The sequence below is a fragment of the Pararge aegeria genome, chromosome 3 (assembly GCF_905163445.1).
Source record: "Pararge aegeria chromosome 3, ilParAegt1.1, whole genome shotgun sequence".
NCBI classification, from domain to species: Eukaryota; Metazoa; Arthropoda; class Insecta; order Lepidoptera; family Nymphalidae; genus Pararge; species Pararge aegeria.
Window position 1 is genome coordinate 14893422 of NC_053182.1, and position 576716 is coordinate 15470137.

A 576716-nucleotide genomic window follows, 5' to 3' on the forward strand; every position below is an offset into this window, starting at 1 on the left:
TCGTCGTTCAACTTTTGGAAGTTATAAAATTGGCACGCCGGGGTAAGGCGTAAATACAGGTGGTACAGTTAGCGGGGCGCGTGATTTACATTCGGTGCGCTATTAAAAGTTCTGTAACTACATATCTATTTGTAATACGACGCAGAGAAGCGAAGAAAGCATTCTGTGGTTTAATTCTACTTTATGAAGTTAAAAATCCACCACGATATTAAATTACGAGTACAGTTTCTAGAATACGTTAGCAGCTTTCAGAATAATATTACAACAAAAAATAAAAATACTCGTATCTAACTAACATATTAAAAGTCAAAGTCAAAAAAGAGTTAATTCAAGTAGGCCTACTAACTTAAGTTAACACAACATAAGTGCCCACAGATGGCACTTATGTTGCGTACATTACGTTAAAAATGTGTACATTTTAGTGAGATCATGGTGATAACCATATTCGTGAACTTAATACTAAAGCTACGAGGGTTTTAAGCGCGCTCTGGTCTAAGAAAACCACAAAAAACTTAGCCGGGTGTACTTTTTTGTTATCACCATCTCGCATTGACAACACTTTTATTATTGAGAGATATTTATGATGTCCCTCATTACTTGTGTGGCATAACTTTAGAATAGTTATATAGTTTTTGCCACACTTTCACGGAAAGCATCTTTCAAATGTCAGCGCGTGAAGAAGTTCTTTAAGATTAGCAGGATTCTTGCGTAAAGGAAATTGTCTTACAATAGCTCAGTTCTCTTTCATATAGAGATCGGTGTATGAATTGATAGACATATCTTTGAAAGGGGATGGACTTCATTGGCAAGTACCAAGAAGAAACTTAAGACTGAGTTTTAGAAGACCTTTAGTGAGGAAACCAAAAAATATATGTTTGATCTTTAAAATATCGATCAAATACAGTATACCACCAAATACGATACACTCTAACTGAATTGCCATGTTTTCATTGCAACAAAATATACTCGTAACTTGATTCGGGTAGTAAAAACGCAAATTTCTGACGTAAAACGTCGTAAATCCGATTGAGACGTTAAAAAGCCTGCGGAATAAAGCTGAATCGTAAACTCAATTGGCACTGGCCTAAGAACCGTTTAATTGCCTTCAGGATGGAATGTAGAAGGCCGACTTGCCTAATATAATATTTTGCGGTTTAGTAGCGAGACATTTATTATTTTACATAGTTACGTGAAAAGGAAACTATAATATTTACTGTACAAAAAACTTAGTTTGCAGCCTGATTTCTGAGTCCAAGGCTGTGGGTTCGATTCCTACTCCTGGAAAATTTTTGTGTGATGTTCATGAATGTACAGTGCCTCGGTGTTTATCTGTATATTGTAAGTATTTATGTATATTATTTTTAATAACATTCACCAGTCATCTTAGTGCCCATAACGCAAGCTACGCTTACTTTGGGGCTAGATGGTGATGTGTGAATGTTATAGACTATATATGAATTTATTATAGACAACAACTAAAAATACGTTAGGAGACTTAAATAAGGAGGCGTTCTTTTCGATTTTAATAGCAATTAGTATTATACTTTTGGCTATAATGTGAGCGCAATTTATAGCTAAGAACTTGTACTTAGCTCTAGAAATAGAAAAACAAGTTGAAAAATCTTCAATTCATTATATACCACTATTACAGGTGACCTACTTCCGGACGCTTTAATATGATTCTTTTAAATGAAAATACCTACCTAAATGTTTTCACGTGTTTAGGATGTAGACCACTGTTTTTTTCTAGATGTTAAATTTATGCTACTGACCAAGTAACTCATGCAACCTTTTTCTGTCGATCATTGTAGTGTTTAAAAACATTTTTTTATATCGGGTACATTATCGGATTTAAGCAGTAACGTCTGCTTATATCTAGAAGAATTTCATACGGAAGCAACCGCGTAACAATGGGCACGTACGCCATTTTAAACACCCAAAAACCCTATAACTTTTTAATAGCTTCATTATACGAAGCAAGAAATGTTATTGTGGTGTAACAGTGGCCTTTACAAATAAATACGCCACCCGTGGCGACGGTAGACCGAAACCACACGATGCGTTGGAACGCCTGAGCGGTGTCGGTGCGGTTCTTTACCATCATCGTTATATACCCATTGCCAGTCCACTACTGCAGGGCAGGGGTCTCATCTCAGTCTACGGGCTTAGGCTGTACCCCACTATCCAAGTACGGGTTGCCGGTTGCGAACATAATCGAGAACTCTTAGGCTTGCAAGTTTACTAACAACGGTTTCTTTCATCATTAAAGCAAGTGATATTAAATTGTTTGCGTTTGTAACATAATTCAGAAAAGTTAAAGGTGCGTGGCAGGTATTGAACTCGCTACACCCGAAAGCGAAGCTAGAGACTTATCCTTTAGGCTATCACTGCTTCTTCTGCGGTGTTGCGACGTGCTTTATATCACTTTGTGAGATGACGCAACACAAGACGAGTAGGCAGTGCTTTAGTGCATATATGAAGTGCACGCCACAGATTGCAGCATCTCGATATGGCACGTGTAAATCACCAGCCCGACAAGTCTCTGTTTTCTGCTAATTACGTAGCAACACACCATTTGGCATGGCACTGTGAAGTATGACGTAGACGCAGAACGCATCGTGTGGCTTTGCTCTAACGCGGGCAACTTTATTGTAGTCATAAAAAGCACGCGGGCAACGCGGCAGACGCCCAATTAATTAATGAGCCAACTTGAGAATAAATTACGCCATCGGGACCCGGAGGTGTTCCAAATAACGACACTTGAGCGTTTCTTAGTGAGGACGTTAAAAGTTTGCGTTTTATGTCCAACAGTTACCTCATCAAGTTACGCTCATTTTTAATGAGTTAGAATTGTAGGCTTAATGGTTTTAATGGAAAAAATTATGTCGGTTGCATAGGCAATTGATATTTCAGTGCCCAAAGTCTGCTATTTAATATGATTTGTTATTATGGCATCTATGCCATTGTAATTCAGTTTCCATTGTTCCATAAGTTATCCTCCAAATTCACAATGGTCTAAAAATTGGATTATAATGGAATTGCAGATCTGATGCTATAACCGCTGGGGTCTATTCCATCGCAATCAGGAGTCTTACTTAGGTTTTTGCGAACAAGACCAAATTAGGTAGTAATAGTAGCTTTATGTGGCAGAGCTCACGCACGCGCCACTAACATTTCGAAGTTATGTACGTTTTTTATTTCAGGAATTTGAATAGAACTTGCTTTTACGGTGAAGGAAAGCATTGTAAGGCAACCTGCATGCCTTAGCTCCTCCATTACGTGTGATGTTCATACCGAATAAATATCTATATGGTGATTATTGTGTATAACTTATATATGCCGATCTGCACTGAATGGTTTATAATTTCTTAACCCTTTTCATTCTGAGAGGAGACCTGTTTTAGAGCACAGGTCTCGCACAGGCGCTGTAGACAGCGGGCGTGTAGTTAATAAAATAAAATAAATAAATAAATAAATATACGACGACAATACACACGTCGCCATCTAGCCCCAAAGTAAGCGTAGCTTGTGTTATGGGTACTGAGATAGCTGATGAATATTTTTTTATGAATATAATACACATAAATACTTAAAATATACAGATAAACACCCAGACACTGAAAAACATTAATGTTCATCACACAAACATTTTCCAGTTGTGGGAATCGAACCCACTAGTTTGGACTCAGAAAGCAGGGTCGCTGCCCACTGCGCCACTCGGCCTTTAAAGTTGATTGATAATGATGTTGATGACAGTCATAAAGAGGTCCGTCGTAAATAAGTAAGCGGTTATAGCGCAGTGGGTGGAAGCTCGACTTCACTTTCGGGGGGCCGAGTTCGTACTCAGTAGTAATATACTATAATAGTGCAATATACTAGACTTCATAAAATAAGTAATTCATTTAAAGGAAATTGTATAAAATTTTACAATAAACTACCAGTTGATATCATGGAGATGTCTCTGAAAAAGTTCAAAGTTTGTGTTAAACTTAAGCTTATTTCTGTCGTCAAGTAGCATTGCTAGGTAGTAATACGTGCAAGTAAATACTAGTTAACAGGTAAGTAGTGAGTATACATTCTATCCTCATATTACCTTCACCACATGCTTCGATACGCTACTAGAACGATATGTTTACTAGGAGCGCAGACTTAGGATGGGAGTGGTGATAAAAATATATCTTCGTTCCGTGATTGTAGTATGGATTAGGTAGCACCGCGTTGATTTCGTAAGTCGTTATCACCCGCGCCAACCCTCCCCAAGACGGTCATTGGTCCGGCACGCCCGTTTACGCCCCTTGTAAAAATTGTGACCACCGCGTCGCGGGCTTAAGATAGCTTTCACTTTTCTCAACGACTAGCTTTTGCAGACACCGTCGAAACACACACCACAACACATAACCTAAAATAACTGAAATGTGTTCTAAAAAGTTTAATGCAACGATTTCGCTTAGTCTAATATTTCAGATATAAGAGGTTTAAGTGAGGTGGTGATAGGTGAGGACTTCGGCTTTACTTTTGGGGAACCGAGTTCGGACTACGGCACGCACTTCAAACTTTATTAAGCTATATAAAATAAATAAATAAATAAATATACTACGACAATACACACATCGCCATCTAGCCCCAAAGTAAGGATAGCTTGTGTTATGGGTACTAAGATGACTGATGAGTAATTATATGAATAATATACATAAAAACTTATAATATATAGATATTCTCGTATAGCTATGTTCGTTACAATCAATTAAATATCACGTGCTACTGTGAAGAAAAACATCGTGATGAAAACTGCATTCCGGAGAGTTCTCCATAATGTTCCCAAAGGCTTGCGAAGTCCACCATTCCACAGTTGGCCATCGTGACTACGGCGTAAGCCCTTCTCACTCCTTCTCACCAAGGGACTTGCTTCCTGTAGTGGGACGGTAATGGGTGGATAATTTTGCTAACATTAGGTAATTGAAGCGTCTGTGTGTATTAATTTAGATTCACACAGACACTTAGGTCGCGGATTAAGTTGCTACAATAATCCGCGACCATATTTAAACATACCAAATTCAAATTCATTTTCAAAGTTTCTTTATTCAGGTAGGCCTATCACAGGCACTTATGAAGCGTTCATACATATTATATGTTTACATAATTGTAAGGGGATGGTGATAACTGCGTTCGCCAACTTAAACCTAAAGCTACGATTGAAAACGCGCCCTCGTCTATGAAGAGCCCACAACAAAATTAGCCGGGTAAAATTTTTCTTTTTGTTATCACCATCTCACAGTAAATTTATATTAAGCTATGAAGTAAGAGCAACCACACCCAAGCTTTTTTTCGTTTAAGTAATCCTTAACGTTATAATAGGATTTTTCTGTAAACTTACCTATTAAACTGAACAGCGAGTTGCTTCTAATATTTATATTCTTACAGTCCATTTTCTTTTTGAATTTTGTTATAATTTTGGGGACATAAATTCAATTTTCAAATATGTACTGACTATGCATACACTATATACCATATACCATATTTGATGTCACACAAAAGAGTTGTGAAACAAAAGTTTTTTATCATTATGAATTCCGTAAATAATACCCCATCGGTTTATATGCCCCTGACCAACAAGTGTTGTATTAAAAAACGGCACCAATAAATGTAGTTAGTATTATTTTAGCCATTAGCCATTAGCGCCATTTAGTATTATTTTTAAATTCTTATCGTCCTCTTTCAAGTAAACTAAGGTTTTGCACAACAAGTGAGTTTTATAATAATATTTTTAAGTTTGTAAGCTTAGGATCCATACCGACTAAGCGATGGAGAGTTAGACGACGGTACATCAATAGTTGTTTACATTATTCAATAACTAAGTAGAAAACTTCTACGACCCCACTGGCGCAGCGGTGAACTTTGTGCTTTTAAGTTGGAGGTCCCGGTTTCGATTTCCGGCAAGATAGATTTGACAATTATTATTTCCGAATTTTCTCTGGTCTGATCTGGTGGGAGGCTTCTGCCGTGGCTAGTCATCACCCTAACGACAAAGACTTGCCGCTAAGCGATTTAACGTTCCAGTATGATATCGCGTAGAAACCGGTTAAATATAACAGCCATACTCCCTGACAGGTTAGCCCACTATCATCTTACACTTTACTTACCACCCGGTGAGATTTCAGTCAAGGGCTAAATTGCAGTGTTATGAAGAAAAAACCCTCGAACTACCTAACGTATTACCTCTGGATAGGTAGACACTAGACACCATAGTTAAGTATTTTAACACCTCTGATAATAACGTAGACTTTTAACACAAAAATTAACATAACTAATTTTTATGTTAAGCTTTGACTGTATCGTAAGCTCTCGAGGAAACAGAGCGGTTTAATTGAGTTTCCTTCTTGCGCTTTGCACCTTTGTGTCACCCTCAAATGAATACTGGCTATATGTGACCAAGGAAGCTTATGATATGGAGGTGCCATTTGATTTTCGGAGTTGAACCAGTACTATTTGTACAATCTGTAGTCGTATAAGCGGCGTTAGCCTCTAGGCTTTTAAATATATCATAACCCGCAGCCTTTTAACGTCTCTAACGTCTCTCTTAGGAAGGATGGTTTTCGACAATAAGCTCTCCACGTGGCGCCAATGCAGGTTAGTGGGCTAACTAATAAATATATAGCCCGAACCACTAGAATAGGGCTTAGGCTTTCCTTTCAAAGTCAAAGTCAAATATTTCTTTATTGAAATAGGCACACAGATGGCACTTTTGATGCGTACATTACATGTAAAGTATGACATAGAAGTGAGTTGCGAGGGTTCCAAACGCGCCATGATCTAAGAAGAAGCCCACAACAAACTAAGCAGGTTGGTTTTTGTTATCACCATCTCACATTGTCATTTAAAACTTTTAAAGAAGCAACCTGGTTAGAGCAATAAATTAAGTAAGTCCTCAATACTATAATAGGACTTTTTTATAAGCTTTCGGGGTTTCGATCCCTGGCACGCGCCACTAATATTTCGAAGATATGAGCGTTTGCAATGTAAGTAATTTAAATATTACTTGCTTTTACGGCGAAGGAAAGCAATGTGAGGGAAACCTGCATGCCTTAGACTCCTCCATTGCGTTCTCAAAGGCGTTTGAAGTCCATACCGAATAAATATCTATAAGGTGATTATTGTGCAAGATTTATATGCTGATCTGCACTCGGCCAGAATGGTTAACCTGACCTGTTGCTTTACAGCGGGCGGGTAGTGGTTTGATAATGATGGTGATGATGATCACATATATAAAATACTAGCTGTACCCTGCCACGCTTCGCTGTGGCACATTGTGATTGAATGGTTGAGAAAAATAGATAAGATAAAAACAATCCTTGATCCGTATGCTAAAATTTCATCATCATTTTTATATATATAGATAAAAAGGTCCGAAAAAATGGATTTTTATACTTAATGCAAATTGGAATTCCTTCCTTATATGGGTATCAAATGAAAGGGTTTGACTAGTAGAATGTACACTATATTAATAGATAGGGGTTTTATGAGTAAATATATACCTACAATTAGAATTGACAGTTTAGTCGTTTATGGTCTTTGGTGTTTTTGGGTGGTGTTCTAGGTATCCCTTTTCTAAATAATTTTGTTTACATAATTGAAAACCGAGTTATGGATGCTCTAGTTTATTATAAACAATATCTAGGCAGCCAACTGTTGGGTTATCTCTTCAATGAACCTGTTAGTATTTGTAAAGAAAGAGTAACAGTATGAGGAAGCTCTGTAATGGCTATAGCGATGTTGTACAGCTTGAAGTGTGCGCTATAGTCATTATAAAGCTATAATAAAACTGCTATGAAAAAACTGCCTCGATATCTTGCCAGGTGCACAGGTAGCCTTGTTTAATATAACTGCAATCTTTTTTTATCTAAAACATCGTGCGACAATTTTTTTCGTACACCTCCGTGATCAACGTAACACCGTGTCTCATTTAATGGGCGCATTACATGCAAAGTGCATCTCTTACATGTAAAACAGTACCGGCGGGTATTTAAATTTTCGCCTTTCCTCGTAATTCGAGTGCAGACAAAGGCGTCCACGGAAACACTGTTAATGTATATCAACCAATACACGTGTCTAAATTCTTTGCATATTTAACTGCAGTGTTAAGAGTGTAGTATTTTAAGTGAATTTATAAAAGGTTTTCGGTATCGTTTAAGTGCCGCAGCTTTTGGCGATTATTTTCTTTGAAGGAGAACTTTTGTGTTGTAGACTTGAATTGAGGGGTTTTTATAAGAGACAATTATTCCGTCTGAAGATGAAATATAATAATTTACCGTATTTTAAGGGCAGCGCTACTGTGGGGCGTGTATAAGGAAATAAAATAAAGTTTTTGAAATGCAGCTAGCTAAAGTAGGTAGAATATTTGAGCGTTTGTTACCTACTTAGTGAATACGTTAGTGAATCCCTTCGAAGGGATGCTGTTCTTTCGCACAGTAACAGAGCAACGGACTGACGTGATTTTTGTTTAGATAGCCATACTAATATTATAAATGCGTGTGATTGTTTTTTTGTTTCATTTACATATTTTAACGGTTAGATGGTGCTAACAAAAAAAAAACTAACCTGCTAAGTTTGTTGTGGGCTCTTCTTAGACCAGGGCGCGTTTGGATCCTTCGTAACTCTAGGTTTAAGTTGGCGGGCTCAGTTGTCACCATTACCTTACACTATTTATGTAAACATAGGTATGAACGCTTCGTAAGTGCCTGTGATAGGTCAACATGAGTTAAGAATTTTCAAATTCGAATTTAAATTATGAATTTTTGCTTGGTGTTGAACGAATCTAGATTAAAGGCACACACGCAGCTGGCATCCTGAAGATGGGCATAAAATGGTATTTATCCCGGAAACGCTGCTGGTAGCTTTTATAGCTATGCATGGCTCGGCAGCTTAATTCAGCTCGGTGTATTAACGCATAGAAATAGATTGTATCCTGGAGACGGCTATAGGATACATTTCATCCTGGAAAATGAGAGGGTTCCTATCACACCAAAATAAACAGCGGACAACAGCTAGTAACTTATAACAGTTTATGTGTATGATAGGCAGGATATAGTGACATAGGTATTTTTATCCCGAGGACATACACAATGCCTAAATCCTTTAGGATTCTGCTTTGACTTGAAGGATATCGTGTTTTTTTCTAAATTGAAATGAATATACGATACTCGCATCCGATGTTTCATGAAATTGGATGTCGACAAATTAATCCTTTCGTGACAAAGTAAAACGGTGAAAACGGAAAAAGGCAAAAAAAAAATCGATGAAGAGACAACAAACGAATTTCCGACATGTCAAAGTAAATCTCGGCCGACAATACGAATGGCAATAAAATCCACCGCCGGGGGTTTAACTGCCGATTGCTAAGCTCCGACCCCTACCAAGCGTTGGCTAAGTATTTATAGATTCGTTGAGATATTTTCGTAACTACAGGCATTTTCATTGAGAGTCAACATCAAACTGTATCAAACTATACAAAAATAAACACATCAGAAAGGCACCGATTCGGCAGGTGTGTTTTTATCATTACCTTCTTTTACGCCCTAACTGGTAAACAACTTTATTTTTCGAGATTGGTGAATTGTTTACATAATAAGACATGTGAAGAAAAATGGAGTGTAGATCATAGTTGGCACTTACTATACAGTAGGTTCAGTATGGCAGCTGCTAATATAAAAAATATGAATTATTTCCCTTGTATTGGAATTTACGACATCGTGGTCTGTGGTAGGGGCTCTGATACGACTGTGTGAAAAAGCTTCACCTTTCGCAGTTTTTTGAGAGGATCTGGTAAAATGGCGTAATTTGCGAGATAAGCAGCGGTTTGTCGACTAAACGCTGGACGAGATTGGGATCTGGCAATATGGGGTCGCTCCGATATTGTGCTCTTGGAAAAACTCCACGTTTGTGTTAGATAACGCGTCGGATTAGATGGGGTGAATAAAATAATGATTAACTTCGATTCCAACGTTGCTGCATTATATAAATCGATCATAATCGTTAGCTATTTTCAGCTTGTTGTTTGGATGATTTTTTTTTATTCCGCTACAAGTCTCTCTCACCTGCTGGCAAGAGATGATGAAGCCAAAGGTAGCGGAATAACGTGTATATATAAAACCCATACCCCTAATCGGTTTCTGGGCAATATCGTACCGGAACGCCAAATCGCTTAGCGGCACGTATTTGTCTATAAGGTGGCAACTATCTAAGGCATGAAACCTCCCACCGCACCGGACGAGAAAAATACAGAAATTATAAATTCCCAAATTGCTTTTATTAATCCGCCCACTTAAAACCAAAGCGCTCACCAATTCGCCATGCAAGTCGGCCCTTTTTGATTAGTCACTAAATTTAAATTTTCTAATTTAATGTGTGCCCGTTTTCAACGACGACGACGAACAAGGCAAGTAAGTACCGCGGAATTAAAGAAGATTCCTAAGTAGGTACATTACCTTTCATCAATCAATTTTTCTAGGCAACTCATAAAACCTAACTTGTCTATGGTTCTCCTGCAAGGTATATATTTTGCGTATGTATTATCATATTTTTCATTTAACGTATGGTTTTAAGCTTGTTAAAATAAAAAATGTTTGAGCCGTCACGGGACGCCTGGCAGATGTGAAACATTGAAATTGTTTTATGTAAGATATATATACAGATAACGATAGGAATCAGAAATAGCGTACTGAAAAGATAAAGCATTACAAATTTGTTCCATAAAATATTGACTGTTTATTACATTTTAATAAAAAGATAAAATCGCGTCAAGTTAACTAACTATAGTAGATACATGTATTCCATCATATAACGTGGCGATGCGTCGCCACGGCCTGTATCCAGGTTTACCCTTGCCAATAGATATTTCACATCAAAAAACCGAATTATATTTTTTTTCATCTTCCAAGTGTCAGTTTACTAGTCCACTAAATTTTACGATCCACCGAATCGGTGTCGCAACTTGAGATGGGGTCTAAAGTCGTTAGATAGCACACTCTTATGTAAGAGTTCGTGAAATGTTTTTTTCTTTACGTATCACCGATATCGCTAGGCATCCGGTTATGGCTATTCCTAGTAATAGAATAAGTACGATAGTGGAATTTTATTAAAGAAACAGTAATATAAGGTGTAATGTTTATTAGCATAATTGATACCTCGAGGATAGGAAAAGGAATGAATCGTAGTTCGTTTTCTGTCTATCATGAAGTGTGTACAAAGATCATCATCTTACTTCCACGTCATTCCTATCCCTACTTACAAAACACATACAAATAATAATTTGTAAGCATACTTTTTAGGTAATGAGTATACAAACATTTTCCTTGTAGATCCACATAATGTTAATCTATCTTATTAGTTAATAATTAATCATGATTAACACTAGGTTTAGTGAAAACGGGCATAAATAACTGAATAAGCACTATAGTTGGATATATTTATCCTCATGTAAGCTCGTTTTGCAATCGCTTCCTATGAACATTATATTATCAGGTTTAAATTGATTGTGCAGTCGTAAATCTTTTATAATGACTTGTCATTTGCTTGTTATTATTTGACGTCATCAAATACGAGCGTAAATCACTAATATACTAATATTTTTTACTAATATTACTATTATTTTTTTATATGAATCGCCACAAAAACATGCCTCAAATTATTCAGTAGATATTAAATATTTCGTGAAATATAATAAATTTTGTAAATACTTACTTGAATTTTATAGTGTAAAAGATTTTTGTAAACATTTTGCTAACCAATAACTAATAAAATACTCCATTCTAGCAAATAGACAAGAAAGCCATGAAGGTGTTGGGTGAAGGTATCATTTGGTTGAGGATTTTTGAGACGTTTTTGTCTAGCAGTGCAGCCTTAAAAGCGTTTGAAAAATAAGAGAGCGTCGCTTGGAACGGACGCCTCGCGGGCATTAATTGAAGTCCGGCGAACCACTTAATTTTCAATAGTCTGGAGACCAGGGCGGCAGAGCCTCGTGCACTCGCCGCTAGCCTCGCCATGTGGACGCTTTGTAAGCTCTGTTTGCTAAAGACCTCGTATTTATTTTAGATTCCATTGTGCTCCACTCCGACGCTTTGTCGGAAAATAGCCCGCTCGCACACCACCTTTGTTAATTTTATTAATACGTGAAACATTTATAAAACGCGACCGCACGAGCGAATTAATGAGTTTTATTGTTGTACGCCTCTGAAAATGAAACGCGCCCCGGCTTAGAAGTCTAAATTCATAAAAGGGTGAGCGCTCGGATTTCCACGCTTGAATTTATGCAGTTTATTTTATAATTGCCTTCACTTGAGCAATTATACACAATGGCAGTGTAAACGGTACTCTGGCTGAAATCACCTGCTCCAAACAACTTCTCATACAAAAACATCGAAACACACATGCCATAGGTACTCTACAAGCAAGAAAATTCAAGAACGAAATAATCTTGCGAGATTTCGCAAGGAAATATTTTACCCGTCGGTCGTAAAAGTTCAAAGATGAGAGCATTTTTGGGATATCCAGTACTCGGACCTTACGTAAACAAGTGAAAAATTCCATTGCGGACCAACAAAAGAATTTAATAATACGACAATGGCTGGGCGGGACGCGGGGCGGCGCCCTTCGGTAAGCTTATTATCGCGCCCGGGTCGCGCCACCAAGAACATATTTGCTTTGTACGCGAATGTCAACCAACCTTCGCCGCGGCCCGAACAGTCAATAGCGAAGTTTGTGCACCCGCTTAAACATTAAAGAGCTGAAATGTTTAGCGACGGCGCAAATTAAAATAGGCTTTATGCGAAATCTAATTTGCGAAGTAGGGAACCGAGTGGCTCGTTTGAGAACGGGGTATACCTGGCCTGAAGGTGCTTGTTTGTATTGGTAATGGAATTAATTCGGCTCTTGATTTTCTATGAAAGCAACGACATAATTTGTGTTCCTTTAAAAGGGGTTTTTAATTCAAAACTCAATTTGCTTAAGCGCTTATATAAATACGGGTTCCTTAAGTTTTCATGGTTCTTTAGGACATATTGAAATAACGATTCGTTATTATTACATACGTCTTTACTCTACTTGTAAGACGGCATTATACTTAAGATGCGTTTTATGGTCCCTATGTGAGTTTATTTTTCAAACCGATAATTGAAACATTAATTAATTAATGTAAAAATGATCGTTAGCTGATGATGAATATTTACAGAATGGATGCAATATCCCGATGTCGATGAAAGTGTAGAATTTATATTGGAAGGTGACCTCCTAGTTATATATTCAAAGTACATCGGAGGTTGGCCAACGCAATTGTGCTTACTATTGGGCTGAGGCTGAAAATAATATCTGACAAAAAATTCAATAAGTACCATTTATGGACCTGTCTCGACCCAGGAATTCGCGATCCGTAGTCGAACGCTTTTTACCACTTAACCAACGAAGCAATTGATTGATTGATTATATTATAACCAAATTTTTACGTTATACTAATTTCATCACAATTATTTTATCTTAAATAATTATAATTGTATATATTTTAAATTTGTCAATCAAAAGTCGATCAAAAGCATTTGTCATTAATGTCTAAGAAAAGCTTACTAAATCTTAAGGAGGGTAGGACGCTTACCTCTATTATACTATAGTATAGAGGTCAGTGTAGTAGGAACATAAGTAAAAACATAGTATGTGACACCAAAGTTGACTTGAAAAATGTATGTCACAAAATAGGTCCGTTTTATGAGTAGTTCAGATTGCAATACCGTAGCTCGTAGGAGACATTTTTTTTATTAATCTACAAGTTAGCCCTTAACTGCAATCTCACCTGTTGAAGTGATGATGAAGTTTTAGGTGGTAGCGGGCCTAACTTGTTTGGAGTATGGCAATTAATATATAATTAAACCCATGTTTTTTATATCCGTGCATACTCGACACGATAAAGCCAAGGTGTCGCCGTTGACGAATACGTCATGGTGGGCATCATCATCATATTAAACCCATACCGCTAATTATTATCTTTTAAAGGATAGCTAAATCGCTTGGTGGCACGTCTTTCGATAGGGTGGTAACTAGACTCTGCCGAAGCTTTCAACCAGACAAACTGCAATTACACGCTGTGGATAACAAGGTTTATATGCATTAGACTGTCTTTCACAGTAAAATTTCTTTTTTGTAAGGAATAGCATTCTATGCCTAATAATGTGGATTGAATTTTTTTTTTTAATTTTAATTTTTTTTGACATTAAATGCGTTCTTGTTTTTTTTTACTGAAATCCTATACTTTTGTACTACATATAACCATTTTGCACGAAGATAAAGCAGTAATTACTCAAGTTAATAAATAAGTTCTTATGTTTTTTTTACACTGCGTTAGTGTTTTTTATTCTGGCTTGCAAATTCAAATTCAAATTCAAAATTACGATACGAATTACAATTAGTTATTTTTAATTTAAAAGGTAAGTAATATACAAAAAACCAATATAATATATATTAGAAACTCCTTAGTTGTTTTAGGAGTACAAGCCTTGAAAACATTTGTTAACCATTTCAATATAATTAGGTACTTAAAAAAACAAATTATGGAAAACATTTTCTTAAAAGCTCTTTTACGGCTCATCTATGTAAACTCAAAGTTCCATCATAGGTTGCTTGATATTTGATAAATATTTACACACACTGCCCTAACACCACTGCCCTAATTTTACCAACATTCCATATACTTTATCAAACGTTGATTTGGGATAACTCAGAAAACGAAATAAACTTGGGATCAAACAAGGTAACTTTACTTTAAAATTGATGGCATTCAAAATAAACGCGGGCCATTCACAAAGTTTGCAACTAGTTGGCATTAAATGAAACTATATTAAAGATTCAGCGAGGGTTCGTTAAGTTACACCTAACCGCAGGTGGAGTGCCGCGAAGCCTTTGCGAGGGTTCTTGAATAAGTCAACAGAACAGGGAGTTTTAGTTCCTATTTCTAGAAGTGATAGTTGTAACATTTACTGCTTTTTTTGCATTTGTTGTTGCAGAGCTCTGTTTCTACTAATGAAAAAAAGTTCATGAAACGTTAACCTGTAATTTGCGCAACTGTCGTATTTGTGAAACTCTTATGGAAATATCCTACCAGACCAGACCAGAATAAAATCTGAAATTATAAATTCCCAAATTGCCACTGTCCGGAATCGGGTCCGGGACCGGGACCTCCTACTTAAATTCACAGCGTTCACCGTTGCGCCAGAGAGGTCGTCAAAAATTTAATGATTCAGTAATTTGGAGTATGCACCTTTCCAGCACATGCTATATCTTCGCTCCGGAATAGGCTCCTGCAGTTGCATTCGACATGAAGAGCAAGAGGTATTTTGAGTGATTACCATTTTTATTTGAAACACTCTATTTTATCGACCGTAAAAGCGGTATTGAAATTTTATAATACAACATAGTGGATGCATTTCGGGTGTTCCTCTACTCTCGAGTTAAATTTGTTGTTGGCTTAAATATAATATAGAAACGGCTTGAATATAAATAGAAGCGTTGAAAGCGCAGTGGGTAGGAGCTCGACTTCACTTTCGAGGGGCCGAGTTCGAATCACGAACCTCTAACTTTTCCAAGTTATGTGCGTTTTAAGTAATTAAATACATATATCACTTGCTTCGACGGTGAAGAAAAAAAATAGTGGCAAACCTGAGAGTTCTACATATGTTCTAAAAAGGTATGGTCAAATAAGGTGGAGTCCACCAATCCGCACTAGGCCAGCGTGATGGACTACGGCCTTAACCCCTTCTCATTTTGGGGGGATACCGAGCCCTGTAGTGGGCCGGTAGTGGTTCCATATGATGAAATATAATATTCAACTTCTTCATTGTGATGAGCATAAATTCCTTAGATAAATAGTAGCTATAATATCGTAAAGGAAGTGCAACCAGTGTAATACTTGTTATTGTATAGTTGCGGTGGCAATCCGTGTTCTTCATAATCAGTGCGACTTAACCAAATGGTGCTTTTCCGTAAGAAAATGCTCAAGTTACATAAAACAAATACTCAAATCGAAGTTAAGTAAGTATAGAAGTACTAGATGTGCTCTGCGGCTTCGCCCGCGTAATTTTGGGAGGCAGCGTACTGGTACATAGTCTACACATATAGTCATATGTGTAGATAGATTTTGAGATATTTTCAAAACATTTTTTTTTCTTACGTAATTTTTATTTGCAATGAAAAGTATACTAAGTATGTTATTTCTAATACCTCCAAGAATATGTATAAAAAGTTTCATGAAGATCGTTTCAGTAGTTTTCGCGTGAAAGCGTAACAAACACACTTACATTCACATTTATAATATTAGTAGGGATATTTAAAGTTCCCTCGATTTTCCCAGGATGCAATAGATCTTTACCAAATTAATATGGGACCACTTCTAAGGTATGACATACCAAACAGAAAAATCATGAAAATTGGTTTACAATTGGCGGAGTATACATAATAAAGGTAAAAAAAAAACATACAGTCGAATTGAGAACGTCCTCCTTTTTAAGTATGACTTTGAACGGGTTTACTTAGAAAGCACTGAAGCTAACTAGTAAGTACTTTAAAGTCAGTGGATCAAAAAGTTGTAAAGATGGTAGTTAAATAAATACTACTAGTACAGATGTCCAACATGAATGTAAACATAGCGGTTAATGGGTGTTTTCAAAATTCAGGCCAAAGGGTTTAAATAGTTGTCAAAATTGAATGTAAACGAAGTCGTATGAATTGTATAGTTAAAATATGTTTTCATAGAAGAACTGTAGGTGGGTATACCACGGCGAGTCGCCAAGCACAGCGGCTAATCGGTTTATCTGACCGCAGACCGCGGCCGGCTCAAAGGACCTTCGCAAAAAGGCACCCTTTGACTGCGTCTTCAAATATTTGCTTCGAACGCCGCAAGCGCGCATTATTTTCAGTATAAACATAATAATCCTCTATGAAACCGTGCGGGCTGGGGTCAACACTGAATTCCTTTTTGGCGGATACTTACAAGTTTAAATTCTGACGGTGTAAATTTTAACTCAAATTCTCTTTACGAAACTCGTTAGTTAAGCATTCGGGGGAAGGCTAAATTAGCTAAACGTATTTCCAGTACCATGTAAGTAAATATCAAGGCATCTCGCGAGCTCTAATTGAATCATGACGATCAAACTAAACCAACCTCGCGTTTGCTTTCCACTACAGATGTTTACCTGTCGTCGGATTTAATATTGATAGCTGGCTGCGACGTTCCCGTGACGATCGTGAAGCAACAGTGCCAACGCTTATATCTACGATAGTCTTGCAACTAGTTGTTTATATAAGACTTATCTGTGGAAACCTGTTATTAGTTTTAAGTCAATCAATCTGTTAACTAGTTAGTATCTACAACTGTTGGTTTTCCAATTAAAGAAAAAATAAAATAAATAAAATAGTTGTTTATGTGAAACTATCAAGCGCATGTAAGTCTGTACGTTGACAATTTACGAATATGAATGAATTTACTACTTCAACTGCCTATTGGCACAGTGGGTAGCGTTCTGAGTCCCACAATTGGAAAATGTTTGTGTGATGAACATTAATGTTTTTCAGTGTATGTGTGTTTGTCTGTATATTAATATAATATTTATATATAATATATATATATATATATATATATATAGTATATATTATTTATTAAATATTCATAAGCCATCCTAGTACCAATAACACAAGCTACGCTTACTTTGGGGCTAGATGGCGATGAGTGTATATTTATTTAATGAATGAATGTATAAATGAGTGAATAAAATTTATTATACACGACATGAAAATGAAATTAATTTTAATAATACAAATAGAATAAGAGACAAGGTATAAATTGGCGGCCTTATCTACATAAAATTCACTTTCAGGTAACCAAAGGTGTAAGGCGATTGTGAAACTATCAATTGCAGGTGAGTGTGTAACACAGGTACGTACGTAGAAAATAAGCTAAAAATTTTTTAGTGGAAATGTCATACTATTCTATAAGTGATGATTTTATTATCATTGATAGTTCATTTAAATTATTGTATTTATATTTATATTAAATTATTATGTTAGTAAAATTACTGAGCATTTTAAGCATTTAGAGTCATTATTTAATGAGGTTTGAAATTTTAAAAGTATGTAAGTATCGTGTTGCCGTTTTGTTGAAGATGCGATTATGAACTCGACGCGTAGATATTTTCTTTGGCGGAATTACTTGATATATCTGTCAAGTTGCTTAATTGCGATAACTAGTAAGCTTAGGAATGAAAAATATATCCATACCTATACATAACATATAATTTATACTAGGGATTAACAGTCTTTTTTTTCAAAAGTTATCCGACTTATAAGTCCGCCTCCACTAATGCCCGAAATAAATAATTAATCAATGTAATCTAAAATCTTCAGATGACATATTGAGATTAGTAGTGCTATCCTTTTCCCACTCAACCCTATAGATAAGGGCATCACTACTTAATTTATTCTGTTATCTGAAGAATTCGGATTGGATTGGTTTTACTATGGATCGTAAATATATCATTATGAATTTGATTATAATAATTATGTGTGCGCTATACCGATAGAAAGAGAATAAATAACTTGTTCCCGACATATGAGTGATATACCAAGAATAGATATACATCTATTTGAGCCCTACATCACCATAATATACCAAAATGTACCAAAACATCCGCTTTCCTTTGTAAAAATTATTTGTAAGAGGAATAACTCGACTAGCCCGTCCAGGGGATTCCGAAAATCCACAGCGTACCCTTCACTCAAACGGATGCCTCGACATGCCAACTTTCATAAATATCAAAGCAGGCTTCCCGAAAACAATTTCTTGTGAATCCACGGACGCCGTTCACACGTCGCTCCGTTAGCGGTGGCGGTGGCTAACACAATTTTATTCGAGCATAAAAAACGAGTTCATCATGCAAACGCCGGAGTCGTGGGACGTGGCTTGCTCCCGAGCTCCGCGGTAAAACAATTTATCTGCATCGACGGAATTACGAGCGGTGTGCGGTGAATAAAATATGTCGCCGGCTGTCAGTCGAACGAAGACGTCTGTTTGTCTAAGTAGTTAGGGCTGATACACTGTTTCCTTTCCTTACAGGATAGAAAGGTGAACGTGTGCCTGCTGTGGGTGCGTTTAATTTATTGAAAGAAACACAATAGGTACAGATAGGTATCTAGTAATTATGTTAAACTCAGAAATAATAATTAGTCACCTTGGTGTTTCAGCCTTCAGCACAAGCGTTTAAAGTATGTGGCACAACAGAAAAAGGTATTAGCATTGTGTTACATCCTTAGTAATATTATAAATATGAAATTGCATCTGTTGTTATCCTTAATGCCATGAAAACAAATGATTTTCACAGAATTTGGAAAAAAAACCGCAATAAACGCGGACGAAGAACGCGGAATATACTAATATCCTAATATCTTTAAATAACCTAATATTTTTATATTTTCAATTATACCGTGCAATACCGTGCAGTACCGTGAAGAGGTACCTATGCTATCTACAGTGGCGGGGCAAGACCTTAATGAAATGTATGCAAGGTGAATTTCGCGAGGCTCTCCTTCTACTTCCTTTTGACGGCCGATTGGCGCAGTGGGCAGCGACCCTGCTTTCTGAGTGCAAGGCCGTGGGTTCGATTCCCACAACTGGACTATAATTGTGTGATGAACATGAATGTTTTTCAGTGCCTCGGTTTTTATCTATATATTATAAGTATTTATGTATTTTATTCATAAAAATTTTCATCAGTTATCTTAGTACCCATAACACAAGCTACGCTTACTTTGGGACTAGATGGCGATGTGTGATTGTCGTAGTATATTTATTTATTTATTTACACTCAAAATACTTACTATAAAATGTTTCCCCTAATGTTTCAACCTTTAGCTCAAGCATTTAAATTACGTGGCACAACGTAGAAGAAGGTTTTAAAATTGTGTTAAAATAAGAGCGTTACAATAAGAGCTATGAAATTTTTAACGTCGAAGATTGATGGTTTAGTTTACTTTTGGAGGTTAGATGAACTGTCCAATCGGCACACGTATACATGGCTTTTTGTTTTGCGTTGTGCGGCAAATTATTTGTGAAAGTTCGTTGCACCGTCTAAACACTGCATTTAGTAAACAAGTGCATAAAATTGAGTTTTAGTCCATAACCAAAAGTACGACTTTAAGACTTTTTTTCACCTACTACTATACCTATATCGATAAAATTTTTATCTACCTATAGATTGTTGTAAAAATCGCTTAGATAATTTAACTGATAACAAATGTGTCTTTTTCTATACCATTATAATTGTACTTGTTTCTTTGTGTCCAATTAAAAATATTATATTATATAATATTATATTAAGAGCATGATAAGTGCATAAGTAATTATTACTTACCTAGTTCCATTGGTAGTAAAGCAACAAAAAAGATTTAGTCGTATATATGAACAGAATGCGAAAAAAGTACTGCATTGTTTAGGTACTCTTTTGTGACAGCCCTGTTTACAATTTGACTGGCAGAGACGTGAGATGTACAGAATTAGGTTCCGTCAAATATACTTGGCGTGTTTTTGCAAGTTATCTAACAATGATGGCCGGACGTGGACGGGTGATGTGACGTCTTTGGGAGAACCGGCAGCCCAGGGGATTAGGATGAATTAGGGTTAGTGCTTATCTATAAATGGTTATGGAAAATTAGGGTGAAGTGGGCCCGTAAAAGTTGTTGTAAATGTATATCTATGCCAAAACTTACATGCTTTTACTGTCTTTTTTCGACTAAAAACCGTAATGTATATTCAGTATCTACAGTGTTATATTTACTGTAATATTTATTTGTTAGTTCTTTTATATCATTTACTAGCTGTTGCCCGCGACTTCGTCTGCGTTTGATTTTGTTTTTTGATGTGGCATATTATAACCTCTACAGTACAAAAACAATTATTTAAATCGGTTATTATTTTTTGGAGTTACGGTGTAAAATCATCAAATATCCCCTCTCCCAAAGGAACCGAGCCTAATGTCGGTATTAAAAGTATCCTAACACTTCCAAGAATATTTTTACAAGGTTTCATGATGATCGGTTAAGTAGTTTTTGCGTGAAAGTGTAACAAACAAACTTACATTGACATTTATAATAACTAATAATTTCTGAACTGTTTCGGTTTTGTCTGGTGGGAGGCTTCGGCCGTGGCTAACCGTTTTGTCGTATTTAAACCGATTAGGTGTACGGGTTTACTAAAACTGCCAAAGCTCACAAAGGTTGGCCCACTAACATCTTAGATTGCATCATAGTTTACCATCGGATGAGTCAAGGGCTTGCAACTTGCAGTGGAATAAAAAATGTCCCCCTACTGCAGAGGCAGAGGCCTTCTCTTTTATAGAATATGGGATGAAGAATTATGACCCAAAATGCTGCTCTAATGCGGCTTAACCGATTATTATCACATGGTAGTGATAACAACCAGGAAATACTCTTTAACGTCATCTCCGAGCCACGGGGGTCGATAACTCCAATTTCCTAACACAAGAATGGTTCTGAGAATTCCTTGAAAAAAAAAACCCCAGTAACTAACAAACCGGTACATGATGGCGTATGATATATTGCAAAAAATAGTACAAGTTATAAATCAGTTTTTGCATTACCCATGGTAATGGCATTACAAACTGCTGAACGTTAGGTATAACAAGTGTAACTCCGGGCCAATTATCTCGCACACTGAATATCAATCGAGCCGTTTAACGTGGGAGACTGGAAGTTGTCAATGCTAAAGAAATGCACCGTTGGAAAACTTTAATGAAATATTCATATTTTCCGCGCTATCCAGCTTATATGATTTGAAAACAAACTTTAAAAACTTATAAGGAATATCTCATATATTTCTTTTAGTTCAAGTTTATTTTCCAAGTATTATACTTAGTGGTCATTGAATCCAATTAAAGTCCGTAGGTAAGTTTAACTTGCTGGTGGCGGGAAAATCACGTCGCGCGAGTTATCGCACGGCGCGACCGGTGAAGCGTCTCATATCTGTAACAAATATATGGAAATATACTAATCATGCCAAAGGTAGCGGCGGCTACCAATACATTTATTGATCATCCATCGAGAGAAAATTCGAGCAGCAGACGGTAAGGTTTATTTGTTACTTATTGTAAAACTGGTCAACCTGGTAATATGTTCCGCGTAATATATGTTGAGAGATCAAGTCCTATTGAAATAAAAATTTCTGGAAAATACGTTCACACATAGTAATCGTTGCGTTTTGGCATTAGCATACCACTGCCCTTTCAGCGATATAAAAATGATTAAAACTTATTAGTTAATTACCTGGCAAAAACTCATTTAATTATCGTCATACGCACTCACATACACGTGTAAATGTTATTTCAAAAGAAGCCAGGGTTGTCAATTTTATTTTTTATTTTTTTATTTTTTTTTTCAACAATTTAATATACGATATCTAGAATTATTATAATTTCTCTAAATTCTACGTATACTTAATGCTAGTGATACTTTCCAATTGCTTAGCAAGATAACTGACCATTATAAATTATAACCGCTTCAACCAGCTCGTCTGAAAACGCTTCTATATCTTTATTATAAAAAAAAACTGACATTTAATTTTCCTGGCAAAAAATTATATTATTTTATGCTCCTATTTAACATAACGTTTTTTTTATTTAACTGTATTATGTATTTTACAATAAAGCTATAAGTAAATGAATCAAAATTGAATTGCCTTGTGGAAGACGTTATTTATTTATTATTTATATATAATAAATTGTGAATATGAACATATGATACATGAAGTGTACCAAGGAAGGCTTATCTCTATAAGAGTTATCATTAATTCATTTGGTCATTGTTCCTTTTTGTTTTGATTACAATGGCAAACTATTGAGCAGATTCAGGGAATTATAAATTGATTCACAGAATTTAAGTTTTAAATGAATTATGGCGTGTCTCTTCCGAAGCTCCTGTAAGATAAAATCAAACAATCGTCGCGAAGCGGTTGAATATTGGTAAAATAAATATTGAGTCACGTGACCGAGCGACAATTGTCTACTCCACGGTGTTTGCACCCCCGATAAGTCATCGAAGTTACGCTTTCCACTTCAGTGGAAAATGGAAAGGGATTTTCGGGTTAATTTAAATTTTCGTATTTATTTTATTTGACGGAAATATTCTGTAAATTATAAAATGAAAGTGCTGCTAAATGAGGTTGTAAGATTTAAAACTATACTAATTGTTATTATAAATGCGAAAGGGTGTTTATTGTCTGTCTTACCTTAACGCCCCATCTTAGCAACCAATCGATTTGATTTGGCATAGAGTTAGTTGAAAAGACGGAGAGAAACATAGGCTTCTTTTGATCTTGGAAAAACATCAAATTTCACAGGAATATACGAGTACGTATTTTTTACATCAAATGTCGTCCTTTTTTCTTGTCCTAACAAAGCAAACAAACGACTTACTCGCCGCGGGGCGCAGCTAGCTAGTAATTTATAAAGTGTGAAAAAAAAAGTTATATGTGACTATATTTCTGACTATAATGTCTCCTTTACACGATTCAGTTCGGTTTTCACGTGAGTTTTTTTAATTCATAACTATTGACTGCAATGTCGCGTGGTGGTAAGTGATGATGTAGTCTTAGATGGCAGCGGGTTAACAAATTGATAATATATAAAAATTATGTATGATTAAATAATTACTTATTATTACCAACATACAAAAATCCGCAAGGGAGACATCTAACTATTACAGTTAAGTCGCATGAGCAGGTTTTGTGTTATAAAATTGTATTAGATCGCTGGTAGAAACCAAAGTAATTCAAATAAATGCTTTTATAATCAAGAGTATGGCAATATGGCAGAAAAATACTTTTTAATTCATTCCATCATCGGACATAATTTAGAAGTTATCACGATTTTTAATACCCCATTTTTATTACCATACTGTAAATAGTTATTTTTAGATATTTTATCCCTTTTAAAATAACTAAAAATAACTGATGAATTAACTTTTTTTTTTTTTAAAACACACCCGTTTTTTGTTTTTACAAAAAATACACAAGTAAAAAATATCAGTAAATTACAACTAAATAGAATGCCACACGTCTCTCAAATTAACTGTAAAAAGTTATTTTTAGATATTTTATACCTTTTATTAAGTGAATTGAAAAAAATCTTTTTGAAAACACCCGATTTTTTCTTTACAAAATTACACAGCTAAAAAATATCAGTGAACTCTCAAATTAACTGTTCCGACGGGAGGCTTTAAAAGCAACAAACAACGCGGACGAAGTCGCGGGCAACACAAATATCAGTGTAAATTAGTCATTTCATTTTAAAACTAACTATACTAAAAACCTTTTTGAAACTGCACATAATATTTAAAATATACGTTGTTATAAACTCGTAGTTACCGTTGCAGCAATAATCGCCTAAAAATAATTCACACTTGACGTCTCAGACCATTCAGTAGAACGCGAAACTCCACGATTCGATGACTTTATTTAAGCTCCTTTCACGCATCACAGATCGTCGCCCAATCCTGAGCGGGCTATCGTTTGCTTTGCTGCCAAGGAAGGATTTCCCGTTCGAGCAAACAGCCAGTCTACCTTCAAATATCCGATGTTAGAACAAATACTTGGCCGGTGCCCGGTGAAGTGAGGCAGGAAACGATTGGACGACAGTTCTATAGCAAACTGAAACTGATTTACAGGTAGACGTCTCTGAAAACTATATCACTTATTTGCTACAACAATATTTTGTCACAAAAAACACAAATTTTCAGATGTGTACATTGTAAAATGGCTTCAATGTTATCATTGGTAATGAAAATTCTGCCCCGAAGTCTAAGTTCTAAGAGTTACTCGTAATTAATGTAATTTTAATAGAGCTACAAATAAACTGCATTGTTCACATATATTGTGCGATATAACGTAATTTATTTTAGTTTACAGAATATAATGATTTATCACTTTTATTTAAACATACGGCATGCTGCTGAGTCCCGCAATCAGCTGTTAACATACTATATTATAAAATATCTGCAACATATTAAATTATAATTGTCCAAAGTTTATTTATTTACCTACCCACTTAACAAAATTACTGTAACACTTCCTTTGGATATTGTACCTTTAGCTACGAAAGACAATACAAATTCAAGGTTTCATTCAGTCCATACTAGGTCTGTACAGTGCATGGAGAAGTACTAGGTATGTGACACCTCAGACCTTTTGTCGAACTTAAATGAAACTATTTCAAATGTTTTTTTTTTTAAATTTTAGCATTTAATTATTTTTTACACAGACGACAACTCGCTTTCGACTAACGTATTGTTAAAGATAGAATTTAATTAATTTATTATTTATTGAAAGAAAAATATGTATACATTTTTAATTGGGTTATCGAAACTACATTTGATCCTAGAGCGGGCAGTTATCTTGGCCAAAGAATTAGTTTAGCCATCCAAAGGGGCAATGCTGTCAGCATCTCAGGAACTGTGCCTCGCTGCGGTGGTTTCGAAGACGTTTTATATTTATTTAGTTTTACTTAGTTTACTTCAGGTTATATTTATAAAATAAATATTATATGAAAAAAATAAATATTTTTTTTAAATAAACATAATAAAACACATAGATGTTCATTATGTTTATTTTAAAAAATATCAAAATGGGTAATCATCATAATCCTTACTATCCCTATCCCTATCCCTATCCCTATCCCTACTTATATTATAAATGTCAATGTAAGTTTGTTTGTTACGCTTTCACGCAAAAACTTCTTAACCGATCCTCATGAAACTTTGTACACATATTCTTGGAAGTGTTAGAAGTAATATAGGATACTTTTTATCCCGACATTAAGCTCGGTACCTTTGGGAGAGGGGATGAAAGTGTTTGACGATTTTACACCATAACTCCGACAAATTATAATCGATTTAAATAATTATTTTTGTACTATAGAGGCTATAATATGTGTTTAATTTTGTCCAAACTTTGTGTAGATCTAAGTGTGGTTGGAGATAGAGGACAGAACTCCTTAGCGGACAGCAGCAAACCCCTCATTTATGGCTTAGCGATACTGAATACTTTAATTTTTTTTTAGAACTACAACTAAATTGAAGGCCACATCAAAAAACATAATCAAACGCAGACGAAGTCGCGGGCAACAGCTAGTAACATAATAATGGCATGGTGTACGGATAAACCCAACCGGGTTTACCCGTACACCGGTATTCATAGTTCAGCGCTCGGAATTATGAGTAGGTAAGTACTTTATAAGCAACATACAAAATATTATGGGTGACTGAGGGTAGTTCTAAATAATGTTTGAGTAATAGGCCAATTTAACATAATTCACTCATAAATAATTACTCAAGTCTGTGTCTGTGAGTCCATGGCCGTGGGTTCGATACCCACAACTGGAAAATGTTAGTGTGAATAACATAAATGTTTTTAGTGTCTGGGTGTTTTTATATATATTAAGTATTTATGCATATGATTGATAAAAAAAATATTCATCTTAGTATCCATAACACAAGCTACGCTTACTTTGGAACTAGATGGCGATGTGTGTATTGTCGTAGGAAATTTATTTATTTCTTGTCAATTTGACATTGTCGTTTAGTTTTATCTCTTGACGATACTCTTTCTAACTTTTTTGAAAAATGTAATCTTAATATATATAAATCTCCTGTCACGATGTTTGTCCGCGATGGACTCCTAAACTACTTAACCGATTTTAAATTAAATTGGCACACAATGAGCAGTCTGGTCCAACTTAAGAGATAGGATAGCTTAGATCTTTAATTATAGTCGCAATTTTATTTTATTGCAAATTATTTGTCTATAATTAATTGACAGTCACATATTTAAGGCTTAGCGATAGTGAATACTTTAAAAACAAAATCTAACGCAGACGAAGTCGCGGGCAACAGCTAGTGTTCTATTATAAAGTACCTACCTATAAAATAAAGCAAAAACATCTGCACACTAGATGGTGATATAACAGGCAACACTAACATTGATACAACACTGTGCGCATTACACTTATTTAGCAAGCAATGGTAAATTTCGCCGTAAACGAGTCCGGAGGCTTTAGTGCCTCAGATTATAACCGAATCTACTTTGTGACCGCAAAAGGCGTTATCATCAATCCAGTAATTTGTTTGCTGTTTAAATATCAAATAAACATTTGTCAATTTCTGTTATTGGTTGAATTGATTGCCCAATTGAACTAATAATCTCACAACAGCCCTGTACACTTTTCACTGACCGACCGTGCAGCGGTCAATTTAATCGTGAAACGTCCTCTGAGGAAAATTAGTTGTGTCAATTCTTATAAAGACTAATTCAAAAAGCGGGCAATGCTCTATTATCTAGGCCTAGTAATTTAGTAGCTGTTTAGATGTCGCACAAACATCTGTCAACTTTCCGATAACGAACTGATTGATTGGCCAATCGAACTAATAACGACAAAACCCCGTGCGGTTTCCACTAATCGACCATGCAACGGTCAATTTCGTCGTGAATGAGTCACCGGCGGAGGCTTTTGTGTCTTGTCGTCGATTCTAATTGAAACTATTTTGGACACCGGACAATGCGGCATTGTCCGCGTGTCCGGCGGTGTTTGCCGCCTTTATTAATTCAGGTGGGCGTGGTGCAGGCTGGGCGGGGCGAGGCGGCGTGTATTCGGTCTCCGCCTATCGGCGCGGCGCAGATCTCGGCGGGAACTTGGTCGCGTTTGGCCCCAGTCGGCGAGCTGACGCGACGTTCGCTGCTCATTTTCGCGCGGACTGCGGAATAAGTTTCCGCCAATTTAGCGTGTTTCGCTGAAAGTTTATGAGACTTGGTTGACTGTTTTTTCGTGTGTGGGCGTTCTATTGTGGTAGATAGCAGTCGCACGACCTCACATACACGCCAAGTAAGTCAGTAGATAGATCCGTTTTAAATAATTTAATTGACTTCAGATCGTTTATTTTTATAGTGTACGAAACAAAGAATTACAAATCAAGCCATGGTTTGACCCCTCTTGAAAAAAATCTTAAGCTCATTTAAGGTATCTTTTAAATTTAAGCTAAATTAAACGACGAAGAGAAAAAAACAATTCTAACACTGATATATATCAAGAAGCTTCAGGATTTTCGGAGCATATCGTGACAAATGTAGGCTCCATCTGACTCTGACTTTCTTAGAGTCTGATGTGTTCACGGTTGTAGTGGCCGGTTCCAGTCCTGATCCTGAAAATACCCTGACAGAAAATTCGATATTTTTATATTATTTTACAAAAAGAAAATCTTAATTAAAGTACTTATTTAGCAAAAGTTAAACGTCCAATAAGTACTAATTCTCAATTTGAGTTACCTTTGTAGGTATATAAATAAATAATATCTATGATAGAATAATTTTAGTTGTAGGTACTTTAGATTTTGGGTAGCTTTTGAAGGCGGATTTTTATTACGACATTGGAGGTACAAAATTGTTTCAGCATCAATTTCAACTCTAATTACAAAATGCATTCCTTAACTTACAAACGTTGAAATAATTTACAAACTTTGCACATGTGTCCTACAAAATTAGCAAATTTGCAAACACGGTTATATTTAATTTGAAATTATAACTACAAATAAAAGTTAAGGAGTCAGTCAGTCATTACTAGACACATAGTCTTACGCAATTTTACCTTCCATTTTTGATTTTATCGATTAATTAAAATTGTTCCGTATTGACTTTTACTCCAGTTAGAGCCTTTATGAAACTGATAGGTGTAAGAAAAATGAACACGTACACATTAACAACTTTGAACTGTGTTAAATTTTCTTGTGTTATTTATCTTTCGGGTATCCAAAAAAAAATTTTATTTGTCTCAAAATCAATAAAGACGTTTCACTACTTTTGAGGCGAAAAAAAAATTCTTTTTTTTTCCTTTTTCGGATAGACGGTAGGTACGTTCAGTATAAGAGAGGCAAGAAAATATAAACCACACATAAATAAGACGTACTTAAGTACTGTCGCTATTTATTCTGTAGTAGGTAGATACACATTACACAGTAAACAATACTTTTTCCAGTCTCTATAGTCGGATTATATATGTTCACCAATCCGAACTGGGCCAGCGTGACTACGGCCCTGGGCCGGTAATGGGTTGATATGACGATAGTCGGATTTCGCAATTATGTCGAGTAAGATTATATCAGTGTGTGCAACTTCTATGTCAATGACGGCTGATTCCCACTAATGGAATATGTTTGTGTGATGAACATATGTAGTACCTACCTATCCGTAACGCAATTCGCTTACTTTGGGGCTAGATGGCAATCTGTGTCTAGTCGTAGTATTGTTCATATTTATATGAACATTATTGTTGTTCAGTGTCTGGGTGTTTATCTGTATATTATAAGTATTATATTCATAAAGATATTCATCAGTCATCTTAGTACCCATAACACAGGCTACGTTTACTTTGGGGGTAGATGGTGATGTCAAAGTATATATTTTTTTATTTTATATATTATATATATTTATTTAATACTAAACTATAAAAACTTTTGGCACCCACAACGATTTTGACCTGACTGATCTTAATACTGAAAAAATCATAGGCTAGGTGTAGCTTTTTGTACAGGACGAGAAATATGAAGACATAATTTAAAAAATAATTGGAGTGACATAAAATTCATTTTGAGGAAATTTTAAACCAAATTCATAACTTAAATATTAAAGTTTTTGATCGTTTTGAGGTCTTTCAAAAATAAGAGGAGCTCCTGGCGTATCGTTGGGTGCTGTGATTTTTTAAGTGAGAGGTCCCGGGATTTTTTATTCAGGGGAATTTAGGAAATTTATAAATTTTGATTTTTTTATGCTCTGGAGAGATGCTTCGACAAAGACAAAGACGTGCCCCAAACAATTTAGCGTTACGCTACGTTGCCGCGTAAAAACCTATTATGGGTTGAATGCCATTATACCCCTGGCAGGCACGCAGGTTGGTAAACATGTCTCTATCATAACTTACCACCAGGTGAGATTTCAGTCAAGATCTACTTTGTACTGAAAATTCCAATAGAAGCTATCACTGTATTGCACTGTGGAATAAAAAATAGGATGAATTCTTTACTTCGCGTTCCGGTTTTGAGTAATAAAGAACCTCACCAATTAAACACTACTCTAACGAAGGTACCCTTGTGAAAAATATTCGTGGCAATAACAATCGAAGTACTCAAATTCTGTTACTACAAATCAATTGTTTATTTCTATTCGTAACGTTTTTCTAGTGCAAAGTCGTCCGCCCAAACCGTGTTCGCGAGGTCTGCACCCCGCGCCCCGCACCCCGCGCCCGTCATCGCTGACAACGAAATTCGTTTTATTGGCCCAACGATCTTTTTATGGCAATTCGCGGATCGTTTTTCCAATTCGATTGGGACTCTTTGTTAATCTTTTGATGACCTCCCTGGCGCAACGGTGAGCGATGTGAATTTAAGTAGGAGGTCCCGGATTCGATTCCCGGCAGGGAATTTATAATTTCCGAATTTTCTCTTGTCTGGTCTGGGGAGAGGCTTTGGCCGTTGCTAGTTACCATCCTACTGACAAAGCGATTGAATGTTCCGGTATGATGCAGTGTAGAAACCAAAGATAAATGATAATGAATTAACTAAAATATACTTACTCTATGTACGTACACATATATAATATAAAAAATATAATATAATATACCTACTTATATTATATACACAGTGGCTTGCATAGAGGGTATGCACAGGGTATGAAGATCGTATAAAATTAAGGATAGGCATTGTAAGAGTTATAAGAAGCCTTCCGTTAAGTACTTATAACTCGTACCGGGGATTTTCTTCAATACAATAAGGTTTTTATATGCTGTATTGATACGTTAGGCCATGAACCTAACACCATTTTTGAAATAACAAATAGTAGTGACAGAGGGGCAAGATCGCACTACAAAGTTTAGTTACTTACGATTTTGTTACGAAATTCTTAAAATCAAACGGCGAAGAATCAGGGCACATACATGAAAAAAATCTTAACGATTTGGGAACCTCAACGTTGTTTAGGAAGTCGGTTGGAGAACGTTTGTTGGATTGCTATAAAAAGATTGCGGTGTCAATAAAACGGATCGCATTGTCGCCGATGATGTGAGCGGGGGCGGTGCGGGGATACTCGAACTTCCACTACACGCTTTGGGCGGACGTTTTTATACGCGAAAAACGGTTCCAATACGAATGCGAATAGATAAATGAATTATCTACAACTCAGCGGTTTTAAAACGGAAAAAAGCTTCTTTAAGTACTCGATTTGTTCCTTTATTGTCAACGTGACATGTAGTAGCGTGGTTAAGAAAATTGTGTCAGTACAATTTCTCGGTTGTTAGTGATATTTGTACGCTTAGAAACATACTTGTATATAGTATACTCCGTTTTGTTTTGATTAGGATGGAAGGAAGGATACAATCTATCTCTATGCCAAAATTTTATCGAAATCTGTTTCGTGGTTTAGGTATAAAAATGTAACAGAGTTTACTATAGTAAATAGTATTTAGTTATATTTAGTTTGGATATATAGTACTTACATTCAATGTGAATGCATTTGTATGTATTTGTGTAAAAAAAAGGTTCATCAATCATCATCATCATCATGTCAACCAATCGACGTCCACTGCTGGACAAAGGTCTTTTGTAGGGAGTTCCATAATACACGGTCCTGGGCCGCTTGCCTCCAGCGGTAAAAAAAAAAGGTTAACGCATTCAAATAAGGTAGATCAGACGTCATCATTCAAAAGTGGATATAAACAGTCGACATACAAGAAATGGTCATATATTAATGACATCTGCATATCGTCTGCGAAAGGTGCAGAATTTGTGGGATTGAGTACACGCTTTTATAATATGATTCCTAAGGTAATTTTGGACCTACCAATGCATAAGTTTAAAAGAATGTGTTAAAACACATTTATTACAGCGAGGTTATTATACAATTGATGAGTTTCTCAATGACAAGGTTGCTTGGAAGCATCCGGCTCCGCTTTCATCTCTCACAAGATAGAAAAACGAATGTTAAAATGTAAAATGTAAATTTTTGATTTTGGAAAAGAGCAACTGCTGAGTTTCTTGCCGGTAGAATCTGCCTTCCGAACCGGTGGTAGAGTCACTACACACGGACAGACTTGACGTTTCAAAAGTGCTTGTACTTGAAATAAATGAATTTTGATTTTGATTTTTTTTTTTGTCATCATTGTCAGTCCTTCTACTAGTGGGCACAGGCCTTCTCCCCATACGAAGGAAAGACTCCACTCTTCTCCTTGGCGCGGTTTTAATGTTTTTTTTTATAACGGACCAATCAGATGACCTACCTGAAACGGAAAACCGTCCGCTATAATAAGAGCAACAATTCCCAGGGCATGTAAGAGACACGTCTTGCAGAGTGCCTTCCTGTGTCCATTAACCGGAGTTGTAAGCCTCATGTGCTTTTAATTACACCGTCAACCGCAATCGTAGACCAGAACACAGCAATCCGGCTTGGCCCAGAAATAAGCTTCGGTAGTATGACTACTTTAGTGCTACTTTTCGACGACCTCCCTGGCGCAACGGCGAGCACTGTGAATTTAAGTACTAGCAGGGGGCTATTTGGGAATTTATAATTTCCGAATTTTCTCTTGTTTTATTTGTACACCACTACACTTAGAGAATAGAGAGAAACACAAAAAACTGGAGTAGAATACAAAAGGCGCCCTTATCGCTTAAAAACGATCTCTGCCAGGCAACCTTAGGATTAGGAGACAACAAGAGCGAGAACAAAAAGGTGGTGTAAAATTACTAAAATTACTCTTGTCTGGTCTGGGGGAGGCTAAGGCCGTGGCTAGTTACCATCCTACTGACAAACACTTACGCCGCTAAGCGATTTAGTGTTCCGGTGTGATGTCGCGTAGAAACCAATTAGTGTAGAAACAGGTTAGCCCGCTAATATCTTAGACTGCATCATAAAATAAAATACTTCTGACACAAAAAGCTCTAAACTACTTCTGTCCGAAAGTTTAGTAGTTCTTCTTCTTAGACCAGGGCGCGTTCGGAACCCTCGTAGCTTTAGTTTTAAGTTGACAAATTTATTTATCGCCATCAACTCACTCCTATGTCATATTTTACATGTAATGCACTCATCAGAAGTGCCATCTATGTGCCTATTGGAATAATGAAACATTTGACTTTGACTTTGTTTAACACAATAACTATACTTGAATAAATAAAAACTAAGATAATAAAAGGTACTCGAAATTAAGTGTCGTGCAGTACAAGCTTCCACACTCTTGACTGTTCCTTGGACTTTCATGACAGAGAAACACAATCATGCCTACATATATGCTATTTTTTATCAAGCCTCATTTAATGGTGAATTTACAAGCACGCCTGAATTCGCACATTATTGCAATTATCTTAAGGATCTTTTAAAGATTAAAACAAAAAAAAAATCACGAAGTACTATGGTACTTATATAGTAATTTAAATAACGCCGTACTTCGTGATAGTTTAGCTTTCTTTTGGCAAATAATTGTTAAAAACGGTCTATAACTTTCATTAAAAATATATTTCGTTACTATAATATACGAGTACTTATAGATAAACAAATTACAACATCTAAATTTAAAAAATCCAACGTTCGTCTATTCAAATAATAGAAAATCGATTGAAAATAATTATGGATAGCAATACTGTAGTTCGAATCAGCAGTAAAAGCTAAAACAAAAAAAAGAAACAGATAAATCCAATTTCGGATTTATTAGTAATTAGTACCGACCAGCCTATGCCCTACTCAAATCGAAGAAAATACTTTCTAAGCACACAGCGAAAATCATTCTAACTCATTCCATCCATTTGAAAAGTACAAAACAATGCGGCCTAAGCAAGAATACGCTTAGAACAAAGCAGCGGAGCGAGCGATAATAGGCGCTAAGCGTGATGATATCGCGTAATGAGGCCGCGCCGATAACGATGCCGCTCGTTACCGACGCAATGGCGATTACAAGTCAGCGACTAACGTACTCCACCAGTACCTTCCACTCTACCTACTGCTTACATTCACCGTCATTTTTACTGTAAATACTGAGATTTTTTTTTTATGTTTACGCAAATGTATGGTTTTACAACTTTAAGCATTTACCCGGTTGTTTCAAAACGGCAGTTATCGTAATCTAGGTATATATATAAAAGAAAGTTGTGTTAGTTACACCATTTATAACTTAAGAACGGCTCAATTTTTATTATATTAGATTTTTTGGATTCCTCTTACGCCGGAAGAGGATAATAAGTATTAACATATAACATTCATCAAAAAAAAAATGATCCGCAGTACGAAGTTCGCCGGGACAGCTAGTATATTATATTCGTTAAAAGCCAACATATATCTGTAAGCTTTTAGCGTATCTGTTAGCGTTAGCTTTTAGCGTATTTGTTGAGCTTTATGAAAATCTCTCCAAAGGCCTGTGCCGAGCATATGATAAGGCTGGTGGGTTAGGGAGTTAGTTTCTGAACTCGTAAGTGCGCAGCTGGCTTAATAAGATTGGGAATGCCTGCCCTAACTTCTTAAATGAATGTTGTATTGACAACAGTTTGAATGAGCAATTACTCCTTCAGTAGACGGCCGACTGGCGCAGTGGGCAGCGACCCTGCTTTCTGAGTCCAAGTGTTTTCCAGTGTCTGGGTATTTATCTGTATATTATAAGTATTTATTCATAAAAATATTCATCAGTCATTTTTAGTGCCCATAAGAGAAGCGCTTAGTTTGGGGCTAGATGGCGTTGTGTGTATTGTCTTAGTATATTTATTTATATTTAGTAGTACGTATTTTAATAGAAAGTCTAATTTTCAACCATTACGAGTTCGACATTATTAGGCCAAGAATGATGATGAAGAGGATGATGATACTAATGATAATAGAGCTGTCACTGATGATACTAACCATCATTCTCGGCCATCATTTTATTCATTGCGAACTGGTAATGGTTGAAAATCGTTCTGGATGTCGAAAGTGCGTCTGTTTTTTGTTTTTATGTCTGTTTCTATTATCACGTATTATGTTAACCCTTCTAGCACGACTGCTAGAACAGCTGAAGACGAATGGTGGAGCTAATAAATTGAACAGAAACTAATAGTGTATAGCCCAACCAGGAATTTGCTTAGGTATGTTTACATTAAACATATTGACATTGCATAATGAGTCTGCGCCGATAACGATTTTGCTCATTAACGATGAATTAAAGTCTCTAGAGAGACTGCAGTAATAGACTATCCTGATATTTTTTTATTTCTGCGATAATAATTTTGTCTACGTAATGTGTTTTTATTTGATTTGGCTATTGTTAATAGCCAAATCCCGTAACTAAATTGACAAGTCTAAAAATAATGTCGTAGTTTCAACCAAGAAGCCAACAGTAGAACACAGCATTTGGGAACTAAAGTACCTATTTTTACTTATAATGTGAAAGCTTACAAACTTACCGATCCACTTTAAAGTTACGATTTCTGGAGAGGGTTATGTTAGGAGTTTTCCTGAAGGGGTGAATTAAAAACGAAGAGATCCGCAGGAGAACTAAAGTCACCCACATACAGTGGCGTGCATACAGGGTATGCAGATGATCTAATATTATATATAAAATGAAGAAAATCTCCGGAACGAGTTATAAATACTTAAGGGCTTTTTATAACTCTAACAATGCCTATTCCTTAAGTTTTTAGAACTCGTACTAAAGATTTTCTTCATTTTATATCGTCTGCATACCCTGTGCATACCCTCTATGCACGCCACTGCCCACATATATACAATTAGCAAGTGGAAATTGCAATGGGCTGGACATGCTTTGTCTTAGGTATGATTGTCGTTGGGCCAGAAAAGTCCTAGATTTAAGACCGCGACCAAGCAAGCGTAGTATGGGACGCTCTGCAGCACGCTAGACCGACAGACTCGTATATAGAGGGATGAGGAAGGCTATGGAACGGGAGTTGTGGGGTGGTGCTTTTTGGAAGAGATTTTCATTTAGCAGTTGATGTATTCAGGCTGAAATCATGAATGATGAAAAATAGTGCTATCCCTTTCATTGTGTATTTGTGGGAAACAATAGCAATATTTAGTCCAGAGATTTTTATACAAAAGAATTAGCACCAAACTGCTAAACTTAGCTCCATTTTTCGTAGACTAGAAATTTTAGATCAGTTTAAGTCAAGCTTTGTTTTACTGTTATAAATAAAAATAAAAAATGCTATCAACATATATTTAAATTCACATCGCCTACTAGTCCCAAAGTAAGCGTAGCTTGTCTCATGAGCACTCAGATCACTGATATTCATAAAGATAAACACGCAGACACTGAAAAAAGAATCATGTTCATCACACAAACATTTTTCCAGTTGTGGGAATCGAAACCACAGACTTGGACTCAGAAAGCAGGGTCGCTGCCCACTGCGCTAATCGGCCGTCCTAATAAATTTACTTGAATGTTGTTTTTTTTTTTGATTGTAAGTCTGTACTTGGTAGTCTAAGCATAAATAAAGCTTAGACTTAACAAACAAAGCAGCGCTAGTGATAATAGGGGCTAAGCGTGATGATATCGCGTAATGAGGCCGCGCCGATAACGATGCCGCTCGTTACCGACGACGACGAGTCGAAGATACCGACTCACCGATGTCCGACCTACTCACGTTATTACTTATGCAGGACTTGCTGACTTCTCTACTCTGTGGACATTCTAACAGTATGCAACTCAATATACCTCTGCAATTTTAAAATATGACGTTTTACTGCTTCTTAAAATTATTTTTCAAACTTACAATAATTTATAACTGAACATTAGAAATTTGCGTTGAACAAAATTGATGTTATGAAAATATTTCGATGATACGATAAATTTTCTAGACAGTAAATGTTTTTTACATTACGATTTCAGTCTACTATTATCATAGTACACTGAAGTAGGCTACGATAAGGCCCGGTATACATAAAACAGCTGAGTATTCCTGAACGAAGGGCAAACACATAATCGTGACGTAGGGACCGGAAAAGTATATCTATATATCTGTATCAGATTTACGCTACATCATGCATGGATGGGCTTGGACCGCGGGAAGCGGATGGTTGGGATAGAATAGCGGAGAAAAGTTTCTATGGGAATTTAGGAACATGGGTCTTGGTTAATAATTTTTTAATAGCGTGGCATCAATTTTTTTTGTATACAATGAAAGATAAGAGTTTTTTATGACTATGGAGGGAAACTACCACCGGACTTCCAAACTAATGGTTGAGTCTCTACAAACAGTACGATACTTGACGTTTCAAAAGTGCTTAAAGAAAAAAAAATTATCTTGAAGTTGAATTCTGAATTTAAATTATGGATTTGATTTTTTGTCAGTCTGAAATTAAATTTGTTTTTAAATTTTAGCTTTAATTGTGGATTTGATTTATTGTGGATCTGAAATAAAATATGAATTTGAATTTTGCATTTGATTTTAAGATGCCCTGTCGTAGATCACTATATATATATAATATATATATATATATATATTATAAGGGACATAATATATATATATATATATATTATGTTGAATATTACTAACTGTTCGTCTGTGTTTGTCCTCATAAACCAGTTTTAATAATAAAAATTTCGACAAAACTGGTTAAGACGTGAAGCCACGCATGGTCTCAAAAGTTACCGATGTCATATCAATAATTCAGCTATCTCTATGCAAAATTTCAATATTCTTGGTGCTACTGAGTGGAATTTGTGTAATAAATATACAGACATACTTCCGCATGTATAATGTTGATAAAGATACGCTCTCGTCAATGCGGCCGCGCCTTAACGTAGTGCGTGAACACCATATTATGAATTTGACAAGAATAATTAAGGCCCCTCCTGTAATATAATGATGCAACTCAATGTCTGAATATGGAAAATGCTACACGTGTGACAACGTAGATCATTAGGACGCGATTATAACTTTGCCACTGAATATGTAACTCTGCTATCTGAATAATAGATACACATCAATACTGATATAAGCAGAATTAGAGCTTCCCACGACGATGCAGCTCATTAGAGAGCGATCATAATTACTGCGAACTGTGACATGTTTTTTAATTTCCTCATGCTATTGACTATGCAACAGTGCCCTCTAGGGCTGTATGGTACAAAGGTGGTATATCTATCTGGATCAGAAAAAATTAGGGCTTCCCTAATTAGGATTCCTAGTAGTAGCAAGTTTGTGCCGTTACTCACAAAGGGGTAGCCAGATTATCGATTCCAAACTTCTGCTCGATGAATTTTTGCTAAAACGCGAAAGTTCTGGGTCAGAATTTAGTAACTGAATGGAAGGGACGTAATCTCCTGCTTTGGTTTTTGCAAATTTATCTGTCTTTCTAAAATGCCTTCACTAAATTATCTGCTCGCGTTTAATGATTTAGAATATTAGGTAGCCAGATTATCGATTCCAAACTTCTGCTCGATGAATTTTTGCTAAAACGCGAAAGTTCTGGGTCAGAATTTAGTAACTGAATGGAAGGGACGTAATCTCCTGCTTTGGTTTTTGCAAATTTATCTGTCTTTCTAAAATGCCTTCACTAAATTATCTGCTCGCGTTTAATGATTTAGAATATTAGGTAGCCAGATTATCGATTCCAAACTTCTGCTCGATGAATTTTTGCTAAAACGCGAAAGTTCTGGGTCAGAATTTAGTAACTGAATGGAAGGGACGTAATCTCCTGTTTTGGTTTTTGCAAATTTATTTGTCTTTCTAAAATGCCTTCACTAAATTATCTGCTCGCGTTTAATGATTTAGAATATACTACGAATTCCTTAAAATGTTAATCAATTTTGCAAAGAAGCTGACAATAACCATTATAAATACGGTGATAGCCTTTCGGAGGAACCGAGTCCGATCTCCGGCATGCACCTCTAAAATTTAGGAGTTATGTGTGTTTTTAAATAAAACAAAACTTGCTTTGAAAAAAACATGTGAAGTCTGCCAATCGGAACTAGCTATCCTTTATCCAGGATTATCATCGTCATTATCAACTCTTTACCGGCTCTCTTCACTGGTCACTATGCTAATTATAGGCTTGAAAATGTTTATGTGAAGTCAACAATTTCGCCGATAGCAAAATAGATCATTCCTAGTACGCGTAGTATTTAGTACTATATGTTTCTTAAACAAATAAACGCAAAAGGATTCACTGAACACGTCAAAAGCAGATGAGTGAGAAAAATGTATACTAATGTAGGCTTTGAAAAAGTATGTGCGACGTCAACATTAAAAACAACTAAATACCTCTACAACTATCTCGTTAATAGCAAGAAGCAATTTTAGCCAAAATATTTCTCGTAGTTGAAACTAGTAGGTCTGAGCTAAGGAGCGTTTTTGCGTTTCTTTAACAAGCAACCGCGAAAAGATTCACTGAACGCACTAAAGATGAGTGACAAAAGTGCCGGAAATCCATGGTAATTGCAAGGCTATGAAAACGTTTACGCAAAGTCTGAATTAAAAATCTCGTCACTAACACAATTATCACGCCAATATGCAAAACAATATTAGGTTAGGTTTAAAGACATTTATTCCCATAAAAAGACCTGAGTCACTTACATAGGAAACTTAGTTTTCTATAATAAATTAATACACTTCGCCATTAGACTAAACTAAATTCAATTTTACTATTATCTACTCATTCAATGTATTCGTCTTTAAATTTATTGGTATTACTTAATATATAAGAAGCTAATTTAGTTTTAAATACATTGAATGAGTTTACATTTTTTATAAGTATAGGTATTTTATTATAAAATTTGGCGTGTTCAAAGGTAAGGGATTTTTTCCATAATTTGTTCTTGTTCTAGGTAAGGTAAGAAAACTGGCTCGACGAGTTAATTTATCTTAGAGATATTATCTAAAATAATTCACGTAGTAGAAACTAGTCTTGCAGCAAATAGTAGGTCTGAATAAAGGAAAGTTCTTCGCGTTTCTTTAGTAAGCAAAGGATTCATTGAACGCACATTGAACGCATTAAAACCAAACGAGTGACAAAGGTACCTAAATCCATGCTAATTGAAGCCGTTGAAAATATTTAAGCAAAGTCGTCGTTAAAAATCTCTTCTACTACGTACTATCACGTAAATATGCAAGAAGCAATTTTATCTAAAATAATTCTCGTAGTAGAAACTAGTAGATCTGAATTGAGGAGCGTTTTCGCGTTTCTTTAACAAGCAAACGCGAAAGGATTCACTGAACGCATTAAAACCAGATGAGGGATAAAAGTTCCCGCAAATGATGCTAAATGATAGCTTCAAACGGGCGGTGGTGCCGCGCGGACTAACGACTCGGTGAATGAATAACAGATCGGTTACAGACGGCTGGTATGTGTCGTGCGGTTCGTTAGTGCGCCCGGTGCCGTACGGCGGCGTAGATCGGCGTTACAAAAGCGGTTTAGATGTTTAGAAACGCAAATTTAATGCAAAAGCTATTCTACTGTTATTAAGGTAATATATATGTGTCTTATTTTAATTCTCCTAATAAGAAAAAATAATGACGTATTTCAAACTTAAATATGAAAATGCAACGATTGAAATTGATTCGCCGGTCAAATTTTATCTAAACAAAAATTTATTTTTGAATGAGAGCTCCAATAATTAATATCGTCTACCTACTAATAAATGACGGCCGATTGGCGCAGTGGGCAGCGACCCTGCTTTCTGAGTCCAAGGCCGTGGGTTCGATTCCCACAACTGGAAAATGTTTGTGTGATGAACATGAATGTCTTTCAGTGTCTGGGTGTTTATATGTATATTTTAAGTATTTGCGTATCCTATTCTTAAAAATATTCGTCAGCCATCTTAGTACTCATAACACAACCTACGCTTACTTTGGGTCTAGATGGCGATGTGTGTATTGTCGTAGTATATTTATTATTTTACTATAATTGTTATGCCAGTATTTTGGCCATCTCTACGTTCAATAAAAAAGTTAAAAATAAAAGAAATAACATGCTACATATCTATTAGTTGTAACTTGTAATAGTTAGGTTAAAATATATAAACGATATATTTCTTATTATACAAGAATATGTTTCGTTGTTTGCCGATTATACTTTATTTAAATTATGCAGCAACGGAGAAAATGTGAAACGTAGGTTTTAGCATAGGTATAATTACATTTTTGCGGATTGCGGAGTTCAACAAATGCTAATTTTTATCCTGAAAAAATTAATCCAGACGGAGGGACCTGCCATACTAAGACAGAATTCGCAAAAATAACGTTTGTCTTTTAACCCTTTGTCTGGTGGAAAGGTTGGTCAGTGACTAGTTATCGACCCACCGATAAAGCCGTGCCACCAAGCGTTTAAGCGTTCCCGTACGATGTCGTGTTGAAAATAATAAGGGAGGGATTCGGGTTTATGGTGCTAATCTGTAATTAAATACATTAAAAGTATATAATTCTGTAAGTAGATACAGACAACGCGCACGGCCAGGCTGAGATCAGTTTGTCGCGGATGTGAGCGAAAGCATTCCCCTGACCAAGGAACCAGGCGACGAGACGGTGGTGTTTAGTCGGTAAAAATCCGACATGAATTCTACGGGAATTGAGTATTCCCTTAGAGAAAACACAGGCTGAGTTCAGTTTATGTATGATGCGCCGCCATACTCCTTGTCTTCAGATTGGACTAGACTTTTTCAATCATTGTTAATTGTAAAAAGCTTAGCGTTCGGCCGCCCGTCTGCGCCGCCAGTACGGCCGATTGGTTTAGTTAGCAGTGAGCGTCGCGCCTCATTTGCTTGCCGCGACACCGCACCGACTTTGTTAGCACTCTTTTCACCCCCGCAGATTCTAACTATCTCTTCACTGATAAATCGGTGTCATATTATAAACGTGCATTACGGCATGCATTTTGATTTGCGGTGCGCGTAATGAGTCTGGATTATAGTGAGTATGTTATGGTTGACTGCGGCCTACGTTTGAATACAAATTACTTATGTCACTGAAACTTTTGCATATTGGGTTGAATTTATTTAAATTCTGTCGTTCCCAAAATAAATAGACAATTGCTAGATTTTGATTAAGTATCTTTAGTTTTTTTTAGTTTAAGCTTGGTAAATATTTCTTTATCAAATTGCAACACGTAAACCTTATAAAAGGACAAAAAAAATCTTCTCACTCCTATATCATGATATATTTATGCCACTGCGAGTAAGACCTTGACTGCAATCTCACCTAACGGCCAATGAATATGCAGTTTAAGATGGTAGCGAGCTAATCTGTTAGGGGTATGACGGTTAACTTAAACCCATATAACCAACTGGTTTCTACGCGGCATTTTGCCGGAATGCAAAATTGTGGTAACTAGTCACTGTTGAAGCCTCCCATCAGACCAGACCAGATCATAGAAATTTTTGATATTCGAATGCCCGAATTACTGGGAAAATGTCAGAAAAATGATCATGAGTCCCTAAAATGTTAACTTGTAAAAAAAATAGACTGTTGCCTTCAGTCTGTCAGTGCCGGGAGGCGAGAGTGCAAGCTCCTATTAGAACCATTTGCTGGCAGATGACGTGTGAAACTGCGGACCCGAGGGTGACGTCGAGTGTTGTCGTTAACGTTTAATGATTTCTTAATGATCCTGGACTGCGCTTCGGTTTGCCCTTAAATATATATTTCTTATTCCACTATATGTTTATTTGCAAGGTACTTTGATTTGTTTATTCAAATCAAAGAAAGTTCCTTACAAATACTAAATATTTAAATATTAGACCCTTCACATGCGTTACAAAGTTTTAAATGTTTGGCAGATGATGGTGCTAACTACATTCGTAAACTTATAACCATAGCTACGAGAGTTCTAAACGCGCCCGGGTCTAATAAGAAACAAACAACAATAATTGCCATTCTCCAGACTATATGGATGGTATAATTTATTGCGGTTATTATACTAGTATTAGCGTAATTTAATTGTGACCATCTTAATTAGGTGTTGTTAAAAGTGATTGCGTTTTAAGACTTGTGTTTTGCGGAATTCCAAAAACAAGTCCATTAAAACGAAGTACTACAATGAAACAAAAAACTAACAAAATATCATTAAAGTGCATATACGTATGGCGAAAACTAAGTCTACTGAAGAACCGTTAGAGGAAGCACCCGGACTAAAGTGATACATTTAATTTATAAAGCCATATTTTCTAACAAATCGTGTTAGATCTTTCGGAGCAGTGTAACGGTGACAAAGTTAGCAGTATTATATTGTTAGGCGGTTTTCCACTAGATCACGGAACGGTAGAATTCGAAGATATGCTAAAAAAAATATGATCTATTGCAAAGGGTAGCTATGAAGTCTTTTAGTGTTAATTAACCGTGTGACTGACAGATGATGAAGCAAATCCTTAACGAAAATCAAGAGCGTACATCTTAAGGCAATACCAAACAACCCCGGCAGGCAACTAGCGATAAAAGGAGCGTGCGTTCAAGCAAGCGTCTTCTAATTGGACGCACACATAACGCAAACTTGACCGCTGCTGGTTGAAGGCTACAGTTCGGCCTCCACTTTAAGAGCACCTCATGAACTTCACCGAGTATATAAAAACTTTAGCTTAGTTTAATCTCTTCTATTAAAAGTTCAGTTCAGTTTTACGAGTCATTCCGAGCACTAGTGGACATGACGCGTGGCCAAACTTAAGCTTTACTGAGACATCGCGATAAGTGGATCGCGGGCGTGCGGCGTGTCAGCCGCTGGCGACCCATTAAAAATAATCGATGCTCGCGAAATATCGAGGGCTCCCACTAATGACATCGCGAAAACAAAGCAACGGGGCCGCTCCGACCTTCCACCGGCAGCGCGGTGTTAACCTGAGCGATAGATTCTCGGTTAACTTCCGAAGTTCCGATCGCAAATCTGGACTGTCATTAAAAGGTGCAAAAAGTTTGGAATAGTCTTTGAAAGTTGTTTTTAAGTAAAATAAGCAAAGAAAAAAGCTGCTGATTCGGCCTAGTCGTTGCATTTTAACTACGAATAACGATTTTTCGAGAAATTGTACTTGCCAGTATGGAATTAGAAAATAAGTGTTGTCTTTCGCGTGCAGTTAAACCTAATCTAGTAGTTAACGCATTTGACTAGATATCGTAACATACCGGGGTCGATTCCTTTGGGGCATTAGGTACTTATTGAATTTTACTGTTAGCAATTATTAGTACCATCCCGGAGGATTGTTGATGATGATCCGCGTGGCTCGGACAAATAAGTGGTCTTGTGTTTATTACTAACATATGAATTAATATATCGTTTAACGCCAACCTGCCTTAGAGCAGCGTGAAGGTCCCAAGCTGTTAATCAATCTTTATTTAGAGGGAGGATGTCGGACCAGTAGTATAATAAGTTGAGGAAGATTCACACTACCCCATGATGGATTGTAACTTCTTTATAAACCTGAAAATAATCGTTATCTTTATCTAAAGCCAACGAACATGCATTAAATCAATATAATTTTATTTAATAATAAAGATTTCAACGATGATTAGCTGTTACACAAATATACCAAATAAGAAATGCCACTAGAAATTTCACTGAAAATTAAATCCGTATATCATGAAATTGAAAATTTCAGAGATTTTTCGAGTCCTGTAAGCGAAGTTTATATCTCGAATTTCGGCATAATAGGCCGATTAACTAAAGTTTTGACATTACAATAATTTGTATGTACCTACTTCATACAAATTAATAGAATTTCAGAACTTCGGTTCGATTCTACTAGTAGAGTAGGTAGTATATAAAATTGATGATGAGTTTACTGGAAATACTAAAGCCCGAAATTAATACTCAATCAAATCCAAAATATTTAGATCTAAGATTAAATTGAGTAGAGCCATTTGATTCTTACCCCTCCTCGTGGTTCCACTATTTTTTTATATCTTCATCTATAGAGTTGGATTGAATTGATAACTGTTAACTTCGGCAGAAGTAACAGTAAATAAATCAATACTGTCAGTTAGTGGCGTGCACTTCACACACGCACAAAAGCACTGCTTTCCCTATTATTTTAAAAAGCTTAAATTGGACAAGTACGTCATTTTACGCCAGGCTCCTCGTCTGGCCAGGTACTAAGTACACGGCTCTGCTATCAGTCTGGCCAAGAACCCTGTTGTCAGTGTAGCTTAATCATCATTATAAAAAGCCTATAACAGTCCACTGCTGGACTAAAGTCCTCTGCCAACGGGATGGTTTGTCCATAACCACCACTCGTAAAGAGAAGGGGTGGTGTCGACTTTGTAATATGTATTTTAGTATTAACCTATAATACTAAAATACAATTATACAAATATAAATATTATATTTCGATTAACGATTCCAATTGCTTAACTTATCCGCCTTTAAAATATACAGGGAACATAATACAGACTCAAACAATTTATGACATTGAAAATATGAAATTTACGGCTTTTAGAAGTAAAATTTATTTCTCGAATTCGGCGTAATAGGCTAATTCACGTGGAAGATGCTTGTGGGGCTGGCGCCTTGTTTTTCTTGCTAAATGAAATTATTGTGCGAGCGAAATATTTTTACTGTCTGTCAATTTCGGCGGGTTCACTTCGTTGAAACGTTCTTAGAGATATTAAGCAGAGGTTAAAATTTTATTTGCACGGAGTTATTGCTCGAATGCCGTCTTGGCGTGTCGTTAAATTCTCCCCGGTATATTGGGCTCGTTCGCGGCCCATTATTGGTGCAAGACAATGCCTTCGAATGGAACTAAGTAATTTTATTTGTTCCTCACTTTTCAGAGGGAACTTTGTGTTATGATTGATTTGAATTGTTTACGATTGAGGTCTTAGAGTAACCTGCTCTTTACTTGTATTATCCACCCCCTCATGTCCGTTTTCACTAACGATTAACAAGGCAATGTCTAAATAGGTTTTAGGCGACCTTCCTGGCTCAGCGGTGATTAAGCTGGTGGTTACGGGTTTGATTGCCGTCCGTGTTAATTTAGAAATTTATACTTTCCGAATTTTTTGCTGGTCTCGTCTGGTGGGGTGCTTCGGCTGTGGCTAGTTGCCATCTTACCTACAAAGACCGAAAATACGGGACGCTATGCGATATAGCATTCCGGTATTATGTCGCGTAGAAACCTATTAGGGTATGGGTTTGAATATTACTCCCTAAAAGGTTAGCCCGCTACCATCTTAGACTGCATCATCACTTACCATCGGGTGAGATTGCTGTCAGGGGCTAACTTGTAGTGTAATAATAAAGAAAAGTAACCCACTAGGCATTCGATTTAGGCGATGCCGATTCAGTTAAATTGGGCATCAGTCTATTAACGTCCCACTGTTCCGAAAGCCTCCACTCTCATAGAAGATAGGGCTTAGAGCATAGACCCACCGCGACGCTCCAGTGGGGGTTGTCGGTTTTTTGTTGTGTTAAATTTATTTAAAAAAAAAATTAAATGACATGACCGGACCATGCAACGTCGCACCTTGCACTATTACTATTTATATACGAGTACAACGTGTAAATAAATACCGAAATAATACTTCACAGGCTTTAGAGATTCATTATGTACTCTCTTTGAGACTTACCGGTGAAACCGAAAACCAAATAGTTTTTGAGTAAGCCACTGCCCTAGATTTATCTGAAAGAAACCAGATGCAGCCCTACACATCACATGCAAAATTAAAATCAAGAGACTCCTGTCACTTTATTAGATACGCGTCGCGTAGCGTAGGCACTTTGCTCGTGTCGGTCTTTTATCTTCGATAGGGTTGTCATAACGAATGTTTTGACAACCCATTCGTTTGTACGTAAAAATAATTAAGGTTTTTTATTTAATATTTTTACAGGGTGATTCCATATCAAATAAACTTATGCATCCTTAAATATTATTTCGTAATTCTGTTACACGTTGTATACGTATGTTTATTTATATGTGCAATGTGCTATGTGTTTTTATTACCTTGAAACAGAAATAAGGAACGTATACTAAATTATACTCCAAGACACACATAACAGAACAAGAAACATACAGTTTTACAATTGGCGGCCTTATCGCTAAAAAGCGATCTCCGCCAAGCAACCAAAGAACAAACTTCAAAGAAGGGCTAACTTAACAAGCAGGTTCATGTAATGTCAGGCGTGTCCAGATAAAAAAATAAGAAAAGGCTAAAAACAATCCAAATTTGGATTGAACTACATTTAGAAGTTTATTAAAGTAGAATAGAATAGAATAGAAAAACTTTATTGCAACACAACAGAATAGGAAAAATACAAGGAAAACAGTAATAGTACTTAGTGCTAGGGTAAAGTAATTTAATTTACTAAGCCAATCTCCAATCTGCCAACTTTTATTAAGTAAAATACTTCTTTTCTTTTAATTTATCTTTTTATGTATATTAGATATGGTAGGGAAAATCTATAAATCTACATTTGTATCAATAGCCCACTCTTAACCACAGTTAGCAATTACAATTCAAGAACAAGTTAAAAAGCCACGTACCCCAGCTATCTAGTAAAGTTTACAGAGAGCAAGTGTGCACTAACAAACCGCACTAATATATGCGAATATATTTACGTATGCGTTCCCGTCATAATATTCAGCACCTAACTATGAGGACTCGTACAAACATTCAAGGTAGGTTACGCTTCCCGCTTGGCGAGTGCAAGTTTAAATGTATTCATATTCGATAACTATTTCTTATTCAACGGAAATAGAAGCATTTATTTGACAACGAAAACGTCTTCTGTCTATATTATATGTAACTATATAGTGAATTGCTTGTGCTTTGCAAAAACACATTAATAGCAAGATCAATTTAGTCATTATTTTATTGTTTTAATCGTCTCTAATAATTGGTTGTAAAAAATAATTAGGAAAACCCAAAATAACATCCGAAAACAGACCATTTTATTTGGTACAAACTTTACCACTTCAATTATATAAAATTAAAAACACCAGAGGCATAAGGACTGCCGACAAAAGTTAAAATACAAAACAATGGAATAAAAAAATTAAATTAATAGTTATAGGAGTCGAGCATGTCGAGGTCATCAGTGACAAACCCATAAGTGATTCTTCTACCAAAAATCACTTAACGCGGTTAAAGAAGTTTTCACTTCCTGACTCAAAAACCTGCCAACCTGAGTCGATCAGCGTGGAAGGTCTATTCTCCGAATACCTCTGGCTGGTGAGATAGAGGAGCCCAGTGCCCTGAGTATACTATATGATATATCCTATTATCCTACTAATATTATCAATGTGAAAGTGTGGATGTTTGAACACTCGTTACTCAATCATGCAAAAACGGCTGAACGGATTTGGATCAAATTTGAAACTTACACTATAGTACCTTTTATCTCGATTCCGTAAGTAGTTCCCGAGGGAAAATTGAAAATTGTTTAAACGAGCTAAGGCGCGGACAGTTTTGAAATTTGGTATGCTATGGAAAAGGGCATGTACTTTCTATGTCGATCTATCAAATAGTTTCCGTGGAAGGATTTAAAATTGTTAACGAGCGAATTCTGAAGTCCGCGCAGACGAAGTCGCGGGCAGAAGCTAGTATAATATAGACATAAAAAAAAAAATTATCGACAGTCAATATAAAAATTATCTCGGCTTAAACACCTTAGATTTCATTTTAACAATCAAGTCTAAGACCTCTTAAATAAAACGGCATTATCCAAGAATCGAGAACTCTTTACCGCGACGAGACCCTCCTCCGCTAACGAGGTGATTCTGCATTACCGGACAGGTCATTAAGGGTCACTCCACTCTGCGGCGTTGCTTCAAATATTATAAAAATATTGCTTTATTGGTGACTGTCTGCGGGCTCGAGATGCTAGATTGTACATTTGATTCGTGCTATAAACTCGGTCGGGATAATCGGTTTGTGATTTTTATCGCTTCTTCATTTAATACTTCGAATTGTATGTGTGAGTCTTCTGACGCCTAGGTTGTTATTAAACTTAAATAGGGAATTAATAAAGAGTGGACATTTTTGTAAGTGAGCGTGAGTTTATACATAAATAAACTTATTAAATATATTCTTGTGTTTAAAATACCAATAAAAAAACAAAACTATTGAATACAAAATAAAATTTAAAAGGAATTTAAGTGGATGTGCATGTTTATTTTTATTATTGTTTAGTATTTTGAAAAAGTACTTCACTTCTTTATTTTTTGTTACCTTTGGATGCACAAATAAACTTAATTTCTCGCCCAACTGGACAGGTCGTTTGATAACGAGTTGGTGCTCTCATCCTAGAAATAAAGCTAATTCACCTATTAACAATAAAAGCTCATACAAGGCTAGTAGAAAAGGGCCAAAAGTACAATAGATTCACATTAGAAAAACGTCACGCGTGAATGCCATTTAAGTCAACACAATTAGTTAGGATTGTCAAATTTTTCTGGGTGAATTAAATCATAATATGGTAACTGGAATAGGTATACAGTATTAAAATAATAATCATTTTTTTATCACCATCTAGCAATAATCTTGCTGCAAACTTAAATTATTAAATCAGCAGAAATAAAACCATTTAGGTACCATTATTATTTATTATTTATTATAAGTTACCCATTATATAATTTGGAATACAAAAAGAAGTTATATTAATGTAAACAAAAATATGGATCAAATCAAAGATTCTCGTAGGTACATATATATATTTTTTCATTATTGTGGCGCTAACTTTTGTTTAGTAAAACCATGATTCCATGTTATAAATCTTTCTTGCTACAACGAAGTGAATAAATATTAGTTTCACATACTTTCCTTCAATTCATAATCCCTAAAAAGGTTTTTACAAGGTTCTCGGTGCTACATTATTCGCCTGTGCTAACATAAATTTATGCGGTTTATTTTGAAACCTGTGGAGCGAATGTCCCATAAGCCTGTTGAGACGCATCGCGCCTCTCGCACAAACTGAATAACTGGATGTATTCCACCTCCGAACACCTGGCTGATTCCTGATATTTAGAGGAAAATATCATGAATTTTTTGGTACTTATTACACGAAAATCTATATCTTTTGCTAAGAAGTGTGTATTAAAAGATTCGATATAAAATAACGTTTTGTTAGTGTCTGCCTTTTTTTATGGTAAACATGTTAGATTACAGAGTTCAATTACAAGGTTGAGCCAAGAAATAGTATCTTGGTAAAATTTGGCAAAACTGTACCAGCTACATTCTGGATATTGACATAGGATAATATTTATCCCGGAATAGCGTTTATAGCTATGCATGAGGGAGTTTCCACCAATTCGCACTGGGTCAGCGTGGTTGACTACTGGCTTAGCAGCTATTCATTGTGATGCCCCGTAGCGGGCCGGTAATGCGTTGAGAAAGATGAAGATTGCGTGATACTTGACCGCATAACATATCTTGATATTTTGCATATCATCTTGGAGACTGCCATAACATTGAACCGGAAAAATAAAGGGCTCCAGTGAAATTAAAAAAAAAAACCAGAATACAAGATGAAGTCGGTAAAGCTAGTTCACTTATGTTTCAGGACTTGTACGCGCAAAAATTCACGGGGAACCTCTAGTATACAAATAATAGAAATAATATGTAGAGTGGATTGAAGCTGCAAACAGCGGGGTTGGTTAGAGGGCGCGTCAGATCGGATGAGCATGTGATAGGAACGGTACGCAACAAAGCTGATGTAATTGGCGCATTGTGAAGCGCACGGCCGCGGGCGGGCATCGTTAGCCTTTCTTTCCTAGACGCGGTTTTGTCCGCTTGTTAATTAACTATGAAATTAATTGATGCAGCAAAGTTTCAGAGTGAAACTTGAATTAATTGGCACGTCCGACTCCAGTCTAATTAGGAGCCAGGCTTTTCAGTTTTCAGTATCGCTCGTTGGTGCCGTGAAAAACACACACAAAAGTGTTGTGAACGGTTTGCGCGCAGAATTTTCGTATCAAAGTATGGTTGAACCGCTAATTGCGACTCGTTGCTGGCTCTAAGATAATGAATATATGTGGGAGTGGTATTACAATGACGTCAGTTTAAGAGCATAGCAAATGAGTACACCTATCTGAAAAAATGTGGTGAAAGCTCTCACTTTTAATACAAATTGGTTCCATTTAGGTTAGGTTTAACAAAATTAGGTCAGATATCGATGTAGTGATACAAAGCTTTCCATAGATAAGATTACCAACTCTGAACTACTAATTGCGACTCGTTGCTGGCTTTACGTTAAAGAATGGTGCCAATTCTGTTGTAAGCATCTCTTTATCCTAAACTACTGAATAGTGTTATCCTTTTCGGCTGGGAACATTATGAATGAGATAGCACTACTTTTAGATCAATCAATGGAATGAAGGGAATAAAAAGTGTAAGAGATTTGGGTACAACATAATTAGCACCGAATATATGTGAGAGTGATATCAGAATGACATTCTCCGTAGCAAATGAATAAGTACATCAATCTGGAATTAAAGTGGTAAAAACTCTCGTTTATCGTTCAAAGTGGTTTCGTTTACGTTAGGTACCTAATATTTTTTAAATGGGAACTGGGGTGCTCTCGCAGCGCTGCTAGGCCTCCATCACTCGCTTGTACCTTACAAGCCAGTGATCAATGCTGCTTTACTGTATGACAAGCATTTACCTACAGCGCTTGACAACCAAAGTTTGTATTTACAGTCGGAAGCCTTCGTACGGAAGCCAGTCGTAAGATTTGCTCGCACGCAATCGAAGAGTCGTTTTCGAGTATGGAAATAATTGATCATGCAAGTAAAATGGATTTTATTTGAATTCAATTAAAGCTCGAATTTGTCTACAATTTTTTAGCTCAGTCTTTTAACAAGTGTCACGAGGTTCATTTTACTTTGCCGATACAGAGTTAAATACCCGAAAACGACTTCTCGATGGAGAGGGAGCAAACCTTGTACTAGGCTACGGAACGACCGCGCTCTTGCCAGCAGTCAGCACCTCAAGTTTATAAATACTCCATAAAAACTCCATAAATACTCATAATCGTAAATATTCTATACTAATATAATAAATGCGAAAGTTTGTTTGTTTGGCCTTCCTTTACACACTAACTAAGCAACCAATTAACTTGATTTTTGGCATGATGGGATGTTGAAAGGACGCACATTAACATCGGCTTTTAATCCAAGGATTTGTGAATACCCCAATAAAAGTGGAAAAAGCTAGTCGTATAGATTTTGGGCCTTGATTATTTAAACTCAAACAACTACAATAACATAAAAGACTGAAAAAGTTTACCAAAATTAAAGCATGAAAAAATAAATTAGTTTTATTATTAGTGTTTGATTATAGATTTATTAAGGGGCGTGGATTAACCGAAAGTCGAAAGTCTTAATACGAGGGTATCTTACACGATATTTCAAGCCATTACCCGATAAGGGCCAGCAACAAGGATGTCTTGAGGCAACGGGGCCTCCATAATTAGCATACATTATGAATTATCGAAAATGACCCCCCCGATACCCTTAATTACATGTTTCCCTACGTTATCGTGGCCCGTCTGTAATAAATAGGCATTTCTTTATTATACGCGTCCGATTATTACTTGATGTATTTGTTGTGATGAATCGTATTTTATGACTGTTACGTGTTAATTGAGTTTTGCTGCGAGCGTTTTATTTTAAGTAGATTTTTAACGGATTTAAAAAGGAGCGTGCTTCTCACTTCGACGAATTTCGAAGCACTTAAGTGTTATTGATTTAAAACTCAACCTAATCTCGGATGGTTCAATATAAAATTGTATGTTAATTCATTAAGAAATTTAGCTACATAAGCTTACGCTTACGCTACGCTTAAAAGATCAGAAAACAGTTTCGCCATCCCTTCTCTTCCCCAGGGTATCGCACGAGGCGATTAAGACGAATATAATAAAGAACTGGCAGCAGCTTCCTATGTTGTGTATGTTCGCAGACGGCCAATTGCTCGCTTTCTGTGTCCAAGGCCGTGGGTTCGATTTCCACAACTGGAAAATATATTTGTTATCAACATGAATGTTTTTCAGTCTCTGGGTGTTTATCTGTTTTTAATACGTATTTATGTATATTAATCATTAAATTATTCATTCATCTTAGTACCCATAACACAAGCTACGCTTACTTTGGGGCTAGAAGGCGATGTGTGTAGTAGGTATATTTATTATTATATTATAACATTATATTATATATGTGCTACAGCTATCGTCTACTGCGATCAGTAACCCGTCTGTCCAACGTGGTGATTATGGGCAAAACCCTCCCGTTGGTCCTTTAATCCAGCAGTGGCCCGTTATAGCCTATGACTAACTAAGGCAGACCTATTTATTATTTATGTACAATAAATTGTGATTGTGAACATATTATACATCAAGTGTACAAAGGAGAGCTTATCTCTATAAGAGATCTACAACGTGAGTGGGAACGTGCTAAAATGTGATTACGAAAGTGCGAGATTTTTAGCACCGCCTCTGCTCATAAATTATTATTCAACAATAATCAAGCGTTAGCAATATTTGGCGCGACCTTAGCTTACACGAAACGGCACTTAAGTTTTGTCGTTTTGAATTACGCGACACGCTGCAGCAACAATAACATAAACAACAATAAGCTATTAGACAAGTTGTGGAAATTTTCCGGTTATTTTCGATTCACACCGATTGTTACGACTCGGCCATTCCGAGGGCCGTAACTCCGTTGAGCAGAGGTCCCCAAACTTTATAGTCCCGGAAATGCATTTGCTTGCTTTAGTCATATTTTTAAATGTTATCTAATTTTAATCTACTTAAAATGTTAACAGTAAAGCGCATATTTTAAGGGGAAATTTATGCTAAACTACATACATTTATGTAGCAATCATAGCCTAGTGGTTACGAATTCATTCTCCCTTCCTTGGGGACTTGGTTCAATCCCCGGAACGCAACACGAACTTTCAGAGTTTTGTGCGTGTTAAAATATCACTTGCTTAATACGGTAAAGAAGTATCGCGAGTAAGAATGATAAATAACACTTTTTCGCTTACAAACCTAAATTTTATAACTTTATTATTGATACAGATTAGTAGGTATGGCTATATTTTTTTTTAATTTATAGCAAAATCCAATATTAATTGGTACCAAAAAGTCAGATTTAACTTTAAATCTCCTCAGCGAGTGATTAATAATATAATCTGTTCTTTTTCTTCAAGATGACGCAGCGGATCTTTGCCGAAACCTTTCTATTGAATCCTCTATAGTGGTCCCCTATTTACAAGCCCCGCATTATTTTATTTACATGACCCCATGTAACTAAAATAGCTCGCGGGAGTCAAAATTCTTCGGGTTCTATGGCCTATGTAATATCGTTACGTCTTCGATTTTACCTTAAATTTACCTTACTTTAATTATTTTTTTTTAAATTTTAATACATATATTTTTTTATTTATTTAATTGCAAATTTAATTTCATTTAAGTTATATTATCGTCGTTTTTATTTGCTTATCTTAACAGTATTTTTGTTTTTATTTTCGTCATATGAGATATGGCCTCAATTAAAGGCATTTATTATTTATTATTATTAAATCTCCTTAATGAGGGATAAGCAATCTTTTTTCTTAGCAAAAACATTCAGAGGACCTTTGCTGAAGCCCTTCTATTGGATCCTCTATCGTGTCGTATTAAGTTGACCCCATGTAGGTCGCGGGGGTCACTATATACCACTTTGGGAATGACTGCACGTCGAGTGGGGTCTATGGCCTAAGACGCTACGTAGCATAATAGTGGTGAGTGTATTCACTCTTCTGTAATGTCGGATATTTATCGAGACCGGCGTAATTAGCGGCGCACCGATTTATATCCGATTCAGTGGTCGGGGCAACTTTATTAATACAGATTTATCGCCGCTAATGAGGCATTTGAACTTTCTGCGCCCGATGTCTAATTTATTGGATTAAGTTTGAGTTAAGTTTTGATGTGTTACAGAGTTTTTTATACGTAGGTTGATCTACTGAGTAGGTATATTGATCCATACTTTGATAAAAATTAATATTAAACGTTTGTTCCTTTGAATTTAAACGTATCTATGATTGATATACTCGTATGTCCAGCAGTGGACATCCATAGGTATATATGCTGTTGATATATTATACTCTATTGCTAGTACAAGTTCCGTTTACTACATAAATACAAATACATATTCCAACTAGTAGTAGAGATTTTTGTCACAGTTTACCCAGGGAAGTAATACCAGTATGCTTATTTCTGCTGCCAAGCAGCATCGCTAGGTTCTGGTCTGAAGGGCGTGGTGGTTGTTAATTACATGCACATTAGGCTCAGCACCTTAAGCCTCAGTTGATAGAAACAGTACGGCACTTTATACGACGGGTTCCTTGCATGCCCTACGAATTATTGCACTTTCTATAGGCGATTGTTTCCCACTTACCCTCAGGTGTTCATTGAAGCAATGCTCAGCGCTTATTTTCTAGCCAAAGTGTCCAACTAAACAAACAGAGCGCATATTGCAGTATTTTTTTATGAATATGAAGCGAAAGTGTGTCGGTTTGTTAACATGTTTGTTTACAAAACCAGCATGTAAACAATTAAAGCGTGGGAAGTCTAACGCAGCACTTGGCCACCGTGGTGGACTACGGCTTGTACCCTTGTCATTCTGGTAGAAGGTTCTTGCCCTGTAATGGTAAGCTGGTTTTGGGTTTATAATGATGATGGTGTTGATGATGATAATCTGACTGTTGTCACCATCCGTGCACAACTTATAAAAGTTTTTTTTATGAACGGATTTTCATGGGTAGGTATTCTGGCCAGGTATCACCATGATCATAATTTAGGTTGGGTACATTCCCAATATTATGATCATGTTTTATCATCATCATAAAATCAACCGACTGACGTCCACTGCTGGACATAGGTCCTTTTTCGGGCGTGCCAAACTCCACGAGTCTGGGCCGCTTGTATCCAGCGGCTCCCCGCGACTCGTTTGATATCGTCTGTCCACCTGGTTGGGGGTCGACCAACGCTGCGATTACCGGTGCGGGGTTGCCACTCACCTTGTGCCCCGCCCATTACCACTTTAGCATCGCGACTCATTGAGCTATGTCGGTAACTCTAGTTCTGCTATGGATCTCCTCATTTCTGATTCGATCACGTAGATACTCCTAACATAGCTCTTTCCATCTTCCACTGAGTGACTCTGAGCCTTCTTATGAGGCCTATAGTCAGCGACAACGTCCCAGATCCGTAAGTGATCACTGGCAACACGTACTGTTCGAAGACTTTGGGCTTCAGGCACTGACGGATTTTCGACGAAAAGATCAAGTCACGAATTTTTTCGTACGCTGCCCATCCGAAATGGATTCGGCGGTCACCCCTTTCTCGAAATTGGAACTACCTAACTGGATTGTTTGTCCTAGGTATACGTACTCGCCTACAATTTCGAGTGCAGAGTTTTCAACTATCACTGGGTGGAACGGAACATGATCATGGTTAATCATAACCATTTTTTACATTTATTCCATTTCTTTGAATTTAAACGTATCTATAATTGACATATGTCCAGCTGTAGACATCTATAGGTTTAAATGCTTGTGATAGTTATTAAAATCAAGACTACAGTGCACGAGTCTTATATAAGAATGAGGAGGGTGTAGGCCATAATACATCACGCTCGCCAAGTGCGAATTAGTACACTTCACACACCTTTGAAACGTTATAGAGAACTCTCAGGCATGCAGGTTTCCTTACCATGTTATGCTTCACCGTTAAAGCAAGTGATATTTTAAATTAAATGTATCTGTCATAAATTAGTATAAATATGTTAGAGCAGTGGAATGCGCCGGCGCCGAGGGCGAGCGTAAATCACCCACAACCGCTTATTAAGTTGTTACGGCCGCCATGTTTGTGGCCCACGCGTGCCCGCTCGCCTCAATGTGTCCACGCCCTTATATTTGTGCTCACAATCTTGTAACGCTGGATTATAATTCATCTTATTCCGCGTCATTATTGCACTTGCGGAGACTTATTCTCATACTTTGTGGAACTTGTGTTATTAAACTGGTTTGTGAATTAAAGGTATTGATGGAACGGGTCGTATTCTTAATAAACAGCTGCCACAGTTATATTTACAAATAGTGCGTTGGCGTCTTGGCCAAACGAGGCTAAGGGTCTCGAAGCTAGGATAGTCTTTGTTGGTGGGGTATGGGGGCTTTGACATGTACCTATGTAGTTACATTTAAACGGAAACTTGTACTACTATTAGATACTTTTAGTATCTAAGTTGTGATTTCATCTCAACCTTCCATTTAGCTTAATATTAAGTAAATTTAAAAGAAGGTATCAAAAGTCTTTTATGGTTACATTCCGCGGTATCTACTGCAGAATTTAACGTTACTTTCAAACATTATTCACTGGATTACTACAGACTCAATTGAAACAATTTTGTTTTAAAATAGCTTTCCATACTTTTATTTAATATCGATACATCGATTTTTTTTTATCGCAGAAAATATCTATATCGTCATCATATAAACCCATTACTGGCCCACAAGAGACGCTACCACAATTGAAAGGGGTAAAGACCGTAGTCCACCACGCTGGTCCAGTGCGGACTGGTGGACTCCACATACCTTTGAGAGCATTATGGAGAACTCTCAGGATTGCAGTTTCCCTCACGATGTTTTCCTTCACAGTTGAAGCAACTGAAATTTTAAGTTGCTTAAAACGCACATAACTTAGAAAACTTAGAGGTACGTGCTGGAATTCGAACTAGGCCCCCGAGAGTGAAGTCGAAATCCTATCCACTGGGCTATCACCGCTCTAATATAATATCAAAATATAATGCTAAATATATAATAGGTAGGTACATCGAAATTTTTTCTACAAGTATTTAAGTTTTTGACACATGTAGGCACATCTGTCAAAAAAATTGCAAATACTTAAAAACAATTTTATGACATGTAATATTTTCAAGAACCAATCGGCACACAATGCTCATGCGCATATTTACAGTATGACTGAGTACACGGGATGCAAGTACTATATTATTGGCAAGTATGCCCCATTGTGCCAGGCAATAGACGAGAAAGTTGTGTTCTTTGTAAACGCAGACAACAATGAGCCATTACGAATTAGCCATCGATTTATCTGCCGATGGTTTTCACGGGCCCATGATACACGCCTCCGCCCGAAGGCGAGAGATGAATGGTGCCTTCAACATTTGTACGGAGATAATCTGATGTCGGTACAATCTATTGTTGTTAAGCGAATCTGTGATTACCGTTTAATAAAAATTATAGTAAACCCCACCATCTGTCGTTCTTAGAAATAGACAAGTCATTGGCAGGATAATTAAGAAAGACGAACTTAACTGATAAAGTTACTCTTTAACTAGTATATATAATTACTAGATGTGCCCTACGTCATATATGAGATATACTATAGTCATATATGAGATTTTGAGATTTTAAACACAGATTTTTTTATCTTACGTGATTTTTTTTTCAATGAGAAGTATTCTATATTATTTCTAATACCTCCAAGAATATGTATAAAAAGTTTCATGAAGATCGGTTCAGTAGTTTTCGCGTGAAAGCGGAACAAACAAACTTACATTCACATTTATAATATTAGTAGGGATAATAACTTGTATATATAATAATTGCTTTTCTCTACGTATTCGAGTCACCAATGAAGTATATAAATTACAGTGTAATAAGTTTTAAGTTTTCTTGGAACAAATTATTTAAATCTATATATATGTCAGTTATTCTTTCTCAGCTATAGCCCGAATTCTTAAGCTAAAGAATTATTCAACAATTCATTCTACAAAGCAAACAACGAAAGCTACGCATATTATATGGAGGCAATTACTGTAAGCTTTTTTCCGTGTGACCATTCTTAAAATCAAACAAGTGTAAGTCAGTAAGAAAGTGTACTCTATTGATTTAAAAAAAAAAAACTTTTTGGAATTGTTTATAGCCGTCCTCAATATGGTAGAGGTACGTTTTCTTATTTTTTACTTTCTTACAAAGAAGAAATCAAGAAAAGAAAAATAAATACAATATAGTTATAGTAAATAATAAGGGGACCCGCCAGCAATGGAGCCTGCAAAACTTATAATTATTAAAAGTCTAAATAGAATATCTCAGCCGGGGACATATTATAGGTGCAAAAACAAAACTGTTGATTGCTAAACTGACACTGCCCGAGACACTATTGAGCATTCAGATTAAAATTTACTGTTATATGGTTATAGTTGTGTCATTCCTAACAAAGATTTTGATAGTTAGAAATCACAAATAACTAAAATCTGATTAGATAGAGAATTTTGTATCAAGAACCCTTGTTTCAATTTTGATTTATTTTTTATCACACACACACTCACCACTTGTGTAAATACTATGCATAAAAAAAGTATATAAACCGGTCTTCGGGCTAGTGGAGTTTAGATGGCACCTTAGTGTAAGTTTTCATGTAAACTTAAGTCATATTCATGCTAGCCTAAATCCGATATTTCATAAAAAGGACTTAGGCTAGCATGAATATAGCGACACGTTAGAATTTGACAGCTTCATAAAAATTTGACAGATTTAATTTTCCCTAAAGTTAAGTTTCTTATCTTCAGAAGTTACACTAGTAGTTCCGGTTACAGTTTGATTTTTTGTGGCATAAAAATTCCAGCGCACTCTCTTGTCTAGCCAAATCAAAACATACAAGATTAATTAAAATCTAAGAATTTAACCGTTTAGGCTAAAGCCTGATTATTAGATGATATGAAATAGCGTCGTGGAAAAAGTATATAACATGAAATTAGTAAACAATGAAATATAATACTAAGCCGGAATCCCGTGTACTCTGGTAAAACCAGAATACTTAAACAATGTAATGAGTAATAATCATACAAAGGTATATTTTAAACATTTTAAGGTGTTTCAGCTTATATTTAAATTATCCACGGGCAAAATTTTGCAATCATTATTATACATAAATACTCATTTTAGATGAATTTAATGATTAAATATGTAGTAGGTATGGGTTAGGTATGAATTCATTGAATTCTTTATAAAATCAAATCGGAGCGCTTTTATACCGCATGTTTGGTATAAAATAACGGCTGGCACGTGAAGACAGGGCTGCGTTGATCTGCAAAGCAAAATAGAATTATGAGCAAAGTTTAATTAGCACCTTCACACTATCGTCCAATTAGTTAGTCGGTATTCCCTTGGGATTAAGAAATTAAGTTAAATTAATATAATCTTCCGGTTAAATAAATTAAATTAATGTTTGCACTTGTGCATTTAGATGTTTGCGTTGTGCCATACAAAGAAAACAGTTTAAAACCGAAATAGTACTTTTAAAAACACACGTTTCGCTTCTTAGTAGATAGTTTTTTAATTGTATCTATGTAATATTTTATAATAGCAAAATGTCAACTAGGTACTCATAACCTTTTACAATGTTATGCTTTTCCTCAAGCCTTAGATTAACGCCCCGTTAATATTTACAGAGTTCTCCCGGCACTTCACCATCAGCTCCTCTATTGTGACGAGCAATAATTGCATTCCTACTATATACTTTACTAAACAAGCGCGACCTGTGTAATACTTATGATTGCATAGTTTCGGTAGCCATCCGTGGTTTCATCATAAATAATTTAAACTGATGAAATACTGCTTCTGGTGTGCCTATAATATTTGAATATTTCCCTTGATTTTCCTATGATTCCTCCTGATTTTGAAATGACATACCTAACAAAAAAATAATCATCTAAATTTGTTTATTATTCATTGAGTTGAATTGAGCATCTCCTCCTTTATTTCACCAAGTTTGTATCCCCTATGACTATACGATTGCAAATTATGTACTAAGGATATATATTAAATTATACTCGTTTATATCTACTCTATCGTGTAGGTGTTGTATCTTACAATCATATTATTATTTGTGGCAGCCCTAGTAATTTAATTCGTGAGAAGCGCACCTCATGGTCTTCTCAGAGCGAGTGCAAAGAAAAAATGTATATTTGTTATTATCTCGTAAGGCATCGATTATTGCCGATTGAGCCCGGCTTTAGTGGTTCGGTAATGGCGAGTGCTTTTTATGTTTGACCCGTCTGATCTTTTGATACTTTTCTTTTCTTTTGTTGATGCGAAAAGTTAAGATATTTTAGTTTTTGTTCCAGTTTTTCGATGATTCTGCAAACAAATCTCATAAGAACAACAGTAGATATACCTATACTATAATAGTATCCCAATTATTACGAACTCTATTGGCTGCTCATCGTCAAAGTCACCGTCAACGTGATGTAGGTGTCTCCTCTGTCATAAGAGAGTGATCAAAATTAAGAAAATAATCTAATAATAATCACTTATTAATAAGGTAAGGTAAGGTAAACAAATCTTTAAAAAAATGCAATGTTTCTCTAAACCTATGATAACGACTGGACTTGGACGGCCGATTGGCGCTGTGGGCAGCGACCCTGCTTTCTGAGTCCAAGGCCGTGGGTTCGATTCCCACAACTGGAAATATGTTTATGCGATGAACATAAATGTTTTTCAGTGTCGGGGTATTATATCTGTATTTTTTTTTTAGACTTATGTATATTATTCATAAAAATATTCAACAGTCATCTTAGTACCCATAGCACAAGCTACGCTTACTTTGGGGCTGGATGGCGATGTGTAGTATATTTATTTATTATTATTTATTTAACGACTGAGACACTAAGCTTACGTCTGGCGGTTTGTGTAGTTAGTTGGTAAACTGCAATAAAATACTATTACCTTACCTACTATAATATAAAACAGATTAGGGAAAGTATAAGTTTTGATGAATATAAAATTATTCAATAAATCAAATACAACAGTACAACACGGTCAAGACGGAGTAAAAGCTTATTTATTTATCTAAAGTGATTACCCTCTTCTAGTAACACTTCCCATAAAAATCCTGTCTTCACAATAATACCTACAGATCTTGGTTTTCGGGCAATATTTAGATGACAGATTGCTTTTATCATCAAAGTAAAAGCACTGTAGTAAACAAGAGCAACAAAAATGACTAATGCAAGTCCCATTACATCCCAAAAGACTAAATTACACCGCTCAAACACCACTCACTTCCCGACCCAGATAAAAGTCGCGGGGAGTTGCTTAAAAGTTTTTTAATTATACCATTTTTGCATTAATTGTGTAATGTCACAATGACTTTATTACCAGTGCGAGGCCCTTATTCCTTACAAGGCTCTCCACTCCCGCAGTCATTGGCTGAAAGAGCCGCATTTGACAGCGCCCATCACGGTAATAAGCGTCGTGGCATGTGTACATGTAACATGCACGATGTGACGTCGTTACTCTGGTTTTTTCGCAATTTGCCGGGAAACATTAATTAAAACACTCCCTCGGTATTTGAGACAGTGAAGCGACTTACGTAAAACCTGTGGCACAACTGGGTAGGGAAAAACAAAATCCTCATTGCCGCTTTTTAATAATTCTTTAGATACATCCGGTCCACCTGGCGGGTGGTTTGATAATTTTATTTTAATTATAAATAGGTAAATTCAGTCAAGCAAACAAAACAACACATTTAAAACGTTAAAAAATATCTTTGGTTTTTCCAAACTCATTCCACGCTCAACCCATTTCCCAGAGGAAACTTATTGTTTATTGGGATAAAAAGTATTCTATATGTTGACCCGGAATATCAGCTACCCTATACCGAATTTTATTTGCATCCGTTCAGTGGTTTTCAGGTGATACCCGGACAGACAGACAGACAGACAAAAATTAAATAAAAATCAGTTTTAGTATCGATTATAAAGCATCCCCCGGTCAAAAATTTCAAAATAAATTAAACGTACAGGAATCTTCCGGTTACAGTTTTATTATACGTATAGATTGGCGGTAAAGGATGCGCCTGATGCACCTTTTTTATTTCATGTCAACTTCGAGTGTAGCACTGATTTAATTTCTCAATCGGAAATGAATTTTGTGCGTGTGTGTTGGGTGTGTGTTTGTGTGCGTGTGTTTGAGCATGCGTGTTCCATGAGGTTATTAGGAAAACGACAAATAAATTGACTAATGGAAAGTATTATTTATTTAACTATACTTTCTCATCTTACACCACAGTTACTTAAATGTATTTAAACAAAACAGTTTTATTTTTGTTGTGTCAATAATTTTATCCATGTACGAGCTTTCAAGGTTTAAGTAAATAGTGTCATATGAAAACATTTCAAGAAACACAGTTACATTAGTTCTTTTGGTACGAAGTACAAATAACAATAAAAATTAGAGTACGAAGAGGTAAGTTAACAATAAGAATTGAAATATAAGACATTCGTATAAATGATTAAAGCTATCTAGTGTTTTATGTATTACTTGTACACTGCGCCATAGCGCACTTCATCAATAGCCTATTACAGTTAATGCTGTACTAAAGGCCTCTCCTGGGGGATTGCCAGGTTGTACGCTGGGCAGATTCAGATCTGCCGTCATTACGTAGCTTTAAAAAAGTTTCAACTTTAAATATTATTTACTCGTGCTATTTGGGTGGTCACTGACAATATCGGACAACATCCTGAGTCCGGTGTACCACGGGCCTAAAGCGTCGTCATTTCCTCGAAAGTAATTCAAATGGAATCGTGTGCGCCGTTATTAAATATTTCATAACTTACCTCCCCCCGCGCCCGCGTCCTCTGTCTCACGGCCGCTCCCCGCGCGCCCCCCAACCGCATATTAAAGTCATAAAAAAGGGTTGTTTGATCTATCCCCTTAAACAATTTACATATCTCCGCTCAGGCCGTCGCTAAATTATTTAATTAAGAGAGGCATAAGTTTTTATTATTTTAATATGGCGGGCGTAAAATTGTGTTAATGGTACAATGTCGACGCAGTGGCCTTAATTTCAACCCCGAAAACCGCGCGATTATGCATGTGGTATGGATTAACGTTGTTCATAAGATATACCTACGTAGTTTTCTTTAGAGCTAGTAGGTAACTAGATTCCCATAAGAAAAGCTGCCGTAGAGTCAAAGTTCCTAAAACGCTCGGTAGGATTAAAAAAAAAAAAATCTTTGTTTTGGGTTTGAATTAAGCAAAAGACCATTAACTACATTTTGTTACATTTTAAATATAAGAGTTATACAGTTTACACTTGCTGTCGAAACTTATTTGTTGGACCGTTTTTTCTCCAAATTAGAAAAGTTTTCTCAGTTTTCAGTAATTATAATTCGTAGTTAATATCTTATGGCACTCACAAATAAAATGTGGCTTTATATTGGTGAACGAATATTCAAAATCAGTTTAGTGGATCCAGAGATTACCCTCGACAGTGTCACAAAGTTAACAAACTCATATATAAGAGGTAAAGTTTTACCTTTTTTTCTAGTATAGAAGTATAGATTAGTGAATTAACTATTGGGTAACTGCAATAAAGTTCGTACTTTTCCTTTAATAAATTACTGTGATACGTATTAAATGATAAGCGGATTTAATGAAATTTCGTCTTTGATATAATCTTTTGAGAGCTTTTATCGCACTCTAAGAGATATTAAATCGTAAAGTTTTATGTTTAATAAAATGTGTTTAAGATAAATCTTATTAACTTTATAATATCGACGGATTGTGCCGAAAACCAATTTCCATCTTTAATTGAGGTATTTAGTAAATTTGTGACTGTGCTTTACGATAAGATTTTCTTTACGCCGTACTCGCGTTAGTAACGATATTAAAAAAGTTTTGTTAAATAAATACTCCTTAAGAACATTTTGATAATATTTTTATTATATTGCCTAACGCAATTGGATGGAATATTGGATAGAAGCAGGCGTTACTTTGCGGAAATCCATGATATATTATGAAAATTAAGCTTAATTTGGTATAGTCCGCGAAAAGCAGGAGAATCTGTACGGTGTTATTTATAATTTCTTCAATCCTTATACTCCACACCAAGCAGATCTTCGGCAAAGTACCCTCTACCCACGTTTCGCTCCGAAACCGGAGCATCCTCAGGAGATGTTGACTTTACAATGAATAATTGTTAACTATACTTCTTCTTGCGGTCTGGTAAGTGGTCGGTCCATTTTTTGATCGCCGGCAAAAAGGGCATTTATAATTTCTCAATTTTTCTGGTCTGGTCTGGTGCAGAGGTTTCGGCCGTAACTAGTTACCGCCATACCGACAGCGACTTTCCGCTAAGCGATTACGCGAACGGACCAAACAGATTAGGTGTATTAGTTTAATAAAACTTCCGTATTCCTAATACGAGCCCGCTACCATCTTTAATCATTACTTACCATCAGATTATACTACAGTCACTTAACTAGACACCTATTCTAGTAAGTCCTAAAAATTGCTTTGCTTGCGGCTCTTTTTATATTGTGCGATCAGCCTAAATCTTAATAGTTTTTAAGCATGAACTGGAGTTGACTGTACCAGTGATGACTCCAAAGTACGTCAATACAACAAAGCTATTTATAAAGTACATTCTACAACAGGTCTAACAACTCGTTTATATTACCGTTTTCTCTATGACGACTCGGGAATTTTCATTTAGTAAAAACATTGAAGTCGCCGTGAGCATTAGGTAAGTACGAGCACAATAAAAGTCCTGTCCGAGGAATGTTGGTGCCTTGTGTATACAGAGTGCTCCCGGTATGTTAAGCAGCTTGTAATGAAAACAAGCGAATACGCGATAACTACGCGTCCGATCTATGTGTGGCACCCTGTAGGTTGTTCTACATTCGCTAGGTTAGAGTGCACCGTCGATTATTTATTTTGTCTTTTATAACCCCCGACGGTAAAAAGACGGGGTGTAAAAAGTTTGAGTGTCATCATATTTCCTGAATAGCTTGCAGAATAATTAACACTATATTCAAAATCTGGGTTTTTTTATAATTTTTATACTTAATCTGTATGGTTTAATCCATAATTATATTTTAAATTGCGAATGTGTGTCTTGTTTGTTATCATCTTTGGCTCTACGACTGACTCGTAAGCCATATTGCAATCGTAAAGCCATAGTGATGAGAACGGTAGGTACAGAATAATCGTTTTAATTCGTAATATAAAACATTATGGTTGATAATGTGACTAAATACAGTTGTATGCGCAGTGAACTAATTTCATTTTACCTACCTAAGATAAAATTTAGTGACCGAAATAAAATTAAGGAAAAATTTATTTATTGCCTATCGAAATTGTTTTAATTTTTGACAAGAAATTTTAAGCCGAAGATCGGTTTGGTGTGGAGTATAAGGATTGAAGAACTTATTAGTTACACCATGTAACCACCACTATCTCAATACCCATAACACAAGCTACGCTTACTTTGGGGCTAGATGGCGATGTGTGTATTGTCGTAGTATATTTATTTATTTATTTATCCAATATCCGACGATATAGTGTCTAGAATAGCCTGGTCGGCATCGGTGGCTTACGGAGTCGTTGTGTAAAAGCGTTGCCATGCCTTCGCCGTGAGTGTTAATCATCAATCAGGGTTTAGCTGCTAATTCCTATTCAATCTTTCCTTGGCGCAGTGGTGCCAACTCTGAAGATACTCCAAATATAAAAAGTTGGTGATCGCAGTAGTTGGTAGTAGTAGCACAGAGAACGTTGCAGCCCACTTTTTCTTAATCACCTCGTATGATATCCGCCAGAAGAGGTGTGGTGTTTATGTATTCTGATCTGTTTCACACCTTACGCCTGAGACTTTAGCATGAAATTACTTTAACACTTAAACTATTCAGGAATACTATCCTATTTTACAACTATTCAAGAATTCCTTTCGTTTTCTTACAAATATTGAAGAATAACTTTTTTTTATATTGCACAAGTGCATTATACAATGCTTACAACACTAGTTATTTTTAAAAAGACGCACAGTGTTACGTTGAACAGCAAATATTTGGCAAGCAAGCGTTCAAGCGGGTGGTTTTTCTGACCACCCCAGGTTAATGAGAACATTTTTATGCGTTTTCGCAATGAGGAATGTAAATTTGGCGGCGGTTACCAGCACGTTACAGTCCATTGTTTTAATGCCTTCGCTTTAACCCTAGGACTGTGCGCTTAAATTCATTAACCCTCTGCATTACGTGGGTACTTTAGGACTTAGCTGTTTTTGTTTTTTATTGTCCTCTTAAATGTATAAGTGACCGGGGGTGTTTGGGAATGAGTTTGGGCTTCGCTTTGTCCTTTTACACTTAAACGTGTTTATGGGCTGTTTTTCCCCATTTTCCACTTTTATTTGGATACATTATTTCTTTCATTCTGAGGGTTATATATGGCTTAGTAGAGACAGTGTTTATTCAAAAAACAGACTTGTTAAAGAACTTTAATGATAATAAGCAACCGGATTAGCAAAGCCTTGATTTATTACGACATCGAGTGATGTGATGTATTTGATAGCTACAAACATATAGAACAGCTTACACAAACTAACTTACTATACAGCGAATGGTGAGCCTTGATGCTGTTTAACTGCGGTATAAAGGGTAGAGTTTTACACGGTATAGGAAATACACTTGAGCATGTAACATTTTTATTTACTTTATTTCTAGAAGGTATATAATCATTAGTCTTAGAAAGCAGACTGTTCGTTACCTCGAAAGGTCCATTAGGCTTCAGTTTCTTAATTTTGCGATGAAATAAGATCATTTGATTTGGGAAAGTGCTACGAAAAAATTAATAAACGCACGTTTATAAAAGGGCTCGGCTATGCCGCCAAAAAAATTAAATGGCCATTCCAACTGTGGTACCTGCCTGGTCTTATATTGATGATGTTTTACTTAATCTATATTTATAATTATTGAGTACTAACTAAGTACCAAGTTTTATCTACTTAGTACATTAAAAAGATCATGTACCAAAAGATAATGTAAAACAAATTTCGAAATTGTCAAAATTTTAAGTATTCAGCGTATTAAATTTTTGAGTGTCAAATAGGGAATACGAGTTGTTGATAGTAGGTAAAACACGAAAAACGACAAAAACAATATTTGTGCTTTCACGCAAATTATTTTATTGTAATCAATCACTGTGTAGCGCCGCGCCATACAACCGGTGAAATTGCGAAGCCGACCGAGCCGTGTTTTCATTCAATTTTTTTCAATATCGAATATTTTAAATGTGAACGTGCAATTTATTTCATTCACTCGCAGGTGATTACTTATGATGTGCTTGTTAACTGCATTTCACGGGTTATAGTCGGTTCTGATTTTTTCGCGCGCGTTTTCCTGATTGGGACGATTTGTACAAACTGCTGTGACGTGAGGTGGATACATTTGTAACTTTTTAAAGAGTTTTAGATCAGGTTTATCACTTTTAGTGATAAAGCCATTTCCGCATTTATATATTTCTTTTATGTATACTCGTAGTTGTAACAGAGCATTTAGTGACAGAGCTAGAGCACCAAGGGCATTTCTGCCGCTAAGCAGCACGGTTGCAGCTTAGGTTCAAATTCAAATTGAAAAAAAAATGTTTGATTCATGTAGACCTTATCACAGGCACTTATGAAGCGTTCATACATTTAACAGGTTAAATAATAAATAAGTAAATATACTACGACAATACACACATCGCCATCTAGCCCCAAAGTAAGCGTAGCTTGTGTTATGGGTACTAAGATGACTGATGAATAATTATATGAATAATATACGTAAATACTTATAATATATAGATAAACACCCTGACACTGAAAAACATTCATGTTCATCACACAAACATTGACCAGTTGTGGGAATCGAACCCACCGCCTTGGCTCAGAAAGCAGGGTCGCTGCCCACTGCGCCAATCGGCCGTCAAACTATTGTTAGGTGATGGGGATAACTAATGCAGTTAAATTAACTTAAAAGTAAAACTAGGAAGGTCGCGGTTCGGTTGGTGGACACAGGGCTTCACTTCGCAGGACGCGGTCCTTGCATGCCCTTCGAAGTGTTTATAGGCGATGGTTTTCAATCCATCGCTTCATGCAAAGTGCCGCCTTATATTTATATAACTCGAGATGCTAAGCCTCATGTGTATGTAATATAAAAGTGGCAACCACGCCCTTCAGACCGATACACAGTAATGCTCTTTTGTGGCATAAATAAGAATGACGGCAGTAGTACCCCGGACAGCTCTGTCTGTGCTCGCATCGATCAACCGACTGACGTCCACTGCTGAACATAGCTCTTTTGTAGGGCGCTCCAAACTCCATAAGTCTTGGCCGCTTGTATCCAGCGGCTCCCCGCGACTCGTTTGATGTCACCTGTCCACCTGGTTGGGGTCGACCAACGCTGTGCATACCGGTGCGGGGTTGCCACTCTAACACCTTGGAACCCCAACGCCCATCGGTTCTCCGAGCTATGTGCCCCGCCTATTGCCACTTCAGCTTCGCGACTCTTTTATTTTATTTATACACTTTATTTGTACACCACAAATAGGAAAAAAAAACAACAATGGACACAACAAAAATAAACTTAAAAGTAGGATATAAAGGATGGCCTTATCGCTTAGTAGCGATCTCTTCTGAGGTGTATTATTATTATATGCATACTTACGAAAGATTACACACTAATACTTATCAAGATTACATACATAAAATACTAATAATAATAAATATAAAAATAATAAACTAATATATACTAAAACATACTTAAATATGAGTAAGAGTTAATCACTGTCGTCTTTATTGCTCAAGATAATGGGCTTTAACAGCATATGTCATAGGACTCTTTGAGCTACGAGTATGTCGGTAACTCTAGTTCGTCTACGGATCTCCTCATTTCTGATTTGATACTCCTAACATAGCTCTTTCCATCGCCCGCTGAGTGACTCTGAGCCTTCTTATGAGGCCCATAGTTAGGAACCACGTCTCAGATCCGTAAGTGATCACAAAATAGAATGGTGACTGCAATAGGTACGGAGTTTCTACTACGTTATCTTGCTAATAAAAGCCTGTAAAAGTTGATATTTGATACAACTAGAGAATGACTCGAGGTGGGTCCAATTAAACACGAGTGCGCGCTGAAAATAATTGGCATCCGAGTCTAAAACAAAGCGCCCACGATAGTCTCTGATTAATTTCCGAACTACATTCGTACTGTAACTAATAAACACAGAAACAATTCCCTGGCAAAGTGATGAGCGTTGCGGTCTTATAAGTAGGAGGTCCTGGGTTCGAAACCTGACAGGTGCTGAATATTCTACAGTATGCTCTGGCTTTGGTCGTGGTCATTTATCACCCTACAGAAAAAAAGGTGCCGCCAAACGATCTAGCGTTAATGATTTAAATTAGTTGATGGTAGCGAGACAGAATTAAAAAGATAAACATATAAAAAAAACATCATTCTTCGTTGTTATTTACGTTTTATATTAACAGAATCATTAACATCACTGAAAAGAATACAGCCCGTGCACGGTTATTTTACCTCTAGCTATAAGGCAGGCATAATTTATTTATTTATCGTATTTTAATTAGAGCGGACTAAGCTCAATTAAACGATTGCAACACTGTATAAAATAAAGTAAATAAGAATACTTGACTAATTAAATTAATGTTATAATGACTATGTCCTATGTCGGAGGTAAAGTAATTGTGAATGGACTGTACATACGTGTGACGCAAAGGTATCCAATACTCGGTCGGGCCATTATTTCACATCGAAAAAAGTTGGAATTTGACAGAGTTGAAAACTGCCTCGAGGCAGGTTCAATTACGCGAGTGCGCGCAGCCAATAATTGGCACCGGAGTCCGCGACAAAGCGCCCACAATGGGCTCTGATTAATTTCCGAACTAAACCCGAATTCTAGCTCGCAAACACGGGGGTGCGACATTCGGACCCAGCGAAATTGCTTCCACGCTTTTTAAATCGCAACAAGAACGTACGCACCTAGCTAGCATTGATTAATATTACTTAATACCAATGGTCGCCTATTCGGCACTATATAATTATTTTAAATGATAAGTTTGAACATTATTAAGGTTATATAACCAAAGACTATAACTTCTTCAATCACAAATTTTGCCGCACTGCACTCGCCAATTCTCGCACACGTCAATTCCCCTGTTTGATTTTTCAAACAAATTAATAAAGACTGTGTGTTTTTTATTGATTTACTTAATGTTTTATGCATAATTAAATAAAATATATGAGCATTCTGCACTCCTTCTATTTATAAATTCAAAATAATGGCTTTATCTAATTTTATATTTAAAAAAGCGGTTAAAGCTTTTAGTACCTAGTTTATTTTAATTTTAATTATCTATATAAATAAATAAATAAATAAATATACTACGACAATACACACATCGCAATCTAGCCCCAAAGTAAGCGTAGCTTGTGTTATGGGTACTAAGATAACTGATGAATATTTTTATAAATAATATACATAAAATACTTATAATATACAGATAAACACCCAGACACTGAAAAACTTTCATGTTCATCACACAAATACTTTCCAGTCGTGGGAATCGAACCCACGGCCTTTGACTCAGAAAGCAGGGTCGCTGCAAACTGCGCCAATGGGCCGTCAAAGGGCCGGCCGTATATGTTCTTAAGAATTAATGTATGTAAAATGATTGAGTATATTATTTTTTTATTATTTTATATTTATTTATATTATATGGCTGTTTACTTTGACTTAAGAACATGACAAGGCACTGATTATAGCACGTTGCAAACTAAAAATTATCCGCCTGCTGCCGCTCCGCATATTTTCCATTTTTTTTTTAATTTCGTGTTGCCTCAATAATATTCAACATATTTGTTTCTTGCTTGAATAAAAAAAAGAAAACGCGTTCGAAGTCGTAGGCAACAAACAGTTAGTATTTTCAAGTTTAAAACTTTACACATTGGTTTTGCTTAAAATATTAATTTTCGCATTTCTTATTACGAAACAAAAATTGTCTTGTTTTTTGTATTCCTTCTTACGTGCAGCAATGGATTTATTTTGTGCATAGTTAAAGAGTCTAAGCGTTATCAGGCTGGTGATGGTTTTCAACCTATAAATACCCAATTGCAGTCTCCTGTTTTGGCTGCTATGTCACTTTCTACGGCTTAACGTGACAAAGGCTAGAGAAGGCAGGTTTAAGAAATAAACTAGCGTGGATGCACGGATGCCCGACACGAATACTGTATTTCAAAAAAATGCCGTAAAACGGTATTATTGGCCGAAATTAAACTTCGGTCGAATATTATAAACTTACTCATATTTTATTCAGATCCAGCCTTAATGAACAAACCTCAAGTATCCTATTTACGTCGTCGCTCGCAGTCTTAATGAGTCTTGCAGATTAATCTGCATTGTGCTGAAGAAAGTGACCGAATGACGTTTAATTTCCTCCGCTGTGGGCGACTGGGCTACTGTCAGCGATCTGATACTAAAGAGATTCTATTAACACTGTATGCAAGTCGTAACTGCATAGTTAAAGGCTTTAGTAACTAATTATGTACCTACTAGGTAAGAGATGTTATAGTAAATCAAGTTTTTACACTACGTACACTTTTTTTTGCGTTACAATTTATGCTCCATAATATTAAGGGAGTATTAATACAATATTATTAAATTCTTTATTGCACACACAAAAACTGCACTAGAGAAACAAACAATAAAGGGGCAATGGCGCCAGTATTTTGGGTACCATGCCCATAAGTGAACAGTGAGACGGCTTAGATTTTTGTAAATTTTAATGTTATTAATATGTGTTTTCAAATTAAAATTTTAATCAGGCCTACTGGAAATAAATGATCGTTTCTTTGCTTTTCTTTTGCTTATTTTTGGAAATCTACCGCTAAAAAAAACAAGAAACTAGTTTAGGTGTGCAAAGGCGATATTACTATTGATGACAAAAACTTAAACAAACAATAGAAGATGACGACTTGGTTTGAAGTTATTTATGCTCAAAAATTTATTTTACGAAACAATAGATTATAATAGGCGTCTATTGCCTCACCGGTTCATAAAAAAGTCTTTTGCAGGTTAAGAGTTTGTTTTAAAGAAGTTGTATAGCGTAATTTTAATTGCTAAAGTCAGTTGGTATGTGAATTTTTAATCTGTGCGTGAAAGAAGTAGTTGTAATTCAGCGCGGACAAGCCAGCAGTAGCCAAGCCTCGTCGTTGAATTTCCTGCGCGATTCAGCTCTACTAAATAGGTAACGTCTGATGCAAATTGTTCATATTATGATGTATTTTGCTTAGCTAGTAATAACTTTGGTATGAATCAAAATTTATCATACAAAAGTATATATTTGGGGTTCCATTGCGTCACAGGTTCGTGAGAAAAAATATTTTGCAGTTCGAATGTTTGTTATATGAAGGTTGGACAGCGTACTCTTAAATTGGTAGAGACAGTGAGTACGTGACTTTACGAGTATAATATGTGCGTGAAGTAAGTGGCTGTAATTAAGCGCAGACAAGTCAGCAGAAGCTGGGCGTCGTCGTTTAAATTCTTGCGCAACTCAGCTCCACCAACTAATATCTGACGCTTTGTGCATTCAGTAATCTATTACTAGTTATCACAATGGTTTATATGGCGTGTTTAGTTTAGTAAGTAATAACTTTGGAAAAACCAAATTCTATCATATACGAAATATTTTTATTTATCGCAGGGTCAATTGCATCACATGTTCATTTAGCAATTTGGAATTTGCTATATATAAAGATTGTAAAGCGTACTCTCAAATTGGTAGAGACAGTGAGTACGTGACTTTATAATCTGTGCGTGAAGTAAGTGGCTGTAATTAAGCGCAGACAAGCCTGCAGTAGCCGAGCGTCGTCGTTTAATTTCCTGCGCGACTCAGCTCCACCAACTAATATCTGACGCTTTGTGCATTCAATAATCTATTACTAATAAACTCATAGGTTTATGAGGTGTTCATTGTCGTAGGAAGCTTCCTATACGTTTTAATGGGTATATCCCATACTATGTTTTCATTAAAATACTTGTTTAAGTGTAGGAAAATATTACAACTTTAACGAAATGGCAACGGTGTAGGTACGTTGTAGATTTATTGGTGGAAAGTCCCGGTATTTATATTTTATGAGGAGATTTACAATTTCTGAGTTAAATAAGTAGCGTGGGAAAAACGCTTGGGCTATTCATAAATTTCTCTAACATTATAGCTAAATATTATTTGACGAGATGGTGATAACACAAAAAAACCCCGGCTTACTGGGCACCCTCCTAGCTTTAGTTTTAAGTTAACGGATGTAGTTATCACCATCACCTGACATTAACAGTTCATTCGTCATTTGCTTTAACGCTGAAGAAAAACATTGTAAGGAAACTCGCATGCCTGAGAGTTCTCCCTACATTTCTCAAAGGTGTGTTCACCAATCTGCATTGGGCCAGTATGGTGGACTACAGCCCTAATACCCGTGCTTAGTAGCGGTCCGGTAATAGGTTAATATGATGATGATGAATATACAAACAGACATGTTTATTCATTCATAAAACCTATAGGTACTTAAAATTGTATTAAAACACAGAACATAGTAAGAAGCGCAATTCTTTTCGACAGTGAGTGGTGCACAATCAGTGGACGCCGTCAGCAGGAAATTAAACTGGGCGGACTTGTCCCGGGACGATTCGTGTCACGTGACTAGTGCAGCTAATAGATTTTGAGTGCAGTTTCAATTGGGACAATAAAATAATCATTAGATATGCCCACTAGCCGTAATCACTGCTATGGTTACTTTCACAGTGAAGGTTGTAAACCTATGGAAACCTCTAGTTAATAAAGAATTAAAAAGATTATTTATTAAAAATTCGCGTCCTCTCTAAAACCATCTTTTATCACGTAATTTCAGAAATATTTTTATGTAAGTTTGATTTAAGTATGTTTATTACAGCGTATATGATATACTTATTCATATATATTTATGTGAATTTGTGTGTAGCATATGCAATTTTATATTATATATATAGTATTCCTGTTGTTCTCGTTCCACTTAATGGTTGCCTGAAAGAGACCGATATCAGTGATAAGGTCGCCATCTGTATTGTATTGTGTGTAGTTTTGGTATGCATTCATCTTCGTCTTGCGTCTCCGTAATCAAAGTGAATATAAATTTGCTAACTTAGTAATAATAATAAGAAATGGCACTTATGTCCGTTTTCACTAAAACTAGGCAACGCCTAAATCGAATGCCTTTATGAATATTATTCATAAAAATATTCATCAGTCATCTTAGTACCCATAAAACAAGCTACGCTTACTTTGGGGCTAGATGGCGATGTGTGTCTTGTCGTAGTATATTTATTTATTTTTATTTAATGCCTAGTGATTAAGGCGATGTCTATAGAAAAATGTCGTTTCACCAACTCTTAGGTGATAACTATTGATGAGCGCTTGATGTATGCCTAGCTATTACCTGAGATTAAGTGTCACTTAATTAGGCGTTGCCTTGTTCAATGTTAGTGAAAACGGGCATAAGCATCATTATTATCATTATTAGCAGCCTTTGCTGAAGCTGAAGCCCTAATCACTAAGCTATGACCGCTATACAAAAGCGTGTAACTTCAAGTAATTCATTAGACTTTAAGTCTGGCGTGTACGATATCGTGTTCCCTCGCTGTAGAATGTGCGCCTGCGCATCCAATTAGACGCGCCTGCGAATATTCCATTAACACTCGCTTTGTTAAGCGAGTGTTAATGGAACTCGACACCGGGCCGTTGCAATCTATTATATCCTATCTAAAGCTTTTTCAGATTAGCGTGAACTAAAGGTCTAATTGGAGTTCATTACGTTTTTACATCGCTTAAGCTTGTTTACTTGAGTATTAATTGTTACGATTACTTAACTAGAGTTATCTTTAATCTAATAACCTTTTTCAAGAGATAAAATTACGAAGCTGTTATAATAGTAACTTAATTAGTGCTGTGTGGCTTAGTTTATGTTTAAAAGTAAAATTAACCATCTCTATTACTGAATAATAATTATGTGGGTTAGCATGTTTGATCCCAGAATCGTGGGTCCTGGATTCGATTACCGGGTTAGGCCAACACAAGTTATTATGCACACCAGCTCGAATTAGGAAATTGGAGTTGTCAATTCTTGAGCTTTGGAGAGCAGTTTTTTATGATCTTTAAATTGTAACAAATCAGAATTGTAGCAACGTGGAGCTTAAACTCCATAGGTACCTGTCTTATACTAATATATAAAGCTGAAGAGTTTGTTTACTTGAACGCGATGATCTCAGGAACAACTGGTTTGATTTTAAAATTTCTTTCAGTGTTGAATAGCCCATTTATCGAGGAAGGCTATAGGCTATAAAATATCATGCTAAGACTAAAAGGGGCATAGCGGCAATGAAGAATGTTTCAAAATCGGAGTATTGAGAGCATCCGCTGTGTGCACTGCGTAAACGGTTATAGTTTCGATAAAATCATATATGACAAAGTTGATCCCATTAAATATCTATCTTTTAAGGTTGACGACGTCAGACTGCTAGTAGGTATAATAAATAAATATAATCTTAAACTTAACTATTTATTTATACAAATATAGATAACATAGTATTTATAATAAAAATAAGTATCTATATTATAAGTATAGAAATATAAGCTACGCTTTCTTTTGGGATAGATGGTGCTGTTTGTACTGTCGTAGTATATTTAATTATTATTTATTTTAAAAAAAAACAATGTTCTGTGCGGAGTCTACCAATCAACCCTGGGCCAGCGTGGTGCACAACGGTCTATATCTCTTTTCATTGTAGGACGAGACCCGTGCCCTGTAATGGCCTGGTAATGGTTTGATATGATGACAGATACTTGGAGATCCGGTTTTTTTATCCACACCAATACCTGTACTTACCTACATAAGATAGAGTTGATATTATCACACACTATACAATGTTGTCATGTTACGTTGACAGGTGGCTGATAATGTATCGATCGTGCGAGTTAATTGACTGGCACTGGCAGTTACTGATCTACGTTTGACACTGAATAACAGCATTGTCACAGATCACAGCATTGATTACTGCGCTTAATAGAAACTGGTTCGCAAATATGAAAAGGCAACTTAATGGACAGATTCAATGGCATGTGATATCTTTATTTTCCAATTTTAAATCTATTGAAGAGATGCCAAAAAAAAACATATCTTTTATTTATTATGAAAATTAAGCTTAATTGCTTCGCGAAAAGTAGGCGAATCTGTATGGTGTAATTTATCAATTCTTTAATCTAACACGGTTACTCGGTTTTATGTTATCATGACAATACTTTACACTAAAAAGAATACATGTATATGACACATACACTAATACTATAACGATGCAATGTTATTAGGTCGGTGGCTGTTGATGGATCGATCAGGCGAGTTAATTGACTGGCTACCGTTACAGATCTAAGTTTGACACTGAATGCCTGCACGGTCACAGTGTAGTAATTAATTACTTAGTTTAATAGACATTAATGCGCAAATCTGTGAACGAAACTAAGTAGACAGATCTAATAGTATTGATGCCGTTTGAAATTCCCTTCCACGTGAATAATTTTAATGCTAAATAATGTTCCTGTGAGTCTGATCTGAGAGTTATAGACATACCTGAGAGTTCTCCATACCGCTCTTAAGTGCATGTGATGTCTACCAATCAGTTTTTGACCAGAGTGGTGAACTACGGCCTTTTAATTCTGAGAGGAGACCCGTGCCAAGTCGTATGCGATGATGACGATGTCAATGATCCAAAACTCGTTTAGGTGTACCCATTATGAAACTGTTTTAGTAATAGTGCTCTGATGGGGTACCATGAATAATTAATTCATTAATATAATATTAATTAATCAATAATTTATTCATCACCTAAGCCGATAAACTTCTACTGGACGTAGGTTTTTTGTTTAGAGTTCTAAAATCCACGGCCTTGTTTCTAGCGGCTCTTAACGACTCGTTTAATGTCTTCTGACCATCTCGTTAGGAGTCGAACAAACAATGCATTTCCAATGCAACACATAGGGACCCAAATATCCATCGGTACCAAATATAATATACCTGTTTGGAGGGTATGAGTGAAGGTTCGGTCTTGTATGAGACCTTAGCTGCTATTAGTCATCATCATCATAGAGACCCAGTACCGGCCCTCTACAGGGCACAAATGTCCTCCCACAATGAGAAGGGTTTAAACCAGTGCAGGGCCCAGTGCAGATAGGCGGCCTAGTGCGCATAGCTAGATTGGTGAAGGTTCTATTAGTAACTTAACGTAAAAAAGAGATAAGGCCACACCCATTCCATATTTTAATGAAACAGTACGAAGCTTTTCAATTCCCATTACAGTTACATTAATAACTGTAAGTAAAAAATAATTAAGGCTAAAACCTATTTTTAATATAACAAAGTAGCAAGCGTACGCAACATAATTGCATTCAACAAAAGGTCCCAACTATAAAGCAAATCACGATATGCATATGAACAGTTACATCACCGGATTCGAGGAAACGTTTCAAATTAAATCGCGAACTCGGGAGCTAGGCTAGGTCTTTTATAGCACGCGATCGGTGAACGTTTCGCGTTAATTAATTGGGTGTTTTCACACGTCAGCGAGCAGATCTTGCCAAATAGATCGGCGCATGCGGCCCTTAATTAGCTATATCTTGTGGCCGATCGCCTGCGCTGTATTCCGCCACGCCAATTTGGTGCTGCTCTTCGTTCTCCGCCACGGCATACTAGACAGATAAGGACTAGAATGCTAGGCAATAACCTCATTATGAAATAGCCGGGCTTCTGCCGTTTATTCGATTGTCGGATAAGATCATTTCGTTTGTAATGACTATTGCACGGGATGTTTATTTACTTGAATTCAGATCGTTTCATGTTAAAACCATTTGTTTCCTGGTATCGCCAACTTTAATTGGAATAAATACATCTACTACTTGATATTATATTAAACACAATGCACGATTGTGAGTACCCTATTTGCCGCTATATAAATAGTGAGGTAAGGAGAAAGATTTGTCTTCTCTTTTCCCACTGTTTTTTTACATATAAATAAAAAAAAAAAGCGATGAGCCGATGGCCTAAATAATTATATAACACACGTGTAAATACGATTTAAAGTCATTACAGTTCGTAAGAGTTGTAGATTTTTGTAAGGTTTCATTTATATGAAAACTATAATAGGTATATGTTATTTGAAATAATAGCCATCCCTCTAATTCGGATATTTGCATATAATAAACTTACCCGAAGGATAGGTAGGAACCACTGCAATTAAATACTTTTTAAAAAACCTTATACAAATCATTGACCCTTTCAGTAAGGCGCTATGAATACACAGACTAATCTATTAAAGTTACAGCCACTCTCTTTGCATTGGGGGTTAAAACATTCAAATTATCGACGTAATATCAATTTAATAGTATTGGCAAGATCATTTTCAACCCATTCAATGAAGCTGTTACAACAAAAAGACTTGTGTCGACTTAGCGATTAGCTCGACAAGTAGGGTTGCCAAATATTCGGTTTAACTTGGACAGTCTTTTTTTAACTACATATGTTACTCATAAGGACAGTTAGATGACATCAGCCTAATGAATCCGGGCTTAAGCGGATCAAGAACGGAGTTTTTAGATATCATAGCAAGAGACAAAGACGACGATAATGTTTTGATAGGAGTAAGAGGTTTTTATCAACAACTTTACCGCTATCTATATCTATATATTTTATTATATTGAGTGTTTACTGATGGGCATAGGTGCCACGCAAAAATTATTTAACACATAACATTTATCTCTGCTCGTAGTCTCCGGCGTACCCTCTGCTAACTACTCTACCAATGTTTCATATACAAAAGTTGCTGTGTGAAAGGACCAAAAAATTACTCTCGCTTTTATATATTTGTATATAAAAAATATGTTTTGTATTTATTATTACAAGATGACACTTTAATGTAAAGTATTATTAAAAACTGTTAAGGCATTTTAATTTGAAGAAGTCATAATATAATCATAATACGAGTATATACCTTTCTTACGTTCTGTAAGAAAGGTATATACTAATTATTTTATGGGTCTCAATATCACTCTCCGCTTGATTAAATTACTCAATGTAAAATATTAATTACGTCAACCCGTTACTCTGTTGCTGCGGTAAAGAAGGAAAAACGAACACACTTTCGCAGTTATTAAATTAGTGGGGATTATTATAACTTAAAGGTCACTTACAGAAAAACTCGCACGTGTTGTCCGAGCGAGGCCGAGGACTCCCGACGAGATTGATGGCTGCAGTGAAACAATTACCTTGGTTGGCCTCGATGAACCGCTAATTACAATGAGTGATCATTGACATTTTTAATTACGCCCATTCAACCGAACGTCACTATAATAAATTGCCCGACACTTTATTCAATAAAGCTGTAACCAGTGCCTGTAATACACATACTGCAACTTCGGAATTTTCATTGGATCACTCGTAGAATTTACAACTGTAAACTCTAAAATTATTTTAAGAATTCTTCAATTAAATTAATGTACTGAAATTATTAACCTCATTATCACAATATTCTGGAAAGGAATTTAATAATCCGGCAACACTCATTTACGATAAATTATTACTACTCGAAAACAATGCAATTATTTCTACGTACTCGCCAAAATAATTCAGAGTAGGTACTTTAATTAACTAGCGCTTGTGGACCAGAAAAGTCCTGTAATTTATAATAATGATATGGAGCACTCATATTACACGATATTCACCAGCGAGACTAACGCGTGTAGTCCAAGTAAGCCCGAGCCGAAGGCGGGATTGATGGCTGTCGGGGAAACAATTACCTTTTGTCGGCCTCGATGAACCGCTAATTACAATGAGTGATCATTGACTTTTTTAATTACGCCGCCCATTCACCCGTCCATCATCACGATAAGTTGCCAGTCAGTGTATTTAATAAAGACTACGACTTGGGAATGTTCATAGTTTCACTTGCGGAATTTCCACTATAAACTTGGAAGTCGATCAAAGAATTTTTCAATAGTCTCCTCTAGTCGCAGAAATTAAACGAGGCTACGACGGATTGTTATGAAAGATATGGCTAATATTCAAAAATTTTTTCATAACAGAAAACTCAATCGTGCCATCGTTTTCGAGTATCGTAACACTATGACGTCAATGTGAAATGGACCTTCAGCAATACGATATAGAGTAGACACTTTAGGCTACTGCCAGTACTGTCCAGAGAGTTGCCTGATGAAGTGTGGACGAATGTGCGCAGCCTAGCAGTGCGATATTAATAGACTGAGAAGGATGATGTGTGATGACGAGTGCATTCATCTACTGGCCATCACGTGAAGTCGTAGTCAACTTCGAGCCTGTCATCGAAGTATTAGGGTTGTCACTAGCGGTTTGTTGTTTATCGAACTCGCTGGCTATTCCTTAGTTATTTATAGGCTCATGACTGTATCGGCCTAGCAAGCATACGCCCGCAAGATAAGTATATCTACTCGTATTTTTGTAAAGAGATATTCGAGATATCTCCCTCGTGGCGCATGTTCTAGCAGCTAGACCTACTGGACCGAACCTGGATTGTACGTTTCCTACGTTAAATATCTTCCCTGATCGAAATCGTCTCAGGATAGGTAACTAAAAGCTCAAGTACCTTTAGAAATTAAAAAAGTGTATGAATATCAAACAAACCTAATAATTTATGTGGCCAAATAAGGAGACTTTAACTTTTCAAAAAGGATATAGAAATGTAATAACGGGCAATTATTTTATAATCATATCACACCCCCACGTCTTGACATCTTTTACAGATATTATAAGCAAAATTAAATATAGATAGCTTTGCAAAATCATATGCAAACACAATATAAAAAAATATTTTAAGATTACATACAGCCCTGATTATAACCAGTTTGGATGTAGGTGTATGATTGCTACACTCAGCATTCCTTTCGTAAATGTGATGTATGAAGATTTAGAGCGCACGACACTTTTTACCGTTTAGTGCAGGTATTGAGCACAGAATCAAGAACATACAGAACCCTCATTAGTCAGTCAGCCATTACTGCATGCTGTGCTTTGTATCCAAAACAGTGAAAATGCCCAGCGCACGTCTCACTTCACACCCGCGGATTTTTTCTAAGAATAGAATAGAATAGAATTTTATTATTCACTGTTTACACATAGAAAGGCAGTTGACAAGGCCTAGAAAATTATTCAAAACAGTATACCGACAGCCGAGTGTAAAATGATAGGATTAAATAAGTAAAAAAAAAAACTTACTATAAAAGCAGTGTAAAATCAATGTCAAAATATATTTATGATTAATAATAATTAAAACAAAAGTGAAACAATCAAAAAAAGGAAAGAGAAAAAATCATCGTAAATAAAATAAATTAAAACTAAACAGATTCTTATTTCTTTTAAATCTCATCTTGATGGCTAACAGAGTTAGCAGAGTAACAGTCTTCACGTCAACTATCATCAAAAATTTCATTTAAAGAGTAAAATAGGCTTTAGCAATCAACCGATTCCAGCTATTTCACAAACATTTTCCCATTTTCCCCAGTTTATGGTAAACGTTTAGAACATTAGAGGTGCATTAATGTCAACTGCTTGAATTTGTCAATTGTATGAAAAGACTCACTGCCTGTTCAAGACACACTACTAAAGTGGAGTGGTTTTTGATGCTTCAATATTAGTCGTGTACACGGTTTCTGTGTATTCTTAATTCTGTGGTATTTAGGTAACGCCCGTGAAAAATTGGTTTTAGCGGTCTCTAATTGCACTTATTAAAGCATTATTTGTATTTAATTAAAGACCGTTCCGTTCCTTATCATTATCTCCTCTCCTCTCCTTTTTTTTGTATACGACTCCTCAAAAAAGTAGTGTTATTGCAGAATTTATATTATTGTTATACGCTTTTATAATATGATTCCTAAGGTAATTTTGGACCTACCAATGCAAAAGTTTAAAGAATGTGTTAAAACACATTTATTACAGCGAGGTTATTATACAATTGATGAATTTCTTAATGACAAGGTTGCTTGAAAGCATCCGGCTCCGCTGTCGTCTCTTACAAGATAGAAAAATGAATTTTGAAATGTAAAATGTAAATTGTTAATGTTGGAAAAGAGCAACTGCTGAGTTTCTTGCCAGCTTCTTCTCGGTAGAATCTGCCTTCCGAACCGGTGGTAGAGTCACTACACAGAGACAGACTTGACGTTTCAAAAGTGCTTATATTGGGCCTACTTGAAATAAATGAATTTTGAATTTTTTTTTTTGGTTTGTGTGTTTACGAGTTCCTTTGTTGCACGATAACTTCCAAATACCGGCACAGATTTGTATGTATGAGGAATTATTATTTAATCCTTACATCATCCCAAATGACACTGGCTATAATTTAAAAAAATACAGCCACCTAAAATGAGAAAATTCGTACAGTGTTAATTTTCTGTTTTAGGACGTACCTACTTAACACTTTCAAATCACATATTTACGTTTTGCAACTTTTCCAGTGATTTTCCACTTTACGTGATGTCATAATAATTAATGGTATTTTATTATGTTAGTATCTCTGTTTTGTGGTACAATGTGACGTGAAGTTGCTTTGTTTAATAACCATTAGGGATAACGAATCGACTCAATTATCATGTATATGTGGTAGTAGACCTATCAATAATATATTTGAGTGAATGTATGTGTCTATTTTAAGTTTCATATAATTACAAGTGTATTCTATTTAGTAGGATTTTTGCAATCGGCTTTACATAAGATTAAGAGCACACGATAATGATTGTTTAACTTTCGGAGCGGGTCCCGTGAAAGATGGTTTTAAACGGTCTCTTATAATTACGCTTTACCTGTGTTTAATTATAGACCTTCCCATTCTAAATCATTGAGGTATTTTTTTCCTGCTTATTTTTAATTTGCTAGACGTATAATTTTTATATGATCATCATCACTTAACTGACTTATGTTCCACGGGCCTTCTTTCTTGAAGATATGGATATAGAGATTAAAACCACTACGCTTATTAAATGCGGGTTGGCGGTTCAGATGTGCAGTTTTGTCGAATTTCATGACCTAATCTTAATCTGGAATGACCCCAAATTGCCCCGCCCATTCGAATTATAAGGGGATAAAACATGACCGGTAGATTAACGTTATCTCTGAGGCACTTGTGAAGGGAAAAGGTAAAAGCTACCGACTTACGTCAACGTTGCTGTACTATAACAAGGGATTTATTCGCGCGTTCACTACAAGAGAAAATTGAGATGTTTGTATCAATGATTCACATCAATCTGAATTTAAACTTGACCTTAGGAACGTCTAACCTGTTTTCGTGATGGTACATGAGTAGGTACGTACGATCCCTGCATTCCTTTGGTGAATATTTTCGACGTGCTGAACCCCTAGTGTGTGTTTGTAGTATTCGCATCTCGAAAACTTAGTGGCTTTTGTCAATATTGTTTTAACGGGTAAAGTGTATCTGAAGTTGCGTACTTTTTGACTAGCGCTCACGGTGACACTGACTTTCATATCTATTCATATTAAGCAAATCGTCCTGTCATTTACACACTTCACACTTTATTTCTCTGGCACACTAATTTTTTTTTCGTTTTTTACACCTAACCCTAAAAAGAAAGTATACTTTTGTAACAACCCTATAACCTTTAAACCGACCATAGAATAAGCTCTGAGTTGATAATTTAGTAAAAAAAAAAGTCATGACAATAATTTATTTTTTATAAAATATGTAATACCCACCCTAAAACCCCTTCACGTTGTGGACAAGAACTAGGCTCTGTAGTGGCACCGACGTGTTGATGTTATATATTATAACTAGCTGACCCCAGCGCCATCTGTCGGGCTGATTTGTTAATCTAAACCATCCAGGGTGCGCATACCGAAAAATTCGTTTAAATCGGTCCAGCCGTCTAGGAGGATTTCAGTGACATACACACGCACACAAGAAATATATATATAAAGATGATACTGATTCTAAAAATGTACCTATTTCTTTATTTAGTTAAACATTAGAGCTCTGCGATGACGCAGATAGATACAAAGATCAACAAAGCCGCCATAGTTTTAACACTCCTGTTTTCCGTGGGAAATTAATAAATAACTTACTTGACTTGGACTTACTTGATGCGTTACTATGAGACGTAGTATCGCATCAAATAAGTAGAGCGCTCGCGCTTTTTTTATTAGGAAGAAACATTCCGTAGTAGGTTTTAATTTAACATTGCTTAAAGCTTTTAGTACATAGTTATTTGAAGATACAGGTATTCAACCTATCTGTGGCGAAAAATCCACTAGGATTATTTTCAAAGATCGATAAACTGCATCCAATTTCGAAGACTATAAAACTCTTTCTAGTGGTCAAGCTCAGAGTATACGGGACGGTTCACGGTACCGCACGGGACTGGAGGCGGTGGGACTTGGGGCATCGTCCGTGAGAAACGAATGTTCCCGGCCTCTAATTACGTTTTATGCGATATCGCCATTTAATTAGCAACATGTTTCCCTTTCTGAAACATTAATTAATATTTTCATCAGAGTTCTCTGCATTTAACTGTGCTTTTATTACTCGCTCGAGATTTTAATAAAGATTCCCGACCACCCTCGGCGGGGGTATTATTGTTTTGAATGTACTTAGGTCTTTTTTTGTTTAGTGGATATTTGTTTATTGCTTCGTCGACGACTTAAATTATGTAATTACAGTTGGATTGGGACCATGAAAGTATATTTGTTAAGCTTGAGTTATATTCTAATTACTATGTAGACAGTTTAAAACAATATTAAAAGTTAACGTTTCTTTTCATAAAAGATTGATGATGTTATAAAAGTATCAAAGGAACAGAGGCAGAAGAGATAAATATTGACAGTATATTCGCTGACCCTGATATGGTACCGACATATTAGTATTTAGCGTCAAACCAATATATCTTTGTCGGAATACTTCGTCCTTAACCATTGTTTTAACCAATAGACATCTTAAACCAGTATTTTTTAACCGAAATCGAGCTTTTAAAGGTTCGGGCTTACGCATAAATTGGCCGATACTGAGAGTCTGTTCTTAACTGGATGTGGGTTTACTAATACGAGCCTTAGTATGAATATTACACGTTCGAAATCATGGAGTCGTTTTTAAATATCGAAACATTGTGACGTCATATGAAATGGACCTTATGGAACTCGTTTTAAAGCTCCTCCACTTCTACAGTCAGCGCTCCTAGCGGAACACCTACGCGGACTGTAAACGGAAAAGCATTTAATTAATTTTACTTTGACTGTACTTTGATTCTTGACACAACTTTTGTTGTCTAGTGGTCATTAACGACTACGAATCGAGACTCCCAGGTTCGATTCCCAGTTAGTTAAGCTAGTTATATTGGGTTAGCCGGACTATTTTAGTTCTAGTTTGGAAATTGACGTAGCAATGCCACTGCGCTAATCGGCCGTATATCTGCTGTATAATATATATAGTATCTATAGGAGGATATTATACCGCACATAGACGACCGATTAGCGCAGTGGGCAGCGACCCTGCCCTCTGAGTCTAAGGCCGTGGGTTCTATTCCCACAACTGGTCAATGTTTGTGTGATGAACATGAATGTTTATCAATGTCTGGGCGTTTATCTATAGATATTACTAATCAAATTAGCAATGAATTTGCCAAATATGTAAGCCATTTAATTTATTGTTCAGGGTTTAAATGTGGGGAGATTGATTTAAATGATAACATATGTAGTTCAGAGAAATTGCGACAGTTTTACAGACATTATAGTATAGTACGTTATAAACGGGCATAAAGTTTTTTTTATAATTTTAGGCGAATTCGCTCTTTAATAATCAGTGTGAGACGTTCGAAGATGCACTTTGCTTTGTCATTACATCTGACACAGAAAAAAGATCTTGAAGAAACTTTAAGCTCCAAGCTTTTGTTCTTTCAGCCTCCATTTATATAGGATGCTTTTTATTAGGATGCACCGTCACCTGTCATCAGGTGTGATTACAAATATGCGTCTGTCTGTACAATAAAGAAGTACCAACGGAGCTAAATTAAAGAGGTCTGATGTTTAATCAGTAGTTTTTTTTCCATGAATTGGCACGCGTTGAATTCTTTAGTAGCTTGAATTTCCAAAGCAAAAAAAAACTTTGGTTGTATTTTTCAAACCTAATAATATCAGAGTTTAAATCAACTCAATATATTTAGAGGTAATCTACACGAAATAACTATAAGTTATCGGACCTAATTAAGTCTCTTAAATAACACCTTAATCTAGGAGTAATTCGAATGAAACATACTAGGTAACCAGAAGCTCATCGCAATGGTATATTAATTAGAATGTTTGAGCCACTCTAGACTCTATTTAACTGAAGAAATGAAGATCCAGCCCGCATTCATTAATTAGTTTTCTTGGGGCGCTGTTCTCACGCGCTTGAGTTTGAAATAAGCAAAATAACAGATATTTTATCGAATTGCAAAACACTTTAGCATATTTAATAGGGGTTCCACCATAATAATTATGAAAATAACTAATTAGTTATAATTAAAGTTATTTCCCTGCTCTACAATTGTTCTTACATTCGAGGAAAGAAATGTCTTAAGAAATAAAATGTCTTTGTGCACGTCCTGTCCTTTTTATTTTAATTTTTAAATCTTGGTACTAAATAAATAAATAATAATAATTTACAAATAGGTAGTAAAGTAACATATACCTACTTGAATGCAAAGATACGCTAGAATTTAATAATCGTAATAAATATTGATTGTACTTTTTATGTTTTGAGATATTTGCAATGGCTGGCTGGCGTCAACTATCCAATTATACATTCCCCGGCCACTCACCTTATAGCCTTATTAAAAAACGTTCACAAATAAAGTGGTACAGTGCAGTAAAAAGAGATACTGGTCATGATCTGATCTGATCTGATCTGAACTGATCCATTACTGGCCAACTACAGAGCACGGGTCTCCTCCCACAATAAGAAGTTACTATACTCACAGAGTAAGAAGTCCACCATGGCCCAGTGCGGATTGATGGACTTCACACACTTTTGAGAAAATCAAGGAGAATTCTCAGACATGCAGGTTTCCTCACGATGTCTTCCATCTTCGTTGAGATAAGATATTACGATTGCTTAAACGCAGTTAACTTATAAAAGTTATAGGCTGGGATTCAAATCAGCCCACCGAACGTGAAATCAAACTCCTACCCACGGGGCTAAGTAATATGTTAGACGCCTTTTATCTTGTGAGGCAGTATATAGAGGCAAAGTAGGTCCCATAACACTCAAGGCAACTAAGGACCCTTTCCTCACCCCGCACCTCTCATACGATTTTTCTGTCTAGACTACTTTTTACTATCCTTACTCTGTGTCAACGAGACAACGTACCGGATAGTATTTCGGTGGGTATCCCACAAGATCAGACTGGCTCCTGCTGGGGATCGAACCGGGAATATCCCACTCTTAAGTTCTCACGCCCTCACCACTATGCCAGGGAGGTGTATGGCACGAAAGCATAAGTAATTCCTAAAATGTAACTGTACATAATCATAAGCACGTAGATAAGGAATCGTTGTACAAAGTCATCATAAATAATAGACCAGATAGTATAGCTTAGTACAATAGCACAATTTTATTAGCGGCGTGGTCACAATTCTATGTAAAAAAGAGTTGAAGAATTTTGCGACTTTCATTCCTATCATAGATCATAGAGTCATATGCCATTGTTCATGGCTATTCTCACTAATATCTAGTCACATTCATTAACCATACTTGGGTAATGTATGTGCTACTGGTTTGTCCTTACGGGTAGCGAAGGTCAAATGGCAATTGCCCCGTGTAAAAACTGCCATAAATGGTTTAGTATAATAAGCGGACTAAGCTCTTAAACCGGATTAGTCGAAGATTTATTAACTTCAATTCTATTAGATAGTTTATTATTTTATACAAAGTATTTATATTTATACCTTGAATAGTATTTATATGGCGTTACACATATAGCTAATTAAAAAAAATGGCAAACTTGGTAAGACTGACATGTCGCCTGGTATAGTTTATTTATTCTGAGGGTCTAACAATTATATTGCAGAACAAAGTTCGTTATTAGACAATTTTGTTTTGTGCTGCTTAGTACAAACAAAAAGTAATTAAAAAAACAAAAAGTCATCCCATTGCTTATTCTGACGTATGCTAAACCTGATCTTAGCAAAATTTGCAGCTCTAAAAGTGAAAAGTTCATTTTAGTTTCTTTTAGAGATTTTAATAAAACAGTATAAGTACTAGTACTATACTATAAGTACTAGTACTAGTATAGCCACTGAAATACCTTTTTTCCCATTCACCCGTTTTTTTGAAGTTATACTTCTACTTCTTGGCGTGTTAGGGAACGATGCGCGCGCACACCGTCACGATTGTGCAAACTTGTGCAAACAAAAATCTCAAATTTTAATGATGAAACTTGGTTTTCCGATACTGAGATTACTAGACATTGAACTAGGATAATGCATTATAATAAATCTCAATGTATTAACCTACCTTTTTCTATTGTTAGAGTAGTTTTTTCTACAAACGCAAAATAAGGCAAAAGATAATTTTTTTTAAAAGAATTTAACCTGTAAGCCAAAGAAGTATAACGTCTATCGCGTGTAATCATTTTTTTTCTTTTATTTGTAGTGAAAACTAGAAGTTTAGAATTTTTTCATTGCATTCATATTTCATACCATATATTTGCCGTTAGTTTATATATCGTTCTATCAGACGGTAAGGAATAATAATAAGTAAATTACCTAGAACAAGAACAAATTATGGTAAAAAATCCCTTACCTTTGAAGGCGCCAAATTTTATAATAAAATACCTATACTTATAAAAAATGTTAACTCATTCAATGTATTCAAAACTAAATTAGCTTCTTATATTAAGTAATACGAATAAATTTAAAGACGAATACATTGAATGAGTAGATAATAGTAAAATTGAATTTAGTTCAGTCTAATGGCGAAGTGTATTCATTTATTATAGAAAATTAAGTTTCCTATGTAAGTGACTTAGGTATTTTTATGGGAATAAATGTCTTTAAACCTAACCTAAATTATCGACTTCTTATTAAGTCAATTTAGTTATAAGCTAGGCTTAACCGTAAGTATTATCAGATATTCAACAATTGAAACAAAGCAGACGAGATAAGCATAAGGAGCTCATCTCAAGGGCCTATTAATTAGGAGGGTTGCGCCACTCAGTCTCTAATTAACTGAAGACCCAGCCCGGAGTCTGTAATTAGTTTCCTTAGAGGGCTGTTCTCACGCGCTTGGAACTCAAATACGCAGAATAACAGGAATTTAGATCGATTTAAATTATGCAAAAAGTTAAATTATGACTACTTGTGCACGAATAATGGTTAACTGACATTTTATTAACAGGATTAATCTGCTATTAGACACTACCTTTTTTAAGTGTTTGTATTTAACTTCGTTTTTTATATTTTTTTACGGAAAGTAAATAATTTATTTATTTACTTATTTGGTACGGTGAGTTCAACTCACCATACCAGATTGTCCCAGCCGGCTTAAAAGAAAAAAAAACTAGACATAAATAAATGCTAGACAAAGCGTCATGTAAACTTAATTTGACAAAAAATTTAACACAAAATTTAACTCACCGATAAGTGTTCGGTGAGTTTTTTTCTCAAAGCTGTGGTTGAGTCATGGAAGATATAGATGCCAGGTATTTTTTTAGATAACTCGGTGTATTTCGCACAAATACGTATATTAGGCGCTTGTAATAATCAATTTTTCAAGCAAACATAATATGCAACTTTACCGACTGAGCTGAAGTTTTGGCACACCTATACGTAATTTTGGCGACAAAGCAATAATCCGTATACGTAATATTATAAATGCGAAAGTGAGTTTGTTGTATGTTCTTCCTTCACGCGCTAAATAAACAAACTAATCGACTTGATTTTTAGCATAGGGTCCTGGAAAAATATCAAAATACGTAGGCTGGTTTACAAAAACATTCGTATTTTTACACCAAATACCATTCATCCTTTACGAAGGTTGAGTCAAACATAGATAATAAACAAACAGACAGACAAACTTTCGCAATCAACATTACCTACAACTATCTACTTAACAATACAGGATATTTGCGTTTTCCAATCTTGAGGCAGGCATTGATCGAGTAGGTGTGTGCGTAGGAGAAATTGTCAAGATAATGGTGACTTGAAGAGGATTTTACTTGAGGAAATTCAATGTTCTTTTGTGCTTATAACGGGATGTTGATAAAAATAAAAATAATATTTCACAAGAACTAAAATTGAAATATCTTCAATAAAGGAGTTTAAACAATGTCACCATCTTGCTCCCTTACCTAGTGATAAGGCAAGATTCGTTGCTGCGTGAAAGAAATATAATCCAAATGTAAGTAATGGGAGGACCATAAATTATAAGTTACCAAATTTTCCCTGTCGGGGATCGAACTCGGAACCTCCTACTCAAACTACAAGGCTCACCGCTGCGCAAGGGAGGGAATATAATCTGAAATTTAATCCTACATTATAGCAAATCTTCAACACCCCTAAACTAACTGGTGTCTTTAAACCTTAAAACGCACGTCAAAGTACGTGCGTTTTAAGACTTGTACAATGGTGAAACTTGTACAATGTAAGAAAACATATGTAAAGTGGCTTAGTTTATTTCAGGACAATAGTTAAATATTTAAACAACTTCCCCAAAAAGCAAAGATTGTTTTTTAAACGTGGTTTTATGCATTCTTTTCACTGCAGTTTCTTGACTGTTTCATGTGTAATTCGCTTTAATCGAGGAATTCTCGAAAAAATCTCAGTATTTTTTATGAAGTGAAACTTCTTTAGAATCGTTGTGATTTCAAACTCGATGAAACCAAAAAATAAGTCCATCGAGACACAAACACACGACATAGACGACACATATATGGGAGGGAATGAGACAGAATACATTATACATTTTGTTTCCTATTTAAGTTACCAAGGAAACCGAATAATATCTAGATAAAGAACCGAACCTACAATTAGTGACATATTATGCAGAATTTTCAACGCAATTTTATACACTGAAAATATACCAATGCAATGGACGCGATCAATAATAAAACTACTTCATAAAAAAGGTGATAGCGATATCAATAATTACCGTCCCATTAGTTTATCTTCGAATATTTACAAAATATTTTCAAAAGTAACTCTGAAAAGGATAGAAAATAGATTGTATGAAAATCAGCCTCTAGAACAAGCTGGTTTCCGAGCAAGATTTTCAACTATTGATCATATTCATACACTGAATCAAATTATAAAAAAATATAACGAGTATAAGAAAACCATATACATCTTATTCATAGACTACTCAAAAGCGTTTGATAGTCTAGAATTTAGTGAAATATGGAGGGCACTTTTTGAACAAGGGGTACATCCAAAATATACCGTATATATTTTGGATGTACCCCTTGTTCAAAAAGTGCCCTCCATACTAAAAAATATATATGTCAATAGCACGGCAAAAGTCAAATTAGATCTTGAAGGCAAATGGTTTAAGCTGTCAAGAGGTGTAAAACAGGAAGATCCTATGTCGCCAAAAATTTTTAACGCAGTTCTTGATAATATATTTCGTAGAATAAGTTGGGAAAACCAATGAATAAAAGTAGATGGCAAATTCTTAAGTAATTTGAGATTTGCGGACGATGTAGTCTTATTCTCTGAAAGCCCTACTAAATTAGAATCAATGTTAAATGAACAGCTGTATGGAAGCAAAAAAGTCGGCCTGGATATGAATATGCAAAAGACAAAGGCAATGACAAACGGAGATCATAAATGCATTAAAGCTAATAATATGGTGATAGAATATGTGGAAGAATACATTTATCTCGGGGAAATTGTGTCTACAACAGAGGCAATAGAACGTCAAACCACAAATGCATGGAATAGATACTGGATGTTTAAAGAAGTGATGAAATCGAAAGACATGCCGATGAAATACAAACAAAAAGTGTTCGATATGTGCATACTTCCTATATTAACCTACGGAAGCCAGACTTGGGCTTTAACGCAAAATTTAGAACAAAAATTAGCAATTTGTCAGCGCTCGATGGAACGTAGTATGTTACATGTTAAACGGTTAGACAAAATAAGAAATGAATCACTAAGAAAAGAAACGAACATAACAGATGTTAAAGTAAAAATCCGAAAACTAAAATGGAAATGGGCGGGACATGTGTGCAGGCAAAAGCAAGACAGGTGGGCAAAAAGAGTTACAGAATGGTATCCGAAGGAAGGGAAGCGATCTAGAGGACGGCCGAGAATAAGGTGGAGCGATGATTTCGTCAAAATGATGGGAGCAACATGGCAAAGACTGGCGCGTAATAGAGATGCATGGAAAGAAATAGAGGAGGCCTTCGTCCAAAGGGCGTACTGAACTGCGAAACTGTCAAATATAAATAATATGTTAAGAAAAATAGTTATAAGGAAGATTGTGTTTTAAATAATAGTTTGAATATTTATGTTTTTTTTTGTTAACAATCATACTTTTTTCAGTAATAAAGGGCTTTATTATTATTTATTAAAGAAACAAACACATACATAAATGTATAGGACAGAGTGAGATAGAAAACATTATACATTTTTTACCCATTCTAGATACCATGGATGAACCTAATAGTTCTGATACTCTACATCCACCTTAATCTCTCGTAGGCTGTTTTTCAGAAGTTACACTTCTGCCGTGTGTGAATACATTGCACAGGATTTTTTTTTATATACTTTTAATAGTGGTTGGACCAAGCAAATAGCACAACTGATGGCAAGGTGAAAACCATGGGCTATAAACAGAGCAACACTGCGCAGGGCATGCAAGGAACACATCCTGCAAAGTGTTGCCCTGTATCTGTCAACCCGAAGCTTCATATGCCTGTAATTACATCGACACTCAAGCCCTTCAGTCCGGAACACGGCATTGCAACAATGCTGCTTAGCGGCAGACATAAGCATGGTGGTACTTCCCCGGACCAGTTCTGTCACACAAAGCTCTCGACGAACTAAGAAAAGAGTAAGAGTAAGAGTCTACGACTAAGAATAATTCGATTACTCTCATAGTTTGTAAATAGTTTATTCACTACTCTCACTACTATTATTGTAAATAATAGGTTGGGTAAAAAGTTTTTTCGCATTATAGTATGTATGAACTTGTAATAAAATCTCTTTGGCTATACTATTTGTATCTGGCTGGTTTTGGTATCATTAAAAGTTTGAATTTTAAAGAAAATATGTAATTCCAAATTCAAATTGGGAAAATGTGTGATTTTCGTTTTTTTTCGTACTGTGAAGATGAGTGAATCTAGTGAAAGTCTCGAGTTAAATTCGATACATTTTAAAATTTTACTACAAAAAGGTAAAAATGCTACGCATGCAATTGGTTGGGAGGTGTTAATGCATCCGCAGTATAGTCCTGACCTTGCACCTTCAGATTTTCCCCTGTCTCGGTCTCTTCAGAATTCTTTAGGCAGGGTCAGGTTAACATCATTAGATTAGGGCTGAAGCTTAGAACAAAACTTGTTATTACTTATATTTAGATCTACTTTTAGTTATTACCTGTATTGTGTAGCTAATAACAATAAACAATAAACTACTGTAAATAAGTTTAAGGTAAATGATGTAGGAATATAATTCCAAATACATGATTTCCAATTTAAAACCTCTTTTCAATTAAAATACTAATAGTTACAACTAGCCGCTCTCTCCCCTATTTATAATTAAAAAAAACAAACTTTTTTATCAAAATAGAAACAATTATTCACGCTATGTACCAACGAAAACAATTATCTTAACTGCAAATAAGGTAATAGCATTGCCATAAACTGTATTTACGATGTGTCAAATGTAAAGTCGTAAACGTGAAAATTGCTTGTGGTTAATGTACTTAATGTGTTTGTGAGTCTCGCTATACAGCAATACCTAAAACTATATTTCGACTTGGAACATGACTCTTCGATTAACATAAAGTGGAAAGGACGTTGCGTGGGCGCTTGAGATATCCAATACTAAGGACTTGATAGAGTTCGCTCCTTCAAACAAATGTGAGATAGACTGTACTTTGATGTTTTGCTCACAAAATTAAGTTGTTCCCTTGTTCTGGACACCTTCAAAGTTAGCGCCTATTTACTTTCGTAATGGTGTGGTAACTCAGTGAGTTCATACGTACAAAAAGTACAGTGGATCATTTTGAAGTCCTTGCGTGGTTGATATACCACGGACGCGTACGAAGCGCTTGGCATCTTCGTTTCTAATTCGCACCGCAAGGATCTGGAATGCCCTTCTAGCTTCCTTATTCCCCAGTACCTAAAATATTGTATCGTGGTATGTACCCGTGGAACTATATGTTATTAGAGACTAGGTAATCTAAGATTTTAATTATATATTTGATTGTTTTGTTTTCTTTATAATTTTTCAATTTTTGAATAATTGTTGTTATTATTGTTCTTTTTTTTAGTTCTTAATTTTATTTAGCTTATTTTTATGTTTTATGTCTTATGTTTAATTTGTTGTAATTATTACTTGTTGTTACATTCTTTTAATTGGGCAACTGTAATTAATGTCTTCACGGGTTGCGTCACTAAATAAATAAAAAAAAAAAATTAAGAAATTTTAATTAGTTGGTTTGTCTTTTTTTCATGCAGTAATGTACACGCGTTGAAAACACGAGAGCCATGGGCAGATTTAGTTCAATAATAAAAGCGCTGTGATTTAAAAGTAGTTAGGTTAGCCTACTTTAAAATGCGGCTTGCTAATCATCCTTAACCACGCGATTATAATTCAAAATAGATTATGACCACCAAACCGCGTCTCTTTCGAAACGGCGGCCCAAAAATAATAAACAATTAGCAGTTACTTGACCTCACGGCTCCATGAAAGCAAACCGCGAGCACCGACATTGACCCAAAGGTACTTCTTCTATGACGAAATGTGGTTGCAACGATGTATAGAAGTATTACACGGTAAGTACCTGCGCATGTTTGTGCAACGTTTACCACAAACATACATAGTATTTGACACATCAACATCGATAGACAGATATCAAATATATATATATGTATCAGAATGTCGCCTTAAAAATGTATACATAAATATGTATGAAATGAAACTTAAATGAAATGAAAATAAAAATGAAATGAAAATTTATTTGTTCACATAAAACAATAGCAGATAAGGCAGAGAACTTCTCTTAAGTTTAAAACCTGTGCCAGAAGATCTCGCTCTTCCATTACAAAACACATTTTTATTTCAATTTATTTATATAATACACGTATACAACCAAAAATGACGATGTTCCAATATTTTTTCTGCAAGCCTTATATCTCAAGAGTCACTAGAAAAAACCCAATAATTCCGTAATGTTCAACTAATTACAAAAAATCTCCAAAATAACAAACGCATAACTTTAAACTTTAGTGGCTATTTACAGGATAAAACATGGTTTAAACCGCACTAACCTAAAGTTAGACGAATGAATGATGAATGTGAATTTATGATATTCCATCCAATGTCTTATAGGTTGGTAACATTTTTTAAATATCAGTAAATATTAGTAGTCAATGGCGTGCACCGGGTGTCTAACCAGGGTATGCATACCGTGGAAATAATGCAACAAATGCGATAAATCTGATTCCAATTTGAGTTATACATCAATTTTAGAGTAGGCAGTACTTTTGTGCATGTACGAAGTGCACGCCACTCTCAGTAGTTGGTAGTTTTTGTAAGAATAGGGCATTGTCCACAATAAAGCACCTGAAACCGTCGCGCGTATGTTCTGGTTATAAGTACTAATATTGAAGTCCATCAAGTCGCATATGAGCAGCTTGGTGAGTTTATGCTCTTGAGCCCTCTCTTCTACAAGACTTGTCTGTATTTTTATATTTCACACACCTCTTTCTAATTAAAAAAATATTTCCTTTGTAAAAAACATGAAATAAATATTGTATACGAGTCGCTAAAAAAAAGTTGTTGCTACTAAACGACGTCACCTCGTACCGATTCTTATCCGGTTTGCTCTAACACAAACAAAACTGTAACCACTTGCGGTATCAATAACTCTTATCCAATCAGATTAATTAAACGTTCAGCGATATACGTGACTTATCTTCGAGAATTACACAGTACAATGCATTAATAAATGTATTTAAGATTAACCGTTAACAAACGTAGAAATGTAGTCTGACATGTTTGATGCGGAGTGCCGATGCGAAGCACTGATAACATTCCAGCTCAGGATTCGAACACGAAATTCTTGACGTGGTCAAATCTGAGCCATACTTGAGGTGTACAACGTTTCTCTGACGCATATGTATCGTTGAATGTAAGGAATTCACGGTCTGTTGATTGAAGCGCGTCTTCCATTGCGCTCGGGCTGCCATTCTAGGATTTAGATCGGCCAGCTTATGGCGCAATGTCCTGCATTCCACAGATTTACGCCGTGGCTTAGAGGTCATCACTAGGCGATAGGATCATGACAGAGAATTCGTCGGTTGGCTGCCGGTGGAATGCGAGCGGTAATTGATTTGTCCTGCGTAATCGACGGCTGAGTGGGATTGACGGGAGCATCGAGATGTCACGCCCGCCCGCCGGAGATAGCACGCAGTTTCGCTCGCCAATGTCTGTAACTTATGCAGCGGTTGCCTATTAATGTTCGAAAATGCATCCTGAATATTCAAATCTGCTAGAGACTGAATAAACATTAATCGTTAACTAGTTACCCGCTTAGATAGAGTCGGTAGAAGGCTTAATACCTTATCTGATTCTGTGTCTTATCTATCTTGTCGATATCGTGGTTAAAAAAATATAAAGCTTTTTGTCCCAGAGCTCGGCTATTTTCTTTTGCCCTATACATATTATGTAGATAGACAAGTAAACACTAACTTTCATACTGTCTAATGAGAAGTTATGGAATCAGTTTAGCATATTACCTAGGTTTTATATCACGCCAGCTGTCTCTGAGGATAATAAATTGAAGACAAACAGCTATTCCGTAGACGCGAAACATCCTATCCGGTTTCAAGTTGGAAGTAACCGCGCGAAGCCAAATAAAATTAATATTCATAGCCGTTGTATTTATTGGCTTTCAATTAGTATAATCTTAATGGAGCATTAACATACGCGCGAGCGACGCGTCCGAGTATGCCTTAAGTCCCGTGGTGTTGTAATCATGAAAATATAAATTACCCTATTTTTTGTAAATAATACCCTGTTTCCCAGACCGATTTCGGCTACGTCGAATAAATAAAGCATGTGTGTGTTGAATTTATGTACTCAAGCGTATGCGAAAACTCAGGTTCACTCTGTATTCCTACACTCTCAAAGAATCTCCAGGAATATTTTCCAAAACTGAAGCCCTCTCTATTCTCTCACCTACTAAGTCTTACAGGAGACGACAAGAAAAAGATCAGTCACAGGACCGATAGGCTTGCTTTAATAATAAAATATATAAAATTTTGCTTAAATAATAATTACAATATAAATGCCATTAAAGCTAAAATTTCAATTAAATTCCATATCACAAATACAAACATCTAATACAAATCATCTAAACCACTGTAAGGAAGCAAAATAATTACTTATTAGTACTTGTTAGCGTGTGTTTTGTTTTAGAATATATTTAAGGTGCTCCTTTTTTGAATTAAAATAGAAGACATGAGAATTATCACATACTGTCTTGTGGTATTTTAAATGTCATAAAATATTAAATTAAAAAATCCACAAGTAGCGTGTTATTTTATGTAAATGATTTTGCTATGTTCTTGATAGTATAAATTAAAAAAATTAAGCAAGTTTTCGTATTGAAACTAAGCAAAATATAAACACGATTATGCTAACACATAATGATGTTCACTTTAATTTAATCATATTTCGCCATCCGAGTGCGCTAAGTGGGTTATCAAAATGCTAAATACTGACAATATCGCTAATATATTCCGTAGCAGTTACTTCGCAGGCTCACATCTTAAAATGGCAACATAATGTTCTGGATTGTCCCACTTAACCTACTAGTTGGAATAATTACATAAATGAGCAACGGAGTCATTTCTACGCTGGTAACTCCGGTCGCGGAAGGCTCGCAGCCGATGACCTCAACAGACCGGTTCCCGCGGTTCTCCACCCCGCGACCCCGCGCCCCTCCGTCACCCTTCTGCCCCCCTCGCGCGAGACGTTTCATTACGTTATTATTATATTAAACGCTATAATACACATTGTAGGCATTAGTCGGTCGAGACGTCGTCCTAAGAAAGGGTAATGTATGGCCCACGTAGGCTGCGCTTTTGCTCTTATTTGAAAGCCTCCTTTTGGATTAGCGGCTGTGATCTTTATGGCTTTTACAAATGCCGAATTGTTAACTCGGGCCTTGCCAACCACTATATTATATTTTTTATGAACGATAAAGTTATGATTCGCATTTAGCGAATTAAATTAAGCGTTGAAAAAATTAAAGTCAATGAGTTGCTCTACTGCATGCCAAACCACACGTAAGTAAAGCTGAATTACGTCATCATAATCATCACAAACATATTTTCGCACTCCAACGTCTTGTGCTAATGGGGATTTTACCAACATATTTTTTCTAGTAAAGAGTCGCCACTCCAGCACTTTAGGGCCCCAACTTTCATACCCTCCGTGATGAATGGATGAATGTATGAATACAATTTTACTGCACACCACATAAAGAAAAGTTGTGAATAAAAATTTAACGTAATATATACAATTTGGCGGCCTTATCCCTAACAACCAATGGCGTAAAACACAGCTAAAGAAGAGATGTAGAAGAGTGGTAGTGACAACTGTATTTATCACCATCATCATATCAGTCACCTCACTGCGGGCTATCTATCTATCTTCTATCTATCTATATATATAAAAGAGAAAGTGTGTGGGTATGTTCCGTATAGGCTCCGAAACGGCTGGACCATTTTCAATGAAACTTTCAGGGAATCTCCGGATTTACGTGGCGAGTAATCCTGTAAAGTTTGGTTGTTTGGTTGGGTGTATATGGGTGTAGATAATGATCTTTACCCGCTCGAGAAGAGAATAGAAGAGAATGAATACGGAGAGAAATAAATGATTTAATGTATTATGAGTATTAAATTAAAAATGTAATGATGTAAGTTTATTGTTTAAATAAAATAAAGCAAAAACTAGCCCGGCGAAGCGGGCTGGGTGCCCTAGTTATTTATAAAAAAATAATTGTAAATGTCTAATCATATCTCAAAATAATATTATAATCGCTTAGCGGCACGTCGCTGTCGGTAGGGTGCCTCCCAATAAATGTGAAAAATATATAATAATAATAATAAATAAATATACTACGACAATACACACATCGCCACCTAGCCCCAAAGTAAGCGTAGCTTGTGTTATGGGTACTAAGATGACTGATGAATATTTTTATGAATTATATATACATAAATACTTAGAAAATACATATAAACACCCAGTAATATGAATCATCAAAGTAAAATAGAACGTACGTTGTTTTACTTACCACCATAATGAATTCATCTTAACATACATTATTATTAAACTACGACGCACTTAATTCGTACCAATTTCTTTTACCATAAAATTTTATTGAATTTCGGTGTTTTTGATTTTAAACTAATTTAAGTTAGATTTCAAATTAATTCCAGTGTAACTACCACAAATAAGCTAATCATTAAAGTGTTCACATTGCGGGACGATTTTAGTATTCTAATGAGTTTTTGACTTTTTATATTTTGGTAATAAACGTACCTAAGTGCAAATTCAAGTTCATAGTAAATTATTGCATTAATTTGAATAGAAGAGAGTTGGCTAGCGTAGCGCTAAAATCCATATTTGAATAAACTTAAATAATTAAAATGAAATAATTTAATTTAATTTTACGATTAAACGGCTATAGCCCAGAAGAACTTCGAATTCACTTTTGGAAAGCCGAGTTCGAATCCCTAGCACGCACCTCTAACTTTTCTAAGCTATGTGCGTTTTAAGGAATTAAAATATCACTTGGGGAAAGAAAATATCGTGAGGAAACCATGTTGAGAGTTCTCCATAATAATATCAAGGGTGTGGACTCCACCAAGCCACACCGCCGGCGTGGTGGCTAACATGCGAACTACGAGATAATTACATGTACCTGTTACTCGTATTTTGACGTAGCGATAGACGAGATAATGTACATAGAAATTTTGTCATGATGCTCATGTCGGTCACTGGTATAGTATTGTTTTTGTTATTTCCATCTCGAATTCGCACTAGAATCCTAGTTGATAACCTGGGCAAGCCACTAATAGTTTTACCATCGCTGTAATCCAAAGGTCGTCGCTCCAATAAACATAATCCAAATATCAGATTTATCAACGATGTGCGAATATTTAATTCTAATTATAGACGGCCGGCCAGACGGGCCTGGGCGGTGCAAAATAAAGCACATTACAAAATATCACGTTACAACGTTCGGTGCACTTGATCATGCCGTTGTCCGAACTCTTTTATTTGTAAGTTTATTTGTCCCTTTTTTTCTTATACCGCTTTGAACGGCCGCGTCGACCGCATCGCTTAACGCAGCACGTTCCAGCAGAGCTTTAAAGTATATATTTCAGGCTGCAAATAGATCTTGGAGTTCCACGTATTACAGCATTTTACCAGAATAGAGAATACATACATGCTTGCACACTCATTGTTGATTATTCTATGGGTATATGAGTAGTTTTTTTGTTGTAATTTTCTTTAACGCTGCAGGAAAATATTGTGAGGAAACCTGCTTGCCTGAGAGATCTCCACAATGTTCTCAAGCGCGTACGAAGTCTATCAAGCCGCACTGGGCCAACGCGGTGGATTACGACCTAAGCCCTATTCATTCTGAGAGGAGGTTAGGGCTCTGTAGTGGGCCGGTAATTGGTTTATGTTTATGATGATGATGTGAGAAATACATACATACAAGCTTAATATTTAAATTTAAAATTTCTTAATAGGTCTGTCAAAGGCACTTATGAAGCGTTCATACGTAAAGGAATGTTCCATAATGAGAGTACCAAACGCTCTCTAGTCTAAGAGGAGATCAGAAAAAACTTAGACGGGTATTTTTTTTGTTATCACCATCTCACAGATTTAGAGAATTAACATTTAGCTTAGAGTAATTGATACTCAAGCTTTTTTATCGTTTAAGTAATCCTTAATGTTACGATAGGATTTTTCTGTAACCTTTATTTTTTTCCATATTCTTTTAACGATTTCTTCATCTAAAGAAAGTTAAATTGTTACAAAGTAACGTAGACTATTATTTATTGAAAAGAAAAATATAGATAATTAAGAAAATTGCAATAATGTAACCCAAAGTAGTAAAATTTTGCGTATAAAATTCATGCACTAGGCGTGCGCTGAGAAAACTATTGGCGAAACCTAAAAATATTACTACTTCATTTAAGGACTTATTATTACATACAAAGAAGTCCGCAATGATCTATATCTTACTTTAAGTCACATTAGCAACTTTTATGTTTTTAAATTTTATTAGATAGCCGGCAGAAACAAATGTGGGTTACATCGTAGTATTAAATCTTGTACAAATAAATAGTCTTACCATCAAGGATATTTATATATCAGTAAAATAATTTTTAATTTAGAAGTTACTTTAAAAAAATTAGCAAAACTACTATTTTTAGAGGTAGGTACGCTTAATTGAAAATGTTCGTCTTACACCCTATTTTTTTACAAGAATACTTAAAAATATCTGTAGAACTGCACGTAAATGGAATGCCTTTTAGAGAATACGTATTTTGGTATCTTCTCTCTTAATTTAATGATTACTATTCGTTGTTACTGATAAAAGCTGAAACCGACGTACACTAAAGTCTCCAAATTGGGTCCTTCCAATTCCTTTACTGACTCTACCCAGCCCAATCGACTATTTCTAGCTCCTGCTACTGCCACACATCTCACAAATAAAATTTCCCCATGGGATGCCTTAAGAGCAAAACAAACGCGGCCGAAGTCGCGGAAAACAGCTAGTAAATAAATTATTTTTGAATTTGGGAAACAGATACATTAAACTTCAAAAGTAATGTTAGTATTTCATAAAACAAAGAAATTATATTAACAAGGCCTCTCCAATCCCCGTATGAAGTGTTCTAGTGAATCCATTTTGTTTCTAGTGAAGCGATTTTCGAGCGAAGTCAATAGCGACCAAGATTTTTTTCCCGTATAATGGCATAAAAGTCATCTAATGTTGGGAATGCGAAACTTTTGCGATTAATACTACGTGAGAGAAGGATAAAATATTTATCATATCAACCCATTACTCTAACCAAGAATTAGGCCATAGTCTCACCATGCTGGCCCAGTGCGGATTGGTGGAATCCACATTCCTTTGAGAACATAACAGAACTCTGAGGAATGTAGGTCTCCTCACGATATTTTCCTTCACCGTTGAAGCAAGTGATATTTTAATTGCATAAAACGTAAATAACTTAAAAAATTGGCTGTATTCGATCTGGGTCCAACGTAATTGAGGCAAAAGTTCTAACCACTAGGCTATTACCGCTTTGTGCAAAATATTAGAACACAACTAAAACTAAGACGTTGGAGTGTACGGTACTGGCTCGTCAATACAAGCGGCAATAGAGCGGCTGGAGTGCGTGGAGGGAGTTGCTCGACCAATTTATTCGCCGGGACGTCAGATTTCGAGGGCCTCGTTACGACTAAGCCTCCAATTAGACTTATCCCTAATTAAGAGATGCCAATAAATTACCCTCCATCACGGGCTAACGAAGACGCGCCGCACTAATAACGCTAATTGATTTTGAGTAATGAGCTTGAGTTTTGATGGGGCTGATTGGGAGAACGTCGATAGCGCTGCCAATAAGAGGACCCCGGCCCTGTGCGGAGTGTTTGATATCGTGGAGCTCCGCACTCTGGCTGGTCTCTAAAATCTCTAATTAATAGGTTGAGTATGTTCAGTAATAGAGCATAATTTATTCATATTTTCGCAAAGAGGGTTTTAGATGTGATGCCGCAATTAATTTTACGTTTGTTGGTAATTTGAATATCATGTGGCAGACAGTTAGTTGGAAGCTTAATTAGGCACCCGCAGACATTAAAATATATATAAAAGAAAGCGGTTAGTTAATCTAAAATTTTAAAACTTAGGCCTGTATATCATGTGGGATTCAGTTTATTTATTAAGAAAACTTGATTGCACATACATGGAAACAATACAAGATGAAGAAAATATACCTATATAATGCAGTAGGCCGGAGTGTAGACTTAACCAGTCTGAAAGAGTCAGACTGGTGAAGTCTACACTCCGGCCTACTCGTGCCCATATTCAAAACCCCGAGAGCTTTCAACTAGAACTACAGAACCGGTTCGGTTGCCTAGCAGATTGCGACACTGTGGACGATTTGAACAACAGGCTGGTGGAAACTGTCCAAACAGTCGGGTCCAAATTCTACAAGGCCCACCGTAGAAACAAGGCCAATAGGTTCTCAACCAATACACTCAAGCTTATGACGGAGAGGCAAGAGATGAGACTACAGTCTATAGCAGACGCGTCCGCTTACCGGCGGATTAATAGGCAGATCTCTAAATCACAGACTCGTGATATGCGGCACTTCAATACAGAGCGTATTAAAAATGCCATCGAGCAAAACAGAGGCTCTAAAGTGTTCGCTAGAGATCTGTCTATCGGTCAGAGCCAGTTGATGCGACTGAAGACCAATAATGGTAGTCTTGTCTCTTCCAAACCTGAGATCTTGGGTGAGGTTGAGAACTTTTATGGACAGTTGTACACCACAGTACAGACGCCTGTTGAAGATTTGGCTAAGGATCCTAGAGCCAAATTAACTCGACACTATACCGAAGATATCCCAGACGTCAGCCTATACGAGATTAGTGTGGCTCTCAAGCAGCTTAAAAATGGCAAGGCGCCGGGTGATGACGGAATAACGGCAGAACTCCTGAAGGCAGGTGGAAAACCGATGCTGAAAGTCCTTCAGCGATTGTTTGATTCCGTTATTCACCAAGGCACAACGCCAGAGGCATGGCACAGGAGTGTGGTGGTTCTGTTCTTCAAAAAAGGTGATAATACCTTGTTGAAGAATTACAGACCCATCTCGCTGCTGAGTCATATCTACAAGCTGTTTTCGAGAGTCATTACGAATCGTCTCGCTCGTAGGTTTGATGACTTCCAGCCTCCCGAACAAGCCGGTTTCCGTAAGGGCTTTAGTACCATAGACCACATTCATACGCTGCGGCAGGTTATACAGAAGACTGAAGAGTATAACCGGCCACTTTGCTTAGCGTTTGTGGACTATGAAAAAGCCTTTGATTCGGTGGAAACTTGGGCTGTGTTTAGGTCACTGCAGAGATGCCGAATTGACTACCGGTATATCCAAGTGTTGCAGTGTTTGTACAAAAACGCCACTATGTCAGTTCGTATACAGGATCAGACTACGAGACCAATCCAATTGCAGCGAGGCGTGCGACAGGGAGATGTTATCTCCCCGAAACTATTTACCGCTGCGTTGGAGGACGTCTTTAAGCTTCTGGAATGGAACGGACTTGGCATCAACATTAACGGCGAGTACATCACTCAACTTCGGTTTGCCGACGATGTAGTCATAATGGCAGAGACTCTGGGAGACCTAAATACGATGCTCGATGGCCTCAGCAGAGCTTCTCAACAGGTTGGCCTACGAATGAACATGAGCAAGACGAAGATTATGTCTAATGCTCATGTTCCGCTTCAACCAGTAATCGTTGAGAACACTGCACTCGAAATTGTTGACGAATACGTATACCTAGGACACACGATCCAGTTAGGTAGGTCCAATTTCGAGAAGGAGGTGAACCGCCGAATCCAACTCGGATGGGCAGCGTTCGGGAAACTCCGTGCCATCTTTTCGTCAGAAATCCCTCAGTGCCTGAAGACGAAAGTCTTCGAACAGTGCGTGTTGCCAGTGATGACCTATGGCTCTGAAACATGGTCGTTAACTATGGGCCTTATAAGAAGGCTTAGAGTCACTCAGCGGGCGATGGAGAGAGCTATGCTCGGAGTATCTCTACGCGATCGAATCAGAAATGTGGAGATTCGTAGAAGAACCAAAGTTACCGACATAGCTCAACGAGTCGCGAAGCTTAAGTGGCAATGGGCCGGGCACATAGTTCGGAGAAAGGATGGACGTTGGGGTCCCAAGGTGCTGGAATGGCAGCCCCGTACTGGTAAGCGCAGCGTTGGTCGACCCCCAACGAGGTGGACAGACGACATTAAGCGCGTCGCAGGTAGCCGTTGGATCCAAGCGGCTCAGAATCGTGGAACTTGGAACTCCCTACAAAAGACCTATGTCCAGCAGTGGACGTCTATCGGTTGATGTGATGATGATGATGATGAATGCAGTTGTGTGAAAAGGCGGTTTTATTGCAAAAGCAATCTCCCCTTGGTGAAAGTAATTGAATAACGTGAAAGCTTGGCAGTGCAAACAATAAAACATAAACACTAAAAAAAAAAAAGAAGAAAAACGACAAAAGAAATAAAAATATGAAAATAATTATAAAATAAATAAATATATACAATGAGAAATATATGAACCTCTACACTAATATAATCTTAAATAGTATAACGAATATATTGTACTAACACTACTAATAATAACAACCTGATAATATATAAACAAACGGCTTTCGAAGGTAGTCCACAATTTGTCGGTTTTTTTTTTTGTTTTATATCATCGTCATCATCATTTCCATCGATTGACGTCCACTCTTACTCTAATCAATGTAATTCAATTGAAACTGAATTTTATTTATTTGTTGATACAGGCGAAATAGGTGTTACATAAATATACAGATCTTGACGCCAATTCGGACTCGGTGCACATGTAGTTGTGGTAATAGAGTTGGAAGATATGTATATATTGAAAAAAAAAAAATATAGAAAAAGATAGATTTCAGGACGCAGGGGTATGAGGCTTAACACCTACGTCTCAAGATAATGGATATAGGGCGGCACTATATAGGAAATTGTGTTCCTTACATGTCTTGCGAAGTATTGCTCTTATTGGTCTATCTGCTGCATCTGTCAATTATTGAAATAAAAAAAGAAAAAAAATATTTAAAATGCAATAGTTTTAGTACTGTAGTTTAGTACTGCATTTTAAAAATATTTAAAATGCAGTAGTTTAGTTTTATATTAACAGTAAGTAGGTCGTACTGCAATCGAGGTACTTTCCACTAAATAATTAATAACATAAATCGAAGGATTGTTAGACGCTAAATATAAATAAGTAGTCCGAAAGTCGCACGGCTAGACACTTCGTATAAAAAGTCTTCAAGGTACGCAGTGCGTTTAGTCATGTATGAACCACTGATATCTTTTACACAAACGAAATAAAAGCGGTGGTAGTCTGGCAGAGATAACTATGAAGATATATTCTTCTCCTTTCTTAATTTTTCTTTTTCTTTCGTTTTTTTGTAATATAATAATAATAATAATAGCCCAGTGGCTAGGACTTTCGCTTTACTTTCCGGGGGCCGAGTTCGAATCCCACCATGTACCTCTAATTCTCTATCTAATTTGATAGTTGCTTCAACGGTGAAGAAAAAAATTGTGAGGAAATCTGCATGCCTGAGAGTTCGCCATAACGTACTCAAAGGCGTGAGGAGTCCACTAATCCGCACTGGGACAGCTGACTCCGGCCTAAACCCTTCTCATAGTGGAAGGAGACCTGTGAGCTGTACTGGACCGGTAATGAATTCATATGATGACGATGAATGAAAAACAGTCTCAAAAAAACAGAAACGGTATATCTTTACGCTCGAAGCTATGCTACTGCAACATTATTCAAATTTATAACATCAGCGGAAGAAACCAATCGCAAGTTAGTATCAACAAGAAACTACGGCGTAATTTTCATTTAATTGAATTCCATTAACATAGTAAAAGCCTGGGCTTAATTACGAAGACCAAACATCGGACTCGCTTGAAATATTCCGTGATAGGTAAATGACACTGAATATGCAAATATCTAATTAGCTTTGCACAGGTTATTTGTTGAAAAGGTACTTATTTGCTAGACACAGATCATAACCAGCCTTACTGTAGAGTTTACTGTCTGACTTGTGCAATCAAGTTTAAAACTTTACTTGGCTTTATTAAAAACATCCCATAATCTTATTAAACGCGAACGAAGCAGTTGGCAAAAGCTAGTAGGTACTGAAACTACTAAATTAGGTACATTACTTATTTTATAAGTCATCAAAGGTGTCGATTCTGTTGTACACGTAAAATAAATAATAATAAATAAATATACTACGACAATACACACATCGCCACCTAGCCCCAAAGTAAGCGTAGCTTGTGTTATGGGTACTAAGATGACTGATGAATATTTTTATGAATTATATATACATAAATACTTAGAAAATACATATAAACACCCAGACACTGAAAAACACTTAATGCTCATCACACAATCATTTTCCAGTTGTGGGAATCGAACCCACGGCCTTGGACTCAGAAAGCAGGGTCGCTGCCCACTGCGCCAGTCGGCCATCAAACGTGTCTCTAAACCTCTGAAATAAATGAAATTAGAGTTTTAGATTTTATTAGAAATGTACAATATAATTAGCACCAGTAGAAATCTACCTAGTTCTAGTTCTCTGAGCATGCACAGGATTCATTTATCCTGTTGGTGATCATTACCAAGGTATAAAGCAGGAAGACTGCATAATATAGAAAAAACCACCTCCTACACGAGTCATATAAAACTTGTTGAGTAGGCAGTGCTTTTGTAAATGTATGAAGTGTAGGCCACTGAACGTTCTGGCCACGGGGCAAGCGGCGCGTCCGGCGATGCGGATATCTTAAATACTTATTCACAATGCGCGAATAGGTATTATCGGTCGATAAAAGTTTTTAGTTTTAGTTTTTTGTTTATCAAAGTAAAAAACTTGGTGGGTTCCAAAACTTTTTCCGGTCGCTTCTTACTCGAAAGTATATTAAGCCGTTGGTCATATTTACCTAAGACTAAGTTCGTTACCTAATGCCGTATGATTAAGGCGATGTCTATAAAAAAACACTTCACCAACATTTATGACTGTTTGTGAGCGATTAATGGATACCTGGAAATGTCCTTTAATTAGGCGTTACTTATTTACACATTGCATTGTTCGGCGATAGTGCGAACGGACATAAGTCTGCAACTCAGTAAATCCTAAAGCGCCTTTTTCATTAGCGCATTATATGTATGCCGCGCTATTAGTAAGGCGATTTTTTTACAGCTTGCTAAAACTGAGTCTCAGACTTATCCTTAATCTGCAAAAGAAGCTCTACGCTAAGCGATTTAGTGTTCCGGTGCCATGTTGCGTAGAAACCGATCAGGGGTATGACTACCACACCCTAAATGATGATGCAGTCTTGATTTATAGCAGGCTAACCGGTTTGGGATATGGCAACCCTATCGGTTTGTACTCGTATCAAAACACTAAATCGCTTGTGGCACGTCTTGGTCGGTAGGGTGGCAAATAACACGTCGGAAGGCTTTCAATAGACTAGACCTGAGAAATAATTAGTTCCCAAATATGCCAGGATCGGGATTCCCGGCGTATTAAGTGAATAGCACCACATCGCTCACCACTGTGCCAGTGTGGTCGTCAAAATAATGTTATAACACACTATTATCTCATAGTTATTAAACAACAATTGCTAATATTATTCATATCACACAATATAGAGTAGAGCCTACCACACTTGCCGTGTGCATACACTTTGACGTGTTTTTAATATTAGCTCCGTCAAGTCACGTGCACGCCAACACGCAAGCTGAATGCAAATCAGTCGATGGCTAACGAGTTGTTATTTGACGTCAACTTAACTGTGGGTAATTGTTGTGTCAATATTTTACAATATATTTTTTAAATCCTACAAGTTATCTCTCGTCTGCAATCTCACCTAGTGATACGTGATGATGTAGTCTAAGATGGTAGCGGGGTAATTACTATACCACTAACAAGCTGTTAGTGGTATAGTAATAAGTGAAGATTTATATCTTAACTTATTACTATACCATATTATACTATACTATATACTATGCTGAGTAGAAATCTATTAGCGGTTTGGGTTATTAAACCCAATAGGTTACTAATAGGTTTCTAAGCAACATCGTACTGGAACCCTAAATCGCTTGGCTTAGCACCTCTATTTTGGTTAGTCACGATGGAAGCCTCCTGCCAGTCTGACCAGAGCGGAGAAAATTTGGATATTATAAGTACTCAAACCCGAGACCTCCTACCCATAAGACCACGGCGTTCACTACTATATATAAATAATAATAGATTAAGTTCTTAAACACAATATTGTTTTAGATATTTGCAACTAGATTTCACTATGTTCACTTAGTAAAAATGCCGCCGTATTTCGAATTGATAAATCACCTCTGCCGCGTGATATGCGGTATCGAATTGAGCTCAGTTACGCAATTTTAATCTGTATTCAAAAAATATGTAGCCTGTCCATGAGAGAATAAAATAAAATTTATTTATTTCAAGTATGCCTAATATAAGCACATTGGAAAAATTAAGTTTGCAGTGACTCTACTACCGGTTCGGAAGGAAGATTCTACCGTGAATAAGTTGGCAATAAACTCAGCAGTTGCTCTTTTCCAACATCATTTCACAATTTAACAATCATTGTTCTATGTTGTCTGAGATGAAAGCGGAGCGGCTTGCTTCCAATCAATCTTGTCATTATGAAATTCATCAATAGTATAGTAACCTCAATGTATTAAATGTGATTTTATACATTATTAAACGTATGTAAAGACAAATCCTATCTTATATTTTTAAACGAGCAATTCTTGTATATATATAATTGGAATCTGGAATCGGCTCCAACGATTTTCATGAAATTTCGTATACAGGGGGTTTCGGGGGCGATAAATCGATCTAGCTAGGATTCATTTATAGAAAAAGTCATTTTATTTGTGTTTTCCGGTAATAACCGATTTGGTGCAACGAAGTTGCACGGGTCAGCTAGTGTAATATTAACATAGGTATCGTGTTATAATAGCATACCTATACTCAGCCCTACGCAGGTTTACTGCACTTTTCTGCTGATATCACCAATTTATGACCGTTTCTAGAAGTCGATTGGGAAGCTATAAGGTTTCGCTTACCGACAGCTCAATTTTATTAGTATAATTTTTGCTTAATCGACTTAAGCAGTACTTATGACTTTTGCGAAACCTTAACCAGCTGTCAGCAAGGACTCTTATAACCATACTAGGTAAGAAAACAATGTCTAAAACAGTTTCTTTTCTTATAAGAGATAAGAAAATCATTTGCATGTGATTATTCATTTAAATTACGAGTATAGGTGCACTTTGCGCATCTCAACAAATGAATGCTAAGTACGTAAACACAATTTTCACAGTCATGCTAATTTTTCCAGTTAACAACGAGTTTGCTTAAGGCACGTAAAATAGTAGATGTATAAATATTACATGTTTTACTTGTATGATTTTTGTAATACAGGCATATAATAAAAACGTGCTTTTTGGAAGGAGAAGAGCACTCTCCTACTCTTAAAGTCGTAGCGTCAAATAAAGTACATCAAGTTTCCATAGTTACATGGTTCAATAATCCTAATAGTTTGTGGAACTAAACTATATACATATAGTTTAGTTCCACAAAGATGTGTCAATCAACGAAGATGTGTGGTGTAGCTCTTATGACGTACTTATTATTATTTTTTTCATAGTGTGGCGGCAGACCGATAGAGGCATTTCTGGTAGATTTTTATAGCATTGATATACAACAGGGGAGAGTTTCTTGGCTTACATAGTTAGTCGACCGTATTGAAAAACTGTAACATCGGTTTAGAATGGAACTTAAGAACCTTGTATAAAAGCTCAAAAATCATACGCACTTCTTCAGCCAGCGCTCTTTACGGAACTTTTGAAAACACCAAAGTGGAAGGTACAGAATAAGGGGCCTTAAGATGACGAAGATTAAATCCATTTTGCTTTGATATTACACTTGTGTTACAAATACTCGAAAAAGACTTCACGATTGCAAAAAATCTTAAGTCCACTCACATCAAATGCTTACATATCCATTTATTTTCTATAAAGGCGTGCACAATACACTTGCGTGATGAGCGCTGACGTCACGGAAGTCTAGTGTGCATGCCTCTATACTAAATGCATGAATCCGACAGGCATCTGATTTAGGTACTCACCCACGCGTCACGACATATAAGTCTAATGTGAATCCGGCCTCATACTATCCGATGAATCCAATAGTGAGTCTAGTCACAGACGTTTCTACTAAGATTTGATTTGAATCGATTCATATTGCTTTTGGTTCTTCCTCGTTATTTAACAACTTGGACTACAAATAACTGGTACCCTCATTTTATCCCTAAATTTGGAAATAGATTGGTTTTCTCTATCAAGAAATTCTAAACCAAAATGGAAAACGATCTCCTAAAAACAGAGTAACACTCCGCAAGGTATAGATGGAAACCACGCTTTCAGACTGGAACATAGTATTGAATCAATGCTGCTTTGCGGCAAAAATAAATATGGTGACAGAACTTCCCAGGATGAGCTCTGTCTCTAAAAGCTAGCTACTAGTATTAAAGCATATACGTTATAATAAAGCATATATTTAACATGGAAGGTTTAAACTTCAAATCTATCTTTTCTAAGACAGAAAGGAGGCGTTAGCCCAGTTGTGGGACATTATAGGCTGAGTATTATCGTGAGCATGATTCTTCGGATCGACACATTTCGTGGCGTGTCGACGAATCTGGTGTTAAAAGTGTGTCGGGGTCTTTACCCTTTACTGACTTTGAGTAGTTTGAGTCGCAATCTGTGACAGTAAATAATGAAGCACTAGTCGTACCACTTACAACACCATCACTTACCATAATGAGAGGCCCGAGATAAGTGTAATGCACTTAATTGGATACGTTAATGTAAGATATAATGAAATTTGTGTGCTACGACTTCATCACCGTGCTAAGCGAGAGCGATCAATCACTGTGACGTACATTAAGGTTTTTATCACGCTTTGATCGTATTTGATAACTGTTATAATTTGAAATCGGCAGCACACAATAAGAACACAGGACAATACTGGCAAATGTTTCTTTAAAATAACATTTGTTAAAAAAGATTTTTTTTACACTTTGCAACTTGGAAAATATACTTGTAAAATATACTGAAATTAGTATACTATTTCAATACTATGCTATGCGATCAATCACTGTGAATTAATAATGATTTTTTTTATGTACGGGAATAGCATATTTAGGGTAAGTAGAGAAAGTTACAAAATATCACTTGGGATGGAATAAGAAAAAAATTGGATTGTATAATGCAGCTCTTATGAGATATACATATGATTTAAGGAATAGTTAAAATAATACAAAAGTATGTGTCTGATGTAAACCAGTGAGCTAATAGTAAGTAACATATTTGAATATTTTTCACCGTCTGACCTCCAAACTTCGGTGATGAAAATTGCAAGAGTTTTTTTTTTTTTTTTTTGTGACTAACTTTTAGTGACTATTAATAATAGGTATTGCGATTACCTTATTTACTGACCACTAACTTCAACTACTTATGAACACCGAAGAAGGAGTTTTTATAAATTCATAATTCTATTCATAAGTCAAATTACTCTTTAGCTTCGCTCATTTAGTAATGCAGTAACCTTACTCACTGACCACTTAATTCAACTACCAATGAGCACCGACTAGATAAGATGTAAATAACTTTGATAATATTATGTATCTAAGAACCCGTTCACTGGTTCTCATCTGATAGTATTGAGCCGTAGAATAATTATTTGTGTTTGTTTATAGTAATTAATTAAATTCATTGATTGATATGATCCATTAGATGGTTTATGGTCATAAATAATAATCTATCGAATTGTTTTGAGATATCTAAGCATACAATCTTAACTATAAAAGCTGCTAAGTTGAAAAGGGGTAATTATTCGATAGGATATTACTATTATTCTTAACTTTGAAAAACTGTCGTTCAAAAATAAATTAAAGTTGTCATCCTAGAGCGGGCAGTAACCTTGGCAAACGAATTAGTTTGGCCATCCAAAGGGGCAATGCATCTTAGGAAGTGTGCCTCGCTGCGGTGGTTTCGAAGACGTTTTAGATTTTATTTAGTTTTACATAGTTTATTTTAGGTTATATTTATAAAACAAATGTGAAAGAAATAATTAAATTGAATTTTCTTTAAATATCAATTAAAGTTGTTATAAAAATAACTAAATAAAGTTTTTTTCTAAAAAAATACGCAGTGGCAACTATAACAAAATTTAAGGTCAAATGGGGTCAGAAAGAAGGTTGTGATCCTGGATACGTACTGACAGCAATCATTAAAATAAATTACGGCTAATATTATGCTATCCATTTAATTTTGGTATCTAAACTGATTTCATTTATATTTGTTTTCTTTATATAAGGGCAGATAGTTAATAAGTTACGCCGAGAAAAAAGCTTCATAATATAATTTCATCCGTTAAAGATAAAACGGGATACCTTAAAATATATTAATATTTTTTTAAAGTAAATAATCGCCAAAGCCAGGTCTCGTTTACTTCCTTTACACGTTCATAATTGGGCCACCTGACTAAAAAGTTGTACCTACCTTTGATTTATTCGGAGAAGAAACTCACGGACAGAGAGATACTTGATTGATTCTCTAAGAGTTTTTTCCCACTATGACGAACGGAGCCGAAAATATCTCACTTCTAAAAATTCGCTGCAACGAGTTTGTTGAAGCGTACGTAGCGAATTCGAAAGCTTAGGGTACAGCGTAGGTAAATTAATCCGAGATTTTCCTTAGAAAAGTTGGTTTACTTGTTTCAATTACGTTTGCTAATGACTTGACTTCTGCTCGCTAATTAGCTACCTCACTAATTAATCACAACGGGTTCGCCTTGTAACTTGAACTAACTGCGAGCCCACTCACACAAACGGCGGTAGACGCGACGTTACTTAAATCATATTGTACAGATTTACCTTAAATATAAGTTTCGTTGAGACTGAGTTCGATGCCCGGCACGCACCACTGACTTTTCGGAGTTATGTGCGTTTTTTATTTAAGCAATTTAAATATCAGTACCTTTAAAGGTGGAGAAAAAGTCGGGAGGAAACCTGCGTACCTAAGAGTTCTCCATAATGTTCTCAACAGCGTGAAGTCTACTAATCCGCACTTGGCCAGCGTGGTAAATTACGGCCTAAACTCTTTTTATTCTGAGATGAGAGCTGTACCCTGTAGCTGGTCGGTAATGGGTTGATGATGGTGATGAGAAGTTAAGCTCCATACTTACTTTCTGATACTACGTAATCAAAATTCAAATCCGAAATGTATTCATTTTGAAACGCCAAGTATGTCTGTTTGTAGTGACTCTACCACGGGTTCGGAAAGCAGTTTCTACCGCGAACAGCCGGCGAGAAACCCAATAGTTACTCTTTTCCGACATTAACATTAACCATCATATTTCCATCTTGTGGGAGATGAGAGCGGAGCTGGCTGTTTACAATTTATGCCTGTTTCTAATAAGTCCATTGTTAACATCAGGTATTTGTCATATTTTGTCTCTCTTATTGCGAAGCTATTTTATGATTTCCTATTTGTTTAAACTTATTTCTAACAAATTCTTACTTCGTGTGTTTGTTTACCGTTCCTTTTAGCCCTAACTTAGCAACCAATCAAATTATTTTTGGCATAGAATTATCTAATAAAATATATTATATAAGACAGAGAGTAACGTAGCCTACTTTTTATACCAGGAAAACAAACGATTCCCACAGGATTTCTAAAAAACAGCCAAAGAACGCGGGCAACAGCTAGTAAGGAAGTAAATACGAAAGTGTAAATGTGATTTTGTCCTTCGATCACGCTAAAGTTACGGATTGACCCGTTTTTGGAGTCTAGATAGTTTATGGGCCGGCGAATTAAGAAAGCAATTTTTTATTCAGGAAAATGTACCGTTTTCTAATGTTAGACGTAGCCTAAACCGAATTCGTAATAATAATTCCGTAATCAACCTTTTGAAATTGCTTTATTGTTTATTTCTAATTGGGTATGTATTTGACTCGGACTCATATTATAAAAGAGTAAAGTTATTGTTTCCTCCATTTTTAGGCAGCAAAATTGTGTTTTTTTTAACTTTTAGGAAGTAGGCATACTGTACAGAAATACAGCAAAACTGTATCAGCTTTAGCTTAGTCTATAATCATTACTGCCCTCGCGGTACAGGGTACAAATTGGAAATTAAACTTGATTTCCAGTCATGCAAACTCTAGCACAACGCTATGCAGTAGTTTAAAACGTTGTTAGTGTGAATAGGCCCTAATTATATAATAATATCTTGTTTATTATATCTCTAGTCTTTATTAGATAAATAATATTTTAATTAGACAGCTCTAATAAGCATATATCTTCATTGAAATATTGTGTTTTTCGAGACACTAACTTACTTACTTAGATAAGTTCCGAGAGAAAGATATTTTTTTTACTACACACAATACTATATTACCACAGTCTATAGACAGTCGTTTGACCCCGTGGAATGTGTGATAAATGCCGACATTACATGACTACCCTTATTTTGTGATGTTGACTATTGTTACATACAAAATTGAGAGTTTCTGCTAAGTTAAACTGTTAAGGAAAGAATAATTTTAAAATGCAGTCAGTTTATAATTTAGCGTCTGTATTTCTCATAACATTTTTATCTGCAATCTCTCGTTTATCTTTAAAGGCAATAACTTAATTTTATATTCGCATTCACACCCAGTCAGTATACTTAATACCTACATACAGTCTGTAACGGTCTGGTGAATAGATATGTAGGTACAACAACCTACTTAGTATAATAACGATGACTATACTTCAAATCATCATAGTATTAAACAAGTATGTTATATTTTCAAAACAAACCCTGTTATTTTTGTCAAAGGTCAGTCAACAGATTATCTTATACATAGTTACACGATTTTCTTTTTTTATTACAATTCCGTAAAATATGAGTACCTTCAAATCAAGAGTGAATAGGCATCTTCTAGGCAAGCGCGCTCCACCTTAGGCTGCATCATCGGTTACCATCAGGTGTGATTGCAGTCAAGTCAAAACATTAAAAAAAAAACTAATCATTAATTACACATAGGGGCCTAGAAGGCCTAGAAGGCCTGGCCGAAGAAGAGATATGGCTCAAAAATCTACGACAATGGTTTGGAAAGAGCACCAAATCAGTATTTAGAGCAGCGTTGTCCAAAGTAGAGATAGTCCTAATGATTACCAACCTTCGTAAGGAGACGGCACCCTAAGAAGAAGACACAGACATAAAAAATCATTTATTAAGTAGGATAGTCTCGATATTTAAATTTAAAGTTAGCATTTTTATAGAATGTTAAGCCTTTTTCTGAAGCAGAAATTCTACGAGGTAGGAATCGATATTATCCATACTAACTACATAGGATCCTTTACTTATGGTGCAGGGTGTACGATGCAAACGGGCGCAGCGGTGCGGGGTTCTCGCCACATTCATCTGACTCTCTATACAAAATGACTGATCAGCTAATCGAATGATGGAAGATTAACATACCTAACGGTTGTCTAGAAATTAAAAAGAAATCAAAATTAATTTATTTCAAGTAGGCCTAATATAAGCACGTTTGAGACGTCATGTTTGTCTGTTTTAGTGACTACCGGTTCGGAAGGCAGATTCTACCAAGAAGCCGGCAAGAAACTCAGCCGTTGCTCTTTTCCAACATCAAATGTTAACATTTTATACCTAATCCAGTTTGATTTGGTTGTGATTGTACGCGGGCGCTACCTACATGGGCTAGAGACGATATTTTTTGTATTAATTATTAATGGCCTATAGCCCAGCTGACTATAAACCATCGCTTACAAACAGCAACACTTCCCAGAGCCAGTGGCGTGCACAGGAATTTGGACCAGGGCAGACCAAGCATAAAGAAGTAAAATGGCATAAAATGCCTCCTCCGTTGCCAGTTATATGAGAATGTTAGGGAATGCAGCGCTTTTGTGCATGTATGAAGTGCACGCCACTGCCCAGAGCAAGGGCCACACCTTGCAAAGTGTTGCCATGTGTCCTTCAACCTAAGGCGTAGATGAAAGCCTTATGTGCCTGTAATTACAGCGCAACCACGCTCTAAACCATTACAATGCTGCTTAGCGGCAGAAATAAGCATTGTGCTAGTACTTCCCCGGATAAGCTTTGTCACGAAAAGCTCTACTACTACTACAAACTATTCTGCTAAGTATACTTATCAAGCAAATTAATTACCTTGCCACTAAGGGAAATAAAACTATTAGGGGAATCTTTTGTTATTGTAAAACTGCAATCCTTTTTATGAAAACAAATTCCATCCGTTTAATAAGCGTTAGAGAAACAGGCTTTTACTTGATTTAAAAATGGAACGAGTATCGAAACGGAGCGCAATAGGGCAAAAGCATAAAGCAAAAGATTGCATACCTGTGGCAGTCCACATTGAACGAAAGAGGGTTGTCAATCACATATTTATCGATATTATATTATTTTGATAAAGTTTTTAAGTATATAATGTATAATCTAATTGCAAGCACCAATTCTATGTAAGTAGTATTTAGTTGTACAATTTTAATTGGAATTTCATATTACACTCGTAAACACGTTAATTAAAATTGTTTCATTTAGTAGCACCATATTACGGTCTTATAAAATAAACTCGTACTAATTAAGTAGATATGAAAAATGAAAAATAAGGAAAAACATCATTAATGTGCTCGAGTCTCGCATACAGCCAGCGTTAAATTAAGTCTTAATTAGTGATACCCGAATTGGGCATTTTCGTATGTAATTAATTTTAATTACAAAAGTTATCTTTTAACGTAAATGCAAGATAATTATGGAAGGTTTGTAAAGGATTTGTTAAAATATTTTGTGATTATTTTGGTTTATAGAAGTGAAGGCTCATAAGATACATTTATGTCGGGGACATAACTCACAAAAAGTGAAACGAGCGTATGAAAACGGCACTTGTTGGTATGGGCAACGCGTAGCTCCTTGCTACAGCAACTACGCTCATGGGTGCTATGACGTGGTTCATGGCACCTATATATGATGCTTGCAGTTTGCGCAATTATCCTTGTTGAAATCCTACACAACCTCCATATTCCGTGGTTCAAAATTGGCGTGGCAAAATTTTACGAAGTTGCGATATCGATTCTTTATATAGATCAGATTAAATCATACATATTTGTAGTTGCTATGTTTACAATATGTAAATTTATTAAATAAATAAATTAAAAAAAAAACATGTACATCTGTAGTTTTTATACAACACGTCCAAAAATTGCCCTTATTAAACGAAAAATATTTTAATATATTATTTAATTTTATTATCAACGTAATTTGAGTACTATTTTTTTTAATTAACTAAAGTCTATGTGATAAGCTAATAAGTAACCTTGAAAGCCGTTTGAATCTAACAATAAGGAATATTTTAATTACTTAAATACAAGTATTCAGATTTTACTTAAAATTTATTGAAATTTATATTTAGCTTCTAAAGAAAATGACCAAAGCTTGTGTTTGAAAAGGGAATTCATAAATCATAAATTATTTAGTAGCAGTTATACGAAACTTTGCCTTTGCTGTACTCATTTTGTAAATATAATTACTCCTTGCAAATTTCTTTATCTACCTGTGAAAGTTCATCAGAAACGGTCTAGCGGTTCTCGTTAAAATTACCATATACGCTTACTAAAAGGCAGTTATATTGAAATCACACCTCAATTTTATTTATTTGTATAGATAAAAATCCACGCTGCAATAAAAAAAAATTAACCGATCAGCGCGGGCAGTAACAAATTGGATTCGATTGAACAGCGTCCATAATCGAGTTCGGGCGCAATAATGGACAAGTTAAATTAATACAGCTAAACAACGTCCGAAATCGAAATGGTTCCGAATCAATTTAGCGTGGCGTTTGCCCACTTACCGAGCTTTGTTGGACAGTTGAACTGAGATACGCTTTGTGACGAGTCCCATCCCTACTGCGTTCAGCGGGGGGTGTTCGATGATTGATGGCTGGGAGTACCATGATTTTAAAGAAATAAATCGAGACTAAAGCGGGTGGTAAAAGGTAGGTACGCACTATGATAACATAAAAGTTTTAGATTCATATATAAAAGTTGCTCTAGAATTGCTGATTAGATTCTAACAATGATATTATTCTTCAATAGCCCATACCACTGCACTGCTGGACTAAAGGCCTCTCTAAACGTTAGGGTTTGCCCATAATCACCTCGCTGGGCAGACGGATTGGTGATTGCAGTAGATTGGCTCGGTAGCAGTAGCACAGAGGACCCTGTTGCTCGTGTTCCGTTATATTATTTGGTCGCTCCGTACGATACCCGTGGGAAGAAGAGAGGTGGTGGCGACTGTATTCTGTTTTGCCGTCACCACGGGAAATTATTAAGAGATGACAATTGAGTTAATTTTGCGCTTCAAACAAACCAACCCAAATAAAGTAACCTTAAAATGTTATTTGATGACCAAGACCTTATAGAGCCAATGATGGAATCTTAGTGGATACAGGTGGATCTTGTGAGCGCTTTTTGAAAGAAAAATGTTATAGCTATTTCCGAGATCCTTTATCGCATGCTATCACGCAAAACTTTCACCGTGTCATTGCCAGTCAAAACGTTATTGTTTAATTGTATGTTAACTTTAAGTTGCGAGCGAATTGCAACTCTTTAAAAGCTTTTACAATAAATTAGGTCTTGACCATACTTAATTTTTAATGGAATAAATATAGAATATAGTTGGATATTTTAAATTTTATAAAAGGAACGTATTACTTACTACATATGCTTTTGTTTTACCATTTTTTTTTATTCCGCTACAAGTTAACCCTTGACTGCAATCAGTCCAACAAATTAAAGGATGAGCTAAATATATAGTAGCCGAGAAATACTATATTTTAAACTCGTCCTTTAATTTGTTTTATGCGACATCGTACTGGAACGATAAATCTTTTTCTGAAACCACGTATAATCTCACAGGCAATTTCTGAATGACACACACATTATACATTACTCGTAGACGGTCAATTAGAACAATATCCTAGGTTATATCGGAACGTGTGGGAAGCCTACAGCTGGCTGGTCTGCTGCACGCGAGAGAGCAGTATCCGGGCCACTATAATCTCGCTCGCTCGCACAGCGGGCTGGCCTCGTAATTGAATGGCAATTACCTGGGCTGTAAATATGACACAGGCGCGTAATTGTAGGAGTGGAGCGCGTGAGGCCGAGCCGACCGCAGCACAGTGCGAACGCGGCCTTTGATATGAATTATTGAAATCACGTGAATGTGAGACTGCGTCGCAAGAAATTAAGCATTATAAGGAATATGTGCACAATGTTAATAGACAGCAACAAAAAAAACGCGTTTATACCGTCGGCTTACATTGTATTAATTACTTTACACGTACGGTGGTACCTACGTACTTGTATTGAATGTAAATGTGTGGTTATTTTGTATGCCGGACAAAGGGACAATTACACACATATTAATACTGAAAACGAAAAATACGGCAGAAGCTCGCTGCATTTTTGTCAACAAATTGGCTCGCCATAAATAGCTTCGAGTATGACTTCGAGCTTCGTACTTACCCCATTTTTTCGCAATGCATATTATTCGTACTATGTAACTGCCTCGTTCGTTCAGTGGTAAGCATTTCTGACTAGGGATCACCAGGTGCCAAGTTTGTATCCCGGGTAGTGCCAGACCGTGCTTTGGGCCAATCCCCGTGCCTCGGAGAGCACGTTAGGCTATCGGTCCCAGTATTTATCAATAGCTTTTTATCTCGTGCGTGCAATGCTTTCAACAGCAAACAATGTGAGACGGACATTTTTCATGTCAAATATGGCACTTTTAGGAATTTATTATTGCAAAATAAGTATAGCTTAAAAAAAAAAATCTTTTTGTTTTAATTTAATTTTTTTTGGTATGATTGCTTAAGAATAAGTACCTACACTTATTCTTAAGCAATTGTGGTATCGTATATGTTTAACTAAGTTGTGGAAACTTCATTGGTTTATGTGATATAAAAATACAACATTACTTTTATATGTATTGTAATAGTAGTACCTACTGTTTGTTTCCCTTGAAAAGCTAAAAATAAATAAAATTCAAAAAATAAATAACAGACTTAACAGAACTGTACTTGACAGAACTATTATTTCTGGTTTTATAACGAAAAAGGTCTCTGAAGTGTGACTTATTAGATCCTCGATGTTTTATTGTAAGATAAATAGGAGTTGAATGTCAAGGACACATCAAGGGTACGTTTGGTTACATGAGAGAGATCAAAAACAGAAACCTATTCAGAGTATGGTGTAAATATAACTGCCACACCCCTAATAAATAAAATCGCTACCATCTTAGACTACATAACCACTCACAAAGTGAGGTTGCAGACAAGGGCTAACTTGTTGTGGGATAAATACCCACCAAATCTTGTATATAAATAAATTTCAAAATGTTCCCTAAAATTCGCCCTCCAATGTATGGCGGCTCCGTATGGCAAACTTACCTACATAAGTCTCAGGAATTGGTGACCCAAACCTCTATAAGTACCGGCAAACTGCTGGTTAAAATTCTAGATCATTCTCTTTTTGCCCACAACAAATTAATATCAAATCATTAATAACAAGGGCATTGAAATATTTTTTACGCGCAAACACATGTCGGCAGCATGCAAGACTCATGTGCCGTTGTGCCTCGGGCATTCCCGCCACCTGTCATGTGCAGCGAGGGTATGGGGTACCAAAGTCAAAGTCAAACATAGGACTTTAAAAGGCATGTTTTGATACACACAGCAATTCTAAGATTGTAGATAGATCGATAGTTAAATTCTTTATCACACACACTGAAAAGAAAAAAAATAAGAAGAGAGACTAGAGACTATACTAGACTCTGCGAAAAGCAGGAGAATTTGTGTATCCGCAAAACGTAGCGCCAAGTGATTTTTTACCATTACTATCCGATGAGACTTCGATACCGATTATCTGTACGGGTTCAATAAACTGACATTTGCGATACCTTCTCATATTATAATAATAATAAATATATTACGACAATACACACATCGCCATGCCCCAAAGTAAGCGTGGCTTTTGTTATGGGTACTAAGATGACTGTTGAATATTTTTATAAATAAAATACATAAATACTTAGAATATACATATAAACACCCAGACACTGAAAAACATTCATGCTCATCACACGAACTTTTTCCAGTTGTGGGAATCGAACCCACGGCCTTGGACTCAGAAAGCCGGATCGCTGCATACTGCGCCAATCGGCCGTCAGTTACTTTTGTCTTTCGAAAACTTTGGTCGAATCAAATAAACGTGGAAAAAATAATAATTTTTTTTTTTAATTTTATAATTTTTGTTAGTGTTTTTACCTACACTTGGAGGAACTATCAATTTTATAAATTTAAAAAGCATATAAATTTTTTTGGAACCGACAGTATTTGAAACTGCGATTCTGTGGCAATCGCGGCCTGAGCGCTATAACCAATACAGCTAAGGCTGTCCTTTCTCCTTCTTCATTATTTTTTTTTGTTAACAAAGTTTTATAAGTGCATTAGCCAGTATTATGTTGCATAGTAACTGCAACTGCATCCAAACTGCAAGCCAACTGCCACAATGACTGCGCGCTAGTTAGCTAGTCTTGAGTTTAGTTTAGATAGTAGGTACACTGTACGCTGCGTAGTTGTCGTTGTCGTACAGCTGGCGTGCAGTTGACTTGCAGATTTAATGCAGTTCTAATGCATTCATTTTATCTTGAACGTAAGGGTTCCTATACCATTATAGTACGGAAGGCGGAAGTGCATAGTCAGTACATTTTTAAAAATTTAATTTATGTCCATAAAAATAAAACAAAATTTAAAAAGAAAATAGACTGTAACAATATTAATATTAGAAGCAAAAATAAACTCGTTGTTCAGTTTACTAGGCTACACAAAATTGCTAATTCATTCAAGGGCAATTGTATATTATTTCATAACAAATTACCAAATGAAATCTTTGAGATGTCTCTCAATAAGTTCAAAGTTTATGTAAAACGTAAGCTTACAGAAAAATCCCATTATAATATTAAGGATTACTTGAACGATAAAAAAGTTTGGGTGTGAATTGCTCTAGCTTCCTATAAATAAACTATAAGATGGTTATAACAAAAAAAAATATTATATATTTATTTATTTAATATTTATTTATTTATAATTTGTTGTGGGCTCTTCTTAGACCAGGGCGCGTTTGGAATCCTCGTAGCTTTAGGTTTAAGTTGGCGTACGAAGTTATCAGCATCCCCTTACAATTATGTAAACATATATGTATGAACGCTTCATAAGTGCCTGTGATAGGCCTACATGAATAAAGAAATTTTGAATTTGAATTTGAATTTTGTATAAACTTACAGATACCCCTATCCCTAATATCAAAATGATATATCAGCATATCATTTTGCTGATATATCATGTAACTAAAATCTAGGGCTTGGTCTGCTTTTATTACCTAGGATGAAAGGAAAAATGATTGTACAGGAAAACAATGTGCAAGGTAATCTTGTGTAATTATATAATACTTATATATCCACACTCAAGCGCTTATTATTTGCAACCTTACTACCTACCCAGTATGTGCAAAAGCACTGTATCTGAATCTATTACCAACTGAAGCTTTTATTTAAGTTTGTTAATAAAAGCTTGAATGTTATACCTAACTAGGACATTTGTCCCTTTCCGTACTTATAAAATAATATTTCAAAAAAACTTATTATTTTAAAAAAGTAGCTCATACTTTTCGAATTTAGGCAACTCTCAAAATATTGAAGATTCTAACAATAATTATTATTATCCGGCAAACAACAGGTTTAACCAAGTTAAATATTAATAAATAACCCAGATTTTGCCAATTCTCCAATAAACTTTCTTTCTTCAATGAATCGAGTCAGTAAACATTTTGTTTACTTTTTAAAAGTCCGAATCAAGCTTAAACTGTTTTGTATTTTAACCCGCAAGCTACCCTTAATTTAGAAAGTTCGCGTTTTAATCAAGGGCACTTAAACGTAAATCCTTCATTAAACTGATCCCTGTACAATCGTTCATTTGGAGCGTTCTCACGCCTCATTAAAGTCTTTTTCGTGATTCGGCGACCGCGTCTACCGTTTCCCCGAACACAATGAGCGGGTGATTCGGCGGCGAATAACGAGGGCATTTTGTCGGCCGCCTCTCACGTCCGACGCCTTCCGACGCTCAATGAAAGTTTACCTGCAGCCGTAACGAGCGATTTGTCCCCTGGCCCCGGCCCCCGCGCCTCTGGGCCCAAATCAAAGCCCATTCACATCTGCATGCCGACACAATGCCGGCAATTAGGCCGCGCTTGGCCCTACAATCGAACGTAATGCGCGCCCGTTCGATGACGTCGCCGAGCCGGTCTGTCCTGTCTCTTGCCAATTTCATCATCCTTGCAACGCTCTTTAAAGTCGCTCTAATCCCAAATCATAAAAGGTTTTGGTTACCTGCTCTCGAATTTGAACAAGTAAAAGCTCTTTACCGATCTGCGGCGGCATAGTGGATCTATTTTGGCGCAGGGACAGCGGATTGGTATTAAATATAGATTGCCGTGGATTTTTGAATACATGTTTTCGTACCAAATAGCGTGACCACATCTAAAGAGCTCTACTTCTCTCTTGGTTAGTGCCTCATTTGGTTAGTGGTGAGTATGTTTGACTCCAGATCAAGAGTTCCCGGGTTCAATCCTCGGGTCGGGCCCCAATAATGAATAGCATTGCTTTTGTCTATCACGAAATTCTTAATACCAGCCCAGAGTTAGGAAATAAGCAGTTGTTCACCCCCGTGACTCAGAAAGCACATTAAGCTGTCAGCCCTGCGCTGATCTCTGTCCGAACTATGAGAGTGAAGAAATAGAGAGTGCACCTATGTTTACACACTTGTGCACTATAACTAATTTTCACCGGCGAAGTCGAGGGCCTCGATTTCTGACGTCATCCGGACGTGGATCCTTACCACGGTCACGGGGGCGTCTAAAAGTCCACCAATACTCAGATAGACGTCGAACCGAGCCGCGAGCCCTCTCAGGAGGCACCCTCGGATCGACGTCTCCCACTCTCCCCCCGATGTCGTTGAGCCCTGGGGCTCTTCTCATGGCGAGCTTTCGCGCTCGCCGGTGACGATGTAGCAACCCCTCAGGTGGTTATCGGAAAGTGTCCATCCAAAAATCGAAATCCACTATAACTAAGCGGAAGGCTTAGTTGGTAAATCTTTCTGGAGGCCAACGATGCCTTAAACGATCTGGGAAACAGTTTTTCTACTCACAGGTAGGCCACCGAAAAACCTTCCGGTTGTAGGGAAAAAGAACAACGTGGACAAAGTTCCAGCTGAAAAATGACTGTTTCAAATGTTGTGATAATAGCTGTTACCAGCGTTCTCCATTCGCGTTCCTGTGAGAACCATTTGTTTTCCTGGGTAAAAAGTAGCCTATGTTACTCTTCGTCTTTTCAACTAACTCTATACCAAAAATCAAGTTGATTGATTGCTTATTCAGGGCGTGAAGGAAGTAGTAGCTGTAGTTGTAGTTAGTAGTTATTTTTAATTATAAAATCACCCTGTAATGTTAATTCCATCCAATCAGTTAGAGATACATTTATCTTAGATATAAAAACTTGACACACTTGTTTAGCACTTAATATTTGCAAATATAATAAGTAAATATAGTACTCGTAATTGCAAGACACACTGTCACTTACAATGTACATATTTCATAGAAATATTGCATTATGTAGCACGTTTATTGTGCAAATAACTTACTCTCGTGTAGTAGGTACATGAGTTGTCTACTACAAATTTAGAGATGGTTTAAATACGAATAAAATATAAAACTTAATTTGTAAGACTTATGTTTATCATTATACATTTAAGTCTAAGTTTAATGTAAATTTAGAATAACTTTAATGTTTATTTACTGTTATATTTAGTTTGGTCACTAATTTATTTGAATTTTTTATTTTAAATCTAGCGGTACCACGCGAATTTTTTTCTGCGTATAAATCAACCTTAGAAGTTAGCCATAAGCTAGAACTTTTAAAGGCAACAAAGGCATAAGCAACTTTGTCATACATGATTTTATCGAAACTTTAACCGTTTACCTTGACTATAGCCTTCCTCGATAAATGAGCTGGATAGCTCTAAAAGATTTTTTCAAATTGACTCAGTACTACTGAGATCATTTCCTTTAAGTAAAAAAACAAACTTAATCTTAAACTAAGTTTAAGATTTAACATGATATGTGTGTGTGCTTATTTGTCAACAAGACGTTAATTGGTCGCACAGATGAATAAGAACTGAGGCGACGTATTTTAAGCACTCGATGTATAATTTAAATACTCAATGAATAGTAAGGTTGCATGAATAGTGTGACAGCTGCTGGTATTCGGTCATAGTATCAGCCACACGGATCAGTCGGGTCTCGTGTCACGTCATCGCTTTCTTTGTGCGCTAATTTGCGAGCAGGGGTCAAATGTAACCCATACATCTTACTGTCGTATTTTCTCGGTGAACACGAAGCCGTATGTATAGAAAGATTTATTAGGCGCTAATATTGAATTTTATTGTACGTGGAGCTTTATTTCGATTTTATTATGAAAAAATAGATTTAATTAAATGTGGGTATTTATTAATACATAATAAGACTATTTGTTAAAAAGCTGTCAAACTGACTTAAATTTTAAAATCTTAGATTTATATAGGTTAACGTTACTTACGCCGAGATTTTACGAACGATTTGTTTATTAATTTTTGTTATAATTTATAAAGGAGTTTCCGAGCTCGTTCCTAAATTTATCCATGTTTAGTAGTTTTTAACAACACTGTAATTTTGTCTTTTATACTCAACTTTTTATTTAAATGCCTGATTCAAATATCTGAGTAAATTTCAATTAAAAGTAAAAATGTATCCGTTGCAAAGTATGTCTATGGATAAATGTTTTTCTTTGACGAGATATTTCGACTCCTTATTTTATTTATAACTAAATCAGTAGCTAGGTTTTTTTTATTATTCTTTCGACATATTCCAGTTTAGCTCGTTCATCCTCAGATAAGTTATAAGTTTTATTGTAACATTAAAAGATAAAATATCTCAGATTGCATTATCGAGATTTAGTATCATTTTTAATATCTATGACTATTATCTTTGTTTGTTGAGATAGTAATTAAGACTCTTAACAATAAATCATCTTGTTAACAAGAAAGGGGTAACTGGTATTTACTATTACAATTTTCTCTCGACAATGTAACAAAAATACTTTCAAATTTGTTTCTAAACATTCCAATGAAAAAGTGTAAACTTGTCAACTAAAACTAGCAAATGACTCTCCGACATTTAGTTCCCTCGTAACGTGTATTATAATAACCGTTTGTCTCTGTAGATTTTACAACCAGTAATAATATAACATTTAGAATGCGACATGACGAGTTTTCTAGTGTTCCCAGAATGTGACTATTTCGAGAACTTTAATAGGTTAGTAACATTTAACGTGGGAATGTGTCATTTGAAACTGTTGTTTTAACGCTTTTTACGTTCGTTCTTAAAGTTTTGGCAATACATTTAAATCATAGATGAATTAATCATATGGAAGATTTTATTTTACGAACTTAAAAATTAAGAAATATCTTATATATATATAACTTATATTGGATAGAAGCAGGCGTTACTTTAGGGAAATCCACGATATATAATGAAATATACGCTTAATTTGCTTACTTCTTAAAAAGCAGGAGATAATCTGTATGGTGTAATTTATAATTTCTGCAATCCTTATACTCAACACCAAACAGATCTTCGGCAATGTGCCTTCTACGCACGTTTCACTACGAATACGATATTTGTGTGAATCTTTTTCTTAAATCGTGAAGAAGTTTAGCACCAATGATATCGAGTCCCCTCGTGTTTTTCAATACCAACTTGAATTACACACTGCAACATCAATAAAATGGCAAACCTTTTATTTGTATAAGAGATCACTATCAGTGATAAGACCGCCATTAAACATTCATTTAGTTTATACTTGGTTTTTGAATTATTATTATATGACGATAAGTGTATCGCTCGAATTAGATGTCGGTCAATCGACTCGTAAGTCTATTAAATACGATTAAAAGGTAAGTACTACAATTTATATTTTCAATCTCATTTATATTTTACTTTAACGAGCGAACAGCAACAAGCATTATTCTGTTTAGGTTCGACAAACTGCGCAACAATGCCAAATTAACAAGTCAACAATCGCGCAAATACCGTGTGGGTGATGCCTCTAGCACACGGGTGTCTGATGCGTCATTAAGGAGCATTCAGAGCGTCCGACAATATTCTTCATTTGCGTACCGGCACCGGGCCTTCATTTGGCGCATTGTGACCGCACTTGTGCAGCGATGCAGTGTGCTCCCGCCTTAATTGTACCCTTGTTTTCTTAAACGTTAATTTTTATCAATGACCATTTGAACGCGGTAGACATTTTATTATTTATCTAAATTTAGGAAACTATTATTTTACGTGACAAATAATCTGCTTGCTAAACATGAATGGCGAATTCGATAAAATTTAAGTTTTTTTTTTCATGTATTTTTAATTTATAAATTTTAAAACAAATAAATAAAAAAATCTTCAAAATAATACTCAAATCTATTTATTACCTTTGGGAGATCTGGCGCGATGCAGTCATTTTATGAGCATTGTAATATCCTAATTATTTTAAGACGAAACATGGTCTTTCCTAACTTGCTTGCATTTTCAGAATCAAGGTGATACAGAAAGAGATTTCAGGACCTATTTTTGCATTACAGTTAACCCTAACTGTATATAAGCTGCACATTGCAGTTAGGGTGTATTAGCTTAATATAGTAAATTTATTTTCAACAATATCCGTTTTCAAAATAACTTGAGATAAACTAAATCTCTAACATATAGGTAACACATGAAAAGTTTTCTACAAATTTTGTACATGCCATCAATGCATATGGCAATTGACTCTGGAAGTCAATTGACAAATGCAATACTTTCTTACTCTTTTGTGGCGAGTTACATTACCGATTAGAACAGTTCAACGGGAAATTCAGTCGCTTGAGTTCATCTAATCGGTCACTTAAATGGTTAAGTGACCGTTAACTAAAGCTAGACTAGATAAGAAATTAAACGAAAATTGACAGAATAATCTGTTTCTCTCACATGCTGCGTGTTGTACTAATTTAACATTCTTTATTTTAGTTCATATAAATTTAACCTAATGGTTATTGAATGTAACATTTTAATACTTTTAAGTGTCCCTTAAGTGACTCTCTTACCGCAAGCACATCTTGATAAAAGTACCTTAATCATCTTAATCGCCATTAATTTTCATTATACTCTAAAAAAGGTGAAAGTAACGCAATTACAAAACCACTTAATATCTATGCTTTCCATTACTCTCTCAAAAGACTGAACTTAATATTATTTATTGTCTGTTACAAAACTATATTTATTGTTCACCAAGCTTACTACGACGAATTTTCCATTTGCACATTTGTTTTTCAGAGCCCTATCTATCTTATATCTTTAAACGAGCAATTCTCGTGTATATATAATTGGAATCTCGAAATCGGCTCCACCGATTTTCATGAAATTTAGTTTACAAGGGTTTTTGGGGGCGATAAATTCGATCTAGGAAGGATTATGAAATTTTAGAAAATGTCATTTTATAAGTGTTTTCCGGTAATAACCGATTTGGTGCAGACGAAGTTGCACGGGTCAGCTAGTATATTTTAAAACAAGGAACCTAATAACAACAAATTAGATATTAAATTAGGTGAAATCCGAATAATAAAAAGTATTTTAACTTACAAATTTTTGGTAACTTTATATAAAACTTATAGCACACGCAATCTAAGAAGACGCAAGTGACTGCGCTGATTTAGTTTTTTCAGAATTCAGTAATAGTCTGTGTTAATGTTTGTCCATGGAACATGCGCCACCTTTAGACTGAATAAATAAAATTGTACGAACTTTAACATATAGTGACTTAGCTGAAGTGATCATCGTTATCATTATCAACAGCTTAGAAGAGTCCATAGCTAGACTAAACGTCTCTCTGAACGAGAAGGTTTGCCCATAACCACCACGCTGTGCATACGGGTTGGGGATTATATTCCCCAAATCGTCTCGTAGGACAACCGCAGAAAGAAGAGGGGTGGTGACAACTATATTCTGATCTTCCGTCAACACACTGCCTTTTAAGAAAATACAGAAATTCAAAAGTAGTACTTTGTTTCTGCATTTAAATTCTATTGAATATTAGTAATCACAAGTAAATAAACAGTGAATCTAGTGTAACTACTTAAATACCAAGAAGTTAATTGCGATAATGCAGTTTAGACTAGTCTCTAGTCAATGTGTCTAGTCTAGTAGGTACACGGGCGCTTGTTGCGTCATTAAAGAGCATTCAGAGCATCCGACAATATTCTTCATTTACGTACCGGGCGGACTGCATTTGGCTCATTGTGGACGCTCCGGTTCTGCGATTCAGTGTGTAAGCGCCCTAATTGTTTTTGTTTTACAGGATTTTCAAAACAATTAGTAGTAGAAACAAGCAGGTAGGTAATTTTATACTTATATTTGTTTGCAAATTATTGCTCTTGACATTTATAATGGAGAAGTTATTTTGCACATTAGATCCCACCATATGAACTTGACCTTTTTTCCGGCCCATAAACTCGATCGGTTGCTTTTATTCTGCGTGATCGGAGGATAAATCAACAAACATACTGCTGTCCGTTGAGGACTTCCATTCTCCATCTCCATTGATCTGCAAAAAATCCTTATATTTACATGGGACAAAGTAACTGCCTTTTAAAATAGAAATAAATAAGTACCAAAATCTTTGAACATGGAAAACTTTAAGAAGTTTAAAGTTTTCCACTGAGCCAACATTCACTAGTTTTTTATGTTAGGATTCGTTTTTATTATGGTAGGAGTAGTCACTACTAGTAAATGTAACTGAGTATTATAAATCCATAGTTTATACGTATGAATACGTAAAAAGATTGTTGTGCAATTTATGATCAATAAAGATGTTTGTATATTTTTTTTTATATCATTTTGAAAGCGGGGTAATCAGTTTTATACATAGTTCACAGGGGTAACAATATTAAAGAGGTTGGGAACCACTGCTTTAAACGCATTTTAGTAAGTAAAACATAAAACCGTAAAAAATATTTCAAAGGCAAACAAGGGACAAAAAATATGGAAAGAATCTTAAACTAGAAACAAAAAAAATATAGATTTGATCTAATCTTTAGAAATCACATCTGTGTTAAAGAGAAACCACTTTTTTTAAATACAGCAGATATTATGGTTGTCACTGCGTATTTTTTATGACTAAAATAAATAGTTCGTATTCTGAAGGTATTGATTTAAGGAAAAATTGTAAAACTAAAGTTTTAAACACTGTGATACTTACCAACTTCCCCTTAATCCAATAAGCCTTGTTTATCACTAATAATGACTTTTATCACGAGAAAACCAACAGTTCTCGTGGAATTGAAAACAAACTGAAAAAACGCGGATGAAGCTGCGGGCACAGCTAGTATAAAATAATAAAAAGTAAGTATATAAGTATATAATAATAAAATAAAATTCTTCGTTAATGCTTCTTAATTCAAAATATTTACAATAGGAGTCCATAGATACCTAAAAAAAGTAAGAAGTAAAAAAAAATAAAAAACGTGTGTGTACTTATGTACACGCGTAAGAAGTTATACTTGGGCGTAATAAGATAAACCTTATAGCTAACTTCTGAGTGTCGGTTTTTTGTGACGGTGTGCGCGCGCATCGTAAAGATTTACTTTCATCATTTTCGCTAACGCGCCAAAAGAAGAACAACTTCAAAAATGATTTTACGTTTCGGTACTTCAGTGTGAAGCACAAGTAATAAAATGACAGAATATTCCCTAAATCTCGCTATATAAATAGTAGATAAGTAATAAATGATTAGTCCGCTGCACTTTCAATTTCCATTAATATCCCAAAAGCCTAACAAAAGTCATTACTCAGACGATGTCCAAAACAAATTTAATAATATCAGCCGAGCCCACTTACATCCATTAAAATTTCTAACCGCCTCTAATAACTTATCATCCACGTATCCAATTAAAATGTATAATATTAATAATACTACATTCACCTGTCACTCTAATCTATGCCCTTAATAAGCGCTTTGAACTTTATTTAAAAGGTCATAGAGACAGAAATCGTCTGTCTAGTGCAGCATAATATAAATGACAAATAGTGAACGTTGTACAATTGTGACCAAACACTTAAACAAAAGTAAGTGCAGAGAAATATTTTTTATGGATATTTTTACATCGATATTAATCTGTTAAAATCGTCTCATCCACCACTCATCTTGTAGGTACAGATCACGGAAGACATGGGTACATTCTATTCTTAGAGTTTAGATGTAAGAAAAAAAAGGTGAAATGACAAAATATTTTCGTAATGAAACCTAATTAGTTTTCTGAGTTTTTATGATGTCTTTGAAACTGATTGGTTAGCATGTATTACGAGATGTAGGGTCGGTGTTGTACCTTTTGAAGGATTAATATATCGAAATAGTTAGCCGGTTGGCGCAGTGGGCAGTGACTGTGCTTTCCGCGTCCAAGACCTTGGGTTCTATTCCGACCACTGCAAAAATGTTTATTAGTGTCTGGGTGTTAATCTGTAAACTTATTATAAGTATTTATTTAATTATAATTATTTATTTATACACTTTATTTATACACCACAAATAGAAAAAAAAAAACAATGGATACAAAAAAATAAACTTTATTATATTCATAAAAATAATCATCAGCTATCTTAGTACCCATAACACAAGCTACGCTTACTTTGTGTGTATTTTCGTAGTAATTTATTATTATGTTTATTTAATATTGGAGGTATAATGTGCAATAAAAGTACCTATCAACAGACCCTGCGGTTAATATGCTTTTGCATAGCCTGCTGTAATAGTCACTGTAAAAGTTGGGACAGATACCAAATAATAAGCGTCTTACGAGCAAATGTAAGTATGAAAATATTATAATCAAATCACGACAAGCCAAACCGTAACGGTACCTACATATCTCGTTATAAAAAGTTCTGTACCCCTAGTTTGAGTTTTGCACGCTCGCAATCGACGCAATACCATTAGATTAAAATGGACCTTATTCATTTTAATTTAAAACTAAATTTCGTCCGCTCTTCTTATAGCTAGCTGTCCGTTCGGAACATTTGTTAATTATAAATCAGTAGTAAAAATTTACGTCTTTAAAATGTATTCGATAAGGTCCATTTCACCTTGACTTCGTAATACTACAATATTCGAAAATTATTCTCTCTTAGTATGAGACTAAGTAACCTCTTGCATCCAATCTCTAAGAAGTGAGACATTTGGTGACAATTCTGTTGTACAAAAATCTTAAAACTAAACTAAATTGGCAAGTATAAAATTATTGCTATCCCTTTCATTGTTTTCTTTGTGGAAAAGGATAGCGCCTTTGTTTACCACTGAATTGGTATCATTGATTACCACATTATATTTAACTTGACATAGTTACCTTGATGAATACGGACCGTTACTTTTATTATCATAATTTTGAAACAACTCTCATTGGCCTGCGGAGAGATCTGGCCATTGACATAACATAACAGTGCATAAGGGTAAAACGTGAAAGTGTCCCAGTTCAAAGACAATAATCGAAGTTGTTATCTAGTTACGCTGAATAGTACATAAAGATGGCACTAGTTTTTGTTATACAGAAATGTTAAAAAATATATTTTATTCTAAGACTTTAATTCTAAGAAGCCATATCTTTACATGTGATTGATATTACTAAATAATTGCCAGTACTATACTTAGTAATACTGTTTAGTAATGTATATTTATAGCCACAGAATAAAATATGTAAATATGTTTATATAAATAGTTTATGATTGTTTAGCAATTAGGGGCCAAAATTCGATTAGAGACCACCTGCGTTTGCGCTGCGTCAACCCACCCCGATTAAGGCCCTGTCTAAGCATATTTATGCGATAACTTAAAATGATGACTTAAACATTTAATAAAATCCTACTTTTAAAAGCTTTTCATACCATTATGAAATCCTGGTAGGTAGTTATTTAATACTACTAAATAAGATCTCGTATTTTTTTATAGGTATAAAATATTATTTTTGGTAGGGATTGTATTACAAAAGCTATATTATAGACAATTTAAATACAATAATAAATTAACTATCTCTTAAATTATAAGATTGGTATTAGATATAGATACCTAAATTTAATTTCAGTAGGGGTTAATTGGGCTCTTTATTTTGACACACGCATTTTGTATTCGCCTTATTAGCTGGTCGTTTGCAGAGTTTCGACTTCATCAAAATAACTCACTCTTGCTTTATTTTACTTCAGTATGCAAATGCACTCCAATTAGCGGGACTTACGTTTCTTGGTAGGTATTACTCATTATTTTGAGGAGGGACTTTCTGCAATCGTTCTGCAACGTCGTAATTAACCATGAACGGGACGAGTCCCTTCAACGCTGGCTTATTAACGTCTAATCTTTGTTGGCGACGACGGGCAATCTTAATTTATTCAATTAAATAATTAAACAGTAGGTGAAGGTTGCGGCCCTCTCACTGAAATTTAAAAACTTAACGTTCATTGTCGTAATGACGACTCGCCGAGTATACAAGGGGAGGCGAATTAATCAAATAATACCGCGGAGGTGCGGGGCCGGCTCCCCCGCCCGCGCCCCTCCCCTGCCCCGCGCCCGACCGCGTGGTTCAGTCGCGACCGAAACGCCGCATGGGGAAGTGTCGTCGATCCCCGCGAACGCGTCTACTTTTTTCGAAGTTCTCTGTACAGTTTTTGTTCTAAAGTTTACGAGAAGGTTTTTGTGCTTCAAGTCTTTTGTCCTGTCGAACTTGAAGGATACGAGACTGCATTCGGCGGTGTAGTTAATAAAGTTTAATACGTTTGGTGTTTTTTTTTTATTTTCTGTTATTGTTGAGTTTTTTTGTTTGGTGCATCGTGCCGGTCCGGTGTTCGGCCGTCTATCGAGGCACCAAGCCTGGACGCGCGGTAAAGAAGATCAAGGGACCTAGCCTTTAGGTAACTATATGATGGAATTGTGCACGCTATAGACGAGAAACGTGGCATACTCGTATGCTAAATCTAGTATCGGAAGTCGGAACGGTTTGTTTGTAAACAACTTTTTGTGTGCAACTTCACTTAATCTAGACCTACTATTATTTTGACGAGCCATACTGTATGAAGAATTATTTGACATGTTATTGTCTACCTTCGGATAACGACGCTCTTTAGAAATATCGTTGAACAAATACCACGTGCAGCAGCTGCAGTGCATTCATGCCTTATCGAAGTGGTCTTTTACATTAGAATACAACAAAACCAAATAGCTTTTTCATGTAATAACTACATTTACAGGTAAAACATTAGGCCTATATAATGGCGGTAATAATTTTAAATGTTTAATTTCAAATGAGTAAGTTGATATTGAAACTTGAAGGTTACTACTGATTAATCTAAAAGTCAGGAAATAGAAACCTAATTCTTAATTAAAATTATATTATAAAGCTATTAATTTTAAGTACAGATAGGTATGCACTTTGAACCGGTTGCTGAATTCGTTCTTATCTAGGTACCTAGTTGTTTAGAAGGTAAACTTTTTACTTTCTACTAGATTGAACTGCTTCTTTTAATTTATGTTCTTAATCACATATTAATAACCCTGGTACCTATGTAGGATTTCGCGGTCGTATTTCACCTGCATCTAGAGTTGATGACTTTACATCATTAAAAATATTATAAAGTTTGGGGCTTTACTGGAATTTATCCTCAAAGTTAAAATTAATCCAGATTTGTTTACTTTTTTACACCTTATGGAACGCAAGGAGGTTACCGAAGCAATAAATGTCTATTATATTTATGATTTCTCTAATCCTAGGGAAAATGCACTACTCAAGACGTATCATCAAAAAATAACTATGAATAAAGATTTAATTCACTAACCCAAAATTAACCACTTTTTGGTCAGAGGATTAAATTGTGGATTAGTAGATACCGAACCAATTTTTGATAGTGTACACGTACCTACCCACGTTGCTGCCGCAAAACATATACCGAAAAACGAACAATGAAAACATTTAATTAAGTAATATGTTTCAAATAGACGCTATCTTTAAATCAGCAATTAGAGAGATTGGGTGCGCTCAGTATTAATTATTATACCGTCAGGTGAAACAAAAAGATAATTAAACCATTAAAGATTTATTTACTTTGAACATTCATTTTCTTTAAAACAATCTTCTTTTAATTAAAGCTTTAACGAAAAACAAATAGAGAAGCGCCCGCCGCACAACCCTTCTGCATAATCATTCGGCCAAGAAAACCATTGTAGTATACCTACTTGTACAACCTAATTTTGAATAATTAGCATTCATTTTAAAAAATCTAGCGATGAAGAGATTTAATAAACTAAGTCAGTTCGTTTCAAATCAGAAATATAGGGATTCAATTTGCTTAACGATTTGCGTGCTTGCAATAGCCGGGCCAATAGCTCAGAAGACCAATTTATGTTGAAGTTTCCAGGTGACGGAATGGTCACACTCGATGTGGAAAATGCAGCGTTTATAGACCCTACAAAGGAAGACAGATAATATTCAAAACTTTCCAGCGGTTGAATCGACAATAACGACAGCTTGAGGCGCAGAGCTGACGTACACCATATATAAGCTAAACAGAACTTAAGTTAAATAAATAAATTTATCATGGCATCTCTAATACCTACTGCAGGTTTTGTTCTTGTCATAGGTATATATACATTTTAAATTCTTCTGTTTTCGGAGTCGGCATGATTAAAAACTGTGATTGTTCTTGTGTCTTAAAATACTGATAGTAAATTATTCGACTAATTTAGATTGAAACTTAAAGGAAGATTATATCAAGAAGTATTTCAAAACAGTATTGTTTCAATGAAATCCTAATAAAGGTAATGCACTGGGCGCAATAACATTAATCAGTCATATCAGGGACTTGTTAGACAATATAAATCAAAAAAGAACACGCAGATTGATTAATTTACAAATCTTTTGCAATCAGTACTAAGGCTAATCTTTTATGAATAACTATCTTAATAACAGACAAAACCAGTATAAGATACATGCCACAAAATCGTTTTCAAGTAGCTCACATAGATGGTGTTGATGAATTGTTCCATGTATACCATTTAGCAGTTGAAATGGTTGCTAAAGAGTTGGGGTGAAAATTAATTTTTAAAATATGTCTAAGCAATATTACACGGACCACTTCATTTCATCGCCGGTTTAATTAAAAACGAGTGCCCACTCCCCTCCCTTTTCGGGTTGAAGTACACCCAACCCCCGCATGGGCGTCTCGCTCTGCTTATATTTAGATAATTGTACAATCATCTAAATTAATGAGACTCTCGTCCGGTCCTGACCTCTATTGTTTTATATATTTATACGTTAGCATGAATTTATCTCACAGGTTCTCATAGGCCCTTGTTTTATCTATTTTGGTCTATATTCTATTATATTTAAACAACAGATTAGCTACAAATTTAAACTTGCAACTATTTACGGTTGTTACAGTTGTTACCAAATATTATGTTACTGACTTACTGGTACAAATTAATTTTAATAATATACACTATGAATAAGATATAATGGCTTAAATTAAAAAAAAAGAAAAGTCATAAGAGAACAAAACCTCCTCTAACAAATGCAATAAAAAGTGGTAATAGTATGTAACAAAACTTCCTTTTTATATTTAGGAATTGTAAATAAATAAAAAGTAAATAGCCTTACAGAAACAGTTTTCCTATAAAGAAAATAAAATTATACCAATGTATGCAAACTTGATGAAGTAAGGTAGATGTAGTAGACCGAGATTTCAATAAATGAAAGAAAAGAAACTACAGTGGGATACCTTCAGATACAAAGAACTAAAATAAGTATCTAACTAACAATCTCTCTCGTCTCTAATTATTCATCATCATGTCAACCAATCGACGTCCACTGCTGGACATAGGTCTTTTGTAGGGAGTTCCACAATACAAGGTCCTGGGCCGCTTGCCTCCAGCGGCTCCCAGCGACTCGCCTGATGTCATCTGTCAACCTTGTTGGGGGCCGAACTACGCTGCGTTTACCGGTGCGGGGTCGCCATTCCAGCACCTTAAGACCCCAACGTCCATCGGTTCTCCGAGCTATATACCCTACCCATTGCCACTTCAGCTTCGCGACTCGCTGAGCTATGTCGGTAACTCTAGTTCTTCTACGGATCTTCTCATTTCTTATTTGATCACGTAGAGATACTCCTAGCATAGCTCTCTCCATCGCCCGCTGAGTGACTCTGAGCCTTCTTATGAGGCCCATAGTTAGCGACCATGACCATGACTCTAATTATCTAATTATTTCTTTATGTTAATCACTTAAATGCGATAAGTTAAGCATACACACGTATGACGTATCTATAATTTATCCTAATAAGTATATTCCGAAGAGTACAGGCACTCGGGCGTTCATAACTCGTAGTGTTGACGACAGTGATAGAGCTCGATGCAATTAAAAGTTTTACTACGTGCGTGGACGAGGCGCCGCGCGAATATCTACCTTAATTTATGCCGGCGATAAGCTTGAGTTATGAGAGCCAATTAATAACTTATTTTAGGTGAGATTTTATCAACAACCATTATAAAGATAAGGACCTGTAATAAAGAGCATGGTTTTTCATACAATAAAATGAGAACAGTGTACTCAAATGTGTTATCAAATTTTCACTGATTATGATTGTGCCTTAATTTTATTTTTTTATTGCTCATTTTTGGCATATGAAAACGACTTTACGTTAATGATTTAGTAACTATAAATATTTATTAGATAGTCATCATTAATTTCTTAAAACACTGCAGCATCATCTAAGTTAAAACACTACCCATAATTTAAAGTAACTGTATACAAATACCCCCTGTATACAAATATCGTTATTTAAAATAGCTATATCTAATGTAATATAGGAAGTTTATGTAGTCTATGGTCTCTCTGCTTTTGCTTAAAACAATATATTTTATCCATAATTAATATCCTGAAAACCTATCACGACAAAAAACAGCAAACAGAAATTAATTTGTAAAGCTCGTTTGGTAAACATTGAAATGCTTTTTGTAGGAACTGAAATGTATCCGGCGAATCAAATTAGCGGGGAGTCTATCATGCATTGCTCGCTAAATTAAATGCATCAAGCAATAGAAGGACGGATGGAGTGGGCAGCTCCCCGGAAGGCCCCGGGCGATCTGCCTAATGAACCCGCACCTCCCCGCTGCCTGATTTATTAACGAATTAAATGCATTCTGCTGCACCCTCATGCAAATACATGATATATCCGCATAAGTTATTGCATAAGACATGTGTGTATGTAATTAATTAGGAAGATAATTGAAATATAGATGCATGTAATTAAACAATTTTTTGTAAGGTTGAAGATTATACGAGGTATCTACACTTTTACTGGTTTTATACCAGCTTTTTATAAAGCTGTGATAGCGCATTGGGTAGAAGCTCGACCTCACTTCAGGGGGCCGAGTTCGAACCCCAGCCCGCATCTAACTTTTTTAAGTTATGTGGGTTTTAAGTAATTCAAATATCACTTGCTTCAACGGTGAAGGAAAACATTGTGAGGAAACTTGCATACCTGAAAGTTCGACATTATATTCTCAAAGAAGTGTGGAGTCCACCGATTCGCACTACGGCCTTAACCCCTTCTCATTGTGGGAGGAGGGAGACCCGTGCTCTGTAGTGGGCCGGTTTCTAGTTCTCACTATGTTTCTAGTTAACCAATTTACGTTCGAAGTTAATCAATCTAATCAAAATTCTTTAGATGACAAATTGAATTTAGCAGTACTATTCTTAGCTACAAGAATCTGTTCTTATCTTTTCTCCTAGCACTATACAATATACCTCGATAAATATTACGCATTTCATATCCATGATTAGTTCGCCAGCGTAAGAGTTGTGTACATTAAAGTATTGAATGTAGACGGTCTACTCATATTATTGTTGCATCCATTATTCAGCACCCGGGCGGGCAAGGGACCGCGCGCCGGCGCTGCTAAATTATTAAACACGCGTTATAAACACGCCACCCTAACATCTTGGATATCTACTTGATGTTATCCAACAAGTAGATCCAAGATCGCTGAATCATTACTTGTAGAGTTTGCATATTTTTTGCGGGCGGCAATTATTTTCGTGTTTATCTTAAGCAAACTTATAACTTTAGTACCGAGCATTATGGATAACTATCCGGAATTCAACCAAGTATTCATTTCAAGTTAGGAATTTAGGAACTTTTGACCATATTTCAATTCTGACGTTAGTGAGTGGTTATAATACCACGTAGCACTAGATAGTAAAGTCTTATTATATTTTATTTAACATTTAATTTCTTCAGTGAATAAAATCTTATTTTCTATTGAATAACTGTATTTCAGTAACTCGTAAACCTTATGTCTGTTGATGAATTAGCAATTTTTAAATGTTTACAGTGATTATTATAGATAGCGAAATCTTTTTCTAGCAATAGATGTAATACAAACAATTCAAGTTCAACAACGCTACAGTTGGTAGAGAATGAACTTCGTTAGATCATAAAATGTATAAAATCTTGGTAAACCTACACGATTTATGCTAGAAAAGGAATTTTCATTGAGTCAGTAGGCTCACACCTGCTTTAGTATCGCGCATGCCCTCCCCAGTCCGTAAGTCCACATTGCCCGAACCGGTTTCCATTACAGGTTATATCAACTACAAAGCTACATATTCTTATGGCGGAAACAAAATCCATAACTTTGGTTTCTCCTAATGCCAATTCTTTTTTATATTTAGATTTTTATTTAGTGAACAACATATTCAGTTCGTTTACTTTCCGTTTATGCATTTTATTTATTAAATCACAGCGAACATTCCGTGGTTGCTATGACTTAACTCTCTTTCAATATTTACAATAATATTATCAAGTTTCTCTATTATTTTAAGACGTAGTAAACTATACACGTATTTACCGAGCGATTACCAATCCTGCTCACTGTTCCGGGAATAACCAATTTAAGTACGTAGAAAAATAAATATATAGATAATTTGTTTTGTGAAGAATGTCTCCATCCAGTGTACCAAAGCAATCTAACGGAAGCTAACATGAAAATAATTTGAAAGATTTTGAGGACGGAGAACCATTATATTTAACGAACTAATAACTAAAATTATTATTGTAATGATAATGAATGTAGATATTCTCCACAAAAATAATAAAACGAACGATGTTAAAGGTTTAATGGATTAAATTTGAAGAGAAGTAAATACGTCATTATTAATATTAAACAAAAACATCAGATATGCATCAGTGGTAAAAAAAGAAAATTATACTATACCTATTAATTGCTATTACACTTACCTGAAAAGGTTTTAAGGGGTCTTTAAAACATATTCAGATAAGTGTTAAAATCGATCAAACCCATTTGTAAATAATAATGATTAAATGACAACTAAATTTATAGTAGAAGATAAATAAAATCCGGTTATCCTTTGGTTCCCTCTGCGTGCGGTCACTCAATATGTGCCAGTCATCCTATTTGATTATAGAGGAAATTTAGTAAAGTAATTGGTACTAATTATTGTTTAGAGGTACGACCCACCTCTCAGTCATTATAAAACTCATATCATGCTGCGATGATTGCCTTGAAATCTTTCAAATGATTTTGAATTATTTTATATTAACTTTTAGATACAACTGAAGAGCCATTTCTATATTTATTTTATTAAACCAATATAGTTGCTTCTTTTCTCTGTCAATATCTGCTTAAGTATTTTTGAATAAATAAATTACTCCTTCGAATGAATATGTAAACGGACTAACTAGTTTTACCTACATCGATATTAAAATTATTGATTTCCAATCAAATAAAATATAAAACACAAGTTTATTAGCTTTTCAAGGGAAACAAACAGTACTATTACACATTAAAGTATTTTTATATCACATAAACCAATGAAGTTTCCACAACTTAGATATTAGGCCTACATGAAATAAATGAATTTCGAATTTGGAATTTTTTCACCGCACTCTCGTCGAGGTTTTGACCCCCCAATGCATGGCAGATCCCATCGTCAATGGCCTGATCGCTGTCGAATCCTCCAGAGAGGAGTGGCACACACCTTCTTAGGCCTCTCATTATTGAGGCAAGACGATCATCTTAGTAGCTACTGTGCTACAAATAAATAATTATAATATCGTGATATTATTCTCACTATTACAAAACCGGATAAAAATCTTTTCAAAAATTCTATTCTCTAACAATAGAATCTTATTGTAACGCATTATATAGTTATTTCATTATTGGAAAACCAAGTTTCATCATTAAAATTTGAGATTTTTGTTTGTACAGTTGAATCAATTAAATCAACGGAATGAGCCCGAAGACTTTGACAATTCAAAGTGTGTCAAAGTGTACAGTGTCAAACCTTTTTTTGAAAAACAAAATTGTTGACTAACTTCAGGGTGCCGTTTTTTCGTGACGGTGTGCGCGTGCATCGTAAAAATTTACTCTCATCATTTTTCCCTAACGCGCCAAAAGAAGTATAACATCAATAACGTCTATTTAAGTTTGCATTATATAAACCAATGAGAATTTGAGAGCATAGAACATGGACCATGCTGCTCCAGTTAGTTAGCGGGCTATTGATATAAGTTCAATGTTATATGTCAGAGTAAATTAAAAAACTAGTGAGACCACCCTTAAATACCTCATATCATGACAGAAGACCTGACAAATCTTTTGCAGGTAGAATCAGCTTGGAAATGCAGGCATTCTTGGCACCATTCCATGCCGGCATGAATGGCGATTATATTTTAAGTTAAAGTTTTGTTGTAACATTTTCAATAAAAACGAATCAAAACAAGAAATAGTAATAGATGTCTCGATCAAAGATTGCGTAAGAAGTTCTAATAAATGGCTATCGTTGGCTAATAACGGCAATAAACGTAGACAGAACCCATATTTCACCCGTCGCCATAGCAACGCGCGCAACAAACACGCGCCACGCTGTGAGATTATAAATTCTACTAAGTATGGAACTGGTGAGAGTGCAGTAAAAGCGGTATGTCCACTATCAAGTCGACGTCTCGTTTTAGCCGCAAAAACTTGTACCACTGTTCATTTAATTCATATTCGCATTCCTTTGCATTAGTTGCGGAGTAATTGATCGCTTATACTTCTGATTCCAAAGATACATTACTAATTACTAGTATGCCCGGGGCATAATCATTTTTCATTTTATTATCGATCTTTTTTTTGAGATTTACTATAGTAATAAAACTCACAACTTTACTATTGATTTTCACGATGGTAGCAAATAGCAGCAATTGTCATGGGCATACCTTAACATCATCATCGTCATTATCAATTACCGACCCACTACATTCTGAGATAATCTCTCAGAACGAGAAGTGTTTAGGCTGTAGTTCTGGTGAAGATTGGTACACTTTGATCACATCGCTGAGCACACTCAGATATATGCTGGTTTCCTGCATGCCTTCAACGTGTAGTTTAGTAGTAGTAGAACTTTTTGTGACCGAGCTCGTACAGAAAAGTACGATGCTTGCTGATGTAATTTCAGGAACATGAGGGTTTACACCTATTATATTGATGGGCAACGAACGGCACATTGCAGGACGTGTCCCTCGCATATTGCGAAGTGTTGCTCTTTTTATATGCGATGAGTTTCCACTTACGATTAGGTGGGACATCTGCTGGTGTTTCAATTTAAATATTACAATGAAAAAGTGATATTTAAAAGCTTGAAATGCACATAGCTCCTAAAAGTTAGAGGTGCGAACTCGATCCTCTCGAAATGGACTAGCCTGAGGATCGAGTCCTGACCACTAGAGTCAAGTGACTCTACTATCATGACTACCTAAATATAGTAACCCTTAAACCTTATCAAAATCATAACCAGATTTTAGAACAATATGTTGCTTCATTATCGGGGCGTCCGGATCGCTAACAGCAACTAAGTAGATAACAATCGGCTTGAAGCCTTGTTCGAGACACGAAATTAATTAAAACAAGTTTGTTCGCGGATCCTATGCAAGGAACAAAGCCATGCTGAGTCACTAGGTAATTACACCACAGCAGACGCCTGCAAGGCGCTTCAAATCTAACATTATCTTTTAGCCCATTATTATAAGCTGAGTTGATGATTTGATGCCGGAAAATAGTTTGTTAATTTTTGACACATATTAATTTTTAATTCTTTTATTTTGTCACTTAATCTTCATTTCAAGGAATCTTAAAACTGGGATAAAAACGAAACACATGTGCATTGATCATTACGCTACCGGCTCTACTATCGAGCTCGCCTACGGCTCGTGAGCATATAAGTATCGTGTCATTTTACCGATAAATCAAATTAGTATCATATAATACCGCCAATTTTTCAATCCTTCCTTATTTTGTGGTGATTGCGCCATGTCATCGGAAATTTTAATTATATTCCATGATTAATTATGTGTAACGAGCAACGAGGGGAAGAAGATGCCTGATTGATGAGGCGACTTGGTTTTCTAGTCATTGTCTACTATTAATTGCGACTTTTAACAACATACTTTGTTTCATTGTTCCTAATATATAATGCCGTCTAATTAAATTTATTTTAGAAGCTGACTCACTGCGTATATTAATTTTATAATGGCGGAGACGATGTCTATTTATGTTGGCTGACTCAGACAAATACATGCAACCTTATTACAACCGTGGATTGTGTAATGCGAATTAATTAAAAATAATTGGTAAGGATAATAAATTATTGTATGGTATTGCCACAACCGTATTGATTTCCGTGTACGTACATAAATCACGTGACGCATATTTTTGTCAATTTTTATTCCTATCTTTTATGGGGACACCTTCGTGACATTATTGTTCCTAACTTGTAGGTACTTCATTTATCGCGTTGATTTTCCTACGGATTTAATAGCCTGCAAGCAACCATATATTATTCTTTTAATTACTATCAGAATTACACACTAATGCTTTCTTGGTCTAGTGCCTGACATGCGTATCCGTAGTTGGAGGGATAGCAAGGTTCTAGCGAAAACTAACCTACTATATTTTTTCACGGCTTACAAATCATGTATTTTACGGTCGATAGGAAGGGACACTTAATGACATCACACAAAAATACCTAATATGGGAGAACTATATAAGTAAGCTATTGTCCGCGAAATCGTCAACTAAAATAACTCCAAAAAAAATAAAACAGACCCACTTATTATATTAGTATGAATAATGAAAAAAAGGAATTTAATTTAAAAGCACGTCTACACCAAATCTTCAAGGACCTTTAGTAATTTATTATTTTTGTTACAGTTATAAGTCTAGGTAGGTGTATTTGTCTATTACTAACATTTGTATCATTGTGTATCTATAACTAACATTTTTACTAGAAGTTTGTAAAGTATCAGTCGTAACTATGCCTAAGTTCGCCACTAAACTCACCCGTCAATATGATAAGAGGTTGTCCACTCCACGTAGATGGTGAAGGAATTAACAATCCTGTTGATTGGAGTAAAGCACAGCTTATCAACGAGTCAAACACAATGAGCCATCTGTTACTGGAGCGCCGAGTGACGATAGCCGTGGCCTATTGACAGGCATACACTCAAGTAATCTCAAGGACACCCAAGGATGGCAACATTGCTTTTAAATTATATCTTATGCTACGTACTTTTGTAATTAATAACAAGAGTTTGTGTAGACATGTGTATATTATAGTAGCCTACGTTCCTTTCAACTAACTGTATGCCAAAAAATCCCGACTACTATTCTGCGTTGAACTCCGATCAGTATACGTTGACGCGAACATAAATGGTGTTTGGTGTTTGGCTTGAAAGTAAGGTTATAGATAATTTTCAGAAACCAGAACCAGATCAGTGCGGATTTAAAATAAATATCAGAATATTTGCGCGGATCGGAATTATTAAACCCAGAATCTCCTTCCAGCATTATAATAAAGAATATAAAGAAGATTGTTTGAAATCGCCAAAATTACATCCTTAGCAGACATTAAGTCACCAAATATTAGCTTTTTCTTCATAATAACTTACTGAATATAAACATACATATATCTTGAAATAGTGCAATGAAGGAATTATTGAAAAATTTGGTCAGTTTATGGGATTACTGTTATTTCATCGTCTTAAATACCACTTCTTGTCTTATCTTTATTTACCCACCTGTCTCTTTGGTTCATACATTTTTAATTTCTATAACATTTGAAATGTACTGCAGTTAAAAGAACTTGTTATATATCTCCATAAATTAGGTTTGATAAACCGTTTGCAATGTTTGTTCTGAACTCAACGATTTCCCACGTAGTTTGAAGCCCGTCTTTTGTAGTTTATCTAATCTGTTCAGGGCGGGATATTTGCACGCTGATAATATGGCAAATGACCCATTATACGCCGCGAGTAACTGCGTTTTCTTTGCGCTTCAATTTGAGTATTTTTCCATCCTTGCCGATATAAAACTTCATTCCGAGGACCTGCATAATTCAGAAGTTTGATGGCAGTCTGAATAATAAATGTAAAATCTAGGCATTTTAAAACACGTACTCCTAGGTAGAATTGTTTGCTTTAAAACTGCGCATTACTTTCAAGGTCATGAAACGCAATTGGTTAAATTCTTAACTTTTGTTGCATTTTGTTTGTATTTAGAAAAAAACAGAATCTTATATATTATTGGAAATATACCATTTATAATATATAACATGATACATCACAAAGTAATAATAATCGTATAAATATAAAAACAGAAATCTGAGGTATAATAAATTAAATTAATGATGAAATGATTATAAGCATCTAAGCTAGACCTTATTGCTTGAAAGCATTCTTCTTTTACCTTAAAATACTAATTATTATAGGGCGGGCACTCACAGGAAAATTTACGAAAGAAAACTAAATACTACTTAGCAAACAAATTCTATTGCCATACAAATAAAAGCAATTAAGAAAATATTCTACCTCATTAAAATAATCACTTCCATTAATATTAAATTCTAGCATGTTGTATTGAAAACGGAGGAGAAATAATATTAAAAAATGCGTAAATAATACAAATCCAACATAAACAGTACGCTCACCCCGAGACGGAGGGTGAGCTAAATTGGCAACGGTTCAAAAGGGTCCTTCCCATACGTTAAATACGCAATTTGGTGCTCAGTACAATCAGCCAAATGAGCTCGCGTCGATCCAATCAATTACGCATCTTTTAAAAGTAACTTGGGGTGTTAGTAATGAGGTCAGCAGGTCATAGGTTGTCAGATTTTAAGAATACTTGGATGTATTTTACATAGTTGCTTTACGTTCCAAGTTCACATCTGAAAAACTATGCTAAATATATCACACAAGTAATCGATGGTCTTGGGATCGCTTATAGAGCGTCCGTAAATTAATTTATTCTAATTGTAATGGAAAATGAGTAACTATCCGATAGGAATTCAAAATGAGTTTTAGCCTTCATATTATCGTTTTATAAAAAAGGTATTAAATTAAATATTTCTTCGCTAATGTTATAAATATGTGCGTTGATTTTAATATTTTGTCTTTCTATTAGAGCTTTTTTAATAGGTGTAGTAGCAATGCAAAAACTTTAGCTATGTAGGTTTTAACTTTGTATTGTGGTGCTTGTATTCTGCAGGTATTGTAACTCAAAATCTTAGTCTAGATATCCTGCTGTAGGCCGGTAATGGTTGATATGATGATGATTGCGATTATACTACGGGTCTTGTATTCAGCCCAACTAAATTTTGACTTTCACACCATGCACCAAGCATGTAGGTACAATACTCACATTTTTGGATTCATAGGCTCGCTCGCTCGATAAGTTAGTGAGTTTTGTCCACAATCAAATTTGATATGACCCTCATCTTGACCCCTATTTTAAAGAACAATAGACGACCCCGTGGGTACAATCTACGCACTTATACAATAGGTACAACTATTTAACTACTAAAAGAATAGTATCTTCAAATGATAAAAAAGTGTACCACTTAGATACCATATTCATCCTTGACACTCCTGATTTAAAATATGTACCTACACCATCTTCTCGAATTATCTTTCGTTGCATATTTGAGACAATTTAGACATTTTGATGAAATAAGAGAACACTTTAAATTAATATTAGATTGTTAGTTTACAAGTATTTAAGTGAAAATAAATCAGAAAACAGATAAAACTATAACAATGGCGACAAAATGTCTAAAGGGGAACCAGGGGGTCTTAGATTCCCGCTGCGTCACTCGTTAACTACACAAAATAATTTTTATCTGCCAATTTACCCCAATCTATCCTATTGTTAATACTCGATGACAGCAAACATTAAGTGAGAAAAATTAACTGCGATTTTGCGTCGATAAGGCGGATTAGCGATTGATGAATTGTATTGATAATGTACCCATCCCACGTAATTGTTGTTTATCATGATTTACATGATATGTCACTGATAAAATACACAATATAACTATGTAAAATAAGTATGAAGTTTATCACACCGAAACATAAAATCATCAGTATATTATCGGCTTAGTGTTGTTTCATTGCTGGGCTTTTTTTTTACTAATCCTCCATAATTTACAATCTTTACCTTTTACGGATCTGTGCCCTTAGTGTAAGCTTTCAAATAAACAATTATAATAATTTGCGTTGGCGTAAATTTTTCACTGTATGACATAAAAACGACTGTACTTGATTTTTGAATTATATGAAAAACCAATATGAAACCTACTCTGTGTGTTAAGGCAGAATATCGCAATCCGCTAATCAAGTCAGTAGAATTAAGAATAAATTCATGGATAAGTTGTGTACGATTCAGCGTCCATAGTAGGAATACGTTGTATTAAAGTTTTTAAATTATCAATGATCATGAAAAGTCTGGTAAAAACTTTACTTTTGGAATAGTTAAATTACAACAGATGATAGGCATCTTCTGTTATAAATCTACTCGAGATTTGCTGGTGTTGACTAAATGACTGAGGAGGAGGAGAGGAGAATTTCTCAAATCCTCGACCCAGTTCATAAAGAACCTCAGAAAAGTAAAAAAGTGAGTAACTAAAGTACTCAATTAGATAACTGGTCCATTTTCATTTATTTCATTAGAAACAAAAACAGTTTTCCTCTTGATGGTTCCATGTTTATTCAGTAGATAGGTTAGACGATTTCGGCAGTCAAGGTTTTAGAGAACCGAGTAGAGTTGAAATAGAAAAAGAGAGCAGCAGTAGTGAAAATGGTTAGAATCTTACAATAAATTTCGAGTGCTCGTGTAAAACCCGTTGTACATTGTAATAGCGATTGATATTGCCTTTTTATTTTCCTAATAATTATTATTAAATTAATTAAAAACTTTGGTTGCAAAATTAAGTATTTTTGCTTAATTAATATTGATTTAAATATGTTTGGTATCTCTAAATAAAGCTGTTCATTAAGTTGTCACTTCCTGTTTTAGTACTTTAAACTGCCCCGCTCTTGTAACGCTCTTGTAATATAAAATTGGTTAAATTTAACATGAAACTCACGTCTCTTATATTCTCAATCCCTGATCCCTAGATCGTTGCAATATTTGCACATATCACCGTTGATAACAATTAATTTAACATAATCAAAGCTGTCAAGTAATTTTAAAGAAAACACCGATTTCATAAATGTAAATAAAAGCGATTTAAACTTAATACTTCACGAGTAGCTCGGGTTACCGGTCATTCGTCCTTACTTCAAATAAAAACCCTTTTGTTTTTTTTTTTGTAAAAAAAAGTGTTTCAATTCGGTGTTTCCACAGTGCAGGTCGGCGGTGTGGAGCGGGTGCAAGCGAACGAGCCGTATCTCCGGCCACAACAATACCTTATCTTATCATTACCGCCCTATCCCGATGAATTACCATAACGGTGGAAGCAGACTAGGCGTGTATAACGCTTCGTGCTGTACATACCCTAAAATACAAAGATGATTTACAATTATGGAATAAAATACAATAAATGTACCTACCGTTTAGGTATACTTACCTTATAAGATATTAAATCTTTGTAGTTATTTCCTATCAGATTTTGTAACCATTAGGGCTACGTGAACTTTAATAACAGCGTAACTAAAGTGACTTTATACTGATGTTAAACCACTGGTGTCAATTATTCAGCCAGGATATTCGCCTCAACTAGGCCTACGCTTGCCCTTTATATGCCTTGAATGAAGAGTTGAAGCGGGTAAGCGTGACATCTATAGAGCACTTTAAATTTTTACCATGTTATAGTTTATAGAAATAAAAGTCCAATTTGTTAATATAGATAATTAAAAAGAACAAATAAATGTAATTAAAGATTTCATTTATTGTCAGACTGGCTGTTGGCATAGTGACTGAGCTTATTTCTCTTTATACCGCATTCGTGCATTTATTTCGTACAAAATTGCTTCGATCTGCCAAGCGCCCCGCGATTGTTCGATTTTTTTCATATTCTCCATGAATGGCTTTAAATTTCCTTGGAATTTACGTTCGAATCTAATAATAAGCAATGATTTAACTTTCTGCTGTAGTCTTACTTATCTGTTTGTGGATTCTTATTTTAACAATTTCATTGTTGATTCGCTGCTTAAATATAATTACTTAATAAACCACTTTACATCACCCTTACTACGCCTATGTAAAAGATTAAAAAAATCGCGACGCAGCAATAGATAAAGGTAATCTGCATCCGCCTTAACCTCACCACTGATTTGCATGTACCGACGCGCGTTATTTACGAATGGGAGATGACGGATTTTCTTCCGTTATTCCGATGTTGGCTGAAATGATTTGTTGGGGCTTTCACATTGTTACCCTTTGTTATTAAGGTATTAAATTTAATACCTTTATTACTTGCCAATTAAGTGGTTCCTCAATTTAATCAAATTATCATTTTTAATAACTGTAGTTTAATTTGTTATTACATATTTTTAAAGATTTTTGAAAAGTTTCATTTCCTGGATACGGCTTTGTCAGTAGTTATTCGTTAATTAATACATTTAAATGAATCGCCTAAGAATATATAAACAAACTTACACACACACTTGTTTACATTATAAGACAATTTACATACAATCAGATTAATTTTTTATAATTTGTTTTAGTTATTGTTTTTTTCTGCAATTCACTGTGAATTAAGTGTAACATCGTTTTAATAACAATGCACTTTTTACGTTTCTGAACTTTTAAATATTCCTGTATAATGTGAAAACTGAAAGGTTTATTTTATTACTTTTCACCATTCAATTTTTCAGCTACATAGATACGAATATAAAATGTTGTCTACCGGATCATAATAAAATTTTACTCAAACGGTTCCGTCCATGAAGATTAAGCTCTCGTAGATCCCTCATAGGCATTAAATAAAAATTAAATACTTTCAAGAGAAACGGTTCATCATTAGGCAAGCAATATTCGCTTGTAATGTTTTAATGCGCACTCTAAATTAGGGAGCACTGATAAAATGGGAAGCAAGTCTTAAATTACTCACTTACAGAGTAGTTATCCGAAAGAGCTTTTAAATCATTCACAAAACACTAATGGACGTGGGGGGAAGGGCGCGGGGTGGGGGAGAGCAGATGTAGTCCCAGGCGAGCAATGAAATGAAATGGAGATATAACAATATAAAGGTGTCTGAATTGCCGTGAATTGCAATTCGACATTGGGACGTGCGAGTATAGGGGCGATTTTCGGAGAGAAAACAAATAATAACAACCGCCGTAATGCTAAAATTTGGTCTAGGAGAGCTTTACACAATAAATGTAACGAAACATTACAGCTTTTTAAAACGCATTGCCCAAAAATATATAAACTATAATCAGTGTTTTACTAGAATTAGCTAAACAGGTCTGTGGATAATGTGAGGCAACGACTTGAACTGACAACTAAAGCTGCTGATGCTAGATATGGTGATTATTTTTTGACACCACTTTTAAAACAGACCTAAAAGTTTACAGAAAAATCGTTTACAGAAAAATCCCAAGGCATCATTTCAATAACACTTCCTACACATCATTTACAAATGAACTAGGTATAAGTGGTGGATCGGTAACGTATCTTGGATCTATAATTCATTCCATTTACATGTTGAACAAACTGAAGCACTGAGTTCCGGGGAACTGTTGCAGGAATAATAAATGTCGAGGGGTCTGTGAGGGGAGCCCAAGTGCCATTATTATCGGCGGCAATTTAATTAGATCCCCTGCGTTATTACCGCTGATTCGTTTTATAATGCCGCTCTAATACCCATCCGACTGTAGTACTCGTGTTTGTTATAGAAAATTTAATACGACAATTCAAATTACAGTTATTGGGAACCAATTATAGTTCCCTGAGTTTGCCGACACTGATAGTCACGATATAAATTACGACCAGCGTCCGGCGCGGTTCTAATAATATTGTCTAACCTATAATAGTCAGCACGTATATACTTGTCTTCGAGACGTGGGATATATCATACAATCTTTGTAATGATCTGATCAAATATGATCTCCACCCGTTTATTTATTTAATTTTAAACTAACGGCCGTAGGCAATTGTTATCATTGGTAGCTTTTGCTTCTAATTACAATTTGTGCTCTACACACAAATTTGGCAATTCACTAAAAGTTGACTGCGATTTTTTCCGCATAGAATTAATGTTTTCTGACACTGAAACCACATGCGTGTGTCCCTAAGTACACGTCACTAGTTTTATATGCTTCATTGAAAATCATGTGCTTCATTAGCTTAGCTGCTGAGTCAAAAAATACATACATTCACATTAATAACATTAGTAAGAACAAGGATTTTGTTTAATCCTGAGAAAAACACCAAATAAAATAGTGCTTCACAATCCACTTTACAAAGTTATGTTTCGATTAAATAATAGTTTTCTTTAACTTCTCTAACTACATTTCTGATATTTTTAAGCAATTAACATAACTTTAACCGGGTAAATTTTGAGAGATCTGTGGTTCTCTGATTTACCTACAATTTTTCTAGGTATCATTATCATTATATTAAGTTTAAGGTACCTTTACCATTTGAATTGATAAATCATAACGCTTATTTACGAAAATCTACTTTAAAACCCATAAAATTACTTTTTGATCGACGGAATTTGATCACTTCACACAATCATCCGCACCGACAGGCTTCCGGTTCATCGATATTCGTATCGAATCGTTGAAATTCAATAATTATCTTCAACACGACTTCATTCATGAAAAAGGGGTTACAAAAAGGTGTGAATGAAAAGAGGAAATTTGTCAGAAACGAGGCGGGCACTTTTTGTTAAGTGTACACCCGAATAGCCGGCCGCTGTTGTCGGTTCTTAACCGTTTCGTTCCGACACCGAGGCTCTCGTAGTAGATAACATTGGAAAAGAACAGGCGGTAATCAGTGCGCGACCAAACGGGTTGAATGGAAGTTCGATCGCTGTTCATTCATTAGAGCTGGGATTCCTTCACGCGAGGAAAGCCACTACAGCCGCCGCCACGTGTCTCACTCACGTATTACGATTGGTTACTGTTGCGAGAACGAGATGTACGAGACTATTTGCTATTTTTATCGCTCTGGCGATTAGTTAAATACTTTTGAGTACAGCAAAATATGTATGCTTGACTACATTTTGACGAAACGTTTTTAAATATGGTTTGCGGCTGCATACCTACAGCGAAAAGTTGAAAGCTGAACTAACCAAGCGCGTAGAAGATAATATATCGGTAATTTAATCTACTTTCTTATAGCTAATTAACATTCGATTTTAAAATAAGCTTACTTGGAGCTAAGATTTGAAGTGAAGCTTTTTACCGAAGATCGTGTCTTTCGGGATACCTGATACGTATAACTAACAAAACGTGAAATGACTATGTGGGAATAAAAAAAGAATAAAAACTATATTTATGTACACCAAGTTCTATTGTGTATTTCTAATGTCGGCGTAACCCCTTTTTTATTTTAAATAACTTGACCAAAATCTCACTTGATGAGACACCATTGGCCATATAATACAGGGCTTTTTCCTAGAGCCAGGTTTAATAAATGATTTGAGCCATGTTTTACTTCCATTTGGCAGCATAAATTTATCCCACCATAATATTTTACAAATGAATTGGAAGACTGTGCTTTTTAATATACGCTTAAAATCATATTTTATTTAAACTGAATTGGCATAATTTTGTCTGTTAACACTGCGTGTAACGCGCGTCCTTTATGTGGCAGACTGTTTGTGAAGTTAAAGTTATGATCTTTCATATGGCAAACCTTATTTTCTGCTGCTTTGATCTGTGTAAACAGGTCAATTCAAAGTGTAGGAAATGTGTTAGAAGTATTTTTATTGCCAGCAGTAATAAATTTATGGTCTGTAGGTATACCTACATGCGCCCACGCTGAGCGTTCTCTAATAAAATGTTCGGAACACAGTAAAATATAATATTATAGCGCAAGGACAAAGTTCTAAGACATGGCTTCGATGATGATGCATTTAAAACATTGGATTGCTTACATAGTTTGCCAACGAACATAAATAAAGTGCTGTCGATAAATAAGGTGGAGGTACATTTAATTCTTTACAGTATCATTATTCCAGTTACGGTCCTTAACTACATAACTTTTTAAAGGTCCATTAAAAATCTACACTAATATCGTAAATGGGAAAGTGATTCCGTTTGTGTGTGCCGATGTCTGGCTCAACCGTTGTATCTTGATGAAATTTGGCACACGTGAAGCTTGCATTCTGGAGATGGACATAAGATGACTGGCACTTTATCCCAGGAAAATATAGCGCTCCTGCTGGATTGTTTTATAATCCAAAATAAACGCAAATGTAGTCGCGGATGAATAATACAGCCTTTTTTTCCCAGCCCATAGGTTGCACTTTTGATGCGTACATTACATGTGAATTACACGGGTAGTGAGATGATAGCGATTTAAATAAACCATATTCGTAAATTGGTTTGTACTGTTTACGAGATGTGGTACTAAATGCTGTGACCAAGGATGATGAGTGTTCTATTCGTATTTCATACAATTCCAGTTTAATTCCAGTCGGCCTTCTGATGCGTCATGACACTTTAATGTAAATTTGGCTTTAAATTCTCACGCGTATATTACTTTAGGTATAAAATAAAATAACAAATAAATTATCCCCAAACTTAGCTCGCAAATGTGTTAAGAATAGTTCTTTTTTCTGGCGATTATTCTGCTTCAGCATTTGTACGTATCTTATTTAATGTAATAATACCCTAAACATTTACAGCATGCGAGTACTCATTATGTTGTGTTGTCTGTACGTTATTAATGTTTAATCCAAGACATGATATAAACACTGGTTCTACGCCAAACGTTTCTTTGATGGCATCCTTGGCCTGATATTAATTTTATGCTCATTTTCACCTCGTTCGTAACACCATGCGCGCGCGCAGATTACTAGCGGTGTCATGTACGAAATTCATAATAAGAACGCCTTTTCCTATCTCCGAAAACAATTACAGTGCAGTCCAATGCTATCCAAAGTTAGTTGATGTCGATGGCTGGGTTCAAGACGGAAGTAGGGTCAAGTGCTAATCTATTTTTAATTTGCCTATTTTAAGGGTCAATTTCAGCCTTTGCAAAATCTGTGATTATTGAAGTATAGTCTTTGACAATATAAACTTTATATCTAATATAAAATTTTGACAAGAGGACGACATCTAGTACAAGTCATACCTACTACCTACTGCTATATTGGACGATACTCAACGGTAAAAACGATATCACTATCATTCATACAAATATAAGTTGAGCAAATACGGCTATTTCGGTTGATATTTTGCGGGATTCAGATGAGACGTGGATTAAAAGTACCTTAGGCGCTGCGCATACGTAGACACTTTTTTTTCCGACTCGGACCATTTAATTTAGTAGTATCACTTTAATCGGAGACACGTGTTTTCCTAATGTAAGCAAGACACCACAGTGTAGTGTCAGTGTTGAGAGCTTGAATACGAAACAAGACGCATAAGTGTCTCTGTTTTTACGCTGCGCCCAAGATTTAATTGGCAATTCTTTTAATTCCTTCGTTATTAATATTGGTTAGTAAAATTTTTGGTATTGAGGTATACCTATAAGTGACGGACCTACATGACAACGCGATGCCTTACATGTTCTCCAAAACCCTTGTCTTGGAGAACATGTTAAGCCATCGCGTCGATATTATTAACAGAGTATAGGGTCTTTGCTTTTAAAAACTTCTCCCCTATAATAGAGAAGGCAGGTATAGCAGTTATGCAACAGCTGTGATGTGAATTAGCTTAGTTATATTTTTATTAAATTAATTTGCTTTGTAATCTTTTCTCATCGTTAAAAGATAAACTAAGTAAACATACCGAAGGCGTTTTGAATCGTTAAATCACTTGAGACACATTTTTTTGTCTCGCATCATCTTTTGTCCCTTATTTTGAAGAATCATACTTTTTATTAAAACCCCAAGTCGGGTTACATTATGACAAACATTCCCGCGTCTCCCGTCTCGTTCGAGGAAGGGTGGGGAAAGGGGGCGGGGGGTATGGAATGCGGCCTACCTGCGCGGGACCACCGCTAATCAATTTAGCTTTATTATCGTACTATAACGCTTGATTACAATTTCTAGCTTATATTTGTTCTGCTTTCGAATGTGTGAGCGAATGAAATTTAGAACGAGCGGATTATGTCGGTACATAAATCAGATCAGTAATTTTAGAATGTCTGTATACCAATATTGATAGATTATGCATCTCTAAAAGTAAATTGTTTCTTTATCTTTTGACACATGCAAACGTCAGTAGTGTTTTGAATTAATAGGTAGGTAAAAAGCTTATACTTATGTGTGCGCAAGACAATAGCTTCATAACCCAACTGTGCTAGTGTTATTGTTATGGTTGTTTTGGTTTTGTTTTTTTAGAGATTCTTCTAGATAGGTCATTATTTAGATTCGCCTACAGTATCTATCTGGTGATAAGGAGATTTTTTTTTACATCCATTCAAAATCGTCTATCTAAATTTTACGCCGTAAAAATATATTACGAGGGTTTAGTAGTTAATAAAAAGAAAAACTACAAAATAACATAGTTTTTTTATCGCACTAAAATACAAAACTTAATTTGTTTCTGAATAATATTAAACTATAAAAATACAGCGCTATGAAAATTAAAACCCCAACTCCAATTTTAATGCGATGTTAATCTGACAACCAAATAAATTATTATTGTGTGTAGTTTAATTGGGGTGACGAACGGAATCGGGTCAGAGAGCCTGTCACCAACACCACCTGGCATGTTCTTGTCACTATCATGAGCAACTGCAAAAAGCATTGCAATATGGACCATATATTAATAGCATTAAAAGCGACAATAAGTAGCAAAGTAACTTGGTAGAATAAAACCATATGAACATAAGAGTAGGTAATAGAAAAAAAATAAAGAATATCGTAAAAAAAATAGAAGTTAGTCTAGGTAGGGACCTAGCCTAACTTCTTTTATTCTTAAACATTTTTTTTACGATATTCTTTATTTTTTTTCTATTACCTACTCTAGGTAGCCTACCCGGATTTATTGCTTTTCATGTTATATCTAAATTTCTTTGTTATTAAAAAACATTATTTTACATTCTACAATGAGGAAGTAACATAGTGTATCCGAAAGCATTCACTATCCTATATTCAATTAATTACGAGTATGTGTGTTAAATCTGCTTGGTTAGAATCTACACTTAGCGTTCGGTTCATATGTACTCGTATGATATTTTTAGAACGTAATATTTATATTATTGAATAACTTAGTACATTGTGTTTATTAGTTTCAAATCTATCTTAAAACTAAGTCAATATATTTTAGTTAAACATAATTATATCTTATAAACCTAATCACACTTGAATTATATTTAGGAGGATAGTGATAGTCATCAAGAGAAACCTATTTTATATTTTAAATATCTTACGTTATTAGGTACAGGATTTAACATTTCAATAGAGAGTTTAATTATATAAATCTTATAATTATACTTAATTCAAAGACTAATTCGTGTAGTAAAATGAGAACAAGCTAATATTATAGGACCACCCATTGAACATCTACAGCCGGACCCCGTGTCCATCAATGTCACTATTTATTCGTAGAACAAAAAATGGCCGTCATTCGTGAGCTTGTTCATATCCCGTGTTATAATGTTCTCAAGCCAGTCGAAAGTCAAAAATAGAAGTCGAAAATAGAAGGTTTAAAATTGTTTTTTTTAAAGATTTAATACATATCGCTAAAAAATAGAACCGATCTATCAAGTGTACCTATCTTCTAAACAAAATATTGTAGGTAAAGTTCTGACTCAATGAAAACTATTGCACTTTCCATTTTCTCTCCATACACGCTTTGCAGAATTTGAAGGAACTCTTTAAAAGATATAAAAAGGATTGCTACTCGCCTCACCGTGTATCATTTAAAATTGGTGTTTTTTATAAGATTTAATAACTAGTCTCGCCGAAAAAAAGATCTTTCAAGTTTAGTTTCTAAACGAAATATATAATATTTTTTTAATAAAAGTACCGTAACTGCATTAAGTAACCATTATATTTAAGGACCTGCCTATCTTAAAAAACCTAGTCTGAAATTTATAGTGTACTTGAACTAGAGCAAGCATTCAAGAACCTCCGAGTATGTTGTGCTATATGGCTCAACACGTTAAAGTTAATTTTCTAATATTGCCTGAGAAGTATTGTTTGGTAGAGTCGGTTGTCGTGCCGTGTCATATATTTAGATTTAGCTACTTTATTTTTAAACGTTAGATTTGGATAGCGGTCACTAATGAAGGTCGCGTATTACATTCGAGTCATTTTATGTCAAACAGTATAATTAGCTTTCTCCGAGTCGTCATGAGTGAAGGAAAGTGAGGTAGAGTAAGTATGTCTGTCAACCTCGTTCTCACAATATTATATCTGTATTCGGTTTTTATTTACTCAGTACTTAAATTATAAAATTATTATAAAGTTTATAGTATTGCGTTAACCTTCGATCAATAACAATTCTCGATAAGCGCTTGAAAACGGCTAGTATTGTAAATTTACAAATACTTATGCACTAATACTTTGGATATATGGATGGATTGATGTTTGTTACTCTTTCACTCAAAAACGACTGAACCAATTTGACTGAATTTTGGAATGGAGATAGATCCTGCCCTGGCTTAAAACATAGGCTTGAAAATAAAATTTCTCACAGAAACTAATTAACCTATTATTCACTAAGTGGTATTTCAGTACAAGTATCCTAATTAAATATTTCTTCCAGATAACTTTCCTATTGTTCTTAATAAAATATAGTGGCTCAGCCAATTACACTAGGTATAAGTTGTGTCACTTAAACAGAGAGCGGACGGATTCTATCACCTATTATTAATCAACGATCCAAAGCAAAAATACCGAGAATACGAAGTGCGACACTGATGGTCAAAAGCGCAGTGAGTGACTTTAACAATTACAAGAACATGCGCGTCTCGCTTGTTGTTTCATTCAGTTAGCTGGAATGCAAACAAAAATTAGAGGACTACAATGAAGGATGTTAATGCACAAATGGTCTTGAGATATAAAATTCCTTCCCCAAAACGATGAAAGTATATTTATTAGCAATGTCTGAAATTACCACTTGGATTTGAAAAAATCTCTCTTGTATTTTATAGCACAATTATTGAGAATCGTTATGGGCTATTTACCATCGCGCCTTTAATGTAACAGGCGGCGCGGCAACGCGACGCGGTAACATTTATTTGCGCTAGTAAGATAGAATTTAATATTTGCAAAATAATGTGGTTTATACATCATTAATCGACATTTAGCAGAAATTGTGAATGAATTTTAAAAATGTGAATAAATTATATAAATTGTCCACTGCGCAGGTCAACTAGCGCTCTTTTTATGTGACGCGGCGTATAAGTAGATTCAGCCCGCCTAGGTGCGCGCTACTCATTAGTCCTCATTGTAACATTGCAAAAGAACAAGAAAGGTAAAAGGCAAATATGTCCACAAAGTTACACGTGTAGTAATTATTATCCTCAAGAATGCTTAATGAGCATTGTTTTGTCAGAATAGCAGAACAGTGCCCGGGTAAACTCTTAATAAGTTTAAAAACAAAGGTACTCGTATCTGATAGGTAAGTGAAATGACACGCAGTGCCCCCGGCTAGGAATAATGAGCTTGTGATTATTATTCAGTCTGGTCGTTTATTCTTATTTTTAAATCATTATCAAAATTTATTTGATCGTAGTGAGAACATGGTATCTTATCTTTGATACAAGGACTTCAAGATAATGTACCAGAATCTCAAAATTTAGTTTTCCTTTTTAATTAAGTTCACTATTGTTGTACTTAAGCTGGTACTAAAGTAAGATAATATATATTATATATATATGTATGAAAACTATGTCTGTATTGTTAAGTAATATAATTATCCTGCCTTACTCTTTGATAAATAGTTGCTAATTAAAGTTCATAGAATATGCAACAATACTCTAAATGTTGTTTACGCACGTTTAAATTAAATACGGTTTCAAATTCAAAGCAACCATTTTAAGGATTTCAATAACAAGTAAAACATGTTTTTCTTTTACACGATAATTTGTTGGAACTTGTGGATACATGGCAAAAATGCAACGCCTAATTAAGCTTACGCATATATGTAAATAATTAAAATACTTTAAAAAAAATTTAATGTATTTTATTTGTATCATCCTTACATCTTTACAAGAAGATATATCTGTACTAGAAACGTTTTTAAATGGACACTAGACGGAAACACATTGAAAGTTTTTTTTATAAATATGCTTTGATAACGATTTTCTGAGGTACGAAAAATTTTGTACAATTTGTAACCCCTTTATTATGAAAGATTAGTATATAAATAACATAAGCACTGGAATACAACAAGTAAGTTAACGAAATGTAGGTATCTACCTACCGACGTTATTATTTATTACCGGCTTAGTGGCTATATTGCTTAAAATTAGGGGTATTATTTATGTTAATGCGCCTAATATACCTTAGAAACATGTTTAATAACTATCTGCAAGGTTTTCGTTTCGCTACTTATATCGTGACTGGCTAGGAAACTCTTTAGGCCCGTCGCCCACGCTCTTCTTATTAGTCTTTGTGTAGTAACCGTCACAGTTAAACTGCCTTGACATTTCTTTTGTCTTTCTACTAATTTAATAAAATATAGTTTATAGTTGGTAAAATTCAAATATTTGAATCATTTTTAGATGTATTGTTATCCTTATCCTTAAAAGTACTTTGATGCCCCCGGTCTTCATTTACAATACTCATATTCACATGACTTAACAATTATTCATTGTAGAGTCAACATCTCCTGAGGATGCTCCGGTTTCGGAGCGAAACGGTATATTGCCGAAGATCTGTTAGGTGTGGAGTATAAGGATTGAAGAAATTATAAATTTGACCATACAAATTCTCCTGCTTTTTGCGGCCAATAGCAAATTATGCTTAATTTTCATAATATATGATGGATTTCCGCAAAGTATCGCCTGCTTCTATCCAATAATACCCATATTTTAGAATACAAAATATGTGTCTTCATTTTAAACTTTATTATAACTATATTCAATGAGTGCACTTGTCTGCTTTCCGATCCAGTGGTAGAGTCACTACCACCAGACATACTTGGCGTTTTAAATGTGCTTAAAAGTAGGCCTGCTTGAAGTTAATTAATTTTGAATGTTACCTTTCGTATATGCTTAACGTATAGGTATCTTATACCTCTACTGAGTTAAAATATAAAAATAAGTCAATATTTACAAATTTTATTATTATTTTGCAAGTATTTTATATTTTTAGGTCAGGTATCAGCGTTCTTTTTAAGAGACACCAGCTACACCACAGATAAACATTAATTTAAACAAACATAGCTCACCTCGGACCACTTTTATTATGCTAGTATCTAAGATGTCTGAACACGCAATTTTTATTAGCTACACGTTCATTATCAGTAACCGGTTTCTAAATAGATTTCTTTTTTCACGTCACTTTTTACCGACATCTATTGTGTCGAGAGCCTAACAACATTTATCCACGGACCACTGCAGCATGCGCCAGACGACCTATCGTGCGTATGTTTCTTCACAAGTGATCGTTCTATCCACCGCTCCCATTCGGTCAATACATTATATTGGTACTTACAATTTTGCTAAGCAAAGCCATCCTAAATTAAAAAGTGTTGCTTGTAAAGAGGTGTTTTATGCTTATTCCGGACTTCTCTCATGGAAACGCATGCTTGTATTATATTTCTTTAAAATGTTTAACCAATCAGGTTAATAAACTTCATAGTTCTCCTTCTTAGTTGAAGCAAACTTTTTATATATGACAGCAACGAGGAATGGAAGATCTAAAGATGGTAGATGTCAGCATACATTCAATCTACACTTTATGTAACGTTTCATAAAGCTTATATTTCAATGCATTTATTTGAGTTGAGTTTGTGTTAACTGTTGAGTGAATATAGTGTATTACCTTCACTGTGATAACGAAAAATCGTATTATATTCCCAAAAAACATGCTTAATAACGAAGAAGGTTTTGTTCGCTACTTATATTGGTGGCTGGGTAAAGCAGTTATGTTTCTGATGACCATATCATTGACAACAGAAACATAATTTGACGACCGATTAGCGCAGTGCGCAGCAAACCTGCTTTCTGAGTCCTGGCCGTGGGTTTGATTCCCACAACTGGAAAATGAACATGAATGTTTTTCACTGTCTGGGTGTTTATCTGTATATTATAAGTAATTCTGTGTACTATATTCATAAAAATATTTAACAGCTATCTTAGTACCCATAACACAAGCTACGCTTACTTTGGGGCTAGATGGCGGTGGATGTAATGTCGTAGTGTATTTATTTATATATTTTATTTATTATACTGTATTTAGTTGTGTCGTGTATAACGTGGTCCATGGAAAAACGCCCTTACACCGAACCCTCGGCCTACGAACCTATTAAGACCGGCGATTGAGTCATTTGTTGAGCGGTGATTACAAAGCGATCCGATGTCTGGTAATTAGTGGTATTATTTGATTGAAATTAGCTACATTTATAATAATAATTGAGCTTATATTCATTAGCCGCGGGCTATCCCGTCCCGTCTGAAGAACATTAATAATTGAGGCGATTCGTTTATTAACGTTAAATTAACCGCGGTTTTAAGAAGGACTCGCAGTGGTAAATCCAGGTTAAAAATCCAGTGATACATTTAGGGTGACAATCAATTAAAAAAATGCTCTATGCTCATAATAACAATCAATTTACAATAATGGAATAATTACCAAGATAATGTATTTAATTTTTTATTGCACTACAAGTTACTAGTCTGCAATCTAACCTTTAGTAGGTAGGTGATGATGAGTTCAAGGATAGTAGTGGGCTAACCAATCCCACTAATCGTACGTCTTTGTTAGTACGATTGTAACTAACTCCAGCCAAAACCTCCCGACACACTAGACCAGAGAACTTTTTTAAATTCCGAAATTATTCCTGCCAGAGATGAACTGCGCCACGGATGTCTTTTTGCGCCAGGGAGGTCGAATCTAGCAGAATTATGCCCTTTGTCACTAATAATGGACAAAGCCCTGCCTAAATAAATAACGCCTAATCTAAGGAGATTCCTAGGCATACATCAACCGTTCTATGGTTATTAAGAATTGGTGTTTTTTTCCTATATCATTAAGCATTCGATAAAGGCGTTGCTTAGGTATAGTGAAATCGGCCATTAAGCCCCAGCCATCTCGAATTATCTGAGCGGAAATTTCACTTCAGTATCCATCATGACGTTAGGAAACAAATTTAAAATATACCCCGATAACCTACAAATACATGGCAAAGCCGTGTGGAAAGATGCGCGCTGACAGCGTCCGATTCGCACAGATTCAGCGTGTACCTGGACCCTTAGTACAAGATTTACTCGTTCACAATATAAAACAAGCACAAAACAAAGCGAGTGGGTATCGGAATACTTAAATATCAGAGTTAAATGGATCTTATTCATAGCGGGTTAAAGCTCAAATTAGCCTACAGTTCTTCAGCTAGCACTCTTAGCAAAACATTTGTAAAATAAAAATCAGAAGTGCCGGTTTTGCGACTCTAACAGGAGTGCATAAGGTCCATTTTACTTTCAATGGTATAGAGTTTCGATACGTAAAAACAACTCCTCGATTACGAGCGAGCAAATTGTACTATCTACACAAACACATTTTATCGCCTAAGTATTTTTTAAATAATACCTCTTTTAAGGCCCTTAACGTTACATTGTGCCATGTTTATCAAAGTGTAGGACATAAAAATTGTAATAATAGAAAAAATATCCTATGGTATCCGTTTGTAAATGGAACAAACAATGACCGTATTTGTAACAAAAAATTAAATACCATGTCATAGTTATAATTATAAATAAAATAGCCTAATATAAGCGTTTGAAACCAATCCTCTCAAGGTATATACATAACACCTTAAGAGGGTTGGTGTGAAAGTTTGTATGGGAAATTTAACTCAGAAATGGTACAATTGTGCAACCACCAATCTATATGTTCGATTTGTTCATAGCTTAAGACATGTCCTAATAATAAAATAAAACAGTTTGTCACTCTCTCGGTGGTTGACATTGCATGAGCGTATAACGGTTGTACATCATTTACCGTTTTATAATAACTGTATATTGTGAATAAAAAGTGGCAAGTAATCATTTTGGTGTAGGCACATATTTTTTTCTGCGTCAAACTTTTTTTTCCAAAAGTAGAGCGTTATGAAAACCTCATGGTCTTTTGGACATAATACCTACTAAGCCTTTTTTAAATATAATTTCAGGAAAATGTACTTTTTAAAAAAATAATTATCAACGGACCAAGCAGATGGTAAGTTGGAAGGGAAACCATTGCCTATAAACCAGTAGCGTGCATAGGAATTTGGACCAGGGTAAGCATAAAGCAGTAAAAATGGCATAAAATGTCAAAATCCTCCTGTGTTGTATGTATGTAGTGCACGCCACTGCTATAAACAGAACAACACTTAACAAGGTAGGTATGCAAGGAACGCGTCCTGCAACATACTGCCCTGTGTTCATCAACTTGCGGCGTAGGTGTTAAGCCTCACATGCCTGCAATAACACCCGCAACCACGCCCTTCAGACCGTACCACAGAATAAAAATGGTGGTAACAACCATTCTTATTGTCTCCCGTCACAAAAAATTGGTTGCCTGTAAAGTCGGTATACGGGCGAAAGTTTTACGTGACAACGACTTTGAGTGGTAAAATAATTTTAATGTGAATATTCATTCGTATAGTAGGAAGAAGGATGAAATAATAGTAACAATTTAAAACATTTATTTATACAAAGAATTATATTTAAAACATTAATTTATACAAAGAATCTCGCACTGAATTTCATATTAACAAAATTTTATTTTTACCTTTACACATACATACGTATTTATATACAAATATACATACAATAACTTGCAATACATTTGCGTACAATGAAACAGCGTTTACTACAAAGGGACGCGTGCCTTTCACTTTTTATGTCTGTCTCTCTCGCTCTTAGGCGGGCTAACCATGCCCGAGTGGAAGGGACGCGTGCCTCTCACTCGCTCTCATTGTGAGCGCATAACGTGAGCGGAGCGTAACGCAGTTTCTTAAAGTGTCACCCGGCAAACCAATTTATAAGACGTTGTCACGTCAAAATCTTTACTACTACTAAAATCAGAAGATGGAAAGCGTTTGCTAAGAAGATGCCTATACGCTCTGGTTTTAAGAGTATCTAGGTTGTCAACATCATCATATCCATATTTTGAAAGAGCGTTTGAAACCCTAGCCAAGCGTATAAGAAAAACACACTCAAATGGCATTGCGCTTATTTTTTGGATATTACTCGTAAATACAAAGGGGTTTTAACACATCCTGTGCTGTGCAGTGCGAAAGGTCACCTAGACAGTTTCTGAGTACATCCGAAATATAAGCTGTAAACTAAATATATACTAATCGCGTTAAATTACGCAATTTTTTTTACAAATCATTATGCTTTGATTGTACCTGCCAACTTACGTTGCTAAGATAACAAATGACCAAGCACATGACTTGCTACGACATGTAAGATTTAAAATTGTATTACACGCAATAAAAAACAAATACTGTACTGAAATCAAGGTTTCCGCTGATTACATATACCTATATATCTTTGCCGATACCATCACAATTACTTGTAGTAAGCAGATAAATACATATCAGTATGTCAGATAGGTACGATAATTCAAAAAGGACGGAGGTGGAACTAGGAATTTGGTCTGGGTGGGTTTTAACCTAGCTCAGGATAGGTTTTAAACGGTACACTAAAATCCTAACAAAAAAAAAGTTTTTGCTTATTTTCGGGGGTCCGAGTTCAAATTCCAGCACGCACCTCTAACTTTTTTAAGTTATTAAAAGTAATTAAAATATCACTTGCTTCAACAGTGATGGAAGGCATGGTGAGGAAATCTGCATGCCTGAGAGTTCCACATATTGTTCTCAAAGGTGTGTGGAGTCCACCAATCCGCACTGGGCCAGCGTTGTGGACTGCGGCCTTAACCCCTTCTAATTGTGGGAGGACACCCGTGCTCCGTAGTGGGCCGGTAATGGGTTGATGTGATGATAATGATGATGATGCTTATTTTCAACATGAAGAAGCCTCCACGGATATAGGAAATTCTTTAATAACTTCAACAGATTCTACGCTACCAGTTATATAAGCTTCGGGAACATGCATGACATCTAAACTGTACGTATCCACTTAGACATATATTAAAATCAAATTTACACTATTATTCAGGGGTAGACCAAAACGCCTTTGGAGGGGGCTTAAGCCCATTAGCACCCCACTCCCCTACTACTGGCCGGCAATAAATCTAATTCAGTCATATAGTTCGATTTTACACGACAAATTTTCTAAATAAATAATACAACCTAGGTAAATTGGTAACCAATGTACCTAACATTGGTATTACACACAATAATAAATAAATAGAAGATTTAATTTACAAACATAAATCAATGTTTTTTCACTGATAATATATTATCCTCTACGATAACATGGCTATTACTAGTATCTGATAGAAAGTGTATAATGTTAAGATTACAGGGGCGGGGCGGCAATAAAGTTTTCGGGTACCATGCTATATATTATAAGTCTTGTATTACTGATAACATAATAATAACTAAAATTTTATACTCATTTTTAAACTTTGTAACGAAATAATTAAAAAAAAAATCTGTCATAGAAAACACTTAACTAATTTTACTAGCTGTTCAAATATTTTAATTTACATAAACATTTCAAGGAAATTTACTTTAAGACAAACACGGGTAGAAAATGCATTATGTATTGATTTATTATTCGCCCCATATTTGTGTACCTTTTAATAAGTTGACAGCCCTGAAAACCAGTTATAAATTACCATGACATTGGCGTATTGACCTGCGCCGGCGCATGTACAAGATTCCGTGCGCTATAGAGACGTTATAAAATTGTTTGGAAGTGGACAGCAAATAATAAACATAACGATTAAATCTGCAAGGTTTTTAGTGAAGCCAGTTATAAATATGGAAGTATTTTCCCGATAATCGTGGAGGAAAACAACTCTTTACCTTCATACTAATATTATAATTCAAAAGTTTGGATTTTTCACCATCATCATCACGTGCCTTCGAAAAGCGAAAAGCTATCTGCCAAGGTCATCGTTAAATGTCAGTTGCCGTCCGGAGATTATCGTCCTCATAATTTATCAAGCACTAAATGAATTGTTAATTTATTTGTTTAGTACTCCATCAGTGCACAATTCCCTACTGAACGATTGGTTGAAATTTTGAATACCTAGGGATACCTTATTACGTGTATCAACATAAGAAATTCAACGTTGGTAACCTAGAATAGATACTTGTATAAGTACGAGTACCTATGTAAAATTTTATTCATGTATATATTCTGAAGTCAACACGGAAGACGCAGTGGCGAGCAGAAGTTAATAAATTCATTATATTTTTGATGAGTTTATGTTCATTCCCACCTCTTTCTTCAAAGTGTTTTAGATATTAGGCAATACTGGCAGCGTCACAAACCTAGGGTTCCTCTTTTACACTATAGTTTCAGACAAGATATTTCCAGATTAGTTTAAACTTAAATAGTGATAAGAGTAACCTCTTATATAAAAACCTTTTAGATAAAAAAATAACGTGTGCTTCCATATATTAGTTTATCGATAAAATCACAAGACAATGGATAATTCTCGTATCTAATTATTATTATTTGTTGATATACGTGTATTTTACCTGATTGTGCAAAGTGCGTTGACTGGGAACAATAGGTTCTACCTTATCGCTGTTTGCCCATCAGCAATCACAATTGCGTGATGTCATTCTTTACAATTGGCAAGGTATGAAACAACGAAAGTTAATATTTTGCTAATGAAATTAAACACAAAAAATAACAATTCTGGCACTTATATCTCGAAGGAAGTAGAGATATTGTATTTAAGTAAAACTTCCTGAGGCATACAAGCAAATTTATCTGTGATGGAACGTTCACGAGTATATAATGTAATGGATGTGGCTTCAATGATCATGCGCGTCAGAAAATCTACATAGGGAAACTTCTACACTAGGTCCTCTACACTGGATCCAGTCTGAGGGTTTGAATGTCGTGGAATAAATATAAAGAAATATAAATATACTACTACAATACTCACATCGCCACCTAGCCCCAAAGTAAGCGTAGCTTGTGTTATGGGTACTAAGATGACTGATGAATATTTTTATGAATATAATACACATTAATACTTATAATATACATATAAACACGTTGAAAAACATTCACGTTCATCACACAAACATTTTTCCAGTTGTGAGAATCGAACCCACGGCCTTGGACGCGGAAAGAAGGGTCACTGCCCACTGCGCCACTCGGCTGTCAGTGACAATCGCAATGTATTCTGATGAGTTGGCACTATTCTTTAGAACCTATTATTCCTAATACATATTTAATTTTTTTTATGTAGTTAAACTGATAATACTTAATTCATTGCATTTTTTTACTGTTCCATACATTTTATGATATCATTATATTCAACCAAGTGTAGTTCCGAGTTTTGTAAACATGTTTTGGGTTTAAACTATGAACCACTTTGTCATCTATATTTTATTAGATTTAATAACAGTTATTGACTGTCTGTCAAATAAATAAATAAAAAAGCCTCACCGCGCGTACCTTTAAATAAGTTCTTGATACATTCGATTTAACATTTTAAGAGCCCTATACGTAATTTCCATCAAATCCACTCAATGATTCTTAATGATAATGTTCAAAAATCTTTTTTCTTATAATTAACGGACCAAGCAGATGGCCTATCTGGTGGTAAGTGGAAAACCATCACCTATAAACAGAGCTACAGTTCATAGGGCAAGGAGCAAGTTCTGCAACATGCCTTCCTGTGTTTATCACTTTGAGGCATAGGTGTGCTTACACCGGCAACCACGCCCTTGAGAGCGGAACATAGTATCGCATTGTGCTTAGCGACAAAAATAGGCATGGCGATAGTACTTCCCCGGACAAGCTCTATCAATTAAAGTTCTACTACTACTACTAAAATCTCGTAACGAAAGAAGAGATCCCCGGAAACCTGTAGCATTAAGTGAATTCGGCCCATGGAGGATGCTCACGTATCTTCAAAACGTTTCGAAAATTACATACCGTTGGTCTATCACGGACATTTAATATATTTGTCGGACGCCCCGTGCCCAGTGCGGCATGACGAGCCGCTCCGCTGGATACGTTGTTTTTTAGATATTTTATTATTTTAGTTTGATATGGATATGGTATGTTTGAAGCAATAATTTCGTAATACAGGAGTTTAAACTACCTGTTTGCAAACATGGACTGAATTAGTATCTTCACTTATTCTTGTTTATATGCTCTTGTGCATTAAAAAAAATCCTGTATACAATACAGGAAGTGTTTTACCTTAGTAGTCTAAAGGGGGTGTCCATAAATATATATTTTTAAAATTAGTTTCGGAGAGAATATGCGGGTTCAAATCCCACAGTTTCTGAAATTTTGTATGATTTTTAAAATAATTTATTGCATAGAAAGAGTTGTTTGTTTTCTAGCTAACCAATAGATATGTAGTTCATTTATTCATCGTACAGGGACGCTAAATCGCTTAGCGCCTCTTCTTTGTCGGAAGGATGGTAAAAAGCGAAGACAGAAGCCTCCTACCAGACCAGAGAAAATTCTTAAACTATAAATTCCCTAATTGCCCCTGCTGGGAATCAAACCCGGAACCTTAAGCTCGAAACCACAGCGCTCACCGCTGCGCCAGAGAGGTTGTCAAATCCTTTGTTTTCTAGCTGAACAATTGATAATACGACTGCTAATTAGCCACAGAAATGTAATATACGAGAGATTCGCTCTCCGAATAGAATATTTAATTTTGAACAAAGTCACAAATTGCGTTAGCTACCAAACTAGATTGGTTTTCATAGCTCCGCGTTGCACGGTCGGCCGCCTCTAATTACGCTCCGTTGAGAGCGCGATCTGGTACATTGTATGCGTTTGTATGGTCATTACACGTGTTTTTCGTCACGACACACCTGTTCGACAATGACAAATTCCGGCCCATTAGTGTCGAGCAAAACGAGCCACTTAATATGCGTGACGCGTGCGACTTGGCCCGTAAAATTTTATTTGAAGTTAATGAAATGTGTTTAGACGATTATTTGCAAGGAGTTTGCGAAGGCGGGAAGAAGCCAATACTTGGCTAACAAGCATACCTGACAAGCATACAATGCAAGTCAATATTGCTTCGTGCTAGTGAACTTGGTCAAATAAAGCAGAAGAACTTTATTACTGATGTATATGATAGTTCAGACTAATAATGCTATCTATATGTATATAAAATAATAATATATCTGTAATTTTTTTTTGATTAATCTATTGGTGTGTGAATATTTCTTTATTCAAATAGACACATAGATTGCACTTTTGATGCGTTGATTACATACAAAATGTGTACATTCGTCAACTTAAAACTAAAGCTTCGGCTAATTTTTTGTGGTGTAAGAGGAAGCCCACAAAAAAATTTGCCGGGTAGCCTTAAGGCTTTTACCGTTGGAAATCTTCAGGGATTCCTAGTGTCAAAAAACCCGACGGTATTCCAACTCGTCACCTGGTTGTTGGCGACGAGAACGCTTTTGCACACATTCGCAAACACGTAAAGCTAAACTCTAAGTTACTTCAAGCAAAACTCTAGTTCAGGCTACAAAAAGTGTCTGCAAAAACTTCTGAATTTTACATGCCGCTAAACGATTTAGTGTTCCGGTGCGATATTCGGTTTCTAAATTGTTAGCCTACTACCATCTTAGACTGTATCATCACTTACTACCAGGTGAGATTAGAGTCAAGGGCTAACTTGTTAAAAATGTTATGCCTATAATACCTTACTTACTGTTAAGAATATATCGGTGTGTCCGTTTTAATAAAAGACTTAAAAAAATCTTGCTGACTAACGTTCTAGTAACTTAGGCTTAGAAGGCTAAAAATTTGCGGTGCGGTTTTGGTAGAGCACCAGAAGTTTTTTGAAAAAAAAATATAAAGGTACAAATAAATAGATTATTTACACACCATACCTTGTGTTGACAATGCCTTATTAACTAGATATGTTATCTAAAGGACAGTCAGTCTTAAAAGTCCGTCATACAGCTTATCCGAAAAATGCTTTACTCCCATGAGTTGTAATGTCAATTTTGAATACTTGTTTTTTTGCTAAACCTTAACATACCAATAGGTATACCAATAGGACTAACTGTCAGTATCTAAAACTAAAAAGTAATAAACATATTCAAAATGCAACGCATCGTCTGAGAGCCATCATTTTGTTGTAGCCGATACTGAATGAAATTACTTTTCAACTTTTCTCTGTTAATTTCACTCGGAAAAGTTTTTTTTCAGCGGCATGGCAAGCAAGTTTTTGATTAAGATTTCCATTCATTTTTTCTGTTATAATATCGGGAAAATCGGAGAGCGAAAATCATCACATGTCCATCCACATTTTTCGCATATATTCCGTTTCTATTCGGTAAAGAGCATTTCTAAAAACGTACGTATTGGTTTTTGTATATTTATTTACAGACGATCTCTAATCTTACTAAAAAAAGTCTAATAAGAAATACCTAGTTATAGAAAAACATTGCACTCGTGTAGAAAATAATTATCAACTTTAAATAATTAAGGATTAAAGATGAAAATGAAAGAATCATTCATATCCATTTTCCTACGTAATTTTTTAGTAAATAAACCTGGTAAATTATGAATATATTATTGGACATTTTACTCTTCATCCATTAATAATTCAATACGATTACAGTTAAAAAAAAATTGCCTCCCCGGCCTACTGCGTCCTCCGCCCGGGTTTCATCACTCTCATGTAATAATAACCGTGAATGCCCGTCAACCCGCATTGGAGAAGCGTGGTGGGCCTCAAAGCCTATAAGAAAGGTAACATTAATAGGCTAATGATGCTGAAGATTAAAATTCAATAATTACTTTTAGAAAGCCGTTTTATTTTCGCATTACTTCATTCAAAGAGTACCGCTTAAGACTCAAATCGAAAGGTTGTTTTGAGGTCACGTCCCATGAATAATGCGCCCGCGCCATTAGTGGTCATTATATGCAAATAATATTGAACATTAGCAGTACTGTAGGTACCTACTCGTTAAATACTTATTCTTATACACTCTTTTGTGTTAGAGTTGTATGGAACAGATAACGATACGGTGTATTTTTATACGACTGCCCAGAAATGGTGCTATATATACCTATTACCATACTAGGTTGGTTGAACGTGCCTTGTGGTGACGGCAGATCGGGTTAGTTTTGTCACCACCCTTCCTCTGCTTTCGAGTGTCGTACGAGGCGCTTTATAGAATATAACAGAAAGCGGGAGACAGCATCCTCTGTGCTACTACTACCATAGCGCTGTGATTATGGGCAAACCCTCCCATTGAGTATGTTATTGAAATAATAGGTAAATAAAATAAATAAATAAATATACTACCACAATACACGCATCGCCATCTAGCCCCAAAGTAAGCGTAGCTTGTGTTATGAGTACTAAAATGACAGATGAATATTTTTATAAATAATATACATAAATACTTATAATATACAGATAAACACCCAGACACTGAAAAACATCCATGTTCATACAAACATTTTCCAGTTATGGGAATCGAACCCACGGCCTTGGACTAAGAAAGCAGGGTCTCAGCCCACTGCGCCAACCAGCCTCCAAGTAATAAGGTGTGTATTATTTCATTTTAAGGTTTACTATTATCTTTCTTAGTGGGTATGAGCTCGACATCACTTTTGGGGGTCCGAGTTAAGTAATTCAAATATGACTTGCTTCAATTGGGAGGAAAGCTGCATGCCTGAGAGTTCTACCATAATGTTCTCAAAGGTGTATGGAGTTTGTTTCGTTTAATTTTTTACTTTACCTCACTTTTTTTATTTTTTATTTTTAAACATGTACTTAAAAGTAACGAAAAGATTGTTTACCTATATTATAAGACAAGTTAGAAAAAATGTAGGGTTTATTAAATTTTACGTACGTACACTCGCGCCCAAAGTTCATCCACTCCCTGCATATTTACAGTTACGGATGATTTCTGAGAATGCGAATGAAATTTTAAAATCTCGTCCGATTGGGCAAAATTAATCAACGGTGCGGGTCGTCAGTGAAATGTATGTTTTATGTTCGGCGGGAGTGGGCCCCGATTGACCGCAGTTTTTTAATTAGTGTGGTTGTGAGGAAACCAAATTAGTTTTATAGTGTTTCACACTCGTGCGGTGTAGGCTGGTGTTTTAATTTAACTGTTGATAACTACATTTTCGAAATAATTTAATTAGACCCATTACTTTACTAAAGGTGCTAGAAAACCAAATGAATTTTATAGTTTTGCACACTCATATGTCGTGCTTTTTGATAACCATTATTTATGTTTACTATAATTGACGTCAGTTTAAATTAAATTGGCCTTAAATTATCTAATTATAATAATTGAGAAAGTTCATGTTTTGGCGAAAACACACCAACTATATTTTAATAATATTAACACAATAAACAGTACAATCAAAAATAAAATTATAGAAATAAATATGCCAGACGAGAACATAGCGTTTGAAATGTTGTACACAAAATACGAAAAAAATAAATGTAATTCTTCATTTTTTTATTAATTTAATTAAAAGAACTTTTTTTTTAAATTCTATGATAACAGTGTGTGACTGCATGACAAAATAAGTAGCGATTATAAATTTTCGTCAGTGTTTCATTGAGATAACCAAAGTGTGGCGATCAAAAATTTTTTTTTATAGTCAGCACACTCCAATATATTGATAGTTTAAAAATTATAAATAGCAGACAGGAAAGTTCCACTGACAACAGTTCGAAGACAGACTGTTTTGTATGAGGTTTGTCTAGAAAGTACAAGTTTATTTAATATATACTATAGTCTATCCAGTATATCCAATAAAGATTAAAGTTTAGCCATATTACCTCGAAATGGAACAAAAGCGGGACAAAACGTCGGGGTTACTTGGCGTTTTGGGAGAGGGCGCCGGTGCAACGTCTTGCCTCACCCCCTAATTAGGCCCACATTCTCATTCCATTTTCGCGTCCAATTTCGTTATTTGTTTTAATTGCGTTTTTCGTGGGCTCTACCCTGAGGCTTGCAGTTTATGTATTCTAAATGCTTTTCTTAATCCATAAGCAGAAAAGTGTTAAGACAGACCAAAATAGAATAAACCTTAATAGATTATGTGATTATGATTATAAACTCCTCTGTTAAACCTTTTTAACAGTGGAGTCTATATCTGAGCCTAACCTGGGCTGTGAAAAGATAGCCTATTCATAGATATTGTCTATGAACCAATAATCTTCATCTAATTTCAATCTCTTTTAATACAACACTAGTCATCTGCCCTGACTTCGCAGAAGTCGAAGTAAATTTTAGAAAAAAGTAGTGAAGTTGAAGTAATGCAATTTTATTTTTTAAGCGACTATGTTACAAAAGATTTTTATTAAAATTATAATTTAAAAATTATATCCCCCTATTATAACCCAAGGTATAAAATTAGCTTGTCCTCCTGCCAAAACACAGAAACAGGGAATAGGAGAAGTAAATCCCCGTCTATTATTACACGCATATTATTTCCACTTGTGCTCTAATTGCACGGGGAGGTACTATAGCTGCGAGAGAAGATGATTTTTTATCTTTTCCCCGGGGAGAAAATTGTCCCCTGGCTATGCTAGGTTCAGTTGAAAACACTTGGCTATAAACCAATTAACACTTCGCAAGGCATGCAAGGAACAAGGCGAAAAAAGTGCCGCCAGGTGTCCTCACCGGAACACACAGACAGTATGCAGTGTAACACAGAAACAGGGAAAAGGAGAAGTATATCCCCGTTTATTATTATACGTATATTATTTCCACTTGTGCTCTAATTGCACGGGGAGTTGAAAAAGCTGCGAGATAAGATGATTTTTTATCTTTTCCCCGGGGAGAAAATCGTCCCCTGGCCATGCTAGGTTCAGTTGAAAACAGTTGGCTATAAACCGATCCACACTTCGCAAGGCATGCAAGAAACAAGTAGAACACAGTGCCGCCCGGTGTACTAATCGGAATAGATAGTATGCAGTGTTTAATCACTCTTCAACTAACAGTTGTAAATGTTTGGCAGTGATAAAACCCTGCTGCACCGACGTTTATCATTATCAACCCAATAAGTGCGTATACCCTGGCGAGAGCTGGAGGAGGCCTTTGCCGTGAGGCACACAGAGCTAAGGGACTTGATTTAATGATAAAATTAAATGTAAAAACTTAATATAACTCTTCTCTGAAATAAAAGGCTATTTTATTTTTATTTTATTTTATTTTTAAGTGTGTATAGTTTAGGCTTGATTGGTAGACGTAAAATGCCTTTAAACATCATAGGAACTCTCAGTCATGCAGGTTTACTCACGCTGTTTTCCTTCACCTTAAATTACTGCATCGCCGGTATGACGCTTTGATTAATAAGAGCCGTAGACTTTCGATACAAATTTTAACATTATTGTGGTGATAACTATGTTACTAAACTTAAAACTAAAGCTGCGTGGTTACTAAACGCGACGTCGTTTGGCGGGATAGAGGGCGCCAAAGTGCAACGTCTTCCGCCCACAGCTCTAATTAGGCTCACATTCTCATTCCATTTTCGCGTTCAATTTCGCCGACGGTTCCGCTTTAATTACGTTATACGCGGGCGATGCGTTGTTGTTCTTAAAAGTTTAGTGTTTGTGATCGATTACACAGTGCGGTCGACGGTGTTTATTGATTAACTGTTAGTGGTTGGGCTACTCGCGTAGATTAACTATTGTATTTTCCGCTTGTTTCAAACTTAAAAGATATTATGTGATTTTATTTTTTAATTCCACTACGCCCTTGACTGCAATTTCACCTGCTAGCAAGATGGTAACGGGCTAACCTGGTTATTATCACTAACATGTGGAAATAGTCGTTAAAGCCCACCAACCCGCATTGCAGCAGCTGTGTGTCTTCTCTAAAACCGTCTCCGCTGTTATTGCAGTCAAGCGCTTATCTATAAACATAAAAAAAAACAGAATATTTTCTAAATTGGGTCTGGTCTGGTAGGAGACCTATTCTGCTATTACCAACTTGCTGGGAAAGTCTCTACCATAGAGATCACTTACCATAAGGTGAAACTACTACACTAAAGGTTGCTACTTCGCCAAGGTGGTTTGACTTGTAGTTGCAGGTTTCATGAAAAAATTAAATTATTCAATACCTAACAAGTTTAATTAATGCCTTCCTCCAAATTAGACCTTTCTTTTTATTGGCCATAAAAGTCTTATATTATTATAACTTATATATATTTTTATGATCTCCGCAAAGTTCTGCTTAGCTTAATCGTCTGAGATGATTATCTATATAATAACATAAAAAAATGGGTGTGTGTTTGCGTTCGCCTAACTTGAAAGTAGGCGATAGAATCAAATTTCTATTATAAAAGGAACAGCTCTTCCGGCAATGTAGTAAGTATTCTCTAAGCATACCACCATTTATTTCCATTGTAGGTTTTACAGGTATTGATCTAGATCAAAAACCTTATTAGGTTCGTACATAGAGTGCCTTTAAAACCTTTCCCTATTCAGTAAAGTTCATTCCGTCGTAAAAACTTGTAAACTCATCGAGCCCGTAATAAACACTGAAACGTGTGCAGGGCTGTCGCGATTTCCAAAATATCTAGATTTTAATCATTAACACATAAAAATTATTCAGATAACGTGATTAGTGATGCGAGATTATAATTTAATTAATTGACACAGTTTTTTTATGTTCTTCCATTTAGAGAGGACAAATAAAAGAACATTTCAAGGCTAGTGTGGAAATGACAATTCTACACTTAATGATAATAATATCATTTATTTCTTTCATCAAAATTGCACATACAATGAGATGACGAACTGGCTATCCTAGCTAGATTTTATCTGTGTTAAGGATAACCAGCCCTCGCCCCCGGAAAATACATAGACAGATTGAAATTATTATATTGTGTGTGTGTGTTTGTGTGTGGGTGTGGGTGTGTGTGTGTGAACACTCGCAATGAACGACGATTTTTAATACTTGCGTAAAAGGAAATCATTTAATCCAAAAACAGTTTAATCTTTGGAAAAGTAATAATTATCTACCATTACAGAAATGTGATTTCGCAGAAGTAAGTTTTTTTTTTAAGTCATGGCATTTTCAATAACAATAATATATCTAAATTTAAAACAAATTTAATGATTTTTTACATTAACTTAATAAATTTGTGTATTTAAAAAAAAATACTTTAACAATTACAAACGATCGGATAAGTCTATAATGTGATGGCCGTGTAATTCGGTGCAACCCTAGATGTAGCAAATGCCGGGTGATAAAATGTCTAACAAGATGACTTACAGTTTCGTTAAACATTCGAATGTGCAGTTCATCGCTGTAATTGAAAAAAAAAACACTTAACAGGTAAATAGAGGGTTGTGAGGAGGCTCGTTCGGCGCTCCTCTTTGTTGTCGGGTGGTTGCTAATAAGATTTTTAAACGGCAACAAAGTATCCAATCAATGGTGCTTGAATAATGAAAATGGCACCTGCGAGGTTCCCAGGCCACCCTCGGCCTAAACACGCACCGAGTTACGCGGGAAAAAAGCTGACTATGCAATACACAACTCTAAATCTTTACTTATAGAACTCAATTCACACTGGCGCTATGTGGGACTTAAACAGATAATATAAGTTTGACTAATTATACGCAACGGTATTTCGTGTTTAAAAAAATTACGTAAATTCTACGTGCGGCTAACAGCGAACAATGGACTTGTAATACAAGTGGAATGTAAGATCGCAGAAATTACAAATTGAAACAAAACTGCTTTAAAAAATTACAGATACCATCAAAGTTTGTAATGCTTATTGTTATTTTGTCCAAAATGTTCATATTAATTTAAATAAATAATATAAGGTTCTTGTTAACTAAATTTCCTAAGATTACTCGTAGCAACAAGTCATTTAAAGAAAATAAAACTATTTGTATATATAAGGACCATCATTATCATCATCAATAGTCTATAACAGTCCACTGCTGGACTAAAGGCTTCTCCCAATTGGAGGGTTTATCCGTAATCACTACGTTGGCGATCGCAGTAGGTGGTAGTAGCAGCACAGAGGACGCTGCTGCCTGTTATGGTGGTGACAAGAACAACTGTATTCTGATCTGCCGTCACCACATAGCACGAATAATGATGTGGTTGTAAATTATTATCATACTAGCTTATAACGTACAACTTACTCAGCACGGACCTTCATTCTCTTAGGAGCTAGGGATCTAGAGCTTAAACGTGCTCTCCGATGTAAAAGTAGGCATGGACAGCGCCAATTTTCTTATTCTGGTCTTATACAAAATTAAGGAGTTATCTAAGGAGGTCAGAAAACTTTATGACAAATATCAAGTGTCCAGTAAGCGTAGGCAGTAGTGAATATCTTTTAAGTAGCCCCGATGAGGGTGGCATGTTCAGAATTGAACAAACCCTCCATAAAAAAAAAAAATGAAACAATTAACCCTCATTTCTTTAGCCAGCGGAGTACCTATTACTGCTGGGCCAAGCAAATAAAAAAAATATTATCTCAGGATAAAATATGCTATATTTTAACTTTAGAGAGATATCACATTAAAACAAACATGAAAGATTAACAATGTCATATCGTTGCATTATCTAAAATTGAAGGTCAATGACATCAGTGGAATAGTTAATAGTTGTTGTACAATCACGTTCCATTCCAAAGTTTTTATTGTGGTTATAAATCAACCGTTAATCCGGCTAATGGAAGCTTGAGAGCGATTACAATCTTCGAAAGCTACGTGCATCGAAACACGTGTTTGCAAAATGATCTAAACTTACTACGACAAATCTTACTCTAGACTTTTGGGTGTGGATTAAAATAATTTAGCTACGTCGTTATAACGTAATCTTACACATTCACATACATTATTATTTTTATATTTGGAAAGCAAACAGCTATAAATAAATTGTTACAGTGTATAAATCAATTATAAATTTCACTAATAATTATTAATCTTAATGATACGTGAGTTATGCAATATTGATAAAGCAATATTGTTGTGTTTATATGTTTTTGTTTAATAGTGTTATTTTCATTGCATCCAACATAAATAAACTATTTCGTGCAATGAAAACGTTTCACCTGATCATCTCATCAGCATCCTTATCTTCAATAAAATCAGAGCTAGGACTTTTGGATGGAAATAATTTAATGAATTGGAAAGCCAAAAAATTATGGTCCTGTTTAAAAGAAAGGAATCGAATTCCAATTTCGAATGAATATGGTTCATTTGTGTGCTCCTGTCTTTTTCACTCAACAAACCAGCATTAGAGTATCAACCACTGCTAGTTTATTTTCATCAGCTTATTACAGATTTTGGTTATTCTTTTTTGGTTTGGTAGCTACATTATACTTCAGAGAGACCATTTTAATTTGGTGAAGATTTATTGTATGGACCCTGGAGTAATCGAGGGAACTCTTTAATTATTATGGGCACACCTATAGCAATTTGAGTATTTTTTAAAGGAACCCGTGCATTTTCTATCGAAGAACCCCATATGGTCAAGGTTAACTGATTATGAAGACCATGAATGACCAGATCAATACAATAATTAGTATTTCACGGATTTGCTTCGATTATGGTATTTAGCTGCTAAGCAATTTATGCTCGTCACAGTAAAAACGCTGATGGTTAAGTGCTTTGAGAACTCCTGAACAATTAACAACCCGGTCTCGGGAAAAGAAAGAATAATTGCAAAACTACCCAATAAAAAGCAAGAAATAAATATTTTCTACAAAGTTTGGTTGCGTAAGATTTTCCACACTTCACAAATTAATTGCATAATAATACATATTATGACCAGTCAACTGCCCATGTTGGGGTCTAGCTACACTGTGATGCTGGGTCGTCATTGCTGTACCTTGTTCATAGGTCCTCCGTGCCTTTGCATGTCGCTTTAGCAGTTTAATATACTGAAGTAGATATAACGTATAGGGTAAATAAATTACGACAGTATTATTAAAGAGTTAAGCAAATTCGGCTTATTTCTGTAACTTTATTCTTATTTCTTGCTTAGACCACTCCATTGTCAAAATGATTACAAAAAAAATCAATTAATGGAAAAGTGGCTGTCAAAGCATTGCCGATGCATGCCCTAGATAGCCCTTGCGAAATGTACCTTGCCCATATCAAATTAAACTCTTACCCCGCCACTGTAGATAGTATACGTCTTTTCATAATTTTCCCGATTTTCTCAGAACTTTCTTATGAGACGAATAGAACTGTGAGTCACAGTTCTGTGACGTAATCTGACGTAAATGGAGCCAGCGGATCCGCGTAGTTCGGGTGCGATTTAACGAAGTGCTTATGGATGCACGCGAGGCCCGCTCATTAGTACGCACGCAACTCGGTCATGGGGTACACTACACGCCACCTATACCCGACCCTTATAGCCTTCATTAGACATAGCCGACAACGGGTAATGGCTTTCAACACGCTCGAGTCTTGCTGTGCAACTACCAACCCGACAATATTTACATCTGCCCAACTCACGCTATATCATTCCTGCCCGCTGATATTTTATTCGGGGCACGCCAGCATAATCTACGGTTACAACTTTAGTACAACCCTTCGAAGCTTTGGACACAGAAATTAACCAAATTACATTCGGCAAAGCAAATCGCTCCAAAAGAAAGGGCTGCTGAAATAATTGTCTACTTTACTCTCGGAGAAATAGAATTACAATCTAAATTAATTACGCTTTTAAAGCGTCCGTTATTCTTAATTAGTTTCTGCACCGCAGCGGAAGCTCCCGCGCCCGCCTCGCGTTCTCTTAATGAAGGGTAGTTTCAAATCAGTACGTTTGATCAACTCCTGCAGTCTTAATTACGGCACCCGTTCCGCGCGGGACAATCCTGTTATTTATGACTACATAAGCTTGATTATTCTTTAATGAATACTTGTTTTAAAACGTTTAATTAAGTTTTATGGCGACAGGAGCGCCCAGACGACGTCCCGCCGCTCCGCCGGCCGCGAGCTAATTGGATCGGGTTGACGCACCGCCGCCCCGCGCCCCGCGGATACCCCCATCCCCATCCTAATTGTATGAAATTGCTAATTGGAAAATTTTATAAACGCCCCGGCCCATAGACCTATGCTGTAATCAAAAAGTTGTAATATAGAACAGTGAACGCAAAAAGTTCTATTACAAGAAAAAAAACTTTCCAAGTTCAGTTGGACTGCAGTTTTCTTATTTCGTCGTTTCAAATATGCGCGGTTATTCTACAGCTTTCAGCGTGACGCAATGTATTTTGAGTAAAAAATAAACTAAATTTTATTTACTACAGTACAAAAACACCCAACGCGATAATCAATGATTTTTTTCGGGTGTTAATCTGTGTGGTCAAACGATGCCAATTGTCTGCATGTCAAGATACATTGTGATTCCAGGGAAAAACCACGAATGCTACTTTGATGAGACCTTAATGTTTGGTGCATTTTCACCGAACGAAAAAAGATTCAAAATAAAAAGAGACTCGTTATTAGTATATTCAAATTAAAATGAATAAATAATAACTACTTTTTAAATTAACTTGTAAACCTGTTAAGATAATTTATCTGTAATAATAAAAACAATTACATTCATTCTTTTTCCCGATCATTCTTCGAATTGGGTATAGTAATTTTGTGTCAGGTTGGGTGTTGTATACATTGTGGTGTTTAGTGATTGATTGAAATGTTCTTGAACTTTCTTATATTGTCCACAGGGCGTGTAATTGTGGTGGTCGGTGCGAGCGGTTCCCGCTCCAAACGTCAAGCTGGCAGCGAGTGCGCTGAGTATGAACCCGCACTACCACGGGTACGCGGAGCTAAGCTCACCGCACCCGCCCTCGCCGGAGGCGGCGTTCGCGGCGAACGGCCACGACTATCCACACAACAACAACAATCCAGCACTCAAAGAGTGTGCAGGTTGCGGAGGCAAAATTGTAGAGAGGTTTCTCCTACACGCCCTCGACAGATACTGGCACCACGGCTGTCTAAAATGCACGTGCTGCGGACAAGCGTTAGCGGATATGGGACGCTCGTTTTACTTCAAAGGGGGGATGATATTATGCAAAAGCGACTACACAAGGTTAGTTCATATCTTATAACAGATTCTCAGCTAGATCTACATACACTAAATAGTCTCTGTAATATGTATTCTCGCATAACTTATTGGAACACTGACATAATAAGTGTATTGGAACAACAAATTTGAATCATTATTATTATGATTTGATTGTTTTTAAAATGAAAGGCAATTCGGAAAACTGAAATAATCGTGGGATACAGTTTTGTGTTGCATTACAGCTTTATATATATCTTACTAGCTCCTGCCCGCGACGTCTGCGTGGACTTCAGAATTGGGTCTAAAGCTTCGCTCGTTAACAATTTTTGATCCTACAACGGGAACTATTTGAGAGATAGGTATAGAGAGTACATACCCTTTTCAATACCATAGGTGACATGCATACCAAATTTCAGAGCTGTCTGCCCGCGAATTAGGAATAGGGATAAAAAGGTAAAGGTAAAGGTAGCCTTTGTTCTTTTCCATGCCAAAGGCTACACGCATGCCAAATTTCATCCAAATCCGTTCAGCCGTTTTCGCGAGATTGAGTGACAAACATCCTTTCTTTTGTACTCTCAGTTAGTAGATGATGTATCCTACATCATAATACATTTTATGCTAGCAACCTTTTATTTGCTAGGAGTATACAATTGCCGCTGTCAAGTTATGCGTTTTGTATAAAAACAAACATTTAGCAACTTGCTGGGAAAGTTGGAAATTTAGCTCTTCGGAAATGATTGGATTGGAACTCCTAAACTAATCATATCAAACCACTTGCAATCAATACAATAGTAAATCCTATTATTTTAGGTAAATACCATAGCGACATACTTAAATTATTTTGAAATTTAAAAAAAACCTTTCTTTTAATATAGAGGAAGGTACGAAATAAGGAATTCATAAAATGAAATGCTCAGTGTACGCAGGCACGTTAATTAGTACCTGGTCAGACGTTAGTATTCGATCCACCTCGGCCGATCATCGCCATTGATTATCCATAAAAGGCGGAGTTTTTAGTGCATCATCTAACGATGACAATAGCGTGTCTGTCAAACGTTTCGAACACCCAAAAAAATAACCCGAGAAAGCCCCGGGCGCATTGTTATGAAAATGCTTTGAGCCGTTGTATTTCTACCTGTGAAAGGGACAAAAAGTGCAGCTTTGCGCAGCAACCAATCGTTGGAATCTCTAAAGCCCGCTAAATTGGCATCGTTAAAAAACTTAAGGACTAATTTAGTACGCCGGTAACAAAGTTTTTGTTATATTTTCGCATTAATTAATTGCAACGATGTTGTACCACCCGCATTCTTATTTTTTAATAGGACACTTTCACACAATTATATTATAATACGATAAATAATTGATGTACGATTAACGATATTGGACTAAATCTTACCGTGGCTTTGCCCGTGAGCAAAGTTTTCTTGTAATTTGTGTAGGTAACCCTATTTTCCTACTAATGCTATCTAGTAGAAATTGCTGCGTGAAAGAACAAACTGATTTTTTTCACATTTATAATAATCGTGATTTTTTAAAGTAAAAAGTGTTCTAAGATTTCCAACATATACAAAATGGATTTTATGAAGTTTGCTTTGTATCTTAAGCAATTCGACCATTTTAGAATGAAGAGGAAATTAAAAAAAAAATCGTTTTAGAAAAATATTTAGTGCTTAATAAAGAAAGAGATTCAGACTTTTGCGCATTTGAACTAAAAAACAACACGCTTTAAACTGCGTCAATCAAAGTAAATTATACTAATTTGATGTGCCAATAATGCTTTTGTATGCGCTTCGCAGGCGTTAATTTTGTCTTTTTAAAAAAAGAATTGAGAAATGTACTTTTTTGTGGTAAAAGTAACTCTTTATCTCCTTTTCTGCACCACTGATTTATATGCAATCTGTTAATTAGTTGAATTGTGAAACGTAGCAAACTCGCATTTACATTTATAATATTAGTTAGGATATACTCCGATGATTTTTGCGGAGAGCCTTCTGTGGATGGGTGTACTCGTAGGTACTAGAGCGAGGACCGGCGCCGCTCCGGTCTCGCACGTGGACCGCAGCTGCCTCGGGCGCCCTCGACGTTAATTAGCTAAACGCAAGGAATTCAACCCAATTAACTAAGTCCACCACCCTGCTGTGGTACACGGCTCTCGTTATAATTACACCCTGATTTTCTGTACGTTTCTACCTCTAGCCACTTAACGAGGGCCGTGTACGGAGTATTTTTTGTTAATAAATTGACCAGGTTTTCTCTGCAATATATCCAGTGGGCAGTCTAGAATTGATTGTGATTCACAAGTGCATTAAAGAAACTCAAGTTGCGGCAGAGGCAGTTGCAGGGAATTTTATATATTTGCTGTGCGTATTAGAAACAAAAAAGGTTTTCGACGAATACGCCTCGCGGTACGATAGTAGAAATGTATGGGTGGAACCGAATCGTATAGTTTCTGAGCACTCTCTCCGACATCATATCCTGTGAAATACTATCTAATTATGAAAATGTTCCAAACATTGCAAATTTTGCTTTAAGTTTTGCACAGCCATGATAGTCTTGCTTCGTAGCACGATTATCCACTGAACCCAAAACATCAAACTGGTCCTTTGGCAGAGACGTGTGGCTGCAGTACTCCCTGCACGAACGTAAAGTTCTTACTCACTATTACATGGTATATATATTATGGTGTATCCGCTTTATAATTTCGAGCTCACCCTATTTGCCATTCATAAAGGAAATATAAATTCGTTTTACACTGATTTCCCTTGTTTACCGGCGGTCGGGAACCAAACTAGGAGCGAAGATTGGGCCGACCGCGGCGCGGGTCGTGCGTCGTAGATTCGATAAAGCTCGTCTCACAGTTGACAGAGACGGCGCGGCCTAACGAGCGGCGGGGCGCGGGGGACGCAGGGGGATGAAGAAGTGCGGTTCCGTGCATGTCTCTGCTGATTGACCCGCGTCACTCGGCAAACAACAACTAACGAGTCGGCCCTGCGCCTCCAGGTACGGTAATTCGCTCGAATCACTCCCGCGGCGGCCGCTTGCCGGCTCGCAGGTTGTCGCTCACTGCATACAAGTGCCGAAATCTGCATATCTTTTTAACAGTCGCGGTAACAAATTATGCCAATGCCATGTCGTTTAGGGGTCAGTTATCTATAGAAAAATTAATTTGTTTTCTTTATTAAATTTTCTTTGCTTGCAAGATACAGTTATTTAAACATTTTATTGGCGTTTGTAGATGAAGTTTAATTTTTTTTTTCTTGATTTTTGGTCCTTATCATATCAACCCATTACTAGTCCACTGCAGAGTACGGCTCTCCTCCCACAATGAGAAGGGTCTAAGACCGTAGTCCACTACGCTGGCCCAGTGAGGTGGACTTCACATACCTTTCAATTGCTTAAAACGCACATAACTTATAAAAGTTGCGTGTGTACTGGGATTCGACCCGAAAATAAAGTCGCAGTCCTACCCACTGGGCTATCAACGCTTCCTTAATAGAACATTCGTTTGAAAATCGATGATCGCTCGCTAAATCGAAATCGATTGACCTTAACAATAGTAAAGGACAACCTAAAACTGTGTCATTGGTCTACAGGTTGGTAAGCACTGCAGATTACTGGGTCTGGGTCATTTCGAAAATTGTTAGGTACTCGTAGGTCATGGTTTATATTACGAAAATTCTGAAAGTAACAAATCTAAATTAAGAGAGCACGTAAATTCCAGTTATTATCACTAATATAATGATTGTAATGATTAGGGCCCGCCAACCCGAAAGTAGCGGGGAAAGTCCAAAGTCCAAATCTCTCCTATGAGAGTCTCTGAGACTTATCTGTGAAACCGAAACTCTAATAGTTTTTGAGTAAACCATTGCCTTATTTTTTACTAAAAGAAATCAGATAGAGCCAGCTAGGTACTATGCACGTGTCGGTCTTTTATCTTCAATAGGGTTGACATAAGTAAACACTTTGAATGTTTTTGTTTAGTTTGTATGAAAAAATAATTATGCTTATTTTGATTAAATATTTTTACAGGGTGATTTCTTATGAAATATTCATGCATATGCATCCTTCAACAGTATTTCGTATTTACGTTACGCGTTGAGTACAGTGTGCACTAACCCCTTCGAGTCGTCACTGATTGAGACTCCTTAACAAAATTAACGCTCAGTCGCGCAAACAAAATGCCGCGTTTATCAACCGCCTTTTGTTCCCGATATGATGAATTGCGGTCTCTCACCACAAAGACGATCATGATGTTCCACGTTGATTACTGTTTACGCGCAAAATTAGTCGCGGAGTTGCCATCTCTATTCACTATACGCGTGCGTTACACAAAAGCTAACGTAAACGTTTAAATAAACAGCTCAATTATTATGATTTTACAATGATTAATAACACCTTTTGTTTGCGAGAATATGCGTACAAATAATCTGCTGTATTTTAATATAATTAAGATGCGTGCGTATTTTAGGCTGTTCTGCACCGATGTCAAAACTGGCTAAGAGCCTGCCATACGCTGTCCGCACACGGAAATAACAGAAATGCCGAATATTGTCAAATATTGAGGGTGTGCGAGCAGTCTCAGAGCTTGATGGCGAAACTTCGATGTGTTATTTAGTTCTGAATTGATTACCTTGGGGCTTGGCTGTTATCACACCAGAAGTTAAGCGATAATTTAGTCTATAAGGTGGAGCGGGCTTGTCTAGAAAATTCCAATTCACTCTTTAATTTAAGGTATTGTTAATAAGGAAGCCGGAAAAGCTAGATTTGGGCTTAGTAGATAGCGCTTCGTTCGTGTCTATGGTAGATAAGTTAACTTAGTTAATATAAGTGTTCTACCACATAATATATTCATAGAAGTAGCCGGACTGTTTTTTTTTATAATTTTCACGTCGATGCGCTAACTAAAGATATGTTCGCCGAAGAAAACATATATTTATACTACAGATCTTTTAACAGAACTGATTAACACAATACTAATCTTTATTATGATCTTATCTTATTTAATCGGTAACGAACGCAAAAAGACATGCATACTTGTCGTATTTTTTTTAAGTATAAATCTCTTTTTAAGAGGAATATTCGTATAAACTAAGTAAAGATTGGCATTAATAGCTTGTTTATAAGTGGATACGTGTCTACAAAATGAGCAAATTCCGTAGAGATTCAAAAAACATCAATCGAACTAAATTATTCGATTGAAATACCGAGCAATCACAAAACTCGTAGCACGTAGCACCTCTACGACTGGCAAACAAAACTAGATCCACCGCTTGAATGTTTCAATACTACTTAATAATGAATGCAAACATCAGTTTTGAATTATTGTTTTATTGCTTTAGTTAATAACATGATTGTTATAAATTAATATTGCAATAAGTTGTAGTATTTCATTTGTTAACAAAAATTGTTACGTAATTTTTTTTAAATAATTTATAACAAATGTTGAACCGATTACTACATTTTATTATTTTTTTTTTATTTATAGCACCTCTCTAGCTCATTTTGTGTTAGGTTCAGACGTACTAGTACTTCTAACATATACTCCCAAACTCTTCTCGACAGGTGTAAAAAAATCTACAACAAAATAATATCCTAGTGAGTTACTTTTCTTAGTATTGCGAATTATTATTTAGTATTGTATAGAATCTACATATATTTAAATCAAATTAAAATATTGAAGTGAATAAAATCTATACAAAATCCACAAGAGCCTTCACGGGACTGCCGATGAAAATGTGTGGATAAGATTATGCTGGCGCGGATTCGGGGCAAACCATTACACCAGCATTTGGGTAATTTAAATAAACAAAACGAACAGTGGACTGTAGATTTGCGTGGTTTCTTCCCCTAATGCAACACTATGGCTTAATTATGGTGAATAACAGCTGCAGATGAAATCACAGGAGACAAATATAATGCAGCTGCAAAAGGAAACACTTACTTGAAAACCCGGAAATCTTAGCTACCTTCGAAGGGAATCGATGTTACACGTCGCAGCAACCACTAACACTGCACTAATATAAGATGGTAATGGATGTTCCTTTCACACGCTTCTTACCGACCAAAAGTATATTGTCAATACACGTCAAACGGCCATTCGTAAGTGACGAGTGCGCGGAGAGGAGAGAGGGAGGAAAGGGATATAGGAACCATAGTATTGCAAAAGCTATAGATATAATAAATATCGAACAGATTATATAAAACTGTACGGAACTGTTCCCTGGATGGTATCGTGCATTGCATATCCGTTTTACATCTCACTGCGAGTTTGTCGACGTCAATTTATGTACTAAGTCCATTTGCACAAGAGAAACGTTTTAGTCCGGGACACTGCCTCATTAGAGGCGAGCGGTTGCAATTAAAGTGTGCGTCTTTTGCTTGTTGATATTGAAAGTGTTTGCTTCGTCCAGACGTATGCCTACTCTACAAATTTTATAAACGCGAAAGTGGTTAACTGCTTCGTAGATCTCCGACTGAGACTTTTCGATCTCCGGCCATTGGTTTTTTGATGAGAAATTTCCTGTATCTAAGTTAAGCCGGTGGTCTTGGTTATCCTTATCGTCAATAACATATATAAAAACTTAACTTAGAAACTTACTTAAAAACTAAACACTTAGATACAAATCATGTTATAAACAGGGTTAAATAACAAAATTCGAACTTAGAGATACTTCTAGCATAGCTCTCTCCATCGCCCGCTGAGTGACTCTGAGCCGTCTTATGAAGCCCATGGCGGCCTTGTAGTTCCTATGAAACAGACAACTTTGTACTACGACTTTTAAAAATTCAGTAATATTATCATAATCGCGCGCTGTTGACGATGTTACATTACAAAGTAGTGACAAGTAGATTATCTATGCAAAATATTAAATATATAATATCTCACGAAATATCGAGTTAAACAAAAAGTTGTTAATTTTTATATAAACACGTACAGGCCGACAGCTTTTTGTTATTTTTTATTTAACCCTGTATATATCTCGATTCAAAAATTTTACTGGAAGTTCTTACCTGTACGGTTGTCCATATTTAAATTTACAATATTTAAAAATTTTTATGTCCAAATAATTACTTATTTACTTGATCCAAAATCATCCTGTATATATGCATTTAGGACAATATAACGTCTGCGTCATATAATAGCAAATTAATTACAACTGATGAATTTTTGCTTTTACAAAGTTACTTTGAATCGCCTTAATCCTACTAATGGTCTGAATCTTTGTTATGCCAAGGCTTTGTTTTATTAAAAACAAATAGTAATTTTGTACTGTGCTTAGCCTTAATTCTAATATCCTTGGAAAGTAGGTTTACAACGCCAATTTAAGTAATTTAAGCCAATGGTCTCTTGGCTAATGAGTTTTAATTTTCTACAGACCGCAAACATGTATTTGCTTAAACTAATTTAGAGCGAGCACGCGATGGTTTTACAACGTTTTATATTAAAGCGGTTCATTAATGGTAAATGAAACGTGGCATGATGGCCAAATGATTTAAATGCTCTAATCGTCTACAAAAAGAAAGTAGGGTAATCGAATACCATCCGCGAGGTACAATTTAGACGGAATGCGTAATGTTTCATTGATAAAAATGATTTATTCTACAAGTTACACGGAACTTATAAGGGACAGTGCAGACGAGCGAAGTGGCGACGAAGCTACTTATTTGATAACTATTGAAACTCAGCTTTATGGCATATATACTCAACACTGCTTTAAATCAACTAAGCTTCCACTGTCTGATCGTCTATCAACGGGCTCTCATGAACTGATTGTTTAAAATTTAAAATACAAGAAATCAGTCTTTTTTGCGTTTTGTGCATGATCTGAATAATTCGTTTCATTCTGCGGTGGCTCTTTAAGTGCTATACCACTTGAGCAATAAGTGTGGCAGAAGCGTGGTTATCGCGTAGTCCACTCTTCATATACTGCTGGCGCAAAACTAACGAAAAGTTTGCTTTACATTACATAAAGCTTACGTTCGAATGCTTTAATTTCAGTCGAGTCAGTGTTGAGTCGATATGATGTGCGAAGGCCATTATTTCCCTTGCACACAATGCATATTTCATTGAGCACAACATTGTCACTGGCCTTCGGCCTTCTGTTATAATTAAAATAAAAAGCATGCTGGTATTCGTCGCTCTATTATTATGATAAGAACTGTATGAACCGAAAGCTATTTTAGATGATTAATATGTGATCAGATTTGATAGATCTGGGTTTCGGGATGTAAAATATTCAATGAGGTACTTAGCATTCGTATTACCTTCATTTCATAGTCCTTATATTACGAAGCTGAAAATTTTGTTACTGATGTGTTTTGAATAGAGACAAGAGTGTTTGTTTTTAATCTGTGACTATGTTTACCAGACCCATGGGATGGCATTAGCTGCACAAATATTTTTTTAGTTTGTTTAATGATGTAAAAAATATTCTTCTTACTTTTTAGTGTAAAGTAGTAAAAAACAAATGAGCTAAAATAAATAAAAACGAATAATATAAAAGATAGTGTAACAAGTGTGTTTCTAAGATGTTTCTATATTTTTAAAACATCCTATGCATGATATGAAAAGATATTTGACATTATAACAAAGGTTAGAAAAAAAAAGACTGTACATAGGTACGAGAACATGTAATTAAACGGGCAACCACGTCTTTTAGACCGGAACATAGCAATACTGCTTAGCCAGAGCAATGCTGTTTTGCGACCGAAATAAGTATGGCGGTAGTACATGTCCAGACAACAACGAAAACCTCTACTATTACTTTCGTCTCTCCGCAGGTCTACGCTGGTCCTAAATGGGCGACGGTAACAATGTGTGTGTGTGGGCACCGAGTTGGCTCGTTAGTGGGACTGATTGCCGATTGAGCAGAGATCTCGTGATTGACGGAGGTCTAACGAAGTCGCTTCAAGAGCTAGGCGTCCTCTAAGTTCCTATATTTTAACTGAATATCGAAAACTTTAACGCGCGTATTGCCAATTGATGTGTGTACACTCTTCATCGCCTTCGTCGTCTTCTTGTGTCTTTAACTTTTAATTGATCATAGTCGAAGCTCAGATGTGTTCGTTTTTAATGTGGACTAACGTGGACTAACGTGGACGATGCTTGTTGACTAATCCCAAAAATCTAATGATACAATTTCAAGATTTTGATTGACGAACTAGAGAACAATTCCAGTACTATCGTTAGCTGTATCTTAAATTTTTAACGTAAAAGTAGAAGTCAGAAAAATAAGCCAATTGTTTAAGCCAGTCTTCGTAAAGTGGTATACAAAGGATATTAGAAATATTTGGCTAGCTTGATTATGGTGGCTGATGATTACTTAAACTTGGTCAACCATTTGCTAACATAAAAAGAAACATTGTTTTCCATAGAGTAGTTTGAGGTCGGTTATCTTGATAATGACGGTTGATTTCTTTAAATTTGACATCAATTTGCCAGCATCATACAGAAAAAATTCCATCTGCTATGGATGATGCTAAGGATATTGGCAGATTTTTTTGTTGGTTGACTATTAAATAAAATGTGTTCCAAAGAGTATTTTGAAGTCGGCTGGCTCGTTAACGGCGGCTGATTGTGGATTGAGTAGCTACTGCATGATTGACGGAGCTCTAACGAACCCGCTTCAAGAGTGGACGTGCCTCCACGTAACGATCTTTTATCCGAATATTGGAAACTTTGACACGTAAATTCTACATACCTTTTTTATAAAATTGAAAATTGTAGTTAGGTACATTGAAAGTGTAGTTGTAGTCAGGTCCTGAACGAAGACCTTACTTTAGTAACCCAGTGAAGCCAAGTCGCCGATTTTGCTTCTTGGAATCACTGACTCCTCCTCCTCCTGTCAGTCTGTTCATCTGTAATATCCCTACAACCAAAAAAAAATACGTGCCATTAAGTACCCAATTTTACCCTAACATTGGAAACTTTGACACGTAAATTCTGCTTACCTTTTTTATAAATTGATAATTGAATTTTCCTCCCAAATGAAGATCTCTCTCTAGTAACCGAGTAAAGCGGGGTTTCCGAATTTAATTGGAGGAAGGCTTACACAACTTCATATTGACAAATTACCCATGAAAATACATTTTATATTATTTAAATAAGTAGTATTTACTAATAATGAAATGTAAAAATGTAATAAAATTGTATTTCATGACAAATTGATCAGCCACGAATCACGATGAGCTCAGAAGCTTATGTCCACTCTTGAAACGGTTCGTTAAAGCAGCGTCAATGACGCAGTTGCTGCTCAATCAAGTTTTGCTCAGCTATCAATCAGTTTCCACTAATGGCACTATTATACTACATTAATATTAGGTATTAAAAGAGTTAACAAAAATGTTTTCAAAAAATTGTGTAAAATTCACGTGTCAAAGTTGTCAATGTTCAGTTAAAAGATCGCACCTCGGAGTCACGTCTACTCTTGAAGCTGGTTCGTTGGAGCAGCGTCAATCACACAATTGTTGCTCAATCAGCAGACAGTGTTCATTAACGACCCTCCAAACAATACTTATTTTAACAATATTTCATTTAACGACTTTAAAACAATTATGTTTATGAGCCAATTTGTGCAAAATTCACATGTCAAAGTTGTCAATATTCGGTTGAAAGATCGCAGCTCGGGGTCACGTCCACCAAGCGGGTTCGTTAAAGCTGCGCCAATCACGCAAGTTCTGCTCAATTAGCAATCAGTCTCCACTGATGACAATTATAACTACGGGCTACCTATATAAAAAATGTTTATCAAGTTTAAAACAAATATTTTATTAACCAAATTGTGCAAAATTCACGTGTCAAAGTTGTCAATATTCGGTTAAAAGATCGCAGCGTGGAGTCACGTCCACTCTTGAATCGGGTTCGTTAGAGCTGCGTCAATCACGCAATTGCTGCTCAATCAGCAATCAGCCGCCGCTAACGAGCCAACCAGCGAACTTCTTGCCACTCTCCAACACACATTTTACTTACATTTGCAACTTGTAATAGAAGTTTGTGAATATAAATCATTTTTGTATGTAATTGGAATATTACGCGCGTTACTTGCAATTGAAATTTGTTTGGCATAACCCATTAAACGGAATAGTATATGTATTTAATCTTGTCAATTATATATATGTATATAGTAACATTCAAACTTTTATATTTTACTTATCATTCTAAATAATCAACTATCATTTTATTGAACGTTATGTATATGTATCATGTATAACGGTACTATTTATCTGAAGCATATCTAGGACTCCAGAGAACCAGCGTAAGAACTGATCGTCAACATATCTACAAACAACCTTTTTTTTTCATCCCCTGGGGGGCAAGGTCTCCTCCCAGAGGAGATGGCTTAGAGCAATGACCCACCACGCTGCTCCAATACGGGTTAGTGGGCGATATTTGTTATTGCACTACCGTGACCGTTGACTTAAGCTGCCTTCCGAGGCACGGTGATTGATACTGCCCAAGTATTTATATAATTGAACTAGATGTGCCCTGCGTCTTCGCCCGCGCAAAATATGGGTCGCAGAGTTTTGACTAACAGTCTGACTGGCTGACTGACCGACTGACAGACTATGTCTGGTTCCATACCTATCGCGTATTATCTTTTTAACCATTTGTCCAAATTATATGCAGTAAAAGGGAATAGTATTTTGTTTTATATGTGACCAATGACCTAAGTATTTAAATTATTTCTTAAATATAAAAAAAAACTACTTTTTGTAATTAAAATATAACATATGCTACGACTTTTGGTAGGCGTTATCATGCTCTTCAACTATTTTATAGCGTTCCTAAGAAACGATTTCGACTTTTCTCAGACTTACTTGTAAATCCGACTCCCACAAAAATAACTTTTCAGTATTCAGGTAAATACATAGCCTATGACACTCCAGCATAACGTAGTTTTATATTGACGAAAACATTTAAAAACCGGTTCAGTAGATCCAGAGATTACCCCCTTACAACGTCAAAAACTCACAAACGTTCCTCTTTATACTACTAGTAAGTACCTATAGATATACAATATCAGTTATATTTTTATTTAGTTAATATTTTTTTTATATTTGATTCAGTTTAAAAACTGACAGAACATGCCTAGTAAGTTATACCACTTTTAAATATATACTTTACTATCGTGAGATCATATAAACCGACAAACTTAAAGGATAGAAAACTTTGCATAACAATAGATTCTATTAATTCTGCTTTACGCAAACTATTGCGACTAATATTTATATTATTTATTGCTAAGAAATATAGGTATTTTGTGTTTACGCGTTGCAAACGGGCGGTTTACATTTTTGCCGTTCGTTAGCGCGCAAAAGACTCAACCACTCACCTCTAATGAGGCAGTGTGTCTCGGACTCAAACGTTTCTTCTTCAAATTGATATAGTACGTGTAAATTGATGTCGACTATCACTTGGAGACCGACGGTTAACTATGAAACGATATCGTCCATGAATTTTAATACGACCTAAATTTTAATAAACCTAATCTTACAATCAACACTAGTTGCAAAGTTACTCGTCACATATGAATCGTTATCCAGATCTTTGATGTCCTAACGCTGCCGGCTGGGTGAAGGTCTTCACACTACTAACCAATATGTGTCGGTGGGTTTTAACAATTCATCATTATATTCACCCGGTAATGTAATTATTTATAACGGCCCACTAGAAAGCAAGGGTCTGGTCTCAGAATGAGAGGGATTTACGTCTTAGTTCCACCACGGTGGCCCAGTGAGTAGTTGTAGACTTCACACAGCCTTGAAAATAGTATGGAGAATTTTCAAGCATGTAGGTTTCCTCACTATGGTTTTCTTAACCGTTGAAGCAAGTGAAATTTAATTTAAATCTAAATAAATAAAAATATAAACATACTGCAACAATAAACAAATCGCCATCCTGCCCCGAAGTAAGCGTAGCTTGTGTTATGGGTACTAAGAGGACTACTGAATATTTTTATGAATAATATATGATAATTTAATAAATTATTACTCACGATTAATTTACTGATAAACACCCAGACACTGAAAAACATTCATGTTCATCACATAAACAGTTATGAGAATCTAACCTTAACTTAACCTTAACAGCTTTGGACTCGCTACCCACTGCACCAATCAGCCCTAATACCTGCCCTAAAAGCTAAATATAAATAGCAATCCTATTTAATAAAACCTCATCTAACTTAATCTTATCCTGGTTACTTTATGACCCAAGATACTCGTTACATATGTGTATCATCCAGCGCTTTGATTTCCCACGGCTGGACACAGCCTTCTCTTTCATAGGTGAGAGGATTTTAGAGCATAGACCCCCACCACTCTATGCGAATGCATGTTGGCAGGCTTTAACGATTTTCGCAATAGTCGTGACCGGAAGCTCGAGCCTGGCACACTAAATAACTCCACTAGCCAACGCAATACATGACATTACACAAAGCTCTGACACTATAGCGTTTAAGAAACTTATAAGAACTTTGCTGTAAGGAAAAAAAGAAATCGCGAGAAAAAAGATTACGACGCTGCAAAAGTTTACTTAAAAAACTGATCATACACACCAGTTGAAGCTGTAAATTGGTATTGCAGACTATTAATTGGTTGCGGACGCAAAGTTAGCAGGAGTTTCTTGCTGGTCGATTCGTGTAAAAGGCTCGCAGACTGGACGATTGGGTTACGCCGGCGGCGCATGACCTCAATTAATTTCGTTTGTCTCTTTGTCTGTCCGTCGCAGCATCGCATCTAAACAACGTTCGAACCAATCTACGTCTAGAATTCTATTACGGATATCCACTTTGGTCATGCAAAGTTGTTGCCTTCGGGTAAACTTCAAAAGCATGGTCACGGTATAAGTGCTCTGTCGTTAGTTCTTGGTAATACGACTACGAGGCGCGGCAAAATACAATAATAATACAAACTGTTATAAACTATTTTCTGACACCGCTACAATTTCTGTGTAGTAAAGTTATACATAAAAAATTGTTTACATTTATTCCAGTAATACAGTATACCTATTTATATGGTATTTTTTTCATATTTATGGATGTATCTCTCTACTAAATGCAACCATGTATAAAAAACAAAATAATGAATTTTGATTAATCAGTGATATTTCAATTAAACTTACCTATACGCACTTTAAGAGTCGTTTGAAGGACTACTACCTCTCTTTGAGTGATGGCATTTGAAGTTGTTGCTTTATTGTAATCTGTAAATTATGTTATAAAATGTACTTGTGCATATATTTATATATATTGTAAATATTTTATATTTATTTATTACATATATTTTTTTATTATGTTTGTATTTGTATCTATGCATTTTAGTATTTATGTATATATTACTTGGCACTATCCCATTCTCTTGCTATAAGTCCTGTCTACAAAGGTTTCCTGAAAGAGATTGCTTGCAGCAATAGCAGCAAGGCCGCCTTTGCATGCCTACGCTGTGTTGGATTTGATTCTTTACATCGGTTGGGAAGGAAAATTTTGCCGAGATGAAACTGGCAAGAAGGTCAGCAGTTGCTCTTTTCCAACATAGGTGTTTATTTTTCAGGTGTATATTTCTTATCTGTACATAATAAGTATTTATGGATATTATTCATAAAAATATTCATTAGTTATCTTCGTCCCCATAACACAAGTTACGCTTAATTTGGGACTAGATGGCATTGTGTACATAATATAGTCGTAGAATATATTTTTTTATTTTTGTTTATAAAAAATAAACAAGGAAATTGAAACTGGTTCAAAATAATTTGAAGAAAGTCTAAAGCTAAACAACACCTATAAAATAATAAAACACGCTAATTAAGACCCATATTCATGTATCAAGTCTTTAGTAATTCAAAGACGGCCGATTGGCGCAGTTTGCAGAGACTCTGCTTTCTGAGTCCAAGGCCGTGGGTTCGATTCCCACAACTGGAAAATGTTTGTGTGATGAACATGAATGTTTTTCAGTGTCTGGGTGTTTATATGTATATTCTAAGTATTTATGTACATTATTTATAAAAAATATTCATCAGTCATCTTAGTACCCATAACACAAGCTACGCTTAAATTGGGGCTAGATGGCGATGTGTGTATTGTCGTAGTATATTTATTTATTATACTGACTTTTTTGACAAAATGACCACCAGAACAAGCGTTGTTGAAAGCGACTAAAATGTAAGATTTGTTCTTGATTATTTATATCACTCTTAATGAGCCGGTTGGCCTCGATTATAACGACTGTCTTCCGCGCGCATACGGAAACATATTATGCCTGTTAAATAATAATTTACATGGTCATTAAATTCGCAACATTTATTTAACAACTTAATTAACCGTGCAGCGTCTTAGTAACCCAATAACCAATAAACAGATTGCTGATTGCCGATAACCAGCAAAAATACACAAATGCAATTCCATCCAGCTTCAAAGACCAGCTACATGGAAAACTTAAGTATGAAGTCCGTGCAACCAAATCAAATAAAATCAATTTAAATATTTCAAGAATCACTCCATTCATATACAAAACTGTAATTTTAAGCCAGGTTTTTTTATGTTTTCGTATGAAAGTAATGTCAACAGAAAAATTTACCACCTTAACTAATGACTTTACACGTGTTTGTATGTGCGTGTGAACGTGTGTCCGAATTATAGTTGCATTATTATCTATGACATTCATTATTTTTTAGATTTGTTGCGTTAATAATTAATCCTACAATGACCCTATGTTTGACGGCCGATTGGCGCAGTTTGCAGCGACCCTGCTTTCTGAGTCCAAGCCTCCAAGGCCGTGGGTTCGATTCCCACTACTGGAAAACGTTTGTGTGATGAGCATGAATGTTTTTCAGTGTCTAGGTGTTTTTATGTATATTCTAAGTATTTATGTATATTATTCATAAAAATATTCACCAGTCGTATTAGTATCCATAGCACAAGCTACGCTTACTTTGGGCCTAGATCGCGATGTGTGTATTGTCCTAGTATATCTATTTATTTATGTTGATTAGACTGAACTAAAAAAAAAACCTTAGTAGGTATTGTATTGTACTTAGGATTTTTATTGTATTTGTCTTAGATTATGTCATAATATTTCGTGTGTATATCTATGTAATATATTAAAATGAGAAGCGGTGATAGCCTAGTGGTTAGGATTTCGGTATCAATTTCGGGAGGCCAAGTTCGAATCCCAGCACCTCTCACTTTTCTAAGTTATGTGCGTACTTAAGCAATTAAAATATAAATATAAGTGAAGAAAATCATCGTGACGAAACCAGCATGCCTGAGAGTTCCCCATAATGTTCTGAAAGGCTTGTGGAGTCCATCAATTTGCAATGGGCCAGTGTGGTGGTCTACGGCCTTAACATTTCTCATTGAGGGATCCATGATCTGTAGTAGCTAAGTAAGTGTGTAATCCGCTAATATGTTGATGATGGTATCCCATATAATTGGGTGCTTACTTATGGGATAATTAATATATACGATATTTTGGTAAAGATTTAGTATGGTATGGGTACTTATGAATTACTCGTTGCAAATTGCTATTTACCTGATTTAGAATACGTTATATTTTAGAGCGCCATGTTTATTATTAGACGGCAGTAGGTATGAGAATTGCCTTCAAATAACTATGTCTAAATCACAATAATAAACGGCTTAAAATGTCAAATGCAGTTTAATAATGACTGTTTTAGACGTACAATGCTTCGGCAACCACAGTCCACAACGCATACCCGGGCGTAAATCAAAATGCATCTAATCGGTTACTGACAGCTACACACATTTCCATATTTATGAGCTAACGTAGATTTGGGACTAGCTCCCGTGTAATACGATTGTTATTTCTAAAAAAATATTAAGTTTTCATTTCGCCAAACTATTTAAATTCTAACCTAGTGAACGGAGATAGCCTTGTAGCTAAGACTTCGGATGCTCTTTCGGAGGACCGAGTTACCGCCCCTTACTTTTTGGAATTATGTGTATTTAAAGCATATAATTGATTTAACGGTAAAAGAAGTCATTGTGATGAAACTTGCACGCCATAGAGTAACTTAGTAATGTTCTTAAAGGTGTCTACCAAACTTTTCTATTATTTTGGTCGCAAACTTTTATTTGGATCAAATAGAAGCCAATAATATGTATGTCGCAGGTAGTTAATAGGTTATATACAACAAACCCATTTAGTCAGAACACGCGGATGAAACGGCTCAGTAACGCTTTTTACTTTACAAATACTATTTTTAAAAGCCTAAATCTAATTATTACTGAAATGAAATATAGCCTGATATTATTTCTGGATGACATATATTTTTAATAGTGTAAGAGTTATTTAAATCCGTTCAATTGTTAAAGAGAATATCGATAGCAAAAAAATATTAGTAAAGTTTACTGTGTAGCTACGTAGCTGCTACGTACTCGTAGTTCTACCGATTCCGTCCGCGCTTGTTTCTTAATTTTATCAAAATCTGTTCAGTCGTTTAGGCGTGAAGATGCTAACATTTTCAATTTAAAATATTAGTATGGCTTAGTATTTTAAATTGAAAATATACAATAACCCACACAATAGGTATCTTAAAACTTCCCGATACGAAACGTGTCGACACTTGTTACTTTGTTATCAAGTTATAAATGTCCTTGTAAGAGTGATCGGACATGCTCGCAGTCGCTAAAGCTTGCTGGAGTCGTGTACTGACGCCACGAGAAATTCACGAGATGACCCAATCATGTCACATGTGCCAAGTCTTTGTTATATAAATTGACTTCGGCTTCTTAATTGAACGTTGTCTTGCAATATAAGAGCTCGTATGCATAAGAGATTTACAACTTGCAGGAACACTTTCATGTTATAGGATATACAAAGCTTGCTGGCTTGGGGTTGGGGGCTACTATGTATATATGGTTTTCTTATCCGCTAATAAAGGGTTTTACTAAAATCCAACCCTTAAATAGTGAAATGAAAGTCCCGTTTTTGAAGAGAGCATTAAAATCTGCTATAAGATTTATACATTATTTTTAAAACATTTTATTCGTCTCATACTCCGTATCTCATTGTGGACGCATTTCAGTTTACTTAGTTACATCTCATTAAATTGTCCACTTCGGCGTCAACACATGTACATTAGAATGTGTTGGGTGGGTTTCGAAACCACGTATCATGACTGTGTACCATCACAATACAGGTATGATGATATATTATCAACAACAGGGCTATCAGGAGACAAAAATTTGCCCCCGATTATATCCCCTGACAAGGGTATATTCCTTGTTAACGTGTCCAACCGCTAAAACACGGGAACGGGGAATTGAAGTTAACCCCCGTTTATTATTACAAATATATTCATCATCACATCAACCCATTACCGGCCCACTACAGAGCACGGGTCTCCCACAACTAGGTGGGGTTAAGGCCGTAGTCCACCACGCTGGCCCAGTGCGGATTGGTGGACTCCACGCAACTTTGAGAACATTATGTAAAACATGGTGAATTCGGATTCGGATCATGCGGATACAACGATCGAATCGGGCAAATGACTAGACCGGATATCTGTCTAATATTTTAAATATTAGACAGATATCCAGTCTAGGCATTTTAGACTGTTAACAAAAAAAAACTATATTTAAATAGTTAACAACAAAAAACTGTATCATCTGATACAGTTTTTTGTACATACATGTAATTCCGGATCGTTAGCACGTTTAAATAAAAACAGAAACTCTTCTACTTGATTATATCAGTTTATTTTTAGACATTACAGCTATCAAAGCTGTAATGTCTAAAAATATTTGAGTTAGTAGATATATATTATATACAGTATAGTTCCCAGACGTTGCTCGAAAGGCTTATAATGAAATGTTTTGCTGTACTTGTTGGCGGAGCATGTTTGCTCAAACTTATTGCATATGCATTAGAGGATATTTATCATGTAATAACTCATGTTAGCGATGCTTGTATAGAAAATAAAGTATACAACTATTACACTGACTTTAAAGCAACTCTAAAATATCATAATCGTCCTTTATTGTCTACATAAGAAGATAGGTTAAGATAACGAAGACGCAAAATGAAACGTTAAGTGTGGCTATATCATGATATGGCCACACTGTGCGTTGGCAGGCACAGGTCTTAGGAAACGTTGTTTAGATCATAAACCCACCATCGTACTCCAGTGTGGTTAGCGGGCTTACAACGCATATTATTACATTCATAATCGGGACCAAAATGTTAACTTTCCAACTCGTAAATCGGATGCTTAACAATTTGTAGTTATCTAGTTACACTCAAGAATCGAATGAGGAACCTTGTGATCTGTAGTCCAAAGTTAGCTTCATCCATAGTTTATTACAATTTAAACCTCCCATTTTATTTCGTTAACATCGTTTGCTTTCATGCAGTTGACACCTTGCTTTTACTGTTTTTTTTCCTTAATTGGCGCAGGTTTTGTTTTACGACACTAAAGGTACCTACCTAAGTTATGATGCTGTCTATGATACCACTAACTGGGTAGAAAAGTATGTCATAAAGATCTGACACTAATTGGCGTCTATTGACGGTCCTTGGTGTTAACGGGCCGTTATATACAAAATGTTGTTTTTTTTATGTATAGCTTACAAACACAGTTTAATAAAAATAGGTACTATATTGTTATCGTTTCTAACTATTTAGACATCTGAAACTGAAAAAAAATTAATTTGAAAGTTTCCTTTGCATAGATTAGATACTAAATTATACAAGTCAAGGTATTAATAAAAAGGAATTGAATGAAGAAAAGTGCAAATGTAATTAGTTCACGTTAGGTAAAGTATGGCTAGCGTTAGAGATTAATTTTGTGTGTCAGCAATTTTCAAATGTTTATATGACCACTGTTCTAGTGATAAGGTAGTTTTTGGCATTTGTTATTTTAATTGGTAGGTATTTTATTCTTACTATGCAATAAAGTTTAATAAATAAATAACCGTGTATTTGGTTTTTGATTTTTGTTTTGCACATTAATTATTTTTAGGTTATTTCTGTTTAATTAACATATATATAATTAACATAATGTATAATTATATACATAATGTATAATTAACATAATCAAACGTCAAAATATCAAATTTATTCCTCTGTTAGGGGATCATACTTTGCCGATTGAAAATTCTGCTGTTATAGTAATTGGAAACAGTAGCCACATAAGCATCCATTGCATACATATGCGGTCTATTTGAAAGAAGAACAATGAAGTTATGAAAAGCTGATAACGTTTTACTGTGTTATTTTTTTTTTAATTAAATGCACTTCAAATTTTTTATCAAGGCTATTGACGTGGAGATCATTATTAGAAATTCCAAATTGATGAATAATAACCGCAGAAACGAGACGATCCACACACAGGCGACACGCGGGACAAGCAAGGGGTGAGAGTGGGGGCGTGTGTGCGGGGAGGGAAGAGTGATGTTAATTAATAACGTCTGTCTCACGAGCGCTAACGACGCCGTCACGACTACATTATTTAGCCACCTGATTAGTTCGCAGGAGGCACCTCGCCCGCAGCTCTAATTAGTGAACGACTCTCGTACAGGACTCTCGGTTGAATTTGATTTGTAACTGCACTATCTCTAATTGGAACTTGTTTGTAATTGATGATACTCTGAATTGACGCAGACGGCCGTGATAGGGGGTGAGCTATTTACATATGCGCTACGAGCGACTAATTCATAAAATATTTAAGGCAAATCTGCACGTCCCGCCGATTTTTACGTGCCGATGCGTCCGTCAACAGAGCGGCCCGGTTTTATTTCTATTCTATTATTAAAGCGTTTAATTTAGGGCAACAGTTTTACACACAAAACGATCAAAACGCAATCTCCCCGTGCTGGCCGAATAGGATAGGAAACCTATTCGAAATTGATATGGGTGGAGCGCACGAGCGCATTGCCGCGTCGCGCCTATGCAGGCTCGTAAACGGTGCTCGCTCGCGGGAAAGCGGCCCAACTCCAACATGTGGGGCCAGGGGATCCACGAATCTATGCCATTGTTTTAGAGGCTGCGTTCCCACGGAGCAAACGAACGAGACGTGTTAGGTAGACGGACGAATTTTGTTAATAAATAAACGCAGTGTCCAGCGTCCGGCCGGCCGGCGGAAAATAGTAAAAAAATCGTTGGTGAAAATTTGGCGCAAGTATGACAGCGGAAGCCAGAGTGACGTACACAAATCATTATTCGATAGCCACCACTGTCAAAGGAATTTTTAATATTACTACCCGAGATTCAGTTAGCAAAAGTTTTAACTTGTCATGCGGTACGAGATTTATTGGATGGGAAAACAATTTTTCCGCTCGGACGATAAGTAACCCCTGACAGAATTTAATCCAACTTACATATTCTGTTTGGCCTTACGATACCTCTGTGTTCTGAAAAGTTACGATTTTTGGCTATTTAAATTATTTACCAACTGTTTCAAGTCTGAACGATCATTATAAAACGGACGGAGTTTTTATTTTTTAAATTTAGACTGCACTAACTATGATTATAAATAACGCTACGATATATTAGCAAAGTACTCCCTTTTATTTCACAGCGCCATCTAGTTTAGAGCATGGAATCAACCACAAAGTTAATTAAGATCATTGACGGATCTATTAACTGGCTGCTATCGAGCTTCACTGAAACTCCTAATTAATACAATTTGTTCGTCATCACGACCGCTGAACGTGATCCAATTTGTTTCAATAACTTCGTATAATGTGTGAATTATTTCAAAGTAAAATGTATAAAACGTAAATTGATAGGGATTGATTTTCAGCTTTGCAGCTTAATTTAATCACAGTGTGAAATAAATGTTCATGGATACTTTATTTAAAATGCATTGTTAATGTCTGTAATCTTTTAATTTAACTACGATACTCTACGAGCGCAGAGTAATGAAAGCTATACAGACAGAGCAATCTTGCGGTACGTGTGAGGCGAGGAAGGACCCTTACTGGCCTTAGTAGTAAGGGACCTACAATATTAAAAGCCTCTATACTCGGTCACCATGCTGTCTAAACAATGTCGGCATTTACCACGAGAATAAACCTTTCGAAGTAATGTATCCCTTATTTATATTGTGCCACTAGTAGGATAGCACGGAAACAGTATATTAAGGTACAGTTAGCAAAAAAAAAGGGTGTTAAGGGTAATGCGGAATACCTGGAATATCACGAATTCGCCGAATTTGTTGGTTAAGTAAAGTTGATTTAATTCAGTCCTTCAAATCGCATTAAGCTCGATTAGTCGGTATCAGTAAAACCACCAATCGTCATTGGAACAGTGTGGTCAGTCTTAATTAACTCTACATATCCTACTACCCTATTCAAGGTCATTGATAAAAGAGGTAACGACTAGGGTATCATCTATAAAAAGTATCAATAACAACCGATAAAAAAATTTATTCAAGTTCAAATTCCAAGTAATGTATCTTTAAATTTTCATAATATCAAAGTAACCAAAAATAAAATCACAAACGTTTATGTGAGTGCGTGTAAACAAGTTTGTAAATAATTGATTTATTATCATCCAGGACTGATCTTCCTCTTCTTAAAATGGTTGAAACTAAACGCAACCGCCATTTGTTCTTAAGAAAACAAATGTCGGCCTTAGGATGCCTTCGTAGATTTATGGAACCCCGCCGTACTAAATTAGGGGGTTAGCAAGGTTAATTATGATAAGGTTAATTGAATTGGCTTTCAGATATTACTAGTTCCTTTCGTAGTCGTACTTCACCGCGGAATCCCCCCTAATTGATACGATTTTGATCGTCATCACAAACGCTCATTGCTTGTTATCGAATTCGATTCGTTAATTTACTCAACATTGAATGCTGCGGGTAATTATCGTTAAGTAAAATTGAATTGCGTTTCAGTTGCTATGAATAATTCAGAGATTTTCGGCTTCATTTAATAAGATGCAGTTATAAAAACTGTAAAAAGGAAAGAAAAAGCAAGTATAGTTAAGAATGTCAGAACTTCTGATAAAATTTATAACAAATTCCTAGTTCTAGATTTGCTTCTATTTTCTCACGAAAAAAGTAGGTCATTTCGGCATCGGCGGTAAGAGATTGCTGCAGGAGAGTCGCAGGTTCGTCAATTTCAATCTAATCTTGTCGGATCTGAAAATGTTTATATATGCATTTACAAATTTATAAATTTTAGTCACATTGCCCGATACCTGGCCAGATGCCTGGATCATCTAATATTGTTAGGCAAAGTGGAAGGCAAAGGACTACCAAGCCGGTCAACTCTTTGCTTGGCTGACAAGGTTAAGTCGGACACAGGCCTTCCTATTACAATGTCAATCCGAAAGGCCGAGCACAGATAGGCTTTAATCATCAACGCCACAAAAGCACTTGAATCCACACATGACTTTTAGTAATGAAGGAAACTACACACAAAGAAGAAGAGATGTTTTATGCAAAACTGACCGTGAGAGGGTTCCGTAAAGTTTGAAAAAAATTGTAAGATTAGTCCAATATCCTTTGATATAACGTCGAAATTTTGATAATAGAAAGCGAATCCACGATTCCTTATGAACCTACAAACTGAACATACTAAGGGCGCTGCTTCTTTATAGCTTCTCTTTCCCTCTATATTAGTATTTTTTCTTTTATGTGTAAAGCTATATTAGTAAAGCTATTATTCGCAGCATCCCTCGCCCCACCTGCCTCTCGAATTAGTAAACAAACGTCTTTACGAGCGGGTTTACGAGCCCCGCGATATTTCGGTCTCGTACGTTTACGACATAATGAATTTGTTGATGGACTGCGTATTAGAAAGTTGGAAATAGTTTGGTGACTGGCCACTGGCTAGTAACGCTGTTTTATTGGCTAATCGATTTTTTTTTCTTGCCATGATGATTTCTGATTAGGGCATTCTTCAGTTAGTATTTAAGGCAACAATATTAATATACTTCTTTTAAATTTTATTTTGTTCTTCTATGTTATGAAAATTTATTAACACGATAAAGTTTGAAATCGGATCATCGTCATTATCTACGACTGCTGCTCGTTTTTTCTTCGACGTGGTAGGCCAAATCAAAATGGGCGCAATGAGTTAAAATTTTAACACTTTAAAATAGAGTTGTGAGATTGGAGAGGGCGTTGGGTCAGTTTTTGTAATAAGCGGGTAAAATAGAAAAAATATGTTTTAACGTCCTCTAGTAGGCACGACTGGTCCACAATTTTTTTATTAATCTTTAAAAAAAAATAACGAGAATTAGCAATTAAGAATTATTAAAGCTTAGTACTTAATTAGGGGTTTTCAAAGCCGAGGATCGTACAATGAATTCTGCGATTTCAGGTACAAAAACCTCACAGAGTATAGGATTCGTAAGTCAAAAATGTTCTATGTGCCGGTCTTCATGCAAAATAAGTATACGCCCACATATATTTTAATTATATTAGAAGTGGTTACATTAGAAATGTAGGAAAGGAAACTGTTACGTTTGATTGATTATATCGAAATGCGGAACCACTACATCAATTTATATTCGTATTAATATCTGTATATTTTATTAGATATTAATCGATATTGGATCTAAATGTAAGTAATTAAAAATCGTATAGCGTGGGTGGTATAACTACCTTTTTTGTCTAATAGTAAGCACGTTCGAATGAGAGACCCAGGTTCAATTTCCGGGTCGTGTCTTGTGAAAAAATGTTTTATTGTGGCAACATGATTACATTAACGTCTATTTTCTGTAATCTGTTGATAAGTTGAATATAGAAAATAGACATTAGTACTTCGCAAATAACAAAATTATGGACGGTCTCCGTTTCTGTGCCATACTATGCTACCATACAATGCGTTCACCCAGTGGCGTGCATAGAGGGTATGCACAGGGTATGCAGATGATATAAAATCAAGAAAATCTCCAGTACGAGTTATAAATATTTAAGGGTAGGCTTTTAATAACTCTTACAATGCCTATCCTTAAGTTTTTTATAACTCGTACTGGAGGTTTTATTTTTTTTATATCATTTGCATACCCTGTGCATACCCTCTATGCACGCCACTGCGTTCACCAGCACGTCTGCCCAGCGTGCAACATGGTGACCATGCGGACCCTCCAGTTCGGTGAGGCCTTTAGTCTGTTTTTGACTGTTTTAGGTTGTTGTTGTGATAATGGACGGTCTCCGCTGCCTAACTTGGTGTCCCTCTGATTTAGGCATCAGCTACCTTCCCTCCTACATAATGTTAAAGGACTGAATATGACAAATCGGTGATTTCTAGAAAAACCTATTTATTTTAGATAATATATTATATATAACAGATCATATATTATATAAATTAGGAGCTAGGAAATTAGACATGCAGCAATTAGACAGGCATGTCATAATACTTAATAATTAAAAGTTGCTAACGCTAGACTATATATTGTGTTGTAAGAGAGAGAGAGAGAGAGAGAGAGACTTGTTTCGAGATGTAAGTCATTAACAACTTGAGGATATTATCGTACTTTACTGTTTTGTAAAGGCAACCTTGTGACGATGATCCTCTTACAGAAACTTTCATAAATAGTGTAGGTACAAGTAAAGCTATGATTATTTTTATTTCATTTAGTTTTTTTTTGTTAAAAAGTAGGAATTAAAAGTATATTTTCAACCTTGCATTTTCCTATTACAAAACGAGGACATGTTTGTTTTATCTGAAGGCTAACAGTTTAAAAAAATAGATTGCAATCTTACCTCCGCAGCCCAAAAGGTTGTTGTATAGTTACAATAACTTATCGATTTACCATTTAGTAGCTTATTTTATTTTATTAGTAACTATTTATAACGCCGCCATACACCGGCATCCACGCTCTTCAGACCGGAACACAGAACTTCCCCGGATGAGCTATGTCACAAAAAACTCTACTACTACTACTATTTCCATAATAGAAAACGACTTCTCGATTGCGATTAATCTCGTTCTAAGGCTACTGGAGTTAAATTATGATGTACTAGAATGGTAGCGGTCAGATATTAGTTGAATATAAACTGTTAGAGATAGCCCTAACAGGTAATATTAAACCCCTAGTATATTTATACGGAGCAAAGTACTCGAACACCAAATCTTGGTTTTCTCGCTATTGCAGTAAATAGCCACAATCGTAGTCCAGACCAGACCTGACCAGAGAAAATACATATTGTAATTACAAATTACCCGTGCCGGTCATCGAACCCGAAACGTCACGGTTATAAGACCATTGCGCTACGGAAGCCGGCAAAAAAGAAAAATGGTCGACAAATGCACCAAATTAAAAACCTTTGCCTTTTGTGTCAGCTGGTAAAAAAAAATCGACTAAACAACATAGCCGATGCAATAGAAAGTTACATGTAGGAAATACTACACACCTATAAAGCTACGGTTCATTGACTAATTAGTTATTTATATATTTTTGTGCACCAAACAGTAATAATTTAAATCGTTAAATTAAATGGAATTAACGTTTTTATGGACGTAATATTATTACTTCAATCAGCACCACGCTTATTTCTGCTGCTTAGTATAGTAGCATTGCTGCAGTGCTGTGGTTTTGTCTAACAGGTGTGGTTTCCGGTGTTATTACAGGTACATGAGGTTCACACCAACTCCTCAGGTTGATGAACACAGGGCGACACATTGCGGAACGTTTTCCTTGCATGACCTGCGAAGTGCTGCTCTGTTTATAGGCGATAGCCTCTTATCCTTCGGTAGGCCATATTCTTGATCCGTCAATAAAAAAATGAGAAAACACCTTTTTTTTAAATAAATAAATATAGTACGACAAGACACACATCGCTATCTAGCCCCAAAGTAAGCGTAACTTGTGTTATGGGTACTAGGTTTGCTGATGAATATTTTTATGAATATAATACACATAAATACTTATAATATACATATAAACACCCAGACACTGAAAAACATTCATGTTCATCACACAAACATTTTTCCAGCTGTGGGAATCGAACCCACAGCCTTGGACGCGGAAAGCAGGGTCACTGCCCACCGCGCCACTCGGCTGTCAACTATTACTATACTGGCCCCACCAGTAAATTGACAGACGACATTAAACAAGCCCTTGATTTAGGCAGAACAACACCACAGAATTAAAAAATATATATAGTGTCTATAATCTATACTTATAATAAAACTGTAACTGAAAGATTTCTGCACATTTAAAATATTTTGAAAATTTTGACCGGCGGATGCTTTATAATCGATAGAGTCCATAACAGATTTTTATTTAATTTTTGTCCGTCTGTCTGTCTGTCTGTCCGGGCATCACGTGAAAACTACTGAACGGATTCAAATAAAACTTGGTATAGTGGTACTTGATATTCCGGGTCAACATATTGGCTACTTTTTATCCCGATAAACAATAAGTTTCCTCCGGGTAATGGGATGAAAACTTTTATCAATTTTACTTAATATCTCTGTTAAATTTGCACCGATTTTAATCATTCTTTTTTTATTTGAAAGTTTATACTATCAATGGTCTTATTTTAATAAGGATCTGATAAATATTGTCGGAGATAAAGAACAAAACTTTTCACAAATAACTGTCAGTCGCAAGGCGTATGGGACAGCTATCGAATGCATGCGTACCATCCTACTAATGTTATAAATGCGAAAGATTGTGAGGATGGATGTATGGATGGATATAACGTATGGATACGACGTAAAATAATAGTAGGTACATAGCTACCCACAATGATTATGTACTAGCTAGATTATGTACTATATATATTCTAGCTTCTCGATTGACTCAAACGCTCACCAAGTCGCGGGGGTCCGCTAGTGTCATAATAAATATCCGCCAGTTAACGTCCATCAATTTATAGAATTGTTTATCCGTATCCCTTCTATAGACATTACTAAGAGCACTTATATTATTTGAACTAAAAGAATTTTCACGTCGCAAAGAACACAGAATTTCGTAATAAAAAGCACAAATGTTTGAACCAAATCAACACCTATAAACACGACTACTCTACTAGTTAAATAAATAAATAATAAAATAAATATACTACGACATTACACAGATCGCCACCTAGCCCCAAAGTAAGCGTAGCTTGTATAACACAAGCTACGCTTACTTTGTGTACTTAGATGAGTCATGAATATTTTTTATTTTTTTATGGTTAATATACATAATTACTTATTATATACAGATAAACACCGAGACACTGAAAAACACACAAACATTTTCCAGTTGTGGTAATCGAACCCACGGCCTTGGACTCAGAAAGCAGGGTCGCTGCCAACTGCGCCGGCCGTCGGTGTAAAATATTCGTAACATAATAAATATTGTATGTAGTGTACGTAGGTCTACTGTCTGTAATATCGTCATTATATTAGTATTTGTATGGCAGCATAATCCATAAAGTTAATGTCGGTTTGTCGGATTGTCTGGTCTGATTTTTGCGAAACTTTCACACTAATAGAGAACTTTGAATGAAGTAGGTATTTTAAGCTAGTACAAAAGATTTCAAACACGAAGTCCCGGATAACTGCTAGTTACTCAAAGTAAAAAATACTTTTAAATCTAACCCAGATGATAGCGTGAAAGATTCGTACAGTTCACGTCTAAATTGCTTGCAGGTCACAAGTTTTAATGAGGCGCGTTTTCGAAAGGACGAAAAATAAACTAGATCCAACTAGAGCTTCGAAGTATAAGACGAATACGTTATAGTTAATAACAGTGTGCAAAGTAAAAGCACAGTTTATATAGTGTGTGGTCATATACTATAATATGTGTGTTTGTATCCGAAAATAATTGAGAAACTAGTTATTTAATTTTACCTCTTTAAAAACAGTATGATTTTTTAAAGTATATATGTGTTATAGGTACGTGTCGTTAGATTTATTATATTATATTTATATACCACTACATTAAATCTCCACAGTAAAATTATTAATGCGCAAGTTTGCTTGTCCTTATTACAAACAGCAACGGAGCATAAAACCGGCTTTATCCAATTAGATAGTTAACTTATAGTTTACCAGGTGGCACCCACACCGCTATAAATATATACAGCGTACGTTAGCTTTAATCTAAAAAAAATTAAGCTGTTTAAAAAATTTAAAATTGGAAAGTTGTATCATAATTTAAAGCCATTTTTTTTTATGTATTTCTTATAACTTATTTTATTGTATCTAAAAATACTCATATAAAAAACCTTGCTACACTCCATTTAGAAAAACATTCGCGTCGCAATCAGAAACTCTTCCTTTTTTTGAAGTTCGTTAAAAAAGTTAAACGTCTCCGCCTTTTATGGAGCGAGTTGACTTTCCAAGTCCAAATTGATTCCAAATCCGAATGATAGTGTGAAGTCAGTTCTTTAATAAGTAGCGGAGGTGGAGTCGCGTCTAAATTGGCTGCAGGTCACAAGTTTTAATGAGACGAAATTCTCCGTCGGACTCGATTCGTCGTCGTCTTAACGCAACCTGTAGCCATAGTACAAAATTTAGTTGCTTGCAATCGAGGAGTCGTTTTTGAGTATGAAAACACTTTAACATAATAGCAAAATGGTTCTTAGTCGCATAGTGTTAAAGATCAAATTTGTCTACCAATTTTTAGCTCGGCTTTTGATAGAATGTTTGTAAAACAAATATCAGAAGTACACGATTTGAGACTCTAAATCTAGTGATATTAAGTCCATTTTACATTAAGGATACAGAGATTGATTTGCGAAAGCGACTGCTCGATTGCGAGCGAGCAAATCTCGTACTAAGGCTACTGTTCGTTAGCGCAAAAACGGGACACGCTAACGCGCGATTAGAATACACCCCCGCTGCCTGGGGCACACTGGGTCTACGGCTCATAATCATGATTATAAATAGCGCTTTCATAGTTCACTTGACCTTTCCAAATCTATTTCCATTCATATGAACTTACACCTGCGACGCGGCTGTTTTCCATGGGATAAAAAGTATTAGAAGAATTGTAGTGAATGCCCGATACGACCAAGATAAATATATTATGACAATACACACATCGCGATCTAGCTCCAAAGTAAGTAGGTAGCTTGTGTTATAGGTACAAAGGTAACTAAAGAATAATTTATAAATAACATATATAAATATTTATAATATTCAGATATCATAGATTTGACTACACTGCGCAGATTTCGTAGAAACTCATTACGATTTATGGGTTTCCTTACACGGACCTCCACGTACTCCACCCATCCAGATAAACAGCTTTCTTTCTAGACTGCATCGTCATTTACCATCAGGTGAGATTGCAGAGAAGCGGTATATTACATCATAGATAATAATGCCCAAATTGCATCTTTATTTTTTCTGACTTAATTAACGTTCGTGGTTTCCTAAAATCAAGTTATACACTCCCTTTTTTAATCTAGTGCAAAGTTACTGAAGAAAAAACACCGGATAAGCACTTTTTTCCTTAAATTATCCTCACTGTGACATAATACTTTGGAACATGTATGAGTAATATGCCTCAAAAGACATCTGGTTATCATCATCTCGCGTGGCTTCGGCCGTGGCTGCTTAACAGCCTACCGACAAAGCCGTGCCGCCGAGCAATTCAAAAAGAGCATGAGTAATACATACATATATAACAGATAACCCCGATCTGAATCATCACTTACAGCCACTAGGAGGTATTGCAGTCAATGGCCAATTTAGAGAGAAATAAAAAAACTGTTTTTTTTCTCCCAAGGATACAGTGTGCCCCAAGCCTTACCCGAAAAGATGGTCCCTCATTTGTGGCGGGCTTCTTCTGTGTTGTTGTCACATTAGCGAATAACTGCGAGGCTAACTCCGTCGATACGTTAATGATGTCGGGATGTCTATTGCGGGAAAAAAGAGCTTTTGTGGAGATGCGACTTGACCACGTGGTCGTTATTTAAAAAACATGTTTAAAGGCCATAACGATGGGTTTTTATTAAAGAAGACGAGCGGGGCTATGTGGAGCTAAGTAGAGCTTTTCGGAGCTCACTGGACCTTTGCGTTGAGTGGAGCTGTAAAATTGAGATTATCGATAGATTATAAAACGTCACGTCATCTGTCAATAATCTGCTTTGTCGTAACACCACTTTACATCAAGACTAAGCCATGAAAATCTAGCGATCTTCTTTGTGGGCTTCACACAGAAAGTACTTATTTGTGAAAATTTACCATTTTCTTAGAGACTGCATTAGTTTTTCCAAATTAGTAAACATGTTTCGTAAATCTAAAAATTTAAGGAAAAGAACACTGGCTTCTCCTCTAGATACAACATTAAAGGGTCACTACCCTTCCTTCTTCATTTACAAACTCTATTTATTAAAAAAAACAAATTACATTGGTTTCATAATATTGCACAGACAAAATCCACGACCTTTTATTAGTACCGCGTACAATATTAACCCCTCGGGTCAAATTACGCGTGCGACGTAACGCAATAAATCAATTCCAAATAATAATTTAAATTGTACAAGGATAATTAGGAGTTAAACTTTTACGAAAATTAAGGAATTATTAGAAAACAATCCCGACAGGGCAGGGCGGCGCGGGCAGGAAGGAAGGGTGTCTAATTAGGGAGGGGGGAAGGTAATGAGCCGCGATCGCCCGATATAACGAAGGCTATTTACGCGGTGGTCGCTCGAAAATTGCGAGGTTTTGTTTTAAAAGCGGTAACCGTTTGAGTTTTGCGATTAAGGAGTTTAATTAGACTGTTGTTTACAACCTCATTAAGGTAAAGGCCCCCAGATATCGGCCGATAATTTATGAAGTTGAAAAATGAGTTTCGTGCCGAGATCCTGTGCAGATTGTGGCCAACAATCCGGCTATGAATAAACATGAACTTAGCTCTTAACCCGTTTACGGAGTGGCTTATCGTAACTTTTGTCGACTTAATTGTGTTGAGAGGAACGTAAAGGTTCGAGTTTGTCGGATTGAATTAAATATTTTATCTTAAGTCTGAAGTGTTTATGCTAACCTTGAAGAGATATCATATAGTATGTAATCATTATCACCATATCAACCTATTAACGTTCTCCTCTTACAACAAGAAGGGGGGAAGGCCGTAGTCCACCACGCTGGCCCATTGCGGTTTGCTCTACCTATGTGTCCACTGTTAAACATAGGATTTCCGTAGAAAACCAAGCCACCTATTTATTAATAAATATAAAATAATATAATAAAATAATAGTATACTATTATTTTTCCCATTTATGTTACTCCCCATATAGGCACCATACAATAAGTCTCAGGTAAGGAAGCAATACCTACGAGCCTCAAGGCATTGCTACCCCAATTTGCCTCATCCAATTTGAGGATGACCCAAACGGTATTACTTTGATTTCATAACTCCCTTTACAATTTGTATCTCAGTTTGTTTTTTTTTATCTTTTTGACTGTAAATAAGGGTTCCAATCTTTCAATAATATGCATAACTTCATGGAACTTTTGTTTCGTTTCTCCTTTCCATTGAGTATACTCAATCAACAAGTAAATTCTAATAACTTCTAATTTTTTTAATTAGATTGCACTTAACAGCGGCAGCAATCAAAACATATTTATTGTAAAAAGTAAAAAAAAAATAATTATACTTACCAAATTATGAACCTTTTTGTAGATTGACATGCTTGGACAGGTTAAGTTATCGTTAAAAACGAAAAACCAAATTAGTTACAGTTGTTATTACAAACGTATAAATAATTGCTATTTTGGCATCTCATTAAAATGTATATAATAAATATCATAACAATCTGAGCGAATGATTTAATGGCATCGCAATTAATCGATTCGCCGCGGAAGAAATTCAAATTGGCCCTCATTTCCTGCGCCCACCGAGAATAGTAGCAAGAGAGCTGGTGGAGAACTTTGATATGCAATAAGTCCGAATTGGTAAATGATAAGTTAACACTACACGTAAAGCGATAGCATGCTGTAAGGTTGTACAGCATGCTATCGCTAAATATTGTTTGTTGTAATGTTTAAATTAATGACTTGTGAATGCAATATATTATGTAAAAAAAAATTCAAATGGCGCTTATTTGTGTTAAATAAATCATTAAATTACTTATAAATAAAAATTTGTCTATAATGCAGTCAGGCGGCCAGATTTATCCAGAATCCCTTAGTAGAAAATAATACTTTTGATTTTAATTTTTTATTCTAGTTTTTTTTTTTAATTATTGCTACGTTATTTTCATAGTCTTCCACATGAACAAATGATTCAAAAATTTACGCCACGGGCTCCGTAACTAAGAGTGGGTACGCACGCACAGAGCAAGCACCTGTAAGTGCATCCGGCCCGTCCAATTACTGGGCCTTTTACCCTAAATAAAGCACCCTAACGATTCTGGAGCCTGGACACCGCATAAACGTACGACGAGATACAATAATGATGTAAATATGTGTACATACGTTCACCAACATGAACGGCACTGTCTTAATTAAATATTCATTCCTTTTGTATCCGACAATATAATTAATCTTATCTATTTATAATGTAATCTTATTAAGATAAATTAAGATATTCTAACCGGACCCTCAGGTCTGATAAAATTCTTATAATGTGACTCAATGGTCGATCGATCAAATGCACTTAACTTCCTTTGATCAATAAAATTCCTTGCGCGAGCTGCTAAGTGATGGTCTGTTTATAGGCGATGATTTTCCACTTACCATCAGGTGGGCCACCTGATCTGCTTGGTCTGTCAATTATAACTTAAAAATAATTAAATCCTCAAAGCCGCTATAGAGGTTTGTGCTCCATCCATGAAAAGAGGCCTGTAATAATTTAGTATCAAAATTTATCACTCTATTAATTGAGACTAAATAAAACCAGCTGCTATGCTTATTATAAGCCAATGTATATATGTGGTGAAAGTAGATCGGAATACAGTTGTCACCATCCCTTTTCTTTCCGCGGTCGTCGTACGAGGCGATTTAGCGAATATAACAGAAAGCGGGCAGCAGCGTTCTCTGTGCTACTACTAGGTACCATCTACAGTCTACCTACTATCACCAACCCGTTTGTCTGCGTGGTGATCACGGGTAAAATGGCCCTAGGGAGTGGCCTTTCGTGAAGCAGTGGATTGCTTTTAATTACTATAAGCCCAATATGACTTGAGCTGTCAGAAAATACATAATAATAGAGATGTCAATTTTTAATACACACAGACTCTTCAGCGTACCAGTCAATACTAACCGACCGATAGTCAGTTGAAAATGAAAATACATCTTTAAAATTGGCCTAATAGAGATGTCCATTTTGAATACACACAGACTCTTCAGCGTACCAGTCAATACACACCGACCGATAGTCTGTTGAAAATAGACATACACTTAATACATACACTTAATTGAAATACAGCAGTGCCAATTATTATTCAAGCTCACGCGTCATCGAACGTACGTCGATGAAAGATTCCACCTTCCAAGCCGAGCCGCAACTATCATCCATCTCAGTCGGATCGCATAGTCTAACTAACGAGACACGCACGCCTTCCGAGACACCGTCAAAAACAATCGAATTAAAGACCCAAGCTCAATGAAAAGTACACTTAGGAGTAGACTTAAGGGCTCCGCCAGCCATGCTGACTGTTGTAAAATTATAGCATTAAATTGGAAGTGCCAATTAGTTAAAGTTCAACCATATAGTTAAATGTAGTTTAGGTATATACGATAATATTTTGGATATTTGTCAATATTTCGACCCAGTTGCATGGATCTCGTGGTCACGACGGGACTGCGTAGGTACAAGATATCAAGTTGGATGGCACGGGCAGAATAAGTGTCAATTAGTGTTGTGTTATATGTATGACGAGTGGTAAAATCGTCGTATACTACTTGTATCGAATACCATATAAATTTAATACATACAGAAAATTCCCATAATCATTGGACCAGTAGTAAAGGATGAGTGGACCACGCATTTCCCACGTATTTGGCATCAAACAACTCTTTATGAAGGTCAAATTTCAAAGCTTTAATTTAAGTGCAGTAGGTGATCAGTTGATAGGTGTGCTGAATCCTCTGAAATTTACTAAGAGAACTTTTGTATTTTAAAATTGCAATAGGTACACAACAATCTATTTTGGCATACCCCAGATTTTAATTCTAATGAAAATTTCAAAACAGACAAAATTTTTGTAAGTTTCTGTGATAACATAGAAATAAACGCCAGTGGCATCCTACAATTCGCGTTCAAGAGACAGTGATACTATACAGTGTTCCCACAGTGATACCTAAGTCAAATAATTGTTAAATTATATTTTTTTAAATGTTTTCTTAAAAACGTAGGGTCTCCTTAACTTTAAACATGATTTTGCTATTGTGTATATGGGAGTTTTCGCTTTATATAAATGAGTTCTTAGTTCTATTTAAAAAAGAATTGAAGTTCAATGATGGAAATTAAACACTTTCAAGGGCCATAACTCTTAATTATAATGTCAAAAATTAGATGTTGCAGATGAAGCCGTTTCGAAGGGGACAAATTCCGACGAAACTAACATGATTTCTTCGGACCCAGTGGTCCAATACCGTGGCAAGAGGAAACGTTGAGTTCACTGATTTCAAGGGGAAAGCCCGCATAGCTTTGTGCCCAAGTTTGCGTCGCGGGACGCTGAAAAAGTTCCAACAGATTAGATAGTTCCGATTCCGTTTAAAGATAAACCGCTCTTATTGTTGTAGATAGAGAGATCAATTCCGCGTGCGGTGTGTGATCTATAAATGTCGCGAGATGCGCGATAAGATCGCGAGCGTCTTGGATCGGCACCCCTTTATTTATTTAATCAGAGTGAGCGACGGACAATAAGCCATTGTAACTCCTGATATATTGACCAACTACGATCTATAATAGTTGTCCGCTTGTTTTATTAGACGTACGAGTGTTTGTTTAATGAATAGCTAGTATATTTTATTACGTCCACGATTTCGCATCGGATGACAAACGAGATGAAATAAATTGAATCTGGACGGCAGTACAATAATGCTATATTTAAAAAAAATCAAAAATCAAACCATTGCGCTATTGATTGACGCTCCTGACATGTTAGACTGACAACGAGTGTTTCCTTAATGAGCAGAAAGCTTATTTTATTCACAAGCGACTTTCACCGTATTGAATGACTAATGGGGTGGGATGAATTGAATTTGGACGAACGTACAGGACGAATTAGATGATAAAATAATATGTATCAAAAGACAATGTCAAAGCACATCTTATTCAATACCAAACTAATACATATTTATAAAACTTGATATTCTTCTTCTTGTCTAATACACTTAAAAATTATTGAAATGAAAAAAAATGTGTAAGGCATCACTTATATGTATATAATATATAAGTTATTTGATTACCTAATAGCGGCAATAACGTAATAATTTAGTTAAAAGGTATAATACATCTTTTGTAGGTATAAGTAATATGTTTTGTAAATCAAGTTTTAATAAGGTAGATGTTTTATATTATTTATTCAATGTTTGTAACTTTGGAATCCCTAATTAATTACGGCAACATAGTCGCTCGAAATGTTGCCATCTTATATTATCTACTAGTGGATGCCGACTTCGTCCACAACGTACCATCGACTTAATAACGAATGATAACGGGCAGTACGTAACAAAATGTATCTCTTACGCTTTGTTAAAAAAAACCTCTAGAGGTATTTTAATTAAAGAATGCCAATATTAATTTGGTAATACAAACAACTACACGTACCTAACCAAATCCCAATATGATAATTTATTTTTTTATAGGACATATACATTCAAGTAAGGACTACATCTCATTCGACTTTAGGCCATTCTTTGACAGCACCTAGTAACGATTTTAATTTCTAACGATGCACAAGCAAGCATACGTGCGACAAATACGTGCCCTTACGATTTAGCGTTCTCTCTTCTTCGTACGACGTCGCGTGAAACCGATTAGGGGTAATGGAATAATAGTAAACCATGCCAAACTGCCATACCCCTAACAGGATAGCCTGTTATCATCATGTCTAATGTTAGACTGCATCGTCATGGCTAAGTTGTATTGGAATAAAACAAATCGATAGGAAAAACTGCAGCAAACTGATAGACTCTATCAGTTTGCTGCAAATCCAAATAATGTTAAGCCAAGGTACATTTATTGTACCGGCACGTTTTGCCATCAATTTCGTTAATGAAGATGATAATAAGCATACACCAGATAATATCAGCTCTTTAGTAGACTAATTTCAATAGTTTTGTACAAAAACGGGTTTGATCGCTAATCGCAGCGTCAAAAATGTTTAATTAAAAAGATTGATGCTTACCGGTAGAACGGGGCACCAGAAGTACAGTGGAGTTGCAAACTTATCTAATTAGTTAGCGGCGGGCGCGGGGGCGAGGTTGGGGCGCCCACAGCGTGCCCCGGGCCCCGGGGGGCAGGTGGATGCCGGGGACGGGGGCAATTAGCGGTGATAGTCGATTAGCTCATCGTGTGAGCGCGGCTTTTGACAAATGTTACCAGTAATAAATTAATATTATTTATGAATGTTACAGATAATTGGTGTAATTAATACACGAACTCGTGGCCAATTAAATCCGATGTGTTTGACCAACGCTCATTCCTTTAATTAAATGTGAGCGAAACTATTAGTTTTAAATACAATCGATTATCAGTGTTTTACTTTGCTCTGTTCTATTGATTATAAAATACCACCAATTTTCGCGAGGTACTTTTTTTCCTCTGTTTCATTGTTCCCTTGTAGAGGCTGAAATACTATTTGGAGGTGCTTGTTTCAGTTCTTACTAAGTAACTATAATAAATGCTTAATTATTTTATGATTTTATTTATCAACAATATGCTAAGTACTCGTTTAGGTACACAGTGCCCTTTAACCGTAAACAATCCTGTTCTTAGTTGATACCTAAAAAAAATACACATAAACGAACATTTCAGTCTTCACTGTACCATAGATAATAGAAAAAAAATCTAGTAGATAAGAGCTTTAAATGGCATTTTTACGGTCTAAAAATGCCATTTAATAAAGCTAGAATATCACATCTACTAGATTGTTTTCTCTCTTAGTGAGCAAAATTATAGTTCATTAATTTTTAGTATAAAGTAGATATGTTGAAACAAAAAACATGCATTCATAAAGAAAATCTCTTTGTATTTTATTTTATTTATTTTAACTAACTTCATTGTTATTTTCCTATTGAAATATAATTGACATTCAAAAGTAATAGAAATATTGTTTACATAATAAGACAAGTTAGAAAAAACTGAGTATAATATATTAGTAGATTTTTTTGGATAAAAACCATACTTTGTACTAAAAAAGGCCTATATGGTATCTTATGTCAGAAAATTTGACATGAAGAAACCCGTCTTTTTAAAGATGAATAGTAGCTTATTTAATTTCGACCCATGAACAGTTGTATGAAAAAAAACTAAGTCATTCGTTATTTTGCTGATGAAACCAACAAACAAACTATCGCGCTCATGTTATTAGTATGGAAAATATTTAAATATGGACAGCTGATGTTATTATTAAGTGTCGCCTACTTTATTAAAAAGAAGAAACACCTTTTAAAATAAGAAGGCAATACTTAACAACATCCAGTCTTAAAGTGACTATATTTACGAGAATCAGTGATAGGTACATAAATAAAATACCTACATAAAAAGATAATGGTGTCTTATAAAGATAAAGTTTAATAAGCAAACTGGATTGACAGCATATTTAAAATGTCTTTAATGGCCGCTAAATCCACAAACAATAATAATTTACATAAATCCATGTTAAATGTTAACCATTTATGTGATTTAAATTGATAATCGATTTATATTTGATTTTAGCTAAGAGTTACGAGCTTTGTAGGAATATATCTGTGCACCGCAGTTTCACCTGCGTTTACTGTGGGTTGTAGGTAAGCATGGGATTTATGTAGCCCATAACCTTCCTCAATAAGCGGCAAAAATGTTTGGTAATCATTACCTAGATTAGCGCTTACATAAATAACTTCAAATCCAACTTATAATTTTATCAACCACACTTAAGTATTCTATTCTTGATTAATAAAATTAATAATTTAAGTGCCAAGTAATTATTTTTCTGTGTAACTCGAGACACTAAAAGAATTTAGACTAGTGGGTATATTAATATTAAAATTTAGTGCTTTTAAAATAAATACCCACTAGCCAAAATTTGATGGTTTAAGACGATGCATTCTTTAGCCTAGCGTATATAGGAGTTATAGGTTTTGCTAATAGAAGACAAATATTTTGTTCTTTGTTCATTTTACAAATTGCTGCGTGCGTAGGAGATCTTCTAAAATATAGGTTTTCACCTGTTTAGCAATATCATAGTAAGAAATAGCTTGGCATATTTGAATAAATAATTTTCTATTTGACTTAAACAATTGCATCTAGAAATTGCCAAATAACTCGCCCGCCTATGAGTGCCTGAGCATTTATACCTGGCCTTGTTCTTATTAGTTGCAAGTAAATTTTCTACATTCCTCGCGGGCTATTTTAGAAGATTGATTAGTAGAAGTTTATTAATAAAGCCAGGATCGTAATACTGAGATAATTAATTCTTCGCAAGTTAATTGATAAATTAACATTAATTAGAAAAGTTTACGTTTACTCCGGCAACGCTGGGTTTTATTTGGGGATATCGGATTTGAGTTCTGTCCGTGTATCAGGTTTGACGTGTATTGTCTAGACTCAACCTATTGAATTGCTTAGCCATGTTAGGTTAGGGAAGTTCATTTATAAATTGGCATTAATTAGGAACGATTAAAAATTGCTGTTTAATTAACTGCCTCGTTGGATTAAACTTGAGTATGGACCACGAGGACCTAGGTTCGACTCTCAGATAGGGGTAGTAAATGTTAAGTATTGGGTTTTCCTGTCAAGATCATTGTCATTACAATCCCGGTTAGGAAATTCACACTGCCGTATGTTTTATGCTGTATCAGTTATATGTTACACGTATTTCGTATTTGTCAGCCTACTTTTTGGGGAAGGTTAATAGGTATTTATGTTAATATTTATTTATATTTTATATATACTTATTATATATATACCTTGTGAGTCTGGCGAGCGGTACAGTGGGTCATAGAATTAAAGTTAATGAGAGACGAGAGAGAAGTTTCCTTAATTACTTAAAACCCACATTACTTAAAAAGTTACAGTGGCGTGCTGGGGTTCGAACGCGCCCCCCGAAAGTGAAGCCCTAATCACTGAGCTATCAGCGCTTTCAGATTAAAACAGAAGTTGTACGCGGGTGCTGCGGTGTTCCATAGAATGAAAGTTTTCATGGGACAAATTTAATGATCAAAATTGTACGCGGAATTAGTGTTAATATATTTCTACAAGTACAGAAGTCAACATATCTACAATATCTCATAATAGTAAGTAGTTGAAGAGACGCGGGCGCGGGCGGCCACTGGAGTAGAACAGGCGTTTAATTAAACGACGCTCACCTCACTGTTGTCGGACGGCTCATCGTATGCGCCTTAATTAGTTTCAGACCGCCCTAACGGGCTTATTTTGTTTTTCTCGGATAATTTTTAATTAAACGCTTGATTAAAATGAAAGTTTGCGTAAGTAGCGAGCGAGGAACAATCGGGCCGGAGTTTAGGATAATGAATTGATGGTGTTACTTTGCTCGCTCGGCTCTCGCTAGGGACTTAATTAAAAATCGCCGATAGAGTGTGTAGAGGGGAGTTCGGAACGAGTTTATGGAACTTAGTCCGGAGGCTCTGTTGTTTTACTACCTATGTCAATTTGAATACGGGATTGCGTTGGTATAGGTGATATACTATTAAGACAAAAAAAATAATTCTATAAACAGACTTCCAAAGCCAAAAAATTTGGTTATGAAGTCTTAATTACCAACGGTCGAACCATATAAAATTTTCTTTTTTCTTTTGTGTTGCTTCAGATGTTGTATTTTTAAATAATCTTCAACTCTTTATCTGGATCATGCTATTTAAATTCCTTTAACCAAAAATATTAAACTATTTTTTTCACTCTAACATAAACTGTAAGCAAAGTATTAATTGAAAATTCAACTACCACAAAACAATATAAAATTTGAATACAAACTATTTCAGTTTTTCCTAATGTCTGGCAAAAGTATCACAAAAATCGGCTTTGTCATCTAATTAAAATAAAAAGCACTCTCACTACTTTCCGAGTTTACTTGACCGGTCTAATATTCACGTACATAAAAAATAAGCACTATTATTCTACCTCCTCCTTTCTGAGTATCGGTATAGTCTTATCGTTTTAATTGTAACGGTTGCGCTTATTCTCGGATTTATTGTATCTACGCGTTGATTGAACACCAATTAATTTTGTTTAATTGCTGTTTTCGTTTACATGTGCCGTTTTATGATGTTTAATTAACTAGAAATAAATATTTTAACAACATTAAAATATTAGCATACATTTAAGATGAAAATGTTGTTGCCTAATATCAATTTATTCAATAAAAATTATAACTCGGCTTTTTTTATACATTCCTAAATATTTTATATCATAGACCGCATTTTATACTATAATTACGAAACTCAATTAAACAAAGACAAAAATTAAGTTCCACTTTTACATTTATTATAGGTATATAATAAACATACCTACATTATAAGGAAAAAAAATTTGTTTGTTTATTTTAATCGATGGGTTTTGAAACTACGGAATTGGTTTTAATAATTCTTTCAAAATAAGAAAGCTATTTATTCGGGAGGAACACTTGCTTTATTTTATTTCTGTAACATTAAGATTTCAGCCTGAAATCTTTGTTTTATGCGTGTACGCATACAAAACGGTGAATACTAGGAACATTAAAATCATATTGCTTATATTGGTGAAACCGCGGGCAACAGCTTATAAAATTAAGTATGGGCTAATTCATTATTAAACCAATAAAACATTGTGTAGGAAACATTCTGACCTCGTTCGACAGAAACAAGACAACAGAAATCTTATTAAATTTAAAATTTATTAATTACTGTATTAATATTTAGTGATCAATTTAGGAAATAATCTATTCCCAAATGACTTAGGCCGTGTTTAAAAAACTAAAAAAAAAGATTCTTTATGCGTTTTCCGGTTTAGAATCGTTGAGTAGAAAATTCTTACTTCCAAATTATTCTTACCTAATAAATGCAAAAATGTGTTTGTTTATTTGATTGTCCTCCCTTTACGCCCTAACTAGGCAATTTATTTTTTGCATAGAATTAGTTGAAAGAACTGAGAGTAATGTAGGCTACTTTTCTAACGCAAGTAAACAAACGGTTCTCACGGTATTTTTAAAAACCCGTAGATCCGGATTACGGACAACAGCTAGTAAATATAATATTAAATATATAAGTATATTTTATTTAGATATTTTTTTCGGTTATATACCGCTTTCTCAAATGTCTAAATGACTTTCTTTCCGACTTTCTTTATTCACGTTTGCTGCACTGACCTCTATAATACTATAGTAATACAGATCGTCGTTTCCTGGCGTCCGCTAATTCTACAATCATGTTACATGCAGTTTAAGATGCAATTTTAACAGACGCTGTCACATAAACGCTAACAATAAAGATAGGTTGTAGCAGTTGCGGTGGTAATAAAGTGCGCAGTTATCGGGTGTCGTTATAATCACAATGCATGTCGTATCAAGTTAGCACGTCGTTACAAGAAGCTCGTTAGCGCGTCTAAAGAGCTAAGAATTCGCTAATGACGCGTTACGCCCGCCCGCCCTCTCGCAACACGCGGTCGTATACGAATTTCGAGTGTAAATACTTTGCTTAACTTAACTTATTGTTAACAATAGGGTAGGTTTTAATTTTTAATTGTTTATTTATTATTCTTTTTTTTTATCTCTGATCTCCCATATTAAAATAATTCTATATTTCTCTAAAACTATCTGCTTTCAGATCGGCCCGATAGATACTTTATGAAATTCGGATTCTTAGTTTGTTTTAAAATCAAAATAACTTACTGACATACGAAACTTAATTTAAATTAATAGATGTCATTACTTGAAGTCGGTTTTATATATTAACAGTTATAAAACGTATCCTATGAATTTCCACGGGTAGCATTTAAATACTTTGAAGTACATATGAAACACTATCGATTCTGATTCGCACTTCACCAGTTTGCATAACTGTAGGTAAGTTAAATAATTCGGTATGTCAAATCACTACAACCTAAATAAAGCCTTCATTAGTCGCCTCAGTCTATACGCAGCTTAAGTAATTAAACTGTAGCCGATATCCATAGCCAATCGGATATCTAATAAATTGCGAGCAGATTATGCGAAGTGCTACTTAAAGTCTTAACTTAGAGCTCTTGTAAATAATATTCCAAGCAACAAGTTAAGATTCCGATCTCACAGTCCGAATGCGATTCTAGACCAATCGATCCAACCTAGGACCGGATCGGATCGATTACTCTATTGGGTAGTTGAATATCCTATATTTGTTGCAAATTATGCAAATATTTATTGCCTTACCAATTTAATAAGAAAATTAACTAAGTAGGTTTTTTTTTTTTTTTTTTATTAACGATAGGCCAGCGTTTGACGACAATCATGCCCGTTAGAAAGCAATGATGAGGTCTAGGTTGGAGCACGCTTGCCTAGAAAAAGCCTATTCACTCTAGCCTTGAAGGTACCTAAATTATACGTGGCAGGAAACACAGTTACCGGGAGGGCGTTCCACATCTTAGCGGCACGTATCAGAAACGTGGATAAAAAACGTTTCGTGCGTGTTGATGGGATATCAACCACATAAGGATGCCACCGCTCTCGGTGTCTCGCTGTTCTGTGGTAAAACGGGGAAGGGGGAACAAGATTGTGAAGTTCCTGAGCACACTCACCGAAGTATATCCGGTAAAAAACCGATAAACAGGCAACATTGCGTCGGTGCTGGAGACTATGTAGTTTCGCCTGCGTTAACGAATTGTCGCCTATAATTCTCCTGGCGCGACGATCCACCGAATCCAAAGCTTCAAGTTGGTACTTGGCAGAGCCACCCCACAGGTGACTACAGTACTCCATGCAGGTTCGCACTTGAGCCTGGTACAGTGCGAGGCGTTGACCTGGCGTGAAGTACCGCCTAACCTTATTGAGGATACCAAGTTTTTTAGCTGCCACTTTGGCTTTGGACTCGATGCATTTGCCAAAATTGAGATTGGATGAGATGTTGACACCCAAGAGCTCAATATGGTCGCTAATTGGTACGGATACACCCCGGAAAGTGGGAGCCAAGGTGAAAGGGCTCTTTTTTGCGGAAAATAAACACGACTGCGTCTTGGCAGCATTGAACTTAACCAAATTGGCGTCACCCCAATCAGACACCTCTTTTAGAGTCAAGTTAATACGCTCCACCAAGGACTCTCTATGCTCAAGGATATCATTAGCACTGGCCCTAGGGCTGGACAAGTACCTCTCCGTAACGGTGCTGTCATCAGCGTACCCAAAAAGATTGGGATTCAAAAGATCGTTGATGTGTAGCAGAAAGAGAGTAGCGGAGAGGACAGATCCCTGAGGAACACCGGCATTGACAGCCATGAGGTTAGAAGAGTGGCCATCGACAACCACTCGAAAAGACCGTTCCCTCAAAAAATCAGATATCCAGCTGCAAAGGCCAGCAGGTATTCCGTAAGCAGAAAGCTTACTGAGAAGGCCGCCGTGCCAGACCCGATCAAAAGCCTTGGAGATATCCAGAGAGACAGCAAGTGCCTCACCGTGTTTCTCAATGGCTTCGCCCCATGTATGAGTGGCATACACTAGAAGATCACCAGTAGACCGGTTCTTACGGAAACCATACTGTCGGTCTGATATAAGATCGTTTCCTTCTAGGTATGAGAGGAGCTTGTTATTGAGTACACGTTCCATAGTTTTACAGAGTATGGACGTGATGGCAATAGGTCTGTAATTGGCCGGGTCCGCACGACTACCTTTCTTGGGTACTGGCTGCACATTCGCAATCTTCCAAGATTTTGGGACTTGAGCAGAATTTAGAGAGAGTCGAAACAAGCGTGTCAGCACAGGAGACAACTCAGGAGCACAGTTCCGCAGGACAACTGCAGATATACCATCTGGGCCACTGGCTTTACTCACGTCAAGGTTGCGAAGTGCTTTTAAGACCTCGTGCTGGTGTATATGGATCTCAGACATGACTGAGTCGCACGGTAGAAGGCGCGGTGGGGGGGTACTTCCAGCATCCAGACGCGAGTTTTCCGCAAACAGAGATGCAAGGAGATTTGCTTTTTCTGCTGCAGACACTGCCAATGACCCGTCAGGTTTCTGCAAGGGCGGCAGCGAAGAACGACAAAAGTTTGCCTCGACCGACTTCGCGAGTGACCAGAAAGCTTTACTACCACTGGGAAGAGCAGCTAGTTTACGTCCAATGCGATTGGTGCGGCCGAAGCGAGACTTTTTGAGGACCCGCTTGTAGGATTTGGCGGCAATATTGAATTCTTTTTTCTTATCCCTGACGTCCAAAGCCTTATGAGCACGAGCATCCGCCCAAGCTACAAACGCAGACTGTTTTCGTGCCTCTGCACTGGCACATTCAGCGTTGTACCACGGGGGAGTTTTGCCAGCTAGTGATACGTCAGAGAATGGTATGAAGAACTCCATTGCCTGACGTATCACGCCTGATATAGCTTTCTCACAGCTCGAAGGGTCTTTGGAAGAGAAACAAATTTGCCGCCAAGGATAGGATGCAAAGAAATGACGCATCTCATCCCAATCTGCCAACCTGTATCGCCACACTCGTCTCTTAACAGTGGAATCAGAGGCGGGAGGGTAGTAGTTTGATACAGACTTCACCAGACAGTGGTCGGAAGTACCTAAGGGAGCTGAAACTGACACCGAAAAACTGTCTGGGTCGGTTGTTAGCAGAAGGTCCAAACAATTGGGTGTATGACCGTTAACATCAGGTATCCGCGTGGCTACGTGAACGAGCTGAGAGAGATCTAACGATAATGCAAATTTGCGCGCCTCTCTCCCAGCATGATCGGTTTTCTGGTACGGGTATAGCCACTCTTGGTGGTGGGCATTAAAATCCCCCAGAAATACAAGCCTAGCAGTCGGATACCGACGCTGAACGGTATCTGCCCTTTCGCAGAGATAGTTGAACAGCTGAGTGGTCTCCTGGTCGCCGCTATGCGAACGATAGACGCACGCATAAATCGTACGCTCTAAACCCGTATCTACCAAGCACCACAGAACAGAGAAGTTTGGTACCTCCAAATTACGGAGACGTTGGCAGCAGATGTTGTCTCGAACGTACATGCAGACCCCTGCGCGAGGTTTAAAATTGTGCTCAAGCGAGTACCCGGGGTACTGCAGGTATCCTACATCTGCAGGACTGACTATTTGCGTCTCCGTAAGGAAAAGCATATGCGGCTTAGAGGTCTCAAGATGGTGATGAACCGCGTAGAGATTGGAGTGCAGTCCTCGAATGTTAGAGAGGTGCACTGTGAATGAGAGGTAGTGCAGCCGCTGTGTAACCTTACTTCTTTTTCTGTTACGCTTCATTATTATGTGGGGGTAGTGGATAGGTAGGGGAATTGGAAGTTGTACGAGATGCAGCATTTTAGATACCATGACCTTCGTCACCGCGACGCTGATGGTAGACTCGACTGGAGACCGCGGGGACGCCCGAACCCCCCTGGGAATCGCCATCGGGACCTCTCTCCGGTCGCCAACCGGCACGATGAAGGCCATCCCAGGATTTTTCGCGAGGTGGCGGGGCAGCCTTTCATAGGTGGCTAACCTACTAATTGGGCCCCCTACTACCTGCGGTCGGCCAGCGGTGCACCGTGCTTCGGATCCCGCTGCTCTCCAAATCGAGACGCCCGGCGCCATGACAACACGGATCAAAACCTATCATCAAATGCAGCACAACTGTACAAACCCATTTCCCCTCAATTAGCTACTACGAGCATCGCTCCGGAACACGACCAGTCGTATGACACAGTAAATCGTGACACATGGCAAATCATTTAGCGGCGCGGCTTTGCTCGCAGGGTGGTATTTCAAGCCACGGACCAAACCTACCACCTTTGTTTTTGTTGCTCATTTTGCACCACCCAGGGGCCACGTGTAGGGTAACGAGGGTTCCAACCTGTCTTTGGTAAAACCTACGGACGCGAGCAACTCTGACCCCCAAAAGGTTTAAAGTAAACCCAACGTGTATTCAGCCGTTATAGTCAATGGCATATCGCTTATTGCCGTCATGGCGTCTCTGCATCGCTGCATATTTCTTTCTTAATTATATTCAGTATTTATTTGGATAAATAAAGTTGGTAATAAGAAAAATAGTACAAGTACACATAATATTTGAAAAATCATTTAATCGATAATTTTATAAGTTCTACCTAAGATCAAATTTTAGGTTTTACGTATTTTAGATATTTTTATTGACGGACGCCTTTCGCGCACTTCTCTTTAACTGCACGATAATTTTGTTTACATTTTAAAAGTTTATTAAACGTCGTGCTTTTATCTTAATTCGTAAAACAGTGAGAATTCAATATATTCCTATTCCAGAAGAGTAGTCCAACTGGACACTATTTCATAGTCAAAGCCTTGAATAATTACGGTATCACACGCGTAACAAAAGAAGAGGAACAAATATAACCATAGATTACAAAGGTATCAAAGCAACAAGTAGATAGGTACGAGTAAGACGTCCCGTTCCCGGACGCATCGGGAGCCCGATCGCAGACGATCGATCTAAATGAGATATGTCCCGCCTTTCAGACTCATTTTCATTCGTGATGTAAGTACATCACTTTCGTGGATCTCTTTCAATACTGTGGAGGTATAGATTGCGTATCGTTTACGAAATATTTTACCGGTTTTAATATTAAAACATTAATCATCAACATCTTCGGCATATATATGTCCCACTGCTGGACAAAGGCGTCCACTAGAACATAGGATTTAAGAGCTTAGTCTGACCACCATCTAATGCAGGTTGATAAAGTCGAGTTAAAGAACGCACGTAAAAAATTCGCGTGGTTCTCTTATAAGGTTGTTTTGCAGCATTGGAGGTTTTGAGACTTTTAATGATGAAGAAAGAATTCATCCTTGCTAATAATATAAATTTTTTGGTGGTTTGTTCTTCCTTTACGCCCTAATTAAAAAACTAACCAAATTTATTTTTGGCATAAGTTAGTTGAAAGGACGGAGCGAAACATAGGCTACTTTTTACCCCAGGAACACAAACCGTTCCCGCGGGGTTTTAAAAAACCGTAATAAACGCGAACAAAGAACAAGGGCAACAGTCAGGACATCCAAGTTCCTCATAATAGATATATGTAGTTCAGAGGTTAATCTCCTAAACACCACTACACTAATGAGCTGTTTCTTTTGTTTATGCTCTTTATTTTCACACCACAAAAAAATAAGGAAATAAACAGGAAATTCGGCAGCTGTAATTGATAAATGCTATGTATTTACTAATTAGTAAATATTTTATTGCCTACAAAGGAACATACTAATTTTCATAGCACCGTATTTTATCTTTCTAACATTAGTTTCGGAGACTCGGGGATTTGTTCGTGACGAAGTTTTGTTCCATTAAGTTCGTAAGCCGCTTACTCGTGCTGCAAGGATTTTGTAGTTTTTAATTATTTAATTTCACTACTTACCTACTAATTTAAGTTGGTATTTTAACTAGTCTCTGATATTAATTAGTCGTCTGCCTTCCGAACCGTTGGTATAACACTACAAACAGACTGTCTTGACGTTTCAAAACTGCTTATAAACTACGCCTACGTGAAATAAATAAATTTTGATTTTTTTGAATTTAGTTTTGTGTACAACTATTTGGATTGGATGGAAACGATGTTTTTATTTGAGAATTATTTTCACTGTCAGGCTATTAATTGTCCACTTCTGTATACAAGTCTCCTCTTATAGAAGAGGCGGATCTGCAACAAACAACGTTAACTAAAATATAGGTTAAATTAAATTGAGACAAAGAATACATATAATAAAGATATATCAAGTATAATCTTTTTAACGTTGGTTATACGTATTTTGTACATTTGCGTACTCGAAGCTCGCGTTAAAGGTTTATGAGTTATTGCATAAAATCGTGCTTTCACCTGCCCTTATTCCCCTCTCCACTAATGATCTCTCCGAGAGCTTTTAAATTATGTTCCTCATAACAATCTAAACTCGACACGTGTACATTCAGTCCCGAGACATTCGTAATGAATAAAATAACATGTCAAGATACAGTCTTCATCTTAAATTAATGAGGATTCACGGCAACGTATTCAATTTTACACCTAACGAAGGCAAATAAACTTCGACTAGCTCCTTCTCTCTTCCTACCTGTTAGGGATGTTACGGCGAAGATTTATGGCAAAATTCAAAGTCGAAGCTAATATATTAATATAGACACATCCAACGTTGTAAAGTAACGGTAAATAAAAATCGTTACGTCAAGGCGATTATTTATCCGACTGCGAAGTGATAAGGGTGATCATATTTTTACAATTATTAGAACCTTTTTTTAGAATGCTTTAATATCATCTGTCATATAAAAAAAAAATGTTTTACTAAAATTAATAAACTAAGTTTTCCTAAAATTAGTTTCCCGCCCAGTCAGCCTAGTCTTTAAGCAAGACTTACCACGCTTTTATGTTAATTTTGCATCTTCCTTATTAATACATTAATTATTACTTCGATTTTACTATAAAGTTAACACAATACACAAGGTAATTGTGTGTCCATAGGACTTTATTTTGAGACTCTGAAACACTCCTAGGAGTGTGGCCTTTGCTTTCTTTCACATAGGCGAGAGGAAAATTCTAAATCGGAAATACATAAAAATAAATTATACTACCCTACTGGTCTGTAAAAATTAAATTTTATCAATTTAACAGAATCCTGTACTAGTTGTAATCGAAAAATCCGACTTACCTACAGTTATAAAGCCACATCCCTAGTACCCTTGACTAAACTTGCTCATTACATATGTCGTAATTAATATCAGTTTGAAAGGAAACCTAAAAGTTAGTTCTGATTCCAAATTTCTAATAAACTCGTGACGCATTTATATTAAGTAATCTGAAAGTCCCTTAAGTTTCGAGTAACACAGAAACCCTTTTCACCGGAATGTTGATTAAAACCTTATGTGTAAATAATTACGAGTTAAATAAAATTCCCTATATATATGAATATCTTACTGTAACTACAGTGAAATAATTATAATCCATTTACGATTAATTGAATAACCGGTATGCTTGAACTTATCAGATGAAACATGTTCCTAATAATAATTACATAAAAATTTGTTTTGCCCAGTAATAAAAATAAATAATAAATATACTACGACAATCCACACAACATTTTCCAGTTGTGGGAATCGAACCCACGGCCTTGGACTCAGAAACCAGGGTCGCTGCCCACTGCGCCAATCGGCCGTCTAAATATTGAGCGATAATGAATATAAAATTATTATTGCACAAAACTATTAACAATTATTTCCGGGGTAAGTTTTAATACTTGATTGATTCTAATATATCGAGTGAAATATTTAACAATGTATCAATTTTCCATAGATACGCGTGTACCCCGACTATTTACAGACGGTATCTTTCCCAGTCCCTAAGACTGAAAGAAAATGTTACGGTGGTAAGCTAATTATTGTGATAGCCATCTGCGGCTATCACAATAATATGAATGCTTTGAACTTATTGGGTTGGTAGACTAAGTGGTTAGAACTGGGTCTTTGGTGAAGTAATCTTCACCAATCTGCACTTGGCCATAGTGATAGACCCACGACCTACACCCTTTTCATTCTAAGAAGGAACCCGTGCCGCGTAGAGGTAATGGGTTAAAAATAATGTTGACAGTAAATCTTACTGCACGAGGTTCCATCTTGAGAAGAGTATCATCTTGAGGCACACCTTGTATAAAGTAATATTTTTACAACATGTAAGGTGAAGAGGCTGCTATTGTTTACTTTGAAATGAAATAAATACATAAATAGAAAACAGTTGTTCAAACTTCAAAGCACTGTCTGAACATTGGTAAATACGAGCTGTTTTACAACTACGAACAATTACATCGGAAGCTGTATGAGCTTTGATTTACGATATTTTTACCGATAAGACGTGTTGATGTATCGTGTATCGCACATCCTCGCGAACGGCCAACACAAATAGATTCGTACATGTTTGTCTTGGCTCGGTTTAATTAATTTTACCTTCATACGCCGATACCTACTGTTTGTCGGGTGCTCCTTAATTGAAAACGCTCTTACCGGAGTAAATGAAACGAAATCCTATTTGCTGCGAGTGATTGAAGTGAATTTATCTTTTAAGACTTTCAAATTTATCTTTTAGCGATGTTTGCCTCAAATTATTTCGAAGCGTAGCGGCAGGTAATTAAATTTTGATTGCTTTCGAACGGATTGTTGCGATTTATTAATATTCAGTTGTAAATAATACGGGCCTGTCCGCGACGCGAATGGCTATTGTAATAATTACTCATTAACTATTGAACGAGGCCATTAAACAACAGCAGCTGCACGAGCGGCCAGTGCTAGCGGGCCATTTCTAACCAAAACTAGCTGAGCACTGCGTATTCACCTACGTTATTAATAATCGTAGCGTGTTCGTATGAAGCCTATAACCGTCCACAGTAATAAGACTATTTATTCTAAAAAAAAAAAAATGGTAATTGGATCATTGGAGACCTAAATTAGCTCAACAGCAACTCCAAGAACGCCTTGTTGTGCGGAAAAAGGTAGAAGGCACTAGAGCGCGGTGTAGGTCACCCATGTAAGGGCCGATCGAATGCAAGCGGACCAGCAGCGGGGCGGCGAGTGCTAGTGGGCCATTTCTTGATTACCAAAACTAGCTGAGCACTGCGTGTTCACCCACGTTATTCATACTTTTCGTAGCTTAATCTTATGGAGCCTATATCCATTCACCTCAAGAAGAATATTAGCTCGTGCAAACAATCTTTTTTTTCATTGGGATATTCTATAGCAGATCCATGGCAGTAGGTATGACACACTCACAGTGCTTGTACTTTATCCCTAACGTAAAAAGTCGTGGGAACGCACGCGATTCTTAGAGTTTAGAGTTTTTGTATCTACTATACACATAATAAAATCATAGAATAGCCGTATCTCGACATAAAAGATTTTTGTAAAAAGATAACTGGGAGAAGAAGTTAGAACTAAATGCAAGTTTGGCTGTTTGTTACATGTCTGTTTGTCTGTTGGTTTGTGCGCGAATCACGCAAAAACAACTGAACGGATTTTACTGCTACACATCTATCAAATAAACTGTTCCATCGGAATGCTTTAAAAACAAAAACAATAGCGGACGAATGTCTTGATCTATAAAATTATATATAATACGTATACTTATTTAGTATAAGCATCTCGAAGACACACCATACAATACTACCTTCGCTGAAAAAGCACTCGTATAACGTTTCCGCGGGATTCATAAAATAGCGTATTATCTTCTTCACGGCTGCATACACCGATCTTAATGACTTTTTGCATATAGATAGCCTCCATACTAGAGGTACATAGGTAACTTTTGTCCCAAGATGTAAATGGCACCCGCAGGTTTTTCAAAAATAATGTTAATAGTGAACTAACCAACAATTCACAATAAGAGCCGGTAATGTATTGACCGCACCACGTCGGCAGAAATAAGCATGACGGTGGTATTTCCCTAGACGAGCTCTGTCACAGGGCTCTGTCTCTGTCTACTGCAAAAAGCTCTACTAGGTTCTGAGCTCTGTCAGCTCAGGATTCAATGTGATGGTGACCAGAGCTTATACTTTATCAGTACGTCGTAGGCACTCTTTTGCGATCTTTTTTTGATTTTTGTCAAACTCCCCGCCGCAGCGGTGAGCGCTGTGGTTTTAAGCTGAAGGTCCCGAGCTAGATTCCCGGTACTTCCTACCAGGTTAGCCCACTACTATCTTAGACTGCATCACTACTTACCACCATGCAGGGAGACAAAAATTATATCTTTTTATAATTTTTATTAGTGTTTTTACCTACACTTGGAGGAATTATCAATTTTATTAATTTAAAATGCATATAAAAAATTTCGGAACCCTAATAAAAACACTAATAAAAATTATAAAAAGATATAATTTTTATAAATTTAATATAAAATTATAAATTTGTTATCTCTTGTTCCAAACGTGTCTCATTGTAGTATGGACCTTTGAAAAAGTAGATCGAAACTGCAACGTTTCCTACTAGATGACGTTACAGTCGCTATAAGACTGATGTGAAAGGCATATACTAATTTCGGCATCGACGGTAGGAGAGCCGTTGCTTAGTTGGTGAAAGCGCTCAGGCCGCGATTCCCCGAGAGTCGCAGGTTCAAATCCTGTCGGTTCCGAAATTTTTAATATGCATTTTAAATTTAAAAAAATTATATCCTGACAGAGGACATAATCGAACTGTAAACCTGCTAAAGCGCAGGAGCATGGAATAGGAGAAGTTTACCCCCATTTATAATAAATGCTTGGATACATATCACATATATTACTTGGATATGCTCTGTGAGTTAATAAAGCTGTGTAAGAAGAAAAAATTTTATCCTCCCGCTAGCCATGCAGGTGAGATTGCAATCAAGGGCTAACTTGTCGTGGTATGAAAAAAAGGTCCTTTATTAGACTGTATTATATGTCATCGATGCATTTAATCAACTTTTATTACCGAGTGATCGCTAATGCATAATAATAGGCCAGTTGATGAAGCTAGTAGCGGTAATTACGCTTATTTATATGTTAATATAATTTATTTAAAGTACACCTAAATAATTACTTTAGTAATAATGATCAATCATGGTAATTGGCAAGGTGTTTTTGTACATTAACGGCATCTGTAGGTTAAACACATTATATGGGGTAAAAAAGAAATGTTTAATTATAAAACTTCATTATAACCAGGGATTTTTTTATAGGCGTACCTGTTGGAGTACCTTAGTTTGTCGTAGGGGGTGTGTGACATTATGTCACGTTGTAACGATAAAACTTAATACTATAGGAATTTACATTATATATAGTAGAGTTCTAATTATAGTACTGGCAAACGAAAATTGATTCTGAAATTTACAAAGTTTTAGACAAGAAGCGATTTTATTTATATTCTTCACTTTCTACATATCAAAAGTACCATCTAGGTGCTCATTTGAATAAAGAAATATTTGACTTTGAAAGTGCGTAATTTGGGAAAATTAATAGTAGGATATACGTCTAAAAGTATAAAGGCGAATGGCTATGAAGTCCATTATTTTTAATTGTGATATTATTAAACTAAAGGTAACACACCACACTCATTAAAAATAATTAACATGTTTTATATATACGCTTATTAAAAAATACTTCAAATGCCGTTCGTGAACGTAGATTATATGTACTTTTATAATAATAATTACCGATGGACGTTGGGGTCGCATGATGCTGGAATGGGGACCAGTAAACGCAGCGTTGGTAGACCCCCGACGAGGTGGACATAAGGCTAGTCGCAGAGAGCCGCTAGACCCAAACGGCACAAGACCGTGGTATTTGGGAATCCCTACAAAATACTACGGACATAGTTCAACGAGTGAGCGAGGCATATAGCTCGGAGAACCGATTGACTTTGGGGTCCCTAGGTGCTGGAATGGCGACCTCGCGCCGTTAAACACAGCTTTGGTAGACACCCAAGTAGGTGGACAGATGACATCAAACTAGGCGCAGGGAGCCGCTGGCCAAGCCCAAGATCGTGTTATTTGGGAATCCCAACAAAATACCTATGTCTAGCAGTGGACGTCAATCGGCCAATATGATGATGATGAAATAATAAATAATGCTAGGACCACTAAAATAATGGTTAGTTACTATTAAAATAAATTTGTAGCAACAAATTCTTTTATTGGTATGAATTACCCAAAAAATCCAAGCCAATCTTTCTTTGTAACAGACACATTTTGAAAAATTCATAATAAGCAATAATTTTAGTTTGAAATCATCCACAGTAGTTCTAGGGTTTTTGCTAAGGCTCGATTTAACAATTATCTTTTGACACTCAATAGAGTTCAGTGGCGTGAATAGAGTTTTTGTCCAAACATAAAATGGAACAATCCTTCGCATTAATGAGTCATACAAAATGTTTAGGGTAGGCAGAGCTTTTGTGCATGTGCATGCCACTGAAAGAGTTTCAACATTAAATAAATGTGCTGGAAAGTAGGCCAGTAACTCTCTGCTTCCCTCCAGCAACTTGATACCACTTTTTTGAAGATTTCTTCACATCGATAACTTTGGTTCAAGGGGTCGCCTCTTTTTTAATTTGATTATGTGAACTGTGATAAAATAATAGCTCTATATGAAACCTATAGTTAACGATCATAATTCAGAGCTGTAAATCATAACTGCATAGTACTACTACTTCTTAAAGTTTAAACCTACTATGCAGTTTTAGCTTTCATGACAAGGACCTTAATCTAGAGTAATACTGCACTACTCAAATGTTACATTTAATTAAATATTAAAGTAAAAGGTATTAATGAAATAAGATAATAAAACATGTGTTTCTGATTGTACGTAGCACCCGCTGATTTATGGCAGTTGTCATTATTTTGCTTTATTGTCCATTTATCAAAGTTTAACGAGCTGTAATCGCGGTTATTTCGCTTGTTAAAATTATTGCCGCTCTAAAGGGGACGGCCACACTGCCAAGACAGATTTGACTAATGACACTTTAAAAATTAATGATATAGTGTTTATAAATATATATTTCGGAGTGTGCTCGGGAACAATATGGTCTAGTTTCTCCCCAACCTCAATTCCATCTAATTAACGGCATCTGTATCGCCTACGTAGATGATATGGCGTGGACAAGTGCTTTGCTTTTTAACCCCCAATGCAAAAATAACTAGGTGTTATAAGTTAGACGTATGTGTGTGGGGATGTGTGACTGTAGCAACGTAACTCCCGAACGAATGAACTGATTTTGATTTTTTTTTGTTTGCCAAGTGAATTAGTTGGGAGTGTTATTAGCCATGTTTGATGAAAATCTGTCCAAGATGGCCGCCGCTACAAAATAGCGAATTACATTTCATTTTTACAATTCCATCAATATGAGTATCAAATGAAAAAGGGCTTTACTAGTGTCAGTGGTTTTTTATATTTTTAATTCAATAAATATATTAGCTAGTGGAGATATACCTATCCCGGTTGCCATAAACAAAAGATGAAGTTCTACCTACTTTTCTGCCCGTCTTTAAACTTCCGAGTCACTTATATGTCGAGTAGGTATACTTTATAATAATATAATATATTTAATATATTTTTATAATATACTAGCCGTTTCCAGCCCGCTTCGCTGGGCGAATTGAAAAAGGAAATAAATTACATTTTATGTTTCATTTTTATATTTTTTTCATATTTTTATTATTCTCCTTTTTTTTTATTTTTGTATGAACATAAATAGGCCCCGCGGATAGAACTGTAAGCATCGATATTGTTTAGACTTACTCAAATTCCAAATTCCATCGATTTAGCCTGTATCTTTCATCCAGGTGATTTTTCTCACTAATATTCATTGTAACTTTCAATGTGCAATCATTATAACATTTCCGTGCCTTTCTTCCAAAAATTAATAATAATTGACATGAAGAAAAAAATTTGAAATGAGCATTGAAAGTTTAAGTTAAAGTCATTGCAAGTCTCATATGTGAAGTTGAAATCTGTTAAGGTTCAAGTGCGACGAATTTTCTGTTAACTAAAATTTTCTCCGTGACATCAATTTTTTATAGAAAATTAATTGTACATGTTTTTTATGAATTCTATTGGAATAAGTAACTAAATTTCTTTTCCACAACTCATGTGCTTGGAAAATGCATTCATTTTAATCTGTTACATTTCCGCGATCCCGCAATAAAAGAATTCGTCGGTTATGTAGTCTGCAAAAGTAAAATGAATGTAAAATTCCTAGTCCGTTGATTGGATAGCTACATGTAAAGTTAAGTTTTTGAAACCTCTCAATGACTTTTTCTCCGCTGCCAAAAAGACGATTGTTGTAAGGAAATACACGAATATCCCTACATACACGAAGATCCCTACCAAATTTGGAGTCTGTAGAAGTTACAGGTTAGAAATAAAAATTTTAGATTTTAACACCCACCCCCGCAATTCCTGTCGGAAGTAGACTTTATTGAAATCCATTTTGAGATGTTCTTTATGTGAATAATAAAAGATTCCTACCATATTTAGAATTTTTAGAAGCTATATTTCGAAATTGAAATTTTTTATTGTTAACACCCACCCCCGCGAACCTGATTGGAGATGATTCATTGTAAAATCCGCTCGAAGATCATTTTTATATTACATATAGAACACTCTCACTAAATTTGGAGTCTATAGGAGCTATCGCTTGGAAATTGAAAATTTTCATTGTTAACGCCCCCGCAATCTTCTTTGGGGTGGGATATCGTAAAATTTGTTCATAAATCATTTTTACATCACTTATAGAAAATTCCTACAAAATTTGGAGCTTGTAGGAGCTTTAGCTGGAAAATTAAAAATATTAATTGTTAATACCCACCCCCGCAACCCCCTGTGGGGTGAGCTATCGTAAAATTCGTTCATAGCCTATTTCTACACCTCTTACAGAAGATTCCTACCAAATTTGAAGTCTATAGGAGCTATAGTTTAAAAACGGGAATTGTTCATTGTTAACGCCCCCGCAATCCCTTTGGGGAATGAATTTTTTAAAATCTATTCATAGCTGACCTCTACATAGCAAAAGTAATATTCCTACCAAGTTTCACGTTTCTAAGTCTTATGGTTCCCGAGATTTCGTGGTGAGTGACTATATAGAGGGGAATTCTTCGATTATCATCGAAATTTTTAACTTTTTATCGGGCTTTTTTAAAATTTTCTTACATACAAAACTTTCTCCTGACAATTCTGAAGATAAAAAAAAGCCCAATTGGTCCAGCCGTTCTCCACTACCGTGAGTAGATTCTTAGCTGAATGTAAAAAACCATAATCCGTTTAATACACTCTGTTGAAATCCATGAAAACAAAAGAATCAAGAGAAAATGCTTATCTTTTGTTTTTATTAGCGGGATAAATGTTCATAAAAGTAAAACAGCAATAAAAAAATGAAGGAATGTTGGAATTCAAAAAATAGATAGCCATAAACCATCTAGGAAAAATTTCGCATCGAATGGTGGTAGTTTCATGTCGATACGATCAGTGGTTTAGGCGTGATTGAGCCTCAAACGAAGACCATTTTCATTTTATATATATAGATTAGTTATTACACACCAAAACAGATTACATAAACACTGATAATGATCTTTTCTAGGCAACCACTAAGTGGAAGGACAACAGATTCAAAGGATAGTGGTTAGTGTACAAATTAAAAGATAGGTATATAATACATATAAAACAAACTTACATAAAATTACGTCTACTATAAGATACGACAAATTTAAATAAATATTTTATATAGAGCAATAAATATATATATATATATATATATATATACGCGGTTTATATGATGATATAAGCTATAAAAACCCTACTTAGACCAAACTTACATATATACTTATTTATAAACCTATAAAAGGATTAAATAAATAAAGTAATTTGGATTTATATTTTCTTAAAATAATAAAACTGCTCCAATGCGTATTGGCTGGATACAATTATTATTATCATCGCATGTTTGTGATTATAACCCAGACCGATGGTTAAACTTGCACTCCGAGACACTTTTACAACTCCGCAACTGAAAATTCCTAACATAAATAATACATATAATATACTCGTACACCTATCTGCTTCCATGTACTATACTCGTAGTAGAAATTTTTAAACTATACGTATTTTTAAAATGTATTAAAAGTACAACTCACATAAATGTTTACTAACTGTACGAATTTCAATCGCTCAAGATGCAAAAGCACTAAATTCAACAATCAGGAGTGAACCGATAAATTGTGTAAGATTTAGTTGCTCCGCTATTTCTGAGATGAAAAGCTTTGACCAATCCATTTCCACAAATACACTTGTGAATGTACCTATCTATAGTCTACAGTCATACATACATCAGACCAGCTGTGCCACGCGGTTTCACCTGTGTTAAATTCAAGAGGCAAGTTACACAAAAGGCACACAAAGACCTGGTCAAAAGCCAATTTCCTGCCTAAAAATCCGCGCCAGCAATATGAATACAAAGTCACTTGTTAGAGCAGCAGTTAATAAAGTACGCTAAAAGCTATTATCATTGCTAACTTCGCATAAGAAGAAGAAGAAAGCCTGCGAAGGAACCAAAGAAATAGCGCTTTCGGTAAATAATCAAAAAAACTTTTGTTTTATGAATAATTGACGGATCAATGTGGTAAGTAAATCATCGCCTAAAGACAGAGAGAGAACACTTGCAGGGCATGCAAGAAAAAGATCCTACAAATTGTCCATTACATGAACCTGAGGCGAAGAGCCAAAGCCCCATGTACCTGTAGTCACACCGGCAACAACGCCTTTCAGACCGGAGCACAACAATGCTTTCCACAGATAAACTCTGTCACAAAATGATCTATAGGTACTGCGCCTAAAACTTCCACGACGACTTCCTTTGTTTGATTGATTGTAATTATACATTCCAACTAGACGATCTTGTTGGCATGGTCAAAAAATAACTTTACAAGCAAATGTACTCTAGTAGCTATTATCCACTTGTTACAGAATGTTCGGATCAAGCGGCGCGTGCGCAGCGTGCGGGCAGGCGATCCCCGCGAGCGAGTTCGTGATGCGGACGAACGCGCCCCAACAGCCCTTGCACGTGTTCCACATAAAATGCTTCGCATGCTCCAAGTGTGGGTCACACCTCATGCAGGGCGATAGGTGTGTATATATAGTAGGACCAATTTCCCTTAGCTGGTTAAAAATATAGAAAAATCATAGGCGCTTCTCATAAAAACTACAAACCAGATGTTCTGCGTACCGTTTAGGAAGCTTTAAGGCAAGGCCAAACTAAACGGTATTCAAGATTGAGACCAAATACAAAGGGCGAGGGACATGTTATAGTTCGCTCGCAGGATATAATCTTAAACACGCCGATAAGGACTCAGGTTGGAAACTCGCTTTAGTGAAAAAATTTATATACGAGTAAAAACCAAACTTTACATTCTTAATAGAAGGAAAGTGAGATATCAAAGCATTCTTAACTCTCCGTCCGACTCTATCTGTCCGTCCTCCGTCCATTTGCAAAATTCAGAAGGCTAGGACTACTTAAAAAAACCACAATATATACCATTGATTGAATCGCTGATTTGTGATATCCTATGTAGTATCGAATCTTTCTCTCCGCGTCAGGTACTACATGCTCGCGGGGTCACTAGTATGCGAGCAAGATTGGCAGAAGCTAATGAAGAACACAAACGCAGCGACGCCCGGCGCGCCTGTGCGCAAGGGCAAAGTGGGTCGTCCGCGTCGCTCGCGCGAATGAGCGTTGCCTGCGCACGCGCACACGCCCGCGCCTGCACAACTCTCGCACAGGGACTACGAGGAGGTGAGCCATCACCTAAAATTTTATTGTCATTTCTTTACATTTTATTTTACGGCCACATGCAAAGGTAGAAAATTTTGAGCTTTAGCGAATAGAGTAGATTTTAAGCTAGATCACAGGCGGGAACGAGTCGTGGAGTGCACGACAGGCCCTAGACACGGCTTCTTCTAATATAATATATCCTCCTGGCCGTATCCGACCACAGCGACTCCTTCTAGCTATTATGAGCGTACCTGATGTGCTCTCAAGTGACTGGCATAACCACTCTTTGTTTTAAATGTGCGATCACATTAACAGCATGTCAGTACTCCACCAATTATATTGTAATATATGGCCGTCGATGGTCTGGCCTTTATCTAATTACGCCTAGCATCTTGCTCTGCGCGCCTTTTAACTTCAAACTCCGATACTTTTTTATTTACGGAGTGTCTCCATCGCGGCCGATCTTCTGCTTCACATTCCCACAGTGATGGGGCCATATCACATCTCTTCATGTGCCGCTTTAGCACATCTTTATATCGCAAGAGTTGCCCGCCCTGTTTACGTTTCCCAACCTGCAATTCGGATAATTCTAATATAATACATCTTTAAATATTCTGGTAATATCATGTCCATAAACACATCAAATGTAATGTAGCTAACTTCTTCTCTAGATATGCCTAAAATACTGATTAGTGAAAATTGTCTTATTTTCTACGGCTTTAAAAACTTAGCTATGCGACAAATCTGTTTTGTATTATTAAGTTTATCCGATTCCTTATACACTGTTCACTTTCGAATCAACTGCAGTTAGAAGACTTACTTAAAATGGTAACAGTCAATCCTAGGCCTATAATATCCAGGTTTTAATTGGTCTTCATTGACGAGAAAATGTGGGAAGACCCATAACTTTAATAGCAGTTGCTCTACAGTAGACCTTCTCTTATTATACAGAGTTGAATATAAACTTCCAGAAAGGCCTGTACTTATTTACATTAAAACCATAAACTTTTTTTCTACAACTTTTCAATATTCAGTACTAATTTATTTTATACAAAAAAATCAATAAATCGTGTTTCTGTAATGGCTGAAAAACCAAATACATGTATGTCCCAGTTGCCAAACCGCTGCGATGGCGCATGATAGAGTCTTGTTTCGCGCGCTGTTGCCGACGTTGCATTAAAGAGTAATAACAAGTAGAGTATCTATGTAAAATATTGAATATTTCTTAAACTATCGTATTAAAAAAAATCGGAGAACGAAATGTTGTTAGTTTTAATATAAATAAGTAAAGGCCGAGAGATTTCTGGTAGTATTTATTTATCCCTGTATAACTATGCCGATTCTATTGAACAACTAATTTGGCTAGTTAGAAACTAGTGCTGTCAATTTCACATTGTTTGCCCTGAAAACGACTACTAGGTACTATTTTTTAGACATTGTCGACCTCCTTGACGCATTGGTAAACAATGTAGACTTATGAGCGGAGTTCGATCACCGGGTAATTTGGGAATTAATCATTTCTCCAATTTCTGCTATCTGTTCTGGTGGGAGACCAACAAAAAGTTTAGAAACCGAATGCGTAAATGGCCTTAATATAACTGCCTATATGGCCGGTATATGAGCCTGCGACGATCTTAGAGTGCATTACTTACTAACCAGTGAGATTGCTTTCATAGGCTAATTTATCGTGGAATAAAAAAAGTAGTTTTAGTTTAGATATGAAATTTGTGAACAAAAAATTGGAACCGCTACCTATTCAAATATTTCTTATATATTTAATTCGTTATTAGCAATATAGAATTTTACTTACGTAGATGACTTTACAAAGCACTCTATTTTTTGACTACAACTTTTATACAAAATAATTATAATATAATCTAGAGAATGTAAAATTAAATTAAATCTAATTTTACGATCCGTGTGACTGTGAACGCATTCAATGTATTCTAATTGCAATTAGCATCTCAATTATCGAATTAAACACCTCTAAATGGAAATAGACACATATTGATTGGGTACACTGATATAGTTATCAAATATTATAACTATGAAATTATATATTAGGAACCTTTACATAAATACATATTGGCTTTGTATATTACACCGCATTAACTGATCAGTTAACGGCCATGATTAGGCTGATTCGCATGCCAAGATAAACAGTGAATTATTTTAATTATCATTGTATCCTAAAGCAAATATCCCTGAATTTGCACGCTCGCGATTTCTCCCATGGTCTTTACCGTCAGTCAAATCATTAATGTTCCACAGCCAGGGTTTAGGAGAGGTGGGTTTAAAGCTGGAGAAGTAGTATACTCGCTAATAACACTATGTAAATTGTAATATGTGGATATTAATGAGTATTTTGGTTGTTTAAGTTTTTTAAATTATTAATAATATAATGATATTTCGTCTAAGTGTAATAATGAACTCTATGAAGTTGAAGCTTGAAGCACTGCCCAGTTGTGGGACATAACAGTAGAAGATAAAAGCTATTATACTCATACATGCCACTAATGTCAACCGTAAAAATACTTATCTACATTGTCTATGAAATAAAATGTCCATTAACTCGTTACGGGATGTAAGCATTCTAAATAGATGTTTGTTATTTTTTTTACCTGTTTGCATTTCGTCTCATGTTATCTCCAAGGCCGCCCACTTCGAAATCCACTGTCTAATAATACAGTTTTGAGTTAAGAAATCTGATACCGCGTTATTATCTTACTATCCTACAGACCTCGGCTCATGGTCAATTTTCGTTAAGTACTGCTCAAATAACTGTGTGATAAATAAAATATCGTTCCAAAGCGTACGAAGTCGCTGGAAACGGCTATATTTTTACGATTATACCAAATAAAGATGGAAGATTTATAAACTGGGACTAAAGTAAGCAGTCTTAAAATATTTAATTAATTTCAGTAGCAAATGTCATTAAAAGGACACGTTTATTGTAATGAAAATGAATTAATTTTGAACCAGTATTATATTAGCTATACGAGTATTAGCTGTTCTAATGGAATTTTCGTAGATCAAGTTATATCTAACTCCCTTTTGTTTATGAAAGACTTCTTATTTACTCCTACCACTAATATTTGTGTAAAACATTCACGTTTTGATTTGCTGAAAGATGAATAAAACAAAACTAATTATTTATTAGCTTTATATATTAACGTTTTTAATCAACTAAATATAGTATCTTTACGAAAATATCTTTAATATTGGGGTATTATTAATTCAACCACAAATGGTTAGATCTAAATTTCAAATATAACAAAACTCTACCCACTGCGAATCAACGCATAGATGGTTCCAGGTGACTTCTTGACAAGCGTGACGTTTTCTTTAGGAGTTCCTTAAAATACAAGGTGGACATTAAGAAAGGATTTTCAAAAATTTATTTTGATCCCGTGATGTGCATTTGCACAATGCATTTTAATCGATAGAATAACCAGCCACATTTGAGAGTTTAATATAATATAATGTTTAAACATCATTTATAGCGGTATTTAATGACTTTTTGCTGACAAAGAGTATTGTGAAACAGCGAAATAAAATTAAAAATCATGCCGAAATCACGTTTTTTGCGTGACATAGACACAAATACCACACACACGCGAGGTTAAATATATTTAAAACCGGTTCTTATTGTTTTATAATTTCAGCAACATTAACGTTTTTATTCTAAGTGCATATTTTAAAGAGGTGTAGAGGACCAAGTTGGTAAAGAAACCGCCGCGCGCTTAGTATTTTATCTGAGCTAAAGAGCCTGTTTAACCCATTAATTCGAGTATGAGACGAGCTACAGAGGAGTGTAGAGTATAGTGAAGAAATGCAATTAAGCTGTTCAATGAACACCACACAGAGTGCGCTTTGTTTATTATATGAGCGATTTACTCGCCTGGAACGCACTAACTTCAAACTACTTAAATATTTTTATCATGTTTGAAGAAGATAGAAGCTTATTTAAACCGTTTGAGTTTTTAGAACTGTAAAATAAAGAGCCTTACACACTCGAGCGGAACCGCTTTTGATTTTCTATTGGCTTCGCATGCTCGGTTTGCCTTTAAAAGATCACTTTTAGTGATAAGGCCGCCTTTGCACCCTTGTTTTCCTATTGTGTTGTGTTGCAATAAAGTTTTTCTATTCTATGAAGCAGAAGTCTATCTTTTTCATAATCATGTTTATCTTTCAATCAATCTTTCAATCAACGTTCACTGCTGGACATAGGTCTTTTGTAAGGATTTCCAAATAACACGATCATGGGCTTGGGTCCAGCGGCTCCCTGCGCCTAGTTTGACGTCATCTGTCCACCTATTTGGGCTATACCAAAGCTGTGTTTAACGGCGCGAGTTCGCCATTCCAGCACCTAGGGACCCCAAAGTCAATCGGTTCTCCGAGCTATATGCCTCGCTCATTTCCAATTAAGCTTCGCGACTCGTTGAGCTATGTCCGTAAATATGGTTCTTCTACAGATCTAATCGTAGCGATACTCCGAGCATAAATCTTTCTATCGCTGCTGTGTGACTGACCCTTCATATGTGAGACCCATTGTCAGCGACCACGTAGTCTAATTTAGTGCGTATATTTTCTTTCTTTTGAGTCATGTTTACATATATATGTAGAAGCTTTCACCCCCTTTTCACTAACTTGAGGTGGGGATGGATGGCCTTGTCCTGTCAACCAGTTTAATTTGCGAAGTCGTACGCAGCAGCTATTTAGTACTTTTTTCATTTAGTATTGTAGTTTTCATATATTTCATAGTTGTCTTTTTCGTTCTTCTTTCTTTCCACTGTGTGCAATATAGAATTTATCTATGTATCTATCCTGTTGTATTGTTAGGTTAGTGCTAACGTGTCAAAGTTTACCCACCCTTCCACACTCGGCCCTAAATACCGCTAATGATATTTATAAACGCTTTGACACAAGTTTCCCATCGCAGTACTCAGTGTTCACAGAGATAGTTCATAGAGTTAATTATCTCGTAGAGGCGACCATCGTCCAACTGCCGCGGGCGTCTCCTATCCGTGCACTTGCTTACGGCGCTTCACAAAATGCTCCGCTAACCAGTTCCAAAGTTTAAATACCCAAAACTTATTTCGGCAACTCATAAAACTATTGTCCAGTCCTGCTAATGAAACAACTTACAAGTCTATAAACACTAGACGCCGGTGTTGTAGGATAGGAGATAACAGGAACATTTAGTATCGTTTATATACATTAAGATGATAATTATTATTACAAGTTACAGTGTCTTAAGCAAAAAACTAAAGTTTTAGTTTTATTTTTGAAATCGTCAAAGATTCTTTGTTTTTATTTTGTATGCCTACCATTAAAATAATAATTAAATAATAGTACAATTTTTTTAAGAACAAATTTCAATGTGGTACTTAATTCTTTCCGCATTGTCAAATAGCTTCTTAGCCAGCTTGCTTTACAATAAATAGAGTTAATGGGCACACGGCTATCTAACATTAATGCAAGTATTGTGTTATAGTACGGATGCGTGACTACGCGTACAAACTGATGTGGGGTCTGTGACGTTACAGCCCACATCAGTTTGTACGCGACATCTACCCCTAATACAAAATAAGCTCGAGATAACTTGCGCCTGCTAAGCGCGCTTCTAATTTGGACTGCATCGTCATCGCAGGGCGAATTACTTAAATAAAATAAATGAAGTGCGAATTGGAATAACTGTAGCTACATGTGTCAAAACTTCAACTTATTCGGGTCAATAGATTTGAAGTAAATAGGCTGGGATTATTATGTAGCCATAAAAATGTGCTTTTGTTTTGTTTGTTTGTTATGAGTGACTTAAAAAATGTTAGGCGGTCTCCGCGACTGTAATAGTTTGGTAGGGTAAACTAATCGAAACGCGACGGGAATTCATTACCACCACACCATTAAAACTATGTCCTAAACACCAAACAAAGGACCCTATTACTTTGTGACGGTGGTCAAAGGCGCGATGTTAATTGGAAAGCACCTGGTAACGACAGCACCTTTATCGCGAGTATTTGGTGTAAAAATCAAGTTTGGACCCACCCTCGCCACAGGTTCAAAGACTTGACCGTTGCTTTGTAACACGATTACTCGGACTTGTCGAAAGTTAATTAAATAACGTTTTTCCAAATTACCCCCCGGGCTCGACATCAAAGTGCCCTGGCGTTTCGCTTTGGGAATCTTTCACAAAGGGAAATGGCTCGGGGCTAGATTCGAGGCTCGCTCTGATCTCTGCTCCGACTTAATGCGCTGGACAGGTGAGATCCTCAACTCTTTGTCAAAGGCTAAGTGAATAGGCGTCCGTAAACTTCGCAGTTGTTCAGCGTTACCGCAGATCATTGCGTACAAAGGGCGATCTCAAGGACGTTTTCGTTTCTCTACACCATAAAATACGCCGTACCTATAAACCTTGGTGTCGGTTACTCCTTTTCAAGATTATAATCTCTTCTTCAATTTTAGTCTTAGAGGCTCTGCAATTAGGCCGACATAACAAAACTGTGTATTTGGAGTTTTTGTTTGAAAACATAAATTATCACTGGGTTAAAGACTGCAGACGATCTAGTATGCGGTTGACATTTGTATTACGAAGTTTTATATTGTGATTGATGATCGATATCTATCTAGTAGCAATCTAATTCTATATACCGGCGGCGCTGGCACGCAATCGCGAGGTCGTTTGCAGTGAGTTAGCACGACATTCGAAAGTTAAACTTATTAAATATTCTCTTTCGATTTGATTTACGTCTACTTGCATATTAATAAAAATTCTTATCGCTCGAGTTCAAAAACGCAAAATACTTTTACAACATAGCGTCGAAATGTTCAAGCTCTAGATACATGTGCCAAGCAATGTCACTAATGAGCGATGGTGATGTCTTTTTTTCTTTTTGCATCAGCGTAACGTAGATTGGCGAGCCTCGGAATGAGGCTGTGCCATCAATGATTATGAGCCCTAGGTTTTTGCCAAGGGATCGTCGAACTGAGGGCTTAAACATAAAAAAAGCATGCGGGGCAGTCTATGGGGAATGCTCATAGAAATGCTGATGAAAACTAAATCAATGTACGTATATACGAAGTATACATATAGCTTATGGAAAGCGTGCGGTGACAATGACGCAAGTTTCATGTTTACGTTCATCCAAAAAGTTCACATATGTACACAGTTTTCGTATAGCTCACGGAAAGCGTTCGGTGACGATGACGCGAGTTCCATTTTTTTTTAGTTCATCCAAACATTGCTCAACCTAAAGAAGAAGTCTAAAGAAGGTTTCACTTCAAAACATTCTTTTAATTTAAATGAAGCGTAATACAAGAACTTTTGAAACGTCAAGTCTGTCGGTTGTAGTATCAGCATTTGCCGTTTTCCAACATCAGCATATTAACAATAATTATTTTGTGTTGCGAGAGAATGCGGGGAGGTGTAATGTCAAGCAACCTTGTCGTTGCCTCGTGAGGCTGAACCTCGGTATAAGCGATTGGAGTTAAGGGGATTAGGCTGGTGATCAGTCCGCATGCTTCCAAGGCCGTAATTTGAGCTCACGTCCATATGACGTCAGAAAGCGAGTACCTCTTCCTTCTGCGGAGACGCTGTGCAGAAGTTGATAGTGTGTCCTGGGTCTTCTTTAGAGTGGCGCTAAGGTCGTTTGAGTGAATTGGGATGTCGGGTTGAGAGGACGATGAGCGAGAGATTAGCAATATTATATCGTTCATTCTAAATAGAGATAGATAGAGAGAGATGACGCCTTACTTTTTCCCTATATCAAAATAAATCCTACAACATTCCTTCGTGATCTTAAAAGTTTAAAACTATAACTGAATATTCAAAACCCGAATAGTATACAATTAAATTAAAAAAACAGCCAGCAGTTATTAAGATAATCATGGTCGAAAAGTATCGTTTTCCTCTAATTTGAAGCCAAGACTCGAGGTTATTTACTTTAACGTTTTTTTTCCTAAACGATCGATGCCCTTCGTAAGACCGCGCCGGACAGCGAACCCGCTACCGTTGCGTGCTGGTAACGATCCACCGCTCTCACCTTAATCATTTTCACACTAATTATCCGTTTCAAGTACACTCGGTAAGTATTTATAGAAGCCGAGATTATCGTACATTAATCTAATAAAGGCGGTGGTAGCGCATTGGATAGGAGCTCGACTTCACTTTCGGCACGCACTTCTAACTTGTGAGATATCACTTACTTCAACGGTGAAGGAACACATCGTGAGGAAACCTGCATGCTTGAAAGTTCTACATCATGTTCTCAAAGGTGTGTGGAATCCGCACTGGGCCAGCGTAGTCGACTACGGCCTTAACCCCTTCTCATTGTGGGAGGAGACCCGGGCTCTGTAGTGGGCCGGTAATGAGTTGATGCTCATGATGATTATATCTTAATAATTAAAGCTCAGAATGATTGGGTATTTTGCCAAAATGCCTTCTTATAGAAGTACTGAAAATAGCGCTAGTGAAAGTTTTCATGTCACATGCGCCTTCCTGCTTTCTGAGTCCAAGGCCGTGGGCTCGAATCCCACAGCTGGACAATGTTTGTGTGATGGACCTGAATGTTTTTCGGTGTCTGGGTATTTATCTGTATATTATAAGCACCCTCAAGTCACCTTATTACCAATAACAACGCTTACTTTTGCTATGTGTGTATTGTCATTGTATATTTATTTATTTTTTATAGAAAAAATATATGGAGGTCGAAACTTTAAAATTTGACAATTCGAATACAAAGACAGGTTTACGCGTGTCATTGGCGAATTACAATGTGCTGAATTGGCACACCTAAAAGCTAAAAAAGCAAATTATGAAGAAAAAGTGTACTCCAAATAAAGATTCTTATTTTGGTAACGCCACTGGCCCTGCGAAGCCACATATGTCGTATGAGCGCTTTGACGTCATTAAATGTAGACTAACAAGGATATGTTTTTTAAGTTAAAGGCATTATGCAGTTAGATTTTCTCGCATTTCTGAACGAGACGATCGGTTGTCATTCTGTGATTGGTCCGGTAGATGCATAACGGCGGGAACCAATCAGATAGATTGGATCCCACCTGGACGGCTGTGAGTTTTGGCGGCAGAATATGGTATTTTACTTCGCGGGTTAAATTCTTCTCTAGAATGCCAGAAAGTAAATTGCGAAGTTGTGTAGTATAAGTATTGTATACAATTACGATAGCTTAAAAATAATTTAAAATTTATAATAATTATACCTATATATAAATTTGATATTTACTCCAAGTTTTGGTAAACACTTTAATCTTTTTAACTCTATTTGTAGCAGAAGTAAACGTGTATCCGATAAATATTTTACTAAGAATGCACGTGGCAACCGCTATTAAATAAGCACAAAAGTATGTGTAATAATCGTGTGAAATACATATGAATTTAATTTTATAATCGCCATTACTGGTATTACGGGCAAGGTGATCCGCCTTAGAGCGAAGTGTGTCAAGAAATTAGTGTTTAATTTATTCATTGGCCCCGGTTCGTGTCTAGTTTAGTTATTACGAAGGTAGTTTAGGCGGCAGACTAAGGAATTAATCAAGCCTGACACTTATGCGAGGGACGGGGTGATGAGTGACTACTTCAAATCTATAGAAAAGATTGTTTGTTTGTTTGATTTTTCTTAAACGCCCTAACTAAGCAACCGAATAACTTGATTTTTCGCGTAGAGTTAGTTGAAAGGACAGGGAGTAATATAGGCTACTTCCTAACCTATGGAAAAAACAGTTCCCGGACGGAGACCGAGGGCAATCATATATCTTAATTCTAAAAAACAATAGTATCACTATTACTAGTATGAATATTTGAATTTTGTAATTCTTCAAAAGAATGGTAACCATATACTAATATTAGAAATGCGAAAGTGTGACTGGCTGTTTGTTTCAAGAGACCCTGAGAACTTATGAAACTTCTTTCTCTGCCGGGAGCATGGGCAGGAGACAATTACATCTCCGGGGAAAGGGTACAAATTTATCTTCACCCACAGCTTTATAAACTCTCAGAGCACTGGCGCACAAGTGGAAATAATATCCAAATAATGTATGTGTAATAATAAACGGGGGTAAACTTCTCCTGTTCCCTATTCCCGTGCTTTGGCAGGTGGACGCGTCAATTATATCCCTTGTGAGGGGATATAATCGGGGGATATCATTTTTGTCTCCTGCCTGTGCCAGCCCTGCAGAGAAGACAAACGGAACTTTTAAACAATCAAAATAACGAATTCGCGTGCAACACTGACAATGTCAATGACTACCATTTACATATTTTACATGGGTTACATGAAATTAATATGTAGGTATACCTAATGTGTACGGCTAGCGGAAAATATAAAAAGTTGGGACAAAGTCGACGTGACACGAGCTTCCGCCATGGCAGTTTAATTTTTACACGAGAAAAACAACCTCTTAGCTTATTAGAGACGCAAGTTATTACAGGTCCGAGTGATCTCTGTGGACACGAGCGCGGTTTCGGAACGACTGCGCCCCAGTTAATTAGTTAAATGGATACGTCGCTTCCCGGTTGCGTCTATTTCATCGACTTTACGACTACAATAAACCTCATTTTCTTCCGTGATTCCGGAGTGGAAGCTATTCAAATCCCCTAAATTGAAATGGAGCTTTCTGCTATTTAATTCGGGTTCGACCGGCCGAACGGGGCCAGTGATGCACTTATGCACCGGCACATTTCCCACAGCCCGGTGCGCCGGATCCGCCTCGCACACGACAAAGGACATCCGCCCACAATAGCTCCATTAAAATAATGCAAGTAAATGAGGATTTGCGGAGGCGAGTCTGCCGAATCCGCTCGCGCTCGCCGAGCCCCGCTCACAATGGCTGAGGCCCGTTGCGACGACGCTTAAAACACTATACACGAGCATGTTTCATTAGCTAAGTGGGAGGCTTTTGGTGGTTGAATCTGTGTAATGCACCTAGCTAGATGCTGCGCCGCTTTTACTTAAACGGCGTAATTAAAACGTCCCCTCTTCCCCCCTAAGGGCGCAGTTTAAAACTCGGTTCAACTAGTTCGGAGTGGCCAATTTAGTTTTAGTGTTCCGTATTTAAGATACAAATTTTCAAATTATGTTTTTGTTTCTGTTCTGTTTTTATGTGCACTGCAGTTTTATTACTTTGGAGTTGAACTACTTATACTATTGTTTGTTTTTGTGAAATTTTCGATTGCCAGTTAGTTCCATTGCTGTCATTTGTAATCTTTTAATTTTATTGCATAGCACGAATTTTAATTATCAAACTCTCTTTGATACGAGTAGCCCTTTCTTATTTGTTTGGGAGACGGCCTTCTTTGTAAGCTTTATCCAATTAGGTTTTATGCTTTGCCAGTATTAATTTGAGCTTTCTTGACGTCGTCAACCTGTCAAACAGGAATTACCTCGCCAGTGGTAATATGAAGGCAAGCTTTACCATGGTCGTCGGAGCGTCTCTGAAAACACTAATTCATTTTTAATAAACCAGTGTCATTATATTTTCAATAAAGCGTAAACACAGCTATCAGGGCTTTTTCAATCAGCCGTTATCAATGTTTATCATCGATGTGTGAATCGATAAGCACAAATCAAACATTCCTCAACCAATGGCGCCTAAAAATTAACCGCGCAAACATTGACCGCGCGTATATAATCTATTACGCCATGCTATTTTTAACGGGTAAAATAGCCATAGGGAATGAATATTCGTAGGGTACAGAGGATCTATCTATATCTATATACTCCACATAGCTTTGAGAACATTATGGAGAACTCGCAAGCTTGCAGGCTTTCTCACGATGTTATCCTGCACCGTTGAAGCAAGTGATACGTTATTTGCTAAAAACGCACATAACTTAGAAAAGTTATATGTGTGTGCTGGGATTCGAACTCGCCTTCCAAGATTGAAGTCGAAGTCCTACCCTGCGACTATAACCGCTTCTACACGCTTTCGATACTGCAATAAAGATCAGATATTAGTAACCCTAATCACTACAGTTCTACGTATATCGATGGCCCGTTCAAGGTAATTGAATTGAAAGCGAGTGGAGTAATTAATTAGGGGCTTAGAGTGGTGCCCGTGTTTACTACGCTCCTACATTTTGATGGAGACAATATGGATTATTATATTAGTGATAATTACTGTAATATAATTACTGTTATCACAACTAACTAACTAACTCAGAGAGAGGTTGGCGCAGTGGGCCAGCGACCGTGCTTTCTGCGACCAAGGCCTTGGGCTCGATTCCCACAACTGGAGAAAGTTTGTGTGATGAACATGAATGTTTTTCAGTGTTTGGGTGTTTATCTGTATTTTATAATTATTTATGTATATTATTCATAAAAATATTCGTCAGCTATCTTAGTACCGATACCACAAGCTACGCCTACTTTGGGGCTAGATGGCGATGTGTGTATTGTCGTAGTATATTTATATTATTTATTTATTTATAACTGTAAGTCCAGTGGTAGATCGCGAGGGTTAGATTCCTGAGTCGGTCCAAGATTTTTTTTAATCCCACAACAAGTTAGCCCTTGACTGCAATCTCACCTGTTAAGTGAGGGTGCAATCTAAGATGTTTCCGGGCGCCTAACAAAGCCAACAAATGGGACATGCCGTGGTGGTTTTTAGTTTAACCCCCCCTTTAAAGGGGGGAGTCCCACATAACCTACGTCCAGCCCAAGGGTATGAGGTAGAAATAAAGCTTTTCCACCAAAAAAAAAGGGTAAACTCTAAGATGATAACGGATTAACCTGTTAATATTATTCGCGTACACGGTTTCTGTATGTTCTTAATTCTGTATCCATATCCCTTATCGCAACATCGTAAATCGCTTAACCACACATCTTTGTCGGTAGGGTGGTACCTAGCCATGGCCGAAGCCTCCCCCCACCAATCCAAGCTGTTTCAATCTATTAAATTATACATATTATAATCTATGATTTAGGTGCTTTAGAGTTTACTAAAGTCGGTGTTTTTTATTTAAATTGTACAAGTAATAGGCACAAAAGTACAGATTATGACAGGAACTAAATATGACATGATAAAAAAATACACTATTACGAATTTTCTGCAGAAAATGATGACTGTTTATTTAATATATTTATTTTCTTCATATGCAAAATGTTTTAATTCAAAAATTTCTTTAAAAAGGTGACAACTCAAGTATTTTCATCAACGATATATATTTGATAGAATATATGTACTATAACATATATTCTATCATACAGCGTGGCGATGCGTCGCCACGGCATGTGTCGCCACGCCAAAAATCAGATTTACATAGATGCCGCCTATAGATGTTTCAAAAAAATAGGAGTCATGAAGTCAGTGAAGGTAATTTAAATACCCAGTACGAGATTCTGGTATATAAAATTGTTAATCTTATTCCAGGTGGAAGTAGAGAGCTGCATCTGGTAGTAAAAATAATTATACAAGTATTTACATACAATTTCTAACTAATTAACCTGGCCGGTTGTTGAAAGAAGTCTAAACTTAGCTCTACCTGAATCGAGCTTGCGGGTTAGCTAACTAATTAAAAGAGTGGCTCTTCTGGTCTTATTCATTGCATATCTACTTATACATTTACGAATAAGGCTGGGCTAGATATCATTTATTTAAAACTAATTCTATTGAAGCTCTACACAGATCTCGTAGGTACTTTTGGATAACCGAATTTAACTAACGGAATATATCTGTTCACTTTTTATTAACGTGTAAAAAAGGAGTGTACTGTTCACTGTGCGCTTATGTATTTATTTATCAATCAATCAAAAATACTTTATTGCACACAAGAAAAACTAAAATAAACTCTACAAACTAAACAAAGTCATTTAAATTTGTGTAACAAAGGCAGCCTTTTCACTTTTAGTGATTTTGTGACAGGCAACCATTATGAGGAATTGGCTTGGGGATTGAATTGGGGAAATATTTATATTTTATTTATTTTATTTTATTGGTCAACTAAAGAGTAAAACAATTAACTACAACTAAGTAACTCACCTAAACTCAAACCACACAGAGATTATGTGACAATTAGTGATATTAATTTTAATTTTTTTTTATTATTTAAGTTGCAATCACAACCCTACCAGTAGTCAATACACAGCATAGCAAATTTATGATTACAACTTGTACTACAATAAATTAATATACTACAACAATACACACATCGCCATGTAGCCCTAAATAAGCGTAGCTTGTGTTATGGGTACTAAGATAGCTGATGAATATTTTTATAAATATAATACGCATAAATACTTATAATATAACGATAAACACCCTGATAATTTAATTATAATTTTTAATAGTGTTTTTACCGACACTAGGAGGACTTATCAATTTTATGAATTTCAAATGCATATAAAAATTTTCGGAACCTGCGGAATTTATAAAACACCCAAATACTGAAAAACATTCATGTTCATCACACAAACATTTTTCCAGTTGTGGGAATCGAACCCAGCCGAACGAACGCAGAAAGCAGGGTTCCTGCCCACTGCACCAAACAAGCTGTCAAGATTATGAAAGTTTATTTACAGGATCAAGAATAAGGAAATATGAGTGATTAAAATCATACTATAGAAGCGAAACTGAACACAGATTTAATAAGAGGTAGAAGTTATGAGTTTCCATTCCGTAAATACTGGAATGCCTATTGCGGAAAATGAAATATAAAAAGCGAATTAAAATTAGCGAGATACCTATTTATCGTAAACTGGCTAATTAAATGCATACTGAAATAGCTGTGAGTAAATTTAATATTGAATTATTAAAGATTCTTTAAATTGTTATGTTATTGACTCCATTTTAATAAACTGCATTGTTATTATCAGTGTAGAAGGATACAGGCCCCGTTACATGACTAAGTAATATCAAAGCTCAAACCCACCACGCTTCTATGATTCAAGTAGGCGACATTAGGTAAAGACGACGATTAAATGTAACAACGACCGAGATCTACGTCGTAGCTTTCCGAGAGGCAAAGTTAAATTTCAAATTTAAACTACCAAATACAACTTTTCGTGTCTATATTTCATCATATCATCCGTTACTGACCCACTATAGAAAAGGGGTCTGCTCCCATAATGAGAAGGGGAGGTGCTTGCTGGGATTCGAACTCGGTCCCCCGAAAGTGAAGTCGAGTTCCTGCCCACTCGGCTATCACCGCTTCAAGTTTTTTTATATTTATTAAACAACAAAACTGACTGACACACAATATATATCTTAAAAGGTTAGGTTTAAGTAGAAGCGGATTTAACCAATATTAATTCTTATGCTACAACCAAATGAATGTAACGAAATCATCAACTAGTAAAGGTACATGAAATTATTAGAGTTTACAATAAATGTTGCTAGACAAACAATTTCCTAAGTTAAAACATAGACGTTCTATTATATTTGGCCTCTGATATTTAAGTCTGATATTACTTCAAACATTCCAACGTAGGTATAATTAAATATTGCTATACTCACAATTAATTTTCTAAATGATAACATAGACGTTTCATTATGTTTGCCCTCTGAGCTTTAATACACTTATCTGCATAGACGAAATGGCGTTTTCAGAAAAATTAAAGAAAGTAATCAGCGGAATTACGCCGGCTACTAAAATATGTATTCGTCATAAAAGTATGCGTCGACTTCAGTGAAAGATAAATATTCATTATGGAGGTTCGGAGCGTTTTAGCGGGATTAAATGCTGTTAACCCGAGTTGCTTTCTGGATCAATCACATTGAATATACTTGAGTAGTAATTTAATTCTGGTGTACTCTATTTGTCAATTAAATTCCCTCGTGACTATTTTGGTCTGCTGACTTTGTTTGTGGTTTTGGTTTAAATTGTGGTTTACTAATAGAAGCGAAGCGGTGATAGCCTAGTGGGTAAGACTTCGGCTCTCCTTTCGCGGAGACCGAGTTCGAACCCCGGTACGCACCGCTGCCTTTTGAATGAATGAATGAATGAATAAAATGCGGCTGAAGTCGCGGGCAACAGCTAGTGAAATAATAACTCAAACACTGCGAACACTACTCGTCAAATTGTCATCAATCTCATATGGATTTTTACAAGAACGCCGATTGCAATAAGCAGATGTCTGTATAATGTGCCCTCACGTCCATTAGTCATATGAAACATGTGCCAATACAAATTATATGGAGGTATATTATGAATGGCGGGGGAGGTGCCCTGAGGGCCATGGCGCGGGGAGGACCAAGGGTAGGGTTATCACTCTTACCTTACTTCAACTTCAATACAAAAAAAAAAACCTACTTTAATCATGTTTCGCAAGTATTTGCGACAGAGCTCTCCGGGATAGCACCGGTGTAATTATAAGCACATCCCTTATGTGTTGTTAACACCTACGCCTCAAGTTGATGGACACAGGGCGGCAGAAAGCCGGCGGTTGTTCTGGGTATAGGCGTTGGTTTTCCATTAACGATTAGGTTGTCTATTTACTTGATTCGAAAATTATTTTTATTAAAAAAGCTGGTAAGTCAATATGATCATTATATTACTGCAGTGCAGAAATTTCTAACCCCATCTGTTCTTAGTAACGTTTTATTTATTATATTACATGTTAGTTAATACCCGGGACCGCCTTCTCCAAACACTAGCGTGGATTTTTTCTCTCAGAACTGGTATTGGAAATTTATTAGTTATTGACAAAATTTATATTTTAAAATGATTAAAATTTCTAGATTTCAATTACATTATGGTAAATGTAATATATAGAAATTATTTTCCTAACCAATAACTAATTATTCGTATGTTTGTGATACCAAAGACACAAATTGTTTAAAAAACTAAGACGTTTATTTTAGTTAAAAGCTAACTACCTAACTATACGGGTCGTATCGAATTCTTCGGTAAACAAATTAAAATTTTTAGTATTGTTTTTTTAACCATTAAATTAATTTTTTGGTCATTAGAAAGTAAAATTACTATACTTGAATATTGTAAAGTATTAAAGAAGTTGTATAAATATATTTTAACCTTAAATTAATAACTATTTAACTCGTACTTTCTTGCATATTTCGTTGGTACAAAATTGTAATAGTGAAGTGACAACCCTGTGAAGAACACTAATGGATTACACTCGCGCGAGTGAATTAGGATATTGTCGTGTGATCTGTTCCGGTGCACTCCTTTATGATCCCTCTCTAAGTGTAGCCACAGTCGATACGGATTAAATATTTATCCTACGTTACAATGGCTCACCTATATAGTTATCAAAGTAATGGTAACCAGTAATGAATTAAGAAGACTAGTAATTCCGCCATCGTTAAATATTGAAAAAATAATATAATTGCGGTTCAATTCTTACACTTAAATCGAGCGAGTAATTTTTGATATTGTCGGGTTATCTATTCCGGTGCACTTTAAGATCCCTCTCTAAGTTTAGACACAGTCAATATGGATTAAATTTTTATCCTACGTTACAATGGTTCACAACCAACCATTGTATCATCGTTATAATAAGTAAAGTCTTAAAATAAGTGGAATAGACAATAGACATTGCAGCATCGTAAAATAGAAATAATTACGATTAATTGCTCAAATACTTACGCTAGGGGTGGCAACCATGCTTAGAACTTTGATGGATTAAAGTCCCAAGAGTGAATTAGGATATTGTCGCGTGATCTGAGCCGTTGCACTCCTTTATGTTAAATCTTTCAGTGTAGCCACACTGTGTTCCACAGAACTAGTAATTAGATCTGTTTTTTTTCACTACAAGTTAGACCTTGACTGCAATCTCACCTGGTTGTAAGTGCTGATGCAGTCGAATAAATAAATAAATATACTACAATACACACATCGCCATCTAGAATAACTGATGAATATTTTTTATGAATAATATACATATAATATATAGATAAACACCCAGACACTGAAAAACATTAATGTTCATCACACAAATATTGTCCAGTTGTGGAATCGAACCGACGGCCTTGGACTCAGAAAGCAGGGTCATTGCCCACTGCGTCAATCGGCCGTCAGATAGGTACTTATTAATTGAGATTGTTAATTTTTCCCGCCTGAGTCTTCGACTATTTTACGTATTGGATGCCTTTTTTACCTAGTTCCTTTCTGCGTGAATTAAGGACAATACAGCAAACACTCTTTCGCATTTATAAAATTAGGCATAAAGTATCGAGCTTTCAAACAGGAGTAAATCAACTGGTGGATTATTCAAGCTATGAGTGTATCGAGTAAATAAAACTAGTCAGTAGAGCTGGCATTGATCTGTCAATTTGTACGATGAACCAATGCTTTTAAAATGGTTCGCTAAAGGCACTGTTCATTTTTCCATGATTTTCCCTAGCGAGAGAGCTTTCACTCAGTAATTTAAAAAATACAAAACCGACTTCTATTTACTAATTCAATTATTAATATTTACGGTTATAATCATTGACATTTGGATAAAGGTTACTATTCTTAGTTAAGTATTAAATCACCAAACTCTGCCTAGCGTGTTGATTTTTGGCCCTCTCGTTGGCCTTTCGACCAGCATCGGACTGATATACAGTGGCATGCACAGGTTTTTTGGCCAGGGTATGCATAAAGCAGATACATGGCATAAAATGCAAAATTTCCCCTCCAATATGAGCTACATCAGTGGCGTGCATAGAGTGTATGCACAGGGTATGCAGATAATATAAACTGTAGAAAATCTCCAGTACGAGTTGTAAAAAACTTAAGGATAGGCATTGTAAGAGCTATAAATAGCCTACCCTTAAGTATTTATAACTCGTATTTGCGATTTTCTTCATTTTATATCATCTGCTTATCCTGTGCATACCCTCTATGCACGCCGCTGAGCTACATAAACTAATTTGGGTAGGCAGTGCTTTTGTGCGTGTATGAAGTGCACACCATTGCTGATATAGGCTATTATTTTTTATTTTTTTTACTGTTTATTTATTTATTTATACTCTTTATTTGTACACCACTCAGAAAAACGAGACAAAAAAAAACACATGAAGAATGAAGCAGGATACAAAAGGCGGCCTTATCGCTAAGTAGCGATCTCTGCCAGGTAACCTTAGGATTAGGAAAACTAAAAAGAAAACAATTAGGTGGGGTACACTATTTAGTACATACATACGGATATCTACGTACTAATACATAAACCCGATATATTACAAGTGCCCTTGTCAAGTTAAAAGTTCCGTTCTCTATCCCTGGAAAAAGAGTGTGATAAAGATGATCACACTCACACACACACACACTCACATCACATGAGTGTGATGATGATATATATCATAACATACTTATCTAAAAAAAATTATTTGTTCTTTAGAATATTGATCAACCAACAAATAAAATATAATTCAATTCGATTTAGTGCGATACCTAACGTGACCGCTACGCAACGCTTTAATATGGCATATTATTTAAACTATATGGCAAACGACGCAGCGACGACGCAATGCACCGCAACGCACTTATGCAGAGACAGAGGTTTTAGCTGTACTGTCACAAATGAAACCATACGTTTCATTTCCATACAGAATTGCATCTCAGGAGTAATACATACTAATACACTAAAGCCCAATAGGCGATCATTTAAATCCACTTTCTTCGGAATCGCAACAAGATTCGTCACGTGCAGTAGTTACTTTCATAATTCCAAGCATAATCTGCAAATTAATCTTAAAGTAACGCATATCGACCGGTTTTATTGGACGTCACACTAAGCTTTCACTTTTCAACGCTTTTGGGCTTCCTGCACTTAGTTAATGTAGAATATTATTAAGACGAAGATTTATCTTTGGATGAATAAATAAAACGAGCCAACCTAGAGGTGATAACGCAACTCGTGAAGTTTAATAAAAATACAAGGTATGTTTTGTTTAAACTTTACCCTAGTAGCTTTTTTGCAAAGAAGGTAGACCAGTAGGTATCTTTGAGAAGAGCGTAAAATGCTTTAATCTTATTATTTGCATAACATTGAAATACTTTGAATTCTATCATAGAGATATTTATAAATCGATAGAAATTTCCACGTAAAGAGCTCTTTAAATAAGTATTATTCTATCTTAAGGCTCTCTAAAACAATAAGCTACGAGAATAACTGAAGACGTTTATAATATAAATCGATTATTTTAATATAATTTGTAAGTATAGTTTAAGAAATATAAACAAACAGGTATAAGTATAGTTTAAGAAATATAAACAAACAGGTAGATAGCCAACGTAAACTACCTACTTTTAACCCCTTTAAGGCCCGAATAAGTGTGATAGTGAGCATAACGTAAACAGACGAAAAAAAGGACACAATATTTTATTATAATTACCTACTTTCAGTTTTATCCTTGAAATATAAACGAATAGGTAGATACGCTGACTTGAATAAAACCCGTTAAGGTTTAAAATTTAATTAAAAGTGTGATTCTATATTCAAATACCCAAAGAACCGAGAACATTATCCCGAGTCTTCGATGATAGAGTAAGCAATCGCAAAAGAAGATACCGAACATTTTAAAATTACTACTTTTATCCAAGTTACAACAATAAATACGTAGACATGCTGACGTAAAGTAAAGCCCTTTAAGGTCTGAATAAATGTAAGATTAAGACATTCTATGTTCTATTCTCGATTCTATATTCAGACCCGCCAAATAACCGAATATTTTAAAATACTTTAAATTCTATCCAAGCAATATAAATGAATAAGTAGATACATCGACGTAAAGTAAAACCCTTTAAGGTCCGAATAAGTGTGATTCTGTGTTCAGGCCCGCTAAAGAACAAAGCACATTACCTCCGAAGAGGGCGTAAAAAGACGTTAATAATATTCGTCAAAGCACTCCGGTTACATTAAATCAATTCGCCCTTCTCGCGCGGTAAGTAGCAAACGCTGTAATTGATAAGTTGAAATCCTTGTACTGGAGTTTGGTACTGGCAACTCTGCTCCGGCGTCATGTGGTATCCAAGTAAATTATGTTTGAGTAACACTGCTATCTGTTTATGAAGTATTTTTATTAACATTAATGTTTAACAGATTATCTTACTATTTTAGTGTTATAATAAGTGCACCTTTCTTTGCAAGCTTTATCATTTTTTTTTTCAGTTAATAAATCTTTTAAGACATTTTATAAAAAAATATTTGGTTTATTGGATCTATTTTTAATATTCTAGTTCAAAATATCAGTTTTTTTATACTCTTCTTCCTTTTTTTGGTACTTAAAATTACATATTTTGATACCTATTATTTATGTATGTGATAATATTTATAACTTTATGTTTTCTTATTCGTGAATAATTAAGTGAACTTTTCGTGATATGACACGAATCCAAAATCCAAAGAGACGAAGCCAATGTGCACATATTACATCAAATTAAATATACAAACTTAAAACGCTTATTTTATTTACACTATAAGCGTAAAGGCGATATAATTTTGCTTCTTATGAAACACGTTGACGCAGCAAAATTTCCATCCAAAAACCTACTACCTCATACTCATCAAAATATTCGCTGTACTTACTTATGATCGACATAAATGCCTGACCAAGAAAATAAAAAAACCTCGCCATATTGCGGATAAAAATGGACTGTTTTTTCTATAAACTTTGTTTGTCAAATGCTGTCAAATGATTTGTCTGGCTTCGCGGAAGATCAGCGCTGTATCTCTGCTAAGTGAAGACGTTTTCCCAGCTTAGTGGTCAGTGTTGAATAGACTTTAAGTTTTATTTTTTATGTTTGTGTATAACCAATTAAAAGTTGTCTTTCTTTCCTGCAAATGTGGCGCCCCTTTACAAACCAGACTGCCAAAATTATAGTCATTACCGTCCATAGTCGCGAAATAAAACCCCCATCGTTAATTCTACCAGTCAATCACATCTCTATCACGTTGCATACCGATGCGATACAATAGTGGGGGCTAATAAATACGTCGGCCGCAAGTCGCTCATTACGTCGCCATAACTCCTCATTAGCGGCGATGCTAATTAACGCGACGTTTACGATCAACGACGATCGTATTTCACCCACCACTCCCGGTACGCACATCGCGCCCGAGCCCTCTTCACAGACTTTCAAAAGGTTCTACGTGAGTTTTGTTTTGGGATGTTAATACATTTACACGAGTAAATTTACTGTTTTGTATTTTTCTAAAGGAATTGCCATTATTTACTTCCGTTTAAAAATAATACCGTCTTGTGATGTAACCAGACGGTATTATTTTTAAACGGAGATAGAAGATGCAACTGATATTCACACACACACTTTATTTCAATAGGTAAACTTAATATTTGAAAAATTACTATAAGAGAAAATATGGTAGATATACATTGTTATATATTGTTTGAAACACCTTTATTTGAAGACACAATGAGAAAGAAAAACATTTCAGATTATACAACATCATTATCATGGTTTCTCGACTGACAACAATCCAGCAAATAAAATTATTTTTAATCAATCCTGGCGCCTTTAAATTTGTCATACCTCAGTGCCAAATAAAAAATAGGGGACAATTACTTGTAACCGCGATGTATGAATTAAAAAAATATATTGTTTTCTCATTTATCTAACATTAAATTTAGCGCAAAATTATAAAAATTGGAGTTGATATAATAATTATTCGTTCCAAACTTCCAACAAGCCACTTAGTTATAGTTTTCAAGAAACAGTTAAAATTATATCTGATTAACAACCAATGTTCATTACATTGAGTTTGTGGGTATTTTGATATAAATACGACTGCATTATCGATGCACCTCAGTCCTACACGGACTCGAACGATGCAAAGATACCTTCTGTTGTCTTAGTCGTTTATCAGTATATTGATAGGGAAACCATGTTTGCATAAGCAGTTTTTTTCCCTGTCCTTTAATAGCAGTATCAAATGAGAAATCCTTAAAGCGAAAACGGCACATGAAACGTACTTAGCTAAGAATATTATGGAAATCATAATTATAATGTACATTAAATTGAACTTAGCAAATTTTAATCTACCCACACAGAGAATCTGATGTTCATTAATATCGCTAATAACAAACATTAAATCATACAGATTATAAACTTGAATTATATTTTCGGTATAGATAAACTATGGTATAGGATCTATGATTCAGATGTTCAATTAATGCACTTTTTTAACGCATCTATAAAGAATTTATTTCGCTTTCAAAAATAATTAAGAGCTCGCTAAAACAATTGAGTACCTAAATGGCGTATTGAAAGTGTTACTTTTTTTTGGGTAATTCAATATTAATTATTGCGTGCTAGTAGTAGATAGCAGGTATAACCTGTGATAGCATAGTGGTTAGGACTTCAACTTCACTTTCGGGGGGCTGAGTTTGAACCCCGGCAGGCATCTCCTTTTCTAAGTTATTAAACATCACTTACTTTAACGGTGAAGGAAAACCTCGTGAGGAAAAGTGCATGCCTGAGAGCTCTCAATAATGTACTCAAAAATTGGATAGAAGCAGGCGTTACTATGCGGAAATCCATGACATATTATGAAAATGAAGCTTCATTTGCTATACTCCTACGCACTTGTTTTATTTTATTTGTTTTTATTTATTTATTTATTAACAAGCCTAACAAGCTGTTGGTGTACCTTTACACCAACAGCTTGTTAAGGAAAAATTACAAATATCTTGTTTAAGTGGCTAGTCACACAGATTACAGTGTGACTAGCCACTTAAAGGTGCGCACAGCATTTACTACAAAATGACCGATATTAAAACTTTAATAATAATACGAAAAGTAAAACAAAACTAATAATACAATAAGAAAAAATTACAATCCAAAAGTCAGTCCGGATTGCTTGACAAAGCAGAAATAATAAAACTAATAATACAATAAGAAAAAATTACAATCCAAAAGTCAGTCCGGATTGCTTGACAAAGCAGAAATAATAGCAAAACGTGCGTGGAGGGTACGTTGCTGAAGATCTGTTTGGTGTGGAGTATGAGGATTGAAGAAATTTTAAAATACACATTTCGCGGAATATAGAAAATTAAGCTTTAGTACATATACTATATATAAGTCCACTAATTCGCCCTTCGCCTGCGTGGTGGTCTACGGTCTAAGCCCTTCTCATTGTAGAGAGACATGTGCCCTGTAGTGGGTATAATATTATAAGGACCATAATGTGCTATTCGAAAAAGATGCTTGTTGCTTTATTGCATTGGTTTAATTTTGTTTACCAAGTTCTAACATCTACAATCCATTGATTGATCCATATTATGTATATTTTTCAAATGATTCTTAAAAAAAAGCTTATAGGTAGACTTTTCTCAAACCTTTAACCACAGAATTATTTTAATCCACGGAGGTAATCTTTGTTTAACCTAAAACATACCAACATGCCTTAATACGGAACAAATCCTTCTAAGACGCCTTCTTCCTTTTTGAAAACTAACCAAGTAACACTTTTTCGCGTTTATATTAGTAGTACCTACTACGGTTATTAAATCGGTGTTCTAGCAATTATCGCACATCAAGCACCTCTAGAAAAGATGTACACACACCAATAAAATATTAATTAATTATTTATCTTTAATTGGAGCACGTTCGCTGAGTGCACTTATTCGCAATGGGCGGCTTGGTGTTTTTACATTTAATCATCGAGTGCTGAATACAAAAGCATAAGGCTTAATATAAACGTGAACGAGCCATATCACGGCAACTCGATCAGGGATCAACACAATAATTAATGCTTAGGGTGAAACTCCACGTGAAGATCGTAATCGGGGGCATAATTTTAAATCAAATTAACACTTCAACTTTAAACCGAGGTCATTAATGCCATTACAGCGAAACAATATGGAATCGTGACCGCGCCAACGGATATCTAAATAATAAATAAATAGGCCTCTGCTATCTCGGCATCGCATCTCCGGGTTAATATTCGACGCCGGAGTTTTATAATTAACAATAAATTCGGCGTGCTTTTTTGTCGGACGTGGGGGCTCAGTGCGTCGATATTTTTCCTATTATAATCGATTGCTATCTTAATGACGTGTGCTGCTACATACGGGTGGTCTATTAATTGTTTGGATATTTAAAAAACACCTGACAGAGCCAGATGGCTTCTCAGTTTTATTTGCTAAAATATTTATTAATACTAATTTTATGAATAAAAATCTCGTAAATTCACAAATAATGTATTCAAAAAAATTTTAACCGATTTCAATTACATTTTTTGTTTCATTCATCTCAATACAAGGTGTTTGACATCAAAAATACCAAAACAAGAAAGGAAATGCGCAATGCAACAACCGAAAAATGGAATAATCTGAAATGGTAGTTTTGATGTTCCCATCAAAAGATTCAAAGAGTTCCTTTCAATAGATGTAATTCGTGTGAATACATTTTAAATATAACAAAGTGCACCTTCCGACCGAGTTATAAGTTTCATAAGCCTCAGAGTATGGTATCGAATTTCCGCATTTATAACCCAAGAACGAAATTTATTTGAGTCGCTATTATATCAATACGACCGATGTGACCGATTCTCGTGCAGTTTACGTACATATCGTCTGGACAGGTCGCTAAATATATTTTACAGATATAGGTCACAAAGCAGCGCTGCAATCGTGTTTTACTACGTCGCGCTCTTTTTCCGAATAGGCTTGTGTTTTTCTATTGGGTCAATTTTGATGCGTTTGTATAACACTGTTAGTTACCTATTAACTTAGTTTATTATTAGTTTTACTATTAGTTTCTTCGATGTGTGTGTCATGTATTGATTTGTTAATTAGCATAACTAATTGTCCTTATAACCTATTAACTGTACACCAATGACCTTTTATTAAAAGCTGTTGCTGATTTTATCAAAACCTGATGACAGACTGACATTTAAAGGTAACTGAGAATTTTAAACGTAACTTGTTAACTCGTCGTTGATCTCCGGATCTACCGTCATTACTCCGTTTCGAGTGCGATCCGAGGAGTACCTGCTTATATATAATTAGCTCTTTCTCCACGGACGCTCGATAGCCGCTCTTCAGAAATTCCTTGATTCCGTTCAAAAACACCAAAATACGTACTCGAGTTGGCTCCGTTATCTCGTTATCCTAATGAAGTCTACGCTAATGACGAGTAGGTAAATAATAGGGCGGCTAATGGGGGCTTTATCATTCTGAAGTGCGCTTCAGGTAAGGGCCAATTAGAGAGGCCGACATCGGGCCATATTGTTCGGCGCAGCTCGCTTCGATTACGATTATTCCCGAACCACTCTCAGCACTGATAAATTGGACAAAATATATAGAGCGGGACTGGCTAAAAATTCTATGGATCGAGTGCAGTAAAATAATTACTGTAACTCTTTATACGGTATCGAGCTACGGCTTGATTGCTTGGAATGCAGTAATTGATGGTTTTCGGACTAGTTTCACACGGTTACTCCAGTGTGAAAAGCTTATGATGCTGGTTGTTACCAACGGATGATGCACTTACAGCTTTATTGGTAGACGTATAAACACTAGGCTACTTGATACAAATATGCAATGCCGTGAAGACCACTACTACCAGTGGCGTGCATAGAGGGTATGCAGAGGGTATGCAAAAGATATATAATGAACAAAATCTCCAGTACGAGTTATAAAATACTTAAAGAAAGGCATTGTAAGAGTTATAAAAAGCCTACCCTTAAGTATTTATAACTAGTACAGGAGATTTTCTTCATTATATATCATCTGCATACCCTGTGCATACCCTCGATGCACGCCGCTGACTACTACGTATACGGTATACCCTTTATGGCTAAAAATTGCTACTATATGTCTTCTTTATACGCGCGTTCTCACTAAACCGTTACTGACAATTTATTAAAAGTGTACAAGTTTACAGCTTCATCAATACCCTATATTTAACAATGTCTTACTTGCTGCACCTTTTTTTTGAGGCAATTAATTAGAAATCCATGAACCACGTATTTATTAGTACACAAATGTTTCTATTTTTCGACTAAACCTCGTAGATGTTTATACATCAAATTAGTCAAATCATCAAGAAAAATCAATCATCAAAGGTGTTTTTCTGTTTCACCTCAATAAGTTGTATAGCAAACACACCTATTGGTTATAGCACTTATGGTTCATTCGGATCAGTGTTTTCAATTTGCGTTAACTAATTTTTTATCGATAGCAGTGTATTGCTTTAAACTGTATTTTAACTCACGGAGGTTTTCAACTCCATTCTGCCACCATTTCGAGGTATACCTTATACGTATCTTCTATAACTTTTTAACAAAAACAGTTGGCCAATTTTGTTCTCAAAGCTATTTCTATTAAATAAACTTTACATAATATATCATTATTTGGTATTTATTGCGAAAGAATAATGATTATCTAGGTATATAATTTGATACTCGTAGATTTTGAATCTGAAAGCTATTTCCAGCAACTTTGTGTTCATTTGTTTTGTTTGCCAGATATCAAATTTCATCAGGATTGGTGCAGTAAGTAGTTCAGCCGAACGTATGTAACACACAAACAAACAGACTCAATTTCCCATTTATTATTGAAGTATAAGTATGAATGTATACGTGCCATCATTGATAAGTAATAACTTCATAAATATGATTGACCTGAGCTCACAAATCCTAGGTAAAAAAGCCTAGGTGGTTCTGACTGCGGTTTCACTCTATGGGATTCCGAGTTCGATCCCGGTAAGCACCTCGAACTTTTCGGAGTTATGTGCGTTTTGATCAATGAAATATCAGTTGCTTTAACGGTGAATGGAAACCGATATGCTGAGAGTTCACCATAATGTGCACAAAGGCGTGTGAACTCTACCAAGTCGCACTTGGCAAGCATTGTGGACTACGTCCTAAACCTTTCTCATTCTAAAAGGAGAGCTTGGTAATAGGGTGATAATAATGTGTGCTCTTATAATAAGTAACTGACAATTGAAAATGTCCTTACCCAATTAATCTGTAATAAATAAAGCTGCCAACTCTCACTATTGGACAGTCTGTAGCGAATCGACATCCGCGGTCTGCGGTGCCTATTTTAATTTTCTGATAAATTGTATTGCACGTGCGATTAAATTTATGACCGATTTGTGAATTATTTTAATAATGACGGTAATGATCTGTCATAATTTAATTTTATTGCCTCTATTGAGTGATGTTATTTGTTTATTCTCGCCTATTAATATTAAAACACAATTTTAATATTGAACCGGTTCACTGAAGGTCTTCGCTTGTTGTTTGTTCGTACAATATACTATTATAATATTTCACGTGCCTACTTAAGACTCCAAAATAACACATATCTATCTCTGTAGCTTGCGAACTAAAAGATGGATGGACTTAAGACCCTAAGTTCGTCGTCCGAAATTAATAAAATTTATCTTTGATTAAATAACGTACTAAGTACCTTTTTTATAATGGCTCGACGGAATTTATTACTTGATCTAAACATTTTGTCAATTTTTTTTATATGGTAGACGAACACTGACGTTTGCATCTTTACTTGGATGGGCGAATGTTACAATAGTTTTGTCAATTTTTTTTTATTTCAAAAGAAATGAATAATAATAATAAATAAATAGTGATTGTAGCACTATAGCATAATTAAACCGAGCAAGGCAATCCACTTAATAAATCTATTAGTCTATTTTATCATTAAATCAATAGCGTTTTTACCAAATAGCGGATGGCGTGACTCCTCACCGATACATTTACTAAAAACAACACAGAATAATTAATATATTTTTATAGATTTAAGATGTATTAAGAAGTATTCCTTTACTTGACTTTATCATGACTTTTCATCGAGTACGATTACAGTTAAGCGCGCGCTATCATGAATAAAGTGTTCGTACATAAAACTACAGTTGAAATTAACATAAACACGTATAACGAAGGCCGAAAAAATGCAGAATCCAGTAATAAAGTTCCCGATATTATCGGAGCCACAATCACGGTTAATTATTACATCGACTCGCGTTACCGAGTACCGACAGTTAACAGGTACAAGTAATATGTTTGGCCCAAGCTTTGGCCATATAAATCTACTCGGGGGTTTTCAATGAAGACATTTCGGAAAGGAAATTGACACTTTGGTTCAAATTCATTTGCATATTCATGTCCCTCGCTATAGAGACGTTTGAAAAAATGTTTTTTATTGAATAGCATTGATCTTAATGACTATTTTTAGGGGCCTGTACGAAAATACTAAAGAAAAATTTGAACGGTGTGACTTCGTTTGTCCGTTTGTTTACAACGATTTCTAATTTCTGCTACCGATACTACTACAGAATTACTTTGACATTTTAAAATACACTAATATTTGTTTTTAAGTCAGATACGAGTAATTACAAAAAATAATATTATTACTGCCTTAATATTGAGAAAATTGCAATGCGAATTATCTGAAAAAAAAGACCGCAGTCCACAACGCTGGCCCAGTGCGGATTGGTGGACTCCACACGGCTTTGAGAACATTATGGAGATCTCTCATCCATTCAGGTATCCTCACGATGTTTTCCTTCCCCGTTGAAGCAAGTGATATTTTAATTACTTATAACGCGAATAACTTAGAAAAGTTAGAGGTGCTGGGATTCGAACTCAGCCCCCAGAAAGTGAATCCAAATTCTTTACCACTGGGCTATCACCGCTTCTACTAGCTATATAGGAGTAACTATTAAAAGTACCCTTACTTGGTGCTCAAGTTTGGCGCTGGTTTTTGTACGCACAGTACCTACGATTAATCAAGAAAATTGGTTCGAAATTTAAATCAACCTCGAGATTTCGTTGGACATCATTGCTCTAGTACATCGTAGTGTATCACTCAGTGGTTGAAACTCACGCACGTGTAGAACAAAATGTATCCAAACCCGATAAAAGTGTTACCATGTATCACGCAGTATGATGGTTTTCAATTAAGTAGTTAAGGTTCGATCGAAACTCAGGGTGATTTGAACACGACAATACGTTTAAAGCTGCCTGCGGGCAGGTAATGCCGCGGTCCTACTGTGCAACTTAGTTTCAAGGAATTAATACTGTTTAATACCGACACTCTTACGTCATATTGTGAGATAACCTAAAATGGGATTATTGTTAGGTGTAAATATAAGATTTTTTGGAACAATATTATAACAAGTTTTATCATTACGGTGAGTGTTTTATTAATAACATAGTGTAATAATTGCTCCGATATCTATTAACAATCTTATTAATTACACGAAAATAATAATCAAATAAAGGTTTCATTCTAAGTACCCTAAGCATTAATTAGTCTTTGTACGGAACCCTCTGTGGATTTTTTTTAAAGTTTTAACTGACCTATATTACTTCCAAGCTGATTTGTGTGTTTCATTTTCGTTTTGTTAAATTTGTTCAGATATTTTTTAAATCAAACTTCTATTAAAAAAATTACTTTATAGTGTTATAAAGTCGCTTATTGGAAACTAAATATATTATAATCTCGTACAAACTCCTGAAAAACTTCTTAAATTAATTCAAATAACTGTAGTGTGCAATAAAGCCTACGCCGACGCTATCTTCTGGGAGTCCAAAGAATACGCCAAAATGTCCCAAGTTTCTTCAGGCAATCAAGGCTTAATACCGTAGTGAAGTTTCAAGTTGGAAAATTATAGGAAGGGGGGGAGAGTGGAAGAGGGGGGTGCGTCCGCCGCGTGTCATCTCGTAACATCAAAAATGCATTTAAATTCCGCGCAATAAAAAACAGCGCCGGGAAGTTTCACTACGGCCAAGGGATTGAAGACGCCTGCTTCCATGCTACCACACTTTGGAATATAAAATATGTAACCATTTGTGTTCTGTGCAATTTGCGGCCTTTTTTCTGTTATAAATGCAGATTAAAACAATTTCTCCACTTTGGATCGGCTGCATATGGTGGTTTTACATATTTTTTTAGTATTTTCCAAAAATCGGCTAAAATCAAAATGTTAAAGTTATCTTCTCTTTCACAACTTTTTATTTTTGGAAGTGTAACGATAGGTACTGCTTGTTTTGCCTAATAATATTGTTACAGATAATGTGTGAAAAATTTGTGTTTACGGCCTTTTTCCGTTATAAAAATATTAATACAAACGCAAGAAATATCTGAACGCTGGATCAGGTGCATTTGTTTCGTAAAAAAAGGGGAATAATCCTTTAAAATAAAAAATTACAAAGTTATGCATGCTTATGACATAATAACGGAATAATAAGTAGTAACTGACTGCTTATTGACTTGACATTTTTCATAGTTATAGACAACGACTTCAATGGTTATAGATAATGTTTTCTCATACTAAATTTCTATTTATATTATTTTTCTTATTTAATTTAGCATTTATTATTTTAGTTTGTGAAGCTTGGAGTTATGCCTCCCTTTCTAGGTGATCTAGATCTATAACTGGCACGCGCCTCTAACCTTTCCGAGATATGTGCGTTTTCAATTTAAGCAATGAAAATATCACTTCCTTTGACGCAACCTGCATGACCAATAGATTTCCATAACGCTCTCAAAGGCGTGTGAACAACACCCCACTTGGCAAGCGTGGACTACAGCCTGAGCTCTTTTCATTCTGAGAGTAGACCGGTGCCGTGTAGTGGGCAGTGGCGTGCACTTCATACATGCACAAAAGCACTGCATACCCAAATTATTTTATATAAGTCGTATTAGAGGGGAATTTTGTAATTTTATGCCATGTAACTGCTTTATGCATACCCTGGTCAAAAACCCTGTGCACGCCACTGGGTCGGTAATATTGCTGATGGTTCCAGTTAATATTTTTTAATTACCAAAACTATTAATATTGCACTGTATACTGTGTGAATATGTGAGTATCCCTATCTCTATCCCTACTAATATTATAAATCTCAATGTAAGTTTGTTTGTTACGCTTTCACGAAAAAACTACTTAACCGATCCTCATGAAACTGTAATAATATGTGTACAAACATATTCTTGGAAGTGTTATAAGTAATGAGTAAAGTAATATAGGATACTTTTTATCACGACATTAAGCTCGGTTACTTTGGGAGAGGGGATGAAAGTGTTTGACGATTTTACACCATAGCTCCGACAAGTTATAACCGATTTAATTAATTATTTTTGTACTATAGAGGTTATATGTGTTTAATTTTGCCAAAACTTTGTGCAGATCTTATGAATGTAGTTTGAGATAGAGGACAGAACTCCTTAGCGGACAGCAGCAAACCCATCATTTATCGCTAAGATACTGAATACTTAAATGACAATTGAATGCCACATCAAAAAACAAAAACATACGCAGACGAAGTCGCGGGCAACAGCTAGTAAACTATAAACGCAATTATTAGTATTATATTATTTATGACGTAACAAAAGGTAGTTCAAAAGGTAATTCAATTCACGAGTGCCAAATTAGCCCCTCGTTTAGTTGTCGGGGTTGAGAAAGAAGTTGCAAAGAATGCGTAGTGAAATTGACTTGCTATAGTTTTCAGCATACACTAAAAGGATTGCCATGTACCCATTGATATTCCTCGAAAAAGTTTTGCTTCGTAACCGTACTTATAGTGAAATTTTTCTGACATATTTTACATTTTACAAAAGACCTTTTAGGAAACTTTGCTGTTTTTTTTTTAGTTTTATGACACGAATTCTATAATTTCGGTTTTATAACACGAATCCCGTTATTTTTTTACAAATATTTTTTTTATGTTTCTATCGAAATTTAATTGTAAATATCATTAGTATTAATTAATTATCGTCTTCATTGTTAGCCTTATTAATTTGAGCACCACTGCTGGGTTCCGATCTCAAAGCTTAGGAGGCTTACTACCATGTACCGTGTACTTAGATGATCTTAAATAAATAAATAAATAAATACACTACGACAATACACACATCGCCACCTAGCCCCAAAGTAAGCGTAGCTTGTGTTATGGGTACTAAGATGACTGATGAATATTTTTATGAATTATATATACATAAATACTTAGAAAATACATATAAACACCCAGACACTGAAAAACACTTAATGCTCATCACACAAACATTTTCCAGTTGTGGGAATCGAACCCACGGCCTTGGACTCAGAAAGCAGGGTCGCTGCCCACTGCGCCAGTCGGCCGTCTTATTGTCTCATTCTACGATCTGTTGGTGAAATCCTCTTACTCAAATAAAGAATACTCTTCAAATATTATAAGCAAACTTAAAATTTACCAAGCATATACATAAAATAGTAGATAAATATCTAGTATTTTTTATGCGTTTCAGTATAATGCCGGGTAGAAACCGGTAAGGGGCCTAATATAAATAATCACTAATTCAATATATTTCGATATTACACACTTCGCCATCTAGCCACAAAGTAATCGTAGCTTGTGTTATGGATACTTAGATCACTAATAAATATTTTTATAAATAATAGAAATATATATATTTTATTTATATTTTTATATATTTGTATAATTTTTAAATCTTATTTATTGCACCACCTACCTCTTTTTCTATGTTTTTCTCTTTTACGCCATTGGTTTCCTGGAAGAAATCGCTATGTAGCGATAAGGCCACCAAATTGTACTCTCTTGATTTGTATTTATATCTTTGTAACTACTTTTTGTTTCTTTGGTGTACAATAAAAGTGTATTCATTCATTCATTCAAATATAAATAAATACTTATAATATACAGATAAACACAAACATTTTCCAGTTGTGGGATTCGAACCCAAAGCCTTGGACTCCGATAGCAGGGTCACTGGCCTCTACACCAATCGTCATAATTCTAAACAAGTTACCATCCTAGACTTCATCGCTTCCCACCAAGTGAGGTCAAGGGCTCATTTGTAGCGAAGTGAAAAAAACAAAGAGAGACTAGACTTTACTCAATCACAAACAAGAACATCCAATTAGTCAAATGCCACTTAACTATTCCTTTTCTTTTCTATAAACCGTGACAAAGGTTCCGTAGGTGGCTGCTCCAATTATGCTAATGAAAAGCACCGACCTGCATTCATACTCGAAATCCTCCCATGCTGCAGCTAATTTTCGTCTTAAACGTCGGCTGTGGTGCAGACGGGCGGTCGTTTAAACGCCGTATGCAGCTTAAAGCTACGAGCGGAAGATAAGTGATGTCGCCGCTAAAATTTGTAGGTGTGTTTAAGGAATTGGTTCCTCCGTTCAACTGTTCCAGTTTAGTTTTGTAATTACTGGGGATATAAATCCATACTAATATTATAAATGCGAAAGTGTTTTGTTCGTTTGTTTATTTATTACCTTTTTATAAAGTCATAGTCCACCAGTGTAGGTACCTACCTACTTAATCTTGATAAAATTCGGCATGTATATTAAAAGCGTCAAATAAATGGTGCTGAGTTTAATGATAAGTAAAACTGATAGTTAATTTCGATACAGGCATAATAAATAATAATTATAAATTACACTTCATTTTATCCATATAATTGCACTGTTTCGATCTGCACAATAACATATGCATTTAATTGACGGCCGATTGGCGCAGTGGGCAGCGACCCTGCTTTCTGAGTCCAAGGCCGTGGGTTCGATTCCCACAACTGAAAAATGTTTGTGTGAAGAACATGAATGTTTTTCAGTGTCTGGGTGTTTATATATCAGTATAAACACCCAGACAGTATATCATCAGTTATCTTAGTACCCATAGCACAAGCTACGCTTACTTTGGGACTAGATGGCGGTGTGTGTATTTTCGTAATTTATTTATTTATTTATTTAATATCCATAATTTATTCATTATAGAGTTATAACTAATCAAAGAGCACATTAAGCCCTATGTATATGAAATGTTAAATGTACAAGGTTTTCTAGTTTGCAAAATAAAAGTGATAAAACCATTGCCAGTATCACTAATACTCTTTTTTTAGAAATGATAATAATTTGAAATAAAGATACATATCATACAGAATCCTCACTCAGCCATTAATGTATGCCAAATGTCCAAAAACAGTGAAAACGCCCCGCGCGCGTCTCACTTTACACCCGCGGAATGTCGCTAGCTTTTCCCATTTTCACATTTGATGGTGAACGCTTAGAACATTAGTGACTAACCGTTTGCTCGTGAAACCATTCTAAAATGGAGTGGTATTTGATGCTTCAGTATTCTTGATTATCATCATATCAACCCATTACAACACCAATACCACTACAGGGCACAGGTCCTCCCATAGTGAGAAGAGATTGTTTTTTTTTATTTATTTACAACAATAACATAACTTAACCGCTAATGAATGGAACAATGATTATTGTTAAAGTATAAAACTGCGTAACAGTCATCACGCTCACTTCAAAAACTTCAAAAATAAGTTGAGGTCGAACAATTACAGTTAGGTAGTTTTATTAAGGTACATAATATATTAAATTTTCAATATAAAAAAAAATTGACAGTCCTAATTAAAATCAATGACTTTTAACGTCAAAAACACGCGTAGGTTTATCCGCATGAGCGTGTGTGTGTGAATTGTAGTGTTACTACGATCATAAGTTTTCTGTTCATTTTGCCTGTTGCTATTCCATGAACTTAAATGTATGAAGACTCTGTCAAGTTATTCATTATTATGGATAGGTACACTAAAATGTGGTATATTAAAGTCCAATTTTACATTTTTGCTGGGTAACTAATTTACTAGAGTTTACATTGCTGTCGTGTTACCATAATTATATCAAATAAATTAAAGTTAGTTAATTAATTAAGGTCATTTAAACTTAAGAGTTACAAGACGCCCGTTTGCAATACTCTCCGGTTTGTATGCATCGCGACTCATTACTTCACTAATGGAGGCCCTAATGAACCAATCTAACAGATTGCTCTCCAATCTTTAGAAAGCACCGCTGATTTAAAAGCTGTGACAAGATGAGCCTTTAGTTAATTACGGTTTCGCTTGGAGAGGTTTCCTATTCAATTTATATCGTATTGCGAATTAATTAAGTAACAACTAGCTGTACTGAATTCATTCTTGAAAATGGCCGCTATACTCTTACTACCTATACCTTTCAGCAGAGACAATACTTATATAATTTGCTCAAATGTTTGTAAAGATTTGGAATGTCAAGTTTTAAACAAATTATCTTTCTCTAAATTAAAAAGGTTTAGTCAATTTTTTTTTTATAATAAATAATAATAATCATTTCTTTGCAAGAATGTTTGTATAATATCAAGATGCTAGTTAACAATACATTCAGTGTAGAGAGCATCACATTCTACTTAATAAAGTGCAAATTTGGTTCATGGAGAGATTCCTTTTAAATTGGCAAAATTATTCAAATGTTAAATTAGATTAAAATAAACACTACAAGCACATATAATAAAATTAAAAATGACAATAAATAATAACCAATCCAACGAAATATTCCTTAATTTATATTACGAATGAAAATTATTCAGTTTATAATAAATATTCTTTAACATCATAATAACATATTTCGGGAATGATTTTACTTAATGTATTTCGAGATCGGTTGGTAGTTTATTATATATTAAGTTTCAAGTCTAGCTAATTCCTCATGCTAGTGCAAGCAAGCCGTGACAAAATCGGTTTAGCTGTTTCTAAGTTTACCACGGAAAAACAGAAAAAAAATAAAAACAACGCCTTTGACTTTAAGAGCTCAATAAAAGACAATTATTGCGTAATCAAATACGAACTCAAAAATTTTATTTATTTGTCCTTACACGTATAATGAATAAGAGATAACTAAGAGACTCGTTTGTTTGTTATATTACCAATTATGTTCGAATACAGCTCTTGTTAATAACTGGCCAGGGCATTAACATTTTTCACAATAAATCCAAAAATGAATGAATCTGTCTGAGAACTTACTAGTGTTGTCGTATCATACTATGACTTTATTTAACACAACTATGTCATATTACATTTTGCTAGCCTTAGTAGTTAGGAAAATAAACTGCTTTGACGGACAAACGGACACACGAAATCGCACCAGGGTTCAATGACTGGTTTGGTCATTTATTTATTATGTTACTATCGTAACAAGCTCAGTGGCTTTGGTACAGAACTCTTAAGTTGAGTCGTACTTAATAGTCCAAAATTAACTGATTATCTTCGGAATCTTAGGAAGTAAGAACGGAAACTATGACAGTTTCTTACTTCCTAAAATTTGCCAGAAATTACCAACCATATACCAACTTGCATATCTTAGGTAGGTACATCAACACGCAAGCAAACTGACGGTCCAGTTTGGCGAGATATTTAACGTAAGGTCCCTTTTGCATCTTAATGTATCAATGAATTAAAATAAAACCATTTTTGAAATTAATCTCCAAATTATGAGTATCAAAAACTCATCACGCCTAATGATCCGCATAATACAGCGCAAAATTAAATTTGTTCCACGGTTGACACGAAGCTACTAATAATCGCTAAGGTTAGAGCGTGACTTTTCCAAACTTCCACCAACACCAATTTGTAGCCTGTTCCAGAGACTCGCGAAGTTATATTAAAAGGTCCACAGTAATTTTCTCGACAAACACAATGAATAACGAATGCGTGATATAAAATTCGGATTGAGGAGGGCATCTCGTCACGTGTCCCGCCCGGCGTGTTTGTCTCTCTTAATTTTGTGTGTTTTTACTAATTGAGTCCCGCATCACCTGAACATTCACACTCTCGTGCGCTCATTTCGTTCATCATTTAGCAGTTGCTAATGAACGAACGCCCTTAAATCGCTAAGTGTTTCTTTTGCTCCGCAATGGAATTCAATCAACTCCAAATTCGACATAAGGCGCAAGATTTATGATCGACACAAATCGAATTCGCTAACAAACAATATCGTATTCGAGGCGGTACATGGATACTATACGAGTATATCAATATTGCAGGCGCTATTAATACGTCCGTCTCATGAGCGGCGGGAGGGTCCCGGCCCCCTTTCCCCCGCACTCGCCGCTCTTAATTGAATGAGGAGCGGGAATTGTTTCCCAAAATGAAACAATTAATTGTGCAACGGCTATTCCGCCTTACATGGATAATACGTTCGTTTATAGCCTCCTAACGCGGCTGCACAGCGTCCTTTATTGGACCGCCTCTAGGAATTTGTGTTCATTGGCGCTCGTATCCAAAATTTAATCGAGAATATATAAGAACAATTGTTGCCCCGGGACAGGGAAAAAATGCAATTGGGCACGAGGCGATTGGGTTACATTAAAAGGCTCTCGGTTTGGATATTTTAGAACAAAAGGTTCGACACCGCACGATTTCAGCGCACCGCCAACCTTTTAGTTTGAATTGCGGCGTTTAAAATTTTCATGGTCAGGTCATAGCACGTATAATGCGGTTATACCGTGTTGAAATTCAGCGAAACACGCGAACATGTAGCGCATTCAACTTGAAGACGCATCGTAAACCGCCTTTACGCCTCTCGCCGAGAGCCTCTCAAAACTTTTCATATTCCCCGACCGTAAAACAAGCCAAAAAATACGAGCAGCCAAAAACATTGTAAATGCTTGCAGGTTATCGGCGCAGCGAGCTTTTACCGAGGGGAATTAGTTTTAAAAACATAGTTTTAATGGCGGTTGTTGCACCCGAAATTACCTGTTTTTCCGCTTTAGTGCCCGCTGTGTACGAAACGATTCTGTTACTGCGGTGTAAAAATAGAGCGAGCCAATTAAGTCTTAGAGGACATACAAGTTGTCAGCTATTGTTGTTGTACAAACATTTCTAAGTTCTGAATCCCTCTTAGATGTCTCCAGGTGCCTAGTGGGAAATTATGAGGCTCCGGGAAATGATCATGACTCAAAAAATGAAGAGGCATGAGTGATTTGGTTAAGTATATCTACTCTTACAAACATTTCAGGTGAATCAAATTGATTTATTAATTTTTTTGATAGCTAACACCTTCAAGTTAATCTGATGAAGATTTTTAGACTTATGATAATCATATCACCCTCAAGCATGACTAGTGTTATTAATGAATCCTTACACAATAAAATAATTCACAAGCTACGAATATTAGTTGTACTTTCCAGTATTGTGTTTGAAATGGATTTAGTATTTTATTTAATCCTCAATACCGCAACTAAAATTAATTCTAAAATCCTAAGTATTATTTTATGTCTCGTTTATTTATTGGTAAGGACTCGGGACCAATCTTTTCCATAGAGTCATGTCAGTCACACTGGAAACCTTATACATCTTATAAAGAAGAATTATTAAATCCCTGTTAATATAATCCCTATCCCTACTAATATTATATATATCAATGTAAGTTTTTTTGTTACGCTTTCACGCAAAAACTACTTAACCGATCCTCATGAAACTTTGTACACATATTCTTGGAAGTTTTAGAAGTAATATAGGATACTTTTTATCCCGACATTAAGCTCGGGAGAGGGGATGGAAGTGTTTGATGATTTTACACCATAACTCCGACAAATAATAACCGATTTAAATAATTATTTTTGTACTATAGAGGTTATATTATGTGTTTAATTTTGTCCAAACTGTGGTTGGAGAAAGAGGACAGAACTCCTCAGCGGACAGCAGCAAACCCGTCATTCAAGGCTTAGCGACACTGAATACTTTAATTTTTTTAGAACTACAACTAAATTTAATGCCATTAAAAAAACAAAATCTAACGCGGACGAAGTCGCGGGCAACCGCTAGTAAAATATAAAAAAGACTCGCATTTTTCATCTGATAGAAATAATTAATGAGTTAATTGTCATAGAAGTAAAAATAAACCTATATAAAGCAAAAACTTGTCTACGGAAATGTTCCCAGATAAGTTTTGCAGTGCATAATATCACTAAAACAGCTCAATTAAACATAATAAATCTACGCACACAGACGGGCTAGCGTATGGAGCCCGTAGGGCTATCAACACACCCGTACCTACAGCCAATTTTCTTGCGCCCGTCATTCAAGATTGCGTCCAGCTTGCGACCAATAACCAAAATAATACGAATCTTGAATAGAACGAATCTTGCGATTGGTCGCTCGCTGTAGGGATGCGCGCCACGAGAGTTATGTCTAACTGCTGCATATTCTGCGCACAGCATATTCATATATGGTAAGGAATTTGGCATATTTCATTTTACATGAAAAAGGGAGGTTTAAAAACAAAAATTACTCATTATATTATTTGTATACATACAATCATAAATCCAAAAATCTAAAATAAAATTTAAATAAAATTGCTTATGTTCAGACTGCCACTGCTTAACATATTTATCTGTGAAAACACTGGACGGTAATAGGGATTGTATCCTAAACATAAAATTTTAAAATATAGCCACCTAATGATTTAATATATAAATTGACTGAGTGAACTGTGAATTTAGCGTTACATATAATGACGAATAAAATCCCACTGGTAAATATTTTTATACTAAAAAGGTTAAGTCTTCTCCATTTAAAACTGGCAACCCTAGCGGTCGCATGTACGGACAGGGTGGCGGCACACTACGGGGCACATTCAATTTGCTATTTATCTGGAAATGGATCTAAGTCATTACTTAGCTGAGCGAGAGAGATAGGATAGAATGCAGGAAATTACACATTGTGGTACAACATTCGTTGCTCACGTCCGCAGTCCGCGACAGTTATACCTCTATGTTTTACATCGGGGCTTTTTGTCTGGCTTCTTTCTAGTGTCTGCGATACATATTTTTCTATGACTTCATTTTGAAACCAATAACTTTATTTTTAAATATACAAAAAAATATCCTTACAAAAAGATTTCAGGAATTCATTACAAAGAGTTATATTTAATAACAATTGGTACCTTTGCAATAACTTCCTTGACTCAAAATTCCTCAGATGTTTGTATATACCTACGAGTATATCGGAACGAAGATGCGTTTCGAAGACTGTATAAGGTATTGTTTATTTCTTTGTGTGTATGTCTGTTAACTGTTATCATTAATGTTTTTTTTAAACATTTCAGTATTTCTGATATAATCCATTACAATTTTGCAAGAATTTTTGACAAAACATTTGTCTTCGCAAAAGCAAGAATGATTATCTTATATGTATAATATGTAATTATCTTTATAATATTTGAAGTACAGCGCTCTCTCATTTATCTAGCACTCGTCATTAAGTATGCGCATATAAATATTTCCAGCACTTAAGCGTGTTTTCACTGATAGCTAATTTCGGGAAAAAGGATAGCTCGTCTCAATCACAGGAAGTGCTATCTCATCGCGGAAGTGGTTTCTCGTGTCGTCTCGCTCTCGCCTGTTTTGTAAACTCGCGTAGGGCGGCCAAACGACATAAATTACGCGGATCGTCTCCTAGTATAAAAGGGTATAAAAAATATACCTAATATAAAAGGGTATAAGTTTATCTATATATGTGTATTCATATCACAGGAAAACATATATAATATATGTTGTACCACCTACCAAGCATCTTTAGCATTTCCTTGTACACCAAAGCTGCCATTTTCATTAAAGAAATGCTCATGCTTCTCATTTCTTTGCTTAATATCTTTCACGAAACAAGATACTAAAATGAAATTTAGTCACGTATGAGTTTAGTCCCGCTTTACTGTTTTGTAAAGTTGGCCACCCCAGACCCGTACTAATGGAGGTCTACTTGATGCGATCGAATGCATTTCGCCGGATGGAAAACGTAGGCCCACGCCGAATCCAATCTTGCAAACATTACAAAGTGCAGCTTCTGTCACTCTCAACTCTCGACTCTCCGAATGTGAATAGAATAAGTTGATGAATTTTTGGTGTGACTTAGAGGTAACGTGAACGAATATTCTTTTGACATTTTCGTTTCGTTTCTAATTGTCTTCATAATACTAATTGTCTTTATCATGGATTGATTATTTATTAACTCACTGTACTTAAAGTGGGATTTGGAGGATGAATCTTTCACAATGCTTGTTGGCGGAATTTACTGATTAAAGTAACTATTTAAAGTAGTAGTAGACTTTTCTTTTTGTGACAGAGCTCGTCCCGGAAAGTACTACCCGCCATACTTATTTCTGCCGCCAAGCAGCATTATTGCAATTATGTGTTCTGGGCTGAAGGGCGTGGTTGTCGGTGTAATAACAGGCTCTATTGGTATTGCGTGGTAGTAGATAAGAGTGAAATTTTTCTAGAAAAGCACATGCTAGTGTGATAACTATATTCGTAAGAAAATTTTAAAGTTATAAATTTCCAAACTACTCCACCCGGGTCCTCCCACTTGTCCTCCCACAAGACCACAGCGCCACTAGGCACTGAGGCCGTCAAAAACACTTAAAGAGTAACCTCAGTTAGAGCAATAATTAATTGATACAAATCTTTAATATGTCGAACCAAAGCAGGACTTCGCCTGTCTCTCGAATTCGCTTTCACTATTAAATGCTTACAGAAACTGTGATATTTTTAGATGACAAACATGTATACTTACAGGGCGTTTCATCATCCCTTTTCTTTGTACTTATAGTATTGCAGTTAGTAAATTTCAACTTTTGTTTTCTTAGTTAATTAGCATTCTGTGGTCATTTCTAGCTGTCTTACTCTTTTATTTTTGTTATTCTCACTATGATGTCATTGATTGTTACCAGTTAGTGATCAAACCAAAAAGAAAAAAATATATTGTTCATGAACACAACGATTCTTGTACATACAAATCTAACACTAGAGTTAACGCAAAACTGACACTTGTATCTCAGAGTTGCCAATTTGAAGGTACTCATCATCCCAACATATGATATAGTTAACATTGTACATATGTACCTACCGAAGTATATTTCTGAAGGAGTGTACCGGTCCGGCGGGACGGTAGATTACAGCGGCTTGCGGGCAGGGTTTCTAAGTCGCGGCTAATTGGATGAGCCGGGCCAGGCCCAATTAGCACCGTTGTGATTCACTTTAATCGAGCGCTTCCCACTCCGCTCGTGTCAGGTTTCATTTGGAGGAATATTCACAATTTTTACTCATAATGCAATATGCTGTAATAGCCTAGTGGCATACAATACGGCCTCCTTTTTGGGGCACCCCCAACCCACGCACAGCACTTCTAGCTTTTCGGATTTATGTGCGTTTTATATCGTTGCGTTAACATTCAATGCAAATATTTTAAGGAAATCTGCGTGCCTGTGAATTCTCTTTAATGTACTCAAAGAAGTGTGAAGTCTAACAATCCGCACTTCGCCACTGTACTGTTGACGGCCGAGTGGCGCAGTGGGCAGCGACCCTGCTTTCTTCGAGTCCATAGCCGTGGGTTCAATTCCAGCAACTAGAAAATGTTTGTGTGATTAACATGAATGTCTTTCAGTGTCTGGGTGTTTATCTGTATATTATAACTATTTATGTGTATTATATTCATAAAAAAATTATCATCAGCTATCTCAGTACCCATACCATAAGCTACGCTTACTTTGGGGCTAGATGGCGATGTGTGTGAACTAAGATGACTGATGAATATTTTTTTGGTTGGATGTGTGTATTGTCGTAGTATATATATATATATAAAGCAGGGTCGCTGCCCACTGCGCCAGTCGGCCGCGATTATGGGCAAACCCTCCCGTTAGGAGACGTCTTGAGTCTAGCAGTGGAATATCAAAGGCTGTTGATGAACAAACAGATCCACGCAAAAATCCGGTAATACGTTAACTTATCCGCATTAGGCACAAATAACTTGAATAATTAAAACATAATTAAAACCTGCCATCTACCGGAGTATCTTAATTCTGTCTGCAAATTTGATTTGTGAAAATTTAGAATGAATAGGCTCAGTTGTTTAGACAAGAAGTGATAACGACTCGATGTTGAGACTTGGCGACGTCTTTAATGACACCGAAGTCCGTAGGCGCCGGCTCGCGTGCGCAATTCTTGTTATATCTTTATTACAAAGGAGTGCCTCATTAATTTGGCAGCCCCTCAGAGTTGAGAGTTGAGAAACCCTTGACCTGGTTCGCGGGAGACGCGACAGTGAACCGCCTCGAATTGAAACGCACCTTACGATACATAATTAACGATCCTCGTTACTACGTTACAGATATCCTTATACACCGCTGCGCCCCTCGCCAGGAGTAAGGCGCGGTATACGTGGCACAGAGTATGAATGACCGCATTCATAACACATTTCTCAGAATGTAAATTAAACATTTAACTAACTAAAACACCCGACTTTCGATAAGGTATACTATTCTACTAATCCCTTTCATTTGAAATCCATATTGAAGATATTATGAAAAAATATTTAATTCGCCATTTTGTACCAATTTTCATCAAACATAACTAAGAACATTTCCGACTAATTCAGCTCTAAACAAAAATTAAATTAAAATCTGTTCAGAAGTTTGGGAGCTACGTCACAAACAGAAATACACACAGACACGTCAAGCTTAAAACTCCTCATCGTTTTCGTCTTGGAGAAGAAAACTACCCTGTAAATCTGTGACTGTTTCCTGGCTATGGAACAACCTTCAGTTCACCTTCGCGCGTTTCTAAAGACTGATGAAGACTTATTACTTACTGCCTGCGACTCTCTCAGTACTCACTACATAATTTTAAAAATAATATTTGTTTATATACTTGTAATAATTATTACTTTATCGCCTATGTAATATTTTATTTCAAGCTTCTACCGTAAACTTAAAACATTCAAAATTATGAAAGAAATATTTAACAAAATAAAATTTTTATTAATACATAACTATAACCTAAAATAAAGTATTTAAAAACTAGATAGTTATTAATAAATTGACATGTGTTTATAAAAAAAAAAAAAAATTACACATAGAAATACGATAATAAGTAAGTGAGAATTCATGCCGTACACACAACATTACGACTACGCTAAATTAAGGGTATATGTCTACAATATCAAGATAGTTTTTAGTTATATCGCTGTTTTAAAAGTCCTTTCAAAAAATATATTTTACTGTGCGACCTAGGTTTTTTAAATGCCTAAATGATTACTTATGCCCAAAAAAAAATTGGTTAGTGACTTAAATATTCCTGTGTAGAAGTTGCAAGTGGCGGATATATGGCGCTGGAAGGCATTACTCGCAGACTTTCAATATGATGGCACTGCCCCACACCCTCTGTTGCTTACTACGTACCACAGATCAGAAAACAGATACTACCTGATCTACACAGAAAACGTTTTTACATTCCACGCCTCCGTCACTCACCTTCTGTGTAAATCGCGCCTTACCACGTTAGATGGTTATCTTAAGCAACCCGTGCACAGCGTTATATGAATGGAACCACGGTCTAAGATTGACTTATCTGTTTTTATTATAGTCAGTTTTGTATTTACGATTTCCTACAACACATAGCAAAAATATTCTGAAGTTAAACTAACTACTTATTTTAACCTACTTTGAAAGTAATAAATAATAATAATTAGTAATAATATTCAGTTTAGACTTGTGACAAAACATTGCCAAAAAAAAACAAAAATATTTACGTTAAAATTACCTTGAAAGTAGTTTAAAAACATAAGTACGTATGGAACAAACCTCAGCCTTCCGCTTGGCACAAATCTCCTTTCTTGGGGAAACTAAACCCGAGAATGGGGCGTACGAAAATAGACAATAAGATAAGTTAATGCAAATATTAAAATAATGACAGTAGCTGCGGCGATATAAAAAAAAAAGTTCAGAAAACGATTACTGCAAGTCTTGCTCTCCATCGCTGTTCAAACCAACGACACAGATACCAAAGTTAGATCATTCCAACGGCTCACATAATTCCTTGAGTTCGAAACTACACAGTTTCTATTATCCCTAATAGTAGTCGTAAGAGTTTTAAAATGGCTCAGACATAGAACTTGTTCCGTTCAGGAAGTGTTCTCTGGGCCACGTATACGAAGCGGAAGTTTCATATTGAATGGTTTTTATTGCACAAATTCGATAATCACAAAGTGCAACTGGCGGAAAAGTGGTAGATAAAAATATAGGTACCTATAATTTGAGATGCTGAGTTATCCGAAATCAGGTTCAAACAATTCATCGGTTCAGCCATGAAGTTAACAGCTAAAACAGTAATTATATTATTATTATATTATTTTTTTTTTTATTTCTGATGTTATTATTCTAGACTATTTCTAATTATATTCGCATAAATACCTCTAGCGCATTAGCGAAAATAACCAAGAAAACTATTAAGTTTTCTTGGTTATTTTTTTTGGGCACATAATTTTTAGACTTATGATATTTCAAGTTAAATCAAACTTTCAAACCAAGAATCCAAGTTGGCTTATGTCACTTTTAAATGTTTTTGCGATCGGCCACCGTCTTTGCGGAAATCAGGCATTACATTAATAGTTTATTGCTAGCCCAAGATTTAGAGCCGTGAATCATCACTGGCAACACACACTATTCGTAGACATTTGCCTTGGGGGACTGGATGAAAAAACGTCGAATATTTAACAGGAACATTAAGAATTCCTTCCTCGTTTCCGGGTTGGATGCGTAAATGCATCCCAGCGTTAAAAAAGGTATGCAGATAGAGTTCTTTGTTTTCATATAATGAAGACACTAGAATTGTTTGTAAAGCACCAGTGGACGGTATCGCAGTTAATTTGTATAGGAACGCGCGTAGAGAGGCTAATGAACGAGGCCGGGGCCCCGTGTCCGCGGAATCGTGCATTTTTAATGGCCCACGCTAGCACACTCACTATTAATATTTACCGAACACGTCAAGAGGGTGCACTTTACCTTTTAGTTAACTAGCGTCCGGCCGTTCATTAAATTTTCACGCGCGTCAGTTTCGGGCAAATTTTCCGCGGCGTTGACCGGACGGCGCGGGCAACGGTGGCGCCCTATAACGAGCACGGGCCGCCTACCGGCTCGTTACGGATAGCCCGCACCGTACCGCATACCCGACCAAATTTTATTAATAATAAACTGTTACTGAGCCCCGGCTTTGAAGTAAGAGAGCAACTCGAACGGTAACGAGTATCGGGAATAAATGCTCAACTCTTTGACGTTCAAACTTAGATTTATAATAATAAATAACTTACTCGTACATACTTAATATACGAGTAGGTAAGCAGTGATGTGTGAACACCTTTAATGGTCGCTCGGGAATTTTACGCTGGACTTATTTTATTTAAATATTCAATTTACTTTAACAAAGTTAATATTACCCTAAAGGACACCTATCGCCAGACCTTATAGGCTACAAAATTTAATCAATATTTTAATATTTTTTATAAACACGAAAAGAGTGCATTATATATTGCATATAAATAGGTAACGAGCGCAAAAAAGTACCCTGCCACTCGGCAATTAAATAATTGGTAGGTACGGGATACCAAATCCTCACGGATGAAGTTTAGGTCAAAGTCGAAATGGTGAACAAAAGTTATTTTTTTGTTTAATACCAAGAATAAGAGATCAACAAACAATCAAAATTAGTATTATGTGACTTATCTCAGTACGGCCTACTTTAAATACCTACTGTAACTTTGAGTTCTCCTGCAAACATGGGCGTTTACCTAACGACTGCCTATATTTTAAACTGGGTCCACTGCGGATTAGATCATCGCGTTGAGTCGAGTTCGTTTAGAAATCTGTTACAGTTTAATGAATAAGCGTCAATCGCTTTAGAGCTTATATTAGTTGTCTTGCAACGTTGATGGGAATGCAGCATAAATGTCAAATCTTCAGCTCCAACAGACAGAAGACGTGGATGATAAATGCGTGCACCAACTCGCGTGCTACATCCGCATGAATAAGAAATGAGCGCGCGCGCACGCGACACGACAAACGGCCGCGGCGCACGCCATTCCCACCCTTATTTATTGTCCCACCCCCGCTATCACTGTATCTTTGCCTCGGCTCACTAAAATTATTCGCTTCTAACTTGTTTAGTTAGTTAACGGTGAACGAAACCATGGTGAGGAAACCTGCATGCCTGATAGTTCTCCATAATGTTCTCAATGGCATGTGAATTCCACCAAGCCACCTGGTCCAGTAGTGGGCCGGTTATGGGTTGATCACCGGTTGACAATGATGATGATGACGATGAACTATATTAGTCTATTTTTCATTGTTATATTCTACCGGGTCTATACACGGTATCCTAAGTACAGGTGTCGAGTAAAAAGGCAGTTTAAGGTTGACCACATGAACATAAGTAATAATCGTAAACCCAGTAACTCACTATCTTTTTAAACTCTCGTATAATGGAGGACGGTGCCCAACAGTGGGATATTTAAATGTGTGTGTAGATAATGAATGACTTTACTGTTCCCTTAAATGAGTTTTAACGAGTTTTCGAGTACAGCATTTATCTTATTTTCCATTAGAGTATTTATGACATTCCAATACTTTTTAATTCAAAATTAAGTGCATTACACACAAATAATTAATCAAAACCCATACAATCGACCGTAACCATAAATACTTTCCGAGTGAAAGACTGTGGGTTCGATTCCTTTACCGATGTTTTTAAAAAAGCAGTGGTTTGAGATCTATAAATTATAATATATATAATGTATTTTATCCATAAAAATATTCACGAGTTATTATGACCCTTAACACAAGCTACGCTTGCTCTTTGGCTAGATGGCGATGTGTGTATCTTCGTTATACATTTATATTATCTTCTATAAAAGAAAGTCGTGTTAGTTACACCATGTATAACTCAAGAACGGCTGCACCAATTTTTATGATATTTGATTTTTTGGATTCCTCTTAGACTGGAATAGGATACTAAGTATTAATTCATTAAAAAAAGAATTATCCGCGGTACGAAGTTCGCCGGGACAGCTAGTTTAGTATAAAAATACCGTCTTGGTTCCTTCTTGAAAGACAAATTATATGAAAAACATACGCAAGTCTCCTGCTTGCGTTTTATACATTTTTAAAATATGATTGTTAAAGTTCAAACGTATTATTTGGCATTGATATATTCAGCATTGAAAAGTATAAAGTTATCTAGGCTTTTGTTCTGCATACCTAACACATTGTAGATGACGTGACCTTTGAATAAAGTTAGCAAATCTTCTTTAAAAGACCTGAAGGTAATACAGACATATTATCCACGATTTACAAAAAGGTATTCATATTAGAATAGCGGTGATAGTCTAGCTGTTAATACTTCGGCTTCCCTTTCGTGGGGATCCATGTTCAATCCCCGGCACGCACCTCTTCCTTTTCGGAGTTATGAGCGTTTTTTATTTAAGCAATTAGGTAAATAACTCTTTACTTTCGACATTTAACCTAGATATAATATATTAATGCCTTGAAGGTACAATAATTTGTATTCATAGTTACGCAAACGCTGTTATTGGCTTACGTTGATTATTCATTCGTTCATTTGTAATGAATGAAATATCGAAGCATAATAAATAATACTACAACGACTAAGCATAATTGAAATTTTTAATTTTTAATTATATAGGTACTAAGTTTTTAGCTTTTAGGTATTCTATAAGGTCTAAAGTCGTGTGTATTTTATTGAATTACCAATATCGTAATATCTCAGAATAAAAGTTTCTGCTGCTTTTAGATCTGCAAATTACTGTATTTTTTGTGAACAATATCATTATTTCCCAGTTAGGCTATACCCGAAAGCGGTTTCTACGTGGCTTCATACTAGAACGCAATTACAGGACAATACGGATTTTCTTCGGTACGTCAGTCAGCCACGGACAGACTAGACCAGATGAAATTCAGAAATTAGAAATTTCCAAAATTTCCAAATAATATATTAAATTTCCAAATTGCCCGTGCCAGCGAACTTAGTAGCTAAGCGAAATTATGAAGCTATCTACATAATTAACTATTTCAGATAAAAAGCTTGATATCAATTAGTATACCGTCTAGGGTAGAATATTTATTAATTAAAGCCCTCTAACCACTGCTGTCAAATTTCATAGCTTCATTAGTAACATGTGCAAGGTGCATGGCCGCAGGGGTGACCGGACTAGGGGTCGATTTCCGTCTCGTACTGCAATAATGATCGTTGGATCGTACTTTGCGTTGTTATTAAATTTTGCGATATTAAGCTATAAGAACAGAAAATCCATTATAGCTGAAAAAACATTAATTTGTGTTGTATCTTACCTAGGCATAGGCAGTGGCGTGCACTCAATACATGCACAAAAGCACTGCATACCCTGAAATTTTTATATGACTCATAAATGCGAAGGATCTTTCCTATTTTATGGCACCTTCCTTCTTTATGCATACCCTGGTCAAAAACCCAGTGCACGCCACTGGGCATAGGTATTTTACTATAAATAAAATAGAAAGTAATGAAAAGCCAAAAAAACTTACAAAACCCTCGACTTCAGTTCAAAGTGTCTAAGAACGTGATGTGGGGTTTTTACTTATAGGTAAAATAAAATTCTAAGTAGGTACCTACTTTAACAAATTTACGTTATTATCTATATCTTTTTAAAACTACGAATAATTCTTGTATATTGTATATCATAAAAGACTGTAGAATTAATTCAGCATCAGTATAAATTCCAGAATGTAAAATTAAGATATAAGTACAAATGTAATTGTAGGTAGGTAAATGCGAGGCCTTAATAAACAGAGCAATAAAGAATATTGGCCTCTGTTGTAGACTATTTAAGCATTTTGGGATGTTACTGGCTGGACTAACAAATTCAATTAGGCGTGTAATGAAAATTGTTCTCCTACACTATTTTGTACAGTATACAGTACATACGAGTAACCACGTTTGCTGTGTACTGAAACGACATTGTGAACTGTTACTCTGTTCTAAAACAACGTTCTATCCCTTTTTTGAGTAATTAAAGATTACCGCTAACACAAAAATATGAGTAAATGATAACGCTAGGATAAAATAATTCTAACCTAAAGCCCAAGTTAATATTTAAGAAAGGTGTATGTAACGAAATCTGTTAACCAGTCAATAAACGTTTTGATTGTGTGTGAGTTGACTGAGTTAATTGACCGCTTGTGTTCCATCTCGCACTGAGCAACGTATAAGTAACACGTATAAGTAACTGGTTAAATAGCCGTTTCATATACAATTCCAAGTAGTTTCATTTGACATTGTATATAAACCGCTCTTTAATATTCGAAACTGGTTTAATACCCTGCTCACCGCTGCACCAGGTCGTCAGAGGTAAAATAGGAAAAGGGATCATGCTCCATAGAACAGGAGTAACGATATGTAAGAATAGTTTCGGATTGAAACACAAATTGGTTATACATTATAATGACACTTTCATATAGAGTGCCGCGAACAAAGGTCTCCACACAATTGGCAATAGTTCCCGAACAGCTGCTCGTATACGGAGTGTTCTAACAATGATATTGTAACTTTAATATTTATTGCACTTGATGAACTCTGCGGAAGTTAGTGCAAGTAGTATAAACCTCACCGCGACTAAGCAGGTACATTGTGTGAGGTTTTGTTAACATTCATTTTGAAGGGAGAAGCTTTTGAGGTCACTTTATTAACGTACTTCTTTGACCTTAATATTTTAATAGATGTTTTTGTGTTCTTATTAATCTAAAACTAGCATACTTGAATCAATTTACGTACACTGACCCTTTAATTACATTTATAAATGCAGGATGTTGAGTAAAAATAGGTACGGTATAAGCATCAAGGAACGTCATGCCTTCAAAACAATGTACGGCTTAATTAACTTGGCGCTATTGTACCCACGCTAAAGCGTATAGTGCATAATTAAGTCCTTCACGTAAATGCTTTAGTTAATATGTTTAACCGTCGGTATTGCTTTAGGACCTAAACTCTCCTATGAGAATAAACAATCGCCAACGGCGCTGGCCAGCGAGAAACACAAATGAATTAGTGGTGTTTTGTCCGTTGGCCTCGCTTTTCCCCAAGCTACTCGTACCTACGAGTAGGAAGGTCAGTTGAATAACGCAACGACTTCTTACACTTATTTAACCCGCATAGTTTATTATTATAACAATGAGTTTATTTTTATCTTATTTAAATTTTATTTAATAGTATCTACTTTTTATGTTTCATATCATTAACTAGTTCTTTGTGTGGCATTCGTCGGATTATATCTTATAAAGCGAAATATGTGTTATAGTTATTTATATGTAATGAATAAACATTGAAACCACGGAACGTATTATCCAGGCTTTTTTTGATAGGATAGAAATACTGTAAAGCAAGCCAGAAGAGTACGCGTTTGCGATCTGTCCTATCCACGTGTTCTGTCTGTTACTGCCATTTGATAAGACATGCGGACAGTGACAATACTATTATGTATAAAAATACTGATCTTCAGCACAAACGTCAATAATAAATGCAAAATGTTACTTGCAATTGTCAGTTTTACGTCTACTAAGAAAATGTAATGTATGTGAATATTGCGCTGCATGTTATTTCGTTGGTGATAATCAAAAATGAGCTTGAGCTATGAGCTAAGTAAACGCAGGTGTATAACCGCAAGAAACAACTAGTGATTCATAATTTAAAACGCCTCAGATATGAAACAATTACCAACAACACTGGACTACTTTAATTAATATAGTTACGGCCTTGTTTGTCCCCAAGTCTTAAGATGTGTTTACACAAGACATTTAACATTGTACAAAAAACTATAAGTTTTAATCGTCGATATTGTGTAATTATTCTTTATGATCTAAACTATACTTTGAAAACAAACAATTGCCAACAGCGCTGGACGCCGTACTACGCAAATTAATTAGTGGAGTTATATAGCCTCGGGCCTTGCTTGTCCCCAAATCTTAAGATGAGTTTACACTGCGATCATTAATTAAAACTAATATTGTGTTTAACCGTTAGTGGTGTATGAAGGCTAACTAACTTTCGTATATGAATAACCAAACGCCGCGGGCATTGGACTATTGGGCTAGCCTGTGTGTTGAGGAAAACAATTATATAGCCGGAAACTCGTAAACTAAATGAGCTAACGGGAAACCATATACATGAAAATATGGCAAAAGTGGTATTTTTACAGACGCTTTATGCGCAAGCTTGAACTAATCTTAACGGATAATAGAATTTTTTTAATTTTTTTTAGATAATTTATAAATTTGTATAGAACTTATTTCAAAATGGTGATATGGTGGTCCGGTCAGGCCATGCGCTATTATTAGCTTTGATAGTTTTATGAAATAGGTAAGCAACATGTGATTATTGAATCCCACACTATATTATGGCCATAAACTTTCATTAATAAATGGCTTGATGTGATGTTATTTCTGGGCTTTTAATGTTAAGCTTATGGGCGAATTTATGTTAAGCTTATTAAAATACGAATTTGACACAATAGTGCAATAGTAGCCAACCACAAACATTGCTATCAAATTGTCATTGTTATTCTACGACTCGACTCACTAAATGAGCAGATCTAGGGGCATCCTAGAGTAATGTAAACATAATATTACTAGTGATGTTCAAGATTTATTTTATTTATTTATTTATAGCCTTTTTAACAATCTTATCTTACTGATTATTTACTTATTGAGACACCGGTTACGCTTGATTGTTTTGCTTTGCATAGGCCTCCCCCAGTTTGTTGTTCAAGATTATATACGAATAAATAGTGTGAACATAGCCTTTGCGCCGTAGACTAACCCCATGGTCCCTCCGCGTGGCGATTAAAATATAATTAGGCGGCTGGCAATTGTTTCGCCATCGAGCCAGGTGGCGTGGCGTCGGGCTAGGTCAATTAAACAGCCGTATAGGGCTTCAATAACGTATTGCGCGGCTGCGGAGGGGCACGTTGAGATTTTTTCACATATTGTATAGAAGCATAAGGCTTTACTTTGCGTAATATATATAATGAACATTAATAAAACTATCAGCCATACAATCCTCACTTGATATTACAAATAAGAAAATTTGTTTGTTTGTCCTTCCTTTACGGCCTATCTAGACAGCGAAATAACGTCATTTTTGACAGAGATAGTTTTAGGACGTATACTACACGGTCGCCTTAAGAAAGGCATATATAAGATCTCGTAAAAATTTTTATGCATTTTAAATGTATATACGTATGTATTTGGAATTACCTTTATGGATTGTAGTCGGGACGCTGGGCATTTTTGAAATCAAACTTGATAATGGGAAGAACTTTTGTACAAATATTAAAGAGGGCAAATTGGTTTTTTTGTTTATATGTCGATAAATGATGTCGATAATCGATAAACTCTGAACCTATTGAACTTCACTGAAACAAAGCTAAATTATCAGGTAGTAGCATAGGTTGTAATTTATTTTTTGAAATTAGAATAATGTAACCCAAAGTAACAAAGTTGTGCCCATAAAATTCATTACTTGGCATGCGATGAGAAATCTATTGACTACTCATAATAACCTAAAAATAAATCCGAGAAGAAATATATCTTAATATCATAGTAAAGTCTCAATAACAGCTTTAAGAGGTGTCCAATTTTACATTGCGTTGCGACCTTGAGTCGTTTGGTCTTCTATAAATAAGCTACAACATGCTACACTTAGGAAAACTTAGGACATAAGTTTTATGCATGTAATAAGGACCATTACTATATAATGCTTAGCTTTAGATTCGTTCGCCATATTTTATACCTTACTTTTTCATGTGCTAAAACATATATATATATATATATATATATATATATATATATATACTTAAATTGTATATTGGTATACTTGTATATGAACACTCATGTTCATATACATAAAAAGCCTAGCGCCAGTCTATTTTGGGCTTTAAAGAAATCTATAAACGCCATTATACGAAGCGCCTCATACGTACATGTTAGAACAAAGATATATAAAAAGAGCACTGTTTTAGTGGCACACAATTAAATTAATGGCAATGCCTTTGCTCGGATTAAAATGGTACCGCTATAATCGTGATTGATAGACGAGAAGGGGGTCGGTACTCGGTATACCAGTACGTGTAACGATATTAAAATAATTAATTAATCAGCAAGACACCACGTAATAAATCACGAGTACTTTTCGGTAATGAATTCAAACGGGCCGCGATAATTGCGTACCTAATTACGAGCGAACGGTTAGGGTTGTGCTAAAACAATCGATACGTATTTTAAAACGATTATAATGGATAGAAAATTCAGTTTCTATTTCATTCGGCTGTTGTACAATTATTATGTCAAATATCAGTTTAATGTCTGTAAATATGAGATAACTTTATATAATACTGGAATAATTGTGAATTCTTATATACATTCTCCAAGACATTCGTACGCCATTTAGTTACTATTTAAAACAAATTACCTATCATAATATTATATATATGTATTTGAAACATTAAAATAATGAACCTGCGAAATCCTTTCTACTATAAAAATTTCAACAATACTTTTTCTAAGTCGATCTGATCGAGAAACGAAGAATCGATTAATTATTTAAAAATGACATTCTTAAGCCTCAGTCCCATCCCTACGGCGGGGTCTAATTTATCACTGTCGGATTATGAATTAGGAATGGTGGCAATTAAACATGCATAATATTTGTTAGGCGACGTATTGTCGCGGCCACGGGCGCCGAAACAATTCCGTTCCGAACGATATTGGAACTTGCTCGCGCGTGCATATTCCCCGCGGTGCCAGCGTACGTATGTTTACCAGCGAATGTCCGATTGATTGTTTTAAAAAAGGAGAACTGTTATATTGTCACCTACATTTTTATTACTCAATGATATTATGATTGAAAATACATATATTTAAAAATAGAATTAAATTGTAAGCTTAAAACATAAAACTTTTAACATTTTATTTAAAACGATTCGATATAAAAATGAAATAATTCCCACTTCCCAAGATACAGGTCGCCTAGTGTGGGGTCCACAGGTTATCAATAATATGAGGCAAATATCAATATAATGTGCATTCAGCATTACAAATATGTTTAACAATTTATGTAAAATTGTTTTAGTTCTTGTGTTGTATCCTATTCTTTTTTCTTTTTACTGTTGTATTGATATTCTGTGTAACCTTTTCGATCCAATAAATTATTATAATAATTTAAATATCATATTTCTCAGACAACGGTGATTACGTATCTCACAACAGACTTGCGACAGGCGTAAATCTTGCGATCTTTGCTGACAAACGTCACTTTGCGTACAAAATATACAAAAATGACGTTTGACAGCAAAGATTGCAGCAAAGATTGCCTGTCCTGAGAAGAATTGTTAATTATTCAATAATATGATGAAAAGTTGAAATTAATAATTACGCGCAAATCGATGCAGCACGAATCCATACGGCTTATCAACTCACAAGAACAAAACTTCATCACGAACGAATCCTTGAGTCTCCCAAACTAATGTTAGAAAGACAGAATACGTGACTATGCAAATTAGTATGAGCCTAAGTGAACATACTTACAAAGATTTTTTTTAGAATAAGATTAGAATTACAATTTTGAATTTACATTTTATCGCACCAACTTGCTAAACCACTTGAAAACGCCATTTCTACTGCGAGTGGTGTGAACAAAAATTCTAGGTAAATCAATATTAAAGTTATTTTTACAGACAGACAGGAATAAGATGCAATGGGTTATATCTATAAAGATATTATAAGAATGGATGAACGGATCTGGACGAAATTAAGGACAGAGATAGGCTACATTTATCCCGTAAAAATATACCCGTGAGATAGATTTGTTTTTCTTTTCTACAGACATGTTTTTTGCATAGTGATAATTCAAGGGGTCAATCACACAAGCATTTGGACCGATTTTTATCAATCGTAGCTAAGAACACTCTCCACATTAATGAGGTTGAATGATCACCTATCGAACGAAAAAAAAACCTTCATGCGTTTATCCGTTCAAGAGCTGCGATGGTAAATCATACACATCAAGATTTTCACGCGAACGAAATAAAGGCTAGACTAGTAAAGAGGATTAACAGAAATTCCGTACCATATTTAATACTCCTATATACCAAAACGATAAACATAACAAACAGGCAATAACAAAAGCACTGAATCACAACTTAATTGATTTACTATAACAGTTTGTATGAACAACTTGGGAATGGATATATACACGGCTTAACGTGCTTAATTTAATATCGGCGTTGAATAGAAAACGTCTCGACGCTTACAATGGTCCATCGGCATTCCATTAACTAGTCGGCAAACATTGCGGGACGCATCCTCGCTGTTAAGAAACCTGTACACCGAACATAAACAACGTTTATCAATACTCTATTTATTATAACTTGTCCTATTTTGTTAACAATCCTGTAATTACAGTTATTAGTAGATACTGTTCTTACGTAGGGGTGTGGGTTAAATCAGGGTTTAATATAACCGTCATACCTCTAACAGGTTAGCTCGGTACCATAACAGTATAGCATCTTAGACTGCATCAAAGTCAACATCAGGTGAGATTACAGTAAAGTGAAATAAATAGTATTAAGTGTCTACTAAAAATAGTAAATAACAAGGTTGCTAAATTAAATATAATAAAAGAAAGAACACAGACTTTTACTTTCTTTATATATTTTTTTTATTATTTTTTAATATTAAAAAAACTACACTAAAAAGTAAAAAAATATTATTGACAAGTAGGAAAATTCGACTAAAACACTTCTTAGTTGAAGTGTTTTTTTCTTCATCATGCCCATCGCATCAACCGATGAGTTTTCCGAATTCAACGGTCTCGTTGTCTGGTCAACCAGAGACTCCCTTAAAAGTAAATCATAACTTCTAATTTAAGTACACTTCCAAAAAGTTATTCGTCAAACGCAATTCTTATTAATTGCCACGAAAATTTTATGTGTTAAAAAGTTATGAAAAGATTGTATACATCATTATACAAGTAAGATAAATAGACTTAAAGATTTCTAAGTTAAACTGTTTTTTTCATCATCATCATCATCATCACATCAACCGATGCGTATTCCGAATTCATCCCTTAAAACTAAATCAAACCTTAATATTTAAGTACACTTCCAAAAGGTTATTTTTCAAACGTGATTCTAATTAATTGTCACGAATTCTAATAAATTGTATGATGAAGATTAGGCAAACCGTATGGTACTCCTCAACGAACTACTAATAAATAGTAAATTTAATACTTTTTACGATTATTAGCAGTCCAAAGTTAGTTTACTTTCTTTTGAAATTGTAAATCTAATTATAATCAACATATTACATTCCCATGGCTCCATCACAAATATAAATTCAAAAAGAGAATATTTTCTTGCCTAGTGTAAAGCCACTCTAGTGTATAGTCAACACAAAACGATTGCCAGCGATACCCACGCCGGGACAGTCGTACTCGATTGTAACAACTAACAACACTAACGACTGTTTATATTGGACGATCCTCGTGCGGGGACCGACCGGAGCCGGACCGACTTCGCGACACAATGCAAGACCGCCTAAATAATTTACTAATAGTGAGAGCTTAGAGCCGTCCGCAAATAGGTGCACCCTACCTCCGTGATATCACTTCTAGTTTATTTGTGCGGTTTAAATTACAATCAACTGTGCCTTATAAAGTTATTATCTGAAAATGTTTCGGTATTGGATGAAATCGTGCGTAGAGAGTGTATTTAGAACATTTTGAACCTTCAGTGTTTTGCACATAAAACTATATATCACGGTAGCTATTTGTTCGGGGATCGCGGACAATAGGTAAAAGACTTTATTGTATCTATTAGTGACACTTTATATTGCATGATCCTCGTACGGGGATCCACCGGATTCGAACCGACTTCGCAACACAATGTAAGACCGCCTAAATAATTTACTAGTTGTGAGAACTTAGAGCCGTCCGCAAATAGATGCACCGTAACTACATGATATCAATTCTAGTTTATTTGTGTGGTTTAAATTACTCTCAATTTTTAATTATAAAGTAAACATCTGAAAATATTTCGGTACTGGTTCAAAACGTGCGCGTATACGTAACCTATTTTAATGGACCTTTGAAAAAAAAATGACATTTCGATACATATAGTAATAGAAAACATTGACCACAGCTCAGGGAACCGGCAACGGCAGCTTGCACCGTATAATCAATTTCACAGACGACGTGTGAAAAATGGACGCCAATAGCGCCTGCACCTTCCATGATGTATAGCCGGCTAAATGCCGTATTTATAATTTCCTCAAGATATATTAGCAATTAGTTACGTGGGAAACAACGATGGTGAACTAGTCACCTTGCAGCTATTATAGCACTGTTAATGACTACGCCCACACTACGTAGCTACGAAACTGTGTTTGTAATATCGTTGACATTAACTATCTGTTTAATATTAACAGTTTGACAAGTTCCACTCGCACTTGAATAATCGTACAGACCTATATATACATATATAGATTGTATAAAAATTTTTTTTTTCATAAACATAGCATAATAATGTCGCTACGAAATTCGAAAGTAAAGCTAGCTGGATTTATTTTTGCACTAGTACCAAAATTCAAGCACAACGGGAAAGCACTTGATGATCAGTCTAAGCCTTTCAATTGGCTGGCTAAATGCCGTATTTATATTCTCCTTCCTTATTGCCGTATGTCTTAGCAATTAGTGCATACGTACGCACGTACCTAACGTGTACAAAAATCATTGATGCCAAACTAGGCACCTCGAAGCCTTTATGCCACTCAGCTACGAAATGCTGTTTGACGCACGGTACAACAGTCCGAAATTCGAGTGAGATTCGCATCCTGAAAGGCCCACCCTTTCAGGATGCGAATCATCACCAACGAGCCATGAACAGACGTGTATTTAAAATTGTGTAAAAACTCGTGTAACATCTTGTGAAATTAACTGTAAGTACTAAGTATTCTTAATGTAAATTGTAATGCTTTCCTCTCAAGATGGATAACTAAGGAAGTATACAAACACCGGTAAATTCTATCGGTGTGTTTTTATCTAGAATCACAATATTCCAGCACTTTTAATTTTATTATTGCAAACTTTAATCATTCTAAATATCACCAAACTTTATTCTGTACGTATAGAATAAAGAATAAACTCAGCGTCGCGAAACAATATACGATACGGGCATAATAATTTTTGTTGATTTAGTCGAGCGCTATTATGTATGTAAGAAAGTTTTGTAGTAAAATGCGGCATGGAGGCTGTACTAAACTAAGGTTTTGAAACTTGTTTCCAAATGATCGATATTTATTGCAGTAGGGGTGTGGGTTAAATCAGGGTTTAATATAACCGTCATACCTCTAACAGGTTAGCTCGGTACCATAACAGTATAGCATCTTAGACTGCATCAATGTCAACATCAGGTGAGATTACAGTAAAGTGAAATAAATAGTATTAAGTGTCTACTAAAAATAGTAAATAACAAGGTTGCTAAATTAAATATAATAAAAGAAAGAACACAGACTTTTACTTTCTTTATATATTTTTTTTATTATTTTTTAATATTAAAAAAACTACACTAAAAAGTAAAAAAATATTATTGACAAGTAGGAAAATTCGACTAAAACACTTCTTAGTTGAAGTGTTTTTTTCATCATCATGCCCATCGCATCAACCGATGAGTTTTCCGAATTCAACGGTCTCGTTGTCTGGTCAACCAGAGAATCCCTTAAAAGTAAATCATAACTTCTAATTTAAGTACACTTCCAAATTAATAAGAATTGCGTTTGACGAATAACTTATTCGTCAAACGCAAATTTTATGTGTTAAAAAGTTATGAAAAGATTGTATACATCATTATACAAGTAAGATAAATAGACTTAAAGATTTCTAAGTTAAACTGTTTTTTTCATCATCATCATCATCATCACATCAACCGATGCGTATTCCGAATTCATCCCTTAAAACTAAATCAAACCTTAATATTTAAGTACACTTCCAAAAGGTTATTTTTCAAACGTGATTCTAATTAATTGTCACGAATTCTAATAAATTGTATGATGAAGATTAGGCAAACCGTATGGTACTCCTCAACGAACTACTAATAAATAGTAAATTTAATACTTTTTACGATTATTAGCAGTCCAAAGTTAGTTTACTTTCTTTTGAAATTGTAAATCTAATTATAATCAACATATTACATTCCCATGGCTCCATCACAAATATAAATTCAAAAAGAGAATATTTTCTTGCCTAGTGTAAAGCCACTCTAGTGTATAGTCAACACAAAACGATTGCCAGCGATACCCACGCCGGGACAGTCGTACTCGATTGTAACAACTAACAACACTAACGACTGTTTATATTGGACGATCCTCGTGCGGGGACCGACCGGAGCCGGACCGACTTCGCGACACAATGCAAGACCGCCTAAATAATTTACTAATAGTGAGAGCTTAGAGCCGTCCGCAAATAGGTGCACCCTACCTCCGTGATATCACTTCTAGTTTATTTGTGCGGTTTAAATTACAATCAACTGTGCCAACATTTTCAGATAATAACTTTCGGTATTGGATGAAATCGTGCGTAGAGAGTGTATTTAGAACATTTTGAACCTTCAGTGTTTTGCACATAAAACTATATATCACGGTAGCTATTTGTTCGGGGATCGCGGACAATAGGTAAAAGACTTTATTGTATCTATTAGTGACACTTTATATTGTATGATCCTCGTACGGGGATCCACCGGATTCGAACCGACTTCGCAACACAATGTAAGACCGCCTAAATAATTTACTAGTTGTGAGAACTTAGAGCCGTCCGCAAATAGATGCACCGTAACTACATGATATCAATTCTAGTTTATTTGTGTGGTTTAAATTACTCTCAATTTTTAATTATAAAGTAAACATCTGAAAATATTTCGGTACTGGTTCAAAACGTGCGCGTATACGTAACCTATTTTAATGGACCTTTGAAAAAAAAATGACATTTCGATACATATAGTAATAGAAAACATTGACCACAGCTCAGGGAACCGGCAACGGCAGCTTGCACCGTATAATCAATTTCACAGACGACGTGTGAAAAATGGACGCCAATAGCGCCTGCACCTTCCATGATGTATAGCCGGCTAAATGCCGTATTTATAATTTCCTCAAGATATATTAGCAATTAGTTACGTGGGAAACAACGATGGTGAACTAGTCACCTTGCAGCTATTATAGCACTGTTAATGACTACGCCCACACTACGTAGCTACGAAACTGTGTTTGTAATATCGTTGACATTAACTATCTGTTTAATATTAACAGTTTGACAAGTTCCACTCGCACTTGAATAATCGTACAGACCTATATATACATATATAGATTGTATAAAAATTTTTTTTTCCATAAACATAGCATAATAATGTCGCTACGAAATTCGAAAGTAAAGCTAGCTGGATTTATTTTTGCACTAGTACCAAAATTCAAGCACAACGGGAAAGCACTTGATGATCAGTCTAAGCCTTTCAATTGGCTGGCTAAATGCCGTATTTATATTCTCCTTCCTTATTGCCGTATGTCTTAGCAATTAGTGCATACGTACGCACGTACCTAACGTGTACAAAAATCATTGATGCCAAACTAGGCACCTCGAAGCCTTTATGCCACTCAGCTACGAAATGCTGTTTGACGCACGGTACAACAGTCCGAAATTCGAGTGAGATTCGCATCCTGAAAGGCCCACCCTTTCAGGATGCGAATCATCACCAACGAGCCATGAACAGACGTGTATTTAAAATTGTGTAAAAACTCGTGTAACATCTTGTGAAATTAACTGTAAGTACTAAGTATTCTTAATGTAAATTGTAATGCTTTCCTCTCAAGATGGATAACTAAGGAAGTATACAAACACCGGTAAATTCTATCGGTGTGTTTTTATCTAGAATCACAATATTCCAGCACTTTTAATTTTATTATTGCAAACTTTAATCATTCTAAATATCACCAAACTTTATTCTGTACGTATAGAATAAAGAATAAACTCAGCGTCGCGAAACAATATACGATACGGGCATAATAATTTTTGTTGATTTAGTCGAGCGCTATTATGTATGTAAGAAAGTTTTGTAGTAAAATGCGGCATGGAGGCTGTACTAAACTAAGGTTTTGAAACTTGTTTCCAAATGATCGATATTTATTGCAGTAGGGGTGTGGGTTAAATCAGGGTTTAATATAACCGTCATACCTCTAACAGGTTAGCTCGGTACCATAACAGTATAGCATCTTAGACTGCATCAATGTCAACATCAGGTGAGATTACAGTAAAGTGAAATAAATAGTATTAAGTGTCTACTAAAAATAGTAAATAACAAGGTTGCTAAATTAAATATAATAAAAGAAAGAACACAGACTTTTACTTTCTTTATATATTTTTTTTATTATTTTTTAATATTAAAAAAACTACACTAAAAAGTAAAAAAATATTATTGACAAGTAGGAAAATTCGACTAAAACACTTCTTAGTTGAAGTGTTTTTTTCATCATCATGCCCATCGCATCAACCGATGAGTTTTCCGAATTCAACGGTCTCGTTGTCTGGTCAACCAGAGAATCCCTTAAAAGTAAATCATAACTTCTAATTTAAGTACACTTCCAAATTAATAAGAATTGCGTTTGACGAATAACTTATTCGTCAAACGCAAATTTTATGTGTTAAAAAGTTATGAAAAGATTGTATACATCATTATACAAGTAAGATAAATAGACTTAAAGATTTCTAAGTTAAACTGTTTTTTTCATCATCATCATCATCATCACATCAACCGATGCGTATTCCGAATTCATCCCTTAAAACTAAATCAAACCTTAATATTTAAGTACACTTCCAAAAGGTTATTTTTCAAACGTGATTCTAATTAATTGTCACGAATTCTAATAAATTGTATGATGAAGATTAGGCAAACCGTATGGTACTCCTCAACGAACTACTAATAAATAGTAAATTTAATACTTTTTACGATTATTAGCAGTCCAAAGTTAGTTTACTTTCTTTTGAAATTGTAAATCTAATTATAATCAACATATTACATTCCCATGGCTCCATCACAAATATAAATTCAAAAAGAGAATATTTTCTTGCCTAGTGTAAAGCCACTCTAGTGTATAGTCAACACAAAACGATTGCCAGCGATACCCACGCCGGGACAGTCGTACTCGATTGTAACAACTAACAACACTAACGACTGTTTATATTGGACGATCCTCGTGCGGGGACCGACCGGAGCCGGACCGACTTCGCGACACAATGCAAGACCGCCTAAATAATTTACTAATAGTGAGAGCTTAGAGCCGTCCGCAAATAGGTGCACCCTACCTCCGTGATATCACTTCTAGTTTATTTGTGCGGTTTAAATTACAATCAACTGTGCCTTATAAAGTTATTATCTGAAAATGTTTCGGTATTGGATGAAATCGTGCGTAGAGAGTGTATTTAGAACATTTTGAACCTTCAGTGTTTTGCACATAAAACTATATATCACGGTAGCTATTTGTTCGGGGATCGCGGACAATAGGTAAAAGACTTTATTGTATCTATTAGTGACACTTTATATTGCATGATCCTCGTACGGGGATCCACCGGATTCGAACCGACTTCGCAACACAATGTAAGACCGCCTAAATAATTTACTAGTTGTGAGAACTTAGAGCCGTCCGCAAATAGATGCACCGTAACTACATGATATCAATTCTAGTTTATTTGTGTGGTTTAAATTACTCTCAATTTTTAATTATAAAGTAAACATCTGAAAATATTTCGGTACTGGTTCAAAACGTGCGCGTATACGTAACCTATTTTAATGGACCTTTGAAAAAAAAATGACATTTCGATACATATAGTAATAGAAAACATTGACCACAGCTCAGGGAACCGGCAACGGCAGCTTGCACCGTATAATCAATTTCACAGACGACGTGTGAAAAATGGACGCCAATAGCGCCTGCACCTTCCATGATGTATAGCCGGCTAAATGCCGTATTTATAATTTCCTCAAGATATATTAGCAATTAGTTACGTGGGAAACAACGATGGTGAACTAGTCACCTTGCAGCTATTATAGCACTGTTAATGACTACGCCCACACTACGTAGCTACGAAACTGTGTTTGTAATATCGTTGACATTAACTATCTGTTTAATATTAACAGTTTGACAAGTTCCACTCGCACTTGAATAATCGTACAGACCTATATATACATATATAGATTGTATAAAAATTTTTTTTTTCATAAACATAGCATAATAATGTCGCTACGAAATTCGAAAGTAAAGCTAGCTGGATTTATTTTTGCACTAGTACCAAAATTCAAGCACAACGGGAAAGCACTTGATGATCAGTCTAAGCCTTTCAATTGGCTGGCTAAATGCCGTATTTATATTCTCCTTCCTTATTGCCGTATGTCTTAGCAATTAGTGCATACGTACGCACGTACCTAACGTGTACAAAAATCATTGATGCCAAACTAGGCACCTCGAAGCCTTTATGCCACTCAGCTACGAAATGCTGTTTGACGCACGGTACAACAGTCCGAAATTCGAGTGAGATTCGCATCCTGAAAGGCCCACCCTTTCAGGATGCGAATCATCACCAACGAGCCATGAACAGACGTGTATTTAAAATTGTGTAAAAACTCGTGTAACATCTTGTGAAATTAACTGTAAGTACTAAGTATTCTTAATGTAAATTGTAATGCTTTCCTCTCAAGATGGATAACTAAGGAAGTATACAAACACCGGTAAATTCTATCGGTGTGTTTTTATCTAGAATCACAATATTCCAGCACTTTTAATTTTATTATTGCAAACTTTAATCATTCTAAATATCACCAAACTTTATTCTGTACGTATAGAATAAAGAATAAACTCAGCGTCGCGAAACAATATACGATACGGGCATAATAATTTTTGTTGATTTAGTCGAGCGCTATTATGTATGTAAGAAAGTTTTGTAGTAAAATGCGGCATGGAGGCTGTACTAAACTAAGGTTTTGAAACTTGTTTCCAAATGATCGATATTTATTGCAGTAGGGGTGTGGGTTAAATCAGGGTTTAATATAACCGTCATACCTCTAACAGGTTAGCTCGGTACCATAACAGTATAGCATCTTAGACTGCATCAATGTCAACATCAGGTGAGATTACAGTAAAGTGAAATAAATAGTATTAAGTGTCTACTAAAAATAGTAAATAACAAGGTTGCTAAATTAAATATAATAAAAGAAAGAACACAGACTTTTACTTTCTTTATATATTTTTTTTATTATTTTTTAATATTAAAAAAACTACACTAAAAAGTAAAAAAATATTATTGACAAGTAGGAAAATTCGACTAAAACACTTCTTAGTTGAAGTGTTTTTTTCATCATCATGCCCATCGCATCAACCGATGAGTTTTCCGAATTCAACGGTCTCGTTGTCTGGTCAACCAGAGAATCCCTTAAAAGTAAATCATAACTTCTAATTTAAGTACACTTCCAAATTAATAAGAATTGCGTTTGACGAATAACTTATTCGTCAAACGCAAATTTTATGTGTTAAAAAGTTATGAAAAGATTGTATACATCATTATACAAGTAAGATAAATAGACTTAAAGATTTCTAAGTTAAACTGTTTTTTTCATCATCATCATCATCATCACATCAACCGATGCGTATTCCGAATTCATCCCTTAAAACTAAATCAAACCTTAATATTTAAGTACACTTCCAAAAGGTTATTTTTCAAACGTGATTCTAATTAATTGTCACGAATTCTAATAAATTGTATGATGAAGATTAGGCAAACCGTATGGTACTCCTCAACGAACTACTAATAAATAGTAAATTTAATACTTTTTACGATTATTAGCAGTCCAAAGTTAGTTTACTTTCTTTTGAAATTGTAAATCTAATTATAATCAACATATTACATTCCCATGGCTCCATCACAAATATAAATTCAAAAAGAGAATATTTTCTTGCCTAGTGTAAAGCCACTCTAGTGTATAGTCAACACAAAACGATTGCCAGCGATACCCACGCCGGGACAGTCGTACTCGATTGTAACAACTAACAACACTAACGACTGTTTATATTGGACGATCCTCGTGCGGGGACCGACCGGAGCCGGACCGACTTCGCGACACAATGCAAGACCGCCTAAATAATTTACTAATAGTGAGAGCTTAGAGCCGTCCGCAAATAGGTGCACCCTACCTCCGTGATATCACTTCTAGTTTATTTGTGCGGTTTAAATTACAATCAACTGTGCCTTATAAAGTTATTATCTGAAAATGTTTCGGTATTGGATGAAATCGTGCGTAGAGAGTGTATTTAGAACATTTTGAACCTTCAGTGTTTTGCACATAAAACTATATATCACGGTAGCTATTTGTTCGGGGATCGCGGACAATAGGTAAAAGACTTTATTGTATCTATTAGTGACACTTTATATTGCATGATCCTCGTACGGGGATCCACCGGATTCGAACCGACTTCGCAACACAATGTAAGACCGCCTAAATAATTTACTAGTTGTGAGAACTTAGAGCCGTCCGCAAATAGATGCACCGTAACTACATGATATCAATTCTAGTTTATTTGTGTGGTTTAAATTACTCTCAATTTTTAATTATAAAGTAAACATCTGAAAATATTTCGGTACTGGTTCAAAACGTGCGCGTATACGTAACCTATTTTAATGGACCTTTGAAAAAAAAATGACATTTCGATACATATAGTAATAGAAAACATTGACCACAGCTCAGGGAACCGGCAACGGCAGCTTGCACCGTATAATCAATTTCACAGACGACGTGTGAAAAATGGACGCCAATAGCGCCTGCACCTTCCATGATGTATAGCCGGCTAAATGCCGTATTTATAATTTCCTCAAGATATATTAGCAATTAGTTACGTGGGAAACAACGATGGTGAACTAGTCACCTTGCAGCTATTATAGCACTGTTAATGACTACGCCCACACTACGTAGCTACGAAACTGTGTTTGTAATATCGTTGACATTAACTATCTGTTTAATATTAACAGTTTGACAAGTTCCACTCGCACTTGAATAATCGTACAGACCTATATATACATATATAGATTCTATAAAAAATTTTTTTTTCATAAACATAGCATAATAATGTCGCTACGAAATTCGAAAGTAAAGCTAGCTGGATTTATTTTTGCACTAGTACCAAAATTCAAGCACAACGGGAAAGCACTTGATGATCAGTCTAAGCCTTTCAATTGGCTGGCTAAATGCCGTATTTATATTCTCCTTCCTTATTGCCGTATGTCTTAGCAATTAGTGCATACGTACGCACGTACCTAACGTGTACAAAAATCATTGATGCCAAACTAGGCACCTCGAAGCCTTTATGCCACTCAGCTACGAACAGTCCGATGCGAATCATCACCAACGAGCCATGAACAGACGTGTATTTAAAATTGTGTAAAAACTCGTGTAACATCTTGTGAAATTAACTGTAAGTACTAAGTATTCTTAATGTAAATTGTAATGCTTTCCTCTCAAGATGGATAACTAAGGAAGTATACAAACACCGGTAAATTCTATCGGTGTGTTTTTATCTAGAATCACAATATTCCAGCACTTTTAATTTTATTATTGCAAACTTTAATCATTCTAAATATCACCAAACTTTATTCTGTACGTATAGAATAAAGAATAAACTCAGCGTCGCGAAACAATATACGATACGGGCATAATAATTTTTGTTGATTTAGTCGAGCGCTATTATGTATGTAAGAAAGTTTTGTAGTAAAATGCGGCATGGAGGCTGTACTAAACTAAGGTTTTGAAACTTGTTTCCAAATGATCGATATTTATTGCAGTAGCATCGGTTTCGTTATTCTAGTTTTCTACAATCATATCTTAACAATTATTCATTGTAAAGTCAACATCTCCTGAGGATGCTCCGGTTTCGGAGTGAAACGTGCATAGAGGGTACGTTGCTGAAGATCTGTTTGGTTTGGAGTATAAGGATTGAAGAAATTATAAATACCACTATACAGATCCAGAATTTTTAACGGTCTTCGGAACGTTATGTAATGTAGGCCTACTATCGATATACTACTATGAGCAGTCGTACATTACTAACCAACAGTGCACTTTATAAGGTTCTTTCATTATGAAACATATATGACTTACATATTTTTCCATTTCATAACATTTTCCATATTCAGTTTTTTCCTTGTTTGAATAGTCATCAGTCAACTCGCACTTGTAACTTTCATATTATTTAATTTATGTTTTAAATTTAATAAATAATAATTTTATTGCATTGAAATCACAGGAATATTCCCAAAATATTTTAAGGATTTAGTAAAGGCAGGAAATGTCCTGGATAAACATCACGTATGGCAACCCTATATTAGCCTGAAAGCCTCATGGAGGGGAGAGTGCGCATTGGCCATTAGCGTGATTAGAGTACCCGGCGCCGCTCGCGAATTCTTTAGGCCTCTCATCTCATAATACATATTTCATTATTTATGTAAGCTCTGTTTTACTTCAATCTACTCTCTCGGTGATTACATTCGCAACGTAAGGATCGCCTTTTGACGCACCAAATGGCAACAGACTATACCAATAAATAATCTTTTTCTCAAAAATATTGCGTGAACTCCCAAGTCATAACTTTCTTTCCCAGGGCATAGAAAATTGTTTTCGATGTGAGTTTTGAAGACCCTTAATCAAAACTCTATAAGACCTATATAAGACCTTACTGTGCGGGAATGCACGAATAATGCAGAACCATAGACCATATAATCCATCTATACTAAATTTTGTTTCTTTCTTTGTCTGTTTAACTCGTTTATGTTCGTCTCAACCAATGCACCAATCTTGCCAATTTTATTTTCGGGATATCATCCGGTATAGCGTGATTTCCAAATAATCGAAACAATCGCGGGAAAAACTGCAACCGAAAATAGTATGTTATGTCTATATTAATAGAACCATTTTAATTTTGCAGATGATGGCGTGCTCATATCTAAGCGCAACGGGGCAGAAGCCGCAACCTTCAATGGCGGGATGCTGGACTCCACCTTACTCCCTACCTGAGCCCGAACCCACCCGGATGGTACCCTATGTCCGTCCGCCAGCAGCTTGTACCCTAATGTCAGAACCTGCGCTAGACCTGACCACTACCATCAAACCTCGAACAGCCTCCAGTGACGATGACACCTAGTGACAGTGTTGTGCGAAAGACTATTAAACCATTCGGCACTAGTAAATTATTACTCGCGGCAATTTCACTTAATTAGTAAATAATCTCAAACTATTATTTTATAAGTAAAAAGAGGAAAATCAAATATATGCTCACAAAAGTGGCATGTAACTTGGTTAATTAGCCAACCTGAGCTCAGTCTTGTGGCGTAGTTCTTCGCGATGTATTGTGCTCGTGTTATCTTAGTAAAAGAACATGCTATTATAATTGCACTTATTGTGGTTGATGTTAGTATAACCTTGCGATATTACATGTTTATTCATTACAATAGATTAAATGTGCGTTTCTATAAAATTTGTCATGACTAATAATAATCATTGTCTTTAATAAGACAACCTATCTACTAGTGCCTCTTTTTACTTGTAATATAATTTGCCCTCAACGATAATGCGGTTAGTAATAATTGGCCAGGCCCTTGTTAAGTTATATTTGATAAGTTGGTACATACGCCACCATGGTTTATGTTACGTAGATAACGAAAATAATTCTAGACGTACGTAGAGACTAAGGTAGAAAAAAACATAAACGAAACGCAGGTTTTCCTATCCAAACAACTCAATGAAGTTTCTAGAAAAAAACGTGCTAGTTTGAGAGACGTTTGCGGCCCCGTCAAACGTAAAATTCTGTACTCTACTCTGACCAATGAAAAAAATTATGCAAAAAGGTATGGTCAGTGCTTGACGATAATAACACAACGACGTTCGATGGAACCGTACGCCTCGCATGAAAGTGGCATAACGCCTTTTCCTTACGTGACGTAATCTCCCAGTCGAATCCTACTATAAGCTGCGTTAAGAAACTTCTGCCAACAACAAATATTACTGGCGAACGGAGGGTAATCAAAATACGATTTATATTTTCTCTATGTGTGGATGTATCGTATGATACTAGTTCGCTATGTTCACGATGAAAACAACGTGATCATAGTGACCATAGGCCAAAGCTATTATAACAAATTAAAAATCATTTAAATTCGAGGTCTATCATAGGCACAACTATCATCATGTTAAAAAACCATATTTGGTCCTTCTTACCAATGAGGATATAAACACTAAGTTCTTGTCTCTAAGAAATTGCAATTGTCTATATCTAGATTAAAACTAGGCAAATACAAGTTAGTAATTTGTTGCCCTGGTTATGGTTACTATCTTATGTAATAAAATAAAGATAGATTTTAACATGCCTAAATGAAACCCTAAATATATATGCATAGTCTATGTTGGCGTTTGTACCCACTAAATATTTAATTTCGGTTGTGAAAATGGCAATTTATGTAAAACTTACTCGCTGCTATGTAAATTTTCTTGCAATTGTGAATGGGGACGTGTTAAACACAAGTGCGTTGTTTCTTTTTAAAAGTGATAATGAAATGTAAATGGGGAAACGAAAACGGCATATCTTAAATAATTAAGTGATTTAAGGAAGTAATTTTAGAGCTCCATACAAAGAATAATTAAATACACTATAACCGTTTCATGGATTTTTTACCCGTTTGTGCACTTTTATCACTTTGGGCGTTTTCAATATAAAATATCACTTTCAAAAATGTTATTTATTATTTAATGAAGTTTCAGTCATTAAGCCTTGTATTCATTAGTAGGTATACATTTTATATACAATACAAGGTTACTCAAACAATCTGTAAGTATAACACTAATACAATCGATTAGAATTAAGGCAATTTGGTTTCTGTTAGATGAACGTTAATACACAATACGACTTTTTCCTATATGTGGTATTAATATCGGGAACGAAGGTGCGTTTGTTTTCGAAACAGATTTAACTAAAACATTTGTTGAAACGCTAGTGAATACGTGGCTTTATTCTATTTATTTAGGTGGTACCTTGCAATTTTTCAAGATAAATTCAAACGAACGCATTTTAGAAAATTATCACTTATGTAATCAAGCAGCCCTTATAATGTAATTGTATGCAAATCACATTATTATGTATTATAGGTAAAACTCGAGGAATTTAATGAAGCAATAAATTTATTTTTACTATGTCGCTCATATAACGTTTATTATATGTATTTCAGTAATAAATATAAATTCTTGCCAAAATGTACCTTTTACACCTAATTAAAGTTATTTAATTCTACAAAATTTCTCTCGCACGCATTCTCTGATTTGCAAACTCTGTAAATAACTCGAATAAATTTGTTATTTCGTTTATAATTAACGTGCTGTTACTTAAATCTTCTAATAGCCCGTTTATATTATTCATTAAATTTGTAAATATTAGTATAAAATCTAGATATAAGTAGACACTTGTACCTAAAGTTTAGGCGCAAATTTAGCAATAATTTTGATGCCAACATCTTCGAAGTTAACACTCTGGTTACTTATGGTCTCTGTAAATACAGGTCTAAACTTTCTATCGTAAAGTTAATAAAATATACACAGAAAAGAGTCAGATTCTAGTTTTACCGCTCGTATATACATTTATGTTACTCGGTAAGCTTCTTTACAACCTCAAGAAAGCTATCCGAAGTGGCAGTACCCATACAATATTAACAATTAAGACTTTTTCGATTGCTCGTTAAGTTTTTCCCATTTTGAAATGTTTCTCTAAGGTTTTATTTTTCCCCAAACCCGGTAAGAATATATGTATGTCATGAATACAAACATATGGAGTGTCTAGACGCTTTTGGCGTCCCCTTTCTGAAAGTAGCATTTATTATATTGACTAAAGTTTTTAAATTTTCGCCGAACATTTACTAGAATTGCAACAAAGTTCCACAGTGCAATTTAAATCAACTGTGCGTTCTAAAGGATGATGTAATAGTAAAAAAAAAGTTTTATTTTTTCATTGCTTTAAAACGCCCACTAAAGTTAACGAATAATATTATTTATTCGAATAATATAATTTAATAATTAAGATTTAAAATTAGTTATCCTAGCTACATTTGTTCAATGTTTAATAATGAAAATGAAATATTTGACGAGAAGAACCATTGTGTCACCCATTAAAATTTTACAGGATACATTATAAAATCAAGAAAGAAATTATAACCTAAAATAAACTATTTAAAACTAAATAAAATCTAAATCGTCCTCGAAACCACCGCAGCGAGGCACAGTTCCTAAGATGCTGGCAGCATTTCCCCTTTGGATCGCCAAACTAATTCGTTGGCCCGCTCTAGGATCACCGGAAGACTCGATAACCCTTTTCGATAATTCTTTAAAAAGGGCTCTTGCCTCCGGACCCCACGGTTCCACGTAGAAAGAAATTGTATTTTATAAAATTATTCTGACGTACAGAGAGACAAACAGCAACTAAAAATGGCAAGCGAAACCTAGAATCAGACTCTTAAGTAAGTAATGTTAAACGCTAACATTCCTTTTCCTTATTAGGTAAGACAATTTTTACATATACCTACTTACATATTTGAAATTATCTTCCCTAATTATTGTAGGTGTTTCAAAGCTTAGCATGGCAATTTTTTTCCTCTTACAATGGCGAATCAAGCGCATAGCAAGTTGATTGATGCCGACGCCGCACCGCGTCGCTCACAATGGCTGCAGTGTGTTTCTTAATTCACCGAATTTAAAATTTATTTTTTTGAATTATTAACTGGCCCGTGTGATGTGTGAAAAGATATAGAAAAATAGTCTAAAATAGAAATTGTAAAGACGTTGATTGAAGAAATAAATTGTTTCAACTCAATAAATCAATTAGGTACCTTTGGATTTACAATTTTATAGACATCTGCGGTTAACAGAAGACATTTTAAATATTGGCTAAATAATTTAGATCAGAAAGATTTGATTTGCCTCCATTGTAAGACGATTTAAATTCACCATTGGTATTATGAAAAGTTAAGTAAAATACAAAATGTCTTTCATGATATTAGTGTAAAAGCTATATCTATTTTAGTGCTACTTATACATGGGCCACATTATGAGCTCGGGTCGGTAGTAGGGGCATAAGTTACTAAGTGGCGTCTTGGTGATCTGCTACTCATTGGTCGAGCACCCACGGTGGAATTTGATGTACAACTAAAATTTATCGTCATTCTCAGCCTATTATTGTCACAGTCCGGGAAAAAGCAGTGTCTCTTGTAGGAGAAATATAACTTTCCACGCTGCCCCACTGCAGCTTGGTAGGCAACGTACAATAAAAAAAAAAAAATGTATATATTTAAAATAAATGTTTGCATTAATGCCGATCATTAACCTAACGTCCTGCATACACATCGGCACAAAGACTCCAAACAAAACCCCTTCGTTAGACCATTGTGTACGCAGCATTAGGATTTGAGCGAAAACCCAGATCGTACGACTTGAGTAACTATGCATATCTGTTTATAAATATAACTGTTCTGTAGTACCGGTATATATGTATAACTGTATTTTAAATGTCAGTAATGTTTTAAATTTTTTAGCATTTAACATTTGTGGCCCTTGTATAAAATGTATTATGGTCTATCCAGACATATCAGAATCAGTGTTGCCTCAGGGACGGAGAAAAACTTACTCACATATAATAGTAAAATAATTCAAACTCATTCATGTCCGGGTTATCAGGAACTTTAGTGTTCCTGAATATGCTCTGCGTGTGATTTCCAATTGTGTTCCAATTCCAATCGTGACATCTATAAAATTTGTGTGTTGTTTGTATACTAAACTATATACAATTACAGACATACACTCGCTAATTTTACGTTAGTTCACTTAAAAACTGACATAGTTTATAGGTAGGCACCTACTTCATAAACCTGATAGGTTTGAAATAAGTGATTTTGTCAACAAAACAACAGGAAATATTATCTTAAATTTGTAAAGGTGTATCGGAGAAAAATTAGCCTTAATACATTAGTTCATTAAAAGGTATGCTGATTAGTTTTGATTGAGAATTTTTTTTTAAGCCCTGACATATTAGCAAAAGACAACTTGCGCTCCATTAAACTTGTCACTGATGCTGTATGAGACTTCGACCACTGATGCCGGTTTCAATGATAAGTGAAACACAACTAACGTACGACTCGTCCCTGACGGTTTTCACGACGTTTCGGAACCCGGACAGCACTGACTATAATATGTATGAACAGACACTTAATTGTAATGAACATTTGCATGACATTTACTTACAATAAAAATGTTAGCGTTTAGTGAATCTTGCCATTTCTCAGTGTGTTTTACGTGAAATTGTCCAGACCGACGAAGCTACCAGAACTATGAAACGTTGGAAATTATAGCAAAAACGCCTGGCAATTTTAAGTAAAAAACAGTATGGTGTTACCACTTACATACAAAAGTAATAAAAAACATTGCAACTTAATAGCCTAAGGTTAAAGACAAGAGAAGGAGAAATTAAATTTTGTAAATTAATATATTTGTTTCAATTTCACCCGTGATTTACCCTGCGGAGAAAAGATGGAGAATATTATATGTATCATCAATCATCATAATAATCGGTATATTAATATCCTACGACTAAACACACATCTCAACACCCATACAAGGGAGAGATTAAGAGCTTAGACCCATAACGCTACTATAATGCTGGTTGGCGGATTTTTAAATTTTTTTTTTACTACGGCAATACACACATCGCCATCTAGTCCCAAAGTAAGCGTAGCTTGTGTTATGGGTACTAAGATAGCTGATGAATATTTTTTTTATGAATATAATACACATAAATACTTATAAAATACAGATAAACACCCAGACACTGAAAAACATTCATGTTCATCACACAAACATTTTCCAGTTGTGGGAATCGAACCAACGACCTTGGACTCAGAAAGGAGGGTTGCTGCCCACTGCGCCACTCGGCCGTCAAATTATCTGGGCCGACGACGACATAACTTGCTTTCCCGAGCACGGGTGGAATTTACCCTGAGGAGAGGAGATGGAGAATATTCTTTGCATCTGCATAATCATTTCATCAGCATATTAATATCCCACTGCCAATCACACAACTCAACACCCATAAAACATAGGGATATTTTAGACCCAGATGCTGCTACGATTATAGTTGGCGGATTTTATGATTACCTGTGCCGACGACATAACTTGTTTTCCCAGGAAAAGGAGCAACGCCAATCAAATATAACACACAATACAATTTTTGCCCGACCCGGAAATCGAATCCAGGTCCTAACTACCCGTCGTAGAAACACTAGACAAGCGTAGCAGAAAAAAAAATAGTAGCTTCTTGGAGGTTTCGGCCGCGGCTAGTTCTTAGTTATCACCAAAGTAATCTAGCGACGCGACGAAACAGATCAAGAGTAGGTTTTAAAAACTGCTTGTAATTTAGCTCACTTCCCTTTGAGACTGCATCATCACTTACCATGAAGAGATCAGTCGCTTGCGTAGGGCGTTAAACTACGCAATAGTCAAACATATAAAACGTTTTATTTATTAGATAAAGTTTGAACTGGACATCAATCGGTGGCGAAAAGGATGATAAAGAACAGCAAAAACCTACCTTGGTGGAAGGGCATTCCAAACCCTTGCTGGGCGCTTGGGAAAATAAATCGAATTTATAAAAATCAGGGTAGGCAGTGCTGTCCGCATATACGACATGCTAGGTACTGTGTGATAACGTAGTCTACAATGTTGTTGAATAAAAAATATTTATATTAATATAATATGGACTAACATTTGAAATAAATATAAATAAATAAAATATCCAAAGAAACAAATTGTAATAAACAGCGCTAAGAATCAGTTAGGATTAAATAAATAATATCGCTAGAGTCACTGAAACGTACTTTCTTACAAACCACAAGTTGCTAACGAGATTTGAGATGAGTATTAACACATTTACATTAAACCTAGTTGCTAGAAGCTGTTATAAGCACCATTGTGACCAAATAATGATAACGGTTAAAGTTTAGGCATGATAATTAAACTTTATAAAACTATACAAACCTATTAAGTCGGCCGATACTATGATAAATTATAAGTACCTGCTTTAAATAAAGCGAAAGTAAAGTATTAGTATGAAAAATGTTTATCTTTAACTAAAATAAATCTCGAAGTACAAAGTAAATAAATAACTCTTAAATATGTGCACTGTATTTTATTTATGTGAGCCTAACCCAATATTTCTAACAATATATTAAAACTACTTGCTGTTTCCCCACTACAAGATGGGTACATAAGTACTGACTTCACATTATCCACAAAATTAAGAACATACGGAACCCTCATTCAGCCATTATTGCATTGTGTCCAAAAACAGTGAAAACGTCCCGAGCACATCTCACTTCACACCCGCAAAATGTAGCTACGCTCGAAACTTTTCCCATTTTCCCCAATTCTTGGTAAACGTTTAGAACATTTTAGGTAATAAATAACTGTCAATTGCTAAATGGAATATTATAATCCTTTTTTTTGCGCTGGGAAATGCATTGACGCATCCCTCCCGGAGATAGGCAAGAAATTATCTAACCTGTTTCCGGAATAATAAGGTATGTGGGACTCGCTGACACGGGGCCAGAATACCCACTAAAACCCAGCGGAATCGTCTACGCCGTACCGGGACACCACAGGATCGCTTTCGCGTGCTACTGTGGCATCCCGACCGGAATATTATAGTCCTAGACTAACCATTCCATTTAGCAATGTAGTGTTTCTCTACACTACTAAAGTGGAGTGGTTTTTGATGCTTCAATATTAGTCGTGTATAAGGTTTCTTGTATATTCTTAATTCTGTGATATTATCCTTACCTACCAGAACCTTATAAGCGATATGTAAATCAACCAACATTTGTTTAATTAAAACATTAATAGTGACAGAGGTCTGACTATAAAGATACAAAAATTATAAGTAGGTAAAGGTTAGAGGCTATATGTATACGAATATAATATATGAGATACATATCTCTAAAGCTTTACTTGGAAAAAAGAGTTCCTTGAAAGGTACTTACTTTATATCCTTGCCATATAAGCAGCATATGTAAATCAACCAGCTTTTGTTTAATTAAAACATTAACGAAAGAAATAAAAATTAATTTTATGGTAATTCAATGCTGACTTACTGTAATGGTTTATTTTTTTAAATATTTATATTGAGTTAAAAGCAAGAACACCAGATGGCGGCTACTTAAAATTGCAAATTGAATGATTATGTAAACACAAGCCTTTCGAAGACTTTTTGTTCGTTTCATCACAAAATTAGTGGACGAGACCGTTTAATTAGTATTCAAAAATAGAACATTTCTGATTGTATTCGTTTTGAAGAAAAAGAAAAATGGTGAAATTTCATTTAGAATTGTAAACGTTCGCAATTTGAAATCTCTTATAATATTAAAAACGCGCAAGCGTGTTCGTTTGCTCGTTTATATGTTCCACTGGGCCTGTGCTTAACCACTGGACCTGGTTGTAGCATTCCGGACTTATAACACTTTTATCGTTCTCACTAAACTTAGGCATGTCTTAAATCGAATTCCTAACGATTAAGGCGATGTCTATAGAAAAAAAACGTTGCACCAACACTTAGGTGAAAGGCTGACGTATACAGAGAATTTCTTTAGATTAAACGTTACTTATTTAGGCACTGCCTAGTATGTCGTTAGTGAAAACGGGCATTTATGTTTTAGCCCTCCACGGGGTACAGGTCTCCTCTCAGAATAATAAGGGTATAGGCAATAGTCTGCCACGCTGTCAAGTGCGGATTGGTAGACTTTACACGCCTTTGCGAACATTATGAAAAACTCTCAGGAATGCAGGTTTCCTCACGATATTTTTCTAGTAAGTGATATTTTTCCTATAAAGGGATTAGACTAACGTCTCATGTCTTTACTGGTGTAACTATTGGTAATTGCATACCTCAATCGTATCCTTAATTGGTTACAGAGTCATTAATGTCAGAGCAAAGGGTTTGCGGCGGTAATTAAGTAATGTTGAGTTGTCGAGGTGATGCTTTGTCATTTATTTTTACGATTGCCCGAGAAGGTGTACGCAGCGTGTAATTATTTCAACATACTCGTATTATTATGATCCAAGGACTTTAACAGATATCCGCACTAATAGAAGTGTCTTTTTTTTTATTCGCCTTGACTGCAGTCGAAGTAGCGGGCTAACCTGTTGGGAGTATGTGGCAGTTATATTAAACCCATATTCCTAATCGGTTTCTACGCGACATCGTACTCGAATGCTAAATTTCTTAGCGTCACGTCTTTGTCGGCCGGGTGGTGACTAGCCACAGCCGTAGCCTCCCACCAGGCAAGACAGTCAAGAAAGACAAATAAACACACTTTCGCATTTTTAAATATGAGTACGGATTTCACGTTGTAAGATTTCGGACCATTTGATATTATCCTTACCAATCAGAACCTTATAAGCGATATGTAAATCAACCAGCTTTTGTTTAGGTTAAACATTAATAGTGACAGAGGTCTGACTATAAAGAAACATTGTAAAATTATAAGTAGGTAAAGGTTAGAACAAATTTGAAAAAAAAAATATTTTTACAAATTTCGGACCATCCCATTTCTGCAGAACCAAGATATATACCTTCGTTGATTATTATTGGACGCCGAATCTCATGGACGCCGAATTTTATTATATGTCTGACATGGACTCACGGGGCTCGATATAGGTACACCAATGTGGCAGATGCGTGACAGAGTTTTTACCAGAGTATGCATAAAGAAAGAAGATGCCGTAAAATGGAAAAATCCTTCGCCTAAAATTTTTGTATAACTCATAAATGAGTTATACAAAAATTTTAGGGTAGGCTGAGATTTTGTGCATGTATGAAGTGCACGCGTCTGCACTGTGTGAATCGACGCACTTCACCAACGAGTCAGTTAAAGTCTAATATTCATAGTGATTTTATTTCAAAACATACAATATCCTTGTATGAATGCGCACAACCGAGTGCACTTCACGCGCATTGGGCACGAGCTTTGGACACCGACTACAATTGGATTATCACATTGTCCATGTATCGTCCCGGGAACCGTTCTACCGTAAAAAATATTTGTCACAATAAATTCGATGGTATTATAACAATCGGATTGCGTTTGTGATCCGTCTATATAAGCTCATGTTAGGTATAGCTGTATCCGGTATATTCTAACCAGGTTGCTTCTTAAATATTTTCTAATGGCAATGTGAGATGGTGATAACAAAAAGGACACCCGGCTAAGTTTGTTGTGGGCTTATTCTTAGACCAGGGCGCGTTTGGAACCCTCGTAGCTTTAGTTTTAAGTTTACGATTGTAGTTATCGCCATCACTACTCACTGCTATGTAGTATGTACACATTTTGTATATAATCAACGCATCAAAAGTGCCACCTATGTGCCTATTTGAATAAAGAAATATTTCACCTATTTTCACTTTTCGTTGGTTTGGTAGATGTGTCACGAGGTTTTGGGTTCGATGTGGGTTCCGGTCGGGGCAAATATGTTTTCATATTTTTAACCCATTACCGGCCCTCTACTCGCCACAGATACTCTTTGAATGAGGTATCTGTGCCGTGACCACATTGGCCAAGTGCGTTTCGGTAGACTTCTAAAGCATGCATGTTTCAATTTTATAAATTTAAAATGCATAAAGAATACTCAGGACTGAGTCAGGCCGCGATTGCAAGAGAGTTGCAGGTTCAAATCCTGTCGGTTCCGAAAATTTTTATAGGCATTTTAAATTTATACAATTGATATTTCCTTACCTACACTTGGTGGAAACACTATTAAGAAATATAGAAAATCATGCAGATTTGCTTATACTGTTTATCTTCACCGTTTATGAGCGTAACGTTTAATTGCTTAAATTAAAAAACGCACATACCTAACTCCGAAAAGTTAGCGGTGCGGGCCGGGAATCGAACGCCAAAAAAGAAGCCGAACTTGAAGCCCCTCCCTTTTAATGCATATAATTTGGACGAATAGTTAAAGAGATAATACGAGATAGGCATACCTTTCTCATATTATCATCTCTTTATCCATTTGTCCAAATTCCACCGCGATTCCATGTCGTAATCTTTTGAGTGATATTAGTTCTAGACGGTTAGAATCTTTTCATAAATGATCTATGTTGGTGACGAGGTTGGAAGTCCTGAAGGATCGGTTAATATTTTGGTACCAAATAGATAGATCGATAGATAGGTAGAGAAGTTTTGAACAATAAAAATGAACATCATTTATTCAATTATAATCATTTTATTAACTCATTTGAAGCCTGGTAATATAGCCAAATTGGCATACACAAATAATAATGTAGTACAAAAATAACCCTCCTTTTGGACGTCAGGAAAATCATAGCACTCAGTACTAACAGAACAACATTCATAATATCTCTTGAGTATGTTTGGTTCAACGCGGTAATCTCAGGAACTGCTCTTTCGAATTGTTTTTTCTCATCACGCTACGACCAATAGCTACCACGACCACGCTACCACGATCATCAATGAGAAATGTTGCAAAAATATAGAATAAAAAGTTTTTATGTTTGTAGTAGGTCTAAATAACAGTGCGCGACCACTTATGACTATTTGTTAAAAGGTTACTAACATTGAACAAGCGGTTGGAGCTTTATCCCTTATTTTTTATCCCTCTCTTCTCTATCACAAGGACGACAGTAGGTAGCGTACCTAAACACATCTCACATAAAATATAAAAAACGAGTTCATTTTAATAAAAACGGATCGATTATCGTAATATTTACGTAAAATGTTATCAAGCCTATGCGCCCCTCTCCAGAAAATAATCTACAGCAAAATGTTTAATTTCCCGATCGATCGAGCGATCCCGTAATTTATAATATTAGAATATAATTAAATAATTAATAAAAAATAATAAATATAATTTAAAATAATTGTGGTCTAATTTTGACCAGTAGGCAATTTAAAACTGTAAGTTAAAGCAAAATGGTCTTCACTCAGCATTTTTGCTGTGACTGCTAAGACCCAGCGCTGATCTTCCTTGAAGTCAGACGTGACGTTTGGACGGTAGGCACTAACAGAGCAACGCTTAAAAACTATGTATATGCTATAAAATAATCTAATTTAAAAGTATTATATAATTTAAAATGAAAGAGAGAAATGTGAAATCTACATAAACTTGTTTGTAGTTAGCACTAGGGGCAGGGATTAAAAAAACAATGTTTTATCTCTATCCCTACGACTCGTTAACCATAGCTTCGATGCAAAACATTCTTTGCGAGGATTTATCCGCCAGTGGGACCAATTACGCAGGCATGCTTCCTTCCTGATGGGCAGCATCAAATATGCACTAGGAAGCTGTGGCGCGAAATGGTGAAAACAGGAAAAATGGCGCGTCCAGACTGACGTGGACTCAGCTATGAATGAGTGATGGGCGTCGAACGGCAGTGACTAATCAATAGAGTCGCCTGCAGGCGATTCTGCAATATTCACACAGTAATGGCCAAAAACCAGCCTCCAAATCTCGGCTCCGTGAGACTAAAACGGAAGCTGTGTCGATGTGAAAGCTATACCATATATCTACAACTACATGTTATACGGCGCTCTTTACACTTGAATTCAAACGAATAATACGTTTTTGGATACCGAATCTGTCAGTCCAGGCTTGAGGTATTTCTAGTTACTTAAGCAATAAAAAACAGCCTTCTGTAGTAGTTTCGCATTTGTTGGTACAATCAAAGCACTTCCCGTTCTTCTTATATATCTTCTTTCACCCAATTAAAAGAAAAAAAATCCGTTATTATTGTAGTAGTAGTAGTAGTACTAAGCGATAAGGCCCTTTATTTTTCTATTCTTGTTTTGTTTCTTCAACTTGTGAGCAAATAAAGAATATAAATATACAACGTGTAAATAAAAACCGAAATAATACTTCACAGGCTTCGCAAGTACATTATGTTCTGTAAACTGTATGTGAGACTTATCTATGTAATCAAAAACCTAATAGTTTTTGAGTAAACCACCATAGTTTTTACTGAAAGAAATCAGATACAGTTCTTACATTCACATGCAAAATTAAAATCATGTGACTCCTGTTACATTATCAGGTACGAGCCGCGTAGCATAGGTACTATGTGCGTGTCGGTATTTTATCTTTAATAGGGTTGTCATAAGTAAACGTTTAGAATATTTTTAATTCGTTAGTATGGAAAATAAATACATTTCTTTTGATTTAATATTTTTACAGGGTTATCCCTTATGAAATATACTTATACATCCTTCAATATTATTTCGTAATTCTGTAACACGTAGTATAAATAAATAAAAAATGAAATATGAGAGCTACAAAAAAAAAACAAAATAAGAATAGGTACCGTTACCTATAAATCCTTAATTGTGAACATAGACGACAAATACCTAAAAACATGCACATACAATAAAGCCGTGACTTTCACATTGTAAAACTAAAATAACGATTGAGCTTGTTATTGAGAAAAAAATGGCGTCGCTTTTTTCGTTAAAAAAATCCTTACGCTCGAGAATATTTCAGCCAGGCTAACTAGCTAGGTAGGTATGCTTTTGATGAAAAAATACGGAACGAATCAAAAATATTTAAAAAAAAATTTAACTTGTACCCACCTAAAAAAAGTTTGCCAGTTTATTTTTGACCTAACCCAGTTATAAACTTCTCAAATAGCATAAAATTCAATTAAAAGTTTTGTTGTCAGCGGAAATAGTTATGCGTAACTTTTGTTAATACATTCATCACTACCCTATTACTTTCCCACGGCTGGGCGAAGGCCTCTTCTCTCAAGTCTCTCATACACGATAGGATTCCACAGTATTAACCCACCACCCTGCTCCAATACGGTCTGGGTTTGCATGTGTATCTTAGGTGTACTTTTTTTTCTGATAATAAAGAAAGTTTAAGAGAGGGAAAAGAGAGAAGCTTTTTAACATTTGTCACGACGCATTGCATACAAAAATATGAATACTAACATGCATCATGTACAAGCATCGTTTAGTCCAGTAAAAAGTTTCGTTATCAGCGAATATAGTGCATCAGTAACTTTATAAGCAATTTTATAACAAATGTATAATTTTCATTAACTGCAGATGAAGTCAGGAAAAACTTATTTTATAGATATTTTAAACTTACTCGCAATGGGTCGTCTTATAGACGGATAACGTATTAGGTAACTATGTAACGTTATTGACACAGAATTAAGAACATACAGAAACCGTGTACAAGACTAATATTGAAACGTCAAAAACCACTCCACTTTAGAGTTGTTTCTCGAACAAACGGTTAGTCTCGTTATACCATTTAGCAGTTGAAAGTACTTATCTTACCTCGAATGTTCTAAACGTTTACTATAACATGTGAAAATGATAAAGATTTTGTGAACGAGCTACATTCCACGAGTTTAAAGTGAGACGAGAGACTTTTCACTGTTTTTGGACACAATGCACTGCATACAATAATGGCTCAAGGAGGATTCTATATAATAATTGTAATTCTGTGGTTATTGTACATTAGGTTAATTTTGCCCAACAAACTGCATAAGAGCAGCATAGTGCATCTATGCTCTAAAACCATATCTCCTACGTAAGAGGAGACCTGGACCCTGGACCGGCAGTAGGACATTAATAGTCTGTAATGTAATGATTACAGCGGCGTGCACAGGGATTTGAACCAGGGTAGGCATAAAGCAGAAAGATGGAACAAAATGGAAAAAACAATACTGCTTTAAGCGATAGTAGTAAGCTCAAAACTGCTTTGGCAAGCAAAATTTTAAAACTTCAAAATACCCATCCAAGTATCGACTTCATTCAATGTCGATACTTGGATCATCTAAACTAATCGGTGCATACACTTACATAAATGTAGTCTTAATATATAATTTACATCACGTGGACAAAGTCGCGTGCATCTCCTAGATAAGTTTACTGAACTAAATCTAAATAAGAAGTATGTTGACTAGGGACCATCGCCTGAAGCGATCGTTATGATAATATTGTGTAGTTACTTAGGGTCACTCAGCCTTGTTACGTCCACTCTACAATTGGAATAGAAAGTTTTGTTTTTCTTATTGAAATATACCTACATTTATTTACAATCACCTTCATCCTTTACTTTGTTCACAGAAAAGTTAAGCATACTAAAAATCAAATAAATAAATTAATATACTACGACAATACACACACTAAAACACATTAAACGCAAGCTTTGTACCGATTAACCAGGTCCTAGTTTAAATATTGCATTTCATCGCTAAGGATCATCCTTTGCAAGCCTGCCAAGTGTATACAATTATTTTGGGCATGTGATATTCGGGATCACATAAAAAATACCTTTGTTTTATTTATTTAAAAAAATAAGATTAAATAATAACGTACATCATCATGATTTATTTAAGAGTTCATTCATCATATATACGAGTATGTAAACAACTTATTTCCAACATTTTTGAGCAATAGTCATTAATTCATTTAATTGATAGTAAAAAAGAACTTAGCTCTATATACAAACGGCTCTCCAAGACAAAAGAGTGGCCCCTAGAAGTACGTTATTATTATAACTTACTGATAATACTGAGGGTACAAAACAATAAATGATACCTCCTTAAAATATACATCACATCTTATAATAACATATTAACATAATTATAACAAGATTTTACGTAAGCGATCTACTTATTAATGACTTTAGTTAAGTAAACTTGGATTTAAATTAGGCTATTTATTTTCTTTGGAAGGCAAACCTTTTTGTCGTCCGTACACAGTTTCCTTTCGTCCAGCTTATTAGGGTACACTCTAATAATGTCAGCAAACATCGTTATGGCTATCTCGGGCCATGCTAACATACCGCTGGGGAGTTTACAAGACATTTTTACAAATGCAAGTACTTATATTTTTCATCCCAGAAAACAAACGAAAATCATAGAATAGATAATAATGCCATACAAAACTGTACCGAGGGAAGGGAAGTCGTCTTGGATGAAATTAAAATGTGTCCATCTGACTGGGAGATCCGAATAACTTCTTATTTAGGAAATATCATCGATAGCCTTTAACAGTGCACTACCCGACCCGAGGCTCTCTAAACTGGAGGCATTGAGTTAAGAGCATACGGAATCCTCTTTCAGTCATTATTGTTTGCATTGTGTCCAAGACAGTGAAAACGCCCCGCGCACGTCTCACTTCACACCCGCAGAATGCTACTAATAGTTCACAAATTTTCTCATTTTCTCATTTTATAGTAAAGTCTTAGAACATTAGAGGTAAAATAATTACTTTCAACTGCTAAATGTTATAAAGTGACTAGCCGTTTGTTCGAGAAACAACTCTAAAGTGTAAAGTAAGTCAAGTAAGTCGTGCACACGGTTTCTGAATGTGCATAATTCTGTGTCAATAACGTTGTATAGTTACCTAATACGTTACCAGTCTATAAGACGTGACTGCGAGCTTTTTCTCATTTTCACAATAATACTGTCATATGCTAAATGGTATAAAGTGGCTAACAGTTAATTCGAGAAACCATTTTAAAGTGGAGTGGTTTTTTATTTTTCAATATTAGTCGTGTACACGGTTTCTGTATGTTCTTTATTCTGTGAATGGGGGGTGAGACCATGATAACGACCCTTGGCAGACCGGTTGGTGATCGCAGAAGTAGTTATTTATTAGTAGCATAAGTAAGCTTATAGAAAAGTCCTATTATAGTAAAAAAAAATCTTGGGTGTAAATTATTGCTCTAACCAGGTTGCTCTTCTAATAATTTTAAATAACATTGTGAGATGGTGATAACAAAAAAAACACCCGGCTAAGTTTGTTGTGGGCTTCTTCTTAGACCAGGACGCGTTTGGAACCCTCGTAGCTTTAGTTTTAAGTTTACGAATGTGGTTATCGCCATCATCTCACTACCGTGTAATTCTTATGTACGCATCAAAAGTGCCACCTATGGGCCTACTTGAATAAAGATATTTTTGACTTGGACATACGTTGCTGCGTGTTCTCTGGGACGCTTAGTTGCCACGTATGGCTCACGCGGAAAGAGGAGGGATGGTTAAAACTGTATTCTGCTCTACCGCTACTACATAGCACTATTTACAAGGCATTAAGAATCATCATCGTCATTTAAATTCATTACTGGCCCACTACAAGGCACGAGTCTTCTCTCAGAGTAATAATACACCCCACCAATCGGTTTCCCTTGGTTTTCCTAAACCTAAGGTTGCCTGGAAGAGATCGCTATTAAGCGATAAGGCCGCCCTTTGTATCCTACTTTTTAAGTTTATTTTTGTTGTGTCCATTATTTTTTTCCTATTTGTGGTGTACAAATAAAGTGTATAAATAAAAATAAAATAAATAAGGGTTCAAGCCATATTCAACCACGCTTAAAAAGTGCGGATGGGTAGACTTCACGCTCCTTTGAGAAAGGATGGAGGGAACTTATGGAAAACTCCCAGGCGTACAGGTCTCCTCACGATATTTTCCTTCACCGTTTCGATTCTCACAACTGTCAAACGTATGTGTGATGAACATAAATGTTTTTCAGTGTTGAGTGTTTATATGAATTTTATAAGTATTTATGAATATTATTCATAAAAGTGTGTTAATTTAGTTTAAAATCCTAATGTTTCACTAATGTTTGTTGTACCACCTACTAATTTAGTATAGCATTTTCTTGTATGCCTTTGGTTGACTGGAAGAGATCGCTATTTAGCGATAAGGCCGCCAAATTGTACGTTCTACCTTATTGTGCTGTTGTATTTGTATCTCTGTAAATTTTCTCTGTGGTGTACAATAAAAGTGTATTCATTCATTCAAATATGCATCAGTCATCTCAGTTCCAATAACACAAGCTACGCTTACTTTGGGGCTAGATGGCGATGTGCGTATTGTCCAGTATATTCCTTTATTTATTTTTATTTACCGCTAAGAAACCTAGTAACTTACAATCAAAAATTACTAGCTGTGAAAAACAATTGTCTCATCTTGCGGATCACGACCATCTAACCTTTCCCGAGCCAACTTTTTTAATTTAGATTCGCTATTTTGAAAGAGACTTTAATTTTAGCGCGGGCTAGTGATTGCAATCCGTTGTCATTTTCAGTCCGGCCGGATCCGACCGGATTCCCGGATTAATCGGGCTGGATCGGATCGGATCCGCACGGATTGATCAAATCAAATCAAATGATTTGCGAACTGTTAGCAACTTAATCAAGAGTTAAGAGTTAAGAGAGTAAGAGTTGTTACTTCTATACTTACTACTAGTACAACTACTACTACTTACTACTATAGTTAGTTAATAAAAAACAACATAGGTTTATAAAATTAAGTACTTTATTTAAAAAAAAATTATTTAAACATTATTTCTAATCTAACTAAATTTTAAAGATCAACTAAAATAAAGGAGTAGCTCAGTCTACCTAGATGTCACTTTATCTGATAGATCAATTATTTTAGTAAGAAATTTTATAAAATCTAATAACCTTACGTAATTACCTATAAGAGCAGTGGGCAGTGACCCTGCTTTCTGAGTCCAAGGCCGTGGGTTCGATTCCAACAACTGGAAAATGTTTGTGAGATGAACACGAATGTTTTTCAGTGTCTGGGTGTTTATCTGCATATTATAAGTATTTAATTCATAAAAATATACATCAATCATCTTAGTACCTACACAAGCTACACTTACTTTGGAGTTAGATGGCGATGTGTTTTTTGTCGTAATCTATTTAATTTAATTTACTGAGACGAGATGACTATTGAAAAGTTAATTATTAAAGTACTTATTTGAAAACGCTAACTTTTTCGAAAAAAACAGGTCCTTTATTTATGGCAGATACAATCATGATTTGATGACTCCGTCTAAAAAGTACCTACTAATGCAACAGCTCTATTATTCTAATCTACCTAACCTATAGAATCTGGTCGCCGAATCCGGTATATTGGTACCAGATCCGGTTAACGTTATATGATGCCGGATCCGCCGCATTACCTAATCCGTTTTTCCGGATTGTAATACCTAGCGCGGGCGTATTTCCTATCATTCCAAGGTCGGTTACTCTTCCTCTGCTTCTCTTACCTCCTCCATATAATATGTCTCCTGGCCATAGGCCTCCTCTTGTTTTGACTGGAGGGGAACAGAGGGATTTAGATCTATGGCAACTACTACAAAGAGCGGTGTTCTTGGAGGTCCCGGATTTGATCCCGCATGTCCGATACCGCATAGAAACAAATTAGGGGTGTGGATTTAATATAAGTGCCAAACCCCTAACAGGTTAGCCCGCTACAATCTTTGGCTGCATCAACAATTAACACGAGGTAAGATTGCAGTCAAGTTGTAAAGTTCTAAAAAAGGTTCGACCCACCAGGCTGCTTCAGTACGAGTTTGCGGGCTACTGAAATTTGCAGTGCCTACGATATGTAAAACCTTAGCTAACCTAACCTGTGTTGGAGCAGCGTGGTGGGTCTGAGCATCATATTTCTCTCTCCGATGAGCTAATAGTCCTTAGTCCAGGTCGCCATTAATTAGGCTTCAGGATAATGCTTTAAAGGTAATAAAACCAGTAGGCGCAATATAATCGAAAAGCAAAATCATACGAGTGGAGCTCCAATCCAACAAAAACATCGCATAAAACCGCCCGTAGCGTATAGCCAAAGTTTTAATAGATCGTTTATCCCGCAATCAAACCGGTAATAAATTAACGCCATTACTAAATTATACCCAGTTTCTAGATTAATCTAGAAGTCGGGCCCGCAGTCCGCAGCGGCCGCTCTTACATTATTACAGCATTCATTAGAGTTCGCTAATTACTCCTTGCTTTAATGAATAAGCTCTAATGAACCACTTTCTGTTAATTAAAGGCAGCGTGGGGCGGGTGCGGGGGGAAGGGTGGCTCGGAACTTTTCTCCCGGCTCTGATTGCAAATGTGAATTTGTGTAAGTCTAGAAAGAGTGTTCTGTTGAAAAGGGGTAATGAGGCGGTCGAGTTCCGAATTACTAACTGCAATTTATAGCTGTAGTACCTACCAGTGCTGCTTAGAAACGTTCCACTTAGGTAGATATTCTAGGCGTCTATTGTGAATTAAAAAAATTGGAAGGAAACTTCGTAAATAGTTTATTTAGGCTTAAGCATAATTTATACGAAGCCAGTGGACTGGCGCCAGATTAACAGACAAGACACCGCTGTGACGACCCTAGTAATTCCTGCGTTTTTCTTGTGGTTCGCACACGTTTTATGTTAACAGAAAATGCTTTCATGTCGCGACGCTGGTGCGGGGGGCAGCGATCAGAAGTCACTGGCTTGAAAAATAGGCGGGCGCTCTATTCCCGTCAGGGCTGGAGGCCAGCGCTGCCTTGGCTTAAAAAACTTTTTATTGTATGAGGCCTTGTCAGTATGAGCAGTGAAACTGGCAGCCAATGCTGGCGAGCTGGCTCCGTATAAACTATACTTAAGGTCAAAGATGGCAAACGATTTGCAAGTGAATGAAAATTTTTTGAACACATAAAGAAAGAGTGAGTGAGTTCAGTAAGAGTGTTCCATAGAAAGGAGTCATGAGGCGGTCAAGTAACTATTGTGAATTATTTTAATTAGAATGAAAATTTGTAATTAATTTAATTTGGCTAAGGTCAGGGATGGCAAACCATTTGCATACGAATGAAATTATGAATCAGCAGATAACGTCAGTTACATTTAAAAATAGTTACAAAAAAGAGAGTATTCATTTGAAAAGCGGTAAAGAGGGGTTCAAACGCACAATTACTAAGTACTTATAGCTATTTATAGATATAAATACTAAGCTATAAGTACTTAGTGTATTGCTAAGAATCATTCCACTTAAGATATTTGAGTATCTTTTGTAAGTTAAAATAATTGAAAACAAAATTTGGAATTAATTTTATTGGACTGAAGTGCAAACCATTGGCATGCAAATGAAACTTATTATGCACACTATTATCAAAATGTACCTGTGTGTGTGTGTGTTTATATAGGTAATAGAGTGTTCTGTAGAAAAACGGTAATGACACAGTTAATAAATCACTTACATTATGGAGCTATTGAGAAATTAAATAATTAATTCGTCAGTGATTTCAGTTGGATCAGCCCCACTAGCTTCTCTGACAGTTGCTTAACCTGTGGCGACGTGTCATCTTGATAAAGCCATTAGTAAACTTTGGCTTTTTATACGTTTGGCAACTTATTGGAAAAGCGACTAAATCGGGAAACAGGTGATTGTTTCAGATATTGAAGTTCAGTTACTTGGATGACCAATTTACCTGCAGTTTATTAAACTTGTATGACTTGTATAGGCCTGGTGACAGTAACAAAGAATCGTTCAAATATTGTATTTCTGAAAACGTATTTTGATCATATTAGAAGTAAGATTGATATTTATTTTCAATAAATAAAACTGCAAAATCTAGCAATACGCCATGACAAGTAAAACATCATTTTTTAACGCTTTAACTTTGAAAATCTCTGCGTATACCAACTTTTTTGTGACTTCAAACTATTAGTTGCTAATATTACGTCAGTGATGATGTTGGAAATGGAAAAAGGCCTTACTGAAGCTCTAATTTGCCTATGACGTTATAAGTGCGGCCATGACACCCGGCGAGCTTATTCGCGGGAAATTTTTGGATAAAGTAGATATTTCCGAACATCAAAGGTCAAATCAAATTATCATCATCAAAATTAGTCATCATGCCTATTAATCTTGCGGCGTCCAATAGCTGGTTGTCCTGCCCTCGTAGATTCCTGCGTGCGTCCAGGTAGTGGAATAAAAATTATAATGCGCAAACTTGAACACGGTGTTTGGCCTAGCCATATGCGTTGTCCTAATAGATGGGACCGTTTTCCAGCATATTCGCTCTTGTAGTACAAGAAGACCAATATCGGTTTCTACATCGCCACGTCGTGAACTAAAAATGTGTATTATACGTAACTTAGTGGGTACTACCTACTTGGTAGTTACTGTTGCAAAGAAACAAATACAATGCATAAATGAATAATTTTACCGTATCATTGCCTAGTTTAACGTGATTGTTTCAGTACGCTATGCTAATAAGTGGGTATTTTGCAAACCACCAAAACAATAGGCATTTCTAACTACGCATTTTGGAAATTACTCTTTTTTTTTGGTTTTTATATAGTGCTCCCTGAATTTCATTAAAATGAGATGTGCATTCGATAGAGGACAATCACTTTTCCAAACAAACTGCTTTTCTTTTTCTGAGCAAATGCGTGAAAATTTTTGATAATGAAATTCAATAATATCGTAAGAACTTTGCGAAACTGAATTTTATTGTTTTGAGGTGTCGTATCGATAGAAAGGTAGTGACTTTTCAAAGCAAACTGCTTTTCTTTTTCTGTGGAAATGCGTAGTTTTTATGAAAATCAACAATGAAAAAAAAATTGGGGTTAGGTATATTGGTTTTAAAAACGTAACTTTAAATAAAAGTTAAAATCATTGTCGTATCAAGAGGTCGAATTACCCCGCATATAGGCGATATTAATAATTAATTAATTATTATTGTGCGTTTGTGTAAATGCATTTAAAAAACTATGTTGGGTTAGGTAGAAAGTTATTGAACCACTCAGAGCCGAGCGGAGCGAGGCGTTCCCTATAGTCTATATACAGTAGTAAAAAATAAACATAACCTCAAAATGATGTAAATGAGTAATGAGTAATAAAATTTTTTTTTTCAAAAACTAGACTTTTCCTCCAAAAAAAAAAGGGGTACCAGTGGAGTAGGGTGGCACTCCCCAACGACCTCTCCCCCCTCAAGTTCAGGGTGCTCCCTGAACTTGAGGGGGGAGGGTTTTCAAAAATTTTACCTTTTTTTTTGTTCCTGCAGGCACAGAATTTAGCACATACAAAAACTTTTTGATGCTTTAATATTATAAAGCAGCAAAATCACTCTCATTCCATTTAGCAGTTGGCGGCAATTTCTTAAAATAGTTCAACGGGTACATACCACGATAATATTATGGGATTATTATTTCGACCCAGTTGCATGGATTGTGGTCACGACGGGACTGCGGAGGTACGAGACGTCAAGTTCGATGTCACGGGCAGAATCTGACTACCCGCTTTCGCGTTATTTTTGTTGGTCACGTCATTTTTAAATTGAGAAGCTGTAGGATTCTTTCTTGGTTTACATAATTCTACCACTGGATTCCAAACACTTGTTAATTTGAAGCCGTCCTCATGATTGAAGTTTTTATGGTTTCGAATTTCAATCGCTTCACGAATTCGCCTTGGAATATAGTTACGGTCGGTGGAGAGAACTTTAGGGTCATGTGGGTCTATCCAGTGCTGGGTGCCCCTTTGCAGAATACGCTCCGCAATCCATCCAATGTAACTAACCGCTTTTATATGGTCTGTAACCCGATATATACCTACCCGTTGAACTATTTTTAAGAAATGCGGAAATTACATTTTTGTAGGTCAGATCGTCCGCTGCCGGTTTGTCTAAATTTTGGCCCTCTATAGTTGATGCTGAAGCCAAAAACTGTACTTTTTTTAATTTTTCTCTGTTTTATCTGTATCTTGGCCGCCATACATTTTTAAATGAGTTAATACATTTTCCCCCTCCTCCTAGGTACGCCAATGACCTTGAACCTACTTGATGAATGAGCACAGCAGTGGGTGCTTCTTCGATACCTATAACTATCTGCTAACCTACTAATTATCCCTCCGCGTATCGAACTCGGAATATTTGCACGTATTATCATATCGCCGCGTGAAAGAGGTCTCCACACAATTAAGTATTTAATTTGATTCAGCTAAACTGGTAACTGATGAAACTTGATAATACGGGCATGATGCTTTGACTAACAATTATGCGTTAATTAGAACTAATTTTATGACATTGCGAAAATGCTCGAAATAGCCGTCTACGAATACCCAATGAGCGTGAAAAGCTGAAGGATAAACAGGAATTACACCAGCTATAGGTGAGGCGAGTATAAAATCGATCGTTGTTACACTTCCATATCAAATATCAAGGCAACTTATTTCACTGCGTGCGTAGTTGAGGGAATTAAAAAGTGAAAATGTTTTTATTTGTTGCGGTGAGTCTAAGTTAATATCTCAGTTCGCGAGAATAATTTGAATCTAAAATCTAATTGGAACATTATTTCGGAATTAGAACACATCTGTCATTTTATCATCTTGATCAGTGTTCTGGCTTTACGCTCGAAAGAATGAAATAATCTAATCCAATACCAAATTTTCAGATGGCAGATGAATTTAGTATTGCTAATCTATCTTTAACGTAAGGATAGTACTATAATACTAAATTCAATCTGTCATATGGATTTAAGATTGGGTAAATTGTTGATAGAACTTAGCAATTAGGACCTGGGTTCGTCCCTGAGTCGATCTGTTTGTTATCCGATTTTCAGTTAAAACTTCGGAATACCAGCTCAGAGTCAGTAAAAACGTCGGTACCGGTCATTATAACCAACATGCAGTGATAATAATTATTGTTCAAGACCACGAGCCCACATTGGAGAAGCGTGGTGGGTCTATGCTCTAAATCCCTCTTTCCAATGAGAGAGGCCGTGCCAGCAGTTGGGCGTTTTGTGGTGATCATTATCAACATCGTTGTATTAATTAATAGAGGTCCATTGCTGGACATAATAAGCCTTTTACAGGGATTTTCAAACTCCACGGTCTGTGTAGAGCAACTTTGGCACTGAACATGTTTATTCTTTTTACCGTATGTAATAAATGAATGTAAAATCGTGAAGGTATTTTGCAAAACTACTCAAAATAGAAATATGTATATAATATATAATAAAATAAGTCACCTATGCAAATGAGTCCGTGCTAAGCGTGAAAACCAAAAAAAATCTATATTGTTATTGCGAAATAGCGTTTTTGAGTTTATAGTTCGAACAGCAATGAGGCAACTGATACAAATCCACGCAGTTAAAGTATCCTATCTTCACAGGTTTTAACTGTCCAGAACATATCCATTCAATAGATATAGATAGTTAATCAATTAGAAGCCTAAGTAAATGATCTCGATCGTTCTTTTTAATTATTTCAGATTGCCTGCCTTCTTGGAGCCGCGACCGCCGCTCCATCCGGCTTCGGAGGACTTGGTGTCGTCGCAGTGGACAGTTATGTAAGCAATTATGATAATTCCCACAACTGGAACATGTTTATGTGATGAACATGAATGTTTTTCAGTGGCTGGGTGTTTATTATTATAGTATAAATTTGTATGTATATCATCCATAAAAATATTTATCAGTCATCTTAGTAACCATAACACAAGCCACGCTTACTTTGGGGCGAGGTGGCGATGTGTGTATTTTGGTATTTATTCATTTATACTTATTCATATGAGGACAAGCTTAACGGCATAATGCAGTGCGGAGCTCCTTACAGAATGAGAAAGGTTTAGACCATAGTGTACCCCGCTGGCCAAGTGTGGAATCGTAGAACGCCTTGAGAACCTTAGAACCTTAAGATGCGATTCCACCAATGTGCCGAACTGTGCGGCACTGTAACGCACAGTGTATGACACAAATGTTCACGCTGGTCGACTCACTCCGACAAACAATAACAAAATGTGCGCGAACATTTTAGAAATGTTCGCGCACATCTGTATACTTTTGTGCGCGCACACATGCATGCAATGGACTCCTGTCGACGCGTACACGCTTGTTGTTCGCGAACTCAGTCTTGCTTCCGCTACCGGAGCGAAAACATTTATGTGTACGCGCACATTGTTTGATTAAGTTAAGTATGGATTGGACGAATGATAAAATTATAAAATTTATTCAAGCAATTGAAACTTATCCTCTACTATGGGATTCCAGTCACGATTTCCGCGATCTCTTTAATAGATTTATTACTTTTATACATCCATACTAGCTTTACTTACTGAGTATAAAAGATACTGATTGTATTTTTTATTGTTTCGCACTCAATTATAACAAGATTTATGATACCTATAAATAGGTGCCAGCTGACGAGATATGGTTATGCTATGTGTATCTAGCTACTAGGAGTATAGGACTATCTAGGAGTTTTTCCCATTCGTATGACGATCAGAATTGTCTTCAGAAGTCCTGAAGTACTTTGTCAAATGTTAAAATTGATATAAAATCTGTTTGTTTGTAACCTATGTTATGTGTTAGGGTTAACCCTACCATCAATCTTGATGAGATTTAGCACAGCAATAGCTTGCATCCTCAAAAAGGGCGTTAGGTTCTTATCCCCGAAATTTAGGCTTTATAAACTACTCCTAGCGGTTATAACCTAGTGGCGGACACTTTTGGTCCCTTTCTGGGTGACCGAGTTTAGACCCGGAAAATCCTCAACTTATTGGAGTTATTAGCGCTTTTAATCAAGCAATTATATATCACTTGCTTTGGAAAATATCGTGCAGAAACCTGCATACCTAAGAGTGAAGCGGTTAGCCACACTTTGTCGTAAAAACTGTCAGTCTCTGAATGAAAGTAGGTATGTCAAAATGTATCACAAAATGCTTTTTGGCAGGACTAGAGCCCTTCATTCATCATCATTTTCAGTCTATTAATGTTCCACAGCTGGGCATACGTCTCTTCTCATAGGCGAGAGACATTAAGAGTTTCGGGACCTTAATTAAACCAAAACTAGTATTTGTTTTTTTTTTTGTCATTATGATCTTAGCTAATCAGTTTATATTTCCTGCAGTCCCCCCCACGCTATGAATTCAACTACGCCGTAAATGACCCATCCACCGGGGACAACAAAGCCCAATCCGAGGTGAGAGAGGGCGACGTCGTCAAGGGCTCATACTCCCTTACCGAGCCCGACGGTACCTTGAGAGTTGTTGAATACACCGCGGACGCAGCGCGCGGTTTCAACGCGATCGTCAAACGGATCGGCGGTGCGAGCCATCCACAGACCGTTCAGCTTGCCCCAGTGGTCACCAAACAAATCGTTGCACCGGTCGTTCAACAGGTTGCAGCACCAGTCTATGAACAAATCGCTCCGATCGCGGCACCTATCAATGATTACTCCGCGGGTCTCCTAAATCTTGGAAGTTGGGGCAATGGATGGAGCTTAGGTGGACTAAACTCATGGGACCTTGGTGCACTCGGTGACGGGCTGAATGTTGATCGCGGTCTCGGCGGATGGAAACACTAAATTCGAGTCTATATAATAGTATTATAGTTCTTCACGTGAACGTGTTGTGCCTGTGTTTTATCAACGCGTTTTGCGAGGATTCTTATAGTGCCTGTGTTAGACTTAAGAAAATTTATTAGCAAATAAATGAAATAAGTGCTTTAAATTTGGTATTTTGTTACAAACAATGCTTAAACTGCAGATGATTATAACAGTTGTGTGCCAATGGTCGATCAACGACAAAACAGTATTATGATTAAGAAATTAAAAAAACGTTTTTTTGTTGACGCTAGATCACAACAGGTAATTATGTGTGCCTTTACACTTTATATGGTGATGATAAGTATTCTTCATTATCATCATCATATCAACCCACTAGCGGCCCACAACAGGACACGGGTCTCCTCCCACAATGAGAAGGATTCAGGCCAAAGTCCACCACATTGGCCCAGTGCGTATTGCTGGCCTTCATACGCCCTTGAGAACACTATGAACTCTCAGTCATACAGGTTTCGTCACGATGTTTTCCTTGAAGCAAGTGATATTTTATTTACTTAAAACGCAGTAAATAAAATATCACTTGCTTCAAGAAAAACATCGTGAGGAAACCTGCATGCCTAAGAGGACATAACTCAGAAAAGCTAGAGGTGCTGTGCGTGCTGGGAATCGAACTCTGTCCCCAGAAAGTGAAACCAAAGTCCTAACCACTGGGCTATCACCGCTTCCACAAAGTAAAGTTTTTTAACAATGAATTATTTAAGAAAAAAGCGTGCACTGCTGCTTTTTTGTAACTATTTATTTTCTCATAATTTTTTTTTTTGTCAATTTTGTCATTGATCGACCACTGAGATGCAATTACAATGACAGACTTGAGCCCAGCAAGGATTTAACATTCCGGTATAATACTGCATAGTAATGGAGTAGGAGAGGTTAATAACTGAAGTCAATTGATGATTTTCTTAATGACAAGGTTGCTTGGAAGCATCCGGCTCCGCTTTCATCTCTCACAAGATAGAAAAATGAATGTTAAAATGTAAAATGTAAATTTTTGATGTTGGAAATGAGCAACTGCTGAGTTTCCTGCCGGCTTCTTCTCGGTAGAATCTGCCTTCCGAACCGGTGGTAGAGTCACTACACACAGACAGACTTGACGTTTCAAAAGTGCTTATATTAGGCCTACTTGAAATAAATGAATTTTGAATTTTGAATTTTGAGTTTTGAAGTATACGTTTGAATAACTACCATACCTACTGAATCTTAAACTTGGTCTGCATCGTCACTTCAATCGGTATCGGTACTAAGATAGTACCGCTAACACAAGCTACGCTTACTTTGGGGCTAGATGGCGATGTGTTTATTGTCGTAGTATATTTATTATTTTGTTAATCAATAGCCAATAACAGTTCATAAATGCCTCTCCCAACAGGAGGGTTTACCCATAGCCACCACGCTGGGCAGACGGATTGGTTATCGCAGTTGATAGTTCTCCGTTAGATTCCCTTAGTAGCCTCGTACGATACCCGCGGGTAGAGCAGGGGTGGTGAATACTGAACTCTGCCGTCACATAGTCACTGACCATTAAGTAAGGGTCCCAGAAAATCTCCTCACATATAAAGTTAAATAAAAAGGATGGTATGGTTATATGAAACCACGGTAAAAGTGAAACTATTTTTCACATTATAGATATTTAACTTATAATTTTTAGAATTATACTCCATTAAGTGTATAAAAATCGTTTCATCAATCTTAATTTTATACTTGGAAAATGGGAATTAAAACTAATATTTTTATTGAATTCTGTGTTTTAGAGTACGTCATACATAACACTTAACAATGAATTAGATGATATACACATATAAAAAAAACTGAAAACAATATTTTATAATCGTTTTCAATTATTTTCAATCATTTTATTATCAATTCCATCTTCATCGTGAGTTTCAGTTTATAAATGTTAGCAATATTTTATGGAGCACTGGCAAGGTCGGCTGATGCGCCATATTGGCCTCGGCTGCTCTACCGAGCGCCTGTCACTTTATCCCTACTCCGCGGCCGACCATCACGCGACATGCAACACACAGTCAAAAAAGTCTAAGACGATGTAATAAAAGTTTCTCTAAAAAAAAGTCAAAATATACAACACAAAACTTTTCTACACATTTATTTTCTCATATAAATAAAATACATATTCACTGATACTGACACATTAACATCTTTTAAATGCACATATTTTGAGCTACAAAGTCTCCACACAGCACCCACAATCCACCTAACGACATTGAACACAACAACAATCTAAACCGTCGAGATAAAACGGTGCTTACATATTAAAGCGTAACCTCAAATCCCTTCTTATAAGCCAGGTTACCCAGAGGTGCTATTCTAAATATGCACAGCCTCACATTCCACGCTGTCGCAGCGACGACTTTAACCCTGTAGGTCTTAACAAAGAAACTTAGAATAACGTCGGAATAGTCTTGTAATGTTTTATCAAACCTTTAGAATTTAAATGGCTTAACTAAAAAAAATAACTAAAATACTTTTAGTCCAGATAAAGACAGATGTCTCTCACGCACATTTTGACATTCGCAAGGTGCTCTCAGTTGAAGTGCGACAAAACACTACATAACTATTCCAACGTTATGTCCAGTTCACTTGAAGGACCCTTAAGGTTAAGGCATCTGTCCATAAATATCTATCAATATGGCCGATACGCGAGACTGTCCACTGTGCGAGAATAGAATAAGATTAGTTCATTCACATTTATAGTAGCAGAATTGTGGACAGTCTCCGCCAGGGCTTGAAACCAATTTCGAAATAACCGTATTTTATTTAGGTTTGCTCGGTTTCGAAACAATTATCGATAATAATGTCATAAAAACCGCTCTCTAACTGGTTTCTTGCACTTGGGAAAAGAGACATATTAGAATGAATGCACGCCTACGCGACCCTTTCTCTCCACGCCTTGCTTATGCTCGAACACAAGCGGTCAATCAACCAAGTCATCGCTCACGCAAGAAAACCGCTCTTTAACCAATATCTTTATCGGTCTCAGTTATAAACAGATTCAAGCAAACTTATTTAGGAACGAAACCGCTATGAATGATTTTAATCAAGACATACTACATACCTTTAGCGGTACAAAAAATAACCCGTTTCCAAGCCCTGACCGCAACCTTAATTTAAAGTGACACATATATTAAAAAGGCAAACTCAGCTTGACATACAATCCTTGTGTTTCCATGGAAGCGGTTAGGGAATAGATCAATCAAGTACTTAAGAGATTGTGTTATAATTAAATTATGTCATTTCTCAGTCTTGTTTGGTCTATTCCTAAAAATCTCGCCGTCTTCACTAAAAACCCAATCTAAAAGCTCGCGTATCCTAAAATCCATCTTACATTATCATGTTAGTTTTAGTTCATTTCATTTGAACCATCGTACTCACAATCACGCCGCAGAGAAAAATCACTTGATAATTGGCACTGCAGCATCCAGTTTGTGAAATATGTGATTGCAATAAAGAACAGTGGTGTGAACTTGATACGTGCGTAAAAGCACTGCCTATCCTATGTTTTTAATAACTAGTATTGGAGATTTTTCCGTTTTATATTATCTGTCCGCTTTTAGCTTGCTCTAGTATTACGGCATGGCTAATATTACGAAAATTGCCAGCTGCATGAGGACATATGTACAAATATTTCGGCATCTTATATAAAAAATTATGTTTATATTTTAAAATTTCCATATTTTTTTGGGGTTTTAGATATAGTATGAGTAGTGAATGTATTGGTATTCTGGAATGTACATATAAGTCACGAAAAAAACCGACTCAATTTTTGTACCTGGCAATTTCATAAATAATATAATAATTTTTTAATTAATTATCTTTGACAGTTCCTTCCTAGCTGATAAGATATTTTTTTAATTAATTTATCCCTGGACCCTGAGTTCCTTTTTTGAAGAAAATATTATAATATAATTTCCGAGATAGAACCTGAAGAATAGATAGATTATCCTACCTACCTATGTGTTTGTATGGAAATTGCTATAGTGGAATTAACCAATCCTGCATTGCAACTTGCCTCTTTGTAAAACACGTAACAATAATATGAAAGTTAATAGTAACATTTTTCTTACTTATCGTATAATTTAAATGGTTATCCACAGTTATTCGCAAATATGTTTAAAAAAATAAAATATAATAATATATGTTTATAAAATAAAACTATTACAGCCCTATTAATAACCGTCGAATTATAGTTTTTGTGTGCAGTATTTTTCTCACTGTGTTACATGTGAAAGGTTGGCTGAAAGGCTGACAGTTAAAGTGTACAGTCAGTGGCGTGCACTCGGCTTCTTACCAGGGTATGCATAAAACGACAATAATTCTCCTCTTATACCAGTTATATATACATTTTGTGGTAGGCAGTGCTTTTGTGCTTGTATAAAGTGCACGCCACTGTGTACAGTTACAACAAACCCTTGCATAGTTCTCGAGTTTTACTGAGACTAACGAACAGCAATTCATTTCTATATATATATAGATTACTAGCGGACCCCAGCGCCATTTGTCGGGCTGATTTGTGAATCTAAAACATCCAGAGTGCCACCCAAACGCAAATCAAAAAAATCATTCAAATCGGTCCAGCCGTTTAGGAGGAGTTCAGTGACATACACACGCACACAAGAAATATATATATATATATATATATATAAAAACAGTATATTGTGGAATTCCGCAAAGTAACATCTGCTTCTATTAAATATTTAAAATCTTGCATAACTTCAATAGGTACGTCAAGTTTATCAATTAACCCTTCAAATTCTTTTCATATTTTCAAAACATACTTTAAGCTGACATATTAGAAAGATTGTTTACATCATAAGACATGCAAGGAAAATTTTATGTCAGCTTTTTTGTACATCATATAAATAAATATACATTTATTACGAAGTTATACATTAAATCTTACGATAAGAAAGTACGCTAGCGTTGGTAGGACCTTAGGGAATACTGCAACGTCGTATTGCGTCGTGCGCTTATACGTCACGTCACGAAAGTTGAACTAAGATGGCGCCACTGAGCGGCAATGCTAGCATCAAACTTACTGCGCAATTAGACAATTGGTCTTAAGTTAATCATCACTTCACGAAGTATACATTGAATAATATTCTCGCAATCATAAGAGTCGAGCTAAAATAGACCAAATGTTACGTTGTTCGTTTTAGAGTCGACAATTCTTTCTACTGAGTTTTATTTACAGATATTCCAGAGCCCTTATACTGTCGCTACAATAATACTGCTTTAAGCGATGGTAGTAGTTCAGAGTTGTACAGATAAGTTCTATTTTACTATTGGATGATTTTTTTCTTAGGGATAGCTATAACGTCGTCCATGAAATGAAAGGTACGTAACTTTTTTTTTTTTTGTATCAGCTCATAAAGGTCTCAAAGAGTGGTTATTTACAGACAGTGATAAGAGTCTGTTAATGTAGCCAGCATTAAGAATTATTTATAAATAACATTATTTTTGGCCTTTATATTATTATAAATTAATAACAAAATATTAAGTCTATTAAAATGATCGTAATGACTAAGCGCAAGTTTGATGCTAGTTTGACGTTCGGCATGCGTAAGACGGTGCGCTCGCTTCGCCCACCGCAACGCACCGCACCGCACCTTAATACCGACCATGTCGTCGGCTCAACTTTTGTGGCGCGAAACGTACTTGCCGACGCTATGAGACAGTGTTGATGCGCGCGTCGCCGAACAACCACAAACATACTCGGTCAACTAGATACGCGAACAACATGTCCGCTATGAGAACTTGCACCACGATTACCCGGTACTGGAACAAAATAACTAGTTACTAAAAACTATTTTTAACAGAATAACAACAAAAAAAAATGCAACCGAATTTATATCGATTTTATTGTATTTTTTTTTTATGTTTGTTACCTTAGAACCGATTTGAGAAATCGTTTTTGTTTTAAACGGTTTACCCCGATTTAGTCTCATTTTATAAGGTCAAGATCGATTGAAGATATATGGAGAAATTTAGGGAACTCGACCAATATTATAGGGACACTCTATTATTCATAAAAAAATATTCATCAGTCATCTTAGTACCCATAACACAAACTACGCTCACTTTGGCGCAAGATGGCGATGTGTGTATTGTAGTAATATATTTATTTATTTATTTATACTTAATTCGAAGTCCGATAATCGGATATTGTATAGAAACATTTTAAACACAGCCAATGCGCCATATTTTTCTTTAAAAGAACGCGTAGTTTGATTTTATAGACCTGCATCTAAATTATTGTAGATTTTAACGCACATAGCAAAGAGGGATTTCGCGGTTTGTTTTTTTTTCCGGATTTTCTTAATAACTTTATACTCACATCTGGTGGAAAGTAGACTATTTCGAATGCGTTTGTCAGGTCAGGTACCATCCCAGTGGCCAGCGCCAGAACAGTGCCACCCGACAACAATATACTGAACAACAGAGGCTTGTTGTCTTTCAGACCCTCCATGAACGGCTCACCCTGTGGACATAGATTCACAGTCAAAAACCTACTTCGCTTGCTTTTAATCGACCTCCTTCATGTTAATTTTTTTCCCCTCTTCTCCGTCATTTATAGACAGATTTGCCAAATAATTATTTAAATTAAGCTTAATTTTCTGTACTCCGCGAAAAGCAGGAGATAGGAGATTACATTAAATGTTCAGAACAACGTGAACAATTATAAAGTCAACATCTCCTGAGGATGCTCCAGTTTCGGAGCGCAACGTGCGTAGAGGGTACATTACCGAAGATCTGTTTGGTGTGAAGTATAAACATTAAAGAAATTATAAATTACCCCATGGAGATTCTCCTGCTTTTCGCAGAAAACAGCAAATTAAGCTTAATTTTCGTAATAGGTAAATTCTGGTTCCATTTAAATTTCATATAGATCTGAGGAAGAGTTTCTCAGACTCTCAACTCTTTAAAAAATGCCAGAAAATCAACAGCGAGTGCTGCTATTGCATCAATATGAATTATTTACGCAATTATACAACATAATATCACGCCTGTACACTCGAAACGGTCACGCAGACGTTTTCGGTTCATTGGGGTACACAAGCATTTTCTATCTCACTCTCTCATTATAAGTGATTAATAGTTGCAATTGTTTTTTATATGATTTTTTTTGTTTTGTTACCAAGACAGGATTGCGGTAGCTTTTAGAATCTAGTTGCTTGCACCAAACACATTTAGATTGGCAAACCATATATGTCTAGTGGACAAAAAGAAATTCCAACGTGTATGCAGTTTATTATTGCGAAGTGTTGCTCTGTTTATTGGTTTATTGATAAAGATTAGACTTTCCATGAGGTGTGTGGTGTGGTGTTTACCATCCACTGCGATCACCAACCCGTCTGCATGGTGATCATGGGTAAACCCTCGCATTGGGAGAGGCCTTTAAAGCTCAACAAGTGGGCTGTTTTCATGGTTCAGTCGGGCTATGTGTTATGTTCGACATTTACAGTAATTATTTATTTAAAAGAAAAGTGAATAAAACTTAAATGATTAAAATTAACATACCCTATAGTTGATTGCAAACGTTGAAACTTGTAGCGCCATTGAAATTATATAAACTGTACTGTTGAGGAGATCGGGAGTAAAAACACGGTCTTCATCCTCTGCCAAATCCATGTCCAATTTTGGTGTTGTATCCCTGTTCAAATAAAAACATAACTTACTGTAAACTTGTATTGAATATCTTAGATGAAACAGAAAAAAACAATATAAGTCTTAAAATAAAAGTGAAAAATCGTCGTAAAAGTTGTTCAGTGTTTTGTCACAGCTCAACTGAGACTGCCAGTATAGATTACCTACATAATAGAGGTCTGTTGTTTGTTTGAAATCTTTATTGCACACACACATTGTATACAAAGTAAACACATATACAGATGTGTTTTGATTTTCAAAATCATCAAATTCAGAGATGTTTTGACCGAGAGCATGCATTTTTCCTTATTATATTTTATGGTCAGATTAACCCATTACTGGTCCACTATAGGGTACGGGTCTCCTCCCACACTGAGAAACGTTTAGGCTGTAGTCAACCACGCTGGCCCAGTGCGGATAAATTTACTATAAAATGTCAGAGTGTGACAAAAATCTGAATAACTTGACCCTTTAAATAAATCAGAGAAATGGGTTCCATGTCCACTGAACTCCCATCGCTTAAAAAAGTAGTATATTAAAATGGTAAAATTGGAATTAGCAATTATTTGACATACCTTAACATACTAAATATTTTTAAAAACATGGTAAGAATTTGGTTAATAAGTATGGCGTATTCTATTATGAACGAATTCTAATATTAACGAATATTTTTGTGACAGTTCTCAGTTAGTGTCTAAAGTTTAAAACTTTATGTGTTATAGTAATTTATTACAAATTACTATATAAACATAAATATTTAGAGTTTATATAGTTTATATACTATATAAACTCTAAATATGTAAGAAAATTGCATGCCAGAAAGTAGCAAACTGTTGGAACTATTTCCACTTACAACACCAAAAAAATGTACATAGTTAAAGCAACAAAATTTATTCTATTCTATACTAAAAATAAGGTTTTATACCTTAGAACCTTAGAGCCATGCATTATTTTACTAATATCATACTCAATCTATCTTTCCTTAAATCTAAAAACAATTGTTTATTTTATTTTATCATAAGAGGTTTTACACAAGATACATTGGACACTCTTTCTGATACTAACCTTTCAGGTGATCTTAGCGTAGCTTCACGAACTAAATATACCAGGCATAGGAAGTGCACTGCAAATTGTGCGAGCACAGTCATTATTGTGTATACGTTGAATATGTTCGGTAGAGGGCGCTGCTTTGACAGCTTTGTCAGCGGCTATAATATAACAAAGCATGTGATTAATAAACTATATATATTCCTTACTTATATTATAAAAGGAGAAAGAAAGCTCGGCTGAACCACCGATCTTGATGAAATTTGGCACATAAACAGCATGTATATTTCAATTCTTACTCAAATTAGTGCTATCATTTACCACGTGTATCATAGAGAATATGTTTATACATGTAATTTTAGTTAGGTAAAGCATTGATGTACAAACGCTTAATCTACCATCTCAACTAAAGTAAATTCTTTCTAACTTGTCTTATAACGTAAACAATGCATTTTAATGTAAAGGATGTTTTAAAAATAGAAGAAAAACAAATAGGTTGAAATAGATAAATAAAATCAAATTCACTAAAAAGAGATATTCTTTATAAATGTAACGTAACAAAAGGATTAAACCTGTTTTTTAAAAAACTGCGCGGTAATTGTAAATCAGTTTTTTATTTACATATGAAACTATTAATGACGATATATAATTTAACCTTACTCTTACATAGGTTACCAGGTGATGAGAGTAAGGTTAAATTGTAGAAAAATGATGATTCAGCTAATGGGCATCCACAACTGGACACAGGCCTCTTTAAAGAAGCGCCAACTTTTCCTATTTTCAGCTTTTCTCATCCAGTCGACGCCTGCCACTTTTCCGAGGTCGTCTCTCTACCTAGTTGGGGGCGCCTTACACACCGTTTACCGACACGCGGTCTCCACTCGAAGCCATTTCGACTCCATCGTCCATTGGTCCTCCGACAAATTTAACGTGCCCAGCCCACTGCAACTTTAGTGAGCTAACTAATTATCAAGCGTTTAATGACTTATTTTTTTATGTTTACAAATTTTCTTTACCTTGGATCTCGATATGAAGAGGAAACACGAGGCTAGAAGTAAACTCTGAAGCGTCGCTTGCGTGTCACTGAACTTAATGCCGTCGAGGTATAGCACCGACTGGCTGTACGCTAATATCAACGCGTTGAGAGCCAATATCTTGAACATTTGGAGAGTTGTCACTAGTGTGCAACGTCCCTGCTTGATGATGTGACAAACTGGAAGCAAATAAGTTATTAAAAGACCTTTAACTCTTCGGCCTCATAAGAAAACTCACAAGCTAAACTAGATAAACTCGATAGAACTCTCTGTAACCTGCTCATGAGTTTCGAGAGTTATGTATGTGTATTTGCTTTTTAGAACCTACGTAGCTGCACTGGGCAACCGGGTGCTCCCAGGGAAGTGAAGATACTTGCAGCACAGGCTAACCTTGTGCAAGTGTCAAAGCACTTCTCTATTTTTGTAAGGGTGTGTGCTCATGGATCGTTTAGTGCTTCTTTCTGTTCTCTTTGACACACTAAAGTAAGGTGTGAGGAGACAGGCTGCTGAGTAATCGATGGGAGTTCACCTTAGCTACATAAATATTTTGTAGTTGTTTTGTGCATGTAACTATTGTACATGATAAGTTAATTAAGGAGTAATTATTTTTGTTATGTGAATACTTGTACACCACGAATTATGTGAGTGAATCGAAGATCCCAAGAAGAACCAGGTAAACCAAAAAAAGCTAGGTTTCAACATTAATCCTAGTTCTATAATTATTGTATATCGAAATTATTCTTATGTTTTAAGTTGACAAATTCTAAAAAATAAAAAAAAAATTTTTAGCTTTGAGTTGACATGTTATAATATTTAAATCAATTGCCATAATAATAATTTAATTTGAACTTAATTTAGATTCAGTGAAGGAATAAAAAGAATTTCGAGAAATTTTATTGCAATGCCCCGGCGGGGCGTCATGTCTCTTATGTACCTATATAGTGCATGAAGCAACTAATAAACAATAAAAAATAAATTTTCGCATAGCTCTTCACACAGCATTAGCACAAACATTAAAAGTTATTAACTTTTTTTTAATAATTATAATTGGCGGACCATGGACATATGAACACTTGATGGCGAGAGGAAAACCATCGCCTTTACATAGAGCAATACTTCGTAGGGCATGCGAAGAACATATACTGCAATATGCGACCCTGTGTCCATCATCCTGAGGCGTCTGTGTTAAGCCTTTTATGCCCGTAATTACACTGGCAACCACGCCCTTCAGACCGCACCACAGCATGGGAACAATGCTGCTGTGCGACAGAAATAAGTCTTACCCAGACAAACTCTGTCACAAAAAGCTTTACTAAAAAATTGGTTGTCTGTAAAGTCGGCTTACTGACGATAGTTGAACGTGACAACGTCGTAAGAAAATACTGATGGAATGGTTGCATTTTTCAAAAGAAAATTTTAATTTTATTTGTTTGATAGATACTAACGTTGCTATAAACAATTGACACCACATTCACTTTTCACTGCCCTTCATCCTTGCCGAAAACATGTAAATGTATTATTGTATAGAAGCTGTCCATGCGGACGCATCGCTCACTCAAGTAGGAGAGAGACAGATGTCGAACGCGGAGGCCGACTGTGCCTCTTTGTCGCTCGTTCCGCGCTCTCGCTTGCACTTCAAGCCTTGAATGGAACGCCTTAGAGCGAGGTAACGCCGCATACGTCATGTTTTTTCGTGCGTGCGTGCTATCGTGTTCGGCTCCATCGAATTATAAGACGTTGTCACGTCAAAAAAAACTTACTGCTAAGAATGCTGGATAGACGGCTTGTAAACGGAGCAGCTACACTAGCGTCACCTAGCCGTACAATCTGCGGTTGATCATCTTCTTCCAACTCTTGCATGGCTCTTCGCATGGCTTCGGCCCTAGCTTCCGCTCGGGCGTTGAGTGCGGGCGGCAATCGGCGTGGCGCCACAGGTTCAGGACGACGTTCTTCGCGTTTTTCCTTTTGGCGTTCGGGTGCATTCGCTAAGATCGCTACGCCCACCTAAAAACAGTTATTTTTTATCGATAACAGCAGACCCGTAATGCGAGCCACGAGATAATTATGTCTACCATTTTCTCGCGCTGTTTTTTATGAGATAAGACTAGTATAGTCGTAAAAATGTAATAGGCCCATTTTGACATTTGTCATCGCGACGTAACTAGTTATGGAACCATAAGACTCTGTACTCGATACTCACGATAAATCAATTCAAGTTTGTATCAGTACTTGATTGATATTATTATGTATTGTAAAGTATTCGTTCGTTCAAAGTATTCCTTTAACTTCACAACCAATACGCGTGACTGGCTGTTGATTATACGTCCACTTTTCAACATGTTGAAACAGAGTTAGTACTATATAACAACAAATACAAAAATCGAGTCAAATCACTATGTTTAAATTAATGTCCAAAATAGAAAAGCCATAGTTAACGTAATAGTAAACAATATATATCAAAATTAAACGAGCGCACAGTCAACTTTACAAGATGAGGAACGAAAACCTGCGCAGTGCGCGCGGGGACGCTTCAGTCATGTGCCGCTTGGTCAGATACATCAACTCAGACTCATTATTTAGAACCCATTTTGAGAACCAAGCTCATTCTTTGCAGTAAAGATAACTACACAATATTTAATTTCGATATTCAGTAAAAAAATGGTTACAGCTCTAGTATAAAAAAAAAAAGACTGAGAACGTAACTGTTTTCGGAACGTTTCGCAACAATTATAAATTGCATGCTACTATGAAGTAAGCGCAAAAAGAATACTCGCGATATATTCTTTCATATTATTTAACGTCCCAAAAAAATTTACGTATTTTTTTAAAACACTGTATGTAATTGATTTTTATTTTTTTGTTTCTTTCAGTTTCGTTCCAAGTTACATTCTATGGTCTTGCACAAATGTCAAAACGGGCCTATTACGTTTTTACGACTATAATAGAAATAATACACATGATTATCTCACTCACTATTGTATCAACTTAGATACAAAAAGAAATAGTTTTTTTTTTGTTATAGCATGGAACAGGTGACGTGTGCATACCTCGCATTCTCATGCATTGTAGCAGAAACTAGCTTATCTTTTTCATTGTGATAGAAAATGAGAAACTTGCAAATGTCATGGCTACAACGCAAAAACTGGAAATAAGTTTCGTGGATATGCTAAGACGGCAAACTTTCGGAATACGAGACCTGATTATTAAAATTGATAGCATATTATCAAAATATAGAAATCTGTGGAATAAGAGTTAAAAATGACTACTTAAGCGAAGGCTTTTTATAACTCTTACAATGTTTATCCTTAAGTCTTTTATAACTCGTACTGGCGATTATCTTCATTTAATATCATCTGCATACCCTGTGCATACCCTCTATGCACGCCACTGCCTATAACTGCCCACTGCTAGACTGAAATGAGGGTTTGGGTATAATCACCACGCAGGCCACACGGTTTGGTGGTCGCAGTAGATGGTAATAGTAGGAAAGAGTACGCTGCTACCCGTTACATTCCCTTAGTCGCCTCCGTACGACGACCGCGGGAAGAAGACAACAAGACAAGGTGGCAACTGTTTTCTGATATGACGTCACCGCACAGATAAATAATAAAAGTAACCGTCAAAATTGATAGAATACTTACATCTGCATGTTTTAGTGCACCAACATCATTAGTACCATCGCCGCACATAAGCGTCACGTATCCAAGAGATTTCAATGTAACTATAACGAATTCCTTTTGCTTTGGCGCGAATCTTGCAAAAACTTTTACGTACGGAATGATTCCGAGCAAAAACTTGTGGTGATTTTTATTCAGAAATGTGAGACCCTCTCCAGTTATACACAGATCATACTTCGAGGTTAGTTCTTTAGCCGTTTTAAACGGCTGCACTGGCAGTTCCACTGTTTCGTTGATAGATTTCCAATTCCATCCATCGTCTTTTTCACTTAAAATCAATACATCACTTTTTTGGGTAAATTTCAACTCTTTTGCGACATGGCATGCAGTCAGAGGATTGTCACCAGTTATCATCACAACAGAATGTGAGGCATGGATGATCTCAGATATCGCTTTTTTCGAATCACTTTTCAACGGACACGATATTATGACGAAACCAACAAACGTCAAATCGGATTCGACATCTTCTCGAGATAGGTCTCTTATTTCTTGCGAGGACAATTTTCCTAAATTCCTATATCCTAAGGCTAGAACTCTCGCACCTCTTCTAGATAACGTTAAATGCACATGATCATAATGGCTAGGAACTTCTTTCAGCATAGTTTTCACTGTTTCTGGTGCTCCTTTTACACTAGTTATATAATGGGTCTCTATAAATCCTCTTTCGTTAACCTGATATCCAGCGACTACAGACATTCTTTTGAGAGCACTCGAAAAATGATTTCTATGTACAATTTTTAAACCAGGCGATTTCCCTTTCTTTGGCACAACAGCATCCCCTTTGGTAAGATTCCATTCAGCGGCTTTTAACGTGGCTTTCTCCAACGGATCACCTACAATTCCGTCATCAAGTTGAACTAATGATTGGCAAGAGGCCAAGACTTGTACAGTCTCCATTGGAGCTTCCGACAGAGGTATAACTGTAGCATCTTTGTGGTCTCCTATGCCTGCTACACCTTCTACCACTAAATTATCACTCGTCAAGGTACCAGTTTTGTCGAAACAACAGATTTCGACCTTGCCGGCAAAAGGTATTCTAAATGGTTCAGTACAAAATACAGCTAGCTTAGATAACGACAATAATGAAGTGTTAACAGCCAACGATAATTCTATCGGCAGTTCTGGAGGTACAACTGACGTTAGTATTAGGGTGCATTCCAAAAATAGTTTGTATCTGTTCCTGAGTGGATCCTCGCAACCTTTTATCCACACGTACGCTGCAGCCGCAATTGCGAATATTAACAAAAACATAATGAACCCGAATGTCTCAAGATTGTTTGCTGTAACTCTTTTGACACCAAATAAAATTGTTCGTAACAGCTTTCCTTGTGATGTATTAAATCCATTACGTACAACATAACCTATACAACCATTGTCTGGGGCTTTGAGGCCGGACGATGGGGTTTTATTGGGTGATGAATGTTGCACTATTTTAGTGCCTCCAAACAACATGTGCAGTCTCCCATCCCCTTTAATATCTAAATTTTGTTTCAAATCTTTAGCATTTTCTATAGATTCCTTCATTTGTGGAACACTCTCACCAGTTAACATAGACTCATCAACTATACATGATCCTCTTAAAAGAACAATGTCACAAGGAACCAAATTGTCATTAAGTGAACGTGTCAAGGACACTATGTCCCCTGGCAACAACTGGTCACTTATAATCTGACGCCACCTTCTGTTTCTATATACATTTATGTTATAAGGTTTGTTGCCCATTTTTCTTATCTCAGCCATATTTCTTAACTGCTGCTGAACTAGTGTGCATTCAAACATGATCAACATAAATAGAGTGAAGATTGAATAGTACCAATACTTGTCCAAACACCACAAGGCAACACAAAATACTTGGAAAACGAAAAATGGAGCTGTAGCCCTCTCCTTAAATAGTTCCATAAACTCTGGTACAGCCTGCAATTAATGATACAATACTTTATATGAAATGTTTCATATTAATTTTATAAGTAACATAGTTGCAATTTCGATAATGAATATAAACAAATGAATGAATGCAATTATAGTAGGTAATGAATGTCTGTAGTATGTAGTTACTTTTTATTATTGATTGCAGATTGCAATATGGTGCATTTGACCAATTAATGAAAGAGGCAACAATTTGAGATTAATGTGAAGACGGAGTGCTTTTCATAGAAGTATATACTATGTATTATAATTTCATGATTGACGAAAAGTTCTGTATACTAATAATCCAGATTATCTTGTTCTTACTAAATAATAATACAACTGTATAATGAAATCTATTAATTTTCAGAATAGGCATTTATTGAAACAAAGTTTGCCTTATATCTAAATTGTTATGAAAATCTACTGGAATTATATTGTACAAAAAAATTATACTTTACCATAATCATTTCATTTTTGCCATATTCTTTCTCTGCTACTTCTATTGATTCATCATCAGCATAACCTTTAGATTCCATATATTCTTCATATGTTTTGTTATCAGGAAATTCAACTGTATGGAACTGTTTCTTGTCCCAATTGTATATGTATTTACTTTTTTGAAAAATAAACCACACATCAGGAGTTGAACTGTCTTTTTTTATAGGCTGTAAATTATTGGAATCAATTTTGTTATCTGTGGCACATCTTTAAATAATAAAATTAATGAGTTAAAAAAAGTACAATATGGTGGTCTTATTGCTACAATCTCTAAAAAAGTATTTGTGTTACATACTTCTCATACTAAACATATGCATTTATCAATATCAAATATTTATCATTAATTCTGTGCACTTATTAGCCCCCAGGGAGGTTATGTTCATCCATCAATATTTAATATTTGATAGCCAACTTATTTTATATTAAATATTGTTATTATTGATTTATTGTTCTTTTACATATATCACACTAGTTCGCAGGTGGTGTGGTAACCAAAAATAAAATTGTAAACTACACATTTTCATTTTATCAATATTTTTTGTTGTTGTTAACAATAATGTTTGATTGAAGCAAAATCAATGTAAAATTTACAAATTGTTTTTGGATTCCCTGCAATCCTATACTGTTGTGTGATACTTTTAAAATAAATTACTACCTTTGTATGATGAAGCTTTACTATCTCTGAAAATCCATTATTAGCTGTTGGCACAACTTTGACAATTTCAGCTTGCAAAGGGTCTTTTACCTGCAAAGTATTAAATCACATTAATTAAATAGTTATAAACTTGATAAACATAATGATCACCACCACATAGCAACAACACTGTGTTACTGCTTCAAGGTGACCACTGGCACGAGCCTGGCGACAGAAAACTTTTTTTTTTTTAGTAAATAAATAATAAATATACTACGACAATACACACATCACCATCTAGCCCCAAAGTAAGAGTAGCTTGTGTTATGGGTACTAAGATAGCTGTTGAATATTATTATGAATATAATACATATAAATACTTATAATATACAGATAAATACCCAGACACTGAAAAACAATCATGTTCATCACACAAACATTTTCCAGTTGTGGGAATCAAGCCTAGGACTCAGAAAGCAGGGTTGCTGCCCACTGCGCCAGTCGGCCGTCAAATATATGTTCTAGTAGTAAACAATATTTTAAAAGGGTTAACTTATGCTTTGTTGGAAGTGTTCATGAAAATAACCATTCTGAAATGTTATAAGCACATGACTCCTATTTTACATGACTGTAGGTAAGTTGGCAAGTAGTTTTTTATCAGGACAGATCTAAGGGAAACCTGATAAGTATTTGTACATCTTGGCAGTTTGACCTTTAGTGTAGTTTACATGTAAACAAGCAACACTTGGCTGTTAGTGTTTATCTCTAATTTTATACAGAACCACCCCGGTTAGCGTGAATCAACCCAGTCATGTGTACCAGGACTTCAGAACAAGGTTAAGAACATTTCATACAAGATAATTGGATGATAAAAAGATACAAGACATAGATACTTACCGGTGAACACGACAGGAAGCAATGTATGTGAACGCTCCAGTAGCAACACAGGCAAATGAGGATTTGTATGGTAGCTACAACTGCTACTATGACGAACCCCGCTTCGAAGTTATCGTCGAATCCGTACACGAATATCCAGCAGTAGAATATTATTGGATAAATTACCATAAACGGCAGCACTGTTCCTTGTAAAATAGTAGCCACAGGCTTGAACAGCTGAGTATATTGGACCAAATCATCCAGTGATAGTTGCATTTTGTTCGATAACATAATGATAAAATCAAATTCGATATATTAGTGTTTGGAACAGAATTATATATACGTTATCATAGTCACAGTCTTAGAAAATATTTTACGTTCACAATATAATTAAACCATTAGAATTCAACAAAACTGAATTCAAAACCTACGGATTTCCCAACATGACACGAATTAGAAATTAAGATTTTGACACGAGTCATGAGTGCTGCCAGTGGTCAGTCAGTGTTGGAATTAAGTTCTCTGTAAATTATTGTCTATGAAACAAAAAAGTAAAATTATTTACAGTGATTTTGTAATAATCTCAGGAATAATATTAATCAAGTGTTAACAATTCTGAACCCAAGTTGGTAGTCGAACATAAAACCTCGTGAGCTGTAGATAAAGACAAAATATTTATTAATTAATATTATACGGGTAGTATTGGAACGAGTTTTGTTCGAGGTATACTACATATAACATATACTATATACCTCAAACAAAACTCGTGTGATAAGATCGTGGAAATCCTTAAGTAGATTTGGGGTTTGTCTCAAAAAATACATTTCTATCCTAATACCAATCGTAACCTAATTTTTTATACACCAGTCGTTTGTGTCTTAGTAGAGCCTTTTCTCTTTGGGATACATTAAAAAAAAGAAAATGACAATTGCCATCTGTCAAAGATCGCGCCAAAATTTATTTATTGTAGGTTTGATTTTTGTTTTTGGGAATTCGAATTTGGACTAAAATTTTCTGTGTAACGTAGTAAAGAACTATCAACAAGTAAGAACTAATTCAGTAGTCAGTAATTATCTAGGTAAATTTAGATTTAGTCATACGTGTAATATCTAATAGTAGTTATGGATTTGAAAATTAAAAGAAAGTCCAATAAAACTGTTATTACTGGCAGTCTTGTTGAAAATTATCCACACGACTTGCAAATGTATAAAGTTCCACCGACAGAAAATATATCACTGCATGAGTTTGAAGCTCTTGCGTTAGAAAGGCTCACTCTATTAAGATGTTTAAGCACAGCAACAACTTTAAAGGGTCTCAGACCGTACTCCGAAGAATGGACGGAATTCGTTCTTAACGACTTAAAAACACAAGGGTTGAAGTATTACGCGAGATTGTGTGAGAAGTCTAGTTGTGGAACGCAAGATGTTGCAAGCTTACAAGCAAGGCGTAAAGATCATATCGCCCATTTCATACTGCGTTTAGCATATTGTAGAACTGAGGAACTGCGCCGATGGTATATCGCACGGGAACTGGAGTTGTTCAAAATGAGGTTCATTACAATGAAGAGTGATGCTGTTGATGCTTTTTTTAACCAAAACAATCTTTGTTACACAAGCATATCAGATGATGAAAAAAATGAGCTCATCAAGTATTTAAGAGAATCTACATTTCATCAGAGCACTCAGAATATAGAAACCTTTAAGTTTTATAAGGTAAAGTTTTTTGAAGTTCTTGATTTGGTAAAGGCGAGGAAAGTGTACCTTAAAGGTGGATATGCTTACATTCCCCATAAAGATTTCATATCTGTTCTTTCAGCACAATTTAGGACACATCTACGGCAAAGCTTGGCTATTGCTTGCCAACATTTAGGTGAAATAGAACAAGATGAGAGGCTTGTGTCACTACTTAAAGGGTTACACCAGTCTTACTCTGGTAATGATTTCATTAGCAATACCAAGATTGTTATACCAATAGAGAGTATAGATTCCCTGTCTGTGAAATCTTTCCCCTTGTGTATGAGACAATTACATGAGAATTTACGTTCAGCCCACCATTTGAAGCATGGAGGCAGACTACAGTATGGACTTTTCTTAAAAGGAATAGGTGTAACATTAGAAGATTCGCTTAGATTCTGGCGAGAGGAGTTCACTAAAATCATGGAGTTGGACAAATTTGAAAAACAATATGCATATAACATAAGGTACAATTATGGTAAAGAAGGTAGCAAGAAGAACTACACTCCTTTCAACTGTTTGAGAATTATTACCAACAATGTGGGACCTGGAGAGTGTCATGGTTGCCCATTTAGACACAGCGATATAAATATTTTAAAAAATAAATTAAAAGGATATGGGCTTGAAGGACAAGGTATTGAAATAAAGCTGTATTATGAATTTATTCTTTATTATAGAATGCTATCATATTGACATAGTTATGTAAAAATGTTCTAGTTCACAATGACTCAAATATGGTTAACTAGTGTATTATTTGCCTATTAATTTGTCTAATACCATAATGTGCATTTATATGTACATTTTATCCTATACATATATACTTGGGTCAACAGGATTTAAGAGGTTATCTCTTCATTGACCACAATGGTCTGTCTGCTGTCATTTTATCCCAATTTTTATGTGTGGCTTGTGGTTTGGCACATTTTCACAAAACTTTGTCCATATTATAGTATTAATTTATTTTACAGCGGTCATTGATATAGTAGATACCAATAAGAAGGGACATTTCCAAGGTTTATTATATAACACTATTATGTTAGAATACTTATTTTACAGTTTTCAATAATATAGTAGATACCATTAACAGAGATTACCCACAGTGACTTCTTGCAGCAATTCAGCAGTGTATGTAGTTAAAAGGAGTAAAAACTCTACCTTAGGTTTTTTTCACATTGGCAGAGCATGTCAGAAGGATACTATTAAATATTCAGGTGAAATTGATCAATACTTTGAGTATTGAAATGCTGGATGGAGCATTGAAGTAAAATAAAATTATCGTCATTAAATAATTATTGCTAAATTCATGTCTGAAGGTCCTAAAGGCAAAAGCTTTAGGTATATTATTTGCACAAGGATTGGTACTAACGCAAACATTAATTTACCAATAAAATGAAATATCTAAGAGGAGTTGTGCATGGGATCTTAACCTTGGAGTTGTCCTGAATAATAAATCCATACAAATGTGGCTTTTTAATTAAAATTTTATTACTATAATTTTCTGAACTGAAAGGCAGAGATTAATCATATCCTTTGTCCACAATTCTACAATGGCAGAACATAATTTATGACTGCGAACATTAGGTCTGTTGATGGTATTATGGTTTGATTCACCAAAACTAGTGTACGCTTGTGAGCATACAATTCTTATACTCATATCCTTATTGAAAAGACCGCAACGCAAAATCGTTACGTGAGCGAGTATAAGGTAGCTACTGAATTTCTAGAAAAAGAAGCCATGGGCATCCTCCTTATGATGGACATTTCCCGAGTTTATTACTTAAGCACTTATTACAATACTAATCTTATTTTACAGCTGTCAATGATATACTGGATGTCACTAAGAAAGGACATTTCCAGATTGCCTGCAGTAAATATTTTGATACAGTCCACAATACAGGTCTTGATTTGGGTATAAATCATCCAAATCAGTTCTTTGAAGAAAGTCAAAAGCTTTTACAAGGTGAAATTAAAGTAGTACCTAAAAAGGAACCTAAACCGAGCAATAACATTAAGAAGGAACAAGACAACTTTGAAGATATGGACCTTGATGAGATAACTGAGTGGAAAGAAACTTGATGTTATTCAAATAAAAGTTTATTTTACAATATTAATTAATCTATTTCCTTTTTACATACATAGCCCGTTTAGTCATACGCCCACAATATAAACCAAATATAAAAATTAATCCTACAATTGATATTCCTACAACTAAAAAATATTTCTTAGATGGGGATGATGATATTTCATTATACACATCACCCAAATTTTCAACCAAATTTACCTGCAGCAGAAAAAATATAATTAATTTCATCATCAGTTTAGTGCCTTGTCTGTCTAGTGGTTAACATGTTTAACTATAGATCACTAGGTCCTGGGTTGTTTTTACTGTGGAAAATTTTTCAGTACAGAGTTAGCAAATTCCAATTCCCTAACTGTACTGACACCTGACACTCTGTACTCTGAAACTGGGGTTTGACACCTCAAACCCCAGTCCCTGTGCTGTGCAGTTAATAAGAATATTCGGGACCCACACTCCCGAAATATTCTTACTTGAGATAATATATGCACCACCTACCTCTCTTCTTGACCTGTGTTTTACGCCATTAGTTGCCTGGAAGAGATCGCTATGAAGCGATAAGGCCGCCAAATTGTATACTAAGTTTTAAATTTTTCTGTATGTTTATGTGGTGCACACTAAAAGTGTATTAATTTATTCGTAATAGTCGTTATAGCCCACCAACCTGAATGGAATCCCTATGGTGGGTCTATGCTCTACAACCATTTCGCATAACATATATGGCCAAGCCAAGCATGTAAATACATCCCACTGCTGGGCTTGGATGTTGATGATGAACCTATTAATGAGCCACAACTGGGCCCAGGCCCTTCTCTCTGATAGGAAAGGGAGTATGGATTCTTTCTTTTGAATAACTTTGAAGTTTTAGTATTAAAGTGTTTTTACCTACACTTGAAAATATCAATTTGAAATTTCGGAACTGACAAGATTCAAATTGTATCTTTTTTAGTTTTATTACATGATGATGATGATGATGAAGTTTTATTAAAAAAATACAAGTACTCACAGATTCTACATATTTGTACATTTGGAGTCTGCTTGATAGTTCCTTTTGACATTCTGCTTCTAATTTTCTGTTGCTATCATTGAGTATTATTTTTAAACATTTCAGACCTAAAAAAACAAGAATCGGTAAATAAGTGAAAATTCAATATTCTTATAAAGTATGATAAAGCGAAAGTTTGTTGTACGGATTGATGGAAGATTTGTTAAGTACTTTCACGCAAAAACTGCTGAACTGATTTTGTTAAAACTTTAGGTATAACATTAAATACATAAGTATATAAAGATTTAGAAGAGTTTAAAGTTAGTCGGAAATACAATCGCCTCCCATTTGAGGGACAGAGTTCAATTCAAAACTCCAAAATGTTAGACATGCGTGCCGGACGCGTCTCTAGCTTTTTCGAGTTATGTGCGTTTTTAATTTAAGAATAAGTAATAATAATAATAAATATTTATTAACCAAAATAAATAAATTACAAGATACTACAACGAGACAACAGAGAAAAAGATACAATAATTTAGAGTATGTTGCTTCGTTGTGGTCAACTGGTCACCTATTCAGCTCTGTGCCGCAGCACCATGGCAGTAACTGCCAAGGAATACTGCAACGCTGATTTTCAGTAGGGACCAAAGGTCACGGGTTTTCGCGGACAGGCAGCGACATGGTCTAACGTAGTGTTTGTATACTCTATGGGTAAGTTATTGATAAATAACAAATATAATACAAACACTACGTCCTTATAACTTAACAATAATTACAAACATAAATTTACGGACTAAACCCTTCTCATTCTGAGTGGGGATCCGCGCCCTGTAGTGGGCCGGCGCTCATGACACTCTTAACTCTCTTTAGGCGATGTCGGCATTGACTACGACATTGAAGGCGTCGAACTACTATATATATATCTGTATACTGTGATATTACAAAACAACATTTATTAATAAAAAAAAGGGTAAAAAAGTCATCTTACGTCTCCCAGCACCATGTTCGAGCTCCTTACAGTATTTTAACAAGTCTAGAGCACAAGAACGCTCTAATAACGGATCTGCGTCAATATCGACTTCTGTCTCCTCAATTATTTGCACAACTTCCCGGGCACACTCTGCTGAGACAATTTTGTGGTTCATAAGAGCATTCTTTAAACATTCCTCCACCTGGAAATAATGTAACCATATTTGTTTTATTTTGTCAGAGTAAACTGTACAACCACATGTAACTATATTATCTCTATACTGTTTAGAGAGTTGTTTTCTTTTAATAAAAACGTCACTTCGATGTTTAGAGATCTTAACAAAATTATTATTATTATTATTCCGAGCGCTGAACTACGAATGCAATATATGTAAATTAAGTTCCAATATCTTTTTTAGATAATAATCATAAATTGACAAATGTTGAAGGAATCCTACACTAATATGGTAGATAAAGGCTGAAGAAGAAAAAAAAAAAGACTGGGCTTGCGCAAGCAGAAGCAGTCTAAGATTTTAGTGCTGTTTCGAAAAATGGCAGTTATATTAAACTTAATCACAGGTCTAAAGGATAGTTATAGTGTTAGACCTGTCATATTAGTTAGTTCACTTCAAAGATTTGTGTTCAACAGAATTTGCACCAATATCTGTTAAAACATTTAAATTTGTCTTTCGTCTCCTTTAAAATATAGATAAAAAAACCTATTATAAATAACTTTTTTTCACTATTTAACTGCTCCAAAAACAGTTTAATCTTTTTCTAGGCCTGTCAATGAGGTAACTTTATAGACGTGGTTAACATTATTTACCTGTCCATCTGAATTGGTGATAGAATCGTTGGGCACTGCACATATTGTCTGTATTTCCGCTTTACACAATTTTCCCAATAATGGGTCCAAGCGGTAATTCAAAGCTTGCTCCTTTAAAACATTCGCTAGTTCGTTTTCACAAGGTGTTTCCAACTTGGATTCTCTAAATTTATCCTTTAAGCAATATAAAACTTTGCCTTGAAGTTCTATGTCTTGTGGTTCGTTGGCTAATGAAAGAAAGAGTTGATCAATACATTGCCAATTACATACATAGTATATAATATGCATTACAACATGCATATAAATTGAAAATGCTTATAAAAATTTCGAGCCTGGCAGGATTTATCTCTAGCAAACGCAGCCTGACTGCTTTGCTTTCAAGCCATAGTTATCTTACCGACGATACAGAAACTATCATATACGCCTTTTCATCAATCTTATAGCGTTTGCGGCGACATTTAATAAGTTTAATTATTCATTGTAAAGTAAACAACGGAAGCAAGTGCCGTTTATGCAACTTCAGCACGTCTCGTAAAAAGGTGTTAAGTTCTTTAATTCTAGTTTAGAACGACTCGCATAGAGGAAGCAAGTGTCGTTTATGCAAGTTCAGTACGTCTCAACGTCTATAAGTAATGCAAGTTTCGTACGTCTCAACTCTCATAAACAGGTCGCAAGTATCTTTTAGGCAAGTTTAATACGGCCCGTATACACTGGCTTTACTGCAAGTTAAATTCATGTCGTATACTAGTCGCAATTGTCTTTCATGCAAGTTTAGTACGTCTCGTATTTAGGAAGCAAGTGTCGTTTATGAAAGGTCAGTAAGTCTCGTTAACAGGCCGCAAGTGTCTTTAATGCAAGTTTAGTACGTCTCGTATATAGGAAGCAAGTTCAGTACGTCTCGTAAACAGGCTGCAAGTGTCTTTTATGGATGTTTAGTATATCTCGTGTAAAGGAAGAAAGTGTCGTTTATGAAAGTTCAGTATGTCTCGCAAAAAGGTCGCAAGTGTTTATTATGCAAGTTTAGTAAGCCTCGTATAAAGGAAGCAAGTGTCGTTTATGCAAGTTCAGTACGTCTCGTGAACAGGTCGCAAGTGTCTTTTATGCAAGTTTATTAAGTCTCGTATATAGGAAGCAAGTGTCATTTCTGCAAGTCTAGTACGCATCGTAAACAGGTCGCAAGTGTCTTTTATACAAGTTCAGTACGTGTCCGCCACTGTTGAAACCCATACGTCGGGACGTACGGAACGTCCGTTATGGATTTCAACAGTGGCTTGCACAGGGTTTTTGTCCAAAGTATGAATACAAAAGGAAGAACTATTTTGCGTTAACTTAAAAACAAAACCTACTATGGCAGATGAGAATGAATTTCTATAAATGAAATTTAAAAACTTATTCCAAAATAGGGCAAACTGTGCTATGCAGTACCATACTATCTGATTCGTGATTGGAATAATTGAAAAACCGAGTATGCAGAGTGCCGAGTACCGAGTATTAGGCAAGTCATACTTGTAGGAAATAAATGTACTTACCAATGATATTTGAACAAAACTTTTTGATATCCACTTTACAGATATTTTGTAAGTTATTATTGAATCTATAGTCCAAATTTTGTTCAATCATCCTGTTAACAACAACTATTTTACAATTGTTGTCAAAATCAGTTTCATGACGATGCGCCTAAAGACACAAAGAATAAGAAAGACGATTAATAACACAAAGAATTGTATATATTTCTGTAAGTTATATGAAGGTACTTTTTTAGTATTAATCAGCAATGGATGATTCCACAAAAATATGAGTTTGTGGAACCATTCATTGCTGATTATTGTAAAACAGTATGAACTCAGTCTCAAATGAGAATTATTTTCAGTTTTTCTTCATAATGTTTCCATGTTGTCCATTATACCTTTAACATAGTAATATAAAAAGTATAATGGACAACATGGAAACATTATGAAGAAAAACTGAAAATAATTCTCATTTGAGACTGAGTTCATCCTGTGTTACAACTGCGTGCGCAAGGTAAATAAATAAATAAATAGTAACAAATATACTACGACAACACACACATCGCCATCAAGCCCCAAAGTAAGCGTAGCTTGTGTTATGGGTACTACGATGACTGATGAATATTATTATGAATAATATACATAAAATACTTATAATATATAGATAAACACCCAGACACTGAAAAACATTCATGTTCATCACAAAAACATTTTCCAGTCGTGGGAATCGAACCCACGGACTTTGACTCAGAAAGCAGGGTCGCTGCAAACTGCGCCAATGGGCCGTCAAGGTATGTGTTATTCAGAAAATAAAACACTCAACTTATTTTCTTAAGTTGCCAAAATATTATATAACTTCAATTAAAATGTCACATGATAAATACCTTCAAGCAGTCTAAAATAATTGTTGGTTCCGTATTATGACAGTACAAGTCTATCATATCATTGCATGTGGTTACCAAGTGATAATCGATACCATTATCTGAGAATTCCTGCTTCCTCAATACAAAAATGGCTTTTTTGCAACCATCACTCAATTTCCCTTTTGCTGTTTGAAGGCATTCTAGTGCAGCAGATTCACCATGTTGGACACTGGGGCAAAACTCCAATAAATCCTTTTTACAAGCTTCTTTAAGATCAGGGTCTAAATCTATGTTTTCTTTTTGTTGAAATAGCTGACTTCTTAGCTGCTGACGACATTCTTTATATATTGTGTGTTTTCTTCTTGTTATAGTATCATTTCTTATTATTTCACTTAAGCACATTACAACCTGTACTTTTGTTTGCGCCTTTGGACAAAACCTCACAACATAGGACTTGCAAGCATTTTTAAATTTTCTAGTAAATCTATAGTTTTTTAGCGCTATTAATTGTTCATGTTCAATGGCTGCTCGACATTTTATATTTGCTTTTATTTCTGCATCATTTTTATGCCTAATTAAGCAATCAAGTATATCATCTTCATCTTTTTTGGCATTCAATTCAGATGAGCATAGTTTTTCTATAGGGACTCTACAGTTAACATTAACAATAGTATTCAGCTCTATATGACCACTCTGTGTTTCGGTAAAGTTGGTTACCACATCTTTACACTTAGTAGAGAGCTTTTTAAAATTATTCTGCAAACAAACTATTTCTTCACCTTTACCAGTATTCTCAAAGCAAATATTTGCTAAATCATCAATACAAGAGTCAGCAATTTCTGGTAGTAAATCTACACTCACAGCTCTTTGTCTCATAACCCTCCTAACTTGTTGTTCACAAGCAGGTTTCAGAATACCTTTTAATTCTGAATTGTATGCATAATTGTACAAACATGGTAATATTAGAGGATCTTTTTCTGATTGATGTTCATTCATATCCGCCCATTGAAGTTTTGCTTTGCACTGAGTGACAGCATCAAACTTACATGCTTTAAATAACTGAGGATCTAGTTTAAAATCTCTGGATATAAAGTATTGTATTTGTAAAATAGCAGTTTCACAATCATTAGTCATGAGAACTGTTCCAAGCTTCTCCATGAGACAAGACATTACTCTTCCATTACCACCATTAACTTCTCTACATGCTGTATCCACAACAGGCTTGCAAGCTTTGCGTAAAACTGGATCTACCCTCCAATCTTCTCCAGGGTCAGCCTCTTGAACAAGAATTTCCAATGACCTTTGACAAGGTAAACTAATTCTTTTATCTTTACGTTTTCGTGGTCTAGCGTGGTCCATCAAACAATGTATTGTTTTATCACCAGTTGCAATACCTCTACAGAGTGAAAGAATATCGTTGGCACAGTTTTGCATTAATTCTGGAGACAACCTATAGTCATCCATTAACATTTTTCTGTGATCAATCATTTCTGCAATGCATTCAGGAGAAATTTTTGTAGTATCATTTCGAGCTACATTTTCTAGACATAGCAATATTTGAGCTAGGCGTACATCTTTATCTTCAACAACACCCTTACGACAATGATATTTTCGAATATCTTCCTTACAAGATTTGACAAGACCTTTGCTCATTTTATAGTTCATTACCATGTTTCTTTGAACATAAAATAGTTGATCTTGACATCTTTTTGTCATTGCTGCAACAATAAAAAATTGTATTGTTCATTGGTTCAAGATCAAAAAAAGGTGTTTAAATATTTAATTATAAAATGCTGATTCATTTCTTAAGTGCTTTTGTTTCATGTTTGTAAAAACAATTATTTAAAAATCATATTCTTTATTTCAAATCAGATGTCATTTCTAACTAAATAATCTAGCAAGTTGTAAAAATCATATGTTTTACTAGTTAAAATATAGGTAAATCATTAAATAGTATTTCAGTTTTACATATGCTGCCAACAGGAAATGATTTAAACACACATCCCTTTATGATTAACACTTTTAAATGATATGCAGCATATAAAAATTGTACCTAATGTCCTTTGATAAAATGTATTAAAACAATATTATCTTAGTTGTACTCTTGATAACACAATATTGGCTTCCATTGATAGAATAATTCTAAGAGATGCATTCAACAGAGATGCAGATCTTATCTTTCAGTTCACCAAAAACTAAAAGGTGTAAGACTGTTCCAAGACTTCCAAGAGAGGTACACCATAGAGTAAGTTTGTAAGCTCACTACTTGAATAAAATTGCACACCTGAAATGGCAAACTGTAAGCCCCTTTTTAAGTTACATGACCATTATATGTAAACAGTTTATGAAATAAATGAATTAAGAATTATTTAGACTGGGTATTTGTGATATGGCATGAGATAAGAATGCTTCCAGTTTCAATATCTCTTAACTGGAATAATATAGGAAATAATAAACATAGATAATTATATTGAGTATTCAAATAAAGGCAAATTCATATAATATTAAAAGGCTTACAATCTCTTGTGATTATCTAATATTAGAAACACTCTTTGAGATATTATTGATTATAATTTTAAGATGAAAAGTTTAATATGTACACAGCATTAAAATTTTACTTTATTTTGAATTAACATAATTTTTATTGCAATACTTATCCAACAAATAAAAGCAAAAATTTACCATTTTCATTCTTGTGTCTTACAAGGCATTTGTACATCAAGAGTGAGTCAGGGACTTCATCAGGGCAAAATGTCTTCTCATCTTTGTTACACGCAGCAAACACTATTTTATCGATCTGCAGGGAGCTATACTTCATTTCCTTTAGTGTCACAATTTCTGATTGGCATTCTGGGCTCAGGGACTCCTCAAAACTTTGCAGACATTTTAATGTCAATGTCTGGGAGAGGGATTTTGGGTCTGCTGGTATTCTACCACAGCTATGAGCTTCAATGTCATCAAGACAGTTCTTTAAAAAGTTTCCAGTAATCTGCCAGTCGTTAAATATTAGCGATTCGATTTTATTTATTATTCTCCAACAAGATTTATTTTTCAAGCTGGGTTTTCTTTTTAATACGCAATCTATTGTATTGAAGTTACCACTCAGACACTCCAAAATAATGAGCTCCTCTTGACATGGATCTTTAAGTTTGTTTTCTAAAAATGTACTGTCCAACAAATCAGCTTGATGTGACCAAATTTTGTGTTGGCAACTAACAGGTATTTGTGTTTTGTTATGAGTTGTGTTAAGTGCACACGACAACAGTGGTAAATCATCGTCTAACTGTAAACATTGTTTTTCAAATAATGAACAACCACTTAAAGCAGCTTTAAATCTTCCTTTAGCCGGGTTATAACTTTCTAATATTTGAAGTCCTATGACATTTTTTAAAATAATGAAAGCGAATAATGTTTGTGTTAAAATATTAAACATTTTGATGCACCGGTTTTAATTATAGTTTATTGTTTACTGAAAGAGTACAACACGTTTGTGTGAGAGATACCCGAATATATAAATGCAACATTTAAAAGATAATTAATTCTTACAAAACAACCGACCGTAACTTATCATTGCGGTACCTATTTCGTTTTTTACCCAAAGAAAAACAATAATATCCACTAACTGCGAACCATCCACAACATTTTAGTTTGACAATTGACAAATGACAGTGTTGGGAAATGAAAACCTTGACTAATGACCACAGATAATTATGGTCAATTTTGAATAAGTATTATAGAGTATAATACAAAACGATAACAATACGAAGGAGATTGATAAATTTTTTTATGGATATTTTCAATAGAATGTTGTTATTATTATTTAAAAACTAGGCTTCCGCACAATAGCTCTCGTTATCAAAATATTAATCTGCGCTTGGATTGCGCATTAATTTTGCAATTTATGTATTGCGTTTTGTAATAAAGTCTATAATAAAGTATAAACTCATAGAGAAGAAAACTATTCTCCTTGTTACAGATTAATTAATAACACATATAGTTCTGAGAGACAGACTGAAGCAGTGATAGAACTTGACAATTTGCATAGGTTGTCAGTTGTCACTTGTCAGCCTAATGGTTTACAAAATTGGTCAAAACTCAAATTGTTATTTTGCTAGTTGCAATTGCCGACTCTGAAGTTTGCTTGCATTATTGGAAAAATAAGTCGAAACAAGTTTCTGTGTGTGTCTAAATATCGAAAACATGGAAGGCTTTATTGAAGTTAATGAAATATCTGATTTTTATTCCTATTTAAAGAGTGTGAGTTCTTCTATTTACTTGTATCGCATGATGCGGCAAATATGCTTATATCCGTACGTTTAAGAAATTAAATTTGAACATCGTTCCTTTTCATATAGTTCCCAGGTAAAATAACGATGTTAATTGGTGGTATTGCTTTCCATTCAACATTTGAACAACAATTGGTAAATTCAAACTAGTAATGTAGGCTAAGTTACTTACTATAAAGCATGTATTGCAATCATGATAAATTTTCTACTGATATTATAAAAATATGACTTAATTTACGATTTCAATAAAAACCGGTCAGCCATATTTGTGAAGGTATAATAATTGAATTTTAGATCTATTCATAGGTAGTGATGTGCACAGGGTTATTGACCAGGGTAGGCATGAAGCTATAAAATTGTGGAAACCCTACCTCTTAAGAGTTGTATATAAGATAAGGGTAGCTAGTGCTTTTGAGCATGTTTAAAGAGCACACCACTGTCAATAGGCACCTTTAATTTTCCAGGATAAAAACAATTTCTGACCCACTAATTAACTGCAAAAACTCACATCATTATATTGTGTTGTTGCTGCATTATTGAAAGCTTTATTTATAAACATAATAAAATAGGTAAAGATAATTGTATAAACATAACCCTACCTCGGATTGTACATTTCAGATTGAATGGAGGGACCCCTGGCTTATAGCTCTTCTGTCCTTTCACGTTCTTGTCACTTTCACCTGTTTTTCAACTAGAAATTATGGGAACTTCCAAATTATTCTATTCATAACACTGTGTAAGTACTATTCCACATTACTTAGAATGCAATTTAAAGTTTCTTTTCAAATGTTTAAATGTGTAAAGTTCTAGTTTGTTCTAAATTAAGGCCACTGCTGGGCTACACAAGTTTATAGGCTGGCATACAACACTAATCAAACCCAAATTAGTTTTTCTTAATTAGTTCTTCTTAATAGTTAAATACTTCTTACTTAGTTCTTAGATTAATATACTCATTGTACATTAAGCACCTTGTGTAATATTTTTATACCTCCAAACTTCTGTAATTGTTTCAATTGGTCATTTCCTAATTTTGTCAGTATAACAGAAATAGCCTTTTGTTCAGAGCAATCTTGAAGTTGGTGGAGAATGGTTGTGGCAGTTGGTGTCTATATATATCAATAACAAAAAACTCATGACAATAACTCCTATAATCTTAACACATAACATGCTCTATGGTAATATTTTTTACTTAAAGAAAATTGCAAAAGTAGGATATAAGTAAAATGGTCACATAAAAAAAAAAAAAGTGTGAGCCGTCACAGGACGCCTGGCAGATGTGAAACATCGAAATTGTTTTCTGTAAGTTATTGCAGATATTTCATAATTAAAAGAAAAAGCATTACAAATTTATTCCACAAATAAAAAAAAAATACAACCAAAATGGATAACCACTCATTTTTGTAAGTTGGTTAATAATTACTGTTTTATTACAAAATAGATATTCATTTTTATTGTTACATACAAAATCAAAAATTCAATCATAAATACCAAAAATCAGGTTTACTCTCCGCCTATAGATGTTTCACATCAAAAAACATAACAGCAGTAACTCCTTGTGCCCTAAAGCTGTAAATAATAGAAACTTATACTAAACTTAACCTATATACAATGTCTTTTGACCACAATAACTTTTAGTTTTGCATACCTTTGGTAGAAATTTTGCAAATAATTTTAAACTTTCTTCCTGATGACCTAGAGACTTCTAGAACTCTGGACTGGAGGAAAATGCATGCTCTGTTTACTTGCTTTTGTTTCATTTGTATGGTAAAAATTATATATCACATGTTCAAATCAGACTAATATAATATAAATCTGAATTCTATTCCAATAATACTTATTTATTCATTCATTCAAAAATTTCATTAAAATCTTGTTAAATGTATGAGTTATAGATTATTTTAAAGCATTATGTTGTTGCCAAGAAGCTTACAATGGTTTAGGTGTGCAAGAAGCAATATTTTCATAGTAATACTGCATTCTTTTGACGGCCGATTGGCGCAGTGGGCAGCGACCCTGCTTTCTGAGCCAAGGCAGTGGGTTCGATTCCCACAACTGGACAATGTTTGTGTGATGAACATGAATGTTTTTCAGTGTCTGGGTGTTTATCTATATATTATAAGTATTTATGTATGTTATTCATATAATTATTCATCAGTCATCTTAGTACCCATAACACAAGCTACGCTTACTTTGGGGCTAGATGGCGATGTGTGTATTGTCGTAGTATATTTATTTAATTTATTTATTTATATTCTTATGTTTTTCTGGCATAGTAATTATTTATTCATAAAATGTGGTTAGCTTATTGTTACACCAGTATTTATGAATCTCTCGACCTTTATACCTTTGAATACACAGTTTGGAAGTAAAGAAACATTTAATTGACTATTTCTTAGTTAAGTTTTTTAATGAATTCTTACATTAATTTATTCTTATATTTATTTTGCACAGGTGTCTTTAGTATTATCAAAAATATATGTATATACCTTCCATATTTATACGAACTTTATCTATGAAACACTATCTTTAATTGAAATATTTGTTATGCAGAACACCACAGTCTGAATTTAAAAATGTTGTTTAATGTAATCATTTAAAAACAACGTTTTGACGACCTCCTCGGCGCAGCGGTGTGCGCTGAGGGCTGTGGTTTTAAGTGGGTGGTCCCGGGTTCGAACCCCAGCAGGGTCAATTTGGGAATTTTCTCAGGTCTGGGCTGGTGAAAGGCTTCGGCCGTGGCTAGTTGCCAGCCTAACAACAAATACGTGACGCTAAGTGATTTAGCGGTCCGGTCGGATGTCATTAATCGTGTAATTAGGCGTATGGGACTAATATAATTGCCTAACCCTTAACAGATTTGCCTGTTAACGTAAAACGTAAGTAGGTGGAATTGCAGCCAAGGGATAACTTGAATAGGAATTATAAAAACTAGCATTTTCATTACTTTATGGAAGTTCATCGACAAAAACCTACAAGATATTTCTAATTTAGAAGAAAATAATTTGTCTAATAGCTATCTATGCCAAGACGTGGCGTCATCAGTGAAACTTAAAAGGCGTGTAATTTTGTAATCACGTTGGTTACACCCCACTCAATGCAATGCCAAGAGACGCGTGTTAAGTCAAATTAAATGTTAGTATTTCATATGCGGATTATTGATCTCATTGACGCGGTAACGCTGTGGTCTTTTAAGTAGTAGTAGAGTATTTTAGCAGAGTTCGTCTGAGGGAAAAACTATCGACAAGTTTATTTCTGTCATCGTGCAGCATTACTATTAACCGGTCTGATGAGCGTGGTTGCCAGTGTAATTAAAGGTACATGAGCCTTAACACCCCCATCTCAGGTTTAAGGACGCAGGGCGGCAATCGGACGTTGTTCGTAGCATGTCTTTTTTGTATTTTTTGACGGCCGATTGGCGCAGTGGGCAGCGACCCTGCTTTCTGAGTCCAAGGCCGTGGGTTCGATTTCCACAACTGGACAATATTTGTGTGGTGAACATCAATGTTTTTCATTGTCTGGGTGTTTATCTATATATTATAAGTATTTATGTATATTATTCATAAAAAATATTCATCAGTTATCTTAGTACTTGTACGTACTTATCTTGGGACTTGATGGCGATGTGTATATTGTCGTAGTATATTTATATATTTTTATTTATTTATTATCAGTTGATAATTTCAGAATATTCTCTGGTCTGTTCTGGTGTGTGGTTTCAGCTTAGGCTAGTTACTACCCTGCCAACAAAGACATGCCAAGCAAGCATGATGTCGCGTAAAAACCGATTATAGTTATTATATGGGTTTTAATATAACTGCCAAAACTGGAATAACTTTCTGATTATATGTAAATACATTTAACAGTTTCAATTAAATGAACTTTTTTTTATTTTACTTAAAATTCAATAATCATAAAATAACATGTAATAATAAGCTCAGCTTCTAACGTGTTTATTATACATATGTACTCGTTTCGTATTTATAGCGTAGAAGAGCTCGCTAAAGTAGCCTTTTGCGGTAGCCTGCCAAACGTAGGTAATATTTGGAAGGTAACCAACCGGTTTACCTAAATCTGACTGAGCAACTACCACAGCTGTTACAGTCCGTTTTGCCAACCGATCGAGACCAGACTAATGAGTTAATGACACGTTACACGTTTCTATTTAGCTTTTGTTATCTAGGCGATCGGATTTTGATAAAGATAGCGCGTTGTTTTGTCTGACCGCGAGACAAGTAAGCGAAGTATTGAATTTTATTGTTTACTGCCCACGTTTCCGTGTCAGCGTCACCGGGTACGAAACATAGTGCATAGTTTTACCTGACTGCGTTAAAAAAAGGCGAAGTTATGTTATTTTCGGATTATTACTTGTATACAAGCTGCTTTGATTCACCCAGCATAGGCTTAAAGTCAAAGTCAAATATTTCTTTATTCAAATAGGCACATAGATGGCACTTTTGATGCGTTGATTACATACAAAATGTGTACATAGTAGTGATTGCGATAACATTCGTAAACTTAAAACTTAATCTACTAGGATGCCAAACGCGTCATGGTGTAAGAAGAAGCCTACAACATTTAGCCGGCTTAGAAGTAACGGTTGAGCATATGGGTTCGTTACGCTTGCGACCAGGTACCGTCCCTCGTGACCGCGATTTAATACGGGGACTACAAGGTAACCTTCTTATCAGCTTCAATTCGTGGGGCTTAGTTCAAATCCTAGCACGCACCTTTACCTTTTCTAAGTTTTGTGCGTTGCAAGCCATTATAATATCACTTGCTTCAACGGTGAAGGAAAACATCGTGAGGAAACCTGCATGTCTGAGAGTTCTCCAAGACCCGTGCCCCGTGGTGTGGTGTGTGTGTGTGTGTGTGTGTGTGTGTGTGTGTGTGTGTGTGTGTGTGTGTGTGTGTGTGTGTGTGTGTGTGAGAGAGAGAGAGAGAGAGAGAGAGAGATAGAGAGAGTGTGTAAGTGTGTGTGCGCGCGCGCGTCTTTGTGTGTGTGCCCGGGTCTGCAATGGGTTGATATGATGAATCCACCATTTAGATAAAAAATCATGTATGAGATAAGTGAACTTGTAAGATTTATTAATTAGGCTGTAAGTTACTTTAGTTTGATTTTGTTTTTTGGCCGTTATTTTGTTACCAAGTCGATTGTCTGAACCGTACCGGTAAGCCGATATGTATTCGTTACGGTGCCACGTCGTGTAAAATCGATAGAGGTATGGATACAATAAAACTACTAACTAATCAATCTTAGGGCACTTCAAATTTAGACTTTATTGTTACTTACCATAAGGTAATAACTAGCCATTGAATGAACAAAGGCCATCTGGGTAAAGTAATATATTATTTATTAGAGGGCACTGTAGGTATATAAAGTAAAGGTCAGATGACAAACATTATATGAAATGACCTTACTAAAAATCGATTTTATAACATAATTAATAGTTATCTAATATAATCAAAGTATATATTCTATCAAATTATCAGGTCACGTTTCAGGTAGTGAAAAGATTTGATAATCCGTTTGCTTCAGCCGAATCGTTCACACGAGCGTACTTTCAGCACGCGTTAAAAAAAACGTTGAAATTAAACAAAAAGGTAACCAAAGATTTAATATATCTCAGGCCCTTTTTAACGAGTGCTTGTTTGCACTGTGCGCGAACCCGCGCTATTCTGTATTGTAATAGGGAACAAATCTGTATTATTCTTGCGACGTCATCTTCCGACGATTCCATAGTGCGCAGATACCTACCATGTAGGAGCACCGCGAAAGAACCTTTATAATTTTGTTCTCCCTAATGGTAGAGAAGAAAGGGATGACTACGACATTAAACCCATAATCCCGAATTGGTTTCCATGCGGCATTGTACCGAAACGCTAAATCGCTGGGCAGCAAGACCAGACAAATCAGAATTTATGAATTGCCCGAGACCTCTCTCACTTTTAAGACTATAGCGCTCACTAATGCGCCACTGAGGTCTTCAAACCCAGGATTAATTAACAGGATCTTTCTCAGGCTCTTAAGGAGTATTTTTTTTGGCACTCTATAAAATTTTAAAGATGAAGAAAGGGTAACGTCGTGATTTAAACTGTAGTCGAATCAAATAAGCCTTGCGAAGAGCGTGAAAAGCGTCCATGTCAGCAGCAAAACGCTTCGTTTTTATAACACTCGTGCGTCCGAGGAGGACAATAATTAATCAATCTAAACAGTTGATAAATTATTGTTTACCCAGACTAATATATGTTGCTTGATTATATCCATCTAATGTGGCCTGAGGAAACATAGTGAAACAAAATGTAAATCTGGTCGTCGCACTTTGTGCGAGTGTCAAGGTTGCTGAGATATAAATAGTTATAACAAGATAGATAGATATATAATAGATATAACAAGGCTAGTTTATTCATGACGAAAGGTCCCCCGCGACTTCGTCTGCTTATGAGCCAACCTTAAAAAAAAGACAAACGCTGTCACGGACTTTTTTTAGAACTTTTAAACGGAAACAATTATATAATGTTTGCGTAACTTTAACCTTTCACGCAGCGCACGCAACGGATGCTTTTAATAGGAATAATAGCCCCTTTTAAGCGATAATTTTCATTTCCTTTTAGTCAATAATTTCTCCAATTCGAATCAGTAGTTCCTGAGATAAGGGCGTTCAACTAAACAATCTTAATGAAAAACTTGTTCCAGAACTTCCTCCTGAGTTCGATACTTTTAGTATAGTCCTATTGAGTCCTAAAAGTCCTATTATATTATTAAGCACTACGTAACAACGCTAAAAATGCTTGGGCGTAAATTATTGCTCTAATCAGGTTGCTTCTTTAATAGTTTTAAATGACAATGTGAGATGGTGATAATAAAAAAAAAAGACAACCGGCTATGTTTGTTAGACCAGGGCGCGTTTGGAACCCTCGTAGCTTAAATTGACGATTTTAGTTATCCCCATCAACTCACTTCTATGTCATATTTGGCATGTATTGTATTATGTACGCATCAAAAGTGCCATCTATGTGCCTATCTGAATAAAGAAAATTTGAATTGACTTTGACTTTATAATAAACTTTGATTGTGTTGTAATGTTACAATATATTAAATGTACAAAGTAATGAAAAAAATATTGTTGTGACAACCATATCATCAGCTGTGTATACATTTAAGGTCATATGGGGTCACGGATGTCTTTGGCAACAAAAAAGTTTATACTCAACATCGTTAAAATTGCATTCAACACATGTAATAATATGTTACAACATCGTTTTACTACTTTTAATAAGTTTTATTTAACAGCAGAAATAGCGAAATGTCACTAAGAATAATAAGATGTCGGTTATCCGGCACAAGTAGATTAGGTTTCTATCTGTAATAGCATTAGAAGTCGACGAAGTTTTAAAGACCGTTAATGCGAATTAAAGATATTAAATTTTCTTCTTATCCTAAAAAACAGGGCCTCGTAGTCAAAACGAAGGTCGTCCTACCATTAACTGCGGTGATCGTGATTTGCATCCTGTTTTCTGCAAATCACTACTGAGACTTTCACAAACCGATTGGTCGTCTGGAAAATTGTCTGCTATTCAAAATTGTTTTTTATAAATGTTAAATAATTCAGCAAACTAAGGTTTGCTAACATATGTAGGAATGTTTCTTGGCATGGCATCATGATGCAGAAAAAAATGGAATAATATAACTCAAAAGTCCACGACAGCTGTGCAACTATTTTTAATTTAAAAGCAGTTGTATTGGTTTATGATTATTCGTCTACTAACACATATAGGGAAGCCAAAATATGCCGCTTAAAATCAGACCTATCTGTGGTCTAGAGAGTTTCATCATTATATTACCTATATTAAGCGAGTAAAGCGTTCTTATGGTGCGTAAGAGCCCAGAGGTTTCTACGATCAGTAATACATAAATAATCTACAAGAGTAGCTTATTATCCAAGCTACTCAATTAGATTATTACTTATCATGCGCAATTGCGCGGAATATGGGCATGTAACGTGTCTGCGGAAACTTCTGAAATATTTATCCAGAAATTTAAATTATATCCAGGACAGTTGATCATTCGTTGAGCGTCGTACATGTAGATTGTATCTTCTGCTTCTTCTAGTGCCATCTCCTTTAGGAGGTTGGCAACCATTAGGGCTAACTGAACTTTACTTGCAGCTGTTCTTAACAGTGACCTTGTACTCATATTAAACCACTGGCGTAGATTTTTCAGCCATAATATATTCGCCACCGACTAGGCCTACGCTTGCCTTGTTTAATGAGTGGGAGCAAGTCGTACTTTGGATTAAGCATTATATGATTATATTATGTAGACTGTATTGCCTTAGGCTACTTTTACTTTGTTCTGGCTGCCATGCATTTTTAGCCAGGAATTTCTAAACGAATTTCTGCTCTGATATCTTCATTTGAATGCTCTGATAGAAAACGCAGCCAGAAATACCTGACCAGGCTTTGAGTTGAGTTGAGCCAATGCCAATGATTATTAATTTGTTTTTCTTTGCAGTGCTACTCGTATACTTCTCGGAGAGCATAAACGAAGTGGCCGCGAGGAATTGGACGTTGTTTTCAAGACAACAATACTTCGATAGCAAGGGCTTATTCATATCAATTGTCTTCTGCATACCAATATTATTGAACTGCATGATAATGGTGGTAAGTTCTATCGTGTCATATTATATGGTACGATGATTACGTACATTATCAGTATTACGCGATCAGTTTGATTGTCTGCCGCCCCAGTTTACAATACTAACTATATTTTAATTTTATCGTATAACAGCATCTAAAAGAAGTCCGAAGAATCCCTAAGATCAACCGGTTTAGGCTGTGTGTTGATCCATCAATCAGTCATTCAGGAAAAGCATTTTTATTTATAGAAACACAAGCTTTATCTTACTTATTTAAATAGCTAACTATTGAAATAAGTAAGTGATAATGCTTGTGTTTTGTAAGATGGCGGCCACAGAACTGCTGCTGGATTCAGTAACTTTCAATAACAATTCAATTGTCCGTCTTCATTCAAAAGCATAATTTAGCAAAGTTCTATGCTAATCGCATATTTTGAATGAAGATTTGAAACATTCTTTAACATCATAATAACATTTTTCGAGAAGGATTTTACTTAATTTATTCTTAAACATTTTGAGGCCATTTCTCAAAAAATTCCTAAGCGCAGGCCAGTAACATTATTGCAATTTTCTTAACGATCTCCAATTTTTTTTTTTTATTTATTTATAATCTACTAGCTGTTGCCCGCGACTTCGTCTGCGTTTGAATTTGTTTTCAGTATTCAGTATCGCTAAGCGTTAAATGAGGGGTTTGCTGCTGTCCGCTGAGGAGTTCTGTCGTCTATCTCCAACCAAAGTTTGGGCTAAATTAAACACATATTAGGAACCGAGCTTAATGTCGGGTTAAAAAGTATCCCATATTACTTCTAACACTTCCAAGAATATGTGTACAAAGTTTCGTGAGGAAACAAACTTACATTGACATTTTCGTGATAGTTAAGCTTTATTTTGGGGAAGCATAGTTAAAATGCGCCCATTGCTTTTGCAGTCTATTTGGTCTACAAACAAATAAACAAAAAAATCTTTCCTCTTTTTTTATTAATATTAGTATAGATTTTTTACTTAAAAACGTGGTATGCGTATGGGTAAAAAATATACTAATAACCTAATAAACTACATTTTAAATTTTAGCTAATTCAAATTAAGTAATGTTTGCATGAAAACCGATCTCCGTGGTAATTTTTTGTTGTATGTGTAATTAACGTATGAATGTATTATTAATTTTATTCAATTGTAGAATTTCCCGCGGCCTCGGTATTTTAATTTCAAATTATAATAATATAACGAGTCTGTTTGTTTGTTGGTTTGGAAACCATCTTTCACGCAGCAACAGAACAATAAATAGACGAAGGTTATTCTTACGCAAAAGTTAAAAAAATAGAATTGTAATATAAGCTACTTTTTGTAAATAAAACATATACGGTTACAGTGTCTGAAATTGAAATTGGAAAGTCCCTTAAAATAGCGGACGGATATTACGGTCCTAGCAAATTATCGCAGGCAGGTCTTACGTAATTTCACTAACTGCATTATTTCTTAGTTAAATTTGTGGGAATCTACCTAATTGCAATATAAGTTGAATAAATTAAACCGTTAATAATAAATATTTTAGTTATAAAAACACATTAACATTGAAATACCCTACTTGTTACAAAATCAGTAAAACGGAACGACACATTTACCTACCTATTTGCAATTACACCGTAAACAAGTATGACGCGGCAAGCCACGCGTGTTGAGCCAAAATTAAGTAGTATTTTATATCCAGACGAGAAAAAATCCGACAAAATTCTGACTCTCGTTGCGTAAATTTAATCTGTCCGAAATGGTAATCGCATAACAACAGTATTTAACAATAATAAAACGTTGCCGACTAAGCACTGATATCGAGATTGGAATGCTATTTTTGTCCACAAGGAAAAACGTGGCTCATTCACACACTACAAAATGTTCGCGCAATGTTAATACTGACGAGTATTTAAGTACATATCTGTGGAAACAATAAATGAACCAGAACTGGTCTTTTTTGTCTGGTAAATAGAAATCTAGCATGTTCGACTATAGATTCTGGATTCTGGAGCAAAACCTTCTGGGTCAAAATAGCTATTCCATTTCATCAGTCATCACTTTTGACCAGTAGTACTAAATAACTTAATCACCAACTAAACGACAGAGTAAAATAAGACTTATGTGTCTTTTTTTAAAGCTCAAATTAATCCACACTTCTACTGTCAGTGATTCAGATGAAAATTAAAAAAAAATCAGTAGTATAGAATATAAGACTCTAAACTGAGTGTCCATTTTACATTGAAGTTCAAGGGGGTTATGGCCGTAGTACACCACGCTGGCCCAGTGCGGATTAGTGGACTCCACACACCTTTGAGAACATTTATGGAGAACTCTTAGACGTAGAGCTTTCCCCACGATGTTTTCCTTCACCGTTGAAGCAAGTGATATTTCTATTAGTTAAGTTAGAGGTGCGTGCTGGGAATCGAATTTGGCCCCCTAAAGTGAAGTCAAGCTCCTACCCACTGGGCTATCACCGCTTCAAATCACCGGCTTTATATTATTAATAATAATTCCAGGGTTCGTGGCTGTACCAGTCAACGCAGCTGATGACAAACTTGAAGAAGGCGCAGCTAAGGCAACGTCTGAAAGAAAGGAACATGCAAAGAGAGCAACAGAACTTAAAGACGGAGTAAGACATCCCGAATTCAGAAATCACAGAATTAGGAACGTACAGAAACCGTGTACACGACTAATATTGAAGCATCAAAAACCACTCCACTTTAGTAGTGTTTCTCGAACAGGCGGTTAGTCACTTCATTCCATTTAGCAGTGAATATTTTACCTTTACCCTTATGTTCTAACCGTTTACCATACATAGGGACAAATAGGATAAGTTTGTGTGCTAGCAACATTCCGTGGGTGTGAAGTGAGACGTGCCCGGGGCATTTACAGTGTTTTTGGACACAACGCACAAGGGTTCGGTATGTTCTTAATTCTGTGACGAAAAAACAACACTATGGACATCGGATGCGACTGTTTCATCCCAACTCATTAAACGCAAATAACTGTCTGCTAAAGATAATGAGTAACACAATTTTAATAAGCGCGTGTGACGTACATTTCGCAGTGATAAAACTGCTGTAAATGCCTGATTGCTTACTAGTTGTTAGTTTTAGTTCGGCACTCAAAAGTTTTCGTGTTTTTGTAGCTATGTTCACGGTTTTGTATAGTTATCACAGCTAATCAGACAGAGTCCTAAGCTGTTGTAAGACGTGAGTTTAATAACCATGGAATACTTTTAGCACGTCACCCCAGTGTAAAATTTGTATGCCACATTGGCATTGGTATTTAATCACAGAAAATAAAGCACAATAGAAATGCTATCATCTACTTATTGTGACGAGTCGCCCCTTTTTACCTCTGTCCCATCTTTTCACACAAACGCATTAAAACGTGTCCATACGAAATGTAACGTCCAGTGTTTACAAAGAATTCTGACATATGATTAGTAATCACATCACAAGTAACAAACGCGTGTCCGTAAACTCTCACTCATACATCCCAAAAAGGACTTGGCACACCAAATTTATCGTTTTTCTAAAAATTATTACATTATTATTATTATTATTATTATACCGGTATTAAAAGACCAAATAAAAGAAAAAAATTGCAAACAAATCCTATAACCCTGTGTGACCTTGTATTGTCTGTTTATTAAGTTATTAGACTTTTTTGTGGCTTCTATTTGGCGGATTTTACCATTTAGTCTTTAACCTTCAACTGTAGAAGCTAAGCTGGGTGCACTATACGAAACTTTTTCATATTGATAGTTTTAAAATAAGAACACATTTTAACGCCCTCTCAGAAAAGAAACGATATTGACCGTTCATTCATACTGCTTTGAAGAGCAATGCTAAATTTAATTGCATTTATTGAACATATTTGTTACAAACAAACTATACGGTATTTCATTCGTGAAACATAAAAAGTACATTTTGCTGCTGAACATCTCATAAACAGAAAGTATACTGTAAACATTAGTATATTGATTAATGATGCCGTGATACTTTATTGTTAATCGACTGAAATCTTATGTGATATTTTGCACGCTCACAACGGTTTAAAGTTAAAAATTAGGTTACTTTAATATGACAACTGAAAAACAAGGTGACTCTTTTTCGTCATAAATGACTCTTTTTCGTCATAAAACAGTGACCCAGTTAATTTGTGCAATGCCTTCTATGCATTGGTAAGAAGTAACAAATAAAAAACATACTAGGAAAATTAAGGTCGGTGTATAAGAAGCACCCTTCGAGTGTCAGCAACGCGGTCAGTTGCGGCATCAATTTAATCAATTGCATTCTCTTCATGCATTAAATATTCGCATAGGCACTTATTTTGATAGGCTGCTTCCAAATTTTTAAAACCTGACTTGTGATGTACCTAAACAATTTGTTTCTTTACTCGTTAGTGTAAAGCATGCTATAAAAAAAGGTGATAGCGTTGTGGCAGAACCCTTATTTCCGACGTCATCCATACGTGGACCCTTACTCCGATCTCAGGGGCGTACGGACTGTACTCTAGAAATATTACTTCTTCGAAAGAGAATGAAAACATTCTGGGGAAACCTGCATGCTTGCGAATGATCCATAAAATTCTTTGGCCAGTTTTGTGGACTATCGACTCAAACCTTCTAATTCAAAGATTTTTTTGCTCAAATCTTAGGATAAGCTGTTCTGCTATGGATCTCATGTAAAGCTTCACAATTCTAATAAGAGTTCTTTTGTTCAATTCATATATTATTGATTGATATTACCGAAGATACATAAATAATAAAAAACTGATTCCAAGAAGATTCTAATAAATACACAAAGAAATCTCTTGGTTTTTATTACTATACATACTTTACACTAAAAAGTAATTAAAAAAATTGTTTACATTAAAAAAGTTAAGAAAAAATGGAGTACATACATTTTGTGTAGTAAAAGTAACACAGGTACCAATTTTGTTATACAAAAGTATAACTTAATTTGTACTCGTGTAGGCTAGATGCGACCAATAAATAACATGCTTTCGTCTTCTATGTCAATTATTGTGTGCGGCCATAATAATTTGTGCAATATAAATAATTATAGATTAAATATAATAATAATATACTGTAAGCAAATATATTAAGGAGGTTTTTATCACGTTTTTTATTAGAAATAGTTGTCGTTAAATATTAATTGTTTGTAGTCGTTGTTACCGATTTGAATACGAAAAACACTACTTATGTCCCTTATTAATTAACACAGTTTTTTATTAGAGATATACCACCTGCTAAGTGAAAAAATCTGTGTTGAATGCACCAATAGGATGGCTTCATTTTAGCTTTGCTGCTTTCAGTCACTTTTCTAACGAGTTGATAACTGGTTGCCTTCGTACCTAACTTATAATTTGACAGCGACAGTTGCATATCGTAAATTTTGTAGGGTTAAAATTATGTTTAGTTGCCACCAGTTAGCTACATTGGCGAGCATGCATGTATTAAAGCACTGCCTACCTTTAAGAATTCATATAACACGTATTTGAGTTGTATTTTTCCAATTCATATCATTGTCGATCTATGGCATCCTTGGTAAGAAACCCTTTGCACGTCAATGACTTGCCGGAATTTTACGGTTTATGAAGCTGGGGTCTGGTGATAAAGCTTGGCGCACGCTCAATTGGGGATTTTAAATTTCGCCCTGGATCTGATTCCCTAGGTCAGGCCAAATATTATTGGGTATAAGGTTAGAGGTCGAGTAACTTTCAATACCAATCTGGAGTTAGGAAATTTGCGTTGCTACCCCCGTCTCTCAAATAACACAAGTTAGCAACATCACTGATCATTCAACACTGAATTGCATTTATTGAGATTGACACACGTTGTACTCAGGTTACAGACACCGCCGCTCATACCCAATTTTGACCTCGCGAGTCTGGACTTGCGTGTTGAACCTTTAGGATTTTTTTGGGTGATAACACTAATTGGTTAACTCTAGTTATAAGGTATACACGTCCAACCAATCTGAGTTATATTCTCACATCGCTGGTGGAAAGGCATTGATAAATAATAGAAACTACTTCCTTTATAGAACGCAAAATACTATGTGATCCAGTCACTTGCATCCAGTACTTTGTGTTCTACAAAGTATAGTGTATTGATTGTGATCTACGTAGTTCTAAATTCACAGTAAAGTACATCAATTTATATATTTAAATTATTGCCATATTATATCTATAAAAGGCATTTTTTATTTAAATTATTTCTCTTAAATATCTCTTATAAAAATTGGGAATATTTTTTATGGGTAGAGTCCTAGTTTCCAACTTGCCTTGGTAATAATTTTAAATATCAGTCTGATCTAGAGCGAAGCTTTGCTGGTCTGGGCTAGTTTGATACAGAATTATTTGCAATCTAAAAAACGTTATAAATAATTATAATTGTGCTTTTCCATTTCGTATATCTTGTAAGTATAATTTGACACTTGGTAGCCATAATTCGGACTCACTTGCCTCGTAATTAAATGAATCATATTTTGTGTTAGTTGAAAATTGAATATGCATGAAGCTTAATAATTTTTTTCATACGTACGATAGTATTGATATTAAATCTTTTTGGACGATCTCTAATGCTGAAAATAAATTGACTGATTCTATGAAATATTAAACATGATATAGTTTTTTTTTCTTGTTTGTCTTATAACGCAACAATTCTTTGAATTTTTTCAATATTTTATAATAATCAAAACACAAATAAGTATATAAGTAAAATCTCTTTTAAATTTATTTCTTTATTTTAACATACTTTTTCTTTTTTAAACAAATTTTACAACGAGCAAGTATTGAAACGATTGGCTACAACTGTCTAAGACTGGAAAGAAAATATGGAGTATACGTTATTTACCCTTTACAAATAAAAAAAAAACAGCTAATCAGTAGAATAAAAATAATCCCTTTGGACTCAATTCCATCAAAAGCTTTCTTCAATGAAAACCATCGTCTTCTTTTGTAGTCAGTTGCCTAAAGACATTTCGTTTATAATATCTCCAAAAATAACGAAATGTCTTTAGGCACGGAATCTGACTCAATTCGATCCAATGTGATTTAATTTCACCAAATGTGTTTTGATTTGTACTAATTTGACCTAAACTTTTACCTTATTTCTCACTTAACTACATATTTACGCATTTTCTTTCGTTGTCCTCTTTTCCTAGTTAAAGTTAAAGTAAGTAAGTAAACGGTAAATTTACAAGTAAAAAAAAACCTAAAAAAAAAACGAGTGTGTTATAAATTATAATATACTTAATTGTTGCGACTTTAATGAAATATAGTGAAAATGCGATATAGCGGTTAAGAATTTATATTGTTTGTATAAATGTGAGTCAAAATAGGTTAGTGGTAGGTAATTAAAATAAAATGTTGAAATATATAAATAGCATGATGACGCGGGAACAAATGTAGACCCAGCTACGTAACGTTACGCCAGGCGTGCTAAGATAAATCTAATTAGATTTTGTATTATCAGAATCACTACTGACAATCACGGGTGACGTTGGCTGAGCAGTTACATACTTACTTGGCCATAGCCCCTGAATGAAATGTAAAAATCAAAATCATTCTTAAGTTAAGTTGATGTACGTCTAATATTCTAAAAGGCTTATGATTTAATAGCAATTCTATTGAACTGCCAATTCCTGGTCACCTGGTTCCATATAAATAATAGAAGACTTTTTTCTACATCAGGTTCGTAAATCCCAAACTTTTACAGGCTCCATTTCTCGTTACTTGTCTTAAAATTTAATCAAATTTTCCAATATGTTCCAAAAAAGGAAAACTACAACTGTTACAAAAAATAAACAAATAAACATTAAATACCTTTTGATGTAATTTATTTATATCCTTTAAACAAAAAACACATTTTTTTTACTTGTAACTAAAGTAAAAATTAATTACATTTTAAATTAGTATCAAAATGGGCTATATTTTACAGTATTGTTCGAATATCCGAGTGTCGGATTATTCTGCGTTTTCCTGCCCTTTTTCTTAACGGTATAGGAACAAGTACTTAACTAAAATGTGGCGATCGAAAATAGATAGTTATTGTAAATATACTGACGTTATTTCCGTGAGTAGTTTCCTTCCCGGATGTTACCATGTCACTCCAGCACAGCTAGTATGGGCAGGAGACAATTATATCCCCGGGGAAAGGATAAAAAAGAATCGTCTACTACAGCTTTATCAACTCTCAGAGCACTGGGGCCCAAGTGGAAATAATATCCTAATAATATATGAGTAAATAATAAACGGGGGTCACATTCTACTATTCCATGTATATATAGTCAGGGGATATAATCGGGGGATATATTTTTTGTGTCCTGCCTGTGCTAGCCCAGCTGTAAGAATTAAATTTCCCTGCCAGAGTAAGGGAATCATTTCTGTGAATTCACTTACACTCATCTTAAACCCTGAAGTTTTACACACGTACATTAAGGGTTGTCCGATTTCTTGACTCTTACCGGACCAATACTAAAATCTTCGAACTAAAATTTAAAATATGGGTAGCTATTATATTATGTATTTATATTATTGTATAGATAGTTTTTGACGACTCTGTTGAAGCCGATACTGATATTGGACCCACAAAGTTAAAGGACGCATGATAAAATTTTCGCATTACTTGCCTTGTGTCGCGGAAGTGTTAACAAATACCAAATTAAGGTGACCATTCTGCGCCTGCGGTGGCATGTGAATTTTCGCCCTGCGTTTACAGACTTTTTCTGAGTTGCATTAAGTCCTTAAATGTAAGTGTGCAACATGGATAAAATACACGCTAGATTTGGATTATCTATTAAATTGTCAATGAATCTACGAGTAATCCAACATCGAATTTTTGACTTTTATTGTAACATAATAAGAAGAAACATTCTTTAATTTAGATTTTTACGTATAATTGTTAATTGTAATAGCGCATTTTGCGCGTTAAATATTATCATCACATTTGTATATGTTGCTTGTAATTATTATAAGATCTGTGTAGTTTTGTTTTGACTCAATATTATGTAAGAATGTAATTATAAGACAAATGCACGAATGTAAGAAAACGAAACGAAAAGAGATAATTGACGCAAACAAACTTTGACGTGACGAAAATGCTTGAGAGAGAATAAGGAAAGTTTTCGTCCTTTTCTCTCGCATTGTTTTTTTTTTAAGTTCGTTTACATTAATTATCTTTTTTTGTTTGCCATTTGTTTATATTTAATTTATTAAGTAATACTATTAATTGAACCGGTGATAGCGCATTGGGTAGGAGCTCGACTTTTTTTCGGGGGCCCGAGTTCGAATCCCAGCACGCACCTCTAAATTTTCTAAGTTATGTGCGTTTTAAGAAATTAAAAAAATCACTCCCCTCAACGGCGAAGGAAAACATCATGAGGAAACCTGCATACCTGAGTGTTCTATATAATGTTCTCAAAGGCGTGTGGAGTCCACCAATCCGCACTGGGCCAGCGTGGTGGACTACGGCCTTAACCCCTGCTCATTATGGGAGGAGACCCGTGCTCTGTAGTGGGCCGGTAATTGGTTGAAGTGATGAATGTATTAAATATAAGTTTAACGAAGAATTATTATTTACAGCATTTTTTTACATACGTTGACCTGAACGGTAAATGTTTTGTTTCTAACACAATCGTCACGTAATATTTGCCTAATTAATTTTATAGTCATTCGAGTGTATATGAATATATTTATGGATGCTTGAATAAACCTATTGTTACAAAATAAATTGTTTTACTTACTCATCCCGGACAAACAGATCGTTAGTCCATCTGTTCATTCAAAAAAACTTTAGAATTTAGGTGTTGTTGAAATAATCTAAAAATTATCTGCTAAGAGTAATTGAACAAAAGAGGCAGGTTTTGCTAAAAACACATTTAATTGTTCTGTTTTTAATTTTTTTTTTTTAGTTTGCTTATCATCATCTATTATTTCTACTTATTCAAATAATTAATACCTCTATAGGGCAGGTTGAACCATAACGATAAATCCGAGTTTGAGTATTGTATCCGATAGTAACATCATGATCAAATCAATGATCGTATTGCTTTCTCTTTTTGACAAAAATATTCCGAGGATGCTGAGAAAAGTGTAATATTTTTTAAATCCAAACTAGATTAATTATTTATTTTTAGGTAACATTTTTATTGTGTTTAACATCCGTGTAAATACAGTATATAAATATATATAGTGTCGCTGCTAGTTTTTATTCAAAATCGGTAATTGTCAGCGACTTGGTCCATACTTCTTTGTCTCTTTTATCGGTGTCATTATGATCCCGCGGGAACCTTATTTTCCCGGGATAAAAAGTATGCAAGTTATGTCTATGCAAAATATTGCCAAGGTTGGTTTCGCTATTCATGTAACAAAGTCCCCCAAAAAGTTAGACCGGTGTTTTTTCAGGAAAAGAAATAATTATTCTATGTTGATCTCTAGAAAATTAGCTATCCTATGTGCCTAATCTTATCGAAAATCGGTGCAGTCGTTTAGCCGAACATAGGTTAAAAAATAATAAGCAAACAGACATATTTTCTCATTTGTAGTATTAATATGGATACGTAAAGGTAGGTTGTCTAAAATATATCCTTAACCCCACAGACAAAGATGCGCTAGGAAGCTGTGCGCTAGGTAGGTAAGAAAGAATCAACCAATAAAATCGATTCAACTGAAACTTATATGATTGGTTGATGTTTTTCTCACCACCGATGCTTAAACAAAGATAACCATTTTATAAATTATTCTATTTTTAAAAACCATTAGCAGCTATTTTTTCTTTGACTTCTTTTACCATAAGTTTAACTAGGTCGTCCAAGTCAACTTGAGGTTTCCAGTTCCAATCTCTACGGGCTTCACTGTCGTCAAACACTTGAGGCCACGAGTCAGCTGAAAAATACATTTTGTTAACTGAGAAGTTAGCACTTTACTAATGTGGCAAGGCATGTAACAAGATGGCAGTGCGTTCTCCAATAGATGCAGTAGGTACCTATATATTGGACCCCAATCGGTTTTTATTGAAATCTACGTAGCACACTACCGGAATACAAAATCTCTCAGCCATAAGTCTACTGGTAGGGCAGTAACTAGCAGTAGGCGTATTTTGTGTCTTATACTGACTTTTTGACAGTCAACAATTTATTACTGTCATCTCCACACACTTATGCTTGCGTGTGGGTTAACAACCGTCACAGCTGTCAAATCAAGCCTTTCGAAGTTTGAACGGAGACGCTTGATTAAGCTAATTAATCTAGAGACCTACTTTTAGGGTTACTTGGTAACCCGAACTACTATTTAATAAAATTAGTTTAAATGAAATATAGATTACAAAAAATTATACAAAAGGGTAGCGAGACTATTGTATAAACAAGAAAGTTACAACAAGGTTTTCAACGCCGCGAAGTTTAAATTTACAACCAATCAAAAGACGAGCCGGTTGATCCAGTTCAGTGATTGGTCAAATGGAAATACAATGGTGTAAGCAGCAACTCGCATCTCTTAAGTCAACTTACCTATTTCTTGCCTACTGTCAGGCTTGTATGTGATTTGGAATTCAGGCAAGTGTTTAACCATCCGATCAGCCAGCTCTTCAGGGGTGAAGCTCATTGACGTGACATTATAGACTCTTCTTTGTAACATTTCATTGGGAGCTTCTAAGTATTCCGACAAGGCGCGTAGTGCGTCTCTAACATGCATCATAGGCAGCATCGTGTCGGGTTTGAGATAGCACTCATATCGGCCTTTACGAATAACATCATGGAATATAGCGATTGCATAGTCTGGAAATAGAAAATTACCATTGTTAGGTTCCATAAAAACAGACATATAAATAGTCAGCATTCACCAACCATAATAGCCTATATCAGTCCACCCGCCGGACTAGAGGCCTTTTCTTAAAGGAGGGTATGTATATGAGTAGACGATAGTAGTAGCAGGTTCACGGGCATTAGCGGCCTGTTCTCTCGCGGGCATTCCTGCCAGGCCGGCAGGTATCCACTGAGTTAATTTATTTAATGTGTTATTTATACTCGTAAATGCCATGTGGTGACGGTAGATCAGAATACAAGTGTAACCACTCGCGGTTGGTGTACTAGGAGGTTAAGGGAATATTACAGTAGGTATACAGCCAGCGGCATCCTCTGTAGGCTCTATCATCACCAAGAGAACTTTAGTTCAGCAGTGGACCGTTAGAGGACATTGATGGCGATAAACCTTGATAAGAACTTTTGAAACGTCCATGCTGTCATCTCGTCGTTAGTTGTCTAGTTCAAACCGACGCAACGGTAGAGTCACTAGTTTCACAGAAAACTGGTGACTGCAATCGGTTCGAAAGGTAGATTCGGCTGAAGAAGCCGGCGAGAAACTCTGAAGCAGTTGCTCTCACGCGATCGAATAAGTAAATGTAGCTAACAAATCTCACACTCTGATTTAAGGCACTCTAGTGATCCGTATTTGAACATGCTACCTATACTAGATTAGGCTTAAAAACATAATACAGAAACCGTGTGCACTACTAATATTGAAGAATCAAAAACCACTTCATTTAGCAGTTGACTGTAATTATTTTACCTCTAATGTTCAGCACCTTTACCATAAAATGGGAAAAGTTTGTGAGCTAGCAACATTTCGCGGGTGTGACGTGAGACTTGCGAGGGGCGTTTTCAGTATTTTGGACGCCATGCACTGCATGTAACAAATGGCTGAATAAGGGTTCGGTATGTTTTTTATTCTGTGGCAGTAAGTATGTAGCGCCCGAGTAAACTCGAGAAGACCTCGGTTGGTCGTGAGCTATAAAACCTCTGTCACCTCGTATACACAAGTAGGATTTAAAGGAGTTAAGTTAAAGGATTTTTCAAATCTGGTTTATGGATATCCTGTTGAGGGATGGCGTACTTAGCCATTTTTCTAGTTCCACATGCCATATCGTTCGTCTGACCAGAACTGACTGACCTACCTACTGCATAGGGTCACCCCATTCTTCAAGGCTTATAAAAAATACTAGGTACCTACTTATAATTTGGAAGTACCTTTTTTACTCCACTACAAGATTACTTCTTTACTGCATTTTGACCTGGTAACTGTAATAAAGTCTAAGATGGTAACGGGCTAATCCTGCTAGGGGTACGTTAGTTGTATCAATTAAACTCACACCCCGCTCGCTATGATCGCTTGGAATGCTAATCGCTTGGCGGCACGTCATTGTCTATCTAAAGCACATGCTTTAGATAGACAAAGACGTGCCGCCAGTAGTATCCACGGCCGAAGCCTCCCACCAAACCAGACCAAAAAATACAGAAATTTAAAATTTCCCAGCCGGGGTCGAACCCGGAACCTCACACTTAAAACCATTGCGCTCTCCACTGAGCCAGGGAGGTCGTTAGGGGGACGTTGGCTACCTACTAAGCCTAAGTTTCAGACGGTAAACGATTTGAACCTTTTTTTGTCATCATCGTCATCATTAACCTGTACCTAATTAGGATTTAGGTGTCGCATATCTGCCACCTACGCACATGACAAAAAGCTCAACGTGCTCTCCGAGGCTCGGGTGAATGAGCAGCCGAGCCTACTGAAAATTTACTGTGAGAAAATCCAATACCTATTATTGTTACGGACGTGGTCACCAACTTCCGAAACAGTCCAAATCGCAAGTACTAGACCAACGAGGCAAAATAATCGAAAAATTGTTTACTAATTTTTCATCTAAGTTGGTTTGAAAACTTTATATCATCTTTAAGGTGAGCAATTGAAGATCTCTCCGATGAGGGTGTTAATGAGGATGTTTAGAATTGAACGAACCCTCAATAAAAAAAAAGAAAATTATGCTTACCTGTAGTGCCTCCGCCAGGTGGATCACTCGATATAACTCCCGGAAACCGTAGACAACGGAAGTCCAATCCAAACTTGTAATAGTAATATTCACCCAATAGTTCCGCGTGCACTTTTGAAACACCATAAATAGTTCTAGGTCTTTGCACAGTTATGTTGGGAGTTGGATTCCTCGGGGAGTCTGGTCCAAACGCTCCTATCGTGCTGGGTACGAAAATTCTCAGCCCGTATTGCTTGGCAAGCTCTATAACGTTATGCATTCCTTCTATATTCACTCTTACTGCTAGAGGGACATTTTGTTCACCAATTGCGCTGAGCAGAGCTGAGAAATGTATTAGCCAGTCAACTCTATGGTTCACAACAATTTTCTGGAGTCCTTTAAAGTCTAAAATGTCCGCAAAAATGTAAGGACCATCGTTGAAAACCTCTGTGGTTGGTTTGATTATGTCAGATAGTAGAACATTTTCACGTCCATACTTCCCTCGGAGGTATTTGGCGCATTCGACGCCAAGTTGACCCAGACCACCTAAAAGGGAACAGAAATTAATAATTATTTAATGATCATATCACCTTGTGGATGACCCCATCCTGGGCACCTTTCTCATAGGGAGAGGTTTCAGAGCATAGCCAACCACTTTTTTAGAATGAGAGTTGGCAGTTAAGCGGTTTGTATAACAACCCAAACTGAATTAAAAAAAATATATATGCCACCGTTTGATAGAACAATAAATAGATAAAAATGTAACAAATTTTGGCCTGTTCCTTGTTTTGGAAATCGGACCCAAGAAGGACCTCGTAATCTAGTGCCAAGCATGCTTACGAATGGATCAAGCAAAGAGGCAGTTACGATAGACTACGTCAACCCTACCGAAAATTAAATTGACTGGCCATCAAAAATGCAATTTGTCTCATTATGTTTGTGTATTTAAAGTTTAAACGCGTCATCTCCGGGAGTCTACCCTACTCGCTAAATAAACAATATTTTTAAAGAACGTAATATCGAGAGAAAATCGGACCTCATCAAATCTGATCAAAACTGGCTCAATAATAAAGTTTAGAGACGTACTAAAACATGGCATTATAAAACAAATACCTACATTTCAACAGTTTAATTTTTCATATATGCATTAGGCCCGCCTCGCCCTGCGACTACTATAAGGGGCGATGCGATCACAATCGACTAGTTTCTAGACCGAGATTGAGTAGGAGTCACCGTTGCCGTTGGTACCATAAAGACTTCTTCCTTCACTTAGTGGAAGAAGTGATACATAGTGAATCCACTATGCCGTTAAACGGAGATATGAATGCCTGGAGTAGGGATATGAAGTTGAATATGCTATGAAGTATTGAAGATGAGGTGAAGGAGACATGATGTTGATAATGGGATCTAGTGGTTATGACGGACTGACGCTCTAAAAGTCTTGAGTTATTATGGGACAACAAGGTTGGGGTCTTAGATGATAATGTGCCAGTATTATTTAAAAAATTATGAAACCTTACGGAAAGATTTTTAATAGGACCCAGTTGGTTTAGTTACGCTATAATATTTATAGCTGGAGACATGCCACAGAAGTAAGTATGAAATTTTTCTTAGATTAGTGAGTTTACATTTCCGGATATAGATTATTTAATGCGTTATTGTGTGTATGTACAAAAGTGTCATCCACATGGAAATACCGTATCAACAACAGCGTAGTTAAACGTCATTTAATAGTGTGCATTATATATTTATAGGATGTTAAGAACAGTAAACAAACATAGAAGCCTCTTTAAATAAACTAGACGTATCTATGTTTTCGTTGTAGGTGAGCGTTAGTTAGATATTGAAATAGATACGTACTAGAATGAATGCATAACTGCAATGAAAATAGCTATAAGGACCTACTTAAAAAGTGCGTTGGTATAAATGGGTAGATACCCACTTTTTATTTTGGGTAGGTAACTTATTATTTACCTACCTATAACCGGCCCACTTCAGGGCACGCGTGTCATCTTTTAATGAGAAGGTTTCACACGCTAGGCTAAGAGCGGATTAAAAATAAAAAGCACATTAAAAATAAAAAAAACACGAACCGAAAGACTGGAATGAAATCGAAACATAATGTAAAGCTAATGAATTAGATGAATAATTAATATCTCTTGTCGAAATGCTTTTTTCTCGTCACATATCAAAATCAAAATCTTGACCCCGCAGAATTTTTTTCTAGCTGCGATGCCTCGCTTGATATAGAAAGAACGTTATGTACATAACAGTAATTTTTTACTACATTTTTCAAACGCAATTTTAATTTGGGGTCATTTCACATATAGTCATTGACTGTGACCAACAACTAAACCACCTGTTGAAGTAGGTACTACGTATTAGTTATAACTTATACGCAATAACATGATGTTAGAGCTAGCCTTAATCAAATTATCGCATAACATGAGTAGGTGAAGCTAAATCGTCTTGACATTGTAAATTTAAAAAAAAAGTGCCCCGCTTTGTTCAATAATTGTTTCCCAACGATTTCCTCAAAGCTTTTTACTTTAACTTGGGCATTTTTCCCTTTGCTCTACTTACTCCTGATATTTTTATAAAGTATTTATTGCCTACGGTCATAACTTGATGATATTGCGAATTTAAATTTAGGCAATAAATTATATTGGTACGTTTCTTAATTTTGAAGTAAGAGTTCGAGCTTTGACAGCAAGACGGAGAAAGTATGACTAAATTCTTTACTTGTTTTGGTCCAACAGATATGAATTATATAGGACAATTCTATGTTTTTTCCATTGAAAAAGCTTACGCAACGTACTTTGCACTCAAAAGCATGGCGCTTTCTTCTTCTTTCTTCTTTGAAGTAATTGTATTGGTATTTTTCAACCATATCCACCACATCTAGTGGAAAAGCCTGATTCATAATGTCAGAATTTTCACTAATTTAGATTTACCTACTTAACTAATACAAATTATTAATTAATTTAACGTTTAAAGTTCTGCAGAGTGAATCCAAACTTACCAGTTATTAAAATTTTCGGCGGTTTTTTAATCTGCAAATTAGAACTATATTTCCTAGAATTTATCGTGAAAACACTGCGTATAGTTCTAAGTAACGTCATAGTGATAAATAGTGAAAGTGTTTATGGGTATTACACACTTGATACACGTTGTATTTGTCGCTGTGATAGATTAGAACTGGATGTTAGACGTAAGTTTCCGAGATCGGTTTGCATCTCTGAAACTGGTTTCCACTATAAATCATTGGAAGGCAATATTAATTAATGTAAAGTGAACCTAAACACAAGGGCGTACAGGTGTGACGACTGAGAAATTGTTTTATAGGCCTAATACGAAGGTGTGTCTCGTGGACCGCAGTTTGACCGTTTTCGCGTACCTATATGACATTGAAGTTTTTTGCCACTTTTTTGCGCATAACATATTACGCAAGTTGCAAAACGACCACATTTTTTTGGTTTATTTCCTTACCAGAGAACCGCGACTTGGTATTCCTAGAGTGTTTATTTTCCTGTATTCCGCAATATAAAGTAGCCTAAGGGGCTGTCTTGCAAATTCTTCTTTATACTAAAATACTAACTACATACAAATGTTCTTCATTCTTAAATTAAACAGTTCAATTGAAATCCAATGGGTATCTTTTACCGATTTTTGATAAGGAATTTGTAAGTGCCTTTACCACGACTTGCGATATCTTCTGCCTGCCTGTGAAAGTACCATTAGAATGGGTTCAGCCATTCTGGAGGTCAACAAGAACAAAGAGACAGACATAAAAATATTAAAAACGTAACTAGATAGTAGTATTTACCAAGATACTTTTAAATTTGCAAAAAAATATATTGGTGGAACTAGGCTTTACTGTTATTTATTTAAAAGCTTAAATTTATTTTGGAAGGTTTAGGGGGAGAGAAATATGTTTTGTCCTCGAGATAATTTTACGAACAAGCTTCATACAGCATAACAGTGTTTTAAGTGGTCCAATATGAGTTTTCTCGTAAGGTCTTTTAAGGCTTCGAGCATGCATACATTCGAACATGTATGTAATTGTTATAGGTACTACGTACATAATAGGTACATATTAAATTTACGTAGTTCTTTTACAGCGCAAATGGGGTTATATTTGATAATATTTCTGACTACATTTTTATATATAATATATAAATATAAATTGATAGACGTAGAAATAGTTATTTTGTAGGGAGTTCCCAATTCCACGGTAGAGTAATACAGTACCTACGCGATACAAAAAAGAGAGAATAATGATTTTTGTAGAGTCACTACAAAAATGCAGACTTGACGTTTAAAATAAAGTTTTTATTTTATTCCTAAAAAAAAAATTCCAAGGGTGGTAAACATAAGAACAATCGTAATTTTTACACTAAATAACGTTATTCCTTACCTTGTATATTGTATATTGTATAGATTGTTGCGGAAATCCATGATATATTATCAAAATTAAGCTTAATTTGCTATACTCCGCGTAAAGCAGGAGAATCTGTGTGGTGTAATTTATAATTTCTTCAATCCTTATACTCCACACCAAACAGATCCTCGGCAATACACCCTCTACGCACGTTTCGCTCCGAAACCGGAGCATCATCAGGAGATGATCTGTTTGGTGTGGAGGATTGAAGAAATTATAAATTACACCACACAGATTCTCCTGCTTTTCGCGGAGTATAGCAAATTAAGCTTAATTTTGATAATATAATTTTGATAATTCCTTACCTTATCTAACCTAACAAACCTAACAAACCTTATGCACCACGGGTAACCTCCCAGGGGCGCAGCTAGTTAGGTAATAATGCAAAACATGTCGTAGAGATATTTATCCCGGACACTAGGCAAGAAATACAATGATATAAACCTGTTTTTGACCTAGACATACGAAATTCGAGTGTCTGGGTCAGTAAAGTCATTTACTTTTAGTTTTATTGCCCATGTAGGTACTTACCTACGTATGATATGATAGCTACATGACAGGTAAAGAGACGTGATTTGTTTTATTTTATGAGCAGGTAAACTCATTCGATTACTGAGTGGAAGAATCACAAATCTTGTAGGAAAACATAACATGTTATTATGCCTATTGCCTGCAGGTTTGATTTTTATCAAGAGCAACATATACACTTATTTTTGCTGGTAATAATTAATAGACTAAGTCTAGCAATTCAAAGGGGCAATAGCGCCAGCATTTTGGGTACCATGCCCATAAGTGAACAGTTAGACGGCTTATATTTATTGTAAATATTAATTTTAGTTTGTAATTATTATTTACTTAGAAAAATATATTTTTCGTTGGTTAATTAATAAAGAATACAGTATTAAAAAAAAAAATTAATAGACTTATCCAAAAATATTTTGTTTTAGTAGTTAAATTTGACAAAATTGTCCATCATCATCGTCATATTAATGTCCCACTCTTGATCATCTGTGTGATTCAAAGCACTACTGTTAGTGGTTTGGAGAATCACACAGAAATAAATAGCTGACTCACTTTTAGAATTAAAATTTAGTGTTTTGTAGGGTTTGCATACCTTGTGTAATGTTTACATACTAAAGAATATTATTTTTTAAGTAAAATCGCTGGTAGACAAATGCATAAATTAGTATTCAAGCGGACTGGCGGGACTTTAAAAAAAATCTATTTAAATGTGTTATTGAAATTTTATGAACCTATGTTTAATGTGCTCTCCGAGGCACTGGAGTAGACGCCGCAAATTTCCTTACTCCGGGCTAGTTAGAATTTCTTGACCGAAAAATTCAATGGGTAGGTACCTAATCGGATAGGAATTCAAAATCAGACTAGCAACAGACCAATGGGACAAGTACACAACACCAGAAACAGATCTTAGTGTAGATATTAGTTTCCTACCTAGGTATATTAAAATTAATCCTTATTAATATTATAAATGAGAAAGTGTGTTTGTTTTTTATTTGTTTTTCCTTACTTAACACCCTAACCAAGAGACCAATCCCAAGAGCAAAGAGTTAGTTTAAAGCACGGAGAGGAAGGACCATTGGCTCTCATTTATCACGGGAAAGCAAAGGGTTTAAAAGGGATTTCTAAAAAACTGTTACTAAAAATATCGGGTTAATTTATGGTAGGTTATGGTAAATATGACACTAACGTGGTACAACTAACTGGAGGCTTGGCTGAAACCACTTACTCAGTAGGTACCTATTTAAATGAGAAGATTGTGTTAACAACTTTATTCTTGTCTAACATTCTCAAGGAGAACTGCTTTAATAAATGCGGATATCGTGAGTTCGCATATTACAGCGAATTTGCAAATTGTTTTAGAACGAACTTAATCAAATTATTATTTTTTAGGGTTCCCATACTCAAAATGGAGCACTCGGCTTTGCTCCTATCTGTACTTCCGTACAGACAGGCAGGATACTCCGTGTGCCAACTGTCAACGTTTAACGTCAATTAATGTGTGAAGTGTGTATGCCATGAAAGCCAGTGGCCATAGTTTTAACGAGAATTAGAATGCTCAGAGCGCGGATCTGACTCAAACTTGGCCGATTGTATTTTGTTTAGCGAGTACGGTGCTTGCGCCTGGGGATGTTTAGTTAAACGCATGATTATAACCGATAGGTGAAACTGCCTCGTTAATCTAGTAGGTAGGTTATCACATTCGGTTCTGGGTTCGAACCCCGACCCCGGGTAAATGAGTAGGTAATATGGGGTTTTCTATAATGAAATTCTTAGCAGATACCAGTCCGGAGTTTGGAAATTGGCTGTGATTCAACCTCGTGTCGTCAGTCCTGCTCCTGATCTCTTTTCTGTTGGTTCTGACGATCCATCATGCTATGAGAGGGTGGAATGAGAAAGATGGAAAAGAGAGTGCACCTGTGTTTGCGCACAGACTTGTGCAGAATTAAAGTATACCTAGTGTAGTTGGAAATTCTCTCTGCAGATTGACCGGCGTGGCCGACATCGATCCGGGAAAGTTTGTTGTTAATATTGATAGGTGCAAAATTACCTTTGGAATCATGTTGTACAAAGCTTTGTATAACTTAGCGACATGACAGAAATACCAGTGACAACTTCTGAGCTTTCTAATCAAATCCATATAGCGAACATGTTTCAGAGCGATAAGAAATCACTTTTTGCCTTCCAGACAGTGCAAGAATATGAAATTATGACAGAAAAACGCTAAATTAGAGCGTGCAGAAAAATAAAACGATTCGAATCGTGTAATTAGGAGATAATGCCTATTTTATTGTCATGCCTTCCTACTTATTACTACATCGCAGGATTAATCTTGATGTATCGCATGTGCAATCTCAATTTTGCAACTCTATCATAGACTAAAATAAATAAACATATATGTACCATGTTGTTTTTTTTCTTTTGTCTTATATCTTTAGACCTATTACAATCTAGCTCATTACATTGCTAATGAGTAACTTAATTTTAACTTATACTACTAGTTCTATTTAGTTACAACTAATATAAAGTCCAATGACTTATCTCAGTATCTAATATTATGATTTAAAATTCACTTTGTTCAAGTGACTTTATTACGTAATACAAACACTAGTTTCGCTCACTGTGGTCATCCGTGTAGTGATGAGAGTAGTTTGTACTTACCCTGATTAAAAAATAGTAACTACCCACTATCTAAAAAGGCGTTTTCTTCAACTGACAAAGTTCTTATTCCTTTTACCACCCTCATGACTTGTCTTCATCATCACCATCATCGTCTACGCATTACCAGTCCACTACAGGGCAAGGGTTCTCAGATTGAAAAGGCTTTAGGCCGTAGCTGGCCTATTGCGGATAAGAAGACTTCACATACCCTTGAGAGCATTATGAAGAACTCCGAGGCGTGCATCAAGTATTACGAAGGGTCAAATGCCAACGGAAAGTAATGACAACCATCATACAAAGCAAGGTTTCCTTTTTCGGTTGCCTACAAAGAGGATCCCTGTTCGAGTTTCCAAGGTTGATCCTTGAAGGGAAAATTACCGGGAAATGAACACCTGGGAGACCGAGAAAGAAGTGGTTAGACGATATAAGAGAGTGGACCGGACATACCTATTCGGAATTGAAGAAGATGGCACAGCATCGTACGATTTTCCACCGACTGACCTCCGAACTTTAATATGTAGATGGCACCTAATGATGATGATGAGGCGTGCAGGTTTCCTCACGATGTTTTCCTTCACCGTTGAAGCAAGTGATATTTTTAATTCTTTCAAATGCACTTATCTCATAAGTTAGCAAGTAGTATTTTATTTGCATAGGTAATTACATTCAGGTAAGAATAAAAGTTAGACTTATTTTTCCCCAATTGTGATTATGCCTAATGGAACATCTGCGTCAAGGGGCGAGGTTACGTATGAAGGCACGCGCTACAATGGTGAAAGATAAGTTTCTTGGTGCGCATCGAGCCATGAACCGAAAGTCTGGTGTTTGCATGCGAAATACTCTTTGCATCCAGTCCGTGTTTATCAATCGTAGAACTCGCTTGTCCGTCTGTTTGAAAGTGAACAACGTGTTACGTAATTGGAAAACGAGTTGATAGTCTTGACCAGTGGTAACAGGCTACTTAAACATAGTTATATATAGTAAAGGTCGTTGGAACAATATTAATTATTTATTGAGGTAAACAGGTGATTTATACCATATTAAGCCTAAGCACTTTATCGAACAACTGCATTATTTGAAAGGCGTTTTAATTTTTATAGTGAGTTCATTCCTTTAGCCAAAGATCGCATATTACTAACTACTAAATAAATATTTCTTACCGAAGAAAATTGAGATTGAGGAGATGTTAGTAAAAACGCATGAGGGTGATTTTATCTTTATAATTTTGTCGGGTGAGAGAGTTCAACCGTGGCTAGTTACCATCCTACCGACGAAGACGTGCAGCTAAGCGATCTAGAGTTGCAATACCGCGTAAAAACCGATTACTCTTATGGTTTATCGGTTTTTTTTAATTACCAAACCCCTAACTTGTTAGCCAGTTACCATCTTAGACTGCATCGTCTTTTACCAGCAGGTGATATTGCAGTCAAGGGGTGATATTGTTGTGGACTAAAAAAAACTAATATGTGAATATCCAAAAAAATATGTCAACATACATCTATTCCGGGGCGACTTTTTGGTTTTCCCATTTGCTGCGATTTAAAATGGACTAGAATACAGTTATTTTTTCACTTAAATGAAACATGGAACCAAAATCTCTCTGAAAAACGCACTGCCTTACTAGCTTGATTAAGTATTGCAAAATTTTCTACACTTCTGGCACAGTCCCGTTAAAATTTGTTCACCCACTTCGAATATTAGAGTAACGGGCAGACAGACATAATTATTAAAAACGTGTTGCTTTGGTGCATAATATTATGATAGTTACAATTTTTTAGACAGACAATTAAATTTAAAGTTGTCGTATCTAGGTGTACCTTTTATAGGGCCTTTTTTCTCCTCTCTACGTTCACTCTAGTACGTTCCATACATTTAATTAAGAGCATACAGAATCCTTATTCAGCCATTATAGTATGCAGTGCATTGTGTCCAAAAACAGTGAAAACGCTCCGCGCACGTCTCACTTGACACCCGCGGAATTTTGCTAGCTCTCAACTTTTTTCCCATTTTCCATTTTTTTTTTATTACAGTTAAAATAATACTGTCAACTGCTAAATGGTATGAAGTGAGGTTTGTTTGAGAAACCATTTGTTCGAGAAACCATTCTAAAGTGGAGTAGTTTTTTATGCTTAAATATTAGTCGTGTACACGATTTTTGTGTGTTCTTAATTCTGTGGTCCCATTCATACTTTTCAAACTGCGCCCACTAAGTGTGCGATTCTTAAGGGAACTCCTTCTTAAAGTTTAGACCACCAAATACAACATTTCTTATTTCATAGTTGGAATCCTGAGATAAGCGGGCTCATAACAAACCAGCTTTTTCCCATAATTAATTCCATTGGGGAATATCTATTCTTCTATTTTTATGGTAAGATCGAAGATGCTTAAGAAATAACTGACTTTCATCCCCTATTGAAATTTGAACCCTTAGATTATTCAAATCCAAATGTTACTTTTAGAGATTAGCGCGTTTAAAAAAAAAATTTCAGCATCAATATTGATATAGGTAGATTTCAGATTTTAGCGCGCATTTCGTAAATAAACGAATAAAAACTCTTTCGCATTATTATTGATATAAATAGTAATATAGATAGATAATGATAACGTATTATATTATACATTTTAATTCTATTTCGAAATAGCACACTGTAGCCGCAAACAGGCATAATATTAAAGTATTTAACTCGATGCGAACAAAGTCAGGGACCATCGCAAGTTATCAAACTATGCAAGTATCGGCCTTGTTTCTTGAAAGTGAACACCATTACGTTGATATTACGTAATTGAAATATGGATCGTTAATCCTTTCCAGCAACAACAGAATATTAATATCTCATATTATCATCATCATGTCAACCAATGGACATCAACTGGTGGACTTTTGTAGGAAGGACTTTTCCAGCACCTAGGGACCCCAACGACATTGGCGTGCACTTCATACATGCGCAAAAGCACTGCCTACCCGAAAATTGATTTATAAATCGTATAGGAGCAGTTTTTTTTGCCGTTTTATGCAATTTTCCTGGTGTATGCATACCCTGGTAAGAAACCTAGTGCACGCCACCGCCCAACGGTTCTCCAAGCTATGTGCCCTGACCATTGCCACTTTAGCTTCGCGACTCTTTGAGCTATGGTAACTCTGGTTCTTTTATCTGGTAAATTTAATCACGTAGCGATACCTACTCTAAGCATGGCCATCTGCATCGCTCGCTGATTCGCTGATCGCATAGAGACCGATTAGGGGAAGGTAGGCATGTGTTTAATATACCCATAATGAGTTAGCCCGTTACCATCTTATTCCCCAGCAGGGATAGCACATGTAGGAGACAAAAATTATATGCCTGATTATATCCCCTGACAAGAGGATATAATTGTGGACACGTTAATATAATATAATTAACGTGTCCACCTGCTAAAGTACGGGAACATAAAATAGGAGAAGTTTACTTTTGCTAGCTCATGCTAGCCGTGCAGCATGTGAGATCATGCAGTCAAGGGTATAGTGGAATAAAAAAAAAGAAAAGAAGTCCAACCCTAACCTCACCAAAACCTAACGCGTTACGCGTTTGTTTTCCTGTAAACCTACGAATTTAAAACGTTTTTTTCAATACTTACGTATGAACCTATGTTGTAAATATATTTTACGAGTGCCACTAGGTTTTTCACTTAGTATTTTAAGTTAGGAAGTATCTATAGATCAAAATAACTAGTCCGCGACCGTTTTGTTTTAATTTAAAGAACCTATCTATATACTCAGTATTTTTTAAATTTTACTTAAAAAGCTTAACAGTTTAAATTAACTGTTTTAAAAGTAATTAACAAAACTTTTGTTATAAATGTAAATTTTTCATAGGTAATTTAATTTTAAATTAAACGACCGACTAAATACGCCATCAGTCTGCTTATATTAAAAATTTAAAATATTATTCACGCTGACGAATTTTCGTACAAAACTAAAAATAGAATTATGTTCAATTCCAGATCTAAACTAGAAATAAGTAGGTATAGGATAGTTGTTGTAAAATCAAAAAAACTTTAATCCCCTGTATGGAAGGTAAAATAGCCTAAATGTTAAACCAGAGTATCAGCTACACTACATGTATCTGCCTATACCAAATTCTTTCAGTAGTTTTCACGCGATGCGGGAATAGCCGGACAGGTAACCAATAAAATTTAATGAAAATCTATTTTGGGTTTCTCTTTTGATACCTAAGCTCCTTCGATTAAATTAAAAAAAATATATAAGTTACAGTTTCAATGTAAGTTTATAGATTTGCGGTTTGATAGATGATCTGCAAACGTAATCTTACTGTGGCCTCTACGATCGATTTTATATTACGGTTTTACAACTTTTTCTCACCTATCGAAAATCCATCCATCCACCTCTATTAGAAAATTATGTCTGAGGATTGAGTATTATGATATTAAAGCTACGCCATCCCAAAGAATTATATTATATTAAAGCTACGTCATTGCGATCCTGTAGGACCTTCTGAAAGAGGTTTCCTACAGGTTTTTAACTTTATATTGCCGTCGCCACTAAATGGAGTTAGTAATGTAGGTTCTCTAGTAATGACTAGGTTGCTTGGAAGCAGGCCGCTCCGCTTTCATCTCTCACAAGATAGAAAAATGATTGGATGTTGAAAAAGAGCAAATGCTGAACTATTTGTACTTTTCGAACCGGTGCAGGTGGTAGAGTCACTAAAAACAGACTGGCTTGACGTTTTTAATGTGCTTATAAAGTACGCAAAGGTACTTCAAATAAATGAATTTATACACCATAAGAGTTCGTGCATTTAACTATGTAATTATCTCAAATTTCCCGTTTTGTCTTCTGAGATCTCTAAAGGGCTTGTTGGCAACACTGACTTTATCGCTTTACGGAGAGTTTTTTTTTTCCATTAAAAGTTAGCCCTTGATTGCAATCTCACCTGCTTGTATGAGATGATGCATTCTAAGATGGTAAAGGGCTAACCCGTTAGGCGTATGGCAGATATGTTAAACCGCTACCTACCTACCTCTAGTCGGTTTCAACGCGACATCGTTATGGAATGATAAATCACTTAGACACGTCTTTGTCGGTAGGGTGGTTACTGGTAACTAGACACGGCAGAAGCCTTCAACCATACCAGAGAATATGACGAAATTATAAATTCCCAAATTTCCCCTGCCGTAAATCAAACCCGGGACCTCCCACTAAAATCCACAGAACTCACCGTTCTCCGAGGTCGTCAAAAACTTACGTAGTTACGTAGTGATATAATTTCGCACGGGATGTATTTGAAATATTTTATCTAGATTTTGTTACGTACCTATAACAGTGTGTATCGTCACTCAGGTCTCAGCTGAAAATCAGCGACATGCATGTACTTAGGTACAATGCATGGCAAATGCTGAGCTGTACACCCTTTCTGTCTCGTGTAGCATAATAAATAAATAAATAAATATACTACGACAATAGATGTACTGTTTGTAACACTTAACATGAATAAATGTATTTTATTTCTTTCTTTCTTTTTTATAAACGCATACCTAATCTTACATGCCTATCAACCTTACTAAATACATAATTACATAGGAAAATATTGCTGGAAAATGTAACGGTGCAAGACTTTCTAAAAGACATAATTTGTAGGAAATTTTCTTTGAGTTAGCAGAATCCATTTATTTCCATGTAGGTCGAAAGAATAAAGATCAGTCGACTGCGTAAGTGAACGGGACGTGTTCAATCGTAGAAATTTTTTATTACAATAATCGTACAATGTCCATGCAAATACCACAACATATTCATATACGTACCTAAATAACAAATCTATCTTTTTATCAGATTGAAAACTAAACGGGTGATCTCTACTGGTTAACATGCCTCATTATTGTAAACCCTTGACGTAAAAAGAACGGCGTTTTATAAGTTAGATGTGTCTGTGTGTGGGTGTGTTTGTCTGTGGCACCATATTTCCCGCCCTGATGAACCGATTTTGGTTTTGTTTTTTTTGTTCGAAAGTAAGAAAAAAGAATTATTCGGGAGTGTTCTTAACTATGTTTGATGAAAATCGGTCCAAGATGGCCACCGCCATTAAATTGCAGCTTAGGAACATATTTTTTTACAACTCCCTCAATATGGGTATCAAACGAAAGGGCATGACTAGTAGAAATTATATACTTTGACAATTTCCAAATTCAAGATGGCCGCCACAACAAAATGACGAATTACGTTTTTTCAAAACTTTTTTCAATATGGGTATCAAATGAAAGGGCTTGACCAGTTGAATCAAAATTATATAGAAACTCGGGTTTTTTTTTATTTTAAATATGATACATCTTTTATAATCAATGTAATTATATGCAATTATAAGCAATCTGAAATATAAAAAATTTAAATAATAAGTCGTATTAAGTAGTTAGTTAGTTTGCATTATAAGTGATGAATTATTTATTATTTTTGTATTGTAATACCTAACTTTAATCTCTTTTAAATTTTTTATGTAGCCCTATTTTTTAATATAAGTTTATGTGGGTCTTGTGCTAATGCTATTTTATTTATAGCTGTCTTTTTTGTTATTTTTGTGCATGACTGTCTGTTGTCCCTAATAAATAAATAAATAAAATAAAATGCTGGGCAAAGGACATACAGCAGAGAATAGAAGAACAAGAGATGAATGCTCAGGTTAAGGACCTAAGTATTTCGAAGATTTACTAATAAGATAATTATATCTAAATATTATAATCTTAAGGTGATATGCGTTATTCTTCCGAAATCTTTATTTTGATGACAGTCCGATGTCATGCGATGTCAAACGCAAACAATAGTAATTAATAACAAAACTTAAAAATGTTGTTAAGTATGTATAATACGATAAGGGAATATAACTGAGAACAGCTCTGAGCTATAACTACCATATACCTATTTATGGATTTGTTGTGAATACATTAGACATGCATCCAACCATTTCTGTCGTACACCAAATATTGAAATGATAAGTACATTCCATGAGTATACTTTATAATACCAACCCGTCTGCGTTGCGATTATGGGCAAACCCTCCCGTTGGGAGAGGCTTTTAGTCCAATAGTGGATTAATATAGGCTTTTAATGATGAATGATAATAAGATATAATGCGAAAAAAACTGTAGGTACGTTTTCTTTTATCAGAATTTGAAAGGAATTTAACGCTCTACGAGGGCACTGTGACATGTCTAACAGACGACAGTTATGTACGAGATAACTGCATAACTGTAACGAAATAGTCGTCTCGATGGCTGATTATGGGTTACGTTACTTTAGTGGATTGCGCATACCATTTTAGATTCATACGGTTGCGTGTTACAATAAAATTGCTATGTTTTGGTTTGTTTATATTAAGGATTCTCTCCACTAAGGATTCGTGAGTCAAGAATCTTTTTTTCGCGTCTTATTACAAGATTCTTGCTTGAATGCGCGTTTCGATTGGTCGCACGTTGAACGTCGCTAAGGACGCAGGTTTGATTGTGTGTGCGAGGGCAAGGAAAATTGTTGGATATTATACATTAGGCAATCTCTCCAGTAAGGATGTGTGAGGCCAGGAAAATGTTGCATGTTTTGCATTAGGCTTTTTTCCAATAAGGATGTGCGACAAGGGAAATGATCGGGCTTTCTGTCCTCAAACTATTTGTGACGAATGTTGGACCTTTAACAGTAGGCTGTCCCCCAATAGGAATATGTGAGGCAACGAAGTGGGGCGAACATGCGATGGGGCGAAGCAACTATTATTTATCTATTCTCTGAGCAAAGTAAGCTTTGACGAGTTTTACTACTAGGTAGGTCAGTGGTTTATTGAATTGATTGCTCCAAATGTAATAGTCAGGATGTTAGTCAGTTTTTTTAGTAAATTTTATTCAATAGTTTTATTGCGTAAGTGTAACCTTTGCAACAATTGCAGATAATAAGAACAATGGCAAAGTAGTGAAAGTGCACCTAAACTTAAAGTAAGTACGTATCTACCACCCGGCTATTGTCTTTGTTTATTGTTTCATAGACCTTCACGCAACTGAACAATTAAATCTATTCTTTGAAATACAGGAAATAGTAAAAATAATAGTTCCTTGCACCCTTAACGCCTTTTGTTAATAATCTGAAAATTAACTATACAGTTGGTACCTATACCTACTTCAAAGTACAGTTAGATATCCAAATGAACTATAAACCATACCATACCATAGTTTAGTTTAGGGCCTCTTATCTCATAGAAATAAAACGGCAAAATGGTAGACATAATTATTTTCTCATGGGACGCGTACCTATACCTACTTCCACTGCTTTCTTCAGTATAAGAGTAGCAGAGGCTAAAAGATTTATTTTCTAAGAGTTCCGAAGTTCTAAAGAATTGTAATCTGGCTCTCTCTCTATCTGACTAAGGTAGGTATTAATAACGTTTGTTTCGATTAGACGAATAGAAAAAAAGATATAGATACAAAAAAAAATACAAACAATCTTCTTTTGTTTCCAGGCAACAGTAGGTACCATAAACAACAGTGAAGTCAAGAATTACGATCCAATGATGCTACAATGACACTCAATGAGGAATGGATTTCAGCAAGGAATATACATTATTATGGCTATTGTTACTTATATTCCCTTCTCTTTCGAAACAACAAGCAACATGTCCGTCACCAGAGTCCATACTCCCTTGCATATGCACACACCGGCAAGAAGATGCACAAATTTGGTAAGTAATTATTATTTATTTATTATTATTTATTTATTTATATTCTTATTCTAACACTATCATTACAGAATACTTAAACCTAATGCGATAGTGTAGCTTTTTTTTTTTTTACATAATCTTAACATTATAATATTTAATTACCTATTCGGGTAACAAATAACCCACATTGCGATCCTCGTGAATTCACTCAGAGCGCAACGATACAAATCACATTGCTCTGATATGACATTGAGGATGCGGAGGGCGCGCGTCATTGGTGCCTCTTTTAATAAATTTGTCCGCCCAATCGGTGCTTCCAGCAGTGTCGGCCGTCGCCTCCGCCTCACATACCCCTCGGGGACACACAACCTTACTTGCATTAGCACGTCCGGACTCCGGATTGTGTGTCCTACCTCGCATTACCTCTACAATATAAGCCACGAGTGTAAATTCCCTCCGTGCTCTCAGCTCTTTGTAACCCACCATGCCTAGTACAAATAATGTCGGACACATAAGGGGATAGAACTGAATTATTATCATATACATAGGTCATTGTTTAACAAGCAGTAATAGCGTAGTGGTTCGGCTACCTTTCCCCTGAAGGAGCGAGTTCGATTCCGCCCATTTCCACTCCAGCTTTGCAACTCACTGAGCTATGCTGGTAACTCTGGTTATTCTATGGATCTCCTAGTTTCTGACCCCGCACAGGTAAACGCAGCGTTGGTCGGCCCCCAACGAGTCAGACAGACGACATCAAACGAGTCGCTTTACAAAGGCTCCCGCCTTTGTAAACAAGCGGCCCAGGACCGTGGATTTTGGAACTCTCTACGAAAGACCTATGTCCAGCAGTGGACTTCAATCGGATGAAGTGATGCTGATGGTGAATTCAATTTTTAGAGTTATGTGGGTTTTTAATTTATGCTATTAAAATATCAAGGGGACAAGGAAAACATCGTGAGGATACCTACATGCTTGAGAGTTCTCCATAACGTACTCTAAGGTATGTGAAGTCTACAACCCGAACTTGGCCAGCGTGATGGACTACTGCCTAAATCCTTCTCATTCGGAGGGGAGACCCGTGACTCGTAGTGGGTTATTAATGGGTTGATAATGATAATAATGGAAAACGGATCCATGCAACGACAACTTTTTTTTTAATAATAGTAGCTTCATTTATCAAAAATGTTTTGCACGCCTCATAAGCGAAGCGTTGAGGTGGGTATCACTGTCAGTTTACGCACACCGAGTGATTCTCCAACTTAAAATGTCACTTTTTTATTCTTTATTGCTTTTATATGAGTGAATATAAATAAACAAATGTTGAGAAAAAACACTATTTTTAACACTCGTGCTATTTTTAAATATCTTTTTATTATTTAAACTAATTAAAACATTTTTTAAAAAAAGTTCTGTCTAGCACGTCCGTGAGTCTGTATGTGCGGATCCCGTACCTTGTGGTCACGATAATGAGCGAAATACTTCACTTATCGAGTTGGTTTTTTTTTATAGGCTTCAGTATTTTGAGGAATAGAAGCCTATTACTTTTCACGGTATAATTAGATTCAAACTACATCACAATTATTATTTACAAAAAATCTCAATTTTATTGTAATGAATAAGATTAGGTGTGCACTTTTGGATTTTACAATTTGTTATTTTAAATGTGTCGATACCCAGTTACTTGGATTGTGGTCACATTGTATGTCATCGGGGTAATATCTAACTATGCTAAGAATAATTTTAGCAATACTGAATAACTCTCTGAATATTTTTCTTTTCACTTTTAGGTGCACACACAGCGACTTGATGCAAGTGGTCAAAGGGATACAAAAAATCGGAGAACTCATAAGAAAACCAATAGATGAAATTATAATTGAAAATAATTATTTACCATCTTTACCAGGAAAGCTATTTCAAAGTGTGAAGATATTAAGACTAATGCTACGGCATAATGGTTTAGAACGTGTATCAGCAGCATGGTTGGAATCTCAAGAAACCAACCTACTAGAAATATTTATAGTGGAAAACGATCTGAAGAGCATTCCATCAGAAAGTCTTCTCAAGTTACAAAATTTACAAGCTCTCACAATACAGTCACAAAACTTGAAAAGAATAGCACCATTAATGAATATGCCAAAGCTGCGATACATACATATTCAATCGGAAAGTCTTAATAGTATACAAGAACATACTTTTCAGAATTTACCTAGTCTCGAGAAATTATTTATTCGCGGAAGTTTGACACTACAAACATTGAAAGAAAATGCTTTCTTTAATTTGCCCAAACTTAGAAAGCTAGATATTACGCACTGTGGAATAAACATTATTCACATGAGAGCATTATCTTTACTTCCCGAATTAAACGAATTATCTTTGAGCAATAATAGAATATCAGATGCCAGTATGGTTGGAAGGGCTACGAGGGACCTGCCAGCACTCTCTGTTTTAAATTTAAATCATAACATAATAAGTAAACTTAATGAAGGAGCATTTGTTGATCAACCTATGTTAGAGACCCTGTTTTTATCAAATAACAAAATAAACATAATTCATCACGGAGCCTTTCACAGAGTACCAAAGTTAAGAGTGGTAGATTTAAATTATAACGAAATAATTAGAATACATCCTGAATCATTTTTGCAACAATCTGGCAGTGGTGTTGAAGAGTTATCACTTATTGGAAACAAAATTATGCACATATCGGAGTTTCGAGCCCTACTCGATGCTTTGCCTCGATTAAGATATTTGGATATGAGCAGCAATTTGTTGCGAGAAATTCCAAGAGGTGCACTAAGGGGGCATCCCAGTTTAGAGCGACTACATTTAAACAAGAATAGCATCAAACTAATAGATGCAGATGCATTTGTAGCGATGCCTGCTTTGAGAGAATTGCATTTAAAGAATAACTCCTTAAACGACATGAATCAGGGTCCATTTTGGAATTTACCTTCCTTAAAGGGTTTAGATTTATCACAAAATTATTTTAGACGCTTACAACCGAAGCTGTTATATAATCTACCTGCTTTAAGAAGATTTGATATGAGTAAAAATCAATTAACAATAATAGATCCAATTACTTTCATGGAAACTCCATTGCTAGAACATATTAACATATCTGGAAACTCTCTTGTATCTGTACATCCAGCAACTTTTAGAAATTTACCAAGTTTATACGAATTAGATGCCAGTTCCAATAGACTAATAGAATTCGTACCTGGATTACCAAGAGGCTTAGAACAACTATATTTACAAAGAAATCAAATTACAAATTTACCGACATCGCCTTCTCCAGATATAGATTTACCCTCTTTGAGATCTCTTGACATTTCAAACAATGGTATTCAAAAGTTACCTTACTCTGGCATGAAAACTCTACATAATTTACGAAGACTCTACATGAGACGAAATGGACTTAGGCAAATCGAAGTAACAACGTTTAGTGATTTAGAACGCTTAGAAATACTTGATATTAGCGACAACCAAATTATAAGCGTACACCCAAAAAGTTTCAGCAAACTTGGAAATCTTAAGGAAGTAAATTTACGAGGAAATAATATTGAAAGCTTTGAATTTATAACAATTGAAAATAATGGTGCATTGTCTGCTATTGACTTTAGCAAAAATAAACTAAAAAGTATTAGTCCTAATCTAGTGACTAGAGGGTTAGATGTGGAAGTATTAAATATATCATCTAACAATCTTCACGAACTGCCAAACACGTTGAACATGTTATCTAAATTAAAAGTGTTAGATGCAAGTCACAATTATATTAAGCATTTCGATGGTAATATTATTAATAAAGTACAGACATTAGCTGAAATAAAAATGCACAGTAATAAAATAGTAGAGTTAGGTACGGGAAGTTTCAAAGATTTAAAAAATTTAGAGACAATCGATTTAGAAAATAATCAATTAGAAATAATTCATCCAATGGCTATAGCAAGTCTTCCCAGGTTAACCTCAATATATTTAAGTAGAAATCATATCATTGATCTACCAGATCGAACATTTTCAAACCTTCCAAAGCTAAGAATCATTGAAATGCAAGGCAATAGAATACAGTTCATTTCGATGCGTGCATTTGACAATATACCACTAGTACAATACCTAAATCTAAGTAATAATCAGCTTTCTAATTTAGAAAATTTAGGCATAAAACAACTTATTTCTTTGGAAGTGCTGGATTTGAGTTTGAACAAAATAACTAAAATTACCAAAGAATCGTTTCAGTACATGGAATGGCTAGTGGAGCTAAATTTAGATAATAATCATATATGCCATATAACTAATCAGCCTTTTGACTTCATGCCAAGGTTGAAGGTTTTATCTTTGCGTCATAATAAATTAACATCTGTACAGGAAAATAACTTTGCGAAGTTAAGAAACAATATAGCCATTTTTGATATTGATGGTAAGTAGTGTAGTGTAACTAACTGTTACACAAAGATCAAGGCCCATCTTCTCAATCAACTTTCTTTACTTAAATTATTGTTTCTTTTACAGATAATCCACTTGTTTGTAACTGTGCAATTATTTGGTTAAAAGCATGGTTGTCAGAATCTTCTTCCCTTGGCCCAAAATGTGCGGATGGAACATACGTGAAAGGTATGCCATTTTCCAAGACTGATTGCATAAACACGCCTATTCATGTTCCAAACATGAAATCTTGTGTCACATTTGAAAACGAAGCATTATTACCAAATTTAGCAACATCTCAAGTTTTTTCATCATTGGATAAAATTAAAGATTACGAGACCCGTATAAAAAATAATTATCAGGAAAATAATTTAAGCAATCGACCATTACCAGAAGAATCTGATTACTTCTATGATGAATATGTGGACTATCCCTATAATGAAACAATACTAGAAAATATGAATGATGAAGCCAATAAGACTGATAAATCTAATAATCATTTTGGAAACATACCAAAAGTAAGTGCTCCAATAAAAAATGCAACAAATACAAAAACTGGCATTGCTTTAAAAGTACCTGTACCAACTAGTGGTTTTACTTTTTTTGGGGTTCCTCTACCTTCAATCGATATGGGTAAGTTATTGAACACTGGCCGTAAAATAGATTGGTCAGATAACAGAAACAATCAACAAAATACCAAAAAGTATCAAGTCACTGAGCCTCCAAAATTTGAAACTGGTGGATTTTCACCAATGCTTCCAACTACATCACATGGCTTCATGCCAATAGTAAATCCAACGATTTCTCATTCAATGGTAGGAAATGAAGTTTCATTAACTAAAAGCAATATTGAAAAAGTTGGACAAAGTGTCTTAGCTGTAGATAATAGCCCTCCAAACAGAACAATTCAAAACAGCACAACACACAAAAAAACGAAGAGTGAAATACATGAACTTGAAGCATATCATGGTGATGACAACAGTACACACATAGCATACAATAGAACCAAAAATGTAGAAGAGCAGAATAGTGATCCAATAAATATAAAAAAATATAATCTTATGGAATCTAACATGACTATCACTCAAGCAACAGAGAAAGAAGGAATCATAACAACAGATACAAGCAATGACATGTCTCTACAGGGATGGCTTGACACTAGTAGTACCACGGAGACACCAAAACCACTGATAAAAAAGCATATAGAAACTCAATCAAGCCAAAAACAGCCTACAGCACTTTCTGCCATCCTTTTACCAACTCATGAAGATTTAGTTAAAAACCACAGCAGAGCAGCAACAATTACAAAAGTTAATATGCCACATGCAGAGCATTATGATCTTCATAGCAATTTTGCACCAGTTATTAACCGGGAAGGTAAAACTAGATTTTCTGAAGGTATTGATACCGACAGTACATATACCAAGACAAAGAGAATAGATGATCATGAATGGTATTACAAAAACTATAACAAAACTAACCTAGATCCCTATGTTGCACCTGGTATCCAAACTTCTTGTAGTTGTAAAATTGTATCACATTATAATGCTATAGTACTGTTAGTAACATTATATTTAGTATTGTAAGCTACTGTAAATATTTAATTAAAAATGCAAAAATAAAAAATAAAAAAAAATTTCACTTAATTGCTTTTTATTCATAATATTACTCAGAAATAGACCAATATCAAATTATTATTTTAAATATTATCTTGAGTTGGGTAGGCACAGAAAAAAAAAATTGTATGACTTGTATAATGAATATAGCGAATCTTGATGATCATTGTATTTATACGTTTTTCTGTAATTTGCAATCAATTTTTATTTTGTCTCCCTACCCAGACTACACACAATTTCATAGAAAAAATATTAAAGTTCATTTTTTAAGAAATGATTCCTTAATTTATCTAAAGCTTTATACCTATGAGATATTTTGTTTTTCTCCTCTTTTGGTAGTTCACCATAAGTTTTATCATAGCCTTCAGGTTGAAAAATGCAGTCCCATCCAAAATCTCTGCTACCCCTTGGAGAAACAATTGTGCCCTTAGTGATACCTTGGAAAAGTACCACTTCTGAGCTATCACCAAAACCAGAACAGTATGCAAAGGTACAAACTGCTTCTGCTGATTTATCCTCCCACCCAGTAAGCATCTTATGCAAGCCTTCAGGTTTAATCTTGTCCAAAAACCATTTAATATATGGGCCGGGAAGTCCACTCAACGCATTGAAACAAAGACTTGTGTCTTCAATAAATACAGGCCTTCTTAAATTGCTGGCTGCTTCTTGACATTTTTTTATTGAAACCTCATCTATTTCACCCTGTAACTCTGGTAAATCTAACTTATGATTTACCACTTCAAATGGGAAATCATGGCCCAATATAGCTCTTACCTCTTCTAATTTTTTCACATTTCCCGTGACGAATGTGAGAGTCTTGTGACCCATTTTTAACATATATATCTTTTATAGATTATTGTCCTGATTTTCAACTTATGTATATTCTACTTGTCGGTTTCTATACTTCAATTGATGGCCCCTACTACTGCTTTAACTATATATGTTTGTAGGGTCTATGACTCTGATTTTCTTCTTAAAAATTACTGAGAGTTTTGTTGTATGTGATTTAATCAAATATTTTTAAATTCGAGCCAGCCACAAACCAGTAAATAAGCCACACATCCGAATTCCAAGCTCAATTTTATCCTGCAATCTGCAGTCTGCACAGTGCACGTTGTCAGCTGGGGATAAAAATATCTGACATCTGTGTTGATTTGTGGTTTGTAGTTGACACTGACAGCACGTTGACAACGCTTTGGCTACACCAATAGACCACAGACTTATAACACTCACTGCTAGATTTAGAAATTAAACAAGAAATATGGTGTAGTCAGAGAACGAAAAAAGCATAGAAGCATTTCTCGTACTCAAAAATAGCGTAACGGAAACTATCCCGTGGTGGGAGGGGCTTATAAACTGTACCGCAAACGAATCTAGTTGACTCGCGACATTCGTGCGTAGTGGCGGCTAAACGAATTGCGTAAAACTATATTTTAATAATTCAAAATGCCTTCATGTGTTGTGAAATGGTGTCGAAATCATACGGATCAATCACCACAAGGATAGTGGAATAACTTTTCACGTGTAAGTACACCGATAACTATACTAAAATGTAAATAATTACAATAACGTATTATCCTTATGGATGGTGTTATGCCATAATATGTAGTTAAGTAATTATAATACAATTGTTTCGACTCAGATAGTATTTATTACATACTTTTAATTTTTGCTTTTAATGGGATAGCGGTATACAAAACTAACTGCATTTAATTTACAATGCTCAGATGTAATTATTTTTTGAAAATATAGTATTTTTTTTTTAACTTTTGTAATTATATCGTTTTTCAAAATTATTAGTGACTAATAATATGATTTTCTTATTTGATTTTCTTTTTTGTTATTTAGATTCCCACAAAACCCTTGTCGAAAAGAACAATGGGTAAAAGCTGTTCAGTTAGAGAGACAAGAAAATGATTGGATGCCTAGCAAAAGCTCGAGAATATGTTCCATTCATTTTAGAGATGGTGATTTTTATCTGTCAAAGAAGGGATTCAGAATGATTAAAAAAGTCGCTACACCTAGTTTTACTGTAAGTATTTAAAAATATATTTATATATTTAAGTATGTATTAAAAATTTAGTCTGAGATGATGCTTTTAATTTGGTATGGTCGAGATAATTATTTTTTGTTTTTATAGTGTTAAGTGTATTTTGTGGTATTTAGATAAATTATTTTCTCTTGTTAAATTAACTCTACTCAATAGTCAACAATGATTCTTTGTTAACCTTCTCTTCAACCTTTACAAAACTACCGCCACTAGATGGCGCTTTAAATAATTTGGTTTTTAATTTTATTCTTCTACAAGTATTATAAATAATCTAATAAATGTTTATGTAAATAAAAGGTAGATTATTTTAAGAAATGTTATAGATATATTTTACAATGATTAATTACAAATGTTTATCTGTACCGTTGCATATAGGTGAAATAGGTCAAACTTCTTTGGATTATATTTATAAAATGCTCAATATGAATTCGAATCAAAATATAAAATAATTTTAGCTTGTACACGTATGTTGAAGTCGGGCGGGCCTAAATAGAAACAATGAAACCGATGCGGTACACTGGCCGGAATTCGTGTACAAACATGTACCAACTAAAATTATTTTATACTTTTAAAGTGTTTGTAGTCAGTTTTGTAAATTTAAAAGCGGCAACGTTTGATGAAAAGTGTATAATCTCCAGGGTACAAGCTATAAAGGCCTTCCTTCATCAAGATCGGTGCAGTGGTTGAGCCGAACATAGGTAACAAACAAACAGACACACTTTCTCATTCATAATAATAGAATGTTGTTAATAGAGTGCATTTAGTTTGGAGTAAATCGGCGTTTATTATGACGCTATTTTAATCTAATTTATTTTGCTTTCCTTTTTGCATAAAATCATCCAACGATTCCAGAGACTGCTGATTGGTCCTGCGGAGCCGCGGCACTACGTAACTACCGGCCAATCACGCTTGGTCCCGTGTCGTACGACAAATAGAAGAACCTATTAAGAGCACTTTGCGACTCAAGTTTCTTCTTTTAAAGGGCGTGCGTTTATTGACTAATTGGTACTAGTTTCGAAAGACAATTTCTTAGAAACGCCTCTTCTATGCTTTTTTCGTTCGCTGGGTGTAGTATAATAAATCTGAAAATTTGAGGTCAACCTCCAGGGTTTTTATAAAAGACGGTGTTTATTCCGCGTAGGTAAAAAATACATGAACCTGAGTTAACGCCAAAAACAGATACAAACATAACCATTCTCTTGATCAGTTTAGAAAAGAAAAAAACGCTAGCTGTTTAAGTTTTTGGTGTCTAAGTAATATTCTTCTAAGAAAAAACACGTTGAAATAACCCAATGATTAACAGACAAAAAGTACCAATGCGGGCAGCACTGACTGTTTTATTTTAGCACAATTTTTATTTATTTATAGTAGTTGGTTGTTATCTGTACCCACTTTACCCATAGTGTAAAATAACTTTTTTATGATGACTGTCAAATTCCACTTTTGAGATACATACATGAACGCGAATTTGTGTGTCATTTCTTGAAAATAAAGAACCTATGTACTAAGCTTTAAAGTTAATTACCGTGTTTTAGCTTCTAACTTAAAACTTCTTGTACTGATTTAAGAATTCATACTAAAATGCCTAGTCAAGAAGTAGTCACCACCAAAGTTGTGGTTCATCCACTCGTACTTTTAAGTGTAGTGGATCATTTTAACCGAATGGGCAAAATTGGTAATCAAAAGCGTGTTGTTGGCGTTCTTCTCGGTTGCTGGAGGGCTAAGGGAGTTCTAGATGTCTCTAACAGTTTTGCAGGTTAGTAAAAAACCCGATTTCTTAAAACCCATACCTAGTTTCTTGGGGACCTCTACCTAGGTACCTAGGTTGTGTTTAAAAACAAAAACAAGTTCGTCTTCATTTTTCCTCCTTTGCTGCGTACAGGACATACAAACACATCTCATAACAATTCATTGCAAATGTTTGGAATACTTCAGAAAATTAGATGATTGATGATTTGATGATGTTATGATTTCAATCCTGAAGTGATATGTTGTGATGTCAGATTAAAGTACAGTTGTCATCCAGGCATCCCACCTCTTCTGGTAGGTGTCATATGAGGTAACTAATGGAATAACAGAACTGGCAGCAGTATCCTACCATTTGCCCAGCATGGTGATTACAGGAAAAGACTCATTGGAAAAAGCTTTTAGTCCAGCTGTGCACTGTTATAGACTATTGATTACAATATAGAAGTGAATCATAATAGGGTCTTATAGTCGTAAAAATGTAATAGGCCCGTTTTGACATTTGTGCAAGACCATAGAATGTAACTTGGAACGAAACTGAAAGAAACAAAAAAATAAAAATCAATTACATACAGTGTTTTAAAAAATACGTAAATTTTTTTGGGAAGTTAAATAATACGAAAGAATATATCGCGAGTATTCTTTTTGCGCTTACTTCATAGTAGCATGCAATTTAAAATTGTTGCGAAACGTTCCGAAAACAGTTACGTTCTCAGTCTTTTTTTTTTGTATACTAGAGCTGTAACCATTTTTTTTACTGAATATCGAAATGATATATTGTGTAGTTATTTTACTGCAACGAATGAGCTTGGTTCTCAAAATGGGTTCTAAATAATGAGTCTGAGTTGATGTATCTGACCAAGCGGCACATGACTGAAGCGTCCCCGCGCGCACTGCGCAGTTTTTCGTTCCTCATCTTGTAAAGTTGACTGTGCGCTCGTTTAAGTAAACAATATTGATATATATTGTTTACTTTTACGTTGACTATGGCTCTTCTATTTTGGACATTAATTTAAACATAGTGATTTGACTCAATTTTTGTGTTTGTTTTTATATAGTACTAACTCTGTTTCAACATGTTGAAAAGTGGACGTATAATCAACAGCCAGTTACGCGTATTGGTTGTGAAGTTAAAGGAATACTTTGAACGAACGAACACTTTACAATACATAATAATATCAATCCAGTACTGATACAAACTTGAATTGATTTATCGTGAGTATCGAGTACAGAGTCTTATGGTTCCATAACTAGTTACGTCGCGATGACAAATGTCAAAACGGGCCTATTATATTTTTACGACTATAATAGTATAGTAGTATTTCAAACAGTTAATAAAGGCATTTGTGTTGTAACCAACTCTGTAAAGTTTAAAGTTAAATTCCCTGATGAATATGTTTTGTGCAAAGTCATTGTAGACTGCCTAACATTTTAAATAACTTTGTAAAGAATATTGCCCAGCTTACAGTTTCATTAAAAGTATCCCTAACAGCTACCAATCATCTAGTTAAAATAAAATAGGTTGGCAATAATATTAAAAGAATATTTATATTTTACAGTTCCCTTTGATGAAGATGACAAAGATAAATCTGTCTGGTTCCTGGACCACGATTATTTGGAAAACATGTATGGTATGTTCAAGAAAGTAAATGCCCGTGAGAAGGTTGTGGGCTGGTACCACACTGGACCCAAACTGCATCAAAATGATGTTGCAATAAATGAGCTAATCAGGCGTTACTGTCCAAACTCTGTCCTCGTAATCATTGATGCTAAGCCGAAAGACTTAGGGTTGCCAACAGAAGCATATCAGGCAGTTGAAGAAGTCCATGATGACGGGAGCCCTACCACTAGGACTTTTGAACATGTGCCTAGCGAAATAGGTGCGGAAGAAGCAGAGGAAGTTGGGGTAGAACATCTCTTAAGAGATATTAAAGATACTACTGTTGGAAGTCTCTCTCAACGAGTCACAAACCAGCTTCTGGGTCTGAGGGGTCTTCACTCTCAATTAAGTGAAATCCGAGATTACCTAGTTCAAGTTGGTCAGGGGTCCTTGCCAATGAACCATCAGATTATATATCAACTGCAGGATATATTTAATCTTCTACCAGATATTACAAGTGACAACTTTGCCGATAATCTTTACATTAAAACCAATGATCAGTCCCTTGTAGTTTATTTAGCAGCCCTAGTAAGATCTATTATAGCTTTGCATAATCTTATCAATAACAAAATTACTAACAGAGATGCAGAAGAGGGAAAGAAAGATGAATCTAAGGACAAAAAAGAGAAGAAAGATGACAAAGAAGATAAGAAAGGAGATGAGAAAACAAAAGAAAAGAAAGAAAAAGATGAAAAGAAAAAGTAATTTAGAATCATCATTAGCTTAAGTTGTTTGTAATGCTGAATTATTTTAATAAATTGTATTTACTAATTTACATTAGTTTGATCATTTTAGACTAAATTTCAGGCTCACAGATTGGAGTTTCTTTACAAAAGTATAGTGCTAAATGCAAGTAGCATAAAACAATATCTGTTGTTTATCAATTAACAAACAATCAACTTATTGATGAAATCCAATCACACAAATATATAATTTTATTATTATACATAGATCCAAACAAATACCAATGGTCATGTTATGTTATCTTTGAATATTTATGATAAGATTATCTATATAACTTATTATCTATGTAATGGCGATAAATAATCTAGAACATTGATAAAAGTATGGCAGTCTTCGTTTTTCGTTAGTATGATGATGTAAAGCCAGGGATGTTTTGGAAAGTTAATATTAAGTAGAATCTCAAAGAACAAGTGCATCTAAAGTTCAAAATGGCGGATCGGATACAAATATCGGTAACATTCTTATACTGTGCATTGCTTTCTCATTTTTTAATCTGAAGAAGGAGAAAAAAAAATGCTCATAGAAACCAAACAGACCACGGGAAAATATTCGATTTCAGTACGATAACATAACCCAAAGATATACTTTTTAATGTTTTTATCCATCTGTAGCGGTGATAGCCTTAGTGGTTAGGACTTTGGGTTCACTTTCGGAGAGCCGAGTTGAAATCCCAGCAAGCATCTCTCTGACTCTCTGACTTTTATAGGAAGTTTGCATGCCTGAGAGTTTTCCATAATGTTCTCAAAGGCGTATGGAGTCAACCAATCTGCCTTGTAGTCCGCCGGTAATGGGTTGATATAATGTTGATGTCTGTGTGTTTAAGTTTATCTTCAGAACGCCAGAATCTATTTTAATGCGACCTTTAACAGCCGTAACACTGTCTGACGTAATTTAGGCTAATTCTTAAAAACGACAAAGAACCGATTTTAACTTAACTTTTTCAGTAAGATAATAAAGGCATTTAAAATAATTGGCATAGGTTACGTATAAGTATATTTTCTTACTAATTATTTTTCAGGACTATGTCTGGATTAATCCAGATAAAAAGTCTGAATTCGATGTACCAATCGCTGTAAAAGTGCTCAACAGTTCTGGAGGTAAACTGCAGGTCAGAGACGACAATGGCGACGTATTCATAACAGCTGTTACTAATGTCATCAAACCATTACACTCGACCTCCTTGACGAGTGTCGAAGACATGATAACACTTGGTGAGCTTCAGGAACATACAATACTGCGGAATCTGCATATTCGTTACAATCAGCAACTGATATACGTAAGTGTCGTTAATTTTGATCTGCCAAATATGTACTCACGAATGTTAAGAGAATGAGCAGTTATTGCGCTTTGTAATGCTAGAGTGCATGGGCTATGCGTTATGTTGGATGGAAGTGACTAATGTTACCAACTTTCGTGACGCGTATTAGGTCGTAATACACTTAGCAAAAGGTGATAGTCCATTAGGTAGGACTTCGACTTCACTTCCGGAGGTCCGAGTTCGAATGCGCTGCTGGCCTCTAACTTTTTTAAGTTATGTGCGTCTTAAGCAATTCAAATATCACTTGCTTCAAGGGCGAAGGGTCGCATGGTGGACTACGGCCTTAATCCCTTCTTATTGTGAGAGGAGACCCGTGCCCTGTACGGCTAGCATGAGCAGGAGACAATTATCTCGCCGGGGAAAGGTTAACAATTTATCTTCTCTCATGGCTTTATAAACTCACACTGGCGCACAAGTGGATATAATATATAAATGATATATGTGTAATAATAAACGGGGATAAACTTCTCCTTTTCCATGTTCCCCTCCTTTAGCAGGTGGAGACGTTAATTATATAATTTTTGTATCCGCTGTAGTGGGCCAGTAATGGGTCGATGATGACACTTAGTTCGCTTTGAACGCTTCTGTAGATTCAGTTATATTAGATTATAGTTTACTAGCTTTCGTGATATACTACCTTCATTACTGCAGCGGCCAGCAAAAGAGGCATTGATGGACGAACGTGTTGGAAGAATATTGTCAAAATCATACTCAAATTTCCAAGCATGTTTGACTAAAGAGATTGCGACTCTCGAATTCAAGCAACGGGGTGGCTAATCCGTTGCCACACTTGCGCCATGTGAATTATACTCAACATATTTACATCATTTCGGCGGTGGATGTGGATGATAATAGGTAGAATAATCTTCAAAAATTTAATTCTGCACACTTCCTGTTTCCATGTTCAGGGCGATCAGTATCTATGATGCCACAGATTAACTTATTTATAATTACCCAGTTAAATATTTGAATCCTTTTGAATTTCAGACGTATACCGGTACGATGTTAATAGCAATAAACCCATACGAGATACTACCAATATACACAATGGATCAAATACACTTTTATCAAGATAGTAATATAAGAGATATACCGCCACACATATTCGCCATTGGGAATGAATCATACAGAGAATTATTAGAGACATCATCGAATCAATGTGTCGTAATAAGGTAGGTACATTTGACATAATAATTATATCGCCCATTTATCAATTGCAATTAATTTTATCAATAAGTGTATTCTTAAAAAAAAATGTGGGAGATCCAGTGGGAGATCCAGGGTTCGATCCCCGGCAGGGTCATTCGAGAACTTATAATTTCTGAATTTTCTCTGGTCTGGTCTGGTGAGAGGCTTTGGTTGTGACTAGTTATCACTCTACCGACAAAGACGTGCCGTTAAGCTATTTAGCGTCCCGGAACGATTTCGCGTAAAACCGATTAGGGGTGTGCATTTAATACAACTGCCAAATCTCTAACAGGTTAGCCTGTTACGATCTTTGACTGCATAAACACATACCAGTACTTGAGATTGCAGTCGAAGACTAACTTCTAGTGGAATGAAAAAAAAACAAAATAAAGATAACCTACGGAAAATTTTAAACAGATTAGACGTCCTAGTCTAATCTAATTTGACAATTGCTTCTAAGTTCTAAGTTTATTATTTATTTTGTTTGTTACTGCAGCGGTGAAAGTGGTGCCGGAAAGACAGAAAGTACCAAATTGCTTCTGCAGTATCTAGCAGCTGCAAGTGGTAAACATTCGTGGATCGAACAACAGATTCAGGAAACAAATCCTATTTTAGAAGCGTTCGGGAACGCGAAAACGGTCAAAAATGATAATTCATCCCGATTCGGAAAATACATAAATATCTACTTCAGCAGTAAAGGAGTAATTGAAGGTGGAAACATTGATCAATATTTGTTGGAGAAATCGCGAATCGTGGGACAGAATAAAGGAGAGAGAAACTATCATATATTTTATTCACTCGTAACAGGACTGTCTGCCGATGAAAAAAAGAAGTTGGAACTTGGACAACCTGCGGACTACGGGTATCTAAACTCGGGAAATATGTTAACTTGTGATGGCCGTAATGATGCCATCGAGTTTTCTGACATAAGGTCTGCATTCAAAGTTCTCAGTTTTTCGGACAGCGATGTTTGGGAATTATTTGGCCTCCTTGCTGCGATACTGCATTTAGGCAATTTGAAATTCAAGTCTTTTAACATAAGTAATATTGAGTCCTCTGAAGTAGCAGATGCCATCAATGCAAATAGGATTGCGTCTCTCTTGGGTGTCAATAAGGCCAGGTTTTGTGAAGCATTAACCAGAAAAACATTGATTGCTCATGGTGATAAAATTGTATCAACTCTCTCAGTGGCACAAGCAATAGAGGGTCGGGATGCGCTTGTGAAAGCTATATATGGCCATATTTTCGAATACGTAGTAGATATGATAAATAAAACTCTGCATAAAGATCAACAGCTTTCTAGTGGATCAGTTGGAATATTAGATATTTTTGGTTTTGAGAAGTTTGAGTCGAATAGTTTTGAACAACTGTGCATTAATTACGCTAATGAAAACTTGCAACAATTTTTCGTGAAACATATTTTCAAACTTGAACAAGAACAGTACGAGAAGGAAGGGATAACTTGGACAAATATTAACTATACTGATAACCAAGAAAATCTTGATCTATTGGGTCAAAAACCTATGAATTTGCTCTCGCTTATTGATGAAGAGTCAAGATTTCCTAAAGGCACGGATCTTACGTTGCTCTCTAAACTGAACAGTAACCACAGCAATAAAATCTGTTACATTACTCCGAAATCAACGCATGAACATAAATTTGGCGTAAAACACTTCGCTGGAGATGTGTTTTATGAAGTTAAAGGTATGGTATTGTTTACCCATTTATGTTGAACTAGATGCAACGTCATCACAGTATTTTTTTTTATTTTTATTAACGATAGGCCAGCGTTTGACGACAATCATGCCCGTTAAAAGCAATGATGAGGTCTAGGTTGGAGCACGCTTGCCTAGAAAAAGCCTATTCACTCTATCCTTGAAGGTACTCAAATTATCCGTGGCAGGAAACACAGTTGCCGGGAGGGCGTTCCACATCTTAGCGGCACGTATCAGAAACGTGGATAAAAAACGTTTCGTGCGTGTTGATGAACCACATAAGGATGCCACCACTCACGGTGTCTCGCTGTTCTGTGGTAAAACGGGGAAGGAGGAACTATGGGAGGAACAAGATTGTGAAGTTCCTGAGCACACTCACCGAAGTATATCCGGTAAAAAACCGATAAACAGGCAACATTGCGTCGGTGCTGGAGACTATGTAGTTTCGACTGTGTTAACGAATTGTCGCCTATAATTCTCCTGGCGCGACGATCTACCGAATCTAAAGTTTCAAGCTGGTACTTGGCAGAGCCACCCCACAGGTGACTACAGTACTCCATGCTTGTTCGCACTTCAGCTTGGTACAGTGCGAGGCGTTGACCTGGCGTGAAGTACCGCCTAACTTTATTAAGGATACCAAGTTTTATAAAAATCCCGCGGGATATCCTATTCCCATCTTTAGGATTTACGCTATACAACTTTTAATGAAAACCGAAATTTAGAGGAACACACAGGCATTAGAGAAACATTATGTAGGTACTGCTCTAAGACTTATCTGTGAAATCTAAAAGAAATCAGATACAGCCCTATCACTTTCAAAATTAAAGTCATGTGTCTCCTGTCACTTTATTAGGTACGAGTAGCGTAGCTACAATGCGCGTGTCTGTCTATTATCTTCAATAGGGTTGTCACAAGTGTCAAACAATTAGAATGTGTTGAATTCGTTTAAATAAATATGCCTCTTTTGATTTCATATTTTTACAGGGTGATTCCTTATGAAATATACTTATGCATCCTTCAACATTATTTCGTAATTCGGTTACAAGTTGTAGGTATATGTGCTAAATATCAACAATATCGGGAAATTGGTTGAAAATAGTTAGCAAAAAAGGACATATTTTCTCATTTATAATATCGGAATGGATTATGTTGAATTTATAGTACAATGAAATGAATTTCAGGTTTTTTAGATAAAAACAGGGACATGTTGACTGCAGATGTTAAAGAGTTGATATGGGACTCCAATAACTCCTTTTTAAAAAGTTTGTTTCCAATTGATAACGTAACACCGCAAAGTGGAAGTCGAAAAGTGATCTCACTAAGTCATCAATTTAAGACTTCGCTTGAAGCACTTATGAAGACTTTATATGGATGTCATCCATTTTTTGTTAGATGCATAAAACCCAACGAGATTAAAAAGCCACGTGTAAGTATTTTTTTATAACGGCTGACTAGTGCACCAGGAATCACAATCGACTAGTAAATACAGAATTAAATATTTAAGAACTAACGAGTTGGAATTATGTCGATAAAAATGTGTTGCTATTTGCTATAGTTGCTGTTGTAAAATATACAATTGAGGAAATTGTATATTTTACAACAGGTTCGGTAAGCGAGCTCGATAAGGAAGGGCCGAGTGTTAATCAATGTATCATACGTGTTGCGTAATACGATTATCATCACACTAACGAGGAAAAAAATAGGCTTAACTTTTAAATACGTTCTCAGAAAATAACTGACCATGTAGGTTTGTTTGGAAACGAGGCACGAGTTGCTAGTGCCTCGTTAGTCTCGTCTCGTCGTAGTCGTTTGATTATTACCGGCGGAGTAAAATCTACTGCTCTGCTTTTTTCGCGCACCAAGGTAAAGCAACATAAAGCCATTTAAAATGTGTCTAATATTTTGGATTATGAGCCTTATATCGATGTAATAAAAACCATGTTACGAGCAAGTGTGAAGAAAACATATACTTATGAATTCCTCTAATTCGAACGAGACCAGCCGTTATAACCGCCTATTTTCCGTTGATCAGTAAGGTCACAACATCAGTAACCCTAGTAAACTAACAACTGATAAAGGAACATATTTTTTAAAAGCCATATTTTTTAGATTTTAGACCGAGCTTTATGCATTCGCCAACTCCGATATGCAGGATTAATGGAGACTGCAAAGATAAGACAGGCAGGTTATCCCATAAGGTATTCGTATTCAGAGTTTGTGCACCGTTATCGCCTTGTAACCGCTGGCATACCACCCGCAGAGAAAGCTGATTGCAAGAACGCAGCTAAAAAAATATGCAGCGACGTTCTTACAGATCAAGATTACCGATTGGGCCATACGAAGGTATTCCTTAAGGATCATCATGACGCTTTATTAGAAGAATTACGACATAAGGTTCTCATAAATGCAGTTATCAAAGTGCAAGCAAATGGACGAAGGTTTATATACCGAAAAAGATATTTGCGATTAAAACACGCTGCCATCATTGTTCAGAAGCATTTCAGAGCCCGTGGCTTTAGACACAAATTCTTGATTATGAGAAGGGGATATCTACGCTTACAGGCAGTCATTAAATCAAAAGAACTGCGAAAAACATTAATTAATTTAAAGAAGTTTTTCAAATGTTTTCAAGCACAATGTAGGGGCTATCTTGTAAGAAAATTTGTTCAAGAAAAGGGCAGTGTCATAAAAGCAAAATTGTTACTATTACATAAAGAGAAGGCGAATTATTCAGGCGATCCTAAAAGTGCTGAAAATGAATTCGAGAAGAAATACTCGGAACTTATGTCATCGATTTGGATAGCTAAGGATATAGTTTCTGATAACTCGCAGAATAATAATATCATCGATGATAGATACGTTGACGATGTTTTTGGTTTTTTAAAAGATACTGCAACTCCAGCTGGCACAGTGCGGGGAACTGGATTTGGAATGGTAAGTTTTCTATGGTAAATATTACTATCACTTAAAAAAACATAAGTCGACGGTGACAGGTAATTGTTTTAAAGCTAAACTTAACCTAAAGAGGATATAAAGCCCATGTACTAAAATAAATTATAGATGTGTATTCGTATTTTAGACAGCAACAACGAAACCAGAATTGTCAACTATTATAAAATTACCTCAAGAACCAGAGGATGAACAATTTGATGAGTTTAATTTTAAAAAGTTTGCGGCGACGTATTTCTTGGGAAATATAAGCTGCCAATATTCAAGGAAGCCCTTGAAACATTCGCTTCTGGATTTACCATCACCTATGGATAAAATAGCGTCTCAAGCTATATGGATTACAATATTGAGATTCATGGGTGATATAGCAGAACCTAAATATGCAGATGATAAAACAGACAATGTACCCGTCATGACCAAATTGTATGATACAGTTGGACGTGCCTTTCAAAAGAGCAAAGAATTTGAAGTAAGTAACATAAGATATTAAATAAATAAATTATTTTCTCGAATACAGAAAATTTTCTTTTTATTATTAGGATTTGATTCCAAAAGATTACCAAGGCAACAGTAAAATGATACAGAGAACTCTAAAAAGGCAAACAAAATTAAATGATGAGTTTATGAAAAATCTGATTAACGACGAATTGACGAATGAAATGTACAGCACTTGGTTGAATTCCCGCCGGAGTACAAATTTAGAGAAACTACATTTTATTATCGGTCACGGAATTATCAGAAAAGAGTTACGGTAAGTGTTACTATAATATTTACAAAAGAAGATATAATTTCATAACTTCTATCATATTGTTTTTAATTGCAGGGATGAAATTTTTGCACAATTATGTAAACAACTCACCAATAATCCTTCTAAAGCATCCTATGCTCGAGGATGGATATTATTTTCTTTATGTGTTGGCTGTTTCCCACCTTCTGAAAGATTTATTAAATATTTGCGGTCATTTATTCGTGAAGGACCACCTGGATATGCACCATATTGCGAAGCAAGACTTGTAAGAACATTCAAAATTGGTCCTCGAACTCAACCACCTAGCTGGTTAGAATTGCAAGCTACTAAGACAAGGAAACCAATTTTACTAACCGTGACTCTAATGGATGAATCAATGAAAACAATTCAGTCCGATTCAGCTACTACAGCGGAAGAGGTTTGTCAACAAATAGCAGATAATATTGGATTGACAGACTCGTTCGGATTTTCGTTATATATAACTTTATATGATAAAGTGCTTTCATTGGGAAGTGAAGGAGAACACATAATGGACGCAGTTTCTCAATGTGAGCAATTTGCTAAAGAACAAGGAACGTCTGAAAAACATGCTCCTTGGAGATTATTTTACAGAAAAGAAGTTTTTTCACCTTGGCATAATCCAGTCGAGGATCCCGTGGCTACAAATTTGATATATCACCAAGTAGTCAAAGGAGTAAAGTTTGGAGAATATAGGTGTAACTCTGAAAAAGATTTGGCGATCATAGCAGCACAACAACATTATATTGAATATGGACCGAGTATAGACCCTAACATACTAAGGAAAGTTATTGTTAATTATATACCAAATCAATTTATCCAGTCCAACGATGTAGCTTTGACAAAATGGGAGCATCTTGTTACTAAAGCATTTGAAACATCTACTAGTATACAGACTTCAGTAGACCCTTTACGGTGCAAGGAAGATATAGTTATATTTGCAAAATTAAAATGGCCGATGATGTTCTCGAGATTCTTTGAAGCCATTAAGCTGAAAGGAGAGACAATAAATAAAGATCTTGTTATTATTGCAGTGAATTGGACTGGAATTTATATCGTTGATCAGTCGGAACATATACTTCTCGAGATTTCGTATCCCGAGGTCACTTACGTTGCCTACGATGATGAAAAGGATTACGACAATGTCGGAAGAGTAACTCTTAGAACAATACAGCAAGAAGAATTTGTATTCCAAAGTGTGGATGCAAGTGAGATGAGCTCAATTATCATATATCTCATGGATGGTTTGAAAAGACGTTCGATTTATGTTATATCTCAAAGTGAATCACAGGGTTTCAGTGAAGCAGCCTCATTTTTGCAATACAAAAAAGGCGATCTTATTACTCTCTTACAAGATACTACAGGAGAAACACTTATGAATGCAACATGGGGTTACGGAGAATGCAATAAGGAAGAAGGTCTATTTCCAACTGAGCAAGTGTATATTTTACCAACATTGTCTATGCCTCCTGCAACAATATTAGAAGTATTTAAAAAGGGAAATATAAATAATACCGAAAAAATTAAATCAAAGTACAACACTATACAAAGGAAGCGAATGCATACTTTAGAAAAATATGCAAAGGATCATTTTAGAGAAAATTACGATATTAATTCCACTATAACCAAACAATCAACGCTAACTACTGCAAAAAGAACTGTTAGTGGAGATCTTTGGGCACATACTCGTGAACCCATGAGACAACCGCTGCTTAAAAAAATTGTTAATGACGAAAAATTATCCAAAGCTGCGATAGCATCATTCTTTGCTATTCTTAGGTATATGGGTGATATGCCAAGCCCGAAGGCAAGATCTGTTACTGAATTTACTGATGAGGTTTTTAGATCAGCTTTATCAGAACCTAGTTTACGCGATGAGATTTATTGCCAGATTATAAAGCAATTAACAAACAACAGAATACAATTGAGTGAAGAAAGGGGGTGGGAATTAATGTGGCTTGCTACTGGTGTTTTTGCTTGCGGTCCAGTTTTGGTTAAAGAAGTTGTAGAGTTTTTAAAGACTAGGCCCCATCCCATAGCCAAAGATTGCTTGAAACGGTTATTTAAAATACAAAGAGGTGGTTCTAGAATGTATGCACCATATATGGTCGAAGTTGAAGCGATCCAACATAGAAGTATGCAGATATATCACAAAGTTTACTTTCCTGATGATACTGACGAAGCGTTTGAAGTCGATTCATCCACAAAAGCGAGGGAACTGTGTGAACAGATAACGGGACGCCTTAACTTAAAAAATAGTGATGGGTTTAGCCTTTTTGTGAAGATTGTAGACAAAGTCTTTTCTGTCCCTGAAAGTTATTATTTCTTTGACTTCATCCATGAACTCGTGGAATGGATGAAGCAGACTCGTCCAGTGCGATCAGGTATTTACATATTAACGATGTAATTCGTATTTTCACTTGCGCACAAGTAGGTACTTCAAAATAAATTTATAATTGTTAATTTCAGCTGGCAGTCAATTACAAATGAGCTACCAAATATTTTTCATGAAAAAGCTCTGGATCAACACTTTTCCTGGAAAGGATAAGAACGCAGATCAAATATTTTACTTTCCGCAGGAATTGCCAAAATATTTGCGTGGTTATCACAAAACTTCCAAGCATGATTTATGTGAATTAGCCGCACTTGTTTATAGAGCTAGATATGGTAATGACCAGTCCCTACTGCCGCAAATTACACAGATGTTAGAAGAGTTTATACCATCGGATATGATAAGAATTCAGTCAAATTCAAATTGGAAGTCGGCAATTGCTTCAGCGTATTTAAAACATGGGCCAATGACTGAAGAAGAGGCAAAGGACCAATTTCTTAAACGAATATACCAACTTCCAACATTTGGTACTGCCTTTTTTGAAGTAAAACAGACTTCTGATCCTTCGTATCCAGAAATGGTTGTAATTGGCATTAATAAAAATGGAGTTAGCGTGATTCATCCGCAAAGTCGTGTAAGTTTTTTTAAGGGTTTGCTTTGGGTTTATTTCTTAAATATACAGATACAGATGTCCTAACATTTTATATGCTTTTTTTAGGACTTGTTAGTGACTTATCCTTTCTCTGAAATATCCAATTGGTCTTCGGGTAATACATTTTTCCATATGACGATGGGAAGCTTCCTCCGTGGGACCAAGATCCTTTGCGAGACTTCATTGGGATATAAAATGGATGACCTAATATCATCATATATTGCTGTATTGCGTCAGGCGATGAAACAAAAACGATCTCAGTGATCCAAGGGTTGTGAAGAAAAATTTAAGTTATTGTTGTTCTCAATGGTTTGTCAATAAAAAACTTTTTTGGACATTTTATTACCTTTATTTACGCCTCATATGATACGCACAAAGATGATTGGTTGAAGCGGAACATGAGCATAGGACATCATATTTAATTTTAAAGTCTCCCCGTGTCTTTGCTATTACGATCGCATCATCGGTAAACCGCAGTTGAGTTATGGACCTACCTAGTCGCCGTTAATATTTATGATTAGTCTATTCCAATTCAGAACCACTGCCGTTATTTCATCATCACCTGGCGCCCTGCCGTTCTCGAGCTGTTTGTGAGCCACTTTAATCTCGTATAGGCTGATGTCAGGAATATCTTCGGTATAGTGTCGAGGCTTTAGGCCAAACTCTCAATAAGCATCTATTCAAAAGAACAATGACGAAATCATATTCGACTTTAAAACACAAAACACGCTTAGACCAAACATATTTTAAATATATATTATCTTTATTTCATCTAAAATTGTAAAAACCTGCCTGGCTTTTAATAAATAATAATTTATATTTGGTACAATTTCAAACTATTATATTCCATTTTTTTTTTTTATATTCCGTCTAAGGAACATTTATACTAGGGTAGAAACATTAAATAGATCCACTTGCCTCTACTATACTATAGTACTCTAGAGGTCAGTGGATAGGTAGCAGTATTCTTTTGTTTTTTGATACAATTATTATTATATTGATAAAAAAAAACCCTAAAAACCTGTCAAATAGTACCTAATAAAATATGGAGGGTAGAGGTAAGGAGAGTCATCTTATATGGGAGAAAAGTTCAAAAATCCCCCACAATGGCGCTGGTGGATGCAAATTAAATTCAAATTCAAATTCAAATTCAAATTCAAATTCAAATTCATTTATTTCAAGTAGGCCTACTTTATAAGCACTTTTGAAACGTCAAGTATGCATGTTTGTGTGACTCTACCACCGGTTCGGAAAGCAGTTTCTACCGAGAAGAGCCGGCAAGAAACTCAGTAGTTGCTCTTTAGCATGTAGATGCACAGGATATGGTATGAATGTAGCAATCGTAGATGAATTGAAGTATGCCGAGTTAAAAAATTTAATGTCATTATCGACTAAAGTAGTTAATTATTGAGAATTTCAACAACTTACGTTGTACAAAATCATACACAGATGACTCTCCTTACCTCTATCCTCCATATAATAAAAGAAAAAATTAGACAACTAACTTAAAATCAATAGTCACAGATTATTGATTATAAGTTAGTTGTCTTCCGACATTTCCGTAAAGTTTGATAGATTCTGTACGGAATGCGGAATACCTAGCAGTTTCAACGTGTGAACTTTAAATAATTGTTCTTAGGGACAAACCGTCCTTCTTAAATTCATGAACTACAAAAAAAAACCTGTGTGCTCATTTCTCAATTCCTGTGGACTATAATTCTCCACGAGTACTCGGGAAATAAAAATCATAATTTCACAAGGCGACAACAAAGATTGATATTCAAGAAATAGTTCTAATTGAATTTCTCTCATCCGTATGATAAGAAAATAAGTACGTTCATAAAATAAGGTGCCCATAAACGTATTAGTCACAGGAAAAAGCTAGCAAGGCTTTTAATAATGAGCTACAGTGAACCTAAGGTTGCATTAGAAACTGGCTTGGATCTGGGGTTTGTAATATGATAATTTTTAATCAAAGTTTTTCTTAAATTTGAAATTTCTGTTTCTGATATTTTGATGTTGATCTAAAAAGTAACAAGACAGGGAAATTGGGTATTTCTGTTAAATTACCTTTTGTACCAACTTGTAGCCAACCAGTCCGTATTGGATAAGGGTGTAGGGTCTTAGCTCTTAATACCTCTCTCCTGTGAGTTCCCAGCTTTGGGAAGATGATGATAAACTCATCATTACAATTATTTTTTCATGTCTACTGGACTGAAAATAGGGAAATAAAAAGTTTTAACATATATTTAGTGCATTTTTGCTTTAAGATGAATAGCTAGGTTACTGAATCACAGGCATGTAGTAAAAGTATTACAATTTCACTTTCTATGAAGGCTTTCAAAAGGCACTATTGCCAGAGAGATCTTCGCTACAATCCCACTGGTTCTGTAATTGAAAAAAAATGGATGCCTATGTAATAAATAAAATATATGTTGGGTAACAAAGGTAGTTTGCAAACATTTCTGATACCACTGATATAAGTACATAGGTTTATGTGAAAATGCAGATGATGGGATTAGACAGGTTTTAAAAGTTAAATAACCTGCCCCTTATGTACCTTCTTATTAACTTCTAACTTTAACTTGCTCAAGTGGAAGTTCTGAGCACATTGAATTAGACTCTAGCTATTGCAACTACCTGTAAATTTGTAAGAGCGGCAAAGGCAGACTAGGTCTGTGCACCAATTTCAGAACATTTTTCATATTGCAAGGTTAATGGAGAGAATTGATTACCCATCACATGTATTTACATTGTATTCATTTTTCATTTACAGACAGTTATGCACAACTGGCTCAATATTACATATTAATGGGGATTACGAAGATGACTATCATATAGAATTAGACAATAGTTACTCATGTAGTAAGCAAAACAAGGCAGAGTATATTGGAGAACCAGTGCAGTGTTTTGATGAATTTGCCAAACTACTGAAGCCAGTTGATGACAATGGGCTTGTTAAGAAGAAGATTCTAGAGGAAGGTGGAGGGTTGCCATTGAATAAGGGATGCACAGTTTCCGTTTGTTTTGCAGGATTTTGGGAAAGTGAACCTGAACCTTTTTACTACACAGAATCTGGCAAACCAATGGTAAGAACTAAGAAAAGTTATATATGCTATTATAATCATAGTTAATAGGAATATATCATATAGTGTGTTATTAATTAATCAATTATTTTATGCTCTCCTATGCAGGACAAGGCCTGTGGTCAAGCAGTGGGACATTAAGGGATCTAGTATGGTGATCTATTCATCAATTATTATCCTCTACCCTATGGCAGCACTTTGTAGCAGGTGACAGTAGTATGCATTGCATTTTAGGATTTATATTATAATAAATAAATATACTACAACAATACACACCTCGCCACCTAGCCCCAAAGTAAGCGTAGCTTGTGTTATGGGTATAATTATTTATGTATATATAATTTTATATTATATATACATTAAATAAAGGCCTTCAATTAATAGAAATATATATTGTAGTTTGACTTTACTTACTATACTGAAGAAATGGTTAAAATAAGACAAAGCTATGTTGTCTGACTGAAATTTAGTGTTGTTTATAAACACTTGACAAATTTAAAGTAAGTTCTAAAGATTTCAGATGCTTATGGGGTTTTTGATTAATTAAATGATGTCTTTTTACCCTAACTGTTTGGCTAATGTTTCAATCAGCGCATTAGCACTGTCCCAAACACTCGCGAATTATAAAAGTGGCGTCTTAATAACTACCCCTTTTCTAAACGACGATGTAATTCTTCCTGCTTCTTGGGGCAGTGCAGGACACCAAGTCGCAGTGTTACGTCGATCGTTGCCGATCTATAATTATTGTGGTTGCCACTATCTATACGGTCCCCTACCAAAACCGCAGCACTTTTTTGGCTGGGTTGGTGGTTGTTTAGCTTTCTCAGGGTATGTAATGTGTTTACCTAGATGGATGCATTAAGGGCATGGATGGATGGATGGTTCAGGGCAGATTTAAGATTGATGCAATGGTGTTTACATCTCTTGACAGTCTGTATATGTCCATGTAGTTACTTAATGGAAGAATTTATGCATCAAGGCTGCATTCTTATATTGTAACAAGAAATCGTTTTATGTTTCCAGGTTGCAAATTTAAATGAAAATGGCTTATTACCTGGCATTCAAATGGCTATAGAGTCTATGTTAGTAGGTGAAATGGCAGTATTTCTCTTATCATTTCAAGTTATGTATGGAGAAATGGGGGTCCCACCTCGGATAAAACCAAAAGCAGATTGTTTATTTTATGTACAGTTAACTAAAAGCATTATTACACCTAAAGATGGGTAAGATGAATTTTAATACTTTAAATTTGAACTAAGTTGTAAAACAAAGAACGTATAAGTACCTATTAGCTGCTGCCCGCAAGTGATTCTACATTAATTTAGGTTTTAAGAATTCCATACAAAATATTTATTTGCCAAATTTTATCAAGATAGCAGCAATGCTTAGTCATTCAAAGATATAAAAAAAAATAATGCGCAAACGTTTGGATTGCATGCATTTCCGGGATACATGATCTAGTCCATCAAGGATCCAGATTCATTATTAAAATGTATCAATATGAAGCAAGCCGTGCTAAATTTCATTCAGAGGATTTACAACAGTTTCAACTGAACGTGTCACTGTATGGCATAGTTAATTATGCTATTTAACAGCAAGAGAGACACTGTGTAAGTACAATAATATTAAAGTACTTAACTTTTTAATTTAACAATCCACACAATCCCAAGTACAAAATGAAGGGATATGAGCAAAGAAGTGAAGTACACAATACTCGCTGCTCTTTGATGGGTTAACTTCTCTACAACTACTATCCCCAGCTAGCACCGCTTTTGCATATGAGTGTATAAAGTGACTAGTTTTTTTAAAGATTTTTTTTTTACGTATGACAACCATCCAATTAGAATTACCTTTATTATAATTTTAATTATATATCAGGCTCATAGGTCTTAGTGAACAGTGGTAATGTAATGTTTTGTTTTCATTCATTGACTTTGATTGTAGACAACTGTATATTTTATACATTATTCTTCTACAGCTGTCTTATATGATTTCAGGGAAATAGATTTTGCAGAACCTAACACATTTAAGAGAGTTCACCATCAAGTACAATTGTTATACAGTTCCGGCGTCACCTTGCATAAAATAAAAAATTATCCCTCAGCAATACAATTATTTAAAAAAGGTGTTAATATGCTTCATAAATGTAGATTAGCTGACGAGAATGAAGAAAATTTACAAGTGAAACAATTAAGAAAGTTATATATCAATTTAGCAATATGCTACAATGCTACAAAACAACCTTTGAAAGCATGTATAGCATGTAACGAGCTGAATAGGATAAGAAGTCTATGGAATAATGCAAAAGCTCTCTTTCAAAATGCCAAAGCTCTTAGAATGATTGCCCAGTTTGATGAAGCTCAAAGAAAACTAGAAAAAGCTTTAGAACTACGCCCAGACAGACATGAAGAAATGCAACAGGAAATGGCATTAATCAATCGATTAAGAGAATCGTGCAATCGAACTAGACTTGTCGAAAACAGATTTAAAGACTCTATGCCCAACTTGATTACTGATAATTTCAAGACTGAAGTGGATAACTTAATAAAGAATTTCAAAGAAGATGACAATCTTTGTAAATTGACTTTGCCGGGAAATCTAAATACAGCTGAAATGGAGTATATAAAGAAAGCGTGTGTTAGGGAGAATTTGTTTTGTAATAAAATAAAGGAAGGTCATTTACTTGACAAAGATGAAGCGGACGATTCAATAGAATCTAAAGCTGAACTGTACATATAAATACGACTTTTCTTTCTATTGTTTATACAGTATTAATACAATTTTGTTTCCAGTCGTACATACACCATCAGAATCGAAGTGTTAAATAAGTCATTCAAAGAAAAGGTGTTGATTCAGTTGTTAACAAGAAAATATAACTATCCTTGTGGCATCACTCTCTTATTAATTAAAAAGGTCGCCCTTAGGAACTTTTTATGAGTCTATTGTCTCTATTAGAAGCCCAGAAAGCGATTACAGCAGCCATTGAGACTGGCTATCTAATCACAAAGGTTTAAATTGAATAATTATGTCAATAGAAACCAATTGAAACCTAATAAAACTAACATTCTTTATATGGTAATCGAATTGATTCCAAAATAATTTATTCGCGAAGGTGTTTTATTAACGAGATATTATTTTATAAGTAAATAATTACGTTATTCTTCACAAGTTTTATATTTTGAACAAAATCGCCGTTAAGATCACATTGGTTTTCAATGAATATCCTGAGAAGGCAGTCAAAATAAATTTAAAAAAACGTGAAATAACGTATAACGTGAAAATAGAGATTATATGAATCCTGATCCTTACTATAGCTCCACTCTGACTAATAGCATAAATATAATTTAAGTAGTGTATAAAAACATTGGTAAAGAAAATAAATAGTCAACAATGCACAGTTTATTGCACAATAAGCTAATATATGACTACAATCTTGTTGGAACAATAAACAAGTCTTCAAAATGCAACATTCACCAAATGCACAATATTAACCGTATCTTATTTTTAAATCTACAAATAGAAATTATACATAGTTTTATCTTAGGTTATATTAGTTTTGTGTGGGCAGGTTTAAAAGTACATTTTGGCCTTGGGGAAGATATGTGACATTTCGTGATTTTGCTAGTTGGTACGCTATGTCTTCTGCTGCTTCTATACGTCTCAGCTCTACCAGACCTTCACCGGCAGTTCCAAAAGATTTTGCGAGCAACACCGCTGCTTGGGCATCACCCTCTGCTGTAATGATGGCAGCTTTCTTCTGTTGCTCTGCCTTTTCTACAAGGAATCTGGCCTTTTCAGCATCCTGCTGCGCAACTTGCTTCAATTCAACAGCTTGCGTGAATTCCTTGCCGAATGTTAAATGTGTAATTGAAATGTCATCTAATATTAATCCAAATTGGCCCGCTCTTTCGGTTAAGTCATCGCTGACCTTTTGTGACACAATCTGTAACAAATAAAGAATGGATCATGAAAATGATTATAATACATCAACGTGGGGGTAATGCAATGACTCAAATAACGGGGGCTGGAATACATTCCGAGTGCAGGGCGTTGCACTGTGATCGCTGAATCGACAAATAGTTTCTTCACATCCTCAATATTTTTGAAAGACCTGTCCATTTACACTTAGTGATTAATGTTAATAATTTATGTACCCAAGCCAAATACAGCTTGCTAATACGAGGGACTGGGCTAGACCGCGCAGAGACAGATGGACTTGGCAAAACCAGGTTTCTTGTATAAAGAATAGTACTGATATGCGAGGCGCGGGCAATGCGATACTTGCGAATCGTAAGCGCACGGTGAAAGCGGTGTAGGTATAGATTGTTGCCTTTAATCACATTTTTGACTTTACAAATTGACACTGACTTCAATGCCATTACAATTAGTGCCTTGCCTTTCTTTAGCTTAAAAAAATCATAGGCGACTGCTTTAGGATAAATTATAGTCTAAACTCTAAAGCATATTTGGCTAGTTTTTATTGATTATATTTTTATGTCAAATTGTATGGAATTGATTCAGTGCCATATTTTCCATCAATTTTCCTCAAACTTTCGTAAAAAACTAGCGGAGACTGATTTTTTTTTTTTGCCATGTTAAAATTTATCCTTTATCTGTAACTTGGCTGTGAGCTATCTCTATGGTCCATAACATAAACCAATGCATCAAATGTAAGCAAAACATACTGGTCACGATTTTTCAGTTTTATTCACAATATTTTTACTGTTCCTTTTAACAAATTACTCCCACAATTAAAGTTTCTAATAAACCGAAAAGCAAAACTATTAAAGTTTCTAATAAACCCAAAAGTATTTTTCAATCTAAATTAGTTTTTTAATTAAAATGAAAAAAAAAAAACTGGTAAGAATCGGAAACTAATAACATAGTCTAGTCGACAAGTTGAAAATGCCATTAAATTTATGTGCGATAGCTCATTGTATCCGGAATGGCGCCTAGAAAAATGTGCCAAAAGCGTGTATTGGAACATAAAAAATTGCAAAAGTTATAAACAATTAAAGATGAAAAAAAAAATTACATTTCCTTTTTTGCCAATATTTCATAAACTATTAATATTTAAGAAATTTCAAAAAAAGATTCTGAAAGAGGAGGAAATTTAATAAACTCTCATCACTCCCGAATCTCCATTATTTATAATTTTAATTTAACGCTGAAAATAGGTCCGCACGCGATATTTTTCGATTGTGTGCGCGTTTTCAACTTGTCGACTAACTAACAAGATTATTAACATAATTGAAGTTTGACATATAATTGAATTAATTATCAGAGCTGTGAAATAATAGAGCGAATGACAAGAATGAGCTTAGTCGATTGTGAAATCGGAAGTCGTTTTTATTGCGGTCGTAGTTTAATGGCAATTGGCAAACCAGAGGCCGATAGATTTCTAATTTCGAATTTTGAGAACGTAGAATCAATCATAACTACTCTTCCAATGTTCCCAACACTTGACAAATTTGATCATGTGGTCTGACACTATATTTGTTTACTTTTAGTGCATTGTATTATGGCATGGACTTTACATTTAATTTCTCTAAGCCTCGATTTGTCTATAATATTAAATTGTGCTACAAGGGTATTAACAATCGAGGGTTCATTTTGAAGTCTGGGATAAAATAGGTTTTATGACCTAGTTAATAACTCAGCTTTTCACTTTGATTGCGACGAAATAATAATTTGTCCGTTTGTCTGTTTGCTGTCATTTCGTTCACGTATATGGGCATTTGAGACATCAAGGATTATATGAATATTAACACGAAGTTCACAAAAATGTTAAACTAAACAAGAAAAAAAGAATGTTTAAAAATCACATACAAGTGCATATTTAATAAAGTTTTAGTTTGCCTACCCATAGCCTAAAGTAGGTCTTTAAGAGTGTGAGAAGTGAAAAGGTTTTTTATTTTTAAACTTTTGGTATCAATAGTGCCAGGATGTTTTTTTGTGACAAAAACTACAGTATTCTCTACTGCTGCTCCAGGTTAAGACATTGTGACAACTTCTACAAAATCATTGCAGAGCTGTAAACCAAAACTTTCACAAGTCTAATATTAGTATCGCTACATAAGCTTACTTCTCTCTGTGTAATCAATTCTCCAGCATCAAACTGTGCAACCACAGCTTTCAGAACTTCAGATGTGATGGATGGCAGCACTCTCTCATCATAGTCCACACCAAGGATTGTGTAGATTCTGGGCAACTGGTCTGGTACAGGCCTAAACAGGATACGGAGTGTGATGTTCACATTTTGAAGATCTGAAATTGTATAATAATAATAAAGCTTTATTTATACCATCTAAATTTCGAATTTTCAATCCTTACAACCTACTTGTGTTAGTAATTGGTTATTTTGTTTTTCAATAAATTCTTAAGTTAGTGTTAGTATGTTAGTCATTATGTTAGATGGATCCCATTGAAATTGAATAAATAACAATAAAATAGTAACCTAATGTAGTAAGACAATTTATCACAGAAAAGTTTCTTAGGTACATGGAAAAGCATAAACTCTGGACATGTTGCAGATAATAACTAGTAAGCCATCAATAAGAGATTCTAAGTACTAAAAAAATTAAGATAGTTTATTCAGACAGAAAGTAGATATAAGTGTTGAAACAAAACATTTTCAACTTTGGTAGTATAATATATAGGAAAGTTTTTCCTCTTAATTTTGGCTGAAACAAATAATAGATAGCTAACCAAAATAGGCTTAACGTCAAAGTCAAAAATATCTTTAATAGTATAGGTGGCACGTTTGATGTGTACATAAGAATTACACGGTAGTGAGATGATGGCGATAACCACATTCGTAAACATAAAACTAAAGCTACAAGGGTTCCAAACGCGTCCTGGTCTAAGAAGAAGCCCACAAAAAACTTAGCTGAGTGTTTTTTTTTGTTATCACCATCTCACAATGTTATTTAAAATTATTAGAAGAGCAACCTGGTTAGAGCAACAAGATTTTTTATCAATTACGTAGTCCGTAGTAGTAAGTTATACTATAATAGGACTTTTCTATAAGCTTACGTTTAAAACAAACTTTGAACTTTTTAAGAGACATCTCCAAGATGCAAAATTTATAGAACTCTATACTTTAATGTTTCTCTTGGCTATTTTTATATTTTAATTACAAAAACGAATAAGCTTTATTACAACAGTGAACAAAGTCATTGGCTATTTAATATCAGAATATGAGCTTTAGGAACAAATACACAAAATGCTTGGATGAGCGTAGCAACAGGGTTGTATGCACAGGCCCATCCTATATCAATTTTACTAACTAGGTCTAGGCAGTTGTTTGTGTGAGGCGTGTCATCACAGGCATCTTACTCTAAGATGGTCAAGGACAAACCTGTTAGTGGGCATAGCAGTTGTATTAATTGCATATTCCCTAATCCATTTCTAAGCTACATTGTATCATAAGACAAAATTGCTTTGACTTATTGGTTGGTTGGGTGGTTGCTACCCACAATCAAAGCCTACAATAAAATATTAAAATCAAACCCTAAACCTCTCACACAAGACCACAGAGATATCACTGAATTTACATGAAGCTGAACTGAGCCAAAAGATGAAATAGTTTACCTTTGCTTCCTGTGACAGTAGGCACATTTCGAGGTCTAGATCTGATGTCAAACATAATAGGTTTCTGAACCCATGGAACAAAGAAGTGGGTTCCCTCGCCAACTACTAAATTCTTGACACCAGCAAATCTATCAAATATAACTGCTCTGTGACCTCCGTCCACTAGAAAAAAAAAAATTTTTTAGGCATTAAGAAGAGACCAAACATTTTAATAGAACAGTAAATGGATCAAAGTATTAAATTACAAAGTTTAAGGTTTTCAAAGTTTTAAAAGATTCTATCACCATAGCAGAACTTGTCCCTATGTTGGGAACAAACCTATTGTAGTTGATTTAGATTTACATCTTAAGATTACAGTGCTGATCCAATACAGAATGGCTGTTTCTTAGTAATCATTATCACCTGCTACTGATTTTATCAAATGGGACTGATGGCTTAAAAAACTTGAAATTAAAATGAAATGAAAATACACTTTATTGTACACCAAATAAAAAAATAAAAAAAACAAGTATTAGAAAAAAAGGAGAAAAGGTACAATAGGCAGCCTTATCTCTTAAAAGCAATCTCACTTCCCAAGGCAGTATTCTCCAAAGTATCCTAAAAACCCAGTTGGTGGGTCTTGGATATCTGTTTGTTGAAGCTACATAAGCTTGCTTCAGTTCTTTCCGATTCATTGAAATTAATTTAACACATAAAATTCATTGTGAGCAAATGTAAATATGTATTATATATAAAACTAATAACATTTTAAATTAGAATTTAGGATTCTTTTTATTGTTCTTCGTCCATCATTCTTTTTGTTATTCCCCATTTTGGATTGTGTCAAGCAATTGGAGTGTCCCAAATTTGGAAGATTTCGTTTGTTGAGTCAGTCCAGTCCACTTTTTGAACTACTGCTCCAAGGCATTAGGGATGACAAAAACAAATTGCTTAACTCTACTAACTCTAGGTAGGTACCATTGAGAATTTTTTTTAATTCTTGAAAGACCAAACCAAGATTCCTAATCCTTTTCCTCTGACACAGGTATAAAACCCCAGATCCTTACAAGCTTGCAACTAACCAGACAAATGAGAGGCAGGCAGATTATGGTTATATATAGTTTATGGGAAAAGTGGATTAAACAAACAATTATATAATAATACCATTATATAAAGCTGAGTTTACAACTCCACCAACAAGGGCAACTCCAAGACCCACTTGACCAATACGATTGAACAGCTGTGCAGCCATATCTGTAAACCAAAATTAGCATCAACTTACCATCAACCAACCAAAATATTACACGTTAGATTTCCTTTTATAAACAGTAATGGAATATTTTATGGTTTTTGTTGCACCACTTTTACGCTACATTTACATATTTAATCTACAAATATTGTAATAAATTAAACAAATAATACTTGTTGGAGATAGCTCAAATACGATATGAAAAACTATTTAACACTATGTAAGTCTAATTTATCCATAATTTTATTTAGTCGACATAACCTCAAATATGTGCGATATCAGATTATCTCCTTCACGATTGCCTTTAATGATGATTTAAATTTTACCTTAGAGTTATGAAATGCTGTTTGTTGAACAGTTCAATAATGTTTAATACACGATAACTAGAAAATAAGAATTATTCCGATTGCAGCATTTATCGGCTCACGTAAGCTCACAAATTATAGAGTTTGCCACAGAGTTTATACTATTTTGTTGCTGGCCAGTGATGTAGATCATAGAATAATAATAGCCATGAAACACAGACTAAGAACTATGATGATACAAACATGACAGGCTTAGACTTGTGAGTTATAATGAAATAATACGATGAAATCTTCAAAAGCTAAATTACGAAATTACAATTGCAATACGTTGGAAATACGATCCTTTTCTTTTTTTTAATGTGGCCTGCCCACTTTTACGCTACACAGCAACACTGCGCGTTCCCTTTTGCAGCAGTGCTCATTGTCCATTAAAGTCTATTAAATATGATGCGCCTTGCTTCACTGTAGCCCAAATGGTATTTCTCCCGTTTGCTTCCCCAGATCTGGGGCACAATCAAACAGAGGAAGTGTTTTAAAAAAGTAGGATCAGGTAGATGCGTTTGCATTATGAAAATTAAGCTTAAATTCAAATTCAAATTCATTTATTTCAAGTGGGCCTACTTTATAAGCACTTTTGAAACGTCAAGTATGCATGTTTGTGTGACTCTACCACCGGTTCGGAAAGCAGATTCTACCGAGAAGAGCCGGCAAGAAACTCAGTAGTTGCTCTTTTCCAACATCAACATTTACAATCATTTTGCTATCTTGCGGGAGATGAGAGCGAGGCTGGCTGCTTCCATTCTACCTTGTCATTGAGGAATTCATCAAATGTATAGTAACCTCGCTGTACTAGATGCGTTTTTACACATTTTTTAAATGTATGCATTGGTAGGTCAAGAATTTCCTTAGGAATCATGTTGTAAAAGCGTATACTCAACTTAATTTGCTATACTCCGCGAAAAGCAGCGGAATCTATACTCTCCGAGAACGCACATTGCTGAAGATATGTTTGGTGTGGAGTTTAAACATAACTTACATCATATAGATTTTTTTGCGGAGTATAGTAAATGAAGCTTAATTTTTACAATAATATATCATAGAGTTCCGCAAAGTAACGCCTTCTTCTATCCAATGCGTTTGCATTGATTTTTGAATGTACGTTTGACGTTAGTATAACTTACTTAACACCTAACACTTACCTAACACTTTTAGTGTTTTTAAGTGTATGCAATGGTTCCTTCAAAAAAAAAAATGTTATTTTATCATACGCCTCCATTAAATAACAAAAAACTGTATTCGATTAGTCCAACAAGATTTAATTCGATTAGTTCAAAGGGGGAAATTACAATCGCTTAAGCCGTATTATTTATATAATGTTCTTGTATCAGAATTCTAATTTTATTTTTATGGATCAAGTTATTTTATATAGGTAAAACTGTAATTTTATTATGCCTAATACTCATCTGAGATAATACTGCTTCATTACCTCTCTTCTGCTGCTATGTAATTATTACAATAATTATTGTATACACAAGGAATTACATTAGGTAATACAAGTTACGGAACCCTTCTCCCCCTCGGAAGTCACAATACATCATGGATATTCATTTTCGGGTACTTAGGGTTCCGAAAATACAAATGCCATAGTAGATCACTCGCGTGCCTATCTGTCAGCCTGTGCGTTTCATGTAATAAGAAAAACGTCATTTAATTTAAAAATAAATATTTTCAAATTAAGAAAACAACTGAACATAAAATTTTATGCAATTGTTTTTTAATATAAATACTTACACCTTATCTGGAGCGAACTTCGAGTATTTCTTCCTTCTGAGTTTGATTAAAAATTTTATTGAAATACTGTTTTTTGTTAGTTTTTTAAATCGCGTATCCTTCTGGAGTTGAGGACTGAATTATGCCTGACTTAGCTCCAACGGAGATTGCCAGGGCACTCGAAATGCGAAGAAATGGTCAAACCTACATATCCAGAGATCTTCGTCGACCAGTTTAAACGATCCATCGCAGTATCCAACGGTTCAGTTCAGGGAGACCGGAACTTATGTGAGAAGAGCAGGACAACGCAGAAAAAGACGCACTTCGAGTAGGGATGATCGTTTCATTCGGCTTCGTGTACGAAGTTACCCCCGTTTGACGGCCGTCCAAGCCCGACATGAGTTAGAAGCAGTGCGGGGGGGTAACCGTAAGTGAGCGTACGGTACGAAGAAGGTTCGAAGAAGCTGGTTGTGGCCTTGGCGGGCACAAATGAACCCATCATTTGTGCCCGCCAAGGCTCCAAGGCTCGAGGTAAATCATCGTACAAACAGGTTAACTTTTGCTCAGGAACATCGACGTTGGAACGCGGACCAATGGAGTAAGGTATTGTTTAGTGATGCGTGCAGAATTCTCTTAAATCAAATTGACGGCAGGCAAAGAATATACAGACGCAAAGGAGAACGACACATTCAGACAAATTTTGAAACTCCAGTTGCATACGGTGGTGGATCAATAATGGTTTTGGCGGGCATTTGTTTGGGAGCTCGCACAGACTTGGTAGTGATTGACAGAGGGAGTCTGACTGCAGACCGCTATATTAGAGAAGTTTTAGAAGAAAATTTCGTACCGTTTGCCCCATATATCGGTGACGATTTAGTTTTTATGCAGGATAATGCTCGGCCGCATACGACTCGGGTAACTCAAGCTTATCTTAATGATATGAATATCACTGTTATGGAGTGGCCGGCGAGATTACCGGATATGAACCCAATAAAGCACGCTTGGGACTTGCTGAAAAGAAAAGTTAAGTCCAGAATTCCAGCTCCTGCCTCCGTGGGTGAAATGCAAATCGCCGTAGTTGAGGAATGGCGGAGACTATCCCAGGAGACCATCGATAACATCATTGTCAGTATGCCTAGACGGGTAGAAACTTCAATAAGAGTACGTGGAGGAAATACGCGATATTAATCACCATTTTTCTAATTTAATGAATTGTTATTTTAATATTAATTTTCACTTTTCCCGGTTACATGAAAAGTTTCATAATGTACCATTTTTCACAAATTTCAAGCCTTTACTCGCAAAATCTGTTCTTAAATCTCATTTTAGGTAATTAACAAAAGAAGTGTAGTTAGTAGACTTTAAAATAAAACCATATTTTTTTAATTATGGACCTTTTTTTTGTGTTCCGCTAAATATGCGGAACGTATATGCGAACAATAATGTGTGTATAATAACATAATATTGTACTGCTTTAGTGCTGATTTAAAATTAATTATATTAATTAATTTAAGTTGCTTTTCTGTTATCAATACCAAAATCTAATAATCTTTAGATATGGAACAAGATCTTATTAAAGCTCGTATTTGATGACGTCACGAGTACGGCCATGAAAACCGGCGAGCGTTTTCGCGGGAAATATTTATTTAAAATATAAATTGCATTGAATGCAAACAAAACCTTTAATTTCTGCAAAAGTAAGAATTTTTTGGAGTTGATACATCCGAATACCAGGGCAGAACTCTCATTCCGCCATTTTTGCATTCAGTACGTTGTGTCCAAAACAGTGGAAACGCCCCGCGAACGTGTCACTTCACACACGCGGAATGTTGCTAGATCAAAAACTTTTTCCCCTTTTACGGTAAACGTTTAAAACATTAGAGGTGAATAATTACTGTCAACTGCTAAATGGATGAAGTGACTAACCGCCTCCTGGTCGAGACTCTACTAAAGTGGAGTGGTTTTTGGTGCTTCATTATTAGTAGTGGACATTTTCATCATTCTGTGTTGATTGCCGTCGAGGGCTAAAAAACTTGTAGAGAAATAAAAAAAAGTAACGATTCTAAACAAAGAGTCAACATTCTAAACAAATAATTGCACTAGATTAACTATGCAAATCCAGTTGGTTACTCAAATTGCGATTCCCTATAACCCAAATCTGTAAACACACTAACTGTGTTAGCGGGAAGCAGATGGTAATTGAATGAAAAATAAACAAACACGGGGGATAAACGCTGCGAGTCTGCTGAGGGTCGCACGGGTGGCTCAATTATGCAATAACTTTCAATAAGCAAATCATTAGCCTCGTAAAGTGTATGACAGTTTAATGTTATTAAATGGCTATTAGAGTTGAGAGTGATTGCTGAAGATGCGCCTACGTGGGCTGAGAAATGATTGGAACTAAACAATTACTATACCTACGTATAAGTACTTATTTAATACGTACTGCACGGCTAAAATGGGCAGGAGACATTTTCTAATGGGGAAAGGACAAAATGCTTATTTTGTCCGAAAGTTTATCACATATATTATTATTATTTAAAAAAAACTGGCACAAAGCGATTTGAATCTTCTTTTCTTTTAAACGCATGGCTGTGATTTGGAACGCCCTGACGAGTTCTGTGTTTTCTAACTCTTACAAAGTTTGTATCTATAAAACAAGAGAGAATAGGCAACTACTAGGCAAGGGCGTCCCATCTTAGGTCACATCTGCACTTTCCATCAAATTCAAAACTCAAAATTCAAACTCAAAATTCAAACTCAAAATTCAAAATTCAAATTCAAATTTCAAAATTCAAATTCAAAATTCATTTATTTCAAGTAGTCCTAATTTATAAGCACTTTTCAAACGTCAAGTCAGTCTGTTTGTCTTGACTCTACCACCGGTTCGGAAGGCAGATTGCACTGAGAAGAGCCGGCAAGAAACTCAGCAGATTACTCTTTTCCAACATAATTTTAAAGTTTAACATTCTTTAGAATTTTTCTGTTTTGTGAGAGGTGAGAGCAGAGTGGCCTGCTTCCAAGCAGCCTTGTTCATCATGTTGAATTCACGTTAATGTTGTTTAAACTTAGAGTAAAGGTAAAGGTAGATCTAATATTACCTTCAGTATCATGTTATAAAAGCATATAGGTACCCATCCCCACAAAGGATTCCTGTACTTTTCTCAGACGATATGCAGATATCACTAATTTATGTCCGTTTCTAGATAGTAGACTGTTTATATCGACTTTTTGTTTATAATTACTTATGTTTTGTTTAATAAAGGTAGATAAGATATTATTATAAATATATGGCGTCATCAGGTGAGATTGTGGACAAGCGCAAGTCTATAACCATAAAAAAAACACTCTCTGGTTTTTAATTATATATATTAAATATAAACATTAAGGGGGTAAACTTATACTTTCCTCTTACCGTTTTCTGGTGGACAAGTAAACTGTATCCTTTGTCAGTCGATAGAATCTACGAATAAAATTGTCTATACTATAGCCGTGCTGGTGTCTTTATTGGACATAGGTATAATGGCGCCAATTCCGTCGCCTATAAACCTCTAATATAAACTTAATTGGTGCTTACCCATCCTGTTGTAAATAATTGTCTAATCTAAACTAAATAAAAATATCTTATAAAATATGTAATAACTGCTTTTAGACCGTCAGTTTTGCTTGTAAAGGCTTCGCATGAAATTCACAAACATTGTTTTGACTTTCCGTTGCTTCATCATAGTAAAAATAAGTTGTATAAGATTCCAACCTATTTCTGGCTTTTCAATTAGTTTATAATGTCTATTTATTATATTAGTTTCCAAAATATTTTATATTTAACATTTCACACTTTATTTACTCACCAAGCAGGTGATCCACGTTCTTGATTATTACTTTATTATTAGTTGTTTTTCTTATCCTATGGTTGCCTGACAGAGATCGCTACTAAGATAAGGCCGCCTTGTGTACACTGCTTCTGTCTGTGTTTTTTTTTATTCTTCTGTTTTTTAAACTTGTAAATAAAGAGTATCAATAAAATAAAAATATTATCGATATGGAACTTTTTCACATTTGCGTTATTGTTGGGATGTAGGTATGATGTGTGATGTTATTTAGGTATTTCAAACCGCAAAATATGATAAAAAAAATTGTTTTTACAACCTACACAAGTAAGTGTCAACGGATCATTGTCCCTATTTTTATCACAGCTGAGAATACACATCACATTTCTAAAATACTTATCTACTTATTTTTAAATCTGTTATTTACTAGCTTTTACCTGCGGCTTCGCTCTCATTAATATAGATGTTTCAATTAATTCGGGTTCTTCTGTTAGAGGTATAATTGGAGAACCATGGCTTATAAAAAAAGGGGTTGTAAGGAACACGTCCTACAATTGCTGTCCTCTGTCCATCAAACTGACGCGCAAGAATGCCGGAACATAGCAATGTTTCTTGGCGCCAAATAAGCTTGGCGTTGTAGAGCATTTTGTGACGAGCTCATCACAATGCTCGGGAACAGTAGGTACCTACTTTTTGTGTATCCTGCTCTGACAACGCTAAATTTGGCTAAATTTTATGATGATCTCTTCTTGAGCTGTGTTTAACGCCTTTGGTTGCCTGGAAGAGATCGCTATGTAGCGATAAGGCCGCCAAATTGTATTCTTTTTGTTAAATTTTTATTTATATTTTTACTATATGTTTATGTGGTGTACAATAAAAGTGTATTCATTCATTCATTCATGATCGGTAAATTTTGAATTTTATCATGTTTGTACCATTTTACAGACTCCCAAATCTACGTAATGATTAATGTCCATTTTCTATATCCAATCTATCCGTAATCTATAGATTTATTACTTAGCAACATTGTTATTTTCAAAAAAAAAAAAAAAATCTGTACCTTAGTTACTGTCATGGTGCTGCAGCACAGGGTTTAGGAGGTCACCCATTGACCACAACAAAGCAAAGTAGTTTTTTATGATTTTTTTTTCTTTTTTTTATATTTATCTTCATGTTGTTTTTAAAATTTATTTAGTGTTGTAACAACTTTGTTAAGCTTAACTTATCAACGGGTTACAGATAGATTGAATATAGAAAACGGACGTAAGTAGATATGCCCCTTCTCTGCTGTCTTGCATAGTCATTGTTTTATCTCGATACGAGCGTCAAGTTGTTATTTTAAATACGTTTTGTTTACTCACAGTCAATATGTACGTGAAAGTGCCCGATGTTAACCACTGCTGTTTCTGTTTACCGCTGCGGCCTGGCATTATTTTATTTGCCTATATAAATATTGTGAGTTTACGTTTTTATTTTCTACTAGCAGTCGCCTGCGACTGCGTCGTCTTCGTTCGTGAGGTCGTAAATGGATCATCATGTCATAAATTCAATTTAGGGAATATTGAAAAATACGGTTACGGTTGTTATTTCAATTAACAATGAATTCTTGTTTTTTAATGCAAGGTCTGGCGTTCGATTCCCGGTACGAGCAATTAGGGTTTATATAATTTCTGAATTTTCCCTTGTTCTGTCTAGGTGAAGGCTTCGGCCGTGGCTACAAAGCCGCGAAGTGATTTAGCTATCCAGTACGATTGCGGTACCGCGTACCTATAAATCGAATGCGTCTTAATACAAATATTACTAATCAATCTGTTATACAAGCTTAATTCATATTTATATTATTATTTTTAATAATCTTTAGTTAAATACTTATTTCAGTTTTTAATTTTTTTTTTTTAACTGTGTCCGGAGATAACAACGATAATGCTGTATAAGTACACCTATAATTGATTATTGTAATGGCACTAGACAGAATTTGTAATTCTAGCACATAATTTTTTTTTATGGATGTGGTTACAATTAATTACTGAATAAATAAATAAGTCGAATAAAAAAACTTACATTTTATAAGCAGGCATCTCAAATCCCATGAGAGAGAAGGGATGCCTAGAAACTTAATCAAAATAGACTAAGGATGAAATAAAAATTAGATTGAAACGGTGATAGCTTACTGGTTAGGGCTTCAGCCTTTTTGAAGGCACAGTTTGATCCCCCGATCTCAAACTTTCCGGGTTTATGTGTGGATTTAAATTTTAACGATAAGAATAGGTATAACTGGCTTTAACGGCAAAGGAAAACATCGGAAGGTAACTTGCTTCCCTGATATTTTTTATCCATAACTCAAAGGCATGTAAAGTCTGGTAGACTTTGAGTTTGCTCTTGGCCAGCTCTGTAGACTACGGCCTGAACCCTTCTCATTCTGAGAGGAGACCCTTTGTGGGTCGGTAATGGGTTGGCAAGGATGAGGTTGCATTAAAAAAATTGGCAGCATTTTTTTCTTGTAAATTTATTATTACCAACCGCTACTACCAACCGCCAGAGGTTGCCTGTAAGAGATTGCTTGCAGCAATAAGGCCGCCTTTGCATGCCTACAATTCTTGTTCTTTTGCTTATTCTTTATTTTATGTTTATATTTTGATGTTTGTGTGCAATAAAGTATTTCTTCTTCTTCTTCTTTTTCTACGGCACTATAGGGAACGGGTCTTGTCTCAGAATTAGAGGGGTGTAGGCCGTAGTCAACCACACTAATCGGTAGACTTCACACGCTCTTCAGAACATTATAGAGAACTCTAAGACATGAAGTTTTCCTCATGATGTTTTCTATCGCCGTTAAATCATGTGATATTTAATTTTTTAAATACCACCTCAGAATAATAATAAAAAATGAGCATTTCTTTTTAAGAAAATAGTTTAGTATAGTTTTAAGAAAATAATAATGAATATAATATAGTATATTAATATATTAATATTTTATAGCTTAATATTACAAATTTCTAATTTATTTGCTGGTTTATTGAGAAAGGTGGTATACTACTTAGCTGTACGCTGCGTCAATAAGTGTATGCGAGTGAAACCGCAAGGCACATATATTATATGTTTGTAATAGTCTTATTGTAATACTATTTTCAAGATGTAAAAAACGCGCAACACATATAATGTCACGTTCAGGGTAACGTTAAATCGTTTTTCTTTTTGTTTTTCATATTCTCATATCGTTTAAACTTTCACCCGACTTTCACGAATATTTTGAGACCTATTTTAGTGAGTCTAACGAGTGAGTCCGCATTTAATTTTTATATATTACATATAACTTATAAATATACTTTACCTCTTACTTTATAGAACTGAGTGAATGCTTTTATTGAGAGCTACGATTCCGAGATAGTTTATTACTGTTTTTAATTATTTTGTTACATAATAGTGTAGATGGGTTATAGTTACCAAATAAAGAATTATTATTGTTATAACTCCGAAAAGTTAGAGGTGCATCGAACTCGGTCTCCCCGAAAGGAGCTTAAGTTGCCGACGCCTCAACCTTTAACCTTCATATATTATGAACGTGCTACTAGATAGGAATGTTAAAAATATATCGTTCCTTGCAGTTATTCTCGATACTGGCGGTGACATGTCTCATTATCACCACGGAGCTGCAGCGGGCTACGATAACCCGCGATGCGTCATCGGTCGAGGCGATTACATCCACAATCTTGTTCAGCATCCTAGGGATGGGGATTATACTTAACATCTTGCTGCTTGTTGCTGGATACCAGGTATTTTTTGAGACTGAGGACTAATATTTTCGTAATACTATTTACTTATGAATTACGATAAACCATTAAGTCAACGCATGCGAATAAAGCGATTCTCGATTCTCTCTTTTAGCCACATTGGAGTAGCATAGGTCGTGGTCGTCACTTAAGTGTAATGGCACGCTTGACAATTCGTCGCCTCTCCCCTCTGGCATCTGCCTTTCTAGCACACTTATGTAAGTAGACAGCCACTGCAGCCTTTATTTGGTCAGCTCATCTCATGGGCGCATCTTCAGCATGCGGCGTGATCTGGTGCCCTCGAACAAACCACTAACCTGCATGAGCACGGCAGACCATCGTACAACAGCCACATTTCTGGAAGTCCTTGGCGAGCCGGGTGGCTTCTGGAGTGAGCTTGGTTTGATTTTGGCGACCTCCCTCAGTGGAAAGCACGGTGGTCTTTTAATGGGGACGATTTAGAATATCCACCCGGCACAATACGGGGTGCGGGTCTCTTCCCAGAGTAAGAAGGGTTTAGGCCGTAGTTAAACACGCTGACCCAGTGCAGATTGGTTGTCTTCACACGCCTTTGAAAACATTATGGTGAACTCTCACATATATTTTTCTTATATTAACGATAGGCCAGCGCTTGACGCCAATCATGGCCGTTAGAAAGCAATGATGAGGTCTAGGTTGGAGCACGCTTGCCTAGAAAAAGCCTATTCACTCTTACCTTGAAGGTACTCAAATTAGACGTGGCAGGAAACACAGTTGGCGGGAGGGCGTTCCACATCTTAGCGGCACGTATCAGAAACGTGGATAAAAAACGTTTCGTGCGTGTTGATGGAATATCAACCACATAAGGACATGCAGGTTTCCTCACAATGTTTTCCTTCACCGTTGAAAGAAGTGATCTTTTTAATTAATTACGGAAACGGGCGTTACTTAGAAAAGTTAGAGGTTCGTGCTGGGATTCGAACTCGGCCGAACCGAAAGTGAAGTGAAGTGAAGAAAGTGTCCTGACCACTGGGTTATAACCGCTTCACGTAGGGGACGTTATTAACGGCAGGAAAATCAGGAAATTTATAATTTCTGATTTTACTCCGATCTCGTGGATTGAGGTGCCGCCAAGTGATTTAACATTCTCGTTCGATGTCGGGTAGAAACTGTAAGAGTATGGGTTTAACGCAACTCCCATACATCTAACAGGGCAGCCCGCTACCATCTTAAACTGCATCATCACTTATCATCAGATGGGAACGCATTAACTTGTACTGCAAAATAAAAAGGATGGCTGGAGTACCTATATAGCAACGGGCTCTAACGGGGAAGTTCAACGTATGTACTAACAGTTTCTAGTAGAAACAGCGAAGTGCCTTAGACGGTCTAGAGAGGAAGGATAAGGAGATAAGGGTTTTTATAGCAAAATACCTTTGCTATAAAAACCCTTATCTCCTATATAGAGACCTGTGCCCATTAGTGGCTGAGTATGTTGACCATGACTATTTTTTCAGAAAGACATTTCAATGCTGCGCTTATACAATTATTATGCAGTTGCGACAGCTCTTGCAGCGTTGATACCATCTGCCTTTCTGCTCTCGAGGGAAATGTTCATCGAAGTTACCATAGCTTTGGCTGCGATAGGTAAGCAACACTCCATAACAATTATGTCTAATTCGCGCGCTCAAATAGTTGGCAGAACACCTTCAACCACCACCACCACCACAACCACAATTCAATTATTTACAAACGAATTTATTTCATAATTTTAGGGTTCCTATTACTAAGACTAGACTATGCTGTCTGCCTTTAAAAACCGTGATACGCGATTGTAAATTTCACAGATTATGTATTTCTGTTGCTGCTTTAAGAGAAAATACTTAAAATACTCCCATACAACAGACTTGATTTGTTTGCCGTTTTAATAGATACTAGTATACGGAACCTATTGTGCGCGAGTCTAACTCGCACTTGGCCGGTTATGAAACAACGGAAAATCGACCGAGTATAAGTCGTGAGAATCCTCTGAATTGCGACGCACCAATGTACCTACACTACGCGTGCATAGTACATGCGGAGTCCATGAAGTAGCTGACGCCTCCAGCAAGCACCAAAACTATTTGAGCGAACGACATAGTTAGTGTCAGTTCCACGAGATCAATTTCGAAGAGTACCTACTCAACAAAGGTTCCATCTAGTTGCCCCTCCATCTTTAAACTAATTACCGTCAAACTGAAAGGCATCGTAAGGATCTGCACTGTTTATTAGTTAATGATATTCCATGTAAACGTACGAAGTGTCTTGCTTCCTCGTTTCTAAGGCGCAAGCTGTAATGATGTGGCGGAACGTGACGCATCTTGCCGTTTTTCATTCAAATTTTAGGCAAATTTCATACAAAATACGTGTACTAATTTGTAAACAAGTGTTGAAATAAAAAAATTTGATACCAGTCCACTCACATTGATGCAGAGTAGATGGTTAAAGTCAAATATTTCTTTATTCAAATAGGCGCATAAAAGCCAAAAGCCATAGAAGCCAAAGCCATAACCACTAGGCTATAACCTTCACCGCTTCTGATTATGTCAATGTTAATATGAAAGTTGATGTAAAAACAATAAACCTTATGTTTTTTAATAGCAATGCAATGCTACGTCATTGTGCTCGTGCGAAGCGAGGTGGTGAAGTTGGAAGAAAAGCAGTTGGTGACATTGGAGGAAATACAGGCGAACTTACTGGAACAAGTTGATGTGTCGGATCGCGTCACTTTAGTTTCAGAAATCTAGTGGATGTAATAAAAAAAATATTAATCATACCATTTGTTACGTTATTGAGAAAAGCCATGGTACCTAAGTATTTTAATTGCGACTAAGAAACACGTTCGCGTTGCGTCTAAAAACCTCAAAAGAATCCAACATCTGGGTTTTTGGCTAGTATTACTATGATCTAATACCCGAACGATGCTGCGTGAAAGAGGGACAGCGTACCTACTACTTTATAGGTATATTTTAACTATTACTTATCTGCTCTATGAACAGTAGTAATAAAAGTGTTCGTTCCGTTCTGGTATTTTATCTAAGTAAGTTATTTCCATGTGTTTTGTTTTATTTATTTATCAATTTTAATGATAAATTTAAATTAATGATGAATGTTATATCTTTAAACGAGCAATTCTTGTATATATATAATTGGAATCTCGGAATCGGCTCCAACGATTTTCATGAAATTTTGTATACGATCGGCGATTTATCTAGCTAGGATTCATTTTTAGAAAATGTCATTTTTTTGTGTTTTCCGGTAATCACCGATTTGGTGCAACGAAGTTCCACGGGTCAGCTAGTTATAATTAAAACAAGATTTACCAAAAAATATCGTTGAAAAAAAAACTACAGAGGTTTGGCGTTAACGCATGCATTGTTAGCTTAGACTGCTAACAATAATAACAGTAGGTACTTACTAGTTATATTGGGAACACTGGAACGATTATTAATGTAGTAAAATTTGTTTAAAAAAATTGTAAGGAAATCCTAAATATGTTAAATAACATAGGTAGGACAAATGTCCTACCTCTGTTATTTAACTGAACCTTTCTTCTTAAAAGTAAATCTCCTTGTATTGTGCAGAGATCAAGAACGTTGCGGTCTGGTAATGACTCAAATTATTAATAAAAAATATGAAATATTTCCCATTTTTGGAGCACAGGTGGGCGCCCGCGGGACCGAGTCGTGACTTACCTCTGGACCATTGTCAGAGTAATGCTGAAATAATAACGAGTATTGCTTAAATGGCGGCAAAACATCGCAAGATGAATTGCCAATTAGGTCCAATCCGTTCTGCCACGCAATATTTAAGTGAAAGACACTGCACGTACGACGAGTCCATTAGCTAAGTACCTACCTACTCGTATGATTTACCTTTTTAACTGACTTTCAAAAACGGGGGGGGGGGGGGGGGGGGCTCTAAATTCGGTGAGTTATTTTATGTATGTTAGGAAACACTACGGATACCTCTGCTGTTTCTTGGGTGATTAGTGAGACTATTTTAAATCTACCAGGTATCTTTAAATTTTTTGAGTTTTTTGAGTATAATTTCTTAAGTATTCTACTCTTGGATAGGACCCTCAAGTCGTTGCCCAAATCTAGAAGTACCATATTAAATCAATTCCCACATCCAATAGACAAGGTTGCTTGGAAGCATCCGGCTCCGCTTTCATCTCCCACAAGACAGAAAAATAAATTATAAAATGTTAAATTTAAATTGTTGATATTTGAATGCTTATATTAGGCCTACTTGAAATAAATGAATTAAGAAATTTTTAGAATTTTGAATAATAGTTAAAATTGTGAACTTTTAATTACTCATTGATACAATAAGCAACAAGCGTAAAATTTTAGGTCCGATATGTGAGCTGAAAATTCAAAAAACCAATTGTAAAATGATTACTAAGTAAATAAACAATGTGATTATCTAAATAACAGCTGTATGTAATGGACTTTATGTCCAATAAAGTATAAATTTCTCTTAAGAACTTTTTGAGCCTTTGGATTCCTATGCTCATTTAATTAGGTATTAAGAACATTGGTGTAAGGTTTTTACAGCTTTGGTTTGGTACAGCTTTCGGACGCCAAAGGATTATTTAATGGAATAAGGTCGTTAGGTTTTTTCATCATTTCGTCCGTCCATCAGTCAGTATTTAATTAATTGAATACTAAAATCACCAGTGTCTTATTGCTATAAACTTAAATTTCTAGTTAAACACAAACATATAGTCTATTAAAAGAGATCACTCTCTCGGAACTAAGAGTCCACTTATTTATTTATTATTTATAGATTTAGAAGAAGATTAGAAGTTATGAGTAGGTTTCTTGTATTAATCGGAATAATAACGAATTATTATTCCTACCATCTATTATATACAATTCCAGTGTCACGATGTTAATTGTTCGGGATGAACTCCGAAGCAAATGAACCGAACCTTTTTTTTGAAATGTGTTTTTTATTCCAACTTAAGCTATAGGATAGTCTATATATCTCAATTCATAATTACAATATTATTTTATTGTGCATTATTTGTTTATATTGTAAGCATGGATTATCTTTCAACGTTTCATAATTATCTGTTAGTTCGAAAAGATACAACCAACGAAGAAGATACAAAAATAGCTAGTAATGATAATATAATAAGTAGGTATGTCTGAAGGTTGTATCTCGCTAGAAACTATGCGATGCGAGATATACCGTCTTACCTACATTTTCCACTATTTCTTCTATTTGGTCTTCGCTGTATTCCCTTCTAAACTGAATAATCGATGTCGTCTCGATGTTGCCTATTTATACAAGATGTATACTCGGCCGAGTCGCTGGATATAAATCTCTATGTAATCTCTAATAATTTCGAATTATTAAGAAACAAACTTTTGTTTGCGAAAAACTACGTAGATACTGCTGGACTACTATAAATTATGATATAAAAGTTGGTCTGTTGAAAAAGTTAAATAGTAGGGGTACCCATTCGCAGATCCTGTAAGAGTTAATACAAGGTATAACAAGGGCTGGCAAAGATTAAATTTTGAGTAATAAAATAAACTTTCTTAATTTTTTATTTAGTGTACGACAACATCTTGAGCAAATCTGCATTAAAATAATGTTTGTTTTTTTACCCCTTGGCTACAACCTTTTCTAATGTTAAGTGACGATAGCCTAAGATGGTAGCACGCTAGCCAAAAACTGCAACACCCCTGGTGTTGCAGTTTTTGGACCCCAACCCTACCTTCATAAATTTCTACACGAATCATACTGAAACGCTAGATCGCTGAACCGTGGCCGAAGCCGTCCCAACTAGACTTTAGCTAATTTAGAAATCGTCCCAAAAATTGCACATCATCCAGAACATATCGGCCTCGGAACATATAGTAGTAAACACAACATCTGACCTACCTAAACCTTAAACGCAAGTAAATAATATTCTCAACATGGCATATCTATATGTATGTGAAGGCTATCATTAAGCAAATTAAATGTTCCGATAATATTAAGCTCGCAACGTACACGGCAGCTGGTATCCGAGTGGGACCTGGAAGCCGCAACCGCTGGGCGGAGTGAGCACGATTGTAAGCCAAGGACAACCCATTACTTAATTGCAGCGCAGCGTTTCCTCGGGAACAGTTTCGTTTAAAATAATATTAGGAATACATAATTACTTACACTCTTGTTTCTTACTGAAAAAGTGAGTATTTTTTTAAATTGTTATCGAGCAGATGGTCACCAAAAGAACACCATAGCCGAGCTACACATAAACAGAGCAACACTAGGAGTTAGGACACGCAACACGCAGGGCATCTAAGAAACACGTCCTGCAACGTGCCGCTCTGTGTCCATCAATCTGAGGTGTAGGTGACTAGCCTTATGTGCCTGTAACTACACAGATAAACATGCCCTTCAGACGGGAACACAACTATGCAACAAATAATTAATAAATAAATATATTACGACAATACACACATCGCCCTCTAGCCCCGTAAACGTAGCTTGTCTAGCCAGTAACCATAGTATACTGAAATGACTCAGGAATAAAAAACAATGCTGCTTAGCGACAGAAATAAGCATGTCGGTAGTATTACTTCCCTGGACGAGCTTTGTCATAAAGAGCTCCATAAATCAAGCCGTTTTATTATTAGATATTTAAACCGAAATTACTTAACTTAATTTAATTTAACAGTGAAATCCAATCTGATCCAATATTTTTTGTAAGTTTGACGAATATTCTTTTTTGGTATTCGTATTATATCATGGTCGCTTGATGATATAATAATGTTCAGGTAATAAAAAATAGTTTTTTTATTGCAATTAAAACTTCTGACAAGGAACATTGAAACTAATTTATTGCACGCCTCATAAGCGAAGCGTTGAGGTTGTGCTCTACTCTCGACATTTCAAAAAAAGCAGTTTTCTCGAAACTGAAATTGATTTTTTGTTATTTATATTGCACTTACAGGTTACTTTGAGTACACTAATATCAAGTCAAATAATTTGTCAGGCACATAAAATACATTTCAATAACAATTTTTTTGTTTAACATAGTAAATAATAACATTAAACATAATCTTTTCTGGACGTCCGTGTATGGACGGGTGTATGTGGCATCAAAATTGGTCGAAAAAATGATCGTATCGGAATAATTTTTTTTTAATTATCTAAAGTAACACACGACATAATTTCTTAGTTAATATGAGCGTTCAATTCACTGTCGTTAAATTTCCATGTAATTATTCTAGCTAATATTAATTGTAACTTTCAATGTGCAATCATTATGACATTCCCGTGTCTTGTTTACAAAAAATGAATAATAATTAATATGAAAAAAAAAATTTTTAATGAGCATTGAAAGTTTCAGTTTAAAAAAATTCCATTTTATTGTGAAAAAAATGAGATTATGAGGCGTGCACTTTTGGATTTTCCAAATTTTTGTAATTTTTCTTGTTAAGACAAACAGATTGCATGTTTCTTGTTACGTTTTCATAAGCAATATAACAATCAACATAAATTATGTCTCACTTCTGGGCATTGGTTCCAACCGTTCTCTCTCAAGAGAGAGAAATATGGAGTACCTACGAGGATACGATGATAGAGTCCAAGGTACCTACACCACGCAGCGCTCTAATGTTTAAGTAACAATAAATAAGTATTATCAGGTGGAATGATACTTGGAAACCACTAAGCTCCCAGATTTGGAGTTAATGTAAGAAGCGTGAAAATAAGGGAAAATAATTCAAATTTCGAACTACCAAGGAAAACAGCGTACCTAACCCTTACTTTAAATTTCCTTTTTTACGAAGGACCAAGAGTGTTAGTCGCATCTTATTAATTACTTAACAAAATTGCTTAATAGCGTCAATTAAAAAACAATTTCCATTATAATTTACAACAGAATGGGTCTCTCGAGGCATTTTTAAAAAACTACGACTTAAAAATGGCACTAAGGAGTCCTGTAAAGCGAAATGCACTTATTAGCTGAGGAGGGCGGCCTGAGAGCTTTGCCTAATGGTTGGCATTCATGGGTTGAATGGAGACATAAAATTGCCAACAATTATATACTCTCGCAATGATAACCGTGGATGCTTCAGCTTCGGCAAACGGCAGGTAGATTTAGATTTTCTGGAACATCGCCGTTTTTAAAAGCTTGGAAGCTTCCGGAAATGTTCTGCGATTTTAAACGTTCGTTTTATGTATTATATGATCTGTATGTACCCACCTAGGTTTTCGTGACGAAGATTTTATATAGGAATAGTGATTTTCGTAGGTAAATTTGTTGTGTCTTCTAAGGTGACAGTTACTGAGCTATATTTTTTTACAAAGAACGTAGTGTAGAAGATGATACAAATTTTAAACCTGTCATTTTCGTTTACTTAAGAGATTCGTATACAAAATAATTCGCACCAATGTACTTATTTTTTGGTGTGACAGTTAACAAGTTTTTGATTTTTTCTGATTAGAGTAACCAATATTTCATAATGAGGGCCTGCTTAAAATTGGAACACCATGTTCACCTGTCCATGAATATGAATCGAGAGGACCTTCATTACGGGCCATATCTGTTAGATTGCCAGCCTGAACCTAGGAAATTGGCATTGTTCACCTCCGTCACGAGATCACGTGGACTTTATCATATTAACCTGTTCAGGTTGTTACCGCTTAATGATAAAGTCCAAGTGGTAATATATATGGTAATATTTGTTACTAGCTGTTGCTGTACTGCTTGCTGTACTTTACGCCCTAACTAGGGCGTAAAGTAGGTCAGGTAAAACGAAGAAACAAAGATTTATAATATTAGTAAAGATAGCCCAACGATTGGTATTAGCTAGGTGGGTCTAAGCTCCAAATCCATTTTTCTTATGAGGATAACCTCAGGATGTTGATTTTTATCTCATAAACTAAAAATACATTAAATAATTCACTTCGCAGAGCAATCGTGGTTTTAGGATACGATCTTCTATAGCGGGTAAAGCATTCTTTCTTCTTTGACTTTTATTAGTGGCATTGAAAGAAACGGAGGTACAAGCAATGGAAGGACAAGTAAAGAATATAATTAAATCGGCCTAACCGGTTAAATCGGACTTCGACACTCTCGAGGGGCTGAGTTCGAATCCCAGCTAACGCTCTAACTTTTTTAAGTTATGTGCGTTTTAAGAAATTAACATAATATCACTTGCTGCAACGGTGAACGAAAACATCGTCAGAGAGAGGTGTCCACAATGTTCTTAAAGGTGAGTGGAGTCCACCAACACGCCTTAACACCTTCTCATTGTGGCATTACATTGATGGATATGATGATGTTGATCTTGTAAGGTATTTACCACGAGGACGCATGCCTTCGATCCAGCCTAGAGCCACTAAATGTTCGATGCCATAATCCCTCTTTAGGAATTCGCAATTGCAGAAGCTAAGCGTCTTTGCTCTATTTTTATCTTCTTTGAGTAGGTTCCTTGAATCCTCTTCTTGGATATAAATAGGTAATATAAATGGATTTTCTTTTAAATTCTCATTATTTGGCATTTATTGTTAAACTTTCACAATGGCAATAGTTCCAAAACATATCCACAATCTGGCGATGCTGTCACTAGGCGCGAGTGACGTCACAACATGGCGGCAGGTAGGCAGGAGCGGAGATAGGATCCGGTCATCCTGCCCATTTCCGGTCTTCACGCGGCCGTGACGCTTCCGGGCACGCGTCGCCGCCGTTGTTTGCTGCGCTCTATGGAAACTGGATGAGACAATGTGTAATATTATAGATCGTACTATCCAAAAATAACCGCATAAACTTGGCGATATTATAATAATAAGAATATTTTTTGTTGGTGTGTATTTTACAGTTGTTAGTTCTTTCTCGTTTCTTGATAACGGTATGATCATTTGTTTACTTAGATTTTAAAATAGGTGATTAACCAAAACCTAACTTTCTAAGGCCGCTCGAAAGTCACAGACTTTTTCGGGCGGCTGCTAAATGGATTGTCAATTGACGCTTCATTTAAATCTTAGAAACCAAATTTTTCCTATTTGGTTTCCAAAATATAAATATTTTTAAAACCGGTAAAAATGTAAATTGGTCTTATTAGTTGTATAGAACCACCTACCCACTTAATTATGTGCATTTAATAATCTCTATTTCCAACATAGTAGATAAAAAAAACACTCGGATCTTCTCTCCACGATCCGTTACCTATCGTCATCCTCGTCGCTGTATGCTCTAGTGAAGCAGAAGTGGCAATGGGTGGGGCGTACTCGAATATCTGGAAGGATTGATGTGGACAGAAGACATCAAAAGATCTGCGAGGAGTCACTGTCGCGAGTGGCACAAGACCCTGACTAGAGTAATTATTACTAAATATTCATGTTCAGTAGGGATCAAACATCAGTGGGTATATAATTTATAGTGATATTTTTAAATCGTAATCATCATCACCATCATATAAACCTATTACCGGCCCACTACCGGACAAGGGTCTCCTCTCATAATTTGAAGGGGTTAAGGACATAGTCTACAAGGTTGGCCCAGTGGGGATTGGTGGACTCCACACACCTCTGAGAATATTACGGAGAATTCTCATAAATGCAGGTTTCCTCACGATGTTGTCCTTGACCGTCCAAGCAAGTGATATTTCAATTGCTTAAAACGTAGAAAACACATAGAAAAGTTGGAAAAGCGTCCAGCAGGCTCCGAAATAAAAAATAAAAATAAATTAGAAAGAATAATGTTTGAAATCGCAATACTTAATACGGATGATAGCTATTCCAGTTAAGGTGCAGGTTAGGATCTAATATTTGTGTCGTGTCGTCACCCGCCGTCCGCAAGATGAGTTTTGTGAAATGAATTCGTTCATGGCGACAATTGAATAATGCCAGTGCTATCTTGGACATGTCCACTGGAGTTTGAAAGTGTGGACAGTAATATGTACAGTGTTCTTTACTTCTAGAGCGACGTGAATGGTTTTGAAATCTGTAATTAAGAAGGGTTGCTCTGAGAATTGAATAGGATCCTTTGTTATTATATTAATACAGGTTATCTATATTTTAGGACTGTAGGGCAAATCATTAAGAGAGCTTACTAATCTGTTGACCGTATATTTCCAATTTAATGCTCACGCGTGAGATTTTCTACATACATTTATTTATTTGAAAGTGCAGAGTTTGTAAAACGTAAGCTTATAGAAAAGTCCAAGGACTACATATCGATAAAAAAGCTTGGGTGTGAATTATTGCTCTAAACAGGTTGCTCTTCTAATAATTTTCACTGTGAGATGGTGATAGCAAAAAAGAACACCAGGCAAAGTTTGTTGTGGGCTTCTTTTTAGACCAGGACGCGTTTGGCCTCGTAGCTTAAGTTGAAAGTTTACGAATATAATTATCGCCATAATCTCACTACCGTGTACACATTTGTCATGTGATGTAATCAAAAGTGCCATCTATGGGCCTACTTGAAAAAATATGTTTTTTACTTTGTCTTTGCAAGTTAACGACGATTTGTATGGGAACTAAAGAGCGCCATCTAGTTACAATGCTGCGAAACAGTTTTGCCACTAGATGAGATTTCACTAGTTTTGCCCCTACAGAGTGCTTTACCTTAACCTTACCTTTACCTATAACGTAATATCTTTAATTTTAAGATTATAGGGCAAGCAATTATGAAAGCTTAGGGACGTAATTTATTGACTGCATGTTTCCAATTTAATACACTGTGTGAGATTTTGTACCTATGCTACGTGTAATGTACGTAATCAAATAAGCGTTACCTAGTTCCAATACCAACTCCCGCTTTTTTTTTCTCACACACACATCGCCACCTATCCCCAAAGTAAGCGTAGCTTGTGTTATGGATACTAAGAAAGCTGATGAATGTTATTATGAATATAATATACATAAAATCTTTTAATATACAGGTAAAAACCCAGAGTCACTTGGCGACCTGGGCGGCCTACAAAGCTTCGAAGTGGGCTTGGCTGGCTGGAGTGACCCAGCGGCGAGCCGCAGCAGTAGCACTACGTACAATGGAAGGTTCCAGACGACCAGGTACGGACACAAGCCCATTTTGATTCTATACACATCGTAGATGACTCACGTGACCAAATAAATAAACATATTGAGAAGTGTTAGTTTGAGGAACTACTGGGGTCCAGAAGATCTTCGTGAGCATAAACCAAAAGTTATTAATGTAATTTTATTTCATCATCATCAATAGCCTATTACAGTCCATTGCTGTCTACTGGACTAAGGGCCTTCCCCAACGGGAGGGTTTGCCCATAATCGCCTCGCTGTGCAGACGGGTTGTTGATCGCAGTAGTACTAGCATTGAGGACGCTGCTGCCCGTTTTCCGTTATATCTTTTATTCGCCTCGTACAACACCTGCGGGAAGTGAAGGGGTAATAGCAACTAATCTGTAATAACCGCATCTTCCCAATTAAATGCTCTGTCTACCTAATTACCAAACTAATACGTCAGTTAAACTTTTGCCAAAGAGCTAGTGAAGCGATTCCACATTTAAAGTAATATTTTATTGACAGGTGCCGACGGAGCCACCTGACAGCGGTCATGCCCATATGTCGAAGTTTAAAACGCACGCGAACTTCGACATGTCGATAACAATACGTAAGACATAATTTTAAGACACGTAACCATTGATGGATGTGCACTGGAAGAATAACGTATAACATGCACCTACAGGGCAATGTGTAGTTTTCTGTAAAAAATGTTCTAGAATGTTATGAAACATTTTGGTTTAACGGAGAGCGATGGTGAAGTAATTATAGTCACATTTCCTCTGACGCCTGTTAATTTACTTTTCTTTTGTACGGTGAATGACATGTGCCTAGTGGTCGTGGATCATTAGTTCTAAAGCCTTTCTAGCTTGTAATCATACATATGAATTAAGTAGGTATTTCCTTACAATTAGTCATAATAATTAATACTTTTAATACTTACCCATCCACATTATTTTTGGAGTAGGTATTATAGCTTTAGTAAGAAAATGGTTCTAATTAAACAAATTTGACAAATCTATGTAGAATTTGTGCTATTCTTTTCTATTCAAAAAAAAATTTTTAAAATGACAACACTAGACCTGTCAGCTTGGCTTGGATATTTTTGCTCAAGAATTGGTAGTGATACCTAAAAACGTATATTAGCTTGACATAATTTAATTTACGATTATTATATGAACAATGATCGAAATTGGTTTAGCTTTGACGCTTTAATATATTAAGTAACATTACTCGATATCTCCGTCAAAGTATATTATAGATACAATTTTATAAATGCATGTATGTATATCTGTTTGATTGTTTGTTTATTTATTTGTTACTGGCTTAACCAGTAAACTTATCTATGTGAAATTTAGCACAAACATACATTGCATCCCGGCGATGGACCAGATAGGATACTCTTTATACCAGAAAAAAAACGTATAATTTATTATTGTAATCCAAGTTCAAACGGATGCAGTCGCGGACATCAGCGGCTATAAGATTATTTAATTTAATAGTTAGGGGAAAGGTAAGGCCAGTTTGAAATTAGTGTCATCCTTTCACAACCACAGAAAAAGTGAATATGTGACAACATGGAATAAAAGATAGTTATTATAGATAGGTCTAACTCAAAAGTAGATTTTTGGTTTAAGCTGAATCTATAATTGAGACTACGCCGACGACATGACCTCAAGTATAATATAGTGTTTATATACTCATTGATTTTCAGTTTTTTAAACAGAGTTACCGACATAAACAGTACTGCCATCTTTGGAAAAATCATAAAAGTACCAAATATTCAGTAAATTGATACTTTACTTTACTTAAGTCATAATTTTAAAGACATCCCATTTATCAGAAAACGACACGGTGGCCATAACTGAAGGCGGATGTCCATATCAATTTGACTAAAGACAAATAACACCTTGTGTGAACGTAACTGTTAATTTTTTATTCCGGAACCTATAGTTAATTTATTACTGGTTTAAACAAGTATGGCGTCGACAAGCGTGTCGATTTATATTATTTTTTTCTGTTTTCATCATTCCCGTGTTTGATGGGATGACAAGGCTGTTTGACTACCTGGGAGCTCTGAAAAATTTTGCTCGCAAATATTTCTGTTTTGTATATTACATATGAGGAGTGCACGCGTGTTCAATCCTTGTTTAAGCAAATTATATGCATAAATAAAATAATAAAAAACAAAAATTGTACTTCAGCACTGGAAATTATGATAGTTTAACGGAAAACCAGTAATATATATTTTTTCATAGTTATAATTATTAAGTTTAAGCTAAATTTTGACGGCCGATTGGCGCAGTTTGCAGCAACCCTGCTTTCTGAGCCCAGGGCCGTGGGTTCGATTCCCACTACTGGAAACTGTTTGTGTGATGAGCATGAATGTTTGCCAGTGTCTGGGTGTTTATATGTATATTCTAAGTATTTATGTATATTATTCATAAAAATATTCATCAGTCGTCTTAGAACCCATAACACAAGCTACGCTTACTTTGGGGCTAGGTGGCGATGTGTGTATTGTCGTAGTATATTTATTTATTATTTATTTATTTATTTATTTATAAAATCTTCGCATGTGAAGATTTTGCATTTGGGCTTCAAACATCTCTCATCGCGAATATTGTGGGGAGATGCCAGGAGGCTTACTATCTCGCTTAATGCATTTAATTTTAATTTTGCTAACGTTTTTGTTTGATAATAAATATAATCCTTATTTTAGCTACTTGAAGGTATGTGTTATAAAGCTGTCACATTAGAATAGTAGGTACCGGTTACTAACGATAAATTCAAATTCAAATTCAAAATTTCTTTATTCATGTAGACCTATCACAGGCCCTTATGAAGCGTTCATACATATATGGGGATGGTGATAACTTCGTTCGCCAACTTAAACCTAAAGGTACGAGGGTTCCAAACGCGCCTTGGTCTAAAGATATGTATAGTGTGATAGTAGTTGACAATACACACAGGTTAGCATCTGACAGAAAAGTTACAGAATGCGATAGCTGGTTTTTGCGAATTTGTCAGGTCCATTTATAATAATTTATTTTTTCATTCTTGTATCGTAGAAAATACATAGAATACGATTTTTATGTTTTAACATATATGAGCATAGTTGTCTAAACCTAATTAATAAATAAATAAATACATAATTAAAAAAAAATACACTTTATGTCTATATTTATGTTTGTGGCTATTGCTAATTTGAGATGCTTAATGATTCGAGACCCGATTGCTCCCAATTGCGCAAAATAAACACTGCATTACCATAAAGCTGTAGCCTGGAATTGTGCCACACTTTTTTTTACCACTACACATTAGCCCTTGACTGCAATCTCACTTGATGATGGTAAGTGATGATGCAGTCTATAATGGCAGCAAACCTGGGAGGGCTATGGCAGTTATATTTTTGAATTAAATCCATAGCCCCAGTCTGATCAGAAAGAATTCGAAAGGAATAAATTTCCAAATTTCCCCCACTGGGAATCGAACCCGGCATGCCAATTAATAAACCACAGCGCTCGCCACTGCGCGAGATCGTCGATTTATTTTGTGTGAGCGCACATAGCGTAAGTAGTAATAAAATGCTTGTATTCAGTAATATAATTTATTCGCTTTATAGCATAGATTTTTGATTGTAAATAACTAAAATCAAATAAGGTTGTTAACACCACTATCGTAGTAAACTAATTAAATATCGTTTATGTTATTTGTTGCACGGTGAAGTTATCTAAATTCATTTTTCTACCATCGGTTCGAAAGGCACATTTTACCGACAAGTTGCTCTTTTTCAGCATAATTTTACTATTAAACAATCATTTTCCAATCTAGTCTAAGATGAAATTTAAGGTGCCTAAATTTCATCTTTTCGTCTGATAGAATATACAAAGCTTTAGTTAGTTTTAATTTCAATTTTTCTGTACTCGTAATTGTAGACAATGAAGGTTCAATAATTTAGTTAATCCTTATACAGTCTTAATCAGAACAAGAATATACTATTTCTATATTCAGGCGAGGAATAAAAATATTTAATATATATTTTAAAAGTTTTATTAAAACATAATATACGTAAATGAATATCTTACAGAAATAATGAGCATCGAATTAACAACTCTTTATTGGTGAAATTTGGTTAAAAATCACGTTTACCGATGTCTCCTTAACATTCGTGACTGCTCTGAACGTCGAACGATATCTGAAACAAGGCGAAAAATGAATTAGTTTTCGTTAAAAATATGCACTTACACGTATTTAGCGAAACACAAAACTGAATAAAAACACATTATACTTAATATGCGCCCAAGAAACTCTACTGTCGAGTTATTCGAGGCACGTGGCTTAAATTTTTCGAACAGCACCGTTTAAATTGTCGTTCGTAAAATAATTTTCGGTGTGTCGTGCGGCGTGGACTATTAGCAGCGGTAATGGCGCATAATGACAATAAATAATCGGTACATTAAGGGACGTGTGCGAGACGCTCCCGGCCACGCTTTTACGGACGTTTTGGGCTATTTTGCGGGCGATATTGGGTGATGAACGATGTTTTTTTTCTTAAAAAATTCTCACAGTTTTAGTAAGTATCGTTTCTTTCTTCTTTTAAAAGTGATAAGTGGCTGACTAAGCAGCTGTTCAATTAATGGTAAGTATATAAATCAATGGCCTGTAAACAGATCATCGCTTCGCAGGGCATTCAAGGAAAACGTCGTAGGTACCAAGGGCCGTCCTGTGTCTTAACAGTCGGTGGCAAGCAAGTCCTTGAGACTGAAACACTGCAATGCTTCTTGCTTGCTTATGTGGTTTTGGGTTTTTAATTCTCAGTACCCAAACTCAGGCTTTAACCAAATCCCGAACCCGAACTCTAGCAGGGTGAATACGTATCCTACAACAGGTTTTCGACAGGCGTAAATATCGTGATTGTAAGATTTACGCCTGTCGCGAGTCTGTCGTGATATACGTGTTCACTCGGCTGATCTCATCTCCACTCTATGACGGACTAGAGGAGGCTTTTGCTAAGCACCCAGCTATTATTAGGATGAGGACGAGATCATGGTAGGTAGTTAGGTACAGTACTAAACTTAAACTCAAACTCAAAATTATCTTTATTCAATATGCCCCATAGAGAGACACTTTTAATGCGTGCATACACTTTTTTATTGACATGATCATGATAAATTACTAAAATTAATTTTAAAATAACTTAGTGAGGACTCAAAACGCGCACTGGTCTAAGGAAGACACCAAAACTAAGCCGGGCAGTTGTATAATTTTTTTGTTATAACATAAATATATAACTCACATCCCTATCCCTAATATTATAAATGTGAATATAAGTTTGTTTGTTATGGTTTTTTGCAAAAACTACTAAACCGTTCATCACGAAACTTTGTACACATATTCCTGAAGGTATTAGAAGTAGTATAGGAAGCTTTTTATCCCGAAATTAAGCTCAGTTCTCTTGGGAGAGAGGGCGAAAGTGTTTGACGATTTTACACCAGGCTTAGCTATCCTAAATACATAAAGTGCTGCATATATGAGGCACATGTCTTTCGAAAAACAAAAACAAAAGCGGACGAAGTCGCGAGCAACAGCTAGTAATACATAAATTTAATTAGTTATTCCGACGACATATAAATTATTACAATAGCAATATTAAAACTATATTTTTAAAGAGTTATTTAGGAAATGTGTCTTTTGCAGTTCGTCAGTACAAAAACAAGGCCTACGGGCACCGTTTATAGTTAATAAAGGGGTTCGAATATGTTGGATGACGTATTTAAGTGTTTTTTCTACACTACAAGTTATAATTAATATATTTCCAAGACTAAGGTACTCTGACTCAGTATCATCATCATCATATCACCGATTACCAGCCAACTACAGCATGGCTAGCATGGGTGAAAGGATAAAAATGTAACCCCTTTATAAACCTTTATAAACTCTCAGAGCATTGGCGAAGAAGTGGAAATACTATCCAAATAATATATGTGTATAATAAACAGGAATAAACTTCTCCTATTCCATGTTCCCGTACTTTAGCAGGTGGACACGTTAATTATATATCCCTTGGCAGGGGATATAATCGGGGGATATAATTTTTGTCTCTTGCTTGTTCTAGCCTTGCAGGGCACGGGTTTCCTGCCACAGTGAGAAGGGGTTGTGGTCCACCACGCTGGCTCAGTGCGGTTTGGTGGACTCCACACACCTTTGAGAATATTATGGACTCTCAGGCATGGTATTTTAATTGCTTAAAACGCACATAGCTAAGAAATGTGCGAGGTGCGTGCTGGGATTTGAATTCGTCCCCCCGAAAGTGAATTCGAAATCCCACCAACTGGGCTACGACTCATATTTATTATATGTTCATAATATGGGACGCACTTAGTAATCTGTTCGTATTATTTATAGAAATGTATGTCAACCCGTGACGGCCATATGACACGTATGCAACTTTAGTTTTGCAGAGTGTGGGTCATAATGATCAGGACTAACGGGTTAAATTTGGGCTCATAATGCAAGACCTTAATCAGTTCAATCGACATGTGGGAACTATAGTTCACCAATTTTTATCTTTGATAGTTTCTATAGAACACCTATAGAAACTTACACCTTAGCATAGAGAAGTAAAATGGCAAAAAAATGCGAAAATCCTGCTCTGTTGCCATGAAAATGTTAGGGTAGGCAGCGCTTTTGTGCATGTATGAAGTGCACGCCACTGCAGAGTGCAACAGGCTCTGTACCTTTGCAAACATAAGAACAAAATATTAATTACTATTAGATTAACTGGGTTTTTTTGTATAAAATGGAAAAATAATTTTATAAAAAGTAAGAAGTAACAGTAAAAAAAGAGCAAATATTGTACTTAAACATCCTTGATAGTAGTGATAGTAGATAGGGTAGTAGTGGGATATTAACTAAAACTATACATAATATAAACTTAAACTTCAATAGAAATATTGACTTTGACAAATTTTCGTCGCTTCAAAGATATATAAACGAGGATTTTATATTATTATGATCACCCGTAGTGAATATGGATAAAGACTGCGTTTAATGAGGTCTAGGCTTGCATCGTCACGACTCCTAACGAAGCATTTCTCGATGACAGTCTTTAGATATGCGCAAGATATAACCATCAGTCATATTTGTGTGTTCATAAATAAATAGTTTTAAGTGCAATTATTTATATTACAGTAAGAAGTGTAAGTAGGTACATAATGGGATATTTATATAATGCTATTCGGTAGCAAGGATATGCATGGCGGTGGTTCTTTACCAGATGATCTCTGTCTCAAAAAGCACTCCTAAATACATGTTTTCTGGATCGATATTTATTTTATATAAAATAAAAAAATTGGTTGTCTGTAAAGTCGGCTTACTGACGACAGTTGAACGTGACAACGTCGTAAGAAAATACTGATGGAATGGTTGCATTTTTCAAAAGAAAACTTTAATTTTATTTGTTTGATAGATAATAGTTGCTATAAACAATTGACACCACATTCACTTTTCACTACACTTCATCCTTGCCGAAAACATGTTTTTGCTTTTTCGGAAGGACACTTGCCGATAACCACCTAAGGGGTTGCTACGGCGTCACCGGGGGAGTGGGGCGAGCGCGAAAGCTCGCCATGAGAAGAGCCCCAGGGCTCGACGACATCGGGGGGAGTATGGGAGACGTCGACCCGAGGGTGCCTCCTGCGAGGACTCGGACCTCGGCTCGGTTCGACGTTAATCTGACTGTTGGTGGACTTTTGGACTAATCATTGTTTAGTCCGAACGCCCCCGTGACCGTGGTAAGGATCCACGTCCGGATGACGTCAGAAATCGGGGCCCTCGTCTTCGCCGGCGAAGACGCTGTGAATGTTGCGTGTGTGTGTGTTGTTGGGACACGTTGTCGGTAGTTATTTTGTCGTCAGGGTCGTCAAGGACATGCTTCGGACGTCGCCGCTTTGGTTCGACGTCGGGGACGGGGGTATAAGTGGACGCCTCGACCACTAGGGGGTTGGGGTGTCGGACTGCATTTTCAAAGTAGGTCTTTGATAATGTTTTCATGTACTGGGCTATGGTGGGAAGATCGAGGTCTCGGTGGAGATCTACGTTGCGCATGTACCACGGACTGTCCGTGGTCATACGCATAAATTTGTTCTGCAGGACTTGAAAGCTCCTGTAGGAGCTGTGAGGGCGATGGGCGAATACGACGCTGGCGTATGTCATAATGGGACGTATGCACGTTTTATACAAGGTTACCTTGTGACGGAGGGATAATTTGCTTTTGCGGCAAATCATCGGATAGAGACGACCCATCACATACGCAGCCTTGTTGCGGGCCTTGCGAATGTGTGCGGTGAAGCTCATTCTATGATCGAACGTTACTCCCAGGTATTTGGCCTTGTCTTGCCAGGGTATGGGACGCCCGTAGAGGGTGACCTCTGCGGGGTTTACCGTGAAGCGGCCTCTCGGTTTGCCCGTGAAGAGCACCGCTGCGCTCTTCTCGGGGTTAACCTCGATCCTCCAGAGGCGGAACCACTTGCCCAGCAGGTGGAGCGCCTTTTGGAGTCGACTTGCAATGTTGCTCTTTTTGGGATCGGTCGCAAAGAGAGCGGTATCGTCGGCGAATTGGGCCAGTTTGACCGTCGCCGGTAGGTCGCGGGGAATGTCGCTCGTGAAGAGCGCGTATAGAAGTGGGGAGAGCGCGGAGCCCTGAGGGACTCCCGCTCGTATAGGTCTAGGGGAAGAGAGCGTACCGTCTAGACGATAGCGAAATGTGCGATCGGTGAGATACGCTCGCAGCAAACGAACGAGACTAGCTGGCACGCCCAGATGGTGCAGCTTGTACAACAAGCCGGCGTGCCAGACCCTGTCGAAGGCCTTGGCAATGTCTAAGAACACGGCCCCAGTGGGGCTCATGTGTCTGTATCGATTGAATCCTGCCAGTATGTGCTCCGTGAGGCGGTGCGCTTGGTGGACGCAAGAGTGCTTGGCTCGAAAGCCGAATTGCTCGTCGTTAAGGAGGTTTTTCTCCTCTACGACTGCCTTCAGTCTGTGTAATATTACCCTCTCATACACCTTTGCTAAGGTGTTGAGGAGGCTTATAGGGCGATAACTGGAGGGAAGGTCGCGGGGTTTGCCCGACTTGTGGATACCTATGACTGTTGCTTCCTTCCACTGGTTGGGGAAGTAGCAGTTTGCCAAGAATACATTAAAAATTACCACAAGTAGGTTGATAATTTGTCCTGGGAGTAACTTTAGGGTTTTATTGGTAATGCCGTCGGGGCCTGGGGCTTTCTTAGAGTGGAAACCCTTGATAATAGTATGAACTTCATCGCAGGTCGTCGGGGCGAGAGGTTCACCATCGGGAGGGGTCGAGAGGATTGTTGCGAGTTCGCTTTCGACTCGCAAGACGTGGGGCCTATCAATGGATACGGTGCTCGGAGAGCATTGGGATTCGAGGCAGTCAGCCATGCATTCAGCCTTATCGATATCTTCAAAGGCGGGCGGAAGGTCGGGGCGTGCTAACGGTGGGAGGGCGGGAGCGCGGGTCATTTTGAGAGCCTTCGCCAGTTTGTAGAACGCACTACGCGATGGCGAGAGCTCCCCCAAGAACCTGTCCCATTGTCCGTGTCGGAGTGCGGTAATGATAGACACTACCTTCCTCTGGGCTCTCCAGAGTTCTAACCGATTCTGTCGTGTCGGATATTTGTCATGCTCCCTATGGGCCCTATTCTTGTTTGTGATTAGCTCTCGCGCGTCCTCCGTGAGTACCATGCGGTAAAATCCGCACGGCATCTCGCGGGAGCATTCGCTCGTAGCGTCACAAACGTGGTTGGTCAAGTGCAGTGAGGCTGCCTGGGCTTGCTCTAATGTCTCTACGACGTCAGGAATTTTAGAGAGGTGCACAGAGTCCTTCGCTTCGAGTAGCCCGGAGAGCTTCTTGAAGTCGATGACTTTACGGGTCGGGAGGATCGCGGGGCCTACGGGGCCTAGCTGTAGTTTGACAGGTCTGTGATCCGAATATAGCTCGGATAGCACTTCCACAGAGTTCACCTGAAGGGTGATATTCTTGAGGAGCGCTATGTCGAGTATGTCCGGTCGGTCGATCGAACTATCCGACATCGGGAAGCGAGTCGGCGAGTCTGGGGCAACTACGATAAAGTTGAGGTCGGGTCGTCTGACAAGTATGTTAAGTTGTCGTCCGTGCGCGTTAGTGGAGCGGGACCAGTCGGTGTGCTTAGCGTTGAAGTCGCCAGCCAAAATGACAGAGTCACCTAAGGAGAGGAGAGCGAGTAAGTCACTCTCTAAAAAGGTTTTGTTCGGTGAGAGATAAACGGATGCTAGTATGATCGACGGATGGCCGGTCATACCCACCTGACATACGGAGGCTTCCATGTTGGTAAGCTGTGGAGGATCGAGAGGAGTGCAGTGAAGAGCCCTTCTGTAATAGATCGCGGTACCACCCAACCGGTTGGTGGTCCGATCATTTCTAATTAAGTTATAATTTCCAACTTTGGGATCGCTTCTACTAGGTTTTAAGAAGGTCTCTTGCACTAGGAAGATATCGATTTGTTGTGCACATATAAATTCACGGATTTGATGCATTTGATCGATAATGCCGTTTGCATTAAAGAAGCTGACTGCCAGGGAGTGTGGTTTTACCCTACCTTTATATGTACTACCCATTAACGGATTGCTTTTTGGATAGTCCCGATGGTTGTTAGGAGGCTAGAGTGCTCACGCATAGCCTGGTTGAGGGAGACCTTTGCCTTTGCAAAGAATACTTTTACCTCGTTCATGTCAACCGCAGACACGAGGTACTGGATGAAGTCCAGGGGGTCCATATCCGGAGATAGGTGCATGGGCGAGGGCGCTGAGGCCGGGTGGGCCGCTGCCGGTGCGGTGGCCTGAGGGGCTACCGGCACCGGTGCGGGGGCGGGGGCGGAGGCGCTAGGCGCTCCGTTAAGGGGCTTGGCCCATGCGCTGGTAGCGGGTACCGGCGCTGGGACGAAGCGTTGGGCGGGCTGTGCTGCGGGTCTCCGAGCCGGCGGCGGACCCCTGCGCCGTGTAAACTGCGGCGCCTTAGGGCATCCGCGATAATTCGCGGGGTGCCCTTGGGTGTAGCAGAGTACACAGCTCGGTGGTTCGTCGACGGTCGGGTCCCGTCGGGAGCAATCGGCGGTGCCGTGATCGCCCAGGCACTTGACGCACCTAGGGCGGGCGAAACAATTCCTTGCGGAATGGCCGTACAGTTGGCATCGGTGGCACTGGCCGACCTTGCCTCTGTTATGGGGCTTCTCGATAGTGAGTCCTGAAAGGTGGCACACTTTTTCGAGATTGTAAATCTCTTTACCTTCGGGGGAAAGTTCTAATAAAACGAGAACCATCTCGTAGACATATTTCGTCCTGGTATTGTACATCCTATGTACCTCCAGGACAGGTAGATTTTGCGACAAAAGGTCGGCTTTTATTACCTCGGAGCTAATCTCCTTCGGTAATCCTTTAATGACGACGCGGAGAATGCGTTCGTCTCTTAGGGCGTAGGTATGAAAACCTATATTATGCTCTCTGAGCATTGAAGTTAGCCGACGGTGGTCGTCGGAGGATAGGCACTGTACTCTAATGCCTATAGCGGTGGATCGGGCACCGGTGAAGCCGATGCCGTTCGCTTCAAGAAGCGGGATGATTTTCATCCATGCGAGCTTGTCGCGGATGAAGAGAGGTGGGATTCTATCCCTGGGTTGGGGTTGCTCCTCCATAGGGGAGTCTTCGGGCTCGTCTTCGTCCGCAGGGGAAGCCTGGGACGCTGCGCGAGGCGCTGCGCGGGGCGCTTGGGACTGGGTCTTAATCGGGCGGTCCGGTACCACTTTCTTTGGCGGGTTCGCCTTGGATTTGGAAGCCTTAAGCTTCCGCTTTTTAGCACCGACGACGGTGAAGCCGTCGTCGGTCTCGGATGATGCCGGGGAGGTAGATTCTTCGATCGCTATCGCAGGGATAGCGACCGGGTCTTCGGTTATCGGCTCTGCGGGAGCCGGGGATTGCGGGCTGTCCGTGAACACTCTAGGCCTAACAGTCCTAAAGCGGTTTAGGTAACCCGCGTTATTCTCCTGGAGGTCCTTTAAGAGGGCCTCCAGATTAAGGTCGGAGTCGGCGAGGGCCATGGCGGCCCCCGGGGTAGCGGTTGACCTCCCTGCCATGCAGGGAGGTGTGTGCCTAAAAAAGGGTGTGGCCCTATGGGGCCTCGCCTTTAGGTGACGAGGGTGTTAAACTACGCTAATAATAACACGTGTACTTACAGGAATCCTAGACCCTAGAACTACACTGCACTACCACAACGCAGAAACGGACACTGATTTCCACTGACACTTTCACCTCGAGCAATCGGTTGCGAGACAGACATCCGTACGGGACGGATGCGCGAGTCGGAATGTGAAAAGCGCCCCCGAAAACATGTATGTAAATGTATTATTGTATAGAAGCTGTCCACGCGGACGCATCGCTCACTTAAGGAGTAGAGAGACAGATGTTGTTCGCGGAGGCCGACTGTGCCTCTTTGTCGCTCGTTCCGCGCTCTCGCTTGCACTTCAAGCCTTGAATGAAGGCTTGAGGGAACGCCTCAGAGCGAGGTAACGCCGCATGCGTCATGTTTTTTCGTGCGTGCAGCCGGCTCCATCGAATTATAAGACGTGGTCACGTCAAAAAGGAATACGAGGCTTTGCACCTTCGCCTCAGATTGATGGACACAGGGCAGCACTTTGTAAGACGTAAAAATGTAATTTACGTTCATAAAAACATTTCTAAATTTAAGAAAAAATGTGTCTGCAATAATTTAAACATGAGAAGTAAGAATAAACTTACAGTGCAATATACTATGTTATATAAAATTCATAATTCGTTTAAAGGAAATTGCATTCTACAATAAACTACCCATTGACATCTTGGAAATGTCTCTTAAAAAATTCAAAGTTTGTATTAAACGTAAGCTTATATAAAAGTCCTAGTATAGTATAAAGGACTACGTAATTGATAAAAAAGCTTGGGTGTGAATTATTGCTCTAACCAGGTTGCTCTTCTAATAATTTTAAATGACATTGTGAGAGGGTGATAACAAAAATAAAAAACACCCGGCTATTGGATTAAAGTATTGCATGCTGGATCCGTTAATTAATACTATAAAAGAAAAGATACAAAATAATTGTGTCTCATCGAACTATCATAATACTGGCGTTATTTCTGTTAAGCGCAGATCTCCAAACTAAACTAAATTATCCAGTTGAATAGTGCTGTCCTTTATTTTTGTTTTGAATAAATATTTCTGCTACTGCTCAATATATGTCTCTTATAGAGATTTCCACATACTGCTGTCTTACTGTCATTAAACAGGATGTGAAGTACTTAAATAATTGTTTTAAAGTGAAACACAGTCTATACTAGTTCAAAAGTCTGGGTCGTTTTTATTTAATACACATACTCGTAGGTTGGTAACTGTAAACAATGTGGAATTAAATTAAAAAAAAACTGTTCTTTTATAGCAGTGAGCAGTGATAGCCTAGTGGCTAGTTCAGCAGCCTCCCTTTACGGGGACCGAGTTCCCGGCAAGCACCTGTTACTTTTCGCAGTTATGGGCAATTAAATAATCACTTTCAAAAAACATCGCGATAGAACCTACATACGAGTACATGCCTCAGAGTTCCGAGAGTAAAGTCCTAGTGGACTATGGCCCACGGCCGTAAGACTTTTTCATTTTCTCTTAAAATGAAAAAAGGTTTAATTAAGGCCGTAGTCCAGACCCGTGCCTTGTAATGGGCAATAGTAAATAATTTTAATATTAAGGTTGATAATGATATTGATGAATCTTCTATAGTCTATTTTTCACATTATAGATAGGTATTATGGATGAAACAAATGATAAGTCGCAGGGTTTTTCCTCGTAACCCACATAATGTTTGTGATAGTCTACTGGAAACAATCCTGGAAATTTTTGTGAGGTATAATTCCTTCCAAAAATGAACAATTTTAACCATTCGCGTACAAAGGATAGATAGGTCGAACTTTCTTAACCCATGTAAGCTGAAAATCTAACGTCGCGTTGATCTCGCGTCTCTTTCAAGCTCAGTCGTGTTTATATACTCTTTGGTTTTTGTGTTCAGCTACAAACTGCAATGTCGGTAAAATAACTTCTTTGGCATTGCAACAGTGCTACCATTCTTGGGCAAACCACAACACATAATTTGTGTTGAAAATATAAGTACAAAAGTTATAAAGTACCCATTTTTTTAGTTATTTATTTTTCTTATTTGGTTTTGAATACGGTAAACGTGGAAATGTATAGCATGCAGCCCGTGGTTCGGATTCACACTTGATCATACATATTTCTAAATTATTCGGTGCTTGACCTGACATTTTTGTGCTATAAACAACGAAACGAACAAAAAATACATTTAGTTTTTTTCCCGGTGGCAAAATGACGTTATCTGCTTTGTCATTAAAGGTATCGCATTTTGCACCTGAAATATATAAGACAATGCACCCGTTCAAAATTTGTTTCATGTGTCAACAAAGAAAAAAAAAAGCCAAGTGCGAGTCAGATTAGCGCTCCGAGGGTTCTAAGTGATTAGTGGGTGCTTGTCTACGTTTACGTTTTACTCGAACGCGTAAAAATTAACTACGATTTCTATTCTATTAAAGTAACGGTGTATTAAATAGTGTAACGTACACCGCCAAGAAGCGGTGATAGCGCATTGGGTTCACTTTGGTGGGTTCGCAGTTGCTTGACTTAACTTTCGGGGGGCTGAGTTTGAATTCCAGCCAGTTGGCCAGTGCGTACCTCCAACTTTTCTAAGTTTTGTGCGTTTTAAGTAATTTAAAAATATCACCTACTTTAAATGTGAAAGAAAACATCGCCAGGAAACCTGCATGCCTGACGGTATGTGGAGTCCACCAATTGCACTGATTCACCGTGGTGGATTACGGCCTGAACCCCTTCTCATTGTGGAAAGAGGCCCGTGCTCTGTAGTGGGCCGGTTATGGGTCGATATGATGATGATGATGATGAAAGAGTACCATCTAATTACCATTCTAGCAAACCTTACTATCACTAGATGGCGCTATTTTGATACTATATAAACCTAACTTAACTTTCACGTGATCGAATAAGAAAATCTCACTCTTGGAACTCAGTACTTATGGTAGAAACGTATAAATCGATATGTATTTAGTAGGTATAAGTATTTGTTCGAACCGCTTCGAAGACACAGAAAACCATAAGTAGTAATTTTTTTTACGAAAGTGTTTTGTACCTTAATTTAAAAACCGTGCTAGGTAAAGTAGTTATATCATTATTCTCGTAATATTTAAATGAATTTTTAAGGGTCAAAATAGACAATCATTCTTCAATGGTTATTCGATCTTTTTATCACGCTCTGACATTTGAATGAATTTTACCATTATCAGTTGAAGTGTGACAAAATACTGCGTTACCATTCGGACGTTATACCACGTTTATTTGTAAGGCCCGATCTATTTATATTTTTTTTTTGGTTGCAGGCTTTGGTTATAAAGGAAATATATTTTAAGCATCTTTAGATGATACCTACTCACCGATGTCGAAAACTATTGTACATAAAAATAAAAATTTTTTTTTTGGAATATATAAAGGAAGCCCTTCTACATTAACCATTTTGGTATCGGAACCCTGAAACGTTAAAAATGATAATAAAGTTGAATAATACGAGTACAGTCGGCCGACGTATCACGGTGCCTCATCTGCTGCTAACCTGCGCGCGTATCGCATTACACATAAAATATTTATTATTTATAGCTCGTAATTAATAAAAACACAGCGGTCCACAAAAACAAGTAGCCTAACAGGAAGATATAATAACTCAATCGCGCCTACTTCGCTCGCTGCGATTTGTTAGCGTCCAGATTGCATCTCGCCCGTGCAATATAACCTTTAAGGCTGCATACAAACTGTCGACAATACTTGACATGTCGTAGTTAATCGGTTATTTCAACGCAGTTATTTTGTTTTCCTGCTACAAAATCTAGTAGTCTCTAATAGTAATAGTAGCGCTTTTTGCGACAGAGCTCGTCCGCGGAAGTACCTACTGTAGTCTTAGTGCTTATTTCTTTTCTGCCGCTAAGCAGCAATGTTGCAATGTTGCAATGCTGTGTTCCAGACAGGAGTCTGAGGGGCGTTGTTGCTGGTGTTATTACAGTCCTATTAGGCTTAATACCTGCGCACTAGGTCAGTGTACCTACGCCTCAAAATATGGACACAGGGCATATTGCAGGCAGTGGCGTGCACTTCATACATGCACAAAAGCACTGCATACCCAAATTATTTTATATTAGATAACTCGTATTAGAGGGGAATTTTTCCATTTTAAGCCATCCACCTGCTGTATGCAAACCTTGGTCAAAAACCCGGTGCAAGCCACTGGTTGCAGGACGTGCCTTTCCCTGTGAAGTGTTGCTCTGTTTATAGGTAATGGTTCCAACTTAACATCAGGTGGGCCATCAAAAACAGTATTTAAACTACCTATTATTATATTTTAACTATTACTTATCTGCTCTATAAACAGTAGTTTACAATAAACAGTAGAAATAAAAGTATTCTTTTTGTTCTTGTATACAGGTATTATATCTAAATAATAAATTTCAGAGTGTTTTAAAAAAAAAAATATATCAATTTTAATTATTTATCATCGAATTAACATGATTATGACGAATTAAAAAAATCCACAGAGCTTCGGCGTCGATGCCAGTCTGCGCTAACAATGGCACGAAAATGGCATTTTTAGAAGCACAGGTATCTTAAACTACATCATATTAAATCCCCTAGGTAGGTATCTTACATGTTTATTCATCACATAGGGAATGCTGAACATATATACTTGCTTATATGTTCAGGTACCTGGTAATTTAAGAAAAAGTAGCACTTATAAACTAAAGTCTTACAATTTCTAATTATATTAATAATTTTAATGCAAAAGCATTTAAAACTAAAAGCTTTATTATGCGAGGTTCTTATGGGGTCTATTTTTAAATATCAGAGACTAGGTTATCCAGCGATTTCAGTTTGTCATAAATCTAATATTCTAGACGTATCCGTAATCTGATTATATTTCGTTCCTGTTAGAGTTGTCTGATCCTAACAAGACTAGATAGATTTTGACTATCTAGGTTGTACAATTTTCAATGGAAACGCTATTATTTGTCTTAAATCATGTCGACCATTTGTCCCGAGCTTTAACCGGAGTTGTCCTCATACGGTAGCTTAACATGATATCTTGTAGCCTACCGCGCTTACGTGAAACTGGTACCAACTGACTTTCTTTATCAATTCTTTTTGACATATTACTAAAAGGTTAAGGCCTGCCGGTGGGACACACTGATTTGTCAATGAGTACGCACTGTAAACGCTTGCTGTAAACTCTCAACACATTGTTAGAACAATGTATTTGTTTTTGAAAGTTGGGATACGAAAAGAGAATTTAATCAATCTCTAACGTTAGTGACACGGGTCGCAATATTCATTCAATTTATAAAATTTAGGGCATAATATGGTTAACTTGTAAACCTGTCAAATTAGGATAGAGTGTTAGTGTGTAGTTTAGTAATTGTGTTCATCTGAATTGGCACCTTCTAGTTACTCGTATTTATGCAACTGTGACGTTTAATGAAGATCTTTATAATGTGCTCTTTAAACTCACGCAGTGTGGTTACAATTTTTTTTCACCAGCTGTAAGCCACGCTTCCCCATGGTTCAGTCTGTAATAATATATAGTATAGCTATATAGTGATAGGGGTAAAAGATTATAAAGCACTATAAAACTTTACTAAAAAAATCGCGTTTATCATCGGATTAAGCTATTATAGGTTCGTTATACTTAAGATTTACGATGTCACAGACAAATAGACAAAGCAGCCACGCTAGTGACAAATCTTTTTCGCGTCCGTTATCAATTAGTTTCTTGGGTCATATTTCAAATGTCAAACATTACTTTGCATACACTCACTACACATCCCTTATACATATCTACATATATACCTACATAGCACTACTGAAACGTACTTGCATGCTACAATTATAAATTATATTTTTAATGTATTTTTCTTAAAATCTCTCACTATTTGCTCGTTGTGTAAATTTTCCTGTATAATTTAGTATTGATGAATACTGAAACACAGTTGTATAAAAATATAGTTCAGTAGTCAATGAGCAATTGGATTGTTTTACAATTACACATTTATGTACCTACCTAATAACTATAACCTATAAATATTATTATACATTTCATTTGGTTCTATTAAAACCGCGAAGAACGTTTTCGTGTACAACACAGGATTTTTATAATTAGTTTAAATAGCTGACAGCTCGTGGGCGACTGTGTAATGTATGAAGCAGTTTAATAAAGTCATGAAGCGCACAATGTAACCGTGGTACGTGGCCACAATAACTTCATCTAAGAGAATGAATCTGCAAGTGGGATCTACGAACGGGTTTAATCTTGCTGTTAAAGTCTTTTCATGTTCTAGTGTATGCGGTATGTTAGAAACATAAGCACTTATTTTCAACTATATTTACGAGTATTTTGCACGACAAGGTATATAACTAATAATCATTGTTGTGGAATTAGGGTGTTATATACAGTGTCGTATCATCAGTGGCGTGCACTGGGTTTCTTACCAGGGTATGCATACAGTATCAAAATTGCATAAAATGGAAAAATCCTCCTCCTATACGAGCTGTTTTTAAATTTTATGTAATGCTTTTGTGCATGTATGAAGTGCGCCACTGCGTATCATATGTGTACATATTATGATTTCTGATTTGACGAATATCTTAATGACAAGGTTTCTTGGAAATAGCCGGATCCGCTTGAAATTCTCACAAGATAGATTATTGAATTTTAAATAGTACAGTTTCGCCGTTGGAAAAGAGTTGCCGCTGCGTTTCTTGTCGGCTTTTTCTTTGTAGAATTCTGGTGAATTTCCGCTTATTGGTACCAGTAGTAGATTCATTACAAATAGACAGAAATTGTGTTTCAAAAGCGTCTATAAAGTAATCCTACATCAAATTAATGAATTTTATCAAGTTGGTTGTAAGTAATTTGCCAAGAAATGGTTGTATTTAAAAGCCTTTATAAATATAATCTAAACGCTGTAAGAATGCGTTAGTTACATCGGTCACGTGGACGGGTACACAAAATCAGTACCTATAAGTCCGGTGACACGACAAAGTGACTGATTTCCACTTCTGGTAGAAATGTGCTACCATTTCCTAGACTCAAGCCCGGTAATCGACCCATGGACCACGTGATCTGTAGTCGAACGCAAACTACTACACCAACAAGACAGTTTACCTCAGTAGAAACTTAAGTACTTAAGATAGTACAAATGCAAAGTAAAATTAAAATATTCTACATCATTTCTTCTTACAATTTACTACGCAGGCGTCTCCTATATCAGCGTGTGGATAATTATTTTAAATGCGATATAAATTTTCGCTTATTCCCGCTCAGTTTGCAAGGTACGAGCAAATACAGTAGTCATTGAATAAATCTTTCGCATTCGACGCCCCCGCACTGGTATCCGTTACGAGTAAAGATTACTAGAGAGAGGACAAGCAACCGTTTTCCGGGTGACTACTGTTGTATGCCCAGCAGGCTAACACTGCTACCAGTTCACCGCTACATTAGTCGCACCTGAGAATATCTAATCGTAACGATTTTTGCATCATCATCCAATATCAATAATATCCAAGAAAATAGACCTCATACAAAAGAGCGTTTTTAGATACTCCTTGCTGGTCCAATGCTGGTACGCGAGTTTAAAAGGATATAATATAAACATTAACCAGAATCAACGTCTTAAGCCGTTCCTTAATGCAAGGGAATTGACAACGGTTATTTATACAACAGGCCCGACCTGGCAGAATCTAGGACTTCGTGATCCCATTAATCCAACGAGGAAGTAAAACTAAAATTAGCTTGTACAAAGTTAGAGGCTCACGTCGAATTATCATTGTGTAGGGTCGGTCCTCGGATTTGTGTTTAGTCGGATTTAGATAACGGATGATCGTCTCTCTATTTTATTCTGTCTTCTATGCCGAAACTAAGTATAAGACGATATTAGGTCCTTAAAAGTGGGTTTAGAATTGAACGTGGATGCAGCCAAAGCCATATTTAATGAGAACTTTTTCTTAACAACCAATGTCATTGAAAACTCAACATCGAGGTTGTTGAAGAACGCAAACCTATTTGGACTGGCTTTTTATGTTTAATATATATATATATATAACAAAAATGAATCATACTAAGGTGAAAATAAATAAGTCGGAGACATACAGTTACTAAAGGAAATAATAAAATAATATGTATTTTATTTCTCGGGTTTTTATCCTTAAATTACTTATGAACCACAAAATAAAATATACTTACACGGTTAAGATAAAAGAGAAGCTGCTGTGATTTCCCGTGGATGCATAAATCTCCCGGGCAGTAGGACGGCAATAAATAACCGGACTTAACATACAATAAACAAAATATAAAACATATATATTTTTTAGTCTTTACTTTATAGGAAATAAAGTTCAAAATCGAATGTCTATGTACAGTCCATTCTTGTTATCTAATATACTTTGTGTATGTAGGTATATTTTTCTTTCCGAAGCTACTCTAGTGGTAATAAAGTTTTTTGTGACAGTGCTCAGACAGTACGAAGCGCTTCGCATCTTCGTTTCTGATCCGCACCGCTAGGATCTGGAATGCCTTTCCAGCTTCCATTTTCCCCAGTACCTACAATATGAGTGCCTTCAAATCAAGAGCGAATAAACATCTTCTAGGCAAGCGCGCTCCACCTTAGGCTGCATCATCGTTTCCCATCAATTGTGACTGCAGACACGCGCTCGTTCACAAACAAAATAAAAAGAATGTGTGTACTTATTTACACGCGTTAGAAGTTATACTTCTTTGGCGTATGAAAAAAAAATAACTAAAATGCAGTAGTGATTAACGATAAATTTTAAAATTAATCAATAAGATTTTATTTAAAGGCTTTATTAACGTAACAATAGTATATTGTGCAGCTAGTGCGATAAGTTGTCGATTGCCCACGAAAGCGAAGTTGAACGCACGAGAGAAGCACTTGCGTTATTCACATTGTTGGTACTGTTACGAAACACGTGTTCTAAATATGAAAATACTAGAACACCTAGAACTAACCTTACGATGTAGAATTCTGGTGTCGCGGTCGGTGTGCGCGCGCTTCGTAAAAATTCACTCTTATCATTTTTCTCCATCGCGCCAAAATCGCTCGTTCGGAGTGTACTAGCGCCATGCTTATTACTGCCGCCAAGTAGCATTACTTAGTTATGGTTTAAAGGGATTTTTCATCACCCTGAGGCTTAAAACCTACGCCCTTAGGGTGATGGACACTTTCCGGCACTTTGTAGGACATGTTCTTTGCTTCCAATGCGAAGTGTTGTTCTATTTAAAGGCGAAGGTTTTCCACTTACCATCAGGTGGGCCATAACACCAAGCGGGCGACAGGAAGGAGCTCTAGTTGGCAGTAAATAAATAAATAAATATACTACGACAATACACACATCGCCATCTAGTCCCAAAGTGAGCGTAGCTTGTGTTATGGGTACTAAGATAACTGATGAATACTTTTTTTTGAATAGTATACATAAATACTTATAATATATAGATAAAAATCCAGACACTGAAAAACATTCATGTTCATCACACAAATGTTATCCAGTTGTGGGAATCGAACCCACGGCCTTGGAAAGAAAGCAGGGTCGCTGCCCACTGCGCCAATCGGCCGTCAAGTAAGGTAGAACTGTTACACTGACAGACAAATTATATTGGGTAATAAATTTGTAGATATATAAATTCAATAAACATGACTCATACATAAAATTGCCGTAACTTTTAATTAAGTAGCTGTGTAAATAACAAATAGAAATTTAATGGAAATATTATGATGGAAGGTATTATTTGTTTGTAAGGCGTAAGCTAAAACTGGATAGTGTTTTCTTTGTATTTTATAGGTATAGGCTTATTCCAGCATACTTTCGTGTTCTTTTGTCGTCCTTTTCACAACACAGTGTATCCTTGTTTGGAAATCACAGGCTGTATGTGTATTCTATGCAATATTGTGCTTACTTCTTTATGTGTTTGTTTTTTATAAAATACACTAAAAAAGGCAATGTCGGTAGGACTTCGAATTCACTTCCGAGGGAGTTGAGTTCGAATCCCAGCACGCACCTCCAGTTTTCTAAGTAATGTGCGTTTTAGCAATTAAAATATCACTTGCTTTAATGGTGAAGGAAAGCATCGTGAGGAAACCTGCATGCCTGAGAGTTCTCCATAATGTTCTCTTCGGTAGACTACGGCCTTAACCCCTTCTCGCTGTGGGAGGAGACCCGTGCCCTGTGGCACAATGAAACACAACAAGTAATGGGTTAATATGATTGGTCGTATTATGGTCCATGGATCTAGGGTTATCGCTATGCAGCTAGACCATCCGAAGCATGGGGCTTCGGTAGGTTTAGCCTTTGCATAATAAACCTTATTTTAAATGTCATCATCATCCATTCTTAAGTTCGGAGTAAAAATAGTATGATGATGTGCCATCTTCTCCCTGATAGGTTTATCTAATTCCACTCTATTATCTATGAAATATCGTCGAACTATTTCTTTTTCTGTCTACCAGGTGATCTTTCCTGGTAATTTTGCCAGGATCAACCTCGAAAGCTAATATACGAGATGACTTACTTACTTCTTATATCCTTACTATCCCTACCAGTGGCTTGCATAGAGGGTATGCACAGGGTATGCAGAAAATTAATAAAATCTCCAATACGAGTTATTAATACTAAAGGGTACGCTTGTTATAACTCGTACAATGCCTATCCTTAAGTTTTTTTTTAACTCGTACTGGAGATATTCTTCCTTTGCATACCCTGTGCACGCCACTGATCCCTACTAATAATAATAATAAATACGAAAGTGAGCTTGTTTATTTGTCCTTCCTTCAAGCCCTAACTAAGCCACAAATCAACTAGATTTTTGGCATCGAGTTACAATTAGAAAGAAGGATAAAATACATTTATTTCAGAAAAATAAACGGTACCAACGGGATTAGAGAAAACCGTAATTAACGCGGACGAAGAATGCGGGCAACAGCTAGCTATATAGGTATATAAAAGTTAAATACCAAGTGTATGGTATTTAACTGTAGTACTTTGAAACACACTGACTAATAGCTCAAAAGAAAAACATAAAGTGATTAAACAATTGTTTTATTAAATCCTGTAGGAACCTTTTCATTTCCTGGGCCCAGAAGTTTCGTCTATCAGGATGATACAGGATGCCTATGTCTTCGTCAAGAATAGTGCACCAGACAAACAAAAACAGACATTCGCACTATAGAATCACTGTTCTCTGTCTAGGAATGCTAGTTATATACCCACCTACATATTATGTTTCTAAATTTATTTATTTATTTATTTATTTCATTACATATTGTACATACACATATCAACTACAAAATACAAAATTGTAAAAACCTCACAAACAAATTCGATGTATAATATTTATAGGTTATGGTTATTAGGTAGGTACATTTACATCGCAAAATACCTATGTGCAATTGTAAAAAAAATCCAATTGTTCATTGACTACTGAACTAGTATAAACTGTGTTTCAGTAGTCAGCCTTCCTCAATTATACAGGAAAAATTACACAAAGAGCAAATAGTGAGAAATTTTAACAAATTTTAAAATAAAATTTATAATTGTAGCATGCAAGTATGTTCATAGTGGTGCTGTGTATATGTAGATATGTGTAGTGAAAGTATGCAAAGTAATATGTGTAGTATGGTAGGTGTGCATGTTTGACATTAAAAGTAAAACTTATAATTATAACATGCAAGTATGTGTATAGTGGTGTTATGTATATGTATGCAGGAGGTTGTGTAGTAAAAGTATGCAAAAAAGTGAGTGATTATGTGCGAAACCTTATAGATAAATTGTTTTAAGAAGTTCCTCAGTTTGGTCATACGGCATTTTAAGAAGGTAATCTTTAACCGTTTTTTTACATACGCTTAATTTTAGTGGATAAATATTGAGTGCATTGTCTAATTTATTGTATAACTTAGACACAAGAATATAGTACTGATTACCAGCAAGAGTTGTTCTATATGATTCAAATGAGCAGACTTTTTGCTTCCTTCGTGTCTCTTCAGCATTAGGAATTTTGAATGGTAATGATTTATGCTTCCGTAAAATTATCTTTAGAATAAAAATTTGCCTTACTGTCAGTACCAAACTATCCCTGTACAATAGTTCCGTGCTAAACCAATATGGTTTTCCTGACATAATTTTCAGAATTGACCTTTGCGCACGTTCCAGTCGTAGTATAATGGAAGAACCTACTCCACCCCAAGCCATTATACAGTAGGAAAAAATAGATTGTACCAAAGCATAGTACACTGTTTTAAGAGTATGAAAGTCTAATACACTTCACATACAGTCAATATAAAATTTAACTTTCGAGTTCTAGATAAAGTAGCGTCGATTTGTCGGTGCCAACTCAGTGTACAATCAATTACAACTTCCAAATATTTAGCACTATTTGTGCGAGCTATTGGTAAACAATCACATGCAATGGAGTCAATGGATCCGCAGCTATGGGCTTTTATTACAAAATCCTGCCTGGGCTGAGAGTTTAAGCGAAGTGTGAAGGGAACATATTGGGTTTTCGAAATGTTCAGAGTTAAGAGATTTGTAGCAAACCATTTGGAAACAACTGCTAGAAGGGCCTGGGCAGCATTCCTCACAGAATCCCAGTCACTACCCTCAACAAGCAAGACAGTGTCATCAGCGTAAGACAGTACTTTACAGTTAGTCATATTAATGTGACAAAGTTCATTTATATAAATGAGGAATAGTGTTGGGCCAAGAATACTACCCTGTGGAACACCAAAAGTAATGTGATTCGCTAGTAAAGTTATCAATTCTAACACACTGAGTGCGCCCCATCAAATAGCTTTGAAAATTGGCAAGAGCTGGACCACGAATTCCCAAATGCTCCATTTTACTTAGCAGATGAGAGACACGCTATCAAAAGCTTTGCATAAGTCCAAAAAAATACCAAGAACCTTTCTCTTGGAATCAAGTGCTCTAACTATAGATTCAGTTAGCTTAAGTATTGCATCCTCAGTGGATACTCCCTTTCTAAAGCCTGACTGATGATTATGGATAATTTGATTATTTTCAAGGTAGTTATTTAGCCTAATATTTAAGATCTTTTCTATAATTTTTGAGAACGTTGAAAGGATAGAAATTGGTCGATAATTGGTGACGTTTTTTTTATCACCACTTTTGTGGATTGGTTTAACAAGAGTTTTTTTTTAAATACTGTGGGAAAAACACCGGTCCTCAAACAAAGGTTACATAAGAAAGTAAGTGGCTTTACTAGAACGTTTCGAGCAGCTTTAATTACGGATGCAGGAATATCATCCCAGCCTACAGCACAGTTCGATCGCAAGGCAACAATGATAGTGTCTACCTCTTTTTCCTCAACATCCAGAAGAACCATTGAGCTTAAAACACGGAGCTTATTTGGGGAAGGAAGATAAGAAATCAAAGAGTTTTCCAGGGTAACACTACATTTATCAATATTTTCAGCCAGATTGGCACCTACAGCAGAAAAAAACGAGTTTACTTCATTAACCGATTTAATGGGGTCTTGTGTTAATTTAAGCAGGTCAGTAGCACATTGGGGATTTTGATTCAAGTTCGCAATTTTCTTAATGATATTCCAAGTCGATCTTGAATCATTCGCGGCCTTCTCGAGTTCAGTTTTTTCATAACTAATTTTAATTTTTTTTAGCAGATTATTACAAAAGTTTCTGTACCTCTTATATGTGATTTGTATTATAGGGTTTTCCAGAGAGGTTTTAGCTCTTTTATGTAGGCTATCCCGATTTCGAATACACCTGAGAAGGCCAGGAGTGATCCATGGCTTGATGAGCCTTTTACTGCTTGAAACTCTTTTAACTGTTGTATACTTCTTAACTAGGGTGGAAATGGTATTAACCAATAACTCCGCTACCTCATTGGCATTCACCAATGAAAAAATATACGAAAAATCAAAATTGTTTAGTTCATTCGTAATGGATGGTATATCGATGTGTGTGCGCTTACTAACTGATCGTTTAATCATCGATTTTCTATTTCCTAAGCATAGCAGAATCGGGGCATGGTCAGTTATGTAAGAACTAATCACAAATACAGATGCTTCGCTTTTAGTCCTAAGTAAAACATGATCCAGACAACTGTTCTCCCTGGTTGACAGAAAATGGGCTGGGTATAATCCATGAGAAGTAATTATATCCAAATAGATATCAGAATGTGGGTCTTTGTTGCCTGGAGATATATTTATATTTATATCACCAATTAAGACTATTGTTTTATAGGCTTTTAAATCTGTTAGAATATCGTTTAGACTTTTTACAAAATTATCAATAACGGAAAATGATGGGGAACGATAAATAGCCACTATTGCAGTGTTACTTGACTGTTTAATAACAAGGCAATTGGCATCCATAAAATAGGGCTCATTTACAATAAAATTAAGATTATTGCGAGTAAATATCACGACACCATCATTCTGATTATTAAATTTGGACATGTAAGATATATACCCCGTTATTGATGGAATTAAAGGTAACTTGGAAAGCCAGCATTCTGTTAAGATCAAAATGTCACATTTCAACTGTTGCTAGACTTTAGTGTAAGTAAAAGAAGCTTTATATCTTGTTTCAGTTAATACAGCAGTCTGTCTTTCATTTTATTATTCGAAATGATATCATGCACTCAATTATGACCATCAGAGATTTAGCTCCATATTCAATATCCTTAACAGGACACAAAAAATAAAAAATGAAAACAAAATCCAAAATAGCTTCTGGGTGCAACCTACACCGGATCCATACTCACAGTAGTTAAATAAATAAAAGCCGAACATTTTACTTACAATATATTAAACGTTAGAATTTCCTTCCTGTCCAATAAAAATGGCGGCAGCCAGTATCGTATCTCGAAGGAAACCCGGCAGGCCGTAATAAGTCTAAGAAATAAAATAATTTCCAGAGAAGTACACACACTAATGTGACTAATATTATAATACCTGCGTCCAGGACATCTACTCTAGTAACGCCGGAAGATTTAGGTGGGCTTCGATAGGTGTTATGCAATATGTAGCCAATACATAATTCAAAAATATGATAATTGTTCGATTGGCGCAGTTTGCAGCTACCCTGCCTTCTGAGTCCAGGGCCGTGGGTTCGATTATTCGTAATGAATGATAATGAATAATTTACATAAATACTTATAACATAGGTACATATAAATACCCAGGCACTCAAAAACAGTCATGATCATCACACAAACATTTTCCAGTTGTGGGAATCGAACCCACGGCCTTGGACTCAGAAAACAGTGACGCTGTCCACTGCGCCAATCGGCAATGTATTTATTTACTTATTAATCGTAAATTTTAAATTAGTGATTATTGTTAGGAGGCAGAAAGAGATAGTTAAATGAAGAGGGTCGTGACCATTCCCACTTTTTCAGATGTCGTAACATGTGATTTGGCTTTTAGCAATATGTTAAAACTTCGTGTACATTTTTGCCGTGAGCAGATCCCAGCAGAGCACCCTTTTACTCTCTGGAAGTTTCTTTGCTTGTCTAAAGATAAAGGGGTTAAGGAGATGCGGTCAAAACTCTTGATTCTGATGAATGTCTACAACCCAATATGTTGTACGGCTTTGGAGGAATATGTTTATCCACGTCTTAAATAATAACACGTAGAAATAGATAGAATTTCGCAGATATATAAACCGGTATAAAAACTTGCACATGAAAGAAATAATATTAGTGAAATGGGCAGTCTAAGAATTCCAGCCATCCAGGTGGCAGGTATGAAATATGTTATGGCAACTCATGAAATAACGAGAATTAATGATAGTATTAATTCATCATAGAGACTATTGTAACTAGACGTCGCTCTTTCAATACCATATAATATCATATGTGTTATTTAATGTATTTTATATCTTATTTGCATATATATATATTAGAAATACGTTATATTTATATATTTGTGTAATGTTTATTTCTCATTTATTGCACCACCTGCCTCTTTTCTATGTCTTTTCCTTTTGCTTCTTTAGTTGCCTGGAAGAAATCGCTATGTAGCGATAAGGCCACCAAATTGTACTCTCTTGCTCTATGTGTATATCTCTGTAACTACTTTTTTCTTTGGTGTACAATAAAAGTGTATTAATTCATTCAATTATATAAATCGTAGTTAACTTTCACACCATCAAATAAGTAAACGTAGTTAGAAAATCTCACACTTGGCACACAGATGAGTCAAGGGCTTATGGTGGAATAAAAAAATACGAATGCCTTAGTTGGTGCAGTGTTGCTTGGTGCGGGCGGCGCGCGCGCAGCAGCCGCGACCGGCTCGTAAACCGCGGGACCACACGCGGGCGGAGGTGTGAAGGCAGCGGCCGCGCCCCGGGAGCCCGCCGCATAACTCACGGCCAGCGGGGCGCCGCCATTCATGCCTACCTGCCTGCGCCTGCGCCGGTGTATCGGCTATCCGAACTATCGATGGACACACGGAGACACACTGTCTACATTGTTTCTAGTTTACGCTCTTTCAAATTATTTACAATACCTATAGATAGTCCCGTGGCGCAGGGTTTCACCACTCGGTGCCATGCTAAAATTTCCGCTTCATGGAACGCTTCAAATCCTTAGCCATTGTGTAATTATCTTAATTAATTACTCGAAGAATGTTCTTTCAGTAAATTACTACAACTAACTGTGCTACAATTTTCTTGTTAACGATGAGCGAGAATATTTCGTTATCACCAATTTCTGTTTACAGATATGCCGCTCCTAAAATCAGCCACCTGGGGTCATGTTCTCCCCGGCTAGCTACGCCCTTGTCTAAGTGGATAAATGTATGTGGTGCTGGAGAAGAATGTTAAGAATACCTTGGGTTGCAATGTAGAACTCGGCATCAAGCAAAGTCTATCCTCCATAGTACAGGCTCGTATTCTCACTTTCTTTGGTCACGTATCAAGAAAAGATAATGACTCCACTGAACGTCTGGTTGTCCAAGGAAGAATCGAGGGCACCAGATCACGCGGAAGATCGCCCATGAGATGGACTGACCAAATAAAGGATGCAGTGGCTGGCCCCTTACATGAGTGTGTAAGAGAGGAGTGACAACGAATCAGCCAGCCTGCCACAACACTTAAGTGACGACAACGGCCGCTCTGATAAGAAGATAATTTAACTATTTGGAATGTTCATGTGCAAGCTGTTTTCTAGTGGGTGGCTTAGGTCGTGGCTAGTTACCACCCAGCCGACAAAGGTGATTTGTGTTCCGGTACCATGTCGCGTAGAAAACGATAAGGGGTATGAGTTTAATATACTCCTAACAGGTTATCCCGCTACCATCTCTTAGACTGCATCATCACTTAATACCAGGTGAGAGTGGTGGTTGGTGGGGTGGTGGTCACTGGTGGTGGTAGTGGTAATGTGTAGTAGTTATTGATAAGAGAACAAATTATAGTACATTGCTACTACAAATTACAACTCTTTATTAATCTTTCTTAAATAATATTTGATCATTGTAGTTGCATCACAACACTTATCATATATAGTGCATTAATAAGATGTTACATCAAGGCTTGTTGAAACCAGGCCGCTCTGGTTTATCTAAATTCTATATTGTAAAGGGATAGTTGGTGCAATCAATAAGTTGCCTGGAAGAAATCGCTATGTAGCGATTTTAACAAATTGTACTGTCTTGCTCTGTATTTATATCTCTTTTACTGTGTACTTTTTTCTTTGGTGTACAATAAAAGTGTATTTATTCATTCATTGTAAATTGAAGGAAAACATCGTGAGGAAACCAGCATAAATAATAATAATAAATATACTACGACAATACACACATCGCCTTCTAGCCCCAAAGTAAGCGTAGCTTGTGTTATGGGTTCTAAGATGACGGATGAATAGTTTTATGAATAATATACATAAATACTTAGAATATACGTATAAACACCCAGTGACTGCTAAACATTCATGCTCATCACACAAACATTTTCCAGTAGTGGGAATCGAACCCACGGCCTTGGGCTCAGAAAGCAGGGTCGCTGCAAACTGCGCCAATCGGCCGTCAAATCGGCATGTCTGAGAGTTCTACATAATATTCTCTAAGGTGTGTGGAGTCCACCAATTCACACTGAGCCAGCGTGGTGGACTACCGCCTTAACCCCTTGTCATTGTTGGAGGAGACCCGTGCTCTGTGGTGGGCCGGCAATAAGCTTATGTGATGACATTGCAAAATATCGTTAAAAAAGAGCAATCTGCTGAGTTTTTTGCCGGCTCAGAATCTGCCTTCTGAACCGGTGGTAGAGTCACTACAAACAGACTGACTTAACGTTTCGAAAGTGATTATGAACTGCAAATAAATAAATTTGAATTTGACCTCAAGGTCCTGAGGTAGTTTACTCTGGCTGACAGAGTATTCACGTAAGTACTAACATACTATGTTGAAGAATATTAGGAGTATGAAGTCTTTGTGAAAGTTCTAGGAAGATTGCAAAGTAGCGGATAGTTTGAAACTAAGAAAGATTTCACATTCCTTTCCTTTGTTAGCAAAATCTAAAAAGTAAGGTTAGCTAGAACCTCCTAAGTACTTAGGTTTTATATATTTTTATATCTGTGACCAGCTCGAATGATTGCATATTGCGAATAACTGTCGTAGTTTCCAAATATCCGCTTCTTTACGATCCTCACCAGATTATGTTTGAAAAATTACTTTTTTATAGATTGTTCTGTCACAGATACATCATTAAAGTAAGCCAGACTTTTTGGCTTCTTAGGTAACTCGCCAATATAGGTAAGTGATAATAAAATAAAAGTAATTCACTTGAGTATTTTAGAGAGTGTTTAACAGAAAAAAGTTTAGAGGCTAGATTTGCAGCTAGACTAAAATATAGTGAGTAGACCTTAAGTAAAAATATATCATGTTCTTCTGTAAATATTAAACAAAGTTTTATTTTCCACTTAAAACTAAATAGCTTAAGCTGTCTCAGAGATCATAGTTTAAAATCACTGCAATAAAAACGAGGAACTCTTTTCAATTACAATAAATGCACCATTTGAGATAACGTTACTCGTAATACGCTGTAAATTAGTCACAATGATACTTCGATTCACGTGAGAAACATCTCGCTAATAACTGTGGTCCTCAATAGAATTGTTAGCTAAGTGATTTTCTAAAGAACTTTTTGTGGGCACTCGTAAAATATCGATGACCAATGAATATTGTGTTGGTGATTGTACGGCTATTACCTTCTTGTTAACCTTTATTGCTGGTTTACTTACTTTATTATAAACAACACAACCGTTGTAGTTGGCATTGTAATGCACCTACAAATAATGTTACCAGATTACTTGAAGAGAATACTAGAAAACTGTTAATTGTGTACGATAATTTACCTTGTTCAATAAAAACAATAATGCTTCTGAATAAACAAATGATCTAAACAAGGATAGCAATTTATAAATAAATTGTACCTCCATTTTAATAGATTTAATAAGTCAAAATGTTAGAAAATTATCTTAAACAACTGTAGCGAAAATTGCCACAGATAACATTAATAAAATTTAATTTAGTTAGAAAGTATTTAGTTAGTAATAATTAAAGCAGGAGAGTTTTGACTCTTTAGTCTCGGATTTTTTCTGATAACGGCTTGTATGTACATAACTTAAATATCGTTGGGTTACCCTTTAAGACGTTTTTAGCTTTGCTCGCATTTAATTATTTTAGCTTTTTACGAAACATTAAAAATAATTTGAAAATCTAAACTAAAATGACTCTAAAGACTTCAAAGACAGTAAAGGTTAGAATATGTTCCCTAAAATTCGAAATAAAAATTTTAAATTCTTAATAGTCTAGAAAAATAGAAATGATTTGTTTACAGTAGTTTTTTTTGTGGAGTATTGCTAAACTTAAATCTGGCTTATATTGCAGATGATTCAACCGTACCGATTTAGGTTAGAATTTTTTTATAAACATTTGAGGTTTTCAAATAAAAGTGACGCTAACTACAACAATTGAAGGATTTTAAGGTAAAATTTACGATAGTAATACTTAAACTATTTTCAAAGCTTTTACGTTCGATATAATAGAACGAAAAAAGAACAGAACACAGCAAAACAGAATAGAATAGAATATAATAAAACAAAAAAGAACAGAACTACAAAGAATAGAACAGAACAGAACAGAAAGGACAGAACGGAATATAACAGAAAATAACATAATATAATTGACTTTTAATCAATGCTTTCATAAAAATTTAAAATTTTGCAATGTCCAAGTACTGTCCAGTACCACGCGCAAGAAAATCGTACACCAAATTTTGTATATAAAGAAATTTTTCAATAAAGCTAATACAAAAAACTGAAAATAAATGATAGTTATAATAAAAATAAACTAATGAACTCTTTTGTTAAATTCCACTCGGAAGAATTCGCGGGTAAAGCTGTTGTGACTAAAAATATTACTTTATTTAATAAGGAATAAGTAAAAATAAAATGAAATTCAGTAGGTATCATAATAAAAAAAAATTAAGAATCTGTTAGGCGCAACGAAGTTCACCGAGTCAGCTAGTTTAAGATATAATCCGATTGCGTTTTGTAGAGATATCTCTCAATAACGTCAAAGGAAAATATTGAAACATAAGGTAGTGGTCAACTTATTATGCTTATTGAATTGCTCGTGTATATAAAAGCTTATTAATTGGTCAAGTTAGCCAGTTTATAAGTGAAACTGTGAGCCGGTTGTTTTAAAAGGGTTATCTGGCTAAAATTGTACGTGGGCTTGAATTTTTGTACACGAGTGTGCGCTTCTAGCTTCACATGGTGACAATAATGAAGTCAAATATTTTTGAGCTATCAGAGCAAACGAGTTACCAGATAACGTGATTAAAATTCAAGCATCATTTTTTGACTCATCTGGAATTTCTGTAATTAAAAGCACAGATGAAAACGCTCTAAGTTGTTAATTATAAGGCTGTCTAAAACCCGTGAAGAGACGAGCAACACCGGTAATTAAGCCTTGCGGTACCACGCCAACACGTCCTAAAAACGGTACTTACATTACCAAAACTAATTCCTGCCATACACACCATAATTTTCATGGCGCCATCCAAACATCTCATTACGCTTGAACGCCATAAGTCATATAAATCTACTAATAATAAGTATAACTGTATTAACTTTAACTATACTCTGATTATTACTTTAGTAATAACTTTTCTCGAGTTTAGACCGTTCGAATGTCGAATGTGTAATTTGAACGGCCAAATGTCATTCCAAATTGGAGTAGGCAAAAATTTCTACAAATATTCTGGTTACCTCAGAACTCGGTTATTTATAAACATAATTGAAAAATGTATTAAATGAAAGTATTTATCATATGCTCTATAGAAATTTCTATCGAATTCAGCTCAATAGTCTGGTTTTTAGGTAAATGAAAATAACTGAAAAATTGTGTATACTTATTTGTAGACAGTATTACTTACGATGAAATCCATTAATAGTCCATTAATACAATTGATGAATTTCTTAATGACAAGGTAGATTGGAAGCATCCGGCTCCGCTTTCATCTCTCACAAGATAGAAAAATGAACTTTAAAATGTAAAATGTAAATTGTTAATGTTGCAAAAGAGCAACTGCTGAGTTTCTTGCCGGCTTCTTCTCGGTAGAATCTGCCTTCCGAACCGGTGGTAGAGTCACTACACACAGACAAACTTGACGTTTCAAAAGTGCTTATATTAGGCCTACTTGAAATAAATGAATTTTGAATTTTGCAAGATAGAAAAATGATTGTAAATGTTGATGTTGGAAAAGAGCAAATACTGAGTTTCTTGCCGACTCTTCTCGATAGAATTGGCTTTCCGAACCGGTGGTAGAGTCACAACAAATAGACATACTTGACGTTTCAAAAGTAGGCCTACTGGTTTTTTTTTAATTTAATATTTTGTCAAAATTATCCTCTTTCAAAAATCTTTTTATCATTTGTCAAAAAAGTTGTCTTCATCAAAAATAGTTATTAGTTTGAACCGATAGCGTGCGTGTATACCTACTCTCGAAAAACATTAAAATTTTAGTATAATTGATTACGTGAATGCATTCAAGCAATCAATTCTGCTAAACAGTTCAATTTGAAACTGGACGACTGACATCCCTTATTACAGGAACCAAAAGCCGAGAATTATCATAATGAGCAATAACCAGTGCACGAAGCTCACGGATTTACTCATGTCGAGTTACTACGGGTTGTCTTTTTTCGAGTTTTAAGGCAAATTGCGAGGCTTAACGGCCCTATTAGCCGCCAAATGGCGCCGGAGGATTCGTGAAAGAAATCAAATTAAGGTAACGATGCACGCTAGCTACCGATACTTAAATAATGGGTTCCGTCTAATTCGTAACAGGTAAATTGTTGGATGCCTCATGCTTGGTGTTAGAACGTGTTATTAGGGTTTCGTTTCCGTGGAGTTGCACTTATTATGTTTGCTTGAGTTTGTTCAATGCTATGCTGATTATATAAATTAATGTGTCGGTCTAGCGGAAGTTAAATTTTTGTCGATTGCCGTTGTGACATTTGTCTTTGGATTTATCAATTTTAATTTTTGTTTTCGTTTTAACTAACCCCCCACGAAAAACCTGTCTGTCTCTGGCATCGTATTTCTCGAACGGCAGAAGCGTTTTTGAAGTCGCCGCCACAAAATGGTGGATTACATGTTTCTTCACAACTACTGTTCGATACCCATATGAAATGAATATACACTATATTAAAAGTCAGGTTTTTTTTTTTTTTTTTTAATTTTTAGGAAATTAAACTTGCATGACAAGAGTGCGTAGAAAGGTTCATCTACAAGGGAATTTTTAAGGGCAAAAGATATCTTTATCTTGAAAATCAAGAAATATTTGTTTTAGTATTTTCTACTTCTCTGTTAGTTTATTATTTAATGCGCATAAATGAAAGAATTGAGTCTTGTACAAAGACTGGCTTGAAGATGGCTTCTGGTGCATTTAGTCGTTTCCCATTAAAACACCTGTTAGCGGTATAGTTGGAGCCGGAAGTGACGTGTTGTTTCGGATCGTAGAGTAACGTTGCGCCCGCGCATGATATCCCCAGTCAAATGGGAGCAACTTCCGTTTCCGAGTTGCTGATGTTGATCAAAATTAATAACATCGGACAAAATTTTCATTTTTTATTTTATTTATTCATTACCTTTTAGGTTTATTCTTGAAATTAGCAACCATCAATATTGTACGCAATTGTTGTATTTAAAGCAGAGATAGCCCAGTGGGTGGGACTTGACTTTACTTTCGGAGGGCCGAGTTCGAATCCCAGCACGTGGTTACGCACCTCTTACTTTTCTGAGTTATGTGCGTTTTAAGAAAATTAAATTATCACTTGCTTCAACGGTGAAGGAAAACATTGTGAATGTTACCTGAGAGTTCTTGAAAATGTTCTCAAAGGTGTGTGAAGTCCATTAAACCGCACTAGGCTAGCATGGTGGATTACGGCCCCCTTCTCATTTTGGGAGGAGACCCGTATCCTGTAGAGGACTGGTATTAGGTTGATATCATGATGATGATAATCATTATCATAGGATGGTAATTAGCCATGGCCGAAGAATCCCACAAAATTTAAATTATAAATTCCTAAATTACCCGGTTACCGATCCAGGGACCTGGCACTTATAAGACTACAGATCACCATTGCGCCATAGAGGTCGTCAAAGTATTCGCAAAATGCTTACAATAAATAAATGCTTGCGCTTCCAAATGTCTATAACAGCTACGAGTATGACTACAAAGTCTCAGCAGGGCTAGAACAGGCAGGAGACAAAAATTATATCCCCCGATTATATCCCCTGATGAGGGATATAATTAGCATGTCCACCTGCTAAAGCACGGAAACATGGAATAAGAGAAGTTTATACCCGTTTATTATTACACATATTATTTGGATATAATTTCCACTTGTGTCTCAGTGCAGTTGATAAAGCTGTGGGAGAAGATAATTTTTTATCCTTTCCCGGGTAGATAATAGTCCCCTCCCATACTAGCCGTGCTGGCGCTAAAAGAAAGGATCCCTTGTGGTAGTTATATCTATCAAGGAGTTCAAGGACGTATATTTAGTTTTAAGTGTTTATTGTAACTAATAGTGATGGTTTTATTAGTCGATGTGCTTAAAACAAACTTTTTGAAGGGATGACCTTAAATAGATCCTACTAGAATACGAGTAGTTTCCATTAAAATTAAAAAAGATAAAATAAAGATAGAATATATATAATAAAAAAAATTGTAAGCGATCGTCTTTCATTTCCTATGACCGACTTCAGATTATCTCCTTGTAACTATCTGTTGACGTCAATTAAAGAATAACAAAACAATTTATTTTGATGCCTATTTATTAAATTAAGTAAAGTGAATCATGGCCAGTAGATTAATTGTTATAAAAAACAAACAACAAATATTAATAGGTACCACTGTATGGGAATGTTTTGGCGTCACGAGCCACTGCGCGTCCGTTGAACTACAATAATAACAGTCCGGATGTGTGACAGGTTGAACTCTGGTCACCGCGACCGGTGCAAATGTAGGTGTAGCAGAAACATCTGATTTAAAGCTTGTGATCAAGCCAATAACCTTGAGCGTTTGCCCCGCACTGATTTTATGGCTACGTGATTTCCATAGCCCGAATCAGTTGCAGTAATATTAACATTTACTGTACTTTAAACCCAACATATTTTCAGGCTTCAATTACCCTTCCCCGGGACTAAGTTCGAGCTTTAACCTTTAAATTAAAGGTAAAAGGTAATTTAATGATTTTTTATTTTTATTATTTTATATTTCAACTTATTTTTATAATTAATTTTTACAAAGTTATTAGTTAAACTGAAAGTTACTTTAATTACACACTTTATAAGCCGTTTTTGAGAAAAGGACCTAAAATCCGTAAGTATTAGTGACCAACTTCTTAACTATAGGTTCTCAAATTCAGAGTTAAGCATCGTTTGACCGATATTTGAGAGCATGCTTTTAGCTCTATGTCAGTTTATTAATAGGGGCCTTAAGATTGACTGAAATTTGAAAACCGGTTCTTAGCTCGCTGTCGGTTTATATACGGGCCTGATTCTTTCAAATAACAAAGCTTTTTGTCTACAAATGCTTAATTAAGCTAAGCTATGTAAACAACACTAAATGCCTCGTCGATCTAGTGGTTAGCATGTTGAACTATGGATAATGAGGTCCTGAGTTCGAATCCCGGGTTGGGCCGAAAATTGTGAGGTATTGAGATTTTTCTATTAAAGGATTTCAGTACCCGCCCGGAGTCAGGAAATTGGCGGTCTCAACTCCTCGTCCTCGGCGAGCACGTTAAGCCATCGTCGTATTTCCTTTGAGATTGTAAAGTAAGCCCATAGATGGCACGTATGATGAAAAATGTGTACACGGTAGAAGAGGATAGTGATAACCATATTCGTAAATTCTAAATTAAAACTTGACGGCCGATTGGCGCAGTGGGCAGCGACCCTGCTTTCTGAGTCTAAGGCCGTGGATTCGTTTCCTACTGGACAATGTTTGCGTGATGAACACGAATGTTTTTCAGTGTCTGGGTGTTTATCTATATATTTATGTATATTATTCTTAAAATATTCATCAGTTATCTAAGTACCCATAACACATGCTACGCTTACTTTGGGTCTAGATGGCTATGTGTGAAAGGTAAAAAAAAAAAAACTACGAGGGTTCCAAACGCGTCTTGATCTGAGAAAAAGCCCACAACAAACTTGAGGCCTGTGTCCAGCAGCGGGCCGTTAATAGGCTGCGGCTGATGATGATAATGATTTCAACAAAGTTCCTTATTAGTGGACATCATAATATGCCTACTTACTCATTGACATTTTTATATTCGTCTGAATAATTAAAATCTTTCTAATCTGCTGTAATTGCAAACAGTAAAATACGCTAAAAATAAAATCGTTAATTACTTCATAACAAATCTTAAGTTTTACTAAGGCAATATAGGTGCGAGTAATACCCAATAACATATTTTTTAAAACGAAAAACAACATAGAATCTCGGGTTGAGCATATCCAATGCGGCCGCAAACGAATCTGTTAAGATGCTTATACAGAAAGCTCGCCTTAAAAGTCATAAAACGTATTTTAACATCCATCCGATAATCAATCTAACACGTCATAACTTTGACATCCAGTCTGCCTGGACCTAAGTTGAAATTAAAGTTCAGCCAAACGAAAATAAACTTTAAAGCTTGAAAACAAAATTTATAATCACCTAAGCATGGACCGAGACAAATGAAAAAAACACTGGATAAGACCGCGGACCAAATGAGTCTCAATATAAACATGTTAATTCATAATAAAATTGTTGTTTTTGTAAGTTATGAATTTACGTACAAATTGGTAAGGTTCTAATTCTGTATAGAGTTACATTGTTTGTTTACGGTTTTTGATCGAACTCCGTTTCGCCAGCTTATCCAGGGCTGTAGAGCTATACGTCAGAGAGTAAATATAGGTTTACTTGTAATGTATATACAATCTATTAGCAGCAACAAAACATTTTGTACCCACATTAAGTAGGAGGTGAGAAACATACATAGGTTCAAAAACAAAATTATCAAAAGAACGTTAAGAGATTCAGTGGAAGTCGGATAGATTACATAAATATTTGTATTTATTAACATTTAATACGAATTTGTATTTCAAGTAAAAAAGACAGTTGTCCTTCGTTGTTATTATTACTCACGTGTTTATAATAGTGAAAGCCTAGCAAAGCTTTCACGGGTTGCTAGGGTTTTTAGATCTATCTCTTTCTTATGAAAAGTAGACCTGTATTCAGCAGTGGGGAGTTAACAGGCTGAAGATGATCAACATGTAGTTAGTTAATAAACAAAATGCTACGTGTAAATGAATACCGAAGTATTACTTCATAGGCTTCAGAGGTACATTATTTACTGTCTCTGAGACTTATCTGTGACACCGAAACGCCAAAAGTTTTTGATCAAACCACTGCCATAGTTTTTACAGAAAGACGCCACATACACAATTAAAATCAAGTGTTTCGGCCACTTTATTAGGTACCCGTCACGTAGCGTAGTTACTATACGAGTGTCGGTCTTTTATCTGCAATAGGGTTGCTATAAGTAAACACTGATAATGATTTGAATTAGTTTGTATGAAAAAGGATATTTATGCTTCTATTGATTTAATGTTTTTACAAGGTAATTTCTTATGTAACATACTTATGTACCCTACAACAGTATTTCGTAATTCGTTTACGAAATACTGTTGTTATATTAAAGAAAAAATATTGAAACGACCTTGCACCGTTTTTCTCTAAATCCGAAAAACAATTGGACAGTTCATCATAAAGTGGCATCAGGTCAGTCACATTATTATTATTTAAATCGCGGACGTTGAATATTAATCTGATTACGATCGAACGGCGTGTGGAATGTATCATAAAAATATTTATAGATACAAAAAAGGTATAAAACATTTACAAATGAGACCGGGCTCGGAGAAACGCAACATCATCGTGTTGTGTGGCGCGGCCGGTCACCGCGGCAACCGCAATCTGAATTACTTAAATTGTGTTTAATGATTTGGAAGGAGGTAATTATCAGCATATAATGTTATACAGTGTTATACATTCCTGTGTGGTTGCAAATATACGTGGGTAAATTTTTAAAATATGGGGTTCGTGCATAACCTGGGTATGTTATGGAAAATTGGTTTCACATGTGATATGAAGGCTATCTATTCTGCATCTTTCGTGCACTCAGAGTGGTCGTGGCTGCTGAGGTTTCAAAGCGTCATCATGGGTATTAGATCCAACCGCTTCCCGCACGATTATTTTCCACTTTTGGCGGCGCTCCAGAGCATAGTACCAGATTCTTAAAGTACCAGAAAAACATAAGACTAGATTCTCAACATACCAGATAATGGCGTTGCTAGAATATTCCATTACAGTCTGGGTTAACGATTTGACTGTCTATCGAGTCGAGATGACCGCCCACTCTTTTTTTTTCGTTCAACCTGGCCTTGCATCAACACACGCTTATTTCCTTGAGTTGATGGAAAATTGAAGTGCACTTAGAATAATCAAATAGCGTTATGTCTAATTCTTCTTTACATATTTCTAACATAGCATCGTAATTACAGATAGCTGACAGGTGTTAGCGCTAAAACCCGAGTTGTTCCATTTGATTAATCGCAGCGCGCATGTTTTGATTTATGGTCCCGCGAGCTTGATGCCGGTCTGTCTCATCCTACCTGAGCGAGGGCATATTCAGTGACTTATGTTTCTATACATATCCTTTTTTAAAGTATGTATCCAAAAAACGCAGGTTTTATTAAGGAATTCCTGACTTTATTTTTCGATACTTATACATATTTACTGGTGGTAGTATTTTTACACATAGTTAGATTTGATATTGTAAAACAGCTTGTAAGCAGTGACTTGCTTACGGTTTTGATCAGGCATAATAAAGGAATATGTTTTATAATCTACTCTTATAGAAATAAAAGTAATTAAAAAAAAATAAGGTAGACAGTTATTTTGTACATTGAGCACGCCATTATTTGTAAGGTAGGGCTGCTTGAAAACCTTCACTATTATTATCAACCCATTACTGGTACACTACGGGGGACGGATCTCCTCTTAGACAAAGGTTTAGGCCGTAGATAGGTGTAGGCCGGCGAAGTACTAATTGGTAGACTTCTCACACCTTTGAGAACGTTACGGAGTCTATCAATCCCAACTATGCCAGAGTGGTGGACTCTGGCATAAATTCTTTTCATTCCTATATCTCCCTTTGTGTTGTGAGTATGTGAATGAGTTGATATTGATGATAATTGAAATGAAATGAAATGAAAATTTGAAATGAAAATGAAATGAAATGAAATGAAAATTTATTTGTTCACATAAAACAATAGCAGATAAGGCGGAGAACTTCTGTTAAGTTTAAAACCTGTGCCAGAAGATATTATTGGCTAATATATAATTGACTATTCAGAATCCCACTTCTGATGTAATCTTCTGTTTCTGCACCTATATCTATATAGTTTTGCCGACTTAAGCTCCTAAATGATGATATAAAATAGGTAAACCGACATGTATACCTACATCGTTAACGTTAATAAACCAAGGGCTTTTCGCTTAAAATCCGTAAAGACTAAAATTATCAATGACTCCGAAAATATATATGGAAGTATTTCAAAGTATTTTTTTCTCTTCTAGAAAATAACTTGCTTGAAGTATGTTGGTTCAATTCGTAAAGCCTTTCAAAAGCTTATGCGTGCGTCAAAATAAATACCATCTCGGACACTTCCTAGAAATAATACCGGCTAAAGTTGCCAACCTCATGCAATAACAGAAGGCAGTAGCTATTACGTCAGTTGTAAATCTTACGCGGCCGGCGGCTCGCCTCAAAAGAACTCAATCAATGTTCAATCATAGCGAAGTGAAATATCGATGTACATATATCGATGCGACAAGAGTTACTTACGTGTTCGTTTAAAAAATATCGATTTTCGTGCGAGACTTCGACACTAGATCGCATCGGATTTTAACCCTTGACTCGTAAACTTATGTTCGCTCATTTATAAAAGGTAGGGTGACCACGGCAATCGTTTTTAATTTATAACACTATTTTTAAGGACTAAATTCTATTTTTCTTTACCTGTTAGATAAAAAAGTTGTGGTTTTTAGCGTAAATTGTTTCTTGAGGAGAGATGATGACTCTCTTGCCACGAGAACTAATATCAAGATTTTAAGTTAAAGATTGCAATGCAATGATAAAACAGTTTAAGAAACTTACATATTAACTAATAGTCGTTTGCGTTGTTCAAATGTGATAAGATATTACATATATTTTATTCAAGATAAATAAAATGAATGTCAAACAATTAATTATTCACTATGTTAAATTTCGTAATTAGAATAATATTCAGGATTTTAGACTTAAGAGTTCAAAAACTCGATAAGGATGAAATGCAGTTTAAGAATTATAATAACATTATCAAACAAGTTTTCCAGTACGATGCTGCGTACAAACGAATGCAAAATAAAGAAGTACAAATACGCTATATAAATTTTATATAAATACATTAATGTAATTTGTTTGATGCGATATGGCAACACTAATACTGTATATCTTCATCTGACGCAGTGATACTGAGTGATGGAGCGGCCTCTTGAAAGAGGGGCATCCCTCCACAGGTGCGCGCGCGCAACACATTTGTCACTGTTGCCGGCGATTATTCATCTCATTGGAATATTAACGCGTCGGGAACTAATCACTTTGACTAATGGAACCCCCCGTCGACACCTCCAAAGTTTCACACGAACGATATTCTACGTCTGATTAATTGATATTCGTAAATGATAACAAATGCAGTTCATAAGTTGCTGATAAAAAAGCCTGCGAAAATTATAATTATAATATTGTTAGGTGTAGGTTAGGAAAGGTTCACGTCATATAACCGCTTAATACAATATGGCAATTTTCAGACTGAGTCGCGGGAGTATGCTAGTTTTATTTAAATATGTATGTTAAATGTTTATTATACTAAATTAATATTTATTCACACACTCGAATCGCACGCATTCGCATAATTTTTCGTAATTGTAAATATCGTCACTGTACAGCGCAGGTCCAAAATCTGTTGGTTTGGTTTGGTAAGAGCTCTTTTAAAGTGACAAGACATAATTATATATTTAATTGAAATATAACAAAGTAGCTGGACGAGTTAATTTGGTTTTTACATTAGGTATTATCATAGAACAGATAAAGTACCTAATATTATGTTGAAGTTGTAGTAACTCTATTATTTTATAAATGCAAGCCACCTATGATATATATAATAGGTACGTACTACATTATAAGAGCATTGGAATATATTCTTTCTATTGTTCTCCTTTAATATTGACAGCCAAATGGCGCAGTGGATAGCGACCCTGCTTTCTAAGTCCAAAGTGTGGATAGATTCCTACAACTGGAAAATGTTTGTGTGATTAACATGAATATTTTTCAGTGGCGGGTGTTTATCTGTATATTATATGTATTTGAATGAATGAATGAATGAATGAATGAATACACTTTTATTGTACACCACATAAACATATAGTAAAATTATAAGTAAAAATTTAACAAAAAGTATACAATTTGGGGCCTTATATCTCTTTCAGGCAACCCAAGGCGTTAAAAACAGCTCAAGAAGAGAGGTAGGTGGTGCATTTAAATAAACATGCGTATATACCTGTATTTATTAAAATATTCATCAGTTATCTTAGTAGCCATAACACAAGCTACGATTACTTTAGGGCTAGATGGCGATGTGTGTACTGTCGTAGTATATTTATTTACTCATTTATTTAGTCAACTGTTATAAAAAAAATGCTTTTAATAGCGTTATTTTTGTTTTGATGTTCCGACATGGTATTTAAGTGATTGGCCTGTCCAACATCAAGTAAAGTACTCCCTAATGCCTATAATGAAAAAGGCAAGGTTTATGTGCAAGCGCGTACACAACCTCGGCACGGCAAAAAAGTACTCATAAACACTCCGTTTATGACGGCAAATAAAGCTCGCCATCTTCCCTGTAGTCCCGTAGTGAATTATTGCTTTATTGCCTCAGAAATATTTCACAAACAGAAAATATTTTATGATTCTCCAGTTAAGAGCGGCCATATATCATTTTAAGCCATAGATAATAAAATTCGTAAGTCGCCAATCTCGAGACAAAGGTAATGCGGGAGTCGCGATCCGACTGATCTAAATTAAATGCATTTTAAAATTTACTTAACTTACTTATGGTTTCTTCAAGAACTCCATGCGCCTACTATGGTGGCTCATGATCCATACGGCAAGGCCACTTGCTTTTCGCTTTTTCTGTGTACATGTTGAACATGGTCACAAGTATATATAGGTTAGCCCTTGACTGCAAATTGACATGGTGGTATGTGATGATGTGTCTGTGTGTGTGCGTCTGTGAGATGGTTATCTATTGGTATGGTAACCTGATGGTAGTATGGCAGTTATATTTATACTATACCCATAAACGGTTTTATTAAACTAACAGAACGCTAAATGGCTTAGAGGCACGTATTTTATCGGTAGGATGGTAACTAGCCACGGCCAAAGCGAGAAAATTCAGAAATTATAAATTCCCAAATTGTCCCTGTCGGGAATCGAACCTGCAGTTTAAAATCACAGCGGTCACCTCTGCGCCAAGGAAGTCGTCAAAAACGGATACTAGGATGCCACTTATTAGAAGTAACACTAAAACTTATATTAGAGAAATGGTTATAGTTTCTTGTTTCGTGTTATTCAGTTTCATATAAAAGTAACCAAAGGAAATGGCCAACCATATTAGTGCGTTGCGTTGCGTTGCGTCATCACAATAGACCATATTGTAGCCTCACTTGCGTTGCTACGACGGGACGCAACTCTAATGTCATTAAAAGCATGTGGAAAACAAAGTAGCAACGACGCTGCGATGCGTCGTCGCAGCGTCGTTGTTGCAACGCGCTAATGAGGCAGCTTACTTGTTTTTTTTGTTTGCAGCTGTTTATCTATTTTAGGTACTTTTATTTTAATTGGGATGATTTTATTTTGTTTTAATAAAAATATCTCCCAGACTCTATGTCTTTGTTAAATCTAAATGGTTCTTTATTGGTACTAAAACCGAAACGCAGTTTTATATAATTATATTCAATATATTTGAAAAAACATTAAAACACGCAGGCATTTTGCATTTTGTCCGACAAACATAAAATCGAAATAGTTAACGCTCGAAGGAATCGTTAAAGCAAGTGAAGACTGTAATTGGAAGACATTAAATGTAACCAGGATTGTTATATTGTTATAGCTGACTGTTAAAAACCTTTACTGTAGGCATTAGTCCTCGGTATTTACTCACATGTTACAATGTTGATATCGATGACCTGTGTTTACTAGCGATGATGGCAGTGATGCTAAATCGGTTATACAAAAATCTTTATCCAAACTATAGAATATCGAAAATATTAATACAAAGTTCTAATTGAGAAGATCTTGTTCCAAAATGACGCCGAAGCAGCCAAACACCTACAGTATTAGAAGTATTGCATACTTCTATAGAACTGCTAAGTCTGCGTAAGGTACAGGGATCATTTGTGGGATTGAGTATACGCTTTTATAATATGATTCCTATGGTGATTTTGGACCTGCCAATTCACAAGTTTAAAGAATTTGTAAAAACACATTTATTACAGCGAGGTTACTATACAATTGATGAATTTTTTATGACAAGGTTGCTTGGAAGCATCCGGCTCCGCTTTCAGCTCTCACAAGATAGAAAAATGAATGTTAAAATGCAAAATGTAAATTGTTGATGTTGGAAAAGAGCAACTGCTGAGTTTCTTGCCGGCTTCTTCTCGGTAGAATCTGCCCATCCGAACCGGTGGTAGAATCACTACAAACAGACAGACTTGACGTTTCAAAAGTGCTTATATTAGGCCTACTTGAAATAAATGAATTTTGAATTTTGAATTTGAATTTGAATTAAGTTTAGAGTTATTGTGCATTCAACCAAGTAAATCCCCAAATTAATTGTAATAAACTATTTAATGATCTTATTAATTCACCGAAGAGTTGAAATTTTAATCAAGATACATAATATAAGGTAAATGCCTTGTTGGCATGTAACGTTTCGGATCACACTATCCAGATTCGCGTCAGGTCGAAAATGTGAACATTGGGGTTCTCTGTCAGAAAAGTCTTCGTGCCTCCGTGATTTGGAGAGCGCGTTAAGCCATCACATCCATCACCTATGATATAGCCAGCCCACCTAAACTGGAGCAACGTTGGCTCTATGCTCTAATTACCTCTGTTTTTTGAGAAAGGAAGCCTAAACGCATTAGTAGCTTATCAATAAAAAAATATAAATATACTACGACACTACACTTACCGCCATCCAGCCCCAAAGTAAGCGTAGCTTGTGTTATGGGTACTAAGTTTACTGATGAAGTATATTTTAATGTATACATAAATACTTATAATATATACATATAAACACCCAGGCACTGAAAAACAGTCATGTTCATCACACAAACACTATGCATTTGTGGGAATCGAACCCACGGCCATGGACCCAGAAAGCAGGGTCGCTGCCCACTGCGCCAATTGGCCATCAATGGCAATCAATAGGTTGATGATGGCCTACTTAGCAAAAGAGTATGACAAAAACTAAACATTTTACGTATTAAAATTGCGTAGGAGATTAATCATAGTATTAAACTTAGATTTTTATTAACGTATAGTTAATACAAATATTAACAAACCATTGAATACCAATCGATATTAAACAAAAAAAAAAATTCAATATAAATTAATGAATTATTTAATTCAATACTTGGATTTCAGCAGGCATCGTCTAATCGATCGAAGCTCTTTATCAGCAATAGAGTTACACAAATGTTGTATGCCACTACGTGGAATATCACTGAATCAGTTTAATAATATACTGGTCAAACATCAAAAAGACAAAGAGCACAAGAAATGATAAAGATGCATCAGCGAAAGCTGTCCAGTCTATATAATAATAATAATCGAATAGAATTCTGTTCTTCAAGCATTACGTGTCAGCAAATTCCTCGGTTCCGGTTTGTCACTGGATGCACTTTTATCTTTTTACTTAATCACTCGTGTCTATTTACCAACGAAGGGGCTATTTGGGTATCATCATTTAAAGCTGACCCGTGTCGCCACTTGTCACTGACACATTTTATCATTAATTTATAATCTAAACAAATGTGGATGACCCTAATGTCGTTTATCGAAAGTGGTTGATTCCTGCTGCTAACGTCATTAACAGTGCCCAATGAAGTAGAAAAGAGATGACTTTAGCCTCTGTGCTTGTAGTAACAATGTAACGTAACCTATACATGCATAGTGACTTTGTGGAATAAGACATGACAGATATTATTGCTATCAAAGAAAATCAACATTAACAAAATGCCACATCACATAGCAAGGACAGATTAAAGATTATTAAAAAAAAAAAAAAAATTAATGCCCGAGCCTGAGGAACTTAGAATGGAATAAATTTTTTATTGCTTTTACTGAGCACATTATTCGAAGTTACACATGGAAATGGTGTCAACAGTTTGCCACTTTCCAGTGCGCAATTTACTTATAATATTACTACCCGTTTATTTTACATTTGACCATTTACTTAACACTTAAAATAGTAAACACTAGATACTAATTAAAAACTCATGTGAAAACTAACTGCAAATTATTCATACCGAATTTGTTTCTGTTTCAAAAGCATTGCGTGTCAGCAAATTGCTCTATTACGGTGTATTATTACTGGCTCATTCTTATCTCTTAGCTTAATCAATTGTGTTTATTTACCAACGTTGCGGCTATTCCATTGTGTATCATCATCTGAAGCTGACCCACGTCGCCACTTGTCACTGTGCCATTGTTTCAATAATTTATAATTGGCAAAGGGACATAGACTATTTGAGGTGAGACTACTTGTAAAAACTTAAACAATAGTCGAGACGTCAAAACACATGTTTACAGCCTGTTTTACAGCGCTAGAGAAAATAAATAAAGTCGCCGAGCTGATTCGGTTCACTCCGTGAATTCTGGACGACAAGTCGATAACAAAAGAAAGCACCTCGGTCTGTTCCACGAAACCTTAACGTTTCGGCAACAAAGTAATTATAATTGTAGGATTTTTTCACAGATAATCATGCGTCATAACTTCTTGGAAGGTTTGAAGGACAACACAGAGGTGAATCCTGTTATTCTTTAACAAAATTAGTGCATCCATTATGGAGGTAAATCTTTGGCACGTTGGCTCATTAAGACCTTAGTGGAGCTTATGAGACGGTACATTGACAAATTGCGATCGTTTGTTATGGCTATCATCATCAGTTTTGTCGCACAAAAACATTTCAATGCGAAACGGTAAAGCTATGTAATTACCTGATGACGTGTCAACTCAATGTCCGCAACTTAATTTCTTATATGTCCACGTTTGATATACATTTGACTAAGCTTCATAGTTAATTCAAGGGAAGGAAGGAAAAAATTGTATTTGTGTTTCAAGAAACTGTGGAAGAAAAGTAAAGCAAGTAAAGAATTGAACTATGACATTAAAATACCTCTTATTTTAGAGAATATCTTTTTCTATTTTAATTTTTAGAAACAAATTTGGATGAAATGCGGCAATAGTTATGAAGTTACGGGGTTATGTGTGTTTAGTTATAAAATGTTTGGTGAAGGGAATCCTGAGCATAATGAAAATGAAATGAAAATGTTTTTAAAAACGTTTGAAATGTACAAATCCTAACGTGGCCAGAGTGGTAGACCACGGCCTATGATATCGTTCCCTTTCTGAGAGGAGACCGGAGTGCCAATATGCAAAAGTTTTTTTTTCATCCAATCAATTTGTAGTTTTTTACAAAGCAATGATGCAATCTAATACTTAACCCAAATCTCTAATTTGTTTCTACGCGCCAGCGTAATACGAGTAGAACGGTAAATCGTTTATTGGTAGGATGGTAACTTGCCTCAGCCGAAGCCAAACCAGATCAGAGAAAATCCAGAAATTATAAATTTCCAAAGTGCTAGGTGATAGGACCCGGGACCTCTCAATTGTTAACCAAAGCACTCGACACTGCGCCAGGGAGGTCTTCAAAAGTAAACCCACCACCTCCCATGGCCCCACCAACCTCGCGGTTATATGGGCCGAATCTGAGGGAGGGTGACCGGTACTTGCTCGTGGCGTGTTCCCGGGTCACCTTCTTGACTCCCTACAAGTTCTTTGTTCTGCGTCTTCGTCTCCATTTGCCATTCTCCCCATTCTGGGGCTGGACGTCACTAACACACACTTACCGCGCTCCGCCGCGGGCTGAAGCTAAACCAACTAGCGCAGTCCGTTGTCAGCACTCCAAGCTGCTCTTGTGCCATTGGAGCGCGAATTCCCGCCAGCTCAAGCTGCCCGCCGCACTCACGAGGTCCCGATAAAAGACTGGGCACACTTCCTCCCGAACGATCCCATCCAGCAACACACACCGAAGGTCCTCGTATAACGTCAAAAGTAAAGTAAAAAAATAAAACAATTTCACGACTAAATATTGAACGCCGAGCATTCCTAATGTATCAAGTTATTCGGGGCTGTAATTTTTCAGCGGTGGCAGCGCAATCGGAAGTGCACCGGCGGCAGCGCCTTTTTGTTTCTGCAGCGGGTCGGTCTTTGATGGGTTTCGGAAGCGAGGTCGCCTGACTATTCGACCGTCCAATGTTTGCGCACGTGATTTATTAAATGACATTTTATTCTCCATTCGAATTTAAATCTATTTCGTAATTTAAAATGTCCGATGCTATAATCAAACTCTTGTGGTATATAATTGGGAGGAAGCGCTTGCGCTTACACATAACTATAAATAAACAAGTATATTTAGAGATTTATTTTTTTATTCACTTTGCTATTCACAATTGATCCGTTTGAAAATATTGGAAATGAATAATCCTAATTGATTATGATATTTGCCACCTGGCAAGCTGCCAGCTGGGGTATAAGTCAAGAAGTGTGGAGTATATGACATATTCTCACGACCAATTCAAATTATTATTTTTAAGGTCTAGCTCCTAGTCGCTCCTAAAGAAGTTTTACTTCAAAATGTAGTACTCGTAACACTCGACATAGTATAAGGTAAAGGTATGTCTGATTTTTAGACTCATGTTAATTCATCATATGCTACACTTCAAATGGTGTTAAAATGCCAACGCATTCAGTATTATGGCTTTTTACCAAACAGAACTACTTCCTAAGTTCAATAATTATAAATTGTAATTGTGGTACACTAAATGTATCCTTGTAATAAATGGCAGCTTACTACTAAGTTATGAATTAGTGCTGCTATTTTTAAAATAAGAAATCATAGAAAAAATAAAATCTATTCTTCTCGTTATTTTATTCCAGTAAATTTTACCTAGACGACATCTTGAACTTTCTCTTTGATACTATTACTATTAATCATAATGTATGTCTATTTGTTCGCTTATGCGAATACAAACGCACGATCCAACTCTACAGTAGTATGGTACCATACTTTATTAAAGTTTTAACAGCAGAGCAGATCCTGGGCAGATCCCGATTACATTATATTGTAATACTTTTAGCCTTTTATTCAAGACATTAATCAAATAATTCTATTTTAAGACTTAAATGAGTTTTGCAACGTCTATACTACTAAGAGGAAATGAAACTATTTAGTTCATATTATTATTAGAATAAGGTATTAATTTCACTATCATTTAATACATAATACTTCTCTGGTGCTGTAATTTTTCAGCGATGGCAGTGCAATCGGAAGTGCATCGGCGACTGCACTTTTTTTTTATTTCTGCATCGAGCGGGTCTGATGGTTTTCGGAAGCGAGGGCATCCGACGAGAACTATTACGACTGCCAATATTTTTACCTGTGATTTATTAGGTAAATGTTGCTCTAATTTTTCGCAATAGCTAACGTTGCAGTGGGCACAATATATTCGTTCCGAACAAAATAAATATGTATAAATTGCAATATTTCTCTGATAAACGTTGAGTTATTTAACGGTAATCAAAATATCTTTCCTGGTACAATGTCTTATAAAATTAATTTCATTATTTCATTAATAACAAAAGATAACTCATAAAGTATGACGCTTGATATAAGAAAGATTAATTTTTATGATGGACGTGCGTTTGCAATATTGTTATGTATAATTATTATTTTATTGTTATTTAAACTTAAATTTTTCTCTTTGTTAATAACTGGGGTTATACCTTTAAATAAAGATAATTATAAATCTAAATAGTAGGTACATAACTTACAGGCATTTTAACCATTAGTAGCCACCTTTTTTTATTTTTTTATTTTTTTTTCGTGGGGAAATCCTCATGGATACCACTACACCACGGGGAGGTGCAGTAACCACTGCACCTCCCCGTGCACGGGGCACGGGCTCCTCACGGCATAACCATGCCGGACTCTTACCGACTAAAACCCCACGGTGTTCCAACTCATCGCCTGGTGACTGTGTCATGGGAACGCTTTCGCACACAACCACAACCCAGTCAGCGGTGCCTACTGAGGCAGGCACTTCCCTGTAACAATTTCGGATACTACTGAACACCACCGAAGGCAAACCAGGAACACGGGGTATGCCTTTCAACTCGAGGACCAAACTCCGACGGGCGACAGAATCCCCGTATCTATCACCCGGAGGTCCTTCTCAAGGGGGCAGACGTCGGTTGTGCGCCATCTGTCTACGCCCGACTCTTCTGCGGCGGAGCGGATTAGAGTCTACATCGTCCTCTCTCAACCGCTCGGCCATCTCCTTCTGCACCATCACATCCTCACAGAAGGAGACCACTGCTTCCCACGACCTGTCACTTCCTACCATGGCCCTAACCACGGCTGGTAGAGAGAGGTCCTGCCCAACCGTAGCCACCTACAGTAACCATAGACACTTACGATTTAGCTTTTCTGAGGTACGACTCTCTAAAGAGTGATAGCAACATTTCATTAACTATAGTGAAAGGTTTTTTTACACAGGGATCGCTAAGAACGCTAAAGATTTTAAAAATAACTACCCAAGTATATCTACCTAAATCGTACTTTTTTACATATTGGTTTTTCACAGCGCCCGTTTCCGTGAGAAGGAATACACTTTCCCATTTACAATGATGGAGAATTACGCTATTACATGTAGTCCCCACGTCCAAAATAAACGTGCATTACCTCGTGAGAACGTATTGTTTCACGTGACATGTAATCTGAATAAACGTAACCTATGTGTGCAATTTGTGTGTCTTAAAGAAAAATATGTGTAGAACTCACACTATCGGTTGTGAATATAAGTTCGATTTGATAAAATAATATCTAGTTTTTTGAGTGAAGGCTGTTTAAATAGTACATTACTATTTAAAACACAAACATAACTGAAAATTAAAATACTAATACACCAAACAGATCCTACGAATTGCACTCTCCACGCACGTTTCGCTCTGATGTTGGAGAATCCCCAAGAGATGTCAATGTTGCTAAGTCTAGTAATTGTCAATTGTAAAGTCAATATCTCTTCCCGTTCAATCTCATATCCGCTTATACGCATTCTATTTAATTTAATTTCATATAGTTATATTTTTAAAATTTAGTCATTGGCCCTTGAACAAATATTTTTGTTAGATAGATGCATAATCAATGAATAGATGTAGAAACATAAAACACAACCGTGATGATAAAAAAAAATATGAGAAAAAATATTTATGCTACACTAGCATGTAAATGTTTAATAATGTCTTTACATTACACGCCCTATACTTCAAACTCTGATTACCTTTTAAGAAAGTCCCACTGGTTTCACGAAATATAGCCCACTAACAGCCGTAACAGCGGCCGTAACTCAATTAAAACAAGGGCCCATTTAAAATTACAGTCTTAATAACACGCACGCTTCGCTACCTGGCTTGTGAATGTATAGCAAACATTTACTAGAAGAGACGTAAATGATACTGATACGTTTTCTGGGCCCTGCATTTTCGACCTGTAAAATGATGAAAACAGTGACAAATAATTGCTCATATATTATATATACAGACATTGCAGAATAATTGGACTAGGAATAAATGAAACAAAAACAAAAGTTTTGTCAAGTATCAATAGAAACCTTATTATTAGTATCCATAACTATAAAATACAAACAGTTAATAGCTTAATATATTTGGAACAAACATTGACTGTAGCAAATGATAATACATATGTTAAATTATTTTAAAATATATTTTAAATAAAAAATAAAACTAAAATGAAAAGGAAATATTTTCAACTCCTGTATATATATATTAAAGTTTCTACAAAAATAGTACAAAGAGAAATGGAAAGACAAATTTTGAACATACGCCTTCTAGATAAATACACAAAAAGGTAAATTAAGAACTACCTACTAAAGATGCAGTAACTAGGGCTATGAAAAATAGTTGGAAATGGGCTGGACACGTGATACGAAGAAGGTGTGTAAGGAATAGGTGGACTACAGAAGTTACTGCATGGTGTCTATACTCTGGAATACAATTGGGCCCAAGCATTTCCGTCACCTTTCTTTACTTGATCAAACGAGTAGCAAAGTGCAGCTCAAACCGGTAGGACTGGAAGCATTCGATTTTGCACATGCGTTCCTAATTATAAGTAACTCATTTGCTTCAAATAGTGGCGGTAAATTTTTGGAAGTCGAAGATAACGCAAAAATCAGGGGAACCGTCATATCCTAAATGAGGGTTATTACATTCTGTTTTGAACTGTTTGACATGCCTTGACTGATCGCCTAAGACTTGAGCTAAGCAAGTCTATGTTTTTTTACAAAATTTTAATAAAATCTGGTTTGCCATTATGAACAATCGGGGTAGGATCATTTTGTGCTACAATTATGACGCTTCCAGTAGAGAATGGTTAATTCGTGTAATAGATCAAACTGTATGAGAAGTGATGCTAGGAGGTGGTAAATAATGAAATATCGTAAATAACTTGTCTGAGCCGACGACGTGAAGACTTTGGCGATTAACTCTGAGATCAATCACCGTATACCGTGTTTATTTTGCTGCTTTTGTTTGTTTATGCCATTTAGACTAAAGTTCTTCTAAAATAACCCACCACATTTTGGACCAAGTAGCTAATAATAGTAGTAAAATAAATGTTAGAAATATATTTTTATTTATTCTCTTATTTTTGTTGCCCTTGTACAAAAAATTTAACGAAAGAAAATATCTTTATTACTAAAACAAGCCACACATTACAACGTTTTATGTTTTACGCACCTAAGATGCCACGCAGTAATTCCGCTAATTGAACACAGCTCAATGCACAACTACTTATATACAAAATACAACAATAGCCTATGCCTACAATAGGGATTTTTCCATTCTCCACTCCAAGGTTAGTAAGGTGTAAAAGTTTATAATATAATAATGCGCAGGATCTACTTCATCAACAGCCCACAAGCGTCCACTGCTGAACATAGGCCTTTCCAAGAGTGCACACATGGTCTTCCGCCTTTCTCATCCAGCCGCTTCCAGCCACCTTTTCAAGGTCATATGTCCAGCAGGCTGGAGGTCGTCTCACACAGCGCTTACAGATTTGCGGTCACCACTCCAGAACGCGTCTGCCACAACGGCCATCGGTCCTACGACAGACATGACCACTGCCACTTAAACTTTCTTATCCTTTCAGCTATGTCGGTGTCCTTACACGGACACGTTATCGTACGGATGTACGGTTTATGTACGGTGTCGGTTATCGTACGGATTTCCTCGTTGCGAATTTTGTCCCGAAGAGAGACTCCAAACATAGCTCGCTCCATAGCGCGTTACGCGACTTTGAATTTGTGAATCAGATCGACTGTTAGTGTCCAAGTCTGCGCTCCATAAGTAGGCAGGACACACTCGTTAAAGACTCTCGTCTTTAGGCATTGGGGTATCGGCAAACTGTAGACTTGACGCAGTTTTCCAAAAGCTGCCCAGCGCAACTGAATTCTGTCAGCTTCCTTGTCGAAGTTCTTTCTACCAGGTTTTATAATTTTACCTAGATTGTTATATTCTTGGACAACTTCAATGCTGATATTATCGAAGGTAACAGATTTTGGGATGTCGTATTCATTAAACATCAGTTTTGTTTGTCTACGTTCATCTTGATGCTCACTCTAGAAGAATAGCTGAGGCTAGACAACATTTGTTCAATAGGCTGCAGCGACTCTTCCAATAACACAATGTCGTCTGCGATTCGCAAGTGTAAGACCTACTATTATTAATAATTATCAACATCATCATCAACTTTTTAACTCCTACTGCTGGTCTACAGCTCCACTACATCTCCTGGTTAATAGGAAATGGGATTAAGAGACTATAAACTACGGGTTGAAGCTGAAGCTGATCATATTTTAGTGATAATAATTGGGACCGATGATGGCTTATCACGCATTCCACCACTCATACACCACATAATTTTTTTTCCATGACTTGAAAATTTTTTTTCGAACCCAAAACTTGTAAGAACTATAACTCCATATATCTGTATACATAAAAGGAAAATGTGGCTAACTGGCTGATCTATCAACCCACAGATCAAATCACTGGATTGGCTTGAAAATATGCATACAAATAGATACACACAATAGTATATATAACGTAGGATGAGGTATTTGAAAATTGTCAGTGTCCCACTAAGAAAATCACAGTAAAATTATTAATTGTATGCAAATCGAACTCAAAGTGAACAGAGCCGCGGGCAAAGGCTTGTAAAAGATAACGCGCTTTTTTCAGTATATAGAGTATAGTATATAGACTTTACATAACACAACTTAGCTTTAGTTAGGTGGGAATCGAATTTGGGACGCGTTGCTTGTAAAGCTGTTATTCGAATCGATGTGCAAGTCATCAAAAGTATTTACGGATAAGATAACAATTTGGACTTGTCTATTAAATTTGCCATTTAAATGTTAAGGTCATTAACACTGAAGGTCAAGTAGGTGTAATATTATCAAGCGATAATGTAACATCTTAATATTCAATATTCATTAATTTTTAATAGCTTAGCTTATATTAATTTGCATTAAATGGTCGAATAAATCAATTTATATGACTGTTTATATAAATTATGTAAAAGGTGTTTTGATCTAATTTACTGTCGATAAAATTTATTTAAATATGATATTTTAATAAATTATCTCATTTATATACGATTATCTCTTTGTATATTAATATAAATTTGTGTTTCCTGTATTAATACATTTTTTGTCCTCTTCTGTTTTTTTTATTATCAGCTTCAGGTGAAACTGATTTTAGAAGGGAAGTAATTTATTGGTTATTATTTTATAATGTATTTTAAATTAATTTGTATGTTTCTCGTTATTAATTTTTAAATAAATTTTAATTTTTGTCTCTGGTTAAACTAATCAGTCGGCCTTTTCAAAGTAATAAATAAAGTTTAATTATGACTCGCAAATGAACTTTATATTAGACTAGTAATTTCCGGTATTATAAACACGCAGTATATCACTTTCCGACTCTTTAACTAACTCTTAACTAGCTCAGTATCTAACTGAAAGAACGCACTTTGACACCTGACAGTCAATAAACCAACCAACACACTTCACTTTTATAATATTAGATGTCTGTAAACTGCTTTGTTGCTTTAGTGGCATGTCCTGTGTTCGAATCCCGCGTCGTTTTAGAAATTCTTGGGTATTATGTTTCTTCTGTTTAGAATTTCAACTATTATGCCTTCGGTCTCCATAAGTAACTTGTGATAATAGACTTTGAAGCGCACCAACCCGCATTGAAGCAGCGTGGTGGGTTGGGTGGATTTTGCGCTGAAACCATATGTCCTATGAGCGGATACCTGTACAAGCAGTGGGACGTTATTAATCTCGTGACGATGATGATGTTTGTGCACACCTTTATATCTTCTTTATGACTCCTTCAGTAAATATCTATCAAACGTTATTTAATTAAATCAATACTATTATAACAATTAACAATCCATTACACCGACATAGAGTTTTTGTAAAAGTAACTGAGCGCCCGTTAATTATTTATTCGACAACAATGCACCGTCATTGTTCTAGGTAGTTATAAATTAGAGTCAAAATTTCACAAACGTCAATTAATATTAATAGACACCTGAGTGTTCTGAGCGAAAATTTCTACCAAAAAACAGAGCGTCTGACCCGACAAAGCTGTTGTTTTCCTTTTTATTCGGGTTCTGCCGACAATCAATGCGGATAGCAAAATTTTAATTTGTTTTTCTTAGGTTTGATTTGTTCTTATGTTATAAAAAGAATATAATTGATTTTCTTGTTGGAATAATGTACGTAGGTACACTTTCGCTACTGTATAGTATTCGATTGGAAGATCTTACTTAATCACTAGAATGTCTACGGCCTCCTTTTCGGGAGGACAGAGTTTGATCATCAGCTCTGACCCAGTGGCATGAACAAGGGGTAAGCAAAAAGTAGGAAGATGGCGTCAATTGGGTAAATCCTCCTTCTACACGAGCTTTGTAAATATTTTAGGGTAGGCATTGCTTTTGTGCATGTATGAATTGCACGCCACTGCTCTGACCTCAAAATTTTTGGAGTTGAAGTATCACTTGATTGCATGGTGAAGGAAAACATCAAGAGAGTTCTCCAGACGTGCGAAGTCTATTAAGCTGCAATTGGGCAAAAATCCTTCTCATTCTGAGAGGAGATTCTTGCCCTGTAGTAGGCCGATAGTGGCTTGATAACGACTTTATGTTAGTTGGTATATGTATATAATATATACTAAAATATTGTTATATGTATATCTACACCTTTGAGAAATGCTCTAAACACTATTTAATTAATCAATTTAACTATAGTTACATCATTATAATCACATTAAAGCTCATTACAATAAAAACTTATTGTTTACTAGCTGTTGCCCGCGACTTCGTCTGCGTTTGCTTTTGTTTTTCAGTATCGCTAAGCTTAAATGAGTATAGTTGTGTATATATATATATATATATATATAACATGTGACTGTCAATTAATTATAGACAAATAATTTGCAATAAAATAAAATTGTGACTTTACTTAAAGATCTAAGCTATCCTTTCTCTTAAGTTGGACCAGACTGCTCACGGTGTGCCAATTTAATTTAAAATCGGTTAAGCAGTTTAGGAGTCCATCGCGGACAAACATCGTGACAGGAGATTTATATATATTAAGATACTAAAATATTGTTATATGTATATCTACACCTTTGAGAAATGCTCTAAACACTATTTAATAAATCAATTTAACTATAGTTACATCATTATAATCACATTAAAGCTCATTACAATAAAAACTTATTGTTTATGAGAAATCCTTTTAGGTCTCTGAGAGTAATGTAGCACTTTCGCTTCTAAGATCAACGACCTTAGATATTGTATAGCTTACATCAAGAATGCCTATTTGATTGGATTTCAAGCTTCAATTAATTAATGTGTAAATAATAACTATTACTCATAATTTATACTTTAAATGATACTTCTATATGTGTAGAACATTTTTTTCGCTATATCTATAACTAGACTAAACTTTTTAAAACTGCACATTTAGTAAATATTGGTTGAATCATACATGTGCGTAGGTATCATTGCAACTGAAACAATATTATTGCAAAAATAATAAAGATATATAAACAGTAGTAAGGTATTTGAACTCAAAATAAAAATTAAAAAATAATCAATATTATATCCAAAAATCACAATAAATCTTATTCTGACTAAAAACCTACATAATATTATAAGTTATCCATACTAATATTATATGTTCGTTCGTTTGTTTGTCCTTCCTCATGCCTGTAGTTAGCAACCAGTCCACTTTTGGACGACAATGTAGTAGAAAGAACGGAGAGTAGCACAGACAACTTCGTATTTATACAACTTATATTGTCCTTACTTCACGTACTCAGTATCCACCCCATTACCGGGCTACTGCAGGATACGGGTCTCCCAAACATGAGAAGAATTCAGGCCGTAGTCCACCACGTTGGCCCAGTGCGGATTTGACAACAAAACGATTTATTCAGCGCAGGTAACACCGCGGGGCACAGCTAGTATTCAATGTAAAAAAAAAATGTGTGTGTGTTTTAAATAAATGTGTAAAAACACATGTAATACCGCTGTATTACATGTGTTTATAGGTTACTATATATACATTTGATGAATTCCTTAATGACAAGGTAGATTGGAAGCAGCCAGCCTCGCTCTAATCTCCCGCAAGATAGAAAAATGACTGTAAATGTTGATGTTGAAAAATAGCAACTACTGAGTTTCTTGCCGCCTATTCTCGGTAGAATCTGCTTTCCGAACCGGTGGTAGAGTCACTACAAACATATATTTGACGTATCAAAAGTGGTTATAGAGTAGGCCTACTTGAAATAAATGAATTTTGAATTTGAATTTAAAACACATAACTTAAGTATGAGTAAAAAGAAAGGTCAGAGAATTTTTCTCTTAGATCTCTCTTATTCTCTTTCTATCAATAATAATGTAGGTGTTAGATGTAATCGAAGCCGAACGAGGCCTAATATACTAAAAGCAATCTACATCGATATAACATGACCTTAGAGGGCGAGGCGGTGGAATTCTCGAAATAAATTAAAAAATGCTCACTCATCATCAATCAAGCGATCGATTCCATCAATATAATTTACTTTTTGTAGTTTTTACCCGAAAGCGCCCGTGACTCGCAACTTGCGGCAGGTACGGCCTATCGCGATATAATTTTGTGTATGCAGGCAATTTAATAATTGACTGTGGAACAAATAATACTTGGTATAAATATATATGTAGGTAGGAAGGTCTAATTACTAGAAAGAGGTAAACGTTAAACAGCATCGGGAAGCTTGGCGATATATTCTCCAAAATTCCTCATCGCCACAGGAGCAGTGATGAGTTATCACGAATACATGGTCGCTATGAGCATAATCAGAAAGCTCAGAATCGCTCAGCGGCAAGCGGAGATGCTCAGAGTATGTCTACTTGACCAAATTAGAAATGAGTAAAGCCTAACAATGCCGTGTGGTGGCGGCAGATAAGAACCATTCCACCATCATGATCACTACTCCTCTTCTTTTCGCGGTGCCATGGCGTCCACAGAAATTTTGACCAGGGTAAGCATAAATCAATGAAATCGCAATAGCAAAGGGTCAAAATCCCTCTCTGTTGCCAGTTATATGAAAATTTTAGGGTAGGCAGAGCTTTTGTGCATGTATGAAGTGCACGCCACTGCGTACGAGGCGATTAAGGGAATATAACTAAAACCGGGTAGCAGCATCCTCTGTGTTACTACTACCATCTACTGTGATTACCAACCCGTCTGCTCAGCGTGGTGATTATGGGCAAACCCTCTCGTTGAGAGAGAGCTTGGACTCTTTTAGGTTATTGATTGATTGATGGTCCAATATCATAAAATTAATAATTAAAAGTTCATTTCATTCACCGCTACACTATAAAATTAGACGATCATAAGGGAAAGTGTATCAAGAAACCTAAATTATATGAATGTGTAGCAAGACTAAGCCGCAGTTATTATCGCCCTTAATTTAATCTAATGAGATGAACAAAAACAAAATCTAAAAACGTTGATATACAGTAATTTATTTATTTACATAAATAACAACTATAGTAGTTTCCCCGCAAAGAGATCAAAATAATAAAAGTTGCCAAATACAAACCTTTTCGGCCTTGACGACACAATTCACCTCCAATGATTTAACGTTACCGCTAGTTACTACAACTACGTTATCGGACTTTGAGTGATTTCCCAAAATGACGAAATAAGAAAACAAGGGGCCAGAAGCTGATATAATTTAAATAACTCTTTGGCAACATCCGTGGCGCAGCGGTCACAGCTGGGATCTTATACGTTGTAGGTCCCGGATTCGATCCCCGACACAGGCAATTTGCAGTTTATAATTTCTTTTTTTTTTGGTCTAGGTCTGGTGAGAGGCTTCCGCCGTGGCTAGCTACCCTAGAGACAAAGGCTTGTAGAAACCGATTAGGGGTGTGTTGAATATAGCTGCCATATCCCTAACAGGTTAGCCCGTTGCCATCTTAGACTTCATAATAACTTGACAGCAGATGAGGCAGACAAGGGCTAACATGTAGTGAAATTAAAAAAAAGAATTGATTAATTTCCCGTAATGACGAAACAACAAAACAAGAAGCCGATATAATTAAAATAACGGCCTTCCACCGGCCCAGTTAAATTCGTCAATCTCCCATTGGTGACATGTCGAAACGGTTCTGGCGGGACTAGTAATCGGTTTTCTCCAATAAACGGCGATTAGACGCGCCGGCGTCAGCACGTTCGGGATCCGTCGGGTACAATCGCACACAAATTTGGTACAAAAGTCTAAAACATTCTTTATTCAAATTGATTATTGTTGTAGGTCCTATTATAGCTCTACAAGTCGCGAAGCTAAAGTGGCAATCGGACACAAATGTAGTTTCGAGAACCGATAGACGCTGGGACTCAATGTGCTGAAATGGTGACCGGTAAACCTAGCGTTGGTCGGTCCCCAACGGGGTGGACAGACAACATCAAACAAGCGGCTAAGGACCGTGGAATTTGGAACTCCCTACAAAAGTCATATGTTCAACTCGGACGTCAATCAGTTGAATTGATGATAATGATTATGATGTTTAGGGATTTTCACACTCAACGGTCCTGTGCTGCATGTATACAGATACTCCTTTTTCTTCTTAACCACAAATTGTTCAACTCTCAGCAAAGTTTTCAAGTAGTCATAGTACTACTGTATTATGATCTGTTCCAGGAGGCTGGAACAGTATGCTTTCTCCTCTAACTTTCTTGCTCCTGGTGCCTTAGAAGGAATTGCGGATGATGGAAACGGGGTCATCCATCACTCACACTACGGTCCTCGAGTTGTCCCGGCTAAGTTTGTTGTGGGCTTCTTCTTAGAACAGGACGCGTTGAGAACCCTCGTAGCTTTAATTTTAAGTTTACGAATATGGTTGTCGACCTCATCTCACTACCGTCTCACCGTTCTAATGTAATAAAAATGGGCCGACTATGGGCCTAATTGAGTAGAGATATTTTTGACTTTGACTTTGACTTTGTCTCTCGTGCTCTTGTTCCGGCGCGCCTCCAACCAGCGGAACTGGGAACTTAGTGGCCGAAGTGGATCTGGTACGGCGCACATCCACTGGCGAAGTCGTAATTTGGTGCAAAAGCATTCCTGTAGCTCTGTCGTGGGTGAGTACTAGCAACAGCGACCGACAAGATACTGTAAAAGTTTTTCTTAATTAAGATTTTATTTCAATAATTTTATTATTAATTGGTCAGAATTGGATGCCATTGTAAGACGAAAAAATCACCGCGTTTACATACGGTTACAAACGGGACGAGGAGAAGAATACTTGACAGAACAGACCTAAAAGGAATTGTAGCGATAATCACATGTGTTTACAATAGTACGTGCTACAATCGTGACCAGACGGCGATTTCAATTATTATCTAGAAGTCGTTTCTCGTCTAGAGTGGTAGTAATTTTAATCATTATGTTATCCTACTTTTATTATAAATAGACTTCTTGAGTCTTGACACTATTTCGAAACCACTTGGTTTGTCTTGCATAATTTTGGATAGTTATAGTTAGTATGCGGGAGTGGAAGATGTACTATGAACACGGAACTTCGAAGCTACTTATGATTCCAAAAGTGGTTTAATGGTTTGTCCTTCCTTCACGTCCTAAGTAAGAAACCAATCGGGATGATTTTCGGCATAGAGTTCCGGCGCGATGTCGCGTAGAAATCGATTAGGGGTATGACTACCATTCTCCCTAACAGGTTAGCCCACCACCATCTTAGACTGCATCATCACTTACCACTAGGTGAAATTACAGTCAAGTGCTAACTTATAGTAGGAAAAAAAAATTGTCAGATGGAGATTGGCATACGCTACTTTTGGTCCTGGGAAACATCACGGGTGGTTTCCCATGGGTGGTTTAGACGAAGAAACATATTCTCTATTCCCGATCTAAAAAAAAACAATAGACTTGATTCTTGGTTCAGATCGATTCTATAGTTGAAAGGTTGTAAACTAACAAAGGGTACTTTTTGGTCCTGAAAGTATTTTTTTTTAATGCACTTAAGTACGTGTGCAGACCACTTCGCAGCTAGTTTGCTATAATTCGCGACTCGTGGACAAATCTGCACTTACGAAAACCATGATTTATTTTGGTAGGAATCTATTGATTTTAACAAAGTTAAAATCAATAGATTCCTACCAAAAAAAATTCAACATTCCATCCGTTTCGTCTGTGCCTTCGAGAACGAAAAAATAAACTCTAGTTGAGTTCTCGCGAGAAAATGGGTTTAGTGGATTATTCTCAAACTAATCTTACCTCGTTTGTTTCCAGAGCAAGATAATTGTTAGTTTTTTTTAGAGAAATTTAAACTCCTTTTTGTTAATTTGCTTATTACATTCGTTACTTTACTCTGAAACTTTTACATGTATACAAGTAATTATATTCTATTAAGTAACTTGTTTAGCTATTTACAAAAGTAAAAACATGTTTGTTGAGACTACTTGGTACAGTTTTTCAATTGTAATTTATATTTAAATTAGTATCATAGTGGTTTTCTTATAATATAACCATGAAATGAATTTCTATTATATATATTTTAATATTTTTGAATGTTAAATTTGTTTAGGCGTGATTGCACGTGTTAAATTGAGAAGCAAATGCCGTTGGCTACGACTATAACGTGAGACTGCGGTTCTACATTTGATTCCTGGGTCGGCCAAAAAATGTATTCTCTGTATTAGCTCGGTGCTATAACGCTATTTACCATCCTAGAAACCATTTTAACATTGTAACTATTCATAACATGTGATAATAACCTTTAATGCTAGCCAATACGCACTACAACAGCGTGTAGGGCACATGCTTTAAATACCTCTCTTCTATGCCTCGTTGTGAGCCATAATGAGTAGAAACGATCCATATTTTTCAGACAATCCTTCTAATATCATAAAGTTGAAAGTTGGTGCATGGATGCATGGATGTATGGACGCCTGGATGTTTGTTACTCCTTCACCCAAAAAAACAGACCGGATTTCAATGAAATTGCAAATGACGATAGATGCTATTTTACCCCAGAAATCGTTGGTTCCCGCGCGATTTATGAAAAACCGAATTTCACGTCAATGAGGTATAACAATAGGTGCTCTCTGCTATAGCAAACTTCCTCGGAATTAGATTTATACTAGTGGCGCCCAGCGGTGTTCCCCACGATGAAAAAGTCTGTACACGTAATCACAATAAAAAAATTACGTGTAGCGATCCGATCTTCTTACATTTTAAAGATAAGTGTGAATTGTCATAGATACTATGCGTTTACGAACATTTAAAAATTACGTAACAATGAAAATATCGAACGTCTTAAGAATAAACGTTGCCTTCTCGTAGGCTAGCTCGAGTGCGGATAGCGAAGTCGGCCCGAGGTGACGGCGCGACTCAAAGCTTCGACAGCCGTCCGGCGTGGCTGATAATTAAGAACGGTGACTGTTGAAAAATGGCTGCCGCCCCCGGCCGGCCGTGAATAATCGCCGTAATTACGATTCGGAATAATTTCCAGCCAGTCATAGCGATGCTATCGGTAGGTGTTGACGAGTGCTCGTTACGCGCACGCAGAGAACGCGTTCACGACGTGGAAATCGCGTTTCCTATTCCTAATTTTCTCGACGTTTAAATAATACGACAAATTACGAATCGATTATTATTTTTAAAGAGAGATGTAAACAGCTTTATAATTTCTGGAAATTCTCACTATCAGCTCGGAGCTAGAAATTGGTAATGTCAAACACCTAGCATCGGAGCCATCAGAACAGGTTATTATCACGAACTAGTGATGGTAATCATTAAAACCCGCCAATCTGCATTTGAGCAATGTGGTGGGTGCTCTGGAGTTCTCATCCCTCGAGAGAGCATTGTCCCAGCAGTTGGTGGTTCTTTTATCCAAGATAGCCTTTCTAAGATGGGAGCGGGCTTATTCGCGGGTTTGGAATTTATATTAAACCCTTGCTACCTTTGCTTGCTGCTTGCTACCCTTGCTTGTTTGTTACCTTGCTACGCAAGGTCTTATTTCTGAAGTGCCACTAGTATTGTAACTTATGATCGCTTTCTGAAAGGCATATTACCGGAACGTTAAATCTCTTTGCGGAACGGCTTTATCGGTAGGGTGGTAATTAGCCACGGCCGAAGCCACCAGACCAGACCAGTGAAAATTCAGAAATATCCAGAAATTTGCCGGGGTAGCCCGGAACATTCTACTTATAAGACAGCAGCGCGTACCACTGCAGCCCAAAAGACGTCAGATAGGCTTTGCCTTTGCACCATTATGCATACTGGTAGCAAAGATGAGGTCTAGATTAGTTTTTCATCCTAAGTTCATCAGTTTTTGGGATAACTTTCCCATGCCTAAAGAGCCTTATGTTGCCTAGCTCTAGTAGGGAGTCGTCGCTTTTCTTTTTAATGGTTTGTTTTGTGTTCGCATACACAGTAAGACAAAAGTAAATATGGAATCGAAGCAATATTAATTTAATATTCCAACGAGAAAAATAGCATAAGAGATAGATACAATAAAACAAATAGAAACAGAGTTTTTTTTGTACTCTTTCTTTAATAATTAAAATGATCTAAGCGTCGGCCGCGGAGGCGTGCCGCTTGCGCCACTCGACGTGGGCAGATTTAATTAGCTGTAAATACTTTTTTGTGGTTGCATCACAACACCAGATAGATCAAGAACCTGTTACGTTACCTGGTAATAAAATATATCATGAACGCAATTACTTCTTTCATAACTAGCTTTGCATCCTGTTTTATAATAGAAGTTTGCAGTAGTAGATATTTTTGTAGCTGTGCTCGTACGGGGAAGTACTACCGCTATGCTTATTTCTGCCCCAAGCAGCATTATAGCAATAATGCGTTCCGGTTTCAAGGCCGTGGTTGCTGGTGTTATAATAGGCACGTGAGGTTTAACACCTTTGCCTTAGGTTGGTGGACACTGTGCGTCAGGTTACAGGACGTACCTTTTATCTCTGCGAAGTTCAGTCAGTTCCTTGCTTGCCCTGCGAAGTCATAGTCTGTTTATAGGTTATGGTTTTCCAATAACTATCTGTTTGTTTCGACAGTTAAAAACGAAATTAATTATGTGTTTTTTTTACGAAATTTATAGCTCTCTAAGTCTCTACTAATATTTGTTGTCAAATCATGCTGTTATAATATTAAAAATAAACAAAACCTAACCTATTGATAATAATTATTACACTGATCAATTTAGAAGCTAGATCGTGAATTTTATAATAATAATGAAAGTGTTTCTATTTTCTGTATGAAGGCTTTGTTTGAATTATATATGTAGCATCATGAAGTGCTTCAGTTTACATGCATGCTTCAGTTGGACACATTCAAAGTGCTTTCCCTTTTCCCTAGTACCTTTAAATAAAGAGTGAATATATAATATACAATATATATATACTAAATTTTGGTCTTTATTATCACTATACACTTTATTATCACAACAAAAAGAGTGATTGCAGCCAAGGGTTTGAACAAATCAATTTAATTTGAACGGTTGAAAAAAGTTTAAATAATATGATTTGGTAATTTTGTAATGTGATTTTTATTAATCTATCTAATCTAAACTTAAAATAACTTTCAATTGAATTTAGTTCCTTTGGGCGTTATCATCAGGGAATAAAAGTAGCTTGCTCTTGGTCTAACAGAACAGTTACTCAGGCGCCTATTTGGCAGCAAACCGATGAAATAAATGCTTAATCTTTTTTTTCTGTAAACATTTCTGAATCGTCGAGATATTCTTTTTTCAACCCAAAGGTATTCCAATTATGATGTAACTGCATACTCGGAAATTCCAGTAAAAGTGAAAGTTTTTCAAGAACCTAACCCACTTTTTACCATCGAACTGCGAGGCATCGTAAGGATCTGCTCCCTTGCGTAGGATATCATATGGACATTAACAAAGTTCTTTGCTTCCTCGACTTCCCCACCACCAATTTTTTATCTGCCCCCTTACGTAGTAGATATCACATGGGCCCGTACGAAGTGCTTTGCTCCCTAGTTTAAAATACGCACCGCATGTAACTAGATGCGGCTTCCCCTTTCCCTAACAACTATTTTATTAGCTTCAAATCAAGATTGAATATATAATCGCGCGTTCTAACTAAGGCTGCAATATCCCGTACTGGGTACGGAGACTAATTTTAAATAACTCGTACCGGAGATTTTATACATTTTATATCATCTGCATACCCTGTGCATACCCTCTATGCACGCCACTGCCCGTACCTTATGGAATGTCTGTCGCTAAGTTAATGTTTTTGGTTTAAAATAAAGCTAAATTAGGAAAACCCCAAAGGAGCAATTGTATTTTTCCTGATCTATCTAAATTCGTAATTTTTTAATGACAATAGTTGGTACCGAAATTCACCTGGTAATCTGGTTTAACATTGAATTCAACTGGTTTGTTACCTTGCTACGCAAGGTCTTATTTCTGAAGTGCCACTAGTATTGTAACTTATGAATATTATTGAGGGCGCTACGTTTCAGCGGATGGACAAACAGTCCGTATGTGGAACGCACCTGTGTCAACCGACATGTCCCCCATTGAGGACGCACGGTTACGTGGAAGTTTAGAGATTTGCAGTTTTGAGAGTGAAACCCTTACAAATATTATAAATGCGAAAGTGTATTTGTTTGTCCTTTACGGCCGAACTTGGCAACCTAACTTTTTAACTTAACTTTTTACATAGTAAAAAGTTAAGTTAAAAAAAAAAGTTAAGTTTAGTTGGAAGGACGTAGAGTAATATAGGGTACTTTTTATCCCGAGAAACAAAAGCTATGTAAAAAACCGTAATAAACGCGAAAGAAAATCGCCGGCAACAGCCAGTCTATTATTATATACTATCTTGTATACTTAGTTTTACGTAGGTTTTGTTCATCAATCTGGGTTGTCCCCTTCGAATAGTTTTCCAGCCCTCGGGAATAGCACTTTTTCTGACAAAATCTACAAAGTTTTCCATAAATATGGTTTTCAAAATCATAAGGTCGCTTTGTCAAAGACTTAGCGCAAAGGCCACCTGTTGAGTCCTAGTTCTTTGAGTTTTCTGTTGCTGTCTTCGATAGTTTTTGTGCAATAATTGAATTGGGTACAAAACACATAATTAATCATACCAAAAATCCCACATCAACAGTCCTAACGGATATCAAAGGATATCGGCAGATAATATCCGTACGACCTTCATTTCAATATAAATGGTTACTTACATTAGTTTTAATACCGGTTTGACCCCTTCTTACTAGTTGCGAATCTAACGTTAAAGTTATTTTCAAAGTGATTTACTAGTAAGTTCCTTAACTCGATACTTCGCACGTACGCCGCATTATGTTTGCATCAATGGCGATTAACAAACCATTTGTAGTTTCTATAAAGAAACTTGTTTTAATTTGAACTTTTAAATCGTTATTTCGAGGATCTACGACACAGTGAGTATTATTATGTTATATGCCGTGTGGTGATGGCAGATCAGGATATAGGTGGCATTATCTCTCCTCCAACGGGTGTCGTACGTGGTGACTAAGGGATAATGGAAAACGGGCAGCAGCATCCAGTGCTACTATTATCATCTACGATCGATCGAGCGATCAGCAACCCGTCTGTCCAGCATCGTGATAATTATAGGCAAACCTTCTTAATGGGAGATACCTTTAGACCAGCAAAATCCGTGTCCAGCTGTGGACTATACAGGCTATCGATGATGATGTTGATGCTTTTGACCACATGCAATTTTTTCCATCGATCACTAATGTTCTAGATACAAAATCTAAAAGAAATACTATCCTTCTTTTCTTTATACCTATTTATTTTATTAAGCTTGAATATAGCTTATAATATATTGCAGTAAGTATATAATACAACTACTATCCTATCTATCCAGTGGTGGAGTATGGCCTTAACCCCTTCTCATTGTGGGAGGAGACCCGTGTCCTGTAGTGAGCCGGTAATGGGTTGATATGATGATGATAATATAATATATACAAATTATATTTTAATAGTTTTTTAACCTAAGTTATATATTATATTATTTCCCATTTTGCGTGGAGACCCGCCCACAGCCTAAGAGTCTTCTCTCAAAATAAGATGGACTTAGTCCGAGGTCTATCATGCTCGCCAAGTACATATTAGTGGGCTTGGCACGCCTTTGGGAATATAATGAACCACGACCGACCATCGACCAACGCTGCGCTTACCAGTGCTGGGCTGCCATTCCAGCACCTTGGGACCCCAACGTGCCCCGCCCCGCCCATTGTGCCACTTCAGCTTCGCGACTCGGTGAGCTATATCGGTAACTCTGGTTCTTCTACGGATCTCCACATTTCTGATTTGATCACGTAGATATATTCGGAGCATAGCTCTCTCCATCGCCCGCTGAGTGCCTCTGACTGCCACTTTAGTGTAACTCTATTACTTTTATAGTTCATGATGTGATTTTATATAAGTGTCGTACGAGCTGACTAAGGGGATATAACGGAGAACGTTCTGCAGCGTTCTCTGTATTATTACTACTATCTACTGCGATCAACCCGTCTGCCAGGCGTGGTTATAATTGGCAAACTCTCCCGTTGGGAGAGGCGATTAGTCCAGTTACTTTACAGGTTACGTACCTTATATGATTTTATATTGTAGGTAATGACTCTATGATCCAGTAGTATTCAAATTCAAATTCAAAATTCATTTATTTCAAGTAGGCCTAATTTAAACGTCAAGTCAGTCTTGTTCAGTAACATATAAAATCAAAGCTATAATGAATACGATAAAAAGTCATTGACACGGTACATGTTTTATAGTTGTACATAATTGTACAATATACACATTCGCCTTTTGCGCTTTTAGATGTTATTTGTGACGGCAACGCAGTGCATGCATACGCCGCTAGATGGTGTAACTAAACCAACTGGTTCCTAACAAAGATCTCCCTGTAAGGTTTCATAATTTCTTTAATAATACTGGCACCCAGAGGTTTCATCCAGAGGCTAAGACCCTAACCTTGTTGTCCCATACTAACTCAAGACTTTTAGAGATCATTAGAAAAAAATATTTAACATAAAGGCTTAGTAATAATAATAAAAGAGTAATCAGGACACGGTTTACCGTAAGAAAGTAAAGAATATGGAAATTTAATAGTAAAATAGTAGCCAAAAATCGAATAGTTCGAGAGGGAAAGTGTAATTTGCATATAACAATGCAGCACCTGTTAGCCGCGCGTGTGGGTGACACAATAGCTCTTCATTCAAACAGTTGCAGTGTAAATGAACCTTTTTTATCATCATAAGCCGGCAAGGTCACCTCTTTTACGTGATATCATATGGTGTTTTGTGCTGTTGTGTGACCTTGACTGTGCTATCGACCTACTCGAAACTGTAACATATCTATATTAGTAGACCTCCGGAAAACCAAATGCTGTAGGAACTGAATAAAGGAAGAGTATTATACATTGGCATATCACGTGACCTCTAAAGAGAGGGCAGCACTGATGCAGTGGCAAAAATAGTGAGATTTTATCGTAATGTTACTGACATTGCAGTTTGTAGTTGGTGGCTCTGTTTTGGAATAAAAACAATAAAAGTAACCTAAGCTTAACTATTGAAATCGTCTTAGAAAGAAACACGCATTTTTTAGCATTCTGAAACAAAAAAATAAGATTTCTTCAAAACTTAGGACTACCGATAACTTCTCAGTATCCTTAACATAGACGTCCGTATCGCATTTTTTATGAAGCTGCAAAAAAAAATCCCGCGTATTCGATTGCGTGTGTTTCTTTCCAGATAAGTCTTTGACAATCTCAGATTATTTCAATATAGATGCAACAGAACCTCACGTCGATGCGTAGTTCGATTGCGTGTAAGGAATTATTACCTATTAACTAATATAATAACTGCGAAAGTGTGTTTGTATCTTTATACAAACGATTTGCCTGCATTCTATAAAAGGATGTACACTTCTCATCCAGCAACATTCGTAGAAAAGACGTACGTTTTATACGGACTAAATCGATGTTCTAAAAACTTAGTTGTAATAAACAGAGATAGCTTGTTTTTCTGGCAATGGACACAGACTTTAAGACTACAAAAATGGGGATTAAGTCGCGGTCGTATTAGGTATTTAATAATATTACTATGATTTTGTAATTTCTTAATGTACAAAACAAAACAAAAAGTAAAACTGTTAAATCTTATCACTAATAATAAAATAACAAGTTCGGTGCACGAAAGTGGGGAGCTTTATCGTCCATCTACAACCTGAACAACCTATTAGCAAGTTAAACAAGCTTACACCCATTACTGGCTTATCTTTACATCTTTCTTATAAATTAACCAGCCACGTGGTTGTGATACAATCTACATACATGTACGAATTTACGAGCGAAAACACTTTCAAGGTGTCTATTCACGTGCGGACAATGATGTGAACTAGAATAGTTATTGCGGGGTATATGTATGGTGACCAAATGTGATAAGAAAACAGGGACAGTGTGTGTTGTGCTTATTAGTTAAGTACAAGTGTAAGCGAGTACTTGTACTTGATGGGACAGGGCGTAAACCAAATGGGCTGTACCAAAGCAATGTTGATCGAAGCAATACAGTTTTTGTTAATGTGTGAACAGTAAACAGTGGTGAATTTCGGAGTGAAGCAGTTTCACCTTTCAGGGGATCATCGTCCACACACTTATACTTATTGTTAAAAATATTATTGTTCAAAGATTATTCATTACATAACAAGTCAATCACTTGATGACTTAAGTCTGCTAATTCGCATCGGGGCAGCATGGTGAGTCGAAGCTCTATACCATTTCCCTGTTAAAGGAAGCTAGTACAGTAAAGCCTCCTCGAATAAAATCCGAACAGGTACAATAAAGAGGGAAATTTAAAGCGCTATTGTGCCATCTAATACAGTTACCGAATAAGAAGTTCTTTAAACATGATTGTTTTTAATCTAAAAAAGTAATTCTGTAATACTACTAAAATCGCGCTATGAATATCTAAATTCTTATATAGAATTCGGGAAATTCGCAGTAAACAGTATTGTTTCCGTAATCAAATATCTATGGGTACTACAATTGAAATGGTTTCTAAAATATCGCAAATAAACTATTAATATAAACAAAAATTACCTATCACTAATCATCACATCAACCCATTACCGACCCACCACATAGCACGGGTCTTCTCAATGAGAAACGGTTAAGGCCGTAGTCCACCACGCTGACCCAGTGCGGATAGGTGGACTCCACACACTTTTGAGAACATTATGTAAAAGAACTCTCAGGCATGCAGGTTTCCTCACGATGTTTTCCTTCACCGTTGAAGAAAGTGATTTAAAACGCACATAACTTAGAATAGTTGGTGGCCCCCCGAAATTGAAGTCGAGCTCCTGCCCAATGCGCTGTCACCAGTTCCTCTATCTTCCATCACTAATTTATGATTATAATCGTTAAAGCTTGTCAACACTACACTCACATCAGCACAGCTCCAATGGAGATTCGTGGAAGTCTGCTTCAATTTCCTATTCAGTTTTATCTGCAGCAGAGAAGACCAAAACATGTCCTAGAAAGTCAGTAGTGTGGACATCCTTGCCAATGTCCCTTTTGGTTCATAGGGCAGTTCCTTCGTGAATTGCAGTTAAGAATTTGCATACACCATAGACCGGACAATGCAATGACAAGTGATCAATTGTATCATATTCGAATGAATGATTTTTAATGCAAGGAACAAGTTCCGTTACGAGTAAAGACGGGGTTATTAAATTACAATAATTCTCTGTGGACGTCTCGGGTAGGGTTGATTTTAACCGTTACCATTCGGTTAACGAATATCTGGTGCTCACATTCTGACTAAGTATAAACTTATTCCTTGTTTGTGCTTATTTCTAATATTTAGCTTTATAAGATGCATTCTCTAAATTGTTTTCCATTATGTTTCCCGAGCTTACTTTGGGTCCACGTATTGGCGTTTAAAGATGTTTATTTTTCGGTCGATTCATTACAAGTTTGCATAAAGCTAGCGCTACACATAGCTCATTAAGAAAATAACTTAATTAATAGCTTATAATCGATATCCACTTGAGATAGTTAAAAATTTAATTAAAAAAATATAAGGCACTGAAAGGTAAGAGGAAAGGGAAGAAAATAAGTACATAGATCTATCGACACGTTTGCAGTTATAGGTTAGCCCTAGTTGCTAAGGCAACTGTAAAACGGTGATGTTTTTGCACACCTTACTGATTTAACATTAACTTAACGCAATGATGTTGATCATTGTACCGTGAGCTTTTTGTTATGCGACATTATATTTGCGATGGTATATAAAATGTGGAAAGTAAAACAAGTTGGTTGAAATTATGTGAATTCTTGATTATTGCCATAGCTACGAAGAAATATTATGTTCTACAGAACGGCAAAAAACAAAAATTACAAATAATATCTTTTTTTTAGTACTTAAAAGTCTTAGTAAAAAAAAGTAAAATACATAGTGTTAAAAAAAAAAATGTGCTCTCCTGAAAGGCAGATATTTTGTACCAGAACTTATCTCCAGATTTATTGAAATATTTTGAGCTTTGTGTACAGTAAACTTAATCCATTGTTACGATACTTTAACGTGAGTTCAAGAGATGGTGTTACGTGATCGGTGTTTAATTTATTTTCGTAGATGTAATTTTACACCCGATCGGCCGTGCGATTCGAAATTATTACTTTCGTTAATAATGTTGCGATACTGTTTGTGTAACGAGGCCAAAAGACTGCATAAATTCAGCATTTCCTGATTCTCTTTCAAACTTTGACGTTTGTTATTTAATTTTGAACATAGAACTTTTTGAGTAATTTAATTCTACTTACAGATTAGACTGCTGTCCAGGTTTGATTAAAACGCTTTACGGACATTTAATGCACCAGGAAATTTATATACCTACCTATATATGATATTATAATTATATATAATGAATTTTTCAAATAAATGTATGATGTTTTTATTTAAAAAATCCCGTAGGTACCGATTGCTTTCCTGGAATGGAAAATAACTTCCGCCTTTTCAGCTAACTCTATGTCAAAAATAAAGTTTATGGGGATTGTAGTTAGGTCGTAAAGGAAGGACAAACAAACAAACTTTCGATTCATTATATTTGTAAGGATTAACAGATTAATATTATTTACAAACATCTTTATCGATTAGTTTATTGTTTTAACGCCAGTAAACGTCTAGTTAACCGCGATGTTTAGATTTACTAAGGGTTGCAACGATGAGTGGGGGACGGAGTTGTTCCCACGGTTGCGCGAGCACTGTGCGAACGGCAATTTTTTTGTCACGATTAAGGTGCAATTAATAAATAGTTTTAAAACAAAATACCAAGATAATTATTATTTTTTAAATATAGATCAAGCTTTAAACTAATTGTTTTATAAATATAACCTTAAATAAACCATTTAAAACTAAATAAAATCTAAACGTCTTCGAAACCACCGCAGCGAGGCGCAGTTCCCAAGATGCTGGCAGTATTGCCCCTTTGGATGGCCAAACTCATTCGTTGGCCAAGGTAACTGCCCGCTCTAGGATCACCGGTCGACTCGATAACCCTTTCGATCAAGCTGAAAAAATAAATATTTTCAAATGCGCATTTAAAATTAATTTGCATTTTAAAACCTCTTCAAGGCATCATGAGTGCTTTTAATCGTTACCTTTTGGAGTTATAACTACTCCAGCTTTTAAAAATAAGAGCCAAGAGGAGTTCGTAATATAATCCATTTGAGCAGACATACGATTTTAATGGATAATATTGATTGATGGATTGGGAATAACAGTCGAAAATATAACATGATTATTACTAACTATTAAAAATATCGGTGCACCAACTGTTTAGGTTTGGTACACGAATAATTGTTGCAAAACAGAAAGGACGTCCTGTGTCGAATCTATAACGCACAAACACAATACAAAACGGTCATGAAACTAATCTCTGTGCAACAGTAAACCTTATTCAAACGTTTTAAGAGCTAACACCCATTTATAAATTTGCAGAGTTATTTGTGACAAGGAGTATGACGAGCATATCTTATACGCGTGACGGGTCAAAATTGCGATTTTATTTATAACATGTCGTATTATAGCAGCTGGGGTTTGTCAAGGAGAAAAAAATTTAAGAAAATGGCTCCACGGTACCCCTTGGCGACCCCTTAGATACGGGACCACCCCTCGAACGGGTTTCGCGATCATAAATCCCACGTGAAAAGATATTTTAAAATGCGTATAAAATATATCCAGGGCAGCTTTAATTTGGTGCTATTCGGTATTCATTTATTGCACGGAGTTTTGATTTGGATTCAAACACGTGTTAGATATTTTGCAACGATTACAATATTATTATTAACTAGAAACTAGAGACTTTATATCGACTTTAACAATGTAGCTAGCTGCTTTGGTGGCCTAGTATTTATTAGCTTATTTAAAAGATCAGAAGAAGAAAATTAGGGTCTGATTTCAAGGTTGGTGAAATAAATAATTAATAAGCACCTAATAATGTTCTTAGGTAGATATTTATTTATAACACGGATTTTTGATTTGGATTTGGGCACGGTTTAGATATTCTGCGATTATATATTAATGTCTACTGCAACGATATTGCTGCATCGATGATCTAGTACTTAACTTATTTAAAACTATGGATCAGAAGAAGAATATAAGTCTATGTGCAAACATATATATGTATATCTATTTGAGGTGAATTAATTATTAGGCTTTCCGTATAAGGTTAGAAAATTGGCATCGACTATCCCCGTATCTTAGAGAGCATGAGACGGTCTAAAACAAACTACTGGAATCCTGGTCGGTTATGGTTATTTACACCAACAAGTCATAACAATTGTTAAAGCCCACCAAGCTATCAAAGCAACAAGTTGTGTCAGATCAGCTCCCAGCAGTGGGACATAAACTGGTCCTCAGTTATTAACCTTACCAGGACTTAGAAAAATAGTGTAACCACCGATAGATTGCAATGGAAAAGAGTTGAGAGATTTACCACCAGGTGCAGGGCCAACTTGTACTGGAATAAAAAAAGTGATGAACATTAATATTTCTTTGTAGGCTTCTTCTCGGTAGAATCTGGTTTCCGAACCGGTGCTAGAGCCAACCTTACCAGGAGTTAGAAAAATAGTGTAACCACCGATAGATTGCAATTGAAAAGAGTTGTGTCTTCTCTTTGCCCCAAGGGCATAAATTAGGATACAAAGCGAAATAGACAGGTAGAAAGGTACATTTTGGCTAAAATGTTGGTCTGGGAGGCTTAGCATACCGGTACGTTGCCGCGAAGAAACCGACTAGGGGTTAGTTTCAAATATTTAGCTTTATATAACCAACATACCTCTGACAGGCACCTAAGATGGCATTATCATTTACCACCAGGTGCAGGGCCAACTTGTACTGGAATAAAAAAAAGTGATGAACATTAATATTTCTTTGTAGGCTTCTTCTCGGTAGAATCTGGTTTCCGAACCGGTGCTAGAGCCAATATACAACATACATACTTATTCTTGACATTTCAGAAGTGCTTATAAAGTAGACTAACTTGAAATAAATGTTTTTTTTTATTTTAGTTTTCAGCTTTGCGACTGTGCGTTGTAGTGTCAAGGTATCGGACCGGAGATTCTATAATTTAAAAAAAAAATTGGTTTATTCGCAAGCAAAATTGTGCTAATGTTCATTTATATAATAAAAATAAGCAGATAGGTAATCTGCCGATAGCCAGCAGCTATTAGTTTAATTTCATCGTACATGAACAATAAGATTATGTAATATCTATATTTATAATGCTTAATGTTACTATGCCTCTTATTGTTTATGGTTACTGAAGAAAGTTACATTTGCTGATAACAATAATAACATAACGAACTATATAAATAAAAGAAAAGGTGAAACAAAACCAAAAGGTAGATGATTTCGAATAGCTTTCAATAGTTTAGACCGTTACATAAATCGCACCACTGTATCGATACATCGAGCAACAAAAGAATCGATTAAACAAAAACAAGAGACACAAACAGTCACACCCACTCACCCGGTGACCCAAAGAACTAATAAAATACTCCAAACGACTTCTTAATTAACCAACAATGACTGCATAAAAAGTATTCAGCAGATATTTGCTTAAGAAAAATACAGACGCAAGTCTAAATAGTCTTATAAATATAAATACTTTCAATTTCGTAACATATAAAAACTCATATGGGTAAGGATGACACTGTGTATCAGAATACTGAATCGATTAAATAAATCAAAAAATAATGGAAAGAAGCCATCAAATTAATTTTTATGTAACCAATTCAATCTCATCGAATGCCATAGATAATAAATAAAATACATCAATGGACTTCTTAAAATTAAACATCACTGACAATAACTTTATTGTCTTCAAATCCTAAAGCATACGGTAAGTACCTTAACATTATTTTAACGAACAATATAGAATCAAGTGAACATATACCAACTTAGCCTGCGCACTTTTAGTTTATTTCCTAAAATTGTGAATATGGTATAATAATACTCATTTTGGATGATTTTTTTGTGTTTGACACTTTATTTATTATTAAAAATTACAAACAAATACAGAACGATATACAAAAATTTGTGACTCACGTCTGTAGTAGTCCTTATTATAATCAGAAAGATTATAACAGAACACAAAGGACCGCAGAGTGTTCAAACATTGTGTTTATTTTGAACAATTTACAGATAGATAACACAATACTATAGGTTTACAATAGCACATTTGAAAGAACTGTACAGGCTCGCGCATAAATGATACTCGAACAGTCAATGACCCGTGATTGTTTTTGATTCACCTGTTCTCTTTTGTGTAAAGATCCGTTGATAATTTGTGAATGGAACCCATTTTTATAATAATCATTTTTCGTTTGCGTATGTGTTGTGTCTTAAGTTGTTGCCCTTTGTTAAGCATACATTCTGTCACACTTGTTACCATTGGTGTAATGTCACTGTCACAATATGTATTAGAATATTTTTATAAGTGACAAATGTTATGTAATTAAATAAAGTCTATTTCGCTGCATCATGTTTAGTTTAGTCGTAATATACTAACATAGACTTATTTTATGTAAAATTATATAGAAAATCCTGGATAGTTTGGTCTATATGTGTGTCATTCCAAAACCGTGCTAGCGTAAAAATCATTACAAACGAACACTCTACAGATGATACTATAATATAAGAGAAAAAATGTCTTTAGTGATTGCCCTTCTTCTACGCAAAAATGGGAAAGTAGCGATCATAATTTATTTCGATTAGACGGTAAAAGGACCGTAAAGTTACTATTAGATAAGAAATTCACGCAATCAAATTAGACAGAAAAAAGTTTTTTGTTCAAGATTTTCTTATTATAATCAAAATTTATAAATAATCTGCAAATAAAATACAAACAAACAATAATTATTGCTATTACTTTATATAATTTACATGCTGTATTTATACAAATAATACAGACAGTCTAAAATGAATCACAATTTTTTACCAAGTTGCCTGAAGACTAACTATTGTATTCTTTATACCTAATGCATAGATAAACGATTTCAAAATAAACTGCTTTAAAATAGTGTCTCTGCAGAGAAAGTAAAAGGTTATTTAATGACAAACCTCTTTTTCTGAACGAAAATTAACTAAAAACCGAATAAAACGGGAATGCACGTACACAAAGCTTTTTATAACGACTGTATCATCAAAGTTCATTGACCACGATTATAAAACGATGATATATTTGAATAACGTCAGGTGGAATAAAATTTTGCATATCTATCGGATTTGCCGCATTAATGTGTAAATTTTTATTTCGCGTCTGTTCCCTAAGCTCTATTGATAATATTTATATAATATTTTGATGTAAATGCGCATAATAGAAGGTAATAAGACGCGTGCAGCGTATTTACATATAATTTTGGAAGTTGTGAATAATGATATTACTTATTACCTACATTCAATTGGCTATTGACATGTCAATGCAAACAAGTTGATCCTTACGTTTTTATTATCAATAGAATAATAAGTAGTCCATTCAGATCCGATTCATCTTTAATTTTTTTAGAATTTGGCTGCTTTATGCAAATATCGGTAGTTTTACTATTTCACGTAGTACGTTCGCCTTAAATGTACCAATGCAGTGTGCCAATCACAGAATTAAGAAGAAATACAATTATAAACCGTGTACGCGACTAAAATTGAAGCATCAAAAAACACTCCACTTTAGCAGTGTTTCTCGAACAGGCGGTTAGGAACATCATTATATTTTCCAAACGTTTTGTTACCACAAAGTGGGGATGATGGTAGAAGATTGTGAGCTGGCAACATATCGTGGATGGATCATCACATCCCATGGACACTATAAGTCATGAGAATACGTTATATTGTGCTCGAGATGTATGTATATGTGCAAGCATAACAAATAAATCCTTTGGAAAGCTGTCTTCGTGAGATAGATAAAATTGCACCTTAGTTTTAAACTACCTTTTAGTTTTAGTAGTGTCTGGATAACATTACCTAATTATTATAATCATCTGACCCAACTTGAGACAAGAAATCATAACTGAGATGCATTCCAACGCAGGCATTAAACACTTCCTTTTCGACGGTTCCTAATACCTCTAGTGCTTAGGTATGATGAATTTTATGTCATCAAGTGGTTCGTAAGTTGCGACTACGATAAACGCGAGTTTAATCGCGTAAATGTCCGATAAAAACAGCAGTATTTATGTGACTTTTCCAGAGATGGCAGCACTGACCTATCATGTTACCAAACCTGGGTATGGTTTATTAAATCGGTTGATTTAATGAACATGTCTTTTCTATGGAATTTCAAATTCGGTGGTTTTTAAAGTTCGTCTGGTAACCAGTTATCCAGCGTTAAGGGTCTACTAACGCTGTGTTAAAGTGAGGGATCACCATTTCAGCACATATCCACTTTAGCTTTGCAGTTCTCTGAGTTATGTTACTCAGGTATGCACAGACTTAAATGAGTAGCGCTTTGTCGTATTAAAGAAATAACGCGTTTTCACTTTTAGGTTTCCTTATTAAGTTATCGCTCTGTTTTAAATGCTGATGCTATAAGTGAACTCGTACTAAATCAGCAAATTTACCTTCGTCTCAGTTAGTAATATTAAATTGTAATTTATTTCTAACCTACTACTATCCTGTTACTCTAATTCGTCATGATAAAATAAATGCTTCCTGCTAAATGGCCAAATAATTTGCAATGCAGTATAGTACAAACATTTGAATAAATACTTATTAAGTACCACATCCTAGTACACAAATAAAGAAATCATTAGTTCCCAAACCGTTATACTGATGTTATTTTTTGCCAACTATAATTGGATTTCCATATAAAACAGTTAGCAAGGTCGGTCTTTTGTGGTGTTACATTCCTTTGCGTTTCAACTTAAAAAAAAAGATAGGTATATAGGTACGTTAATATAGAGTCTAACTGCTGGAACCTCTATAAAACAGCTTTATTATAGACTATTATAAAGACGAAATATATTGGCACTCCAGTTGAGTGCTACCTAATTTTCGATTTCAATTCGATTCGATTTGATTAGAAGCTAGTCTATTATTCTCTATCTAGTTTGACGATGAAGATTTAAGCAGGAGGGCCCGTGTTCGTTTCCCGGCAGGAGAAATTTGGGAATATATAATTCCTGAATTTTCTCTGGTCTGGTGAGAGGCCTCTGCTGTGGCTAGTTACCAACAAAGGCGTGCCGCTGAGCGATTTAGCGTTCCGGTACGATGTCGCGTAGACACCGCTTAGGGTTTATTTAGTGGGTTTAATATAACTGCAGGTATTGCAGTTATATACAGGGTAGCCCGTTACAGTCTTAGATTACATCAACACTTACCAGCAGGTGAAATTGCAGTCAACAGCTAACTTGTAGTGGGATGATAAAAAAGTCTCGATATGTATTATCAAAATTAGATCCAACATACTAACAACATGCAATTGATAAATAATACAACGTGTAAATGAAAATCAAAATACTTCACAGGCTTTATAGGTACATTATTTACTGTTTCTGAGACTTATCTGAGAAACAGAAACGCTAATAGTTTTTGAGTAAACCACTGCCATAGTTTTTAATAAAATAAATAAGATACAGCTCAAACATCGCATGCAAAATTAAAATCCAGTGACTACTGACACTTTATTAACCGCTCGTCGCGTAGCTTAAGTACTATGCGCGTGTCGGACTTTTATATTTAATAGGTTTTTTTTTTAAGTAAACACTTAGAATATTTTCAATTCGTTTGTATGGAAAAATAAATATGCTTCTTTTGATTTAAAGTTTTTACAAAGTTCATTAAAATATTAATATTTTTATAGGGTGACTTATGCAATATACTTAAGCACCCTTTAACATTATTTGGTTATTCTGTTACTCGTTGTATACCACTATCTACGACGATTAAGGCTCTTGCAACTGTGTCAAATCAACGATAGAATATGTATATACAGTGGCGTGCATATAGGGTATTCACAGGATATGCAGATGATATAAAATGGAAAAAATCTTCAGTACGAGTTATAAAAAAAGAAAAAAGTGATATTTTAAGTTGGAGAATCACTCGGTGTGCGTAAACTGACAGTAATACCCACCTCAACGCTTCGCTTGAGGCGTGCGAAACCTAAGGATAGGCATTGTAAGAGTTATAAAAAGCCTAACCGTAAGTACTTATAGCTCGTACTGGAGACTTTCTTCATTTCATGAATGAATGAATACACTTTTATTGTACACCACATAACATATAGTAAAATTATAAACAAAAATTTAACGAAAAGTATACAATTTGGCGGCCTTATCGCTACATAGCAAATCTCTTCCAGGCAACCAGAGGCGTTAAACACAGCTCAAGAAGAGAGGTAGGTGGTGCATTTAAATAAACATGCATATATACCTATATATACAAATATAATATATACATATAATAAACATACAATAAAAAATATAGATACTGATAATAATTAATATATACCTATATAATTAATATCAATAATACATAAATAAATACAAATCATCATTGCATTCATTTTATATCATCTGCAGACCCTTTGCCAATCGCCAGCGGCTTCGCACGTGTTATTAAAGATTTATTCAAGTAATTGAAGAGGTTACTTTTCTTTCTCTTAGGAACAGTTCTTATTTTGTATGAAAGGTTACATACCATTGTCCTTTTCTGTACGCCAGACAACGTTATACAGATGATCGGTTGAGTAGTTAAAGCGTGAAAGCGTAATTGTGAGGCAATGGTGATCTGGATAGAGCATATACCTACCACACCGATACAATTCTGGTTGGCGAGCCCAAACAATCTATATCTCTTTCAGTAGTAATAATCAAAATTTAAATGTTAATGAGATTTCCCAATGGGGCTGCACAATGTCAATTACGGAACTCCAGAAAAGCTAGCATGCGCGACACGAGAAAATTATCACTACCTGTTTCTCTTATTTCTATAGAGGTAGAGATAATTTGGTAAACATAATTTTCTCTCAGTGCGCATACTAGCCATACAGTTGGCTAAGTACAAGAATTGCTCAATCGAAGAGTCGTTTATATCAAACTCTGTATCGTCGAAGTAAAATGGACTTAATGTAATTCAAATTCAAATTCGAAGTGTTTTTGTTCTGTCTTCTGAGATTCTGTCAAGAACTGCTAAGCTAAAGAACTGTAGGCAAATTTGAGCTTTAATTGAATGTAAATAAAATTGAATTTACTCCGATATTCATACTCGTAAAAAAATTCCTCGATAACGAGCGACAAAATCTTGTACTAAGGCCTAATATTTTATAAATGTTTTACCCGACCCAGGAATCGAATTCTGGACCTCGTGATTTGTAGTCATGCTAACCAACAGACCAATGAGACAGTTACTCACTCTTTTAATCTACCATAATATACTAAAAAGAAATTTAGCCTATCGGTGAAAGTTGTGCGTAGTAAAGACTTCAACGGGATACTGCGGAAGTCAATAATTAAAGATTGATTTTTTTATGCCGCTACAAGTTAGCCCTTGACTGCAATCACACTTCCTGGTAAGTGAGGATGCAGTCTTAGATGGTAACGGGCTAACCCGTTAGGGGGTATGGCCCTACAATTTATCCTGTCTGGTTTTTACATAAGTTTAAACAGCTTTTCTTTTTGGCTTTATTATTTATGAAATTTCGTTTATACCATTTTGAAGTACTTTTATAACATTATATAAATAAGATAAAACAGAAAGCTGACTGACTGTCACTAGATGTTTGAAGCTAAAATTCAGCAAGTAAGTTTGTTGTACCTATACACGCCACTTTTATAACTCACTTTACGATGTATAAAATCATTTTATTATTCTGAGTATGTTTTAAAAATTTAAAAAACAACTGCTTTAAAATAAATAAAGAGAGATTTTCTTTATTACGCACTTAGTGTTTTTAACACTAAGAAGTAACAAAAAGATTGTTTACATTATTAGACTTGTAAGAAAATATATAAATAAAAAATCCCCGACTTTCATTAATTGGTGTGTGATAGAGCAATGACAAATTACTAGTCAAGCCTATCAATGTGGTTCCCATATTGAGGGGGTTAAATTAAATAAAAAAACCTAATTCGCCATTTTGTGGCGAGGGCCATCTTGAATTGATTTTTATAAAACATAGCAAAGAACACTCCCGACTAATTCACCTATCTATTAAACGAAAAAAAAAACAAACGCACACACACACAGAAGCATGTCAAACTTATAACATCCTGTCGGTTTTTCGTTGGGTATTAAAAATAGATTATGGATCATGACAGCTAAGCAAAGAAGCTAAAAAGAACGTAGGCAAAAGGATTTAAAGTAATACAACCAAATACTTGTTTAAAAAAATAACAAATCTGTACGTTCAGCCATTTCGGCTGTAGGTTTTCTGTTAGTCAGGACAAAGCCTTTTTATGTAGTTATAGATAAAGCTGAATAATTTACCAAAGCCAATCCTATCCGTCCACTATGCGAGTACGTACTCGTAATTAATAAATGCGACCGAGATTGCACGGTGGGCGCGCGATGTCCGGTGCTACGTAATGTTACACTGATGCGGCGAGGGGAGTTGCGGGCTAGTGGGACCACTCTGTTCTATAAAGAAATAAATAGCTATCAGAGAGCTTCGAAATAAATGCCAATTATCAAGTTTTATTAATTTATTCCCAATTTTCATAGCACAAATGAGTTTTATAGAATTTTGTGAGACATGATTAAGCAAATTTTTGAGCCCAGCTTTCTTGGTACAACAAAAGTGCACAGTATTGAGTGTCTTGTTTAGTGCCTGATGCGGCTTCTTGTTCTATATGAGCCACCAGCTTGTCTATTCTCTTACGACCGCCAACGGAGGTGACTTAGAGTGAGAGTTGCATTGTGCTTCACTCTACATACTTCAACTACTATGAATAAATGGGTATAAAAAGCCTATTTGATGCTTAAAACAGATTGTATCTATAGACGATTAGCATTCCTAAGGTTAAATATGCTTTTATGCAGCTTTCTGAAATGCTCCTATTCCATTTCTTTATGAGAGAAAAGGCTTCTGGTGAGAATGGTTATGATTCTATTTATCAAACCTATTCTTAATATGACCTAGCTTCTTTAGTCTCAAATCTTACCTGGTGCATGATACTCGTTCAATATGAGCCAACAGTTGATCTTTTCTCCTGCGACTGCCGACAGAGTTGATCTGAAGCGAGACAGAGTGCTGAACTCTACATCCGACTACCAAAACGATGAATTTAATTATCAAAAGTTTTCTCAGCATGGTCCAGCTTGGTCTAGGTTCCCCGGTTGCGCTCAGCGGCGCGTGCAACCGCGCTGCGCAGGAAGGCGCGTCTCATCTCGCGCAGGATGCGGCCGCGCGTGCTATGTGAGCTACCAGCTGATCTATCCGCTTACCGACCACTGACGGATCGCCTCCAGTTGCCCTCAGAGGATATGTGACACCATGGTGATAGCGTGCCGCACTCTAGGCCCAACTATCATGAAGAAATAGCAAAGTATTTATGAAATGAAAATACACTTTATTGTACACCTAACAAAATGAAATTATAAACAATACCACAAAATATAACACACAATGGGCGGCCTTATATCTTAAAAGCCTTTACTATGGTACCTTGTACTAAGAGTATGTTTAAATTGTTGATGTTGGAAAAGAGCACCTGCTGAATTTCGTGCCGGCTTCGTCTCGGAAGAATCTGCCTTCCGAACCGGTGGTAGAGTCACTACAAACAGATAGACTTGACGTTTCAAAAGTGCTTATATTAGGCCTCCATTAATGATTTTTTAATTTTATGAAATAATCTTGCACATCTCATGACAGCCGTAGGTGGACTCAAACAGTTTTTTGTCTCTGATGTGATGGCAAGATAATAAAAATGCTTATGGAATGCACATAATATGTATAGGCCAGGAAGTTGAAATACAACTGATTAGGTTACGACCTTTTTATTACAGTTTGGATATTTAGATTGCATTTAGAGAGATTGAAAAAATGATTGAATCAATACAGTGGAGGGAAAGGAGAGTTCATGACTTTATTATCTTTATTTAAAATTTTCATTATTCCTGACAGTTAAAAACAATGTCACGAGAAGATAAAAAAAGCACGGCAGAAAGGAAGTTATGTAAACTTTACATCTTCAATAGGCCAGGGCGCGTTTAAAACCCCTCCTAGCTTTAGTTTTAAGTTAACGAATGTATTATCATCATCACCTCGTAATAAAGGAGCCATAAATGTTTGAACGCTTCAGAATTGTATGCAGAATTTTTGAATTTTTAATAACTTTTCTGTGGTTGAGGATTTTATATAAAACCAGCATGACTGACCTCCATGACAGACATCTGATCGCACTTTCTATAACGGGCCGATCCAACTAATTCCGCTTGCATCGTTTATCAACGTCTCCGCGTCTATTATACTGAACATACCTTTCAGCAGTACAAGACATTTTAATAGCAATCTAATGATTTGTAAATATTGCAAAACTGGCTATTAAGGTGTTTTCATAACTTATTTCCAACGATTAGGCAAAGTTTATTCGTAGAACAAATTGTTGGATTATGTGAAATATTCATCCTTCATCGTCATTATCATCTCCTTACCGGCCGGATTAGGGACTTGTCTCTTCAAAAAGTGAGAACGGTTTGAGCCGTGTGTATTCCAGCACCAATACGCACACCAATACACCGATTGGCGCAGTGGGCAGAGACCAAGCTTTCTGAGTCTAAGGTTTCCACAACTGGAAAATGTTTGTATCATGAACATGAATGTTTTTCAGTGTCTAGGTGTTTATCATATACGTATAAACTTGTAATATACATAATATAAGAAGTTAAGAATACAAGAGTTTTTATGTACATTCTTCTTAAAAATATTCGTCAGTCATCGTATTGACCATAACACAACCTACACTTACTTTGGGGCTATATGGCGATGTATGTGTATCGTATATTTATTTATTCAACTTTATATTTTTTGCACAGCTTTCATACTTAGGTAATTTCAGGAAGGTATAGCTATATATACATCATATATACATCCTGTACCCTGTTATATATATTCTGGACTGTTATAGTAATTGTAACTACTATAAGTACGAAGAGGTTTTGAAATTGAAGTGGTAAATGTCATTTCGCACCCTTTTAAAATAGGTTCCAGGTTTTTGATGGTCACAACCTAATTTAGATATTAGACAACCGTGATATTAGTTACTAATTGCGGACAATGAAGTTTTGTTTCGAATGTCCAAACGGAACGTTAATATTCAAATAAATAATTTAAGGACACATAATACTTCCTATTTATTTAATTATTGCTTATTAACAAATTATATCTTTTTGTACTGAGCCTACGTTAGCTTCTTGATTTGTTTCGCTTGCTACGGGCCTGATTAGATGTTGGTCTGTAAAGTGTTGGTCTGTTCATAGACGACGGTTTTGCACTTAGCATCAATGTCATATGCTTGGTCCTTGGTCCGTCAATATTACAATTTATACAAAAAATATATAAATAAATAAATAAATATACTACGACAATACACACATCACCATCTAGCCCCAAAGTAAGCGTAGCTTGTGTTATGGGTACTAAGATAGCTGATGAATATATTTTATGAATATAATACACATAAATACTTATAATATACAGATAAACACCCAGATACTGAAAAAACATTCATGTTCATCACACAAACATTTTCCAGTTGTGGGAATTCGAACCCACGACCTTGGACTCAGAAAGCAGGGTTGCTGCCCACTGCGCCACTCGGCTGTCCAAATATATAAATATATATACCCCTAATCGTTTCTACACTGCATCGTAGCGGGACGCTTAATCGCTTGGCCATTGCTGAAGCCTCCCACCTGATCACACTCGATCACAGAGAAAATTCAAAAATTATAAATTTTCAAATTTCCCCTGCCGGGGCTCAAACCCCGGCCCTCTGCTCATAAGATCGCAGCGCTCACCACTGCGCCAGGGAGATAATCGTCATTTTCCTATCTAATACCTTTGTATTTATTTAAAAATTCATAAGGTCTAACACATTATTATGTAGGTATTAGTAGTAGATAATATGTCGTGAACATGAAATGCAAGCGACGCGACGTCAGGACGTTGTCTCGGAAGCATCAAGGCGGACGGTATAATGGACGAGCATCCGACGGCTGCCTTCACTGATGCAATGCGGTCTGATGCATCTTTACTACGCACCCTGTTTGCTAAGAAAATACTTTTAATAACTGTTGACCCGATTGTACTTAGGGTGGGCAAAACTGTTAGTAATTAAGGAAAAGAGTTTTGAAATGTGGAAGGAACCCTTTGATCTCAGATCTCTCAGTAAGGGCATTTGGTACAAAACCATCCAACCATCTCTTCCTAGGTCGCAGTGGTTTGCCGGTGCGAAATTGAGTAGAAGTGATACTGTACTAGCCTTAGGACTTCGCTCCGGGCACATCCCCCTAAATGGATTTGCATACCTACTGGGAAAGTCCTCGTCGCCTAAGTGTGCGACGTGTGAAGTGTTATCGAGGATGTTTATCAAATTTTGGTAGAATGTGTCCGAAGCGAATTAGAAAGACTCTCGTTCAGGGTTCACTTTAACCTTGATTTGCGGGAACTGGGGGTATGTAACACTGTTTTGGCGCATCGATTATCTAAGGAGGTCAGAAAACTTTATGACATATATAAAGTGTCCATTAAGCGTAGGCAGTAATGAATATCCTTTAAGTAGCTCCGATGAGGGTGGCATGTTTAGAATGTAATCTACATTACAACAAACCCTCCTTAAAAAAATTAAGAATAAAAATATGTTATAATGTTGTAAAGGAATCTTAGGAAGTAAAATACCTCTCTGTGTCTGTACTTATGTGCGCCTGCAGGTCCATTTGCTAAAGCACGGGAACATGGAGTAGGAGAAGTTTATCCCCGTTTATTATTAAACATATATTATTTGGATATTATTTCCGCCGCTGCGCCCGTGTTCTGAGAGTTGATAAAGCTGTGGGAGAAGTTAAATTTTTATCCTTTCCCCGGGGAGATAATTGTCTCCTGCCCATGCTAGCCGTGTCAGAAGTTAATTAAACAATATTATTTAAAGCATTAAAATTAATTTGAGAAGCGGTATTAAACTACTGGTTATGACTTTGCCTTCATTTTTATGTGCGCAATTAAAATATCACTTGTTTCAACGGTGAAGGAAAACATCACAAGACAATATAATGCATGCCTGACAGTTTTAAATAATGTTCTCAAAGGCATGCGTGGGAGGAGTCTCTTGCCCTAAAGTGGGAAAACATCAAATATTGCAAATTAAAATTTCAAAGATGCCAGCCGTGACGCAAGTCAAATAAGCAGTAGCTTTCTATAATGGTATGATGAATGAATGAGGACGCATAAATAAAATTTCAAAATATATAAATATTCATATAAAAATGTACGATAGCATACTCACAGGCATGTTGCCGGTCTGGTGGAAGCGGATGCTGCGCGGGCGCGGCGCCGGAAGCGGAAGTCACGGGCGCGTTCTCACTCAGCTGTGGAAAAACGGAATCACTAGGTTGATCCAGTTGGTAAATGCCTAATATATAGTTTTTATACTTCATTATGAGCTATGATGTCCCAGTACATATTTATCATGATATTGGTTAGGTTTCCAAGTGAGTAGATCATCAGCATCATAACCTATGTTAATATTAATAAACGGTTCTTATTTTATATTTTCTTCTTTAGTACATTTTGTAATTGATGGACCACAGACAGTGGCGTGCATAGAGGGTATGCACAGGGTATGCAGATAATATAAAATGAAGAAAGTCTCCAGTATGAGTAATATATACTTAAGGGAAGGTTTTTTTATAGATCTTACAATGCCTATCCTTAAGTCTTTCATAACTTGTACTGGAGATTTTCTTCATTTTATATCATCTGCATACCCTGTGCATACCCTCTATGCACGCCACTGACCACAGACACACAACTGTATAACCAGAATTATAGGCCCGTTTATGGTACTCGTATGTAGTGTTTAGTAATATTTTCAAAAGCCCTTTTGAGATAAACAGTATACTGAAGTGTGGCATATTAGTAGATAACCGTGAGATGGGTTGGAAAGTCGCGTGACATTACGGCGTGACCCCGCGCCGTGACCCGCAGGCGCGCCGTGAAATGCGACAAATCGCCGTGCGCCCGCGCAATGTCGCCGTGCTATACGCTCTCTTATTGATATTTTAGTTGCTGCGATTTCTCGTTTAGCAGATACGATCATACTTCAGTACTAAGAATTTTATCAAATATTACTTGATACCGAGATATAAAAATCACTTCCAAGCATATGTTATTAATCCTTTTAAGCGGTAATAATCTCGTGGTAAGTAATTTGGCCTCACTTTTGTTTTAACGTTCAGAACGGTTTTAGGTGCTTTCCTGTAATAAAAAAAAACATATCCTATGTCTATCTTCAAGGTGAAAGTGGATATATGTGCCTTACTCAATCAACATCGGTGTAGTGGTAAAGTCGAATATCTATAACAAACAAACACACTTTCGAATCTATAATATTAGCTAAGTGCGTGAAACTTAACTCGGCTGCCTGACACGGCAACGGTGCGGATTCCGGCTGCGAAAGGCCTTCTGGTATATGATTGCTCGCCGTTACTTCCAATGAGTATACAAAGAAGTTGACTCAGTTTATACTCTTTACATATATTAATGTACACATTTGATTATAGTATAGATTTTTTTATATCTTTTTTTAAATATAGAACCGTGGCGTGATACTCGAAAATATCGTATGCTCTAAATGTCTGTTCCAAAAGAGCGATAATGATGTGTGGCCGTCCGAGCTCGCACGTCCCTAATCGCTTATCGAATTAGGGAATCTGTCACTCGCCGCCGCAGTTTCGCAATATTTTTATACATCCTCAGCCTAATAATGTCCCACTGAGGGCACAGGTCTCTTCGTCCGGGAGGTATGCAACGGGTTCCCCCTGGGCGTCTAACAAAGCAAACAAGAGGGACATGCCGTGATGGTTTTTAGTTTGGTTATACCGCTTTAGTAGGGGACTCCCACATAACCTCCGTCCTGCCCAAGGTTCGTCCACCACCACGCCAAAAAGAAAGGGCACAGGTCTCCAATCTCACAGAGAGAATTAGAGCGTTGAATGTGGGTTGGTGGATTCTTACGATGACGTGTTTATGATTATAACCGGTATGGACGCGCGGCCACAAACCAGGATTTGTCAGAAGGACCAAAAAGTCCACTCCTACCAAATATTAGATCTAGTCAGGATCCGAACTTGAATTGGATATCGAATATTTTGCTTAAATAAACATATTTTTTGTTCCACTACAAGTTAGCCTTTATTTGCAATCAGACCTCATGGTGAGTGATGATGCAGTAGTAGACATCTATACGCTTGGCAACATGTCTTTGTCGTTTGAAGCTTCGCACCACACCAGATTAGAGAAAATTCAGAAATTATAGATTTCCAAATTCGCAAAGGGATTCGGATCTCTACTCCTTTCATTAGACGGCCGGCTGGCGCAGTGGACAGAGACCCTACTTTCTGAGTCCAAGGCCTTGGGTTCGATCCCCACAACTGGATTATGTTAGTGTGATGAACGTGAATGTGTCTGGGTGTTTATTTGTATATTATAAGTATTTATGTGTATTATATTCATAAAAATATTCATCAGCTATCTCAGTTCCCATAACACAAGCTACGCTTATTTTGGGGCCAGATGGCGATGTGTTGAGTGTTTGTCGTACTATATTAATTCATAAGACCATAGCTCTAACCACTGCATCAGAGAGATTGACAATATTTATTTATAGTACGTAGTGGGTACTTAGGCTGGGTTAAAATTTTGACTTATTTTATTTTTATTAATTGTAACCAAATAACCAAATATTACGATTTATTATAAGGAAAGTGAAATTCGCTTGAGAGAACTGTTTAATGATCCTGCGTTTATTACACTTTACTTTATTTATCTACTACGTAATTCGTAAATCGATATCTATTCACTAGATTAAAAAAAGCTATGATCTTACTTTTCAGTACGTTTTTTGTATTGGGGTTAGGTATTTTCTAAAACTTTATTGTCATCAAAATCTTATTTATTTCGAAAACTGTAGGTACCCGTAGTAAGAAATCTGCATAATCGTGGAGTCTTATCGACTCCAGAAACAGAATTTCTAAATTTATTAGAAGCCAGTTTGTTCTTCACGAAATAAGCTAGAGCTTATATAAAGTAAAACACGTGTCGTGCCAACAGACGTGTGGCAGAACTTGAAAATAATAACCTACCTCATTAGGTCCATTTGACTCTAGAGTGGCAGTGTTTTGAAATACGAAAACGTGTACGAACAATTCTTACGAAAGTTATAATATCATACTAAGGGTATGAGGTTTTGATTTCATATAGAATTGCATTTGAAAAAAAATATATAAGAAATTGATGAAATTCAATACAAAATCTGTAAGTATTAAAGTACAAAAAAATCTTTTCACAAAATAATATGCACCGTTGCAATAAATATACTCTGTAAGTGTTACAATTGTTAACAAATAAAAATATAGAGAGATTCTGTATTTGATATCCACTTTTTGTGGGTGACAACATTAAATTAGTCACGTTCCGGTTGAATTTAATTTCATAGACTGATTAGGATTACGAGTTCGCCAATGATTCAGTGAAAAGTTGTCTTTTATACCTTAGTCTTGTAATTGCGATGTAAAGAATAGCTCTATGGTTTTTAGGGTTCCGTACAGAAAGAGTCGCACGAAAGTGTATGATTTACTCTTTTTTTTTTGTAGTAATAACTGACAGACCAAGAAGAAAGCCTATCTGATGGAAATAGGAAAACCGTCGCCTATAAACAGAGCAATACTTCACATGCAAGAAGCACGTCCTGGAACATGTCGCTCTGTGTCCATCAATTTGGGACGTGGTCTCGTGTGCCTGTAATTACAGCATAAACATGACCTTTTAGACCGGGAAGAAGCATTGCAACCATGCTGCTTAGCGTCAGAAAGAAGCATGTTGATAGTTCTTTCCACGAAAAGCTGGACTACTACTTAGGAATAAGCCAATTGGCGTTACTAAACCTTTGGTTCAAATTTTTATAAAAAGCTTGTACGCCAGCATTGGAGTATCATGATGGGTTGTTACTCCAAAACTCACTTCACTATGAGAGATAACGCCTGTGCCAAGCAGTGGATCATTCATTTGCAGATGATGAGTTCATAACGGGCAAAGCCAACTTTCAGTTTCAGCTATTCATACGTCAATGATGTTTGGGCTAGCTAGAGATAGGACTCTTAGATGGAATGAGTTGGAGACCGGATTTTTTAGAACTGATCACATGAACAAAGGTATTTTTTAGTATTATTTATTTATTTGCCACAGACATTATGGCTATAAAATGGAAGGGCTTGGCTTGTGACAGGGGTTTATAAATATTTAATTTTTTTTTTTTTCTTATTGTTACAGACTATAGATTCTATCTCAAGTGTTTACTACTCAGGAATTTGGAATTTTAAGATTACAGTCTGTGTTTATTATAACAACAAATACTTAAAATACCAATTCAAAATGCAGTTTGTAGACTTTTAATAATGACAAAAAGATTTTGAGGCGGAAAAATATTTCAACTAAATAAATGATTATTTACACATTCCTAATCAACATACGGAACCCTCAGTGCGTGAGCCTGTCTCGCACTTAACCTTTTTTTTGCGTTTTATTGTTGTCACAGCTGTTTCTACACGGTATCGTAAAAGAATGATAACTCGCCTTACTGCATTTTAAACAGTCGTTTTACTGAAAACATATTTTCACAAATTATTTTCGGTTTAAAAAAGTGAGCTGTTAAATACTATGGCATTCCTAATTAGAATAAGTAAAACGAAAACATACAGACAAACAGCCATATTAGATTAGGCATATACCTAATATAACGTCTTATGTTACATTGGGTACAGTGATGGCAAGATTTACGCCTGTCGCGAGATACGTAATCACCCTGCGGGTCTTCTCCCACAGGGTGAAAGGTTGAGGCCGTAGTCCACCACGCTTGCCCAGTGAGGATTGGTAGACTTCACATGTCTTTGAGAACAGTATGGAGAAAATCTCGAGCATGCTCTTTGCTTTCCTTCACCGCTAAAGCAAGTGACTAAATTAACGTTGTAATACCTTTTAAATATTATGCAAGGTAGTGCGGATCCTTTCGTGTGCAACTCGAACTTAACCGGTTTTTATTATTGCAAATGTGAAGATGATTTTTCTTTATTTTATAAATCTTGAAGCAAAATATATTAAATTTAGTCACGTTTATTGCATTTCATTCCTGACTTCGAATAGCCAATAATCCGATCAATAGATGTTTTACCATACTTGAGATCGAGTAAAAAAGCAATTTCTCCATTATTATGGTTCAACATTCGGTATCACGACTTTTGTTGGTGTGATTACAGCGGCAATTGTCACCTTTCGATTGGACGAGGTCAATTTTAACGCATCATACACAATCAGGTCGCATGTAAACGTAACTACTAAAATTTATATCATATCTGTGTGTATATTATTTATGTATATCCTACTATGTATATTATAAATGTGAAAGTGTGGATGTACTCGTATGTTACTCTATCATGCAAAAAGGGCTAAACGGATTGGGATGAAATTTGACATGCATGTAGCCTTTGACATGGAAAAGCAAATACGCTAACTTTTATCCCGATTCCTTAAGTAGTTCCCGAGGGAAAATTGAAAATTGTTAACGAGCCAAGCCGCGGGCGCTAGCTTTGAAATTTTGTATGCATGTCACCTACGCTAAATAATAAACAAAAGAATATGTACTGTCTAAACCGATCCCTCAAATAGTTCCCGTGGTAGGATTAAAAATTGTTAACGAGCGAAGCTTTAGACCCAATTCTGAAGTTGCGGGCAGAAGCTAGTAATTCATAAAAATATTTATCAGTCATCTTAGTAACCATAACACAAGATACGCTTACTTTGGGGTTAGATGGCGATGGGTGTATTCTCGTAGTATATTTATTTATTTATTTTAATTTATATGAAGCGGTGATAGCGTATTGGGTAGGAGCTCGACTGCACTTTCGAATCCCAGCACGCACCTATAACTTTTCTAAATTATGTGCGTTTAAAGTAATTCAAATATCACTTGATTCAACGGTGGAGGAAAACATCGTGAGAAACCTACAAAGCTGACAGTTCTACATAATGTTCTCAAAGGTGTGTGGAGTCCACCAATACGCACTGGCTAACCCAGTACGTATTGGTGGACTCCACACGACTCCACTCCGTACGTGGTGGACTACGGCCCTTCTCATTGTGGGAGGAGTGGGCCGGTAATGGGTCGATGTGATGATTATGATGATGACATCAATAGCCTATACACATAACAGTCCACTTCTGGACTAGGCCTCTCCAATGGGAGGGTTAGCCCATAATCACCGCGTTGGGCAGACGGGTTGGTGATCACAGTAGATGGTAGTAGCACAAAGAACGCTGCCCGTTCTCCGTTTTAAATGCGTGCACATGTTATAACAAGCTACGAGTAGAACAGGCAAACGGTAGGATTCCGTAGAGAAAAATCACGTATTACTAAAGTAGTTTTGCGGCTGAGCTTTCTATTTTTACACATTATCGTTTTGCTTTGGCTGTTTACTTAATATTACTCGTTAATTTTATTTAGGAACGAGATGTATTCAGTAGGGTTCTGTAGATCAAAATTAAGAAGCATTAGAAACAAGGTTGTTTTGCGGTTGACTGTTCATGTTCTGCATAGCATTTACTGTGTTTCAAATAACCGTGACAAATACCTCGTCACTCGTTTTCTTGGTCGCACAGCACGTCTAATTTTTAGTGCTCCAAAATTTAGCTTTAAAATTATCGAGGCTATTTTTTACAGCGCCATTTCTGCAAGCGCTTTTACTAGATGATAAAAAATCGAGAAAAAAAAAATGTCGGTTAAACAAACCACATACGAGTAAATATTTTAAAGTGCTATTTAACGAAGCACCATTAGAAGGTCGATGTAAAACAAATGTTATGTTTTAAGTAGGTAGTTGTAACCTTAAAAAAACAACAATTTTCCTCATAAAATTAGGTACCTGCTATGAAATACAGACATAAATACTATTTAATAAGATAGGCAAACTGATTAAAGAAATATATTACGACAAGTTCACAAAATATTTTGTTCGGAAGAGTACTGAGTATTGATATAATTCTTATGTATATTTAAACAACTACCTATTACTTTTTGTGGCCATGATGTTGCTGTTTCAAAGAGGCATTAGGTACCTACTAGTTGAAAACTAGGACATTTATATTATGCAAATACTGTTTCCGAAGTATCAAGTGCGTTCTTTGAAACTATGAATTGTACGTTTTAAACAATTCCAGCACAGTAAAGTCCAAAACCGTGAATAATATTCACTAAAAATCAGATATAAAAACATGTCGGATAATTACGCGGGGACCGGCCCCATGAGGGCCGTGCTATAAAGTATGGGGTTCTTTAGTGCGCACAGTGGCTGGAATAAATACGATACTTGACGGACTGTTTATGTCATGGAAGCGGGTTTGTGCAAGCATTCACAGATTTAGTTGGGGTAGTGAGGTACAGTCGCGGTCTATTCTGTCATTCATTTATTGAATCAGGAATTTTATAATATTTTTTAAAAACTAGATAGGTATAAAGTATTTTAGTCTTGCGCTATTGTAGACATCTAATAGGGATTTTCCTATTTTTATGATTGAATGTGAGATTTTCGTATTTAAACTAATTTGTATTTCAGGAATTTTCTATTAAAATTGTAGTCTGATTTTAATTTTTTTATATCAGCTAGATTTTACATTTTTTATTTTACAATACGAAAATAGTACTATTCTGAGTTTATTCAACTGAACTTTTATTTAAAGTAACAAATAGTGATTTTATGTTTGATGTTTTAATGTTGTGGTTTTAATTACTAATCCTAAGTATTATTTAAGCATTTATATATCACTTGCTTTATCGGTGTACAAACCTCTAATGAGGAAACCTGCATGCCTTAGACTTCTCCATAAAGTTCTCAAAGGTATGTAAATTCCCCAAATCCGCAAAACTAATAAACCCTTCTCATTCTTAGAAGATACACCAGTGGGCCGGTAATATGTTAATTTTTTTTTTAATTAGTAAATGACGAACCAAGCATATGGTTCACCTGATGGTAACACTTCACAGGGCATTCAAGAAGCATTGCTGCAACATGCCACCCTGTGTCCATTTGAGGCCTCATGTGCCTGTAATTACACCAGCAACCACGTTCTTCAGACCGGAATACAGCAACAATGCTGCTTAGCGGCAGAAATAAGCATGGCATAGTAATTCTCCGGACGAGCTCTGCCACACAAAACCTCTACTATTACTAACATTTAAACAGCATTATCTTCATGATGATGATGACAATGTTGTTTGAAAACCGTTTTGGAATACCTACTTAGCAACTTAAATGCATATTTTAGTAGTTTTTAGAAGTTATTTTAGAATTACAAAGATATTTAAATATGATGCTACTACTGTGATTTTAAGTATTCTCTTGGTCTTTTTATATTACATTTTATAATAATACCAAAATATTCAACGTATGTATGCTGTGATTTTTTTTCGGTACAACTCAGTGTGCGACTGTACCCTGGCGGCCGGGGGAGGGGTGCGCACACCTGGTCGCCGCAGCTGCGCCGCGGATCTCACGCGCAGCTTCCTCACCGCGCATGCGTGCACACGCACACCGGCGCGTGTGTGTGTATGTAGGCACATATACAAGGCTTGCGTTTGTGTATGTTGATGGATGTGATGCTTAAATAAATAGGACGCTGTAGGTATATAATATTTTTTGTTCGTTCCTTGGTACTTATGCCGTAGTCGTATACAGAAAGTTACGTAGAAATATTTCATGTTTATAAATAGAGTTTTGTAGATACAACAACAAATCCTGCAGCCTATAAAAACTTGGAATTTGAAACAATAAGCTTTATTGCAATCTTAACTGAGGGTTAAATGATGAAGTATTTTAAAATGACGCCTCAAATTGATGGCCTCAGGAATGCATGTCGCAGGACGTGCTTACAAGTTCTGTCAAGTGTAGCTTTGTAACTAGGCCAGAATTTTTCTCTTATTACCAGGTGAGCCATCTGCTTGGTTATAACTGTAAAAAAAATGAAAATACCCTATAGAGGTATATCTATACATTTATATGGCTGGTGGAAGGCTACATCCAACCAACAAAGACGTACGCTTCGCGAACCAAGCGATTTTAAATTCGGGGTTTTGGGGTCAACATTACTCCATACATCTAACAGGTAAGCCTGTTACCATCTTAGCCTGCATTAAAACTTACCTCCGGATGAGCAGTCAAGGGCTAGCTTCTAGAGGAATAAATAACATAGACGCCTATTTGGTCTCTCTGTGGCATCATACTGGGCGCTTATTGGCTTGGTGGGTTTTGTTTTATAGTGAAGGTTGCCGAAACTAGCAGATAACCATTTCACCCACCAGGTTAGGATGGTGGAAAACCATTTATTTATTAATTTTATTTATTTATTTATTTATTATTTATGTACCATAAATTGTGATTGTGAATATAGTACAAAGGAAAGCTTATCTCTATTCATCATCAACATCATCATCACATCAACCGATAGTCCACTGCTGGACATAGGTCTTTTGTAGGGAGTTCCAAGTTCCACGGTTCTGAGCCGCTTGGATCCAGCGGCTACCTGCGACGCGCTTAATGTCGTCTGTCCACCTCGTTGGGGGCCGACCAACGCTGCGCTTACCAGTTCGGGGCTGCCATTCCAGCACCTTGGGACCCCAACGTCCATCCTTTCTCCGAACTATGTGCCCGGCCTATTGCCACTTCAGCTTCGCGACTTCAGCTATCTCTATTACCATCCTATAAACAAGACAAACAAAGCACGGCATGCAAGGAAGTCGTCCTGCAACATATCGCCCTGGCTCCGTCTACCTGAGGTGTAGGTGTTTAGGCTCATGTGCCTGTAAGGCTGTAATTACAGCGGCAAAAGGTGCCGTAAAGCAGTATTGCAACATTGCTGCTTTACGGCAGAAATAAGCATCGCGGTAAAAGTCGGTTACCTCGCTAAAGGCAAATCACAGATAGATTGTACATAGTAACTGATAGATTGTACTTGTAACTGATAGATTGTACATAGTGTGTAAGACATGAGATGAATAAGAATTTTATTCAAATTTCCCTTGTACTATCTATTTATACAAGTTTGTAGTCTTTATATAATTTTGTAGAATTTTTTTTTTTAAGTTAATAAAGTTTAATGAATACCGATAAACCGATATGAGAAACTTCGTAATCTTCACCATCTCAGCTGCAGGGTCTCTTGTACATAAAGCTTTTCCACCAGGCCAAAAAACGGGATATAAAGGACAGGCCTTGTGCCGTTAAACTCCAGCGTCTCCTAGAGACTTGTTTTCATAAAAACCTGTGAGATATAAGTAAAGATTTTAAGCAAACCTATTAGGTTTAGCAAGCAGACCTAAAAAAATTTTTTTAAAACATCATCAGCCTTATTAGAGCTTATTGTGGATTATTAGTATTGCTCATTCCCTCTTTCTCATCAAACACAGGCAAGGTTGGATGGTTGGAGGTTAGACCCTCCAAGATTCTCCAATGCATGGCGGTTGTGTTCCACACATAGATTGGTAATGGCTAGAACCTGGTAAACTACCAGGGAGTAATGATACTGATACGTAGTAAAACTATGGTAATGCATTTTGTAAACTCCCAAACATAGCTCAACTGAACAAATCACTATTCGAGTAACACAATAAATAGATTGAATGAAAGTGTTTGTAAAGATCACCGAAACTCCCTCAAAATCAGCTATACTCATTGTCATTCACTGAATCAATATTGTTATATTCAATTCATTCACATTCAATCGCAACAGGTTACATTGGCAGGGCATTCGCCACAAACGCATCTAACAGTATCATGAATGGAGGATTCCTAAAAAACATTTCTTACAAGTTGTATTGTCAGCTCATAATGGCAGGCGCCAGCTAACAAAGCGAGTTTACAAGTGTACAATTCACGATAGCTCTTTATAATTCAGCCTTTTTATCAAGACCTTTGCGTTTAGTTCATTTACCCCTCTCTAGACGACTTTTGTTGGGACCAGTACCCGAGCGCGGTTCACGCTAAGCTGGATAGGTTTTAAAGCGTGATATTGTTGTAATATCAATAGTCGCGAACATTTTGTATGCTGTGTCTTTTGTGGAGGCGATTAACGTAATTATGTGAGGCAAACATTCATTCGGTACAATGAAACACTTGATTTCATAGCGGGAAGGCGGGGTAATAACAACTTATGGTGTTAATATTATTTTGTACAGTGGCTAACAAACAAGGATGATAAATCTTTCTTATTTGTATTTTCAAACTAATTGTACGTTTAATTATGATGCCTTAATATCGGATAGTTATGCTACTTTTTGGTAGCAGATCTGTGCGTAAATACATATGTTGAGTATCAAAAACTTTGTAGTAAATTCTGCTTTCCAAAGAGGCTAAGGCAGTTGAGTTACTAAGTTACATTTTTATTTATGTCTGGGTAAATACAAATGTAAGGTTGTCATTGTCTTAAGTACATAGATTTAGGTACATATATATAAAAAGAAAAGATGACGCGCTGACTGATTGACTGATCTATAAACACAGAGCAAGAGAGATTAAATATAAAATATATAAAATAGCTATCTGTATATTATTGTAAGCGGTGATAGCGCATTGAGTAGGAGCTCGACTTCACTTTCAGGAGGCCGAGTTCGAATCCCAGCTCGCACCTCTAACTTTTTCTCTAACTTATGTGCGTTTTAAGTCATTAAAATATCACAAAATTCGACGAAACCTGCATGCCTAAGAGTTCTACATGATGTTCTCAAAGGTGTGTGGAGTCCACCAATCCGCAATGGGCCAGCGTGGTGGACTACGGCTTTAACCCCTTCTCGTTGTAGTAGGAGACCCGTGCTCTGTATTGAGCCGGTATTGGGTTGATGTGATAATAATTTATACTATTTTTAAGGTATGTCTAAAGTATACGTCCTCTAAGAAACAGATTTTTGAATATTCGTTCTCACTAAGGAGGCAAAATACTGTATTGTAATTATTTTGAAAATCGATCTTAAGCACGTGAGCGAAGCCGTGACCAAAAGCTGCTGTCAGTAACTCATAAGTAGCTTGACTACACTTTAAGAGGCCCTGTAATGTTGTGTCAGGTTGTTCTAAATGTAACTGTCATCGCCAGAGTTAGGATATTGGCGTTACGTCCGGGAGGTATACGAAAAAGAGCGACATGCCGTGGTTGTTTTTAGTTTGGGGATACCCCTTTAGAGGGGTATAAGTTATAATCTCCGTCTTGCCCAAGGGTCAGAGGCAGCAATAAAACTTTTCCACCACGCCAAAAAAAAAAGAAGCATGTTGGCGTTGTACTTCTGTGCCCGTGCTTCGCAGAGTACTTTAACTGGTTGGGTGATATCTAGGAATAACTATAGTGATGCTAGGGCACGTGATAATAAAAACCCACCAATCCACATTCGAGTAGCTTTATATGGTAATGGATAATAGGCCGTGTGTGATATTTATGGGCTAAGGATGATTATAATCAGTGGCGTGCATAGAGGGTATGCACAGTAGTAGCGTGCACTTCATACATGCTCAAAAGCACTGCATACCCTACAATTTTTGAATTACTCATAAAGGGGAAGGATTTCTCCATTTTATGCCATTTTCTTTCTTTATGCATACCCTGGCCAAAAACCCTGTGCACGCCACTGAATTGCACAGTGTATGCAGATGATATAAAATGAAAACTCCAGTATGAGTTATAAAATTTTAAGCGTAGGGTTTTATAGCTCAATGCCTATCGTTAAGTTTTGTATAACTCGTTCGGGAGATTTTCTTCATTTTATATCATCTGCATACCCTGTGCATACTATGTATGCAAGCCACTGATTATAAAGATTTGTATGCAGTGGCGTGCCCAGGAATTCGCACGAGGCTAAGCATAAAGAACTAAAATTACATCAAATGGCAAAATTATATGAAAATGTTATCGTAGGCAGCGCTTTTGTGCATGTATGAAATGCACGCCAATGTTTGTATGAACTGTAGCGCTTTAATTTTGTCACAAAGTAAAGTTATACATCGTCCAGTACGTCGTATAAATATTTCGTAGATATATGATTATGTGAATTAAGTATAAATAAGGTCTTGAAAATGTGTGCCATATCCCCTCTACATTTATGCACACCCCCCGGTGTTCAATTACGATTTTTTGCTCACACCGAGGCGGGGTTAGGTTACTAGAAAGTCTACACCGTTTACACGTGCAAGCGTTGGGAAAATGGCCGACTTTATATTATGTACTAACTGGCTTTATATTGTACAACATATTGTGTTTATTTTTACATGTATACATTTCATAACGTTAAAACAATTTGTTTCAGGTGTCTGATGAGTTATTTAATGATCATACTAGTGATTTCTTTATAATTTATGTATCGAAATCTACGAAATTAAGAAGAAATTAAGAAATTAAGAAAGGACGGTACATGATAACAGGGCATCGCCAACTAAACAAACACCTTTACATTTTAGGTATAATCGACAGTCCCCTGTGCATAGCATGCATGGAGGCAGATGAAACACCGACTCACGGATTGCTCCGATGTAGAGGAGTAGCAGAGCAACACAAAGCATACCTTGGCTTCCTAGCATCACTCCCTGAAGCACTTGGCGACCTGGACGGCCTGCTTCTGGAGTGAGCTCGGCTGGCTGGAGTGACCCAGCGGGGAGCTGTACCAGTGGCACTACGTACAACGGAAGGTTCCGGCCGACCAAGTGCGGAGACAAGCGCAGAGAAAGAAGAAGAAGAAGATTATGAAATTGTCGTTCGTAATTCCACATAACTTTGGTGAGGAAAAACGATTGAATGATTCCAAAATCAAAGTATAAAAATACTATTTATTTATTGAGTTAGAAACATATAATGACAACCTTAAAAACATACATTAGAAATGTTTCACCACAGCAACGATCTAAATAATTAAAATGTTTATAGCCATTAAATAACGCATAACTGTGCTGCCTTATCGATACCTACTAATATTTGTGGGATGGTTTGCGAGAATTATGCGGACTTAGGATCAAGATAAGTACCCACCGAGCAATATTCTCTAGTGTCTGCAATTGAAAAGAGCGGAAATCACCGTTCAAGTTCAACCCGTTCAGAGATTTTGTCTTGGAGATTATAAATATAGGATACGATATACTTTTTTTTTATTTAAGAGACGTATGGGAGTAACGGTAGGAAGTCCTCAATTATTTTGTTAGGATATCCGAACGGATGTAATTGAGATCAGGTAGACGGATCGGGTTCAGCTCTTGGGGGCGAATGCAATGTAATTGTTGTTACCTAATATTCATATTGCACAACGGAATTGGGGCGAGGAAGAAAGTTCGACTGTAATTTTGATAAATTAAATATGTTCAAAATATGAAGAGTTGAAGAAGAATTGTAAATTGAGAGTGGAGAATTTGAACGGATCAGTGTGCAAGGTGCTTTTTTTACTAAAGTGATATATATTTTATTCATTAAAGTAACAAAAAGGAGGTGCGTGGCAAAACTTAGCTTTAATTATTCGAACAACTTTGTATTTCCAGAGAGCTTAGTGTGAGATTTTCCCTGTATTATAACTAGATGGCGCATCGTAGTTAACTTTTGTAGTATAATTATACTTAATATCATACCAATACTTAACCATACGTAGAAAAAAGAGAGGGAGAGAATTATCCTCAATGTAAATGTAAATGAAAAATTATTATGTAAAAACCATCTGAGAGGCCCAAATAATTGAACGCAATTTAAAAATGATGTGTTAAATGATGTTGAAGCGAGTCATCGTCAGTCTATCAATGCCCCACTGTTGAGCACGGGCCTTCTCTCTCATAGGAGAAATGGGCTGTAGATCACAGACCACGCTGCCCCAACGCGGGTTGGTGAGATTTAACGATCATTATCGTATGCTAGTGGTAATAACCAGGACGAGCGGCTTTACGTGCTCTCCGAGGCACGGGATTTATCACTGTCAATACTAGGTGTACTAGAATTCTTTGCCTGACTTGGAAATCAACCCCAATACCTTGTGATCTATATCTAGTATAACTTGCCTAAACTTAACGGACGAGGTGCTTTGCCTACTAATAAAACGAGTTACACACCACACAAAAATTATTTTAACGATGAGGAATAACGAGGGCATTTCGAACTTTGATCTCGAGGGTACAATCGGTTTCTTTGTAACTATAATATCTAAAAAATATAATTTTGTTATGATTTCTATTTTGCTCTTGACTATAAAAAAAAAAACATTGAGCCCGATCCCGAAGGCATGAGGAAAATTTTCCAGCGCACTCGAAGACAAAACGCCGAGTCACCGGCGCGGGCGCAGCGATTCGTGGGGCTTTGATGCGAGCCGACGTTCGACATCGCCCGATAGCCAACAAAACGACAAGATCTCCTTCGAGCACATGTTATAAGATATAGCGATTTCATTTGAAGCGGTGATAGCTATTTGGCTTACGTTTCGGCTTCCTATTAAAGTCAACGCACCTGGGGAGGTGCGGTGTTCCAACTCGTCGCCTGGTTGCTGGGCCTCGGGTACTTTTTCGTACATATACGCGACAAACGCATAGCATAGTCTTCAGGGAGATCTTAAATTTCGGAGTTATGAGCATTTTAAGAAATTAAACAACCTTGAAGTTCTACATTATGATCTCAAGTCTACCAATCCGCACTTGGTGACTCGACCAGAACCTTAACCGGCCTGAACGCTTCTCATTCTGAGAGGAGACTCGAACCTGGTAGTTGATGCATATGAGATTGTGATAGACCTATGCATCGGCCTAGTTAAAAAAAATATGATATTGATTTAGTCACACCTCCTTACTGACTTAGATCAAAATTGAAACCTTTTTGTAATGTCTCAACTATAACCTAGGCCCATATTTCTTAAATATCGGTTGATCGACACTTAGGTCTTAAATTAAAAACTAATTCTTAGATCGATGTCGCTTTAGTAATACTGGCCCTAGTTGCGATGCCGCTCTAGGTCGATTAATAACTGTAACGAATGTAGCTAGAGCTATCACCTCACAATACGCAAATATATATATATATATATATTGTAGGCAATATATATATATTGCCTACAATTTGCATAAAGAATTTTATTTTCGCCAACTCAAGTATAAGATTGGATCATACGATTAAAGACCTATGTCATCTTAGCTGGAGTCTCAAAACAAAACAAAATGTATTGCTAAAACAACCTTTATACACGTATCTACAACAAACTATCCCACGTATATAAGAAGTTTTAATGCTTACACAATTTACGAAAATTACTGTAACAATAGATTTGATACAATTCACAAATTATGAAACCGCTTGTGCATTGTGGTAGATTGTAAAAAACAACTCAAACGTCTCTTCCTCGACACTTGTGAGATGATGGTGTGAATTGAGCGCTAAGATGAGTAAGCTCGTCGATAAACAACTGCACGAGTACAGTAATTGGTCGCTATCTTGTCATACCTTTGGGTATTTCAAATATTTTTATGACGGGTTAACATGGGTACGCATAGGGATTGGGGATGCATACAGTCCCACGGACCCTAGTTCACGAATATAAATAACGTGGGTAGGTACCTACCATTTTACTTTCGATCACAATAAAACACCACCAATGAATATGCTTCACATGAGAATAATTGTAAGATTACGCGGTGACGACCTAAACGCAACCGGCTTTATATACTTAGCATTTAGTTCTTTCCTGAAGGATCTATACGCTTTAGCTATATTGTTATCATTTTCTTACAAACGATCAAAGGAGTATTTTAGTATCTAAAGTTGCGACTAGATTCGTTACGGTGTGCACGTACCTATAAAGAAGTAAGTACAAACCGACCGTTTGTTTGACTGCCGATTTTCGCAGTGGGCAGCGACCCCGCTTTCCAAGTCCAAGGCCGTGGGTTCGATTCCCACAACTGGAAAATGTTTGTGAGATGAACATGGGTGTTTATATGTATATTATAAGTATTTATGTATGTTATTCATAAAAATATTCATTAGTCATCTTAGTGGTGGCGATGTGTGTATCGTCGTAGTATATTAATTTATTTATTACAAAAATATAAAATCGCTAAACGAACGCTGTGTTTTCAAATTAAAAGTTTATATTAAAAACATGCTTACCTACTTGGCACTTAAGGTTTGTTTTCCACAAGCATACCTGAACACGTGTAGTTTGCGAACCCGAAACTTGAAGATCAAACCGTTTTGTGGACTAAGTAGATCTTAGTACCAAATTCTATTTTAGTATTTCTCGGATTATATACACTGGTGATCTGTTTGACCGGATCTGGTGAACACAACCAAAGAAAGGCTGGATATGGCAATAAATAGGTAGAAAGTCGTCGTTGTTGTATATACTATGCACTTCATAGAATAGATATAACGTGGCTATACTGGTTTAAGTATGGCTATTTCGCGGCCATGCCAGACTAAGTCTAGCTATTACGTGGCTATACAGGTATTTAAATTCTAAATTCGTGGCTATGGTGGCTGTTCAGTATGTTTATGTCGCCAGAGCCTATATCGGTAGGTAAAACGGGACTGTGAGGATCATCACACCTTGATGTTACGTACTTCACGAAATGCTTTTTACAGGCTCAAATCTTGCAATCTTCGCTGTCAAACGTAACTTTTGTATTATTTTGTATGCAATAGTGACGTTTGGCAGCAATGATCGCGAGATTTACGCCTGCGCAAGAATACCGTAATCAACCTGCTGATCTTACACTATTTTATGGTCTAGAAAAGTATAAAAACCCTCTTATGGTTTTTTAATTTGTTTACTAATAAAGTTGTTTATGTTTCAACAATTGTCTGACAATGTTCTGCACGAGGTAAAAGTGTTCTTAGACCTCTATAAACAAATAAGCCAATCCATGTTATCTGTGTCTGTGACCTTCAATCTAGCTATTTGAGCAATTCCGTGTTTGAGCAATTTCAATATTACAAATGAATACCTCAAGTGGCTGAAAAAGATTTATTTATCGATTTATTTTGTTGTGTGCAAATCTCTAAGCTTAACTAAATCGCCAACGCCAAAAGTACCGAGGCTGGCTGAACTGCCAGGATGATGGTTTGTGCAAATAATGCACCAATCAACTGCGGTTTAATATCTCGCGAGATTTTTTTATTAACTAAATAGTAGTTAACTAATAGTAGTTGTTTGAACTTCAATTTGGAATACTCCCTAACTACTAACTTTATCGTAAGAAGCTGCTATTACTAGTATCATAATATTATGTACACAATTTATGTAACAAAACAAAAGCTAAAGTTGTTAAACAGCAAACTTCTCATACGTAGCACTGTTCAGGGCTCAGGTAAATATTCGTGTTGGGGTAATCTGCAAAAACTGTAATCCTTCCTGCGCTGCGGCTTTCGCCAGACTTTGTGACGCCGACACCGAGTCGTTGCCGATGAAATTAGTGAACGGAATATCGTCCAGGTGTCCAGGGCTGTCCACGAAATCGCAGAAGTAATATTTACACTATTACATATGTTAACGAATATAGTTATTGCCTCTCTTTGATTTGATTATTTCACAGAATAACAATGTCTGACCATTTTAGTATTATTTATTATTAAATAAAGTATACGTGGAATTAATTTAAAAATGTAATAGGCAAAATGTAATTTATCGATCTACGAATAGGTGTGTCAAAGTATCTATATTTATTTAACTTTATAAGGGAGATTATACTGAACTGCTGTTGACATGCAATTACAGTATAGTAGAAAAGCAACTTTTACACTTTTTTAGTTTCTCAAAATTAAGAAGATGGCGTTAGAAAAACAGCAATATCGTTAAAGTGAACTGCTCGCTCCGTCAGTAGATAATTTATTGCGACAATTATTTAAATCAGTTAATAATGACCATTTTTTTTCCTGTAGTAAATAATAATTAATATTTATTGCTAAGTAAATTATCTAATAATTATAAAAGTACGAGATAAGAATATTGTACAGCCCTATGAGTAGGTAGTTAAAAATTATCAATTTATCTTTTGCAATCGGTATTCCGTAGAAGAGGATTACCGCGTTCGCTATTACTGCCTTCTAGGAAAGTACTGCCAGGTAGTCGATCCGAGCTTATTGTTCAACAAATTGTTTGCAATATAATCATCCCTGCATCCACAAAACAACAAGAGACCCTATGTTTGTACAAATAACGTAAATTTTTCAGTGGACAGCTTATTAAAATATGCTTTGGTCAATATTATTATCGATTCATGTCAAAATTGGCGTAACTCTTTCTATAATTTGGTGTACCGTTATCTTTGAATGAATGCTAGTAGGTAGATAATTATAAAGTTATGAATGATTTCTCATGCGTGAGTTTCTTTATGCTGTTTACTGTGACGGTGGTCCATAGAGGTCGTAAGCGTAAGACGTGGACTTAACACACCTCCTTAACGATTAGGACGATCAAATAACGACTGATAATGCATTCTAAGTAGAAAAGCACACGAATTCAGATTCTGTACAGCGTCTTCGTCGGCGAAGATGAAATCCCCGATTTCTGACATTATTCATACATGGATGGTCAAGAGGGCGAATTGAATAAACCCTAGTCCAAACCGAACTGTTCAAACGTCACCCAAGTCAAGGTTCGGGCCTCACTGGCGCACTTAGGTTTGACGTCTTCCCATCCCCGATGTTGTCAAGCCTCGCTCACTCCTACTCTCCTAAACATGGTAGTGCTGTTACCTTCAACCTGGTTATCAGCTACTGACCATCCAAAACAAGCACAACAGACTATTCGATTTTGAAGCCTAAAGACCACTAGGACTGTGTTATCTAGGATAACCGGAACAAGTAAAAAGCTTGCGTATGAATTATTGCTCTGAAATAGTTCTAAGTGAAATTATTACTTGGCTTAGTTAGTTGTAGGCTTCTTATTAGACAAGGGAGCATATCGAACCCTCATAGATCTAGTTTTAAGTTTGTTACCATTATCTCACTACAATATAAAAAAATAAACACACCAAAAATGCATTCCGGCTAATTAAATAAAAACAGTTTTCAGTTTGACTTAAATAAAAAGTAAGTTATCGAATAGTTTTTGGTTTATTCTACAATGTACATGGCAGGTTCATGTGCGAACACCAGCCAATTCCAGACCTGCCTAGTAAGATTTTGCGAACGTTAGGTATCCATTTTTCAATTATTCTCATCAGGTCAGTAGTACTTAAGTTTCACTGATGGACATAGGCCTCTTCTTTTAAGAAATAGATTTTTGGGGTAAGAGTAAATTGATGAAATCGTCACGTAAGTAAAAAGCGTTATGCCCCCCACCTGCGAGTTGTTCGGTTTTGTTC

The 576716-nt window shown here is 35.9% G+C and overlaps 14 protein-coding genes across 15 annotated transcripts; 9 read left to right on the top strand and 5 right to left on the bottom strand.

The window, feature by feature from the left end:
- The first annotated feature begins 27926 nt into the window (after nucleotides 1–27926).
- Nucleotides 27927–317602, top strand: LOC120637077 (LIM domain transcription factor LMO4). Of its 2 annotated transcripts, none has more exons than XM_039908696.1 (5): nucleotides 27927–27968; nucleotides 183837–184201; nucleotides 243834–243992; nucleotides 244464–244659; nucleotides 314294–317602. In XM_039908696.1, the coding sequence occupies exons 2-4, from the start codon at nucleotides 183909–183911 to the stop codon at nucleotides 244594–244596; spliced, it is 585 nt and encodes a 194-aa protein (XP_039764630.1). In that variant the 5' UTR covers nucleotides 27927–27968; nucleotides 183837–183908; the 3' UTR covers nucleotides 244597–244659; nucleotides 314294–317602. The 2 variants fall into 2 exon arrangements, with proteins under 2 accessions (XP_039764630.1, XP_039764629.1); XM_039908695.1 differs by lacking the exon at nucleotides 27927–27968 and adding an exon at nucleotides 136004–136315.
- Nucleotides 317603–338451: 20849 nt separating this feature from the next.
- Nucleotides 338452–341545, top strand: LOC120637282 (cuticle protein 7-like). The gene is made up of 3 exons (XM_039909043.1): nucleotides 338452–338469; nucleotides 339453–339530; nucleotides 341090–341545. Exons 1-3 carry the CDS (start codon nucleotides 338452–338454, stop codon nucleotides 341543–341545), a joined length of 552 nt encoding a protein of 183 aa, XP_039764977.1.
- A 5376-nt stretch (nucleotides 341546–346921) lies between these two features.
- LOC120637061 (endoplasmic reticulum transmembrane helix translocase) lies at nucleotides 346922–359394 on the bottom strand. Its single transcript, XM_039908663.1, has 10 exons — nucleotides 358939–359394; nucleotides 358063–358152; nucleotides 357368–357574; nucleotides 354966–356915; nucleotides 353085–353328; nucleotides 351307–351503; nucleotides 350309–350451; nucleotides 349118–349250; nucleotides 347934–348077; nucleotides 346922–347374 (listed from the first exon to the last, which is right to left on the bottom strand). The coding sequence occupies exons 1-10, from the start codon at nucleotides 359206–359208 to the stop codon at nucleotides 347264–347266; spliced, it is 3489 nt and encodes a 1162-aa protein (XP_039764597.1). The 5' UTR covers nucleotides 359209–359394; the 3' UTR covers nucleotides 346922–347263.
- A 313-nt stretch (nucleotides 359395–359707) lies between these two features.
- On the top strand, nucleotides 359708–362761 carry LOC120637063 (DNA primase large subunit). The gene is made up of 2 exons (XM_039908666.1): nucleotides 359708–361284; nucleotides 362464–362761. Exons 1-2 carry the CDS (start codon nucleotides 360039–360041, stop codon nucleotides 362724–362726), a joined length of 1509 nt encoding a protein of 502 aa, XP_039764600.1. The 5' UTR covers nucleotides 359708–360038; the 3' UTR covers nucleotides 362727–362761.
- Nucleotides 362749–371519, bottom strand: LOC120637062 (Golgi apparatus protein 1). The gene is made up of 7 exons (XM_039908665.1): nucleotides 370561–371519; nucleotides 367900–369596; nucleotides 367037–367184; nucleotides 365508–365734; nucleotides 364701–364884; nucleotides 363734–363840; nucleotides 362749–362931 (listed from the first exon to the last, which is right to left on the bottom strand). Exons 1-7 carry the CDS (start codon nucleotides 371309–371311, stop codon nucleotides 362767–362769), a joined length of 3279 nt encoding a protein of 1092 aa, XP_039764599.1. The 5' UTR covers nucleotides 371312–371519; the 3' UTR covers nucleotides 362749–362766.
- Nucleotides 371520–371958: 439 nt separating this feature from the next.
- On the top strand, nucleotides 371959–387492 carry LOC120637069 (transmembrane protein 18). The gene is made up of 4 exons (XM_039908673.1): nucleotides 371959–372135; nucleotides 372783–372900; nucleotides 380677–380825; nucleotides 383326–387492. Exons 1-4 carry the CDS (start codon nucleotides 372079–372081, stop codon nucleotides 383440–383442), a joined length of 441 nt encoding a protein of 146 aa, XP_039764607.1. The 5' UTR covers nucleotides 371959–372078; the 3' UTR covers nucleotides 383443–387492.
- A 3511-nt stretch (nucleotides 387493–391003) lies between these two features.
- Nucleotides 391004–397800, bottom strand: LOC120637066 (L-threonine 3-dehydrogenase, mitochondrial). Its single transcript, XM_039908669.1, has 4 exons — nucleotides 397648–397800; nucleotides 394647–395171; nucleotides 392332–392598; nucleotides 391004–391708 (listed from the first exon to the last, which is right to left on the bottom strand). Exons 1-4 carry the CDS (start codon nucleotides 397745–397747, stop codon nucleotides 391572–391574), a joined length of 1029 nt encoding a protein of 342 aa, XP_039764603.1. The 5' UTR covers nucleotides 397748–397800; the 3' UTR covers nucleotides 391004–391571.
- Nucleotides 397801–410808: 13008 nt separating this feature from the next.
- On the top strand, nucleotides 410809–416932 carry LOC120637065 (protein artichoke). The gene is made up of 3 exons (XM_039908668.1): nucleotides 410809–410951; nucleotides 412718–415341; nucleotides 415434–416932. The coding sequence occupies exons 1-3, from the start codon at nucleotides 410809–410811 to the stop codon at nucleotides 416930–416932; spliced, it is 4266 nt and encodes a 1421-aa protein (XP_039764602.1).
- Nucleotides 416933–417048: 116 nt separating this feature from the next.
- LOC120637068 (inosine triphosphate pyrophosphatase) lies at nucleotides 417049–418132 on the bottom strand. Its single transcript, XM_039908671.1, has one exon. The coding sequence runs from the start codon at nucleotides 417797–417799 to the stop codon at nucleotides 417215–417217; it is 585 nt and encodes a 194-aa protein (XP_039764605.1). The 5' UTR covers nucleotides 417800–418132; the 3' UTR covers nucleotides 417049–417214.
- Nucleotides 418133–420428: 2296 nt separating this feature from the next.
- Nucleotides 420429–423193, top strand: LOC120637067 (26S proteasome non-ATPase regulatory subunit 7). The gene is made up of 2 exons (XM_039908670.1): nucleotides 420429–420768; nucleotides 422318–423193. Exons 1-2 carry the CDS (start codon nucleotides 420594–420596, stop codon nucleotides 423121–423123), a joined length of 981 nt encoding a protein of 326 aa, XP_039764604.1. The 5' UTR covers nucleotides 420429–420593; the 3' UTR covers nucleotides 423124–423193.
- Nucleotides 423194–423301: 108 nt separating this feature from the next.
- LOC120637064 (myosin-VIIa-like) lies at nucleotides 423302–434378 on the top strand. The gene is made up of 11 exons (XM_039908667.1): nucleotides 423302–423614; nucleotides 424181–424438; nucleotides 425468–425652; nucleotides 426165–427372; nucleotides 428565–428809; nucleotides 429493–430317; nucleotides 430463–430801; nucleotides 430872–431083; nucleotides 431156–433482; nucleotides 433568–434064; nucleotides 434149–434378. Exons 1-11 carry the CDS (start codon nucleotides 423591–423593, stop codon nucleotides 434344–434346), a joined length of 6318 nt encoding a protein of 2105 aa, XP_039764601.1. The 5' UTR covers nucleotides 423302–423590; the 3' UTR covers nucleotides 434347–434378.
- A 1230-nt stretch (nucleotides 434379–435608) lies between these two features.
- Nucleotides 435609–440058, top strand: LOC120637073 (inactive peptidyl-prolyl cis-trans isomerase shutdown-like). The gene is made up of 4 exons (XM_039908689.1): nucleotides 435609–436031; nucleotides 436859–437171; nucleotides 438192–438391; nucleotides 439166–440058. Exons 1-4 carry the CDS (start codon nucleotides 435982–435984, stop codon nucleotides 439905–439907), a joined length of 1305 nt encoding a protein of 434 aa, XP_039764623.1. The 5' UTR covers nucleotides 435609–435981; the 3' UTR covers nucleotides 439908–440058.
- A 491-nt stretch (nucleotides 440059–440549) lies between these two features.
- On the bottom strand, nucleotides 440550–446460 carry LOC120637074 (protein l(2)37Cc). The gene is made up of 5 exons (XM_039908691.1): nucleotides 446316–446460; nucleotides 445905–445994; nucleotides 444762–444923; nucleotides 443254–443435; nucleotides 440550–441111 (listed from the first exon to the last, which is right to left on the bottom strand). Exons 2-5 carry the CDS (start codon nucleotides 445990–445992, stop codon nucleotides 440719–440721), a joined length of 825 nt encoding a protein of 274 aa, XP_039764625.1. The 5' UTR covers nucleotides 445993–445994; nucleotides 446316–446460; the 3' UTR covers nucleotides 440550–440718.
- A 6070-nt stretch (nucleotides 446461–452530) lies between these two features.
- Nucleotides 452531–458423, top strand: LOC120636999. Its single transcript, XM_039908579.1, has 5 exons — nucleotides 452531–452573; nucleotides 453255–453346; nucleotides 455494–455661; nucleotides 457155–457284; nucleotides 458278–458423. Exons 2-5 carry the CDS (start codon nucleotides 453260–453262, stop codon nucleotides 458421–458423), a joined length of 531 nt encoding a protein of 176 aa, XP_039764513.1. The 5' UTR covers nucleotides 452531–452573; nucleotides 453255–453259.
- Nucleotides 458424–576716: the final 118293 nt, after the last annotated feature.

Coding starts and splice junctions, on each gene's coding strand:
- LOC120637077 (XM_039908696.1), top strand. CDS start 183,909: ATGAACCCGCACTACCACGGGTACGCGGAGCTAAGCTCACCGCACCCG. Junction 184,202..243,833: donor TGCAAAAGCGACTACACAAG/GTTAGTTCATAT, acceptor CACTTGTTACAG/AATGTTCGGATCAAGCGGCG. Junction 243,993..244,463: donor CACCTCATGCAGGGCGATAG/GTGTGTATATAT, acceptor TCTCCGCGTCAG/GTACTACATGCTCGCGGGGT.
- LOC120637282 (XM_039909043.1), top strand. Junction 339,531..341,089: donor TCGTCGCAGTGGACAGTTAT/GTAAGCAATTAT, acceptor TATTTCCTGCAG/TCCCCCCCACGCTATGAATT.
- LOC120637061 (XM_039908663.1), bottom strand. CDS start 359,208: ATGTTATCGAACAAAATGCAACTATCACTGGATGATTTGGTCCAATAT. Junction 357,575..358,062: donor TAAAGCTTCATCATACAAAG/GTAGTAATTTAT, acceptor AATAATTTACAG/CCTATAAAAAAAGACAGTTC. Junction 347,375..347,933: donor TAGTCTACTTTCCACCAGAT/GTGAGTATAAAG, acceptor ATTTTGTTCCAG/TACCGGGTAATCGTGGTGCA.
- LOC120637063 (XM_039908666.1), top strand. CDS start 360,039: ATGGATTTGAAAATTAAAAGAAAGTCCAATAAAACTGTTATTACTGGC. Junction 361,285..362,463: donor ATATGGGCTTGAAGGACAAG/GTATTGAAATAA, acceptor CTTATTTTACAG/CTGTCAATGATATACTGGAT.
- LOC120637062 (XM_039908665.1), bottom strand. CDS start 371,311: ATGTTTAATATTTTAACACAAACATTATTCGCTTTCATTATTTTAAAA. Junction 369,597..370,560: donor AAGACACAAGAATGAAAATG/GTAAATTTTTGC, acceptor TTATTGTTGCAG/CAATGACAAAAAGATGTCAA. Junction 365,735..367,036: donor GTTTTGTTCAAATATCATTG/GTAAGTACATTT, acceptor TTCTTTCATTAG/CCAACGAACCACAAGACATA.
- LOC120637069 (XM_039908673.1), top strand. CDS start 372,079: ATGGAAGGCTTTATTGAAGTTAATGAAATATCTGATTTTTATTCCTAT. Junction 372,136..372,782: donor TTTATTCCTATTTAAAGAGT/GTGAGTTCTTCT, acceptor TGTACATTTCAG/ATTGAATGGAGGGACCCCTG. Junction 372,901..380,676: donor TATTCTATTCATAACACTGT/GTAAGTACTATT, acceptor TTTTCTTTGCAG/TGCTACTCGTATACTTCTCG.
- LOC120637066 (XM_039908669.1), bottom strand. CDS start 397,747: ATGACGTTACTTAGAACTATACGCAGTGTTTTCACGATAAATTCTAGG. Junction 395,172..397,647: donor GCCGAAAATTTTAATAACTG/GTAAGTTTGGAT, acceptor GTTCCCTTTTAG/GTGGTCTGGGTCAACTTGGC. Junction 391,709..392,331: donor TGACAGTAGGCAAGAAATAG/GTAAGTTGACTT, acceptor TGTATTTTTCAG/CTGACTCGTGGCCTCAAGTG.
- LOC120637065 (XM_039908668.1), top strand. CDS start 410,809: ATGGATTTCAGCAAGGAATATACATTATTATGGCTATTGTTACTTATA. Junction 410,952..412,717: donor CAAGAAGATGCACAAATTTG/GTAAGTAATTAT, acceptor TTTCACTTTTAG/GTGCACACACAGCGACTTGA. Junction 415,342..415,433: donor AGCCATTTTTGATATTGATG/GTAAGTAGTGTA, acceptor TTTCTTTTACAG/ATAATCCACTTGTTTGTAAC.
- LOC120637068 (XM_039908671.1), bottom strand. CDS start 417,799: ATGTTAAAAATGGGTCACAAGACTCTCACATTCGTCACGGGAAATGTG.
- LOC120637067 (XM_039908670.1), top strand. CDS start 420,594: ATGCCTAGTCAAGAAGTAGTCACCACCAAAGTTGTGGTTCATCCACTC. Junction 420,769..422,317: donor TGTCTCTAACAGTTTTGCAG/GTTAGTAAAAAA, acceptor TATATTTTACAG/TTCCCTTTGATGAAGATGAC.
- LOC120637064 (XM_039908667.1), top strand. CDS start 423,591: ATGGCGGATCGGATACAAATATCG. Junction 423,615..424,180: donor CGGATCGGATACAAATATCG/GTAACATTCTTA, acceptor ATTATTTTTCAG/GACTATGTCTGGATTAATCC. Junction 430,318..430,462: donor GGGGAACTGGATTTGGAATG/GTAAGTTTTCTA, acceptor TTCGTATTTTAG/ACAGCAACAACGAAACCAGA.
- LOC120637073 (XM_039908689.1), top strand. CDS start 435,982: ATGAGCTACAGTGAACCTAAGGTTGCATTAGAAACTGGCTTGGATCTG. Junction 436,032..436,858: donor GAAACTGGCTTGGATCTGGG/GTTTGTAATATG, acceptor TTTCATTTACAG/ACAGTTATGCACAACTGGCT. Junction 437,172..438,191: donor CAGAATCTGGCAAACCAATG/GTAAGAACTAAG, acceptor TTATGTTTCCAG/GTTGCAAATTTAAATGAAAA.
- LOC120637074 (XM_039908691.1), bottom strand. CDS start 445,992: ATGGCTGCACAGCTGTTCAATCGTATTGGTCAAGTGGGTCTTGGAGTT. Junction 444,924..445,904: donor AAACTCAGCTTTATATAATG/GTATTATTATAT, acceptor TTTTTTTTCTAG/TGGACGGAGGTCACAGAGCA. Junction 441,112..443,253: donor AATTGATTACACAGAGAGAA/GTAAGCTTATGT, acceptor TATTTGTTACAG/ATTGTGTCACAAAAGGTCAG.
- LOC120636999 (XM_039908579.1), top strand. CDS start 453,260: ATGTACGTGAAAGTGCCCGATGTTAACCACTGCTGTTTCTGTTTACCG. Junction 455,662..457,154: donor TGCTTGTTGCTGGATACCAG/GTATTTTTTGAG, acceptor CTATTTTTTCAG/AAAGACATTTCAATGCTGCG. Junction 457,285..458,277: donor CATAGCTTTGGCTGCGATAG/GTAAGCAACACT, acceptor GTTTTTTAATAG/CAATGCAATGCTACGTCATT.